General features: G+C 34.7%; 13 protein-coding genes, 2 long non-coding RNA genes and 2 pseudogenes across 20 annotated transcripts; 7 read left to right on the top strand and 10 right to left on the bottom strand.

Moving 5' to 3' along the window:
• Window positions 1-29,055: 29,055 nt before the first annotated feature.
• Window positions 29,056-46,097, bottom strand: LOC120346759 (uncharacterized). Its single transcript, XM_078115389.1, has 19 exons — window positions 46,000-46,097; window positions 45,552-45,766; window positions 44,695-44,933; window positions 43,096-43,233; window positions 42,151-42,255; window positions 41,854-41,986; window positions 40,119-40,545; window positions 38,118-38,232; window positions 37,437-37,556; window positions 36,753-36,911; window positions 35,432-35,660; window positions 34,230-34,330; window positions 33,463-33,632; window positions 32,797-32,957; window positions 32,324-32,398; window positions 31,502-31,804; window positions 30,539-30,633; window positions 30,085-30,188; window positions 29,056-29,526 (listed from the first exon to the last, which is right to left on the bottom strand). The coding sequence occupies exons 2-19, from the start codon at window positions 45,661-45,663 to the stop codon at window positions 29,370-29,372; spliced, it is 2,943 nt and encodes a 980-aa protein (XP_077971515.1). The 5' UTR covers window positions 45,664-45,766; window positions 46,000-46,097; the 3' UTR covers window positions 29,056-29,369.
• A 30,245-nt stretch (window positions 46,098-76,342) lies between these two features.
• On the top strand, window positions 76,343-86,147 carry LOC120346766 (transcription factor AP-2-epsilon-like). 5 transcript variants are annotated; one of them, XM_039416584.2, is made up of 13 exons: window positions 76,343-76,667; window positions 77,316-77,540; window positions 78,913-79,055; window positions 80,089-80,215; window positions 80,816-80,943; window positions 81,214-81,361; window positions 81,759-81,807; window positions 82,082-82,177; window positions 82,747-82,909; window positions 83,368-83,486; window positions 83,805-83,946; window positions 84,387-84,558; window positions 84,940-86,147. In XM_039416584.2, exons 1-13 carry the CDS (start codon window positions 76,506-76,508, stop codon window positions 85,168-85,170), a joined length of 1,905 nt encoding a protein of 634 aa, XP_039272518.2. In that variant the 5' UTR covers window positions 76,343-76,505; the 3' UTR covers window positions 85,171-86,147. The 5 variants fall into 5 exon arrangements, with proteins under 5 accessions (XP_039272518.2, XP_039272515.2, XP_039272516.2 ...); XM_039416581.2 differs by having other exon boundaries at window positions 77,304-77,540; XM_039416582.2 differs by having other exon boundaries at window positions 77,304-77,540; window positions 78,925-79,055; window positions 84,940-86,146.
• Window positions 86,148-125,466: 39,319 nt separating this feature from the next.
• LOC120346760 (uncharacterized) lies at window positions 125,467-142,269 on the top strand. The gene is made up of 18 exons (XM_078115496.1): window positions 125,467-125,574; window positions 126,390-126,581; window positions 127,113-127,215; window positions 128,732-128,871; window positions 129,304-129,461; window positions 130,072-130,240; window positions 130,888-130,914; window positions 131,738-131,932; window positions 133,386-133,568; window positions 134,538-134,732; window positions 136,256-136,429; window positions 136,806-137,000; window positions 137,478-137,660; window positions 138,008-138,235; window positions 138,976-139,105; window positions 139,528-139,673; window positions 140,653-140,813; window positions 141,168-142,269. Exons 1-18 carry the CDS (start codon window positions 125,532-125,534, stop codon window positions 141,327-141,329), a joined length of 2,784 nt encoding a protein of 927 aa, XP_077971622.1. The 5' UTR covers window positions 125,467-125,531; the 3' UTR covers window positions 141,330-142,269.
• Window positions 142,270-171,260: 28,991 nt separating this feature from the next.
• LOC120346761 (uncharacterized) lies at window positions 171,261-187,344 on the bottom strand. The gene is made up of 18 exons (XM_039416577.2): window positions 187,225-187,344; window positions 186,321-186,512; window positions 185,438-185,540; window positions 184,627-184,766; window positions 184,096-184,253; window positions 183,318-183,486; window positions 182,579-182,605; window positions 181,600-181,794; window positions 180,263-180,445; window positions 179,108-179,302; window positions 177,379-177,552; window positions 176,504-176,698; window positions 175,874-176,056; window positions 175,309-175,536; window positions 174,449-174,578; window positions 173,883-174,028; window positions 172,744-172,904; window positions 171,261-172,388 (listed from the first exon to the last, which is right to left on the bottom strand). The coding sequence occupies exons 1-18, from the start codon at window positions 187,265-187,267 to the stop codon at window positions 172,227-172,229; spliced, it is 2,784 nt and encodes a 927-aa protein (XP_039272511.2). The 5' UTR covers window positions 187,268-187,344; the 3' UTR covers window positions 171,261-172,226.
• A 92,440-nt stretch (window positions 187,345-279,784) lies between these two features.
• LOC120346304 (collagen alpha-1(XIV) chain-like) lies at window positions 279,785-287,638 on the top strand. The gene is made up of 9 exons (XM_039416011.2): window positions 279,785-279,895; window positions 280,981-281,172; window positions 281,797-281,899; window positions 282,364-282,503; window positions 283,393-283,550; window positions 283,884-284,052; window positions 284,560-284,589; window positions 285,740-285,934; window positions 286,603-287,638. Exons 1-9 carry the CDS (start codon window positions 279,853-279,855, stop codon window positions 286,803-286,805), a joined length of 1,233 nt encoding a protein of 410 aa, XP_039271945.2. The 5' UTR covers window positions 279,785-279,852; the 3' UTR covers window positions 286,806-287,638.
• A 5,763-nt stretch (window positions 287,639-293,401) lies between these two features.
• Window positions 293,402-307,212, bottom strand: LOC120346709 (uncharacterized). Its single transcript, XR_005570023.2, has 3 exons — window positions 307,028-307,212; window positions 295,813-295,877; window positions 293,402-295,555 (listed from the first exon to the last, which is right to left on the bottom strand). It is a non-coding gene; the product is annotated as an uncharacterized LOC120346709 (long non-coding RNA).
• Window positions 307,213-321,388: 14,176 nt separating this feature from the next.
• On the top strand, window positions 321,389-334,073 carry LOC120346355 (uncharacterized). Its single transcript, XM_039416067.2, has 9 exons — window positions 321,389-321,741; window positions 324,869-324,904; window positions 325,213-325,370; window positions 326,567-326,684; window positions 327,099-327,244; window positions 327,898-328,033; window positions 329,513-329,591; window positions 329,907-330,139; window positions 331,554-334,073. Exons 1-9 carry the CDS (start codon window positions 321,681-321,683, stop codon window positions 332,546-332,548), a joined length of 1,962 nt encoding a protein of 653 aa, XP_039272001.2. The 5' UTR covers window positions 321,389-321,680; the 3' UTR covers window positions 332,549-334,073.
• Window positions 334,074-335,953: 1,880 nt separating this feature from the next.
• LOC120346286 (uncharacterized) lies at window positions 335,954-347,266 on the bottom strand. The gene is made up of 23 exons (XM_078115419.1): window positions 347,113-347,266; window positions 346,548-346,731; window positions 345,801-346,015; window positions 345,020-345,064; window positions 344,483-344,590; window positions 343,932-343,985; window positions 343,502-343,576; window positions 342,827-342,883; window positions 342,253-342,297; window positions 341,936-341,989; window positions 341,770-341,823; window positions 341,187-341,240; window positions 340,688-340,759; window positions 340,457-340,492; window positions 340,290-340,334; window positions 339,908-339,940; window positions 339,378-339,524; window positions 338,697-338,764; window positions 338,134-338,318; window positions 337,765-337,842; window positions 337,232-337,404; window positions 336,531-336,636; window positions 335,954-336,316 (listed from the first exon to the last, which is right to left on the bottom strand). The coding sequence occupies exons 1-23, from the start codon at window positions 347,185-347,187 to the stop codon at window positions 336,234-336,236; spliced, it is 2,046 nt and encodes a 681-aa protein (XP_077971545.1). The 5' UTR covers window positions 347,188-347,266; the 3' UTR covers window positions 335,954-336,233.
• A 1,747-nt stretch (window positions 347,267-349,013) lies between these two features.
• LOC144425781 (collagen alpha-1(XXI) chain-like) lies at window positions 349,014-358,075 on the bottom strand. Its single transcript, XM_078115420.1, has 13 exons — window positions 357,932-358,075; window positions 357,057-357,400; window positions 356,620-356,737; window positions 355,937-356,011; window positions 355,160-355,299; window positions 353,963-354,120; window positions 353,316-353,457; window positions 352,523-352,655; window positions 352,222-352,266; window positions 351,398-351,524; window positions 350,742-350,953; window positions 349,830-350,014; window positions 349,014-349,305 (listed from the first exon to the last, which is right to left on the bottom strand). Exons 1-13 carry the CDS (start codon window positions 357,996-357,998, stop codon window positions 349,192-349,194), a joined length of 1,860 nt encoding a protein of 619 aa, XP_077971546.1. The 5' UTR covers window positions 357,999-358,075; the 3' UTR covers window positions 349,014-349,191.
• A 2,979-nt stretch (window positions 358,076-361,054) lies between these two features.
• On the bottom strand, window positions 361,055-476,014 carry LOC120346166 (grainyhead-like protein 2 homolog). 2 transcript variants are annotated; one of them, XM_039415834.2, is made up of 19 exons: window positions 475,832-476,014; window positions 378,086-378,284; window positions 377,713-377,774; window positions 375,123-375,184; window positions 373,977-374,062; window positions 373,502-373,609; window positions 373,046-373,269; window positions 372,551-372,633; window positions 372,167-372,234; window positions 371,693-371,804; window positions 370,149-370,297; window positions 369,625-369,720; window positions 367,380-367,449; window positions 366,998-367,180; window positions 366,365-366,498; window positions 365,973-366,038; window positions 364,844-364,963; window positions 363,086-363,150; window positions 361,055-362,338 (listed from the first exon to the last, which is right to left on the bottom strand). In XM_039415834.2, the coding sequence occupies exons 1-19, from the start codon at window positions 475,867-475,869 to the stop codon at window positions 362,212-362,214; spliced, it is 2,052 nt and encodes a 683-aa protein (XP_039271768.2). In that variant the 5' UTR covers window positions 475,870-476,014; the 3' UTR covers window positions 361,055-362,211. The 2 variants fall into 2 exon arrangements, with proteins under 2 accessions (XP_039271768.2, XP_039271767.2); XM_039415833.2 differs by lacking the exon at window positions 475,832-476,014 and adding an exon at window positions 383,683-385,040.
• On the bottom strand, window positions 429,125-432,657 carry LOC144425850 (procollagen galactosyltransferase 1 pseudogene; annotated as a pseudogene).
• LOC120346167 (procollagen galactosyltransferase 1 pseudogene) lies at window positions 435,469-438,957 on the top strand (annotated as a pseudogene).
• A 4,822-nt stretch (window positions 476,015-480,836) lies between the features above and the next one.
• On the bottom strand, window positions 480,837-483,551 carry LOC120345274 (phosphomannomutase 2-like). Its single transcript, XM_039414654.2, has one exon. It carries the CDS (start codon window positions 483,438-483,440, stop codon window positions 482,667-482,669), a length of 774 nt encoding a protein of 257 aa, XP_039270588.2. The 5' UTR covers window positions 483,441-483,551; the 3' UTR covers window positions 480,837-482,666.
• On the bottom strand, window positions 480,837-556,846 carry LOC144425610 (uncharacterized). Its single transcript, XR_013477549.1, has 2 exons — window positions 556,752-556,846; window positions 480,837-481,893 (listed from the first exon to the last, which is right to left on the bottom strand). It is a non-coding gene; the product is annotated as an uncharacterized LOC144425610 (long non-coding RNA).
• Window positions 483,994-485,070, top strand: LOC120345273 (peroxisome biogenesis factor 10-like). The gene has a single exon (XM_078114934.1). The coding sequence runs from the start codon at window positions 484,136-484,138 to the stop codon at window positions 485,027-485,029; it is 894 nt and encodes a 297-aa protein (XP_077971060.1). The 5' UTR covers window positions 483,994-484,135; the 3' UTR covers window positions 485,030-485,070.
• Window positions 486,754-501,026, bottom strand: LOC120345272 (zinc finger Y-chromosomal protein-like). Its single transcript, XM_039414652.2, has 16 exons — window positions 500,842-501,026; window positions 499,719-499,846; window positions 498,860-498,920; window positions 498,191-498,340; window positions 497,066-497,150; window positions 496,300-496,344; window positions 496,010-496,077; window positions 495,583-495,742; window positions 494,565-494,665; window positions 493,720-493,878; window positions 492,785-492,894; window positions 492,075-492,158; window positions 490,502-490,613; window positions 489,999-490,157; window positions 489,088-489,204; window positions 486,754-487,765 (listed from the first exon to the last, which is right to left on the bottom strand). The coding sequence occupies exons 1-16, from the start codon at window positions 500,899-500,901 to the stop codon at window positions 487,676-487,678; spliced, it is 1,689 nt and encodes a 562-aa protein (XP_039270586.2). The 5' UTR covers window positions 500,902-501,026; the 3' UTR covers window positions 486,754-487,675.
• On the top strand, window positions 522,424-542,106 carry LOC120346627 (uncharacterized). The gene is made up of 13 exons (XM_078115438.1): window positions 522,424-522,544; window positions 526,887-526,968; window positions 528,582-528,703; window positions 529,515-529,637; window positions 530,216-530,365; window positions 531,336-531,433; window positions 532,830-532,957; window positions 533,250-533,345; window positions 534,240-534,274; window positions 534,736-534,803; window positions 535,885-535,997; window positions 536,364-536,432; window positions 537,608-542,106. Exons 1-13 carry the CDS (start codon window positions 522,528-522,530, stop codon window positions 537,716-537,718), a joined length of 1,212 nt encoding a protein of 403 aa, XP_077971564.1. The 5' UTR covers window positions 522,424-522,527; the 3' UTR covers window positions 537,719-542,106.
• Window positions 556,847-570,662: the final 13,816 nt, after the last annotated feature.

Genomic DNA, 570,662 nt, shown 5'->3' with positions numbered 1-570,662 from the left:
ATTGGTTAATTCAGCAAGTTAATCTTTATCCAACTTTTCCTGTGGCTATGAAATGCAGATTTAGTTTGCTCAATTATATGTTTGCTAAGTATGGCTACGTCTACATCTACTACCGTGGCCCGTGAATCTAAAACGGATCCCAGGAAGGCAAAGATTCCCTTCAATTTTGCCATTAGAGTTTGCGAGCACTCTTTTAACGTTCATCGCGACGTAATAACAGCAAAGTCAGAATATTTCAAAGCAATGCTGGCCATGATACTAAAGAAAATCAGCAAGGATTTGTTGATATGAAAGATGTAAACTCAGATGTTGTGCGTGAATGCATTGAGTTCATGAACACTGGTAATGTGGATGAGGTTTCAGTTGAAATCGAAAATGTTGGAGATGTATTACAAGCAGCTGGAATTATTCAGCTTGACTCAGTTAGGGAGTTGTGTTTAAAAGTAATGATGGAACAAGTGAAGCCTGAAAACTGCATTTCTATTCGCAGTTTGGCCTCAAGATTTGGTATTGCCCTTTTGAAAGAAAAGGCACATCAAATAATTAAAGATACTTTTGAAGTGGAAGATGTTACAGCCTTCGTAAAAATCTCAAAAGATGACTTTGTTAAATGGATTACAAACGGCCACAGACCTAATGAATTAATTTGGGCGGCGATAAGTCATTGGCTGAACCACGACATTGAAAACCGCAACAACGACATACTCGAATTGATTGAATTAATGAATTGGGATCAGGCAAACTCCGGAACTTTGTTAAAAAGTATTTGGAAAAATCTCATATTTCGTTCTTCGAAAGCATCGAAAAAGTTTGTCTTTCGCAAACTGTTTTACGATATTGAGTCTTTCAAAACCATCCTCAACACCGGAAATTATTACATGCTAAAAAATATCGCTGCTGAGTATTCTCACACACCGAAACAAGTTGAAGAAATCATTTCATCGTTTGGGAAACTCTATTTCGACAGATTAGCAGTGAAGAGAGATTTTAACACTCTGTCGATAGAGGAAATGTTGTTATACTTTCGGGATCCAAACATTGGCTGTCTTCCATCTGATGTATTCAAGTGGAGAATTATGATAAAATGGATCAAATATAATCCGGGGAGGGAAAGTTACTTTCCAACCTTGGTGAAACATATCAAGTTTGACCAAATTCCAAATCAGATCATAAAAAACGAGATTCTGATTGATCCGCTGACAAAGCAGTTCAAAAAGTGCAAACGTCAAATTATGGATGTGGTATTTACGAAAGATGATACGGTGGATAACTCTAACAGCATAGCTTGCTACCAGGGAGGCGATATTAATATTACAATCTGTCCCTTATCCTCACAGGAGAAATCTCATTGCGTCCCCCTACCGACATCATGCGACGTTAATGCCGAAATTTTCTCTCTTTCCAATAAATTATGTTTCATATCTAATAAACGATTATTTTATATGAACAAAGCTGGCAAGTGGCTGGAAAGGCAAGCAATGAAAAATGCTTGTGCTGGAAAAATTGCCGTTTCGGGAGATTCTGTATTTGTAATCGGGAAAGATAGAATGTCTTGCTATAACGCCTCAAAAGATGATTGGGAAGAGGATTTACCTGGGTGTGGATTTGAAGTCGGTTGCGCAACTGCATCATGTGAATTTCTATATGCATTTAAAAATTATTACGGAGTACGTGATAAGAGCCCGAAGATATTCCACATTGACTCGAAAAAATGGATAGACGCCAAAACAGGGAAATTGGCATTATCCGCAACTATGTTGAACGACAATGTGTATACAATAACACAAATGGGGAATGTTAAAAAGTTTCAGCCATCAACCGGTAATTGGGAAAATTCCGGACAACTGTCAGATATTTTGATTCTTGTTCCATGCAATGGATCGTTGCTGGCTATTACCGGGCACGATTACCGAGTATTCAGTTATGACGAGAATTTTCGTGAATGGGTCGATACGAAAAGAGCATTGAATTCTGGGCTATCTCAGGCAACCTGTTTTCACCTTTAGATTACATGATTTACATCCATGATTATTGGCTTTTAAACGGCGATTAACTTTGATGGTTATGTTTTAGTTTCCCAATCGAGAATAAATTTATTGAACTGACTATCTGGTATGTTTTCCAGTTCACGAAACAGTTTTCTGCCCGTTACCCTGGGTTTACCGGACTGGGCCCTTCCTACGGAGTCAACAAGCGGAGGTTTTCACTAGGATTCTTTCGCAATGGTCACATTAATTTTAAGTGAATTTACTGTGATTCGTTTAATTATTTGACTGTAATGCATTTATTCTGTTTTTTTTTTTCGAAATGAAATTCGTGGAGTTCATCACGGTTTTGCTCTGTGATATTGATATTTATTAACCACCAATGTTTTATTGCGTGATTTTTCGAGACTTATTCGAATCGTTACTGTGCCGCAAAACTGAGGGTGTCAAACTCGTGCCCTGACTAATTAAGTTTCAGCTACTCTTTTTCAGTGTAGCGGATTTGAGCATGTTTGATCATAGCTTATGTCATGGTATAAACAGCCTTTTGGGTGGGGAGTATATTGTTTGGTAATGCCTGCTGGGGTCGCTGAAAAAACTTCGTTGTAGCAGGGCCGTCGTCTTGTGTCATAGGAATTCTGGGTATTATAAAAATAGATTCACTCTCTATTGAGATATAAAAAGTTGTAAAAACCCAATTGGACGTCAGGAATATCTGGGAATGCTTAAAGAAATAAAGTAAAAAAAAAACAATTGTATCTTTTCACACGGGCGGTTTCGCGAGCGATGGCATAACGCTTATTAGACGAACGCAGCAAATACAATGACGGGTAATGCTGGTGTTAACTCACCGACTCTTTTTAACAGTATTCACAAAATGCAATAACGGGTGAACTTTCTTACCCATTTTATCAGCATTTGAAAATACAATACCGGTCAAATGCCATTCGACAAGTTAGCGAACGAGTTTTTATAACAGTATGCATGAATTACCATCATGTATAATATAAGAGTACTAGGAATGATTAATTGGTTTACCGTCGTTAAGTTGTGAACGGGTATAAATTAGAGGATGTATCGGTATTGACAATATCGGCCAATTTTTCGGCATTGGCTAAATGAAGACCGATATTTCCGATGTGTTTATCTTTTCGATATGATTCAGAATGTTTTAAAAAATAAGTTTGAATACTGACGTTTAAATTTTTTTTATTGAAGGAATCGTGAACTATGAGCCATGCACGTCCCCACCCACGCGAGTAGAAACGAGAATATGATTCTGACCCGTTCTTAGTTATTTCTCAGTCAAACGCACAATTTGGCTATTTTTACTGCCAAATTTTTATATTGACGTTTCAAATATCACATAGTAATTATGAAGAAATATATCAATCGAATATTAGTGGATTTTCTAATATGTAGAATACAAAATATGTCGTTATATTGGAACAAAATCTTGCGCACGTAACTCAATGTATTAATTTGATAGGATGAGTAGGCTGAACATTCATTTATTTTACCACCCTGTTAGCCAGACTTTATGGGCAGGGATGGCCATACCAATCGACTATTTCGAATACATTTTAAAAAATATATTCGATACTGAAATTTTGAATACATTTACTTTTCTAAAATCCAGAGACATAGAACTTAGGCTTTGATAATGTTATCATTGTAAAGCAGTCATAAGGCATGTGTGATATAAATGAAATTGTGATTTTCTTGCATCTAAGAAAAAAGACTTAATGTGCATTACGGTAATTATACCTATAAATTGTGGTGTTAACTGACAAGCACAGAAATAGGAGCAATTAGGCTCCAAGTTTTAAATCGTAGAATAGAATCGTAGTCTTTATTAACAGAACACGCACATGTTGGCACTGTTATAAATTCTGACTGTTTATCGGTAAGCGCGAGTGTCATTTAGTCCATCGACATCGTTGAGCTAAATTTTACGACACAATTATCTCTCTACACAGGTATTAAATGTTGTGATTTCATTAATTTTAATTTTGTTTAACTACACAATTTCCTCATAGATTTATTGCCGTGACCGCCCAGACTATCTCGAAATAACGATAATATTTGTAATAAATTATGAAATAAGAAAATCAGAAACATCTTCAACGTGTTATAGTTGGTGACCGTACATTTGAACCCCACGTACATTTGAACCCATGTGTATATCCTCGGGTTCAATCTATATGCGGGTGCTAAAACCCATGGGTTAGGGTTAGTATGGGTTCAAATATTCGTAAAACAAATTTTTTTTCCATAGGTGCAATAGTATGCAGGTGCAATTGTCGTGGGTTCAGATGTACGTGGTTCAAATGTAATGGAACCGTTATAGGTATTTCTAGCCAGCGCTGATTGAAATCTTTTCATGTCGGCTGTAACTTATTTTCGCGACGCACGTTTACGATAAAACACGAAACAAAATATATGTGAAATGTTTTCAATTGAAACGTGGACGGCGGTGATACGATGTGTGGGCGATATCCAATATACCTAAAAACACGAAAAACGATATTCGAAAGTTGCGTATTTAAATCCCTGCCTATGAACTTTTTAATTGAGCACCGAGATTACTAGCTTAAGTACACAATGCATCTGAATTAATTAATGCATCTGAATCCCAAACATCAATTTCTTATGATGCATTATATCCTTTTTTCAATCTGAAATAACGTGCACTATGAATAATGCTCAAACACTAGTGCTCTAGCCCGTCTGCCCCGCACACTTGTATTTACATAGTATCGGTATCGGAATATCGGCCGTTTTGTAGTATCGGTGTATCAGTATCGGCGTTTTAGAAGATATCGGTGCCAAAAAGGGTATCAGTACATGACTGGTATAAATAAGGCTGTTCAAAACCGATATTTTTTTATTCGATTTCATTGTTGTTCTAGAATAAAATCGCCAAATCGCATAAAATGGCTAATAAAACGCCACAGCACTTTAGAATATTTTTCCGCACAAAATAAATGCGAGAGAAATATTGCAAATCCAGTTATCAGTTTATTCGTCGACCACAACAGTATTCGAATTATTTGCGATTTTGCGATATTTCGTGATGGCACAATCAAACTATAGTAAAAAACATGATTTTCAACAATAATAGGATATGACAGGATTAACATATTTATCCCGGGGGAGAGGAAAGCCGACAAGACGGCTCAATCATATGGCAAACCACGGCCTCTCGTCCGGTTACCAGTCCAGGTCGGGTATTGGATTAGTTAGCCAGTTATTTGTTTTCGGAAGCATGAACTTGATGGTGGAAGAAGCGGTTGGGATTATTAGATGCAGTCAAATCAGAAGTAGCCCCCAAAAATTGCCAAATTACCCCTTTGGGGGTAATTACCCCCAGTTTTGGAACCACTGGCTTAGATTAAACCTATGTTCTCGTTACAAGTTATATTTCTAGAGCAGGGGTTAGCAACGTTTTTGTTGGCGGGCCATATAACCAACTTCAGATATCTGGGCCTCACAAAATAAAGAGAATGCGACTATCGTTAAGTCTTACAGTTAAGAAGGCATGGGGGGAGGAGAAAGATTTAACGCAAAGAACAGAGCAAAAAATGGTACTTTTACCCATGTAAGTGACTTTTTAAAAATAAACTGTCGGTAGGATTTTATGGTTGATGGGGGAATATCGAAGTGTTGACAAGCTCTGAGGGTCGGATTGTGACCCGCGGACCGCCTGTTGCACTCTTCTGATCTAGAGTTTAAATCTTATGCCCAAACGACATGTAATAAATATCGTGGGTTTCGTAACAGGGCTTTGTGTGGAGTTTGCATTTCTGAGAACGTAATTTATATGATTGTAATAAATATATACTTGTGGTAAATATTACTTCGGATGAATATAAAGAATATATATATTTATCGATAAATATTTTCTTCCAAGGTATGAATATCTGCAAAAAATAGCGTCCCCTCTTCCAGCTTATCTAACGTTATGTTTAATCTTTGGAATCCCCTTGAATTTTAAAACCCCACTCTGCGTACACTCATAAAAATGATTTACTCTAGGATTCCCTTCCCCAATTTTATTCTTCCATTTTATGAATATATTTGTAAATTCTAGAATGTTGTAACCTAATATTTAGTTATCTGACATTGTGAATCTTAAATATAATAGCTTGTAGAGGGAGTTGACTTTGATGTCCGTCTGGTCGTATCACTACTCGACAAAAGCCTTTTGTAATCAGATGAGCGAATGAAAACAGATAATGATATTTTAACACCGCGTCTTCTGTGTTTATTTTATACTTTATATATCACAGGACAAAAGCGTTTATTATTGTTGAACATCGCGAGTTCGATTTGCGTCAGTTAAAACAGATTTGTGATGTCGAAGGCTGGAAGCTTTTAGTAAAAAGGTTTGGTCTATTGAAAAGGAAAATCCGAATGTAAGACAGAGACAGAAATAGTTACGTTGAATTCATAGAATATTCAAAAAAATATAATAGACAGGACATTAGCTTGAATTGTGTATTGGGTCTTACAGACATAACATCACACAAATTTTACTTATCGTATACGGAAAGGACACTGGCATCAAGATTCTGTTCAAAGGCATTTGGGGTTGCGATATTGCCAGTGATAATTTTATACAGGAGAATATAGATTGTGCAGATGCCCTTTGGTTAGTTAGTAGCATGGTCACGGTCAGGAGTGAGAATATGAAGACAAACTGTCAGGCAAACTATCGTCGTGTAGGGATTGATCGGCTTTTTGTTGCCCTACTCATATATATGGCACGGTGACCGTACATTTGACCCCACGTACATTTGAACCCATGTGTATATCCGCGGGTTCAATCTATATGCGGGTGCTAAAACCCATGGGTTAGGTTAGTATGGGTTCAAATATCCGCAAAACAAAAAAAATTTCCATAGGTGCAATAGTATGCAGGTGCAATTGTCGTGGGTTCAAATGTACGGGAACCATATGGCACATCACAGAAGTTAGAATATTAGCAAAAAAGTATCAAGTTTTACTGGCAGCGCAGTACTTCTGTTTATATAAGCTGCTCATAAGAAAAAATGATTCTGGCATCTCATCTCGTCCCTCATATAAAAAGATGTTTAGTCTCCGTACCCTACTGTAATCATCCATTTGTATTTATTTAATAGGCTGACTTCACGTAGATTACTGATAACAGCCTCGTTTTCTAGCGTTGGCAAATACTTGGTGGTTTACTTTCCTGCTACTCCAGCGGTCTCCTTGCACTTTGCTGATCTTTTGGTTGATCTCATTCCCACTTTTTTTTTTACTTTTCAGCCATTTCCTTCCTTTATAAGTATGTTTTCGCCTAGGACAAATATAAAAATAAATTGTTATTATGTGCCATGTGTAATTAACTAGCTCTTATATACATATCCTCCAGATCCTCTGCATTTTGTTTATTCGTTTGTTGTTTTGTTTCCTTCAGAATGACCAAAATAAAATTGCTTGATTGATATAAATATATATATATTCGTATAAAGTAGGGGTGTGCAATTCGTGTCCCACAAGGAAAAATCGCGAGGCCCTCATAGAAATTTCAATTTTGACTGTTGTGTGCCCCGCGAAACGAGTTTAAAATTTAGTTTTTTTTAATACATTTGAGTTATTCCAATTCCATTGCTTTGCAAAGCCTATACCTGGGTCCATAAGATCAACAACTAAAATGTTTATGCCTGCATCTACTAAGAAGCATATATGTTAAATAAAATTGCGGCCCGAGGTTTCATTTCATTATTTATATATGGCCCTTTAGTAGTATAGGCACGCCCCTGGTATACAGTACCAAAGCGCGCGTTTATGTAAACCGGAGCTTTCCATGTCGAATATTTACTAAGATTATTCACCATGAAGTACATAACAAAAACAATTGGTATCGTATATCCCAGCCCCCCCTTAAGTTGAAAATATCTTGGCTGTTGACGGGCTAGTATTCTCAAATATATGGGCGGATCTATGTATTGAACTTTTTTAACAGAAAACTCGTAAAAAATATATTCGTAAATATAATAGAAGTAACAGTATGAGTGAAGCGTCAACTTCTCAACAAATAGAGGTAGAATGTGAGGAGAAAAACTGTACTCGCTCGGACCCAAGGAAAGATGGAACCGCCTCCGACTTTACAATAAAAGTTGAAGACCAATCATTCCCCGTTCATCGCGATGTAATCATCACAAACTCCGAATATTTCAAAGCAATGTTGGCTCATGATACCAAAGAAAATCAGCAAGGATTTGTTGATATGAAAGACGTAAACCCAGATGTTGTGCGTGAATGTATTGAGTTCATGTACAGTAGAAATGTGGATGAGGTTTCAGTTGACATCGAAAATGTTGGAGACGTCCTTCAAGCGGCCGGAATCATGCAACTGAATGAAATAACTGAGTTCAGCGTGAATTTCCTAAAGACAAATCTGAGTTCACAAAACTGCATCCGTGTTTATAACATTGTGACTCAATATAGCGTCACTGAGCTCCGAGAAGACGTTCAAATATTCTTTGAAAAAACCTACAAAGAGGAAAACTTGACCAATTTGCTTCAACTCTCGAAATCTGATTTCATTGACTACATTATAAAGCAGCATCCCAATTTGAATGTTATAGTGTGGGAATGCATTATCCACTGGATGAAGTTTGACGTCGACAATCGAGAGGTATCGATTTTTGAACTTTTAAATGCTTTGAATTGGGAAGCTTTTCCAGCTAACCTGCTTCTTCAACGACTTTGGAATGAACCGTTGTTTCAAGAATCCCAGCAATGTGTGGAGTTGATTTGTCAAAGAGTTTTCATGGACATTGAAGGTTTTAAAACGAGTCTAAGTAGTGAGAATTACTTCGTCTATAAAAGGATGGCAGAAAAATTCAGATTCGTTCCAATATTGATTAAAAATATGTTTTCAAGTTATTTAAAAAATAATGTTGTCAAACTTGTTATGAAGCCGGATTTCAAATCGTTATCCGAAGATGAAATCGCTTCACTGATTTCTGACTCGACTGTTGATGATTTAACTGGAGAGAAATGGAAATGGCTGGTAGCAAAGATATGGATTCACAATGATCCCAATCGAAAACATTCATTAATCAAATTGATGAAGTTGATCGATTTTCGTCTCCTACCAAGAGCTTTCGTTGCTGATATAGTTAAAGCAAAGGGTTTTGCAGAGAAATTTCCCGAATGTTATGAAATGGCATTGGACGTGATGCTGACAAAACCGATAAAGCTTTTAAAAAACTATTTCATTGCAGTTTTATATTCAAATGGAAGAATTCGTTCAATAGATGTTTCGACCAAAAAATGGGAGGAAATTCCAAATATTCAAACGGGATCTTCTTTATCTCAAATATTTTCATTCAATGGTAAACTATGCGCCATCACTGGAAATAAGCTTTTACATTTCACAAAAAAGAAACAATGGATCGAAAAAAGCCCGATCACTGGTATTTACGGTAGCTCAGCAAGGATTGTGACAACCGATGACTGTATTTATGTCATCGATAAAGACAAAATGTCGAAATACAATTCATTGACTGACAGTTGGATTGAAAACTTACCAGGAGTCGGTTTTTCTACGTTTGGCACGGCAGCTCTGGATGATTTCATTTATGTTGGGACGGATGGGAAGATAAAAATATTCGATAATGAGAACAATATATGGTTAAATACAGATGAAGCTATCAGTGGTGAGGTAAATGGAACGATCATCTGGGCATGTGTCGCACACGATTATATATATTTTGTTTCCAAATATGGTAATTGTTACAAGTATATTCCACAAACATCGCTACAGTTCTTATGGTGGTGGGGGTGGGTAAACGAACCGACCCATATACTTAATATCGGTGATGCACTCTTCTATGTTAAATCAAACAAAAATATCGAAGTTCTTGTTCAGTACTGTGATAAGTGGGAACAGTTCTGTTCTATTCCAGAATTGAAGACACTTGATTTTCGCAACCAGCCTATTCAAATTAAAGCAATATTAGCATGTAGTTTTTACAATATAGATCATTCCCACGGCGCCAAGAGGCAAAAATTATGTTAAAGATGTGGCATAAGATGACTTTATTATTCATTGGGACAAGTTCAGTAATATCAGAAATAATGAAGTATTGAAAACACTGACAGCTTTGTTATTTGGCAAGTATTACTGTTATAAAATACGAACCACTATTGATCTTTTCATAATTAAACATTTGTAAACTTATTAAAATTTGTTTTTTATAAAATTGTATACTTTATGGTGATTGTTACCTTATTTAACCAACTGAAATAAAAATGATTTCTGCTTTTCCTACAAAAAGCCAATTCCGCCGAATCAGCCGCTAATTGATGAAAATTTAATTTATTCCTTTTACTATCAGTTGTAGATAACATGTTATTTTGTGAATAGATTTCGCCTTTCTTCAATGAATTCACGCAGATATGTGAGTAGTTTAATTGAGCGTATCCCATTTTATTGATGTCGCGCATGTGATTATATATACAGTAGTACTTATCCTGCATATATTGTAGTAGTTTTTGAAAATGATGAACATTGTATCTCATTCTATTATGCTTCGTAGAACTATTGCAAACATAGTTAAAATAAAGATATCAAGAAAACCCTTTATAAATTGATCGAGCGATTGAAGCTGACGTGTCTCCTTCTCGAAAGCAGTGTAAATTGTGTACGACAAACGCTTGTGCAGAAAATGTAGAAAGATAAATTATTAGGTGGATAAAATCTAAGAATGATACAGGACTGTGGAGTCTGGAGAATTTTATAATCGACCCCGAGAAATTTTGACTCCGACTTCGGGTTGTCGAGGCTACGTCAAGGTGACGTAAATAACGACCTAATCGGATTTTTATTTCCGAAAATTGGGAGAAATTCATTCGGTGTTCCGCAAGCAATTTATGACATAAATAGGTCAAAATCAGTGGTCTAATCTAAGTGTATATTGAAGAATTTGTTCGCTGTAAACAATCAAATAGATACGTCAGTAAAGTAATTAGAACCTCTAAGAAAATTTGTAAAATTTGTGCGTTATAAAACACGAACGTATTCGGATAACACAGGCAAGTTGTAATCAACCCAAGTTACATTGTTTAGGTTGTGGGAATCAGATAGCATTGTCAGATTCGTAACAGTGCAGTTAACACACCACTGATCGGCTACGGCTTTCTTTGTCTACTCCCACTTCGTCAATCAATGTGGAGCATGTTTACTTGCGACGTTGCGTTTTACTGCCCCCGATACGCCCTTTGGATTCATTCGCTTGCGATAGTTCGGGCTTTAGGGTTACTCGACAAAAACGTTTGTAATCAGATGTACCTTTCATGCCTGCATCTACTAGAAAGCATAATAAAGGTGCGGCCCTCGGTTTCACTCCATTGTATGTATCTGGCCTTTCTGTAGTAGGGATCGCATGGCCAGTTTACAGTATTTCACAAAAGCGCGCTATTATTCAAACCTGAGTTTCCCGTGTTGAATATTTACTAAGATTATTCACCATGGAGGAAATAACAAAAACAATTAGTATATCTCAATGACCCCCCCCCCCCCTTTTTAAGTTAAAATATATTGTTTGTTGACGGGCTAGTATTCTCAAATATATGGGTGAATCTATTTTTTAACAGAAAACTCGTAAATATATTAGCCGTAACAGTATCAGTGAACCGTCCTATCGACTTTCCTCTTCCCCGGAATAAATTAGTAAATCCTAGTTTGTGTTACCGCCCATGATACGCCCTTTCTGTTCATTCGCTTGCGATAGTTCGGGCTCTATGGTTACTCGACAAAAACGTAAATCAGCTGTAGCGAATGAAAGCAGATAATGATATTTTGTCGACACGGCGACTCGTCTTTTGTTTTTCGCTGATACTTTATATATCACAGAACAAAAGCGTTTATTACTGTTGAATATCGCGAGTCCGATTTGCGTCAGTGGAAACTGTTTTGTGATGTCAAAGGCTGGAAGCTTTCAGTAAGAAGGTTTGGTCTATTGAAAAAAGAAAAACCGAATGTAAGACAGAGACAGAAATAGTTACGTTGAATTCATAGAATATTCAAAAAATTATAATAGATAGGACAATAGCTTGAATTGTGTATCGGGTCTCACAGACATAACATGGCACAAATTTTAATTATCGTATGCGGAAAAGACACTGGCATCAAGATTCTGTTTAATAGCATTTGGAGTTGCGATATTGCCAGTCAGTCGTTTATTTTTCACCAAAATGAAACATACACGTAATGCGAACAAAAATTAGAGAAAAACATAAAAAAAGGCATTTCCTGGTGAAGGGTGATGCGAAAAAACCAATGTTGGTTATCTAGCAGCGACACCTGGTGATAATTCCGTACAGGAGAATATAGATTATACAGATGCTTTTGGGTGTAAAGTTAGTAGCATGGTCACTGGTCAGGAGTGAGAATATGGAGACAAAGACAAATTGCCAGGCAAACTATCGTCGTGTAGGTATTGATCGGCTTTTTGTTGCCCTACGCATATACATGGTACATCACAGAAGTTAGAATAATAGCAAAAAAGGATCCAGTTTTACTGGCAACGCAGTACTTCTGTTCATAGAAGCTTCTCACAAAAAAAAAAAAATGATTCTGGCATCTCATCTCGTCCCTCAAATAAAAATATGTTTAGTCTCCGTACCCTATCGTAATCATCCATTCGTATTTAATTAATAGGCTGACCCTACGTAGATTACTGATAACAGCCTCATTTTCTAGCGTTGGCAAATACTTGGTGGTTTTAACTCCCTGCTACTCCAGCGGTCTTTTTGCACTTGGCTGATCTTTTAGTTGACCTCATTCCCACTTGTTTCTTTACTTTTCAGCCATTTCCTTCCTTTATAAGTATGTTTTCGCCTTGGGCAAATATAAAAATAAATTGTCATTATGTGTCATGTGTGTTTAACTAGCTCTTATATACATATCCTCCAGATCCTCTGCATTTTGTTTGTTACTTATCGATCTTAAGATCGGTAAGTATATTGATAGGTATTTGTTTGTATGTCTGTCTGTCTGTCTGTGTGTCTGTTAGATGCACGCGATATCTCGCGAAAGCGAGATTGAATCTGCTCCAGATTTTGCATGTGCATTCATCTTATCTCGGACCAGAAGCCTATTGATTTTGGGCGAATTATGTCGTATAATTAGCGAGTTATCAATCAATTATTGATATAGTGATCTAGATTTTTGTAAAGCGAGAAAATTTTGAAACCCGTCGAGTGTGTGTGTGCGATGCGCAGTGCGCAAGTTACAAGAGCGGATGAATCGAAACTGCAGTTTCTGTTTTGGGGGATCCCCTAACTATCGATCGATAAGTCTTCGGTTTCCAACCGATATTCTCGTTCGTTTGTTGTTTTGTTTCCTTCAGAGTGACCAAAATAAAATTGATTGATTGATATAAATATATATATAGTCGTATACAGTAGGGGTGTGCAACTCGTGTCCAGGGATGGCCAATACCGAATAGTTCACTATTTCGAATACATTCGAAATTATTATTTTCGAATATGAAATTTCGAATACTTCGAAAATAAAATCCAGTAATAGAATCTAAGTGTATGAAGGAATTTTCATACAATAAACAATGGAATAACTTCTATCTACAACCTGGCTATATTACCAGGCATTTCATGTTTGCAGATTATTGCGATATATATTTTAAATAACATGAGTTGTATTAATTAACAGAATTAAAATAATACGACAAGGCATTTTAAATAGTGGTATCGGTGATGGATTTGAATGCTTGCGCAAGACAAAATCATCCTAGTAAAACGCCCATACTTTTAAATACCAACCATTATCCAAATTATTTGTCAAAAAACGGGATAAAGTATGAGTTCTTTTTCAGACTTGTGACAATTTTTTTGTGAGTACAAAAATACGGATCAAAAAGTAAATATATTCGGGAACTTTACCACACATTTTAAGTCCGCAGATCGCCGTTGTATGTTTGTGTAATAATACTTTTATTATTTTATAAATACGAAAATAGGGTTCAAAAACTATTTATAATCGGGTAGTTTACCACACATTCAATGTCCACAGATCACCGTTGTATTTTGTGAATACGAAAATAGGAATCAAAAATTAATATCAATCGCGAGTTTGCCTCACAATTTATGTCCACAGAATGCCGTGATATTGTGCCCGAATATAATTAATTTTTGATTCTTATTTTCGTACTCGAAAAAATTGTCACAAGTCGGAAAAATAATTTATACTTTATTACACATTCAAGTCCACAAATCGCCGTTGTATTTTTGAGTTATAATAGTTTTAATATTTTGTAAATACGAATCCGAAATTAATTATAATTGGGCAGTTTACCACACATTTCATGCCCACAAATACCCGTGGTATTTGGTATTAATACTTTCATTATCGATACTTTTGACCATCATTATCAAAATTATTTTCCAGAAAGCGGGTGAAAGTATTTTTCTAATAAATCAACTTGTTTCCCAACTTGTGACAATTTATTGGATATCGTAACAATTACGGCTATAAATACCGTATTTCCCGGCTAATAATAAGCCTACATGGCAAATAGGACGATGTATATTTTTAGCACTCAAAAAAGGGGGTTTCCCATATAGGCCTCCAAGAAGACGGGTAGAAAAATTATTCCCTGTTGTTCAGTTATGCTAATATGCGCTAATAATAATGTTTAGAACCAGATCACGTTTGTTTAGTAGAATCATACTCACAGAATTAACTATTTTTAACAATAAAGCGGTAATTTTAAGTTAAAAATCACAATCATTTTGAACAATCTATAATTTTATAGGGTCAGAACAGAACCAGATCATGTTTGTTTGGTAGAAGCATACTCACGTAATTAACTATTCTCAACAACGAAGTGGTAAATTTAAATTATAAAGCGGCAATCATTTTGGACAACCTATCAATCCGAATGTTGAAATAATTTTGGAATGTGATAAGTACCACACGGTACGTCCACGAGTTATTTCACAGCTGTGTTTCATGTCCCTGTCGTTTTCTGCTGAATCGGCAAAACCAAAGGGTCATAAATCACTTACTTTATCTCGGTGGCGGTGGCCGTGTTTTCTCTTTTAAGTAACGATAACCGGCCTACGATTAAATATCATGATTGGCAGACCCATAAGAACCAAGTATAAGGTTTAACACAAATTATGCTTGAGTAGACTAATGCGAAAAATAACAGGCCACATAGAAATAAAATAAACATGCTTTCTCAATAAGGCGCCCCTCCCCCCAAAAAATCAAGCCAAAATTGGGTCTAGAAAAGCGACTTATTAGCCGGGAAATACGGTGATTGTCGATTTTTCGACTAATGGAAATGATTTTGTGAATTAAAAGACGAATGTCGGCAATGTCCACCAACGCAAACGTGCAAATGTGTCGCAACACTATGCGACGTACATTCGCGCTGAATATAAACAATCAAAATGCCGACTCATCGTCATTTAATACGTGAGAAAGCGTAAAAAGTCGTTTGAAGATTCCGGTAAAACGAAACACCGTGTTTACGGCGAAAAGTGACTACTATTCGTAATTATTCGGAAATGAGCCGAAAAGGTATTCGAATACCTTGATATTCGAATAATTTCGAATATTCGATTCGTTTTGGACAACCCTGCTCGTGTCCCACAAGGAAAAATCGCGAGGCCCTCATAGTAATTTCAATTTTGACTGTTGTGTGCCCCGCGAAACGAGTTTTGAATTTAGTTTTTTTTGATACATTTGAGTTATTCCAATTCCACTGCTTTGCAAAGCCTATACCTGGGTCCATAAGATCAACAACCAAAATTTTTATGCCTGCATCTACTACAAAGCCTATATGTTAAACAAAATTGCGGCCCGCGGTTTCATTTCATTATTTATATATGGCCCTTAGGTAGTATAGGCCCGCCCTTGGTATACAGTACCAAAGCGCGCTTTTATGTAAACCGGAGCTTTCCGTGTCGAATATTCACTATCCTCTATGATGGAGTACACAACAAAAACAATTGGTATCTTATATCCCGGCCCCCCTTTTTAAGTTAATATATCTTGTCTGTTGACGTGCTAGTATTCTCAAATATATAGGCGGATCTATGTGTATTGAACTTTTTTAACAGAAAACTCGTAAATATATTAGCAGTAACAATATGTGTGAAGCGTCAAGTTCTAAACAAATAGAGGTAGAATGCGAGGAGGAAAAATGTCCTTGCGCGGATCCAAGAGAAGGCAAAACCGCCACCGACTTTACAATAAAAGTTGAAGACCAATCATTCGACGTTCATCGCGATATAATCATTGCAAAGTCAGAATATTTCAGAGCAATGCTGGCTCACGATACTAAAGAAAATCAGCAAGGATCTGTTGATATTAAAGATGTAGACCCAGATGTTGTGCGTGAATGTATTGAGTTCATGTACACTGGAAATGTGGATGAGGTTTATGTTGACATTGAAAATGTTGGAGACGTACTACAAGCAGCCAGAATCATGCAACTGAATGAAATAACTGAGCACAGCTTGAACTTTTTGAACGAAATTATGAATTCCGAAAACTGCATTAGAATTTATAACATCGTGACTCAATATAGCGTCAATGAGCTACAAGAAGACGTTCAAACACTCTTTGAAAAAACCTACAAAGTGGATAACTTGACTGATTTGCTTCAACTCTCGAAATCTGATTTCACTGACTACATTAAAAAGCAGCATCCTAATGCGAATATTACAGTGTGGGAATGCATTATTCACTGGATAAAGTTTGCAGTCGGCAATCGACAGAAGCACATTTCCGAGTTCTTGAACAAATTAAACTGGGATGGGTTTCCTTCAGATTTACTGCTTCAACGACTCTGGGACGAACCCATGTTCAGACATTCGCAAAAATGCAAAAATATTTTGTGTGAAAAAGTTTTCATGGACGTCGATGGCTTCAATATGAACATTTCTATCGAAAACTATTTCTTATTTAAGGAATTCACAGAGAACCTAACATTTATTCCAAATCCGATTAAACAAACAATACATGAGTTCCGGAATACCAATATTATGAAACTCCTAACACAACCTGAATTCAAGTCGATTCCTCAATCAGAACTTGTTTCATTACTCTCCGATTCAGCAATGGATGATATAACCGGAGAAAAATGGAAATGGTTGGCGATAAAAGCTTGGGTAGAGCACGGAACGGATCGGAAAAATGATTTGCCAAAACTTCTGAGATATATCAGCTTTGAGCAGATACCAAAAAAGTTTGTTAAAATGATCCAAGAAGACAGTTTAGTGAGAGAGTCTTTGCAGTGTCAGAGACTTCTTTTAGACACCTATCTCAAATGCGATTTTCTCAGTGTAATAAAACGCCATTTTATAGCAGTTCTCTACACTGATGGAAGAATTCGAACTATGGATATTTCAACTAAAATTTGGAAAGATATTGCTAATGTTCCGATTCCCACATCCAAAGCATCCATTCCCATATCATCAAAGATATTCTGTTTGAATGGTAAATTATGTCTTCTCAGTGACAATAAATTTTTATTCTTGGACAAAAATAAAAGGTGGATTAAAAAGAGCTCTATGAGCAAAAATCTTGATAGTTCGGCGGCAATTGCAGCTGTAGATGACAGCATATATGTCATCTCAAAGAAAAATACTTCGTGCTATAATGCACTGCAAGATACCTGGAATGACAATCTTAAAGAATTTGAAACAGAGATTAAAGATGATACTGTTGGTCAAGGTAAAAGGCCGTTTCTATCCCGTTTCTTTTCCTCTGCGTTGTACGAAGAAATGGAGAGGATCACAGTTGCAGCGGCGGCTTATGAGAAATCAATCTTCGTCATTATTAGCTCTGTGGATAAACGTAAGTGTTTGGAAGAACAAAAGATGAAAGAATTTAATATCAAAGATAACATTTGGTCACATGAGCTTCCAGTCCCAAAATCATGGTACCCCGGTTCATGCTGGGGCAAGTTAGGACGTGTTACGTCGTGTATCGTCCACGAAGATATCGTTTATTTCTTCGACAACTTTTCTACTGTTAAAGGTTATGATCCGAAAAAGTCAGAATGGAAGGATGTCAAAAGTCTAGAACAAAGTTCTGGAGACAAAAGCTGGCCTTTAAATATAAATGGCAATTTATTCATCGTTCAGTTTACAGGACAAGTCTGGGCCTATTTTAAAATTATCGACAAATGGACAGAATTCTGTGACATACCAAAGCTTGTTTCGGGGATTGCAGAAAGTCACACAACACTTGAAATTGTTTCTGTTTGTGTCTTCACCGAAGAAGAAGTTCAAATCGAGAGCTTGCATCCTTCCAAGAAACCAAGAATATTCTGAACGGTGGAAGTCTGAACTCATACTTTACATAATATTCTGTAATTCTGTATGTTTTGATTCCCGGATTCTCTGACCATTTATTACATTGGATCTTTCGTTCAAAGGTTTACTGTATATAATATTTCAGCAGTTACGGCATCAAAGAAGATTTCAGAAAAAATTAGTTTCGCGGCAAAGTCTTGAAAAGATCTTGTGTATTGCATAAATGAGTTAGGATAGGATAGGATTTACATATTTATCCCGGGGGAGAGGAAAGCCGATAAGACGGCTTATCCATATGGCGAACCACGGCCTCTCATCCGGTTACCATTCCTAGTCGGGTATGGGATTAGTTTTTTACTGTATTGTTTGTTTTTCGGAAGCATGGACTTGGTGGTGGAGGAAGCCGTAACCGACCAGCGGTTACGTGAACCACTCAACGACGGCGAGGAGTCCAGCAATCCTCTCGCACATAACCATCCCTGCATGGGATTCGAACCTGCGAACCCACGCAGAGTAAGTAGAGGTGCGGTGGCGAGCGTATTCCTAACGCTTAGTCCGTTGAGCCACACCGCCAAATTATTATTTCTATGTTAACATTGGAAACATTCCATGTAGTCATTATTTAGTTTTGTACATAATTCCCATTTTGGCAACTTTTATTGTTTCAATTTTAAGTCGGTTTCCAAGTGTTCAAGTCAATTTACTTGGAATATAATACGTATTTTAAACAAAACTAGGCTATGAGTTTATAGCATAAGTGTATTTAGTTTGTAATATAGTTTGCAGTAAATTATTCTTACCGACATTCAACTAAATACTACACATTGAAACAAAACTGGATTCCTATACTACAGAACTATCTTGATACCAGTAGCAATTGCTCCGAGGCAATTTTACGGATATGATATTATTCTATCTTTTTTAAATAAATATATAATTCCGTTCGATAACAATTTCCCGAATAAAATACCATATTTGGCACTGCAGTATTAATATTATTAGTAAGAGCATGCATCTATAATAAATACTGAATATGCTATTGTCTGCTTTTTTGGCTTTTGCGTTCTGACTTATCCCTACTGTGGAGTAGAGTTCTAACGGGGCTCCCGAAGTATGCGAACCAAGATGGCGGACATCGGAATGTAATATGTGTACTAGGTTAAGCCATAAGTTTAGGTATAAATACTACGGGAGGCTCTTGGCTAGTCTTCGAACTGATAATAGGACTAAAATAAGGAAAATTGGAAAAAAATTATCGCCTAACCCTAACCTGTTACCCATGTTACGTTCCGATGTCCGCCATCTTGGTTCGCATACTTCGGGAGCACCGTTCTAACATATCTCAAGGGCGTCACCTGCGGTACGGTAGGAAGAGTACTTTGTTTTCGACTTCGTGTCCATATATTCGAGCATCGTTCTCTTGTTAGCATCTCTTTTCTTCTTCGTATGAAAAAAATAGCATTTCTCAATAAATAATTGAGTGAATCAATTCTAAGAATGAGATACAGAACTGTAAGGTCGGGGAAATTTTGACTCTGACTTCGGGTATAAACCTTTAATTACTATCAGTGGTTCTCAAACTTTTTGGAGTTGCGACCCACTAATTATTACCACAGCTTATGGCGACCCATTTAACATTAATTTTTTTTTTCATGACATAACACAGAACACAGCTATGGCTAATCATCGCGAAACTATCGTGTTTCCTTGAGAATAAGACCTGTACTTAAAATAAGATCTAATTTGATTTTTCAAAAATGATTTAAATTAAACCCTAACCATGAAATAAATTTAAAATGTGTGGGAGAGGAAAGGTTCATTGGCCTGAGGTAAGGTGAAGATCACACCCCTATTCAAGATAGTGTGATGTCACAATCACAATTATGATATTTGTCACTTGATTTTTGTATAGGAAATACAAATAAAAACAATGTATGTCGGTTTTTATATAATGTTTATAAAAAAATCGCGTGATTTTCTACAATGTAATTTTATTTTTGATAAATGAACATAAAAGACCGCTTCCAGAAAAAACCATTGTGGTATTCTTCAAAAGAAAATAAATCTAAATCCTGTCTAAATTTTTGGGAAACACGGTGAGAAATGATTTACAGTGTACAAAACTGCTATGCGTAAAAAAGCCACATGATCATTCTTTGTGTAGCAAATTTTTGTTCCTTCGAGAAGATCGTGAAGGGAAAGCTTTTACAGATTAGAATTTAAATTCAATTTAATTTCTTTTGTTTTTCTGAAGATTTACGTATTCGAGTCGCCACCAATCCTAATAACCATAATATTTGATCAAAGGCTTTTAAAGCGATTCCAGTTGGTCGAGTAGACATTACAAGACAATATACACCTTACTCAGAAAGCTGTTTATGCTATAAACCAGCGATTCCCAAACTTTTTGTTCTTGCGACGCCAAATTATCAGGGAAAAAACTCACGGCGTACTTACTCGAAAAAATGCCGCTTTCAAAGAATACTCAATTTTTTTTATCATCAATGCGCACCTCGTGCATTTTAAAGTTTATGGACATGTAGACCTGAGGGCAAAAGATTAACTCTTCTTTATATACACAGAATTTAAAATAAGAAACAATTAAACATTCATAATAAATACAATATATATAAAAAGGCGCTCTCGAAGTATGTGCATCAAGATGGCGCACAACCTGAAACCCAACCTGGCACAAATACCATCTTCAAGTTGTGCGCCATCTTGGCGTACATACTTCTGCAGGTCCAAAAAAATTATATTTTAGTTATGTTTAACTCGATTTTGTTAATTTTTGCGGAGCACTCAGCAACTCGCCGCGGAGCACCGTTTGGGAACCGCTGTCATTAACTATGAACAAGCATGCCGAAATCTACTGCGCAGAAAGAAATAGCTGAAATTCAGCCCGGTTACGAGTTTGACTACCCTAGTTTAGTCGGCACAGTAATGCCTCGAATAAGCCTCAAAAATGGTTTATAGCCAGAAAAAGTTGTCCCCTTAACTAGAAAATCATATCAAGATAGATTCGATAAATATATAACCATCAAAGTCAATGGCCATTCAAGAGCAATAATCATGGATGTAATCTAAAGGTGAAAACAGGTTGCCTGAGATAGCCGAGAAACGGCAAGTATTTTCCATTGCTTGCTTTTCTAGCCACAAGCGATACAACTATAGGCGAATAATATTCACGCCGGATAAAAACGACAATTAGCTTCACGGCAAAATATATTACGTCGGTTGCCCCCAACAAGTCATTCATCGTCTCCAGAGTATTATCAGTTTGGAGTGATTCCATTTCTTTTAGAATTTAATTACTATCGAAGGGAGGAAATTGGGATCTCGAGTAGTTTACTGCCGCAATAACATCTAGTGGGCTTGACATAACCATATGTTATTCCTGACCAACACCTGTTTACGCCATCCAAAACGAATCGGAAAGTTCCGTCTCAGTGACGTAATAATGTCCGCCAAAATTTAAAGATGGCCGTCCAAAACGCGCAGACGACTTTATTAATATGTTTGTCAAGTGCCAACCTCATAACGGGCTTCATAACTCCAAAAGTTTGAGAACCCCCGGGTGATGTGATGAAAATAGACTTTTAACCGAGATTTTAAAAGCACCATCTAATAGGCTATCGGATAATGTTACTGACATTTTTCTATGTACCGCTGATGTTCAGTGGGTAACCAAGTTCTCTGACTTTAAAATAACCGCGTTAGTTTACAAATTTTTCTTTTAATATAGGACAGGTGACACCTTTGAGATATGTTAGAACTAAAAAGCTAAAAATCAGACAATAGTATATCCAATATTTATTTATTAATAGATACATGCTATTACCAATAATATTAATAGTGCCAAACATGTTATTCAATTCATGAAATGATTACCCAAAAAAAATATATATATTTATTTAAAAAGAACATAATAATATAATATCCATAAAATTGATTACTTGGGAGCAGGGGCTACTGAGATAGTTCAATAGTATAGGAAGCCAGTTTTACTTCAATATATATATTTAGGTGTCGGTAAAGACTTATTCCCGCAGAAAATATTAAAACAAAATTCACTTATAATATTAACACATAATTTTCTCAATATTCATTTTCCGGGTAATTGACTCAATACAATTTTGAATTTAAAAAATTGTTGCTCAAGTGGGAATTCTGTACAAAACAAAATTGCAACTACACGAAATATTTTCTAAGGTATTATGAAAATGAGATTTTTCCGCAAAACTGTTATCTATAGTTTTTCTCTTAAGCCCTCTTAATTAAATACCGTAACTGCTGAAGTATTATATATGATAGCGCAGGGGTGTGCAACCTGCGCCCACAGAAAACATTGTTCGGCCCACGGGGAAGAGCCAATTTTGAATGGTGTGCGATCCGCGAAATGAGTTTTTGATTTAGTTTAATCTGGTTCGTGCAAGTAATTACAATCCTTTTGCGTTGCAAAGCTTTTAAAGTCCAATTCATTATCTATGCCTATAACGTTATATTGCCTTATCTACCTGATGAGAAAAACACATGTCATGAGATATAATCCAAAGAATAATCCAAATTTTTGCACCTGCTACTAAAAAGCCTATGTTAAATGAAGGTGCGGGCCCACGGATTCACCCAGTTATTATACTGTATTAAAGGTCGCACACCCGTGTAGTAGAACATCAACGAAAAAACGAACTCGATAAAGGATCCGAGAATCGAAACATACAGAAGCTGGAAATAATGTTGCAGGTACGTGTTCATCCCTCGTTCAGACTAGTCGTGGTTTCTTGGAAGGATGCGAGCTCTCGTGTTGCTTCAGTGAATGCACAAACAGAAACAATATCAACTGTTGCGTGACTTCCTTCAATCCCCGACACAAACTTTGGTATGTCACAGAATTCAATCCATTCGTCCATAATTTTAAAATAAGCCCAGACTTTTCCCGTATTCTGAACTATGAATAAATTTCCATTAATATTCAAAGGCCAGCATTCGTCTCCAGAGTATTTTTTTAGGCGTTTCACACTTATCTATTTTGCCTTTTCCAGGTCATAAACTTTGACAGTAGAGAGGCCGGCAAAGAAATAAATGCAATTATCGTGCACAATACACGAAGTAATACGTTCTCGTGCGCGCATGAATAAATCTAAGTTCCTGAAATTTGGGACATGAAGCTCGTGTGACCAAACTTCATATTGAATATTAAATGTTTTCATCTTCTGTTCTATGAAATCCTTACAATGATTGAACATGCTCCGAACGACAAAGATTGATTGCTCAATAGCTGCCGCCATGAACATTTTCCTTCTCTGCGCGCAAATCTTTAATATGATGGAAATTGGACTGTTTTTTGTTATCATCGTCAAATTTTGGTAGATTTTCATTCCATGTATCTTGCAGTGAATTATAGCACAAAGTATTTTTCTCTGCAATGACATATATACTGTCATTGACAGCTACAACATCCGCGGAACTATCAAGACATTTGCTCATAACGCTTTTCTGAATCTACATTTTATTTTTGTCCAAGAATAAAAATTTATTGTAACCGAGAAGAAACACTTTGTCATTAAAGCAGAATATTTTAGTTGGCAGTGGAGCGGTTGCGTTGATGACGGAAATCGGAACATTAGCAAAATCTTCCCAAGTTTCTGTTGAAATATCCATAGTCCTAATTCTTCCATCAGTGTAGTGGACTGCTATAAGATGACGTTTCTTTTCACTTGGTTAATCACTTCTCAGTAAAGCGTCAAAAAGATAGGATAAGATTTACATATTTATCCCGGGGGAGAGGAAAGCCGATAAGACGGCTTAACCATATGGCGAACCACGGCCTCTCGTCCGGTTACTATTCCATGTCGGGTATGGGATTAGTTAGTTATTTGTTTTTTTCGGAAGCATGGACTTGGTGGTGGAGGAAGCCGTAACCGACCAGGACCAGCGGTTACGTGAACCACCCTACGGCAGCGAGGAGTCCATCGATCCTCTCGCACATAACCATCCCGCATGGGATTCGAATCTGCGAACCCACGCAGAGTAATTAGAGGTACGGTGGCGAGCGTATTCCTAATGCTTGGCACGATGAGCCACACCGCCGCGCCAGCTGTTGACATTCAAATGAATCTCGCACCAAACTATCTTCTCGAATATTCTTAATAAACTTTTTCGGTTTGTTTTAAGCTGATATACCTCAGAAGTTTTGGCAAAAGATTTATTCGATCCGTTCCGTGTTCTACCCAGGCTTTTATCGCCAACCATTTCCATTTTTCTCCGGCTATGTCATCCATTGCTGAGTCGAAGAGCACGGCAATAAGTTCGGATACAGTAATCGATTTGAAGTCGGGTTTTGTAAGTAGTTCAATAATACTGGTATTACGGAATTCATTTAAAGCTTTTTTGATCGAATTCGGAATAAATTTTAGGATGTCTTTAATTTTCTTCAGTAAAAAATAGTTGTTGAAAAAAATATTTTGAGTGAAAACATGATCGTCCACAAAAACTCTTTCATACAAAATATTTTTGCACTCTCGAGAATCTCTTAAAATAGGTTCGTCCCAGAGTTGTAGGGGCAGTAAAGGTAACACGGAGTACGGTAACAGAGCGTACAAGCAGGACGATCAGAGGTGAGGTGACAATCGTATTCCTCTTAGCACGATGCGCCACACCGCTGGGCCTCGCAAGTGGAAAGAGTAGGATTTTGCATATTTATCCCGGGGAGAGGGAAGCCGATAATACGGCTTTACCACATGGCCCCTCTTTCGGCTGCATTTAATGGGATTAGTTAGTCAGTTATTTTTTCAGATGCATGGACTTGATGGCGGAGAAAGCCGTAACCCGTTCAACGGTTATGTGAACCTACGGAGACGAGGAGTCCAGCAATTCTCTGCACTTAATGTTAACCGTGCATGGTAATTAGAGGTCCGGTTGCGAGCGTATTCCTAATGCTTAGCTCGATGCGCTCGACGATTTTTTATTCCTTCAGAACAGGGATAAATTGATAAACAACAAGTGGACGGGAGTCGTGGACACAAGCAAAAAATCATAGTCTAGACCAGTGATTCCCAAAGTGGGCGATATCGCCTCCCGGTGGGCGAAAACAATAAAGAGGGGGGCGAAAAAGTCGATAGGGGGGCGAAAAGAGCCAAAAGGGGCGATAGGGGGCGATTCGCAAAACCTGTATTTGTTTGGCGCATCGTGCACTTGATTACGGTACTGAACTCTGCGTGATTTCGTAGATTTGAATCGCGTGGGAGATTATCACACGTGAAAGGATTGCTGGACTCGTCTTCGCAGTGAGGTACGTTAGTTTGCGTATCCTAGTAGTTCAAAAAATACGGCCGAAGTAAAATAATCTGGCCCAGCACGCATCATTGAATGAACCTTTGACCCCTAAAAATTCTTTCTATGCTTTATTATTTTAATATTTTCAGTGCTTATTTTATGAGTGGTTTTGCGAGTTGTTGCCTGTAAAATGGGGTATTTGTTTCAAACCATAATTATGATTCATCGCATACAACAATCTGTTTTTTAAAAGTACCGGTAAAGAATTTTAGACAAGTCTACCACGGCTATTTCTATACTAATTTTTGATTACTGTAATTAAACTGAAACTCCCAGGAAGACAAAGTGATCATTGACTTATTTGATTTATATGTAAAATCCGGAAAACAACTAAAAACTAACGAATATATTTCGTAAACGCGAAAATGGGGTAATGTTCAAGACCACGTCTGAAAATCTGTCTGAGCGGATGCGAAAGCGGCCATTGTTACGTTTGTTTTTGCATCTTGCTGATTGGCTAATGTCACGAAGTAAACAAGGAAGTCTATGCCCGGGGAAACATCCAAACGGCGGTTTTGACGATGAATTAATTTTATTTATAATCTACGCTCGAAGAGTAAATTACATTTTTTTAAGTAACAGAATTTATCGTGAGACACGTTTAGACTAAATTTTATTATATCCTAAAAATTCTATTAAACAGATACTCGTTTAACGAGCTTACAATTTATAATTATATATAATAATTAGACAAATGAAAACACGCAGAAAAGCTGATGCTGAATGCAGGGGTTCAATAGCGCAGTAAATATACGAATATATTGTATTGCAATAAGGAAATTAAATTCATATTCTATTCGAGAGATTCATCACTGCTTAATTTTTGTAAGAATGTATCTTCTTTATCAAATTTTCACAAACCATGCAAAAATATTCACTTCGATGTTTGGAAGTACATATTTGTGCGAACAATCATTTTTGTAATGAACATTACAAAGAACAAGCAAAGAACTAGGATTAGTGAGGCTCATATAGAAAATCTTCCAATCTTGGCGTCACATTAAATGTCATTGTAATAATTTTTTAATAAGACGACTGAGTGGAGTTCACGAATTGTCGCAGTTTTTGCACGATGTTCCGTTTTTAACATTCAAAAAATATATGCGATCCGCAAAAGAATAGCAACCCTAAATTTTGTCCCGCGAGCGACTTGAAATTTGCCGACCCCTGAGCCATCCAAGTTCACAAATCCAAAACAAATGGCTGATTAATTCTATGGACTGGTGATCGGACTGGAGGACGTGGTAGGATGAGGAATGGGGGATGGATTTAACCGAAGACCGTTATATATCATGTATTTCGGTGAAGGTCATCAGGCTGTAGGGATAAATGAGATGTACCTAAATCATTAAGATAAGTTTTGAAAAATTAATTTTGTTTTCTTATTTTAATGTGAAACGGGGTGAATTTAGGGAGTTAAATGCTATAAGGCAAGAGTACACGGCGGTTTTTGAGAAGGTAGAACCCTGGATTCTTTCATTTCCGACTTCTGATTTGGTGAAAAGGGGGTTTTCAGCCGTGACACTATTGGTATCAAAACAACTAAATCGCCTTTCCATTAGTAAACGGGGAAATTTTAGATATAATAAAAAACTCGCTGAAGAACACCAAGCTCATCCATCTCAATCAAAAACACTATAAACTATGATTTGTCTCCGTATTTGGTCTGTAATATATTCGTTTCAGACTTTCAATTTTTTTGCAGTGCCGGGGGCGATGAAGTTGTATAAACTACTGTAGGGGGGCGATGGTAAAAAAGTTTGGGAACCACTGGTCTAGACTAAACGTCGAATTACTGCGGATCGACTTGATACCGTTATTATTCCGTACTGAATAAATTAGACTCACCTGTCAAGTGGTTTTGAATTTTGGCATAGCTACGATATCCTTGGAATATAATTTCAGTTACAAGAGATGACCAGCTGCGACTTAACGACGATATCACAGTCGGAATCTTTACTGGCAGTCTGACATGTATCGGTTAATGAGCGTTACCAGATTTCTACATCGAAGGAATTTCGGTCCAAACAAATTTTTGGGATATCGGGCATTTTATAACAGGGCTTCTCAAAGTGTGGGATGTGACCCAAATATGGTTAAAAATAGATTGCGTTGAGGTTATTCAAGGCAGTCAAAACGAATTTTTCAATTGCATTAAAAATTAAAACTGAATTATTGCAGCGCTCGTATTTCAGCCGCTTTCATCTGAAGAAAAGATGAACTATTGCATCATAAGGGATATAACTGCAAAGTTGTTGACGGCGCTTATATGTGATTATGAATCTCTCCGAAACGGAAGCTAGCTCGGGGCCTGCTCGTCTGAGATTTTGTACATCGGCCAGTGGGCAGCAAAATGTTACCGATATCAGTGACGCTTAAAATGGGAAATTTCAATACCGGAAGCACCAGATTTTTGACGGCTAATATAATCTGAGCTCGCGAACCCGGTGACGATGTGCGCAACGGGCTCAGTAAAATAGAGCCGTGCATTACATACCGATAAGACTGCTTCATCATGTGGCGATCAACGCCCTCTCGCTTTGTTACATTACGTGACTAGTCTATTTGTCTTCAGATGCATGGTCTTGAAGCTGGAAAAGCAGTAACCGACCAGAGGTTACGCGAACCAACCTACTTTGATGAGGAGTCAAGAAATCCTCCCGCACATACTCATTCCCCCACCAGATCACAAACTGCTAACCCACAACACAGGGTAATTAGAAGTGCCTTGGCAAACCATTCTTAATGCTTAGCATTATGTCCCATATCGAGCCAGGACCGGTAATTAGACGAACCAAAGCTGTAGTTGGACTTGTGCAAAAATTGATAACCCGACAAGGACGAGTATGAGAACCTTACTCTGCAACAGATTTCATAAAAATACACACACTGTTATAAATGTTTTGTGAATGCTTAATTTATAATCTAAATGAAACCAAGGAATCGGCAGTGTGAAAAGGAAGAAAAGAAATACTAGTTTGCACAGAAACGTCGTTTCACTTTGAACAAGATGAATGAAAAAAAGAAGAAAACAGATGAATCAAACGCCCTCCATGATATGCAATAATTGGGAGCAATCCAAACTGAGCAATACATAGTAGCCCTGCATATCAAGGATTGGCTGTGTAAAGCCATGCTAGGGGTAAGAGCAACTTGCGAAACAGGAGAATTGAACGTAGGACATATTCAATCAAACATTTTAGACCAAAGAAATCAAAACAACGCTAAAATCAAACACCACTTTCATCGAGCAAATCATTTCACCAACTAACCGATTATGAACAAATAAGGAATTTTCTGTAAATTCAGTGTTTTGACATCTTCCAGAATAACCCTTCATCCCAATTCTCAGCAGTGTAGCAATCAAAATGGCAAAAATATTCCTCTAAAAGCCATTTTTTTCATACAATATTCCCACTCCAAATTTGGCAATGGCAATTATGCTTGAGATGACTTGGATAACCGTTACAAGAATTCGTAAGATCCTTAAAACTTATCCTATTTTTCATAGTTGTTTAATTCTACAGATATTCGCATTCAGTAATTGCTCGTCTACAGCTTTGTACCATATTTTTTCATATAAATACTTATTATTTCCCAAATTTGTTCGAGCGTATGACCTTAGCAATAACGAGGTGCTGTCCATGAAAATAGCAATTTGACCTGGCTTGTTTAGAGCCTTGTTTGGAGTGAAGACATCGTACGAAAACAACAATCACTTCACAACATTTGTTTGCTGTATAAAGTGTCGCTTATTTTTTGTCGTTTGGCTGCTGGTTGGTCCTCATTGTCCTCTGATTCTTCGTCGTTGTGTTCTAGATTCGGATATTGTTGACGATTGTTTCTTGGTCTCACTCTAACTGCTGGTCTCATTGATCTAGGTAGAAAAATAAAATAAATTAATTTTGAAAGCTTATACAATCTAAGGCAGTGGTTCTCAAACTTGTAAAATGTGTCAAATCTCGCATTCCACCTCAAAAATAACTGGCTAACAATAAGCTACAAATAACTATGTTGTATTAAAAAAACACGCTGATCTCTAAACAATAAAGGAATGTGAATCTCCAAAATAAAGCGGCCAAGATCGACAAATACAACAACAAATCGACAAAAATCTAACAAATATTTATATTTTTAATTAGCTTCAAAAATTGTCTACACCACCCTTGTTGGGCGCACTCCACCATTTGAGACCCACTGAGATAGAGGGTAAACCAGTGCCTATTTACCAGTCCAGATAAGAGTATACGAATAGTTGGCCATTTAATGCTGGCATCACAGATTACAACTCTTGTCGGTTTTTAATGTCTCCATTTCATCCAGATTCTAATAAATTGGGTAAGCAGTGACGAACCAGAAAGATAGATATCAGTGGACGCTTGTTTCGAACAAAAGGTAAATGTGAGTAAATGCTGTATAAATAGAAAAACAATACCTAAGATATCCGTATCTTTCAAATGGTACAAGAGTAGACAGAACAGTAGGCCATGCAAACATCGATACAAATCTTGATCGAAGAATTCTGTGTTCTGGCATCAACTGGATAAAAAAATTAGGGAAAGGAGAATGAATAGAATAAACCTGAATAAAACAATATGTCTCCATGGCAACTAGTGTATCAAGTCAATTATGGATTTCAATTCTCAAATATGTTTCATTGTTTCCTGTAATATAGTCACCTTTGACCCATGCCTATTGAAGCCTGAAGGTGATTTAAAGTTTTTTTTTGTGTTGCAGTAAAAAATCGAAAATTATTTAGTCAAATTTATCATATTATATCAAATGCTATATTTGCTGACAAGTAGCAAGATTAAGAAAATTAAATTTTTTTTTACTATTAGCTTCAGTTGTTTTAAGTATAGTCGTATGTCAGGCGTTCGAATCATTACCTGAATATTTTTCATTAAATCTTCGGGCTTGTATTTTTTCCCGTCATAAATTGCTCCGTTAGTCAAAGCAAGTGGTCCGTTTGGATCAAGATCCTCTGTAGAATATAAAATTTGCATTTGTATTTAACAGAACTGACACAGGAGGTGATGAGGATTAGATTTTCATATTAAGCATGAAAGTGGTGGATTTAATCATATGGTGACCCATGGTTTCAGATGCACAGACTGAACAATTTGTACAAAGTTTCAACCAGGGTATTTTTGAATATATAATATGATTTCAGAATCGAATCGGATATTTCTTTCGACGATATGTAGTTGTATTGACTGTTTCATTGTGATGGGTACATGTCAGAATAAAATTTTAAAAATTTGATATTAATAAAACAAACGAGAATATCAGTGAGAGACCGAAGATTTATCGATCAAAAGTTAGGGGATCCCCCAAAACAACGCTCTTACTCCATAGTGACACCTCGTGTCCCATCACTAATTAATTATTCACTCGCTAATTATACGACATAATTCATCCAAAATCAATAGGCTTCTGGTACGACATATGTTGAATGCACGTGCAAAATCTGGAGCAGATTTAATCTCGCTTTCGTGAGATTTCATGCCCAGCACAATTTACAACACAAACACATGACATTAAAGACTGAAAGTTTCGAGTACATCTCCAAGATGCAGAATTTTAAAACACAGTTCTGGCTGTGACTTTAATAACAGCGAAAACTCAAACTACACAGCTCCACAAATAACAAAAAAGCAGGGGCTATTCCCATTCAGTCATTCTCAAACTTTTATGATCCACGGTCTTCTCCAAAGATTTTCAACACTCCCGACAGACCCCCTGGCCTCTGACCCAACCCCCCCCCCCCTTTTTTTTTTAACAAGGTTCCTATTAGTTAATTTATTCGCCACATCAAATAATAAAACACCAAACAGAAAAAAAACGTTTACCTTTAGTACCATGGCCATTCTGTTTTCCTTTGCTTTTATCGTTTTTCTCAATGAGCATTAGTTTGGCAGTTTTAACTCGTCTTTCGCGATCATTGACTAATTTACGATATGCGAACAAAGTTGCACGGTTCGGCGCACACAGAGGTAGAAAATGATTTCTCGTGAAGGTTGACGAAGCAGCATTCGGTGCTGGCTTTTCATTGACAGTGGTAGAATTGCTGGTATCTGTTGCGGTGTTGTTATTATTCGCTTCTGCTTCATTCGCTTTAGGTGGCGTTTTGCTATTCAGAGATTTTCTTTTACCTTAAAATGAAGAAAGATTCGTTAATATTGACACATCGCGCTAAGTGGTATGAAGATGCTCTCCACTGCACCTCTGATTACTGTATTTGTGAAGTTATCGAAACGGCCATGTTCTATGTTTGTCATGACTTATGTGTATATACTAAAAAAAATGGACATTATTACTCAAATATATGGCAAATCTTGGCAGAAACTAAACTGAGAATCTTCCTAATTGAAGTACAAATTTACTTTTCATCAAAAATTTATTTTTTCCATAAATCGATATTGTTCTTTCTTATAGCTTGCTACTTGTGTAGACTTATATTAAAAGTTAGTCAAGTCAAGTCTATTTTTTCTAACCAGTAAGAAGTCAAAAATCATGCAAAAAATAAGGAAAAAATATATTTACATTACTGGGGAATGGAAGTCGCGAATAACCAAAACTGTATTCATAAATACCATATGAATTTTGCGAATTATGCGACTAACATCGATTATCACTAGAAAATACTGTGTAATAAAATTGTTTCAACTTACTTCTTCTAATAGGGCTGACTGGCGTTCCCTGGTCTTTGATTGCTTGCAATGTTTTCTCTGCGTTGATATTCATTGCTGAAAAATAAGTATTGTGTTTTGGAAATTTAAAAGTTTTTTTATAATAAGTTATTGGAATATATAAAGCCAAGTCATTCACTGTGGCCCTTGTTAACACTCAAGATTTTTTTCCAAGCATTAAATCCTGTTCCAAAAGTTTATATTTAAAAAGGCTAAATTACATAAATTAATTTGCTATTTCCACTGCGTTAAATATTTCCCCGATTTGCCAGGTGCCTATATTACTGTAAAGCTAAGTGATAATCAGCCTTACAGTAAGACAGCCTTTTCATTGTGAAAATTATTTATTTCGTTGTGTAGCTGGGAAAACGGCCCCTGCCTTATCAGGCTAATTGTCTGAGCTATTTTCTAAAAGACACCAGAATAGAGAATAAATAAAACATTTCCATGCGTACCTTTCACATAATGTATAAACATGACTTTGGCATTGATTTTCTTCAAAGTAGAGAGAACTTTTTGCCGAATGGCGTTAATATTTGTTCCATTTATTTCTGCTTCATATTTGAACGGCTTACAATGTTTGTCGATCGTTTTTAAAACTTTCTGGTTGATGATTCTGGGAAAATGGGATAACATTAGTGATTTCACACTCCAAGATAGTGGTCCCCAAACAGGGGGGAAACTACCCTCAGAGATATAATTTGTCAATTTTAGGGGTTAATCATAGGTTCATTGTTGAAACACGGTTTGATTGGGTTTCTACAGGGCTAAATATCTATTCTTCTGTTTTTGAGCCGGTGGATCCGTATGCATATATTGCAAGGATGCTGTAGCAAGAGTAAACATAACTATCCTAAGTGATGCAAGAGTACTTCTGCACACTAACACAAATGTATTTCTGTAACGTTTCTTCCGACCAAGGTCATACTTCCTCAGACATACATTATTCAAATGAATTATGCATAACTAAAACGTTAACCAAACGTTACAGAAATATATTTGTGTGAGTGTGCAAATACAAAATACACATATAAAAATATTTAAATATAAAGACTTTGAATTGGTATCAAGTCCAATTCAAGCAGCCACACACAAAGCCCAAAAATAGAGAAACTACTTACTTATCCGTCCTGACCCAAACTGATTTGGAAACCACTCGTCGTTTTATTTTAGCGCTGAGTCTGTGGTATAGGTTTACCATATCTTCCGGCTTTTTGACGTTTTCTAATTTTTCTTGTAAATCTGCTTCCAGAGGTTGAAATAAACTAACTTTGTTACCAATATCTATTTTCTGAAAACAAAATATTTTGAAATTTTATTATTATCAGAAGAAAAAACTTCCGCCGCAATTCCACGAAAAAAGAAATTGCTGCCTTTAAATAAAACTCAATTTGGGATCATTATTGTTTCCTTAATGCCTTTTAGGAATGAATATATAAGAAAGAAAAAACGAACCTCCTGGAGTATGCGCACTAAGATGGCGCACAACCTGAACACAGATTCTGTACCAGGTTAGGATTCAGGTTATGCAAAATCTTGGTGCGCATACTTCAGGAGTACCGAAAAAGCAATGTGCCAATAAATCAAGGGCTTTAACCAGAAGGGGCGAAACTTAAAAATTTGCTGAGAAAATATGTAAAAACATTTTTTTTGATTTTTAAACTTTTGTAGCTTTTATTAAAATACTTTGGTGACTACTTCAAACTATGATCAGACTTCAAATACCAAACATTTGGAATGTATTCGAATTAACTAATTGTGAGGAAGCTTGCTGTTAGTGAGTTTATTGATTTGCACCAGTAAACAAATCATTCCTGAGAATTTTTATTCTATTACAGGATATCCCCACTGCCATACAAAATATACCCTACTCTCCGCAAAAATATACCTTCGACTTCGTAGAGACAGTAGGTAGTTGGCTTTCATCAGCAAGCATGAGGCTCATATCTTCATCTATTGGTTCAGTAGGTTCTATTGGCATTTTGGCAGCTAAAACAAAAATTGTAAGATTTGCATGTAGATATATAGAGTGTCCATAAAGTCTTAGTAAAATTTTACAATTGCAAAGGGAATTTATCGATATCATATATTGTTTTGGCCCTCACAGATGTATTATTTGAAGTAAAAATGTAAAAATACTTAAACAATTACTGATTAAAAACAACAAACCTGGTTAGTGGTTAAGATATATAGAGAATTAATATCATTACAAATTTGAAATCGTAAAGGGACTTTACGGACTGGCGGAAAGTAAAGTTGATAACACTGCCACGGATTCCAGGCGAGGTTCGGAACGGGAGAAGATAACTATGATTGGAAGCAGTATATATATATGTATTGCCAGTATTGGTCACCAATGCTATTTGAATGGGCTTCTCTGTAGAAAGCTAATAGGCTGCCATCTAGACAGCAAGTTAAGAATAGGAATAATTATATGATCCCAATTGCAATTTGAGTGGCCTCTCACATATAGAGCCATCGGGCTGCCATACAGACAGAAGTCGGTATACTGATGGATACCTACACTGTAGAGAGTTATTGCCCATCATACAGAGAGAAGAGAGGTAAGTTGATACATAATTTACAACAAAAATCAATATGTTACATTTTCACCATATTGGAAATATACTCCCTGCCCACAGGCTTCCGTCCCTTTACACAACTTGATGTAAAGTAGGCAAACAAAATTAGTTACCTCCATATTGGTACACATACTTATGGAGCACCAGTCGAACGCCAAATGCTAACATCATCTTTGGCATATGGACACCTAGCACTCCAGATAAATAAAATAGTCAAGTATATTGGTACTCCTGCAGTATGTGAACCAAGATGGCGGACACCTGAACGTAGTATATGTACCAGGTTAGGGTTAAGCCATAATTTCAGATACAAATACTACATGAGTCACTTGGCTAGTCCCTGAACTCGCAATAGAATTAAAATAAGGAAAACTGGAATAAAATTATGGCCTAATCCTAACCTGGTACACATACTACATTTCAGTGTACGCCATCTTGGTACACATACTACGGGGGGACTACCAGTACGTTTAATCAACTTGAATAATAATTTTGAATAAATCCATACCTTCAGCTTTACTTTTCCTTATCTGCATTTCAATAGTGTCGACTAATTTCTGGCGGACGGTCGCAAGCCCTTCTGCCACAGTTTTCGGTCCAGCTTTCTTGTATTTCATCGTGGAACCAGATTTTAAACACTTTTTAATGTATTTCCAACGATTGAAAACCTGATTGTCCGTCCTTCGATCAAGAGCATGTGCGACCATAGACCACTGCCCTTCGCCATGTTTTTTAATCTGAAAAATTGAAATGGTATATTTGTCAGGGACCAGGGTTGTGCAGTTGCAGTTTGCACTTTTTTTCATAACGGAACTGGAGAAAATTGACAAAGTTTTGAGCCTTAACTGAAAATAGAAAGAGTTCTGATAGAAGAGCTGAGTTGTCAAACCCCAGATTGGCTGTCAAAATTTTAAATTTTCCAAAGTCAGAAATCAAATTTTATAGTCATAGAAATTTAAAAATTGCAATTTAAACTGTCGAGCAGTGTGGCATGTTTTCTATTAATATTGGATTTTGAATCGGTGTAATTAATTTGGATGGTACGCCAATCCAGAAAGATTCCAGTTTTTATTTTGACATAAGAAGTCGCAACCGCGAGTTACGTTGGACACAATTAAATTAATGAATGAGGACTGTCACAGACGGCACTGAGAATTTCCGATTTTGAACCCCCCCCTCCCGCCTTTGAAAATCCTGGCTGCGTGCCTGGTTGCAGGTATAGAACCTTGTCTGAATTAACTGTTAACTAGTGGTTCCACAACCGTACTCACGGGACAATTATGGCCCATGCAGTGGATTAATATGGCCCGCCGAACATAACTGAAATAGTTTAACAATTTGTTTTTTTTCTTTTGTGTTCTAGATACTGCCGATTGTTATGTATTTATCACAGTTTAAGTGTGTACTTTCGTAACAATTCAGTTTGGTATCTTAATTACTTATCGATCTTAGAATCGGTAAGTATGTTGATAGGTATTTGTCCGTCTGTATGTCTGTTTGTTTGTCTGTTAGATGAACGCGATATCTCAAGAAGGCGAGGTTGAATCTGCTCCAAATTTTGCATGTGCATTCATCATATCTAGGACCAGAAGCCTATTGATTTTGGATGAATTATGTCGTATAATTAGCGAGTTATTAATTAATTAGTAATGGGACACGTGGTGTCACTATAGAGTCATGATTGGAAACCGCAGTTCCGTCCCTTCGTATCGGTCCCTCACGAACCCTCTACTCTTCTGGCCCGCGAATATCCTTCATCTCCAATTTTAAGCCCGCAGTCAAAAAATTTTGGGAACCACTGTTGTGAATAATATGAATAAATCTCTCACCATATCTTGAATAATTTTGTCTTCTTCAGCAGTCCAAGGTCCTCTATTGATATTTTTCAGTACATTATCGTATCTCTCCCTGCATTGGGAATCGTTACGTCCCGGTACAGTGCCAGAGTCACGAATTATGGACCACTTGGTACCAAACTTCGCTATCGCCTGAAAATGAAAAAGATTTATTGCCTGGATAGAAAGAAGTAGAAGGTTAACTACAGATAGTTGGGATAGGATTTACACATTCATGATGGGGGAGAGCAAAACCGATTAGGGATTAAGCATTCAGCGAACCCCTGGCCTCTCGTCCGGATATCATCTAAATCAGATATTGGATTAGTTAGCCAGTTATTTTTTTCGAACGTATGGACTTAATGGTGGAGGAAGTTGAAATCGACCAGCTGTTACGTAAACTACCCATCCAATCAACCGCCCAGCAATCTTCTCGCACATAATCATTCCTCACGGTATTCCAACCTGCGAAACCACACAGAGTAATCAGAGGCGCCGTGGCAAGTGTAATACTAACAATTAGCACGTTGCCACACCGCCGAGCAGCAGAAAGTTTGAGAATTCGTCAGAAGTTTGAAAATTCGTTTTGACTCTTGCGAAAGCATGCCACATTCCGACTTCACCATGCTGGATACAGGAGTTAACTAAAGTTTTTCAGTGAAATTTGAGTAAACTAACCTTCAACAATAAAATATCTTCATCCGGCGTCCATTTTGTTCTAATATAAGCAGGATCCAAAACTTTGGTCCACCGATGGCAAACCTGACTATTGGTTCTTCCACCCAGTTTCAAGGCAAGCTGGAAAAATATGAAAAAAAGATGTTATATAAGCATGTTCAAACAAAGTCCAGAGCCCGTAACTAAAAAATACCTAGCCAACAATAAGCCACAAATAACAGATAGCGAGACGAAAGTATGTTTTATTGAAAAAACACGGTGGATGGGATTGCAATCTCTAAATATCCAAAATAAGACGGGCAGTATAAAAGCTAACAAATAATTCCATTTTTAAATATTTAGCTTCATGCCCCCTCAAAAATTGCCTATGCTCCCCCTCCCCCTTAAGGGGTGCGCCCCACCGTTTATTTGAGAAAATCAATTACGGCATGTGTAACAATTTAATATAACCCGGCAAATTTGAGTGAAATAGCTTAATTTTTTATGTTTTTACTTTTTCTGCGTTCTAAATACTGCCAGTTGTTACGTCATTATCACAGTTCAAACATGTGTATGTATATAACATTTCAAATATTCCTGTAGCTTTATTATTTGTATCGGTATCAGTCCCTTGCAGGCGAACTCCTCTCCCAGCGAATATCATTACACCTATAATTTCGGGAACTACTGCTTCATACTCACAGCACTATAGGGAATTACATTTCCACATCGATACTTTTGAACCAGTTTTGTTAGTTTTTCATCGTCTTCAGGTGTCCATGGCTTCGATTTATGATCAATATTGTTTCTTTGATACCTGGACGATACAAAAACAGAATTATTTTTTTTACAAAAATTACTTTGGTTTCAATAAAAACATAAAAATCTAATTGAACTGTTTGTCTATCGATAAGGAAATATATTTGTGTTAGTGTGCAGCAATAACTAGAGGTAAGATCGGGCCCAAAAATTCCAGCCTGACCTCGGCCCATGGGTATTAAACCCGACCCGAGCACGACTAATTAATTGGATTTGCAGGCCTGACCGATCCGGGCCCGTGGGAATTAAACTCGACCCAAGCACGACTAATTAATTGGATTTGCAGACACTTTTCTCACTCACTCATTTCCGGTCATGGTCGTAAACTTTACCTCGTTTTCACGTTTTTGAACTCTATTCGTTAGTTTTCAGTGGTGTTTCGAAAATTTAAATAAAAATCAAATAATTCGGACTTTCTGAAGTATGCGCACCAAGATGGCAGGTTGTGTACCAGGTTAGGGTTCAGGTTATGCGACATCTTGGTGCGCATACTTCAGGAGCACTGATAATTAAAATATCACTTTGTCTTCCTAGGAGTTTTAATTTAATTGAAGTACCGTAATAAAAAACTAGTGTAGAAATAGCTGTGATAGACTAGGCTAAATCTTTACCGGTACTTTTAAAAACAGATTGTTGTATGCAATGAATTATAATGATAGTTTGAAACAAATACCCCATTTTACTTATAACCACTCTTAAAATAAGCCCCGAAAATTTTGCAAGGGTAAAGTATGTGAAGAATATTTTCAGGGGTCAAAGGTCTATTACAGCTTTTTCTCTGTTTTATTTAAATTATTTCTTTTATAACAAGTATTCCTTAGTTTAGTATCCACACATAGTTTAGTATATATTTTTTATAAACATACGTTTATTTAAAAAAAAAAAGACAGCGATAGAGAAGCCCGACCCGAACGTAATGATTTACATTTCAGGCCCGTCCCGAACATGATGATTGACATTTTAGGCCCGGGTCGGGCTTCAGATCTTAGCTCTATCACTAACTCTTGAATGACGAAGAACAATTATCTTTCCTCGTGCTTTGATACAGTATCCTTGCATTATATGCATACGGATCGGATCGACTTGCACAAAAGCATTGAAGGATAAGTAGCAAATATCAGAAATTTATTTGTGTCATTCGAGGATTTCTAGGCACAGACTTCGGTGCTCCAAAAGTGTACCAATATGGTGGTAACTAATTTTGTTCGCTTACTTTACATCAAGTTGTGTGAAGGGTCTAAAACCTATGGGCAGGGGGTATGTTCACTTGGTTAACATAGACAAAATCCCAAACTCATAATAGAACTAAAATCAGAAAAATCAGAATAATATTATGGCCCAACCCTTACCTGGTAACACACACTACGGGAGTACCTGAACTTCGTTATATGCAAGTCGGTAATTTGAAACAACAAAAAAGAGAATCTCCAACTACCATAAATAGTACATAAAATCACTCAGTATGATAAACTAATTGAGCATGACTAGGCCGGAATCTTTTCGGTTATTTTTGAGGCCGCCAAGGTGGCTAGGCTCGTCGGGATAATTTTATAATTGCCCGTTTTGCTGTTTATTTATTTTCTCAGGCACATTCAGGTTCAACATTCAACAAAACATTTAAGGTCAAAAATGCTTCTACTTTATTGATAATTTACAGCCCAAGCTTAATTTAGATTTATTTCTAGCTTGTATTATCCTAATCATTACTAAATAAAGTAATTCTAGTGTAGTCAGGTACATTAATCGGTAAATGACTATGTGTTTTTGTTTTTATGAATTCATTGTGGGGTTCATAATAGTCAACCTCTTTACAGGTTCCATAACACCGGAAGTTTGAGAACCCCTGCTATAGGTCACTGCGTGAATAAAATATTAAACACAAACCTTTGAATACATTGCAATGCTGTCCTTCCTGTTCCTAGCTCATTAGCGACACCTATCCAATTAGTTTCTTTATATTTTTTAACCAATTTCTTCAATTTTTCGTCTTCTGGCCCTTTCCATGAATCATGGTTGATATGGGGATGTAATTGGTTCTTCCAGTAAAGGGCAACATCGATTGCTCCGCGTTCTCCCCCCACATCAACATTAGCTATTGTATCCCAGTCGTGTTCTTGTGACCGTTCTCCGTATAAAACAAACGGTTTAGTGTCTTTTGCGTCCGATATTTTTTGTTTAACTTCTTTAATTTTTCTTTTCGTATTTTCAAAATCTTCCGACTTGGCGTATTTTTCTTCTAAGTATTCGAGTTGAGATAGTAACGGTTCGGTTATCTTCCGAAGCGCAACTCTTTGTACTCCAGTCTTCAGGCCTGAGAATATAAAAATCTTATTAAAATTTAGCTATAGATTTGGTTTCTGCTGAGCAACACTTTTTGTGCATAATTAAGTACTCCTGAAGTATGTGAACCAAGATGGCGGATACCGGAACGTAGTATGTGTATCAGGTTAGCCATAATTTCAGGTACAAATAGTACAGGAGTCACTTGGCTGGTCCCCGAACTCGTAATAGAACTAAAATTGGAATAAAATTATGGTCTAACCTGGTACACATACTACGTTCCGGTGTCCGCCATCTTGGTTCACATACTTCGGGAGTACCCATAACCATATATTAGTTCAATAAGACAGGTTAATATTTTTTGTGTTAATATTTGGCAAAACACAAGCGCATGATGGTCTCAACTAGACAAACATACAGTCAGCCCCGAACATCCTAACATCGAATACAAAAATTATAAACTGTGACCTTGGTCAACAGTTTTCAAATAAACAACCACTGATACGTAAAGAGCTACTAAATTTTTAATTTCTGGATATGCATAAATACATCCAAAGTAAGCTACCATTTATGGTGGTTGAGTGAAAAGAAAAAATCCACAAGCCAGATAAAACTCAACAAATATAAAAAAAAACAGAGCAAACCAGGCCCCAAATAAAGAACCACTGAAATGCTAAGAGCTACTATATTTATAATATTCATTTTTATTATTCACTATACAAATAACCTACTACTTATGGTGGCTTTGGATAGTATGAGAGAAAGTGCTTAGCGCATGAATAATTAATTGTCAAAATTCTGAATGATTTACAAACATCAGCCAGATGATTTTGAATATCGAAAATGTGGTAATATCCCATTTATTATGCATACCGTAATTATTTTACTTGGGCCTATTCAATTAGTTAGCTATTACTCCAGACCTCTGCAGCCATTAAAAAAGCAGAGGGATAACCAATCACACTGATATTTCATCGATACAGATGAAATTAACTGCCATCACACAGTCATAGTCGAGTTTATTTTTTCTATCCAGTAAAAAATAACATACAAAATTGACCAACAATAAAATAAACACACTGGTGAAGGAAAGCCACAAGGAACCATTGGTCATCGAGCACCCAAGTTTCAATATTCAATTAAATTTCCAAGGTCGGAAATTCTATTTTTACACTCTCACTAAATATATTATATCTATAAAAATCAGTGGTTTTCAACCCTTTTTCAAGATGCCCAAAAAGCAGGAAAGTGTTGTAGATGGAATTGTCTGATTAGGACTGAGATAAGTTAATCTACTCTACAGATTGTAAGCCCCCTCTAAAAAAATCCTAATACTTACGTTTCTCCTCGTCTTTAGTCCATTTTTTTGCTGGCATTGGATTCTCGACAAAATGAGGGCCGACCTCCTCATGAAGTCGGAGAACATCAGTGTGCAAATTCATTGGCACTATTACAGAGTTACTATTTGTGCTCTAGAAATGAAACAGGATTTTAATTAGTGCGAAAAAGTTGAATTAATTGGTATATGTAGCCGACTAACAACTACCGTAAATTAGAAATTAAGTGAAATACTCTTGTCCCAGTATTAATAGAGTTAATTTTTTATTCAAATTCACAGAAAAATGTAAAAACTCACCAAATGTATCTTGAAATATTGCCCGGTCGAAAGTCCAAGGTCAGCCCTAGCTTGAGCTTTTCCAGAATCAAAGTAAGTATCGTTAAGTTTTGTTTCCAGATCAGCCTGCAATCGGAAGACAGAATCGTTTTTTCAAAGATTTCCAGTAGACTACATTACTATTTAAATCGGGAGTGAGCAACAGGCGGTTCGCGGCCACAATATGTTTTAGTGTGTCCCTGGTTAACACTTAGATTTCCCATCAAGAATAAAATCCGACAGTTTATGTTTGAAAAGGCGCTCACAGGCATAAAAATACATAATCTTTCGCCATATTGCCTGTTGCATTCATTACTGTAAGGCTAGGCAATAGCTCGATTTATTCTCTTGCCTTTCCGGCTCCATTTTTCGTGTGGCCCAGCTAGATGTCTGAAGTTGGTTATATGGCCAACCAACAAAAATGTTGCGCACCTTTGGTTTAAATTTGAACTACCTTATATCACATGGCACTCAGAATTTTTGGAATATAATGTGCCACTAAAATGATTTATTATGCAATGCAAAAGTCCTGCTGCACTGCACTCATTGTTGTAAACTACTTGTCTGTGGAAGCCTGATTTTGGGTCAGACAGAACGTCACAAAAATACATTTGTGTTAGTGTAGCAGCACTCATAGTATTGCATAGCAAAGTATTTTATTCCTGCTACATCATCCTTGCATTATACAGTATAATGCAAGGATGATATAAATTATACTCATACGGATCCGCTAGGGCAAAGGTCATGAGGAAGGATCTCTACTGACAGTAATTCTATATAGAAATAATTTTTATCATCACCACGTGAAAATTGAAGATACATTTACAAAAAGGAGCAAAACATTGATATTCACAGATGAACCCACAGGTGAAGACGAAAGTAACTGATAAAGCAAAAAACAGTTATGAGATATATGACATAACAAACCTGTTTGCATTTATTATGATTCAATAATTCATCAATCAAATGCAATTGTTGCAAAATAACTTCTTGATATGCAATGTTCAGCTTCAATAAATTTGTTGGATTTGCTTCTAGATCGGCAGACAGGTCAATGAGTTCTTCCTGAATTTAAAATGAATTATGTTAATTATTATGGTTCGGCCCTTGGTGAATCGTGCTAAGCATTAGAAAAACGCTTGCCGGTCCTATTTCATGAGTGGGTTCACAAGTTCAAATCCCGTGGGTTGTAATTATGTGAGAGAAAGTTCCTGGACTTCTCATCGCTGTAGCGAGGTTTGGGACTTAAACTTTAGGTAACCGCTGATCAGTATGACTTCCTCCACCATCAAATCCATGCATCTGAAACTAATAACTGGCTACCTAATCCCATATAGACTAGTAACTAACCGAGATGCCGTGGTTCGCCTACGATAAAGCTGCATTACTGGAGAAATCCTAGTTCAGAAATCATCAGTTCGTTCAACATGCTAAGCTGGATTGTGTCAGTAACAATCAGAGCTTTAGAGTCTGGCAAATCGATAGTATCTACAACTTCAGTCCGGGAACCATTTAAAAAATGAGACTCAACTTGACAAAAAATACTTATAGTGCTCCAGCTCTGAACTCCAGAGTCTGACTCTAACTTTTGGCCGGCGAAAATTTCGACTTGACTCCAAGACAAATAAAACTTTGCCTTCATCACAAACCAAGGGCATATCCAGAAATTATCAAAGGGGGGGGGGTTCTGAAATTTTCTGATTGGCAAGACAGACCGTAACAGCCAGCTGGTCCAGTCGGAGAAGGTGGGGTTTGAAAGTTATGAGGGTCCAAAAAGTATTTCCTAAGTATGACACTGAAAATGCTTTTTTATCTCTTTACATTTCAAAAGGATGCTACAAAAAATTGCTTATGCATGATACAGAAAATGCTTTTTTATCTCTTTACATTTCGAAAGGATGCTACAAAAAATTGCTTATGCATGATACAGAAAATGCTTTTTTATCTCTTTACATTTCAAAAGGATGCTACAAAAAATTGCTTATGCATGATACAGAAAATGCTTTTTTATCTCTTTACATTTCGAAAGGATGCTACAAAAAATTGCTTATGCATGATACAGAAAATGCTTTATCTCTTTACATTTCAAAAGGATGCTACAAAAAATTGCTTATGCATGATACAGAAAATGCTTTTTTATCTCTTTACATTTCAAAAGGATGCTACAAAAAATTGCTTATGCATGATACAGAAAATGCTTTTTTATCTCTTTACATTTCGAAAGGATGCTACAAAAAATTGCTTATGCATGATACAGAAAATGCTTTTTTATCTCTTTACATTTCAAAAGGATGCTACAAAAAATTGCTTATGCATGATACAGAAAATGCTTTTTTATCTCTTTACATTTCAAAAGGATGCTACAAAAAATTGTTTATGTATGATACAGAAAAATGCTTTTTTTCTCTCTAAATTTCAAAAGAGGAAGAGAGGGTTTACGATTCACAACTACTCCACCTCCCTGTCTTAAACCAAAGATTGAGCAAAATTTAGAATCTGACCCGACGAATTTCTTAACAATTTTACCTGAGGTTCAGTCTGGTCATATTCAATTTCATCATCGTCCTCTGAATCGAGAGCAGCATGGGATGTTTCGTTTATTTCTTCAGAAGCTTTACTTGTTGATGGGACATCTGCATTATTGTTGTTACTTCCTGCATTATTGTTGCTACCTCCTGGATGATTGTTTAACCCTGAGGTCGAAGGTTGATCCGGGTCATCGAATGCGGATAATAAATATGAGGTTTCGTCTTCATAGTCATCGTCTGCATAATAAATTTTATATTCACATACTTATTTCTGAAATCGCAGTTACACCTTACACCTCCATGAGATTTGGATGGGATTTACATATACATCACAGGGGGAGTGAAGCCTATAGGACGGCTTAATCATATGGCAACCCACAGGCCACAGCCTCTCTTCCAGTTACCAGTCCATGTCGGGTATGGGATTAGTTGGCTGGTTATTTGTTTCAGATGCATGTCTGCAGTGTGGCGCATCATGCTAAGCGTGTGAAATATGCTTATCACCGCACATTTGATTACCTGGAATAGGCTCGAATTCCATGGGGATAATTAATGTGTGAGAGGATTGCTGGACTCCTCGCTGCCACAGGGTAGTTTATGTAACTGCTGGTAAGTTACTGCTCTCTTCACACTGAAGTCTATGAATCTGAAACAAATAACTGGCTAACTAATCCTATACCTGACATGGACTGGAAACCGCCCAAGAGGGCGTGGTCCGCCATATGATAAAGCAGTCTTATAGGCTTTCCTCTCCTCCAGGATAAATATATAAATCCCATATGGAAGGAAGTTGTATCAGCGATGTCTTGTCGGAACCTTTTGAATTTAGTTCGAGTGAAACAACCAATAACAAACCTTCTTCCTCTTCTTCTCCCCAATTAAGGTTCAACGGCACCGAGTGCAGCTGGAGTTTCAAGATATCTTGCTCAATGGATGCCTGCTCGGCTTCTAATGTTGATACGTCCATTTCTACTTGAAAATTCGCTCAATTTTTCTTTTCGATTGGCCAGTTTTTCCATTACATGACAGAATGATTAAACTAAATTTTATTCACATAAATTCAAATTTACCTGTACAGAAAGATTTCCAAACATATTAGAAATTGGATTTTTCATACTTATCTATGGTGAAAGATGATGCAATTAGCAAGATAGCAAAGCATATTCATGCTACTTTGCTCTATTAAAAAAAAAATATAATTTATTCATTTTTATTTATTTATCCTTGGTGAAAGTGAAGACAAAAAGAGGGTTCAATTAAGGATATGGTAGACTATTCATATATGTTTAATTTACTCAATTACCTTAATTGTTGGAAAAAGATTTCTTTCTTCTAGGCCAATTTTTCCCATTACAGGGCAAATCAACTCGATCAAGTTTTGTTCACATTCACGCTACTTTTAAAGTATTTTCAAACAATATAGAATCAAGATTTTGAAAATTTGAATTGAACAAAATTTTTTTTATATTCGTAACCAACTGGATGTGTGCATGGATGATACTGATGATAAATATACTGTGATAATGGAAATTATATTGAATGATGCCAAATGACAATAATATATTATGATGGATATAGTTTTTTTTACTTGTTTTAACACCGTTAAAAAAAATTTAGATATTTTTTCTGGACGAGAGGATAGTTCAATGGTCTGATAAACTATATTGCTAACCATTTATAAGGTGAATATACTCAGTCACCATAAAAGCTAGGAAATAAATTACACTATTATTTATATGTATCATAAGATCTGGGTAGTATTGTCTAAACTGGGTAGTTCCACGACAATATGCAGAGGGGGTGCAAACTGTGACTATACAATAAAAGCTTTGGTTTAAGTCAGAAGTGTGCAACAGGTGGCCCACCAAGCCGTTCAGTGCGGCCCTCACATTCAGATTTTTTACCATTGAGCATAAACCTCTAGGCCAGACTGGATTCCATGGCAGATGCACGCCCGAGGGCGCTAGCGCTCCGCAAAAATGCACGCGAGCGAAATCAATTTTGCACGCCGAAAATTTGCAATTGCTCACCAATGTAAATCGGTTTAAATGGTTTTAAAATCAATAATCCAGTAATATAAAGATGCCAAAATATTATAACTCCACAATTGTCGACAAATACCAGCCTGCAAGATTTGGTCTGATCGAAATATTGCGAAGCAAAAAGACCATGACCTTCCCCCAACCTTTGACCCGCGAAAAATTCCTCTCATTGTTACGTACTTTTTTGCATCTTGCTGATTGGCCAATGTCACGAAGTAAACAAGGAAGTCGATGTTCGGGGAAAGGTCCATATCGTGTTGAATGATAGGAAATAGGAATCCCGTGAGAATAGTTATGGACGAAAAGATCGCCTCCGCACCAATGGCCAAGTACGGCTCTGATTCAGCGTATTTTTCATACAATAATTTTACACGAATGTACTGAACAGTACCGGTATCTAAAGTTGCTCAAACACTCCCAAAATTAGTGACGAAGTATAAAAATAATGTTTGGGGTCAAAGGTCAAACGTCCATTTTGCTCTAATTTGACGTATTTTTTATCCATTAACTCTACGTAAAAACACTACCAAAATTAATGACAAAGTATGTCCATTTTGCTCTGGTTAAACGTATTTTTTTATCCAATAATTTTACGCGGATGTACTGAACAGTACCGGTATCCAAAGTCGCACAAACACTCTCAAAATTAGCGACAAACTGTAGAAATAATGTTTGGGGTCAAAGGTCAAACGTCCATTTTTTCTCTGATTCAACGTATTTTTTATCCGATACCGGTAATTTTACGCGGATGTATTGAGAGGTATCTGATGTCAAAGTCAGTTGCACGCGAGTGCAGTTGTTTTGCACGTCGTGAGCTATAATTGCACGCCAGGAATTCTTATTTGCACGCGGGAATTTCTGATTGCACGCCCGATTTCTCGTTCAAAAAGGCCATGAAATCCAGACTGGCCTCTAGGCGCACACATCGGTGGAAATCTCTAAATTATTTTGCTCTTGTCCCTGCATTAATCCAGTACGGCACACTATACAAAACGGGTGACATTGTCCCGTTTTAGAGAAACCCATTTTACAGATGATCGGACACCCCTCCTTTGGGAGACGTCTGGACATTGTTGTCCCTCAATATCGGTAATAATACAGTATAATGAAGTTGCGCAAAATACTACAAAAAAGCGCAATTTAGTAACGTCGTCATTGAATTCCTTGGGAAAAGTTAATCCGATTTACCGAAGGAAAAAATTTTTTACCGTAGCATTCGAGAGCTTTTAGAAAAAAAAGGGCAATTTTGGTCATGTGACAGCTGCGATTAATTTAGATCATTATTGAGACAAGCATGGAGTGATATGAAGCATCTGACGTGGTCCCAGACGCCCCTCGTTTGTGAGACACATAGAGTGTTTGTTTTATTGAGCCAAATGGAGGGAAATTCTTGGAATTTGGATAGTTTTTTGTTTACTGTATAGTATACCCTAAATTTATCGCGTTTTATTCTTACTTAAATAACTTCTCAGTGGTTGTGTGGCTAGTGGGTGCATGTGAGCGTGGGTGAAATAACTTAATAATTTTAGGTGAGTAAACACGTACCACTTCCTCTTGGCAAAACCTTCCATCTTATATTTTGTACGTTATAAACCTTATCTAAGGTTTTGTTTGCCCCCCTGATTTCATAATCAGTTTTTATTTATCTGTCAAATGTATTGTTATGCTGATTATGGAGTCGAAATAAACTTATATCTGCAGATCTGTCTATTGGTTCATAACTCTGCAAGAAAAGCCTCTAGTTGTGGCAGGCCAAATGGAATCTATGTTATGCGCTTTTATTACAACATACAGTAGGTACAATAAACACCGCACTGACAAATAAATGCTTCTGTCATATACGGTACCGGTACCTAGGCTATACCGTAATGTGCTAGTACAGTAGTAGAATATCAGCCACCATAAACGGTAGTTTATTGCTGCTGTAATATTCAATCATACCACAATCTTTAGGTTATTACAAATTTATGGATATATATAACATTAAGTTATTCGCCGAAAGCCCATCAGATTGATTATCGCTCGCCTGGTTTCGGACGGAAATATCGCACTCATGCTCGTCAAACGGATTGCTCTATCTGGCCATCGCTGAGGCATAAGAACGCTAAGAGCTTGGACATTTGTCGAAGGATAAAACGCATGGTTGGCGTCAGAGCGCGAGTGGATTTAGGCGCGAGATTTGTTGAGAGTAAATAATTGTTAATGTTGTGTGGCAATGTCCCTAAAATTATGATCATTTTAATGTATACGTTAAAATGTTCGAGAATCATCCATAAATATAGATTTTTAATCTTTTAATTTTGCGTGATGGTTTTGGTTGAATGACTTCACTGCACTTTGACGACATCTGACGGATATTATTTCTTGAAGCAAATATAGAAACCGCGAATGGCAAATCCGAATGCGTGGTTTTGGCATGTTTTTGATAGTCAAGTCGCAGTTACACTTGAAATTACACAGAGCATAAGCGAAATTGTTTGTAACGCTCATGCCATGTGGCTATGCCATTTGAACGATTTAATGCGACATTTTTGACACATTAAGTTTTTTTGTTCTTCTGGATACTACAGATCGGGTAACATAAAGGCTTTTTCAGTTTCTGATTTCGACTTTTACATTCGAAAGCTTGAAACTCTTTTCATACGTAACGATAATTTGGATATACAACTCCTATACCAATACGAGAATAAAAAATGTTAGTTTACGACTCACGAGTCCGAGGTGTTTCAAAATCCGACTCCTAAGTAGAAATTTTTTTACTACCCATTCCGGATCATAACAAGTTTCGACTCCAGCTCCGAACTCAGCGTAATCAGACTTCAAATAAATAAACACTGGCGTATACAGCCTCATCTAATGAACTGTTAAGGACACTTAGTAAACCTAATGTCTTTTGAAATTATTTTTTAACTACCATTAATATATGTATATATCATTTGAAGCAGAAGTGCAGTGCAACCTTCCTCACAGGAGGGCCAGATACAAATAATTCTGTAAAACCACCTTTATTTAACCTGGGCTCTCGTAATTGCAGTCACAAAAAGTAGTTTACTTTTGTTATTGATCTGATGGCATCGTTATGGGTCCTTGCAGAAATAAATGATGAGTTAAAACAGGGCTTCCCAAACTTTTGAGCTCGCGGCCCCTTTTGATATATTGAAAATTTTTCGTGGTCCTTGTTCACGTTAATAATGCTAAACAAACATGCATTTTTATTATTTTATTGATACAGCTAATTCTCAACTTTTAGTAGGCCTACTCAATAACAAAATCTGGCACATGTTCACTCAGATTAACGTTACTCAATTATTCAGTGTAATGGGTGCGAATGCTTTTTGCTGCATAGCAAGTCTAGCCGTGGCTCAATGTTTTTTTATGCAGGCCTAAATGATAAATTACGATGTCTGGCCACCGACGGCATGGTTCTTATCCGGAATTGTTAACACTCCTATTTATCGAACTTAGCATAAGGCATTGGTTTGTGCGACGCCTAATTTTTAGGGAAAAAACTCGCTGCGCACCTACACGAAAAATATGCTGCCTCAAAATAAAACACAATTTTGTCATCATTAATGTGTACTTTATGCTTTTTGAGGTTTATAAACATGTAGGCCTAATGAATAAAAAGGTTAACTTTTATTTCTTATCCCTGCCTGGGTTTTCTTTAAAATGTTAACAAATCACTCGCGTCGATAATCTCGGTTCAGCAAATGAATAAACTGCAGCCTACGATATTGCAGCATGTAGGGTTTATCTCTTCTCTTACGAATGGCAAAATGAAATTGACTCATCTACACATCATTCAAAAAATTGAGAAAAAATATTACATTCCGAATAAATAAAATATGTGAAATATTCAATCATACATTAGTTAATATGTTACACAAATATCCTAAGTTTTGATGCGCACTCAGCAAATCGGGTCTTACAATCAGAATATTCAGTGTCATGCAAGCGCAATGATTCAACGTGTTTCCCCGGAAATTGATCTTACCTGTAATGGTTTTATAAAAGTTTAATACTGAAATTTCGGTTTTTTGTAGATAAAGATTATTTTCCCTTGGTTCAAAAAGCGTTGCGCACTCTCACCCCAATTGCGATTACCTATTTATGTAATCCAGGCTTTTCTGCCAGGGCCTATTGAATGGGATTTTACTGACTGTCGTTAGGTTTTGTTTGTTCGTTTATATTAAACTCATTGCAAAAAGAGCTTTTATTAAAAGATATGAAACGTACTTTCACCAGCAGCCGCAACTTGAGCATATTTTTGGAGGGCGTCAAAATGCAATGAAGTTCGAGAACCGCTCAGTCCTAGTCGATAGCAAAAAATCTTTTCTACTTTTTAAATGATTAATAATCTTTATGTAGCACTTTTTTAATGAAAACGTGCTATTTATAAGTTAATGTAAATCGGTATTCATATTTGGCATGTTGAAAAATCTCGTTACTCTTTACATCCCGCACAAATAAGCCCTAGTGTTATTTTCGAAAGAAAATTTAAGACATCGTCTTCTTTTCGGGGAAACACGGTATGATGATGTATATTGTATTGTGGCGTACCGGAATTGGTATCACCACTCAGGTTCTTTCTGCCAGCTTCTTGGACACTGGAGTTGCAATAGATGTCAATCACAAAATAACCTTCTTGCGGTTCCAAATACAGCAGAGTAACTAAGTTAACTAACTAGATTAATTATACACCTGTAAGAACTTAATACAACCAAATACTCCAATCAGAAATACAATAAACAAATAAAAACACAGTACAAATACCGTAGGATACATACGTAACACAAGATACGGAATTGGTCTATGACGTCACAGTCATGAACTATTTACTTATAACGGGATACTAAAAACCGGGTAAAACATACCTAGATATACATAAGAATAACTAGTATGACACTAAAGATACAACACAAATCCTATCTTATCGACAAACACGTAATAGACATGGAAATACGCATAGAAATACGGAAATCACACAGGAAATAAACTGCGAAAGTAGACTAGTTACGGAAGTGGTAAATACAAGCTAACTAGTGAACAGAGCTATGTCAAACTGGAGAAATAGTAAACCTGTACTACTAATATCATTTTACAACAAGAATTACATAGATTTACGGCATTAAAACACTATAATAATAACCTAATACACAGAGGAAATGTCTACACTGCCGGCAGTCTGACAAACCAGCAGAAAGAGAATGTTACACAGCTGCTCACTAGTGACTCAAGTGGTAAGAATAAATATGGGCGAACAGAATAAAACAGGGTTATAGACGTGGTCGTCTCATTACTCCCCCCTTTTTCAGATGGGAAATTACAAAGAAATTTTCCATCTTCAAAATTGAAAATCCATAAAAATGTGAAGAAATTGTAAAGAACTGTACACTCAAACGAAATGTCTATCTAATATCAAAACAATGAATTGTTAAAAGCATGATAAAAGCACTACCACAGTCAAATCAAATGTAATCATCCAAATATCTAGGCCTTCGCCTAGTACGTTGGCCATTATCGAAGTTCGCATCCACTGTAACTTCTTCTGATACAGAATCTGGCCTTGAAAAAAAAGGTAACTCTTTAAATATATCATGAGCGACCTGCTCATTGTTTTCCACATCAGGTAAAATGTCAAATCCAGTTAAATCAACATCATTGTCTTCTTCATCTTCATGAAGGTAAGGTCTCAGTTTGTCAACATGTACAATTCGAGAACGTGTTCCCGAATTCTTCTGAATCCTATACAAGTGATTAGGTAAACAGTCCACAATTCGATAAGGTCCAATCCAAGGAATACTCAGCTTGCGATGCTTAGGTGGATAATAATACCACACCAATTCATCTCTCTGGAAAGTAAGTGGTTTAACACCCAGATCAAAATTTCGCTTTTGTCTGGTTGCAGCAGCATTTAGATGTTGCCTAGCATGAAGAAAAGCTTTTTCAGTTGCACAGGAAATCCATTCGACAAACTCAGTGTAACAAGGATGAGTTGATGACTCTGGTTTGCCAAACATAACATCAACAGGCATCTCGATTTCTCGTCCAAGCATTAACTTGTTCGGTGAATATCCTGTACTATCATGTACAGTGGAGCGATATGCCATACAAAGATATGGGAGATGGTCGTCCCAATCATTTCGATTCTCATTTACAAAAGCTTTCAACATCTGCTGTATGGTCCTGTTGAAACGTTCAACTTGTCCATCTGAACGAGGATGATATGGAGTTGTTCGAGTCTTTTGAATCCCGTACAATTGACACATTTCTGAAAATAATTTTGATTCAAAGTCTCTTCCTTGATCTGAGTGGAGAATTCTTGGTACCCCAAATCTCGAAAAGAATTGAGTAACCAATGCATCAGCAGTGGTGTCAGCTCGCTGATTTGGTAAAGCAAAACATTCCACCCATTTAGAGAAATAGTCCGACAAAACCAAAATGTGTTCATTTCCATTTTCAGTTACAGGCAATGGTCCAAGAAAATCAATGGCAATCCTTTCCATAGGAGCTCCAGATATAAGTTGTTTCAAATCTCCCTGTCTTCTTCCGTAAAGCATCTTGGTCGAAGCACAAGACTTGCAAAATTTGCACCATTTGAGAATGTCCCTTTTGAAACCAGGCCAATAAAATCTGCGCCTTATACTCTTGAAAGTTCGATTAGCACCAAGATGACCTGCAGTGCGCAAAGAATGTAGCTTATGGAACAAATCCTGCCTCAAATTTGATGGAGCAATCAATTGGATATGCGATTCCTCCGATTTACAATCAGGAATCCAACGACGATAGAGAAGTCCATTATCTACAAAAATCAAATCCCATTGTGACATCAAACGTTTGGTCACTGTTGATTCAGGCATGTATTCTTGAATATCAGGTTTCTGAGCAGAAAGTTGTTTCCACCTCAAAACAGCAGAAATATCCGGATCTTCACTTTGCCAAGATTTAATTTGCTCATCTGTGTAGGTATCTAGCCAATTACAATCGGAACCGTCTGACGATGATTGACCGGGCTGTTTTGATATTGCACTTACAATAACATTGCTCACAGCCACATCACCATTGGTACCACAATCAGAACAATCTTCTCGTTTGCATTTGCGAACTTGGCGTGACAATCCATCAGCATTGCCATGTTTCACGCCAGGTCTGTGTTCAATCTTAAAGCATAAGCGCCAAGTGTTAATATCCATCTTGCTAACATTCCTTGAGGTTCACGAAAATTGATCAACCATTTCAGAGCAGCATGATCTGTGCGAATTCTGAACGGTCTCCCGAGAAGAAAATGACTGAAGTGACGAACAGCCCACACCACAGCTAATAGTTCCCGGTGTGTAGCACAGTATCTACGTTGAGACTTGGACATAGTCTTACTGGCATAAGAAAGTACACGTTCATTGTCGTCCTGTACTTGAGATAACACCGCACCAATTCCAAAACCACTGGCATCAGTATCCAATACAAACTCGCCGACTGTTCTAGGAAAGCTAAGAATTGGAGCTGATGTCAGACAATGTTTCAACGTCTCAGAAGCCTTTTGACATTCATTACTCCATACAAATGGAATATTCTTCCTGGTCAATCGAATAAGAGGTCCAGCAATTGTTGAATAATCCTGAACAAACTTCCGGTAGTAGTTCGCTGTACCAAGAAAACTACGAATATCACTAACAGTGTTGGGAGTTTTCCATTCTTTGATAGCCGCAACATTTCCAGGGTCGCAACAGACACCTTCAGATGAAATAAGATAACCAAGATAAGAGGTGCTTCGACGGAAAAGTTTACATTTCGAGGGCTTCAATCGCAAACCTGCAAGGCGAAGTCTTATAAAAACTTCCCGAAGATTGGAGAGTGCCATTGAGAAATCACTACCATGAGCCAAAACATCATCAAGAAAATTGAAACACCCGTTCCACAGGAGATCACCAAGGATATTGTCCATCATCCGTTCGAATGTTGCGGGAGCATTCGCTAACCCAAATGGCATCACTACGAAGTGAAAATGTCCACGTCCAGGAATGCTGAATGCTGTCTTTTCACGGTCTGCAGGATCAACCTCCACTTGCCAATATCCGCTTGCGAGATCAAGAGTTGAGAACCATTGTGCTCCGTTTAAGGACTCAATGATATCCTCAATACGCGGCAAGGGATATGCGTCCTGGTATGTGACGTCATTAAGCAATCTAAAATCCACGCAAAATCTGGTAGAACCATCCTTTTTGGGAACTAGGACAATGGGAGAAGAATATGGGGAATCGCTGGGTTTTATGACACCCTGAGCCAGCATATTATCAACAGCTTCTTCGGCTATCTTCCTACGCGCCCACCCCATTCGACGAGGAGCCTGCCGAATCGGCTGTGGTGTGGTTGTGATGATCCTATGCTTCGCTGCGGAAGTACGGCCAAGTTCACCATTTGGCCCTACAAATACATCATGGAATTCGGAAATCAAATTGACCAACTGTTCACGTTGATTCGGATTTAGATCGTCAGCGGAATTGACCATGTCATGTAGATGTTCTGGTAATTCAAAAACTATAACCCTTTCGGATTCGTCAACTTGAATCAGTGCTACAAGTTTAGGGTGTGCAATACCAAGCAAAGATCCAGCCCTGATCTTAAGTTGTCTGCCTTTCTGGTTGACTGCAAGAATTGGAACAGTGGACTTACCAGGATCCACCACAGAAGAAATCAGCTAAACGCCATCAGCAAGGAAAAAAGAATTCAACGGTTCGACAAGAGCTGCAACGTCAGACGCAATGCTTTTCGGCCATGGGCGACTAAGTCGTGCAGGGATAACAACCTTAGAATATGGCGGTATAGTAATATCTTCTCGAACAGTTACACGGCAACACGGTACAGACTTTTCAGTAAAGAGTTTGATTTCATGACCCCCTATCATCATGTGTCCTGATGATAAGTAAAGAACACAGTCATGTTCTCGGAGATAATCCATGCCTAAAATACCATTAGTCATGCCTAAGTTGGCAACAATCACAGTGCGTCGTGATACAAACGAATCAATCGATAAATCAACCTCCAATGTACCCAGTGGTGATAAATCATGCCCTCCCACTGCAACAAGAGATTCTTCGAGCGGTGCCAATTGTGCTTCCTTCCCACCTATAGCCTCAAAGATGGAAATGTCAATAAGAGTAGTCATAGCACCACTATCTACAAGTAAAATTGAACGGTTGATTGTTTACAAGTACCTTCGCATGCCAACTATTGTCATATTGTAAGGAACAAATATTCAGGTCTATATTCTGGTTTGTTGGTCCGTCATCAAGTAATAATTCAGCGGATACTGAGGACCTCAAGTCCGCTGAGTGTCGTTTAAATTTGCGGTCGAAGAAGAAGCAGATGTTGCAGGATCAGCGGGATTCTGAAGATGTGGACAATCCCGTTTAAGATGACCAGTCTGCTTGCAATTAAAACATGCCTTGCAATCCCTGCCCCAATGACCATGTTTATCACATCGAGGACACGGGTTGCGTGGTGTACCATCAAAACCACGATTGTTATTAGTGCGCGGCTTAACATATCCTATGATCTCATCCAGTTTTGCTAGAATGCGCTCGCCAATACTGCCTTCGAAAGATATGTCGTTTTGCTGGTTAGCCACACTACCAGTATTACAATGTTTCACTGCTGCAATGCGCGGTTTAAGCATGTCTTTCCTCTCAGAGTGGTTCGAATCAACAGAGTAATACAGTGTCGCAAGAGACAGAGCCTTTTCAAAAGTATCAGGCTGTTGCATGGTAACATGTTTGATCATGCTTTCATCGGTTAAACCGGCGAGAAACTGCGACTTCAAAATATCATCCTGACCAGCAATATCAAGATTTGGGTAAGCCAGAATAACAAGCTCTTTCAACTTGTTACCATAATCCCGTGGCGCTTCATTTGGCTTAATCCTACGACAGTGAAATGTAGTACGGTATGAACTCTCATTTCCAGCAGGTTTAAAGAAATGATTAAAATGAGTCACAATATCACGATAGCTAGTACGTTTCATTTCGGGTAAATCTTTCAACACATTAAGAGCCTGCCCTGTCATGCAAGTAGCCAATTCTAACCCTGCAGTGTCATCATTCCACTGATTATAACTAGAAACCAATTGAAAATGACATAAATAACTGGGCCACGCCATGACAGTTGACCCATCGAAATACATAGGCCTTTTGGCATTTCTCACCATCATCGTAGCATTGGCTGTGTTATTGAGAACACTATTGCTAACGTTGGCATTTGCGACACTGCTAGAACTCCCTGGAGGAGCTGATTGTGTAGCCACTGAAACCATTTTCGGATTAGCCCTGGGTTGTTTTTTGACAGTATTAGAGCCCTCTTTACCATTAGTACTCAGAAAAGGGACCACAGGTACAAAATTACTCACGTGAGCTTCCTCCGAAAATTTTACTTCCATTGTCTGTGAGAATGCGTTCCGCTTTCCTTCTGTCTGTCCATCTTCAGATCCAAAATCTGAAATTTCATCATCCTTGAGAATAGGTAGTAATTTAGGAACAACCGCTGCTGGTGTTGAAGTGATCAGACTGACATCTGGTTCATGTGACATGGGCTGGGTTTCCTCGGGATCAGCAACTTTTCCTGTTTCTATCTTGCCAGAAATATCTTGCAGCATGCTGAAAATTTGCGAGCCCATTTTTGAATTCTGGAGTTCAACCGATTCCAACTGAGTTCCAATCTGTTCTATACGACTGTCCATCAGCTGCAAACGGCTGTCCATATCCTCTTGCATTTCCTCTGAATCTTTAAGTTTTGCTTTCAATACCTGTATTTGCAGATGCAAAAGTTCATTATCCTTTGCTTCCTTTGGTGCCGGTACAATCTTTCTTCTCTTAACCATTTTTCCAAAAATACAGGCAAACGCAGTAGTAAAAAAAAATATCGGCAATTATATGTCCAATATTATCCAAATATTATCCGTCACAGCCTAGCCTACCTAATCGGCTTAGTCTTAATAGTCCCTGTTTCGAATAATATATCCTGGCGTGTGCTCGCCAAAAATTCGTATATGTGGCGTACCAAAATTGATATCACCACTCAGGTTCTTTCTGCCAGCTTCTTGGACGTTGTAATTGCTATAGATGTCGATCACAAAATAATCTTCTTTCGGTTCCAAATACAGCAGAGTAACTAAGTTAACTAACTAGATTAATTATACACCTGTAAGAACTTAATACAACCAAATACTCCAATAAGAAATACAATAAACAAATAAAAACACAGTACAAATACCGTAGGATACATACGTAACACAAGATACGGAATTGGTCTATGACGTCACAGTCATGAACTATTTACTTATAATGGGATACTAAAAACCGGGTAAAACATACCTAGATATACATAAGAATAACTAGTATGACACTAAAGATACAACACAAATCCTATCTTATCGACAAACAGGTAATATACATGGAAATACGCATAGAAATACGGAAATCACACAGGAAATAAACTGCGAAAGTAGACTAGTTACGGAAGTGGTAAATACAAGCTAACTAGTGAACAGAACTATGCCAAACTGGAGAAATAGTAAACCTGTACTACTAATATCATTTTACAACAAGAATTACATAGATTTACGGCATTAAAACACTATAATAATAACCTAATACACAGTAGAAATATCTACACTACCGGCAGTCTGACAGACCAGCAGAAAGAGAATGTTACACAGCTGCTCACTAGTGACTCAAGTGGTGAGAATAAATATGGGCATACAGAATAAAACAGAGTTATAGACGTGGTCGTCTCAGTATGTATTCACTGGTAATCGTAAAATTTTTGTTTCACACTATTTTTTATCAATTGTATTTCAAATCGAGAGTCTGAAAAAGTACAACATATATGGCAAGGGTCTCCAACACGCGGTCCGTCAGCCATTTTTTGCGGCTGGCGTCATGGTTGAGATTTTTCCACAAAAAAATAATATAGTACGATCTACGATGTCAACTAGTAGTAGGTTTTATCGTGTCATCAAGATTCCGGTCCGACAAACTGTAAAAAGAGAAGCAAAATTCTCCCCTGTTGTCCACGTTCATGTTTCATTATATTGTTATAATGCATTTATAAATGCGATAATTCTATTTCGCATGTTCATTGTGGCGAAATAAATGAGTTTTGGTCAGTCCATTGTGCCCGAAAAAAGGTTTGCAAAGCTAACTGCATAATCACTTTGCACACCTGCGAGTTTTGGCAGTTCTTATATTTGCAAGCATTTTATTTCGACTATGAAAGTTAGCAAATCACCCCTCCGCACAAACAACGGACGAGCATTTGCATGATGTCTTAACACTAGCACACCAACGCAAAATTAGGCCAAACATCGAGACCAAATATCCAGCACAAGTGCATGAATATGTTTCATGTCTCGTTTGCTGTAAGATTCAGGTGTAATTTCAACACAATACATTCAGATACAAATTTTTGTACCTAATTTCTTGGTTCGCGACCCGCGTGGTCAATAAATTTCAAAAAGTGGCCCGCGACATGTTTCGAGTTGGAGACCCCTGATATAGAGTATATACCTTGTGTTAATTAGGTGTTCTCTTTGCGGCCCCTAAAAGTTGTTTCGCGGCCCTCTCCAGGTCCGCGGCCCCTAGTTTGAGAAGCCCTGAGTTAAAACATTATTATGGCATTGTAACGTCATGACAATTGATAATAAATTGGACCCGGATATTATAGGCGCTGCAATGCAGAGGGATTGGATATGCTAACAGCGACCAGATTAAACTAAACTAAAAACTTGTTTTGCGGACCGCGCATCATTCAAATTTTGCGCTTCTCAGTGGGTCGTACCTTTTCCATTATTATTGTGAGTCGCATTTGGCTATTGAGCCGTAGGCTGCCACCCCCGATTTAAAGCATGAAATACCGACTCCCAACACCGCAATTTTGAACATTCACGTCAAGTTTGCAGATGCGTAAGGTGGCGCACGTGTCTCAAAAGCATTTCTCGAGCCGTACGTATTGCCCACCGTGCAGTGCAACCTCATTAAATTTAATCTCCTTGAATCTTAGTAATAGTTAATTTATGCGAGATATCTCTACAAACTTCAAGTTTATTGTAGAAGTTTCAGTCTCATATTGAAAATAATGTTTGCAAGGTTTATTGAATTTGATTGTTTCAAAAATCTCCAATTTGGGAAAAGGGGTTTATGGTGGTTATGTGCAAAAATTTCAAACAATAGCATAGTGGGCCAGAACCTTCTAAAATGTTCATCCATAAAATATTTTTAAATTTTATTGTTATCGTCCAATTTTATTCTTCTAATTATGTTGAAATCTAAACATCAAGAAAAATATCCCTGCAAAAAGAATATTTTTCGCTGGTACAGACACATACGGAAAGATTGATCTTCTTCACGATTTCAATACGCTTATTCATTTGGAATTATATCCACTGTAAATTAACAGTAACATAACTGAAATTTTTTTACTGCATACAGAATCGTCATATGATCCGCGATTGAAACCGGTTACAATGGAACGATCGTTTGTGACATAATATTATAAGTTCCAGGTAACGCCCGAGGCGAACTATCTTCGTCGTCGTATTATGTCGTAATAAAACGAATTGAAATTACTTTGGAAGGAAGTCGTGATTTTAATCTGGTGATCGTGATTAGAATATAACGATCGTCAGGATTAATATATTTTGAAACAATAAAAGCGCGCGAATCCGATATCATCTAATTTTACCGTGCGAATTTGATACATCGGGCAAGTTTCTTTTTGAACGAAGTGCCTTGCCAAACTTTTATTACATTTTATGAACAACTAAACTAGGGGTGTGCAACATACTGCCGCGAGCCAAGTCGTTTAGTGTAGCCCTCGTCAACACTCAGATTTTTCCCCATCAAGCATAAAATCCGAAGTCTTTTGTCAAAGCCTATGTCAACAAACTATGCAAGGGATTTTAAGTAAAAACTAAAAATTTGCCCTGTGAAAATTTTTCAATGGACCTTTCCCCGTGCATCGACTTCCTTGTTTACTTCGTGACATTGGCCAATCAGCAAGATCCATTGGTTGTGTACATGAAAAAAATATTTGTTGTATGTGGCCGAGCTAGATGTCTCAAGTTGGTTACATGGCCCGCCGAAAATGTTGCATAACCCCAAGCTAAACGGATACATGTATGAAAAAACAGGAAGTCATTTGCGTTTCTCATATCTCCTTTATTTGACTACACCAGGGGGCAATGCTTTTCGGGGTTTCATTTGAAAACTTGAACTTAATCTATAATATCCAAGCCGATTCGCCAAATGGCAATCACTGAGAATTTACGTCCTATCTCCAGGACATGTTGGCATTCCGGGTAACGAAGTCGCCGACAAAATAGCAAAGGTATCAGCGGCGAAAGTCGATGTGGACAAAAGATTATCCCAATCACAAAACAAAGTCAAATCACAAATTCGACAATTCTGCGCTAATAAATGGGATCAACATTTTATACACAGTGACCAAGCGTTTCATTACAAGACAATTTTTCCCTCAATTGAAGACAGCATTAAGAATTCCACTTGGTCACCACGAATAATGGACAAAATTTTATTTCGACTTCAGACGGGACATTGCCGTTTAAATGGGCACCTCCATAAAATAGGATGCCATAATAATGGACTTTGCGATTTCTGTAATGATCCAGAGACAGTAGAACATTTTCTAATGAACTGTCGTGCATATAGAAATGAAAGACGCATACTAAAGATGAAATGCCGCGATTATGGCATTGAATTTCAACTCAAAGCTATCTTACGCGACCCTAGCATTTTCCCTGCTCTTGTTGATTTTGTGAAATCTACCAAGAGAGTACTATAGGCATATACAAAATTTTGATTTAAATTGTCTGGCGCAAAAGACTCAAATTGTTCAAAGCGCCATATATTACCATACCACACACACACACACGTCCTATCTTATTCAACTTCCAACTTTACAAAAATTTTACTAACTACCGCACTATCGCTATTTTTCTTGTGTTGGAATCACGAGTTCGAGCCCCGATGATCATAACCTTTGTAAGAGAATTAAGATATTTATCCCCCTACTTAGAAGACTTATAATAAGTCTAACCATACGTCCCTGTTTAAACGGGACAGTTCCGATCTTGACAAGCTGTCTCACCCGGTAGACTTAAAGTCCCGGTCTTGCAGCATGGAAGTCATAAATATTTAGAGTTCGGGTTAGGAATGATTTGACGTTTCCAGCGCAATCTGCATTAATAGCCCTCACCCTAATCCTAACTGAATAATTACTATTTTTTGTGCGGTGTTTTTTGGCGGGTACGAAAGATCCGAGAAGTCGGGCTAGAAGTTGGAACCCAACATATTCGAATTGCGACTCCAAATAAGCTCATACCAATCTTCCAGATGAGCGCTTTGTAATCTTTTGTACACAGTCCCAACCAACTCTCAAAATAAGAAAATCAGTAATTATTCAGTTAGAGTTAGGGCTAAAAATTCAGTTTGCGAAATTCAAATTTTCAAATCGTTCCTAACCCAAACTAGATAATTATTAATCTGTTATTTTAAAACGCAGCGGGTGTGTTTTTCCCAAACCTCACATTTTTGTATTAGAGATGGGGGCTTTGTATACGCTTTTGTTCACAAATTCAATTTTTTTGTATATTTTTAATCAAAACACATAGGCGGACTAACGGTATGTAACGATAAATACACCATGACATTGTACATGACGAGCAGATTTTAAAATCACGCTTCTCAGAAGCTTCAGAGAGATTTTAATTGAATGACATTTTAATGTAATGTACATTTTGCTAGGGGCTTGTTTCGAAATTTGTGCGGTGCTGAATTATGAATCAATAAAGAAAGAAAATTTCCAAATTGTCTTATAAAGCGAATAATACGGTCGTTTAGCTGTGATTATTAACATTGAAAGCACTGGATATAACGTCGAAATGCGTTTCATAAAACTCACATTTTAGGGCGCAAGTAGACAAATTCACCGACATAGCCCCGAGCTATCGACCACAACTAGCTATTAACTTGTTTTCGAGATTTTGGAAGATTTAGACGCGAACTCTTTTGCTCCGTCCGTCGCAATTTTTTTTGAAAACAACGTTCTTTTTTAACAACCAAGTATGATATGTTTCACACAAGCGTCCAAAATATAAATGTATGTAAATTTTCGCAATTGAGCCTCGGCGCGAAAAAATATTTCAAAATTTATTAAGTTCAGTTAGTTTTAATTTATTGCTGAGTTGGGTACTGAAAACTGCATACAGTAAATTTTGGATATACCTACCACATATTTATTTTCCGTTTCTAATATGTGATGTATCACAAGGTTGTTTTGTGAACACCATATCACGTAATGATACATACATACATAAGGTGAATGCAAATGCTTTATAGAGAAATACAATTTAAATAATTCAATAACAAATCTAACTTGTGTTCTAGCCACTTTCCAAGTAATATAATGAATAGCCTATGTGTCATATAAAGATACAATTCTTTTGAAAATGCTTTTTTAACGGCCATGTATGGTATGTTTCACATAAGCATGTAATATATATGAAAATTACTCCATCTGAGCTGGGCGCGAAATTTTTTTGTTATAATTTTTCAACTTCAAATAGATTTAGCTCATTGCTTAGTTAAATCTTTGCTTTTTTTATGGAATCGTGTTCAATTTAAATTCGAGATTTGAGTAATCAGATGTGTATTTTCTTCACAATGACTCTTCGCGCCATTTTTGTGATTGAAAATATTCAAAATGGCTCTTTTTCGAATACCAATATATATATATATATATATTATAGATATTGGGTGTCCATGAATTCCTAATTTATTTTTAACATTGCAAAGGGAATTCATCGATGCCATATATTGTTTTGGCCTTCACAGATGTATCAAATGATGTAAAAATACTTAAACAATCACTGATTAAAAACAACAAACCTGGTTAGGATATATTGAAAACTGACTCCAGAACGAGGTTGAAATTGTAGAAGAACTTTATTGACACTCTGTTGTGTGATATTATGTAAATAAGTATGCACAATATAGTCATATTCGAAATGACAATTCAGTGGTACATTGAGATAATGTAAGGCGGGGTAAAACTGTCTCTTTCCTCCCAATAAAAATAGAAGAATACCAACCTGTGCCTCTGTTTTTGAATACAATTTATTCCATCATATATTGATTTAGAGATAAAATCTTTGGAAGCGGGCGATTACTAAAGACACTAAACCTTACAAACGATTTTTGACGAATATTTAACCAATATAAATTACGAAAATTGTTCATATATATATATTTATTATAAGGAATACAGAGCACTTTACAAAATAGCATTTTGTGCTGAACTTAAAATATATGTCACTCAAATGTCATGAAAAAAAACTTCAAACTATTCTATTGCTATAATATAAAAATTAACTGAATCTCCGAAGGCGATAAAATGTTTCTCACAACAATAAAATATGGAGTGTACTACAGAATGTAGTGGCGATATCGGTGTGATAAACAAATAATATATTAAATTGCTTTTAAAGCTATAAATACCAATTAATTGAAAATAATAATTCGATAACAAATCATAAAGTGGATTACAAAATAATAAAAATAGTAAAAATTAGATCTGTTGTCCAAAGCACTCATTAAAGAAACACCAACTTAACGCCTAAAATAGGAAAATTAATGAGCATTCAGTTAGGGTGAGGGCTAGGAATGCAGATTGCAATGAAAATTAAACTTTTCAAATCATTCATAGATTTCTAAAATTTCACATTTTTGCATTAGTGGCGGGGCTTAAACTGTATAATAACAACTTGGAAATCAAATCAATTGGGACCTCCTGAAGTATGCGCACCAAGATGGCGCACAACCTGAACTCGGGTTGTGTATCAGGTTATGGTTCAGGTTGTGCGACATCTTGGTACGCATACTCCAGGAGTACCATCAATTGAAAACTGCAAGTGGGTAAAAATGTGTAATCTTAAATATAATATATAGTGTTTCAAAAATCTTGCTTCCCAAATTTGTTTACAACAATGATTGCAACAATCTTCCTTGCTGTAAAGTGCTTAGTTGAGGAAGTCTGACTTTGGTCAGTAGAAACATTGTAGAAGAAAATTTGTGGAAGTTAGGCATGAGACCCCTATGTAGATTCTTCTTGCAGTAGCATCGTAGTCAGTGCACAACCACTGACAGAATTCAAAGACAAGCTATTCCAATCAATTATACAGAACAGGGGCCAACCTGCTTTCCACCGCGATCGACTAAAATCTTCAAAATAGCTCGCGATCAACTGATCGGTAATAAGACGATACACAGTAGTGAGTACTGAATATGCAGACAACTGCGGAGCTTCAGAAGTATGTGCATCAAGATGGCGCACATCCTGACAATAGTATGTGTACTAGGTTAGGTTTCAGGTAGTGCCATTTTGGTGCAAATATTTCGGGAGCGCCACTGCTGCACATAAGCATGCAAAAGAATCCACCGTTGCCAATAAGCTTGGCTCTGTGGGCACATTGTTAATGAAATCGCCACAAATATTTGCATTTTTCATCTTTCATTCATTTTGTTTTTCTGATTATGTAAGCGTATCCGAAGTAAATTATGGCCAGTATTTACTAACACAATAGCAAATAAAGAATCAGTGTTTAGAGACAAGTGATTGCAATCAATTATATAAAATATATCAACCGGAAAGTCTTTGAATAACAAATATCAACTTTCATTATAATCGTTTTGCCAGCTTTTTTTAGGTTACGATTTTTAATACAAAACTCCTATGCAAAATGTCGACCGACATAAAACTTGTGACTGTTTAAGCAATAATGCAACTCGTGATTCTGACGATATTGTTTAAAATTAAGGAATATTTTTAGATCAGTTATCAAACGCAATCGCTGCGTTTATGTAACGAGTGTTCTAATACCGCAATGATCTCATTTTCGGTATCGTCGCTCTCTGGATTAAATTTCAGTGGATTTGTCTCAGATTTTTGCAGCAAGCTGTAATTATAACACTCGCAAACAATAAGTAAAATTAGGCAAATTTCTGGGTATTTATTATACAGTTTGAAATGTTTCTCGATTGACGAAATGATGGAATTGAAATTGATCTTTAGATGCAATTTGCAGCTCGGTTTTAAGATTTTTTATCATTCGATTTTACATCATCATTTACTTTTATACTAAGGCGATATACAAGCGACCATTGACACTTGAGTAGCCATCATTTATGGGGGATCAGGATCATTCCAGTTGGGTGATGTGGGGAACATGGTGAATGAAATCTTTACCCTGCCATTATTGGGTCATAGTCAAGTTTATTTTCCCCAGAAAACTAACAATACAATAGCATTCAATATAACGAAAAAAAGTTGAAAATATAAGATTCTGGGGGAAGGCAAAATCTGAAATATCCCAACAAGCTAAATGCAGACTCTGCTAACAAGAAGACATTTATTCATTTAGAACTAGTTTGTATTACAGTATATTTCAGCATCTCTGACAAAAGCATAAAATTAGATGTTGGAGCGATTGGCGAGTACCCAGATATCGTACAACACCCATAAAAAGCATAAAATAGGCACGATGGTCGAGCGGTTACAGCGTTACCCTCATCAACGTCACAACGTTTCAAAGTTCCAAATACCATACCCGTCACCTCGCCTAAGGTGTACTAAATTGGCTCGACAATGTCAAAGAGGAAATATTTTATTGCTTCTAAAAATATTAGCTAATTATATATTGTTAGAACTTAGTAGATTCTTCTACAGTGCCATGTTCAGAGCGATAAGCGTTATCTCATCCCAGAAGTCGTTCCATATTGTTAAAACTTGTTATACCCGTACTAGCCTTGTTTGAAGCGAAAAGCATTACCAAACGACGTATAGAAAGTACTAACAACAACATTGTATTATTTCCACGAGTAAATTACCAAAAGCGATACCATGTTCTCGGAGTTTGACGTAAATAACGTCATCTTATTAGAAGTCTTTGAGTTCACTGTTACTAAGTTTCGAGAGTTTTCGTCACTGTTTCCCGACTTATTTTAAACAACTAATGATGAGAAATATTGTTTATTGTTGCTAAGATTTCGTTACCAATTTCGTCAACGGTTTTCAACTTTTCAGACAAAATGAAACAAAAAAAAAAAACGAAAAATTACGTGTTTTTATCATGATTAGAGCAGTACTATATTAATTATCTTACTGTATATTTGTTTAATAATGTTTGACACTGAACCAGATGAATATACGTAAAGCTTTTCCCTAGATGCTCCAGAAGTGTGTGCACCAATATGAAGATAACTAGTTTTGTTCGGCTACTTTACATCAAGTTGTTCAAAGGGACTAGATCCTATGGGCAGGGGATATATTTATTTGGATAACACAGACAGTCCCCAAACTCGTAATAGAACTAAACTAAGGAAAATCGGAATAAAATTATGGTCTAACCTTAACCTGGTACGCACACTACGGGAGTAGCTTTCCCTTTTTAATCATAAATGTTGCCGTGAAATTATAGGTTTTTGCTAGTTGTTTTTGTGTAGTATGGCTAAAATGCGAAAACTAAATTTCGTAATTGACGACAATTTATTTAGATAGATAAATCAAATTTGTTTCATTTGTTTCAGCGAAACGCGGAAAGAAGTCAAAAGGACGAATGCTAAAATGTAGTCAGCTATTATTGTGATGAAACATGGGTACTCCCGTAATGTATGAACCAGAATAGTGTTAGGCAATCATTTTATTCAGATTTTTCTCTTTTAGTTCTAATACGAGTTCGGGGATTGCCTGTGTTAGCCAATTGAATACACCCCCTGCCCATAGGTTTCAGTCCCTTTACACAACTTGATGTAAAGTAGGCGAACAAAATTAGTTATCTTCATATTGGAACACATACGAGTACTTCGTACTTCTGGAGCGCCAATAGAATTGCCAGGAAGTTGATAAATATGTATTTGACGTGGAGTGCTAAAATATGTATAAAACGTATTGAATGCGTTCACTGATAAACATGGGTTAAATTTTTTAACTAATCGACACAAATTGTTATCTATAATTTCGTTTTTTTTTTTATTATTTTCCGACAATGCAATGTTTCAATGAGAAATAATCACAATATACTTGGAATAGAAATTTTTTTTTATGGAGAGCGGATAATCTGAAGACCTTGCCAACATAATCCAGTTATTAAATGCAGCATTATACTTTATCAAACGCTATGTTGAAATTTTGGCACAATGGCATTTTTCAATTGTTAACGATCCAAAATCACATTTTTTCTCTACGTTGTGGGCGTCGATTCCGATTCCCCAAATGCGTAACGTCAAAAAAATCACCTAAAACGATACTGTTCTATCGCCTTGCGGTAGAATTTTTTAGTCATTATTGTCAATTTTAATTTGAGAATGTTGTAAGTTCTTAGAAAACGTATAAAATTAGAAAATGACTCCAGGCACAAGGAATTATTTTGAGCGCAACTTGTAGATAACTGTTTGTTTCGCCCACTGATTTTGATAATCTATACTATTTTTGCTTAAATAAACTTAGACGGACCCTTCGCGAAAATGTGATATTTAAGAAAACACCCACGCCACGTCTTAAAATAAACAATTTGTAAATATCCAGTTAGAGTTAGGAATGATTTAAAAATTTGAATTTTCAGCGCAATCTGAATTTCTAGTCCTCATCCTGATCATAACTGGATAATTAATAATTTGTTATTATTTTTAGCGTCGTTTTTTTTTATCGGTGGCTTTGTACAAAAGATTCATTTAGACATACAAATCAGGATAGTGTGGAAAGTAACGCAGAATGCTCGAGGTCTAAGATTCTAACACGTAAGTGGATCGTGATATCATATGCCTATTTCATAATTGATTAGTGATGACTCCCAGAATCATACATAACATAATATGGATAATACAATCTTCCAAAATATAGTTTCGATAATAACAATATAGGTTATACATTACATATTGTGTGTGAATTTTGATAAGATTAGAGTATTTATTTTAATAGCATTGTTAAGGTAATTTTGTTTTTAACGGGACAGCGAATTGAAATTACAATATACCAGTCGATATCACTCATTGGCGCATCTAGGACAACTCTGGTGTTTGTGTATATAACTACCTTACCAAGTCTACGTAGCTATCAAAATATTTCTGACTTTTGCGTCGCACGGTATTTCAAATAACATTGTTTTTTTTATACGAATCGGTGATATTTTTTGTGATTCAGGGTAAGGGACAATTTTAAATCAATTTATCAACACCAAACTATGTCGTGGGCGTGATATCACATTAGCTATCATGAATTTTATCAATGATGTCATTATGACTAAATAATGTTATCAGATAATAGAAAATAATACTATGATAATAATACTATATCGGTATGAATATGATATTATACTTTACTGATAAAATGATAAGAACCCGAAAAAAAGATACTATGCTACATAATATTACCAAAATGGACCCACGGAGTTCTCTAGTTGAGAATTCGGTACTTAGTATCAGTGGTGTGATTCGGGGTTTGCGTGATGTCATTATGACTGAATATCGTTATCACATAAATATGTAAATCTTACCCTATCCTATAATAAACATAACAGAGTATCAGTATGAACATATCATACCATACTAATAAAATGATAAAATCCTTAATACCATACCACATAATATTGGTAAAATTGAGCCACGGAGTTCTCTAGTTAAGATTTCATTATTTAGTATCAATGGTGTGATTCTTTCCAATTTTTTTTTTAAGTTTCTCCTATGTGCGTTGAATTCCTTGAATTATTAGATGCACATTATTCTTTAGCACGATACGAACAATTATCTACAAGTTGCCCTCAAAATAATTCCTTGTGCCTGGAGTCATTTTCTAATTTTATACGATTTCTAAGAACTTACAACATTCTCAAATTAAAATTGACAATATTGAATAAAAATTTACCGCAAGGCGATAGAACAGTATCGTTTTAGGTAATTTTTTGACGTTACGCATTTGGAGAATCCTTACTCAATATCAGTGGTAAGATGCATGGAGTTACGCGAATCCGTTCTTAAAATATTGTAGCGATGAACAAACCCGTTTTAGACTCGTGAGATACATACATTTTGAGTCCTATACAAAAGATAACTCGTTTTAAAAGTTCGAATCCCACTACCGCTTAGTATCCACGTGAAACATGATTAACACAGGTTTTGATTTTGCTATTTCCCGTTTGTTTCTTGCCCTATGTCTATTATTATTATTATTATAAGAAATACAAAGCACTTTGCAAAATAGCATTTCGTACTGAACTGTAGAAAATATTTCACTCAAATGTGACTAAAAACACTTCAAACGATTTTATTGTAGTAAAATTGCACACAATAAACCACGTTATTTTACCAATTCGCTACAGTCATGATTTTCGTTTTTTGACCTCACATATTCACCCCTAATCCAAATATTTGGTCATCAAATTGCAGAGGCAATCCAACTCTATCATAATTAGACCAAAGTTTTTCCAACTGTTTGGACCAGTGATGTCCCTACACTCACCTATAGGGGATGAACACCTACCCTAAAATTTCAATCACCCCCTCCATTTCTAGGCGTGACACTATACTTTAATTCCCAACGTAAATAAAATTGAATTTGAATATTCAGAAACTGGTTCATATGTCGATAAAGATGATCAGTCAAATACATAACGCAATTATAAGTTACAAATAGTTTTATCACCAGCAACAAAATACCTACCACTGCTAAATTTGGACCCCCCCTCTTCACCTAAATAAAAGCTAAGGAACATGCTGCTTCTGACCCATTCGATTTTAATTATTGTTCACAGGAATGTCATATTCCGAGTTTAAATCAGATTGCAAGTATTTTGCAATGCTACGTTCATGATTAACGTTCACTGTTAACTCCGCATGCATTTTATGATGCATTTTTTTCAGCATCGTCAATCTGGGTTTAAATTGCAAAAACAGTTCATCAATATGATGTTAGAACATCATTATTACAACCTTTTTTCAACTTTGTGATCCAATACACCTCTCATTATTCTGTATATACCTTGATACACAATTGTCAATCCCCATATTGATGGCTTGTCAACGAGAGATGTGAAAAGAATTTTAATTGAAGTAATAACTTATTAAGAGAGAAGTTCATCATGCACATTCCCGGAAAGCCCATTGGCCAGGCAGCTTTACTTGCAATCCTTGGATAATTCACGATAACCTTACAAGTTCCCCATCTGTTTGCCTCTGGATGGTGTCGATATTTCATCATACGTAACATAGTATATTTGAAATAAAATGCTTGATACTGAGATCCCGTTTTCTCATTTTGTTGTGCCAAATAGTTTCATTACCGTTGAAAGCATATAACATTTCTTCTGTCATACAACGTTAGAAAGTCGAGAATGAATCATAGATGCATTATGACTTGAATATGAAATTCATTAGAGTCGTCCTCGATAATCCTTTTTGCAAAACAATACAGTTTCTCCCGCTTTTATGAAACATTTTAAATAAGTCAATTTCCTTGCCCCGCATAGCTTATTTGAATCATAATTACTCCGAATCTGAACAAATCACTTAGGATTTTGTGATACTTTTCCGTAGTCAGTCCTTCCGTTCCTTATGCATCCCAACAAATCATAGGAACTGCGCACAGTCGTCATTTCAATTGTCATCTTTTATTCAAACCCATTGAAAATCCAGTTTATATAAAATCCCATTTGAATTAACTCGTTTCCCGTCCTATATATCCTCTATCCATTGTTACTCCATTTGATAGTAATTCATTCCTTCAGGTATCCGTTATACGTTGCTTATACTGTTGACAATTCATGAGCATGTTCGGACCAGATTGGATACGATCAACAGTACGAGAACTAGCACCTATGGCATAATATGTTACAATCTAACAATTATATAGAGTTATTTAATAATTCGTGTTTCTGAAGGCCTAAATCTAAATTGACTAAAAAACCAATAAAATTTTAAAAATCACGAAGGAAAACATATGCAATATTCCCGGTCACAAAACATTGCATTTTGTATATTTATCATTGCACATTTTTTTTTTCAGAAACCGATAACAATAAATAAAATCCTCTTGCTCACAACTAAACATAAAATACATTTATAGTAGTGCATTCATATTCAATCACCCACACCTATTAATAAAATGCAGAAATAACATTGCAGTGAGCATTATTATTATTCATATACAACACCCTCGGGTTTCACCCGAGGGGTTCCATGCATAGACAGCAAGTTCTATGAATTAGCCTGTGGCAAAATGCTCAAGGGGAATTATATTCGGAAACACGAAGTGTCACATATTAATACAATGATGATTCTTGAATATATATTTCTATTTATTATTGAATAATTTCTCTCTTCTAAAATGTATGATTGCTGGAGAAATTCACAAGAAATTCAAAATAAAAGAGTAGAACAAAATGATATACAGGGTGTCCATTAGGTCCATTTACAATTTCAATTTTGTTATGAAGTCAGTTTTCAATATATAAATTTTGATATATATATGTGTGGAATAAAAATATAATGTTATCTGCTATCCTCTTTCGGATATTCAATTTGATTTGCTTGATCAAGGTCGCTTCTTCTAAATGATATTCTGACGTCATATTTTTTGTATTGCACTCACTTCCATTTAATTCTCAAATATCATGTTCATTGAGATGCATTATTACACCGTGATATGGTAAACAATTGATAAAGCAAATTAACCAAAAAGTTTTGAAAGATTTCAATGAGAGATTTTATACTCTACACTTTATATTTTCTATGTTCTATTCTCCGATTTAACACCGATCCAACAACTACGGGAGAAACCAGTTCACTAAAATTCAGAAATGAAGATTATTTAGGATTGTTTCGCATCTGAACAAGTTAACTATCTTAAGTGATTCAAGAGTCTTGCTGCGCACTCACACAAATGTATTTATGTAACTTTTCCAAGGTCAGACTTCTTCAGACATACATAGTTCAACAGAAATATATTTTGGTTAGTGTGCAGCTAGACTCTGAATTACTTAGGATAGGTATCTTAACTTATGCTACAGCATCCTTGCAATATATGCATATGGTACACAGACACAAAGGCATAAAAGAAAAATTAGTAGTTAGTCCCACAAAAACTCATTAGCACAAGTGAGCAAGGTAATCTTTAAACATGTTTGACATATAAAGCAAGGAGATTTTTGTTTTTACCTTATATTTATTATTTAACAATTACATGAACATTATTATTTCATATAATTCTGATAGTTTTAATATCATCCATTCAATTAATGCCATGATTCAATGAATAAATGACATCTGAGTGAACAATGCCCAATAATTTTGGAGTGACTTTTGATTTAGATTTGTTTGCCTTTATTATTTAGTTTGATTAAAAAAAAAATTGCAATAAAAGAATTTGCTAAAAAGTGAAGTATGAACAGAAGAAATGTAAAAGGAACCTTTGGCGGTTAGGTAATTCAAACTTCCTGCCACTTTGTGATTCATGTGGTAATTTGCTTAGAGTAAAGTCTATCACCGTAAAAATCAAAAATGTTTCTGCGCCAATATGTTGTGTCAATATGCGGGAATACACCAAAAAATAAAACGCTACTAATAACCAATTTTCTTATAAATAAAACTTATTCCAAACACTAAGATATTCTAATGTACTCAAAATAAATGTTTAACTGCAAAAAACAGTTAGCTTGTTTTAGCCGGTTTCTAGTCAATTTTCTTCTTCTCGAAAACGAGGGAATATTTTAATATATAGAGCAATATCAAACAATGTTTTTTTTTTCAAACATATCGGAACAAACTTTCCACATGCAGGAAACAGCTTTTTCATTCAATTAGAGGTGGCTCATACTCAACAATTTTAGTTAATAAGTCGAAAATGAAGATTATTCTTCTTGCGGATCAAGGTTTCACCATCAATCGATTTAGAACCACTTATTAAAATAATATTACTCATAGACTTGTTGTGATGTTCTTAATCCTATAATTACTGTATTTATTTTTATTTGTGAAGGATTTTCATCAAAAAGTCAAAAACAATTGGTATAATTACTAGGGTTGTACATTTTGTTATGATTTGTTCGGAGTTACTTTCAGGCGTTAGAGTCTGTGTTCAGACAACGCATAGAATAATTATCGGTATCGCGTAAATTTGATAACCATGATAAGAATCTAAATTACTGATTTTGACAGTTGAGCGTCAGTATTCGAGTTTGCGATGTGAATGTAATTAAGATATAACAATAGAAAAGATAAGGATGGCATTAAGCAATACTAACTCCCGTAAACCAAAAAAATACGACGAAGTATCACGATAAGACAGATTTATAAACAGTACATCGTTCTATTATGACATTATAGTTGGTTTTATTATTCAAAGCTCTCTCGAATCTCATTTCCACGTATCGTTTATGACATTATAATAGGACTACGACGAGAACTTTGTGAGGTAATAATGGGTGGTTCCAATAAGAGAGAAATATTTGAAAGAGAGAGAGAGAGAGAATTTTATTAAGAGGATTAAAAAGAAACTAAACAACTCTCAGGTGAAATAAGAGATTTTGTGAAGAAAGGTAAAACTCGGTGGCAATTTAGACGGATGATGTCGTAGCCTGAAGTTATATTGCGCAGAGAGACGCCGTAGGGACTTGGTTTCCAGCCCGGAGCGCCAAAGGAAGAAAATTAGCTGAAAACTACTAAAGTTAAGGTAGATAGTTAGACTTTGCCAAAGGCGTTTCCAAGTTTTATTAAAGATCTTCAGAAGAAACTCCTTGGTTATTAGCGACTATATTTTATTTAAACTAGCCAAAGGCTATTTTATAAAAACAGCCTGTCTGTATTAACATCAGGCCTAAGGGTCATTCCTCATATTACTCAAGTATTTGTCCAGTGTCCAGTAAGCATTTTTAAGAATTCAATCAAATCAAAATAACTCTTTTTATATTATAACAAAATATATATGCATATGTTTATGATGATCCAGAATCTAGAAGTTTATAAACTAATTAAACGATTTCAAGTAGCATTGTTTTTTCCTAATTATCCAAAATCAGATTCTTTTAAAAACAAAATTTTCTTTTAATATAAGATAGACTACGTTCTATCCAAAAGTCCGCTCCGCAACGCTGTGACAGTTAAATTTTGAGATGTTATCTGATGGCAAAAATGAAATTTTTTTTTTAAAATAAATCGAAGTCGTGAAAATAACTCAGGTCTCGATATTCAAATTTGAAGATTTGATTGAATACCGAATGCTGTTTAAATTCAAAATTTCTTCCTAATCCAAGCTAAGGCCATAATTCTATTCAAAAATTCAGTTTCTTCTGCGACGTTGTCGTCAATTAAATGTTTTATTTAGTTTTGGAAAAATTGACATTTATGAAGACAAATTGAAAATGATGCATTGGTTTTCATACCCGTTTAAAATTTGATTCATAAACTATTATGCATAAAATTTTCTTTTAATTTAAACTAAGACCCTAATTTTATCTAAAACTCTTTTCCGTGTCGCAACGCTATAAAATGCTATTTTTATAGCTAAATTTTGTTTTGAAAAGTTATGAAAATAATCCTAGATTTAATACTTAAATATAGGATTATAATTGGATATGGAAAGATGTTAAAATTTTATCAATTTTACCTAAATGTTAAAACAAATGAAATTATTTCTGGATTTTTTACTCAAGTAATCATGTCTAAAACAGATTTGTAAATTCATATAAAGTGTCATCTAACTCAGAACAGTAAACCAAATTTCATTCATAAACTATTTTATTACCGAGTTTTCATTTGCGATTATATGATTCGAAACATAATATTATTTGTTTTCAGCTTAAGATACCGCAATTTCGTTGCTTGGTTAGTTAGTTTCAACCATGCTCAAATAATGAAACGACCAACTTGGCCATTTACCTTTTTTCCACAGCGTATTAAAACGTTAAATAGAAGTTTTACGTTAATTACAGTAAATCCAGTTTCTGACTCCTTGAACCAAAACCAATCCCAAAATATTTCAGCGCGTCACGTGTTTGGAAAAAACCGAAAATTTCGTAAAAAACAGATAAAAAGATAAAAATCTATATTTAAACAATAGTTTTGAGAGAAAAAGTCAAAATTTACAAAAATAATTAAAGTTTTCAAATAAATTTTATTATAATGAACAGCTTTGCATGTCTAATGAATATAATTTTATCTACTTAGAAACTATAAATATAAATTTCTTGCGATTGAACAGTCTGTTTTCAATGGGCTTTATTTAAATATAAAACAAATAAATACTAAATGCATCCAGTAGTCTTCCTTTCTAACTATTACATTATTTTAAGGATTTTTCCAAGTCCTGCGTGTTTAATAATATAATCAGATTAAAAATAAATATTAATGCGTTTGTTTATATAAACCACAAATTAATTTTATTCCATATTAAATTAGAGAGATTTTATTTGCGTACGGAGAAAGTACCTGAAGGTGGAATATCGAAACTCTTTACTGTATATGCTTCACCACAAGATAGAAACTTATAAATACTTTATTATTTCAGATTTAAATTACAAGGCATTACCACAAAATCGAGACTCGAAACGTGTAAAAAACAAGAGTGAATTTATATTATTTTTTCAATTCGAGTTTCGAAAACCGTCAAGATTTTCGGTTTAAAATTTGAGGTTTTGGACGTTGACACTTCCATAAATATGTCGGATTTGGGAGTTTTGGTATCAGTACCTGCCAGCGTTAAAAACGCGCACTCTCCACAGTCACAACTAGTCCAGCAAACGCAACATCAAGTGCAGCAACCTATCACTCAAACTATTGTAACGAGTGCGCAGGATAATCAGCAAGTTGCAAGCATCCAGGTAAATATATAATAAAATATGCTCCAAATGTATATTTTTTAATCTGAAAACTTTAATGAATTTATTCTACAACAAAATCGCATTCACACACTCGAAGAACGCTCTAATTAAAACTGAAAAATATATGCAATACTATCATTGACCTTACCAGCATTTACTTTAAAAACAAGTGTAAATCTAAGTTGCAGGTAGATTACATATGTATTGAAGTTCATGATTCAAATGTCTATTTGATCGATTACAATTTTCTTACAATTTATTCAAAACAAGACTTTTAATTGAATGTGAAGATATATGCAACACCATCTCGTATCCTTCTCGCATTTCTCAAATGTTTAGCTATACAACTTCATATTTAAAAAATGCTTATTTTTTTCTATTTAAAAAAGATAAGTTATATAATAGCATATCATATAAAAATCTAAACAAATGCAACTAATAATGCAAAACCTTTTAATTTAAACACTTCAGTACTGTATTTTCGAATGATATATTTAACTATGTTTGTGCACTGTTTCATTTTTTCAATAATTATTATCGATTTTGTTAATTTTCGTTGTCAAAATACACTCAATGTAACACGGTGTGCCCAATTTTACAATAACAGAAATCGTATGTTTTTCAAATTTACAAAAGTCTTATTTCCAGGTCCAGCAAACAATACCAATCGTGTTAGTCGACGAGCAACATCACCACCAACAAGACAAACAAACAGACGATCACAATACAGCAGGACTTGGTTCCCCACCAACTAAAAGAGCTCGATTGGATCAAGAACATTTGCAACAACAACACATTATTATTGGTCAGCATCACGCAGCTGTATCAGGAATCATGCCTGCAGCATTAGGACTCATCCCGGGACAACTTGATGTGAGTTGAAGTTTTTTTTAATTCAAATTACGAATATGAAACTATGAATCATTGTGTATTCTCGGTAGCACGATACTTTGGCATATTTAAAATTTATAGTTTATTTTTGCAAATTTCCAATTTGAATTAAGTTTTTTTTTGCTACTGGTAATCTATTAAAACCTTTAATTACTCGTGAATTTTTATATAAGTTATAATTTTAAATCTCCCATGCAGGCGGCAATTTTATGATGATATACATTTTATTTACGAACGTTATAAAATCGGACTAACACAACATATAACATAAAATTTGGCAACATATCCTTTTGGTTAAACTTCTAGACGAAATTAGTTACTTACTTTTTCAAATTTTTTTTTACATAGTTAGTAGATTCATAATATGGAAAATATAAATCATATGGCTCAATAGATTCAAATTTATTTTCTACAAAGTCACCACGAGAGTTATAAAAATTTAGAGATAATGTAAACTTCGATGTATTTGCGGCGACCTCTATTCACGATAATTTCGTCGGAGTTACGAGGTTTAGAAACGTGCTCGCGTACCGTGAATTATAATTTATTATTCAAAAACAAAACGATTACGAAAATAAAAAGCGATGACGTAATCATGATGACGTGTGTAACTCATAAACATTTTAACAATCTACAGTTTTTAAAAAAATATTTACTCGATTTTAAGTCGAAAACAAAAATAATTTTACCTTTTTATATTATACAATAATTTTCACAATAACTTTTCACCGACATTAACTATAAACTGGATAAAACTAAGTTCTAAAAATTGAACTAAAATAACGTAAGTACGGCCCTCGAAGCAATCTATGCACTGAATAGTATCATATCTTACACATTCGTATAATGCTGAGAATTTTTGCCCCGGGACCCGTTAGAATTTGAGTTGAACATGCCATTTGCCGGGAGGGATATGTGCTGTATCGTATGAGTTAAAATTTTACCAGAAAAATAATTATGTTGTATTATAAGACCACTTATCAAGCGGTTTGCGTTTTCATTACCGTGTGTATATTTAGTGTCGCGAAGTTTTCATGTTAAATCGTTGTGCCTCTTCCTGTATGGTTTGGTAGACGTTACATTACAAAATATATTTTTTTATGCACGTTATCTGAAACCATAAAAACTCGACCAAAATGATACGTGTTTGTCCGTACCACTGTCTTAACAAAATCAATAAATAGTTTACATCGACGGATATTTACAACTTCATTCTTTATTTTTTAAATGCCGATCATGTCTGTATTACGTTATGATAATTAGGTTTAAAATAGGATATGGTTTGCGTTGCTCAAAAACAAAGTATAAAGCTGAAAATTCATCCCTCAAGAGCTCGAATTTTTATATTATGTAGTATTCTTTACAGCTCGCAACATTGCAAGGCCGTCCGGATTCAGCGAATGCAGAACAGAATGCAAGATTAACGCAATTAGACACGGTGTCTTCTGGAGCAATATCTCTGCAGTCCTACAGCCCGAGTCCAGTTCCAGTTACGAGGTATGTTTACTTCAAATTTTGTTACTTTCCAACACATGTTTTCCATTTTTTATCAACTACAAGATGAATTAAAACGTCATTACATCTATATTATCTGATGTATATTCAGAAAATGCAAATGTGCTTAGAATGTTATTACTTGTTACGTTTAAGTATCTATTTTAATGTCAATGTATCCACGCAGATATTTAAAATAAAGACGCGATAACCGAACCGAAAATTCAATACGTTTTCAATTTGTAATTTAGATATTGGTTATTTTTTAAGCACGAGTAGAACGTGTTAAAGAGACGTGACTTATAAAAGCAGCTTTTGACATATTGGTATCTGCTGGGCCACAACCTTTTCTAAGACAAAACCGAATTTTAACATTCATTTTTTTCATTCCAAATTTGACTTTCTAAAACGTTCTGAACGCATTATCCGTCTTAATTCAGCGTAGCACAATGGTTTATTTGATCATATCTCAGTCTCATTTACATGCCATGAGTCATATAAACAAACGCCAGAAAAGGGCATACCAATGTCAACTCTGTTTGGACGTTAATAACATAGTTACATTTTATGTCTCGACGCGCGGAATTTGTCAAATTTTGAAACGTTTTCCTACGCGGGAATATTTATATGTATACTTTTCGTTATAACTCTTTGCTTTGTAAACTGAATAAGCCGGTTTTATTATAATTCTTCTTTTATTAAAAATTCAAAATTTGGAAAGCTGAATATAAAACATAAAATAATTGTGAGTGCATCATGGTAAAAAAGATTTTGGAGGTAATCATATCTCAATCGCTGAGTATATTACGTAAATTCTATTTGATGATACACAGCAGTGAGTAGTACCATAATATATAAAATATATTCAAGCAAACAGGTTCCACAATTTTTTGAATTTTCTATATTGCGATGTAGAGTTTTATATATACCTTCGTGGTGTCCCAAAAAACTCACTTTTCTTTTCAATATTTTTTGGATCCGATATGCCTTTAACTACTTCATGCCTCATAGCTCATGAATTCTTCCTTTTTCTCAGGTACGCTACACCTTCAACAGTTGACATCCAGCACCCGTACTTTCCACCTCCCCACTACACACAAAACCAACCTAACACTCATTACGAGGTCCATAATCCATACCATGTTGCAGACCCATACGTACAGGTCAGTTGTAGTTATATTAGCTTGTTATACCTTATACAAGTAAGAAATTTTGGTTACGATTTGTCGACATAGAGAAAATCCCATAGAAGTTTGCCAAACCAAACTTGAATTTATTAGTAGGAAAATACAGACAGCAGTTTAGTTTGCAAAATAAACGATTTTCATGAATATTATACCGTATGTATTTTACTGTAATCACGTTTCCACAAGGTACAAAGGTACAAATATGTTAGATTGCACATTCACCTTTTCCAGTTGAAAATTTGTTAGTCAAAAGTCAATTTACAAAATAAACGATTAATGAGAATTTGTGATTATTGAGCAAAACTGCAAATGCATAAAATGCAACTTCAATAATTATGCTTGAAGCTGTTTCTATTGTAATCGCAGATTCTTATCTCCTCATGAGCTGTCACATTTCTCGCTAATGTGATGATGTGATCTGTTCTCTCTACTCGCATTCGAAAACTTCGTAGTTTATGTCGTTTTGTACAAACTAAGCTGAGCTAATTAAAGAAAATTTCGTTAAAAAGATTAACATGCAAAAATGTGTTCAACAAAACATATTTAAAGTGTAACTGTATTGCTATAATTTTTCAGCCAACTTATGTATCTGCATACGGTGCTCAACAACGAGGCCCACCAGAACTGATTGCAGCGAGCCGAGAGGGAGATTACATTCATGCAACTTTGCCACAACAAGGACTGCATGACAGATATGAAGTGTTGTGAGTGTGTTATAATATATCTAGCAAATATAGGAATCGGTTGCCGGTAGTTTTGTTAGTTGATATAATTAAAATCTGAAAATTTAACGATCAATTAAAGTTTCCGTGTGACGGGGATGTCATCAGAATGTAGAAGTATAGCTAAAAGCGAGAAATGCATTTAGTTCGTAATATGTTCTCGTCGACCCACCATTTTCATACTGATGAAATTAGTTGAAACACAAACTATTCAAATTCAATTCATTCAAATATTGACCAATTTTTTTCTAGGCAAGACTACAATGGTTTCGTTCGGCGTGAGATGTTGATAGCCAACGGTGATGAGAATGTGGCGGTTAGTGGACACGATCCTGCAGACATGTTGTCGCCGATCCAGGTACTTCATCAAGGACAAACAATGGAGGACAGCCTTTCTCATGTAAGTGAATATTCTATTATTAAATAAATGTATGTTAAATCAAATTTGCCAATCCTTATATATATTTGTGAAGTTTATTCATAATCCAGTCGAGAGTGATCCCTCAACAACGAAGACGATACGTAGTGGCACAAATATCCCAGTAAATATGAATTGCCTAATCTCACCTAGGTCACGATACAGTAGGGTAGAAAATATCAAAACGAAAATGTTTCGCTTTTGTTTTCTAAAACATATCGCGTCTTTATGTATCAGTATTTGCTTGCACAAGCCGTTGTTTGAAATGAAGGTTTGAAAACAACCCATAAAAATGGGATATATAAAGAAAATAAATTTTTAGGCCATTTATATTCATATATGTTATCGTTTTTATTGAATCATTTTTTTGTTTATTCAGGGACATGCAACATGCATCGCCACCACTGATATTGGAGTCATCAAAAAAGGTAAATATGATTTTTTATGTAACCTCCCCACAGAAGAGTTATAAGCTACCACTAACTGACAAGAGCTATAAGTATAAAATCTTCAAATTAAAATGATCAGGGAAACAACTTAAAAGTGCTTTCCATAGTTGTCAGTTTAAATATATAACAGTAAACGTTGTTTAATATATATGCTGATAGAATACACAGATTCAAATATCACAACATTGACTCTAGTACTAACTCAATAATGATATATCTTTACTTATTAAGTTTCTTTTTTATAATTTTTCAGTAATGGCGCCACTCCCAGCTTCTGCAACCACCGTGAAATCTTTACATGAAGCTGACATGATGCATGGTGAATTATCAGATGAGGAATTCGATGTTGGTAAGTTATCTTTAAATATTTAGATGTGTAGTGATTAAAAAAATAAAACCGAAAAATCTGATGACATTTTTACGGCAATTCAAATGTGCGCTTAACAGTATTCTTTGATAACGTAATGCGGCTTGTGATTGAATGTTCTATAAATTGCTCAATATATCTGTGAGGAAAGGAAGTACGTTGAATTGCTGTTCAATGTCATCGAATTATGATTTTCAAACTGGTGAAACTACTTCGTAAACACGGCCCACACAATTTTAATGCATGTTACCACTATGACGTGCTTCAAAACTCATATCATATCAAAGTTCTGTGTTATGCATGCCCTTATTAAAAATGTATATAGAAATGTACAATTTGTTCAATTGCTATATTTGAGTGTATTTGCATGGAAATAATCTTTCGGTCTTGCATGCAATTGGTCACATCTTGCATGCTAATAAATTTCGATTCTCGAAATTTGAAAAAAAAAACGAAATCACAAAATAACCAAACTTTCGAAAACTAACACAAATACGCTACAAACGACAAGGTGTCGAAAAAAACAAGTTTGCGTTATTTGTGTTTTTCAGTTTCGAGTATGGCTAACCCTGGTGATGTCTTCTGTTCAGTCCCAGGAAGATTGAGTCTGCTGAGCTCAACATCAAAGTACAAAGTCACTGTTGCAGAAATACAGAGGAGATTGTCACCACCTGAATGTCTCAACGCGTCTCTACTTGGAGGAGTTCTCAGAAGGTAAGTTTTAAGTTTTCTTTCTCATTTTTTTTGCGATTATAAGAGTTGCTGAAGAGATGATTGATATTCTTGTGTATTTGAGACATGAATCACAATAAAATGACGCAATATTTTATAGAAAAACTTAGCTGACATGGCATAAAAACGGGGTGTATAATAAGCTTTGAGTAAGTTATGGAAGCCTGACCTCTAACTTCTCTGTAAGTGCACTAATGAGGGAAGGCTTTCGACCTAACCGCTCTTGACAATGGTCATTAAAAATGTCTTTGTTTATTTTTCTGGATATAAAAGAGTACGGATAGGGCCCCTTAACTTTTATGATTTCGTTATTTAAAATACATTTTTCTTATTGTGTGTAAACGTCATTGAGTTGGTAGTAATTTACAAATGAACCTTAACAATGAGGTAACAACTTAGTTATAATACATAGTGTAAAATACATTCATTCCTCTTCACAGAGCTAAATCTAAGGATGGTGGAAAACGTCTTCGTGAGAAGTTGGATAAAATTGGATTGAACTTGCCAGCTGGAAGAAGAAAGGCAGCCAGTGTAACCCTTCTAACATCGCTTGTTGAAGGTAAGTTTTGTACTTTGTGATTCAAGTCCGTTTCACATCAGTCACTTGTACAGTAATACTACTACCAAGCCTTTTGAATGTATTATGGATAAAACAAATCAAATAGCTAGCAGTTACCTAACTTTTTGAGAGCAATCCCTAGAAAATTCCATTCACTGATTATAATCGAATTTGAAAACGTCTTTGAAAACTATAATCTGACGAGATAACACCTGTCCTACTTAATATTCAATAAATTCAGCTTAAGCACAAGACATGATATGACTGTCATTGACTTATGAAATTAAAATCTAAACGTTTGCATTTCTTTGGATTCAGGTGAAGCAGTTCATCTTGCCCGTGATTTTGGATACGTTTGTGAGACAGAGTTCCCAGCAAAACCGCTTGCAGAGTTTGTTTGTAAACAACATAACGACCCTGATGTTCTTCATACCAGAAAGAACATGATCTTGGCTACAAAGTGAGTTTTATATATATGATATAGTTCTATTATATCGATGTCAACAAATATGTATTAAACGGATGCAAGGCGTTGCTCTGCTGGGATTTGGAAATGAGACTATGATTTACCTGCTCTTTTTTAAAATTTAAGCCAAAACATGAAACTTCAGTCAACTGAAGATGTGAAATACAATAAAAAAGTACAAAATACAGCCAACTTGGTTGATAATTGTATTGTTCTTTTGCATTTACTTTCAAAAATACTTTGAAGTAATGTTATTTATTATATACCCAAGATATCTTCAATTTTTATTTTATCCAGTTGTGAAAATTTGCACAATGTGTGGTCATGAAAAGCTTCTAACAACATACGATGATATGATTATATTATGAAAAAGTAATATGTGCAAGTAATTACGAAATTGATAAAACTGAATTAACACATCACCTTCTTTTCAGACAAATCGTTAAAGAAATTCAAGACTTGCTGGCTCAAGACAGATCTCCAATTGGCAACACACATCCCCAACCAATTCTGGAAGCATCAGTTCAAGGACCGCTTACACATTTCAGTTCTATCACTCACGGATTCGGTACACCAGCTATTTGTGCAGCAATGACAGCTTTGCAGGTTGGTAGCTGTTTTTGAAAGCTAGTTTATATATAAAACCATGTAGATGTTTTTAATTTATAACTGTCAATCATACAAGCTTTCTGTTTAAATTTCGTGAGCCCAAATACTATTCTTCTTCTATGTATTTGTGCTAGTGAACATACTTAGCAATACACTGGTTAAATAGTTTAAGTGCCTATGTACCTATGACCACATACCTATGACCGCTTGTATCATTTCGTATTTAACACGAATACTATTTGAATATGACTTTAGTTTATGGCAAGTAATGGGTGCATATCTAAGAAATCCATCACACATCAAAGACCTTTGTGTTCAGTTTACAAAACCAGTTTTACAAATGGTATATTTATACAAATTCTCGTTCATATTTTACAGCATTACTTGACTGAGATGCTTCGTTACCAAGAAAAAGTACCATACTTAAACGGAGGTGTTCCAACCGGTATCCCAGTCTCATTGAGCCAGAAGCACCACCATGCGGTTCTTGCGCAGGCTCAGGCGCATGCGCAACATCAGGCTCAGCAGCAAGACCCAATCAGGCTCAGCATGCAACAAAGCGGGCTTGCACAGCATGCTATCACTATAGAGAAGCAAGATGACAAGTAAACAATGTTGATAAATAACAACATTTATATAATTAAAACAGGAACGTATTCCGCCAACTGATGTAAAAGTCGAGACGTGCAAATAGCGCCCCAACTTGAGCATGGATGACCTCGGTTGCCGTATTTTTGTTTGTAATCTGCTTTAGTGCGATTGTCTTCAACTTCTGTTTAGTACTAATTCGAGTCGGTACTGGTGAATGGTACTATATCAGACAAGACCCAGGTCTCCGAAGTGCGTCCGAACCTGTGCGTCCGAAAATGACATTTCGTCTTTCACGGGTCCCAAACTCCGAAGTAGTTAAACTTCTACAAAGCTGAACGAGATCTGTTCCAGTTGCCACGAATATAAGTCAACGTAGTTTCATAATGATCATGTGTACACATTTTTCATTAATTCACTATTTATATAAAAAATATTTTTATTTCACTAGAAAGCCATTTTTGCCAAGCTTACAAATCGTACTATAAAACCAAGTGCAATTAAAATAGAAATTGCTAATTTTCCATATTCATATTGCTGCCAAATATGCTTTACATTGCCAAATATGTTACTTTAGCAATCATTAACAAAAATTAACTTTTAAATAACGCATCACTACCACATCTAGTCACAAAGCAACTATCATATATATATGTATTTGCCAAAATGCTAGTTTAATTAATGATAATAATGTCGAATTTTCAATCAATTTCATACCTTCTACATTGAGACACAAGAAAGCTATTGTCTATGTAATGTTCAGTAATATGTATACGACTTTAAATAATTTGATGCCCTGAAAATATATTGAATTGTACATGGCAATAGCAATTAAAAATTATTGTATTTACTTTATTTACTTTTTGCTTCTTTATTTTTTAAAACTTATAAATTGCCTATAGTGCCATGTTTTCCTTATTTTTGTGAATATTTTTAATTTTTTTTTTTTGAAAAATATAATGGTTTCAATAAATGCTTGCCAAAGAATACTTCTCGTTTTATTTTCATTTCATAGAAGCATTTTTGAGAATTTTAATGACGCGAGGATTTTTCATTGTTGACGTCTTCATGATGCTGATTTTTTAATATTCTGCTATGTTAAATGCAGATTATTCCCCAGTATGCCTTTTCGTGTCTAAAAACTGACGAAGACACGAACGTGTATTGTCCGGGCGACTAACTGGTGCAACATAAACATGCAAACACACTTTTACTTGTTGTAGTCTTCATGTTGCTGACTTAGAATATTCTGCTATGTACCATGCAGAATTTTCCTGGTAATGCATTTTCTATGCATATGTCCACTTTATATCTAAAAACTGATGAAGACACGAGCGTATAATATCAGGGCGTTGTTGAATTGCCGCTAAATGTTGATCAAGAGCTATGACGTCCTTGTCGAGCATTTTGCGTTGCGGACATTCCTGAAGAGCATTCGAATAGTGAAGCCGGCCGCACTAACTTGTCTCTCGCTGGATCTACTCTAATAGACATTTCAGTTAACTTGTATAATTTTCGCGCTTGCTTTATTTATCAATAATAAATCTAATTGGTGCATCCAACATAAACACAATGCAAGCACATAGGGTTTCAATTCAATACTCTTCTCGTCAAAGCGGACATGATTGGATTGTGTTTATCATTAGGGGTTTGTTTACATCAGCTGTATTTAAAGCAAACCAATAACATGATTGATGTAAACAACTACGAAGCAGTGTGTTAGGTAAATCAGTGTCAGCAAAAGTGATGAATAAATTCTTAACATGTTGTATCGGTGCAATTCGTGCTACATTCGTTAGATTTGAGGCGTTTTAGGGTTTTGTAGATCGGTGAAGTTGCTATAGGTTGTATAATATGCTACAACACCTGTTTATTTATAATCATCGGGTTCAGAATTGGCGAGGATATGCCTTTGTTTGTGAGTAGGCCGTTATTGCTGTCAGTTCGTGCGCAATTTTGGATGTCTAAGAATTTTATTCTATGTCTCACAACTGAAATAGATAGTCTGTCTTACTAAATCGTTATTTATTTAGACCAGTGGTCACGCACAGGATTCCAACAGTCCTGTGGCTCTGCAAGTTTCCATTCAAGTTCGAAAAATATATAAATATATGTACAATGTTTAAATAAATTCAACTATCTAGTAAATTTGCCACTGTTATTAACGTTGCTACACTTCCATGATAATTTTATTGTTCCAGTATTAGGTTTGTTTTATATTTACAGTTCGTGGTAAAGACGATCAAACTGGTGCGCAGTAATTCCTCGAGTCTCCGCATTGTTTCATTGGGGTTTTGCTACTCCAAAAAAATTGAAAACCACTGCTTTAGACTAACCTTGGGTATTAGTTGCGGTTCCATTACATTTGAACCCACGTACATTTGAACCCATGACAATTGCACCTGTAAGCTATTGCACCTATGGAATTTTTTTGTTTTTCGGATAGTTGAACCCATACTAACCCTAACCCATGGGTTTGTACATGGGTTCAAATGTACGGTCACCATTAGTTACACAACAGTAGATGGGTGAAGACATTGCTTCATTGAGCTGTCAGTGGGAATGTTGATATTACTGTCCATGTATGGTGAAATTCTAGTTTTTATCACTACTTACTAAAATAGTGCTGGCGTTACTAAGTTGTTAATTATCATGTATAGTATTATTAATTTCCTTTTACAGCCTGATTTTATCTTGAGCTCGTTTGCTTATGTGAATTTGTAAGATTATTATGACTAAATTTGTTTTATTGTTCTGTTAAGCACGGAATTCAGGATCAGGAATCTGTATTCAATTTAGAAACTTGTTGTAACATCTCGTTGGTCGTTGGACCATAATCGAATTCATAATCTTAAGTCGAATCTAGCCTACGTCTTAACGAAGTCGGAATTTCGTGTTACTGGCATCGTATTTCATAAAGTACAGAATTTTGACAAAATTGGGGTTATTAGAGGTGAAATGAAGTTATCCGGGTAGCTCAGACCTCTGCTTGTTTAGTTACGCTAGCAGTTCATTGAATATATGACCTCGCGTGATCTATCTTGCTTGCTTTCCGTTAGATGGCAATATAGAGTTGCCAAAAAAAAACCGAGGGAGCTATGCTCAAATATATGGACACGTTACGCTGAATTTCACTGTGATACCGGTACGGTACAATAACTTACCAACCGGTTTAACTATTTTTCATGGCTAAAAAAATAAGCGTGTCCATAGTTCATGTTAGTAGATATAAAGTAATATACGCTCAAAAGGCACGAGTTGTTGCAACATTTGAAATAGCGAGTGCTCATTACTTTCACGTCGGCCTATGAAGATTGCTATCAACATTAACGAAATACATTTACATTATGTTTCTTCCAAACATACGCACACTAGGCGTCGGAAATTAGTAGAATTGTAATTTTTATCAGTGGAGGAGAAAATGAATACTATTTTCTTTTCTTAAATGTATTAATAAAGATCAACATTAGTTCAGAATTCTAGAAATAGTATGTTGGCACTCGCAAAATAAGTATTTAAGCAAACTGCAGTTAAATACTATTTTTGGGGATATCATTTTGATAATAAGTGCTTAACTAATGAAAACTTCACATGGACACAATACAATGTATTACAGGCAAGATGTCCGTCACATTAAAAGAGTTGAATCGTAAAGGTTTAGCACACGTTAAAAGTATACGATGGCTACGCAGTGGTTAATTTTGACGAGATGAAGAAGACGCGAAGCTCAATATTAAAATTATCGGTGATATTCTGCATGTAGCAAATCCTGCGGAAAATTTCAAGTCGGAAAGCGGACGAAAATTTGTGGGATCAACGAACACGATATGGGATGATAAAGGCTGTTATTGTTTATCTACATTCAATTTGGTCAAACCATCGCATGTGTCTTCGCGCAAAACTTGCTGAAGTCTATTACTTTACGGCTTGAAGAAAAAAAGCATGTACTATTGGCATGAGCCAATTTGTGTACGGTTCTGGGGTTATATTCCCGTTTTTCGTAGAATTCATTCTATTGTGCCAGCATCTGTGGAATCAAACAGTTCTATGTGTCTAAACTTACCATTTGGCAGACTATTGCGGGAAGGGATAAAACCTATTTGCATATGCCACGAACGTCTTAAAGTTTTAGGTGTTGGATTCGTTGAGGTCTGTCTACACGATTTATGCGATTACGGCAAAAACTGCTCAAGCAGCAGTTATGGTGCTTGTGAGCTTGCTCCTGCGGTCACGCTTACATTGGATGGCACGAGCAACACCTTCACGACTTATATCAGTAGAAAGTTAGGATTGAAAATATTCGACTGAGAATATTTATTAATTGGTCCTCATCTGAATCGGAATTATTTCGCTATGGGTAAATTTGTAAAGTTGGTTCTGACACAGCATTGTGGTTTTAAATTGATTGGATGGTTCGAAGCTCAAGGTGACGATTTACACAATGCCGGAATGCAGTGCCAGGTTCATGCTAGTTTACTTTCTGTAATCAGTGCTGATCTCCCTCGTTATAATATACAAGTTGAGGCAACTTCAGACTAGGTACACACGGGATCGATATGACCATTACTGCATTTTAAATATACGAAGCAAGGCATGCTTCCTATACTATAAATAGAAAATCTACGGAAGGTTGTTTCGATAACAGGTCCGTACTATACGCTATAATTAAAATGAAAAGATTCTGTGGCTTTTTGTGCAATTTGTTATTATGTGTGGTTTTCAATAGTTCATTTTATTTATTAAATGACTATCATTAACTCTCATGAATGTTTTACATTTCTATTTCTAGATTTTACACGAACTACGACTAACTTTGTTTATCTTTATATATATAACTTTTGTATTATTTTCGAAGTGGGAAAAAATTGATGCTAAGTTAAAAAGATGTTATTACCTCAGACTCTCTATATATTCAGTATATGCAAGTGGTGACACACAGGTCCTATAGTGAGATTAATTAACATATTTGTATTACTATGCCATAGGCAAGAAGAAACTTTTGTTCTGTCGTAAATAAAACATTCGACGTTTGTAAAATGATGTTTAAACAAATGTATAATGAAATTGACAGACTGACAATTTTCCAAAAAATATATATTCCTATTGAGGACACTGTAAAAGATGTTCAATAGATAACGAAATTCCAAGGGCTTGTCCCAACTTCAATTTACGTCTGGCTATTAATCTGATTATTTTACAATTAGCTTTATCGGTTAATTCATAAGTTGTATAAAAAAATGGGCAATTTTCGATAAATTATCCGTTTTTCGTAAGTAATGTATTAGAAAAAGAAAATAACCACGTAAATATGGAATAGGTTGAATATTAATGTAATGCATTTTTACATAAAATGTAAAATCAGAAAACCCTTTCTTCGAGTAGGTTGTTTATGGCAAAAAAACATTTCGTCACGGTTGAGTAACACGGACCTTAAAGATGATAAAATCGACTCCCATTATGGGTGATCAGTTTATAGAGTGGTATTCAAACTACTCAATGGACGTCCGCTCTTTACTTTCTAAAACTTTTCCCCACCTTTCCCCTCGCAGGTGGCGTAGCGACCGTCCACTGGATGGTAGTAGTGGTTCATAGTAACCTGTTAGATTGCGTCACTACGTTGCTTTTTAAATGGCGTCACCAGAAGACTATGTGTTTAACACCACTCAAATTTGCAATTGATGTCCCGCACATCTCATGAGATAATTGTAGTGTGTTAAAAGTGTCTAAAATAATTGAGTCAAGGTAAACTAGCAATAGCAAATATCATTAATGACCTGCTCTGAATGTATTCAAGTCATTTAATTTGGTTAGATGTACTTTATATACATAACACGCACTTAGCTTCATGAAATCATTGAAATATTCAAATAATGACTTTATAGGATGCCATTGAAGTAATATAATTCCCGATAAGAACGGATTATTAGCTTGAATAAGATAACAATAGACTAACTACTTGAGACATATTACATGTAGGCTACATCTTGAGATTTTGGAAACCAATTTTTAATTTTGATTACGAATCCATTAATGTTCACCATCTAAGTGAATCACCAAACAAATATCTGAACACTTCTAAATTATCACAAATACAGTATACTTCTGCCAGGTCTGCGTCAGAACATAAAGAAATAACAATAACTGATACCGTCGCCGAAAATATTTGAATTGAATTTGCAGTATATTTGAACCACAAATCTCTCGAGTTGATTGAAGGTGGAACAGGTCTAACTAACAATGGAACAGCATGTTTAAATAATGATTCGTTTTGAATGAATTCAAGTTATCTTATTTTGACAAATAGAAAACGTTACATGCATTGCTCTCGATCGTCCATTGATGGTGGACACTTAGTGTTGTGATTGAATGAAATCATTTTCCAATCATGACCTAATTTTGAAGGTATTCAAGCTATATAATTTTGATGTAAGTATGTTTTAGACATTGTAATTTATAGTCCGCGCCTGACTGACATCTCATTTTAGTTAAATGAGATCCGTGGTCTGATCATGATTTGATATCAAGGTTTATACACAATAACAAGAGAGCTATGCTCAAATATATGGACACATAATTTTGATGACGTCATAGCAATAACAAAAAAAGTAATATCCTTCTGGAGAAAAATTTTATCTTCGACCACTGAAAATTTCAAAGCAATTGGTCCAGTAATCAAAGTGAAAAGCGATTTGTTCAAAACGTGTCAAAGAACAACAAGAACAATAACAAGACCAAGAACAACACAACAACAAAACGATCGTTATGTCCACTACGTGTCCAATAATATTTTGCCTACATTGAGTCACATAGCAAAAGCCAAGCAAAAAGCAAAAGCACATTATTTTTGTGACCTGTTTGTGTTGATGACCTTTGAAGAAAAAAAGAGTTTTAACAACGTTGAACTTTTATGGCAACACCACAATCGAAAATTAATCACAGAAATTCCACGACACAACTTTATTACAATCGTTCAAAATAAGTGGAAACCATATTTCAAATCATGACGATTTCAAGATTTTTATGTCGCATAATCGCATTAAAAATAGGTTACTTACATTGATTGACATAGCACTATACTAACTACTTGAGTTATATTACTGATACGTTATGTTAAGAGGTTAGAAACAATGTAGTATTTTTCTAATGATAACTTAATAATTGGTATCAGCCGTAGCTCACAATTAATTTGAAAATGCAAATTGATGATGGGTGTTTGACTTACTCCACAAAGAGTTTCAGATAGAGAATACTGTAAATAATTCCATACCTATTTGTTGAACGCTATATGACAAAAGTTATAATAAAGGCACTTTTCACAGCTTAAATTCGGACCAGAGTCTGGCGTTTACACAGACTGGTATTCTCCGATTGGTACTCCCGTAGTATGTGTACCAAGTTAGGGTTAGGCCATAATTTTATTCCGATTTTCCTTATTTTAGTTCTATTACGAGTTAGGGGACTGTCTGTGTTAGCTAAGTGAATATACCCCTTCGCCCATAGGTTTCAGTCCCTTTACATAACTTGATGTGAAATAGGAATGCTCTCTGATTTTCTGCCAGATGGCAGTATAGAACAACTGAATGAGTAATATGAATAGAACGTCATCTTAAGAGGCTGGAAACCATGTAGTATTTTGCTAATGATAACTTAATAAGTGGTACCAGACATTGACCGCAATTAGCTTCAAAAAGATTTTTGAAGTCTTAAATTAGCTCACTATTTTTGGAGTTCATGTGATTAACATACTGTTGCTTAGTCGGTATGCAGGTTTAATTAAAAATTGGAAGTTACATAATAATCAAGAATTGTATATGGGATCAAATAATTTTCGTTTTCGGAAACTATACGCTGTGTTCAAACTACTGGAGTATCCATCAATGTTCTTTCTACAATTTTCGTCACTGCAATCAAAGCGAGATTCTATTGTGGGATCAAAATATTGGATTTTAAAAATTCAGTTTTCAGACTTTTATGAACTTTGACACCATCTTCCACATCAGAAATTAGAGAAAAACATCGAGAACCGATTTTCCCCCCTTTTTTTTATTCAAATCGTTGTTTTTTGTGAGAGAATTAACCAAAACCATTGACGCAATACCAAAACACCAAGTACAGCTGCCTGTTAAATACGAGCTGTCCTATTGTTTGTCTCATCCTGTCAAGTTAAGTAATCTGAATTTCCGACTGAAAAGTCTTAATTGCTTTATTGCACTGTATACAATTTTGTGGAATATACTTGCATTTGAGGATTATTCAACAACATATTAGTTTGTATCACTGCCTGAGAGACAGTATCCTGAGAGATATCAAATTTACTTTATTCTTCAGCAGTTTAGTCATATCTTTATAAATCATTATGCGGCCAGGTGGCGCCGAAACTGTAATTCGCGGTGAGTTTGTTTGATATTGGTTTACAATCCGAATACCTGTGGCTTTTAAGTCTGCACGAGATGTGCGGTATAACTCGGTGATTAAAAAGCATACAAAAAAAAAAAACATAGCCTTCCTACTTCTTCGACATTAGCGAGTGGTTAAAGATTATTTCCGAAAGAAAATTGCTATTCATTTGCCATGAAGAAGTTAGAAATGTTGAACGTTTACAGATTGAAAAGAATTCACTGTTTCAAAATTTACTCATTCACCAAAAACTTTTGAAGATGAATCAAATTTTTATTTAGAGAGAGAGTGAAAAAAAAAAGGTTTTAACGCGTTACTCCAACTCAATACTGTCGTTGATTGCTTTAAAATTCTATGAACACCTAACTAAGAATAAATTCATTGACACAAAGCCTCATTCATTGTTATAAAACTTAATTTTCGCGAACCGGAACCAACCGACTTATCATAATTAAACAATTACACCACAATTTCAACTAAATAAATATGGCACATTTTCTTCTCGTATTATTGTTCAATTTATCTCGCCCAAAACATACATTGTCATCAAAGTCATCTTAAATATAAAGAAGAATATAGCCGTTTTAATTCCCTATGTAGTATCCATTAAGCGCATAGGATCCACTTACACAAGAGCTGAGAGCATAGAGAGATAGGGGAAGCAACTAGTATTCTAGCTTATTCGAATCATTCATTAAAACTGCTCAATTGATTGGAATTCCAAGACTTCTTTTTAATAATTGGTATTGATTTCGTTAACACAGAGCCCAATTCATCGATAGAAAACTAAATTTTAGAGAATCGAAACTAGCTGGATTGACCATAATTGAGCAATTATTTAACCACAATTTTAAGTAAATAAAAATTGAAACCCTAAATAATTGTCAATTTTTGGGTTAAGATGAGTTTATTACTGACTATTAGGTAATTAGTTAATCGTTGCGGGGAATTAATTAGTATGTTTATAATGATGGTATAGGCCTACTCGGAAGTTATTAGGAGTTGGTTGCGCGAGACTAACTCCATATCACTCTTCCGTGTTTTCATGGTAGTATATCCGTATATGCATATAATGCAAGGCTGCAGTAACAGGAATAAATAGGACTATACTATACTATGCAATTCAAGAGTCCTGTTGCACACTAACACAAACGTATTTCTGAAACGTTTTGTCTGACTAAAATCAGACTTCCTCAGACAAGCAGTCCACAACAATCAACAATATTCGCAAGTTAAAGTAAAAGTATCCGATCCTTGCAACGCTTTTTGTTTGAATTTATACTTAATCATATTTCAGATAAAAGGGCGTTTGTGCCTAGCCGCCGACCTTAACATTTTGTCACTTAGGTAAACTTCGAGGCTGCGAAAATCATGCCATGTGTTCGGATCCCTTTTTCGAGAAAATACTTTTCATATCCTTAGCCCCAGCTTGAGTTATTGTTAATTTGTTAAATGAACCCTGAAAATCGCAATGTATATTATAAATTAAAACATGTTTGTAAGATATTAAAAAAGCGCAAATCTTTTCAAAAAGACATATTTTTTACCGCATTCCTTATGGCACCACAAGAGACACACGTATGCCTCGCTGCAGTCCTGAATTGACTGTACTTCAAAACGTTGTAAACCGCAACCACAATCAATCTGAATGTTTGCCATAATTAAAGAAATATTAGGCAGTTATATTTAGGTTTTGAACTTTCCCACGCTGGTATGGTAAACTTCCTCTTTATCATTAAGATAGTGGTAAGGAGGACTGGTTAAACATTGAAAACCACATCATCGGAATGTTAATTCAAATTATTCTCATAGTTTGAAGTTATATTAATATATTTAAACTTTCTGAAATTAATTTGTTTCAACTGGAACTGAATATCTCAATATCATGTTAAATTTGTAGATCTCTTATTCGGGAAACAAAGGTACTCCCGTAATATGTGTACCAGGTTAGAGTTAGGACATAATTTTATTTCGATTTTTTCCTATTTTAGTTCAATTACGAGTTCAGGGACTGTCTGTGTTAGCTAAGTGAATATATCCCCTGCCCATAGGTTCTAGTACTTTTACACAACTTGATGTAAAGTAGGCGAACAAAATTAGTTACCTCCATATTGGTACACACATTTCTGGAGCGCCGGAAATTATATTCAAATGTTCTAAATTACCATGCTGTTTTGGGGAACTTCTACTTATTACTATTTTGACAAGAGGACCCTTACCAACTTGAAGAGAGTTGATATATTAAACTTTTTCAACGCCACGAGAATCGGATCTCTCTTCGAGAAAGTAGTTTCATGTCCTCATCCTCAGCTTGGGTTATTGTTAATTTGTTGAATAAACAATGTAAACCACCATGCATTGCAATTGGGCTGTTAATTATAACTAAACATGTACTTTGAAATTTTTTCCCAACGTTTTAAATTCCCACACTGTTAGTATTTTGGCAGAATAACACATACTAACTTGAACAGAGTTGTTTCAATCGGAACTAGAAAGATCTAATTAATTTATGAATTAATATTTCGAAAACTAAGTTATAATTTTCTTATTCATAATCGGTCACATTTGGTTGGAATTATTTAAAATTACGGGTTTCTATAAACGTTGTAAATTAAATTCGGAGAGTAGTTGGTATGTTAATTAAAATTAAAATTAAATACACGTTTGCAAGTTATATAACAATACTTTCCCACGCTGTTTTGATAAACTTTTTCTTATTCTCACTTTTGCTAGGGGTCATAAGAGATCGTCCGTATCATGTTGGCAACAAAACTTCAATTAAAACAATTTTCTTTCAGCATATACTTATACGTTAAAGAGTTTAGAAAGAGTAAAAAGATTAAAAGTGTTGCAACTCTCTGTTCTGGTAAGCTTTTTCCAAATCATTTTGATTCTGGTTAGATTAAATTATGTCACAAGAGGGCAGTCGTGAATCGTTTTCAAATTAAATCTTAAACCTCGACAGAAACAAGTTTGTGGGACAACTTGTGACATAATTAATTGTTGACGACAACGTTTTTGCCATAAAAGCCATTTTCCTTCAGCATATACTAGGAAGTTATAAAGTTTAACTTTCTAACGCTGTTCTAGTAAGCTTTCAGATTAAGTTAGAATAGATTATATCACAAGAGGGCAGACGCGAATCTGAATCTCAAATTAAACTTCGTATGTTCTGTTGGATAATTGGTTGGATTATAAAGTGTATACAATAACGTTTTGGTATTATGAATATTGTGAGATAGACGGCATTTACTGTTAATGTACAAATACGCTCCGAAAGACAAGGATAAGGGTCGGACTGTTCGTGTTTAAAGCAAATTTATACACGGCCATGTTTAGCTAAGACCATGTTTACTGCTGCTACAGCAGCACGCTTCATAAAACAATGCCCGTCTTACATGCGGGAGTTAGAACATTCGCAATCAGAGGTTAAACTTCACAGCAAGTCACGGTCTTATATGTCACGATGGTGATTTATACCACTCCTTGGCGCAATACAAACAATTTGAGTCAATTTATGACAATATTTAATGCTACTGTTTATGATGAAAATAGTAGACGTAGATAATCCCAGATAACTCTTATAAATATAACCAATGGATTATCTACAAGAATAAATATTAAAGGCTTAACAGCAGAAAAATATTTGGGACACGTGGAACTTTTACATGATTGAAAAGAACCTTTCTCAACTTGTTTTTACTTGTTTATAAATTTCGGAAATATTTTTTCTGTTTGCGATGATTTTACACGCTTAACAAGATTATGCGCAAACGGACTTGGTTGAATTAAATTATGTGCATTACTCTATTTTTTTGAAATATTATGATATGAATCGGAATTCAATACATGCAATTGTTCTCGGAAAAAACTAACTAAACCAAAACTAACATAACTTGATGTATTTTGACAAAAACCAAAAACGTAATTAAACATATTGGCACTGGAATTCAATTCGAAAAAAACGTTAATTCTTGTTTGGCATCGCTACCCAATTAATTATACCCTGTGTGTTGAGGCAGACATGGATTTGAACTGAGGCAGACATGGATTTTTAACCCACGATGACAGGTACTCCCGTAGTGTATGTACCAGGTTAGGGTTAGGCCCTAATTTTGTTCCGATTTTCCTTATTTTAGTTCTATAACGAGTTCGGGGACTGTCTGTGTTAGCCAAGTGAATATACCCCCTGCCCATAGGTTTCAGTCCCTTTACACAACTTGATGTGAAGAGGCGAACAAAATTAGTTCCTCCATATTGGTACACACACTTCTGGAGCGCGGATGACAACCTCGTAAGGGCCAGGTTTCACTGGACCAACGGCTCCTTCAGGGGTTCACACAACGGTTCTTGAAAGTCTGCACCCACAGACAGTCATTACTTACTATTTGCAATGATCACATTAATTTAAAGTAGATTAATTCTGATTTGAATAATTTGACCAAAATGCATTTATTCTTTCACTTTTTTTGTTAAATTTTTGTTATTAAAAGTTGCGAATAAAATAACTGATGCAAAAAAAAGTATAATAGTTGATTACTCTACTCGGCAACATGAAAGAAATTTACTTTTATTGTGGGGTCAAATGTGATTGATTTTGAATTTACTTTAGGTGGAATCAATTTTAGCCTTTGTGACCTTATGGTTTATCAAACAATTTGATCTCAACGTTAACTTGATTGAAATTCGGAATTTAATTTCATTGGACGTAGTATTAGATGTAGGATTTCTGAAAAAATGGTTAATCGCCCAACTGTTCAGTACGATAAATAGAGTGATGTAATTGGGGAAAAAATATATTTATGAGCAAGTATCATCACTTTCACCTTTTCTTGTGTGTTTCACCCCACGACACATAATCTATAGCAGGGGTGGCCAACACTTCGATCGCTACGTCTCGAGTAGTCGATCGCGTCTGATGATATGTGAATTTAATCTAATATCTTTGCCGTGAAGCAGTTTCATGCAGCGCTGTTTTGTGTTTTAATATAGAACAAATACAGTACTGCACATGCGCAAAAAATACGATATACACATACAGTATTTGACTCTGGACGGATTTTTTTGTATGCGTGTGTGCAGTTATCTGCATATTCAGTATTACGTTTTGCGTAGGATCGCGATGGTATGGTTATGCTTTTATTCAGCGCAACGGTCAAAATTGTCCACACTTATATTATTTAACTTATTGAAATAAAACTTCTTCAAATTCTTCTTTTTTATGTACAAAACACGTTAAGCCTTTAGATTTATCTCGTGAGAATGTAAATATTTCTGAGTGGCGTCTATCAATACGTTTATATAAATACCATTCCAATTCAAAACGAGAATCGTGAACGCCGGTTATTGTCACCGACTTCCCGTGTTCGTCACGGAAATCTCCTATTTACTATTTTAAAATTAAATTGGTTTGTGTGAAATGTAAATATTAATTTTTTTAAATAGCATTTTATTCTACTTTTTCACATATTTACTTCGTAGACAATCGGACACTTTTACTATTTTTGTAGAACTGGAATATTTCCAGCTTTGCATTGCCTACTCTGTTTTTTTCAACGCAAGATATTTAATTCACTTCGCATACCCAGGTTATGTTATGAAAGCGCTTTCTCATAAATTGGGAATCGCTGTATATGATCGACCAGGCAGGCAAGCCTTGTCTCGACGATATGTAGACGGTTACTTAGTGTTGTGGAGCGCGAGATTCTTTTGCGATAAAATACCCCATTTATTTCCTCCTCAGCAAGTTGGCCAAAATCGAAATTAACTTTCAACACCAGCATGGTAATAGCTGATATACCAAGCCTCGTGTCATCGCCGCGATTGGCTCGAAGATATTATGACGGCCACGAACGCCAATTTTTGGTACTCCCGTAGTGTGTGTATCAGGTTAAGGTTAGGGCAAAATTTCATTCCGATGTTCCTTATTTTAGTTCTATTACGAGTTCGGGCACGGACTGTGTTAGCCAAGTGAATATACCCCCGGCCCATAGGTTTCAGTCTCTTCACACGACTTGATGTAAAGTAGGCGAACAAAATTAGTTACCTTCATAATGTACACATACCTTTGGAGCGCCAATTTTTTTTATATTATGTCTTGTATTCATAAGTTGACATTGGAAATCGTCCGTTAATGCTAACTGTTTATTTACTGAAGACGGGTTATCCCAGACTTAACAACGTGTACGCACAAGTTGTGATGCGACGTGCGTGATACAATTTGTTATTATTTACGTCCATGTGACAAAAAATACTGTTTTATCCGTAATAAACGGTTTAATTTGAAATAATCGGTGTGGGACAGAAATGGAATGACTGGACATCTTTGTTCTTTACCTTTAGACTAAATTATGGACTGGAACTTTTGCACCTGTAAAGGTCATTTACAATGACATTCCAGAGTTTACTGACATTATCCAAATTTATTTTAGGGGCGTTTTGCACGCCTTTTACACAAACACGACCCTACACGAGCAGTTGATAATACGTTCGCAGGTACTATGCATGAAAGTACCGGAATCATAGTCAACTTTGGGTGAATTGAACGGGATATTTTAGTCTGTGATACCAACATGATGAAATACCAGGCGTTAGCCATTTTGGCTATCTCTTGCAATAGAGATGGTGAAATAACCTTATCAACTTAGTCAGAACGATGTTGTCAGTAAATAGTCGCTTGTTTCCTTAGAGCTATCTACTACGGTCTTCATTACTTTCAGTTCGTCATCGCCATATTGATACCAATAAAAAAAAAATAGAAGAATATAATTTTCGATAGATTAGAAAATGAATTTTTGATTTAAAAGTGACATTAGGACTCGACATTAAAATTTTTCCATTTGCGTCTTTTGTTTATTTACTGAAGGCGGTTTAAGCTAGATCTAACAACGTGTAGGCATTAGTTGTAATGCGACATGCGTGATACAGTTTGTTATTAGTTACGTCCATGTGACATAAAAAGCTCTTTTATCTGGAATAAACGGTTTAGTATGAAATATTCAATGTGGGGCAGAATCGGAATGACTGGATATCCTTGTTCTTTGACTTTGAACTAAATTATGGGTTTGAACTTATGCACTTTGTATGTTGTCTGTGGTGACATTCACGAGTTCACTGACTGGCGCATTTTAAATTTTGGCATGGGCGCAATTTTACGTAGATACGTCACTGGTCCATTGGTACCCCACTAGCTTGCTCTTTACGAGTTATGTTTGCTTACACCGCGTGAGCGGTTTTGTGAATGAAAGTTTTATGACATTCTCTGTAACATCCATTTTGACATTAACTAATATAATTTGTAAGTTATGTTGTACAATAATGAAATATATTTGTATAACGTTTTGGCTGACCAAATCTATATAGAAAGGCGTCACAGCTGTTAAAAAATATGTATTCAGGGTAATGCATCATATTATAAACAATATTCTATGCTCTTTTAAGTAGTCATTGTCTTGACAATTGTATCCTACCGGAATCACCACTAGATTTATATTCACAATAAAGATGAAAAACTAAATATGACTATACTACAAACATAAAAGTATGTATTCTGTCTCTATGTCAATAAAATATGCAAAAAAATAGTGTGATTAATCTCAACTAGCTGTTGTCAATCAGACTCTTACCACTAAATTATTTTTACAATGAGGATAAGAAAAAATAAAGATGACTAAAGCAAAAATTAAAATATGTGTTCTATATGTCATAAACACGTTATATAATTTAATTGTATTTATACTTATGCTATAGCAGGAATAAATATGGTTATTTTAAGTGGTTAGGAAGTCTTAACTCATGCTAATACAAATATTCTTATCTACCGTTTTGGCTAACCAGAGTTAGACAGAAAGACGTCACAGCTGTTAAAATGTGTAATAATGTATTCGATGTAATTCCTTGTATTATAAGTAATAATCTGAATAATATTAATAGCTATTGTCTTGTCAATCAAACTATTACTAGTTGATGTATTTTGACAACTAATAATCCGCTTGTCTCGCCATTACCGCTATCTGTGCCTGTCTTGAGTGCTTTTTGTTAATTTTGCAAAATTTCTTCCAAATTTAAATTCTATCGTGATATGTACTTCAAAATTCGGAATTTCAGACGAGTGGTTTTGTCAAAGTTAATATTTTCAACATTAAACATAAACTTTTTCAACCGTTTATTAAATGATACTCCCGTATTTCCTTATTTTATTCTATCACGAGTTCGGGGACTGTCTGTTTCAGCCAAGGTTTCTGCCCATAGGTATCAGTCCCTTTACACAACTTGATGTAAAGTAGGCAAACAAAATTATTTACTTTCATATTGGTACACACACTTCCGGAGCGCCTATTAAATTAATGTTACCAATTGAACGAGTGAAAATCATTAATTTGTACTTATCATCACTAATGTCACAATAAAAGCAGCTGTGATTAGCTTTTGCATACGCTATTGTCATTACAGGCTCTGTTAAAATAAACTTACATTCATTTGCATCTGGTACCAATGTCACGACCATATTGGCATCGTAGGTGAAAACTTTGGGGTTCAAATTTATTGTTCACGATTTTGCGAACGATTAGTTGTGTATTATGTGCGATTCATTGTGTTATAAACAGTGCTGAACTTTTTAACTAGATATTGTTCCGTCAATCGCTAACTTTTTTTGTTTACGGATCAGTGCGACAAGTCTGGAATCCAGCCCATGCTTTCCTACCCATACTATGCCGACGGAAGTTTTATGGATCATTTTCTCTTAAAAAAAAAAAATTACCGTTGTATATACCACGTAATGGGGTAGACTTCCTTTCATCGCATCCGCTATATGTGGGATGGTATAAACAGGTTTGTTGGGTTTTTACGCCTTCAACTGGGCGCTGAATACGAGGGATTCTAGAGGCCGAATTCGGTATTAAATGTCCAGAGGAATAAGCAGAGAAATTTGATTGTATGGGGCCCGCAACTAACTTGCATCACTAGAAGTATTTTGACAATAATAATCCGATATATTTAGAAAACGTATGTAAGTGTGGTTTTGTCAGAATTACATAGATTAAACACTAAAACCAAAGTTATGGTTTATGGATGGTTATATAGACTCATGATTCATTCGAATTGCTTACTGTGCATATTGAGCTGCCATATTTGACAGCAGGTTTGTTTTTAAGGCAGCAACACAAGACATACTGTCAATCAAGTACAATGTTCTTCAATACGTTTAAATATCCTGACTGAAAATCGGTAATAAAAGGGTACTCATAGTGTGCATACAGGTTAGGGTTAGACCAGGGTGGTCCAAACCCAGGCCCGCGGGCCACATGTGGCCCGCCGCATCATTATCTGTGGCCCGCGTCGCCTTTGCTGAAGGGTAATCAAAAAATCGCATTTGATGTTGTTTCGTCTTGAAAATAATCAGAAAATGTTTTCGACATCTTATTACATCACTAATGCCATTGAATTGACTAGTGTCACGACTAGCTGAAACAACTAGCGAAGTTGAATAGTGTGCTTGGGTATTCCAAATTGTTCACTGGCTTTGTATCTTTTTGATTGGGAATATATTCCAACAGGTATATTAAATAAATATTAATGTTATGGCCTGAGAATATAATTCCTTCCGGTGATTTTTTGCAACCAGCATAAACAGTATTACAAAAAGTTCTATTTGCGGGAGCACTCTCTCCGTTGTGAATAGCTTGAAATCTTATATTAAACATAAATATAAAAAAACTTTTGCATGTTTCGGTGATTTTTCTGGTGTATTTTGCATGTTTCAGCTTGGTAAATGAGAAATAATGATAAATTGTTTGCACAATAAAGTGTTTGTTTCGTATTGCCTTGTTTATATATTTCTGACACTATTGTGGCCCGCGAACAATGCAAAAATAATTTTGTGGCCCGCGAAGACGACAATCTTGGACCAACCTGAGTAAGACCATTCCATATTTTAGTTATATTACGAGTTCGGGGACTGTCTGTGTAACCAAGTGAATATTATAGCCCATAGTAAGCAGTTCTTTTACACAACTTGATGTAAAGTAGGCAAACAATATTAGTTGCCTCCATATTGATAAACACACTTCTGGAGCGCCGATAAATGTGCCAAGTGCCCACAGTTACAATTGTACTTAGCACTGATATCACGAGGCACTTTTGTACTTTGCTTTTGTCATTACATGCAAAAATTGTTATATTAGACTTTGATTTTTTCATTAGAACTTGGTACCTATGTCACGACTATATTGGCATCGTAGCTGAAAGTTTCTTAATCAAAATTCAGTTTAGGATTAGTTAGGTAGTATGTGCGATTCATTTTATTGTAAATAGTGCTAAATTTTTAACTAGCTATTGGCTTGTCAATCTTAACTGCACCACTAAAAGTATTTTGACCATAACTAGTAATCCGATTAAAATTTGTTAAGAAACGTCATCCCTGTCTGTATCTCGCTAAAATATTTTGTTTTTCAGAAAATTTGGATCAAAATTGTATCATGGCACGTCATTCAAAAATGAGAAACCTCTAGCCAGAGAGGCTTTAACCGAATTTTATCGACTTAACTATAAGTACAGACCATTCATTCCTGTAGATTGTGTTGTGACATGTTATTCAACGAATAGAAAGTTTGACACGTTGTGACATGGTGGCTTTGTCGAAAATTTGATAGGTTTAAACTATGCCATTAAATTGTGCTTGGCACTATTGTCACGAGAGACGCCATTAATAGAGAAACGTTTTCGTATTAGCGCGCATCTGAAGCGAAAATGATCAATCCAAGTCGTCTACAAATCGAATTACAAGATGTGACAACAAGAGAGCGATGCTCAAATATACGGACACGAAATCCAAAATGCGCCGTAGTACGGGTACCAGCCGTCACGATGTCATAAAAACGTGGAAGACAGCCATCCCGATATCATAAAAACGAGTTCACATAATTGAAAATTATACAGCGCATTTATATGAAATATCAGATCCCCCAGAAAATTTTGGAAAAAAATAAAAGTAATAGCCTTCTTGCGAAAAATACAATCTTTATCTACTAAAAATTTCGAATCAATTGATCTATTAGTGAATGAGGAAAGCGATTTTATTTTATCGAGAAGAAGATAAACAACAACATAATAACAAGACGATCCATATGTTCATTTCGTGTCCAATAAGTCATGTGTATTTGGTACAACTTTCACGAGAAAGACATTCGCTGAAAATTTCGCGTTTCAGTGTTTGTGTGTAGTTGGAAATTCCACTCGCGTCAATGCGGGCTTTGGCGAAATAAAGTTAACCTCAGTGTTTTAGGCATTCATAACGTTATGCTTGTTACAAATATGCGCATCTCGGATAGAGGATGAGTGTACTGCTTATTTAAGAAATACAAAAATTAAAATATTAAGCTTTGACAAAAAAGACAAAGTAGTGCCGTGTTCCGAACTTTACAACTCATTCAACCTTGGGAGCACGAAAACCAATAATCGCTTATCACACTCGGTGTCGCCATAGAGTAGTTACGATTTCATGCAGTACGCACTACTTTTACTTCATAAATATAACTATATCATAACCGTTGCACTAGAATGCTCATACACTAAAACCATGCTAAAGATAAGGTCATTCATTAAACTTCTACCCACTGATTCCCATCATACTCTCTCTATCTCATAGGTTCATGAATCAATTTTTCACAGAATTGGAAAGAGATGGACCAGCGGTTGAGGTGATAGACCTGAACAGGTTTCTTCTGGGATGTGATAAATTGGCCGAGCATATAGGAATTCCGCTTTTTTCAAAAATCGTTTTATATACCAGCTACAGATAATTAAATTACTTATTTATAGTGGTAAGAAATAATTCTCCAAATTGGATCAATGAATTTCATATTTAACAAATTTCGAATATTTCATTAAAAAATTCAGAGCTAAAAATTCTACATATGTATAGAAAATTAATAGTATTTTTATAAACGACGGACCCACTAGTATTCTTTTGCATATCAGTGAATGAAACTTTAGAGAAGAACGCTTGTCATTTCATATTGAATAATTTTGACGAGAAAAAATTCATTAATTATATTAGACGATGTTTTTCATATTTTATCAGATTTTGAAAATTATCAATCTACAAATACGGAAACCACCGGTATTCTGATCCGATGTTTTCGAGTAATTTCTTTTTTGAATCGAATAGCCATCATTTCAATTCGACGATGTTTTTCACATTTACCACATTTTAAATTTGTTTAAAAATCCTTGCATTCCTATATAATATAATTTACTAATAGTGAAACCACTGGTATTCTAATATGATATTTTCAAAACAACAATTCTCCGATAACACATCGATAAGAAAATTCAAAATATTTCAAGCTTGAAAACAATAAACGTTAAACGAATTGAGAGATCAACAGATAAAAGTAAAAATATTCTAAGCATTCTTAAGAAAGACTTTTGGTTTTTGGTGGATTTGATTTCACAGGAATGAATAATCCTATCCAACTAGTCAAATTGATCACATTTTTGTAAAGACGTCATATAGCTACAGTTTTTCACACTTTTCAAATTTTTAAAAAACATTCCATAATACAATTTTGTTACAGATTTTCTGAAAATCGAAATATTTTTCCGCGAGACACAAACATACACCAAAATTCTAGACACAAAGATTTTTTGTGGAACAAGAGAAGTTTTTAATCTCCATGCCCGCCAATGTGCGAAAAATTGGCTTTTCGATAATAGTACTTTTTAACATATCAGACTGGTTGTTTTGAATATTTTTGGAGTAAAAGAGTAAAAACTTTGTTGAACTCACTCTTCAAAGTGCTTTTCAACTTGCTCTCACGGTAAGTGTCCATTGGTCTCGCGACAGTATTTAGTCATTGATAAAGTTCATCACCCGCTTTGGGCTACATCCCCAAACAACCCGACCCCCAGAAGACCCGAAGCGGCCGCGGCAAGCGTTCCTTTGGGCCTAGCACCCGCCGAGGGACGAGGCCTCGATCAGAAGGACACCGGCGGGAACTTGAAAAAAAAAAAACCTTCATATCACAATAATAAAAAAAATACGGTAATGAGATCAGTAGGTTCAGAGAAAAATATTTATGCGATGTCATTGCTCGTCGCTCTAATATGACAGTTCCAAAATATTATTCGAGTGCATTTGATCTACTTAGCGTGTATACAATATATCAGCTGGTCTCGGAAAACGTCAAACTTCTAAATGCTTTGTTTTATAATAATATATTAATCGTATTAAAACTATATAACATGAAATTCTTTATTCATTCTTTCCATAAGAATGATCTGTATGGTTAAGTTGTAATGTGAACTTATTAAACTCATTTGCTGTAAACAAATTTTTGAACAAGCTATAACTGGAGTGGGCAAGGTTTTTGGACCAGAATATAAAAATTTTGCCCACCTAGATTGGCGGAACACGTAAGTGTGACGTAAAAAGTTAAATTGAGCCTCGTGCCAAAACGAATTTTAATCGCAATCTCAACGAATTCATTGAGCTATTTTTCAGCTGAAACATCGAAATTTTTGTTTTAGTTTGGTTGTGGCAGCTTCAGGCGGGCCAGATTGAATTACCCAACGGGCCGGATTTTGCCCATGGGCCGTAGTTTGTCCATGTCCGAGCTATATGTTGTGTTTCTAAGAATAATTAGACAGTTTTGCTAATTTGAAACGAACAGCATAATATATTAAACCTTTGATTGAGTTGGAAATTTTTTAATTTTTTATTCTATTCAAAGGTGTTGTAAATTCTATAACGAATAGATCTGTCTTTTACAACTCATGCCAATAATATACTTGACACAGATACTGCTTTGTTAAAGGAAATTTATAATAAATGTTTGCTTCAATGACCCCCGACACCCTCCACTACCGAGACATTCTGGTATTAACTTGGAATTGTTTTAATCAGCATTTACTGACAATAATATAGCGCGCATATATAAATTTAAACGTATCTGAGGTGTTTAAAAAACTCTCCATCAAGTATTCATTTAGCTTAGAGCCGGGAATTCCACTGATTTGAAATGCTGATTTGAAATGTATGATTCAATGAGACCGGGCATCCCCCACTACCACGACGTTTAGGTACATACTTGGACTTGTTAATTATCATATACTGACATTAATATAGCTCGCACATATGGATTTGAACGTATCTGGGGTCAATAACAACTTCGGTACTCAACCTGAGTTCAGGTTGTGCGCCATCTTGGTGCGCATACTTCAGGACTCTATTAAATATATATTTAGTTTAAAGAGCCGGGAATTCCACTGCTTTGAAATGCTGATTTTAAATGTTTCATCCGATGATCCTCGGCATCCCCCACTACCTCGATATTTTATATTGACTTGAACTTAATTAGTTAATTAGTATCTACTGACATTAATAGCATTGATATAGCGTGCATATATAGATTTTAAAGTGTCTGTGATCACTGAATGATTCCTAATCAAGTATTCATTTAGTTTAATTAAGATAAATAGCCTTGAATTCCACACCTACATCTGCCAGTGATCGATGCAACATTACATAGAAAATTCATATTTTTATATTTGAAGTTTAAGCTCGTAATTTTTTTTAGCATACAAAAAGGAGATTATTAATATTCATGGAATTACTGAAATTTTTGAGGCTGGCGCTTCCGAAACCACACGTAAACATCAGGTGAGGTTGTATATGCTTCGGACAATGATCTTTTCAATGATTTGTTGTTGGTGTCAACATAGAAAAATCTTTCTGCGATTGTTTTGTGCGATTGCGTGACGAGCAATTATTTCGGGAAGTTCATCACGATGACTCATTTATAACAAAGGATTAAACGAAATTTACCAAAGTGACACGACGAGTCACTGTTAGCCAGAATTTGCGCAATGTTTATGATACTGTGATAAATAAATTTAATCTCATTTAATGGGTGTCTCGGTATACTAGTTCTTATTCCTGGTTTATTTATTCATAAATCGTCTTTGCATAATAAAGCTGCAATTGGTTACTTAAAAAGTTCCACATCTTCACTCTAACGTTAAGCCCTTGGCCTAATTCCTAAGTAATATGTATACCCAAAGTTTGTATGGGGCATCCCTCTTCCCAGGACGAAAAAAGGAAACCAATAACACTTCGACAAAAATGAAGAAATTTATTTACCATTTGAACTTCTGTTTGTGTATGAATGTACGCAAACAGTTCAGTCATCGAGTACGATTTTCACAAAAGTTATGTTTTCTCTAGAATATGTTTCAAAGGACATGGGTTCTGAATGTTACCCTATAAATTGACTATTCTGTGTGTAAAATGCAATAAATACGAAATTTTTCGCGGTAACTCTTTCATAACAACCATAATAACCAGAATGAGAACAGGAAAACAATAAATCTCTTAACTACTACAAAATTGATGGAATTTATTTAACACTTGAACTTCTGTATTGTACGCAAACGTTCCAGCAATATAGGTCGTTTTTCACAAAAGTTATGTACTCTCTAGAGTCTGGCATATGTTCCACATGACCCATTCATTGTATATTTTAGTGCACAATACAATGAGTGCAAAATTTATCGCGGTAAGTCATTCATAACAAAGGATTAAAATTTAACAAAGCGACACGGCGATTCATGTATTGACCCACTGTTAGCCAGAATTTGCGCAATGTTTATGACACCGTGATAAATAAATTTAATCTCGTTTAATTGATTTAGGTAGCTCGTTATACAAGCTATTTTTGTCGGGTTATTGCTACATCGTCGTTGAATAATAACACTGTAATAAGTGTAACTTCAAAGCAATGCAACAGTTAATCGATCCACCGGTAACATTGGTTATGACAGCGTGATAAATAAAATTCAACTTATTTAAATAGTTGAAATGGTTTGAAATTTATTGCTGGGGATTGATAGATGACATCAAGTATTTTCTGCTCATTGCTCAAAATATATTTGATATTTCAATCAGTGGTTCTTCTTTTTCCTCTTCCGTTGTCCACTTTCATTGCACAAAAACCCAGAGAATATTAGCTCTCTCATATGTAGAAAAAACTACAAGAAAAACGAACAATTCTTCCCGCCCAAAATAGTCACTTTCATCAATAACTCTAGCAACTTTTGATAGGTTTTGGCCCACTTGAAAATATTTCTGTGGCCCAGCAGTGGGCCATGGCCCACTGGTTGAGGACCAGTGGACTAAAATATAGGCTCGTTTTCTCCCAATACCGCAGAAAAGTTATTGAAGAGATCGTTCAGTTATCATGGATTGGCAGCAATGCATCTAATTGAATGATTAACATTGTCTATAACACGTTGATCTTTTTAAATTTTTTTTTTCAATAACTTGGCAAAAGATTACTTTATATGAGTGGTTCTTAATCTTATACTATCTTTTATCAATGACAAGTTACAAATATATACCTTGCACCGTAAACTTTGTATATGGTGAAAAAAAACCAAACCCACAAATTTTGTAATATCTTCTACCAGTAACAAAAGATTTCAATTAAAATTTACCAAAGTGATACGGCGTGTCACAGATTATCCCCACCGTTAGCTAGAATTTGCGCAATGTTTATGAAACAGCTTATCATTTAATCTTATTTGCTTGGTGGCTCAGTATACAGGTTCTTCTTCTTGGTTTATTTATAAATCGTCTTTGCTCAATAAAGCTGTGATTGGTTACTTAGAGAGGTTCTAAAAACCTTATCGTTTAGGCCTTGGCAAAATTCAAAGTAAATTTTATACCCAACTTCATGTATATACTGTATACTGAGCCATAGGGTAATCTCCTCACCAGAACAAGATAAAGGGAACCAATAAATGTCTTAATTCCTTCTAAATACTACTAAAATCAATAACGTTGACTCATTCATAACAAAGGATTTCAATTAAAATTTACCAAAGTGACACGGCGAGTCACAGATTAACCCCACTGTTACCTAGAATTTGCGCAATGTTTATGATACTGACGAATAAATTTAATCTTATTTAATCGACTTTGGTGGCTCAGTATACAGGTTCTTCTTCCTGGTTTATTTATAAATCGTCTTTGCATAATAAAGCTGCAATTCGTTACTCAGAGAGTTTCTTAAAGTTAACTCGTTTAGCCCCTAGCCATATTTTTAAGTAAATTTATACCTCAAGTTTGTAAAGGATAACTCCCCTCCCCGAACAAGAACAGGAAACAGATAAATCTCTTAAATACTTTGACAAATTTGAAGAAATTTATTTAACACTTGGAAATTTTGTTCGTGTATGAGTGTACTCAAACGTTTCAATATTCCATGACTTTTTCAACAGAAGTTATGTTCCCACCGGAGTCTAGAATACGGGTATTTATTGTCTGTTTTGCGTGCACAATGCAATATACATAGTTTATAACGGTGACTCACTCATAACAAAGGATTTCAATTAAAATTTACTGAAGTGACACGGCGTGTCACAGATAATCCCCACTCTTAGCTAGAATTTGCGCAATGTTTATGAAACAGCTTATCATTTAATCTTCTTTGCTTGGTGGCTCAGTATACAGATTCTTCTTCCTGGTTTATTTATAAATCGTCTTTGCATAACAAAGCTGCAATTCATTACTTAGATAGTTTCTAAAAGATAATTCGTTTAGCCCTTGGCCAAATTCCTAAATAAATTTTGTACCTTAACTTTGTATAGGGTAATTCCCCTCCCAGAACAAGATGCTTTGCACGAAAGTTATGTTCTCACAAGAATATGTTCCAAAGAACATGGGTTCTGAATGGGGGACATGGGAGTTACCTTATATATTGATTATTCTATGTGTGAAAAGCAGTGAATACAGTTCTATCACGGTTAACTCATAACAAAGGATCAAAATTCGTATTAATTATTACCAAAGTGACACGGCGAGTCACAGATTGATCCCACTGTTAGCTAGAATTTGCGCAATGTTTATGTAACGGATATAAATAACTTCAATATCTCATTTAATTGAATCCAAGGTTATGCGAGGTTTTTACTCGATTATTGCTTGATCGTCTTTGAATAATAGAACTGCAATTAGTAACTTAGAGAGGTTCTAAACACTCTACCCTGGAAGAATTTCTAAGTTGAGTTCAGATTCCAAATTTGATAGGCTAACTTCCCAGAACGTTCCTTCCCAAAACAAGAAAAGGAAACCAATAAATTTCTAAAGCCCTTCGAGAAAAATGAAAAAATTTATTTAACATTTGAACTTTTGTTTGTGTATGATTGTACCCAGAAGTTTCAGTATTCTAGTACTATTCGCACAAAAGTTATGTTCTTTCTAGAATACGTTCCAAAATGTCTTTTTCATTGCCTATTTTCATGTACATAACAAAAGTTTGAAACATAAATTTAAAATCATCACAGTGGCACGGCGAGTCACAGATTAACCCCACTGTTAGCTAGAATTTGCGCAATGTTTATGATACCGTGATAAATAAATTTAATTCTATTTAATTGATTTCGGTGGCTCGTTATGCAAGTTATTTTCGTCGAGTTATTGCTACATCGTCCTTGAATAATAACGATACAATTGGTTACTTAGAGAGGGTTCTAAACCTTTACTGCATGTTTAGGCCCTTGACCAAATTCTTAAGTAAAATTCACACCCCAAATTTGTATAGGGTAACCCCCTTCTCAGGACAATAAAAAGAAACCGATCAATCTCTCAACTACTTTGACAAAGGTGAAGAAATTTAATTAACATTTGAACTTCTGTTTGCGTAAGGTTTGTACGCAAACGTTTTAGTAATCTAGTTTTGCTAAAGTTATGTTCCTTTTAGAATACGTTCCAAATGACTCAGGTTCTATTTTGCGCGTACAATGCAATAAATACAAAATTTATTGCGGTAATTCATCTATAACAAAGGATCAAAATTCGAATTTAAATTCATCAGATTGACACGGGGAGTCACGTATTGACCTCACTGTTAGCTAGAATTCGCGTAATGTTTATGATACTGTGATAAATAAATTTAATCTTTTTCGATGGCACTTTATGCGATTTCTTTGCTAGGTTATTGCTGCATCATCTTTGAATAATAACGTTGCAATATTTTAATTGACAGCAATGCCGTTAAGTTGATCGGTCTGCAGTGACATTGTTCATGACACCGTGTTTAACAACAAAATTTTGTACTCCCGTAGTATGTGTACCAGATTAGGGTTAGGGCATAATTTTATTCCGATTTTCCTTATTCTAGTTCTATTACGAATTCAGGGACTGTCTGTGTTAGCTGAGCAAATATCCCCCTGTCCATAGGTTTCAGTCTTTTTACAACAACTTGATGTAAAATAGGCGAAAAAATTAGGGACCTCTATTATTGGTACACATACTTTTGGAGCGCCTAAAATTCAATCTCAATGACTTGATATACAATTTTATTTGCTGGGTTAAGGCTACGTCGTCTTTGAATAATAATGATGCAGTAAGTTACTTTATACGAATGCAATTAATTCGATTTATTTTCGTTAGCAATGTTCATTACATCGTCTCAAACAAAATTTAATTTTATTGGCTTGTTGTACGATTTTTGTTGGCGGGTTAATGCTACGCTACATCATCTTTGAATTTTTAAATAATAACGATGCAATGAACTACTTTACAGCAATGCAGCTAATTTGATTTGGTCGCGTCAGCAAAGTTCATGACACCGTGATAAATAAATTACTTTTATTGATTCAAAAGGTTCGAAAGTTCTTTTTTCTCCTTAAACGACTTTTTCAATTTGATGGAAATTTTATAGATTCACACTGGTTCATATAAACTTTCTAACACCGTTATCCAAAAAGATCTTGAAATATATTAGGTCTCGTCCAACCCAGCAGCTAATCTACCAAATAAATTATTGAAGCGTTACTAGATGAAATCTGGCATATATTTAGTTGGGTGACCCAAAAAATAATTTAAAATATATTTGCCCACTAATTTGGATTAGATGCTGAATTTAATCTAATAAACATTCAACGAGATAGCGATCTGAGACCGCCGACTTATTGCTCTTCCGCTAACAGAAAAAAAGGAAAAAAAATTAATCAATTAAATAATAACTCGCTAGCGCCCCAATGACCTAATTGGTAGAAATGCTTCTGGGTTGGACGATCCAAATCACACATGCAAGTTGGGTTCACAGAATATTTCTTCGAGATACACATTATATTTCATCTTTTTATTAAATCAATGATATGACATTTCAAACGCTTTCGTATTTAAACAAATATTGTCACTGTAATCAATAATTTGATGTTTATTTTGTTAAATTCATGAATTCAAGTTAATTTAATTATTCGATTATTATTAATTTCAATATAAGCTATGAAATAGTAAACCAAAATCAGTATTTAAACTATGTATAAAAATGAATTTTAAATATCTTACATCACAATCAGTCATAAGAGTCTAATTTAGTTGGTGTACGTTCATACCATTCACCAAGTTGCACGAACAAGTCGGTTCAACGGGATATAAATAGAAGAATAAACTGTATGGTTTTGCTATCAGAAATCGGATCTATGATTTCTATTGTGTTATCTATTCATAAAGATCTCAATTTCGCAACCGGATTCAGGTTCCTCCGAATGGAATGCTTAACATGTTACTCATTAAAACAATATATAAATGAATGCCATATAAATAGACTGGTACATTAGGGTCCGTGATCATAACATCGCCCTGTCGCAACGTGGATAATCCGCACGGTGGCTCATTTATTTTCGAAAATAAAACGGGTTCAGAAAAATGTTTAGAAAAAAAATCAAACACTTAAAACGAGAGTAATGGGGCACACTGTCATTTCAACTGATGAAGGTTTGAATGCCTTTGATCAAGTATTTAAAGTGAAAAGCATTTTTCGTATATCTATCATCAAGCAAAAATAATGATAATGGCAACAACACGAAAACAACAATCGAAAGGTCCATTTCGGATTAAATAAAATAGACGAAGTCTGATGGCGTCATCAGTCTATTCTTTAGTGGATAGAAATGTCAACTTTTCCACGGTATTCATAGATCAATGACTAAGTATTCGTATCATTTGCAAGGTACGCACTCATCACGAGTGTCGCCGCTCGATAACCAGTATTAGTTTCTCGCGACTCCTTTCATTCAGAATTTCTTCTTCTTTTTACTTCTTGTATTCATCAAGTGTTTTTTTCATGTATGGTGAGACAATAAACTGCTGATTACTGATTACCACTTATCATGTCGTCAGAGATTTGATTATCTGATAGAATTAATCACTGGTCTCCAAAACAGCTGATAGCTTAAAGCCGATAATAACGAAACTCCTATTTTTTCCACCCATAAGTATTTGTATGATAATTTTCCATTCACAGTACAAGCACTAAAGAAGAATCATTGCGTCATGGTTTCTTTATCACGCTGTCGAAATATGTGATTCTCTTGCAGTTAAATACAATTGCTCCTCAAAAAGAGATTTAGGAACAACCAGAGATTATTTTTTGTACAATTGAAACTCGGGATATCCGACATGAGACATTTTCTGAAGACAAAGTTATTGTGTCTATGTTGTCGGTATCTATTTGACTTAACAAACAACAATTGTATAATTAAACCGTAGGGCCATTTTTTTCTTCCAGGTCCCAAATTGTGTTTTATTTACTTATGCTAATTACTTTTGTAATTGTTTGATGTCATCTGCTGCTGGAAAAAGGGATATCGCTGACTCGATGATTTTGATTGTTGTTTCGCGGCCGTTCGTCCATTGCAATTGAAACATTGTACGTTGTTTTTGTTGAATTAATTTAATTTTTTTGTTGCACGACAAAAATAAATTTCTGAATCTGAATCAGCATGATATCCCAAGACTCGCTTATACATTTATTCATCATATTGTCTATATATTTATTTGTATCGACATGACCTTTTTTGAAAATACAGGTTGTCCATAAAGTCCCTTTACAATTTGAACAACTGAGTTATTATTTCCCACTAAATATTGACTCCCTTGAAAAGAATAAGTTTTCCGTCAATAATAATTGGTAAGACTTTCTGTAATGAAGGCTTGCAATTGGTGTAAAAGTTGAAACCCCGTGAGAACATTCATTGCGCCCTCTAGCATCCCAAGATAGTGACTGTCCGTGTGAAAAAAGTGTTATTCACCGAATAGAACAATTCGACACATAAGATTACAAAGGACGCATCAAAGTTTACATTGCACCGTCAATATCAATTTTGCTCATTTTTTTGATATGATAGATCGGATGTCTGAATCTATTTTGGAAAGGCGCATTGGACAAGGAAACTCGTTCATCTTTGACGCCGCTGCTTCACTTAGCAAAATATCAGCACACAGCACACTCCACCAGACAAAGTTTCATCAATGTCTCACCGATGTTATGGGACTTTTTGGTCCTTGCTATTCCCAGGACAACTTTAAACATGTCTGGAATTGCCTCATGCTGTCATTTTTTGTTTTGTTTTTTAGCAAACTGAATATTGGAAATATGTTGCTTCATTTGATGGGGCTTCATAGAACCATTGGAGATGGTATTAGTGCAAAAAACGCATTGCGTCAGTTGCTCAAAATTTTTCTTTTAAAACGTGAAACGTAGCCGAGATAAATATGATCGTATTTTATTTATACATTAGCCAGTATCTTTATTAAAAGTTTACCACAATGACGGGACGGACCAGACATTTGTTCATCAGAGCGTATGCCTACCCAATATCTCTAAGACATTTGAAAATACACTGTACCCCCTAGCGACTCTTCAACGAAAATCTTCTTACGTAACAATCAGAGCCTTGGTACTTGTTCGAGACATGTCTGTGAGGTTGTTATAGGTCGACCAAAGATCAAAATTAGTTACATGAGCACGATCAGAATAACATGGCCAACACCGTGATAGTTTACCAAAATTTTGATCAATTGAATGGAAATCTTTTACCGCTTCATGGCTTATATTGTGATTTTCATTGTGTAATATATAATAATTGTGTTATTGTGCGTGTATTTTTAAAAGAGCATTCTATTTCCCACCAGGAACCCCCAAATTTCACTGATATATGATATTGATAAATTCTATTTGCAATTTAAAAAAATGTAAGACTTTGTTGTACGACATGCCACCATATAAATCGTAGTTTGTAATTATAAATTACGTCATGAATATTGAGAAGGGCACAGGAAACCATTATTGTATGATTGCACATTTTCGAATATTAGTCATTCGACTCTTGTCACTTTCTTCTAAAAGTTCGGATATACATTATGTTTGTTATGAACTTCATGATTATTTTGATGCCCACGAACAATATCGAGTGTTGCGTAATATTAAAACAGTAATGTGAACTCAAGATTAGGATCATGAAACATGAGCCAGTGGATTAAAAAATGTGTGATCATTGACTGCAAGTGACAATGTCAAAGGTAGGTAAAGACAGTTGTTAAACTGCGCTAAATATTAATCAATTTTATAAAAATTACTTGCCATTTGCTCGCTAAGAACTTAGACATAGTACGATTAATCCGAAATTAGCGTTGATAAAGAAGTAAAGCTTACTTTACCTATATTTATCTGATAATAGTTTATATGAACAAAAGGGCTAACATTTACCAGGGTAACATGAACTCAAGATATTGTACTAAAAAAACGTGCAATTATTGGGTACAAGTGACGAACATAGATTTGGGTTGGTATCATTTAGAGAAAAACCTTTGGTGCAAACAACACTTTTTATCACGAATCTCACGTCACATGATAACGATTTAACTATGACGATGTTTATACGTGTCTACATCTGAAATACAGTATCAAATTTCATCATTCTATTAATGCTTCGAATAGGAACTTCTCGTAAAATAGCTACTCACACTTTAGAAGACAAGCACCAAACTTTTTAATTGAAAATTAGAAAAAAAACAATACAACAAAATGCTATACTTTGTCACGAGAAGTTCAGGTAAAAATGAGATATAGATAGAATGAGTGTAATTCTTAAAGCCATATTTTTAATGTCACGATCACTGCATTTTCTTACCAATACTAATTTGTTCATTAGGATACATACAGTCTAGTCTTATGGATGGACAAGGTTTTTAGACCAGAGACCAAAAATTTTGCTCAACTAGACTGGCGGGCCATGTAAGTATGTGACGTAAATAATTACATTTTATGAAAATTAGTTACAGTGTTACAAAAGAAAAAGTGGAAAACAATAATCCTCTTGTCAAAACTAAATTTGTTGGTAATCTCTAACAAATTCGTTCTTTTTTTTTAGCTAAAATTAGATTTTAGTTTTGTTGTGGAATCATCTGGCGGTCCGAATCGAATTATTCAACGGGCCTGATTTGGCCCGCGGGCCGTAATTTGCCCATGTCAGGTCTAATCTCTGCTTTCGCAACATGCATTTTTGGCGAGGTTCCAAAGACGAATTTTCTGTCATAGTACATTTTGCGAATATAAAAGGAAAAGTCAGTAAAAGTCATAAACCAACGGATAGATCTATATATATCAGTACTATGTAGTTCAGTAGCCTTTTAGTGGCTTCCTCAAAGTTGTGCAACCGTTATTTTATGGCGTAATTCTTTATCCACAAACAAAAAAAATTTTCTAGACTGTACACAAACAAATGAATCGTGGACATAATAATTGATGAAATATTAAATCTATGTTGCATCACTTCCTGGTTATGACTCAGACAATGTATTGCTATACGCCCCCGATTTAATATATTGTTGTTATTGTTACTTTCATACGTTAAACTTAGGGTCAAGACAAGTTTTCATGATGTGTTTCATATACTCACCCTAATTTTTTATTTTATTATTCTCAAACCTGCATGAATCATATGCAATCTCATATATCGACCAAAATACTAATCCGATTTCAGTATTTGAGTATTTTATTGTCGAATACAAAAAAAAAAGTAAAATATTGAAATGCTTTTGTCATTTACGTGTGTTTCAGCAATATTAAAAGCAACAATTGGTTCCAATGCGGCACAAAAAGGGTAAAAGGATGAGTAGTACATACATACACTAAAAGTATAATGTCATGCGAGTTTTTGAATGTCTGTAGCGATAATCTGTTAATCTTTGAGTGACGTTTTGATATTAAATATTGCACCGAAGAATGTCTGGTTTACATTTAAGAACTTTAAATCCGTGATAATTCGATTTACGTGTAAATTTCGCAAATGTAGATAACCTATTTGCAACATTTTTATATTTAATTTATTTAATTTTCTTATTTAATAGGAAAATCCACATCTCAAATTTGGGTATGGGACAACAGCAAAATACAGAATAATTGCTGTTGCAACATTGGTAATGAAGGTAACTAATTTTTTTCGCTTACTCTCCACCAAGTTGTGTGAAAGGACTTAGCCCTATGGGCAATAAAATCGGAATGAAATTATGGCCTAACTCTAACCTGGTACACATACTACGGAGTACCCAAAATTTTTGTTAAATTACAATAATCTATAGCAGGGTTTCTGAACCGCGGTCTGTGGACTTTGACAGGTACGAGAACCGCGGTCCTCAATCGGGAAGTTTGTTTGAAATTTCACAGCCATATGAGGTAAGGACATCTAAGGTGTCCTTCTGCATTAAATGATGCACTGAAAACGCAATGATGCACATTGCTGTAGGTTACTTATCATTTGCTAACGCAATATTACATTGATTTTGTTTTGCGGCCTTCCAGTGTCATATGCACGATTTGAAACGAATCAATGATTTCATCTGCAAAAACGAAAAAAGTTAGGACCACATATCTACACAAAATGTAATGTCATGCGAGTTTTTTGAATGTTTGTGACGATAATCTATTAATCTTCGAGTGAAGTTTTGATATTATATAATGCACCGAAGAATGTCTGGTTTACATCAGGAATTTTAAATTCGTGATAATTCGATTTACGTGCAATTTTGCAAACATGTTGCAGATTATCCTAATTTATTCAAGAGTCCTGCTGCACACTAACACGCTTATATTTTTGTAGCTCTCCGTCCGACCAAAGTCAGACTTCACTAGACAAACATTTATCAAACTGCGACAAGAAGAGTAATTGCATGCACACTCATAAAATAGATTGATTTGATTTTCAGGTGTATTTTAGGTTATTTAAGTTTAACAAAAATTATAAATGTATTAGTTTTTGGATAATATAAGCCTATTTTCCATTGTTTGAACATGTTCACAAGTGGTGTTTCATACCTTTGATGAATCAACGGATGTAAGAAAAATTAAATATTACGAATATATAATTATACAATTGAATCAATTACAATAAGTAATTATTTTTAACCCTTTCTGCCCGTAGACAAAACAAATTCGATAACAGTGTCAATAATGTCCATGTTACTAAGCACTTCTTCCAAAGTCATTTCCAATTTAAGTTTTCTGGCTTTTGTTTTTGTCGAAATTTTCAACTCAAATTTATATCCATAAAAACTATGGTCGTAATTTCTACAGACACAAGAGGGCCGGATGAAACACTCTGGTGAGCCGGATCCGGCCTGCGGGCCGTAAACTGTCCACTCTTGTTGCAAAGTGAGATATGATGACTGACTCTAGGAAAATTCGACGCAGAAAATTTCGCCGTAGGAAATTTCGCCGTGGGAAATCTCGCCGCAGTAAGGTTCGCCGCATAGGGAAAACCACCACATGAAAAATCGCCGAAAATCATTTTGCTGTAAAACAAGTATTTGTGATAAAACAGTCGGGTTCATACAATCTAAATATCACGTTTTATTCTGAATGACTTAAGGATGAAATATATGTCTCTTGTTTGCATTTGTTTTTCTTAACAGTAGTCATCTTGACGTGTACACCGCATAGGCATCATAAATTATTATCATACGATATGTTTTGCCAACCAGCCTACTTGAACCTATAAAACTTATACTCTTGTACTTGCTTGCCACATTTCATCCAATGTTTAAATCCAACGAAAGATAGTTCCGATTAGTTCAAGTCTTGTTGACCATAGCCCGATGCCTAACAAGGTTCTCGGTATTGGCTATCATACTGTCCAAATCTTCTTGTTTGCACTTTATTTTATTTATCTTGACAGTAGTAATCTTGACACTTTTACCGCACATATATAATAAATTAATACGTTTGAAATGTGTCTTGCCAACACGCGTACTTGAACATGTAAAACAAATATGGACCGCAGTACACATTTGCATTGCCGCATTTCATTCGATGAATCAAATGAAAAATAGTTTAAGTCTTGTGGTGGCGTTGAAAAAAATGTGGTATCATGCAATGTATAAGTTCTTTGCAAACGTGCAGTCTTAGTAATACGAATTGACAGTTTATAAAGCATATTCTTTGTGACTTATCCCGTGGTAAACTTATATAATTGACTTATCCCGTGGTAAACTTACATAAATGTGACCAAGTGTAAAATTGTTTTGCCAACAAGCCTACTTGAACCTATGAATTTATATGAATTGCTGTACTCTTGTACTGGTTTGCCACATTTCATCCAATGTTTAAATCCAACGAAAAAACTTGTGGACCGCAGTTCGATGCCTAAAAGTTTCAGATTCGTGGAATTGGCTACAATGCACTCCTAATCCTTTTTGTTTGCACTTGTTTTATTCTTGATAGTAGTAATCCTGACACATCCACCGCACATAGAATACGATCGGAATGTGTTTTGTCAACACGCGTTCTTTGAAACAAAAACCAATATGGATGCAGTACACATTTTCATGCTTGCCACGTTTCATCTCTCAAAAAATGGAAAAGATTTGTGTTACCACGCAATGTATATGTTCTTGATGAACACTAATTCGCTTGTTTGCAATTGTTTATTCAAAAGTAGTAATCTTGACGCGATCGCGGCATTGGCATCAGATATTATCATACGATGTGCTTTGTCAACAGGCCGTCTTGAAACTTATATGAACTGTTGTTTTCTTGTACCTGCTTGCCACATTTCATTTAAATAAAAATGTATTATCGAATGGCCATATGAAAGTGTGACCAGAAATAATAATAAAATGGCCATGTGGCACTAAAAATTTTGAAAACTGAAAGTGATGGTTTTCATAAGACTTCTTTTATCATAAAGTAATAAAAATTCTATTGGTTGAGAAGTCGCGAGGAAGGGTTTTGCAGCACCAATCACAACAAGCATAACTACAATAATTTTGCATAAGGATACATAACTCCATTTCGTGTCCAATGATATATTAAATATGTGAGCTTGTATTCATGTGGTGATTGCACTGTCATGCTTAATATGGCAGCAAAATATTTATCACTGGTTTACTCTGTGAACCGTTTTGAGAGAGAATATAAGAGGAAATTTCCTCTTTCGAAATGAACCAATCGAAATAGATGAAAATGCGCCATTCATTATACAGTTTGGATAACTTCAAACGCAGAGTAAGTCTGGAGAGAGATTCTTTTAGATATTGTTAGATGTTAGGATCTTGCTCCAAACTACCTCTTCATTTGTCACGTTGATTTATTGTACTTCGGGTCATTTATTACTTATCGATTTTAATTGGTAAGTATGGTGATAGGTATTTGTCTGTTTGTCTGTCTGTTAGATGCACGCGATATCTCACGAAAGCGAGATTGAATCTGCTCCAGATTTTGCATGTGCATTCATCATATGTCGTACCAGAAGCCTATTGATTTTGGATGAATTATGTCGTATAATTAGCGAGTTATTAATTAATTAGCGATTGGGACACAAGGTGTCACTATGGAGTAAGAGCGCTGTTTTGGGGGATCCCCTAACTTTCGATCGATAAGTCTTCGGTCTCTGACCGATATTCTCGTTCATTTTTTAATCGCATTTCTGTGTCTTACTGTACACGACCACTTACAAGTCCCATTCGTGCTTCTAGATGGGGGCTGGTAAACAGGTGCATACCAAGAGGAGTGCGTATCGGAACCCCCTTTCGAAATGTAAAAAAAAAAATTCTGTTCATACATAGTAATTTCCCATAGCTTTAGAAACTAAAGACTTTTGAAACTCCATGATTCCCGGACCCGCTGGCTGTTACGATCTGACTTGGCAATTAACGAATTTGGAAAATTTTTGTTTACCCCCTGCTAATGATCTTGAAATATATTGCGCCGATTGCGCAATAAAAAACTCAATGAAGTTATATTTCTCAAATTTGAGTTATAGATATTCAGCAAATTCTCGCTGGTTCAAGTATGAATGAAGCACTTCTTCAAGCCACCCCCAAACTTGATTGATCGCGTTCGTGATGAAAAGAAAAAGACGAAGAGTTTTGGTGATTGCTCTGCCGTAGAGATATAAAAGAGAATAAGAGTGTGTGAGAAAAGTAAAGAGTCCTACTAAGGAATAGGAGAGAAAACAAGAAAAACAGCATACGAGAGAAGAGAACAAGCATGTGAAAAAAAGTTCAACACGCAAATAAATTTTAAACTTCAAGCACGGAGATATTTCCTGCCACCGTTTTTCTCGATTCGATAAAATTGGAATTTAAAATAATCATGACAGTCATTCATGAGTGCACAACACGAAGACATATTTGTAGGTAAAATTGTGTGTTTGTTGTGGTAACGTCAGACTAACTACTCATCGTTATCATTTACTTTTGGCTTATTGGAATCGTGAAAAATGAATGAAAGTAATAGCCTACTAACGAAAAATACAATCTTCCACCATCGAAAATGGTACTCCCGTAGTCTGTGTACCAGGTTAAGGTTGGGTCATAATTTTTTTTCGATTATTCTCATTTTAATTTTATTACGAGTTCGGGGACTGTCTGTGTTAGCCAAGTGAATATACCTCCTGCCCATAAGTTCCAGTCCCTTTACACAACTTGATGTGAAATAGGCGAACAAAATTAGTTACCTCAATATTGATATACACACTTTTATAGCGCCAAGAAAATTTTAAAGCAATTGGTCCAGCAGTTAATGATAAAAGCAATTACCCACAGCAAGAGGAAAAAGAAGAATAAATGAAATAAATACTAACATGGTGATCAACAACAGCAAAGTAGCAAAATGATTCGTATGCCCAGTTCGTGTTCAATTATCAAGTCAAGTCAAGTTTATTTTTTCCAACCAGTAAAGGACAAAAACGTGCAAAAAATATAAGGAAGAAATGATATTTACATTACTGGCGAAGGGAAGTCGCGGGGAACCAAAACTGGTTATCGAGCAGCGACACCAGGTTCTAACATCTAATTCGACAGATTGGGGAGGAGAGTTTCGACTGATAAATACCATATGAATTTTGAGAATTACCCAATTAATATCAATGGTTATAGGTTAATACTAGAAATTACCGTGCATTAAATGTGCCATAATAGCAGCGAATAACTGGGGAATCCCCGTTGGCACTGGAGTAGCTGGAGCGAATGTGTTGTCCTGCAGAATAACTGGGGAATTTTGAAGGTGACCTGGCCATCAGCGTGGTTGTACTGTGAAGTGTTATGCAATGAAGACCGACGAAGAGAATCAGGTAGAATAAATAATTAAATACCACTTATAAATTGACAGAAAACATAAACGTAGTCTACTAAGAACAATACAAATGAATTTATACTGTAATAAGAATACAATAGAAGAACAATATTGCCATCAAAATGTATTTACGAGAATACAATTGACCGGTATAAATTGTTAATTAGTCTTTAGCAGAATGGTCTAGTACAGTGGTTCCCAAAGGGGTCGATTTGCTAAGTGAGCCCGCAAATTAACAGAGTTGTGCTTTAAGTTGCTTTTAGTTGATTAATGATGTTTTTTTAATGAAGTCGCAGTCGGGCACTATAATTTTCAGATTTTATCGTAGCAGATCGCGTTTTGAAAGTACGTTGAGAATTTATATAAATATAAATCAATCTAAATCACTTTTATTCATTTTATCGCTGTAAATGCATGTACCAAAGTTTCTAATGCAGTTCAAATTGCGATACCGACTTTAAATATGCTAATATAAGTCTGTAAAGCGGCACACACCGGAAATTATTCGCGTCAATAGCATGTCAAATCTAGCATCGCTTGCTTGGAGAATATTAAATTCACGTTTCCGATTACAGCGTTGGGCCGCAGTAACCGGAATTTAATTCGGTTTGATTCTTCGTTGTTGCTAGACCACGCTTATCTATGCTTCGGAAAACAAAGCCAATGTTTTGCATTCGGTGGGGAAAATTAAATTCTTAGGGGACATATGACATTCGATACAATTCTTCTGAATTTTCATATGACATTCGGCGCCATTCTTTCGAAATTTTATATAACATTCGCCGTAATTATCTAAAATTTCACAAACTCAGTGGACCAGTGGTTGTCTGTTTGGCTGTCCTAGTTGTGTTCTAATCTGATTGTTTCTTTATGTGTTTGCCTAGACAACACATAACTCGTGTAAGTCACCTGGGTGTGAAGCGATTTGCGTGAATTAGCTTTGTAAAATATAAAAATTTATACTTTAAATGCCATAATAACATGTCCTTGGATATCAGTGGCTGATTGTACATGGCGTTCTTCAAAACAAAGGACGTTGTATGGAAAAATTAAAAACCAATATGCCATACCACATGGTAACTTGTCACCAAGAGTTTGATTAAGTATAGGAACTTGGCCATTGGGCTAACGCACCAACAAGGAGATTATAAGCCACTGTGCTATACTTACATATCATAAGTTATCAGTGGCCCCTAAGGGTCTTCTTTGGAGCAAAAGATTCTCCCAAAATACTAAAAAACATATATGCTATATTGTATGGTAACTTGTCACAAAGACTTCAATTGAACCACCAAAGTGTCAAGAAATCGGAATTATTTTTCAAATGAATTCTAAGAAACAATGAAGCGTAATCGTACACCAAAGCGTTGCTATCCCACGCTATAAAGTTCCTGATGCGCAAATGTTTGTGAATAACACGCTAATAAAGGAAGAATGTAGCGCTTTAAACGCTGATTTAAGTCTATATATACCGAATAGAATGAATATTTTGCAAGGACGTGGAAAATCACGTTTCGTCTTGAATTCTGGAAAATTGAAGTCATCTTTCGACTAAAGTCAACGATGAGAATTCTCCTTTTACTCGGTCTGGCGTTAACTGTTGCAGGTTAGTATCTTTTGTTGCAATTTTATATTTTGTTTGACACTGAGCTTTTCACAATGTTTTTACTATTTGCCTCAAATGAAATGATAATTCCGATTCAATAGATTTAAATAGCTTTATTTCATTTGTTGAGGCGTTAAATATTTGCTTCTAAATTCCGTTATCAGATCATTTTAACTTAGTTTCTGATAAACTTGATTTGATTTGATTTTTATCTTTAACCTTTTTTTCTTACCAATTGTACATCATTTATGTTAAAATTTCGAAAAAAATTATTCTGAAAATATCACGGAGTGCTCTTTAAGCTAGTAAGCTGATGCGAACAGTTTAAAGTATTTCAATAAAAGCAACTTAGCAATTACAAATTTCAGTTCTCCCTCCCTTGACTATTCCCAGCTATGACTTTTTGAGTTCATTTCATACTTTGTATCACTATAGCTTCATTCACAAGTTAGATTATAGTTTGATTTGCAAAATAAGGCACGAAGTGGGCTCATGAATTGTTTTGCTATATTATGTTGTTGTTGTTGTTGGTGTTTTTCTTCCTGTTATGAAAATATCGCTTTTCTCGTTCACTAATGGACCAATTGCTTTAAAATTTTCAGTGGATGAAGATTGCATTTTTCGCTAGTGGACTTTTATTGGAATTTGTTCCTAAATTTTCTATGAAGCTTATGAGATCTAATATTTCATCCAAATTTTTTGCAATATTTTATTATTTTTCATAAGAACACGGATTTTAATCCGGAAGCAATCTGACAACTTCATTTGTTAAGAAAAATAGCCCATTAACATATCTTTTGATTCGATTTATTCAGGGAAGGACTGCTTCGAGCCAATGACTGTTTTACCTCATGGTGAGGTGACTTGCACTTCTTACGATGGCGCTGTCGGGTCCTCGTGTGAATTAAGATGCACCGATCCTAAATACGAGATGGTGCGTCCTATGAATTCGATTGTTACATGCTTGCCAACTGGAGAATGGGACAAGAAATTTTCATGCTGTCAAAGTAAGTTTATTTTTCTACACGAGGTAAAGTGTGTAGCCCTATTCCTGATTATGTTGTTCATATTTTTTGCTTTATTACTATCTCGGTAATAACGCGTCCGACATAGAATGTACCGTATTTTATACACCATTGGGCGCACTTTCTCAAAAATCGATCGGTATGGTCGGATAGTGCGGTTAATTGTCTAGACCAGTGGTTCTCAACTTTTTTTTTCTTGTGGCCCACTTCCGTTGCACAAAAATTCTGTGGCCTATTAACTTTCAAACAAAACATAACAAAACATAATTAATATAAGCATTACCATTTAGTAGCTTAGAACAGCATTATCATTCATTGCTACTACAATCGAAGTATAAATAATTTATCAACAACTCTTGTGATTTTTAATATGTTTGTGGCCCATCTGAAAATGGTTTCGTAGCTCAGCAGCCTTATATCCCGTAGAATACGATAGATAATGCGGAAGGCACTCAGTTCAATACACTATATCCTACTGCGCTATGTGTGAAAATATTTGTTCATAATTCTCAGAGTGCGACAAAGCCGCTGATATTGTGATTGTTGTCGATTCTTCTGGTTCAATCACGAGAAGCGACTACGGGAAAATGAAGAACTTCATAGCAAACGTTATTGGGTGAGTTTGGTGTGATCATTTTTCCTACACGGCGCTTTCTTTCTTTTTAAATGAGGCGTTTCGGCCGTGTTTTGGCAACGAGAGACCGTGGTCTGCAAACAAAATAGAAGTTGCCTCATCAACACGACGTATATTGTACCAAACTTTTGCAATGACAATTCAAAGAACTCCTAAATAAATTGTGAAATTTCAGGTTTGCTTTGGTCTCGGGCCCGCAAATTCAGTTTATTAGTCGGGCTCGGATCGAGTCGGGTTTAATACCCAAAGACCTGGGTCGGGCAGGGTTGAAATTTTTGGGCTCGAACTTATCTCTACTTTGGACTAGCGGCTACTGTCAGATAAAAAGCTAGTATTTATTTAAAGAACCGAAAGCATCCCAGATCTCGAGCCTAGTAAAGTAAACGCCGTAACTGCTCAAATAACGGCGCTCCAGAAGTGTGTGTACCAATATGGAGGTGACTGATTTTGTTCGCCTACTTTACATCAAGTTGTGTAAAGCGACTAAAACCTATGGGCATGAGGTATATTCACTTGGCTAACACAGATAGTCCCCGAACTCGTAGAACTAAAATAAGGAAAAATTGGAATAAAATTATGGCTTAACCCTAACCTGGTACACACCTACGGGAGAACCAAATAATGCCAAACAAAATGTTATGTAAAATTTCAATGTATTTAAAAAGCAAATCTCTATGACGCAGGAAATAATTTCCAAAACACGCGTTTAGTTCTTATCAACGTTTACTATTTTCCCTTGCCGTTTAGGGTATTGTATTTGCGCAAGACTAAATTTTTTCTCAAAAAAATGAAAGTTCGGGTTGTATTGTATTGGGTCCTATTTTTATTTGGCGTTATTTGAGCACTTACAGCGTTCATTTTCTCACCACATTTGTTGTCAGCGTTATTTAAGCAGTTACGGCGTTTACTTCGAGAGGGCCCAAAAAGGCCCAACCCAAATTAGTTTCCTGCATTATGATCGAGAATATCAAATTTTGTTACCGCCCTGTTTAAAATTATTTGGTGCTTGGATTAAAAGTACAAAACCCAAACAGTGATAGCAAAAGAATAAATTCGTTAACGTCGAAGAATCAAAACAAATTCGGACAATTTACTTAACATTAATAACCAAATGACCAATCTATAAAACCTTGGTCCATAGCACCGGTTCTCAATCGGTGGGCCATGGCCCACTTCTGGGCCACAGAAACATTACCAGGTGGTCCAAAAACCTATATAAAATTGCTGGAGCTATTGATAAATTAGTTAAACTTTGATTAAATGGTGATGCTGTTTCTTGCTACTGAATGGTAATTCTCCTTTTAATTATAAAAATTGAAGTGTCTATCTTTGAAAATTTTTTTTTTTTTTATGTTTTTCTTGTAGTTTTCCCCTCGCATGAGAAAAGTAGTGTGCCACAGATATGTTTTTGTGCCACAAAAGTGGGCCACAGAAGAATAAAGGTTGAGAACCACTGGGACTCTAGAGATATGTAATAAAATTAATTTAAAATTTCCAGATCTTTTGAAGACGACAAGGTTCAATTCTCGGCAGTCCGATTTGCAACAAATGTGGACACCAGAAACAAAATACTGTTTGGAGAGTATGGCATATCTGACATGGTGGAAAAGGTCGAGCTACTTCCGGGTCCAGGAGGAAGTAAGTTCATAATCAATACTTGAACAGGGGTGTGCAAGCTTCGGTCCACGGGGCGAATGCTGCCCTGCGTTACCTCTGATTTAATCTTGCTGACAAGGGTCGCGAATTTTATATTTCACATTCATTTTTGAGTAGACTATTTTAAAATTATGCTTTACAATACATTTCTAATAAAAAGTATATTTTTAGCCACATTTCCGCTTAATATCTTCATAAGAGATGCCCATCAAATAATTATAGGGACCAACTCGATTAAATACACCCTGTGCGAAAATCTGACATGGAATTTGAATTCGAAATTTTATACCTACGGTGCCAATCATCAAAGCCTAAATCTTGAACCACAAGGCTACGTGTACTTAAGCCTTGAATTTATGAAGGCGTGAAACGGTTGTTTAACACAAATAACCACCCTATTATTCAACCCCATAGAAACTGCTCTTGGAGCCGCTCTCTCCTACACAAGAACGGCAATGCTGAGACATCACAACAGAGAAAAAGTGCCCGACATGGTCTGGGTAATAACGGATGGTGACGCGACAGATTCAGTCAAGAAGGCGGCAAGATTACTCAGAAGACAAAAAGTGGAGGTATTGAAAGATGTTTATAAATTTTTATGCCATGTTTTCACGCTTTCACTTAAAAAAAGTTTTATGCAAGAGAAATTTCAATGACGATGCCAACATGATCAGACTTTAAAACTGCTAGGCCACCGCGAATAATGTTGATTTTAACGGTCTTGAATTTTTTTAAACGAAATTTCATGAATATGGCAGATTAGATAACAATATTATTAAGCTGTCATGCCTAATACAGTTAGGTAAAAGAGGAAAACCACTATTTTTTCAATAAAAAATTGCCTAAAAGCAAGGTCCCGAGCACTCAATCAATCAGACATACAAAAGCTTGATTTCTGATCTACTTATCGACGACCACTAAAGTTATAAGAGTTCCTCGATCTTTCGAGAACTGTGACGTAAAGCTGCGCTTTGATCAATATCGATCAATTTATTAATAAGATACATCAAGCAGCTCTTGTCAAATGGTCAGAAAAACACCTTTGATGTATAGGGATTTCCACACAACTGAAGTTCATCGAAAAAAAAAAAAATCTTCGGGCATAAACTTTTTTGTTCAGTGTAGGTACATCGACAGTAATTGCAAATAGATAAAACTAATATTTCCCTCTTCATTTTCAAGATTATCGCACTTGGAATCAAACAGCCTGGAGAACCGTTATCCATTAAGCAACTAGAAGAAATAACTGGCAACCCTGATAACGTCATCGAAGTAAAAGGAATGGAATCGCTGAAAGAGGAATTGAGAGGCCGAATCGTTGGAAAAATCTGTAAATTCTCATGTCCTCATTGTGAGTAGATTATGATATCTCCATTTTGGGAAGCAGCGGTTCCCAACCGGGGGACTGTGGACTTTGTCGCAGTAAAATCAAAATAGCTCATGCCAGATTATTTAGAAAGCCAAAGTTGCAACTGTATAACGTTTGATCACTGCTATATGTCATAGCGAGTCAGCACATAAAAGCGTCTCTTCTATATAAGGTGAAAATATTCAAAATTACACTATAACTTGACGCCATATAAAACTAATTCAAAAGACTATGGAACATCCAATAGTGGGCAATGCATAACATAGAGCAGGGGTGTGCAGCCTCTGGCCCGCGGGCCAAATGCGTTGTGCGGCTCGCGGAGAAATGCTAGTTCTGAATGATGTGCGGCCTGCGAAATTAGTTTTTAATTTAATCTGATATTTGCGGGTAATTTCATTCCCTTTGCGTTGGGAAACCTATACCTAAGTCCAATTTATTATCTATGCCTACGAATTTACAATGCCAACAGATATATTGCGGTTTTGCCTAGTTATTTCTATCTGGCTCTCCTGTATTAAAGGATGCACACCCCTGACATAAAGCGTTAGATTTGTTTAATAACCAACGTTACACAAAGATTTCAGAATTATTATAAATTTATTTAAATAATTATTTTTTTTAATTAACAGATCCTCCAACTACGCCACCGCCACCACGTGAGTATAAGATTGTTTATTGAATATTGAAATGCAGGGTCTCCCAATTCTCAGGTCGTTTGAAACATATTTCAGAGAAAACATTGCTTTTGTGAAAAGCGTCATAGTTTGGTTACAATTATACACAATCATTCAGAGTTATATATATTTTTTTACATTATTCGGAAATATTTGAGAAGTTTATGGCAATTCGGAATTAGATAAATTGCGGTCCAAAATAATATAGTAATCAAGCTATCTTCGTGCCCAAACTTCTCAGCATGGAATAATAATGATCAAACGGAAATAAAAACACAGAATTGGGGAGGGGGCAGGGTTTCAAGCAGTATTCAAAGATTATTTAATGAAATTCATGAAGCCCCTAGCATGGGAAACGTGAGGAATTATAGAATAAACTAATGTTGGGAAAGACTTTCTAATCCCTGAGGTTGTATCGAATCAACCACTGAGTTAATGACTTGAGTTGATGATGAGTTGGAGTTATTTAATTTATATGACTTGAGTGGCTTCAAGATTTTGATGAATGGTGAATCGATTTGTATTCTAGTTGAGTCAATTATTCTTTGGGCCCTCCCGACAGGAAGGGAAGTCAGAAAGTCTGAAGTTTCCAATTGCCGAGTTAGTTCGCTAACAACGTGAATTTTCAAAACTGGTCCAAAAAGCGTTTCAAGCTACGAAAAATTGCTGTGTATGACAAAAAAAATTCTCTCTCACATTTCAAGGGGTGGAGGTTTCGACCCCTAAAACCCCCCTGGCTACGCCTCTAAATGGGACAGCCAAGATTTATCAAACTTATATTTATATGAATTATCTATTTTCACAGCCAAATGTGATCCTAACCCACCCTCACCGCCGACTGGAGGTTCTGTAAATTGCGATAGCGATACCGCAGACATTGGAACGAAATGTGACTTCGTTTGCAAACCAGACTCTCAGCTCGAAGGACCCGAGGACGCAGTCTGTGAAGAAGATGGAAAGGGAGGTGCAAGATGGAGCCAAGAAGCCAAGAAATGTGTCAGTAAGTCAAGCTGTTAATTTATTCCCAATTTCATATTGTAAGCGGCAGATGTAGAATTTACTGGCCCGTAATAAAGATACCGAGCCCAAATATACCTTGCTGAACGTTTCACATGTTTTTACCTTTTTTGCAAAATTATTATTTTTTTTTTACGGTTGTTTACAGTTTTTACGTGTTTTTTACAACTATTTGGTAGTTTTTCACTGACAACTTGGTGGGTGGTCAATGACTAAACATAAATATTTCGATCTTACTGAAAAGTAGTGTTGCCTTTAGGTAGGAACATGCTAACTTTGTTTCGTAGCGTGGTCGACAAATAACAAATAGAATTATTTATAATCGGGTTAAAACTCATTGCCCACCCCCCTATTTAAGCTAGACGGACAATGTCGAATCACAACAAAACAGTCCTTCTAACAATAGAAACTTTAAATTGAAGCCAACATCGTAACAGCAATCAGCCAAAAATCATAGCTTTCAAAAAAAAGTTGTGTTGCAAATATTGTCTTAGAACGCCATGCCCTTTTTGTGTATTGTACGGTTGTAGTCATCCTAATATATAGGGTCTAAAAAGTCAAAGGAATTTTATCGATATCATATATTGTTTTGGCTCTCACAGATGTATTTGATGAAAGAAAAATAGTCAAACAATTCCTGAATAAAAAAACACACCTGGTTAAGATATATTGAGAACGGACTTCATAACAAAATTCAAATTGTAACAGAACTTTATCGGCACCTTGTATTCATTGATCAACGTAACATGTTTAAAAGAGAACGCTATGCCTTTTCACGTATTGTACGATTGTATTTATATTTTTAATACGCAATCAGAGTTATTTTTGATTTTATATTTATACATTGAATCATTTTGTCACATGCGCGTATCACGAGTAGGGCTGGGCATTTCGAATCAAATATTCGAAACTAATCTAATAGTAAATTATTTAAATCGGTTTAAAGCAACTTTTCGAATCGCCCGCCGCCTTCTTGTTTTACACCCTTTGCCAATGGTCGAGGTAAATTTCTCTATTTTTTTTTCATTTAAGCCATAGTTTTTCAACACATTTTTGACATATGACTGTTTGTTGTAATGAGGTATTGATGAAAACCTGTTTTTTTTTATTGGCAGTGATGTATTCTATGTTTTCAGTAATTTATGTGTATGGAGGACCTAAAATAATAAGAAAGTTACATACAATTTCATACCTTCCAAGTATTCGAGATTCGAATCGATTCGAAACAATTATTCGATTTGATTCTAAAATCATCAGGTATTCTAAAATGCCCAGCCCTAATCACAAATGAACGCGCGACTGAATCTAATACCAATAGACAAAGGAATTGAACAAAATACTTATAATAATTTTAAATGTATTTTTGTCTTTAAAACAAGTCGACTCACACTAATTCAACCTATTCAATCCTAACACCGTATTATTTCTTCCTATAGAAAAATGCAAAAAGCCTCCTCCGCCAACCTACGGTACCGTAAAATGCAGTAACTTGGACAACAAACTAATCGTCGGTTCATCTTGCACATTCAAATGTAACGAAGGATATCAAGTTGTTGGGAAAAGAGAAACCGAGTGCGAAAAGGACGGAACATGGTCAGAAAAGGCACCAAAATGCGAACGTAAGTGAAGTATTTACCCTATGTGAGACTTTATAGATATTTTACTTTATTAATGTGGGATCTTTTTTTCAAAGTCCCCGCCAACGCTCCAATTAAATAAATTAGTAAATATTCAGTTAGAGTTCGGGTTAAGAATGCAAATTGCGCTGAAAATTCCTATATTTGAATCATTTTTAATCCCAACTCTAACTTCAACGCAAGGCGTTTCCACAAGTTTACAATCATATCCGAAAGTATATATTATTATTATATGTATAATTGTTTAAATATAATCAAATCTCTCTCCGAAACGGGATTGTCATTGCTGACCAGCCGTGACACTCTTCACAAATCGACGCTATAGAGCCCGGTTCTGCGACATTTTGAACAACGACATTATAATCAAATACACGGGTGTAAATAGTCAAATAATAAGTGAATTTCACAAGTGTTACGTAAAAGACCCTCAAGCGTTCTACGTCATATTGTAGTTTCGCATTTTTTTGATTGAAATATTTTATATAGATCAAATATACATAAAAAATTTGCGCAGGGGTTTCTTGATTCTCTGAAATATCTCATCAAGGTTCTGTCCCACCAAAAAGGTTTAAAACAACAGTACTGGGATATTAAAACGGATTGAATAGGTTTCAGCTACATCCCTAACATTGCAGTATCTACTGCGGTATTCAATAAGGCCATAGTTTTTTTCCGATTTCTCTATTTCAATTCTATTACGAATTTGGGAACTGTCTGTGTTAGCCAATTGAATATACGCCCTGCTAATTGGCCTCAGTCTCTCTACACAACTTTATGTTAAGTAGACAAACAAAATTAGCTAACTCCATATTGGTACACATACTTCTGGGGCGCCATTTAATTTGCTGCGCCTATATATAATTAGGTTTTTGATACAGACCTAAAAGGTCTAAAGTAGTATACGAATTAACTAGTGAGTTGTAAATCCTAATCAAACATTTTCTATTTCAGCTCTTTGCAAGCCACACCCACCACCAGGACCAATCAATGGCGAAGTTGAATGCAACAACGAAAAGGCAATAGTCGGAACTCGTTGTGATTTCGCTTGTAAGGTTGGATACTCGCTCCAGGGATCAGAGAAAACAATCTGCAAGAAAATTTCCAATGAAAAAGCTGAATGGAGCCATAAGGCACCAATATGTACCAGTAAGTGAAAAAAGATTACATTTATCAATATCGATTGGGTCCTAAACTACCGACTACTTCTTTTCCTTCTATGCTTTTGTATCAGTGGATTCATATGCGTGTAATACAATGATGCTGTAGCAAGGGTGAAAATGCCTACCCTAAATGATTCAGAGCAGGGGTTTGCAACCTGCGGCCCGGGGGCCAAATGCGGGCCACAAATAAAATGGGTGGCCCGCGGAGAAGTGCGAATTTTGAATTGTGTGCGGCCCGCAAAGCGAGTCTTTAATTTAGTTTAATCTAGTACGTGTATATATTTTTAATTCTTTTGCGTTGCAAAGCCCCTGCCTAAGTGCAATTATTATTTATGTCTATGACGTTACAACTTTTTTGTGCCTACAGCTACAATAAAACCTATGTTCGATGAAGGTACGGCCCGCGGTTCCACCCAGGTATTTGAAATCTGGCCCTCTTGTATTGAAGGTTGCACCCCCTGATTTAAAGTCTTGCTGCATACTAACTTCCATGTATAAATTAGGGAGTCTTACCTTGGCCATACCAAGCTTGAATATTTGTGTTAGTTGTGCAGCAAGACTCTTAAATCACATAGAATAGTTATTATTGTATCTTTTGTACCGAGACCCCGCTAACTAAATAGCCCATCAACAATTAACAATAGCAAATTAGTAATTATTCAGTTAGGATTAGGGTTAGAGATGCAGATTGCGCTGGAAGTTTATTTTTTTCAAATCATTCCTAACCGCTACTTTGACCCTGTTATTTAAAAACATTGCGGGGTGCTTTTCTCAAATCTCACATTTTGCATTAGTGGTGGAGGCTTTGTACAAAAAATCCTTATTATTATATACGGCACATGTCCTTAAACCTACGGTCGAAGCGAGTCACAGCCGAGCGAGTCACAGCAAATTTAAGTCTGACGTGAAGTTAAAATAATTTTAAAAATGCGAGTTACAAGTGGGGCTGGGCATTTAAACATATCTGATGATTTCAGAATGGAACCGAATATTTTTTTGGAATAGAATCGAACTCGAATACTTTTTATTGCAATGGATCCTCCAGAAAATAAATTACGAAAATATAGAATCCGCCATACAACAAACAAGATGGCGGAGATTCGAAATTAATTTCGAAATTCAAATTTACAATTCGATTCAATTCAAAATGCCCAGTCATAGGTACAAATCGAATCGACACTATATTAGTCATAACCGGGGCTACTAAGTCGGATCTGTAGTTTGGTGTATTTTCACTACATCCGACGTTCGAGTTCGGAGTTCGTGTTTTTAAACTCCGGAGGTGAAGGTCGGAATCCAATTCGGTGTTCCTCCTGGATTGAGTCTGAATTTCAGACTTTCAATGACGATAAACTAAATGAAAAAAAATTAAAAAATTTCTTAAACTGGAATCGGTAGCCGAGTTTCTGTTGAAACATTTATTTAAATGTCTCGAGACAGTTCTAACCTTTAATTAGGTCGAGTACAATTTAACTACAAGAAATGCAACCTTAAAATCTTATATAACAGAAAAATGCAAGAAGCCAGATCCTCCAACCTATGGTACCATCAAATGTGACGATAAATTAATCGTGGGATCGAAATGCGAGTTTAAATGTGAGGAAGGATACGAAATGGTTGGAAAACCAAAGACGATTTGCGAAAAGGCTGGAACGTGGAGTGAAAAAGAACCAAAATGCATACGTGAGATATTTTTTATACGTTTTCATAAATCCACCACATATAGACCGCTAACTCACCAAATCGGCATATCAAAGACACACGTCTAATAGAAAACAAAAAGCGAATAATGAATATGAGATGAGTTTCGTGTAAGCTTTATATCGAGACTTAAAACCCAAAATGAAGAAATTCGAAAAAGTTGTTTTGAGAAATTTTTTTTTTTTTTTTCTGTAACAATTTTTTGAAATACTTGGGTTAATATTGCTCCAAATTACGACTCGATACCAGCTTACTCATTTTCATGTACTATTCTGGAATAAATTTATTTTGAAATTTCAACATTCGCCATTTTGTCTTAAATTTCACAATTTTAAATCTCGCAATATTTATACAACAGCAAAATGCACGCCACACCCCCCACCGAAACCAGAAGATGGATTTGTTGATTGCGATAACGTCGTTGCAACCGCCGGAACAATCTGTCAATACAAATGTAAGAGTGGACATAAGCTAATTGGCTCAGAGAATACAGTCTGTGAAGAAACAGCCAGAGGTGTCGTAGAATGGAGCCACAAGGCACCAACGTGCAAAAGTAAGTAAGATTATCGTTGTAACAAATGGTACTTCATGTGTGTACCAATATGGAGGTAACTAATTTCGATCGCCTGCTTTACATCAAGCTGGGTGAAGCGACCGGACAGGAGGTGTATTCACTCGGCTAGCACAGACAGTTCCCAAACTCGTAATAGAACTAAAATAAGGAAAATCGGAATATATTTATGGCTCAACCTTAACCGGTACAGATACTACGGGGGTACCTTGTTTTGGAATGTGAAAAAAAGTCTTTATCATACATAGTATTTTTTCGTAGCTCAAAACGACCACCAAGACCCTTGAAGACTCTCCAGCTGCTACGGTCTGACTTGGCAATTATAAATTTCGAAACTACCTCCCAATGAATCCAATGATTTGTCTTTTGTGTCATTGTTCAAAAATTCTATACTAACATATTGAACAATATTTACAAATAAATATTCATACATATTAATCACTTTTGTTTACTGAACAGAAACTTGCGAAAAACCCGAAACAATAGACCACGGTACAGTCAAATGCGACAAACCGGACAAATCATTAATTGAAGGAGCCGTTTGCGACTTCGAATGCGACGATGGTTTTAATATGAAAGGACAGAAAAATGCGATATGTAAGGCTGATGGAACATGGAGTGCTAAGCCCCCAACCTGTGAAGGTAAGTGAACAATTTTTACCGTAGTTTATGCGCGTGTAAAAATTTGATAATACTAGTGTTAGGAAGTCCCGGGTCATGGACCTAAATCAGTGGCTGCTTGGAGAGAACCTTGTTTAGAACTGAAGATATAAAAAGCGTAAAAATTAGAAGAAAGCTCAGTTCATCTGTCCAGTTTCGAGGGGTGGTTGATATTTGGTGTAGGGACACATGTTAAAATTAGCAAGAAAGAAAATTTGTGTAAGGACACACGTCCAACTTAGCGAGGAGGTGGGTGTTTGAAATTTTAGTGGGGGGGGGGGGGGGGTGGGAGACCACTAAGTTAACACTAAACTGTTCGTTTCCTATAGAACCAAAAGAATGCGAGAAATGGAATGAATTTGAGAACGGAAAGATGACTTGCAAACCAAAGACAAAATTCGTTGAAGGAACCAGATGCGATTTTAAATGCGACGATGACTACGTTATGATTCCAGGATGGAAAAATTACACAATGTGCAACGCTAGTGTAGTCAGTACTGAAGTCGGTTTAAAGACAGAGTTACATTGGACAAACCAATTACCGTGCTGCGGAAAAGGTACCGTTTATCATTAAAAGTTAGATTTAGTAATAAGTAACGAAATTAGCGAAACTTTTCTCCCAACTATAGTTTGAGTTTGAACGGCGTAGTTTTGAACTTCGTTCATGTTTTATAATAAATATTCATTTATCGTGAAATTGAATGAAGGCTGACCTTAAAAAATCTAACAAATCTAAATGAATCCAAAATAAAAAAAATATAAGATCTGAAAATATATTAGTCACTGTCTTTAATTACTGATATAGTACTTTACTGTCGATAATTCTTAGACCAACATGTCGCCGAGAACACATTTTCTGCCACCATATTGTAGCCATCCCCGTTTAAGGCAATATGCTATGGTGAATATTTTGGACATTCTAAAATGGCTACTTCGCTTTTGCTTCGCTCGGAGTGGCGGTGTGAAAACGCCAAATTGAGAACGACGCGGTTACAAAATCCAAGTTTAAATTTGTAGCATTTTATCAACCTAACCTGTTTCTATTCTTTATCAGTCCTTAAATATCGCAAAAAACTTCTATCTCAAAACTTTTTTCTCATATGAAATACAAAGCATTTTGCAAAATAGCGTTCCGTGCTGAACTTCAGAAAATATATCATCCAATGCAATGAAATAAAACTTCAAACTATTCTATTGTAGTCAAATTGCACACACTAACCAACATTATTTTACCAATTCGCTACAGCCATTTGTTGTCGTCATGGCATTATTAAAAAAATAAATTTAATGTTTTCAGTGACGTGTGACAAAGATGCCAAAATGGATCTCGTAATCGTCATGGATTCTTCGGGATCAATTAACCCACTCGGAAAAAACGGTCCCGACTATTATTCGAAAATGAAAGACTTCCTTGTCGATTTGATTGAGTGAGTTTAACTATACTATTTGATAAGAGCTTTTGAGCAATAGTGTACATAGGTGTCCTATTTATTATTATTTTCTATAGCGCAGATGTGGGCAATTTTTTTTTTGGAATGGGCCAGTTACAGATAATAGACTTGGTTACTGGTCCGGAGGCTCACTATGGAATTATGAATAATTAAACAGTTATTTACAAAAAAAAAATCTAGTGAACCAAAGGGCATAAGTATTAATACTCACGAATGCTCATTCGGAAGGATTAGTATGACATACATGTGGATCGCTATGCACATTATATTTAAATGTGGAGAATTACATATTTATTTTAGCCGACGATTCGTTGTTTGCATCGATATTTTTAAAAAAAATTTATATTCATGAAAATGGGCCTGGGGAACACTGCTAAATTGCTATTTTTGTTTTGAAGTGGCTTCAAGGGAGATGGATTCCATTTTGGTGTTGTAAGATTCAACACTGAGGTTGTAAAAGAAGACACAATTTTACTCGATAAATATATTGGAAACAAAGCAGGGATTAAGAAAGCTATCCTAGGTTTCGATGGACCTGGCGGAAGTGAGTATATCAAGCTTTTGCTGTGGAGGGCTTAGTGGCTGTAGACTCGAATATTAGAATCGAATCGAATTCAAAATTATTAGAATCGGTTTAGACAATAATTTTGAATCGCCGCCATCTTGAATTAAAGTGAATTCAACAATCTTTTTGTGAAGCTGACTATTATCTTACCAGCAAGTCATTGATGAGGCATGGTTATTATTATGTGTGGACACTGAGTGTGTGGACAAGTACAATTAGACATCTTCCAAGTATTCGAGATTCGATTCGATTCTGAAAACATTAGTATTAAGAAATGCTCAGCCCTAGTTGTAGTGTTTTCTTTTGCCAGAGTTTTTTTAACCTCTATTCCTGCCTTTACAAGTTTCTACAGTAAAATCCACCTCTATTTTTTTTATATTTTGACTTTTACAAATACTTATAATGGGTATAATTATTGCAAAACCGTCACACGGTGCGCATTTTTTAATTTTGATGACTTGAAATGGGATAAAGATCCCACAACAACTTTTAAATAAATCAAAGTAATAGCCTTTTATCCACAAAAGCAATCTTTAATCACTGAAATATTCAAAGCAATTTACCCAGTAGGTAATGACAAAAGTGATTTTTTCACAATATCAACCACAACAACAAGAAAAACTCTGGCAGCGGAAAATATTCAATGATTATGACCCAAATTTTTGTATTGCTTTTGTATTGTTCTGGCACTCTCCCAATATTAGTTATTTCTCTTTATCGAAAACAGACCCAACATTTGATACCATTATTTATGTGTATGCAATTGCGTTTCTTCCACAGTTGTAAAATGCTTGTCTGAAGAAGTCTGACCACGATCAGATGATACGTTCCGGAAATACATTTGTGTTAGTGTGCAGCTAGAATCTTAATTTAAATAGAACTGCCATCAACAATTAAACATAACAAATCGACTCATTTGTCCACTTCGTTTCAATAATGGTAAAAACTTCTTTTTCAGAAACAGCCACTGCAGCGGCTATTAAATACGTCCGCAAGAAGGTTTTGCCAACCGGAAGAAAAGGTGTTTCAGACGCAATTCTAGTGGTGACTGATGGAGCAGCCACTGACGTTAAGGATCTTCCGGCGGAGATAAAAGCCATTAGAGATGGAGGAGTTGATGTAATTACCATTCTTTTAAGTTTTTTTACAACTGATATGAAAATATCTGAAACCACTGGAAATTGATGTAACAAAAAATAATACAAATATAAGATAGGAAAACTTTGCCCAGAGATAAGTACGTCTGAGTGAGGGTGCTTTTTATTTCAATGGGCACTAATACCTGGGTCACTGATGTGAAGTGAGCGAACAAAATTAGTTATCTCCATATTGGTACACACACTTCTGGAGTGGCAAATTCCATACCGAAAAAAAAGAATTGACGTCATTCATATAGCTTTAGTAGTTCTTAGTAACCCCACCCATAATTTTTTTCAAAGATGTTTTGTGATTGATTTTTTTTTTAATTTTCAGACTTTCGCACTTGCGATTGGCCCGAAAGTTGGTGAAACAGTTGACATAATCGCTGGAACTGAAGACAATAAGATAATAATCAGTGATATGGAGGGTCTTACAAAAGAATTGATAGATAAAGTCCTTAGCAAGTTCTGCTCTAATACATGTGAAGGAAAGTAGACGAAGACTGGTGACGGACTTTGGGTTTCCCACGAAAATCCATCATTATTATTATGCTTATAGACTTGGTATTATTGACAAAAAAACCTAAGCAGGTGAAAATGAGGTTGAAATTTAACTTTGGTGCTTGTTTTTCTATATTCCTATTGGGAGAGAACGCATGAAATACTCCCTCAGGAAAATATAAACAGTATCATGTATCCCTAAAGGCTCATATAAAGATATGCTTTTTATTTCACTTGTAATATGATCTCGTTTTTATATTATGACGTCAATTTATTGTTATGTGACCTCACCTTTATTATGACGTCATTTTTAGTGTTATGTGACCTCACCTTTAATATGATGTCATTTTTATTGATATGTGACCTCACCTTTATTATGACGTCAATTTTACTGTGTCTTCCAATATTTATATCATTGTTCCCACAGTGAAGTCCAGACTACTCAGTCTTTACTATTCCGTGAAAAGAAGAAGGGAAATCGGTTTTTAAAATCTTGCGTTTTTGTCTATGATACCAAGCTGATTATTTTATATTTACAGTGTTTATGCCCAATAGAATATTTAGATTCCATGATTTGGATCTGGTGGATTTTCGTGGCAAATATATAGGGTTTGATTTACTAATTAACATATTTGTTCTGTTTACTTATAGGATCAATTGTCTTTGTTTTTCACGACAACATATACGTTCTTTGCTTATACTTAGCCATATATGTGCCCCTTACATGCAATAATTTTTAGTATGGACATTAGTTGCTTTAGTATAGCTTTGTTGCGATGTTTATTGTTTACATTTTCAACTGTGTGGTTAGTATAATACAAACCCTGTTTAAAACCATATGATATTTTATAAGACAAAGAAACGACATTTATTTCTATTATTATTTGTGTATTCGATATTAAAAATACATAGAATTATTGTTTATACGGAGAATACTGCAATAAAACGTATAAAAAATGTGATTTGTGTATTTGTTCTGGGTCGAGTTGTTATGAAAAAAATTTCGTTTTTTTCGGTTCCCACAAGCTAGATCAGGGGTCGGCAACCTTTTGTCGCTCGCGGGCCAAAATTAAGATTTCAAGTCTTTGGCGGGCCGCACATATTTTCAGAAAGTTGAAAAATCGAACGGATGGTACTTTTTATAATAAAAATCATGTAGTGATACATCTCTCGAATAGAATATAGATTTATTTCCTCATTGCATCTCATGAAATTTCATTTGAATATTTTCAGAGCCATTGAACCCTTTGCACTTAGCATCAACTTTTCTGCGTTTTGTTGCCATTAGCTTAATTATGATTAAATTATATGCTCATTAAACGAGTAATTGTGAAATTGTGCGGGCCGGATTATAGTGCTCCGCGGGTCGGATCCGGTCCGCGGGCCGTAGGTTGCCGACATCTGAGCTAGACCAATTGCTTTAAAATTTTCAATGGGTAAAGATTGTATTTTTCTATAGCAGGCTAAAATTTATTGATTTCAAAAATTTCTGTGAGCTCTAATGTTTTCGCTTTATTTTGTGCGTTGACGTCGTAGAAATTAAAAATTGCGCATTTTGTGGCGGTTCCGTGTTCGCCTTACCTATTTGGTGGTCAGGCGGTGCTAGTAAGCTACTGTGAACGATTTCATACCCGTATCACTTTGTTTTGGCCTTTGTATCCATTTATTTAAGCATCGCTCTCTTGTCCATTGTCGTATTACTAAAATTTAATGTAAAAACATCACATGCATTAATACTATAATGCTGCAAAATGATTAGTTGTGCCACTATAGTGTATAGCGCAGTTTTTCCCAACCCCAGTCCGCGGTCTCAAATGAGTCCGCAGAGCGTTTTAATGAGTCCGCAACGAGTCAGAAATTCACTGCGGGCCGTAAACGTTTTTGCGAAACCTAATTAATTATCAGCCAAGTTAGGATTTGCGTTTGAATTTACAAAAAAAAAAAAAAAGTCAGTTTATTCACATGACATTAATCGCGTCAATAATTACTGGTTACTGAGTAGGGTTGGGCATATATTCGAATATTCAACTATTAGAATAGCATATTTACTAATCGAAAATTTGGTAACATGTGACGCGACAGGTCACTTGCGAGTCGCTTAATCAAACGATTGGATTTCACAACTCACTTGTGGATTTCCAACGAAAACAAGAGTCTGTACACGCTTCGATAGATTCGTAATAGGTGTTCCTCGCGAGTTCGAACAACGAGGAATAAAAAAAATTTCTGGTAGGTGTAAATGATGACAACCCAAATTTTCTAAATTGAAAAGCGGTCCGCGACCGATTAAAAACGCTTTTTAGACATTGCAAATCGCAAAATTTCGGGTGCTACCGTAGTATACGTACCAGGGCATTTTCCTTTAGGATTCTCTGCTTTACTGCCTCCAGATTGGTACGCACAGTAGTAATGTCGAATTCACACAGATTTGTCGAATTCACAAAAATACGAGTCAAAACAAGATATAATCGGGCACTTTACCACGCATGTTTGTGTCCACGGATTGTCATGAAATTTTCTGAGTAGTATTGCTCTTATTTCGTCAACACAACCGCAGATTAAGGGAATCACACATGGGGATGGATTGAATAGTTTATGCAACAGAAAAAATCATTGAAAAGTCGGCTCTTATAACGAGTGACGTATACGCGACGATTACTTCAAAAGTTGTTCACGAAAATTTCAAGGCGATGAATATGTATTCTTGATTTACTAATATATATACTTCAAATATATTTTTAATAAATACTAAATTAAGTTGTACATTCTGGAAATTTATAGCAGATAGTATGATTTTTTCTAACAGAGATAACGAATTCGCAAGATCGCAAAAAATATGTATCAAAGCTGAATATATTCAGGCAATATATTCTTTCATTATTATGTTCGCAGATGGCAGGGAAATATTAAAAAAGTAATGCTTTCATCTTGTCGTAAGTCGACGCAATCGCGAGTTACGATGATGAACACAATTAAATTAAAATACAAATACATTTTAAATTATCGTCGTTGTCATGGAATGAATACTGTGCGACAGAAAAATCCATTATACACCAAAAATGTCGGCTCTTTTAACGATTTTTCCGATTTTTAAATTCGTTGTGTTTGGTCTTTCTGTTGTGTTTGGTTTTATTGCTGCTTTACACAGAGTACGGTTGCAATAAACGCACCTTGAGTTCGCAAAGGTTTTCGCCGGTGAGAAAATAGTCCGCGACCAAAAAAGGTTGGGAAACGCTGGACTATAGCGTAATGCTTTACGCCGTATGTCGCCTACACAAGTACCCTATGTGGACCCTATGTCTTAAGCGTAGGGTTTAGGTCCGATTGCTAAATTAGATGTATAGACATGAGTGATATCCAGTAGGAAAAGAAAATGCAAATCTTCCAATAAAGTACCATATTTTACGGACCATAAGGCTCTTTTTTTTCTAAAAATTCGATTGTGTCGGTTTGTCTACACTCAAAACCAGACCAGTACCGGTTGCGCCTTAATAGCCTGAAGCGCCCTAAAAACCCTATTCTAAACATTTTATTGACGGTGCGCCTTATGGTCGGTAAAATACGGTATAACTTTAGGCAGATCTCACGTTACAAGAATGGTTTTAGTTACAGGGACGCCGGCGGCTTCAGGGTAATACAGTTTTAGTCATGTCTCATAAATATACAACCCGCTCGTTTTCACTTCCTGATTTATCTCAGTGTCCTTATTTTATTCATTTTAAATTGTTAAGTTTGAGTCTAAACTACTAAGCAGTGCTGGCATTTTTGCACCCTTGTTACGTAAAGTGTAATAATTGTTTTTAATTTCGTTGGACGGCTTCTCCTTGAACAATCCTGAATCTGATTGCCGCAAGTGTAATCGGTGTAGCCAAAACATTAGAAATAGAAATGTAGAAAGATGACAGTGCATGATCGCCAAAGGATATTTTTAGGTCAAGATTTAAATAAAGCAAAATCGGCAAATTATCGTTTTGCTAATAACAGTTGTGCTTCGCGAAAAAAGGAACGTTTTACGGAAAATTGCTAACTTTAACGTTATAAACTGAAATAATGATCAATTGATTCAATTACTCACATCAGCACTCGGCTTCATTTATTTTTGTGACTGACCAACTCTTATGATTCCAAAGAAAAAAAATATCACAAACCTATATCAAATTCGATAAATTCCATACTTTGTAATACTCCAAAAGCAACAGAAACAATAAACTTTAAATAGAATATCTGACAGGAATGTATATAAACGCCGTGAAATGTGATTTACAAGCTATAGTAGCAATAGAAACGTGAGTGAAACACAGTGTGCTTCACGGAGTCATTGTCGACCATCTTTAATATCGTGAGTTAAGGTTTATATCAATAAAAAACGTTTACTTAACGAAACTGTTGCAAATTTGATTACGCAAATTTCAGTTTCATGAGACGTAGAATTTCACTTTATTTGAAACTATTCCCGTTTACTAAAAACCGTTGTTGTCTTTAACTGCAAAATCATTCGTAATCACAGCGAGAATGGGGTCATTGGAGAATGTGGTCATTCGCAATCAACGTGATATTGCTGGTTAATATTGGACGAAAACTCGTGTGGTGACATATTTATTCCATACATAATTTAGCCGTCAGGTTTCAGGAATATTGTTTTAGGACACGAAATATACCTTGTTTTGTTATTATTATTGTGCTGGTGTTTTTTTTTTTAGTATTTTTCTTCTTGTTAGAAAAAAAATCGCTTTTCTCTTTAATTACTGGATTAAATGCTTTGTAATTTTCAGTGATTGAAGATTGTATTTTTTTGCTAGAAAGAAATCACTTTTATTTATTTCAAAAATTTTGAAGGGTGTATGAGATTTGATTTTTTTGTGCGCCGTAACGTCATCAGAATTGCACACCTTGTGGCTGTTAGTCGTGAAGACTGCGCTATCGGTAATCTACTGTGATAGATTTCATACCCGTTATATTTCGTTTCGACTTTCGTGTTCATATATTTGAGCATCGCTCTCTTGTTTTATTTTATCACCAAATATATGAAAAACAGTTATAAGTATATCGATAATGCCTGTTATGACTAATCATATTCGTTGGCCACTTTTCACTCGAAATCCTTGCCCGAATGCGGGCTATGGGAGGTCATAATTACGATGCCTTTTATGGAGCTTGACTGTTGGTGAAATCTTCATTCGACACAAAAATTTTTATTCATTTGTATCATTTTTGTTACTTCGTGTAAAATTCTCCTCCATGAAAAAACTTGAAAAACCATGAAAAGCCATTTTCACAAAATTATCATCATTTGATTGAATATTTGAACTTAAAATAAATTGTTTTCGTAGTATTTATATCCTTGTTAATATACTATATTTATAGGACTCCAACACACTATTTTAATGGCGATAAAATTTATAAATAAAAATACATTTCAAAAGTACACATGTACAAAAGTACATTTCCTTCTAAATTCCAAAAGATAACGATGAAACGAAAGGTCATTATTACAAGGTAACAGTAACACGTAAAATTTCAAATTAATTTTTGCGTGGGAGCTCGCTAATTATAAAGCGTTGTTTGTGCGGTTCTTACTCTTGTTTCTATTTTTATGTTCGAAACCGCCAGATTTGTTATTGGCTTTGGAATCTGCTAGCAATTTTACTAAGTGTGGAAAACGTTTGCTTTGGCACTTAAACCATTTACCATCCCACCAGGGACAATTCAGTGTACATCCAGTAGTTCTCAAACGCTGCGGCTTACCCCACAAGGGGAATGTAAAAAATTTTCTGAGGAGGCGTGAAGCAAATAAAAAGAAAAAAATTTGTTAGCTTTGATCTTACCCGTTTTATTTTGGATATTTACATTTATTTTATTATTTAGGTTTCATTCACATATTTTCAACGTGTTTTTGAATAAAACATAACTTCGCCTTACTATTTGTAGTATATTGTATATTTTGGGGTGGGGCGCGAGACTTGACAAATTCTCAAATGGGGGGCGCGGTTTGAAAAGGGTCGAGAACCACCGGATAAGACACCAAAATGTATAACCTACAATACTGGCAGAGGTATAGTATCCCTTCTAAACATAAAGTCATCGTGTAAACCTGAAATGTAACAAGATTTCTTCATAGAACAAGCTCGTTTTGACCGTACTATATTATTACACTGTTTTGATAGTTTTATGGAGATAATTGTATCTACTTGCAACTACAATACAACTTTCATACTTTGAGGTTAACAATTTATCAAGCAAACACACACGATGTCTCGATTCTTGCTCGTAATCTCTATAGGATACAAGCTTAATTAACTATCAGGTCAGCGAAACAGCATTGTATGCAGCATCTAAAAGGTCATCTGTACCAATCAGATAACATTACACCAATCACACCATATTGTCATTCTTAGTTTAATAAAGTTCATCCTCACAGTTACATTTATTTACACTCTGGTGGTTGTTTATGGAGGTAATTATCATTACCAGGTCAGTCAGGTCGTCTTAATCTATCATAATTGCTATCATTTCCTTGTTTTTATAATTGCAAACAAATCAAAAACAATATAACGTTTGCACAGCAATGTTCTGTTAATAAAATATATTCATGTTATATTTTCAATCAATGATATCAAATTGTATAATTACAATTCAAATATCTAAACACTCTCATATTAAAGTTTTGATAACAATAGCATTTTCAATAAATTATGAGCACCTCTTGTGTTTAGTCATGTAAAATTAGAGACAAGCAATAGTTTATTAAATATACCATTTACAAGTGTCTGTATTCTGTTGATAAGAAAAATAATAATTGGCTTGAATGACTTACAATGAACTATTCACCGATACACTCCTGGCTCCATATCACCTTAATCTTCAGTTTGTTGTTTCTGTTTTGTTGAGAAGAAAACTATTGAACAATACAATATCGGGGTTGTCATGCTTAATTTATCAAAGGTGTTATTATGCTATGTTTTATCTTATATAGATTTTATCAAACAACCATAGTAAGTTCCGATAAAGACAGCTTTTCAAAAAAAAAACTATACACAAACAAACTTATTTTTCATGGAACCTTTTATGCACGATAGTCCGTATCTTTTTGATATGATGCCTATTATTTGTCAATAAACCTTATTGACTTTTCATGAACTAACAATATATTTTTATAATATTTGTTTACTAACTTCCTTCTAGATCCATTATAGAAGATTTGTTTTTACGAAGTCATTTAGATCGTTTCAATCTACAGTTTCCTGTTTCGGATAATTGCAGTACAAATCACGATAAAATACAATGTTTAGATTTCCGTTCCTAGTTTAATAAAGTGGAGCCTCTTATAATTTAAATCAATTGCGTTTAATTAAATATTCGCAGTCCAACAAACCATCACAATAAGTTCCGATAAAGATAGGTTTTCCAATCGGGTATGAGTGCCCCTGTCAAGTCAATTGTGTTTAATCATATATCATTAGAGACACACAATAGCTTGTCTATAAAATTTGTCATTAATAAGTGTTTGTATTAGGATGATATACATTGTAATTATTATCTTGAGAGTAGCTGGTAATAACTTAATTGTCTCTTATTCCGCTTTTCTTACTAATAGCCTTATGCAGGAGTATACGTATGAAGATACAATTTTTTTTAGATTTTTTTAGGATGATTGCTATACAAATTACAAAACAATAATTGCTAGTTTAATAAAGGCACCATGCTGTGTTTCGAATCAATTGTATTTATTTGAATAATTACAATTCAAACAACCCAATAGCATCATAAATTTTGATGAAGATAGCTTTTTAAATAAAGTATGAGTTTTCCTATTTATCATATAGAATTTTAGGCAAACAATAGTCCCTTGTTTATGAAACATAGCATTCCTTAGTGTCTATATCCTGTTGATATAAAGAATCATAATCGGTTTGATATGGGCTACGATGACCTAACTATTTTTGCCCCCTCTTGTTTACTGAATCCGTATGAGGATAAGTAAACAGATCTTCTCAATCTGCATTTCGTTGTTTTAATAATCGCAGTACAAGTTACAAGACAATACTGTGTTTGGATCACCTGATCTGAAGGTAGTTCATAAAGGTCGCCCAGAATTGTTTTGAATAAATTGTGTCTAAGTGATTGATAACAATTTAAACAACAATATAATGTTAAAACAGGTTCTTACAAGTTTAGCATTTTCTATGGATTAATAACACCCCTTTCAATCCAATTGTATTTAATCATATAGAATTAGAGACAAACAATAGCTGTTGTTTATCAAACATACCATCCACAATTGTCTGTATCCTGTTTGTATAAAAAAAATTACTTGGCTCGATATTGACCTTCAATGAACTAATCACCTGGACTAAATAATATTGTAATATTTGGTTCATATAACAATAGCCTTTTCAATACCTTTGTAGTGTCCCTATCAAAACACTTATTCCAATCACATCGAATTTAGAGACAAACAATAGTCTCTTGTTTATGAAACACATTATTTAAGTGTCTGTATCCTCATTATTTGGCTTGAGATTGATTTCCATAAAACTAACTACTTGGCTATTGATGTGTATATTTTGTTAATATGAAGAATAAAGATTGGCTTAAAGGTGGTGAATTTTATGGCTCATATGTCAGAAGGATATTTAGATGAGTAACAATAATATAAAACAACAATACCATAATATTTTCATTCCATAAAATTGCAAGCTTCAGTATATTGGTTTAATGAATATTAATACAACAGTACCATTCCAAAATTGAATAATTTAACGTGTTATTTTGTTTTATAATTATCAAAATTTTCCAAATTATTTGATGTCATATATAATTTTCCCTTTCTAAAATCAAAATTAAATAACATTTCATTTTGTTCCGACCACATTCTGTTATAATTACACCATTGTAATAATGTAATTCTTATAATTCTATTATCTCAATACTAATTGCCGTACAAAGGAATTCCCTTTGTGTTTATCAAGCCTAAAGGTCAATTTGTAATAGTCGGATGCAAATGCAACAAAACACATTCAATTATTTCACAAATTGCAACCTTGTGTAATTTTCCGACAAATTGCGTCTGAGTCGCGACTTCAATCGAGAGATAATTTTTGGATGATATCGAAATAAATTTGCTGTATCCTAAAGTCATTTTATCCCGGGCTGAGGGTGTGGTAATAAAATTGATCAAATAAAGCAGGAGGCAATAAGCGTGGAAGCGTAATATCCTGTAATCATTGCACTGTTCTGCTGAACATGGTAGCATGCTGGATATATGTGGTAGCTGAGGTATGAAATACCATTAAGTCACATTACCTTTCACTTTGCCGCTTTCCTTACTGGATTGAGAATTAGAACTGAAGTTGTTTTTTAAGTTTCATGCCAACCGATTGTGAACGGTAATTCCATACTATTGACATACAGATACAAATTCCATACGCTTTGCATCTATCGCATAAGAGCGTATAACTTCTCAATCCGTCGTTTATCCGATACTTCCGAAGGTGACCGTACATTTGAACTCACGTACATTTGAACCCATGTGTATATCCGCGGGTTCAATCTATATGCGGGTGCTAAAACACATGGGTTAGATATCCGTAAAACAACGAAAATTTCTATAGGTGCAATCGTCGTGGGTACAAATGTACGTGGGTTCAAATGTAATGGAACCACTTTCGAAGTATATAAAGCAAGATGACGGACACCGGAACGTAGTCTGTGTACAAGGTTAGGGTTAGGCCCTAATTTCAGATACAAATACTACGGGAGTCACTCGAATAGGCCTCGAACTCCTAATAGAACTGAATAAAGAAAAAATGGAACAAAAATATGGCCTAACCCTAACCTGGTACACATACTACGCTCCAGTGTGCGCCATCCTGGCTCACATGCTTCGGGAGTACCGTTTATCCTCTACTTCTAGATAAGGGGTTGTTTACTGAATATATGATACAGGTTTTGTACATTAGAATTCTTGAAAATGTCGTGTCAACTAAATTCACATTGTTGATTCGAATGGAACTTGTCATAAAGCCGTCATCAAACCTATTTGATCTCACTGAAAAAAAAAAATGGAAGTAAGTTGGCCATTGCTCTGTTGTATAGATATAAAAGAAAATAAGAGAGTAAGAATAAGTGAGAAGGGTCCCACTAAAAATAGGAGAGAATAAAAGGAATAAGGCATAGGAGAGAGGCGAACTTTCTTCACGCGAAGAAAGTTCTACGACTAAAAAAATGAACCGTCGTCTCGAATAGCAAATGGATATGTGTGACAATACAAAATTATATACCGCAGGGATATTTCTATCTATCCTTTCTTTCTAATAATCATTATGGAAATATTCTTATTAACATATATTTATGATGGACCAACACAATGTCACTTTGTGTAACTAAGTTGTGTGTTTGTTATGGTTACGTGAAACTAACTACCTTTCCTTGCCATAACCTCACGAATGGTGTAATAAACTGGATACACGATATCAATATGTGTTACCTATTACAAATAGCGCAAAACAGCTAATATGATCTGTGTGAATCTAATAATGTGAACTATTCACATAGTAAAATTGATAATATAAATCATCATAATACAAAATTGGGCGATTCAGAAGTGTGTGCACCAATATGGAGGTAACTAATTCTGTTCGCCTACATTACATCAGGCTGTGTAAAGGGACTGAAACCTATGGGAGGGGGTATATTCACTTGTCCAACACAAACAGTCTTAGAACTCTTAATAGAACTAAAATAAGGAAAATCGAAATCACATTAGGGCCTAACACTAACGGGGTACAAACACTACGGGATTACACAAAATTGTAGCCGTTAGACCATAGGAAAATCTAACATTCTGTGAGTCGAGGTCATTATCGAGAAATTCTCATTCTAGTACACGGCTTCTTTTGGCAGCTTTTTATGTGTCGATGACTGCTTGTCTATTGCCTTATTTGAAGTGAAAATGTCAAAATGCTCCATATAACAGACTCCGTTATTTTTTTTGGATTGGGGGTGTGGGGGGACTAAGAATGCTTATAACACCCATTTTTCAATCCTAAGAAATTTATAATAAATCAGTCTAAATATATTCTACATTGACGCTAATATATAAACACTAGAAACAAAGCACTTATGCAAATGAAGTTCTTACTAGGTCACAAGCATATAAGCTTACCGCAATGTTTACGACACAATGAATATGCTTTATGTACTGCCAATCTGGATAATACTAAGTATAGGCTATGTTCCTGTACAAAGATATGTCTGGTACGTGCTATCACAAATATTTCCAACGCCACCACAATACTTAAAATTATTCCCCGTATAAAATGCAATGTGAAAATTAAGTATAGTTCATATCGGTTCTATAGGTTTAAGTAGGATTGCCGGCGAAACACTTTCGCGTTGGGTCACAGTATAACGTAAGTTTATCACGCTATAAGGCAGGGGTTCCCAACCTTTTCTATCTTAATTTCCCACTTACGATTTAGGCTGAGTTATTATTTCCCACTACATATTGACTTCCTTATCAAGAATATTTCTTCATCGAATGGAGCCATTCAACGCATAAGATTACAAAGAACACATCAGAGTTTACATTGTACCATCAATTTAATTTTTTTGTTGTTGATATGATGAACTGGATGTTTGAACCTATTTCTGAAAAAGCGCATTGTTATTGGACCAATGACATTAAATGTCATTGATTGGACAAGGAGACCTGTTGGTCTTTGACGCCGCAGAATATCAGCACACTTCGCCAGACATAATTTCATCAATGTCTCACCAATGTGTGGGACTTTTTAGTCCTTGCTTTTTGCAGGACAACTGCATAAGACGCAGTCACCTTTAAACTTATTTGAAATTGCTGTCGAATCTCATCTTGCTTTTATTTTGCGATTTTTTTAGCAAACTGATAAGCAAATGAATATTTGAAATATGTTGCTTTATTTGATGGGGCTCCATAGGACCGTTGGAGATGGTCTTAGGGCGAACAATGCATTGCAGAAGTTGCTCAAAATTTTTCTTTACAAACATGAGACATAGCCGAGATAACTATGATCGTATTTCTTTTTACGTTAGTCATAATTACCTTTCATTAAAAAATGATCAGAATGAAGGAGCTGGCCTGATATTTGTTCATCAGAGCGTATGTGTACCCAATATCTCAGAGACATTTGAAAATAGAGTGCCCCCCCCCTTAGCAGGTTTGCAACGAAAATCAATCGAATATCATGGCCAACACCGTGATATTTTACGAAATTTTCGATAAATTTAATGGAAATCTCTTTCCGCTTTATGGCTTATATATATGGTATATATTGTACGTATATTTTCAGAGGAGCATTCTATTCCCCATCAGCAACTCCCAAATTTCCCACTAGTGGGAAATTTCCCACCGATTGTGAACCACTGCTATAAGGCAAAATGAATATGCTTTATGTACTGTTAATCCGAATTATACTAAGTAGGCTATGCTATTTGACGAAAATATGTATGTTTCGTGATATCATAGATATTTTTAGCCACCACAAGACTTGAAATTATTCCGCGTATAAGCATAAAATGAAATGTTGAAATTAAGTATAGTTCACATCGGTTTTATATGTTCAAGTACACGTTTTGGCAAAACACTTTTACGCAGGATCACAGTAACGTACGTTTACCACATTGTTTAAAGTCACAAAGAATATGCTTTATATACTGTCAGTCTGCATTATTTGGATTGCTCTTTTACGAAAATATGTATGTTTCGTGCTATCACAGTTTTTTTCAACGTCACCACAAGACTTAAAACTATTCCTCATATAAGCATAAAATGAAATGGGAATATCAAGTACCGGTATATTTCATATCGGTTTTATAGGTTTAAGTAGGCTTGCTGGCAAGACAATTTTACGCTGGCTCACAGTTATTTAAGTTCACCACACTGTTTAAGGCACAATGAATATGCTTTATGTACTGCCAATCTGGATAATACTAAGTATATACTATGTTATTTTACAAAGATATGTATGTTAAGTGCTACCACAGCTATTTTCAACGCCTCCACAAGACTTAAAATTATTTAACGTATAAGCATAAAATGAAATGTGAAAATCAAGTATAGTAAGTCATATCGGTTTTATAGGTTCCAGTACGTGTTGGCAAAACAATTTTACGCAAGGTCACTGTAACGTAAGTTTGCCACGTGATAAGTAACGAAGGAATGCTTTATATACTGTCAGTCAGCAATATTTGGTTCGCTCTTCTACGAGAATATGTCTGTTTCGTGATATCACAGATATTTTCAACGCCACCACAAGACTTAATAGGAGATTCGATACAATTATTGGCGCTCCAGAAGTATGTGTACCAATATGGATGGAACTAATTTTGTTTGCCTACTTCACATCAAGTTGTGTTAAAGGACTATGGGCAAAGGGTATATACACTTGGCTAACACAGACAATCCCGAACTCGTAATAGAACTGAAATAAGAAAAATCGGAATAAAACTATGGCCCAACTCTAACCTGGTACACATATTACGGGAGTACCATTTTTAATATTTGAGTAGACATTCGATACAATTATTTTAACGTTTGCCTGCGATTTTGATGATGTTACGGTGATGGTATTTGACATTTGACCCTTATGTCAGTGAATTTGAGGATTTATCTCTTGTTGTCTACCTATTGTTTGGTTATTGTAATCCGTGCCCTCACTCATGCATAAAATATCAAAACCTATACCAGGGTGGGCCAAACCCAGCCCGCGGGCCAAATGTGGCTTACATTTGCTGAAGCACTTTTTCCGCTGTAAGTTGGAAATCTTAAACTAAAAATAGATATAGAAAGATTTTTGTAGGTTTCAGTAAGTTTGGTTGTTATTGCATGTTTTAGCTTGATAAAAGACAAATACCGATCAATGTGTTTGCACAAGCAGCACAATAAAAGTGTTTGTTTTCTATTGCACTACCTTTCTATTGCACGACCTAAATGACTTTGTAAAAACAAATCTTCTGATGAATCTAGAGGGGAATTGGTAAACAAATATTATAAAAATATATTGTTATTTCATTGGAAGTCAATAAGGTCCATTGGCAAATAATAGGCTTCATATCAAAAAGATACGGACAATCGTGCATAGGTTCCTTAAAAAAAAAATTTGTTTGTGTATGGCTTTTTAAAAAAACTGTCTTTATCGGAACCTACTATAGTTCTATTTGGTTGTTTGAATTGTAATTTTTCAATCAGATACAATTGATATAAAACATAACATGACAACACCTGCGATAAATTAGGCATTACAACCCGAATGTAGCAATTATTGTTCAATAGTTTTCTTCGCAACAAAACAGAAACAACAAACTGAAGATTAAGGCGGTATGGATTCAGTAAGGCAGGGCTACTCAACTATTTTTACCAAAGATCCGCATACAAAACTTCAAAAATAGTTGCGTCTGATCTTTCCAGAAATTATATTTCGGCATCCCTAAACACGCTCTTCCTCAGCTGACTAATGATTATTAGCTAATCAAAATTGTTTAAGCGTTTTAGTTCTTTTCATATATATAATTAAATCTATAAATATGATTATATAAAAAGAAGCTTCAAAAGTGGGGATAATGATTCAAAATAAAAAAATTAGGCGCAGTCCGAATCGAATACCCGAAAGGTACGGATTCGGACCGCGGTCCACCAGTTGAGTAGACCTGCAGTAGAGTATCGGTGAATAGTTCATTGTAAGTCATTCAAGCCAATTATTGTTTTTAATATCAACAGGATACAGACACTTGTAAATGGTATATTTGATAAACTATTGCTTGTCCATATATGACAGAACACAAGGGATGATCATAATTTATTGAAAATGCTTTTGTTATCGGAACTTCAATATGATAGTATTTAAGTATTTGGATTGTAATTATACAATTTGATACCATTGTGTGAAAACATAATGAGCGATTTTTTATAAACAGAACATGGTAGTGACAAAGTAGTATTGTTTCGTAAGTTGTCCCGCAATTAATAAAACAACAAAAAAGCCAATTATCAGAGGGATTATGGTGACCTTCATTACTTGGTAATGACAATTATCTTCATAAACAACCATCAGAGTGTAAATAAATGTAACTGTAAGGATGAACTTTATTAAAAAAATAATGACAATACTGTGTGATTGGTGTAATATTATCTGATTGGTACAGATGACCTTTTCAGCTGCTGCATACAATGCTGTCTCACTGGCCCAATAGTAAATTAAGCTTGTATCATACAGAGATTACGAGCAAGAATCGCGACATCTTGTGTGTTTGCTTGAAAAATTGTTAACCTCAAGTTGTGAAAGTTGTATTGTAGTTGTAAGTAGTTTGTTCAATAGTCATCGAAACATCAAATTGGTAAAATTATCAGGAGATTTCATATCTCATCACAAATCCGGTGATTTTTGAATAAAAATAGAAACAAGAGTTAGAACCGCTCAAACAAAGCTTCATAATTTGCGTTCTTCCACGCAATAATTATTGCCCAATTGCACATGTTACTGTTACTCTGTGATACCGACGTTTCGTTTTATGATTATCTTTTGACATTTAGAAGGAAGTGTAAATTATTATTTTTATTTAATAATTTTATTTCCATTAAAATAGTATGTGCAAGTCCTATAAAAATAGTATAACGTAGAAATAAATACAATGATACAATGTTCAAGTTCAAATATTCAAATAAATGATGAAAATTATGTAAAAATAGTATCTTTCGTTTTAATAAATAATATAAATTAGAGTGATGAGTTATTCGGGAGTTAGTACGCTGTTTTTGTTTATATATATAATGGAATGTTTTTCGGTATTTTCCGAACCTAAATCAGACAATATATTTTGGCTTGTAAAATTACCGAATTAAACTAGAAATGTGTTGAAATGTGTTGAAAACTATTTTTGAAGTTTTGTATGCGGATCTTTGGTAAAAATAGTTGAGTAGCCCTGCCTTTCTGAATCCATACCGCCTTAATCTTCAGTTTGTTGTTTCTGTTTTGTTGCGAAGAAAACTATTGAAAAATAATTGCTACATTCGGGTTGTAATGCCTAATTTATCGCAGGTGTTGTCATGTTATGTTTTATATCAATTGTATCTGATTGAAAAATTACAATTCAAACAACCAAATAGAACTATAGTAGGTTCCGATAAAGACAGTTTTTTTAAAAAGCCATACACAAACAAATTTTTTTTTAAGGAACCTATGCACGATTGTCCGTATCTTTTTGATATGAAGCCTATTATTTGCCAATGGACCTTATTGACTTCCAATGAACTAACAATATATTTTTATAATATTTGTTTACCAATTCCCCTCTAGATTCATCAGAAGATTTGTTTTTACAAAGTCATTTAGGTCGTTTTTTTAGGCAAACAATATTCCCTTGTTTATGAAACACAGCATTTGTTTATGTCTATATCGTGTTAATATAAATCATAATTGGTTTGATATGGGCTCACAATGACTCCAAATGATTGCAAATTATTTGATGTCAAATATAATTTTCCTTTCCTATTATCAAAATTAAATAACATTCCATTTTGTTCCAACCACGCTCTGTTATAATTACACCATTGTAGTAATGTAATTCTTATAATTCTATTGTCTCAATACTAATTGCCATTCAAAGGAATTTCCTTTGCGTTTCTCATGCCTAAAAGTCAATTTGTAATTGTCGGAAGCAAAATCTACAAAACACATTCAATTATTTCACAAATTGCAACCTTGTGTAATTTTCAACAAATTGCGTCCGAGTCGTGACTTCAATCAAAAGAGATATTTTGGATGATATTGAAATAAACCTTTACGTCAATATCTTTTGTATAGGGCAGGGTGGTCCAAGGTTGTCGACCCCGGGGGCCAACTATTTTTGTATTGTTCTCGGGCCACAATAGTGCCAATAATATGTAAACAGTGCAATAGAAAACAAACACTTTTATTGTGCTGCTTGTGCAAACACATTGATCGGTATTTGTCTTTTATCAAGCTAAAACATGCAATAACCACCAAACTTACTAAAACCTACAAAAATCTTTCTATATCTATTTTTAGTTTAAGATTTCCAACTTACAGCGGAAAAAGTGCTTCAGCAAATGTAAGCCACATTTGGCCCGCGGGCTGGGTTTGGCCCACCCTGGTATAGGTTTTGATATTTTATGCATGAGTGAGGGCACGGATTACAATAACCAAACAATAGGTAGACAACAAGAGATAAATCCTCAAATTCAATGACATAAGGGTCAAAAGTCAAATACCATCACCGTAACATCATCAAAATCGCAGGCGAACGTTAAAATAATTGTATCGAATGTCTACTCAAATATTAAAAATGGTACTCCCGTAATATGTGTACCAGGTTAGAGTTGGGTCATAGGTTTATTTTAATTTTTCTTATTTCAGTTTTATTACGAGTTCGGGATTGTCTGTGTTAGCCAAGTGTATATACCCTTTGCCCATAGTCCTTTAACACAACTTGATGTGAAGTAGGCAAACAAAATTAGTTCCATCCATATTGGTACACATACTTCTGGAGCGCCAATAATTGTATCGAATCTCCTATTAAGTCTTGTGGTGGCGTTGAAAATATCTGTGATATCACGAAACAGACATATTCTCGTAGAAGAGCGAACCAAATATTGCTGACTGACAGTATATAAAGCATTCCTTCGTTACTTATCACGAGGCAAACTTACGTTACAGTGACCTTGCGTAAAATTGTTTTGCCAACACGTACTGGAACCTATAAAACCGATATGACTTACTATATTTGATTTTCACGTTTCATTTTATGCTTATACGAGGAATAATTTTCGGTCTTGTGGTGGCGTTGAAAATATCTGTGATATCACGAAACAGACATATTTTCGTAAAAGATCAAACCAAATAATGCAAACTGACAGTATATAAAGCATATTCTTCGTGACTTATCATCCCGTGGTAAAGTTACGTTACTGTGATCCTGCGTGAAATTATTTTGCTAGCAATCCTACTTGAACCTATAAAACCGATATAAACTATACTTGATTTTCACATTTCATTTTATGCTTATACGTTGAATAATTTTAAGTCTTGTGGTGGCGTTGAAAATAGCTTTGGTAGCACTTAACATACATATCTTTGTAAAATAACATAGTATATACTTAGTATTATCCAGATTGGCAGTACATAAAGCATATTCATTGTGCCTTAGACAGTGTGGTGAACTTAAATAACTGTGAGCCAGCGTAAAATTTTCTTGCCAGCAAGCCTACTTAAACCTATAAAACCGATATGAAATATATCGGTACTTGATATTCCCATTTCATTTTATGCTTATATGAGGAATAGTTTTAAGTCTTGTGGTGGCGTTGAAAAAAACTGTGATAGCACGAAACATACATATTTTCGTAAAAGAGCAATCCAAATAATGCAGACTGACAGTATATAAAGCATATTCTTTGTGACTTTAAACAATGTGGTAAACGTACGTTACTGTGATCCTGCGTAAAAGTGTTTTGCCAAAACGTGTACTTGAACATATAAAACCGATGTGAACTATACTTAATTTCAACATTTCATTTTATGCTTATACGCGGAATAATTTCAAGTCTTGTGGTGGCTAAAAATATCTATGATATCACGAAACATACATATTTTCGTCAAATAGCATAGCCTACTTAGTATAATTCGGATTAACAGTACATAAAGCATATTCATTTTGCCTCATAGCAGTGGTTCCCAATCGGTGGGAAATTTCCCACTAGTGGGACTCTATTTTCAAATGTCTCTGAGATATTGGGTACACATACGCTCTGATGAACAAATATCAGGTCAGCTCCTTCATTCTGATCATTTTTTAATAAAAGGTAATTATGACTAACGTAAAAAGAAATACGATCATAGTTATCTCGGCTATGTCTCATGTTTGTAAAGAAAAATTTTGAGCAACTTCTGCAATGCATTGTTCGCCCTAAGACCATCTCCAACGGTCCTATGGAGCCCCATCAAATAAAGCAACATATTTCAAATATCCATTTGCTTATCAGTTTGCTAAAAAAATCGCAAAATAAAAGCAAGATGAGATTCGACAGCAATTTCAAATAAGTTTAAAGGTGACTGCGTCTTATGCAGTTATCCTGCGAAAAGCAAGGACTAAAAAGTCCCACACATTGGTGAGACATTGATGAAATTATGTCTGGCGGAGTGTGCTGATATTCTGCGGCGTCGAAGACCAACAGGTCTCCTTGTCCAATCAATGACATTTAATTTCATTGGTCCAATAACAATGCGCTTTTTCAGAAATAGGTTCAAACATCCAGTTCATCATATCAACAAAACAAAAAATTAAATTGATGGTACAATGTAAACTCTGATGTGTTCTTTGTAATCTTATGCGTTGAATGGCTCCATTCGATGAAGAAATATTCTTGATAAGGAAGTCAATATGTAGTGGGAAATAATAACTCAGCCTAAATCGTAAGTGGGAAATTAAGATAGAAAAGGTTGGGAACCCCTGCCTTATAGCGTGATAAACTTACGTTATACTGTGACCCAACGCAAAAGTGTTTCGCCGGCAATCCTACTTAAACCTATAGAACCGATATGAACTATACTTAATTTTCACATTGCATTTTATACGGGGAATAATTTTAAGTATTGTGGTGGCGTTGAAAATATTTGTGATAGCACGTACCAGACATATCTTTGTACAGGAACATAGCCTATACTATAGTATTATCCAGATGGGCAGTACATAAAGCATATTCATTGTGTCGTAAACATTGCGGTAAGCTTATATGCTTGTGACCTACCTAGTAAGAACTTCACTTGCATAAGTGCTTTGTTTCTAGTGTTTATATATTAGCGTCAATGTAAAATATATTTAGGCTGATTTATTATAAATTTCTTAGGATTGAAAAATGGGTGTTATAAGCATTCTTAGTCCCCCCACACCCCCAATCCAAAAAAAATAACGGAGTCTGTTATATGGAGCATTTTGACATTTTCACTTCAAATAAGGCAATAGACAAGCAGTCATCGACACATAAAAAGCTGCCAAAAGAAGCCGTGTACTAGAATGAGAATTTCTCGATAATGACCTCGACTCACAGAATGTTAGATTTTTCTTTGGTATAACGGCTACAATTTTGTGTAATCCCGTAGTGTTTGTACCACGTTAGTGTTAGGCCCTAATGTGATTTCGATTTTCCTTATTTTAGTTCTATTAGGAGTTCTGAGACTGTCTGTGTTTGACAAGTGAATATACCCCCTCCCATAGGTTTCAGTCCCTTTACACAGCCTGATGTAATGTAGGCGAACAAAATTAGTTACCTCCATATTGGTGCACACACTTCTGAATCGCCCAATTTTGTATTATGATGATTTATATTATCAATTTTACTATGTGAATAGTTCGCATTATTAGATTCACGCAGATCATATTAGCTGTTTTGCGCTATTTGTAATAGGTAACACATATTGATATCGTGTATCCAGTTTATTACACCATTCGTGAGGTTATGGCAAGGAAAGGTAGTTAGTTTCACGTAACCATAACAAACACACAACTTAGTTACACAAAGTGACATTGTGTTGGTCTATCATAAATATATGTTAATAAAAATATTTCCATAATGGTTATGAGGAAGAAAGGATAGATAGAAATATCCTTGCGGTATATAATTTTGTATTGTCACACAGATCCATTTGCTATTCGAGACAACGGTTCATTTTTTTAGTCGTAGAACTTTCTTCGCGTGAAGAAAGTTCGCCTCTCTCCTATGCCTTATTCCTTTTATTCTCTCCTATTTTTAGTGGGAATCTTCTCACTTATTCTTACTCTCTTATTTCTTTTATATCTATACAACAGAGCAATGGCCAACTTACTTCCATTTTTTTTCTTCCAGTGAGATCAAATAGGTTTGATGACGGCTTTATGACAAGTTCCATTCGAATCAACAATGTGAATTTAGTTGACACGACATTTTCAAGAATTCTAATGTACAAAACCTGTATCATATATTCAGTAAACAACCCCTTATCTAGAAGTAGAGGATAAACGGTACTCCCGAAGCATGTGAGCCAGGATGGCGCACACTAGAGCGTAGTATGTGTACCAGGTTAGGGTTAGGCCATAATTTTGTTCCATTTTTTCTTTATTCAGTTCTATTACGAGTTCGAGGCCTATTCGAGTGACTCCCGTAGTATTTGTATCTGAAATTAGGGCCTAACCCTAACCTTGTACACAGACTACGTTCCGGTGTCCGCCATCTTGCTTTATATACTTGGAAAGTGGTTCCATTACATTTGAACCCACGTACATTTGTACTCACGACGATTGCACCTATGGAAATTTTTGTTGTTTTACGGATATCTAACTCATGTGTTTTAGCACCCGCATATAGATTGAACCCGCGGATATACACATGGGTTCAAATGTACGTGAGTTTAAATGTACGGTCGCCTTCGGAAGTATCGGATAAACGACGGATTGAGAAGTTATACGCTCTTATGCGATAGATGCAAAGCGTATGGAATTTGTATCTGTATGTCAATAGTATGGAATTACCGTTCACAATCGGTTGGCATGAAACTTAAAAAACAACTTCAGTTCTAATTCTCAATCCAGTAAGGAAAGCGGCAAAGTGAAAGGTAATGTGACTTAATGGTATTTCATACCTCAGCTACCACATATATCCAGCATGCTACCATGTTTAGCAGAACAGTGCAATGATTACAGGATATTACGCTTCCACGCGTATTGCCTCCTGCTTTATTTGATCAATTTTATTACCACACCCTCAGCCCGGGATAAAATGAACTTTAGGATACAGCAAATTTATTTCGATATCATCCAAAAATTATCTCTCGATTGAAGTCACGACTCAGACGCAATTTGTCGGAAAATTACACAAGGTTGCAATTTGTGAAATAATTGAATGTGTTTTGTTGAATTTGCTTCCGATTATTACAAATTGACCTTTAGGCTTGATAAACACAAAGGGAATTCCTTTGTACGGCAATTAGTATTGAGATAATGGAATTATAAGAATTACATTACTACAATGGTGTAATTATAACAGAATGTGGTCGGAACAAAATGAAATGTTATTTAATTTTGATTTTAGAAAGGGAAAATTATATATGACATTAAATAATTTGGAAAATTTTGATAATTATAAAACAAAATAACACGTTAAATTATTCAATTTTGGAATGGTACTGTTGTATTAATATTCATTAACCCAATATACTGAAGCTTGCAATTTTATGGAATGAAAATAATATGGTATTGTGGTTTTATATTATTGTTACTCATCTAAATATCCTTCTGACATATGAGCCATAAAATTCACCACTTTCAAGCCAATCTTTATTTCTCATATTAACAAAATATACACATCAATAGCCAAGTAGTTAGTTTTATGGAAGTCAATCTCAAGCCAAATAATGAGGATACAGACACTTAAATAATGTGTTTCATAAACAAGAGACTATTGTTTGTCTCTAAATTCGATGTGATTGGAATAAGTGTTTTGATAGGGACACTACAAAGGTATTGAAAAAGCTATTGTTATATGAACCTAATATTACAATATTATTTAGTTCAGGTGATTAGTTCATTAAAGGTCAATATCGAGCCAAGTAATTTTTTTTTTATACAAACAGGATACAGACAATTGTGGATGGTATGTTTGATAAACAACAGCTATTGTTTGTCTCTAATTCTATATGATTAAATACAATTGGATTGAAAGGGGTGTTATTAATCCATAGAAAATGCTATACTTGTAAGAACCTGTTGTAACATTATGTAACATTATCAAACCGATTATGATTCTTTATATCATCAGGATATAGACACTAAGGAATGCTATGTTTCATATGGACTATTGTTTGCCTAAAATTCTATATGATAAAAAGAAAAACTCATACTTTATTTGAAAAGCTATCTTCATCAAAATTTATGATGCTATTGGGTTGTTTGAATTGTAATTATTCAAATAAATACAATTGATTCGAAACACAGCATGGTGCCTTTTATTAAACTAGCAATTATTGTTTTGTAATTTGTATAGCAATCATCCTAAAAAAATCTAAAAAAAATTGTATCTTCATACGTATACTCGTACATAAGGAAGGGTATTAGTAAGCAAAGTGGAATAAAAGACAATTAAGTTTTTACCAGCTACTCTCAAGATAATAATTACAATGTATATCATCCTAATACAAACACTTATGAATGACAAATTTTATAGACAAACTATTGTGTGTCTCTAATGATATATGATTAAACACAATTGACTTGACAGGGGCACTCATACCCGATTGGAAAACCTATCTCTATCGGAACTTATTGTGATGGTTTGTTGGACTGCGAATATTTAATTAAACGCAATTGATTTAAATTATAAGAGGCTCCACTTTATTAAACTAGGAACGGAAATCTAAACATTGTATTTTATCGTGATTTGTACTGCAATTATCCAAAACAGGAAACTGTAGATTGAAACGATCTAAATGACTTCGTAAAAACAAATCTTCTATAATGGATCTAGAAGGAAGTTAGTAAACAAATATTATAAAAATATATTGTTAGTTCATGAGAAGTCAATAAGGTTTATTGACAAATAATGGGCATCATATCAAAAAGATACGGACTATCGTGCATGGAAGGTTCCATGAAAAATAAGTTTGTTTGTGTATAGTTTTTTTTTTTGAAAAGCTGTCTTTATCGGAACTTACTATGGTTGTTTGATAAAATCTATATAATATAAAACATAGCATAATAACACCTTTGATAAATTAAGCATGACAACCCCGATATAGTATTGTTCAATAGTTTTCTTCTCAACAAAACAGAAACAACAAACTGAAGATTAAGGCGATATGGATCCAGGAGGGTATCGGTGAATAGTTCATTGTAAGTCATTCAAGCCAATTATTATTTTTATTATCAACAGGATACAGACACTTGTAAATGGTATATTTAATAAACTATTGTTTGTCTCTAATTTTACATGACTAAACACAAGAGGTGCTCATAATTTATTGAAAATGCTATTGTTATCAAAACTTTAATATGAGAGTATTTAGATATTTGAATTGTAATTATACAATTTGATATCATTGATTGAAAATATAACATGAATATATTTTATTAACAGAACATTGCTGTGCAAACGTTATATTGTTTTTGATTTGTTTGCAATTATAAAAACAAGGAAATGATAGCGATTATGATAGATTAAGACGACCTGACTGACTTGGTAATGATAATTACCTCCATAAACAACCACCAGAGTGTAAATAAATGTAACTGTGAGGATGAACTTTATTAAAGTAAGAATGACAATATGGTGTGATTGGTGTAATGTTATCTGATTGGTACAGATGACCTTTTAGATGCTGCATACAATGCTGTTTCGCTGACCTGATAGTTAATTAAGCTTGTATCCTATAGAGATTACGAGCAAGAATCGAGACATCGTGTGTGTTTGCTTGATAAATTGTTAACCTCAAAGTATGAAAGTTGTATTGTAGTTGTAAGTAGATACAATTATCTCCATAAAACTATCAAAACAGTGTAATAATATAGTACGGTCAAAACGAGCTTGTTCTATGAAGAAATATTGTTACATTTCAGGTTTACACGATGACTTTATGTTTAGAAGGGATACTATACCTCTGCCAGTATTGTAGGTTATACATTTTGGTTACTTATCCAGTGGTTCTCGACCCTTTTCAAACCGCGCCCCCCTTTTGAGAATTTGTCAAGTCTCGCGCCCCACCCCAAAATATACAATATACTACAAATAGTAAGGCGAAGTTATGTTTTATTCAAAAACACGTTGAAAATATGTGAATGAAACCTAAATAATAAAATAAATGTAAATATCCAAAATAAAACGGGTAAGATCAAAGCTAACAAATTTTTTTCTTTTTATTTGCTTCACGCCTCCTCAGAAAATTTTTTACATTCCCCTTGTGGGGTAAGCCGCAGCGTTTGAGAACTACTGGATGTACACTGAATTGTCCCTGGTGGGATGGTAAATGGTTTAAGTGCCAAAGCAAACGTTTTCCACACTTAGTAAAATTGCTAGCAGATTCCAAAGCCAATAACAAATCTGGCGGTTTCGAACATAAAAATAGAAACAAGAGTAAGAACCGCACAAACAACGCTTTATAATTAGCGAGCTCCCACGCAAAAATTAATTTGAAATTTTACGTGTTACTGTTACTTTGTAATAATGACCTTTCGTTTCATCGTTATCTTTTGGAATTTAGAAGGAAATGTACTTATTTATAAATTTTATCGCCATTAAAATAGTGTGTTGGAGTCCTACAAATATAGTATATTAACAAGGATATAAATACTACGAAAACAATTTATTTTAAGTTCAAATATTCAATCAAATGATGATAATTTTGTGAAAATAGCTTTGCATGGTTTTTCAAGTTTTTTCATGGAGGAGAATTTTACACGAAGTAACAAAAATGATACAAATGAATAAAATTTTTTGTGTCGAATGAAGATTTCACCAACAATCAAGGTCCATAAAAGGCATCGTAATTATGACCTCCCATAGCCCGCATTCGGGCAAGGATTTCGAGTGAAAAAAAGTGGCCAACGAATATGATTAGTCATAACAGGCATTATCGATATACTTATAACTGTTTTTCATATATTTGGTGATAAAATAAAACAAGAGAGCGATGCTCAAATATATGAACACGAAAGTCGAAACGAAATATGACGGGTATGAAATCTATCACAGTAGATTACAGATAGCGCAGTCTTCACGACTAACAGCCACAAGGTGTGCAATTCTGATGACGTTACGGCGCACAAAAAAATCAAATCTCATACACCCTTCAAAATTTTTGAAATAAATAAAAGTGATTTCCTTCTAGCAAAAAAATACAATCTTCAATCACTGAAAATTACAAAGCATTTAATCCAGTAATTAAAGAGAAAAGCGATTTTTTTTCTAACAAGAAGAAAGATACTAAAAAAAAACACCAGCACAATAATAATACCAAAACAAGGTATATTTCGTGTCCTAAAACAATATTCCTGAAACCTGACGGCTAAATTATGTATGGAATAAATATGTCACCACACGAGTTTTCGTCCAATATTAACCAGCAATATCACGTTGATTGCGAATGACCACATTCTCCAATGACCCCATTCTCGCTGTGATTACGAATGATTTTGCAGTTAAAGACAACAACGGTTTTTAGTAAACGGGAATAGTTTCAAATAAAGTGAAATTCTACGTCTCATGAAACTGAAATTTGCGTAATCAAATTTGCAACAGTTTCGTTAAGTAAACGTTTTTTATTGATATAAACCTTAACTCACGATATTAAAGATTGTGGACAATGACTCCGTGACGCACACTGTGTTTCACTCACGTTTCTTTTGCTACTATAGCTTGTAAATCACATTTCATGACGTTTATATACATTACTGCCAGACATTCTATTTAAAGTTTATCGTTTCTGTTGCTTATGGAGTATTACAAAGTATGGAATTATACTTTTTAATAAATTTGATATAGGTTTGTGATATTATTTTTCTTTGGAATCATAAGAGTTGGTCAGTCACAAAAATAAATGAAGCCGAGTGCTGATGTGAGTAATTGAATCAATTTATCAATATTTCGGTTTATAACGATTTTCCGTAAAACGTTACTTTTTTTACGAGAAGCACAACCGGTATTAGCAAAACGATATTTTGCCGATTTTGCTTTATTTAAATCTTGACGTAAAAATATCTTTTGGCGATCATTCGCTGTTATCTTTCTACCCTTCTACACCGATTACACTTGCGGCAATCAGATTCAGGATTGTTCAAGGCGAAGCCGTCCAACGAAATTAAAAACAATTATTACACTTTACGTAACAAGGGCGCAAAAATGCCAGCACTGCTTAGTAGTTGAGACTCAAACTTAACAATTTAAAATGAATAAAATAAGGACACTAAGATAAATCAGGAAGTGAAAACGAGCGGGTTGTATATTTATGAGACATGACTAAAACTGTATTACCCTGAAGCCGCCGGCGTCCCTGTAACTAAAACCATTCTTGTAACGTGAGATCTGCCTAAAGTTATACCGTATTTTACCGACCATAAGGCGCACCGTCAATAAAATGCTTAGAATAGGGTTTTTATGGCGCTTCAGGCTATTAGGGCGCAACCGGTACTGGTCTGTTTTTGAGTGTAGACCAACCGACACAATCGAATTTTTAGAAATAAAAAGAGCCTTATGGTCCGTAAAATATGGTACTTTATTGGAAGATTTGCATTTCCTTTGCCTTCTGGATATCACTCATGCCTATACATCAAATATAGCAATCCGACCTAAACCCTAAGCCTAATACATAGGGTCCAACTGTACTTGTGTAGGCGACATACGACGTAAAGCATTACGCTATAGTCCAGCGTTTCCCAACCTTTTTTGGTCGCGGACTATTTTCTCACCGGCGAAAACCTTTGCGAACTCAAGGTGCGTTTATTGCAACCGTACTCTGTGTAAAGCAGCAATAAAACCAAACACAACAGAAAGACCAAACACAACGAATTTAAAAATCGGAAAAATCGTTAAAAGAGCCGACATTTTTGGTGTATAATGGATTTTTCTGTCGCACAGTATTCATTCCATGACTACGACGATAATTTAAAATGTATTTCTATTTTAATTTAATTGTGTTCATCATCGTAACTCGCGATTGCGTCGACTTACGACAAGATGAAAGCATTACTTTTTTAATATTCCCCTGTCATCTGCAAACATAATAATGAAAGAATATATTGCCTGAATATATTCAGCTTTGATACATATTTTTTGCGATCTTGCGAATTCGTTATCTCTGTTATAAATTTCCAGAATGTACAACTTAATTTAGTATTTATTAAAAATATATTTGAAGTATATATATATGTAAATCAAGAATACATATTCATCGCCTTGAAATTCTCGCGAACAACTTCTGAAGTAATCGTCGCGTATACGTCACTCGTTAAAAGAGCCGACTTTTCAATGCTTTTTTTGTTGCATAAACTATTCAATCCATCCCCATGTGTGATTCTTTTAATCTGCGGTTGTGTTGACGAAATAAGAGCAATACTACTCAGAAAATATTATGACAATCCGTGGACACAAACATGCGTGGTAAAGTGCCCGATTATATCTTGTTTTGACTCGTATTTTTGTGAATTCGACAAATCTGTGTGAATTCGACATTACTACTGTGCGTACCAATCTGGAGGCAGTAAAGCAGAGAATCCTTAAGGAAAATGCCCTGGTACGTATACTACGGTAGCACCCGAAATTTTGCGATTTGCAATGTCTAAAAAGCGTTTTTAATCGGTCGCGGACCGCTTTTCAATTTAGAAAATTTGGGTTGCCATCATTTACACCTACCAGAAATTTTTTTTATTCCTCGTTGTTCGAACTCGCGACGAACACCTATTACGAATCTATCGAAGCGTGTACAGACTCTTGTTTTCGTTGGAAATCCACAAGTGAGTTGTGAAATCCAATCGTTTGATCAAGCGACTCGCAAGTGACCTGTCGCGTCACATGTTACCAAATTTTCGATTAGTAAATATGCTATTCTAATAGTTGAATATTCGAATATATGCCCAGCCCTACTCAGTAACCAGTAATTAATTATTGACGCGATTAATGTCATGTGAATAAACTGACTTTTCCTGTTTTTTTTGTAAATTCAAACGCAAATCCTAACTTGGCTGATAATTAATTAAGTTTCGCAAAAACGTTTACGGCCCGCAGTGAATTTCTGACTCGTTGCGGACTCATTAAAACGCTCTGTGGACTCATTGAGACCGCGGACTGGGGTTGGGAAACACTGCGCTATACACTAAAGTGGCAAAACTAATCATTTTGCAGCATTATAGTATTAATGCATGTGATGTTTTTACATCAAATTTTAGTAATACGACAATGGACAAGAGAGCGATGCTTAAATAAATGGATACAAAGGCCAAATCAAAGTGATACGGGTATAAAATCTTTCACAGTAGCTTACTAGCACCGCCTGACCACCAAATAGCTAAGGCGAACACGGAACCGGCACAGAATGCGCAATTTTTAATTTCTACGACGTCAACGCACAAAATAAAGCGAAAACATTAGAGCTCACAGAAATTTTTGAAATCAATAAATTTTAGCCTGCTATAGAAAAATACAATCTTTACCCACTGAAAATTTTAAAGCAATTGGTCTAGCTCAGATGTCGGCAACCTACGGCCCGCGGGCCGGATCCGACCCGCGGAGCACTATGATCCGGCCCGCGACGCTTCACCAAATTATAGTAACAAAACAGCCGTTTTGACGAATACATTCTTTAGACTAAATTATATTATAACCTAACAATTATATATTTCACAATTACTCGTTTAATGAGCATATAATTTAATCATAATTAAGCTAATGGCAACAAAACGCAGAAAAGTTGATGCTAAGTGCAAAGGGTTCAATGGCTCTGAAAATATTCAAATGAAATTTCATGAGATGCAATGAGGAAATAAATCTATATTCTATTCGAGAGATGTATCACTGCATGATTTTTATTATAAAAAGTACCATCCATTCGATTTTTCAACTTTCTGAAAATATGTCGGCCCGCCAAAGACTTGAAATCTTAATTTTGGCCCGCGAGCGACAAAAGGTTGCCGACCCCTGATCTAGCTTGTGGGAACCGAACAACAACAACAACATAACCATTTGCCTAAAGTTTTATATATATCACAACCCAGAACACACCATGAACCCTCTCTTCATATGCTTACTTTAACCCTTTGCCTAAAGTAAAATATAGTAATAAATCCCACTTCAAATGATTACCTGACAAATTGCTCAACGTTTCATATGTATCTCGACCCAGAACAAACACACAAATCACATTTTTTATACGTTTTATTGCAGTATTCTCCGTATAAAAAATAATTCTGTGTACTTTTTAATATCGAATACACAAATAATAATAGAAATAAATGTCGTTTCTTTGTCTTATAAAATATCATATGGTTTTAAACAGGGTTTGTATTATACTAACCACACAGTTGAAAATGTAAACAATAAACATCGCAACAAAGCTATACTAAAGCAACTAAAGTCCATACTAAAAATTATTGCATGTAAGGGGCACATATATGGCTAAGTATAAGCAAAGAACGTATATGTTGTCGTGAAGAACAAAGACAATTGATCCTATAAGTAAACAGATCAAATGTGTTAATTAGTAAATCAAACCCTATATATTTGCCACGAAAATCCACCAGATCCAAATCATGGAATCTAAATATTCTATTGGGCATAAACACTGTAAATATAAAATAATCAGCTTGGTATCATAGACAAAAACGCAAGATTTTAAAAACCGTTTTCCCTTCTTCTTTTCACGAAATAGTAAAGACTGAGTAGTCTGGACTTCACTGTGGGAACAATGATATAAATATTGGAAGACACAGTAAAATTGACGTCATAATAAAGGTGAGGTCACATATCAATAAAAATGACATCATATTAAAGGTGAGGTCACATAACACTAAAAATGACGTCATAATAAAGGTGAGGTCACATAACAATAAATTGACGTCATAATATAAAAACGAGATCATATTACAAGTGAAATAAAAAGCATATCTTTATATGAGCCTTTAGGGATACATGATACTGTTTATATTTTCCTGAGGGAGTATTTCATGCGTTCTCTCCCAATAGGAATATAGAAAAACAAGCACCAAAGTTAAATTTCAACCTCATTTTCACCTGCTTAGGTTTTTTTTGTCAATAATACCAAGTCTATAAGCATAATAATAATGATGGATTTTCATGGGAAACCCAAAGTCCGTCACCAGTCTTCGTCTACTTTCCTTCACATGTATTAGAGCAGAACTTGCTAAGGACTTTATCTATCAATTCTTTTGTAAGACCCTCCATATCACTGATTATTATCTTATTGTCTTCAGTTCCAGCGATTATGTCAACTGTTTCACCAACTTTCGGGCCAATCGCAAGTGCGAAAGTCTGAAAATTAAAAAAAAAAATCAATCACAAAACATCTTTGGAAAAAATTATGGGTGGGGTTACTAAGAACTACTAAAGCTATATGAATGACGTCAATGCTTTTTTTTCGGTATGGAATTTGCCACTCCAGAAGTGTGTGTACCAATATGGAGATAACTAATTTTGTTCGCTCACTTCACATCAGTGACCCAGGTATTAGTGCCCATTGAAATAAAAAGCACACTCACTCAGACGTACTTATCTCTGGGCAAAGTTTTCCTATCTTATATTTCTATTATTTTTTGTTACATCAATTTCCAGTGGTTTCAGATATTTTCATATCAGTTGTAAAGAAACTTAAAAGAATGGTAATTACATCAACTCCTCCATCTCTAATGGCTTTTATCTCCGCCGGAAGATCCTTAACGTCAGTGGCTGCTCCATCAGTCACCACTAGAATTGCGTCTGAAACACCTTTTCTTCCGGTTGGCAAAACCCACTTGCGGACGTATTTAATAGCCGCTGCAGTGGCTGTTTCTGAAAAAGAAGTTTTTACCATTATTGAAACGAAGTGGACATATGAGTCGATTTGTTATGTTTAATTGTTGATGGCAGTTCTATTTAAATTAAGATTCTTGCTGCACACTAACACAAATGTATTTCCGGAACGTATCATCTGATCGTGGTCAGACTTCTTCAGACAAGCATTTTACAACTGTGGAAGAAACGCAATTGCATACACATAAATAATGGTATCAAATGTTGGGTCTGTTTTCGATAAAGAGAAATAACTAATATTGGGACAGTGCCAGAACAATACAAAAGCAACACAAAAATTTGGATCATAATCATTGAATATTTTCCGCTGCCAGAGTTTTTCTTGTTGTTGTGGTTGGTATTGTGAGAAAATCACTTTTGTCATTACCTACTGGGTAAATTGCTTTGAATATTTCAATGATTAAAGATTGCTTTTGTGGATAAAAGCCTATTACTTTGATTTATTTAAAAGTTGTTGTGGGATCTTTATCCCATTTCAAGTCATCAAAATTAAAAAATGCGCACCGTGTGACGGTTTTGCAATAATTATACCCATTATAAGTATTTGTAAAAGTCAAAATATAAAAAAATAGAGGTGGATTTTACTGTAGAAACTTGTAAAGGCAGGAATAGAGGTTAAAAAAACTCTGGCAAAAGAAAACACTACAACTAGGGCTGAGCATTTCTTAATACTAATGTTTTCAGAATCGAATCGAATCTCGAATACTTGGAAGATGTCTAATTGTACTTGTCCACACACTCAGTGTCCACACATAATAATAACCATGCCTCATCAATGACTTGCTGGTAAGATAATAGTCAGCTTCACAAAAAGATTGTTGAATTCACTTTAATTCAAGATGGCGGCGATTCAAAATTATTGTCTAAACCGATTCTAATAATTTTGAATTTGATTCGATCCTAATATTCGAGTCTACAGCCACTAAGCCCTCCACAGCAAAAGCTTGATATACTCACTTCCGCCAGGTCCATCGAAACCTAGGATAGCTTTCTTAATCCCTGCTTTGTTTCCAATATATTTATCGAGTAAAATTGTGTCTTCTTTTACAACCTTAGTGTTGAATCTTACAACACCAAAATGGAATCCATCTCCCTTGAATCCACTTCAAAACAAAAATAGCAATTTAGCAGTGTTCCCCAGGCCCATTTTCATGAATATAAATTTTTTTTAAAAATATCGATGCAAACAACGAATCGTCGGCTAAAATAAATATGTAATTCTCCACATTTAAATATAATGTGCATAGCAATCCACATGTATGTCATACTAATCCTTCCGAATGAGCATTCGTGAGTATTATTACTTATGCCCTTTGGTACACTAGATTTGTTTTTGTAAATAACTGTTTAATTATTCATAATTCCATAGTGAGCTTCCGGACCAGTAACCAAGTCTATTATCTGTAACTGGCCCATTCCAAAAAAAAATTGCCCACATCTGCGCTATAGAAAATAATAATAAATAGGACACCTATGTACACTATTGCTCAAAAGCTCGTATCAAATAGTATAGTTAAACTCACTCAATCAAATCGACAAGGAAGTCTTTCATTTTCGAATAATAGTCGGGACCGTTTTTTCCGAGTGGGTTAATTGATCCCGAAGAATCCATGACGATTACGAGATCCATTTTGGCATCTTTGTCACATGTCACTGGAAACATTAAATTTATTTTTTTATTAATGCCATGACGACAACAAATGGCTGTAGCGAATTGGTAAAATAATGTTGGTTAGTGTGTGCAATTTGACTACAATAGAATAGTTTGAAGTTTTATTTCATTGCATTGGATGATATATTTTCTGAAGTTCAGCACGGAACGCTATTTTGCAAAATGCTTTGTATTTCATATGAGAAAAAAGTTTTGAGATAGAAGTTTTTTGCGATATTCAAGGACTGATAAAGAATAGAAACAGGTTAGGTTGATAAAATGCTACAAATTTAAACTTGGATTTTGTAACCGCGTCGTTCTCAATTTGGCGTTTTCACACCGCCATTCGAAAGCGAAGTAGCCATTTTAGAATGTCCAAAATATTCACCATAGCATATTGCCTTAAACGGGGATGGCTACAATATGGTGGCAGAAAATGTGTTCTTGGCGACATGTTGGTCTAAGAATTATCGACAGTAAAGTACTATATCAGTAATTAAAGACAGTGACTAATATATTTTCAGATCTTATATTTTTTTTATTTTGGATTCATTTAGATTTGTTAGATTTTTTAAGGTCAGCCTTCATTCAATTTCACGATAAATGAATATTTATTATAAAACATGAACGAAGTTCAAAACTACGCCGTTCAAACTCAAACTATAGTTGGGAGAAAAGTTTCGCTAATTTCGTTACTTATTACTAAATCTAACTTTTAATGATAAACGGTACCTTTTCCGCAGCACGGTAATTGGTTTGTCCAATGTAACTCTGTCTTTAAACCGACTTCAGTACTGACTACACTAGCGTTGCACATTGTGTAATTTTTCCATCCTGGAATCATAACGTAGCCATCGTCGCATTTAAAATCGCATCTGGTTCCTTCAACGAATTTTGTCTTTGGTTTGCAAGTCATCTTTCCGTTCTCAAATTCATTCCATTTCTCGCATTCACTTGGTTCTACAGGAAATGAACAGTTTAGTGTTAACTTAGTGGTCTCCTACCCCCCCCCCCCCCCCACTAAAATTTCAAACACCCACCTCCTCGCTAAGTTGGACGTGTGTCCTTACACAAATTTTCTCTCTTGCTAATTTTTACATGTGTCCCTACACCAAATATCAACCACCCTCGAAACTGGACAGATGAACTGAGCTTTCTTCTAATTTTTACATCTTTAGTTCTAAACAAGGTTCTCTTCAAGCATCCACTGATTTAAGTCAATGACCCGGGACTTCCTAACACTAGTATTATCAAATTTTTACACGCGCATAAAATACGGTAAAAATTGTTCACTTACCTCCACAAGTTGGGGGCTTAGCACTCCATGTTCCATCAGCCTCGCATATCGCATTTTTCTGTCCTTTCATATTAAAACCATCGTCGCATTCGAAGTCGCAAACGGCTCCTTCAATTAATGATTTGTCCGGTTTGTCGCATTTGACTGTACCGTGGTCTATTGTTTCGGGTTTTTCGCAAGTTCCTGTTCAGTAAACAAAAGTGATTAATATGTATGAATATTTATTTGTAAATATTGTTCAATATGTTAGTATAGAATTTTTGAACAATGACACAAAAGACAATTCATTGGATTCATTGGGAGGTGGTTTCGAAATTTATAATTGCCAAGTCAGACCGTAGCAGCTGGTGAGTCTTCAAGGGTCTTGGTGGTCTAAAAAGAGTTTTGAGCTACGAAAAAATTCTATGTATGATAAAGACTTTTTTTCACATTCCAAAAAGGTACTACCGTAGTGTGTGTACCAGGTTAAGGTTATTGCATATTTTGATTCCAATTTTCCCTTTTTTATTTCTATTACGAGTTCGGAAACTGTCTGTGCTAGCCGAGTGAATACACCTCCTGTCGAAATTAGTTACCTTCATATTGGTACACACATGGAGTGCCATTTGTTACACCGATAATCTTACTTACTTTTGCACGTTGGTGCCTTGTGGCTCCATTCTACGACACCTCTAGCTGTTTCTTCACAGACTGTATTCTCTGAGCCAATTAGCTTATGTCCACTCTTACATTTGTATTGACAGATTGTTCCGGCGGTTGCAACGACGTTATCGCAATCAACAAATCCATCTACTGGTTTCGGTGGGGGGTGTGGCGTGCATTTTGCTGTTGTATAAATATTGCGAGAATTAAAATTGTGAAATTTAAGACAAAATGGTGAATGTTGAAATTTCAAAATTAATTTATTCCAGAATAGTACATGAAAGTAAGTAAGCTGGTATAGAGTTGTAATTTGATGCAATATTAACCAAAATATTTCGAAAAATTGTTACAGAAGTTGAAAAACAAAATTTCTCAAAACAACTCTTTCGAATTTTCTTCATTTTAGGTTTTAAGTCTTGATATGAAGCTTACACGAAACTCATTTCATGTTCATTATTCGCCTTTTGTTTCCTATTAGACGTGTGTCTTGGATATGCCGATTCGGTGATTTAGCGAGTGTTAGAACATTTATTCGAAGTTTCGCTTGATTAAGACGTCTTTATCCGTCGCTACGATAGAGTGAGGACCGCCAAAAAAAAGGGGTGGGATCAACCTCAAGCCAGTAATATAGCGTGGAATTTAACACGTTGTATTCTATCCGAGCTATTATTATATGTTGAGGTATACTGTTATCTATCTCAAACTATTACTATAGAGCGAGTTGTACCGCTTTTATTTCCCATTTCTAATGGATAACACTTGAATTTGTCAAAATTGGAAAGATCCTCATGCTCAAAAAGTAGTATCACTATGTCTACTGTTACAGGGCCTTATATGTAGTTGACGTATAAAAAATATCTCACGTATGCATTTTGGTTCTTTTTCACTCCACGTTCCAGCCTTTTCGCAAATCGTCTTTGGTTTTCCAACCATTTCGTATCCTTCCTCACATTTAAACTCGCATTTCGATCCCACGATTAATTTATCGTCACATTTGATGGTACCATAGGTTGGAGGATCTGGCTTCTTGCATTTTTCTGTTATATAAGATTTTAAGTCAGCGTTTCTTGTAGTTAAATTGTACTCGACCTAATTAAAGGTTAGAACTGTCTCGAGACATTTAAATAAATGTTTCAACAGAAACTCGGCTACCGATTCCAGTTGAAGAGAGAATTTTTATTTTTTTTCAATATTTTTATCGTCATCGAAAGTCTGAAATTCAGACTCAGTCTAGGAGTAACACCAAATTTTGGACTCCAACCTTCACCTCCAGAGTTTAAAAACACGAACTCCGAACTCGAACTTCGGATGTAGTGAAAATACACCAAACTACAGATCCGACTTAGTATCCCAGGTTTTGACTAATATAGTGTCGAGTCGATTTGTACCTAAGACTGGGCATTTTGAATTGAATCGAATTGTAAATTTGAATTTCGAAATTAATTTCGAATCTCCGCCATCTTGTTTGTTGTATGGCGGTTTCTATATTTTCATTAATTTATTTATCTGGAGGATCCATTGCATTAAGAAGCCACATACAATTATATATCTTCCAAGTATTCGAGCTTTGATTATATTTCAAAAAAAATATTCGGTTTTATTCTGAAATCATCAGATGTTCTAAAATTCCAAGCCATACTTGTAACTCGAATTTTTTAAATTATTTGAATTTTACTCTAGACTTAAATCTGCTGTGACTCGCTCGACTGTGACTCGCTTCGACCCTGGGCTTTAAGGCATGTGCCGTATATAATAATAAGGATTTTTTGTACAAAGCCACCACCACCAATTCAAAATGTAAAATTTGAGAAAAGCACCCCCGCCATGTTTTTAAAACAACAGGGTCAAAGTAGGGGTTACGAATGATTTAAAAAAAAAATGAACCTCGAATGTAATCTGCATTTCTAACCCTAACTGAATAATTACTAATTTGCTATTTTTAATTGTTGATGGAATATTTATTTAGCGGGGTCTCGGTACAAAAGATACGATATTAACTATTCTATGAAATTCACGAGTCTTGTTGCACAACTAACACAAATATTCAAGCTTGCTATGGCCAAGTTAAGACTTCCTAATATATACATCAAAGTTAGTATGTAGCAAGACTTTAAATCAGGGGTGTGCAACCTTCAATTCAAGAAGGCCAGATTTTAAATAACTGGGTGGAACCGCTGGCCGTACCTTTATCGAACATAGGTTTTATAATAGCTGTAGGCACAAAAAAGTTTAACGTCGTAGACATAATGAATAATTGCACATAGGTAGGAGCTTTGCAACGCAAAATAATTAAAATTATTTAAATATACTAGATTAAACTAAATTGAAGACTCGCATTGCGGGCCGCACACAATTCAAAATTCGCACTTCTCCGCGGGCCACACATTTTTTCTTTGTGGGCCGCATTTTGCCCCCGGGCCGCAGGTTGCAAACCTCTGCTCTAAATCATTTGGGGTAGTTATTTTCACTCTTGCACAGCATCATAGTATTACACGCATACGAATTCACTGATAAAAAAGCATAGAAGGAAAAGAAGTAGTCGGTAGTTTAGGACCCAATCGATATTGATAAATGTAATCTTTTTTCACTTACTGGTACATGTTGGTGCCTTATGGCTCCATTCAGCTTTTCCACTGGAAATTTTCTTGCAGATTGTTTTCTCTGATCCCTGGAGCGAGTATCCAACCTTACAAGCAAAATCACAACGAGTTCCGATTATTGCTTTTTCGTTGTTGCATTCAACTTCGCCATTGATTGGTCCTGGTGGTGGGTGTGGCTTGCAAAGAGCTGCGTAAAAAAAGTTTGGTTAGGATATAAAACCTCACTATCTGATTCGTATACTATTTTAGACCTTTTAAGTCTGTATTAAAAAGCCAAATATATATAAGCGCAGCAAATTAAATGACGCCCTAGAAGTATGTGTACCAATATGGAGGTAGCTAATTTTGTTTGTCCGCTTAACATAAAGTTGTGTAGAGAGACTGAAGCCCATAAGTAGGGCATATAATCAATTGGCTAACACATATATTCCCGGAATTCGTAAAAGAATTAAAAATAGGGAAAATCGGAATAAATTATGGCCTTATTGAATACCGCAATAAATACTGCAATGTAGCTGAAACTTATCCAATTCGTTTTAATATTCCAGTACTGTTGTTTTAAACCTTTTTGTTGGGATAGATCCTTGATGAGACATTTCAGAGAATCAAGAAACCCCTGCGCAAATTTTATATGTATATTTGATTTATATACAATATGTCATTCAAAAAAATGCGAAATTACAATATGACGCGGAACGCTAGAGTGTCTTTCACGTAACACTTGTGAATTCACTCATTATTTGACTATTTACACCCGTTTATTTGATTATAATGTCGTTGTTCAAAATGTCGCAGAACAGGTATCGATGGCGTCGATTTGTGAAGAGTGTCACGGCAGGTCAGCAATGACAATCCCTTTTCGGAGAGAGATTTGATTAAATTTAAACAACTATACATATAATATTAATATATACTTTCGGATATGATTGTAAATTTGTAGAAACGCCTTGCGTTGAAGTTAGAGTTGGGATTAAGAATGATTCAAATATAGGAATTTTCAGCGAAATTTGCATTCTTAACCCGAACTCTAACTGAATATTTACTAATTTTCTTAATTTGAGCGTTGGCGGGGACTTTGTACAAAAGATCTCACATTAAAAAAATAAAATATCTATAAGGTCTCACATAGGGTAAATACTTCACTTACGTTCGCATTTTGGTGCCTTTTCTGACCATGTTCCGTCTCTTTCGCACTCGGTTTCTCTTTTCCCCACAACTTGATATCCTTCGTTACATTTGAATGTGCAAGATGAACCGACAATTAGTTTGTTGTCCAAGTTACTGCATTTTACGGTACCGTAGGTTGGCGGAGGAGGCTTTTTGCATTTTTCTGTAGGAAGAAATAATACGGTGTTTGGATTGAATACGTTGTATTAGTGTGAGTCGACTTGTTTTGAAGAGAAAAATATATTTAAAATGAATATAAGTATTTTGTTCGATTCCGTTGTCTATTGGTAATAGATTCAGTCGCTCGTTCAGTCGTGAAACGCGCATGCGATAAAATGATTCATTGTATAAATATAAAATCAAAAACAATTCTGACAGCGTATTATAAAGATAATTACAACCTTACAATAGAAGAAAAGGCAAAGCGTTCTATTTTGAACAAGTTACGTTGATCAATATATACAAGTTGTCGATAAAGTCCTGTTACAATTTCAATTTTGTTATAAAGTCAGTTCTCAATAAGTCTTAACCAGGTGTGTTTTTTTAATCAGTAATTGATTGAGTATTTTTCCTTCATTTAATACATCCGTGAGAGCCAAAACAATATATGATATCTACAAAATTTCTTTGCAATTTTCTTTTTTTCTTTATAGACTTTATAGACTCCATATATTAGGATGACTACAACTGTACAATACACAAAAAGGGCATGGCGTTCTAAGACAATATTTGCAAAACAACGTTTTCAACATTGTGATTTCCTATTATTTATGTTTGATTTTAATATTAATTTTTATTGAAAATTTTGAAGCTTTTGCTAAGGAAAAGGTTATTTGAAAGCTCTGATTTTTGGCTGATTGCTGTTACGATGTTGGCGTCAATTTAAAGTTTCTATTGTTAGAAGGACTGTTTTGTTGTGATTCCACATTGTCCGTCTAGGTTAAATAAGGCGGTGGGCAATGAGTTTTAACCCGATTATAAATAGGTCTATTCTTTAATGGTCGACCATGCTACAAAGCAAAATTAGTATGCTTTTGGATCTCCAGAAGTATGTGCACCAAGAAGGCGCACAACCTGAACATAGTATGTTTACCAGGTTAGGGTTCAGGCTGTGCGCCATCTTGGTGCAGATACTTCTGAAGCGTACTTTTTTTTAAAAGACATAGTTATTTACGTTTAGTCAGTTGCCACCTTCCCAGTTGTTCGTAAAATATCACCAAACAGTTGCAAAAACGTGGAAAAATTGTGAAACGTTTAGCAAGGTATATTAGAGCGCGGTATTTTCACTATTGGGAATAAATTACCAGGTTGACTTACTGACACATTTCTTGGCTTCTTGGCTCCATCTTGCACCTCCCTTTCCATCTTCTTCACAGACTGCGTCCTCGGGTCCTTCGAGCTGAGAGTCTGGTTTGCAAACGAAGTCACATTTCGTTCCAATGTCTGCGGTATCGCTATCGCAATTTACAGAACCTCCAGTCGGCGGTGGGGGTGGGTTAGGATCACATTTGGCTGTGAAAATAAATAATTCATATAAATATAAGTTTGATAAATCTTGACTGTCCCATTCAGAGGTGTAGCCAGGAGATTTTGGGGGTCGGAACCCCTACTCTTTCGAACTGTAAAAAAAAGGATTTTTCTTGTCATGCATAGCAATTTTTAAACGCTTTTTAGACCAGTTTTGAAAATTCACGTTTCTAGCGAACTAACTAGGCAAATAGAAACTTCAGACTTTCTGACTTCCCTTCCTGTCGGGAGAGCCCAAAGAATAATTGACTCGACTAGAATGCAACTCGATTCACCATTTATCAAAATCTTGAAGTCACTTAAATAACTCCAACTCATCATCAACACAAGTCAGTGGTTGACTCGATATAACCTCAGGGATTAGAGAGTATCGCCCAACATTAGTTTATTCTATAAATTCTCACGTTTCTCATGATAGGGGCTTCATTAATTTTATTGAATAATCTTTGAGTACTGGTTGAAACCCTGCCCCACCCCAATTCCATGCTTTGTTTCCATTTAATCATTATTATTCAATGCAAAGATTGCTTGATTACAAGATTATTTTGGATCACAATCTATCTAATTCCGAATTGCCATAATCTTCTCAATTATTTCCAAATAATGTAAATAATTATAACTTTGAATGATTGTGTATAATTGTACCCAAAAGTTTCAGTGATCTATGACGCTTTCCACGAAAGCTATGTTGTCTCTGAAATATGTTCCAAACGACCTGGTAATTGGTAGACCCTGCATTTCAATATTCAATTAACAATCTTATACTCACGTGGTGGCGGTGGCGTAGTTGGTGGATCTGTTAATTAAAAAAATAATTAATTAATTAAAAATTCTAATAATTCTGAAATCTTTGTGTAACGTTGGTAAAGCAAATCGAACGCTTTATGTCAGGGGTGTGCATCCTTTAATACAAGAGGGTCAGGTAGAAATAACTTGGTGAAACCGAAATATATCTGTTGGCATTATAAATTCGTATACATACTAGGTATAGGCTTCGCAACGCAAAGCGATTAGAATTACCCGCACATATCAGATTAAATTAAAAACTAATTTCGCTGCACCTCATTCAAAACTAGCATTTCTCCGCGGGCCGCACAATTTTTCCTCGAGGGACGCATTTGGCCCGCGGGCCACAAGTTGCACACCCCTGCTCAATGTGATACAGAAACAACAAAAATAGCAGGTTTTAATTAAAGAGGTTTTGCAATGTAATTTAATATGTACTAACTGAGAATTGCCCACTATTGGATGTTCTATAGTCCTTTGAATTTTAGTTTTATATTGCTATAAGTTATAGTGTAATTTTGAACATTTTCACCTTATATAATAGGGACGCGGTCAAATGCTGACTCGCTATGACCTATAGCAGTGATCAAACGTAATACAGATGCAACTTTGACTTTCTAAATAATCTCACATAAGCTTTTTTGATATTTCTGTGACGAAGTCCACAGTCCCCCGGTTGGGAGCTGCTGCTTCCCAAAATAAAGATATCATAATCTACTCACAATGAGGACATGAGAATTTACAGATTTTCCCAACGATTCGGCCTCTCAATTCCTCTTTGAGCGATTCCATTCCTTTGACTTCGATGACGTTATCAGGGTTGCCAGTTATTTCTTCTAGTTGCTTAATGGATAACGGTTCTCCAGGCTGTTTGATTCCAAGTGCGATAATCTTGAAAATGAAGAGGGAAATATTAATTTATTTATTTGCAATTACTGTCGATGTACCTACTGAACAAATAAGTTTATGCCCAAAGATTTTTTTCGAAGAACTTCAATTGTGTGGAAATCCCTATACATCATGGGTGTTTTTCTGACCATTTGACAAGAGCTGCTCGATGTATCTTATTAATGAATTGATCGGTATTGATCATAGCGCAGCTTTACGCCACAGTTCTCGAAAGTTACAGTAACTCTGCTAACTTTAGTGGTCGTCGATAAGTAGATCAGAAATCAAGCTTTTGTATGTCTGATTGATTGAGTGCTCGGGACCTTGCTTTTAGGCAATTTTTTATTAAAAAAATAGTGGTTTTCCTCTTTCCCTAACTGTATTAGACATGGAAGTTTAAAAATATCGTTATCTAATCTGTCACATTCATGGAATTTTGTTTCAAATTATTCAAGACCCTTAAAAACGACATTGTTCGCGGTGGCCTAGCAGTTTTAAAGTCTGATCTTGTTGGCATCGTCATTGAAGTTTCTCATGCATAAAACTTGTTTTAAGTGGAAAGCGTGAAAACATAGCATAAAAGCATAAAAAGTTATAAACATCTTTCAATACCTCAACTTTTTGTTTTCTGAGTAATCTTGCCGCTTTCTTGACTGAATCTGTCGCGTCTCCATCCGTTATTACCCAGACCATGTCGGGCACTTTGTCTCTGTTGTGGTGTCTCAGCATTGCCGTCCTTGTGTAGGTGAGAGCAGCTCCAAGAGCAGTTTCTGTGAGGTTGAATAATAGGTTGGGTATTTGTTTTCAACAACCGTTTCACGCCTTCACTAAAAGCAAAGCTTAACTACACGTGGCCTTGTGGTTCAACATTTGGGCTTTTCTGATTGGCACCGTAGGTCAAAAATTTCCAATTCAGATTCCATGTCCAGCTTATCGCACAGGGTCTATTTAACCGAGTTGGTCCCTATAATTATTTGATGAGCATCTCTTATGAAGATATTAAGCGGAAATGTGGCTTAAATAAATACTTTTTAATAGAAATGTATTGTAGAGCATAATTCTAAAACAGTCTACTCAAAAATTAATGTGAAATATAAAATTGCAGTTTGCACACCCCTGTTCAAGTAATGGATACGAACTTACTTCCTCCTGGACCCGGAAGTAGCTCAACCTTTTCCACCATATCATTTATGCCATACTCTCCAAACAGTATTTTGTTTCTGGTGTCCACATTTGTTGCAAATCGGACAGCTGAGAATTGAACCTTGTCGTCTTCAAAAGATCTGGAAATTTTAAATTAATTTTGTTACATATTTCTAGAGTGACAGTGGTTCTCAACCTTTATTCTTCTGTGGCCCACTTTTGTGGCACAAAAACATATCTGTGGCACACTACTTTTCTCATGCGAGGGAAAAACTACAAGAAAAACAAAAATTTTTTTTTTTTCAAAGATAGACACTTCAACGTTTATAATTAAAAAGAGAATTACCAGGGCTTCATTATTTTAAAATAAAATTTTGTCTTGCGCACATACAATACCCCAAACGGCAAGGGACATACCTGCTTAGGTAAAAATTGAGTAGACTTTGATATGAACTAAACGCGTGTTTTGAGAATTATTTCTTACCGATAGGTCTGGCCGCTAGTCCAGAGTAGAGGTAAGATCGTGCCCAAAAATTCCAGCCCAACCCGACCCAGGCCCTTGCGTATTAAACCCGACTCGACCCGAGCCCGACTAATAAACTAACTTTGCAGGCCCGAGACCGAAGCAAACCTGAAATTTCACAATTTATTTAGGAGTTCTTTGAATTGTCATTGCAAAAGTTTGGTACAATCTATGTCGTGTTGATGAGGCAACTTCTATTTTTTTCAGACCACGGTCTCTCGTGGCCGAAACGCCTCATTTAAAATAAAAGAAAGCGCCGTGTAGGGAAAATGATCACACCAAACTCACCCAATAACGTTTGCTATGAAGTGCTTCATTTTTCCGTAGTCGGTTCTCGTGATTGAACCAGAAGAATCGACAACAATCACAATATCAGCGGCTTTGTCGCACTCTGAGAATTATGAACAAATATATATATACAGAGGGCAGTCGGATAGGTGCTCCCGAAGTATGCGAACCAAGATGGCGGACATCGGAACGTAGAATGGGTAACAGGTTAGGGTTAGGCTATAATTTTTTTCCAATTTTCCTTATTTTAGTCCTATTATCAGTTCGAAGACTAGCCAAGAGCCTCCCGTAGTATTTATACCTAAAATTATGGCCTAACCCTAACCTAGTACACATATTACATTCCGATGTCCGCCATCTTGGTTCGCATACTTCGGGAGCCCCTTCGGATATAGTGTATTGAACTGAGCGCCTTCCGCATTATCTATCGTATTTTACGGGACATAAGGCTGCTGGGCTACGGAACATTTTCAAATGAGCCACAAACATATCAAAATTAACGAGAGTTGTTGATAAATTAGTTAAACTTCGATTGTAGTAGCAATGAATGATAATGCTGTACTAAGCTACTAAATAGTAATGCTTGTATTAATTATGTTTTGTTATGTTTTCTTTTTTCCCTTGATTATAAAGTTAATAGGCCTCAGAGTTTTTGTGCAACGGAAGTGCGCCACAAGAGAAAAAAGGTTGAGAACCACTGGTCTAGACAATAAAGCACTATCCGACCATACTGATTGATTTTTGAGAAATTGCGCCCAATGGTGTATAAAATACGTTACATTCTATGTCGGACGCGTTATCACCGAGATAGTATTAAAGCAAAAAATATGAACAACATATTCAGGAATAGGGCTACACACCTCAGGTAGAAAATTAAACTTACTTTGACAGCATGGAAATTTCTTGTCCCATTCTCCAGTTGGCAAGCATGTAACAATCGAATTCATAGGACGCACAAGCTCGTATTTATCATCCGTGCATCTTAATTCACACGAGGACCCGACAGCGCCATCGTAAGAAGTGCAAGTCACCTCACCATGAGGCAAAACAGTCATTGGCTCGAAGCATTCCTTCCCTAAAAAATCGAATTTAAAGATATGTTAATGTGCTATTTTCCTCAACAAATGAAGTTGTCAGATTTGTTTCGGATGAAAATCCGTGTTCTAACGAAAAATACAATTGATAGCCAAAAGAGGGATAAACTGAAATTAGTAATTAATTGTCAAGTTCAAACCGTGACAGCTAGCGAGTCCGACCGAAAGTCGGGAAATGTGGGTTTTCAGAAATATTGAGATTCTGAAAGCGTTTCGGGCTACGGAAATTGCTATTTATATGGCTACACATCGAACTCAAATTCATTCAAATTAATAAAGGGTTATTACAAACCGAAAAAACAAAACTCGAAAAGTTGCTTGGAAAAAATTAGAGAAACTTGTTTTTTCATTAAAAGCTGAAAACTTTTATTTAAATACTTCAAACTGTTCGCATCAGCTTCCTCCGTGATATTTTCAAAATAAATTTTTTTTTTTAAATTATAACATAAATGATGTACAATTGCTAAGAAAAAAGGGTGAAAGATTAAAATCAGGTCAAATCAGGTTTATCAGAAACGAAGTTAAAATTATCTGATAACGGAATTTAGAAGCAAATATTTACCCTCTCAACTAATGAAATGAAACTATTGAAAACTGTTGAATCGGGGTTATCGTTTCATTCGGGGCAAATATTGAAAACATTGTGTAAAAGTCAAGGGCAAACAAAATATATAAAGACAGCAAAAAACTAACCTGCAACAGTTAACGCCAGACCGAGTAAAAGAAGAATTCTCATCGTTGACTTTAGTCGAAAGATGACTTCAACTTTTCAGAATCCAAGACAAAACGTGATTTTCCACGTTCTTGCAAAATATTCCTTCTATTCGGTATATATAGACCTAAATCAGCGTTTAAAGCGCTACACTCTTCCTTTATTAGCGTGTTATTCACAAACATTTGCGCATCAGGAACTTAATAGCGTGGGATAGCAACGATTACGCTCTATTAGTTCTTGGAATTCATTTGAAAAATCATTCCGATTCCCGATATAGTATGAGTATAGCTATAGGTTTTTATTACAATACGGATTTCATTTCATAAAGCGCCTTTTGCTTTAAAAATGTCACAATCATCCTCTGGTATATAATAATATGCAAGTATACATAGTATATAAGAATCCATAAATCCATTTATCTTTCTATATTGGTTACTTTCCGTTGTGTAGTATCTGCTTTTATTTTCACGTATTGTTACAATCATAAGTGATTATTTTAGTATTTCAAAGAAAAATCAAGCAAGGAAGAGTTGACCTTTTGCCTTTATTTCTTTGGTCTATAATCTATATATTTAAAAACTTCCGGTGCAATTATTTTAATTTACATGACATTCGATATGATTCTCTTATTTACATGACATTCTATACAATTATTATTCACACGCCATTTGTGTATACAGTGTATATAATTGGAAATCTTCAGCCAATGGAACAGTGCCAGGTTAGGGGCGTAAATACGCAGAAGACGTGAATAGGCTTCGTAATTAAAAGTATCAAAAATAAACTAACAATAATAAATCAAAGTCGAACTTCACGAACGCGATTCCCAACAATTCTCGGCAAGCTAATGCCAGACAATAAACATCCATATAACGCGTTGTTAATTAAAACTTGTAAATATAGCAAATAAAGCAACTCGTTGGAAATTGTTCGCGTCAATACTCCGTCAAATGTGGCAACGCCTGTTTAGAAAAAGAATCTCCGATAACAGCGTTGCTCTGATGCTTTAAAGTAGCGGAAGTATCTTTTTTCGCATTTTAATGTTTAACGACCTCGATTCCCCTTTAACGACCTCGATTCAACCTTTTAAAACGGGTGGGCCCAAAGTAGGTTTGCAGTTAATATTATGAACAAATAATGAGGTAAATCTGAACCAACATTTATCCTTTTTTGTATATCAGGCTTTCATATTTGTACTAGGAGAGGAAAGCCTACGGAACGACTTGGTCATGCGCAGAAACATGATCTTTTATGTGACCGTTTATGTGTCCAGGGGTCTTATGAAAAAAGCGTTAGGCAAAACTGTGATCGCACGGTAAAATCGCATAGTGTAATGAATAAAGTATGGAATGCTGAACGGAATGCCGGAAAGGATATTTTGTACGAAGCCCCCTAAAACTAATGCAAAAATGCCAGATTCAAGAAACCCCGCCCGCCACGGTTTAAAATAAATAATTTGTAATTATCTAGTTAGTATGAGGGCGGTAAATAATTTGAAAATTTTAATTCCCAGCAAAGTCTGGGTTACTAACCTTAATCCTTACCGGATAATTACTAATTATTTTTTTTTTGCGTTGATGGGCTGTTTTTACGGCTGGGTGTACAAAAGATCTCCCGAGTGTTCTTCAAGACAAGATTTTACTATACAGATTACAGTCTTTGCTCATGCAAGGCGTTTTTAAGAGCGAATAAATACGACCTTTAGAAAAAAGTTTAATCAACGCGATTCCTAGAATCTTAGCAAACTGATGCGAAACAATGAACATTCATATAACGCGCTATTATTTGATGATACAACTCGTCGAAAATTGTTCCCGTCAATACTCCTTCAAATGTGGCAACGCTTGTTTAGGAAAAGAATCTCCGATAACATTGTGTTGCTTTAATAATTTAAAGTAGCTGAAATATTTTTTTTCGCATTATATTGTTTAACGACCTCGATTCCCCTTTTTAAAACGGGTGGGCCGAAAGTAGGTTTACAGTTAATAATATGAACAAATAATGAGATAAATCTGAACCAACATTTATCTCTCTCTGTATACCAGGCTTTCATATTTGTACCAGGAGAGGAAAGCCTATGGGAAGACTTGGTCATACGTAGAAACATGATCTTTTATGTGACTCTTTATGTATCCAGTGGTCTTATGAAAAAAGCGTCATGCAAAACTGTGATCGCCCGTTAAAATCGCAGTTTCAAATCTTATGCCATAGTGTAGTGAATAAAGTATGAAATGCTGAACCGAATGCCGAAAGGGATATTATGTACGAAGCCCCCGACAACTCATTCAAAAATGCCAGATTCAAGAAACCCCGCCCGCCACGTTTTGAAATAAATACTTTGTAATTGTCCAGTCAGTATTAGGGGAAAAAATGATTTGAAAATTTGAATTTTCAGCTCAATCTGACTTTACTAACACAAACTGACTAATTTTGTCATTTTGAGCGTTGGGAGTTTTTCACGGCGCGGGCTTTGTACAAAAGATCCGCCGATTGTCTTTCAAGAAAAGATTCGACTATTTAGATATCAGCGAGATACCTCGTTCAGAGCAAAAGACGCATGCCTTTACGACAGGGGTGGCAACCTTTTGCCGCTCGCAAGCTAAAATTAAGGGTTGCAAATCATTGGCGGACAGCACATATTTTTAGAAAGTTGAAAATCAAACAGATGATACTTGATATTGGTGATATTGTATAATAAAAATCAAGCAGTGATACATCTCTCGAATAAAATATAGATTTTTTTCCTCATTGCATTGCATCTGAAAAAATTCATTTTAATATTTTCGGTGCCATTATACCCTTTGCATTTAGCATCAACTTTTTTACGTTTGGTTGCCATTTGTCTAATTATAATTAAATTATTGGCTCATTGAACGAGAAATTGTGAATTTTATACTTGTTGGATTAAAATATAATTTAGTCTTACATTAAATTCTGTTACTTAAAGAATATAATCGACAAAACAGATGTTTTGTTACTATAATTCACTAAAGCATCGCGGGCCGAATCCGGCCCGCGGGCCGTGGGTTGTCGGCCCCTGCTCTACGGCCTATGAATTTTTTTTTTCATTATTGCGATTCCTAAGAATTTCAGCAAAATGATGCCAAACAATAAACATCCATATAGCGCGTTGTTAATCAAAGCTCAGAAGAAATAAGGCAACTCGTCGGAAATTGTTCGCGTCAATACACAATACAATACGGCAACGCTAGTTTAGGAAAAGAATCTCCAATAACATCGTGTTGCTTGAAAGTAGCTGAAGAATTTTTTTGCATTTTATCGTTTAACGACCTCAAATCCCATTTTCAAAAACAGCATACAATTAATATACAGCAGGGTGGGCCCAAAGTAAGTTTACAGTTAATAATAAAGACAGGGTAATTCTGACCAAACTTTTGGCCATATAAACAACTTCAGGCGTCTAGCTCATCACTCACTCAGGCGTCACTCATAAAATAGGAGTGTTGAAAAGGGCCACACTGAATGACTTGGGCGGTCGGATTGTGGCCCGCGAGCCCTTGTTACACACCCCTCAAGTAGGGATTAAAGCGTTGAACTTAACTACGATGGCATCGCACGTTCAAATGCCGAACCAAATGCTGAATGAAATCTTTTGCACAAAACCCCGCCACTAAAGCAAAAATGCTAGATTCAAGAAAACACGCCGCCACGTTTTGATAAAAAGTTTAGTAAATACGCAGTTCGTGTTAGAGCGAGGAAAGATTTGAAAATTTTAAGTTCCATCACAATATGCATTACTGCCCTAACCTTAACTGCGTAATTAGTATTTTTTTTTAATTTATGCGTCAGCAGGTGTTTTTTTATAGCTTTGTAAAAAAGATCTGGCGAATGTCTTCCAAGAAAATATTCGACTCTGTATATATTAGTGGTTGTTTGTACAGGTCTTTGTTCAGAGAGAAAGACGTATGCCTCTACGATTTATAAAAAAAATCTGATCAACGCGATTCCTAAGAATCTTAGCAAACTGATGCCAAACAATAAACATCCCTATAACGCGTTGTTAATTAAACTTTTAACTTTGAAATAAAGCAACTCGTCGGATATTGTTCGAGTGAATACACAATACAAATATGTCAACGCTCATTTAGGAAGAGAATCTCCAATAACATCGTGTTGCTTTAATGTTTTAAAGTCGCTTAAATATCTTTTTCTCTTTATGGAACGACCTCGATTCCCCTTATTAAATATCAGCGTCGGTTATCGCAGACAAATAATAGAGTAACTCTAACCCTACTGTTGGCGCAATCTTCACGTAACCGCCAGTCTGTTTCGGCTTCCTCCACCACCAAGTCCATACATCTGAAACAAATAACTGGCTAAATAATTTCATACCCGACATGGAATGATATTCGGACAAGAGGCCGTGGTTAGCCGTAGGATTAAGATGTCTTATCGCCTTCCCTTCAAGTTTTAGCTGGGACCGATGAATTCAGGTTTCGTTTTCGTGTTTAGCGCATCTGTTCGCCTTATTGTTTATGTCTGTTAAGTTTCTTTTTAGTTGATTTATGCTGTTTTTATTAAGTCGCAGACGGACATTGTGATATTCTGATTTGATCGCATCAGGTCGCGTCAAATCAGGTCGGTCGCATCAGGTCGCGGAGCTACCTAGTGACCTGCTTCACGTTAAATGCTTCCTCTGCCTGAATTAATACAGAACACCCATGTAAATCGTTAATAAAAGACTGTGAAGGCGCATATGCCGAAAATTATTCGCGTCAATAGTTTTTCAAATGTGGCACCGCTTACTTAGGAAATAATATCTATGCGTTACTAATTACAGCATTAGCCGTCGCTTTAATCGGAATTTAAATCGGTTTAATCCTTTTGTAAATCATTGTTGCTCGAACTCAGTTATCCTTGCTTCGGGAAACGAAGCCAATATTTTGCATTTTGTCGAGAAAACATCAGGCGTAATTCTTCTGAAATTCTACATCCATTCGGTACAACTATTCTCAAATTTTCTATGACATTCGTTAAAAGTATCCTAAAATTTCCATTCGATCTAATCATTCTGACATTTTCTGTGGCATTCGGTGCAGTTCTTCTGCACCCTTTAAAATTCTATTTGACATTCGGTACAATCCTTCGTGAAATTTCACATAACATTCGATACAATTCTTTCAATATTCTATATGACATTCGGTGCACTTCTTCTAAATTATATGACTTTTGGTAAAAATTTTCTAAAACTCTATATGACATTCTTTCAAACTTGTATATGACTTTCGGTGTTATGATTTTGAAATCCTTTATTATGACATTCGGTACAATGCTCGAAATTTTATTATTATCACATCATTCTTGACGCCTTTGTAACACAGAATACCAATTCACATACAAGTAAGCAAAATAGTTCAGAAGTGTGATACACCATATATGTATATATATATATATATAATAACAAGGTAGCCCCAAAAAAAACTTGATTGAATTCAAATTAAGACGGAAGAAGTGATGATCCTGTTATGTGATTGTATTTTTCCGTGTGTTGTCTTCCCAATTGTTACTTATCGATTTTAATCGGTAAGTATGTTCATAGGTATTTGTCTGTCTGTATGTCTGTTAGATGCACGCGATATCTCACGAAAGTGAGATTGAATCTGCTCCAGATTTTGCATGTGCATTCATCTTATCTCGGACCAAAAGCCTATTGATTTATGTCGTATAATTAGCGAGTTATTAATTAATTAGTGATGGTACACAAGGTGTCACTATGGAGTAAGAGCTCTGTTTTGGGGATCCCCTAACTTTTGATCGATAAGTCTTCGGCCTCCGACCGATATTCTCGTTTTTATCTTAATTGCTGCTTGGATTGAGCGTTATGATTGCTTCGATTGGTTCCGCGAGACCTAAAAAAGGCACAAAGTTATCATTAGGATAAACAATTCAGATCTTTGACAAAGTAAAAATGAATATTTCATCTCAAACCTACCTCGCGATCGCTTCACGCGGATTGCTTCCTCGGCGCAAGCCATATACACAACAACTTTGTTTAGCGTTAATAAAAGACTGTCAAGCCGCACATACCGGAAATTATTGTGATAGATAGTCCTAGATTGATGGAAATTTTGTGAATACTCATACAAGCTTGAACCACGCAAGCTTTAAAGTGGAAAATGCGAATGATCCATTTTTGTAAAAATAAATTTATAAGTTTCATTTTTTAGGATCATCCTGCGGTAGTTTCAATAACTCTTGTTATTCATAATCTCCCGCTACAGGATAAGCGTCCGTAACTTCTAAGTGAGTACGCGTGACTTTTCCTCAGAAAATTTTTTCCTAAAGTATTCTGATATTAAATTTCAACTTCGTCATGCCTATAAATAGATAAATACTTTGATATTCGTCGTTGTGTTGTTGTTTGTGTACCATTGGAAGGCCACCAAAATTCCAGACAATGCTGAATAGAGGACATTAAAGTTTTATATGACCAAGATGCTATTTTTGTCATTCAAATATTGACTCCTCTAGAAGGCTATTCATTGGACTCCCATCTAGATAATAAGTTGTGGTAGGGGTGGATATATAGTCATATCGTCAAATGAATCGTCACCTCCGCATGACACACTGGGCAATCATATATAAAACAAGAAAGCTATGCTCAAATATATGGGGACATTACGCTAAAATTCACTGTGGTACGGTAAATTATCAGCAGGCTTGACCACGGAACGCTGACAGGTGGCATGGTCGCATGGTGGCAAGGTCGCATGTGGAAAATTCTGATGACGTCATAGCTTAAAATAAAAACGAACCCCATAAAGCTCACAGGAATATTTGAAATTTATAAAAGTAATAGCCTTATAGAAAAAAAATTCATCTTCAACTACTGATAATTTCAACGCAATTGGTCAAGTAATCAAAAAGAAAAGCGACTTTTTAAATGTCGAATTAGGAAAGACATAGATAGGCCTTCTTTGTTAGAGGGCTATTTCTCGCTGTCATGGAGACAGCGGGTCTTCTTTTTGTATTTATCAATTATTAACTTGCATGGCAAACAATTCATGTAATAATAAATGAAGTAGTAAAAGAAGTAAAAATGTCACCGTTTATTTCAATAAAACAGTTTCTCTAATGCATATTACTGGAAATAAAAGATTATTATTAATTTTGTCATTTTATATTATTGGAAGTTATCCAACCAGAAACAATCAAAGTCTGTTGAATACATTGAGTTCGTTGTGTTGGTCTTTAATTTCTCATTCCACGCGGAATTAATCCAAATCCGCCGGAACAGAGTTGTTTTGTGTGGAAGAGATTTGGTTACTAACGGAACAATTATTAGCGTTTAGTGAACAATTTTGCTGTTTTGTACACAAAGGACTAGACGGTGTGTTTACTAATATTAAATTAAAATAAATGTTGTGCTCTTGAAATGGATTAAATTATATATTGAAAGGTAGAATATCGGAAATAGTAAATTTTTAATTTCACCACACTCACCATCACGATTTTATCGAACGGACGATGACCTTTTGATTAGAAGGCTGGGTTTGTGTTTAATTCGTTGATTGGGTTAAAATACTATGCTCCCCATCACCCACATGATGTGAGAAAATATATATGAAATGTCAACGCCATGCCCGATAAAAATATGTTTTGGATTTTTGTAAAAAAAAAAAACGCCATCAATGCAAAATGTGAGATTTGAGAAGAAATGATTTGAAAATTTGAATTTTCAGCGTAATATGCCTTCCTAACCCTGATCCTAATCTGACAATTAGTAATTTTCTTATTTTGGGCGTTGGCGGGGGTCTTTTAAAAATGTTTGGTTATGTAATTTCAACATAATAATATAATCTAACATCATTCTGAAAGGAATTCTTCTTTCATACCAGAGTCTACATTTATACAGTTCTGTTTGTTGTGATGTCGTGTGTACACTCGATAAAAATTGAAAGTTTGTGCTTGTAACTGCTATTTATTTCCCAATGAAACGTTTGATGATTTGATCTTGATAAGTCATATAACGCTTGCATTGTCGAAAAATCATTTTACCACAATTTCATTATAACGTATTAAGGATTTCAAAGTTAACTCACATGTAAAATTCAATTGTGTTGAATAAGCAAGTTTTTTCTTCTAAAGTTTTCAATGGTCAGGAGCCCTAAAGTTTTTTTACGGTTCTTTATGACCCTTGTCCAATTCTTTTGCTCAGAACAATGCCCTATACAAGCAACCGGGTGTGCGACCGACGGCCCGCGGGTCATAACCCGGCCCGCCAAGTCATTTAGTGTGGCCCTTCATCACTCAGATTTTCCTCATCAAGCATGAAATCTTAATCCAGCGGTTTATGTTTGAAAAGACGCTCACATGGATGAAAATACATATTGTTTTTTTCTCTTGTCGCAGTGTCAAATCTTTTTCCGTTTTGCCCGGTGCAGTTATTTCTGTAAGGCCAGCGATAGCCGCATTCCTTTCTCTTGTCTTTTTCGCGGATTTTCTTTGCGTGGCCCAGCTCGATGTATGAAGTTAGGTATATGACCCACCGACAAAAAATATTGCACACCCCTGATATAGAGCTCTAATTATTTGGGTGGAACTGAAACTTTTCAATTCGGCATTTATTACCCAATCTATTACCACCAGGGTGAAGTGGGGGCATGGTATGTGATTGTGTAATCAGTTATGCTATCACAGTTAAATTCAACGCTTTACCCATCCGGGTTAGTGTTATGCAGCCCGTGAAGATGTTGATTATTATACGGAGCCCCTGATGTTCCTGAGTAAACTAAATGTACTTTATTTAATGACTCGGATGTATTTGCTGCTTTGTATTTAAAAATAATATTTGGTATTTCAAAAATTAAACGAATAACTCGCGGACTCCCTCCGTTTCGGTCACGCGCTCGGAGGCTCCGTATGAAGCACTTTGAGAACCTATATGCACTGGGCCATCTCGAATACTTCCCTACAGAATAGAATGTATAAATGTCATACAATCTTTCACTATTATTTCATATTATTTGTGAAAATAAATTTTCTCTATCTATCTAAACCTATCTCTCTTGTTCACTCTTTCCCATGAAGAACAAATGGTTGTGGGAAACGAATGCAACAAAGAGTTGCATTGTATTCATTGCATTTAAAGATAATATCATCAGGTATTATAGCGTTGTGTCAACATAGATTAGATATAATTCAATTTTTATATAAGTATTTTTATTTATTTCATGATGCTACAATTCGCACGATCGTGTTTTCTGTGTGACTTTCGTCTGTTTTGAATATACATAAAGATAAAGTTATATACATAATATAGTACATAAAGTTGTTGTTATCCGCTTGTATTCATATGATTTATGAAGCCATTTTTATCATATAAGAATATCATAACAATATAACGCAATATCAAAAATAAGGGTGTGCAACATTTTTGTCGGTGTACCATATAACCAATTTCAGACTTCTGGCTGGGCCATGCAAAACATTCAGCGGGAAAGGCAAGAGAAGAGAATGCGAATATCGTTTAAATAATAAATCCACCAGGCAAAACGGCGAAAGATTTAGAGCAGCAACAAGAGCAAAAACAAATTATGTATTTTTACCCATCTGAGGGCCTTTTCAAACATAAACTGTTGGATTAGAATTTCATGCTTATGCTTGAAAAAATCTGAATGTTGAAATGGGCCTCACTAAATGACTTGGCGGACCGGCACACCCCTGATCTACCCAGCGGAGCTATCAAACGGAGTTCCGCGAGTTTGCAAATTCGAATAAAAGAGTATTATTATATGTACATTGTTTAAAATATAAACAAATACACGGTTATAATATAATCATATAATAAGTGTGTAGTTTTCTGTAAAAGATCTTCGAATGTTCCGCGTCAATTGTTATTTCACATTTTTAAATTGGCAACAATATAATCAAATATATCAAATTGGAAATGAGTTCATCTGGCCTCTGGCAGGTTCCTTTCGTGCTCAACCAAACTGGAATTGATCTAAATCAATGGTTCCCAACTTTTTGGTTACATCCCCTCTTTTTTATTTTAAATCTTTCCACCTCACTTAGGCATATATAAAAACTCGTTTCTGTTTGTTTTTCGATACGCAACCCATCATTAGTTATAAATACGTGTAACTAGATTTGGTACAGTTTAAATAATTATCATGTGTGTATAAATGTGTATTCTGTTTATAATGAAAAAAGTAAAAAAAAAACGAAGTTGGGGGGGAAACAAACCCTCATTGAAACGCTAGAGACTTATATATGAAACTCATCATGAAATTGATAAAATCTAAATTTGCTTATTATGATTCATAATTCAAAGAAAAACTCGGTCTATTACGTCTGTTATTCGTCGTCAAACTACTGCTGTGTTCTACTGTAGATGCGTCAAATAATTTGTCATGGTAGCTGTTGCAATGTTTTTGTGCCTTTGGTGGTTTGGAAATATGTATCGGTTTGCAAAATGTATGTTGTTGTTCTTGTTTTGTTCACCGTTTAGCGATGATTGCGTCAAACAATTTGTCATGGTAGTTGTTGCGATGTTTTTGTGCTTCTGGTGTTTTGGAACTATGTATCGGTTTGCTAAAGTTGTTGTTTTGTTTACTGGAATCAAAATATCGCTTTCTTCGCGCCTAATGCACTGATTAATTTCAAGATGGAAGAAGTCGTTCGAATTCTATTACTTTTATTTTAATTATGAGGTCACCATATTTGCCTCAAATGGGGCTAGTTTTCTATATTCACGGACACAAATTTATATGGCATTCGGTAAAATTCTCAACATTAATATGCTATGCAGTACTATTCTTCAAAAATTTAACCTAAATTTTACTGCTATTGCGGTTAACATACTATTTATTAAACCTAAATGCCCATATATTAGAGCAGGGGTTCTCAACCCGGGGTTCGCGAATCCCCAGGGGTTCATGAGAAGATTTCCAGGGGTACTTGGATGACAGTCGAGTTTTTGTATGTTGCTGTTTTTAAAATTCTTTTTTAATATCATGGGAAAATGCGTGCCCAATGAAACTAGACTAGGGTTACCATCCCGTCCGGAAAATCCCGGACATGTCCGGAATTTAGGGTTAAATTTTGCGTCCGGGAAGAATTAAAAAAATGCTCAAATGTCCGTAATCCGGAATTTTACTGCATCTGCAATTGTACTGTGCACACTGCTCATACAGAACATTGTTATTTTGTACCGTGCGCATATTTTTTACTACGAGGTCATGAAAATAGTCATGCACAGTCCGGAATTTTGCTTTTTTAAATAAGTGAGTTGGTGACCCTAAAAGACGCCAATTGAAACGTAGATTTTACCTGATCTTGCGTTGTTGTGATTGTGATGCAACAATGTGAAATTCAAAGCTTTGCGTACAAACTGTGAAATCTCTAAAGACAGCGTGCTGCGAGCATTGGATAATTATGCTTATTGAAACTTGGGAGAGATCCAAGGAAGGAATCCATTAGTTAGGCAGACGACAAGGGCAATAATATTAAAAAGACGATTTAATTTAGTTGCATATGGTCAATAAATTGGTGTTGCAACAAATTGCTAGTCAGTATATCAGTATATCACAACTTTGTTTGGTGTCTGATTACAGGGGGTTCGCGTTGATTGTTTTGTGACTCGGGGGGTACTTGACCGTAAAAAGGTTCAGAACCCCTGTATCAGAGTATTGCTTTCTTTTTTTATAATATATTCATGACAATGATTTAGTGCGTTGGATTCGAAGATGTGTGTATTGCGGATCGAAGGTCCAATTTGCGGATGTAATGTGGAAATCGGATCCAAATCTAAAAGAACAAAATAACTTTGCTTGAGGCAAAGACATCAATTAGCTAATAGAAATACGTCATTATGCCTCATTCCCCACTCCTGCCCCAAACTATTTGATAAAATACGTCTTGTTGACATGATATGAATATGGTAAAGTAAAGACGTCACATTATCATTTAAGTTTCTTTTGTACCGATTCCTCGAGCTTATAAATATATTATTTATCATACTAATAAACTCTGTGCGCAGTTTGACCTGGAATTGCAATGAATTAGAAAAAAAGTTATTGTATAGTTAACAAAATATGTTATGTTGTTGAGATTTCAAATGGTAAAATATGGCTAATTTAGAAATACGTCATTTGAATATCTCATTCCCCACTCCTGCTCCAAACTATTTGATAAAATAAGTCTTGTTGACACAATATTCAAGTTCCTTAGTAATGATTCCTGGAGCTTCAAAATAAATTATTATAAATTATTTATATTTATGAACTGTGTGCGCAATTCGACTCAAAACAGCAATGAATAGAAAAAAGAAATATAAAAAGGCTTATTGCTTATCGATCTTAAGATCGGTAATTATGTTGATAGGTATTTGTCTGTCTGTCTGTCTGTTTGTGTGTTTGTTTGTTTGTCTGTTATATGAACGCGATATCTCACGAAGGCGAGGTTGAATCTGCTCCAAATTTTACGTGTGGATCCATCATATCTCGGATCAGGAGCCTATCGATTTTGAATGAATTATGTCGTATAATTAGCGAGTTATTAATTAATTAGTGATGGGACACGAGGTGTCCCTATATAGTCATGAATCGAAACCGCAGTTTCGATCGATAAGTCTTCGATCTCCGACCGATATTCTCGTTGTATAGTCAACACAATATGGTAGACCAAGGACGTACATGTGAATTTCACATCCCTCTAAGAAACGGAAAATATATCATTTATATTTCTCATTTGTCCCAGTTCCCGTAGCTGAAAATAGACTAATTTTGGGTAATCTGTGGATATAGTTCGACTCAAAGACGGGTTCTCTTCGACATCCGGTTCCCAAACCAATAAAAAATGACTTCAGTTAGCACACTAAGATGGAACAAAGACTTACATGATTCACTCATAGTTTCACATCACTCTAATGAAGGCGTCATTTACATCCCTAATTTATACCGTTCTCGTAGTCAACAATAGATCAAATACAAGTAAACTGTTCATACAGTTTGGCTCGTAGCTGTGTAGTCGACTTCTATTTCAAGTCATTAGGATTTATCTGGCACAAATATGGAAGACAATTACTTCAAATGGTAACAAATGGAGGAATTCTTACCCGACTGGGAAACGTTGTTCTAAAGGCGTTAATAAACAAGGTACCAATTCGAAAAAATATCATCGCTAAACACTATATATAATAAATTAAACAGAACAAGTTTTGGTATAAATGAACTACAATAACACGCGTGGCAATATCACACCCTTTAGACGCCCAGTAGAGAAGAAACAATACTATAAATAAACACAAAATATTAACTGTATTTCAATGTATTTCGAACCTCATATCGCCTTGAACTAATTAAAAAGTATGAGAACCAATAAAGAATTTTCCATATTGAAATGTATTTGAAACCTTTGACAATACAGTATGATTTCGTTTTACAATAACATGCCAATCAACCCAAATTGCTCCTCGTTTACATCAGTAATATTTGCGGTTATGACTCAGATCACGGTAAAACTTTCGATCCTGGGGTTCTTGATGGTGAATATAGATATGTTGCGATAATGCATAACGTGTATTTTCTCCTGAAATATATAGGGTGTCCATGAAGTTCAATTTTGTTATAAAGTCAGTTATCAATATATCTTTACCCAGGTTTGTTGTTTCTTAATCAGTGATTGTTTGAGTATTTTTACTTCATTTAATACATATCTAAGAACCAAATTAATACATTGACAGTGGTTCGATAAATTCCCTCTGCAATTTTTAAAATTTTTAGAACTTTATGGACACCTTATATATTAAAGATCAACAAAAATGTAGTCTGATCAAAAACATGATAAATATGGAAAAAGTTAGATGTTTGTTGGAAGTTAACTAAAAATATTACCGTATTATTTTTAGGTAAGAATCTAGATCGGGCGTGGTCAACGTTTTTGGACCAAGGGCCCATTTTGACTGGCGGGCCATGTAAGTGTGTGACGTAAAAAGTCACATTTTATGAACGATATTTAGACTGTTACAAAGCAAAATAGGAAAACAATGATCCTCATGCTAAAACTAAATTTAATTCGCATTTTCAACAACTTCTATGAGCTATTTTTTAGTTTAAATATCAAAATTTGGTGTTAGTTTAGTTGTAGTAGCATCGGGCGGTCCATATTAAATTACCCAATTGGACGGATTTGGCCCACGGGCCGTATTTGCCCATGTTAGGTCATGATAGATACTACAAATTGAAGAACTGGACTCTTTGTAAATAAATGTTTGTCCACCGACATTTTGTATATTCTTTTTGTCAGAGGGAAATACGCTATTTTGATTTTAAATGATTTGCTATCAAAACAAAATGATTTCTTGAACAGGTATTCGCTTCAAACAGAGTTTATATAAAATGTTATCGATAACTTGCGAGCTAAGACAACTCATGAAAGACTGCAATCTTTTTCGATTGAGTTTGCCGGCTCCTCTTATTCATCCTAAAGTCCTAGGAAAATGTGATCTATTTTAATTTCTTGATTGTGATCTATGAAATGCTTAAACCTTTGTCACAGCCACGGCTCTAGACGAGAATCTTCTGTTACTTAGGAAGCTACGTTTAGGTCGTTTTTCAAAGAAAGGTATCTTTCAGATTTGATCGCAAAATCATCTTTTATGCGTCCTAAAGAAGGTCGTATGGGACAGAATTCGAACCCGAACCCAGATCTTTAGCATGCGTCTCCAATTAATACTGGAATTTTTCCATCAGTTGGAGTCATATTACTGATACAAATAGAGTTTGTACCCAAGATATTCAACTTGCGTCACTCATTAATGCTTGGAATTTTCCATCAGTAAATCCAAAAAACAATTCCTATTTATAACTACTTATCAGGCATGTCATCTAAATACAATGAAACTGTAAAATGTCTCTTCTGACGCATTTAGTGAGATAAAATCCAATTTTGAACACTATTTATTAACTTTGATATTCAAATTTAGTTAAGAGCTATTAATTTATATACGGAAATTGACGATTTTTCATCGACTTCGAAGTAAAATTATTCAAATAAAACAGCAAAAAAAATTAATAACGAGATGCAAAATGACTTTACATAATTGTGGGTTGTGATCATTGGTGGAATTAAAAATTTCAAGTCCTGGTTTCCTTTTGTATCGAATTCACTAACAACAGATTCTCTCATCCCACAAAACTTGATACTCTCGTAGTGTGTGTGCCAGGTTAGAGTCAGACCATAATTTTATTCCGATTTTCCTTATTTTAGTTCTATTACGAGTTTGCGACTGTTGTGTTAGCCAGGTGAATATACCCCCGGTCCATAGGTTTCAGTCTATGTACACAACTAAATGTGAAATATGCGGACAAAAATTATTTACCTCTATATTGGTACACGCACCTCTAGAGCGCCCGAAATTTTACCTAACTTGTAGATCTAATAAAACAGGAACGGGTTCGTTAAATATCGCGACATTTCAAGATCCTGTTTGAATACCATTAATCTAAGCATTGGTTGTACAGCGTATTCAAAAATATTTAAGAAATATTTAAACTTTGTTTTAGGTTTTTTATAAGTTTTTAAGTTTTATCATAATTTGATTTTTAATTGCGTATTGTGAAAATATCAGTTTTAACTGTGGAACAATAGTTTTCTCTTCAAATATCGGACGTATTTTTATTCTAATTATAGTATAATTTTTCAATATTACTTGACCCCCCTCTTCCTCCCTCCTACACACACACCAAACCAGTAATGATGCTCGGCTTTCGTGTCTCATATATTTGTGCAATGCTATCATGTTATTGTAACCTATTACTAAGTTTAGTTTGATAAAATCTGATATATTCGCAGAACAAAAGGCGGCAAGTGTCCTGAGATTTTTCAATCGCGGTATTTTTGCTATGCTGATTATTATTATAACCTTCGAGCAAGCTTCAACAAATAGTTTTCTAATAGTATTTTTTAGTTATTTTAAATCACCACTAAATTTAAATCGATATAATCAGATGTCTTTACAGAACAATGGCGGACTCGTGTTCTTGGTTTTTTGAAGACTTTTAATAATACTATATCGTTCCAATAATAACAATAGCTTGATCAGATTAATTCTAGCCAGAAGGTTTTAAATTTCCTTTACATAAATCCAAGCTTATTGCGTGCAATGTCATTGTCGAATCTGCTATTTTTTTATTTGTTGTGATTGAAGAAGAGTTGAAGGTTAATATTTGAATAATTTATATTTGTCTATATCCTTACATTTAACAGTCACTTCAGAAGAATCAAATACATTGCGTGCAATGATATTGGTTAATCTGCATTGTTGTGATTTTTGTGGATGAAAAGATGAAGTATAATATAAATATTTAAAAAAATGCCATTCAGAGCATCAGGTTATTAGATGCATTTTCGAATGTAAAAAGAGTTAAATAAACAATGCTATTTGTTCTACATGCAATTTATTGTTCTAAATACTCTTTAAATGCGGAAAAGATATAAGTTAGCAATACTGCTAGGGCTTTATGATCCAAAAATTTGAATGTTGTTTTAAATTAAATCCGAAAGTCACCATGGGTCTTTGTATAAATATTGATCTTTTGGTGCAGTGAAATTATGGTACTCTCAGTGTGTGTACCAGGCTAGGGTTAGGGCATACTTTTATTCCGAATTTCCCTATTTTAGCTCTATTACAAGTTCGGGAACTGTCTGTGTTAACCAAGCGAATATACCCCCTGTCCATAGGCTTCAGTTCCTTTACACAACTGGATGTAAAGTAGACGAACAAAGTTAGTCATCTCCATATTGGTACACACACTTCTGAAGCCCCGATTAATTTCATTTAAAGAAAAACAACTTGAACGGCTGAATATTTTTTATATTTAGCAATGTTCTTGTATATATGATAAAAACTAAAAGTTTTACAAGAATTATATGTAGTGGATTTTGCACACATTGTTTTTTTATTGCAAGGGATTAAATCAGTGAGAGTTTACATTTAAATTTTATTACATTTAGGCATTGCGTTTATTAATACCACGTTTAAAATTAAAAAAAAATGAACGCGTCAAAACTGTGGATAAAATACTCCTGTAATATCTAATCACACTGCAGCATACGATTCATTATTCTAATAAAAAAAATTTGCAAATACGTCTATCAAAACTTGAAAACAAAAAAGACTACAATAGGTCCCAATCTACCCTTGCAGAGCTTGAAATTGATCAGAATTGAGATTACATTACTAATTAAACGGAAAAATTTCATAAAAAAAGAAAAAGGTTTCTATACGGATCCTAAAACAATGATACAATCCATGAGGAGATATCGCAGGCATATAGATGGTTTATTTTTAAACTAGAAAAACCGGTTACACACCATTCCGATAATGAGTATAGTTGAATGTCATGAATTTTACGGCCAAGTTTAAACTGACTATTTCATTCTACAATATTCAAACGATTTGAGGCGAGATATCGCAGTCGCCCATTTGTTTAAACCAGTGAAACCAGTTATACGCCACTCCGATAACGAATGTAGTTGAATGTTATGAATTTCAGTGCCAAGCTCTGGTTACAACTAAAACGTGTTTCTGACGAATTTACATCAAACGAAACGAGCTAAGTTTCTTGTCAGAAATACAGTACCAGGCACCGCGTATTTTTCTATTTCATAACGCTCATTTAAATACTAGGAGTTCTCGGATATTGTGTATTGATACTGCAGGTCCTTTCTCCTTGCTTACCTCGGATCCGTATGTGGCAGTTGTCACAAAAATGCTTAAACAAGATAGTATTTATAAAGATAAAAAGAGACGATTTCTTTCCGTAAAATAGGAAGTGAATTTAATACTTTAGTTGAATAATTTAGATTTTTACTCGGAGTCATTGCAATACCACAAAAACACACTAGTTGTTATTTACTCCCACCGTTTTTAAATATTTCTCTGCATGCTACCGCTATACGTCAATACGGTGGTATACGTCATTTTTTCAAATCTCATGCCGACCGTTCCTTACTGCCATCCCTCGCGGGATAAATCGATATACAAACTGGCGATGACTCTCAACGACACAAGAGTCTTTTGCAGATGCTGCAAATGCAATAAATGCATGTAAATGCAAATAAATTGAAATGAAACGGAAATGACTTTCACAACAGAATTTGAATAAATAAGTATTATTTCAACCGGGTCAATATTGAGGTCAGTGTCGCCTGACACGAGTTTTTTTCTATAAGCTCTTGGTCATCATTAAAAATTTTCTGTGGTGCCCCTTTTTCCTTGGTGCCCTGAACACGCAATTATTTTGCTTAATGGCTAATCCAGCACTATATGGAGCCGCGATTTTTTTCAACGAACATATCCGATTCGACGTGCCGATTTGGTGAGACTATCTCAGATAAAGCATTGATAAACCAACTTCTCAGATTACATCACCACATTGTTTAAAGAACGATTTGTTGTCGTTCTGAGAATTGAAAAGTGTCTTGTTTAGTGGTTACTTAGGTTTGTGGTTGATTTATCAGGATAATCTTTTAAGTAGCGTTGATCGCTGCAACATCGCTTTCTCTAATGGGGAATACCGTCTTCACAGCGTCAAGAACAGTTCAGAAATAAAGGGTTCTAAGTTACGTAAACTGTAGAAAAAGGCATGTACTTGCTTTCCCACACGCCTGCATAGTTTTAGCAAAAAAGTTTAGGCCTAGTTGCCCACAAACATGGTACATAACGGTTGAGACGACGCAAAAAAGCGACACAAGTACAACACCATATGGGGAAAATGCCAAACTTTTAAAGTCAATATTTGCAAATTCGAGAGGAAATGCAAAGTAGATATACATGGTGCTCTTGAGGTCATAAATTAGGTAGAAGAACTTTGATGTGTTTCGTGCAACTAATGATGGAAATGTACAAAATGTATTATTAAATGAAGTAAAACTTGAATAAACACTGATTAAAATAAAACAACCCTGGTTTAACTGAGAACTAACTTCATAACAAAATTGAAATTGTAACAGGACTTTATAAAAGCCATATATATGCCTACACAAATGTAAGCGAGAGTATAAGTAGAAAATAATCGCAAACAACAACGAAACAACCTGATAAATACCTTTTTTATAAAGCACAAAACTATTAAAATCAGGTAGGAAAACATGATTTATTACACCTTATCTCGCTGAGAGAGACATTAACTGTTCAATATCATCACGTGATGAGGTTTAAAAAACATGACCTCTCATAACCTCAACAAACACATGGAGCGATGTAAGAGAATAAGAGTTTGGAATTTAAGTTATATTTCCGTATTTTATTTTATGAAGATATATTTTTTTTCTACAGTCGTATGTCTCTCATTTATAGTTTCATTTCATATCACAATCTGAAAATCTGGATAAAGCTTTTTTCTACAGTCGAAAGTCTCTCTTTTCCGTTTTTTTCACATGATAATTTGAAAATAAATTTTTCTGCAATGTCCTTTTTTCTGTAGTCGAAAGTCTCTCGTTTGTAGTTCTTTCTACAAACTAACAATTTGAAAAAAAAATTCCATAATAATCTGAGTGACGTCTTTTTTCTGTAATCGAAATTCTCTCATTTGTGTTTCTTTCACACAAAACTTGTTGACAACATTTCAAGTTCTATTGACGCACAAACATTCCGTGTCGAATTAAACTTGCGTAAACTTTCCCGCATTTTAACTCCGATTATTTGTTGTATATATATATTTACAATCATGACTCAATTCCATTCCATTGCAAATTTGCAATGTTTGCTGCAATGATTGTGTCATACATGGAAAACATACTACACTATGCTTATGAAATTAGCAATTGACAGAGTTAGTGTAAAATTCACTCAACATTTCTAGTCAATTACAATAGTAGCCTAGTTTAACAATAACGTACAATTGTTCGATTAATGCCTGTATATTTGAAATTAGAAGGTTTTGTTCCAACGAATAAACGTAGTATAGACATGTAGGGGGCAATTCGAGAAAATATAACATAAAAATCAAAAAAAAAAATCGAGTACTAATCCTTCTAATCCCACAATTCAACTCGAGTATTTATTTAGTGGTATTTACGATTGTGTCCCATATCTGTTGCATTGCAATCGTGCAATTTTTGCTGCAATTTTCGTCTGAGTTAGTAGATTATTCACTCAACACTTTTAGTTAAATACGATAGCTGCTTACTTTGGCGTACAATTGTTTGGCTGGTACGTTTGAAATTACAAGGTTACGAATTATGTCTTTACTAGAATACAAGAATTCAAAATAAAATCCTCAGGGTTGGAGACAGACTTCCATTGCGCAAAATTATGAATGACTGATTCCTGATATTTGAAATTAGAAGGTTTTGTTGCAATGAATCAGGCTAGTATACACATGCAGGTAGGTGGTCGTAAACATGGTAACGCAACAAATGCTCCAAGATTTAAAAAAAGGTGTTTACGCAAGAGCCGCGTTGTACATGGTGAACATTCTCTATTATGCTCATTGTTCATAATAATTTCCTAATTTGTAGTGTAAATTTGCTGAAAAATTGAATCTTCAGGACTAGCCAGGGCTTTGTGACTCGCCAATATACTTAAACCAACCAATCGTACACAGGATTTTCCATATTTCAAGTCATTCACATTTTATCCAAATGCTATTGCAGGACTAACTTGTCCCTTTGACATTTTTCTATGACGTCAACAAGTAGCACCGATAACCAATAAGTAGACCACAGGAAATTTTATTTTGCAGCCCATCGCTGTTGATGTAATGCCCAATGCTATCTAAGTGTAAATCTTTATGTCTAAAGCCACACAAAAGACTTTCCAAATACAAAGCGTAACTAGCTCAACGATTGTGACATGTTTTGAAAACAAATGCGTGTGGTTTCGATACACTTTCGAATAATATTTAGACAATTGGTTGGAGGCCTGAATTCCTATTTTCCCGCTATGTAACAATAGATTACGTTCGTTAACAAGTTTTAAGTCTCTGTTTTGATTTGTTTTTCGAGATTCAATCCGCCTACGAGACACCCCTTTTAGAGGGAAGTAAATTACAGTGTTATTGCAGTGACAAAAAGTACGCTTTTTCTAAACATAAGTCGCATATTATGTAGGAGAATTGGTACTCCCGTAGTGTGTGTACCAAGTTAAAGTTAGGCCATAATTTTATTTCGATTTTCCTTATTTTAGTTTAATTACGCGTTCGGGGACTGTCTGTGTCACATGCTCATCCCTGTGCATATTTTTGCAAAAACGGAAAAGTTTGGGATAAATCTCCGACTGTGTTACAAATATCAAAATGTGAGTTAAGGTACCGGTACTTTCACTCAACCGACGTTCAACTCAACGCCATACTTTCCTTGCAATTAAGTTTACTGTTTGTTTTCCATAGTAACCACTTGCAATAGTTCACGAGGAGCCCTCGTGCGGTTCAATTTACGCAATTACTATTTGTGCTGCGTGTCGGATATTAAATAAATTAAATTTTATTTCTATATAGTGTGATTGATATTCTTTCTCTACGAAATGCATTTAATGCGAAGTGCTTATGACATATAGAATAAAAATATAAACATCCGAGCAGGCGTTTCAGAACAAAATCGAATCAATACGTATCCAGGAGTCTTTTACCTATTTAACCAACTACTGAAAATATGATGGCGGTCAATGTACTGCACCATAGGTTCTCAGAGTGCTCCATACGGATCCACAGGGCTCCAGCAGAGAAACCTAGGGGCTCCGTGAGCTATTCGTTTACTTATTAAAATACGGACTTTGCTAATTTTGTAACTGTCCAAAGAAGCAAACCGGCATTAATAAAATTTGACAACAGTAGCGTCGAAATGTGGCAACGAGGCGGCAATTCAAATAGGACATTATCTATAAGTTCCAATAGATCGTTTTATCATGTATTTATTGTGGGGCTCACTAAATAGTATTCAACGTCTTCACGGGCGCAAAAGTTTGAGAACTCCTATATGTATCCTATATGTATAATGTGATTTCAAATTCCATGTCGCTTTTATTGGACACGTAGTGGACATAGCGATCGTTTTGTTGTTATGTTGTTCTTAGTCTTGTTCTTCTTTGACATGATTTGAAGAAATCGCTTTTCGCTTTGATTTCTGGACCAATTGCTTTGAAATTTTCAGTGGTTAAAGATAGATTTTTTTTCCAGAAGGCTATTACTTTTTTTTTCGCTATGACGTCATCAAAATTATGTGGCTCTACGTATCCATATATTTGAGCATAGTTCTCTTGTTCTCCATGCTTTTGATGTCACTAAATGAACTTGACAATGGCTTATCATCCGTTTAATGTAAGTGTGTCATCTATTCTAAAATAATCAAGAGGTATTTGTTTCAATTTGATTTTTTTTTTTAATTATATATGTCATATTACCTGCCATTATACAGTTGCTTGAATAAACGTCTCTTCAGAGTGCAAGTTTGACATTATGGAAAAGTAGGAAATATTTAAACAATTGCATATTGAGGGCTATAACCAAAAATAGCGAAACTTGAAACAACTGTTTGAGAAAATGACAAAAATGTATATTTTCAATTCTTGAACCTCTTCATGATTTTTACTAATATACTCTGGTGAATTTTGATTTAACTATATTCAGATACAGACTTTCAAAATCAATTTTTTTTTGTTATATTTTCAAATACAAATTTTTTCGAAATTTCAACACTCGCCCTTTTGCCTCGAAACCCTCGATATGCTAAAGGTCAGATGGTATTACGTGGAAGCTTTGAGTGAGTGACCTTTTATTGGCAAAACTGGTCAACACATCTGAAAAACAAGATCTCGAAATGGTTAAATTGAAAAATTGAAATATTTCCAATGTTTTGAAAACGATAAAGCCGGTATTTTCCCACGCATTGACGTATATTATGGGTAATCGGCCAGTAATTTTTGTGCCATTTATGCGTGTAGCGAACATTTTCTAAGTTCCAAAGGTCCATTTTAAATCTGTTTATAACAGTTGAAAAGCAATTTTATTTGACAGTTTTCTTCTCCAGAATTGACATGAGCATTACTCAAAGAAGTTTAATAATTGGACCGAAAATTGTGTTTGATATTTTAAAAGAAAATTATATTTTTGCATTATGGAGAATCTTCATGTTAAAATGTCATGACATTATTATCAAATGAAATGAAAATGTCGTGTTTTCAAGATTTTCGTAAACCTACCTTTATTATCTTTTTAAAAATATGCAGACGAAGGTCATATAAACTCAACTCAACTAACTGAACTGGAGTTTCTTAATAATGCTATGAAACTGTTGATGACAATGATAATAATAGGATAGGATTCACATCATCATATGGCGAACCACGGCCTCTCGTCCGTTTACCAGTCCATGTCGGGTATTGAATTAGTTAATCAGTTATTTGTTTTCAGAAACATGGACTTTAAGCTGATAGTTGGGACGTTGCCGATGTTACGATACTAACCTTGGGAACCGTCATGATCAAATTTCATAGCATTATTATCAAATGTAATTAAATGATCTGCTTTGAAGATTTTAGTAAATTTACTTTCATTACCTTTTTCTAGATTTGCGGAAGAAGGTCATATAAACTCAACTGACCTAACTAAACTGAAATTTCTCTATGTCATAAAACTTTTGATAACGATAAGCTGATGATTGGTACTTTGGCGTTGTTACGTTACAATACATTAAATTTCATGGCAATATTGTCAAATGAAATGATATGTTTTGGAGATTTTAGTGAACATACTTCCATTACATTTTTCGAGAATTGCAGAGGAAAGTCATATAAACTTAACTGAAGTTTCTTTATGCCATAAAACCTTTGATAACGATAAGCTGATAATTGGGACTTTGACGTTGTTACAAGACTCGAGAATCGTCATGGTCATATTATTATGAAATGATCTCTTTTTTAGATTATCGCAAACTTACTTTTATTCCGTTTTTCAGGATTTGCGGAGGAAGATCGTATAAACCCAACTAAACTGGAGCTTCTTTTATGCCATAAACACACACAGCCAAAAGATTAGTTTGGAAAACAAAGATCATCTTCCAAACAGAAAGCTTTCGTACGGTCCGAGCTAAATTTACTATTGATGGTGATCTAATGGTCTTTTAGAAGCTAGTTAAAGGCAAAGGTAATGAAAAAAATATTTAAAATAGGACAATTAGCAAATTGATGTTGTGTTTGGTAATAAACATTTATTTAAAATAGATTTTACATTTATTTGATTCCATTTATCACTGTATAATGCAGAGGTGTGCAAATTTTTTTTTCGTCGGGACATATAACCAACTTAGTACAACCTAAACTGTCGGATTAGGACTTTATGCTCGATGGGGGAAAATGTAAGCAATGACACTGAATGGCTTGGCGGACCGGGTTGTTGCACACCCCTGGTATATTGTATATTGCAAAATACAAACCATAACATAGGAAAACTAACATTTTATTTGTTAACTCAAATTGATTTTACATTGGTTACTGTATAATGTCTACGGTAACATAACTAATTTTATGCATTTGCTTTTATCTCAGATCTAGCGGATTTCAAAAATGTGCCCACCATGTGCATGGGCTTTTCAATCAATGGTTCTGTCATGAAACTCTCTTAAAAGTTTGTAATAACGAGTCTGTTATATGTGAGAATTTATTTCATGTGTCCTTATGACATTTCGATATTATTTTAAATAAATCCGAATAAAACGCAAATTTTACATATTTATTTCACCCGTACAATGAATCCCTATGTGAAATTTTTATTCATGCGTCCTCATTACATTTCGAAATTCTTTTAAATAAAATTCAAATAAAACGCAAATTTTATAAATTTACTTCACTCGTCCATTATCTCTATGTGAAAATTTTATTTATGCGGCTTTACAACATTTCGATATTCTTTAAAATAAATTTCAAATAAAACACAAATTCTGTATATTTTATTCGTCTGTTCAATAAATTCTATGTGAGAATTCTATTCATGTGTCTTTATGACATTTCGATTCAAATAAAACGCAAATTTCATCTTATTTACTTAACTCGTACATTAAATTTAAATAACTATGTTTTTTTTTCTGATAAGATCGTAACCTCCCATTATTGAGCTGCGATTTTGCGTAACCACACATAATTTACTTTGATGTTTACGTGTTGCAAGATTTAATTTCTCATTTTAACACTACAAATTTCACGATTTGTCAAGTAGACTGACATTTAGGGGAATGCAATTGCCTGCATTTCGTGTTTACGCATAATACCATATCATTGTCGTATCTATGCAAAATGGCGCCCATGGCAAAACTTCAAAATGCGCCTCCTCGATTATTATTGAGCTGCGATTTTGCGTAACCACAAATGATTTCTTTAATGTTTACCTGTTACACGATTTAATTTCTCATTCTTACACTTAAAATTTCACGGTTTGTCAAGTAGACTGACATTTGAGAGAACACAATTGTCTGCATTCCGTGTATACGCATAGTATCGTATCAGTGGCGTATCTATGCCATTTTAGAAATGTGCCCCTAATTATTGACTGACAAATTTTAACGACTTACGTTGAATTGGGATACTTGTACGTTATTATTCGAGTGAAAAATTCGAGTTTCAATCAATTTCAAGTTGGAATCATTTTATTGAAATTATTTACGATTGAAATTAGTTTGCGTTTTTTTGCGCCCCTATCCATGGCATGAGCCATGGCTGTCATATCCTAGATACGTCATATTGATGTTTTATTAGTTTTATTAGTTTGAACTTTACATGTTATTTTTACCTGGTGGAAAAAATATAAACTTGACTATGACTTCCAAATTTCCTACCCACAATTTGCTGAATTTCAAACATTGCTTCACCGTTTTAATTTTCTCGAGGAAATTCATCCTCGCGATTACTCAACCAAAAATGAAGATATCGGTACTGCTTTTATGTTTATATGTTTGAGCATTATTTAATTTAACCATGTATCAAGTTTCAACTGGATATCTTCTTAAAAATATTTTGAGATAACATCTGTAATGCATACTATTTACTAGATATATTGAACGTTATTCTGCGTGGATATACGTTAGTGATCGTATCTTTGTGTCCTTTAAACAAAGGTATGGGGGTTACCAAGTTTAATTGTTTGTTGTATTTCAAAACTATTTGCATAACTTTAAGAAAATTATTTTGTGCAAATTATTCAACCTACACACAGTTATCCACCTTTCCCTTCTGCAGAAAAATAATATTGCTTTCAATATATTTATTTTCATATTTTTATTTAAATGAAATTTAGGAAAACGTGGTAAACTCGTTTTTAGTGTAAAAAATACCCAGTGTTTTTTAGTGTAATAGAATAGATTCCTAAGTTTGCTTATTTATCTGCATACATGTGTTATAAGTTATCAGATCGCATTTATGTAGAAAGCACTTCATTAGTACAGTTTATCAGACAAAATTCGCCATGCTAACGTTAATCGAACCCAACAAACAACAATTCATCCATGTTTCAAACCAGAAGCGGGATTCCCAAAGTTAGATGTTTATTTTTGCTTTTATATTTGTGTCTCATGCAAATAAACAGGTCATAACGATGTAAGAAAGAACACAAATAACAAAGATTTAATGTAGTCTTCTCCAAATAAACCCATTCAACAATGAATTTCTTCTTTATTCTAAGATAGAATAAAGGATTCCCTAGTTTGCATGTTTATTTGCGTGTTTATACGCACTGTTTGTGTTTATGTCGATGCGGAAGCTCTCCATTAAAACAGAATAAAGTGTTCCAGCGGATGTTGTGGTGTTAATTAAACCAAACAAACGACTATTCATCCATTTAAAAAAAAAAGGAATTCCAAAGTTTGCTATTTATGTGTTTAGAATTTTAATCCATTCTATCAGATCATATTGATGTAAGAAAGAACACATAATAATAAATATTTCATGATATCTTTTATTGAGCCCAGTGATAATTCTGATCCATTTATTCTTTATTTTAAAAGAATATCCAAGTTTATTTGTGTGTTTATAAAAACGATATCTATATCCATTTAAAGACAATTCATCAATTACAAACATTGAAAGATTTCCAAGGTTAGTTGTTTATTTATGTATTTATTTGCTTTGTACATCCATTGATAAATGAATCAATAAAAAGTAAAACCATCCAATGTATATTGCCATACAATCTCTATTTAATGACATGAACGACAATTCATCGACATTTAATCAAAAAAAGGATTCCTAAGTTTAGATGCATATTTATGTGTTCATAATTTTAGTATTCATGCTGCGAGATCACGTTTGTGAGAGTAATTTTTTTGTGCAATCTTCAATTAAACCCATTTCCTAATGACTATCCATTTATTCTTCAATAAAATATAGGATATCAAAGTTTATTTGTGTGTTCATAAAACGATAATTATTTATCTCAGGTAATGGGAAAGCCGATATGACGGCTCAATCATATGGTGTACCACGGCCCCTCGTTCGCTTACCAGTCTATGTCAGATATGCGATTAATAGTCAGATATTTGTTTCAAATGCATGGACTTGATGGTAGAGGAAGCCGTAACCGACTAGCGGTTACGTGAACCACCCAACGAGGTGGCGAGTAGTCCAGCAATCCCCCCACACATAGGTATCACCCACAGGATTCGAACCTGCAAGTATAAAGATAGTTAGCCGTTGGTTACCGAAAACAATGAAAAGGACTAATAGTCACTTCACGCACATTTACCAAAATGTAAAAATAAGATATTTGGGCACTTTTAGACAGCACTTATACATAGAGGAGCTAGTATGTATAGAGGAGAAGGGCTTGATCATGATAATGGAATTCCCGTAGGATGGGACAGGCATAAATTGCTTTGGGGTTGGGGAAGAAAAAAATGTCCCATGAACAAGCCCTGGTATTATGGGTTAGGCATATTTGACTAAGAGCAGAATGGCTTGAGTAAATCAATGCAATATTTACACATTATCGCTTCAGATTTGAAATTTGTTGGTCCCGCAATTTGAGTCAAATGCCGCAAAGCGACGTTAAAGAAAACACAAATTGTTTAAACAATACACATAGTAAGAACAACAATTCAACAGCAATTAAAATATGCTTTGGAATTTTCGACACTTTCTCCCGTTATAAAAAAATCCGGATGATTTTTAGGCAAGCAAAAGCTGAACGTATGATCACGACGAGGTATATAGATAGCACTTTTGTGCTATATACTTATTTGAGCTTTGCTTGTTATTTTGTAATTTGCTGTTTACTAGACAAAGATTGAACCTTTCTCAATTGACCTTTTTATTAGTGAAAAGTTTTATATTAATTTTACGGAGAGTTTTATTGTACGGATTTAGACTATGAAATTTATTTTCCGTGAAGGTTGAACCTTTCTTAATTGACATTTTCATCAATTAAAAAGTTTCGTTTCTATTTACTGCAAGTCATTTTATAACACCATGAAATTAGATTATAATATTTATCTCCCCAAAGTAAGTCTAATTGACCTCACAATAACTGAAAACAATGAGTAATTCGTTAACAATTCATTCGCTACCCTTCATCTATTACGCTGATCAGTCCATCAATGTCACTGGAACCTTTCTTAATTGACTTTTGAAAAGTTTCGTTTCTATTTGCTACAAGTCATTTTATAACATCACAGAATTAGATTATAATATTTATCTCACGGTATTTAAAAGCAATGAGTAAAGTCGTTAAAAACCTTTAGCCATTTTTCAACTTATGTGTTATTTAATCGGTACTCCCGAAGTAGGTGTACTTGGTTAGGGTTATGCCATAATTTTATTCCGATTTGTACTCTTTTAATTCTATTACGAGTCCGGGGACTGTCTGTGTTAGCCAAGTGAATAGTTACCTGACCATATGTTTTGTCCCTTTACACAACTTGATGTAAAGTAGGCGAACAAAACTAGTTTCCTCCATATTAGTACACATACTTCTGGAGCGTCATTTAATCAGTCAATAAATCTTATTTCCACTTTCCGTTGATAAAGTTCAAACTTTTAAAATGGAAATAAAATTTAAGCATTTTATCCAATCACTTATATCGTGTGGGTAACAGATTTATTCAGTCGTTTCGTTTTTTTTTCATGTGGATGGAGTTTATTGAATTTAATTAATTTGAAAAGTGTGAAGTGTTTAGAATTTGTGAAGCGTACAGATTCATTTTTGTTTTATTCCCATCTATACAGATTTATGTCAGATTTATATATATAGGTTTAATATGGCATGCGGTTTATCGCACAGTTTAATTAAATCGCTCTTGAATGCCCACATTTTAACTTAGCTATTAATGAATTGGAGTTTTATCCTTGTTATTGAAAAAATGACATAAACCGTTTTTTTTGTATTCTTTCTCTCCCTCACTTTCCGTTTCTCTCATTTCTTCCAACATTCCTTACCTAAAAGTAGACTTCAATCCTATTTTCGACACTTCGAATCTGACAAACAAACTAAGTTGTCAATAATTTAACTTTTATCTTATCTTTCATATAACACGATTATCTTTATCTTAATTGATTCCCAATATTATCCTCGAATATTAGAAGCAAAACTTCCGTCTTTGGAATTGAAGAAAAAATGAGAAAATGAGATCCACTCTCCATACCCGTAGATAATATTTATCTGATAACTGTATTCTTCAAAAGTACAATTCACTGATATGTCACTGAATAAACTATGGCTAACACATTATGGCAGCTGGGAGTCCTTCGTTCTTCGCTCTCAACTTGTTTTATAGAACTAAAGAACAATATATAAATATGATTGGTTCACAATGGACAAATTCTTACTTGCAAGATTGTTATGACATAATTATCAGTTGGGGTTAAGCAAGATTAACTACCCTACATGCGTTGGGTCAGACGAAATGTTACAAAAATACTATTTGGAAACAAACTCAACAATTGCTAACCATGTTTTATGTGCATGCCATCGCGTTTTTTATCATAGTTGAAAATTGCTTGTCTGAAGAAGTCTGACGTTGGTCAGACGAAACGTTACAGAAATATATTTGTGTTAATGTGCAGGACTTTTGAATAAAATAATTCGTATAACAGTTCATGTTATAGAATGGGCTATTTCTTTTATTTTCCCATTATCCTATCAATAGCAATTCTGTATCTTTTAATATTTGTAATCCACGGATTAGCAAACACAGTGACTTGAATTCAAGATTCTTCAAATATTTTAAATGAGATAAATAGGTTCATATGAATAATTTGGTGATTGCATATTTTAAGATAATTTTTTTTCATCAAATATTGAAAAATAGTCTTTCCCACTAATGTGTTATTTCCGCTTCAAATTTGATAGTATTTGCGCCTATCTGCTATAATCCATTTAGGAAGTACGCCGTTATCATTTTATCGAATTATCGCTATCTGCTAATCGCCAATCCCATTGCCAAGATTGTGTTCAATGCGGTAAGAATGTGTTATTTTTTATTATATAGAGTGTCCAAGAAGACTTTAAATATTTTAAATTGGGAAAAAAAGAAATTTATCGATACCATGTATTGTTTTGGCCTTCAGAGATGTATTGAATGAAGTAAAATTACTTGAACAGTTACCGATTAAAAACCAACAAACCTGGTTAAAATATCGTGAGAACTGACTTCGTAACAAAATCGTAAAAAGGTTATATGGACATCCTGTATATATATTATTAACCGATTCGCAAACACAATGTCCTAAATTAAGTGTCTATGAAAAAGTTCAACAGCTGGACTGTAAATTGCAGGGCTGAATTGCTTGATACGATCAATTTATTGATCGCATATTTTGAGATAATGAGTTCTTTTTGATATTAAAAATTGACTTTCCCACTAATGTGGTATTTCCGTTTCAAATTCAAAAAAGCTGTCTCCAATGTTGCCTCTATAATTGGATCTTTGTACCAAGCCCTCGCCACTAATGCAAAAATGTGAGATTTGAGAGAAAAACACCTCTGCCAAGTTTTAAAATAACAATTTGTAGTTGTTCATATGGTTCTGGTTAGGAATAATTTGAATATTTGAATTTTCAGCGCAATATGCATTTCTAGTTCTCACCTACCAGGTTAATTACTACGTGGCGGGGGAATTTTTTTGCGGTGTTTTTCTATAAATGATCCTTAAAATTTAATTAACAATTCAGAATGATTGCTTAGTGTGACTGCCATTTTTTAAAAAAAAAGTTATTATCTTATTAGGACAAAACTTTTTCCCAAGATTATGCATAATCATACGACAATTAGTACACATTGAAAGCGCCTAAATTCATATATATTTGTCGTCTAATAATAGGAATCAAATATTTGAGAAATTTTGTTTTCAAATAAATAATCAATAGACTTATATAGTTGAATAGAGTAGCGTGCTTCCAACTGCTTCTTCTTTTTCTACGCCTATGAGATAGTGAGTTTGTATTCACCGAGTTCAAAAATACCGTAGCCCGAATCAAAAAGGCTATTTTATAGGGTTAAATATCTTGCCTTGCCATTTTACAAATGCTATTCGTCTGACTGCGGAAAAATAGATAAAGAATACTAATCATTTATCAATATTAATTAAAATTCCTGATTGTATTTTTATCCATCAACACCACAAAAGCAGCAAATTTTTTCCATTTCCGGGCAAGGAATGTACATATATGAATAATTTTGCTAATTTGTTATTGTTGTGAAAAACTGGTTTTCTTTGCAACTAAAGGGTCAATCAATTCAAATGTTTAGAGTTTAAAGGTGGTTGTCGTCTTCTTAAAGCCATTACTTTCAATTTTCAGATTTCATTCGGCTGATATGTGACCAGATATCCCAAATTATGCTGTTGTATTTAAATGCTTGATCTCTCTCTCTCTCTCTCGCTCGGGAACACTTTTTATTTGACCTTTGCGACCTTATTTGCGTGTTTCTCTCTTGTTTTCTAGTATTTTAATGGTATTCTATGTTCAAATATTTTTTGTCTAATTTCAACACTTCCGATGAAACCACAATTAATGCGATAAAACCTTCAATTCACAAACAATTTAGTCTGTAGATTTTATCCTTGTTATTATACGCCATATATAGTCCGGTTCCGGTTTATACGGTTTCATGTTATTTGAATTCGACACTTTTGAAAAACGCGTTATCTTTTACTAGAGAAAAACATCACTTTCCCTAATTTGAGAATAGTCATTCGAATCTTTCAGAAAGAGTCTTGTTAAACTTCAGTTTTTGAAATGAAACGATTTTTTTTTATCAAACATTACATACGTTTTATACAGTATTCGACGCCATTCACCATCATGTCTGATGAAGTAGGATGAATTGTGGGGAGTCATTGTCCCAGTGGATCAAGTTGACGAGCCCACAGATACCTCAGGTATAATATATGATCTGATGAAGTTTTTTTCTTTCAGAAAAAAAAAACATTTTTTATATTGCATAGCAAAGACTAAACTAGGTATAGGTTAAAAATTAACTTTTAACTTATAGATCAGTCATTTTGAGCTTTTCTTTCAGGGGAATAAAAGGGAGAAACAGTCTGCAATTATATATTACGCACATTTGCTTTGATATAATTTTAGAGATAGCGGTCGTATTTGTAAATTTCATGGTATGTGGGAGAATATGAATTATAATTAAATCATAGCAGAACTTGACATATCATTGACTGCTCGTTACTTGGCTCTGATATTAGGCTATTTCATTATAAGCAGGGCTGCCATAACGTCCTCATTTCTAAGATTTGTCCTTATTCTGAAGGTCTTTGTATTAGAAAATATTTTTGTTCTTATTTATAATAAATGTCCTTATTTATACACATATGTCCTTATTTTTGTGCTTATTTTATGAGTTGAGATTCTTATTACAGACACTTAGACTGGTCAATTCGAATGATTAATTTGCTAGAAATGATATTACACAATCTCATTGATTGCTACGCGCATTCATTGTTTAATAACAGCAAATTAATTGACACAATGACAAAACAATAGCCTACCGGCCAAAATCAGTTCGTGTAACTTGCATCAAAATACAAATTGAAAGTGAGATAGAACAGATTGTTTCTAAGACTAAAGAACTGCTAGAGCAAATTCTTAACGTTTTTTTGACTAATTAAACACAAAGATTCAATCTTAACGAGTACGACATGGTTTGTCAAATATAAATATCCACTGCATATTCGTGGAGGAATTTTGTTTATAAACACGCTTGGACAGTCATAGATCAAAAGAGTTTGATCTAAGTAGCTCGAACTAAGTAGCTTGATCTAAGCTGCTCGTGCAAGGCCATGTCCAAAGTGTTTAATCAAATTAATGCACATATAGTGAGAATAGGGCAAATGATTACTCACAATTTTTTCTGATAAAAACTCACAATCATGAGGCACAACAATACGATCTAAGTCATAGGTGTGCAACTCTTAATACCGAATGGTCATATACAAATACCGGGTGAAACCGCGGGCCGCACCTTTATTTAACAAAGGCTTTCAAGTACTTCCAGGCAAAAACATTTTGGCACCAATATTTAGCCGTATGGGAATTGAACATCCGGTTTGGTTTTATTTTATTTTTGTCTCAGATTTAACTTTGTTTCTCATAATTTATAAGGATTTGTATGTTTTTTCATTGAGGAATTTGAGTGTTGCCATTTTATAATTTTAATGCCACGCTATTTGAAAGTACGACGTTTCAATGCATCAAAACAAGATAGCCTACTTTTATTAAAAAAAATCTTTGGGTTCCGGTTTAATAAAAGACTTGTGACGAGTTATGTTTAAACAAAAATAGGTGCGTTCCATTAATTAGACTTTATGGCATTTGATTCAGGGTTAGGCTGACACGGTTTGCTCTTTAGCAAATATTTTGTATACAGAGGGATGCATTAGTGACAGCAACATGTACTCTTTATGTTTTGGGAATTTAACAAAACGACGAACAGCTTTTGTCTGTTTGTTAAATGGTCAAAGTTACGCAAAAATGGGATTAAAACATTCATTTTGCAGTTTTGTCGTGATAAATTCTTTCAATAGCTTTTATAAAAATATCTGAACGCAAAAAACGTGTTGACGAAATCCTAGAATTAAAGGGTTTGAAGTGAACGCACACGCCTTTGTTTGCTTTAATTATCTTATCATTAAAGCAATATTTTTAAGATATTCTAGTCTAGAATACACACAGAGTAATCAGTGATGTTGTAGCAAGCGAGCGCCAATCGAAAATTTGAACTCTGTAAATTAACGAAAGGCGAATTTAAAATGTCGTTCTGTTTTTTTTTGTTTTTATTTCATTTCACTCCGTTTATTAATGTCTCTTTCAAATGTCGTATCTTTACAGCGATGAAAGAAAGAATTCACGATGTCTATTTATCACAATGACTGTCAGTAATATTAGTTTATAAAATAATATCAAAACAATAAAAACGTGCCGACAAACCCTAAAACCTAATTTTGCAGTCCTACGTTAAATGCACACACCTCTGTTTGTTTAAATTAGCTATATATTAATTTTCTATTTTAAGGATTATCTTCGCCCGATGACAGAGGCGCAGTTCTTACCACTTCATGGCAGCTCCTGCCACGAACGTACCGAGGCGTCTCTTGCCATGGTTTTATCGCGCTATTACCGGCCTATTCACAAACTCATGTACAATATTTTAGTTTATCCTGCAGAACTATATCTATTTAAACCTAAACCTAACCCCAAATACACCAAAACTGCATTCATAAGAAAAGCGTTCCAACTTACCCAACATTTATCACCATCAGGGGCAGCCCTGCTATTACAGCCGACATGCCGTGGATACGGCAGCTAAATTGGTGGTATTCGATTTGCTGCCGTCACCGCGGCATCTCGCTATTGGTTTGTGGCAGCCAAATGGTCAGTCGCCGTGGGTTTGGTCATAGCGGCCATGGTTTAGAAATCCCGCCATGGTTTTGCGGCAGCTCTAGACGCCACAAAATACTTGAAACTACACTTGCGATGACTAGTGAGGGCTCATCAAATTATTAACCGCGTTTTCTCCAGTAAATAACTGGCGGAACCTTGAAATTTTCTACATGTTATTTTGCATTTCAATCTGTTCATTTGTGTCACATTTCCAGTTAAATGCATATTTATTCAAATTAGCAACTTAAAAACTACGATAAGCTTGGACTCGTAGTAAAGAAGATAGCAACAAATAATGAACTAAATTACTGTATATTTGCAAGTCCTACGATAAAAATGTACGAAAGAAGTACGAAGTGTTACTATCGGTCAGTGATTCGCGTTATGATCGTTTGGTCGCACAAAAACAAGCTCACATATCGCATAGGTTAAATATAGGCTAAAACCACCATAAACTTTTCCTTATCCTGTTTCAATATAAACGAAGTCAATTTATTTCAATTTATCATATTTTCTATCACACGATAATAAACGCGTCGTGATAACGACTGGGCGTTTTTGATTACCTGAATATTTCCAAATGGAATCGAATATTTTTTCGAATCGAATCTGCAATATTCAGAAGATATATAAATATATCTGACTCTTTTTAATGTAATGGAGGATCAAATGAGGGATTTGCGGACATTTGGGGAACAAAAAAACAACCAGGATGGGGGTGATCTAAAACTTTCGTCCACACCGATTCGAATTCGAATAATTTACTATTCGATTCGATTCGAAATTCACAGATCTAGTCGAGATAAGTGTACAGCATATTAAGTGAATGTCATAGTCTTACAATGAAAAATGTTTCATATAAAACGTTCATTAAATTCACAGAGGAAAAAATAAAATTGATTTTATGCATATTAGTGTTTTCGTATTGACTTGAACCACTTCAGGTCTCTCATCAATCAAATTGACCGGGACGCAATATATAGCAATAAATATATATATATTTATAGTTTCGGTGTATTTTGGAATTTCAATATTCACCCGTTACTTTTTTTCAGAGATGAATCCTGTTAATATCTCTGAGTTAATGTGTTTGCCCTTGCTTTAATTAAAGAAATTATTTCGAAAATGGTATGTATGACGTTTTGAAAATAGCCGACATCGCCAAGAAAACTGTGTGTATAAAGATTGAATACGTAATTTTCGGTTTCCGTATATAAATGATTGCACTATTTCAGTGATCCGAAAGATGACATATTACAGGATGGTGCAGCAGTTGGATTACCGATTTGGTACTCCTCCAGTTGGCGATATCTTCATACGGCACTCTAAGTACGTAGTAGGTTTCGGATGTTATTATTATTATCAAATGGTTTATAAAAAATTGAATGCGCAGGTTTCGGTGGTTGCACGGTTTCAAAAAACTTTCTTCTTTCAACTTTTATCTTCACAAATCTGACACGGAAGGATGTTATTATACAGCATTTTTACTACGATAGTAGTGTCTCACTCCTGTTGGCGATGTTTCCATACGTCACACCAAGTACAGGCAGGTTTCATAAATAATTATTTCCATTTTATCAGTGCTCGGCAACTTATTTTCTTTAGTACACATGTAAATATATTTATGAAATTGTTAAGATTTTATTTTTGCTGTTGTTAGGACATACCAAGAACAGTTGGTTAAAGGGTAACGAAACTGTTTGTTTCACTGTAATATCTGCATCTTTGAGTGTGTTCTACTTGTGATCTCTTTGAAGGTATTTAGGCTTTTAAGAACAAAAAAAGAATCGACTAATTTCGGTTTTCATTTAATAAATTCGTGGTATAATGGTAATATCGAGTAATGTTTATTTTTACCAACTTTCTTTTTCGAAATGCCTGTCATAATAGAGACTATACCAAATTATGATCACTTCTTTTTTAGTGCTGTACTCTATACCTGTTTGCGATATCTTCATACGCCGCACAAAGTACGTAGCAGGTTTCGAATGTAATTATTTTCGTTTTATCAATGAATTCAGTTAGTCAGCTTATGTGATCAACATAGCTCGGGCCAATGCGCTAACAACTGGAACTCTATTTTTGAAAAATTAAAATATTATTGAAATGACTCAAATACATCAACAACACCGAGTCCGTATTAAACAACGGTTCCCTATACTAAGATATTCAGATGTTCCAGATGTATGTGTACCGATATGGAGGTAACTAATTTTGTTCGCCTACTTTACATAAAGTTGTGTAAAGGGACTGAAACCTATGGGCAGGGGGGTATTTACTTGGCTAACACAGACAGTGCCCGAACTCGTAATAGAACTAAAATACCGAAAATCGAAATAAAATTATGGCCTAACCCTAACCTGGTACACATACTACGGGAGTACCCTTGAATAAATATTTATTTACAGTATTTTTCAAATGATTTTGATTCTGTTTTGATGGAAGTCACTTTGTACATTCTCAGCTATTAAGGTTCACTGTTTCATTGCGCATTCATTTAATCTGCGTAGGAAAATTGCTTCAATAAAAGAGAATAAAAACTTGGATAATGTAACAGAGTTACATAAACCGTTTCATTTACGTATGTTGGAAAGTACCGAAAACCTGAACAGTAGAAATTTTTAAAATAAATTTCGCGTAACACCATCGTTTATGTTTATAATACAGCATTCCTGGCGATTCATGTTTACCGTTTAATCACATATTCTATTCATCGAGTGGAAAGTAACTTGATAGAAGTGAATAAAAAGTACGGAGGATAAATTAACAGTGACGTAATAACGTAACTCGTTTTATTTAAGTTACCTCACCGAATTCTTTAAGTACTTTCCAATCAATCATGACACGAAATTCTTCAATATGAAAAATTCAAAGTTTACAACTTAGAATTAGACTTTAAAGTTTACCGTTATGTTTGAAGTTTTTTTTGGAATGTGGATCTAGCGTTTATTTTATAAAATTCCGAGCAAACCACGGAGATGGTATGAAATCAGAAATGCTATAAATGTTCGTTACCAAATCTATGAAGTATTAAAATATGAAACGAAATGGAAATTTAAAATTGGGACTTTTTGATAATTGTGGAAAAAAAAGGAAAATATGAGGCATTTGAAAAAAAAACTTATAATAGTACAAAAACATGTTCCAATTTTTGATTATTTATAAAACTGAAATTCCAAGAACCTGTAAAATCATGACTCATAAATCAATTACACTTGGAAATAAATAAACAGTATCGTGATAGATAACACCAAGTTTGGTACGTAGATGGAGAGAGCGAATATATATATTGCTAAATTGCTTTGACATCAATACAGTTAACTTAATAGTGTTAGAAAAAAACATTTTGTTTACGCCACGACAAAAACCAAATTCTTTAGCTAGGGGATTTACCATTTTTCTTCATAATTTTTCAAAGCTTTAAATCTTGGTAATTTACATATAGTTATAAAGCTACATTGAATGGACATTTTCTTTAAAATAGTTTGCTTTGAAGAAGTAATTTTGGGTTCGTTTCATATAGCCTTTTTGAATATATTTTTGTGAGTCGTTTTCACACCACCACTTCGAGGCTATTTACAAGCAAGCACTGATATAAAAAGACCGAAGTGTATAAATTTGTAGAAAATAATATTTTCATTAAATTGAAAATATTACACATACACAATGCAGGCTAAGAAAGCGCAATAGATTGTCATTGGATGTGTTTACTTTATCTCCTAAACCAGTGGTTCTTTTTAGGCCTTTTAAGAATTTGTCAAGTCTCGCGCCCTAGAAATAAGCTACCAATAACAGATAGTAAGGAGAAAGTGTATTTTATCCAAAAGCACGTTAAAAATACGTGGATGGAACGTAAATATTTAAAAATCCTTTGTGAGGCGCGCCTCGTCGTTTGAAAACCATTGTCCTACACCACTCAACTAATATCATCTTATAAAATTTGATAGTGTTTGATTATTATTTCACATTTACTTCCCATCATATCCCCCTCACTTTCCCTCTGTAATTACTACATTGAATTTAAAAATAGATGACTAATAACAATACCTTAACGATGAGTAAGTAAAGATCTTCCGACATTCCATTCTAATTGGTAGTGGGCATTTATGGAAAGTAAGTTGAGTCGGTATTACAAAGCAACCGGTAAAATTGAATTATAATTTATGCGTGGGAGCAGTCAATTATAATGGGTTAAACGTGTGCTTTGTTGATCTTTTTCTATAATTTAGAGCTACAAAATATACTTATCAGTATCGTTGATTTTGCCAACTACTGAATAAATCATTTTCGAATTTTTTATTGATTAAAAACAGAAAAATCTATTAGAAATCTCCTGTTTCATGTTTTCAGATTTTGAATGAGCATTGTTTTACTTCGATCATTTCCCTTCAATTGTCAGTAAATATACACGGCAAGAAAATTGTGTCGGTGTACGATCAATACTGAGAAATAATTATTGCGTGGGAGCACGGCAATTACAGCTACACTATTTGTGCACTTTTTTGACTCATTTATCTATCAAAACAAATCACAAAGTAGACGTATGGATGGTTGTTGTAAAAAAGGTTTTTCTAGCCAAATACTTTCATGACGGGAATATCTATTTCAAATATAACATGCAAAGAATCCGGTGAAAATTTTTGCGTGGGAGTTGTCAGTTATAATGTGGTATATTTAAACTTGTTTGATTTAATTTTGTTTTTAATCTCTGTGAGGTACAATGAGAACCCCTCCGCTTTCAATTTTTTATTAGTTGAGAACAGAGAACCTCAGAAAACAATTGATGATATATTATGTCATATTTTGATTATATTGTCGCTATTTTTACTCCCCCAACTTTTCTGATTTTGTGCGCTAGAATCGCAGATTATTATGCTTTTATCGTGTACTTTTTGCCTTTTTTGTTATTAGACATACCGTGCACCGATTAATTGTATTATCATATATAAAAAAATGCTCAGCTTGTCAACTACTACTGCTCGTCAACATCTTCAAAAAACTAGTACAATTTAATCTATTGATTGTACAGGGATAGAAATGCAGATTGCCAAGAAAATTAAAATTTCAAATATTTCCTAACCCGAACCCTGACCCTAACCGGATAATCAACTATATTGTACAATTTGTTATTTTAAAAACGCGTCGGATTGTTTTTCTCAAATCTTAAATTTTGCATTAGTGGCGAGGACTTTGTACATAAGATCCTATAATTATCCATCTTCATATTCTATTTCACATACCATCGTTTTACTCCAGGATTTACAATTCCCTTTAATAGTCTGTAGATAGGGTACTAAATTGAGTCGGTGTTATAAAGTGACTGGCAAAATTGATTAATATTTTCTGCGTGGGAGCACACCGATTATCAAGTACTACATCAATCGCATTTTACCACCGTGTGGGACCACGCAAATTATGATGTCATGTTCGCGGACTTATTATTTTTTACTTAATTTTTTTTCTATCGTTCTAAGGTACAAATTGCATCAAACTTTACATTCATAAGTGATTCAATAGTCTTGCTGCACACTAACACAAATCTATTTCTGTTTTGTTTCGTCTGACCAAGGTCAGACTCCCTCAGGCGTACATAGTTCAACTATCCCTTAGGATAGTTATCTTCATTCTTGCTCTAGCTTCCTTGCATTATATGCATACGGATCAACCGCACTAAATAGCATTTCAATAAACATTTATAAATTGGTTTCATTGCGAAATACAAAAAATACCCTTCGCGTGGGAGTAGACAATTATATAGCGTTTATAACGTTTATAATCTTCTCCCAAGTTTGTTCCTTTCCGTAACTCCAAATCCCATTTTGTTTGTCTGTTTGGTATTGCTATGTTGTTTTGTTTTATGCTAGAGCAAATAATATAAATTTGAGTTTTGACAATGAAGACTTTTTTACATTTCACAATCGTAGGATTTGTGATTAAGTATGAGAAATGTATGCTATTTCGAAAATGAAAAATATTTTTTCCAAACAGGGCGCTGCACAAGTGGTAAAGCAGTTACGTTTTTTTTTTATCTAATTCTGCTCTAATCTAAAGTTTTGATCACAGGTTGACCCAAAAACAAAACAAATGAATTTCCTAATTACTTATACGAAAATGATGAAAACTTATTCAACATTTAACTTCTGTTTTCGTATGTTTGCAGCTGTAACAATTGCATAACATCACACTAATCAAGTATCATTACGACAATAATTGTATAGTGAGTACTTCGTTTGCTTTCCTTAATCCCCCATAATTGCTTTCATTTTATCGTTTTGAGCAATTGCAAATCAAATCAGAATATAATACTATGTTTAAATAGTCATTCTTATTTTATTGAAGTAACATTTTATTACACTTGGTTTCCTTTCCCTCAATTCACGATGATTGGTTTCTCGGGCAATTTTAAAACAAATCCATAGGTTCAAATTGTTGTTCTTAAGTTAATGAAGTTACAATTTAGGACACTTGTGTTGTAGTTTATAAAGATAATTGTATAGCTAAGTCTCTGCGACAGCCTTAATCACCCATAATTGCGTTCATTGCGTTGTTTTTACAACTGTGAAACAAATTGGTAAACAAAAGCACGTTATCACTGCCATGTTTATTTTATCAAGGTCACCCTGTTGTATTTTGAATCAATTGTGTCTAATTGAATAATCACAACTTAAACAACTAAATTATATCATAATAGGTTCCGATAAGAATGGTTCATTTCATTAAATTGAGCATCCCTTGTCAAACACACACAATTAGAAACAAATAATACTTTCCTCTGTTTATGAAACATATTATTCACGAGTGTCTGTATCCTGTTGATATGGAACCTAATAGTTTGGGGAATGTCTGTGTTTCAGATCCTTTTCACAACTTGATTTAAATTAAGTGAACAAAATCAGTTACCTCCATATTGGTACACACACTTCTGGAGCACCTTCCAGAGACCTCGTTGTTTTTAGAATTAGGTTGCCAGAACATTTCTCAAACAGGGGCAGGTTAGTAGACATGTCGGTTTGATTCTGACTTTTATAAGATTTTTAGGGTCTTTTCGAATACCTGATGATTTCGGAATCGAGATATGTAATTGTATGTGACTTCTTATTGTATTGGATCTTATCAACAACTGAATTACCATAAACATGAAATCCACAATTCATACGTGTTCAACAGCAATGAAAAACACGTTTTATCGATGACTCTGAAGAGTCCTATGTCAGAATTGCATATTAGAAATATGGCTCCTTTTGGCGGACAGAAAAAAACAACAAGATGGCCACTATTCGAAATTTTCGTCTGGACCGATTCAAATAATTCACTGTTCGAATCGATTCGAAATACCCAGCGTTAGTCGTTTTATGTATATATGACATCTGCATTTATATAAAGTACAATTATAAATACAACAAACATTTCAAGAAATATTTCATAATACCTATTATTTAGTTCCATAAATATAAATTATTTCCAAAATATTTCAATTTTAAAATTCAAATTACATAAATTCCAATTTGTTCCAACAATACGTTCTGTCATAATTACACCATTTCAGTCTGGTAATTTCTATAATTCTATTGTCTCAATACTATAATTGCCGTACAAAGGAATTCCCTTTGTGTTTATCAAGCCTAAAGGTCAATTTGTAATTGTCGGAAGCAAAATCTACAAAACACATTCAATTATTTCACAAATTGCAATCTTGTGTAATTTTCAACAAATTGCGTCCGAGTCGTGACTTCAATCGAAAGAGATATTTTAGATGGAATCGAAATAAAATTGTATGTTTGTTTCGATCTGCCTGAGTTTATTGTATCCCGGGGTGGGCGTGAATGAACACAATTATCTCACCAGACGACAGGAAGTAGTATATTAACTACGGTTAATATTAAACTCATCATATCGATATTATATAAAACCTTTTTCGAAAACGGCGTTTTAAAACAATTTTTTACCTTCGATCAGGTCATTTGTAATAGTTCATCATATTATGATTTGTTTTATTTTGGACTGAAAATGTTGATATAATATTATCAAACAATATTTTTATATTTTTTATATTGAAACAGTATTGGTTTCAACAACTTTAATTAATGGCGTTTATCTTATCCATTATAAATTTGTTAGACGTGAGTTTACCTCCATAGGGTTAGTGTTCGCTAACCTTGCTTTGAGTAAATCCAACACGGAATACCTCACAACCCATACGACTCGTGTATTCACGTTGTTTAAATTGTTATATTTGCACCCGAACGAACTATTCCACGTTAATCAAAAATATACGATATACGCTTGTATGCGGCGGCTTCACCCGACTCAGGAAACATTAATGTGCTATTAGGCATCATATAACAAAACTACTAATTAGCTAGTATGGCGTCGATGCCAATCTGACTCTTGTCTGGGAAAGAATAATTTCCGACCTATTTTTAATTGTGTTATTGGTATCTGACGATGTATTTGATGGTAGCATTAAAACAGGTTAGTTCCCGGCATGATAGTGGAAGCACTTTTTCAATTGCCCCACGCTAGGATGACGATGTGGTATCAGGTATCCAAAGGCCTAAATGCATTAAATAACTTTATCAAGTACGTTATGTCATTTCATTGAATATGCCCACAAGTGGAATTATTTTTATTTTGTTTCAATTTGTCAACAATTTCTTGTCAATGTAATATTCAGACACATATTAATCAAAACAATATTCTGTGACCCGAGGAACACTTACGTATCACATGACGAAACTAAAGCCAGAATGAGGTCTTACCGATTTCCATCACTGAACATCTATAGCACTTGCATGGAAAAAAAACAACTCTTGGCTTTTGTCTTTTCTGTTAGTTCTGCGATCAACGACAAAATTGACATTGGAACACTTCCCTTGAACATTTCATTCGGTTGAAGTTTCTATCTACAAGTTTCACATAAAAGAGTGGTGATATTGATGCACATCATTGAGCATTTACGAACAATTCCCTGCCCTTGCAATTGCATTTACAATTGATACCTGATGGCTATAAAATTGACGGTTGCATTTAGGCTGTGAAGTACAAACTGGAAGTTGGTGTCTCAGCTCTAAAATATTTTCAACCTGGTGTATGGAGTGGGTAGTCGGTATCCATCGACATAAGTTTCATTTTGTCCTCATTTTTTTCTTACTCTACAACAGGTAATTTGTCCTTTCAAAAGTCTTAAAATAATTCTTTTATGAAATAAGCTTGATCATTTTCTAAAAATAGCTCCAAATTCCATTCCTCATTCTAGGTCACGTAAAAACCTTTTATTATTATAATATTTAAATTGCAGTACTCCCGCATCGAAAATTTAATACCACGAAACTCATTGTTTTAAATTCGAATTTCGATAGGGCCTGAAGCAAGCAGACGGAACGTGCTATTTCTAGTAGAGATAGACATTCGAAATCTCAGGCGGGTGAATTCCCAATTGTAATCGATCACGAGATTTTAGCTCCTGTTGGACTCTTTTTGAAATTCCAGCTATGTTTTTAAAATAGCATTCAAAGCCTCAATTCCAAAGAATCACCTGTATAATAAGTAGCTACTATTTTCAGATGTTATTTAGTACGGTTTGGCATTCCGTTCCCAATTTATTACAATGTGTGTGAGATGGTATACGGTTTGAACCCGGAGGGGAGTCGTTGTTTTATAGTTTTGTCTAATTAATTAATTGTTTAAATATTGAGTTGTTCTGTTGCTATTTTGCTGCCTAAATTCAGCTGCAAGGTGTCGTTGACTAAATGACTCCTCAAGTCATTTGCGACCCCTCGTTAATTGCATCAAGCCGATATCCGTTTTTGTAATTAGTTGCATTTTATTTATTTCATATCGTATATTAGTTTTGAACGACAAATATAAATATCTGAATCGAACGACACATAAGTTAAACACACACACACACACACGTGTTATTGTGTTGATGCCAATCTCTGACCCTCTAAGATCTTTCTCGAAAAAGCAAAATCCCTGACCTTTGTCATTTTTTTTGATAATTTTACAATCGATATCCAGCGACAAAATTGACTGTTGTAATTAGAGCTGCAAGTCATAGTCTAATTTTTTCAACCCGTTGTAAGGAGTGGTGGTCCAAATGCAAATTTCTCGACTGCACAGCCCTGGTTGAATTGGAACATTTTAGTTTGGGGCTCGTCTGTGGGAAGTCTACTTCCAATTACCTATGTCTTGAGGTATTCTTTATTACTAGGCTGACAATTTTACGCAATTTTCTGTAAAAAAAATTCATTTTTTAAGTCTGAGTGACATGAAAGCGCGTAAATAAAAATATTAATTAATTCCAGTAATCCAGCATCGAAACCTTAATACTGCAAAACCTACAGTTTTAAATTTGATATTCATTAGGTCCTGAGGCACTAACGGCTCCTAACCCTCAGCTGACATTTGAAATAACGCTTTCATGGAATACCTCGATTATTTTCTAAAATTGGGTTCGAAATCTATTAAAAATTCTAAGTCACATGAAAACGTGTTATCATTAAATGTCAGTAATCCCACATCGAAAATTTAATACCTCGAAACCCATTGTTCTGAATCGAGTTTCGATAATACTTGCGGCATTCCGACGGAACGTGACATTCTGATGGATATCGATACCCAGATTCTCAGTCGGGTGAATTCCAAATATCGAAGAAATATCGCGACGCTGTTCTCATTTTACGGTACTCCCGTAGTATATGTACCAGGTTTGGGTTGGGTCATAATTTTATACCGATTTCCCCTATTTTAGTTCTATTATGAGTTTGGGGACTGTCTGTGTTAGCCAAGTGAATATACTCTCTGCCCATAGGTTTCAGTCGCTTCATACAACTTGATGTAAAGTAGGCGAACAAAATTAGTTACCTCCATTTTGGTACGTACATACACTCATGAAGCACCCATTTTACAGATACTATAATGGAATGCAAGACATATAGGTTGTCTATAAAGTCTTAAATCTTTTTAAATTGCAAATGGAATTTATCGATAACATTATATTTTTTACCCTCACAGATGTATCAAATGAAGTAAAAATACTTAAACAATTACTGATTAGAAAACAACAAACATGATTATATTGAGAACTGACTCCATACCAAAATTGAAATTGTAAAAGGATTTTATTTATTATTAATCGAATCATTCATTCCAGTTCGACTTCTCATTTTATTACTCGCTAGGCTTGAATGTCACGAATTAAAGTTATTTCAATATATTATGCCGTACCTATGTTAATCCACTTGTTGTTATTATTAATGGTCCTTGATCAATGTCAATCATATTTAAAAAGTAGAAGCCAAAGTCAAGAGGCATTCCAAAGATTCATGTTCAAAATAGCGTTTTACGCCGGTACATTCCGGCGGCAATTCTAATTCTCAGATGATGAATAATTATGGAGGTATTTTGAATATGATATAACTGTCTTTACTGGAACACATAATCTTACCCATAATACAGGGTGTCTATAAAGCCCGTTTACAATTTCAATTTTACTATGAAGTCAGTGCTCAATATATCTTAACCAGGTTTGTTGTTTTTCATCAGTAACTGTTCAGGTATTTTTACCTCATTTATTATATATATGAGGGCCAAAACAATAAATGGTATCGATAACTTCTCTTTGTGATTTTGAGACTTCATGAAATATACCTTCTATACCGGTATATTTGAAAGACATAGAATGACAAATCATAATATATTCTCTAGGTATAATGACAGCTTCGCGTTAGATGTAGATTTGTTACTTATCGATCTTAAGATCGGTAAGTATATTGATAGGTATTTGTCTGTATGTATGTCTGTCTGTCTGTGTGTCTGTTAGATGAACGCGATATCTCGCGAATGCGAGGTTGAATCTGCTCCAAATTTTGCATGTGCATTCATCTTATCTCGGACCAGAAACCTATTGATTTTGGGCGAATTATGTCGTATAATTAGCGAGTTATCAATCAATTATTGATATAGTGATCTAGATTTTTGTAAAGCGAGAGAATTTTGAGACCCGCCGAGTGTGTGTGTGCGATGCGCAGTGCGCAAGTTACAAGAGCGGATGAATCGAAACTGCAGTTTCTGTTTTGGGGGATTCCCTAACTATCGATCGATAAGTCTTCGGTTTCCAACCGATATTCTCGTTTAGTACGTTGTGTTGTATACGATAACTGGATATTGAACTCAAATGATTATATAGCCATTCACGTAGTTCACTGCAAAGCCGGTTGTTGCTGAAAAATAATTTTATCTACACATTTTTGACAATTTGTCCTTTATTTCTAACAATACATTTCGAACAGAATGTTAACAGTTGCGCGGTGTCATATGATGAGAATGTTATATGGTTATGTTGAAAATCTAAAAAAAATTCATCTGTGTTCTATAACATGGTAACTCCATATCAAACACCGTTGATCAAATTTGCAGCTCAGATCAATTAATCTTAAAACTCTCAGCCTATACTCTAGTCTTGTTAGGCATTAAAAGCGTTATGAAAAGTAACCTGAAATACGGATAACGGATTTATAGATTAGATCATATTTTGTTTTACCGAAAACCGAAACAAAATACCAAATAAGCAAAATCAAAACTCTCAGCTGAAAAGGATAAGTCTTTCTGTTGAGAGTTAGAATAGTTAAACAAAATCTGGAACAACGACAATTTTAAATCGATGAACGCCAATCAATCTCCCAACACAGATGCGACTCTGGTTGCAACTGCAAACCGAGGCAAAATTCCGAACATCAAATTTTCATGGTTAAACTCTAAATCCTATTGCGAGGAGTTAAAAATCGCTATGAAACTTATGGAACGACCGCAATTTCAGATTGAAAAACGCAATCAAATTTGAAGGTCAGATCCAAAAGCCAACCGGAAACAGAGGCAAAATTTAAAATTTGAAATGTCGCTTTGTTACGTCTCTCAATTCTGATGCATATTTTTAATTGCTCGCAAAATTCCTGAAAAATCTCAAATCTGATCTGTTGTTAGTATTTGTTATTACTCAAGGGTGATAATAGATTTTGTTTATTTGAGGAGCTGCTGAATCTGCATTTCCAGATACTGAAATGAGTCAGAACCTCAAAATTTATTGTACGCGACCGCTAAATTCTGAAGGTAAATGTGAAAATGATCAAACATTGACAGTTCTGACAAAATGTAAATATCATGGTTTAAATAACTTTTTGGTTTAAATGTAGAATTATGGATTAGAAATTATTTTAGGTTGTTTTAGTTTTTTTAACCAAAAGTTTATTTATCCGAGTCAGTTTAGCGAATATCAGTAGCAATTGAAGAATCTAGTGCACCGGTTCTCAACCACTGGTCCATGGCTCAATGCTGGGCCACGGAAACACTTTTAGGTGGACCACAAACCTATTGATAATTGGTTGAATGGTTGATAAATTTAGTCAAATTTGATGGTATTAGCAACCGTTCCGGACAACCGTTACAATATTTGGTGAAATATGAAACGTGACATTCAATTTGTTTTTTCAGATACTGAAATGAGTCAGAAACTCTTAAACTATTATACGCGACCGCTAGAATCTGAGTTAATATGTGAATTTACATTTTGTCAATCAAATATTGACAGTTCTGACAAGATGTAAATATCATGATTCAAATAACTTTTCGGTTTAAATGTAGAATTTTGGGTTAGAGCACCGGTTCTCAACCAGTGGGCCATTACCTACAACTGGGCCACAGAAGTACAAAAGAAGTACTGCTACTAAATTGTAATTCTAATTTTAAATATGGAAATGAAATCCTATCTTTGCAAAAAAGGTTTGTTGTTCTTCTTGTAGATTTTCTTGCATGAGAACGTTAATACTAGACCACAGATTTTTTTGTGCAACGAAAGTGAAAAAAGGTTTAGAACCACCAATCAAGTGAGTTAGGATAGTATTACTTAACACACTCAATTGTAATATTAGATTTTGTTTATTTGTCGAGTCATCAAATTGGATTCTAAGCTTAGCTAATTCTGTGGGTTAGCTGAAATAACTTAAACACTTAGAGATTGTTCCTGACAACCGTTGGAATATGTGGTGAAATGTGAAACTTTCCGTCAATGATTATTGACAGTTTTGAATAGATATAATTAAAATGATTCAGAGGATTTCCCAGTCCTAATGAGGAATTTTATTTAAAACCTTGATTTTCAAAAAAAGATAACTTGTTCTTTAAAAACAAATTTTAATTTACTTTACTTTTGTAACGAATATTGGTAACCATACAAGACTTCGTTTCAAATGAATATTTTCACGAGTTATATCATTTTGACGCATCTATGCATAACATCTTGACGTTAATTTTGGCATGAAACGTATTCTTAAAGCTCACTTTCCCCATATCAGCGATTGCAATTTACTTACAAGCCCCATGCTTGGAGTTTAGGCGAGAAAACTAAAACGCTAATTTTGGTATGAAACGTATTTTCAAAACTCACTCTGACCATTTCCATTTGTCTGTAGTTTTATATGTATTCTAACTCAAAACATATCATCAAATGCAAATTACTTACAGGCATCATGTTTTTTGGTAGATTCAGATATTTATTTTCTTCATACAGGAATCGATGTACAAATTAATTTTAATGTTAAAGGCTTGAAAATAATAATGAGATAATACAAACAAAAAAACGTACACGCGGTGCATAGCAATTGATGAGGGGTCGCGAAAGTCTAAAAGGGTCATCGAATCAAAACACTTTTCTTATGGCATTAGTTACAATTATTTTCACATTGGCTGGAACTTTACTCACATTGCGATAATCATTTGACATTCGTGTTCTTATATTTGAGGATTACACACACTTATCAATGCAGGTAATTTTATAGCTAATAAATTTTAATCGTTGTCATATTTATTGCTGCTATCTAGTTACTAGTTGTATCTATCCACAAGACTGGTCAAAACGACATTGATCCGGACGATTCTCTCCTCCGACGTACATTACATATACGTCTGTGTATAAGTATAGACTCAGAACTATTCTTATATAATGTGGGTTATGATAAATTGTATAAGAAGTGAGCAATCAATTCTCATTTGGTAATTTAAATTCTCCAATCAGCTTCGGTTATTTGGGCTTGTTCACTAATTAACATGCATGTTTTTGGTTAAATCTGCTTCCGAAATTAAAACGGGCTTTTTGTCGATCGAAATTTCAATTTGGAGAATTCTGTAATTAGTAATTTTTGGTGTTTTTACATATTAAAAAAGGTTAGGTAAAATGCCGAATATATCTTTGAAATTCGTCCGTTTTTCTGGACAGTGGCAAAAACGACTACCATGTTTTCTACGACATTCCGATTTCGCCTCAGAACCAAATTTTCCATCCCCAAGCAATATTGAACCAATACAAATGAAAGTTGGATTTATTTTAAATTAGTGCTTTGCCTTCAAGGTTTTCTCACTGAAAACACCAAATCATGGTGCGTCAGTATATGATGTAATTCCTGAAAATATATTTTCGAGAATAAATTCTTCTATGATTATCAATATTAATAACAGGAGCTTAGAAGAGCTAACTCAGATAAACCTATCTAACCTATTAAGCATGAGATAAAATTTAACGATTCGGCGAATAAGCGGACGTTCCAGAATACCAATATGGAGGGAACTATTTTTGTTTGCCTACTTTACATCAAGTTGTGCAAAAGGAATGAAATTTATGGTCAGGGGGTATTCACTTGGTTAACACAGAACTTGCAATAGAACTAAAATAAGGAAAATCGGAATAAAATTATGGCCTAATCCTAACCTGGTACACACACTACGGGAGTACCAAGAAGCGAAATACATTATAAGCATTAAGTGACGGAAAATATTAACCATATTTGGGATTGAAACGATTACCCAGGACTTTTGCAAGCAACCAAACAGGCCTATCATGTTTACCACTTTGATCCGCTTCCATATTAAACGAAACAGATATAAAATTCCCATCAATAAACAATAGAATTCCCACCCTCAGGCTTTCACAAAGCATTAAAATGTCAAAGCTCTTTTTAATTAGAAATTATACTCAAACAAGAAATATTATCTAAATGAGTATTTTCACGAATTACATCATTCTGACGCATTATTGCCTTATCAGTAAAGCAGATACATCGTGTGTAACCGGTGGTTATTCATGTTAATTGACTTGTTTACGCCGCTTTGTAGTTAGCGAGGTGTCAAGTTGCGGTTGAATATCGTATTTCATGAGATGTTCTCACACCACAGTCATCGTGCGAACTTGACAAAAATCTTATAGTTTGGCTTTGTAACAGTGTTATATAGATTCGTGAAAAACGAAGAGTCGGCGATTTAATATATACTCTTGTTTGAAGTGGCCGTGTGTGTGGGCTTCGGCGAGCAAAGACTTCTTCCATAAGAAGTTTTTGTCTACCTTGCGTTTCTAACTTCTCACCGCACAATTCCTCATCTCATTTTTCAAAGCTTTATCATTCTTGTCAAGTCCCGGTAGTTTTCACTGGATTTCAAATGTAAATTCAGCGCATTTTGAAAGTAAATTCACAGGCGAGCGTCTGTAAATATATTTTACTACGGTTTGCCGGTGATAATCATCAGATAAAAACTTGTAAGAATCACTATTGATATCATGTAGAATACACATGCGATTTACAGAGATTTTACCGAAAATTCTTGAAATATTTATCATGAAATAACATTAAAATTCACGTCTGCATCCCAGTATTAAGCCATATATAGCGTAAGGCAGGGGTCGCCAACCTACGGCCCGCGGGCCGGATCCGGTCCGCGGAGCAATATAATCCGGCCCGCGACGGTTCACTGAATTATAGTAACAAATTATAGCTGTTTTGTCGATTATATTCTTTACGCAAAAGACTGAAGTAGACTGACTGTGTAGACTGAATCATAATATAACGTAACAAGTAACGCAGAAAAGTTGATGCTAAGTGCAAATGGTTAAATGGCGAAAAAAATATTCAAATGGTCAGTCTTCGCGCGCTGCTTAAAATTTAGCTTCTGATTAATGTGATAAAAAGTGATTCATCGGTCATCCATACGATTTTCAACAGTCTAAAAATATGTGCGGCCCGCCAATGACTTGCAACCTTTAATTTTGGCCCGCGAGCGATAAAAGGTTGCCGACCCCTGCCGTAAAGTCTAATACCCATTTAAAAGTATTGATCTGCGACAAAATTCCACTCCAAGTTGTTCTTTTTTTTAAGTTAGATAGCATTAAATACGGCCTACTTATAGACCTATTAATCAGGAGATTTATAGTGCTCAGCACCTTTCACTCACAGCCTTGCGACGATGATTGCTCGATACACCTCCAGATTCTTAGTCCGTTCCAAGCTAAATAGCATTAAATACAGTTTACGTATACGTATGTACCCGAGGTGACAAGTCATAAAAAACCCTCCATCGCTTCCCTGAGTCGATGCTTGTAACAGCCTAGGTTCTTTGTCTATTTCATGCTAGATGGCATCAAGTAAAGCATATAGGACATATACCCGGGGTGCCAGAATAAATAACACCTGTATACATTGTTAAAACTATGTACATATAGACCTCTATTACTCGTAGTCTTGGGAGGATATCCAATGTGCCTTTAGGGTTTTCATTCGTTTGCACTGGCGCCAAACGCCGTGACTATGTCGTTGGATGGATATGATGAAAGAAAATGTTTCGTAATAAATGCATACATACAAATTGACGAATTTCATAAGGGCATATTTATAATAAATACATATTTCAGAATTACATACAAATCAGTAAATAATTATGGCTGTCCACCTACGTCTAAGTTATTTTATTTATTGATGCATGACATCATCGAATGACGAATTGGGGTTATATAAGGTAATGCAATTTACAAAAGTATGATTTACATTAAATTGCCTTCAGTGACAACAACAAACAAATTTGCAGTGAACTTAAACCGATTATGTGGGCAGACATATCGGTGTCAAATGGGAAATGTTATTGAACTCATGAGCGTTCGAAGCAACATATAAACAACGACGTAGCAATTTAAATTTAATGACACAGCGTGAGCATCAAATCGAATAGCAAAATTGAAAGTGAATGGACAGACGAATCAAACTTAGTTCCCCCTCGAATCGTTGAATATTCACACATATCTAACTTTGAATTGTAAGTTATTATGTTATTTGACACGAGATGAGCATGTGAATCGTTTAGCTAAAATTTTGTCGCTCTAGGAGTATGTGTGCCAATATAGAGATAATTAATTTTGTTCGCCTACTTTACATCAAGTTGTGTAGAGAGACTGACACCTATAGGCTGGGGATATATTTACTTGGCTAACACAGACAGTCCCCGAACTCGTAAAAAAACTAAAATAGGGAAAATCGGAATAAAAATATGATATAACCTTATAATCTGGTACACATACTACGGGAGTACAAATTTTTTTGTTGTTTTTAACATTGTTATTGCTGTTTCGGTGATTTGCTGAAAGGCACTTTTGTCTGCAAACAATATAATTTAATTTTCCTGCACATAAATATGAATGAAACCGACAGAAGGCTATTATTCCTATTACTATTCATTCAAATGCGATTCGGGACCTGATATTTTGCCAAAAACTCGCTGTTCTGGTTCAATCAGTTTCAATTCCATTTTGGTCGATTTTTCGTTTGTTCAATAAAACTTGATGCTTTCGTTCTTGGTTCTCGGTGCTCTTGCAATTTTTATTTGAGTATTTTTTTTACTAGTTGTATACTTGTGATATTGTAAAAATAATTATTACCCGGCTTTACAACAGGTAACAAATACGTGACAATGACCTTGTATGTTTACGCATAACGTAAAGGTTAAAATCTTATGACTATTTAAAACCCTTATCACATTAATTATGTTAGAACATGAAGATTATTTATGATCGTTATCTTATCACTTGATCTTAATCACGAAATACTTTTGAAGCACGTATTTTCCTATGACGACCTCAATGACAATTCTCAATTCTGTATTAAATGAAAAAAAGAGAGAAAGACAGATATACAAGGAGATAATCTTCAATGCATAGCAAAACATTCACTCCAACCAAGCTGCTATATTTTGAAGGCCAAGAATAATTCCACTCATGGTGGCGAGGAAGTCATGAGATTCAAACCTGTAATGCCCACACGTTTATTCAAAGCTAACGATGCAATCAGTGAAACATCATCGCGTTTATCTGTCAACAATAAATTTCTCTGTCACAGTGAATCAAAACACATATGGCAAAGTAAAACTAAAGGAAATTTGCAACGTGATTTAACTCATATATTATGTTGCATACAACATAATAAAATATTTTTCGTATGATAACATCAGCATAAATGGCTTACCTACACTGTATGCAAATTATCAAAACGTTCGTGAGTCTCATCAAGAAAACACTCCAATAGTTCATTCAATACCACGTCAACAAGAGCACTTAATTATTTATTTTCAGAAATAAAACAAATACAATAAAAGAAGTCTACACAGAACAAATATTTCAAACAAATAACAAATTTATCACGTCTTAATTCTGACTTTCGTTCTTAATCATTTTAATTTTTCATTTTTTTGAACTGGGAGACGCGGGTAGATTTTACATCGACGGAGAATTTATGCAACGTGGTTTAACTCACATGTTATGCTGCATAGCTCTTTGTGTATGTTTAACGTATTAAAATGTTTTCCTTTTAAGATAAAATCAATAAAAATGACAAAAATACATTGTATGCAAATTAGGGTCACCTTTTCAAACGTTCATAGTTTATTTAATAACACGTCAAAGTGTGCACCTATTTTTCATTTTTCGAAAATCAAACGAATATAATATGAGAAAATTGACTAAGACGAAGACGTTTGAAACAAATAACAAATTTATTATCATAGGTACAGGCCCTGATTCTAACTTGCGTTTTAATGCATTTCAAAAAAAAATCGGACTGGGAGATTTATGCAACGTTATTGAACTGGAGTGTTATATTGCACAGCTCCTTGAAATATGACGTATTAAAATGTTTTTACAGAATATATCATCAGTTTAATACATTATATGCAAATTAAAATTAATCATTGGTTCTTCTAGGAAAATAGTCCAATAGACTTCAATATTGAAATGGGTAAAAATATTTTGATATTTTGAGAAAACGAACGAACTTGATGAAAGAAATTTATCACTTAAACAAAAAAATGTTCAAAATATCGCAAACTAAGAGAAAATTTTTATTTCAGTGTTTAATATCCTAATGTTGGATTTCGATTTGTAAGTTCTAAAATATTCTTTCCGAGAAGAAAGATAAATGGAAAGAGGTTATGTTCGTATTTCCGTGGCTTATTTGTATGAAAATTAGAGGATTACACTATTTTAAAAAGCTCCGACTAAAATATTTTCAAAAACCGCTCACAACCTGCAGTTTTGTCATTTAATTTTAAATACTTCGAAATAATCTATTTCTATAATCCTTACTATTAAATACAAATTTGATTAGGCAAATAGTTGTAATTAAATAGGTTTATAAAATCACACACATATAGGATACATTTATTATTGCAACGACGAAGGAAATTTCTCAAAACTTCATTGACATTAACCAAACCAATAATCTTGTTATTACAAGGCGTTGTAATCAATAAATAAAGTTTATCCTTCTGTTTAATAAACAAATGAACTTAAATCTTATAATACAATTATATCGAAAAATCATGCAATCGTGGATAAAAATATATGGGTTTCCGGGTTCGTGGGATGTTTTCTATGGATTTGTGGTCAGAGCTCGCGATACAGGATTTTCAATCTTAAATGAAAGTATGCGTTGTATGAATAATTTTCACGCTTTCACCCCGTAGAATGCCATAGAATAGAGTTTCTCAAACATTTTTGGGCCGCGGTCCCCTTTCTGTGAATCTTAGTTTTGACGAACCCCCAATGCTAAGCCGTATCAATTTCTGTGCGTAACGAACGAAGAGGAATAATGTTTCATTTACAACACAAACCACATTAATGTGATAAACGAGGTTTCTTTCCACTGCACAATTCATCGATTTTCAGAACAATTTGTGACAAGCAAACTCGTCCGACTCGACGACATGTCTCGACTTGCATTTCGTCGCTGCAAAAGGCAATAAAATTGTAATTGCCGTTCTGACAGCAATGAATATTCGCCCGCAACGCCCAACTGAAAAGATACAATGGCTTTTTGATTGAAATCAATCGTTTAAATCCACCAGACTCTTCTCATATCGTTGCGTACCTGTGCAGTCATCTCGGACCCCAGGGGTCCGCGGACTCCAGTTTGGGAAACCTTGCCATAGAAGAATGGAAACTTTTTCCAAAATTTAAATGCTGTTGAAATAACTGCTGAAATTAATTGAAATATCTCTATAAAACTTTTTAGTCTTCGGAGAATTTATCAATTTGACTTCGACTTGGAGTCTTGACTCCTGGTTCGACTCTGATGTTGAATCAAATCTTCAACCGATGTAGACGAAACAATACGCTAAAATTTCGACTTCAAAGATTCAAAAATAGTTCTAAAAACATTTATTATTGCTACATATAGGAATTTTTTCAAAGACTTTATTGGCATTAACGAAACCAATAATCGTGGTATTACAAGATGTTCTACTCTATAAATAAAGTTGATCCTTGTGTTTAATAAACAAGTTAATGCCTGAAATCAAATCTTATATTTCACATATTTCGCAAACATCATCCAAACATAGTTTGTGATATGTTCTCTGTGGATTTGTGGTCAAGTCTAGCAATGTTTTGGATGAGAGGAATGTTTTGTCTTGATGAAGTGTTTTCATTTTAACGATAGCAGGGCTCTCTTTCATTAATAACAAGAATTCTATTTTTGGAAGGATTGGATCTGGTATCAACTGTGGGTGAGTTGATGCAATTAGGCTTTGAACCTAATATTTTTACATGCGATAACAATACAGGAAAGCGATGCTCAAATATATGGAGATAAAAAAACAAATGGGTACAGGTATGAAAGTTGTCACAGTAGGCTACCGGTGGCGCGTTCTTCACGGCTAACAAGAAAGCGGGAACAACACAAAGTGTGCAATTTTTGATGACATCATCGGACAAAAAATAAAAAATTCCACGGAGCCCACAGCTTTTTTTGAATAAAAAAAATAAGACCCTTTTAGCAAAAAATACAAATTTCAACCACTGAACATTGCAGTAGTTAATGAGAAAAGTAGTATGAGGAAAGGTAGTACAATTCGCGTCCAATAAATAGTCAAAAGTCTTAACTGATTGGGTAAAACTTATTATTTATTTGAGTGGTAAATTCCAAATAAATATTCATTTAGTCTTCGATATGTGGCCGTGTTCAAAGTGAACGTGCGGAATATCTCATCGAAAACAATTAGTAATGTTGATGCTAATATGTATAGACACGAAAATAGCGCACCGATACCAGTACCGGTCTGAGTGGAGGAGAGCACTCCGAGTTCGCTGAAAAAGTCGCCGTACAGGCGTGACGGAGTCGGACAAGCAAAATGGAATCAAAATTATTTCCCTCCAATTGAAATATAACATGAAAAAATAATGGGTAAAATCAAAGTAAACTGAACAACTTTTTTTTTTCAATTACTGGAAATTGATTGGTCCGCCAGATAAATAAAAAACAATTTTTTATATTAGGAACAATAACAAAACTCTTCGAATTCAAGAAAACCAGGTCCCACTTTTCGTGTATGCTGAGTGTATACAACAAACACGCTTTTCTCTTCTCTAATTTGTAAATATAAACAAGCGATAACATCACCGATATTCATAAGCGGATAGTAATATGATAAAATCAGACAATAAAATGGATTAATGTGTTTTGGCACGTAAAGCTGTTTTGCAATGGTTACATGATGCCGTAATGCAGAGCTGTTGAACCAATGCTGGATGTCCATGTCAGATCTGGAATACAAATGAGAAATGGCATGCACGGCACTGAAACTGTCTGTGCTAGTGGGAGTCAAAACATATCAACAATTTCTTCCAAGTCAATGATTTTTATTTGTATGCCTAATATCTTTCGATCAGAATAAAAGCACTTCATACCAGATGAGAGTATGCAAGTGTATATTCGACATTGAACATGTTTGCATTTAGAAAATCGAAATTTTAAAGATGTTTTACCTCTTTATGTCTACAACAATACTTGAACAGTGTTCGACTTTTGCGTTTTCACATGTCGAGCAATATACTCTTCAGCGTATGCACATATACAATATTTGTGCTGCATGCGAGCCCTTGAGTTGATAAGTTGATATATTTTTCCTTTTTTTTATACTTACTCTTCAGAAAAATGTATGTCCGTTGGGCCTTCGCTTCCAACATTTCAACATTCTTCCATTATTGCAAATTTCATCCAATGGTTCGTCATTAACTATCAAAGATTTAAATGCTTTCGTGTATATGTATCTCAAAAATAAAAAGCTGACACTAAGCAAATAAAATTGAAGATTATTCTCCTCTTATTTGACTATTTGTTGAAGTATTTTTGCCTAAAGTGTGACTAAATCACTTATAATTGTATTATAAATCATGTAATACGATTTTAAGCGGAATAATTGCATTAAAATGTGTGTTATTCGTGAAGATCCGGTTAAAGTTTCGTATGTATTAAGCCGACAGTCATGTAGGAGAATTAATTGCATGATTTTATTGATAACGGATTTATCGACTCATGCTATTTTTACCAAAATATCTAAATAGAGATAACCGTTACGTGAGTGACCGAGTTATTGAATCCAAATATCCTATTTGTAAAGAAATGTTATTTTATCCGATGAGATTAGTTTTGATGTCTCAAAATAGTCGCATTTCACTTGTCCCCTTTTGGCAAACTTGCACCAATTTACCACACAAGGGTGGGGAAAAGCGGTAGATCAACACAAAATTGGAAAAATGAGAATATCCAACTACTTGACAATACGATTGTCTTGGGTGTCCGGCAGTGATTTATCTATTCTACACCATCACTACAAAGAACGAAGACCTCCTAAAAATGTCCCCGCTCCCCCCTAATTTATTCAGCTGTGGCACCCCACTTTAATTTTCAACTTAACTGGTATTCAGAAAGTTTCGTATACACCAATGCCGATGGTAAGTCAAATACAAAACACATTTTATAAGTTACAAGTAGTTTTATCGCTTATAGAAAAATATTTACCAATTCCTAATATTGGAAACGCCACCTAAAAAAAGGATGAGAAGTCATCCAGCATTACAAACTTCCTTTTCGCTATTGTCAGCTGTTTTAAATATCTTGTACAACAGAACTAATGGCAGTAAAGTACCTGAATATTACTGATGGATTGTTAAAATAAGCGTCACACCACTCACGAATAGTCAGTCCAGTTGCAGGAGAGCTTGCTCTTCCACAACGTTTTGAGCTAAGATTACCCAAGTGGCAAATTCATTGCGTCCCCGATATGTTTTATGTTTTTCTTTTGAACATTTGTAATTGTACAGATTGAACGAGATTATGTTTCTTACGTTGTCCCAATCTTTGGTCAAACACAATGTGTTTTAATAAAAAATCATAAAAAACGCAATATTGTAGATCAAACTATAGATAGGTTTTGTATATATTAATAATGAAGTGAGATTCTGACTCTCCGCTGATTTGAACTTCGGACAACGTGGTGCAATAATATTTATAGAAACTAATACAATGTTATACTTTCGTATACATCTGTTCCGATTTGATCTGTTATATTCAATATGGGAGAATTCGATCAAATAAATGTCAACAGAAGTGCAATTCAATTACATGGTCAAGAAAGTCGTACAATGTTGTAATTTTGTAATTCGAACTATAAATTAGGTTTTTTGAATAAAGCGTCGTTTCAAATTGGAAACGTCCGTCGCGCTTAGCGGATAAATAAATTGTGTTCCCACGAAGAATAAATATATAGCAAATTGGATTGGATGTGAAACAGCATATCTCATAGGATTTATAGAAAATTTATGAATAAATAAAAGTTATACCCTTCTAGCGAAAAAAACATCTTTAAAACCTAAACATGTCAAAGCAATTGGTCCATTAGTGACTGAGAAAAGTGATTTTTAATTACAACAAGAAAAAATGACAAACAAGATCAACAACAACAACATAATAGCAAAACGGTCCACAACGTGTCCACTAATGAAATTGGATTCTGAATCTCCGCTGATCCGAACTTTGAATAACGCCATGCAACAACCTATATGGAAAACAAAAACAATGTTGTACTTTCGTATACATTGATCTATTCGATTCAATCTGGGAGAATGTGATCAAATAAATGTTAATAGAAGTGCAATTCCCAAATACATGATCACGAAGATCGCACATTATTATTGATATTTCTAAGACTTGGGCACTGTGTTTGCTGAAGAGATTAATACGGGAGTGGCGGAGAAACACGAAATAAAAAAAATCTTCTTCAATTAGAATAAAACAGAAATATTTTTGGTTGAATTAGGTGCTATAGGAATCGAAAAAAATTTCAAAAAATAAAAGTAACAGCCCTTTCCGACGTCTCCCATCTTCAAGTAATGAAACTTTAAAGTTGATTGGTCCCTTAGTTATGGAGAAAGCAATGTTTTCTCAGTAATACCAAACACTTTAATATCAACAATAACCCCATGAATAAAGTCCCAATAGCAGAAGAAAACGTTGGAATGAAAATTAATTAGTTACAATTAATTCTTAACCCTTTTACTAGGTACACCTACTCTCAAGTTCAAGGTTATTTTTTACAACTTTTTTGGCATTCAGACGAAAATCAAAAAATTTATGATTAGATGAGTTGTTTTTAAAGTTATATAGCCGGATAGAACTCTAGTATACGCTTGTAAAAAAACATGAGTGAATCTTTAGGGCCTAATAGTTGATAGAAAAACAACATTTGAATATGACCCATGCAAAATGAATCATAGGACAAAAGAGGAAAAAGAGTTAACAAACGCCTATGAACTAAAGAGTTTGATTGGATTTGATTTGTTTCAGTACTCTGAACAACATGATCTCACGGGGCACACGTAGAAAAACAAATTCTAATATTGTAGCTAAAGCTCGCGATAAAGTTTCGTTTATCTTAATTTGTTTTGTTCAATATGGGAGAATATGATCAAATATTTAACAAGTCACGCAGATATAACAAATATTTTCAGATTCACAAACTGTTGTGACGTGAATTCGGAGAATAGATGATGTTTGTGTTTGAGCAGAATGTGTTATAGAAAACAAAGTTAACACTAGAACCATTAACAGAAAAAGTTTAAAAAAAAAGAAGCTATTACCACTTATACATTAGCCGGGGAACAGTATAACACACAAACACCACCCAATCATTCCCAAAGTTGCATATATATTAATCTGTTTTGTTCAATCAATTCAATTGATAATTTAATCATGAGTGTTTAAAGCCTTTGGGGCCATAAGATATACAACGTTTGAAACCAGTGCTTAAGAAGATTGGAAAAAATTTTATGTGTTGCATGAGCATGATTTTATTGGACATGCATGGAAATGCTAAATCCAGTGTTGTATTCTGAACTTGCCACAATTTTTGTGTATATTAATCTGTTACGTTCAATCTGAGAAAATGTGATCAAGTATTTTTAACTAAGAGATAATTTTACGAGTCATGAAAATACAAAAAATAATTTCAAACAAAAGACACGACTTACTTGCTTCAAAAGAATTTGTCTTCAGACAAAAAATTTTTACCAGGCGATACTCATCTTGTCTCTGAACCTGATATTTCACAAATGAACAAACAATTTGTCACATCTTACGTGTGATGGCGGCTTGGGGGTTCTAACAATAAAATCTTAATTAGTTCAAACTAAACAAGAAAAATGGAAAAGGTATATTCTATTCTAGCAGCAAAAATAATCTAATTAGATGTTTAGACTGGATTAATGAAATCCAAACATTAGAAGATCGAATAAAGCTGAAACATTTTCTGCCTTGTGTTGTTTTAAAATGTTGAACATGACGTAATCTTAGTGAAGTGTTTATTAATTATTCATAAATAAAGAAAGCACGTAAATTATACAAGTTAACTGACACGTCCCTAATTAGAGTATATACAGAGAAAGACAAGTTAGTGCGACCAGCTTCACTATTCGAATGTCCTTCAAAAATGTCCGCAACGCAACGAGCTTGGCAATGACGTCATACAATCCAGTGTATGATATTATGCATAAGGTTTTGTATATATAAATCTGTTTCGTTTAATTTAGGAGAATCTGCTCAAGTATATTTACCTAAAAATAATTTTACGAATCATGCGAATATAACAAATATTCCCAATATAAGGACACAACTTTTTTTTGTTGAAACGTCGACTGCTTGGTATGTACCATCGGACCTCCAGAAGTATGTGCACCAAAATGGCGCACAACCTGAACATAGTATGTGTGCCAGGTTAGGGTTCAGGTTGTGCGCCATGTTGGTGCACATACTTCGGGGGAGCTGTACCATGTCGCCTTGACGTAGTTTTTATTTCCATTTGTTAAATAACATATTTACTTCGACTTTATTCTATTTATCACGTTGTGTTACTTCTGACTTCCCCTGGGTGCAACCGCTCGATTATCAGTTTTGGTTTTCGGTGTCTTCTTTTATAGTAAAAAATGCAATTTTTTTTATTTCTTTCAATTTGTGTATGTATAGTTCATATTTTGGACATGATGAAGAAATAAATTACTGATTACTGAGGAAATGCAAAGGAAATTCAATAACGCATCTACAACGCATTTCAATGGAATGTGTATATAGACACTAAAGGTCCTACCCATGTTGGTTCCAAGCTTGATACTTTACAAGCAGACAATCAAATTTGGGTGCTCCTGAAGTATGCGCACCAAGATATCGCACAACCCGAACCCCATCCTAGTACACAACCTTTATTTCAGGTTGTGCGCCATCTTGGTGCGCATACTTCAGGAGGTCCCAAATTTGTTTCTTAATATTTGGGATGATGAGCTTGTAGTTCTTGCAGCAAACGCAAGACGCTGTTTTGTGTACATTAACTTGTTATATTTCGAATAAATCACATTTCCAAAGTATAGCGAAACTTTCAATGTTAGCTACTCTTTTCCCTTACAGACACAAGCACATTTGATAAATAGAAAAATATATAAAAAAAAAAACATGTTAATGTGAACTCAGATATCACGTAAATCTGTTGAAAACTATCCAATAATCCGTAAATCTCATATTTCATTGGATTTAGCGTAATATAAGCATGGAGTGCTTCCGAAATGCTCTGGACAAGACTACAGGAATAGTCTAGTCGGTTAGAGTTTATTACACTATTATTTGATATTCTCATCACGATGCGATGACGTAATTGAATCCTGCGCGTTGACCAATGGGCGAAAAGTATTATAATCACAACAGTTGGAAACTATTTGGTAATTTCTTAATCTTACATTTTATCGCGTCTAGATGAGATAGATTATGAGGTAATCATTTACAAGACGTTTCAATTGGATTGGAATATCTATAATGACATTTAGCTTTCGATGAAGCCATGTTTCGTGTGCCGTTTTGTTTTGTTGAAAATAAATAAGTTAGGTCATTTCATCACGACTTTCGATTGGGTTGTTGACACAAACAAATGACTTCATAGCAACAATGACTTGGTTGGATATTGTTTGAGATGTGAGGTACTGATTTTATAAATGCTCATTTTTAGGCACTCCAGAAGTATGTGTACCAATATGGAGGTAACTAATTTTGTTCGCCTACTTTACATCAAGTTGTGTAAAGTGACTGAGGCCTATGGGCAGGGGCAGGGCAGGCCTATGGGCATCTGGCTAACACAGACAGTCTCCTAACTCGTAATAGAACTAAAATAAGGTAAATCGGAATAAAATTAAGGCCTAACCCCAACCTGGTACACACCTTATATGAGTACCGTATAAAGGGGAGGGTTCAATTGTGCAATAGTTCAATTGTCTTTTCTTGTCGGAATTGGATCAACTATAAATATATTTAAAAGCCAAATCTGAAATAACAAAATAATATTCAAAGTATAGTATGTTTAATATAAGATATTTGATTATATTATACATTTGATTATAATCTACATATATCAATATTTGAATCGTAATTTGAGGGTCCCTTAATTAACTGTATTGGCGAGCGCGAAACCATTTTTGAAGGCAATTGGCCTACTTACTCACCGTCGCAATGTATAACTATTAATGTGTCAGAAGTGACTCGCAACTCGTCTAACAGCAGCCATCGGGACCTTGCTTCGAGCAAGGTTCTATGTGAATTCCAACATGGACTTCTCTTATCCACTTATTATTTTTATATAATATGTAATTCACAATATGTAATATTATTATGAAAGCGTATTAAGTGCGTACTCTGTCGAACTTGTGTGATTATTTTGAATATCTTCAATCAAAAAATCGTGACGAGAATTTAAGATTGTTTACTCAGATTGGGAAGGATAAATGGGTTCACTTCTACCAGAACAGAACATGCATGGCTACATTTTGTATTTTGTTTAAAATCAAGTCTTATTAATATGCCACTTCCGATTTTGTTGACGGTTTTAAATATTTGCGGCGAGACTTATATTTTTGCAGCTGTTGCTGTGATCCAGGCAATTAGGCTTAATGCGTTGTGAATTAATTGATGAGGAATTCAATAAAGGTTTTCCTATCACTATACTTTTTTACTTTATTTTTCTCGAACAAGGTTCTGTGGAAACTATCTGTCGTCCTTCTGTTGTGAAAAAGGCTGTGGGCTAGCAGTCACCTATTGTACAAAATGGCAATAAAAGCTTGCGGCAATAAATAAGATACCAGAAAAAAAAATCACTTTAATTTTTGAGTTCGTCGCTATAATGGGTAATCATTTTTAAATCTAGACAATTCAGAATACTTCAAGATTTATCACAAAAAATATTTTTTTAGGAACTTTATAAATTTTCCTTTATCACTTATTGCTTGATGGAACCTGGTGAAAATCAAATGTTTATATCGAAAAATCAAGAAACATACCCAAGTTTTATATGAGCACCCAGAATTTTTTTACAGCATTTAAAGATAAAAAAAAGGGTAGTGGGGCACTTCTACTAACAAAGAACTATCCCCTAAAATTAGAAATTTCGTGGGAATAAATAAACTATTTATGTTATTGTGAGCTCACTTGGGTTTCTTGGTTTGGTCAGCGCTTTTATTGGTTTAAAAATTACGCGTGACGCACACCTGTTGAAAATTGAGAATTCTCGCTTTTTTTTAAAGAGAAATCGTACCGTTAATACTTAAAACTCTACAGTACTTATTGCTTGTTATAATAGAAAAAACAACTTCAAACTGTCGTATCTGCCCCCGGTCGACCTACAGTGACATAATTTCGCGACTAGTGGAGATGCATCGCAGTAGAGACGAGTGGGTACCTTCACAATAATTGCTCCACCGATTGTCACGACTTTCAAAACTATATACGTCATAATTATGTAATTATTTTAAAAATATTTTCATGACAGAACAAAAATAGGTTGGACAAATAAACACAGAGTTAGGTGCATCATTTTCCTAAAATATAGCGTATCCATGGAGTCTTAAATTTTTTTTAAATTGCGCAAAGAGAATTTATCGCTGCCTCAATATCTATCACCAAGGTCCGTTAAAAAGCGAATTTCAATACTCATATTCCTGACTACGCTACTCGTAGTATAGGATGTCCATAAAGTCTTAACAATTTTCAAAATTGCAAAGTGAATTTATCGATACAATATATTGTTTTGGCTCTCACAGATGTATTAAATGAAGTAAAAATATTTGAACAATTACTGATTAAAAAACAACAAACCTGGTTAGGATATATTAAGAACTGACGAAATTGTAAAGGGACTTTGTGTACTACTATTTTTGTGCGACGATTTTCGCGTATTGTACTCCTAACAAGGCTTTTTATAAGCAGCTACTGATGATAAGTAAGAAAGAAGTGCTGCGCAGTTCAGCATTTCCTGCCCAAATGTTTACACTTTCGCTTTCTAAAATACAAAAGACAAAATTTTTGGAATCGTCCATCTACCGCGTTCTGAAAATTAGCCGAATGAGATAAAAGACCTGTCAAGACATAAGCAAAGTTATTTACAGAAGTCACTGGTTTAGGTATTTCATATCTTCCTAATGGTATATGACAATAGAGAGCTGTGGAGTCAATACGATCCGGGACACTCGCTCGCTATGCGGATGATTTTCCTCATCTTCGCGAACGGTTCATGTGTTATAGCGAACGAACGAATTCAAAGAGTTAGTGTTCAATGAATCGGCGTATCACGCTACCGGATCACCTTTGTATTGAAAATTACTGCAGTGCTCTTATAATTGTGAGAAGTTGTCCACAAAGTAAAGCGAATGAGAAAACTACGTATATTCATATTAACTGCACTGTATTTTATTACTATGTTGCGATTTAGTTTCTATTACTTGTTAACTAAAAATTATTATTAGTTCATAGCTGTTTTGAACAACATTTACATAAACTACATAATACTGTGCCCAAAGTTTTTTTTATTACAAAATTCCATGAGTGGCAAAGTGTTCACTACAAGTTCTTTCCAATAATCATGGAATTAGTTTATTTTTAATTGGTATGATTGCGAGTACTCAATGCTAACCTAGTAACAATTAGTGTTTGTATTTTTTAAGTGTATATTGCACTTCCGCGAGTTTCATTCCACGAGTAGCAGTGTCTCCACTACGAGTTAATAATTTATTTTTAATTACTATGATTGCAAGTACTTAATGCTAACTTACAACAGTAACAAATAGTATTTCTATTTTTCAAGTGTATATTACACTATAAACCAGGGGTGTGCAACCTTCAATACATGAGGGATAGATTTCAAATAACTAGGTGAAACCGTGGGCCGCAGCACCCCTGCTGTAGACTATAAAAATAAATACGCACAACGTCTTCTTTACACAAATTCCACAAGTGTCACGTGTCCTGTCTTCAAATAAATACCTTCAAAATAATGTTTGTTTACTACAATACCGAAGCAATTATGACCACAACGTTGCCAAACCTTACAGATTCTAGTGTTGATTTTTTTCTAGGGTTTGGTGTTAGTTATGATAAGAAATACAAAACAACAATATCTTTGTTATAGTCACGATCCCTTCACTGTGACTTCGCTTATAATGATTGAGGGAAAATAATTAGTATAGGCGTAGTGGTGTGACACATTGTGATAAATTTCGGTGACAATAAATAAAGTATTTTTCTTGTTGTAGGGAAAAACGAAACACTCCCCTTAATGACGGCAATGGCCAGCCAAAATTATAAAATATAAATATTCTTTTATTATAAATTTTGTTAGATTTACATGATTTGCTTTTTTTACTTTTTATCATTTTAATGCATTCTCAAATTAATAGGATTATATTGTGGAACATATAACAGTGGAATGTAAATTGTTATTTTTTTGTAACATTTAATTCGTGATAGAAATAAAGGTCGTTTTCAAGCAGTTTATCCTATAAGCGACTGTGTAAGTTTAACTGACACAGCCAAACTAAAAAAAACTTTAGTATTATTAAATACGGGATGAGTGAGGGTTCACGTGAAAGTTCCAATGCATGGTGCATCCCTAAACAAATTGGCAATCTTAATACAGTTATTATCACGATATAGCATTTCCAAATTTAAAAACAGGACAGACTGCATCACATATTACATCTTCAAAAAGCAATCATAGACTATTTTCACGTTGTTCGCACTTTTAATGGATCATCATTAAATCACGAAAGAGGCATCTTTTCAAAAGAATCAGAGATACTCTTTACGTCTTTTTAATTATTAACAATAACAATGGAATTTTGCGTGCAAAATAAGTTGGCTTATTCAAACCCGTATCAAATAAAAGAGTTTTACATTTGTAGGAAATAATGGGTCTTCCACCTTTGGATCAAGTTTCAAATTAAACCAGAAATTTCAGTTAATATTCCAATTTTTTTTTTACACCGCACACGATTTGCGATGCGTATTGAGATAAGAAAAGGCGAAGGCCATGTAAGGACACTCCAACATTGATCTTATCTTGATAAAATGAGAATACTCTTCTGATACTTAGAATCAAAGAAGTCTTTGTTTTGTCACCGACAAACAAACAAGTGTTTGCGTACTCTTGACGTATATATTTATGAATAAATACATTCTCTGTTTTGCGCTACAAACGAGGTTTTCTTTAAAGATACAGCGGGATAAAATTTAAAGATAAATTTTCATAAAATTTATAAGAATATTAGAGTTATTGTGTATGTAACATATTTTTTTGAAAATTCGAAAAGCTCATATTCATTGAAGTCGATCTACCAACAATTCGCGATGACAAACTATCATGCTATAAATCAAATGGACAATTAAAATTTTCTACACACACACACACACACACCTGTGGAATGCTAGGGATCGCCAATTGCATATAAATCTGTATACTTTTTATCCTTTTATGATACTCCCGTAGTGTGTGTACCAGGTTAAGGTAAGGCCATAATTTTATTTCGATTTTCCTTATTTTAGTTTGTATTATGAGTTCGAGGACTGTCTATGTTAGCCAAGTGAATATACCCCCTACCCATCGGCTTCAATCCCTTTACACAACTTGATGTAAAGTAGGCGAACAAAATTAGTTACCTCCATATTGGTACAAACACTTCTGGAGCGCCATTTCTATTATTTTTGTAAGTGTAGTATGCTTTATTCACCCCCGACAATTCGCTCATTAGGCGCAACTGTAATATTTGGTAAACCACACTTACACACACAGTCGGGTTTTGTAAGTCACAAATGGCGGCCACCGGAGATTGTTCGCTCGTTAATACTCTTCATGGTATTTTATAAATAGGAATTTTTTGTTTGATAAGGAGATATGGAAACCGCACATTCTTTGCATAGTCATTCGCAAAATCATATCTGCATTCCGTGCATACCAGAAAGTACAGAATGAATAAAAAAACATAATCCATATATTTTTAAGTAATTGTACAAGAAATAGGAAATTTCATGTATAACTTGAACATCTGTTTTTGTATTATTGTACCCAATAATCTGAGACACTTTGCACAAAAGGTATATTATACCTGGAACCATAGGACATGGCCTTTGCGGCAGGTATGAATTTTCCTGTAATCATGTTTATCTTGTTTTTTGAATTAGAGTTACTTGCTTATAACTCTTATTCTGTAATATATGCACCACACATCGTGGCAATCCACGTCAAGAAAACGCCACTCTCATAATCATATTTATAATTTTAAGATTTAAAAAATTCATCCACTCATAAGTAAACCTTTTGTATAAAAAAAAATTTATCTCTGATCAGAGTCACGCAACGCCAAAAGACGAAGGAACTAGAGCTTTAACCAGCTTTGTCGGTGGTTCCCAATCTTTTTCGTTAAATTCCGCCCTTCGCCATTTTGGAACTTTTTATTCCATCCTCGCTATGCGTGATGAATACTTCATTTGTTCAATCTTTTTTAATGGGTCTTCAGCTAGGGTTATGTGCAAGTCCCATTCCGCTTTTGTACAGTTCAAATAGTCCATAAAGTATGCTAGTAATAATGAAAAAAACTGATGAATATTTGTAATACTACACCTCCAATAACAATCCACCGCGGGGAGAAATTTCTCGCCTGTTGGGAAACATGGAGCCATGTTATGTGAACCTCATTAGTTAATAGAAAGCGCTGTACATTACCAGAGTATGAAAACTAATCGATTAATCATTGGAACAATGATTTTTTGATCACATAGTTGCATAATCTAAGTACACATGGGTAAACATGACAGGGGAAAAAATGTCGAGATATCGTGAGAATCTGCTTGAATATGGCAGAGCATTGAATAGCGACAAATATCGAATAATGAGGTACGTTATATCAATTTCAACTCCATGAGCGCTGGTTATGGCACTCGACTAGCTATGTTGACATTGCATGTTCACGGTAAAATTATTTTTGATAGAATTTTTTTTTTCACTAACTACAAGAAAAATTACAAAGTGTAACGTACAACCTAGCAGTTTTGCAAGCTTGTTTGTTATTTTGTTTATTACATTTCTCATACATCATATACATGAACATTTTTGTTAGTAAAAAATATATATTGCCAATATGTTTAATTTTACGACATTGCAGCAAGTAAGAGAAGTCGGAAACTTTGACTTTTTGCATGTTTGCATTTCTTGAATGAGATATCACAGTTTCAGTCTAAGTTTTGTTTATTATTTTATTTGCCAAAATCAATTTTTTGTCATGTAGATTTACAATCGTATTTGTTCGTTTGTTTTCAATCCGGGCATGATAAGGAAAAATTTCCTTAGATATTTCAACGTATTCCATTTTTAAGTACTGTACAAGTAATATTTTAGGCATTTTTCCACGCATTTCAATTAATGCACAATCAAGATTATCTATTTAAATTAAAAGATGAAATGTTTGCAATGAAATTTAAAGAAATGTTGTAACGTAATTCTGCATTGCATTAAAAACTTTTGAAAAACATATCACAAATTTCTTTGGCGTTTACGTCAATTACTAGATTCGTTTTGACAGATTATACATAAATATAATAAAATTCCTAAATTTAAAAATATTCGGCATTGCAAAATTAACTTAAGACGCATATAAATGACATTTTGATTGGGGCTGTGTTTATTATTTTGTTTACTATATTCTTATTTTTTTGTGTTATCTTCTGTTTGTTTTCAATAATGGGCACGAATAATCGAAATTCACCCAGTGATTTACACGTATGCCTAAATTTTGCCTAAAGTATTGCTAAAAATTCAAGGCATTTTCTATTCTATTTTCAGAATTAAAGAGGATAAAAGACATGTCTCATAAATATGAGATGAATAATCTGCAATATAAATCAAATGAATGTTTCAACAATTGTCTGCAGTGATGCTGCAGTGTACGCCAGGAAAAAAATCAGGTAAATTCACGTAAATTACAGGGTAATATATAATTATCACTGAGTAGTCCTAACGTAATGCAGATTTATATATAGATGACACACGTGATTGAAGTTGTGCTTGTTATTTTGCTTACTGCAATCATATATTCGGGTATATATCTACCAACGTATATTTTCTTTTTGTTTTCAATACTGTACCGTACATGAATAAGCCCAATAAAACATGTATATGAATAAGTACAAATTAAATGAAGGTTTCTCACGCATTTCCACAAGTATTGCAAAAAATCTCATGCATTTTTCATTCCATTTTCTTTTTTATTTCGACATTTACGTAAATTTTTCGTTATTATAAAATTATAACAAAGTCGTCCATCAAAATTATTCGATATTGCAAAAGTAACGTAAGAGCTATATAGATGACATTCATGATTGAATTTGTGTTTGTTATTCTGTTTAACGCAGTTTTATATTTTTGACAGTAAATAAATAAATATTCCCAATTCTTTCGAAATTTCACAACGATTTGACAATGGGAAACCAGTGAGGGATATAAGATACAATCTAACATTGGTCGTGGTATGCCGCTCAAAATATCTGAAGAACAAGTCAGGTTTCATTTTACATGTAGAGCAATATCCAGTGCGCCTAGATTAAATTAGAAACTGAGTTCTAAAGTCGGTTAAAAGGGAGTGATTTTGTAAGCCACAGCCTATTGTCTGGTTGCTTGTCCATTTCGGCATGAGTAAAACATATTCACTTATTATTTCATATGCATCAGTTCAAGATTTGCCCAACTGAACAAGACGACCACAAGTCCATAATGTTTCAAGTGGCAATCCCTTATCATATAGTAAAAATTCATTATTGTTATCTTTATTGAAATACTTTTGTGAATAGGGCTTCAAACTTAGAAAATCAAGTCACAAAGTTGCCTTTCCTTTATAATTTTTTCAAGCAAATTTTTTTCCAAATTTTTACTGTTCAGTCCAAAACCATCAAATTCGATTCCAAATGATCATTTATCAAATATCAATAATCATCATAATTCTATGCTTGCTATTTTCACGCTGTTCAGAATGTTTATTTCCAAACTGTCCAAAATAATTGCTTTCAGTTACATTCATGGAGAAGTGATTCTTCATTTACAAAATGCACTCTGCAGTTTGGGGGATTTATCCCAAAAGGAAGAATTCTCTTTTTTTTTTCGTTGAAATACTTTGGTGAATATTGCTTAAAAAATTGATTTGAAAGCACGCTTCTTGAGCTGGCTTTCTGATTCAAGCTTAAATCAAAAATTAATAAAAAATTTTTTTATAAATTTAAAAATCAAAAATATATGTTTTACTTATTTTGTTGAAACAGTTTTTTTTCTAGTTTCGCTCTTTCAGATGCATTCTTTCGAATATTTTTTATGCTTTACCAACCTTACGCCGCTCTGAATGTCCATTACCACACCTTTCATAATAATTGCGATCAATGAGACGCTATTGATTAAATATGCAATGAAATCGTTATAAATAAACGTTATGCGTGATTGTCCAACACAAAAAACACATGTCTACTGGGAATCACGTATGTGCGATTGATTTTGTGTGTGTCATTTATGTGATAAATCAAAGCGGTAGAGAGCAATACAGTAATTTATAGAGCCACGTTGGTAGAATTTTAATTGTACACAATTTTGTAATGATATGTGTAGAAAAAGTCATGGCGCATGTGAAACTCAGAGTTGAACTGTAATTTCGTGTTTGTGTCGCTATAGTTCTGTTTGTATACACGTTGAATAGGAGCTATATATCATTTAGTCAATTAAAATTCAGTCGCTATACTGCTATATACAGTGTCCATGAAGTTTTAAAAATGTTCAAAATTGCAAATGAAATGTGTCGATGTCATATATTGTTTTGGCCCTACGTAGATGTATTAAATGAAGTAAAAATACTTTATTGAAAAACAACAAATCTAATTTAAGTATATTAAAAACTGACTTCATAACCTGATTGAAATTGTATAGAGACTTATTCGACACTCTGTATATCATTTCGTCAAATAAGAATACAGTCATTTTAACAATGAAAATGCACAAAATGAACACAAAATCACAATCGAGTTGCCTTGACTTTACAAGCCCTGCGCGTAGCAAATTCATGCAGTATATTATCAATGTTATAATTCATAGGCTATTGATTAAATTCAAAATTTCACATTTGGGCAGAGGCGTGTTTAGAGGGGGGTCATGGGGAAAGCCGCCCGGGCAGCTCAATGTGTGGGTGAAATTGTTGCATAGTTTGATGATTTAAATAATAATGACACAAACATTTCACTCTGTTTTACTCTTGACCTATAATTTATTCATTCTCATGTGTAACACCATCTATACTGTTTTTTATTCACCAAATTATTTTCAAAGTGTGCATGGTATAAGGACACGTCTGCGTCTGGGGCCTATGTAAGTGCGAGGACCACTGCGGTCACATAGGTTGCAGTGACGACGTTGCGTATTATTTTGCCCAGTGCATTATTTTCATCTCAGTGAAGGAATTTAACTAGATATTTCCAGTTTTATCCGGTTCAAACATCTTTGTTTTCTCTTATTGAATTGTATGTACAGATACAGTGCACAGATGAAACCTCAAAAAGTAATTAAATAGTTTTAGACCAAGAAAGCTATAGCACTTCACGAATATCTAAATCTGATAATGGTTATTATTTGGTATTTTGTTTATATGATTCCTAATCCCGCCATAAACATCGAAATAAGAAAGACATTTTTGAAGCATACATCACGATTTGACAATAGATTACAACTAATGTAATGTTCGTTTGACAAAGATTGGCATGTTTTTTTTTAAATAAAATCTTGCACGCGATAATAACGCAAGAATTACTGGGTATTACTTCATTAGTATTACCATTAGACACCAAGCGTATCATTGAGTCAATCGATTAAGGATTTCCAATATTTGAAAATGGTTTTGTTTTTTAAAATTCGAGTTGTTTTATAACAAGGAGAAACTTCAAACATCAAGAGAAATACTTAATTACTAATGCCCAAATCTACGCTTGTTATAAATACCATTAAATAAATACCATGAATATCAAATTATTTAATAACTTCAACATACAATTGTTCCATTATTTTCGATATTTATGACCCGTCTTTATAGCTAGCTAAATTACTAGTAGTTTTATTGGGGCAAAATCGTTTTTCTTCGTAAGTGGGAATACATCCCAATTCAAGTTTTCAGGATTTGAAATTAAAGAAGTCGTTTAATACTTTTTTTTATTTGAAATTTAACACGAATAATAGTATAAATCTCAACATACAATTGTTGCATTTTTTACACATATTAAAACCGTCATTTATAGTATGAGTACTTGTAGTTTTGTCAGACAAAATCGCTTTTTTGCAACTAATGGGCTGATCGCTAAGATACTAACTACAATCTACAATTCTTTAATCAATTTTTAAATTTAAAGCCGGTATTTATTTGTTAAACTTCTAGCATGAAGATAAAATCTTTACGAACGTGAGTGCAGCTCCGACGGAATTCTTGTTAAACGCTGCACGAATTGACGCGCATGACCTTAGAGATTACGAAACACCGAAATGAAAACAAAACAAATTATTGCTGTGTCATGATTGCAAAGTTACGAATCGAAAACTTTTTTAATCGGTATCGTAATTTGACTGATTGATTCAAAATATTGCGATATAGTTTTTATTTTTAGGTTCAAAACTATTGGCCATTCGAATTTGAAAATTGTTTTCATGCATAATCGCTCTAAGCAAGATCATGCGATCTGGCTATTTCTTAAACAAACTTGAGCCAAAACGGAATCCGGAGGGCTTAACTAGGAGTCGGAAGGTTGCCCAATCTTGAGTTATAAAACAAGTACCAGCAGATGACGCTCCGATATTTTAAGAATTATAAATAGAACAGCCATTCAAAAAAAGAAAACTACAGTTACATATCAGTGGATGGTTAAGAAGCTCCTTATTTGGAATGAAACCCTAAAAAATATTTTAAAAAATGGTATGCATATATCTTTATGGTTTGAGGTTTCCAAAAAGTGTTGAAGAAAGTATCGAATTCTCACAAATACATAAAACAAACCTTATTCACTATTGAATTTGCAATATCCACGACTATAATCGTCAGCATAAAGTACCAAAGTGAAATATGAAACTTTAAGCTGTGAAAAGTAAAATTGGTAAATTGAAATGTTGTCTGGTTTCCATAATATAAATGATATTAATACAATAAACTTGTTCAATATAGGCATTATGATAATAAGAGTATCAAATTTTCGGAAATGGGGATTAATATCGGCCAAGAGGAGATAACACAAGAAAATTCGCGAAAATAAAATCTAGCTAAGTTACGAATATATTTCGAACCAGTAAAATTCATTCGAAAATTACGACAAAAAGGCCTTACACATTTTCAATTTTTACAACGTTTTTCGGCGCTCCAGAAGTGTGTGTACCAATATGGAGATAACTAAATTTGTTCGCCTACTTTACATCAAGTTGTGTAAAGGTACTGAAACCTGTGGGCAGGGGGTAAATTCACTTGGCTAACACAGACAGTCATCGGAATCGTATAATAACTAAAATAAGGTATTTCGGAATAAAATTATGGCCTAAAACTTACCTGGTACTCACACTATACGGGAGTACCCTTTTTTCATCAACGTATTTATCGTAAAAACTTTCAAGAAAAAGGATGTTGATTTGCGTGAGATATAAACCAACCCTGACTGCGATGCAATTCACACAAAGTGCAAATTTAACGAGTACAAGAGTTCGTGAAATTTATTATCTATTGTATTCATGTTTTGAGTGGCGATTGAAAATGCAGATAATCAAGTATACGTAATATAATTACCAGTTATGTAACAAAAAATGTCACGAGAAACTATCTTGACCATATCGCAGGGTAGGGCGTACTCCTGTAGTGTGTGGGCCAGGTTAGGACATAATTTATTCCGATTTCCCTTATTTTAGTTTTATTACGAGTTCGGGCTCGTCTGTGTTATCCAAGTGAGTATACTCCCTACCCATAAGTCTCAGTCCTTTTATATAACTTAATATAAAGTTCTGGAACAAAATCGGATATACCTTAATACTGGTACACATACTCCTGGAGCGTCAATTCTCAGTTCTCCCAAATTTAATAGATCTTAACTTGTCAGTGACCGCTTTCGTAGGGTTTTGTTTGAAGTGAAAAGAGCGAATAAGCATCGTGATGAAAAAAATACCAACTCTTTTGATCAATGTATTTAACATAAAAAAAAATTTGTAAAGGATTTTTGTTCATGTAATACAAAAAATAAAAAAAACTCTGATGCAAACCGCATCGCGTGTGAATTTTAAACGAAGATGAGTTCGTGAACTTTATTATTTACTGTATTACTGCTTTTATGTTTTTATCGCGGCGAATGAGAATACACAGAATTAATATTAGTCATGTGACAAAACTTCCTTGAGCATGTCAAAATCCATCCATGACCCCCCTACCTACAAAATCCCCCCAACCCCCTCAACAACAAAAAGGGTGATAAGGAGCTAGAGACGAATAGAGATATAATTGGGGTTAGGGTTTAATTTTGTCTGGGTGTGACAAAATCTGATATATAGCATGAACACCGAAATAAAGTTCAACTTAGGTTGATGGTGTATAATACAAATTTGTTAACCGTTGCATAACTGTGCAGTTACAACGAGTTTTTCCTAAATATTTTGGTATTTAGATTACATAATGGAAAAATATGTATCGTGTTATGGGTTATTAAGTTAGTATATACAAATGATAAATGCGTCAGGTCGGAGTTTAATCAACGCACGCAAGACCACGAACTCGGTAAGCTTATATAATAACAGCAGCATCCTAGAGGAAATTTGGGCCTCATAGGACTCAGGGGTATATTAAATAATATGAGAGGTAATAGACTTCTTACTACGTGAATTTAAAATAGAAGAAATTAAATGTTTTTTCAACAACGTCAATTTTGCAAAACTACATAAACTTAGTGTCCTACAATTACTTAAACTGGGCAAATTCAAATCTTCAACTCAAATAAAGTTGCAAGTGGCAGAAATATTGTGGGGTCAGTATCGCTGTTACTCAATTAGTTAAGACTTTCGGCAAATTCTGCACACCAGGAAATGCTATCGTCAGCAAAATCTTAAATGACCTGATATGCTCCGACTTGTAATTTGAATACATTAACCAAAAATATGATGATATGTGATACGGACTTGCGTAATATGTCAATCTCATCATATACTATGTGCAATGAAAAAACAGATTTGATATCATGATGAGACAAAGTCAGTATCACACAAAAAGCAATTCTCTTTTTTTATGGCTCTTATTAGGATATTTCGCTGTGAAAAACGCCCTGTACAATCATCCACTGATATCTAACGATATGTAAGGGGCTTTAACGATATTGTAACCAAAACCAACATGATATAAACAAGTAAAATGATACAATTTTTCGTCGTTCTGTTCGATCAATGCATTCAATGATATCTACCGATTGTAAGGCACTGGTAAACAAAAATTAAAAACTGATTTCAGTTTGTTTCATGATTTCAGTCCGGCATGTATACATATTCGCATCCGTGCAAAATAAAGATGGTCGACACTCTGCTGTGTTTGGAATATAAATAAAAAGTTTTGTTTTCCGGCGTCGTCATCACAGCTAAATCCGACCCGTCAACGACTGGAATTCAGTCACAGGAAAAGACACTAACATTTTTTTTTAGTAGTTTCACAATTTATTTATTTAGTAAATGCTTGCTATTATTAATAGTCAGTTATGCACTCGTCCGATAAATACTTTAAGCATGACTCCTATACATGCTTCTGCAAAATAAACGATGCCACACTAGCCAAAAATAATCAGATTTCTTTCTTATTTACGTTTTTGAATACGAGATTTAGAATTGAACAAAACAGTTTCGAAGTGCAATATAAATAGATAACATTTTTTAGTAATATTAGTATCGCATTGTCAGCTTATTGCTATGATAATTAGATTCGAAGTTAGCATATGGATCAGGGTGGTCCAAGCTTGTCGGCACCGAGGCCCGCGAATTTTTTTTGCATTGTTCGCGTTTTGTTATTACTCTCCGAATGCGACGCGGGCCACATGTGGCCCGCGGGCCTGGGTTTGGACCACCCTGAAAAGAATGTTTAGCTTAGTTCTTGTAGTTGTTGAAAAATATTGTTTTTCCATCAACCGATTTTATATTTTCAGCACTCAAAGGTGAAAAACATTCCTAGAAGAATATTCCTTTTAAACCTCTGTTCGCGTAAGTATGACATTCGGGTTTAGTCAAATAGCATTTATTTTTTATCATTACCCCATTGTCCAAGATCTAAATGCAGTGGTTCCCAACCTTTTATGAATCATGGCCCCCTTCCGGATGGTTTCATCACTCATGGCTCATTTGTTTATCATTCCAATGATAATTATAGTGTTACATTGATTGGTAGATTCCAAATCCCACTATGTTTGAACATTCCATGCCAAACAAAGTGAAAACACCCTTGTGAAAAACCCATTTTGACGAATGAACCTAGGAAGAACGTTGATTTTTTTTTTGTAATGGGAAAAATGAATCTACCCTTGTGACCTCCATTCAACTGCCCCGTAGGAAATTGGGAACCACTCACCAACAGGCTTATGGACGGCTTTTACTTGATTTATCGACAGAATTTAGAAAGTAAACAATTTCAAGTTATTGATAATAAATGCCGATCATACAAAAGTTCATATTAAAAGCTATGATTTAATTTATATAAATCGAAATTAGATTTATCGTAAAGAACATCTTTGCTAAAGGCATAAAACTTCTAATTCCAAGGAACGTTGTTTACCGGCAAAACTTGGAAAAAATTTGTTTTTGTCGATGAGCCATGAACTCGCAACGGTATCAGAGCCACATATCATTTACTTCATGTAGATTTGTTACCTCGTCTAACACACGTCACATAAAAAGAGTGACCGGTAATATTCTTTTTTTAAACAATTCAAATGAATTTCTTTGTATTCTCTGCGATAACAAAATGTCGAATTCTCGGAATATAAAAAATTCAAATTTGCAATTTTGTCTATAAATTTTGTAAACAATAAAATACCCCATGAGTATTTGAATATATAATTAATTAAGTATGGCCGGAAAAATAAAATATTTGACTTTAGCGTCATATTATATTAAGAACAGAAACTGTAGGTTTTGGATTTGAACTTTAGAGATAATAATGCCTCATTTGCATCGTTGTCGTTATTTGTTGCAACAGCCGATTTAAAAAATAAAAGATGGAAAACAAATACTTTTTTGAGAAATTGAAAAAAATACCTCAACTTAGGATTTACATATTTATCCCGGGGGAGAGGAAAGTCGATAAGACGGCTTAGCCATATGGAGAACCAAGGCCTTTCGTCCGGTTACCATTCCCTGTCGGGTATGTGATCAGAAGCCGTAATCGATCAGCGGTTACGTGAACGACCCTACGGCGGCAAGGAGTCCAGCAATTCTCTCGCACATAACCATACCTCATGGAATTCGAACCTGCGAACCTACGCAGAGCAATCAGAGATGCGCTGGCGAGCGTATTCCTAACGCTTAGCACGATGAGCTACACCGTCGCGCCATAACTCAATATGATTCTATTTATGAGAGGAACTTAGTCTTAGAGAGATATGTCGCTGAACTTCTAATATAAAAGTATTCTATTTGAGCATTTGATAAATATTGATAAGCTAAGGGATGAGAAACATTTTGTCAGTGGGCCATATACTCAACCTTGACATATAAAAATTTTGTTTCTTTCATGTACAAATTCAAAAATTCTCAAAATGCAAAATTCTATTTATTTAACATTTTATTGGGACATTTGAAATTTCGATTTCTTGCATTGTTTGTTAACATCAGCTTCAACAGAAGTTGTAGCAACCCTGACGAACTACATCAGCGAAAAACAGAAGGCCGCGGGAAAGGCAAAAGGCTAGAATGCGCCTATCGGTTAGCCTTACAGTTATGAAGGCGCCGAGCAAAACAGCAAAAGATTTTACGCAGCAATGGAAATTTTTATTTTTATCATTTGAGAAAATTTTAAACATAAACTGTCGAATTGAGATTTTGCGCTTGATGAGGTGTTAACCTGGGCCACATTGAATGTATTGGCAGGTCGGGTTGTGGTCGCCTGTTACATACCCCTGTTATAGCTCATCACGAAAATAGATAAGACAAGGGCAATTTTCAAAAACATAAAAAATGAAACAGGTGAATATGGATCTAAACTACCGAGATTTAAAGTATTCTATTCATGAATATTATTTGAATATACAAGTGAATGTGATTAAATCCAAATAAAATAGTAAAGAATAAAGTTATTTTAAATTTGTTAATATGGAGTTAAATTTCAAGAATAAAAGTGTGATAGTTTCATCGCTTATTTTATTCATTGCTATAGCTGATTACAAAATAATTGATGTAATGAACCGGGACATTTTTCATAAAAATGAAATGGATTTGTACTTCGAAAATTACACTGCAAAGAAATTTGCCTTTATTGTCATACATATAATTTTGAAAGAAAAAAGGGTATTATATTGAATTAAATTTAGAGGTTGAAAGTATTTATTTGGGCTGTTGCTACAGTAAATGCCAATATTAATTCGGAGTTATTGTCTTATTATTTTTAGAAAAAAAATTTGTAGATTATGGTGTTAAATTTTGGAGATAAAAGCTATTCATATTGTTATTGTTACTGTTATTTATTGTGTTAGCTCATTACAAAAATAAAATCTGAAAAATGAGAATATTCATATCAATTAAATTGAATTAGATAAGCCTATTGTTTAATGTCATATTATTTTTAGAAAAGAAAGCTGGAGATTATGAGTTTGAAGTTTAAAGATTAAAATTGTGGTATTTGAATCGTTCTTCTTATTTATGGTAATCCCGTAGTGTGTGTACCAGGTTAGGGTTAGGCCATAATTTTATTCCGATTTTCTATATTTGAGTTCTATTACGAGTTCGGGGACTGTCTGTGTTAGCCAAGTAAATATACCCCCTGTCCACTGGTTTCATTCCTTTACACAACTTGATGTAAAGTAGGCGAACAAAATTAGTTACCTCCATATTGGTACACACACTTCTGAAGCGCCGTCATATATTGCTATGGATCGAAATAAAAAAGACATTTTTCAGTAAATTGAAAAATCACGCCAATTCAAGTGACGTCAATGTCCTGAAATTTTAAGCAGAGAAAATGCAAATTATGCAAATTATGAAGTTGACCTTCGAAAACGAATTTGTAAAATGCGTTTGACAGTATTGTTATACTATTTTAAGAGAAGCTAGAGATTACAAAGTTAAATTAGAAAAAGAAAGTATTATTTTGCAGTGTTATTGCTATTTTTTGCTATAGCTGATTACAAAAATGAAAGATATAATATACAAAATCATTTTTTTTAACAAAAATGAAATGAATTCAAATTTGGAAATTAGAAATATTCTAATTTGGGTTGTTGCTGTTATTCATTGCTATACCTTTTCTCAAAAAATATAATGATTTATAGATGTGATGAAAGAGAAAATTTCCCAAAAATGAAATTAAAATATTTGAAATGAATTCCACTTTATTTTCATATTATTTTTAGAAGATAAATCGGTACGCAATGACGTTGAACTTCCCAAATAAAAGGTTGTTATTTGCATTTTTGTTGTTGTTCATTACTTTAAACCAGACATGGGCAAAGTACGGCCCGCGGGCCAAATCCGTTTTAGGTAATGTTGTTTTAACAAATAGCTCAAGGGAATTGTTGAGATTGCGGTTAAAGTTAGTTTTGGCACGAGGTTTATTGTTTTCCACAATTGCTTTTGTAATACTGTCAACATCGTTCAGTGGGGAAAATGTTTGGCCTATGATCCGAAAACCGTGCCCACCCCTGCAGTATAAACTCAGTACAAAATCACGACATCGCTCGTAGAAAAAATTCTTCTTTACAAGTTTACAAGCACCTGAATGACTGATGACGATTTTTATTGACATGACGCATATTTTGAAATTCGTAATTCATTGCATTCCAAACGATATGATTAGCTGATACCTCAAATTTAATTTTGATTGATTTCGGTTTCAGTCTTTCAGATTTAAATGATTACCATTTGTGTCAAAATTGTATTTATTTTGAAATGTTATTCACAATTCTAAACTTTTCTCTCGTATGAGTTTTGCGTACCAGTCAGTTAATCGTTTATTTGCCATCTCAAATATAAAATAAATGTAAAGAAATTTTTGCATCAAATTAATATACTAATATTATTATTTGTGCGATTGGAGTGGCCAGAGAGCTCGATAGGTCTTAAAGCCACATAGAAGTCAAGAAGGGCTGTGGAATTGGCGAAACTTTTCCCCTGACTCCGGGGAGTTTGAAAATATGACTCCAACTCCCACTCCCTGCTCAGAAGGATTTGCATTTTCAAAATAAACTTGATACAATAAAACATCCTCGTCAGCGCTAACGCAATCTGCAGTACTTAAAACGTGGCAGGCTCAAAACGTGTTATATTTTTTCCTAAAATCTCACAATGTTTGCATTAGTGGTGGGGGATTCTACAAATAATCGAAGTAAATTTGCTTCGTCGCCAATGTCCAGGAATACGTTCATGAGCCGCGATAAATGAAAAGTAACATAAAACCACAATAAGCAAGCAACAGTCGCGTTACCGTCACAAATTTTGTTCAGGTTATAATAAATGAGATGTTTTGAAAATCACCAACAACCATAACAACGCGAAAACGTCTGGATAAAAAAAATGTGGAAAAAAAGAAGGCAAAATTACACTTACGTTTTATGTATTTTGTATCGTTTAATGTTGAAGACTGAAGACCTCGCCACCTGCCTTTGAAATGACAGTATCATGATCTTCAATCTATATTTGAAATTCTCCTTTAGCGAACGTTTATCAGAATAAGATCAAGTTAAACCACATCAAGTGTGTGTACATGAAAAATATAAATTGCAACGTTCACGGTTTATAATTAACAAATTGTTAAGATGTTAATGTTGGTTATTCTTGGCCAGAATCAGACCACCATAAAATGTGGGTGTCGTGGGTTTGAAATATTTGCTTATACCTGCAAAAATGTATTCGATCATTGCTGAAGAACAATTTCAAGTTAATCTGGATGTCCGATTACTAATTAAAATAAGTTCCAAGTTGCTACAATAAAATCAAAATTTGGCAAATCAACACGTATATACAAATAACACAAACCGACGTTCTCAGCAAAAACAAAACAAAAAAATGAAAGCCTAACTACCTGGGTCATACAATAATAATAAAGCATGTCAAACAATGAGAAATCTCATCACAGAAAGCCACACAAAAATGTTAATGTTTTTAAAACGTTCTTGAGAGGAAAAGTCTTGAAGCGGTGTATTAAAATGACACAAACCATGAAATGGCTAACTGGTTATTCATCTTGAATCTTAAAACTTAAATCGGGGGTGTGAAGGGGGAGAGGTTATATTGAATGGAACCACTATATGACAACGAGGAGTCCAGAAATAGTTTGACATAAACTATCACTCAGAAGGATTCGAACCTGTGATCCTATGCAAGGTAATAAATCAGTACTGAGGGTAGCATTCCAAAAAAGAGCGGCAAATTCTGAAACACAGTCATTAATTTTGGCAGAAAAATGGCTATTTCACATGCATGAAATATGAGACATGATCAGCACAAGTTGACATTTATATCGGGGGTTGAGGTTACATAACTAAAAAAGAAGTGATGAATTCTGAAGAGCAAGGCAGGTGAATGTCTAGTTCAAATGCATGAAATCTGATCCATATTTAGCTTCATATTATGTAATCTACTATATCTGGTGTCAAGATTGAAGTATAATCGTGCCATATTTTAGCTTATCTTAATGATCAAGCCACGACCATGTCATTTTTACTTCGATTTAAAATAATATTAGTACAGGAGGGATAGTCCAGACTGATTTCCTCTAGTCTCGAAATGACGAATATGCTTGCAACATAGAATCTGATTATATAACGGATTACAGTGCTCTTCGCATAGGCTACTGGTACTGCGTTTATTTATTAGAGACTTTCTTGTTCCTATATTTGAGAATTACTCTCTTGTTCGATGTATTATTCTTGCGGTCTTCGCCTGGCGCAAACATGAATGATTTACAGCAAACAGCGTTCAAGTTGTGTTTAAAAGTTAACGATAGAAACAATCAGTCATTAGAGAAACATGATTGACTATCAACAGTTGCTCTGCCGAGATACCTTGTCCGAGGCCCTTACATGATTGTATATATACTTGTCCCAGGACGGATGACGTCAAACAAGAATACATGAAATCTTTGAATTTGATTGGTAATAAAAAATGTTCTCCCATTTCCACAAAAAAAAAACAATTAACATGCATATCTTCTGCCAAGATCAACATTGCTTAATATAATGTTTGTTTTACAACCGATTTATCATTTCTTTGGCATGAACAAACATTGAAAACGATATCACAGCACCAAATAATTATACACCTATTACAGTTTTTAATTAAATCTTGGTTTTATTGTAGAACATTTTACTATTGTTCCACAACTTATCTACTTTGAAGTTTGATGTATTACTACGACTAGAATTTGCCATATTTGTGTCAATTTGTTTAATTACTTTGCATTATCTGAAACAGCTTCAGTTTTTTGGCATTGTCTATCTCGAAGTATTGGCATGAGGAAACAGATAACGAGAATTAAATTTGTGCCTCTTGAATTTGTGTCGAATTCTTCAATTACCTCACATTATTTGAAACTAAACGTTCAATATTTTTCGTAGTATTAATATGATTAAGCTGTAAGCATTAAATTATTTGTTCCCACGTCATTGTATTAAATATTGGCGAAATCATCAAAAATAGTGACTAATGTATATATTATCTTGGCTGATTTCCTGGCGGTTAAGGCGTAGACTTAACGTGTTGGGATCACAGGTTTGGCTTCAAACTCCGATTTGTGTCAAATTATGTAATTATCTGTTTTGTGCAATTTATCTAAACAGATTTAATGGACACGCAATAGAACTATAGATCGTCTTGTTATTTCGTTGTTGTTGATCTTCTTGTTAATATTTCCTTTTCTTTACCTATTGGACCAAATACTCTAAAATTTCCAGTGGTTTCAAGATTTTATTTGTCGCTAGTAAGCTATTACTTATATTCATTTTAAAAATTGCTGTGGCTTCTATGAGATTCGTTTTTTGTGTATGATGTCGTCACCAAAGTTAAAAATAGCGCTTTTTGCTGGGGTTCCGCTTTTGCGTGCGTTAAAATCTGCTGTTCAGCTACGATACGGTTCCGGTAGGCCACTGTGACAGATTGCATGACCGTATCATTTCGTGTCCATATATTTGAGGTATGGGCATTGAATTGTTCGTTCCTACGTCATTGCATTTAAATTGGCAAATTCTTCAAAGATTGTGGCCAATTTGCATATAAGATGCAAGGCTTGAGACATATGGGATTATCTTCTTACACGCGACATGATTCCGAGGAATTGCCCGAATTGCTTTATTACAATGAACTCATATTAAAGCGATAAACTTGGCAATCCACATTAAAATCGTTCCAATTTCTAAACACGCCAAATACATATTTATTATCTTCCAGGCAATTCTGTGAGCGCTCCAGAAGTTTGTGTACCAAAATGGAGGTAACTAATTTTGTTCGCTTACCTTACATTAAGTTGTGTGAAGGTAATGACACCTATGGACAAGGGATTTAGTCACTTGGCTAACACTCGTAATAAAACTAAGTAAGAGAAAATCGGAATAAAATGATGCCCTAACCCTAACATGGTACACAAACTACGGGAGTACCGCTATAAGCATCAAATTGTTCGTTTCAACGTCATTGCGTTTAAATTGGCAACTCCTTTCAAAATTGTATTTATTTTGCATACAAGTAGCAAGATTTAAAATGTATGAGATTATCTTGTATCTCGAGATGTATCTAACAAGCGACATGGCTCAGACGAACAGATTGCTATTATCACACTGAACTCCTATTAGAGCGATAAACTTGGCAATAAATATTACAATCGTTCCAATTTATTAACACGACAAATACATATTTATCAACTTCCTGGCAATTCTATTGGCGCTCCAGAAGTATGTGTACCAATATGGAGGAAACTAATTTTGTTCGCCTATTTTACATCAAGTTGTGTAAATGGACTGAAATATATGAACAGGGCGTTTGTTCACTTGGCTAACACAGACAGTCGCCAAACTTGTAATAGAACTAAAATAAGGAAAATCGAAATAAAATTATGGCCCAAACCTAATCCGGTACACACACTATACGGGAGTACCTAAAAATATCTAACAATTAGGCATTATCATTCGTTTACAATTAGTTGCGCATTGTGTATAACTCAACGCCATCGCACCAATTGAGAAATAGATCTTGTAACGTTATTGCGTTTCAGATCTTACAAAACAAAATTGTAATATCAAATTCCCGCACATCCCCTTTTAGTCATTCTGGATGTTTTTATCTTTTTGCTACGCCAAAGAAAAAGAAGGACCCAATCTTCTAAAATCAAAATGCTAGCAGTTACAAAAAAAAAAAGGAAAAAAATTAAACTATTTTTTTCATATTTTTACTCCTTTGCATAATCAAAATGGCGAAAAAAAATTTTCCCTCGCTATAAATCGTCATCGGTGACATTTTATTGAATCAACTTATCGTATTTGCCCTCATTCATAGAAATATAAAAGTTCAATTTATCGACCTAGTGGAGTCATTAGTAGCATCCTGTGCTTTATCACGAACTTTGTGGGAAGTTACCTGACCTCGCCAATACCGGAAACTAATCAATTAGTCTTGTCATAGCAAGGAGTTATGAAGTGTATAGACCAGACATGAACAAACCACGGCCCGCGAGCCAAATCCGACCCCTTGGGTGGTTCAATGTGGCCCGCCCGATGCTGTGAAAACCAAACTGAAACCAAATTTTGATGTTGAGCTAAAATAGCTCAAGGGATTGTTGCAATTGACATTAAATTTAGTTTTGCCACGAGGCTCATTGTTTTATAATTTTAATTTAAATATTGTTCATAAAATGTAACTTTTTACGTAACACCTACATGACCCGCCAGTTAAGGTAGGCCCAATTTCTGGCTTCTGGTCTAAAAACCGTGCCAACCCCCGGTATTGACGTATATAACTGTATTGTATATGCATGTATGAGAAGGGAAGTGCCAAACATTGGTTCTGCCCGAGACGAGTTCCTGATAATGATGCCCTTTATAACAAACTTCAAAAGTAATTCGGGGAATAAACAAATTATAGATGTTGTTATATATGAAAATGAATAAATTAAAGTGCGATTGAAATGTTTGTAGTATTGTGCTAAATCATGGAATGACCAAACGAGCACATTGGCTCGGAAATGGACAGTTAGACATTGCTGAAACGCCATCACCACAGTCAGTTACACAAGACTATATACGTAATATCGGCTTTTACCTAAATAAAAACGCATCTAAAAACATGTGTAAAACATGTAACAGCTTGGAATCGCTGCCCATCCCTCTACACGCCCCAGTGTATAAACACGCTTGTCTATAGGCTTATCATTTTCATTTCCACGGTAGTCACGTGAGAACCGTCACATTGGATGGAATGGGACAACTAATATTTTATTTTCCATAGCAACCTGATTACGTCACAGCTACCTTCGGTTCTTTGTACTTTTCACCTCCCGTGAGAATTTTATTAGTAATATTTTTTGTGCAAAAACATTGGATGAATTAATAAATACATATATATTTTGATATTTAAAATTAGTAACTATGCATGTTCATAGAATTTCCAGGAAGTTTATAAATATGTATTTGATGTGTTTAATATTGTCTTATTTAAAGTCAGCGATTACCAGTGCATTCAAAGCGACTTGGTAAAATTTGAAGAGTTACAGATATTGACATACCTCGACGAGATTTCAAACATTTTTCATAAAGGCATTTCCTGAAGAACTTTGAAGAAATTTGAACGATTGTAATATTGATTGCAAAGTTCATCGCTTTAATATGAGTTCACTGTAATAATGCAATCAAGTCGTCTGAGCCATGTTGCGTATTGGAAGATAATCTCTTTTATTTTAAATCTTGCATCTTGCATGCAAATTGAATACAATCGACCAATTAAAATGCGATGACGTCGGAACGAACAATTTGATGGATGTCCGATATATTCTGCCGTAACCCTTTTTAACAGATTCGACCAGTTATTACGTTCTAAACGCGGGCAGGTAAGAAGGAATCGTTTAGTAAATGGATTAATGTATTGCAACACGTTAGAACATCTGCTGTAAATATTTATGTATAAACCCATATGCTGGGCATTTGAATGAGCTTCATTTGATTGGAACGATTTTCAGAGTCCGAAAATTATATAAACCACACAATACAAATAAAAAAAAATAAAAAAATAAAACCTGAAATTTTAATAGCATACCTGGGCTTATAAAAAAGGTAATCGTTTAAAAAATGGATTAAGGTTTTGCGACACATATAAGAACTAATTATGTGTAAACCATGACGCCGGATAGCTGAAAAAAATGAGATTGAAATGATTTACCGAGACCGAAAATTATCTGAACTACTTAGTAGAAATAAAACATAAATAAGAATTAATTAAATTTTAATTGCATACGTGGGCAAAAAAATAGGTAATCGTTAGTAAATGGACTAGAACTATACCTTATATGTAAACCAAGACACCGCGTAGTTAAAATAAAATTGATATCTAAAACCATAGGCATGATCGAAGCCTGATTCGTAAATTAGAAAGACATCCAGTAACCGAAAATTACTCTGACGACTAAACAAAATTGAATAAAACCAAATTAAATTGAAATTTCAATAGCAAATATATTTTCTCTGAAGTTCTTTTGTTGTTAATATAACTCACATTCAATTTCGATTACATTTTTCAGTTTCCTAGTTGTTTTCTACGAAGTTGCGTGATATGGTTTAACATTCTAAGAATGTATATATTATAGAATGTATGTTTAAAATTGCGATTTTCGCTTTCGAAATTAGCGTTTGAATGTAGTTATTAAGTTATTTGATTAGAAAGATATATAAAGATATATACTACGAAAAATATAAACGTTGAAAAATAATATTTAGAATTTTTTACGTTTCATATGCATCATACCCCTTCGCATTTCGTGCGGTACAAATATTATCAAAAATTTAAATTTGAATTTTTGTGAAAAATCCAATTAGCAATTATTTTTGACTAATCAAATTTTGAGCTTTTTATCTTCGGCGAGGATTTATCTAAAAGTATATGCTATTTTCAATCCTCACATCGTTTAGATAGAGGATATTATTAACGACGAAATTATTCGTACAATTTGACGTTTTTAGCATTATTTTTGAATTTGTTTTAATGAAGCATCAATGATCGGAAACCAGTTATTTTTTGTTATCTCGGCATATTGTTTTCAAAACCGAGCCCTCAGACCGCCTAGGGGGCCATGGGTGAATCCTTTGCGGGTCACTAAAAAGGGGCATTCACAGTTATAAAGTACATTTACAATGACTATATTACTTCAAAGTAAAATGACTGTGTTTAATTCTTTGACCGCAATGCTTTCATTCCTTTGCTTTTGTGCACTTTTTAATATGAAACTTTGTGTATGAATACCTGATGAAAGCGCCTTAATAAAGGCAAAACTGAATCTTTTGATAGAAGACAAGGGGGGATCATGAAAGCAGTAAGCGTTCAAACAGCAAAGTTCTTAAATATGCCATATATGTTTATACAGGAACTTAATTAATGAAAACTCCAGACTTTAAGAAATTGAATTAATTTGAATTGTGTATGCCTTGTTTAATAAATGTCATGTGATATATACGTCATATCAAAGCATCCTATGCGAATATCCGGCATTACGCAATATATTACTCTGTCTCACGTTTCCTTATATTGTATAAACTTCCGTTTGGAGACGCGTAATGGGATATTCAAATAAAAAAAAATCACGTTTCGAGTTTGATAGTCTTTATATATATACAATTCTGTTTAAATGTTTTACTACAATATATTACCTACCAGGCAACTGTTTATGTTACGTTTAAATCTCATGATATGACGTCATTACATACGTCATCGCGAAACAACTTATTCCAATATCCGTTGCTACAAAATATCCTACCATAATGCACGCTTCCTTAATTTTTATAAAATTCCTTTTTGAGAAGAGCAATAATTGAAAATTGAATATGAATATTTATGAATTAGTTACGCAAATCAACTAGACGCAAGTCTGCACTACTGGGGCAAATAAAACTAGTGAGATATTCCAACATTTAACCTAAATTTGCGAACTTGTTCTTATACGAACAACTTTTACTCCAAACAAGGCCCTGGTGCAAGTGGTAACTGGTCGCTACTAGAAGCTACTGTAGTTTGGAAAGACCTGGAACATAACAATTCCACTTTTTTTAACAACATAACGTAAGTTTGGTGAAAGATATTCAGTAAAATAGAAATCGAACTTGCGTTACTTCTTGTTGCTTTCGTTAGGCTTAAATATTTTAAGAAGAGACTCATCTTATCATATTTTGATTAAAAATTTTGAAAATCTTTTTTCAAAACAGTCATATTTTCCCGATAATTTACTCAAAGCACGTAGACGTAATGAAGACTTATCTATTAGCATACCTACGAGTGACCTGCCAAGAGTTACCTAGAGTAGACCATTGCAGGCATAATTAGTTACTTGGAAGGCCATGGTTCGCCGCATGATCAAGTAGTTGTATCGTCTTTCCTTACTTGATACAAATATGAAAGTTAGTAACGCCTGGTATACAAAAAAGGCTAAAAGTTTGGTCAGAGTTACTCATTTATTCGTCTTTATTATTAACTGTAATCCTACTTTTGGCCCAACCGTTTTTAAAATAGCAATCGAGATCGTTAAACAATAATTGCGAAAAAAAATAACTTCAGAAACTAAATGATTGTAGCAACACGCTGTTATTGGATATTCTTCACCTAACAAGTGTTGCCATATTTGTATTGTGTACTGACGCGAACAATTTCCGACGAGTTATTATTTGAATATTTCATATTTTAAATCAACAACGCGTTATATGGATGTTTATTGTTTAGCATCAGTTTGCCGAGAATTGTTGGGAATTGCGTTTGTGAAGTTCGACTTTGATTTATTTTTGTGAGTTCATTTTTTATACTTTCAATTCCAAGCCTATTCGCGTCTTTCGCCTATTTATGTCCCTAACATGGCACTGTTCAAGTGGCCATAGATTCCTGAATATATATACACAAAGGGCGTGTGACTAATAATAATTGTGCCGAACGCATATAAAATTTTGGAAGAATTATACCGAATGTCATGTAAATTATAAAGAATTATACCGAATGTCATGTAAATTATAAAGAATTATACCGAATGTCATGTAAATTATAAAGAATTATACCGAATTTCATGTAAATTGAAATAATTGCACCGAATGTCACATGGATTAAGAAAATTTTACTGAATGTCATATAAAATATTGGAAGAAAAGTACCGAATGTCATCAGAGTATTTGTAAGAATTTTACCGAATGTCATGCGGAGGAAAACTTAGGAAAACTTTGCCAAATGTTACATGTTACCAAAGAATTTAATTTTCATCTCGAAATGAAATAATGGGAGAACAGACTTAACTTTACACAACTTGGGTTAAGATTCCAGGCCCTTACCTCTGCGTTATTCCTAAAACATGGTATCCCCTCACATGCCGATGGACGCTAGCATAGGCCTTGTAATTTGTCCTGATTGCCGACAAATATTTAGACAAATGTAAAAAAAAAATCATTTAAATCATTATTGTTGGATCAAAGATGAGTAATTCCAAACCAAACCGATCCTTCTGAAAACAGTAGCTAGCTGCTTACTATGTATATCATTATTTATCAGTGGATATATCACGTGGATATTTGCTTTGACAACACATAACACGTATAAAGCATCTGGGTGTGGCGCAATATGCGTGAATTAGCTTTGTATAAAAATTAAAATTTATACCTCATATTCTCTACTTGCATATCGTTATATATCAGAGAATGCTTATACATGGCCTTGTATAGAGCGAAAAGCACGAATGAATAGAGTCGTAAGCCTATATGCTATAAATACATGTCCTTAGATATCAGTGGCTGTCTGTACATGGCGTTGTATGGAATATTTAAAAACCAATATATACCACAAGGTAACTTGTCACGAAGAGTTCGATCAAGTATAGGAACTTGGCCATTGGGGTAACGCTCCAACAAAAAGATTAAAAACCACTGTGCTATACTTACATTCCTTATGATATCATTGGCCGCTTGTACAAGGCCTTCTTCGGAGCAAAAGGCTTCAATACGATTCTTCCAAAATAATTATTAATCTATATGCTATACTGTATGGTAATGGTAACTAGTCAGGAAGACTACGATTTAAATGGCGAAAGTGTCAAGAAATCGGAATTATTTTTCAAATACATTCTAAGAACTAACAGAGCGTAATCGTACACCAAAGCGTCGGTATTCTAGCTATTAAGTTCCTGATGCGCAACTGTTTGTGAATAACACGCTAATACAGGGAGGAGTGCAGCGCTTCAAACGCTGATTTAGGTCTATATTTTGTAAGGATGTGTAAAATCACGCTCTGTGGTGAATTCTGAAAAATCAAAGTCGCTTATCAACGAACGTCAACGATGGGAATTCTTCTATTACTCGGTCTGGCATTGGCGGTTGCAGGTTAGTTGTACTATTGTATCTTTATAGTTTGTTTGAAACTGATTATTTGGAAATGTTTTCACTATTTGCTTCGAACGAAGCGATACTAAACAGCTCTCAATAGTTATATTTCATTAGATGAGAGGTTAAAAATTTGCTTCTAAATTCTATTACCAGATAATTTCAACTTCTTTTCTGATAAACCTGATTCGAAATAGCTTAGCATGAATTTAAATCCCAAAACGTGACCCAGCAGGCATTTATTACATGAGAGGAACTTTTAATCATTTTTTCTCAACAATTGTACTTTATTCACCGACAAAAGAGCGAATGTTGGAAGTTCGGGGAAAGAAATGATCTGAAATTATCACGAAGTAATTTTTAAGCTAGTAAGCTGTAGTTCAAAGTTTTAACTATTTCAATAAAAGTACTCAGGTTTCAATAAAAAAATAAGTTTGTTTAATATTTTAAAAGCCATTTTTTCGAGTTTTGCTTTTTCGGTTTGTATCAACCTTTTAGTAATTTAAATGAATTTGAGTTTGGGGTGTAGCCATATATTTAGCAATTTCCGTAGCTCAAACGCTTTCAGACTCTCAAGATTTCTGAAACCCACGTTTTCCGATTTTCTGGCGAACTGGCTAGCTGTTACGGTTTTTAACTTGGCAATTACAAATTTGAGTCTCCAACCACTCTTTTGAAAATTCGTGGATATGCCTTTTTTGAATCCCATCCTTACTTTGTACCACTATAGCTTTATTCACAAGTTAGATTATAGTTTGATTTGCAAAATAAGGCACGAAGTGGGCTCATGGATTGTTATATTATGTTGTTGTTGTTGTTGGTGTTTTTCTTCCTGTTATGAAAATATCGCTTTACTCATTCACTAATGGACCAATTGCTTCAAAATTTTCAGTGGTTTAAATTTGTATTTTTCGCTAGTGGGCTTTTGTTGAAATTTGTTCCTAAAGTTGAAGCTTATGATATCTGCTAATTCATCCAAAATTTTGCTATGCTTTTATTTTTTATGGCAACACGGATATTAATCCAGAAATCAATCTTCATTTGTTGAGAAAAAGCCCATTAGCTCCTAATTCAAATTTTTTCAGGGGAGGACTGCTTTGAGCCAATGACTGTTTTCCCTCATGGCGAGGTGACTTGCACTTCTTACGATGGCGCTGTTGGGTCCTCGTGTGAGTTCAGATGTACAGATCCTAAATACGAACTTGTGCGTCCTATGAGTACAATGATTACATGCTTGCCAAGTGGAGAATGGGACAAGAAATTTCCATGCTGTCAAAGTAAGTAGTTTATTTGTTTTATTTTAGGTTTCATGGCTAGGTTTTTAGGTTTCAGTAATGTAATAAGGCCCTCCAAACTATACTAACTATCATCCAAGACGCGCTGACGATCATCCGAAATCTCTCGTTTTCTTATCGTAACGATTCCGATATGAGAGAGATCGCTGGAGTTAGTGAGTTCGTTATCGTTGGCGAAGATGCCATTTCGGGCGATCGTAGCTATACTTTGGCAAGCCATTAGACGTGATTGTGACGTAGTCTTTGGATGACGGAGCCAGGTGGGGTTTAAGAATAACACATGCAAAAATGATTGTGCCACGCCAAATGGAAGTACTTACGTCATTTAGTGAACATGCGCCGCCAGGGGTATATTCACTCGGCTGACACAGACAGTCCCAAACTCGTAATAGAACTAAAATAAAAATAAAAATCGGAATAAAATTATGGCCTAACCCTGATCTAGTACACATACTACGAGAGTATCATTGATTATGCGCTTTACAACCAGGTGCGCCTTATGTTCGGTAAAATACGGTAGACAAAGAGAAAATTCTTCAGTTTAATATACTATATCCTAATGCCTCTGTATAACAGGTTTTTTATTTTTATTTTATATATTTGCAGAGTGCAGGAAAGTCGCTGATATTGTGATTGTTGTCGACTCCTCAGGATCAATCTCGAGACCCGACTACGGTAAAATGAAAAACTTCATATCAAACGTTATTGGGTTAGTTCGTTAGGATAATTTTCTCATAAGACGCTTTCTCCGCTTCGAACAAGACCCTTGACTAGCGGCAACTGCTATGAACTTTATTTCCATCGTTTAACATGGATTCACAGTTTTTTCGCATACAATTAGGTGCAAATGAGAGAAGATGATAATTTTTTTTTATAAATTAAACCATTTAATATAGGGAAACTTCCCCATATCCAAAGTTAATGAGTCGATAGTCCAAAATAAAATAAAATCAGGTGCGGACTGAATCGAATGATTCGAGATTCGTAACCACAGTCCGTCAATTATCATCATCTTCTAAGGAGTTCTTTTAATCCTTTATTTCTCAAAAAGTGATCGTGGGCCTTATAAGCCGATACTTCTGATGTATAGATCAGGTAATTCTTTACAATTTATTGCCCAAGCATTTAAGCCTGGTCTGGAGATATGTAATAAAAAAATTTCAAAATTTCCAGATCTTTTGAAGACGACATGGTTCAATTCTCGGCAGTTCGATTTGCAACAAATGTCGACACCAGAAACAAAATACTGTTTGGAGATTATGGCATATCTGACATGGTGGAAAAGGTCGAGCTACTTCCGGGTCCAGGAGGAAGTAAGTTCATAATCAATACTTTAACAGAGGTGTGAAACCTGAGGCCCGCGGGGCCGATGCGGCCCTTGAGAAAAAATTGTACGGCCCGTGGAGAAGTGCAAATTTTAAATAGTATGTGAACAGCGGAACGAGTTTTTAATTCAATTCGGTACGTGCGAGTAAATCCATTGCCCCTGCACTGCGAAGTTTATAACTGAGTCTAATTTATTATCTATGCCTGTGTCTTCACACTGCCCTAACAGCTAACTTGTGCAAACAACGCATGTCATAAGATCAATAACCAACATTTTTGTGCTTGCAACTACTAGAACTACAACATCTAGTTATTTCTATCTGCCCTTCCTGTATTTATAGTTTGCACACCTCTGTTGTAGACCGGTGGTTTTCAATGAAAACTTCTCAATCTTTTAGAATGTAGCGGCGCAATCCTAACCGATTCAACTGGGCAAAATACTAGGCTTGGAATTTGAACCCGTAATTTTTGACCTACGATCAGTGAATGTTACACAAAACAAATGTTTGTTTTAGTGAGCATGAATATTTTAAGGCTGAGCAGAGTTCAGATGGTTTACAAATTTGGTGAAATATTACAATAGTATAATATATTATCAGAATGCAAACAAAATTCACATTTAACAAGCTATCTAGGAGTTAGAAATATGACGAGTCACCCCTTAAAAACGTTATGTCGCAAGATCGCGAATATGGCAAATGGTCTGGCGAAACTGCGCAATGGCACAGTTGCGCACCTTATAGAGGGAACCTTGCCTATAATGTCAATTAGCAAAGCCTAACTCTTGAACCACAAGTTCATCGCGCACTTGAGTCTTAGTGAAACAGAATAACGGTTGTTTAAAACAAATAGCCACTTTATTATTCTACCCCACAGAAACTGCTCTTGGAGCCGCTCTCTCTTACACAAGGACGACAATGCTGAAACACCACAACAGACCTGAAGTACCCGATATGATCTGGGTAATAACAGATGGCGACGCGACAGATTCTGTCAAGAAAGCAGCAAGATTACTCAGAAAACATAAAGTCGAGGTAAAAATAATGTTGTATATAGACGTTGCTCATCACGTATTTTGCCCCGACCATGACATGGCGATTCTCAGTAGTTACTGATGTCTAACAATAAATATAGAGATACCGTATTCATAAACAGTTATCTTTCCTAGTTGCCTACCCAACTCGTTAACGCTGAGTGAGGTAGTGGGAAGCATAGCTTATATTCAACACTAAATCGGATAGCTTGCTGCGTTGATTTGAGGCATTAAGCGTTTCATTTTAATTAGTAAAACAGTTATTGTGTGCTGAAATTTGGTAGGTACAGTGACAGTAATACCAACTGATTGAATATTTCTGATTATCTTCAAGATTATCGCACTTGGAATCAAACAACCTGGAGAACCGTTATCCATTAAGCAACTAGAGGAAATAACTGGCAACCCTAATAACGTCATCGAAGTCAAAGGAATGGAATCACTCAAAGAAGAACTAAGAAGCCGAATCGTTGGAAAAATCTGTAAATTTTCATGCCTTGACTGTAAGTATAGTACAGTAATATCTCTATTTTATAATTTGTGTTCATCTTTCCAGCAGCCAATGATACTTCTTCGAAACAAAACCAGGTGCTCCAGAAGTATCTGCTCCAAGATGTCGCACAATTGCGACTTGATGCGCATACTTCTGGAGGTCCCAAAATCAAAATTGCTCATGTTAGGAATTTCAGAATTAGACATTAATAATTTTCTATCATTATAAACCAGGAGCTATCTTTTGGTCTAGGTGTCAAAGTTCCAACTGTATTATTACATTTGTTCACTGCGATAGCTCATAACAAGTCAGTATTTGATTGCGCCATCCAAATAGACGAGAAATATTTAAAATTATAATAAAAGTTGACGCCATATAAAACCAAGTCAAAATACTATCCTATATCCAACACTGGGCAATGCAATGTTTTTATATTTTCATTATTGCTTAGAACAGTGCATTTGCATTACGCACCGTTAGACGAGGATTCAGAATTAACAGCTTTTTTTATTGACAGATCCACCCACAACGGCACCCCCACCCCCACGTGAGTATAAGATTGCATGTCGAAATGATTGAAATGCAGGGTCGCGGCTTGGAACATATTTTAGAGAAAACATAGCTTTCGGGGAAAGCGTCATAAATTACTGAAACTTTTGGGTAAAATCATACACAATCATTTAGAGTTTTTAGATTTTTTTTACATTATTTGGAAATATTTAAGAAGTTTATGACAATTCGGAATTAGGTAGATTGTGGTCCAAAATAATCTAGTAATCCAGCAATTTTTTTCTCCAAATCTTCATGGAATAATAATCATTAAATGGGAACAAAACATAAAATTGGGCAGGGTTTCAAGCAGCAATCAAAGATTATTCAATAAAGTTATTGAAGTTTCTAGCATAGGGCGTGAAGATTTATAGAATGAACCAACGTTAGGCAAGACTCTCTAATCGCAGAGTCTTTTATCGAGTCAACCACTGAGTTAATTAATGACTTGAGATGATGATGATTTAGAGTTATATAATTTAGATGACTTGTGTGACTTCAAGATTTTGATAAATTGTGACTCGATTCCCACTCAAGTCAAGTCAATGATATCGGATCTCTTCAACAGGGGCTTAGCCAGGAATGTTCTATGGGGGATCTGAAATTTTCAATTTCCAAGTTAGATCGAAACAGCTACCGGGTCCGACCAGAGACCAGAAAACGTGGGTTTTCAAGAGTCTTGAGCAGGGGTGGGCAACATACGACCCGCGGGCCGGACCCGGCCGAGTTTTTTACCGGCCCGCTGACTGTACATCAGTACATTATTACACTTTTAGTGCATTATGTTGAATTCATTATGTGTTTTTTGATCTCTATTTTTTGTAACGTTTAAACTTTACTTTGAACGCGATTCATACTATTCTTTCTAGCATTAGCGAATAAATATGTGATTAAGATATTGAATACTATTCATGTTATAATTCGGCCCACCGAGGACTTCATTTTCCCACATCCGGCCCGTCGACTAGAGAAATTGCCCATCCCTGGTCTTGAGGGTCATGACAGCGATTCATGCTATAAAAAAATTTAAATTTTTTTTCTACATTTTAAAAGGGTGGGGGTTCCGACCCCCAAAACCCCCTGGCTACAGCCCTGCTACGATCAAAATTTATCAAACTTATATTTATATGAATTATTTATTTTCACAGCCAAATGTGATCCTAACCCATCCCGACCGCCGACTGGAGGTTCTGTAAATTGCGATAGCGATACCGCAGACATTGGAACGAAATGCGACTTCGTTTGCAAACCAAACTCTCAGCTCGAAGGACCCAAGAACGCAGTCTGCGAAGAAGATGGAAAGGGAGGTGCAAGATGGAGCCAAGAAGCCAAGAGATGTGTCAGTATGTCAGCTTGCTAATTTATTCCTAACTTCATAGTGTTGTCAACAAATTACGCTATACACAAAAGTCCTTTTTTTCTAGATTTTTTAAATTATTGAATATAATATTTGTACTAATATAATAATTTATACTTAACATATATATATATGAAATACACATATAATAAATGTCACATCGGTTCCTCTATTCTCTGTGACGTTCGAATGAGACACTGCCCCACCAAAAAGGTTGACACCAAGTGTGTTGTAATAATAAACGAATTGAATGAGCTCTAGCTGTAATATTGCTGACATTGCAGTTTTTACCGTGTCCGGAAATTTCGCAGTAGGAAATCCCGTCGCAGGAAATTTCGCTGCGTAGGAAAAATCGCAAGAACATTTTGCTGTAAAACAAGTATTTGTGATAAAAACAGTTAGGTTTATGGGGTTAGGGTTAGAGTATGCTCTTAAATAATAAATCTTTTTTTAAATAAGGCGATTTTTCATGCGGAGATTTTTCCTATGCGACGAATTTTCTTAGAACCGTTATTTGCTTCGTTAATAATTTAATTTACTGCGCCTACATATATTTGTATTAGTGTTTTTGATAAAGACTTCAAGGGTCTGGAGGAGTAGTATACGGAACAAATAGTGAAGATGTAATTCCTAATCGAACCTTTCTCATTTCAGCTCCCTGCAAGCCCCACCATCCACCAAGACCAATCAATGGCGAAGTTGAATGCAACAACGAAAAAGCAATAATCGGAACTCGTTGTGATTTTGCTTGTAAGGTTGGATACTCGCTCCAGGGATCAGAGAAAACAATCTGCAAGAAAACTTTAAACGGAAAAGCTGAATGGAGCCATAAGGCGCCAACATGTACCAGTAAATGATGGTAATTTGTTGAGCGTTGTATTGGACACATATGAATTTTAGATAGATCTTAGATCGTTGTGTTGGCCACATTTTGAAGCACCCGTTTTCAAACTTTAATGCCGGTATTGCTTCAGTAGACATGTACAAAATTAGTTACAAACTAGCGAGTTTCTAGTAAGGGTTGAGTCTCAGGAAATTCTAAGGTTCGACTGAATTGTAAATAAGGCTGTGAAGCTATTGCCGGTATATTTTTTTATTGGATTTGGAGGCGGTTCAGGGTATGTATTTTTAACACCCCGGAGTGTTGATACGTAGTTAAAAATCTGAATTGCCCAGAGTCGGGGGTCGAACTTTCAGTGGCGATAAAAAATTCCAAAAGTGTAAAGAAATTTTTCTAAACCGGCGTTGGCAGCTATTTTTTTCAATTTGGTGTCAGCTCATAGTCGAGACTGAGACGCGTCATTTGTTTTGTTTTCGTTTTGTTTATACCTATATTCATAGAACGTATGAAATACACTGCTAGAGAGACATTAATTAACTGTATAGCCTTATGTATCCTTAGCGACTCTTAAAGAAAGAGATGCTTTTTTACTTTGTCGTCCAGTATTTATATCATTGTTACCATAGTGAAATCAAGACTACCCTTAGTCTTTAGTATTCGGTGAAAAATAGAGGGAAAATGGTTTTTAAAATCTTGCGTTTTTGTCTATGATACCAAGCTGATTATTTTATATTTACAGTGTCTATGCCCAATAGAATATTTAAATTCCATGATTTGGGTCTGGTGGATTTTCGTGGCAAATATATAGGGTTTGATTTACTAATTAACATATTTGTTCTGTTTACTTCTAAGATCTTTACTTATAAGAATTGTCTTTGTTTTTCATGACAACATCTACGTTCTTTGCTTATACTTAGCCATATATGTGTCTCTTACATGCAATAATATTTAGTATGGACATTAGTTGCTTTAGTATAGCTTTGTTGCGATGTTTAATGTTTACATTTTCAATTGTGTGGTTAGTATAATACAAACCCTGTTTAAAACCATATGATATTTTATAAGACAAAGAAACGACATTTATTTCTATCATTATTTGTGTATTCGATATTAAAAATACATAGAATTATTGTTTATACGGAGAATAATACAATGAAACGTATAAAAAGTGTTATTTGTGTGAATGGGATTTATAGTATATTCTGGGTTACGATAGATATAAAACATTGGGCAAATGGTTAAAATAAGAGCATAAAGTGAATTCAGGATATGTTCTGGGTTGGGATAGATATAAAACTTTAGGCAAGTGGATATGATTGGAATGAAATGGGATTCATGGAATGTTCTAGTTTAAGGTAGATATGAAACATGTGTGTGACTTAGTATATATTTCACGTCAAGTTCCTCCTTTAAAGCTATGCAATAATATTTTTCAATATTTACCATCTTTTTCAAGTTGTTCTGGTTATTGTAACGCAAATTGCAAAACGAATAACTTTTGTTACCTTTTAATATTTTACTTCCACATTGAATTAGACAAATTAGACAACAATGAGCTTCGTGCCAAAACTAAATTTAATCTCAATCTCAACAAATTCCTCGAGCTATTTTAGCTCAACATAAAAATCTGATTTAGTTTGGTTTTCACAGCATCGGGCGGGCCACATTGAACTACCCAAGGGGTCGGATTTGGTCTGCGGGCTGTAGTTTGCGAATGTCTTGTCTATACATTCCATAAATTCCTTACTATGACAAGACTAATGGATTAGTTTCCGGTATTGGCGTGGTCAGGTAACTCCCCACACAGTTCGTGATAAAGCACGGGATGCTACTAATGACTCGGTAGGTCGATAAATTGAACTTTTATATTTCTATGAATGAGGACAAATACGATAAGTTGATTCAATAAAATGTCACCGATGACGATTTATAGCGAATAAGAAAATTGTGTTGCCATTTTAATTATGCAAATGGAGGACATATAAAAAAAAATGAAAAAAAAATTTCATTCAATATTGGAAGAATTTTATTACAAATCTTTTTCCTATTAATTTTGGATGTGAACGCTCAAATTTTAAATTAGGAAGATTGAGTACCACTTTCTTTGTGACGTAGCGAAAAGGGACAAATAAAAAAGTAATCGTTTAGTAAGTGGATTTTCTTTTGCGACAAATTGGAACAACTAATTATGTGTAAACCATGGCTCCGGATAGTTAAACAAATTGATACTCAAATACATAGGCATGAGATTGAATTCTGATTTGTATAAAATAAAATAACTTCCAGTAACCGCAAATTATCCAGACGACTAAACAAGAACAAAAACTAAACTAGGATTTTATTAACAAATATATTATTTCTGAAGTTCTTTTCTTGTTAAAATAACTTGCATTCGCTTTCGATTACATTTTTCAGTTTTCTAGTTTTCTTCTACGAAGTTGCGTGATATAGTACAACATTCCAAGAATGTATACTATGCACATTATATAGAATGTATGTTCAAAGTTGTGATTTTCGCTTTCGAAATTGAATTTTAAAATTAGTTATTTGAAAATATTTGATTAAAAAGCGCATACTACAAGAATATATAAACATTGAAAAATAAAACCGAAAAAATATTTTATTGCATCACAAGCACTACGTATTGAATGTATTTCGCTCAGGACAAATATTCATAAAATTTCAATTAAATTAAATAAATTAAATTGAATTTGAATATTTGTCGATTTTTTTGACCAATTTAATTTTAACTTTTTTCTCTTCGGCGGGGGTTATGTGACAGTATTCTAATAAGCAATTTTCGATTCTCAATTGTTTCGGTTAGATAATAAGATATATATACAATTCGACGATTTAGCTTTAATTTTGTTAGGCTTCAATAAAGTATGCTCGATAACCAGATATTTTTGATCTCCCAGCCTACTGTTTTCGAAGCTAGGCCCTTGGATCCTCTATGGGGCCAAGGACAGGTTCTTTGGGGGCCACGAATAATGCCTTCACTAAGTACATTTGCAGTGATGACATTACTTCAAAGTAAATGGAGTGTAAAATTTTGACATTCTTTGACCGTAATGATTTTATTCCTTTGTTTTTGTTCACCTTTGAATATGAAACTTGATGAATACCGATGGAAACGCCTCAAGGGCAAAACTGAATCTTTTGATAGAAGACAAGGGGGAATCATGAAAGCAGTAAGCGTTCAAACAGCAAAGTTCCTAAATATGCCATATGTATTTATACATGAACTTACCCTAAAAAAAACTTAAAAAAAAATTGAATTAATTTGAATTGTTTATGCCATGTAAATGTCATATGATGTCATGTGATATGTACGTCTTATCGTAGTATTCGGCATTACGGTTTATATCACTCCGTCTTGCGTTTCCCTATTTTGTATAACCTTCCGTTTGGAGAAGCGTAAGGGAATATTCAAATCAAAAGTCAAGTTTCGAGTCATTATAATATGCAAATTGGAAACCGAGTATTGGTTGTCATTGCATTTTGCTATTACAGTTGGCTGACTATTATATAACTATTATCATTATGAACAATTTTAAGCTTCTAAAAAACGACTCAGGTTTATTATTGATACGAAGTTTTTTGTTCGTCTTTTGCAACAAATAATTCTATGTGCGAGCTTTCACTAGGTAAAGATCTACATTGAATGGCAAAATATAGCCATACGCAAAATATACACCATGCAGATGTACACGAATATACAACATTATTATGTCACATCATTTTATTTTAAGGCCGTAGGTGAAAAATCATCAACATGTTCACATGTACTTTCTACGGCGATTACGTAGTATATTACTCTATTTTGCATTTCCCTGATTTGTATCAACATCCGTTTTGAGACGCGTAATGGAATATTCAATTCAAAAAAGTCAAGTTTCTAGTTTCATGGTCTTTATAAAAATACTGACATATACCTATTATCATTATGAAGAATTTCAAACTTCAAAAAATGAAATCGTGTTTTTTGATTAATTCCAAATTTTTTCTACGCCTTTGGCCCCAAAACTTCTCAGTATTCAAGCATTATGATGTCACATCATTTTCTTCTAAGGCTGTAGGTGAATCAAAAACTTTCAACATGTTCACATGTACACACTTTACACATGTACTTTCTACGACGATTACGTAGTATATTACTCTATTGTGCGTTTCTTCAATTTGCATAAGCTTCCGTTTCGAAACTCGTAACATAATATTCAAATTAAAAATCGAGTTTTGAGTTTAATTGTCTTTATATATAATTCTGTTTCGAATGTTTTACTGCAATATTTTTCCCACCAGGTAACTGTTTATGTCACGTTTTAATCTCATTATATGACGTCATTAGCTATATACGTCATCGCGCGAAGCAGCATATTCAAATATCCGGTGCAACAAAACATCCTACCATAATATTTCTAAATTTCCCCTTGAACGCTCATTATAATATTCAAATTAAAAATCGACTATCGGTTGTCATTGTATTTTTTAATTACATTTTGGTCGCCATAAAGTTTTATCAATCCTAAGCTTCTAGGAGGGAAATCAGGTTATTGGACACGTTTAGTGGACAAAACGATCGTTTTGTTGTTATGTTGTTCTTGTTGTTGTTGTTCTTGTTGTTCTTTGACACTTTTTGGACACCTAGTGGAAATATTAAAAAAACGCTTTTCTCTTTGATTACTGGACCAATTGCTTTGAAATTTTTAGTGGTTGAAGATGAAATTTTTCTTCAGAAGACTATTACTTTTATTTGTTTCAAATATTTGTACTGTACTGCGAACAAACGTGTCCATATATTTGGGCGTAGCTGTCTTGTTTTTTAATAAAACAATGTTTTTATACGCCACAAACAATACTCTGTGCACGATTTCACTAGGTAAAAAGCTAATATAGTCTGTTCCACATTGTCTTCCCAACTTATCGCACCTGCTAAATATTATCATTTAATAGTTTAGTATAGATTAATTTGCCATACGCAAAGTATACTCCAGTCAGGTGTACGCGATTATACATGCATACAAGAATTATTATGTCATATCATTTTCTTCTAGGTCCGTAGGTGCAAGAAGAAAACGTTTCATTTTACTCCTGTACTCATGACGATTCAAGCAGACAATTTTTTTTTATTGTGTGACAAGGTCGCATAGGAATGATAGGAAATGTCGGAATTCTTCCCATTCGGCCTTTGCTTTCCACGTTATTGCATCCTCACGGGTGTGGTAGCGGGGCTTGGTATATTTTACCCTGCAAATCCGATGAGTTTAATGTTCTCTGAATAAGAAACAACTGTTAAGTACTTGTTAAAATTGTAATTTTCCAAGTCTGGCATTGCTTACCCGATTTTAATACAACTCATCTCGCCCTGAAAAATATTTTGTTGTCATAAGCAAAGTATGCATCAGTCAGAGGTACACGATTGTACATTCAAAAGTATTCTCTTCAAAGCTTAGGCAGGGTACAGAAGATATGTTGCCCTACCCTGTATTGCCAATGAAAAGTTTATTGAATGAAATAAAGTATACTAAAAATTAGCCCGCCACATGCAAAATATGCATCAGTCAGAGACACACGATTATATGTTCAAAAGTGTTCCCTTTCAGGGCTTTAGCTTAGATAAATAGAACTCGAGAGTTTTTTTGCCCTACCCTGTAATATCAATACATCGTTTATTAAATTAAATGATGCTTACAAATATGGATTGTCATATATGCATACCATACCATATGCAAAGTATGCATCAGTCAGGATCACACGATTATATGTTCAAAAGTATTCTCTTCTCGGGCTTTAGCGTAAAAACTTTCAATTTTACACATGTATTCATGACGATTTCAAGCAGATGATTTCTTCCGGTGTGGCAAGGTCGCAGAAGATGATTAATGAAATAAAGCATACATCTTGTTATTTGTCGTCAATATCCGGCGTGTAAACTTAGCCAAAATAACAAATCTTCAATTTCGAATAACATAAATGTGCCGAGTCTAGTCGACATGATGGATGTGCGTCATGGCGTCTGTATAAATGTTGATAATATAGCATTGATATCATTCGTGCGTTATTCGACACCATGGCGTATATATAGTAAAATAAATAGAATTAAATGGAAATGTATGACCTTGCTTAAGTTTCCAAGCTTAAGCTTAGTTTGGGCTAGGCTTATTGAAAAAGAAAATTTGCTTAAAGAAAGGCCACATGCAAGCACTTAGAAGTAAAAATAGGGTGAAAAATATGGGTTACAGGCAGTGGTGGGATTCAAATTTTTTGTCAGCCGGTTCCATCACACAAACGTCATATTTTTTCAGGCGGTTCTGTTACAAAAACTCAGTTTTTTTAAGAATGCCAACCGGTTCGCTGATCCCATAAAATTCCGTGAGACGGTTCTATAGAACCGGTGCGAACCGGTTGAATCCCACTACTGGTTATAGGTAATCATTAAGATGCCAAAAAGCAACGGAAACTATACATATATATAGAGAGAAATATGTAACAAGATTGATAATGTAAAGTGGAAGAGTTGAAACGGAAATCAAATTTTCGTCAGATATAAGTTGAAACGTGTTCAATGTCATTTTGAAATCGAAATGCATTAATAATAATAATTAAAAAATATTTACACATTCTCAAATCAGGTTATATCTTTGTTATATTTACTAATTTAGTGAAAAAGTCAATCAAATCGTTGCTAAAATAATTCCGAACGACATTAAAACGGAAAAATAATATTGACGTAGAAACGATGACTAACTGAAAGTGTAATAGTTTCAATTTCTCACATTTACATAATATTTCTTTTTGATGAATAAACGCAGCATAAGCTTGCAAAATTTAAAACTAATTAAAATCGAACTTTAGCATAATTTGTGATATTCGTTTCTCCCTAAAATCGTGACCCGTGTTAACGCAACGTTTAAACGTAACTAATTAAGTGAAATTAATTTTGCTTCGCCAAACAAATGTCAAACCTAATGTATTGCGACACTTACGCACGTGCAAAGTTCCCTTTAATTTACAGGAAACGAATGATTTTGCTAGAAATTTGCGAAAAAATACCCCTAAAATAAAATAAACGAGAAAAGAGTTTTTATGTACAAAAAGTACCTGTGAATAAAATTGTGTTTTTCTCTAAATTTATCCCGCATGGTAAACGGAAAACCGATATGACAGATTAATAGTTATATATACCATGCTTTTGTTAAAAATTCGCAAAACAATTTCTCCTAAAATGAAATAAACGAGAAATGAGTTTTTATGCACAAAAAGTACCTATGAAGAAATTTTTTTTGTTCTATTGTTTCTGGGAAAATAGAATCTGATAAAAAGAATTGTAAATAAAAAAAATTGTACTGAATGTTATACCTAAACACCTCTTTAGGACCCGGGTAATTTAAAATGAAAAAATTTAAAGCTGTTTAGTTGCTACTTCCATTTTCAATTACTGTAAATGTGAATCTAATTAGGCATTAATTTTCAACAACAACAACAAGCACCTAAATACTTCAACAACAACAATATTTTTACAAAACGACCAAACATATTATTGCCAACAAAGCGTTATGAAAACCATAAAATTAGTTTCAAATGATAGAAAGTATACCGAATGTCATATGAAATGTTAAAATAGTTGTACCCAGTGTCATAGGACGTAGAATCATTTTTAAACAGCTAGAACCTATATACGTCAACAACAACAATTTTGCAACAGACCCATCAAACATTTTGTGTTCAATATTAGCAAATTGGTAAAAGTATCGAAATTGTATACAAATCATACAGCGTTTTTCTCAGAAACAACAAACTCAATTTTGCGAATTCTTCTATTTAAACCATTCTTCTTACTTTGAACTTTACGTTTATTGCAAAGCACATTTCTCCATTGAAACATTAAACATTTTCACGCAAATGCGTTCAATCAATTAGCTATATTTACGCACATGACCTGAGCAATGCCTACCAAATTTGGCTGAAACGTTTTGCGTTTTAATTAAACTATGATAACATGTCAGCTTGATTTGTTAGGTTCCAAATACATGCCAACAGCTTTACCAAAGTGGGAATAAATTGATTTGGCTAGGCCGAACCTAAAAGATATTAAACGCATTGCTCGCACGCAACATTGATTAAATGGCTACCTGCAATGTCTACTAAATTTGGATTTCGGTTTTAACTAGGATGACATGTCAGCTTGAAATCTTGAGTTCAAAATACATGCCAACAGCTTTACCAAGGTTGTAATAAATTGATTTGGCTATGCCAAACTTGAAAGATTTTAAGCGCCTTGCTCATGCAACATCGATTGAACATTGATTAAAGGACAATACCTGCAATGCCTAAATTTGGCAAAAATGTTTCGCGTTTTAAACTATGATAAAACATGTCACCTTGAAAGCTTAGGTTCAGTATCCATGCCAACAATTTCACCATGGTTCACTAATAAATTGATTTGCCTAGGCCAAACTGGAAAGATGGGAAGCGCATTCTTCACGCTTGGCATATGTACAATAACCCAGTTAACAGAAGTGTACACCGATTAAAATCTCGGGTTTCAATTCCATATTCATAACTTCCACTAGAATATGATGAATTGAATATAGGCAATTCCGAATCTGAATGATTCGAATTTTTTCCCAATAATGCAGATCGTTGCCCAGCAGTGGCCATTTGTAAAAAGCACTGTTCAGCTGAATGCACATAAAACGCATTCTCACGGAAACTGCTCATTGTCGCGAGTTTAGTTGTAAGTTTTCTTGCTAAGTCTGTAGAGATCTAGAAAGAAACAAGGGAGCAATGCTCAAATATATGGTAGAATTGTGGAAAAACGAATTTGCTAAGAAGATCGGTGAACAAGCAAAATAAAGACATTTGAAAAAGTTGTCATAAAAATGTTCCTTTCTAGGGCAACGAAAATTCTTTCCGATTCGGATCTTTTCAAAATCGTGTAGCTCTTCTTCTGCTTATGCAAAGCATTATTCATGGAGAAGTGCATATGCAACGTCATATAATGACACTAAATACACAATTACCGGTAATTTCTTCCTTCAATCATTCCAAAGTAATGTAGATCTTTGTCTACAGCAGTGGCCTTGTTCTGAAAGATAGGCGAATAAAAAAGTCAAAATATTGTAATTGAAAGATTAATGCAATTTGATAAAAAATTGATTTTACTTTATATAGACGCGAAGAAGAATTTAGAATGATTAATAGTGCAATTAGTCAGAAAAGAGTCGTGTTTAACAAACGATTCGCGATTTATCATTGATAAGAAAACTTAAGCTGTTCATCTTATACGTCTAATAAAACAAAGGCAATTTCATCAAAATCATGATCGTTTTGTCCATAAAAAGCTTACGTATTGCATTGATTAAATCTGCATATCCAACGTGTTCTTACAGTCCTGTTACAATTTAAAGTTTGGTACGAAGTAAGTTCTCAATATATATTAATCAGGTTTGCTTGCACGTTTTTGCAAGGCTTTGATGTTTGTTCACGGTTTTACAGTATGTTTCATTTTATTCGGTGTTTATTATTGAGTGTTTTACTTCACTTAATACACTTGTAAGGGCCAACTGACTATATACCGTGTCAACAAATTCTCTTTACTGTTATGTTCTGCTACGTTGTGTACTTCTATTATATCTGGCTACTTCTGATAGCACTGACAGATTGATTTAAGATTCAGTATGTTGTATTGCAAAAACTTGTATTTGTTATTTAAAACATTACACACAGATAATACTGAATACAGAAGCACACACGAAGCTAGCTGAACATCGAAAATTAATGGTCAACTCTAGGATGACCTTTGACCCTAACTGATAGTTGCCATACATTACATTTACAATGTTGCAATGATGCGAAGCATAATTTTGAATGATTAATATGCAGATAGTCAGAAAAGAGTCGTTTTAATCAAAGATTTTGAATCTGTCAATAATGAGAAATTCAAGCAATCAATCTCATTTCAATCTTCAGACAAATTTTGATGTTTTCTGACATTTTTCTTGATACACTTTTCAAACTATCCATCGTCATTAATACAATTTTATTTTGATCTCCCCGATATATTTGGTGTTTTACAACTTTTGTTCTTTCTGCCAATACATTGTATTATGTTACGCAAATACAGGTTATTAATTTCTCTTTCATTCATTTCAATATTGTATTAAATATAAACAACACTAAAACAAAGTTACGGAAGATCGGGAAAACAAGAAAATTACTGCTTTGTTGTAATTTTCCTTTCATCGTGAATTCGAAGAGGAACACATTTAAAAATAGTTGGAGAGTTTATTAGTTCAATGATATCAAATGTACGTCAATTTTGTTTAAACGATATACTCAAAAAGCAGTCGGACACCAAAGTAGACAAATCTACTTATTCGCCTATTTAAAGCAGGTGTGTGTGCAACCTTTAAACACAGGAGGGCGAGATAAAAATAACTGGGTGCAACCGCTGGTCGCACATTAACATAAGCTATCTAGTAGTCGCAGGCACAAAAATTTTGGGTATTGATCTTGTGACATGCGATCTTGTGACATAGCTGCTGGGGCGGACCTTCATAAGTATGCGCACCAAGATGGCTCACAACCTGAACATAGTATGTGTGTGTACCGGTTAGGATTCAGGTTGTGCGACATCTTGGTGCGCATACGTCTGGAGCACCGTTGGGGCATTGCAAGGTCATAGGCATATGTTATAATTAGTCTCGGGTATAGGCTTTGCAGCGTAAAGGAATTGAAATTACTCGCACGTACCAAATTTAACTAAATAAAAAACTCACTTCGCGTGCCGCACACCATTCAAAATTGACACTTCTCCGCGGGCCGCACGATTTTTCCTTGAGGGCCGTATTTGGCCCGCGGGCCGCAGGTTGCACAGCCCTGCTCTAAAGCATTAAGCTTTGACTTTTTTAATACTTGAAGCTTGTATTGTTAGAATCAATTAAAACTTTAAAAGACAGTACATATCGAGTAAGGGTAATCAGTGATTAACAAATGATGGGGCGCGCCCACAAGGGGAGACAATTTTTTGAGGGGACGTGAAGCTGATTAAAAATAAAAATAAATCTTATATTTGATCTTGCCCGCCTTATTTTGGATATTTACATTTCAAAACTTTTCATTTATTCCATTTTTTACATTTCATTCACGTATTTTCAACGTGTTTTTCGAATAAAACATATTTTTGCCTTACTATCTGTTATTTGTAGCTTATTGTTAGCTAGTTATTTTTGATGTTGGGCGCGAGACTTGACAAATTCTGAAAAGAAGGCGCGGCTTAAAAAGTTTGAGAACCACTGGTTTATAACCTGCAATGAAATGTAGTAGCATTCAATTTCTCAAACTCTCAACCACTCTGCCATCGCGCTTACAAGAGTCACTAACGTTTTGGTATTGAAATGTTACGCTAATACGAATATCCTTAATAAAGTGCAGAATCATGATAATTAATCAATTACATTGCAAAAATTTTAATTTGTTGCCCAAAAGTGACGTATATCATCTTATTGTAAAATTGGAATCGTTGCAAAATCTGTTTTCTGTTTGTTTGAAAATTTAGACGTTTTGCCAAAATTGTATGTTTCATTAAATTTCAGGCAAAGAGATAATACTCGTCAATATGTGTTTCTTTTAATTATAATTTTTTGCCAAATTTTTGCACAATTTACAACAAGTAATACTTCCACGAAAAAAATCCTTCATACGCTATGAGTCGGGTCATGACCTGTTTTATACATTTGATTAATTTGGCGAGCATGTATGTTATAAATTACTTGTCATCGATTAATAAAGTAATGACGCAAAACCGGAATAAAAGTCAATTAAATATTGCAATACGCGATACAGAAAATTTATCAAATAGGTCAGACAATAACTTAAATGAAAACGACATCGAATAATACAGGATGTTCATAAGTCCAGAAAATTGCCAACCGTAAGTTAATGAATGTTCCAGAAGCTAAAATTTTTGGCATTTGAATGTTTTATTAGTACAAATTAGGCTCGCTATCATAAAAGTTACAATAAATAAACAAGCGTTGCATATGGACCATGGAAATATTGATGACTTTTCATGCAACATTGCCTACACTTTTTATTACGCCCTTGGTGCGGTTATAGGTATGAAAGTTGAGCCAAAATAAAAACAATGTCAAGCCATGCGCCAGGAGCCTATAGCCAATAATTTTTAAAATCTGAAAATTGTACATGCGTCTGAAATTTATAATTGTCACGTAAGACCGTATCAGCTAGCACAGGGCTGGGCAATTATTTTTGCTATCGGGCCACATTGAATATTCAAAATGCAGTGACGGGCCAGACTAAGTAAAGCCAATTGTGCGTTATTAATGCATTTCATTACACATTTAAATAAAACTAAGTACTGTTGTACTCCATTATTTTTATTTAAAGCACAGTTATTAAAACTAGTTTAAATCATAAATATCGCGATTTCGAGACAATACATAGGTTCACAGTTAAAGTATATTTTATATGTAAATAAAAAAGAAAGTTTTCAAATCTAGAAACCTGCTAGCGGGCCGGATGAAACGTTGCCGCGGGCCGCAACTTGCCCAGGCCTGAGCTAGCGGGTACGTAGGTTTTCAAGAGTCTCGAAGTCTAAAAAGCGTTTCAAGCTATGGGTGGAGTGTTCCGTCCATCGACGCCCATCCTGGCAACACCCCCGCCAGACGCTCAAACAACCAATCATGCTCACAGAGGAATTTCGTTGTCAATTAAATATTGCGATATTAAAACAAAATCACCAAATTATGTCAGACAATAAAATGAATTGGCTAGGATAATACAGGGTGCTCATAAAGTCAAATATGTTTTTATTGGCAAAGGAAATTTATTGATACTGTATATGGTTTGTTGGCACCTGCAGGTGTATTGAATAAATAAACTAAAAAACGTTTATATTATGTTGAAAAATAAACGATGATTGATTGATTGATAACCCTAATTGATAGTAACCAACGACAAAGCTATGTCCAAATAGTAACAAAGGAAAAAAGGAAATTGACTATAGATGTAGACTATCAAAACATATCACGTCGTTGATCACGTGAGCACCAGCATCAAACAAGTGGAAAATTCAACATAATACCTGACAAAAAAGACTGATCTCTGAGCAGAATTACGGGCGACCCTTGAAATGATAAAATTCACGGAAACGATATAGATTTATGGCCAAGTGACATGAAGCGCAAATATGCCAATAAACACGCTCCGTGTAGTGTAGGTGTAGCAGTTCAAGCCAGTACAAACAGAAAACAGTCACGAGGTAGCGAACTAAAGTTCTTATTAAAGCTAAATTTAGATATGTCACGCATTACGCAATTTTGACGTCGTACAGAAATCAGGCTTCTTCAGACACTCTTTATCAAGGTATCACAAGATAGCTAAATTGGCTTTTACAGCGGCGACATGAATAATTAACGACCAGTAATTAAATTCAGTATAATCAAGGAAAAGCCACAACGTAGCGATTACGCAAAGCAAAATTCTACTACGCATTACGCAAGTTTTGCTTGAAAATCGCTCAAAAACTTTTGCGTGATTATACCTTGCACCGAAGAAAATTGAAATTTTGGTTGACTTGCGAATACAAATGCCAAGCGAAAGCTTTGCATACAAAATGTTGAGTCTAATTTGAAAATCAAATAAACATCTGCGCGAATGTATTTTTGTAAAACGAAAATCTGAAACCCGTATCAATTAGTATCAGGATAATTACTAATTTGTTATTTAAAAACGTGCAGGGGACGTTTTTCTCAAATCTCAATATCCCAGTTTCGACCAAGTTATTTCACAGTGTGTATTTATTTTGCTGAGCATAAATTGTTTGAACCTAATGGGATTTGAAATATACCAATAAAAATAACACCAAAAAATATGAAGCTTCCGAAGTGTGTGCACCAAGATGGCGCACAACCTGAACATAGTATGTGTACTGGGTCGGGATTCAGGTTGTGCGCCATCTTGGTGCACATACTTCAAGAGCGCCAAAAATATTACTGTAATGACAAACAGGGGGACATGAGAACTAAAAGCCTCCGGAAGGTGGCCGCGAGCCATAAAAGGTTGGAAACCACTAAATAAGCCATCATGTCCGCTTAGTTGAGCTAAACTGAATGTCACGCATTACGCAACCTCTTCTCAACTATTTCACGTGAGCGATAGGTAATCTTTCTATTTTAACTGCGCGGTAATTCAGCCCCGCCCACCGTCTAGACTTGCTAATTATATTAGGTAATTGGAACGAAGTCGTAATTTTACCAAGTTTTTTTTTATAATTTTTAGCAAGAATTTCCCTGAAATTGATAGAAAAAAGAACGCAAATGATTGCCCCCACATTTTTGAGTCTGTATAGATTTTAGAACAATTTTTTCGAAAAATTTGATAGTACTTAAAAATATCAGGACGCGAATAGTGACTCCCTATATGTGGTGGCGTGACCAACTCTAAAATAGGGCTATTGAAAAACAGTCATACGTACGAAAAATTCTACTACTCTTTTCAATCGATTCAAGCGTCTTGCTGCACACTAACACAAAGCTATTTCTGTACCGTTTTGTCTGACCAAGATCACACTTCCTCAGACATACATAGTTCAACTATAACAAGAAATCAGTTCATGCAATTTAAACAATCAGTGTGGAACAATGGGAGTTACGCATGTTAAATAATCGGCGACCTCTTGATTAATTAACAGCGGGAGACTGAAATGAAGGTCGTTGATGAGATCTTTCTGTTTTATGTTTAACAATTAAAGTCCAAATTCAACAATGGTGTTTTGTGTTTCCCAGTACTAGATGCACTATCCACGCCTTTGTTACGAACAAGGCCCTGTACACGATAAAGATATGTGTGATGCTGCAGATCGGAGTCGTTCAGTTAGGCTTTGATAAACCAATGAATTGCAACGCTCTAAACACCAGCAGATTATCGCACACACGAAATCTTTGTAAATGGCACATTTTTCAAGGGCTGTTATCGCCTACTTCCGTTAGATAATTCAATGGCAACGGGGTTTAGAGCAAGCCCCTTCAGACGGGGGCCCCCGAGACCCGCAGTGAGTCGCGAAAGGGCTCGATGGGTGTCGCGGTAAAATTTTTTTCGACACTGGGTTATGTTGAAACAAAATATTGATCAAATTTGGAACCAGTACTGAGACTTTGGTAAAATCTGAACGTACAACCGTTCATATGTTCTTATTCTAAGTCGCGTTCCAATGAAGTGACCGGCGCGTTTATTGAGAAAAGCATTCGCGCAAACCATCAATTCTATATTAAACCTCGATTCTTATGCTGACTTCAACAATTCGACGGATTTTTCTATATTTATTTTAAGCTCTCTGAGAAGAGAGCGTGATGGCTCTGTTTAACGCGTCGGACTTGACAATGTTGTCAGCACAGTTCAAAAAATAGCAGTTTCTTATCAATTTTGATTACAGGTAACTCTAATCAGGCGAAATGTTACTGAATTAATCTTGTGACAGCGTGTACTTTCGAACCAATCCATATAGCCATTGCATTTCTTGTTACAGTAACCTTGCGAACAGTGCATACGGATCAACTAACACAAAGCTAGAAAAAAATAAGGGAGCAGTAGTTAGAAAAAAGCTATTCTAAGCAGAATTGCTATATATAGCCTAATGTCGTTCACCTGACTAGTATGCGGTTAATAACGCCTACTAATGTATATACTAAATTAAAATATCTGAACTTCGAGTCAGTCTGGCTTGTTTAAAATAAGAGCAGTCTCGTTTGTAAATTTATTTCAAAATTTTTTTATTTATTTAGCGTCAAAAAATGCTTTTCTCGAAACCCGATTTTCTTATCATTGGAGAGTATTTGAGAAATGAGTTCTAGGTGTGCCTTCCTAGGCCTGTGCAAAGAGAATTTGTAAGACGTTCAATTTTTATTTTATATAACAATTTGTAACAAATAATTTTCAAAGCCCGCACCAGTCACTGTTCACAACAATAGCAAAAAACATTGACAACAATGGGCATCAACGCAGAAAAAATCGCCGATTTATCAGAGAACACTAAAAGACATAAAACATGCACAAACCACTGTTTACAACCTATTGCGGCAACTGACACATACGGACCCGAATTAGAAAGTAAACAAAGGGGAAGGACTCGCAGTTCAGTACACAATACAACACCCCAATTTTCAAAGCGTTAGACATAACTGTGACCAACAAAACACCGCAGTTTGTCAAACATAAAAAATAGCGCGATCTAAGCTAAAATCAGAGTAGCGTCTGTTCCAAGGCTCTTTAAACGGTGGGCACCGACAGTTCGAAATAAATAACGGTTCTCAAGCTGTGGCTCCAGAATATTTCACTGTAAAAAAATATTTATAAAAAGTACTGCCATTCAAGGTGGATCTTTATAACGAAAAAAATTGGCAAATAAGAAAAGTTTTTATTTCGCTGGGATATTTGAAAACTACGTGTTGACAAAAAACCCTGTTATGTAGTAGCTTTCATAGGTTTTTACCAAAGCTGTTTTATTTAGGACTCGCTTTAATTGACGATTGAGGAAAAATGCCAACCAACAATAACGACTGCGACCTTGGTCGACAGTTTTTAAATAACCACTGATACGTAAAGAGCTACTATTTGAAATATAAAGATTATTCTCATGCTACTTATCGTTGCGAATAAACTACCATTTATGGTGGCAAAATAAAAATGAGCTACTGATGTATAAAAAGATATCAATACTTGTGCACAAAAAATAGAATCGTAAGACATATGAAAACATAGAATTTCATATTTTTGGCCAGGGAAATATTAAACACACAGTCAAGTTTAACTTGTAATGTATGTCTGAGGAAGTCCGGTCCTAAGTAAGATGAAGCGTTCAAAAATATATCTGCGTTTAAAGTATGCAGCAACCGTCTTGCATCAATTGGAATTTTCATGAAATGTGTTGCTAAAAAAAGCACAGCAAGAGCTCAGACCTCGACAATAATACCTCGAGAATAACTATCGATTTCATCGTATTAGATAAATTAAACTGCGACATTGGTCGACAGCGTCAAATAAAAACCACTGATATGTAAAGAGCTACTAATTTTTGATTTGTTTACTTGAACTCAGATATTTACAAAGTATGCTACCATTTGTGGTGGATTTGATAATAAAAATCGGCGAGTCACGTATTTAATACTCATTGGCAATTCAAGCATTCCACGTTATTCAATTGCAATCTACAATTTATGATGTGTAGAAATATAAAATCTACTATTTATCTGCAACAAATTTGCAAATTTTGTGCTCGTTCGATTTCATGTTTATTAAAAACTGCAACCAACTGCTGCATTTGTGCGCGATACATTAGCGTGGGAGCTATCATGCACGGTTCTCTATAAATAAATAAATACGTGCAAATATAGACACTCGCTTCAAGGTAAGAGTTATCTCTAAATTCCCCAAATTAATAGGACAAAGTAATTTTAAAGCAATTATAAATATATTATATAAATGGCGGCTCACGTTAAAATTTAAATTTATAAAAAAAATGTAGCTATTTATATATAAATATGTTTTTAAATATTTATAAATGATTTATTTGAAAGTTTTAAAATGGTAATAGGTAAAATGTTATATTTAGCAATTAGGAATATAATAGGGTTGGCGATTCAATCTCACATTCATTCAAAACTTTATGAAAAATGCAGCTATTTATATAATTGAAAATTGTCCAAATTCTACTTCGCCGACTTTAATTTCTAAAATAAAACCCTCGTGGACGATGTGTTTATTTATTTAGGTATTCATAAAAAGTTACTTCGAAAAGTCGTTTATGGTTGAGGTTCGGGGTCATTTTTGAATAAACTTAGGTAAAAAAACACGTGCAATAACCTTTATTAGAAAATGTAGTTTTCAGAGGCATATCCTAAAAATGTTGTCGTTAAAAGGCATCCAAGTAAGGTAATAATTAAAACATTATATTTAGCAATTAGTAATATGATAGAGTTGGCGACTTCATTCTCACATTCATTCTAAATTTTATGAAAAATGCAGCTATTTATATATTTATAAATTGTCCAAAATCTACCTCGACGACTTCAATTTCTGAAATTTAGAACTCCGTAGACGATGTGTTTATTTATGTAGGTATTCAATAAAAGTTACTTCAAAGAGTCGTCCCATTTATAGCTTAAGTTTGGGGCCTTGTTTTGATTAAAGTTCCACAAAATCCCCGTATGCAAACACATTTATTAGAAAAGGCCGTATTTAAAGTTAATTTTAAATATTATTTATTCTATTTCTATTTTGAGTGTTGAAGGTATTCATGCGTAGACGTCCCAGTGTCCCACGGAGTGAACCTATGGGTCGTTTTGTTCTGGTTAGATTTTTTTTTCTTATCGGACACGAAAAAGTTGGTGGCCCAAGTCCAATCTGAGCTGATTGTCCGTAAAAAAAGGAAGCGTATAAATTAAGAGTTTACCGCTTAATATTCCACTTTTACCTTTCAATTTTTAATCATAATAAAAACATTTCACTCTTACTTGACTTTTAATTTATTCATTTTCATGTATAACAACCTATATAACTTGGTAATACCAGATTTAATTTTATTATCAGAAATTCGCCCCAAACAGCACGTTGTAGGGGGAATCGGATAAAAAAAAAGGCTGATCTTTTACATTCGAGTTTGTTGCATAGATTGAATAATGAATTTATTATTACAAACATTTCTTACTTGACTTTTATAATATATTTATTCTCATGTATAACCACATTTATCAGCTGTTTAATTCCCTAAATTATCTTTGAAGTTAGATATAAGGGGCATCATTATTAGAAATTCGCCCTGGGCAGAAATAGTTTCGAAGTTGGCAAATGAAGCAATATACTGAAAAATGTTGGGAAATTTATTTGGCTTAAATTTACATGAACACAATAAGTTTTGTGGGAGCCATTTATCCAAGACAGATGACTCACAGCCGTTACGTGTCAATCAAGACAGTTCGTTTAATTTGAACGATTACCTCGACCAATAAAAACATACAAACACCTTGATAAGACAAACCACACTGGCCACAAAGGAGTTTCTTCAAAATACAGCGGGACACACCCGGTTGTGGTCAAGTGACGATATGTCTAGCGATGTTACATACAACTATACACCCAGTAATGTGGTAAAACTATCATAAAATGATGGGCAAATGTAGTCAAAAAGTACCTGATCGTTAATAGACGTTTTTAATGGCATAGCTTGTGTCTAGTATAATTAACTGATGGTTTAATTGAATTACCGAAAACCAGACTATCGGAATTACTGGAACGGAATAATCTGAATAGACCCCAGAGTGGAATATATGGTTGAATGGGTGCTCCCGAAGTATGCGAACCAAGATGGCGGACATCGGAACGTAACATGGGTAACAGGTTAGGGTTAGGCGATAATTTCTCTCCAATTTTCCTTATTTTAGTCCTATTATCAGTTCGAAGACTAGCCAAGAGCCTCCCGTAGTATTTAGACCTAAAATTATGGCCTAACCCTAACCTATACACATATTACATTCCGATGTCCGCCATCTTGGTTCGCATACTTCGGGAGCCCCGTTAAATGTATGTAGCCGAAACGAAATAACACGAATAATATATCGCGCCCCTCTAAAATTACTGGCTTCTTACGCATCATTAAATTATTTACAAATTTAAAAAAATAAAAGTTTTCTTGTGTATAGTTAGTTCAATCTTTCAATGTTTGGGAAATCACAGCGAGGTGGTAATGTGAAACGTATAGTAACTCTATGCCAAGGCGCAAGTACCTTGAAGCTCTTACCAATTTTTTAAACTCATCTATACTAAATCAGAACATAATATTGAGCGGGTAAGACTCAAAAACACTGTAGTTTCTTGTTCATAGCTTTGTTCAGAGTAAAAGTACAAGACTCACAGAAAAAGACATGAGGTTAATAAAAATTTGCGTTACGTTTCCATCGGTAATTCGCGACAATGCTAGCGAGTAATATGTCCCAAACTATCTTGTTCAGTGCCTTGTTCAGAGTAGAGTGAAGTAAAAAAAACACGAACTCATAAAAAAGAATAAAATGAATAAAATTGCGCGCAGCAGATTCCTCGATAATTCAAGACGATGTTGGCAAGAAATTTGTCTCGAATAAGCTGAGTTTATAGTCTTGTTCGGGGGAAAAGAAAAAAATCTTTATAACAAGATATAAGATGTGTAGTACGCGTTATACATACCTCGATTAATCAACACAAAACACGTAAAATTGAGCGTGGATTATATAGAATACATCACATTGGACGTAACACAATCCAAAGCAGCAATGCCAGAATCCAGAACAATAATCCATTTACTCTTCCGACTATTTTCTGGTGTGATAATCCAGTTTACCTACTTCCTGGGTAGTATGTACTCCCGATATGTCGCCTGTAAGTGTCTTTGAGAGTTCAGCCAACTCGCGACAATACTTGCATGATAGTAAATAGTCTATTTACGTTCCGCTAATTAGCGTGATAATCAATTTTTTATCGTTTCCTGATTATTTTAGCAGTACAAACATCAATTGCGGTAATGCGGCATAAACAATAAAGTGGACTTGTATATAACACTAAAAATTTGCATCATAGGCAACTTAGAATAACTAACGCAAAATTAACAGAAGTTAAGATGAAATTCTACTTAAAAATTTAAACGACTGACACATTTTAAGAGTATTGAATTACGGTGAAATTCTATTTAAACATTTCACCACTGACTCTTTTTAACAGTTACTTTTTTAAGATTGCCATGACGAAAAATGTTATCCTAATTTTGCGTCACTTTTTTAACACCCTGTATATTGTCATGTCTGTCGCAATATGTCGCCTAATCATGTGCCTAGGTTAAGGTGAGTACAAATTAAGTGTTTATCGCTAAATTAAATTTATAGATGCAATTGAAATCCATTAAGGATGACCTCGCGCTATAGTGATGAAGTAGATTTCGACGATTATATATGATATATAAAGTAGCCCCTGTATATATAAGACAAACACACGTATACAACCTTCAATTACGTTTATCGAAAAAAGCAAAATTATTGTATAAAATTTGAAAATTTAAGGCCGGAATGTCCGTATTCAAATAATTAAACTTTATTTATCAACTTTGATAGCGCGTTAGACATACTAATATAGCACATGAAAGAAGCAAAGTATATTCACGCTGTGGATATATATGATTATGCAAGCAAAATGGTGTAATTTGTGGATGTTTCACAGCGGTGCAGACATGCGTCCAAGATTAGGGGTTTTGAAAATTACCATACCAGCCCGAAAAAGTACCAATTTGAATATGAATTTATGGCCGGTTTTATCAATTTTTATAACTGATATGTTAGCATTTTTTTAAATTTTATTTGTGCCTTGGCGGGTCACGAATAAAACGCGATGGGTCACTTTGTGACCCGCGGGTCAGTGGTTCGCCATCCCTGTCATATATCATAAACGGTGTCCGTACATTTGAACCAACGTACATTTGAACCAATGTGTATATCCGCGGGTTCAATCTACATGCATGGGTTGGGGTTGGTATGAGTTCAAATGTGATGGAACCATCATAAACTATATATCCTACATCAGGGGTCGGCAACCTACGGTAATATAATCCGGCCCGCGACTCTTCACTAAATAGTAGTAACAAAACAGCCGTTATTGACGATCATATTCTCTACGTCTAATCTAACAAGTATAAAATTACTTACTCAATTACTCGTTTAATGAGCCTATGATTTAATTATAATCAGACAAATGACAACAAAACGAATAAAAGTTGAATCTAAGTGCAAAGGGTTCAATTGCGCCGAAAATATTCAAATGGAATTTTTTGAGATGTGCAATGAGGACAATGCGGAAATAATTCTATATTATATTCTAGAGATGTATAACTGCTTCATTTTTTATAATAAAAAGTATCACCCTTTGGTTTTCAACTTTCTAAGAATATGTGCGCCCCGTCAATGACTTGGAACCCTTAATTTTGGCCCGCGAGCGACAAAAAGTTGCCGACCCTGTAATTCATCATAAACTATATCATGCGACAATGTTTAACATGAAATTCCTTCGTGGTTATGTAAAATCCAGAGGTTGAGGTCAAACCGGATTAAACTGGTTCAATCTGCCAAATTCGAGTTGTATCAAGATGACGTAATTGTAACGAATCGCGACAAACCACAATGTATCTCCAGGATTTAATGACGACAAGGTCACAAACGTACGAATTGATTAAAGTGGTATAAAGAATGTTGGTTGTCAGCAAAAATTGAAGACAAACTTGGAATGTAAATACAGCACAGTGCCGGAAGGATATATAGTTGGTTGGGATTCGTGGAAAATTTGTAAGTTACAGAGTTAGGATATATGCAAATCTTTTCATAACACGATATTTAAACACAGAAATGGGTAAAATCATGAAAATTATTTGAAATGAAGAAAAAATATCGGAGGGACTGCACGATTCCAAATAACGACTTGCCAGATACAGGTAGGGATGGCGGAATCGAGTCCGGATTCGATTACAGAATCGTTTCTTCGCGAAATCGGCTAAAATCGATTCCGATGCATTGGAATCGATTCTTGAGGTTAAAACTTGGATTGCAAACAATGTGTAACGTTTTGTGCCAATTCCTTCACATCACTGTCATAGTGGCGACTTGAACGACTGTCATAAGGGCGACCGCATTAAAACAGCGACTGTTATGACAGCGACTTTTTGTACAGGAATGACAAATCAAAGTTAGGGTTAGAGTGCGGGGAATGGAAGGTGTGTGTGTGTGTGTTTGGAGTGAAAAAGTGCGTGTGCGCGTAAGCCTTGGATTCAATAACGGAAGTGATGTCGCTGTTGGGGCAGTCGCTGTTTTGACGGTCGCTCACTTGATTACGTCGCTATTATGACAGTCGCTCACTTAATTACGTCGCTATTTTGAAGTCGCCATTATGGCAGTCGCTATTTGGAACCCGAGCCGTTTTTTCAGAAGGATATGTCAAGGAATCGAAATATTTAGGAATCGGATAAGAATCGAAAACTTGAAAGTAAACATACTTAGCATCCTTAGTTACAAGTGATATATTTACCAGTAGTGCATCTTTTACAAAGCGTGAACGATTCAGCTGGTAGCGAACACAAGCTTCCGAATAAACATCCCTAACACGAAATAACACGCAGTGACTCGGAAGTGCTGTGTTAGGAAGCGTAAACATCCAACTGATGCCGCTACGTTCACAGTACTGAGAAATGTTTCACGGAGTTGGAGTTTACCTGGCATGACGATTTAGGTTCAATCGGGCTAAACACTTGATAATGCGATTACCTTGTGTTGTAATCCAACTGTCTTTGCAGCGTAATACCCTTTTATATTGGATGCCCTTTTATAGTGGATGCCATTTAAGAGGCGTGGACATTATATTCCTAATCCTAATCTGATATGCTTATGACAGCCCTTAATTTTATAAAGGAGGCCATCCAATATGGCAATTGGAATCCTATGTCCATCCCAATTCATAACTTGATGTGTATGTGGCAGCCCTGCAGTTGTATACGGAGGAGGCCATTCAAATGGCTATTGGTGTCATTTATCCAACTCTGAGCCTTCTAAGGATGGGGCAATTCAAATGTCAATTGGTACCGTATATCTATTCCTATGCTCAACCTGATGTGTATTTGGCAGCCCAATAGTTCTCTATGGAGGAGGCCATTCAAATAGTCATTGCATATTTATCACCAGGGTTGAATTATCCATTAAGCAAATTAACACCTGCTTAGGACACCAAGGAAGAGGAGTCACAACAGAAATTTTTATAGCCGAGTTTTCAATGGTATCTCAGTGTTTAATAAATACGAGTTGGTCAGACGATTCAGACTTAAATATAGGCTAGATTGAAATAGATTATTTTCTCTTTCCCAAGTACCATCTCAAACCTGTCTATAAATGTTTGCAGAAATTATTTCCAGAAAATATCATGTAAATTATTCATAGCTTTTGATTAGTAGTGAATACTGAAACTTATTCATATAACATGGAACACTAGTTTCCATATTTTTATTTTATATAAATAAGACACCAAAGTCGTAAGTGCTTAGATCTTTGAACGGCATGATCTGGCCATGCCCGTCCATATTTCTAATCTACTGTGAATGTGGAAGTCCATAACCCTGAGATTGCGAACCCGAGATGTGCTGTAATCTGCTATGTCAATGCAGTTAAATAGGACACTGTATATATTCACAAAATCTATCTAAAGCACAAATCAAAGCATATTTAATTATATCACTCTTACATATTCTTCCTTAAATAAAACTCATTGTAAACATCTCTTCATTCAACCAGTTAGCAAAAACTACAAACTCAAGTATTCACGCCCGAATTATTTTTCAAGTAATATTTTAAAATTTGCTTCAATATCAGAATGTGTTGCTTGGGGTAAGTGGGCACGTGCAACCTTACGTCTTGAATCTTTTTATATTTTGCCTACTTCACTGATTTTTTGCATATTTGTTTCTATTTCCTGATATTTCTCCTTTGTTACTTACTCAATCGGCCAATTGAATTTTGCATGTTAAAGGTTGCGCGACATCTTATCACTCGCTACTTGCGGATATATACGGAAGTGTAAGCTTGGTTTGGACAACTTAAGTGTTTTAAAGATTTTTGCCAAACGAGGATTGATTGTTCTACTCAATTTCAACTCACCCTGAAAGTTGGTAAAGATAGGGAAGTATTTTACGTGAAACATATGTAAATTAACAAACTAAACCAATAACCATCCGGCTATCGGCCCAACAACAAATACAGTATTGATGCTTTCTCCTATCACCAGAATGACAAATGGGACTAATTTGCCAAATCAAAATTGAGTATTTATCATATCAGCTCACCTGATGCAAAAGTTATGATGCATTTTATGGATTATGATGAATTTTAATTAGAATCCAATGGGAAACTTTATGCGCTAATTTGAATTGTGTCTGACACATCAATCTAGTTTTCCGATTAAACAAAATGATCATTTATTTCAGCTCACCTGTTAGGATATAAATGATAAATTTGCTTATGAAGTTTAATTGGAAATTAATGGGGAACTTTGTGTGCTAATTTAAATTTGCGCGACGCATCAGTCTGGTGAATGAGCTAAAATAATATCAATTTATAAACTTCGTCAATTTAGGCTTTATCTCAGAAACGTGTACAATTGTTCCTTCTATCAATTATAATTAAAAATCACGCGGGAACTTCATGAATCAATTTAACATGACATATATATTATCTCAATCAATCCCCAATGTTTTATAGTTGAAATTCATAGAAAACACATTTCATGTTCCCTGGTTAGTTTTTAGAACTTTGAACTTTGAACTTTGGTGGAATAACCTCCGGTGACGCCGAATACTGTTTGAATACAAAGTTTAATTAGAAGAACGAATGACAGCGGTGATGAATATGTCAGACAGTTATGCTATTAGAGTTCATCAATGGTTTTATTAGAATAAAAATGAAAGTAAATTTATGCACTTCATAGCTAGTTTTTAATAACTTGGTGCAATTAACGTCGGAACCCGAATGCTGCTTGTATATACAAAGTTTGGTCATATCGTATTAGATCTTTGATAAGACCGGGAAGATAAATGTGTCGGTCAAATTTTTGAGTTTGGGCATGAAGTTCCCTTGATGTTTTTAATTAGAATTCATAACAAAAGCACACCCATACAAGTTACCGAGTTAGCCTATTTCATATAGAAGGTACATACTTCATACTGTGGTGCGAATATCGCCGCTAACGACTACAAAGCTGCGAAGTTCGAAAAAAAGATCAACATATTTCAACTGATACAGAAGACAGCGAAGATAAATATGTAGACAGATTTAAATTAGTGCCCCGAGTCCCCAGTGTTTTTAATTAGTTTTCATAAAAGACACATTTGCACAAGTTCCCAAATTAATTTGTCGAAGTTTGAATAAAGAACGATCATTTTAGACGGCGATTGATTGAGATGTGTCTGACATTGATACATGAATCTCCCCAGTGATTTTTAATTTATTAAAGGCTCATTTAATCATGTTTTCGAGATAGTATTTATAACTCTCATACTTTGGCGCATACTTGGCAGCGCCCAATACTGTCTAAATACAAAGTTTGAAAAACGAATATTTAATTTTAGCTTATACATAAAACAGCGAAGATAAATGTATCTGGCATGTTCAAATTAATGCACGAAGTTTCCTAATGGTGTCTAGATAGGCTTCAGAAAAAGGCGAATTTAGACATCTTCCTGAACAAGTTTCTAGAACGTTTATACTTTGATGTGATTGACCAATACTATGTTTCTTTTCAACCATCGATAATATAATGCTGTTAAATTTGACGAGTTTAAACATTAATTTAGCTCATTGACAGAGCAACAAAAATAAATTCATAGGAGGGCACGTCAATATACGTTTCAAAGCCAGTTTTTAGAACTAAATGCTCCGGTGCATTTGCTGTTTGAATGCTAGCTAAGTGTGAAAATACGCTCATATCATTTTACCTGATACGGAAGACATTGTTTATAATTAAACCAATCAGATTTAAATCAGGGCACAAAGTTGGATTGTTTTTAACTAGATTTTGAAGAGAGTACATTTACATAGCGACTATGATACATTGGTTCATACGAAAGACAGCGTTAGATTGAAATAAATGTGCAATAGAGATTGGTTCTGATTAAAATTCATTGACAGCAACATTATAAATCTAACCTAACTAATTCTTGGAACTCGTTTACTTAGTTCTGGCTGTCTATTTAAAACTATCTTTTCTTTTTATTTCTTATTTTTTGACATAAATTGAGCCTATGGATCGTTTTCCTATTATGTTGTTGTTGTTTTTGTTGATCATGGGAACACGGTTTTTAATTTGCCAAGCGTAACGGCCGTTACCGATTTGACGCGACACTTCGCGAAACTCGAGATATTATTTATACGGAACAATTAAATCGAATCCGTCCTATGTAACTTCCACAATAAATCCAACGTTAAATGACAATAAAGGGAAATATAAACAAGAATGACATAATCTCATTCTATGAAATAGCAAGTATGTTTGTAAGCTCTAGTTAGATCATAGTCAAACCTTTTCCAGAGAAAACAAGATATAACTCGTAATAAAATCGAATGGGAACTTAGCTAGTAATATGAACGTCGTTACCGCAGTTTCAATTTCTTTCAATCCTTATTGATATAATCAGTAGACGAAGATCACAATACTTCTGTATAGGAGTGGGCGCGATTATCGCAGGTCACACATCTCAGCTGCAAGGGTGTACGACCGTAATAAATTAATTAGGTAATGCCAGGCGGGAAAAATTCCGGGCTTGCGAAAAAGGGTGGATCCTAATTTATCGTTAGATATCAATGGAAGCGTGTAAAGGGCTCTGTTCTGAGCGAAATGCTCGATTAGGTATAAAAATATTACTTCATAAAAATAGTAACATATCAAATATAGGGAGCGTTATGTTATTTTTTTGATATATGAAAAGTTGTATATGTATGCATAGTTATTTCCGAAGCCGGTTATGTTTCACTAATTTTTACAGTTTTACCACAATTAACGAGTGTCTAAAATAAGAAAATTTGTTATGCAAGAGTACATTTTAATTTATAGCTTTAGCTGTCGAAACTGATAAAGTCAACAACCAATTCCTCAAAGAGTTGCATGCTTCTCTTCCAACTGTCGGATGAAACAAACATTATTGAGTTCATATTGGTGCGAAACTACGATACAGCGTCCAGACGTATTTACCGTCAAATTTTATTGATGCAATTATCGATTTTTTGGACAGTTTCAAAATTAACCAAGTCAGTGTTTTAATGATTAGTAAAAGAATAGCCCACGGAGCCCACAAGTTTCTCTCGCGGAGACCTGGGGCTTCGTAGGTAAAACTTTGCAGCGCACAATACCTCGTACTCGATGAAAAATGGATACATTTCTGATTAAGATTGATATGATGAAACAATAGGTCATGCGAGTATATATTCAAACAGAAACTTATTTTGAACCTAATGAAGTCAATATGCGATTCCTCACAGAGATGCAGCCTTAATTTCCAACGCAAAACGTCATCAGTGTCGGAAGTAAAGAGGCAATAATGAGTTTATGTCGGTGCAAATCCACAATAGGAGGTTTTTAAAAAGGTTAGATGAACGCAGATGGCCTACTGCTCAAGACGCTAGACTCCCAGCGCGTGTTAAATTGGTCATAGAGTCTTGGTCACAGCACTATTACGAAATTGTTCTTGCAGTATCCATAACATGTAACAAGTCATTCAGTGATTCAAACTGTAAACATTAAGATAGTGTTTGGCGGCAAAAATTTCCCATCTCACTTTCAAACAATAGGTCATTCATGGGAAAACTTTTCCGGACAGAAACTTATTTTGAACCTAATGAAGTCAATATCCAATCCTTCACAGAGATACAAGCTTCCCTTCCAACGCGAAACGTCACCACTGTTGGAAGAAAATAAAAGTTCATACCGGTGCAAAACTACATTAGAAAGTCATTAGATAGAAATAGAAAGTCGGTCGTAAGTTACATTTCCGGGGTCAAACCCCCTGTCCACAACGTTACTCAGCGCGTGTTAAATTGGGCAGTCTTGTTTGGAGCACTGTTACGGAATCGATCTTGCAGTATCCATGACAAGTAATCTCTAGTGATTCAGAAATTGCCTCAAACTGTAAACATTAATATAGAGTTTGGCGGTAAAGATTTCACTTCTTTCAAACAATAGGTCATGAGAGAACCTTTCCGAACAGAAACTTATTTCGAACCTAATGAAGTCAATATGTGATTCCTCACAAAGATACAAGCTTCCTTTCCAACGCGAAACGCCACAACTGTCGGAAGAAAACAGACAATAGAGAGTTCATGTCGATGCAGATATACAATAGAAAGTGCACGAACTGTTAAAAGGTTTTATTGGATATAAATTGCCTAGGCCCTAACACAACGGTTCCCAAACTTTTTGTCCGGGCGGCGTCAAACTATGTGAGCGAAAATTTCACGGTGCACTTACACGAAAACAAAAACTGCCGCCTCAAAAAAACTCAATTTTGGGATAGTTAATGCCTTTAAAAGTTTGTAAACATGTAGACATAAGGAATGAAGGCAAAAGGTCAACTCTTCTTCCTCATCCCGGACTGATTTTCCTTTGAAATAACATAAAATCACACATGGTTGATCGATTCGGTTCAGCAAATAAATAAACTGCATCCCGCGAAATTGCAGTAAGCAGTCTCTACCTCTATTGTTACGTATGCCGATAGAGGCAGATACTTGGTAACATAAAGTAAGCGACATAGAAAGGTAAAGTGAATTCATATTCACAGCATTCAAAATATGAAACAATAAAATATTCAAAATAAATACTGTAAAATTTCCAATCATATATTAGTTATGTTTACCACAATTCTGTTAATTTTCACGATGCACATAGCAAATCGTTCCCTTTGGGAACCGCTGGCCAAATAGTTAGAGCAAAAGACACAACTATATTATCATCGCGGCAAAGCTACAGTATTAAAAGTTCACAAACCGTTCAAGATCCATATTGAATATAAACTGCCAATTGGTTACGGATCTTATGTACAAAGTCCAGCCACTATTGCAAAAACGCGTGATTTGAAAAAACACCCCCCACGACGTTTTTAAATAATAAAAAATAGAAATTATCCAGTAGGGGTTAGTGTGAGGAATGATTTGAAAATTTGAATTTCCGTCGCATCTGATTTCCTAACCTCAATCCTGACTGAATAATTACTGATTTTCTTATTTTTAGCGTTTTATTTTATTCTTTATTTTTTGAGAGGGGGGGGGGGGGGACTTATATATAATCCATGGTTAAAGCGTTAACCTTAACTATCGGATATCGGATTGAAAGTTCACTCAAGTGTAATAAATTAGGTGAGCATTGTTAATAGGTTATGATCATTACAAAAACAGTAGGTCTCTGCATATCAGTTAATTTTTTTCACAGAGACTTGCTCAGAGTGTATCTGTGACTACCCAAATAACATCTCGTATCATATCGCAATCCAAAACAAATAAACATTTTACGAAAATAATCAATTTGGTGGGATAGACAAATTTTAAAGCTGAAACAATTGCAACGGATGTCATATGAAACCGTGTAAATTACATGATGTCATACAAGCGTGTTCCCTCAAATACTTTGTGAATTTTGTACGTACATCATGACCTACCATTGTGACTCCATTCAGTTGAATCTCGCATTGCAAATATAAAAAAATTTAAAACCGAGAAATCTTCTTTGCTCTTCACACTTCCGGTGCGGCTTTGACGCAATATGCAACTCGATTATCGAAAAATCTGCTCAGGAAGTGGAATAAGTCAAAGTCAGGTTGCAAGACTTTAAAATAGCGGTCTGTAATATTTACTATATTAGAGTTACAGTACATTCATATGCGTGCCTGCATCGCATTTTTTTCATAGCCTCATATTTTGTACTACGTTTTATACACTTATTCAGTCCGTGTAAATAACACTGTAGAAGCTTTTCGATAAAGAGATACTTTATTTTGAAAGTGCCGGAATCTTTCCGGTTCGGTAATATCTGTGTTTTCACATTTGTTCTGCCTCGATAAAATCAGAAAATAACAAATCCTGATTATATTTAAGGTTGACAGTCCAATTCAACACGACTTAAAATAGATACGAAAACATCACATTTCACACAAAACTCAAATAAACTTATATCTCGACTGGTCGTCTGGAATACAATCAGGAGAGTTTCCACTTTTTCCGAGGTGCCAATTAAAATAATCATCAGAATGCAATAATAGGACAACAAGCTAAAAACAAAACAAAATGTAATCACAATTCTGAGTCCGCAATTTTTTGATATTTGTAAGTCAGACGTTTTACTGAATTATTGCTTGCACTAAATACTTTAGGTTCAGGAATAGTCATATGGTACCAATTTCCATTTGGATAGCACCTCAGTAAAGGGCTGCCATATAGAAGGCAGGTTTGCTTGTTCCGTTATTATTGTTCAGATGTCTCAAGCCTAAATGTAAAATATTAAGAAAAATGCCGGGAAATTCAATCATTCAATCAAATTTTTTCAAAAAAACAAATTATTCTAACCAGACTTACAATAAACATTGTCAAAGAAAATAGATCAGGGAATTGTCGATTGTGCAATACCAGGCATGATTACACGTAAAATTCCATTCTAGGCATTTTTAATAATTAACATTAAATGTGGAAAAACTTTTATTGTGATCTTAGTTGCACCAGTTGGAACCCAGTGACGTGCAGATTGTAACGCGTACAACTTTGAGTTGGTCTTAGACAGGAATGATTGAGCGTTTTCCAAGGACAATGAGTTGCTAAGTAATGACTTAATTTCATTTAATGCAATTATTCCGGTCAAGTTGTACGAAATATTTTATGACTCTTTTCTACTCTCTGGGGAACTAATTAGAACAATTATTAAACTGCAATAATAAACAACGGGAACGATGCTCAAATATATGCGCACGAAGGCCAGAGCAAAGTAGTATCAAATATTTTACGCTACCAGTAGTCTGTTCACCTAAGCACAGAATGTATGGACGGAACCACGGCACGCAATTTTTAATTTTTGATGGCGTCATCACACAAAGCTTCGACGTGAAAAATGAATCTCGTAGAGCACACAGATATTTTTTAAGTAAATATAAAATAGTAATGCACCAGTTGAAACCCGGTAACGTGCAGATTGTAACGCGTATAACTGTACAATGGTTTTAGACGGGAAAGATTCAGCTTTTTTCAAGGACAATGAACTGCTTATAGTAATGATTCAATTCCATTCGAAATAATTATGTCGATATATTATTATGAGGTCAAGTTGTACGCAACTTTTTATCACTCAAATCGTTCAATACATCTGTACGCTCATTTTCGCTTCCTGTGGAACTAATTAGAACAATAATCAAACTGCAATAATAGATAACGAGCACAAACAAAACGCTGAAAATTTGATCGAGCCTCTCGGCCTGTATTCCTTGTAATTGGGAATGTTCGCTTGTATGAAATACAATTAATTGGTGGATTAAGCACGGAGCTATATTCATACCTGGCCCAGACAGCTTTACTTGAACATACTTGTCCATGGAAATATATATGAAGCAACCCCCCAAAGTATCTATTTAAAGATCCACTCCACTCCCTTATGCCCCGTCGTGCTCATATGGAAATCCCCTCCCTTCAACATATAAAATAAATAAACCTTGTAATGATTGAATAATAAAACATTATCAATCATGTTACGGCTTTTCATATGGCCTGTCCATTGAATGTCATGATGTTATTTCTCTTAGGGTGAGACTAGAAACGAACGATCAAGCAGGGCGATTCGGTGGATAGGCCACAAATATATCTTACCCGCTTACTTCAATGTACTCAAGCGATGTCAGAGTGGGGATTGCCTTAAAATAGACAAGGTTTCAGATATTTACACTTTAGCTTGATAAAGACGTGGGTGGTACCCTATCTCCTGCGCAACTTTTGCACGTTTGATAAGGTTGTACAGACAACTTGATGGTGTAGAATTTAAATATGAACATTTCGCGTTTAGAGTATACGTTTTCAATGATGTAATAAAGGGCCGTTTATCCTCGAATAAATTCATACTTACTCGAATGTTCACCTGTGATTCTTTTTAACCCCCCTCCCCCTTCTCGCCATATACATCTGCGGCACGGATCAGCAGCTCCTTCAATATCAGTGTCTCGTCCCTCTTATCAGTTAAGCTCTATTATCAACAATGACGGTAACAGGATTTTAGTTTGTGTAAAAGGCTATTTGGCTTAAACTTGGGAGTGAATGAACGCAAATGAGCGAAGGAATGAATATTTAGGTTCAAACTGTTACTGGGCGCTATATGCTTTCAATCACTTCTTTCCGTTTTTTATTGGCCTTGGCTGCCGCGGTTTCTTTCCCATTCCCGGCCTTTTTTGTAGTTTCATTGACGACTGTCACGAATAGCCTTTTTCGGCGAATCCAGAATACAAGTATAAATAAGGTCGTATTATTCTGACCCGCAACACTTCAATTAATCTTGGCGACCGAGTAGCCAAATAGTTTCAAAATAGACACGGTTTCAGATAATTAGACTTTAGGCTGTTAATGACATGAGAGTTACCCCATCTCTTGCGCAATTTCTGCACGTTTAACAAAGTTTTGCCAATAATTTCACAGAGTGGAATTCAAATATCAGCATTTCGCATTTTCGATATACATTTTCCAAATAGTATTTCGCTTATCCTTGTATTTATTCATACTTAGCCGGGTAATGAACTCTTCATGTCTCTTAGAATTCCTATCTCACCGTCCGCGCCATTTATTTGTTATTTAAATGTCAGTGCTGGTAAAGGCATTGACGCACACGGTGACTATAATTGGAAAGGCTGTAGACACGGCCTCGTAAAATTGTTACCGTGAATCCAAGACTATTAGAGATAAAGCTCGGCAAAATATTGCAATACTTTGGCATGGAATTTTTATAGTTATTCTTCATTTATGGCTTTCTTGAACTTTTTTTTTTATACTGTATGTAAATTGTCCAACGTCACAACCACGCCACGCCACGCCCCCTTGCCTTGATTGCGTGATTTAGAATGAGCAACTTGCGACAAGCGTCTGTGGAATGGAGCCTATAGGGTCAGAGTCATAGCTCGCACATTGTTCCATCATAATATTATATAATTTTAGAACCTCTTGGCATTTTTATGTTCGCCCATGACTTCACTCAGGGATGAATCTCATTTACTTTTGAATGAGTGCGTGTGACTTCACAAAATTCCTCTAGAAAAATCTAGCAATTATCTTGCACATTCCTCCAACACAATTCGAACATAAGAACCCAGGCATAGTAAAAATACCACGAGGACAAGCGTTTTTATAACGCTTAGCTCGATGCGAACCACACTGTTCATCAAACGAGGCGATATATGCACATTTGGTTTTCAAACTTTCCAAACCGCTCCCCCTTTTTAGAATTTGTCAATTCCCGCGCCCCGCGTCAAAAATAACTAGCTAACAATAGGCTACAAATAACAGATAGTAAGGCGAGAGTATGTTTTATTCAAAAAATACATGGATGGAACGTAAATGTCCTATAGAAGAAAATGTGAACATCCAAAATAAGGCAGGAAATATAGAATCTAACAATTTTTTTATTATTTCCAATTAGCTGTAACCCCCTCCAAAAAAATTGTGTTTACACCCACCCCTTTGTTAGACGCGCCCCATCGCATGAGAACCACTTTACCACACCAAGAATAAGATAAAAATCTTATGCTCGGTTTATATGGCGCGGTATTAATCCCTCGCGGGCGGTCATACTTATCAAGACCGCATTCACGTGGTTTAATCACGAGTTGCGATGAGTTGCGCAATTACATACAAAACGGTATATATTTAAAGTCAGGTAAATATGATAAAATGCTCACTTGCAGAGAGCGCCTCCATTGGCGAAAAAAATTCGAAAAAATGGTTTTATTTTTCGATAGTTATGGCGGTGTTGCTGTGAAACGTAAAAAATGAAGGAAAAAAAAAGGTTTCAGCGTAGGCGCATGGTTATAAAAAAGAGAGAAAATGCTTCATCATGTATCTGAATTCGAGAGAAATTCAGCCGTAGTATAAAGTCACGCGTTTGGCGCCATTTCAGGCATAAACAGCGAAGTTAGCTTGCGTTACGCATAGAAGTGATACAGAGCGACATAGAAGACATTTTTACGAATTTTTCGTTTGCCGTACTTATTTTCCTCATTGCTAGTATACTGATATACTTATCTTCATTGGAAAAATCAAAAATGGAAAAAATTGGAATACTTATAACTGCGATTGTATTCGCCATGGCAACAATGGTGCACTGTAAGTTTATTCTACGTTAAAATTTATATAAATTTTGAAATATCGAAATTATCAAATTGTATGTGCGATTTTTACTAGTTTTAATTAGGAAAGTTAAACAAAAAATCCCAGCTATTAAATTACATCAATAACTAGTACATTAGTCTCAAAAGTTCTGACAATGAAAACTTTTTGGAGAGCATTATAAAAATGTATTAATCTGAAATTTTATAAAATTTCCGACCCAACTGTGCGCGAGCTTTTGCATTAGTTTTGAAAGTTGACCAAATTTTGCAACTTTTAACTTATCTAAATAACTGGTGCAATATAAAGCTGTAATCTAACTAAAACATAAGACTTGCGCAGCATAAAATATTGAAATTGCCAGCAAATTAATTAATTTCAATTTTCAAATCTTAATTTTTTTTATTGGCTGAATTAAATTTAAAGTAAATTAATAGCTGTATTGCAATACTTTGAAATTTGTAATAGAATTCAGTTCGAAGTTGAAATATACTTAAGCTGGTATTGCATATACTTTACATAAAAATTTGACATAACGCTCTTCGGTATTCAAGGCGTATAAGATATGGCAGTGCTTCTTCCGATTTAATTATATTACAATCTCTTTCTCAGAAGTAAAAACGATTTCTCGCTAATCAAACGTGGTCTGTACAGTAATCAATTTTCAAACCGTGAATAAATTGCGTCAGACATATACGATTATTATAATGGAATTTCAATTTCGCGATGAAGTGGAGAATAACCGATATAAAGTTCGATTTGAATTATATACTGTACACGTTGAAAGTGGGATCTATTTTATATCATTAATGTGTACGGCAGTGTATGTGTACAACGGCAGATCAAAAATAGTGTAATTATTGCGAGTGTAATAGTAATAATACATGCATTTCTTCGTTAAAAATGGAAAAATGAAATAAGCATTGCGGCATAACAAATTTAAAACTCCTTAACAAATCCGCCTTATACCGGCCAAGGACGGTAAAAATGCAGGTGGACGCCGGTCCTTGCTGTACACGTCCAGTCGTGGCGAAACGAAGGCGGCATGCCGGAGACATGAGCCTTTATGTTCGGGAACATGCATTGTAAGCTGCAATGATATTATACCGTTAGTAAGTAACACGAACGATTTAAAAAGAGGATAATTCATGTGTAACCATAAGTAAAGTCGGATTTTTTAAGATGTAACATTGCGAAAATATATTTGTGTTATTATGCAGCGAATCATTTTACGCGCCAGCGTTACATAACAGTATATCTTTATTAATTATTCACTATTGCCTTATGTTTGAAGCCGAATTGTTCGTTAACTCTACTGCAGCCTTCTGCACACCAGTGGTTCCTTACAATTTATTTTTAATTGCACGAGTTTCGCTCATTCTAGCGCAGTAATACCGTAACAATCAATACCTTTTCTTCCACGAAGGTTTACCTAATCACATTTTGCCTAATCATTTCCGAGATAAGGGCAAACAATGCAATGTAATTAGTATTTGTCAAATGCAATATAGATTAAAGGGCGAATAATTGTTTAAATCAATTCACAGCGGATAAATTAATCTGCACGCGACTTCCCAGAACGCGCGATTTGATGGATTTGGATACGAAAACAAATGACGGAAACTATAGGATTGAAAGTTCATGAATAACTGTACAAGTTTTGAAAAATTGAATGCGGTATCGGGACTCATGTTTCATTGTACGATCATTGTTTTTCAAAGATCATATTATTAAAACATGAAATTAAAGCTGATTTGAAATTGATAGTTTTTTTGAATAATACAGCGCTTTTCAGCGTAAAATGGAGCATATTAAAAAGTGCTAGTAGCAACAGAGCTGAAATAATACTTTGAGTTGTTTATTGCGTTATTTGGTACATAGAAATATTAATGGATATATAGACTTAATCGTCATTTGAATGAGTTTCCTTTATACTTGACTCGTACAGAGTTTTAGATACTTATGGTGACTTCTAATACCGCTCGAAAGCGGCTTAAACTCAAATATATCAAAAAACGTGTTATATGTTATAAATACTAATATTTAGTGAATTTTCGCACAATAAAAACTTCCAGTCGTGATCATGTTACTACTACTAATGACACGGCAATTTGCGTTTTCGAATTTCGTTACCATTACTTAACTAAACTTTAATAAACTATAACCTCGAAAGCGAAGAAACGATTACAATGCAATTTTCAATAGTCCTTGAAGAAGATTTCTTTTTTATTGGTATTGCAATTAATTACTATGCAAAGCAATAGATATTATGTCACAGCGCGGCTATATAAACAAAAAATTGTATTTTTGGACTTCATTAAGAAATAGAATAACACGTAGTTCACTAAGAAAAACAATTTTAAAATTTGATTTGGGAAATATTGGCGCTACCACACGCAAGAAAAATTTAATTTTTTCTGAATAAATTATATTCACATTTGAGATTTTAAAAAAGGAAAAAAAAATTAATATCAATCCCACCCCTCATAAATATTTTTTTAAGCATAATAAAAAGTTCATTAAAATAATAGCGTTTTAGGTAGATGTTGAAAAATCGGAATCCAAATATTACCGTCGCATGATGACAAGAACGTTCTGTCTACTTTACGAAATTTTTTGTGGTTTCCCGACCTTTACAGAACTTAACAATGCAGCCGTAGGGCAAACCATTCTTTTCGCATATCAACCAAAATCCCGAAAAATAATTTTACTTTATGAAGCTCAAACATTGGTCAAACTTGACTGAGTTAAAATTTACAAAAATATGACAGAAAATAGCGCGGTAGACTCTATATTAATCTCGAATTATCGTAGATAAATGAAATCGGCAATTTTTAAGTCATGGTGCGATTTTTTGAAACTTTTTTTGTTACGATATAAACCACTAATGTAAAATTTGCTATGCTACCAGTTTATAAGCTGATTAAATTATAAATAATGATGATGCGTTCAAGACCTACTTGAACTTGTTTTTGTTTTTGCTACTAATATCTGGTCTCATACAGTGAACCCTTAATTTAATAGGAAACCATGTTTTTTTTGTCTCGAAAAGTCGGGCACTTTCGATTAAATATTACCATTATAAATTAGTAATACTAAACTGAAATTTGTTTGTTTTTCTTAGGTCGCCCATCTTCAAGTGTGGACTACCAAAAAGACGGTAAGTTGTTAAAATTTATGTCTATTTCGTGTTATTCAAAATGTATGGAACGCTAAAAATTTACTCCGCTATGACTTTTAACACTAGTGTTATTTAGTAGCAAAATAAAAATCTAATTCTAAACCAAAGGAACAGAAATAGAGAAATTTGACACAGCCACACTAAATAATTCCCCGAAAACTGCTTACTTTTTTCTATTTTCACTTTTCTAACTAGAAGAACTGACGCATCTGCCAACTATTATTTTGCTAATATGCTATACTCGATGCTAAAATAAAATATGCTTATAATGATACTTTTTCAAACAGAAATCAAAGGATACAGACAAGAAGCAGTTTTGCTTCGGGAAATCCGACCTTGTTTGTCTCGATTGTATGAAGTAAAGGCTGACATTATTGAATACGAGGAGATTAACAGCTACCCACACTACGTTCCTGAATGCGACAAAGAAGGGAAAATGTGGCGGGTAGGTGTTTTAAATACTGTAGAAAATAGAACAAAAGTTTGCTAATATCTTAGCTCACAAGCTTGCAAGTTTGTTTTTATTATTGATGTGTCCCATTTACACAGTATCGCAAAAATTTTGGTATCCGAATGATATACGTTTTGTTTTGGCTAACTCGATTGAAATATTTCAACTATATAATCACAAAAAAATATCGTATAGTATAGCATAAAAAAATAAACGAAAAACAACTAAAAAAAAATTGATATTAAAAATATAAAAACAATTATAAAAAATTGCATATCTTGTAAACTTGAGTTGACTGTTTCAATTACCCGCGCTTAGTCATAAGCAGCCGAGACTGGGTGGCAAAGAATAGTCTGGTAACTTAAATGAACAGGTTTCAACTTATGGTCGCTACATAATTGTTTAATTTTACCATTGAAAGTAATTTCATGTTTGTCGTTATTGTTTACCGTGTTTCGTATCCGGTAATCTGGTAATTCGTGTATAATTAGGCTCAATTTCACGCGCGACTTTTGCGTAAAAGGTTATCATGAAACATCGTTTAATTAAAAGCTAAGAAACAAATGCTCCCAATGTTGATAAATGATAATATTTGCTAAATTTTGAGTAATATTGATAAATGTTTATATTAAAAAATATCATAAGAGTAATAAATAAGTGTTATATCAATAGATTAGAAATAAGCTTCCGCGACATTGACAAAACTTATATTATGTGGACAGAGACTATCTCATTCCGATTTAATTAAACTTGAAGTTTGCTTTTTATCGGTTGCTCTTATAGCATGGGAAATACTGTTTGCAATTGGGTAATACGAGAATATCGATCGGAGACCGAAGACTTATCGATCTTAGATCGGTAATTAGTTGATAACTCGCTAATTATACGACATAATTAACCCAAAATCTATAGGCTTCTGGTCCGATGTAAGATGCATGCACATGCAAAATTTGAAGCAGATTCAACCACGCGTTCGTGAGATATCGCGTTCATCTAACAGACAAACAGACAAACATACAAACAGACAGACAGACAAACAGACAAACAGACAAATACCTATCAACATACTTACCGATCTTAAGATCAATAAGTAATGATACAGTAATGTAACACTATGAAAAAGAGAGTGTAGTATGACATTACATTAAATAGTTTCTTGTATAACTAACTCAGTATATTTGCATTTCCAGCCTTCCCAGTGTGACCACCGTGACGGAGGAGCCTGCTTTTGTGTTCATGAAAAGAATGGTTTGATCGTACAAGGAACAAAGCGAGAGAGAATGTTGAATAAAGAAGCATTAAAATGCGGTGAGAATTATTTAAAAGCGTTGAGAGTTCAACGTAGCTTCACAAAATAATGAAGAAAGACTAGAAATTTTTCGATTTTCGAATCTTTTCAGGATTTTTTTTGGTACAAATCCAGTACTATTATTTTGAGGAAGGCCCCAAAAAACTTGTTTTTCTACATTGTTCAACTTCATTCTGTCTCCATTTTTCTTTCTTCATTATTATAATTTTTTATACTGTATTTTCATCAACTTTGTGAAAATATAATAACATGTATTAATCGTAAGTTGTATGGTTGAACCTTGAGCTTAGCATCGCGAGAAGCGGGATTACTGTCCAACAAATCAAGCGCGGATTCATGTTTTTAATTCTTTGTGCCAACATGCACTAAAAACCTATTTCTCTACATTTCTAACTTCATACTTATATTTGTAGGTATGAGAATGACGAAAAACGACCATTCAGGAAATCAATGTTTCCATATGCAAGATGAGTTCTCGAGAATGCAAGTCGATTTTGGGTTGAAAGGTCACACCCCACTATTCTATTATCCCGAATGTACAACCAACGGAAAATTTAAGGTAAATTTTTGCATTATGTAAAAAATCAATTTCCTGTAGACAGATGTATAAATAATGATGATTGTATCGTCTATGTTTTTTGAATCAAATTCTTATATAACAAATAACCAAAATGCCGTTGGTGAAATATTAAGTTATATAAATAAATATAAAAATAATGATGCTGTTTATTGTCTGTGCTTTTTTAATTTTGTCCTTTCGAGAAAAAAAATGCCGCCTGTCGTCTATTACATACAATCAATTATTTAACGTTATATGTAATTATAAAAAAACTCAGTTCCGTGAGTCGAATATACGAATGTTTAATTCAATTTTGATGAAAGCGATGCAGCAAGTTATTATCAATTTTAACATTCGATTAAAAATCTCGACTACATATTAAGATGAATTATAAAGTTAAACTTCCATAACCAAACGACCATTATTGGATAGAAAAGCAACGACATTTTTCAAGAAGCGGAATTGTCCCTGTTAGGCATTTTCCAACTAATTTATTACTCCATCTGTGGGGTTGTGGTCATTAGATTTGAATCGTCGCCAACATAGCTAAGTTCAACGATTTGACTAAAAAGCCATTGCGTATATTTCACTTTCTAACAGCAAAATGGATATGAAATCCTTGCGAATCACAAACTTATCAAAAAATTTTTTAGGCAATGCAACGAAATGATCGATCTGTATTCTTTTGCGTTGACACTGACACTGGGAGCGTGATCCCGGAAACGGAAACAAAAGCCAGCAGTACTCCACCTTTAACTGAAGATATCTGCAAAGCTTATGACGAAGTTTGTAAGTATCTTATGTGTTAGTTCTTTGTACACTTTGCATTAGATAAGTCGAGTAAATACTCAACGATAAGTCTACATACAGCAAATGTGTAAGTTTGCTTAGAGCATGGTTGCGAGTCGTTGGCTGAAATAAATTTTCGATTTCGAGAAGTCTGGAGCTACTACGGAATCTTAAAGAGTTTTTGATCTTTCAGTGAAAGAAGGTTTTTGGAAATGAAACTTCAAAAACAGCTCATAAAAAGCGAATTCCATTAAATATTATCTATTGACATTCAAAGGATGATGTAATATGCTTCATTAATAACATTTATCCGGAAAATCTATCAAAAAACATTTTCATATAAAATGATAAGAGGAATTAAAAGTGAACTTGAGCGTAACGCGACCTCATAAATGTCATTTCAAATTCATTTCGGCTTAATACAATAGTAATAAAATTGGAATGTAGACCTGCAGCAATGTGTTGTCGGTATACATAGCCTTTGGCTATTGCCGAATGAAACAAAGTTGGTTTTAAAGTCTACTTTGTCTTCGCACGCGATTCATTGGCCGCGAAACCATTTCAAATAACATTTTTTATATTTGGAAAATAAAATTCTCAAAAAACTTTTCAGAGAAATTGTTACATTTTGAAACATTTTTGGAATTGAAATTGCGAAAATTTACATTTTCTTTAAAAAATTTATAAGATGAACAATAAATAATATGTATATTACAAAACTTTTAGGAAATTGTTTTGAATTTGGAAAACATTCAAAATTTTGTGATATACAACATCTTGTTTATATTTAAAATAAATACATCGACAAAAATTTTTAAATTTTAAAATTCTTGATTATTCATATTGTGTTTTGAACTCAATATTATATTACAGTCACGTTTCTTTAGCACGACTCTCAATATTAATAACGATTGTTAATATATTCGCAGCTAAGTCATTGTGGTTTTGTATCTTTTGGGCGTGTAGGATTGAATTGTTTATTTTCGCGTGGCATTTCTTAAGATCCTAGCTCGATGTATTAACTGGTTATAACTGGTTCTATAAGCTAGTTTACGTAAAGTGACATTTTAAAAAATGTAACTCCAAGCAATAATTTATTTATGCGATTCGTATAAACATACGAGATATGACTCGTTGTAGATTTTTAAAAATGGTAACTAAACTGATTGGATGTAATAGGGTACATAAATGCGACATTATAAAAATAAACGCTGACGTGGATAAGCTAAATGACACTTTCGAAAACGTAATTTTTGAAGATAGACATCGGTGAAGCCGCAAATATCCTGCTATGCTATCCGCGTGTCACATGAGTCACATACACCGTTGCACGATATGTTTACGGTTACAAAACAACCCGGATGGCGATTTTTGATTGCGCCAGTTTGCTGAAATATTATTTAATGAAATCTTCACTGTGAAACAATACAAATATATCTAGATGGCTTTTTAATAAAATTGCCTTTTTTATTCTTTCAGGGCAACAATTCAAAGAATGGAATGCTTCTCAGGATGAGGAAAATGGGTTGGATGCACCCGTCGAGGAATTGTCTTGCTCGTAAGTTGATTTTTCTTTCCATTTATATGTTCTAAATGAATTGAAAATGACAATAATTGTTTGTATTATTTAGTCCATTTGTAAACAATGAATTTAATTTGATGTCGATTTATATAAGTAGGCTTGTTCAACTCTTGAACGGAATAAATGATATTAAAAGCCTGGCACAAAATTGTTCAAATCAGCTTACAAGTTCAATCATATTTAAACCAGGCATCATTTTCGTTTTACTAATTTTGTTTTTCGTTGTTTTACTGACTGAAAAAAAAAATTTGCTGCGACTTCTATTATTAAAGTATATTATCTTTATCACAGGGCTGAAATGACTTTTACTAAATGCGGATGTTCCGTACCTTGCACCGAGAGAGCATCAATTGAACAATTTTACGAGGAATGTGTCTGCAAACCTGCTTGCGTTTGTCCAAAGGGACTTTTTGTCCTTGATGGTCGTTGCGTCGATTTGGAGCAATGTCATGAAGAGAAACCCCAATCTAAAGTACTCCACTCCGAGAAACTTGACGACCTAACATCGGGAGATTTTGGCAGATGTAAGTTTTATAAATTTTGCTTCGTATTTTTAACGTTATTTCTTGTAACATTAAAACGGGCACTTCTGGTGAGACGTAAAATAATATAGTATGCCACCAATGGTACCATTGATATGTTTAAAACGGAGTATCTATAATACAAAACCGCGTTTGTAGTTACCAGTAGTAATAATAACAACTACATTTCGCCAATCGAAACGTTAACTCTAAACGCACTCTATACTTATGTTATCAAGATGCACCTGTTACTCTAAACTTCAAAGACTGTAAACGAATAGCAATTTAAGTTAGAAACCAATTATTCGAAAAAAAATCAGATCTCGTTCGACTAGTATCGACTGTCACGATGGGCTGCTAATGAAACTGAAAATCGACTTATTTTTAAAAATAGAAAACGACATTATTAGTTGTAGGCGAATCGACAAATTTAAAAATAAACAAACATACAAAGTACTATATAAAAATAAAATTGAACTGTATACTTCAAAGTTCTATATTTAACATGATTAAAAAAGATTTTTGTTTAGAAACTCACAATGTCTGCCAATGAACATCATGTTACTTGTAGGATAGAATAGTAAAATACGAAAAGCCGAATTTAAAAATAAACAGGCGTGTAATAATTAGATAAAAATAAAATTGAATGGTATAATTTAGATTCATGTCTTTGGAACAATTCCACAATTAGATGTTATCGCAAAAGTGGTTAGTCGTGACTCCCACTGATGTTGTCACATTTGTTGAGGTTTTTTTTACATTGGTTTGGGCAAACTTGCATTTAATCAAATTTGGATAGTTTTTCCTGATGGTCGACTAATTGTCATAGTTCATCGTTGATGACAGTGCAGTACGCCATTTTGCTTCGTACATTAAACCAAGTTCATAAAACTAAATATAGTATAAGGGATCACGCGAAATTGTAATTACCTGCCATTTTTTGAAGTCATAACACAATAATTCATTAAGATGGTTCTAGTTCCTTATGCAGCACAGAAGCACAAATCAAATTATTGATATCTCAAATACCCAGAAATAATTGCGGAAGTAATTCATAATCAATAGGAATCAGACAATAGTAACATCAGGATAGAGGTGAAGGTGGAAACGCAAAAAGAATATAATTTCCTATTTTATGCTGACGTCACTCCAGCGATGACGTCATTTTTGAAAAATATAAGTCATAAAGTTCTGTTTAAACAATCATGACAATCATGATAGAGATGAATTTTAAAACGCATGAAACATGATCTCCCATTCTATTCGGACGTCACTTTTAGTCATGACGTCATCTGGTAAAAATATTACGTCATATAATCCAGTTTGAATTTCTTCTATATCTAAACAAGTTTTATGATATTTATAAGAAATCATATAAATATTGTTTCTAAATTGTTTTTATTTCTAATTTTTGCAGGGAAAGATTTCATGAGAAGAAACCCCAACGCCGTATTGGAAAAATACAATGCTCTTGCATACCTCGTGCAAGACAGAGCTCTATATGCAGCGGGACGACCTGCACTGGACCACAATCCAGAAAACCCATTTTTCGTCCGACCTCCCCAAGAAGAAGTTGGATTTATCGGAGCTGAGCCAATCAATTCTGTAAACCCTATGCTAAGACAAGTTCTTTCCGAAGGAGGGGACGAAGAGAGAGAGGAAGAAGAAGAATTTGAAGAAACAGAAAATGAGGAAAATACTGAACCACATGAAGAACTCGAAATCTTAGAAAGGGAACCGTACTTTCAACTAGAACCTTTGGGATATACTGAACCAGAAATCGAAGAGGAACACTCAGTTACTGAAGAAGAAGAAATACAGAATAATGAAGAAGGGTTTACAGCACAAGAAGAATCTAATCAAGAGTTCGAAAATGAAGAAATCGAAATTGAAGATTCCAATGCTGAATTTACACCTCTTGAAGAAGAATCATATCCGGTAATAAAGCAGATTGAAGAGCCCGTTGAAGAATATGGAAGAGAAATCGAAGAACAACAAGAATATGAACATCCCGTTGAATCGGAAAATGTTCACGAAAGCGAAGAAGAATTGGAACCTGAAAATGAACATCCTGTAGAATCCGAAAACGTTCACGAACGCGACGAGGAAATTGAACCTGAAAATGAAATCGACAATCGAATTGTAAAAGAAAACATGATTGGTCATCAAACTGAGTTCTCCACTGTTCCCACAGATGAACCAGTAACCGAGGAACCTCGACAAAACGATGCTCCGTGTGATGATGCCATCGACGAGCGAGATATACCTTTAGAATCTGTAAGCAATCTAAGCGAGGAAGAATTAGATTTAGCGGAAATTAACCGAGTATTAGCGGAAAATGGAGTTTCTCCAGCCGTTGAAGCAACATTTGAAAAGCCGACGTCAATAAAGAAAAATTCCGCGGGGAGGTAGAACATTAGCAATGTAAAATGTTTCAGTATGAATGAACTGATAGCTTTACGCTCCATGAGGGAATCGAAAGAGATCGGAGTAGTGTTGCACACCGATGCAACAAATGTTGAATGAACTTGATAACAGAAAGGAACACGATCAAGAAAAACGTGTTCCGTTTGTAATAAGGACAATTTCAACGTCCTTACTAATAAGATGTATGGAAAGTTAAAATGAACGAGTTACAAACCAGCATTGCAGTCTAGTTTATGGGTTGTAACTCGTTTAATTTTAAATGACTTGCTCGCTAAACACTGTGATTTATTATCTGTGATACTGTCTTCTCTTATTATAGATTATATCTCTTTACTTCTATGTACATTTTACTTTTTTCGTTTTGAGGCATTTTGCTTTTAACTGATCTCTAGCTAATCAATTAAGAAACAAAATGTTGAAAGTCCTGCTACATTTGTTGGTTGTTGCGCCAGTTTGATAAATTTCACACATTATTCAAAAAATATTCATCTGATTTATTCAAATTCCTAAACAAAAATGGCATCGACTGAAAACCCCACATTCACCACAAGTATGCAATTTGAGCAATCATTCGGGTACAGTGTACGAGACAAAAACCATTTTAAAACAGTTGAAATTGAATTTAATCGTTGGAGAAATAGTTTTATACAAACAAAGCCTTTATCAGATTCCATCTATTCTATGGACACGTCTGTATTGTGTGTAAAATCAAGCCTCAAGGGCAGAACATGTTGCCATTATGTGTGATAGACAGCCGCACAAAATATTTTGTGGTAAAACGTATACTACCCGTGTCAGTCGCAGCTTGGCTATATAATGTTATGATAACCTTTGAAATCGCCCAAGATTTGAACAACAGAGCAATCATAGGCGGTTCGTTACTTGCAAAATGTCGAATGCTTTCAACTTAATTTCGTTTTGATTGTGGGAAACTTCAAAGATAATTTTTTTTATCTTTTTGAAATGCTATTCGATTTGAAAGACATGAAATCTAATGCATTAAATTCGTATTTGATATGTTTACAAGTCTCAATATTATATTGTCAAATTTCACAGCTTTGCATCTATTAATATCATTTCGACGATGTATTTGACATTACTGAAAATCATCTAAAATTTAAATCAAGGCCAATTTATTTGCTTGCTTCAATAGGTCTGAAATTGTGCTGCGCTTTTGAAAATTGCAGTTTTGAATCTCCAATTTGATAGTTTTGATTTTTGTATAAATCGTGTAAATGAACTTATTTAAAGGGAAGCATGATAAAATAAACTAGATATCCAAACGTCAACAAATTACAAAACTTTAACTTTTTTCGATTATTTCCAATTCAAGATTTGCAAATTGCAAAACTTTTGATTTAAACAAAAAATTGGGACTTTGCAGAAAATCACCCCTACTAGTATTACTGTCCCATCGAACGCTATTCTAAACCATTTTTCAATGTTATTTTCTTTTGCCTCAATTTTGCTTGTTTATTTTGACGAATACAATAAAATTTTAACGAAGAAAATCAAATCTGTACATTAAGTAATTGAAACACAGTTAAAGGCAGAGTAAGAGGTGTATAAGTTCTCCTGTACTGTTATGTATGCATTCCAGATCCCATCATTGCGATTCACAATTGTTAAAGGATTCGTGGGTTTTGCGGTCTACTCTAAATAACGGTATCAGTTCTTACAAAGATCTATCTGATATATATGTTCATGTGGATAGCCAGAGAAAACAAGTCTCAAGAGAAGATTTTAGACGCGACTGGGGAAGCATATGGTGAACAGTGTACACTGTACATGATGCTCCAAAACATTTTTTACCATTTTATTTTCCACCAGTCTTATTTCGGCCTATGAAGTGGGAGAAGTGCCGGTTCTTGGTTCAAAAATTCAAAAATAGAAATAAGGTGGTGGCGTGGTGGGTCAGCCCCACACAAAACTTCACCAGTTTATTATTGGGAGAGAAAAAAAATCGAAATCGCAGATATTCCATCGTAGTAGTAGTATGAGAGGTGAATCGTCAAAATACAAGATCACTAAGCATACGCCATACGTCATAATACCCTCTGAAAGCACAAAGGGGACTGGGACTAATTCTTATCTCCCCCTCCCGCCCTTGAAATTGCACAGGGGGCCCTTATTGTTCCAATATTCCCAGACTAATTCCATGTACTACATTTTGCTGTTATCAAATGTCATATCGGATATAAATATGAATGTATATTTTTGCTACGGCAAGCTGAGTGAGGACACGATTATCTGAGATGATCATAAATAGCACGTAATATGCTAGTACAATTTATCTAATAATAGATCCAGCTACTAAAATTCCACACAAAAAGTTCCATTCCGAAAGTTTATAATTTAAAAGAATGTGCTACCGAGAAAAAATTCACCCCTAACCTCCATTAAAGGGCTTTATGTTGTGTCACATCTCTGGAAATCGCCCTTAGTCGTATGTAGACAACGCCGTATGAAATTTGGATACTCAAATTTGCGTGTAAAATAGCTCAATAACGACACCCTACGGATCATCAACTTATCGAGCAATCTGAGTACTTTTTGTCACGTGACCAAAAACTACTACTTTGTAACACTAGAATGAAAATACCTTGAGGTCCACATATATTAAAAATCTGGTTGGAATATTTTATGTACCAGGTGTAAATAAAGGAACTTCACAAAGTTTTGCACAAACGAAGACTGTTTTTATTGACGGGGAGGCATGGTATAGCATAGAACAGGGGTGTACAACAATGGGTCCACCAAGTCGTTTAGCGCGGGCCTCGTCAGCACTCAAATCCTTACTAATTTTGCCCGATGTCTTTATTGCAGCAAGGCTAAGTAATAGCCGCATTCTCTTTACTTGACTTTTCCGCATAGATGAAAACTATTTTTTTGTGTGGCCGGGCTAGATGTCTGAGGTCGGTTATATAACCCGGCGATAAAAAATGTTGCACACCCTTGGCATAGACAATATTGGGGAATAGATATTTTTTAAATTACTCACTAACCCACCCTCTTTCTGCGGCAATTATCTTATAGCCCCAGGTGAGGATGTGGATTTCGGCATTCCGCGGTATTGGAGAATGAATATAGGTGTCGTATTGTCGTATTTCAGAGTCGAAATTAGGATCTTTTCTGGGGTAATCAGGTAATTTGATATAGATTCCGGTCAAACTTCTTTGCAGAATTGGGGGTTTCAGGCGGTAGATTGGGATGGGTGGGATTCCTCTAATCCAGTGTATTCTATACGATTTATTGCACTATGGTTCGAGTTGTAGTCATGCAGTGGGGTCCAGACTGACCAGCAATTGAATAAACTACGCTAGAATTCATGCTAGGCTATGAAACACTTTTTTAGCTCAAAGACAAGCGTAAAACAAAGAATAATAACAATAAAAGTTCAAATTTATATTTAATCAATAATAATAATAATTATAATCATAAAGTATTAGCAGTAGTAATAGAAATTTACGCGAAAAAAATATTGAAAAAAAAAACAGCTCAATATCATAGTCTAGCGGATAGAAAAAATAGTCTTGGAATAGAATGATTAAACAAGGAGATGATGTTCTTTCTTGAAAGCAACCAATTTGCCTGCTGGCACAGTATGGCATCAAATGCAATATGCAAATTATGTCGTTTTCAGAGTATAAATGTGTTCGTTGTAGTCTCATCAAGGTCTTCTTGTGGATCTTCGAGTTAGGCGGCCTCCGTTTGCAAACGTTCCTATATTCAATCGGTCGGGAGCACCTGGTCCTGAATATAAAACAAGTTTTAAATGAAAGATTCTAGCGAAAAGTTGATTTCCAATAAGACTAGAAATATTTAATACATTATACATTTCATATTTATTTGATACTAATAGATATATTCTTGTATGATTACGTTGTGTATTTTTCGTATGTACACGATTTTAATTGTGCTAGTTTTCATTCAAAAATGAATTTGCATTGTAATTCATTTATCTTACCTTTCAAATGCATGAGTAAGCCAGGAACTAATCTTAGTCTTCCAAGTGTTTCACCTGGTTCTCTGATATTATCTGGTCCTGGCGGTCCTTTGCTATACGGAGAATCCTGGAGAGGAAGGTACGTGTGTTAGGATTATAGCGAGCAATAACTAATGTCATGTCATGTTATTGAACAATTATTTCCGCCCAGTGGAAACAAAACGCTCTCAACCACCCAGTTTACTTTTTATCGACTTATATCAGAAGATAGTTCTGATGAATGCTTATGTATCATCGGCATCGACAATTATCAAATATTCGAAGAAAAAGTATATTCTCAGGCTAGACTACTATTAGAGGGGAATTAAACCCTTGTGGTCGTGCAATAAGTTTTTTTTACAAATTTATTTTTACGAAAAACTTGTGACGTAACTGTGACGTAGGTTTTAATCGTTAAAGATGTCTAAACTAAAGCGCCAAACCACCATGTGCAAATAAAGTTAATTTTTTTGTTCGAGGCAATGCATATACAAGAGCATTAGGGTTTGAAGCAAACATATTACAGCAAAGACCAGACGTCGAATATTATTTTATGAATTTAATAGGTAATAGGTATGGGATTCTGACAGCTGGCCAATCGTTTATCGCTGCAATCAAAAATTTTACTTGTAAAAACCTGTCCGTGAACAACGTGCTTTAGGATAAAAGATACCGGTACTCACCACAATAGGATCAGGTCTAAATTCAGGAGCTCCACTGCAATCGCTTGCGTCACAAATTCCCGGGGCGCCAGCAGCGCCTTGTCGTCCTTGTTTACCTCTTTTACCCATATCCCCACGGGCTCCTGGACTACCTGGCATACCTGCTATTCCTTCACCTGGTTTGCCTGGTGGACCTATAATAATAATAACATATATTATATAAGTGGTTCAACAGTCTTGATTTATATCTTCAACTAGATTTAGTATCGCTGTTTTATTAGGTTCATTCAAACTTCAATCTATAACCTGGTAGTATGATGACACAGTTTAGAGATTATATTATAAGTATATTTATAACACAAAGACATATAGGGGGCAAAATGAAATAGTTAGCGTTTCCACATCATATTATCCATAGAAACTGAGATGTGGACCCCCGTGCAACATAGCAGCTAGCCGTTTGTCTTGACTTAATGATAAGGTAGATTTAAAGTTAATTTTTGGACCTTGTGACTTTTTTTTTATGACGGAGCAGTAAGTACTACTGCGATTACCTTGAGGTCCGGGTGGTCCCATTGGTCCATGCATAGCTAGCCCTCTTGCGCCATTATCTCCCTTGTTTCCCCTTGGACCTGAAGAATGGTAAATACACAAAATGAAATTTACAAGTTGTTAATTATTTATTTGATTCAATAGTCTTGAAGCACACTAACACAAATGTATTTCTGTATTTTTTTCCATTTTGGATCCACTTCCACAAGGGCATAGAGTAAGGAAAGGTAGTTTATCTTGCGTAAACCCAACTTATGATTATGGTTATTCGACAATTTATCTTATTTCTACATCGTTTCAAGTGACAGTTCAAACTCAACATTCTAGTGCAACTTTGACTAGTTTTTAGTTTATATTTATTTGACACTAACCTGGTTTTCCACGCGCGCCTTCAGGTCCTTGTGCCCCCGGTCGACCAGGAGCACCATCCTTGCCTGGGTGTCCAATTAGACCTTGTAGCCCGTTTTGCCCTGGAGGACCTGATGGTCCTGGTTTACCTGGAAACGCTCTCTTTGGCATGCATCGTTGACATTCTTTTTGTAATGTGATCATGTATCTAAATAGGTGGAAGAGATTTAATTTTAATTTTTTATAGTAAATGCATTGATGCAAAGGAAGGACTTATTAAAAAAAAGGGAAGAGAGAGAGTGTTAATATCAAATTATCTGCTCTTTGCCCTAAAACTCTATGCAAATATAAAAAAACTTTAAGAATAACAACTATCTAATTGTCCTATAGGCCTACCACTCAAAACCAAAAGATTTTGAGTTGCGCACGCTTCAAACATACAGTCACAATGCACCGGAATAACAGAGAAACATATAAAGTTTGTTTATGTAGACATTCGAAATGCACCAAAAAACTTTAATGTTCGCATTTTACCGGTTTCACTAAATACTTATAATTAATTCTAGCAAATGAAGAGGAATCTCACCTGGGCAACATTTCCGCAACGACTTTTGTGATTGCCGCAACAATTTCGTCCATATCTCGTGGCCTACCCTGTAACATTTATTACTATGATTAGTTCATGAACTAAGAGTAATAAAATAAAAAAAAGTCGGTGGATTGCCATTGTTCTCGTACACAAAATAAATCATTTAGACATAGCCACGGAAAATATTGTACTAATTGTACGATTGGTAAAAATATAAAAATCAATCTTAGAAAGATAAATAGAATAGAAATAAGAAAACATAAATGTAAAAAATTAAAATAATAACTGTAGTTTGGCCTCTACCAAAGCAGGACATATTTTCCTTTTGAAAAACGTTATCTACTGAAAATATAACTTCATTATGATATAACAAGAGATTGTTAACGTTCGGGGGCCGGAACAGTAGGGATTAGAGATGCACAGATCAATTGAATCGAATACGGTATTTGCAGTACCAGACCAAGTTCAACCCATAGTTCAAGCCCAATGATCGAATTCCAAGATTCAGTTGATCCGGCGATATATTTTTTATTTATCACTCAACATAGCATGTGATAAATCAAATAGTTTTGATCAAGCAATTCGGATCCCTTAAAAATTTGTAACTTCAATGAATCATTGAGCCTTTTCGACCTTGTTGGAAATATAAAACAATTTAAAATAGAATAAACTGCTTACAATTTCTCCGGGGAATCCGTCTTCTCCCTTATCTCCTTTGTCGCCTTTTTCGCCCTGTTTCCCAGTCTCTCCAGTGTTTCCGATTGGCCCAGTATCTCCTTTGACTCCTCTGGGACCTGTGGGACCCCGAAGACCTTCTGGTCCAGGCTAAAAAGTGAGTAAAATTAAATCTGTTACAACTGGACACAGGACCTTGTTTGTTAATAACCCATTTTTTTTTTTCAAATCTGGTAGTAATTTTATTGAATACAAATTATTTTCATTATTGTGAAAAAGCGTAATTTTTTTTTGTATGTTTCGAGGTCCAAATGTATTTTACACTATATTACAACTATCTATTCGGGATAGGACCATAAGTCAGAAATGGCAATATTGAATGTTGTCTAGCCACTATAAATGGTACCTAACCCTATAGAATTTATGATAAACACAGTTTATTTATTCTTAATATAGTATTTTGAACCTTTGATGGCTATAAATTTGCTATCAGTGCTGAAAACTGAAACAATTATTGTGTGAAAACAACAAACCTCTCCTGGCCGTCCAACTTTGCCATTTTCTCCCTGTTAATAGTTGAATAGAGTTATATTTAGGCATAGTTGTTTTTAATATTAGATCTTGAATCGTTAGATGTTCTTAACAACACCATAATCCTACGCATGTACGAGAAAGCTGGGTATAAAATGAATGAAAATTGTACACGTAAGGACATTACGGATCCAAACACCATAAACAGCGATTCAAAAGTGTAATAAAATCGGCTAGTCAAAGACAAACGGTTATAAATACCAAATCCTAATAATATAAAAAAATATAGTCCACACGTATCAGTAACTGAGGCCAGACTTGGTGTGGATTAATTGCACTGAACAACAAAGAGTCTTATTATGTACTAATAGCAACGATACTTACTTGCGGACCTGGTACTCCCGATAGACCAAGTTTTCCAACTTCGCCCTAGATGGAAACAAAATATATTAGCATAAGTGACCGAGTAAAATTAAAAATTTGACTTAAATTGGATGGGAAGATTTCAAAATAGTTCAGTAAGTTGGATTATTAAACTTTCTTGAACGTACCTGTTGACCTCTTTCGCCCTTGTCTCCTTCATGACCCTGCAATGTAAAAAGTACAAAAAGTTGGTTAAATTTGGTTAAATTGGTTAACTTAAAACTCAATTTGTGTAAGTGAAGCATTATACTGTATGATGGAAAGTGCATGTGGTCGTGCAGTGCGCAAATGATCAACACTTGTATTACAGGATATAAATAAACCAGTTTAATTTTATATAAGAAAGACTGCTATTGTACCTTGAAACCAGGAAGACCTGGGAATCCTGGATTTCCTGAATACCCTTGTCTGCCTCTGTGTCCTTTTGGTCCCTGAAAAAAAAAAGGAAGTTCAAGTTTTTATTGTAGCATATATCTTCTCAAACGTTGAGTAATCAGGTCATACTTGGATGCTTCCCAAATGGGTTCAAATTTATTCCCAAGGCTCAGCGTGTTACATTAATGTTTTGCCATCAATATTCCTTTGGCCACTGTAGAACCTCAAAGAACTGCATTATTGATTTTAACACACCGTAATGCAATTTAATTTGAATTTTGTAACTTGATTGAATTGTGCTGAACATATTACAATATTCATACATAAAAAGTAGCGAACGTCTTATCATATAATCGCGATTTTTATTCATTCTATATCTGAATTTTGTTACTCGATTTACTTGATTATAAATGGCCTGAATAAATTGAAGGCCCGACGTATTTATTTTCGTAATTGTAACAGCAAAAAAACGTCTTGACTTACCGCCTTTCCAGCATCTCCCATTGGGCCTTGTGGTCCTGTAGGTCCGGGTTCACCCTGTAAAACAATTAACGCTTAATGAGAAAAATAGATGGTTTGTAATATTTGTGATTGGTATTGAATATATTTAGTAACATTGCGTACACATGTTGTTAAGATAATAAAACTATTGCTATTTGAATGATATATTTCTGAATAATAAATAGCAAATTATTAAAATAAAATTGGATATAAATATTTGATCGGTTCTATTGCAATTACAATTATTTCAGCAAATTTACAGAAACACCATCAGTTGAATTACCCTACAAATGAAATAATCAAGATGTTTGCTTAGCGGCCGAGCTATTCATGAATGAAATTCGAGTTATGTCAAATCATGGCTCGAAATGCGTATTAATAATTTCCAGAGTTCTGTATCTCACATGTTATTGATTCAAAAATTGAATTTGAAAATAATAATTAACCTGGAATCAACTTTACCACCATCTCATGTATGTTATATTAGTAATCGTGTCTCCGGACCAAACATTCAAAGATCAGAATAAAGTCATTTTGAAAGATATACAGTAATAGATATGATTACCTTTACACCGTCTATTCCTGGCACACCTGGCTCTCCTCTTGGTCCAGCTAGTCCCTGTAAGTTATTAAATACATTTAGTCTTAGGTTTTCTCTAAAGTTTATTAGCTGACATTTTAATGACTTGAAATATACTTTCTCTTCAATTATAACTATAAAAGTAACTTACTTTCTTCCCTTCTGGTCCTTGGTAACCTCTCATACCTCTGGGTCCACTGACACCCTATTAGTTAGAATAGAAGATGGGGGTGTTAAAAGTTTTTTATAATAAATCCGGGAAAATTTCGTAAATGACGACATTTTTTTAGTCCATCGTACAGTTCAAATAGTCAGAGCAAATTCAAATTAGTTTTTAAAGTTTTAATATTTCAACTGTCACATTCGGATCGGAAGAAAGAAATAAGGTTGCAGTTTTATTCATAATGTAGCAGTACTATTTATTTTTCATATCACCAGTACAGTAGACGACTTATCAATAACACTTACCTTAGGTCCCCGCTGTCCTGGGTCACCTCTGTGTCCTTTCATACCCTGGAGATTAGTCAGTAAATATTAAATTTCTGACTGATTTACGGAGTCTTGTTGCACACCAACATAAAATTGTTTTTTAGTGTATTTGTTTGCTTTTATGTTGGTGAGCAGCATAACTTTTGAACTACATAGACTGATCATCTTCAATATTGTGATGGCCACCTTGTAAAATATGTATTCAGCAGCACAAAGGCGTATAAGAAGAAATTGGACTGATATTGGATTAGTTGGATGAATAATGAATACATATATTAAATTTGTTGAGGATATTCAAATAGAAAACAATCTTTGGAATATATGAAACGGATTAGCGTACAAAATTTCAATGCAGTGAAAACCAGAAATAAAATTGAGAATGCAACTACTGAAATAAATAATTTAACAGCAATTTGACAGATTTTAATTAGTTAGATTGACGTAAATTTTCACCAACCATAATTATGAGCATTGTTAGTTTATAAAATAATCTAAAATATTTGAAATATTATCGAATAATTTTTATTCAAAACAAGAATGCATATTTTCTTACCATTCTGTAACTTGGTTTTCCGGCGTCTCCTATCAATCCTGGCAATCCTGGAAGTCCCTAAAATAAGACAATAGGTTATGGTCAGTCAATATCTTTATAACAGACATAAACATTGGGAAGTGGTTTGATTAATCCTTCATATAAATAGTGAACACAACCGGGATTTTTTGTGCTGTGCAAAGTCCGCGCCAAAAATACCCCCGACAACGCTCAAAATAAGAAAATTAGTAAACATTCAGTTAGGGTTAGTGATGCTGATGGCGATGAAAATTCAAATTTTTAAATCAACTAGATATTTTTTAATTTTTTATTTTAAAACTTGTCGCCGGTGTTTTTCTTATTTTTTATTTCATTTTTGAATTTGTGGCGGGTTATTTACAAATATCCCTTGACCGAATTAACATATTCCTAGTTGAAAGTTTTCATGTTTTAGCACAATTATTGAACGATGCACACAAGTGTTCAAATATTAGGATTTAAAATTGCCTTTAGTTCAACTTTCCTTAGTCAAGTGTGCCATAACAAGCTACGTTTGCTGTACTCCGGAAGCAGTCAAATTGTAAGAATTACCCTCTACATACTAAACCCATAAAATGTTTAATTGAGCAAAACGATCCGCACGCTCAATTCGCGTCTGTTCAGAATAGAATAGAGAAAATAGTAACTTATACTCACTCTGCTTCCTTTTTCACCTTTGGTTCCTTCCACTCGATCGACTAGATTACCTAGTTCAGCGTTGCATGGTTCACCCTAAAGATATGTAAAAAGTTGTTAATAAAAACTGTATTTTACATCAATTGCCTAACGCATTTGAACTTGTCGAAAATTTGGATCTATTTAAAATTCCCTATTATTTTATTTGTTTATGTGAAAATTTTTCAGCACGTTCAACGATTTACAAATAAAAAGAAAACTTATAATATGAATATCATCATACAGAATTCAGAATGAGAATCAATGAAAAATGATTTTAGTATAGCCATACAATTTTATAAACCATTCAATTTCATGATTGCATTTTGCGCAGAAATAATATTTACTCCGACGGTAAAAATTAGAGTATAAGCTGAATTAAAACAAGTTAAATATTAACCATTCAACTTACTTTAGCACCTTTAAGTCCAATGCTGCCATCTGGTCCTTTGGGTCCATAGTTACCCTGTACATTAGCAATGAAGAATATAAATTTAGATCCACAGCTGAAAATATTGATTTGAATTAAAAAAACAAAAATAAAAAAGTGATGTTTGAAGAGCAATAGCTGAATGGCTGCTTTTCAAGGTGAATGCGTGAAAGCACCCCTTAAAAAAAATAAATACCAAGATGATCACGGCGCGTACCAAATAAATGTTTTCGCACACAGCTGCACAATCGTTGTAATATATCAGAGGATATAGTGAATATTCTTTAAAACATCTTCATCCCGTGCTCAATGTAAAGAATATAATGTATGGTACCTTTCGGTAAGCATAAAAAAGAGATCTTTGTTCTATGAGCCAATATGATTCACATCTTGATCTTAGGGAATAGGGAAGCCTCATGAGCTTACTTATATAGCGAACTTGTACGTTATCCGTCCACAGGTGCGTGCACATGAAGAAAAATAAACTAAATAAATATTCGTTGCATAAAATAAACTTAGTGTAAATACGATACCTTTGGTCCTTTATCTCCCTTCAGTCCCCTTTTCCCTGATACGCCAGGTGGGCCCATTCGTCCCGCAATTCCTACTGGGCCTGGAAATCCTGGTGGTCCAATGTCACCCTAAAAGCAGACAATGATTTGTTTCATCTCCAAAGGGATTTCAACTTAAGCTAAACATGAACATTAACTGTCTAAAATTTTATCCTACGAAAGTAATATCGTGTTGGGGCTTATTCGATGCCCATGTTAATACTGAATCGAATATTGTATGTTTATGACTTTCAACCTTGACAAAATATTTCTAATAAGTTGAGTATTGTATTAACTGCGAATTTACAAAAATAATTCTGGGAATTTTTCATAAAAATTTATCCAGAGCAAGGAACATTCGTTTACATACATGTGATAAGGGTTAGGGTTAGAGTTAATCAATTCAAATCAAATCATTCAAATCATTAATTCAAATCAACCACCACGTGAACGTTTTGTGGAAACCAGTTAACACTTGTTGACGCCAGTTTAAACCCGTTATTCATTGTATTTTCTCACCTTCAAACCGTCATTTCCTGGTTCTCCCTTTGGTCCTCGCTCTCCCTGAAAAGCAAAATATATTTGATAAACGGTCCTCTGTTTAGAGTAGTTTCTTATATAGCTTACACCGTTGTTCTTTTTTTTGATGAGAAAATATTTCACAGGGTTTCCTTATTTCAATTATTCAAAGAGTCAGAAAAGAATTAGCCTGGAGCATGTTTGATGATCTATTATTGTTAGTTTGTGGTTCAAGATACACAGAATTCGCAATCACCATACAACTTTGCCAATTAAATGTTGATCAATTGCAACTACTAGAAGTATCAAGTTAGTATTGTACAAGTATAGTATGGTACCGCATTGACATCGTGGATCGTGACATTGTCACGAAATCTCGTAACAAAACATTGGTTCGTCTATCCATGTGTCAACAATATATAAGATTATTTTTAAAATACTGAAGGCAAATTTAGTCAATCAAAAGTAAAGATGATTGATCTCTGAGCAACGTCACGAATGATCACCGAAGTGTCAGGTAAAAAACTTATATATACTAAAAAGGGCGCTACAGAAGTGTGTGTATCAATATGAAAATAACTATATTTTTCGTCTACTTTACATCAAGTTGTATAAAGGAACTGGAACCTATGGTCAGAGGGTATTCACTTGGCTAACACAGACAGTCCCCAAACTCGTAACAGAACTAAAATAGGGAAAATTGGAATTAATTATGCCCTAACTCTCACCTGGTGCACACACTACGAGGGTACCCTAAAAAGTGCTAAATATTTGCAATTACCTTAGGTCCTGGAATGTATTCAGGAGGCGGGCATTCGCAATAGGTTGTATTATCCGTTAAAGGTCCAGGAGAAGGTCTCTGATAATAGAAATCATTATCAATAACTTGTCCAGGTTCCTCAGGTATTTGTTCTTGCGTTACTTTCATATTGTTGTGGTTTGTTTCATCCGTTTTATTTGATTGCGTGATTTCAAACTTATCATCTCCATTGATGTCTAAATAGTATGAAATAATAAATCTTAAAACTTAACGGAAAATAACAGATTTATCACTCGGTATCACAAGGAAACTATATTACCCTAAATGTGCCCCCGAACGCAATGCTTTATATTTATCTTGTTATCTTTTTATCTCAACATAACTTATATGCTCAATGTGAAGGGATGGATGCATCATCGTTTTTCGACTAGTGTGTCTACTTTTGATCACAAAAAATGACTGAAAAACTATTATTGTATTATTGACCTTTATTGTGTTAGCTATTCCCGATCTCTAGATGATACAATAATCACAATTGTAGTCTAAAGTAGCATAGAGCACAGAATAAAAGAAAAATTTCAAGTATTATTGGAAAAATGAAACTATTATGGAATTTAGAAAAAAATAAGTCCTATACGTCCCTGTCCTGACTTTCTCGTTTTAAACTCTCCTCGCGTAGATGTACTAAGAACAGTTTAGAAATAAGGTCAAAGGTTTCACAAAGTACAAAATTCAATTGATTTCAATTATTTATTGTTAGATACAAACCTCCATCTTTACCATCAGTTTTTCTAAGCGTGAAGGTTGAATGACTTTGACGCTGAAAAGTCTGGTTGTCGCTTTGTTGAAATTCTCCAGCAAGATTTTGTGTGTTGAATCGGCCTCTTATCAGAGTTTCTGATGATGTGTGATGCTTTTGTGAGGTTTCGACTTCAAGCAAAAGGTTTGTTCGCTGAAACAAAACAAAAGGTTTTAAAATATAGAACTAAGTATCATATAGTTGAGATAGTTGAAACAGTTCTTATTGACTGATATTTCCAAGATATGATGATTCAATATACGAGGCATTTTCTCTGAGACAACATGGGCTACGTGGAAAATGAGAAAAACAGATACAAGTATTATATTATTGTAATTTATTCATATAAGTTCATGCAAAAATAAATAATGTAAACGTTTGAATATCTATTAGGCTTCTTCGATATACTATATACCAAAACATAAAATTCCTAGTTCAATTAAAATGCAGTTGTTCCTACATATAAGAGGAAAGAAATTGTTATCTAAAGTCTTGTTCTGAGTGAACGTTTGAAGCTAAAAAACACGAGCTTACCGGAATATCTTTCTGCAATCCATGATGAACCATGCAAGAAAGAACAACAATAGTTAAAAAACAGAAGTCTTTCATTTCAAAGTATTTTAGTAGCTAAACCAGGAAGAACCTGTTCTTATAATTGCTCGAGATATAATGTTCGTCTCATAGAAAGCTCGCTTCTTATATAAGTGATTTTTTTCAACACAAAGGTGCCAAAATCAATAATAGGATCATTTGTATTTTGATATATTGTTGCGTAATATTGGTGATTTATATCACTAGATGTCTAGACGTTCAAAACTGCACAAAATTAAATGAAATTCAACTATGTTACAAAGTCATTTTTACAATTAAGCAACATCCACAAGTAACGTCATAGGTCATCACAGATTTTAGAGAAACATTGGCTAACAACATTTCTTCATTCTCGACCTATACGGATACCCGGATGACTCGGCCTCGTGTACTCCTTATCATTTATATTCTCTCAACAAAATCACTACGAGAGGGAAAATTATTTTTCTTATTCGTGCCCCAAGCTCGAAATCATAATAACACTACTATTCAATTAGCGCCTTTTCTCAGTGAACTTGCTGCTTTGTTCATAGTGAACAACGCGCGGACCAGTATTTGAGTTATAACTCCGAAGTCACGCTTCACATATGCGTGATAATGCAAAAGTAAATAACTTTATAGTTTTATAACTGGCTACGTTTGTAGGAATATTTCACAGTTTATGTCGTAATCTCTTCCTCATAAATCTATCACCAGTCACCATAGTCCGAGAAATTGATAGATTTTGAATTATTTCAAAAGTTCGGCAAAACCTAGGATTAGATGAAATGAATTGTTTTGAGCCGAGCAAATGACACGAACAAACTCTGATCACAGTGATAGTTTCCGCGACAGATTCAAGCATATTTGTGCCCGAATTTTCGGACACGAAACGGACCTATGGATTTTGTTAATATGTTGTTTGTTTGTTCTTCTTGCAAGTATTTTTATTATTATTATTGTTATGAAAAAATCGCTTTCATCATCAATTACTTAATCAATTGCTTTGAAATTTTCAGCGGTTGAAGATTGTATTTCTGGTTAGAAGGCTATTTAATATTTTTATTTACTTCAAAAATTCCTGTGGCGCTCTATAGGATTCGTTTCTTATGTGTATGACGTCATTAAAATTAAAAATTGCCCACCTTGTGATGGTTACGCGTACGCGTTTGTGAAAACCAGGATTATATCAATTGTTCTGCGCTGATCAACATTTTTGAAGCGATAGATTAAAACAACTTTGTGTCTAAATTTTGTGATGGATTTTTAGTGATTTTAAAGCAGTGGCGTAGCATCCACCCCCGCAACCCCCGCGGTCGCGAGAGTGCCCACAGCGCAAAGGGGCCCAAGCGGTTAGAATTTAGAAATTTAAGCCGCATACCAAAAGCTACAGTGCAAACCAAGTAATGCACATCTTTTAACGTTGATGTTAGTTCTACTCAAATCGTTTTGTTACGTAACAATGCCAGGGAGTCGTCGATTTTTGGCGTCTTGTGATTTGATCGCACCGGCAAAATTACGAAGGCTGTCAGAATGATGTCGAAAGCAAAACCTCTCAGTGGCGCACAGAAACGCAGAAAAAGGGCAGAAGAGGAAGAACGTATGAAAAAAATTAAAGTAACCGAGATAAACAGCAAATTTTAGGTTACCATTGCCTTTTTATAGCGACATGTTGTGCTTTTTGACGAAATAAAAAAAGCGTTGTTTTAGCTTATGTCCGAGAGTTTTTAGGGTCATTTCCACGAAATATTTTTGCGGCCCACGAGAGTCTTGCTACGCCACTGTTTTAGAGCAATTGAAAAATATCAAAATGCGTTTTTGAGGGTTCATCATCATTAAGGCTTTGTGAAACTACTGCTAATAGCATTTATTGTAACTTTGAAACTTCTCACTCATTCAAAATCTATCCCACGCGGATAAAATAAAAGTGGCAAAAAACTAATTTTTTTAACATTTGCGTTTATGGGAACTGCAGACAGCAAAACAAAAATTTACATTTTTCATAGTTTTAGGGTTTTCGTTGAATGCCCTTCCCCCGTTGTTCTATATTGCAAGAATGTAACCCAAACGTACCTTTAGTCCGATTCTGTCACACGAAAACCTTTCACTCATGTTGATATCGACATCACAAATTAGATCCAATTGCTGCAGGTTGACCTAAAAAGAGATTCATGGAGTTTTTTTGTTATCAGATGCTTTCGGCAATTATATGCTGTAATTCAATTGGGAATATTTGTATTTAAATTCACGCATTAGCAATTTTTCATGCAAATCAACTTGGGAGCTATTTTCCTTAATATCTCGTGTTGAAGACATAAATTCAACTTTTTTAACCTAACTGACGAGATGAGTCGAGATGAAGAATGTACATTTCGTGTTTTTCCTCTCTGGGATCTTAATTGGCTCAGATCACAATCCATCTTTTGTTCTACGGGAAAAAATTCTAATCACAAATTGTCTGAAAAGAACCTATCCATTATAATAAGGTCTGATAATATCTAATTTTATATATCACCCTTTACGGGGGTAATTGAAAAAAATCAATTTATATTTATGTTGCTATAAAGAAATGAGTGCTTGGTATTTTTATTTTTTTTCAAGTGAAAGTCAACAACTTTGCCTTGAAATTTATACCCAAATCGTATGTGGCATTGTGAATTATTGCAATATCATTTGCTCACTTGTATTTCTGGATCAAAGGTACCCATTTTAGCGATACTGATTTCGCCATCCGCTAGTGGTCGACCGAGAGAAGAATTGAATGTAATAATTTCGACCACTTCACAGTCGATGTACAACATCACCCCATCTGGTGTTACGAGTAAAGTCAGCTTGTGAAACCCTTTTCCAAAAAGCTTCTGGGCATCTAAAAATAGCAGTATTTTTTAAATTCAATAAATTTGATAATTCATTTTCCAAGGGATACCGTATAAAGTTTTTTCTATGACCATGGGCATGTTGTTCAGTATGTGGTGTCGATGTTACCATGTGTTATCATTGCAGGTTGATATCTCAGAAAAGATAAAGTACATTAGCAGCATGAATCGACTAATTATAACAAATTACAAAATGCCACTTTCGGCTTAGCGGGTATATCCAGTCGTTCCTTGATTGATCTAATTTTAAACGCTTTGGGTGTAATTATTTTATTACATGTTATAAACCAGCGGTTTAAACCGTTTTGCTAGAGCGGACCCACTGGAACATTCCATAGGATAGAGTAACCCATGTGCAATAGTTTAATTGACTTTTTTGTGCAGATCGTTCGAATATATATAAAAGCAAACAATATGGCGTAACAAAATAGCATATAAAGTGTAGGAAATGTAGAAACAGTGAAAAACCTAATAGTTATTTGATTTTATTTAAACACAATGCATGAACTGAAATAAACTCTCGAATTCGAACAGGAACTTGGGGAACGCCTGGCTATGCTGGCGAAACCCTAGGGTGTCGTGGAACCCGTGTCAAATACCGCTGATATAGACACTTAGCTGAAATTTGCACTTCTTGCAATATTTCACTTATTCTGAATTGCTAATTTTGGTCACAGTGATACACGAATAAGACAATATCAAGCATAACACTGGTACCTGCAAAAACTACAGACACTGTCTCCATATTATCGTTCATAGTGATGTACTCAACACTTCTGTTTTGTCCCGATATTTTCACCGCTTCCATCACTTCTTCTCTGGTATTAGGAACCTCAAATAATGACCAGTCGTTGTGGGATGCTTGTTCGTTCATTTGCATTGTGGCAATAATGGAGTAGTAACGTGGGATCCCGAGCGGTAGAATTAAACTATAAAAGGATTAGATATATATGAATAGACTCCGGACTATGCCGTTTGAAGGCCCTGAGCACTTGAGACTTTGGTTCCCTATATGTGTCTTTCAAAGGATTAACACAACAAACTACACAAGATATTATAAATCAAAATTAACAATAAAACAAAAATAGCTTGATAATAATGTGTACTTTTCAGTATTCATTACTAATGAAGTACCAAGTTATGCTTAATTCAAATGATTTTTTTGGAAACAGACATTGCCTGTTTACTTTGTGCAACTATTCAAAAATAATATTTAAAATACTATTTCCCCATACTCCAAACGGAGACGGAGTTTAAATCCGATATTTGTATTGGCACATTCGAGACCTCATTCTTAATTCCAAATTCCCAAACATTCATTCGGACGTATCACCCACAAAACTGATCAATTAATCAAAGAAGTTATTCTTTACCTGACTGGGTTAATCCTTAGATCTACTTCATGATCAACGCTATATGCTGTAGCATTCTCATAACTTCCATTCGATTTTGTCACTTTATCGTTCTCATCAATGTTCATCAACCCAAGAAGATCGAATCCTGTAATGAAAAAAATTTAAAATTAATTTTTATTTTTCAATAACACAATGTCAATGGAGAGAATGTAACAACTGAAAGTGATGCAACAGACATGGAGAGAATATGTGGGTCGTTTTGCTAAAATATAGTTTACGATGTTTATATTCCTAAGATAAAATATCCTATCCATTCTAATTAATTGATTTCAAATTGTTAGTGCTGAAGATGGAAGTGTTGCTCAGACATTTATGTTTAGTATGTTGTCAAAATATGTTGGGGTTTTATGGATTATGGGTTTTTCGAAAAACTGGCAATCCTTTGACGGTTTAGCATTTCTGTTCGATTGTTTAGTAAAAGTCTCTTCAATTTGTATAAGTTTGAGAAAGAAATTGCACGTCATTTATTTTTATCTTTATATACTTTCCATGACAGTAATTTATGGATTTCGAAGATATTTATATTTCTAAACAGCTAAACTAGAATATTCAAGTTTTTATTACACAAGTTTGCTCTATGCAAGATTGTCCTCACCCAGATTGAAAGGGACAGTGATAGAATATTTAAAGTGATCACTGACTAAGAATAATATTTGGAATTATATGTGACAGATAATATATGTGACAGATATTTACTTAGTTGTCGAACCAAGGATCTTCTCCTTCGATATGCAAGAATATGGGACATATTTTATTTGTATAAATTGCATGCCATTCCATACCTGTAATTCCACCATCGATAATGTTACCGTTGCTGCAAATTTCTTCTAAAAAGATATAAAAGTTTCACCAAAGTTACACAAATTCATTATGAACTGTGACAATTAACGATCCGATAAAATGATCTTTTAAACAATGACATCTTATATATATTATTTAAGAAAAATTTAAATTATGATATACTTCAGTTTTGAATTTAGTCATGCTAGATGTTTTTAAACTTCGTAATATCTCTACGTGATTCTCCAGTCGGTGAAGTAGTATATTATTGAAAAAACCTAATTATTAGTGAAAATATCTTACCATTGCAAAGTTGCTTGGTCAGATCTAAATTGATTTTTTGTAGTTCGTCAAAGTTTGGAGTGACGTATGCATGTGACTTCACGGGTTCAGAAACTAGATGCTGAATTTCTTGCGTATAGATTCCTTCGCCAATCTAAGTGAATAAATGTTAGTCTGGCATAACAAATATCTTGATTTCTTCCTACAGAGTTTTACTATTTCTCAATGTAGATCCTGTAAACGTAGTGGCATTCGTTTCTGATAGCTACAAAAGTGCTTGAATGCAATTCAAAACAACGTACATATTTGTTCCTAACCCATACGGAATCCATATGACGTTTTTGAATAACTACAAATGTTTGATCTCAATATATTGCTCTTATATTGTTTGCTCAAAGCAATGCCAACAGGACTCACGCTACGAACTGACAGAAGTATCTATTCTGGGGTAAACTGCAGTTTTTGTGCTCATATACTGCTTATTGTGGAACTTTCATCGACTTATTGTGGATCTTTCATCTTTCGCTCCAGAAGTGTATCAATATGAATGTAACTAATTTTGTTCGCCTACTTTACATCAAGTTGTGTAAAGGGACAGAAACCGATTCACTTGGCTAACACAAACAGTCCCCGAACTCGTAATAGAACTAAAATAGTCTCAGCTCAACCGGAAAGCTTAAGAAAAATCGGAATAAATTTAGGACATAACCTTAATCCGTATTTGCCTTGGTACATATACTACAGGAGTACCCTTTCATCAAAAAAACCTTGTACGGTTGAAGAAACAAACTGATGTACATAACAAAAGTCTTACCACTATTAAGTACTTTTCAACGCCATCCTGGGATAAAACATTAGCAATACGTTCCGACATCATGCTTCCATCGTTCGTTATCATAACCATTATATGTTGTGTTCCAGAAAACAATTGTCTGGCTCCGTTTTCCTCTGAGAATCTGAAGTTTGATATTGGTACAAATTTAGTCCTTGCATCAATTATTTCAGCACTTTCCATTTCTATCACCCATAACGTTTGATTGATTGTATATTATATTGCAACTTTTTATTAAATTTCAAAAAAGTTTAAATCAACTCCGATTACGATTATATAAAATTTTTGAATTTGAGCTTGGCTCCCGAATCCGTGAGAACTTAAATCGTACCATGTAAACTTTTGCGTTTAAACACTTTTTGATTAGGTTTATATTTTCGATTCTGAATATCTGATTTAAGAACTTTGAAATATCGAAATCAAAATTTTAAAACTCCAGACCCAACACGAATACCGGAAAAATTTAAAACAAGGATCTAATAGGAATAAAAAATGTAACAATCCCAATTTAGATTTCAATTCCGCAGCTATGCTTCAAAACCAAGTCAAATAGTAGCCGTGGGTAGCGCATTGCGATATATGTCAATAAAATCTCAAACAAAGTACTGCCGTAGTTTTTTTTAACTTACATTTCGATGGCAGCGTCAAAATAGTCTTCGCCTTGTACGTCCTGTGTTTTGTTGTCAGATGCGATCCTCGAGATGGCATCCATGAGCGGTTTTTTGTCAGAATATTTTTTAAAACTGATCATTATGTTTATGAATACATCGAATGTGGCGATTCCGACCTGTAAAATAAATGAGTAAAAATTTATTAAATACAATTTAAATTCATCCATGTTTCTACAGAAAAGAATTGTTATGTAGGCTTTGAGACAAATCAAATATATTTTGGTTGGCTCAGCGTGTTGACCGGTTACATTTTTATCGCTTCGGACATTGAACGTTTATATGTTTGATAATCCTATTCCTGAAAATTGGTTTTTGTGTGGACTTCTTATTCATCCTAATGAATATTAAGTTCTAATAAATTATTACGTTCCAGTTCTTTCTAAATATAGCAGCCATTGACAGAATCAGCCATTAGTGCAGGGGTCGGGAACCTTTTTGGTCAAGAGAGCCCTAAAATATACATATTTTCAATTGCATTACCGTGCGAGCCATGTAGCGTTTCTTCACTTGATCAGGCCTGAAATTTTTACTCAAAAATCAACACATACAATGTCAATATACATTTAACGTGACTTCTGATGCTGCATGTAGTCGCTGCGGGCCTTGAACGGTTGTTCACATGCAGCCCAAGTTGAAATCTACGATACTCATCACCTTTTTTCGTTTATGCATCTCCGTAGTATTTTAAAACTCTATCGCTTTGTGATGTCATAATATATGTTCCAGAATCCCCATGTTTTTTCACAATGCCTGTCTGGTAATTCTCTTAAATAACATAGACATGCGCTGGGCCCGCGTTGTCAAACGTATTGGGAATTTTTTGCCAAATTTGGCCATAAAATAGTTTGAAGTCTAGTAACAATAGTAATCTTAATCTTAGAATAATAGATTTTTCTTGGAGCCATATGCCGTCACCAAAAGAGCCATATATGGCTGGCGAGCCATGGGTTCCCGACCCCAACATTAGTTGATCCTCGCCAATAGCTATGTTCAGTTAGATGTCGAGTTATACTTAAACATGGAACAGACATATTTATTACAAAGTAACAAAGCAGCATACCAGTGTATCAACCAAGTCGTATTTGATTGTTCTCCGTGTGCATAAAAGTTATTACATTTACCCAAAAGGGAATTTCTGCATAATATTTAGCTTACCCTTGTCTCAGCTGAAGAAATTGGGAGATTTGATAAAGATTCTCTGACAAAATTCAGTATTTTTTCAAAATCTATTGATACCATGTCGTAAGATGTATCGATAACAAACATTATATCTGCTGGTTGATTGTAGCAATTACCTGAAAGCAGATAAGAACTTAAATAGATAAAGCAAGATAGAGCAAAAAATTGAATATGGTTAACAGATGGATAGTTAATAGATGGATGGATGAGAATAGATATTGAAATAATCTACTGATGAAATATTTTCTGTAGTGTTTCTGAGTTTGGTCAATGTCACAAAATATTTTTGAGAAAATAAATTACCATCATGGAACCAGACACTGAATAGACCTAAAAAGGGAATATTCAAAATCAGTGTCAGATATTGACTGCGGCGAGCGTCAAAACAGGCTGAAGAAAATGCAGTCACATAATAATTAATAAAGCGGTTGATCGTAAATACATTCAGCTAAGGTTATTGCAAACCATACGTTTTTTGTGACCTGATACGAAAACAACAAACAACTTCAGTAATATTAGAATGTAATGTCATTCCATAAAACATTCTTATATATCTGTGATTGCTTTTGTGGCAGTTTTAAGTTTATCTGCGGGAGTGAAACTAAAACTCAGGCAATAAAATGACATATATATACCTGAATAATTATGGAGTAATTGTTCTTGCGATATTCAACCAATTAAATACACTCAATGACTTCTTTAGATTACCTATATTTGCAAACATTTCATTGCAAATTTCAGAGCTATACTTACTGTTTTGCAGAATTCTTCTGACGTTTCTTTCATTTTCTTGTTGTGAAAATCGATTCAGGGGTGTGTCTCGCATGACTATAAAAAAGAAATGTAAGTGAAATAAAATATCAACTTAGGGCTTCAATATGTTATGTCCAAGATGGGGTTCAAAATTTTCAGAACAGTTTCCATTTTGTTCTCAATTCATTAACAACAGGTTACCTCATTTCAGAAAAACCTTGCAAAACTTCTAGATCTAAAAATGAAGACCGAATCAAACTACTGATTATGGGCCATATGTCCGATTTAGTTCAGAAGCAATCGTAGGGGAAAATGTGAATGAAGAATACAGACTCCAGTTTGGCGTGGTATTCGCTGAAATTGGCATATACCAGGCTTCGTTACTAAATTATCTTTGTGGTCAAAATAGATTGTCGATTTGTATTTAAGTTTCCCGACAATATAAACTATTAACATTAATCAAGTCTGTGCCGGGATTGTTGAGGTCAAGGCCACGAAAATATTGAAATCGACTACAATTTCCGACTCCGGTTACCTAATAACCCCGACGCGGATACCCACCCCATGAATGATTGTATTTTTTCTGAACTTCAAAAGTAAATTTCGCCTCCGATTTGTGGATCGGGAAGGAAGATTTATCTTTTGACTTAAGTTTTATATTAAAATTATCAAACGAATCAAACCTTCGATAATATTTGCTGGGATTTCTAATTCAGTATTGCCCTCTGTTGGTTGTTCATTTGTTACATCTTCATGCTTTCTCTTTAAAGCTTTTTTGTTTTTTGCTTTTTTGATGAATTTCTGAAAGTAATAAAATCAAATTAATTCAAATAAGATTTGTGTTTTTATTGGTAAATTTCAATACTTCGCTTTATGATCAATTTTTAAACTGTTATTCAAGCTTTATTTCTAAAACTCTAAATTTAATTTTCGGTTTGTTATATAGATTGAGTAACAATACAGAATAAATATTTTAATCAACGATAGATATATTAACATAATCAAGGTAGGGTGACGATATGTCAACTATATTGCTATTCTGCAATACTATAAAATTTAAAAAGATTAAACTGAACTCAACTAGATCTGTCTAAAATATAGATATAGATACTGAGCATACTTTTTTATTTGCACCACATTTCTTTGTCGTACAGTCAGAATTCTTTTTTGTAGGTGCGACTCTCGGATCCGAAAGATTTAAAACTTTCCTTTGATTGATTTTCTTAACGCGACTGGGAGAAACTTTTTGAGCCTTTTCTTTTCTTTTTTTCTCTCGAGCTAGCCTTCTAGCAAGTTTATTTTTCTGAAATTTCGTCAGTTTCTTTTTTGCAGCAAATGATTCAGTTTTTACATCGACCTGCGTACTTGTGTTTTGAGCAACCTTTGCTAAAGGTTCTATATTGAAAGTGGCTTGAATAGTCGAGTTTGGCTGAGTTAACTGAGAAACTGTAAGTTGAGCGTTCTCTGAAAAAAAACGTAAAGTATATGTAAACGAAATGGTTACAGTCAATTATCTTTGAAGTCTCGAGACAACCGATAACATCAAATGTGTTATATTCCACTTTATTGTTCATACAAAAATTACCTATGGATGACTTTTTCCTCTTATTACTTTATGTGGCTTTGCATGAAGACAATATGTTGGGAAAACTTCCAAATATATATACAGGTGCCATTGATTATTTTGTAATTTAATTAAATTTAGGGAAAATTATAGCCGTGAAATATGACATGAAAAAAGAAGGCAATTTGAACGTCTTCCAGTGATAATCGTTTTATTATAAATGTATACAATTTCCGTGGCTATATTTAGTGGATATGTCAGTTTATTTTGGTTAAGTCATATTTCAATATCAAAACTTACAATTTTCGTAGCCGCTGTTAAATAATTCAAATTTTGGGTTTAAAACTCATTGGCCACAGCTCATCAAAAGAGTCATAAATTGAGTAGGCAATGTCAAAATGGAAACGCAAATAAACTTGATTAAAACTTACGCTCAATCTCTGCACTTGAAAATGATATGCAAATTACGCCTAATATCAGTAACCGGTAACACGCCATTCTGCAGGCTGATCAGCGTCCGTGGTTCAACTGCTGTCTTGTTTCTCCAAAGTTCCGAGTAGGTTGTGATATTCAGTTAAAAATTATACTTCGAAGTGCTCCGCTTAGGTACTCATTCCGTAAATAGGATTTTTTAAACGAAACTGTAAATAAAATATGAGATTGATATTTATTCAGTAAACGATATTTTATGCGGTAAGAGAGTTTGTGCGGTATAAGACGATCGAATTTCATTATTGAATATGCATGCATAATTTTTATATCAACTTTTTGAAACATTTCGTGTTCATTCAAGTCAATTGTCAAGTTTGTTGTTTATTATAATCAGCATGCAAATTAATTGTACTTCGAGGAGGGGGATGGAAATATTCTCACAGAAAGTCTCCCATTCTCCAACTTCTCAAATCAAAAATACCCCGTTTTTGTAAAACTGTAGTTGGTCATTGCAACGAGGAATTGGCCTCGTAGGACGTTCACTCCTATTCGAACTTCAATGACGTCAGCTAAATTTTATACCAGGCCAACTCTTGGTATTTTAGTGACTTCGCTCGGTAATCATTCTGTTTAATTTCTGAATAAGTTCTCTTGAGCTTGCTTTACTTATCTATGTAAATACATGAAAAATGGAAACATTTCTAACAATGAAGTTACTGGCAATGCTCCTTCTTGCGACAAAGATGTCAGCAGATGTCGATCGAAAAAAAAACTGAGGTCGAAGAAATAACAGCATAAAAAAAACATCGAGCAAAGCATCGAAAAAAGCATCGAAAAAACTGCTCGAAAACTTTGTTGGAAAGCTTTACGATGGAAAGATCGACTGTTGCTAATCTAGTGGTTAGTCACTTATATCTTCATATTTGCTAAATATTTTCAGTAAATCGCGACTGACATGACATTCAAAACATTTTAAGGCGATACTGACAAGCAAATAACTGAAAACTGTTAGTTCTTGAAAAATCACAAATTTCGTTTGCAACCTATTCAGTTCAATGATCTGATCAAAGCTAAGCTATTGGGTTAGTTATTCACATCATTGCTCTCTGCAATCTCTTTTTACAATAAAGTGAAGCATTCGAGTTCATCCGTCCTTTAAACCCTGCTGCATTCCGTAATTATTTACAATAGAAACAAAATTAAAGAATAAATCCCCACTAAGTAAACTTCAACTCCTTGGCGACACTTGTAAGAAAACAACTAATCAAATTAAGCAATTAAGAACAAATATGCGCGCAATTCTCAGTTTGGCGTGAAATTTATTTCTAAATTTAGATAAAGACGTTGTTGAAATTGCGATCAAATCACTGTTTAACGACATTAACAGGAGTAATGCCCCTTCGTAAGCAAAGTTAAACATATTTGAACTCTTTGTGCAACTAGTAAATAGTTAATTTATTAGACAGCTTTACCTCAAGTTCGCGTAGGTGTAATAACCAAGCTTATATCGAGTTGGGTCGACAATTTATATTGCATGTTGGTCTATAATTCGTCTACAGCAGGGTCATCCAATCTTTTTGGCCGAAGGGTCACATGTAGTTTACTAAGAATTGCGCCAGCCACTTAACATGGCATTATGTTCTAGTTTTGCTACACTGACTACAGGTTAATGAAAAAACAAACAATACCCGCACACCAAACTTTCACAATTATTATACCAATAAACTGTTGTTTCCCAACCATTGATGTGGCTCCATCAGTAGTTATTTCCGAAAGTTTCGCCAAAGCCAAGACGCTTGATCTTTTTCATCACAGCTTCCAACAGACCAATGCCTCTAGTCGTACCCTTAATAGGAACAATGGCTGCGAGCTTTGCGGTAATTTCAAAATCATTATCAACTCCGCGCAAGAAGATCGCCAACTAGACAGTAAACTTGATGTCAGTGCTTCCGTCAAGCGCCGAGGAATACGATGAAAATATTCCCGCATTTGCAATTAAAGTTTCCGCTATAGAGTTCTCAGGCTCTTCGACATGACGAATTATTGTCCGTCTTGACAGACTATTGCTGCAAACACCTCTTTTATTTCCGGACGTAAAACATTGGCAACCCGAACAATACATAATGTACAATGCCTAACGAATGCTTAATCTGAGAATGGCTTCGATTGTTTTGCAATAACGTCATATAGAGTAGTAAAAGACCACGTGTGTAAGCGGCTATGGCAACTTTATTTATCGATATCTCCTCCCAGTTGGTTACGATTAAAAATGGCACTACTTGCTCGTTTGAAAGGGCTGGCAGAGCGCATTTTAGGATAATAAACAAATCGTTTGTATCACATCTTTGTATACTACATCACTCGAAAAATAGTTTTACTCCAATTTTTTTTCATTTAATTCTGAAAAATACAGCGCGGGCCACTCGAAATGCCACGGGTTGGACGACCCTGGTCTTTCAACACCTAAAAATAGTCACGAATACAGAACCTTTCTCAAATTCTCTTTTTTGAAATGAAATATCCCAAAAAGTCATTCACTTTTTGATGCAATATTTTTTTTTGAGTTGTTTTAGTTTGAGTTTTGAGTCAGTTCTTCGCCTCATTAGACGACCAAAAAGTATGTATATTTCCAAAGCATTAAAGTTAAAACAGAAACTTTTGTTGTTGATTTTAACTTTGGTCCAACTTCACACCCTTTGAGTTTAGCAACTTTTTGGAATTTACGTGGTGCACTATTTCTTCGTATCTCACTGGTAATCTGACATTTGTTTCATGTTTTATGCCAAGTGATTTAAAACTCTAGATTTCTGAAAAACGAATTTTACAAATGTGATTTGAATATGATTGGTTGAATTTGATTTTTTTCCTAGAGACAGAACCCATATATACAATTAAAAGGGTACATATTTAAATCGAATTTATTGTAATATCTTTCTGCGTCTACTTGATTCCCTGTAGAAAGCCTTGTTCAAAAAATTATTTGATCGGAAAATTGTGTAACATTTAAGAAAAATTTTAAAACCCCAGTATCAGCTTACGATACTTACCTATACGAAGAAATACCAGCAGTACAAATGGCGCACACCTGTCATATCCCTGCAGTTTCCAGAATCAATCTGATGTTGCTTTTGGTATTTTTATTATATTTATTCAACACGTTAATGCTGCACTATATCAAGTAAGGCATACATATTTGACAAATATAACAAGGCACATCGTAATAGCGGAACGATAGATAATAAACAATCTGAAAATGCAAGAGTCGACCAGCAGAAATATATTTCATTTAAGCAATTTCGAAGCCATCTTTCAATCTACAACTGCTCTGTATAAAAATCTCTGCTGATATAGATCACTGTCATCATGCAGTTATGCATAGAAAATACAAACACGGGGACCATCCTACTAAGGCTCAAATGCTAGGGAATAGCTACATCCGATTCCGACTCGAGGACATTAGGAATGAACCGGATTGACGAAATTTTGACCCCAAATACATCTGGATTGTATTTTGGGCCACTGAAAAATTTCACTTTAAACTCACGTAAAAAAAACTTCTGTTCAGAAATGTACTCATTCGCATTCAAGTTATCTTTACCAGTTCAGTCCTAATGTCCGTGCTTGAGAAAAGCGAGTAATATAATAAACATTTGGCAGAAATGTAAAATGAAACTTGGCAAAAATAGGCAAAAAGAAACGCAGCAAGTAAAAATGTTATGGCGTCACTTATTTGATGATGCCATAGAAACAGAGGGAAAAAAGTAAATTACAATACCGTCATGATCTATATAAAGATTGTTGCAAATATTTTTCAATAAAGCTTTATGAGCAAATAGCATAAGCAACACCATTAGACGGAGTACAATTTAAAATTAATAGCTTTGGTCTTGCTAAAAAGCGAAAAACATCAGTATATATTTGTTTTAAAAATAGTGCAAAGTCTATTAAACAGAACATTTCAAAGCATGTTTTCAAAAAATCAAAAAAAGATTGTAAAAAAGGTGATAGCAGTATGTCAAGGATTTTATCAACAACATTGGAGATGCGATATCATTACATGTCATGATGTCATCATGTGACGTCATAAACACTATTTTATTCGTTGACGTCATATTCCTTTCATGCCATTTTTACTATAGTTTCATGTTCCCTGAAGTGCAGTGTGAACTTCATCAAGGTAAGCGGATTGTTTTTGGCATATTTCAAACTGTGATGCATAGCTCTATTGACTGACAGACCGCAAAATCGCGTAAAATATACAAGTCATCTGTTAAGGATGTCATATTTCGGTTAGTGTTACTTTGTAAGTTGTGGTGTTATCCTGATGTTCACTTCGAATATCAATAACAAAGGTATCCTCATTGCTGTAGTGTCTAATTATGTTGTCATCCATTCGCACTAAAATTCTGCAAAAAATGAAATAGATACTTTAGCATTTTTTAATATACAACATGAAGAACAAATAGTTGATACAGATACACACTGAGTAAATAAATTCACGAGTGAGGTAAAATATTTAAGTTATGCGAAATTTTTATATTAGAACACCTACGTAGTATGCTTCCTAATATCCTAATTAATTACTGTTAAATTCCGATATCAAAGTATGCTGTCGCACAATGTATTTGATAATTAAAAAAGACGAATCGCAATTTGAAATATTGAACAAACACAATCAAAAGTGATAAAACAGCAACAGCAGTGCCCCAAACGACATAAAAAAAATAGTTTTATGATGTCTCAAGTGTTGATACCGCCTTATCAATTTTGACTAAGTCCACAGCCGGTAAAAAAATGATATAAATTTTGACAAATTTCTTTCAAAAATATTGCATGTGCTTTTTACCAGTTCTGCAGATAATTGCAATTAAATTTCAAGTTCATCGTATTGTACAGTTGTACAGGACTATTTGCATTATTCTTATCGTACGCAAAATATGGTACTTCCGTAGTGTGTGTACCAAGTTAGAGGTTAGAGTTGAGCCATGATTTTATTCCGATTTTTCTTATTTTAGTTCTGTTACGAGTTCAGGGGATGTCTGTGTTGGCCAAGTGGATATACCCCCTGCCCATAGATTTTGGTACGTTTACACAACTTCATGTTAAGTGAGCAAACAAAATTATAAGTGAAAATACAACGAGATTAAACTTACCCTTTCTTTGATTTCTTGAAAACTTTTGTTATACTTTCAGCAGCGCAGTTATATTTTTCTTGGACCTGATAGAAAGAAATTATCATGATTATTTAGTGATCATTAGTTTAAAAAATATATGAAAATATAAAGTAAAGCACACTTGATTTTGGTATTAGATATCAACTATTTGCTTTAACAGCGCAAGATTTTGATCATTATTGGTTTGATATATATATAATAAGGAACATAACATTGGTTCATCTATGCCTGACATGGACAAACTACGGCTCTCGGGCTAATCCGGCACGTAGGGTGATTCAATCTGGCCCTACAATAGGTTCGTTAGATTATGATCTTAGTCTGCGAGGAATATTTGTGAGACATTTTTCTATTTTCACTTTCCCACATTTAATTCGCGTAGACGGAGATTTTTAAAGCTCAGATGTAATCGCAACATGTCATCTATACAGTATAATGATTTCTTCAGTCTGGATGTTTTTTGTTTAGTACAATAGGCTTGTGGTAAAACAATGTTATTGTTTGTTATCATGTGTCGGTTCTCAGAGATTATTAATCACTCTCAATACTTGTTCTCTGATAATTTTGCGGATATTAAACACAATAGTCGTGATTGAATTATACCAAAAGGAACGAAAACTGCAACTTAAGTAGGATTAAGAATATGGTATCACAGGTCAATCAGTCACAATTCCATGCAACATGTCTTTGACTTTCGACATCGTGGTTTAAATGTACCGTTTGTTTTTACAACGTTGCAATGTATAACAATATTGTAATGTAATAGATGTGTATAATTTCAAAATAAATTCTCAGAGTCATTTGAAGCAAGGTGACCGATGACATATTGAAACTTCTTTTATTGTTGTTTATGTTTTACATCGTAAGTCTTTGAATCACTTTTTCATGTGCCAGTCAAACGTTAGATGTAACTTAATCTGGGTCAGATGACAGAGAGGTTGGACTGAACAATAGCTGAATATTTGCTTATTTGAGATCTCCAACATGTCGCAATGATTGGCCACATATGCTAACATGTTGGGTACCAGATTGTGTGTAGTCCTCTTGACCGGTGACCATCGAAATGCCAAACTTGTTGTACCAGCTACCAGCACACTTCGGACAAAATGTACAATACTGGGAGATCAAATCATTTATTCTTATTCAATGGTAATATATGGGCTGTGGTATTTTTATTCCTTCTACACCATCCGCATCCACTAGCGCGAAGGCATTGAGGAAGGATTGAGAGTTAGTCTCGCGCAAACTCCACTGATAGTTAATATATATATATTCAAATTATTGACAACACAGCATAGATAGTCTATTGTTGTGATAAGTTATTGCATGTAAATTCCACTTTATTGGGGGAATGACCTAGACGTTCTGGTACATTTTGAAAAATTTAATGCTTTTTATATCATAACTACACAAATCATATGGTCAACCCAGTAAATAATATTAGTTGTGACCAGTCTCGTCATTTAATTACAATTTAGAACAGGGGTTCTCGAACTTTTTGAAAGTTGCGCACCCTTTTCAGAATTTGTCAAGTCTCGCGCCCACCTCAAAATTTTATTCAAAAAACACCTTGAAAATACGTGGATATATTTCGCAATTAAGGCGGTCAAAATCGAATCTAACAATTTTTTTTTCTAATTAGCTTCACGCCCTCTACAAATTTTCTTCGCCCCCATGTGGGGGCGCGCCCCGCCGTTTGAGAACCACTGAATTAGAAGGTAATAACAAGATTCTTACCGCTAATTTGAGACCGTTAAGGTCTGGTGATTGGAGCATAAGGCCGTCGTAAACTTCTTCATTGATTTGACGAACGTATAATAAAACTCTTTGTGACGCTTCAGAATCGGAACGTGATATCTGAGAATAAAGAGGAGATTACGTTGATAGTATATTTAATAGTATAAGTGTTATTCTAACTAACCAAAGTATAAGTCAATAAATCTTTTTGGTGTAAATCTGCTAATCCTTTTGACTACTTATTGTTCAAAATCAAAGATTTATATACATTGTCTCAGAGCTTATAAACTCATGAAATAGTAAAATCATATTTGATGGAAATAGGAGATTCAAATAGCAAATAAAGCGAGGATGTTATATTCCAATATTTATATATATACATTTTCAAGCTAAAAAGACTTAGTGTGAAGCCATTAAAAACAAATTGCTCATAGCTGAGTTATGCGCACTCATTCAGAGCAATGAAAGCTGATCTAAGCGCGGACTCGCGTACAGCCCCCAAGGTGTCAGAGTTACTGACATTGCAAAGAAGTATAATTTCGCGACAGTGGATAATGAATGGCACCAGAAGGGAAGAAAACCAGGTCAGTAAAATCAGTTAAACGACAATGAGGTAATGAATTCTTTATAGCTAAAGTTATGCAAGTTCTAGCAAAGTCATAATTCTCAGGACAATGAAACAACTGTTGCCGGCCTGTTGAATATTGTTTCACTTTTATCACAACTAATCTCCATCTGCGACGTACGGGCCGTATCTATAGACTTTCCACAAAAATGCGATGGATTGATATAATACGCCATCACAAATAAACAAACCAAATTGTAACTAGCAGTTCAAAGCTTAATTGCCAAATAACGTGCTATTCAATATTTTCATGTTATAGGTGGATGGGAAGAAAATTGACCACCAGATTCTTTAATCTGTGACTTCAAGTTATTTATCACGTTTAGTCAGGGCTAACATTTATTTCATTACGTTTCATTGATTATATAAAAAAAATAAGGAGAAGCGAGCATAGACGCACTAACCCAAAATGAAAGGAGACTCATGGATTTGCGAACTTATGGGCTAATTATGCTAAGCTGAGAGATGAATGTAGAAATAAAACAACGGAGTACGTATATTTACCTTGCATGGAGGAGCTCTTTCGGTTTCACTGTGCGCTCGTTTCAAACCTCTTTCCATCGAATCGCCCTGTGAATTAAAATTAATGTAGATTAAATCGTTTATCGGTTACAAATTTTATCAATCGTTGGGCGTTACTTACTGTTACATGAGTGACCACCCTGCGCCCACGAAAATTTTCTAATAGCGAAAGGGCAATATAATCCATCTCAATTTATTATTGGTAAATTATTAATAAAAGTGAAGATTATAATATAAGTAATATTAGAAATGAAAAATTGCAATGAAATAACTGCAATAATCATATGAAGTGGAATCATATTGAACTTTATATTTACAAAAGCCGGGATTTCCTATACAAGAAAGAAAGTTTATCCAGCAAAATAGCAACTCACCGTGGTTGTAAAGTAAGTCTGTTCATTCTCCGATGCGGATGTTTGTTGCACAGCATGAGGTGACATTACGGGAGAAGTACAAGGTGAAATTGAGGGGGTGCAAACACTCAAAGGATGTGAAACAACACTGTGACCTGAAAGGAAGAAAAATAATTAGCATTATGCACGATTGTCATCTTCCTAAATAAATTTTCTTGAAGCAAGGCCAAGTCTCCAACTAAATGTGCTAAGAGCTAGTACACAATCGCAACGCAACGCAAGGGTATATAAAGGTTTATTCTAGCGATAGAATGACAATGGATAGCGGATGACAGATTTTTGATTAGAGTCAGCCGTTTTAGTTTGGTAGAACAGAATTCGATAAAGTGGATGTTTTTGAAGTAATCGCTTCTATGAAAATGAAAGTTGATGGCTAATTTATTGAAACTACCAGTACGTTCAGTTCAACTCGCGTTTTTAAAAAACTTATCAAAAATTCTTGTAGTTAATGTAGAATAAATAGTTTGTAATAAGTTATAACAATGGGCAAACTAAACGCTTAGCTACTGCATAAACTGGGGAATGGGGGTAAAGGGTGTGTCAGTCATTCTTTCCAAGTGAAAGCGAGCTTTAAAAAAATTGAACGATTCTAACCTGGAACATCTGGAACAAATAATACAGGACGAGATTCAACATCATCAACTGTTTTAAAAATGACGAAATCGGTTCGTTTTTGTTGAGGTTGTCCACTCGTTGATGACGTGTTCGATGACGTCACAATCTGTTTCAAATCTGACGCTGCTATTGTCATCATACTGTTTGCTGAATTTGATGATCCTGAAAATTTAGATTTATTAAATTTAAACTTGAAATTTGAAAGGGTTTTATTATATTCTTAATCATGAAAAGCTGACAAGATAGAAAAAAAGGCAAACCACCATGTCTGAAAGAAAGGCGTGAAACACCATAACTATTGGAATTAGACTAATTTACTATCATGTATCGTAGCAGAGGCCATCACATCAATAATATTTACCTTGTTTTGAAGCTTTTTGTCCTCTTTTAGTTGCTTTTCTTTCCTCATCTCTTATTTTTCGTTCAGCGCCCTGTAAAATGAATAAAGGTTATATATGAATATATATTTCGACTTAAGTTCGGTCAGCTATCAAAAGCTTTCAAACTGAATGGTTAGAGGACAATTGATTTTTAATATGTTTTACAATTTCTCATTGAATGGTGAATTGAAAAGATACTGTACAAGAAGATACTGCTATGTTAAAAACTTATTTGAGATGGAATCTAACAGATTCAGATATTTTCGTTTTTTATAAGCTCTGTGTTTAATTGTGAATGGTATTGGGAACTACATAATTGTCACTTTAAACATATTAGAAATAATATAGTGAAGTAAATACTAGAGTAAACAATGAAAAATTTGAGAAATTCTTTTCAAATTTCTATTCCGAAACGCTTCATCAGATCAATGCCTTAACTTCAATGTCTTAAATTGACGAACACATAATTAGCATGATGAAGTAATCACTCGATCTGTTAAGAATTCATTTGGTATCATTTTGGTGTAATTAGCTGACTACAATAGGTTGATTATTATGTTGAATCGTTTTGTTTAGTGTTTGCAAAATGATATTGATAATCCACTGCACGCCTCGCGAGAATGTGTTTGGCCAATAAACAATTCTGTAGATAACATTTATGAAAATCGTGTGTACACGTTAGTTTTGGTCAAAGCGGTATGTCAAATACCGTGGCTCGGACTGTACGACACAACTTGAACCTTCATTTATCCGGAAATTTGTATCGGTTAGCGTCATGCAGAATACCACATGTTTAAAACATAATATGCATCTGATTAAAAAGATTCTTTGTTAATATATTTTTTTCTTGAACATTAGTTTTTATATATATTAATGTTTAGTTATATGATTTGCAGCGAAAACTGCATAATGTAAGTGTTTAAATATCCAAAGAAAAACGTTTAGTCTGGCAGAAAAAAAGAGAAATAAAAGTGAGTTAAAGGTTTGCTGTAATATTACTCACAAAAGTGGAATTTTACAATATTTTGTGGCAAAGCTAACACGATGCCTTCTTTAATAAATAAAAAAACATTGAATCAGTTTTATTTTGTTCAGAAAAAATTGGAAAATATCTTTTCATTAAATTCAGAGCCATTCTGCTACTTTACAAATATTCTCTTTGCAAAGCTTGATTAGAACAGCTGACTACTATAATTTAGAATTACTGTGATAATTTTATTTCAGCACAGCCACGTCACTTTTTTACACCCCAAGTGAGGTAGTAACGACCTTCACCCTATTGCAAATTGAAGAAATAATTAAGGGGGACCCAAATAAAAAGAACTCATACATTTCTTACTACTACGAAAATGAAGAAAATGTATTTAACATTTCAACTTCAGTTCGTTTATGATTGTACCCAAAAGTTTCAGTGATCTAGGATGCTTTGCCCAAAATTTATATTCTCTCTAGAATATGTTCCAAATTAACAGGATTCCTTTTTTTAGTAACTTTGTAGAAATATCATCAAAAGTCGCTACCTCATAAGACATTGCTCAGATTTAATGTCATACAACCATAAGATCGTTGAAGAAATTCCACTTCAACGAGATCAGATAAGAACAACATTTGAGACAAAATTGGCTACTATTGACGTGAATAGCATTAATGGATTGTGCTGATATAGAAAATACTACATTAATTGATTATGGTTTTTCGATGCGTTAACGAATGTGTTGTGAATTTAAAACCAATAAAGCTTTTAAGTGCGTATGGTTTATTAGCTTATACCGCCGCTATCATTTTGAAGTGAAATCTGCGTAAATGATGACACGCAAACGATTTATATTATCTTTCCTACCAGTTGTGCACATAATGCTATAAACAAAATGATAGACAACTACTGGCAGAGTCAAAATTAGTAAAACGATAAAATCATAATGGTTATTTTTTGTCGTTCTCAAAATTCAAATAGGTTTTGGATGAAATAATGTGTTCAGAATTATCTGCCTGTTCCCCTACAGGGGCTAGAAGCAATGTTGGAATCGCAGGTCGAATAGGTTGAAAGCAAATACCCACAAAATCAAAGCGTATTCGGTTGGGTAAGCAAAGTAAGTCATGCCAGATTTGCCCACAAAATATTCTAGCTTAATACAAATTATGCTTTTGCTAATCTTTTGTATTGTTGGTAAAAATGTGTGATACAAAGTAGAGGATAATAAGCCAACGTTCATAAGCCGTACATACCTTATCACAGAAAACTTTAATCTGACATTGCCCGCGATGCACTAAAAGATCTTGTCCTTCCAGGTACGTATCGATTTGGATAAGTAGGGGTAAGCCCTGTTAATATAAAACAAGAAATGTTTAGATTATACACTCAACAAACAAGTTTATAATATTCCCAACTACTTTTAAATTTCCCTCCCATACCAAATTGTAGGTTGAAACACCATGAAACACTGAATGAATAAGTACTTGCTCACCGACGCCAAGAAAATAATTTGGTCCGAAATCTAAAGACTGAATACCGACACAATTTTTAAATTATTTTTCTGATAAGTAGGATCTATAATGCTATTTGTAATCTGTAATGCTGTTTAATTTTTTGTTTTATTGGGATTGAAATTAGAAAAGATGCCAAAACCGTTGTTCAGTTTGTTTTATCAATGACGACAAATAATTTTTATTACAATTCTTCATTACAATCACGATGTAGTTTGTCTGTTACATTATCTTCTTTATTTGTAAATTTAAAATTACCAACCCACCTTGATTCCTTTCTGTGCGCTGAAATCTGTGCTTAAGCAATTACAACTGATGAATATTTTAGCAGGCTCATTTATGTTCCACGAAAAACTGATTGCGTTATGAGCGTTTTCTTCGATATCATATATCATATTACTTTCTTTATAATCAGCTGGAATGAAGAAGAAAATTGTTAAAAAGAACTTGCTATCATGGTTTAAAAAACAAAATTTCGATGTTAATTTCCCATAAATGTAATTCTATACGTTTAAAATACTTTGAAGATATACTGTATTGATATCTTTCCTGTATTTTGTAACATGAAACCTGAACAGAAATAGTACGACTGATCACGTGCGTTTGAACTCGCTAGTTTGAGTATAAAAAGCTTCGATATGGAATGTCTGTGGTCAAAGTAGCAGTTAATGAAGCAGTGCTTCAAAAAATCAAAATTAAAGGCTACTATATTAAAATTTCGGATTATTTCCTCTAGGCGGTGAACAATTAAAATGGATGTGGGAGATTCTAAGTTTATTGCCCAATCGCAGATTGTGGTTTATTTTTTTCATTATTTCAACTAACTTTGTAACTAACAAAATCAAAATTGTTCAATTCATTCGGATGCGTTTAAATTTTGATTTTTAATGTATTATTTTAAATGCGTTTAAATTTACATTTTCGACTTCGAAAAAATAAAAAGCTTTTACGTAAAAAATAAAATGGAGATTGCTTATATACGAAAACATTAATGTATTCACGTCGCCATTTCCTCAAATATAATTCAAAAAATGCTTATTCATGCGGTTTGACATTAAAACACAAACCGTGGATGGATTAGCTAATTTTGGATTTTATTGTTTATTACACGATGACGACCGTAGCCGGCTTTACACTACTTTTACAAAGACATTAAGATCGTAATCGCGTGCTTGGGCTGTGACTCATTAGTTGTGGGCAGGTTATGCCGCAGTAAAGTAATAAATTAGTTAGCAGCATAGATATGGTAGGCATATATTTTCTTATTTATCTCGAGAAGAGGAAAGTTGATGAAACGGCGTTCCAGAAGTGTGTGTACCAATATGGAGGTAACTAATTTTGTACCGCTATATTACATCAAGTTGTGTAAAGTGACTGAAACCCATGGGCAGGGGTATATTCACTTGCCTAACACAACAGTCCCCGAACACATTATAGTACTAAATTAAGGAAAATCGGAATAAAATTATGGCCTAAACCTAACCTGGTAAACTAACTACGAGAGTACCGATAAAACAGCTTGATCATAAAGTGGACAACGACTTCTTTTACGAACACTAATTGTTCCACGTGTATGGACTAGAAAACTGACTTACTCAGGTCGAACCTCGAAAATATAATCTCAAAACGACCGGAAAATGGCGCATGGAGCTTTTGAATACCCCAATAATTGCATCAGACAGTTAATTAGATACATGAGAAGTGTACTGCTCATCAATAAAAAAAACCGTGAACGATTTTTGGAATCTCATTCAATCAGTGGGTGTATTTTTCAGTTATAAGTATATAAACAAATACTTCTTTAACACACCAATATCAATTATTCTTTGTTTCACAGTATGTTGTCTTGCATGCCAGTATTTCCAATGTCTAAGTTGCTCTTCTTCAGGCTTTCCGTCACCAAATACAATGTGGACAACAGTCTGGATAATTAACAAGAGAGCTATGCTCAAATATATGGACCGTAGCGCCACATAAGGGAAAATTCGAATGATGTCATAGTACACAAAATAACGAATACCATACAGCTTACCGAAATATTTAAAATAAATAAAAGTAATGGCATTCAAGCAAAAAATTTATGCTTTAAGAACTGAAAATTTCAAAGCAATTGGTTCAGCGATTTTTTTCTGTGACAAAGGACAACAAGAACAACAACAACATAATACTAAAACGATACATAGGTCTACTCACGTGTTCAATGAATACATAACAATAAGTTTTACATTGAGTTTATGGGGCTCTCCACATTATTTCCAAAAAAATTTTAAAAAGAAAATTTTACCTTAACGCGGTTTGTTTTGAATTTCCATTGCTTCTGGTCGTTCCGTAACGTTATACAGTAAAATTGACCTGTAAAAACAATTGCATTGTGAATTTTGAAAAAGTTTTCAAGATAGGGTTCTTCTTTAATCACGTTAGCGTGCATAGATTTTTGTTATTCTGTGAAAATAAAGTATCAAAAGTAACAAACCGGGAGATAATTATTTTTGTGTTTTTTATTTCAGAGAAATTTCTCTTTCTTTAAACTAATAGTCAATCGATTCAACATTTTTGTTCAAGCCTTCGCTTTGAATTTTGTATTTAATAATTAAAACCCTCACTTGCGACAATTCGATCTTTGCGTTCATATATTTGTGATGACAATGTTTTTTTTTTATATTTTTACCTTTGTTGATATACGACATAGTCGGGTCTCCTTCCTTTTGCTTTAGACTTTTAGGTGCTTCCATGACATATTCAAATAGTTCTCTGTAGTTAAATGAAAATTCAGAGATTGAAATTTTAAATCGAACGAATGTAATGCGGGCAGGAATAATAGTATTGATACGAATAGCTTGATTCATAAAAAAAAATTTACAAGCATTATGAAAAAAAAGAGTAAAGTAGAAAGTGGCTGTAGAAATTCCGAAAACTATCAAATTTATATTGATGACATAAATAGCACATTCAATACATATGGCAAAAACTTTCAAGGAAAAAAACATTTGACACAAAAAATTTTTTAGTGCACTCGCTATTTTTAGTTATTGCAGACGGTGGACAATGATAAAGAAGCGATAAATGGACAGAATCTCAACCGTTAGTTAACATATGTTGACCAATCGCTTTTAGAAAGTATGAAAAATGTCAGTCATAGAGTCTAACTCTTATTCAAACATACCCAGAGTATTCTGTCTTTATATCAAATTGGCTTCTGTGCAAAACGTTAGCCGAATCCTGAAGTTTTACAGCATATGGAGATATTGTTGTAAAACTCGATGCGTTAAGGGTTCCAAAGGTGTTGTTTTTATTGTTGTTGTTGTTTTGGTTTAGATTGCTTATTGATGACGCCATTGATGTCAGGTAACCGCGTGATGTCATTTTTCCATCCATGTTTGAATATGTCTGATAAGAAAAAAATGAACAAGCATTGAAATTTTATGATTTATAAATCTTTAGAATAATTTACGCGTTAATCAATCTATAACTATGTATCAAACATACTCATATAAATAACACGCATATAAGACTCTTATTTAGAGTAACAATAACAGTATTTGGTTCGTTATAAGTTTCATAACTTATCGCACTCTAGTTAAGAAAGCGGCATGGATCCCAGACACTTTAATTCACTCACGTTCGATAAATCTTGTGGCGATTCTAACAAAGTTTCCTTCTTTATTTTACTTTGGTCAAGAGTTGTTGGTCGATGAAGTTTCAGAATATCAGCAACTGTTCCAAAAACCTGAAAAACAGCATATTTCAGTAACAAATAATTATCACAAAGTTGGGGTATTCATGAAAATTAACTAGAATATGAAATCGAAGAAAGTTATTAACTGAGAAAAAAGTATACTTCGAAAAATAACATTAGCTTGTATAAGGTGTATATAATTAGACTGCGTTCATTGCAATTGCACAAAATTTTAATTGGAAATATGGTTTAAACTAAGTATTATTAATTGTTTTTAGAAAAGTTCTGAATTAATTTTTTTTAATATAAGGAGCTAAAACATTAAACAAACGCCTGTAGATAAAGTGTTTAAATCATTCGATTGACGTGAAATGTTGACAGAGACATATTATTATCGCTTTACAAGAATTTCAAATACCTGTGTGGTATTTATTGGTTCGTTCTTGACAGGTCGAAGAGCGATAACGTCGACTCCCATAGACGTCTTGAGCGTTGCTGCCGATGCTGATAAGATAGAAAAAATTTGATGGTTACATAGAATTAATATAACAATAGGTGATTTTGTTGGAATTGATGTCGAAAATAGAACACGTCATCAAATTTCCAATGAATCTTACTTCAAATCTGTAATGTAAACACATCGAGTATTATATTCAATAATTTGAAAATGATATTTTTTAATTATGAGCTGGGTGGCGCGAGGCTAACTTCCTATCCTTACTGTATGCCTTTATGATAGTGTACTGGTTCTCAACCAGTGCTGGACCATAGAGACATTTTCAAGTGGGCCACAAGCTTATTAAAAATTACTATAGTTATCGAAAAGTTTAGTTTGTGTCATTATAGTCAAATTTTCATTGTAGTAGCAATGAATAATGCTGTTGCTTTTTGTTTTTTTTATTATTAAAGTGAAAGTATTTATTTTTGTCTTTTGTTTATTTTTTCATATCGTATATTGGCTTTGCATGACGAAAATAAAATCTGAATCTGAATTATTTTTGCAAAAAAATCATGTTTTTCTTGTAGTTTTTCCCTTGCATGAGAAAGTTAGCGGGCCACAGATTTTATATGCAACGAAAGTGGGCCACGAAAAAAAAAAGGTTGAGAACCACTGTGCTAGTGGATCCGTATCCGTATAATGCAGGGTTGCTGTTGTAGCAAGAATAAACATTACCATACTATGAAATTCAAGAGCCCGGCTGCAAACCAACACGAACTTATTACACTTACAATATCGAATTGCATAGCATTGTTTGCCTAAATCGTTTTTCCACACATGGGCCATGTTTAGTTTAACAAAAGATAAATTCGCATCGTACTAATTCAATGTGTTGTGATCATGAACATTTGACAGAGCATTGACTGTTAGAAGCCATTGGTTACTATTTTTAAAATTCGATGTCAAAATTTGACCAACCAAAGACAAAGTTATCTCATTTTGTGATATCAATCCGGGTAAGACAGCTAATTGAAACCCATGTTCGTCCTACAAAAGCAACTTTATGAATGCATCATAATTTCACGAGTTTATTGATATCTGAATATAAATGTTTATTAGTAATACCTGTTTGTGTTGTTCCCAAATTGATAGGAGTTGATGAAACATTTCTTTGTGGAAGTATTGCCCTGTAACATACGTGTAGTTTAGTGAAAATGATTCATAAAATGTAGCAAACACGAGGTAGCGATCACTATAATTTTACACAGTGGTATTCTCAGAATAAATGGTAGCATGGTATTTAAGATAACATAAGGACTTTTGTTTGTCCCCGAGAGAGGAAAATCGATGAGACGACTTGAAATATGATGAACCATTTCCTTTTGTCTGGCATGGAGAAATAGAGAATATAGAGTAATAAAGTGGTAGTAAAATTAGTAGTGTACAATAATAATTGGCGCGTTTATATTCGAAAGTATTTCTCAAATTAAAGTCTTGTTAACTTACTAAAATATTCCATATTGGTTCTATATTACTATATTACCTAAACAAACTACTATAAATACATCGATACCGCGCATTACAACTTAAACCTATTTGATCTCGTCATTCCTGATGAAGTCTGCAAACACAGACTGGTACCGGTTAAGCGTCTGGTGCGCGGTGTGTTTATATAACATAGTTGACCAGTGAAGTATTTTTGTGCACAAATATTTGAAGTATTTAGCCTTGAGGTAAAAGGACAATATTTATTGTACTACTTAAATGAAAGTTAATTGTGTAATTCTGTTTCTGGTTACCACACTGACAACTTATCTGCGGGACTCATTTAGAAAATATATAAGTTTTAAATTATATTGATTGCAGATAATGTGTTGGTACATCCTGTTGTATAAAATTGGAAACAAAATCTGCGCTAATCCAAACAATTGAGCGATTAACAATATGTTAATAGATATTCACATTGTTTAATTTTGGTCGAAGTGTTCAGCATTGCACGAAATTGGGAGTAAATTCTGGTGTTTTTGTGTCGCTGAGCATTTGTGTCATTGCAAATAATTTCAGTTTACAAAGCATACAACGAGACAACAAAAAAATTTGCAACAACGAATGATATACAGCAGCGCATTGCTTTTTGCAAATTTTCCATGCCAAATATAAATGGGTAGTATTAGTAATATTATATTTTGCACATTCTTCATTGCTGGATTTTGAAACGACCGCCCAAGTTAGCACATACTTGTTAAAAATATTATTTATGTACATACACTATTAATCTTCTCAAATCCTAAATAGTTTGGGATTCGTGACTCATGGTACATGTTCCGGTTACGTGCAAATATGAAACTAGTCCTTCTAATCCCAAAGTAGACAAATCGCAGCGAGATTTTTTGGGCAACTAAAATTACTAATAACAATTTCAACACGGTTAAGAAATTAGATAAATGAAGCAAGATGTCTTATGCATTCACACCGACAGAAATCTGTGTTTGATTTTGCTTCCTGAACAAATTCTATGAAAATATCATCATGTAGCTCATAATCTAAATAAGACCTAGAGCTAGACAATCAAAAACTTTGGTGGACAATGTGGATTTTATTTTGAGGATTATCAGTAATCAGTAATCTGTGGTTTATTTTCAAAACATGCTGAAAACTTTTTTTGTGTTGAATATTCAAGTTTTATTTACTTTTGTTATTTGCAATTTTTGGCTAAGCAATGAAAATTACAATTACATAGATTGAATTGTTGCGTAAAAATTATATCTATGTTAAACATCATAGGGAAAATGTTTATTGTTTTTCGATGGATATGAGACAAGATTTATGTAACAAACGTTATGTCAGCAGTATTTGAAAGAACATTAAAAGTTAAAGTTAAGAATGAAATTCGTTATCACATAAATCTGGGCAAAAATCGACATGAAAAGTTGTTAAACAGGGTTTAACTTGATATCAGGAACAGTAGTTGTTTAATTTTGATTCGACACGCCATCAAGTGATTGAACAATTGTGGCTTTTTAGGGATTATCAAGAATCTACAATTTCATGGTATTCACATGTTGACATTTTGATAGGTTTATTTTATTGCACTAGGGCAATTGAATTTCTAAGAAAGGTTTACGAAAGTGTCATACCATATATGGCATAAACGATTACAATATCGTTAGATCAGATCAATGTTGTGAATCATTTCTGCACGGGGAGCTAGTACAACTTGGTATATTACTCATTTGGCATATAAATCCACATTGTTTTACTTTCGTCGGTATCATTCACTGAAACAATGCTATAATTGATCATCCCTATCAATACAATGATTACTTGTGTGAAAACATGAAACTAGTGATAGTTTGAGGTTAAATAATAGGTGAACAATAGGTTAAATTTCATAAGATCTAGGCTCTATAGTAATTTTAATTGTAGTGTTTTAATAATTTTAATACTCTCAATTCCTATATTTTGACGCTATCACACTAACATTGTACAAATTCTGATACAAATATTGTGCAATGGAAACCGAAAATTTGCGTTTTCAATGACTAAGAAAAATACATTCGAATTTGCCACAATCTGGTTTAAATGATGCATAGCTGGATTTTGAAACCTTAATTCTGGATGAAAAACGATGCAAAATATGACTGAATAGAGTTTTGAATCATTATTCAAATTTCAAATTTCCAGTTTATACATTCATACCGAACTTGATATTTACCTTGTTGTAACTTTATCGTTTACATTTGCTGGATAACTCAGAAGCCTTTTCTCTCTTGGAACCTTCAAAAATAAATCAAAGAAAATCTGATAAATGGTGTTGTAACAAAGTGTTATGGTAAAAACTGTAGCACATTCAATATACTTCTTTGCACTCCAATCCACTAATTTATCCTTTCCCAAATTAATCAAACAACTACTCTAAATTGGATCAATCTTACAACAATACAAAATTATATATAAAATCATTCCGCACTTAACCCTGCTAAAACGCTTAAACAGAAACTAGAAGGTAATAATATTTCTTGGAATTTTCATTAAGAACGAAACACCAATAGTCAATTTTTTCTACTACATTGTACACCTTTTCCCACCTTATAATAATCGTAAAGCAATCCTAAAGCTGCAGCTGAATCTTCGTCTCCGTGAATGGACATCATTGCAGTTGTTGCGGCCGTGAGAGGATTTTCTAGGTATGATCTCCAAGCTTCTTCTTCTGCAGTGGTAGGAGTCGAAATTCTTGGTTTCGTTTCCGGATTCGATGTTGTGACGATTTCTTGTTGCTTTTCTTCGCTGAAAGTAAAGTTTACTGAGTAAATACTGGTGCAAAAAACTTGCAAAATTACCATCGCGTAGTGGGCACTCATTTTACATTTTATTTAAATCCAACCATGAGATGGCGCTATATGATCTCAATTTGATGGTCGATTTGGCTATCCTTTTTTGACGTTTTTTTTTCAACATTGACAACGAGCGACGTCGGAACCAATAAAATTGAAGTGCATTGCAATGCGAGATACAGATCTACTATTCAGTAATTATTCGCTATTCTATAGTACCTAGCACATAAACTGTAATGGCGTTGAAATATATTACTTTTACATACTCAACTAATTTTACGTTACGCAATTCAAATGACATACGCGTATGTGACAGTATAGCCCGAATTCGAAACACAAGTCTATATTGTTGACATACGCCAGATATTTGACCAAAAACTTAAAACGATAAGTTACAGAACTTGATGTATGTTTCTACTGGGCAACACGGCTCGTGTAACCTATCTTTATCTTAAATATGTGGCCTTAGTGATTCCTTGGTCCCATACACTGACCTCTTTTACATATATTTTTTTGTGGCAATACAATACATAGATCAAACAATACAAAAATACCCACCCCGATATGAATTAACAGGGAAAGCTTTGTATAGCGCATTATTACATTAATTTTTACATTTGCATATTTTCGATCAATTTCTTTTTGCTTTTAATTTAGGGCGCAAACGGAATTTTGCGCTGTGCAAAACGGCTTGTAAAATACGTGAATTCACATTTTACTTCACTAAACTGTCACGATTTGTCCAAAAATGCAAAAGAGTTGAATTAATTTTCAATACGTTAAGTGTTTTGTTTTTGCAAAGTTTGAAAACAGCTGGAAATTGAGTGCTGTTCAAAATTTTGTCAGTTTCGTAAATGTGTTTTGTACTTGAAGGTAAGATTTTATCGGCGTAACCACCTCACAAGGCGTTTCTAAACCGACATGGTGATTACATAGAGACTAAGGCATGTGCAACCTATCATTAAGCTATTTTCGGTCGTTTCAACTTGGGATAGTAGACGGATAAAGAAGTGCTATGAAGTAAATGATCACTCATAAAGGATGAAAACTTTGGAAAAACAATAATTTAAACGAAATAATTATATATTCCAACTGAGCTAATACTTTGTTGGCTAAAACAAGAGGATTTCTTCTGAAATAATTACGAAATATACATGAGCGACATGAGTGGTCATAAAAGGACTACCGTTTGATTCGTTATGTAACTTTTCTCAAAATACTTACATAATTTACTGCGAGAAATAACCAATTAGCAAAAGAACTACATAGAGATGTATCAATGCAACAAATATAGAAGATGGGTGGCAGTGGACATAAATACGTTAATTTAACATTGTTAGGGAAACGTTTTGATGTAAGGCAATTCCATAAAACGGTTTTAGATAAATAAAATATTGTCATTCACGGACATGTTTGATAAGCTGGAATCATTTATATATGTAGATATACTTTATATCATAAATATGTGGATAATATAAACTAATATTAGAATGTCACTTAAATTTTCCATTTATGTACAAGTGTTTTATATATAAACAATCCATATAAACAATACAAGAAATATCGTCAATGACAAGCAAGGGTGTTCTATTTCTTGTTAAACACTGCGCTGTTTTAAACAGATTAGAATATTTTACAAGACGAGAGTCATCGATAAGAACAAACTTCATGACATAATTTAACCTAGGGTTAGCACAGCCTGGTACATATGGTCTCTGAGTCATGACCCTATAACCACTCAGTTGGTTTATTTATTGGCCAAAATAATGCATAAAATACAAGAGGTAACGTTGTTTGGAATTCATTTTTTGAAGGTCATATACGAATATTAGAGGAAATTGCTAGACCGGATGCTCAAGGCTAGTATTTAAGATTAGCATCTACAGATAGCAAAATGCAAAAAACATTTCTCTGCAATTGTAACCAATTGTGACCATTTTCAGATCCACTAAACTAAACTACCGGTAAATATAGTTCACCCGCCGAATTTATTTCGACTATAGGGTAATTTACATACAATATTGGCTGAAGATTAAACTATCATAGCCCTAATTAGGAGCAACTTTCCAAACGCACTTTGCATATTTCATATTTGAGAAATTCCACTTACGAGGAAAATGGTTTAAATATTTTTTTTAAAAAAAATCAATTTTTGGCTTGAAATAAATTTCTCAAAGTGCTAATATTAGGTATATGCTGCGGAATGGGTACCCCCGTAGTGTGTGTACCGAGTCAGGGTTAGGCCATAATTTCATTCCAATTTTCCTTATTTCAATTCTATTACGAGTTCGGGGACTGTCTGAGTTAGTCAAGTGAATATACGCCTTGCCCATAGGTTTCAATACCTTTACACAACTTGATGTAAAATAGACGGACAAAATTAGTTACCTCCATATTGGTACACACACTTCTGGAGCGTCGCTAAATGTGTACAAAATGTGGACAGATCAATATTCATTTATCAAACCGCCATGCCAAAATAATCGTGTAAACCTTAAATTTCGGGCTATTTCAAGTCTAGTTTAAGTTTTGTGGAAGGAACTGTTTTGAAGTTATTTTGTTTGATGTTTTATTTCGCGACATTTAGTACAGTATATTGATGCATTTTGGAGTAGTTTAAATTCCCAAGCACTGCGTATAAAATGGCACTTTTCGTTTCAGATTACATCAATTATTGAAGATAATATACTCAAATTGAAATGAATGCTCGATGATAACAATTTGCAGCAAATTTAACACCCGACGCATGATTCATATAAGCCAATCTCTCTGAATATAATCTCTTTGTATTGATGCAATGTGTGTTTTACGTGGATTGAATTTCCCGGTTGAACTACATGAGTCATTGGGCATTTAAAGGCATTTAAACTGTAAATATAAACTTTTATCATCGATAAAACTGAATGAGTGACTGTTGTGGTATCAAAGCACGAATAGGAAAATGGAATACGCAAAAATCGTTCGGATAAAGTTTGCAAAATCATATTGAGTAAAATTGCATTTTAAGGCGCCGGTGGGCTCCTGCAATTTTTCAATTTGTCCTCTTTTTACTCTTAGCAAACTTCGCTTTGAGCAAAATGTATAAAAAGTAGTTAGTCTTGCACAACGTCCATCAAATTTAAATTTTTTTTATTTTAATTTTTACAGTCTCTCACACGTTTAATTTTCTAACATGCATTCAAAAAAGTATTGATTTAATTAAGAAGTCATTTGAGTACGATCTTATCATGATGCCAACACACAAACCTGTTTACCTGTTTACGCTAATCTCCATCTCTTGCGTATCAGAAATTTCGGAAATTTTTTTTAATGAAAGACGTCTAAAGGATAAATCACTTCCAGATAAAATTGTTTGCACTAAACATGAACACGCATTTCGCGGTGTTAATTCGGTGAATTCATAATTTATTTGATAAAAAAAATCTAGAATATCGTGACAACAAACATTATTACCGAAAACATGCAGTAAATGACTCGATTCATAAATTTGAAAATTAATATTTATAGTAAGAGTATTTGGAATGTGTAATCCCACATCTTCTTTCGCATTGAGTTGTTGATTGAGCTATTCTCGAGTCCAAATAAACTCCGATCTCAAGTAAATAGGAATTTCACTAAGAAATTGTTCAGTTTTATTGGCAATTTTGGTCCCTGTCTCTCGAATAACTACTAAAGTTTGTGAATACAAAATGAATCAGGTAACTGAGTCCAATACGGTCCCGAAGTTAGAAAATTCAAAAATATGACTCCGGTTTCGACTCCGGTACCAGTAAATATGCAACGTTCGACCCCTGATTCCACAGTTAACGCTCAGGTTGACAAAGGGTTAATTCAAACCTAATCCACAGTTACAAAAGTGAGCAGGTTTACAGAACAAGAAGATCGTGCAGCCAAATGCGTGATAAGATCTATCGCCGCAGACAATTTGTATCAGACTGTTTAGAAATCAAATAAACATGTCAATTTTTAGAGACACATAACTACTGATTGAAAACGAGACATGTTCAGCGCAAAGTTTTTTTTTAGAAAAAAAGAGTTCGGATTAAGAAATAATGCTGTGGTTTACAAATAATGACAATATGGAAAAAAAGGGACACTGTATCAATTGTATTTTTATTTTAATACTCTATGCTATCAAATGCATATTACACTGAATTGTAAATTCCGTGTTTACTTCCGCAGGAATGACTAATCAGCAAGCGCTTGACCGCGATGCAACATCTACGTACTTATTTACCTAGACTAAATTGCAATTAAAATTTCATTAAATTAAATTTGGTTTAAAATTAAGACTTTTGTCATAGATTGATAGTGAAAAAATTTACCTTTCATTTCAAGATTGGAATAGTGTCAATGTAGTAGGGGATACGTTAGTTTATATATTTTACAATAAAGCGAATATAATATGACAAGAATAACACTGATCATAGTAACGTATACCTAACTACGTCTAAACTACTTATTCCTTGTACTGTTATGCTAGGGGATTTGATTCACTGGGTGCATCATAAAATCATAAGATTCAATTTTTTCATTTAATGCTCAAAGATGTGCAATAAAAACATTCCTTTGAATCTGGGAATTCCTATTGTATGAATATTTTTTTAAATTTTATATTATAATTATTTTATTGAATGATGTCGGCAAGATATTAATGTTTACCCAAATAATATAAACTAAGTCCTATCACCGGTTGCCGAGGGCAATGACAGTACGAACATGACAAGTATACAAATACAGAAAATTGATAAAATAATATACTGAAATAATAATAGTCCTTATTAACCAGAACGATGTAACACGCACTGAGGTAATTTCTTAATAGGGCTAATTATGTATATAATTCCGCCGGCCTATAGAAGAAATATTTAGGCCGCGCTGGTTCATTTAGCGAGATCGATATGTTTTTAGTGATTACCACCTATCTTCGACCAAATTTATTTTCATTAAAAACACTAAAATAACGTAAAATTTTAACAAATATTTTCATTTCCTGAAACAACATAACTAATCAATAAAGTAGTGTAACCATTTCTGGCACAGAGTACTATCTATACTTTAAATATTATAATCTAAAATCTAATTTATAACAAACTGTTTATTCGTGAAAACTCAGTCTTGACCCCAAATTTTCTAATTTTACGCAAATTTAGTGCCCCATATACTTGCGTACAACAAGAACATGTTACTTAATTATCAAATCACATCCTCATCCTATTTATTCATATACCATCCACTAAATGACTGCCCCAAATATCACTTTAGGTCCAACACTTATTTAAAAATCATCTACTCACATATTGCAATAAAATGCTCCCTATACCTGTCTAAAAACTAAAAAAAAGTCTTACCTTGATTTGACAAAAACTCTAGACTGTGCGCGTCTTTCTGCATTTTGTGCAAAAGTAATATTTCTTGATGCTGAGGAATAATCATAAGGTTTGTTGGTATTAGCTTCTTGTTGGTATTTCGCATATTGTTGTGAAGCAATATTATAAACTTGTTGAGGCCTTTGGGGGCTTTGCATGTCATTTGGGGAAAAATTACTCCCTGTTCGTGATAGTGTATAGCGATGCTGAGTGTCTTGTACAACATATTTATTTGAATTCGTCCCTAAGATATCTTCTTCAAATCCAAAGTCTTCAACAGACAAGGGGAACTCATCTGTTGTGTTTTTGTTGTTTCCTGAAGTACTGGAAACATAGTGTCCTTGCGATAGGTCCAATCCTCGAGCCTGAACAAAAGGGGCGTTCGGTATTGCTTGTTTGTAGCATATTTGCTCTTGTTGTTGTTGTTGTTGTTGCTGTTGCTGTGCGACTTTTTCAGTAGAAGTTACAAATATTGAAGAATTATTTGAATTATGTAATGTTAAATCACCATATTTGGCATCGAGAACTCCATCGAAAAATATATCGAAATCAGTATTTTCTTGATCTTCCATTTGCAAATCGTTATTCTGCATTGTAGACCAATCCATTTGACCAGATATAACTTGATTATATATTGCAACTGGTTGTATCATTCTAGCTCTCTCGCGTAAACTTTTTTCTAACTTCCCCGCTAACTGGATGGGGGGTAATTCGTAATCTTGCAAGTTTGAATCAGTCTCACTGATTGGTGAATTTTGACTCGATGCGATATAAGTATCGTTAAGAACATCCGCAATACTTGTATTGCATGGAGATATAACAGCGTTGTATTCGTTTGAGTTGAAAACGCAGGTCTCTTCTACAGGTGTTTCGTTTTCGGCACCAGCACTATAGCTATGAACACTCGATCGATCACTACCAGCACAGCTTATGTACCCAGGGTCACTAACAACACTGTTTCTGCCGTTATCTTCAGCACTAACGTCCTCTTGGCGGTGTGCATGGTTATAAATGACTTGTTGTGGGCCTTCTGACGTCAGGGTGGGTTTCTGTGGGGTCCCTTCCGAAACTGTATCTTCGTCGTCTTCGCCAAGCGTTTGTGACATCATAATGTCGTTTGTATTTCCGACTATCATCGTTGATACGAACTACTCGGTGTTCAAAACAAAACTAACTATGAAAACTAAAAACTGAAAATAAGTAGTTCGAAAATCGAATGTCAGAAATCCCCAAAATTTATTGACTACAGTTTCGATTCAATTTTTATTTTGACATCGGATATCTATAATTATCTTACAGATATAAATAGAACATCACATGACAACTGAACAGCAAACACAAATGACTACAACTGATGTACATACGCACATCGGCAATGAGCTACATTCAACTAAGAATTTTCTGGCAAAGTAATAGGTTTATACATGCGGACATACTCGCTGGGACTATTTTTAGGCGAGAGAGTCAAACCTTTTTCATTTCTCCTATACAAAAACGTTCACGCGTGCGTAAGAGACGACGTGACTAACATTTTTTTTTTATTATTTCTACAAAACAGGTAATAAATCGTTTTCCTAAACTCAGCGCGGATTATAAATCACGTGAATTTTTCCCAAAAACGCGTGGTTTAAAAACTAAGGAAAAAAACAAAACCTTGCAAATATCAAGCAAACACATTATTGCAGCATGATTTGAGGTTAAAATAAGTCTATTTTGTACCGAAACGACTATACAATTTTCAGGCATTCGTTCATTAACATCAATATAGTTAGCTTCAAATGACAGTATCATGATTTATATTTTGAATATGAATCGCACCGTAAAAGACTGATTGGAAACATTTCTCTTACTACTAAATAATACTCGGTGATTTGTGTATTGAATATCTGCGTAAGCCGGTAATAAAATGGTTAAATTAAACATTTAAGTATGCTGTGTAGTGGTGGATTGAGCAAGTGAAGTGGAGTCCGAGGCAAAGTTAATGAGTTGCGAAGGCATTACGCAGATGGCTCCAAACACTCAAATCAAATACTATCGTTATCAACCATTTATCACTTATAACAGCTGTTATTTATACTGTCCACAGGATATCTTTCTTAAAAGTGTTTAGCGCAGAAAACACTACTTATCTCACAAACTATTGCATCCGTAAGCTTTCATCTGAACCATGTGAAGTTAATCAAATTATGAACTTGCTTATTAAACTCAATTAAGTTCCTACAGTAGATAAAATCTGCATTCCACAATTAAAATTTATCGAAAATCACAGGTGCGCCTGAGGATTGTTTCGAAATGACTAAAATGTGATTGAAAAAATGCCTAAACAAACTTTTTGTATTCAATTTGCTTATTAGGAAACGTCGTCACTTTATCGAAACTTGAAATCGAATATTTTAAATATTTTAACAGTTTGAAATTGATATTCAATAGCAAATCACATGATCATCATACTCACACATAAATATGTTATTTACGTAAGCTATGTATGACTACATTTCTTACTTTTCGTGTAAATTTTATTTTGATAATTAGCCGGCCATTTTCTAGTTTCATATAGAACTGTTTAACTGTGTTAGTAAAATTTTTGATGAATGGATACTTTAATTGTTTATAGATTTAGTTTCATAGAACGTATAAACAAGCGAATACGATGTAAAGAAAAAATGGTCAGAGCGCATACATTATATAAAGCTTTGGTTAATTATAAAAAAAGCGAAATTTTGTTTTTATTACTTTTTTAAGGTTTATGATCCTGTAATTGGAATTGTTTGTCGCGAAGAAGAATTTTCTTGAGCCCTTCATAGTTTCGAACACCGGATCGAAAATATCAGTTTTGGAATTAAATTTCGATAAAAACTAATACCAAGCAATATTTTGCCCCAAATATAAAACAAAATTCCCGAGGAGTCGTGCTCAAATTTAATGCTCATTGTCTGACGCAAATTTTTGATATACTGACGCATATGATTATATTTGCGCTATATCTGCGCTCGTCGAGACGGGAATATTTTCACGTAGTTAGGATTCTGTACCCGGAGGCAATTTTTCTAAAATAATATAATTGCCTCGATTTCTCGTATTCCGTTCCACGATTACGAAAGATTATCTCGCCAATGCGACACTTAACGCTCATAATCAAATAATTTAGTACAAGTGTTTAGTTCAACTAAGTCCCCAACTCTCATCCTCTAATGACTGTTAATTGATGCCAGAAAACTGATATCATAGTTTATCAGTTTCTCCCGTGAAATTTGAGCAATTAAAGCAAATTTTGCGCTCCATTCAATTAGTTCTTATTACATCAGAACTAAAAATTTCTCCCGAATTAAACATCTGTATAATTGAAACCTAAAATTAAATAACATCCTAAATAACTAAGTATAAAGTATATTACTAGATAACAAATAAGATATTAGGCATGTCGAGAAAATCTAACCAAAGTTCGAAATCAATGCTAGTGAAAAAAGAATTTTTCCTCAGTCAGACAAATAAAATTACAGGATTTTCTCAAAAATTCACTATATTTTCATGATACCATATTCAATTAATTGTCAATAAAACTTATTTAATAACGTTTTTACAAGGTAAACCTATTCAAACATTTGAAATCGAAATGCAAGATGGGATTCTATAATACCAATGACATCTGTTGTATTATTCAAATTTTATAATTGTTATCTCCAATATCAGTTTGATTTCCCCGAGTTTAATTTACTGATTAATTTAATGATACGAACAAGCAATCTCACAGCTCACTGATGAGATGCAATTGATACAATGCCAAACAATTCATTTGCAAAAAAAATTTACAAAATTTTCAACGTTTTCGTTTTGGAAATTATGAAATTAGTTTATATAACGAAGCAAATCTGCAACTACTTGCTATATAATATAATACTGTAATCTTTTATAAAACTGTCCTTACATGGAACGCGTTACATAAAATGAAAAAAGAAACCTCAGTTCTCCTATCAATACTTCTATGAAGACTTATAAACATTTAATCCAGCTCAAGTTAAAGCTGCTAAAACAGTAATGTTTATAATTTGACTAGATCGCATTACTTTTAGAACTTTTGCTTTATTATTGTTTGATTGCAATTTCTTTTTGCTATGAATAAAATCTGATAGCTGTCTTTACAGATAGCTATGATAGCTGTGTTCTCATATAAAGCCCAGTAGAATAATCTATATTTACCCTAGGACCTCCTATTTAATAATAATGATAAGCTTAAACTTTATAACATACTGTTTGGCTCATATCTTCTACTATTTTACACAAATAAACAATTCTAGCTAGATGAAACCATCCATTTCCTAATTTAGGAATGTTCACGCGACAACAATTATTTCTTCGAAGAGAACGATGCAGCAATTGAGTTTGATCTCGAGTGATTATGAATATTTAAACATTTTATGAGTTTCTTTGAACAGTTTCGAACGTTGGGCGTCAACAAAAACAAAGCTTCTGTTTAATAGAGCAATAAAATTTTGTGAGAAGTCACTTATAAATACTTAGGCGGGGCAGGAAACATAAACTGAAAGGTGAGCGATGTTTAAAACTAATTTTCGATACATCTTAAAATCAATAATTTCATTTGATAACAATTAAATATAGCACTTAGATATATTTACACTTGTGGTACTTTCTATATTTAGTCTTGCACGCTTTCTTCATCAGCAAAGATCTAAGTAAGCCTTCAAGATGCCTACATAGTTTCCGTTGTAGTAGCAATACACTATTATTAAATCTGCACGATTCTGCTATTCCAAAAACACAAACAAAAAAATTAAATCAAAAGAAATTCTTTGATCTGAACAGCAATACTCATAAGACAGTGACTGAAATGTTTGGAATGACGAATCTTTGGAGAAGCATCGAAATTTTTGCGGTTGAGTACACGGCTTATTAAATTCATTTCACCTCAGGAGAGTGACCTCAGAGTTGCCTCACCTCAAAGTTGCTTGATATGGTATTTTGAATTCAAGATCCGCCATCTGATTGTCGACATAGTGTTCCAAAAGCTACCTAACTACTCTGCACGTGTTTTGAATCTCACCACATGTTGTGTGGAGCTAGTACAAATATTTCGAAATCGTGTGTGCGATTACTGATATTTCGAAATAACTGTGCAAGAATGCAACAAAACGTTAGCAAACTGTCAGCTTTGTTCATATAAATATTGCGCAAGGTATAAACACGTGCTTTTTGATGAACATTCACAAATCTTGATCGCGTGATAGAGACCATGGCCATGAGTCCAACGCGTGCTCGCCCCAGGTGCACATGTTACAACGTACAACAATATACCGTGCAGGAATCCGCGGTTAAAATCTTGTAAAAATATACTTATCCCATTGTCTAATTAGTAACTCGTACTCTTCAAACACTTGTCTTTGTAAGTTGTTTTGTCGAAACCAATTACCCATTGCATAAGACGATTTCGGTTTGATTCGTCTGTGGAATTGAAACCTGGTAATCATCTATAGTGATGATATGCTTTCTGTTGCAAACCTCGTGAATTATTACTATTTCATTCCAATCAGTTATCAGTCAAAAGCGACAAAAACTTGCTCCAGAATAAAGTTTTTACCGTTCGAAGTTTATACAAACATATTTACTCTGGGGAAGTTTAAAATAAATGTTTTATCCTGCTACTGGTGAAGATTTAAATTTATTATCATTTTCGTATCGATCTGCACTCGGATAATATCGCCTTGGCCAGAGAAAGGTCGAGTAAATTTCATTTACCATTGTTCGGAAAAAATTTAATAAAACTCTATTGCCAGAAATAATCTTTAAATACGTAGGTCTTTGCATGTTAGTGAACATTTCCTATTATTACAGTCTACTTTTGATCATCTGAGCTGGTATTTCTGGCCCGAGACTTTTCAAACTTTTATGCAAATATCTGAATGGTTCTTGAATAGTTTATTCATTTTTTATAACACATTTTCTATGTAAGCGTCGGTTTGTATGACAAGGACGCCCTCGCCAAAAGTTGAAAATCGTTGTTTTGTATATTCCAACATTTCATAGTTTTTTACCCGCAGCTCATCTGTGTTGAAACCGCGATGAGTATGTGTAATTTTGTTTCACCGCTGTTTCCTTTCTTTTCTCCACATCCTTACTTAGTTAGATGTTTCAGACTTTAATCCTTACATATCCCCTAATATTATGACCGTTTAATGACCGCCGTTGAAGTGATTAAATTTGCTACATTCTTTTGATCTACGTGCGCTACCGATAAGTCGCAATTATCGAATTCGTTTCAAAAACAATTGTCATTGAAATGATTATTAGGCCGAAATTTATGAGTACGGATTTTTAGCAAAATGTGAATACTCGACACTTGTAAAATTGATGTACCTTACAAGTATAGAAATTCATCTTTTACATTGCATAACGATAACGTTAATTATTGATTGATAAACGATTCACGTTAGAATGACTAAAATCTTTCTTATTCGGTGTAACCAAAATATTATACCATAAATTTGGGTGTGGCAATGCATTTTTAACTAGAGATCTTTACCTTACCCCTTAAATTGAGCAGGCAAATTCAGGTCGCCTCACAAAATATCCAAAAAATCAAAAAACCGAATGACACATCCACTCATAAAACCTTACCTTCTTTTCATTTATCTCTGTCTATGTCTAATTATACAACACACATACACCAACTATTGCATATGTTAAAATAGGAAACAGTACCACATGCCGTGCGCCAAGTTGCTGCGCACAGTTCACCGTTTTCCGCGCGACGTCAACGTACTTTACGTATTCGAATCATAGGAGAGATTTATAAGTCAGCGGAGTACAAAGATTCTCTTTTTTGGTGTTTGAATACGGTAAATTTCCACTGTTATATAAGTCAAAGCTATATTTATATACACACAATAAACTGCTGTCTAAGCCAAGTTCAATTTAAGATAAATTGGTTTTACGAAATTTTGTGGTTATTACTATATCTTATCTTGCGTGAGAAGTATTATCTACATTTTATTCATTTTAAAACTTTATTCATTCTTTTGCAATATCGCCCAGTTCATTCTGAGAATTGTGAACTGATATTTAACACCGAGTTCAAATTGTGACCAAGACCCTTTTGAGTGACTATAAATTGCACCAACTAATACCACTTTTCTATGCTTACTTCCACAATTTGCCAAACATTTTATATTCAACCTAACTTAAAACATATCATGAATCCCACTCCCTGTGCTTTGTTAAATCACTTGCCCAAAATTTTATATCTACTCTAACTCAGAGCATATCATAAATCCTTAAACATATGATTTATATACATACTATATCCATTTACCTGAAACTTTGTGTCTATCCCAATTTACAACATGACATTAATCCCGCTTATTTCAACTATTTGCCTAATGTGTTATATCTATCTTAACTCAGATTATACCATGAATCCCACTTTTTATGCTAATTTTAATTATTTGCATAAACTGTTGTATCTATCCTAACCTAGAACATATCATGACCCCCAGTTAATATGCTTACTCTAACCAATTTCCCAACGTTTTTCAACTAACCCTAACCCAGAGATCTTCGAATTATCCTTACCTGTCAATGTTATTTATCCACTATAAATTGACAAAACCAATGATAAAAATTAAAATCATACATTCTTGCAAAATACACTATCAATAAAATCTTTCAAAATAGGAACATATATCACGATTATAGGGCATCTCAAGTCTTAAACATATAGAAAATATTTCAAAGGATATATTCATCTCTAATCTCATGAGCTCAACCATCCCCTTTCCCCATAATACAAGCGTATCCCTATCGAAATCAAAGTTTCTATTCCCCTCAGGCAAGTATAATTTTTCTGTTCTCGTTAAATGGAATATCTAATTGCATTGAATTGTTATTATTAATAACCTATAGTTTGTAAACACATGAACAGGTAATAAAACCTTTCTATTCGACAAGGAACGATTAACCCATGTTCCCACTCTTCAAGCAATTAATTAACAAGTAAGTATTGCAGCGTACAAAAAGAGAGAAAATAGGAAGTAACTTCCGATTTAACTTGGTATTATGATATAGTTGGACAATCTTGGCATTGCTTACAATGGGTCTCGATTTCGTTGAACTTTGAGGCTATATAGAGTACAACTGGTGTTAGCAAAATTATGTATTTTGCCGACGTTTCAAATGTTTACACAGAACATCTCAGTACATGATATGTCAAAGATATCAACATATATAAACATGTTATAAAAAAAATGTAAAAAAATCGTTAATATAATAAACAAAATTAATACGATAGTGCCTTTGCCATACAGTTTTTCTGTATGGGCATTCTAAGCTTCGATAACTTGCGTCGTTTTGCTAACACTGGTTGTGCTCTAAATACATGATCAACATTCGAAATTCAATATACCCATGTCCGTCTTCTCGATCATAGTGTGATGCTTATAATTGGCTTTGTCTTTCTTTCTGATCCATTAAAGCAATTTACATATCAGTGTCTTCTGCTTTCTTTCGTTACGGTCATAGTAAATCATTGAATCATTGAAAATTACTAGGCGGAGACTCGCAGTTTTATATTAGAACACATTTATATTAAAAAATCAACTTTTAAATGGTTCTGAAATGACTTTATTCAAAACCTTACCATGTAATGTTATTTTTAATATTTTCACACAGTTGAATCAACTTCTAAAGTCTATATTTTCATTATTTCAAAAGGCATAACGAATTATTATCTATTCATATATTGAACTAATAAGATAACTTTTTTGGGATCAAATATCTTTTTTTTTCCACAGTTGCCTCAAGTCGTATTTTTTTCTACAATTTTCCAATGCCATTTTCAATATGTTGTATAGATTAATTAAATAGCGTTCTGTGGTTTTCCGCACACACTCGCAATTAAACTGATCGCAAATATGCACTTTGTTCAGCTGCATGAAAAGCAAACTTGCTCTATTCTATATTGCATCCGATAAGCCTTATTTGTAGAAGGCCATTTAATGGGACTTTGATCAACCTTGTATCCATCTCTGTGCCTAACTTTATATCATTTTTTAAAATAAAGTTTCCTGAACGACGACAATAAATATGGGAAATATAAGAAAAACGTTAAAATAAACAATATCCTTTACCACCATCTTTCTTTTGATCTATATATCATGATTCACTATTGCATTGCGCTGGTCGTATGACAAACTAACTAAAATCTAACTAAATAACAAACTAAAATCATATACAGGGTGTCCATAATGTCCCTTTATATTTTTTTTAATTTTGGTATCAAGTCAATTCTCATTATATCTTTATATCTTAACCAGGTTTGTTGTTTTTTAATCAGTAATTCTTTAGTATTTTTACTCCATTTAATACATCTGTGAGGGCCAAAACAATATAGGGTATCGATAAATTCCCATTGTAATTTTACAATTTTTAAGACGTTATGGACATCCTGTACTTCTGAACGCGTGACCAGTGTCATGAGGACACTTGAATGAAGATGAGAGATTATAGCATCCTATGGCAATTGCCCTAAACGTTAATCTAAATCGGCGGAATAGTTCAATTAAAATTCACAAATATAATGTTGTACCACAGACATTCGAAACTTTAAAAATCATTTTGTGGTTAAATCGCAAAGTATTTTAAACTTAACTTTCGATGATTTTTTAAATTGTTCACGAATTTTGACGAAGAGACGTCATGATGCATAACATGTCTAGTCACATGACGCAGCATTGAAGATAAATATATAATAAAATCTTGCGACTCATGTGTTAAAAACTGTCTGAGCTTAGAATAGTTTTGGTGATTTTTACTTATTCATAGTTTATCTGGTATGATTCCATCCAAATTTTGAATAAGATGTACGTACAGTCATACAGGACAATTTTAAGAATTAGAAAGGAAAAGATACGAGTTAACGAACCGAATGTACAATGTTTTTGATTCTATCTACCCTTTAGCAACCTTTTAACCATATTTTAGCATAGCCTACTTATATTTCTAACAGTTTCATTTCAGAGGTTCAAAGGCAAAGAGGCTAAATGTGGATGGAAATTTGAAAAAAAAATCAATTGGAACAATTACAAAAAAAAAATGCTATTTGAGCTGACTCTGAAAAAGACTCTGAAAAAGCGGCCATTAGCACATATAAATCTATTATATCAGGGAAGTCAGGTCCTTTCGGTTCATCATCCTCTGGGCATGCCATTACAACCACGAAACACACTCTATGTAAAGCTAAATGTATATTAAAGCTTTATTTACATATTCTTGGAAACATTCAAGTCAAAAGTTTAATCGAATGTTCGTAGATACATATTCTAACTTAATTAAAAAAAAATCGATTGTTTGTGAAAACCAATTATCTTGAGGATCTAGAGATCAAAAGTTCATAAAATAAGAAGAATTAGATGTTTTTTAATTCTTGTAAAAAGCATTGCTTGAAAAAATTAAGTGAAAACCACCAAAAATAAACTTCTGCATTTATTAATTGGTTTCCGTGTAAATAGATATGGTGGATGTATGTTATTTCAAAAAGCATTCACAGCAAAATATATTTTTATTTTTTATATTTAATAATATTTAGACTTTTGCGGATTTCTGAACTTCATGTTCTCAAACCATACGCTATTAAATGTTAGGAGGTTTTAGAAACCGCGGCAGTTTCATAAATACAAAATGAAAGTTTAAAATATACAAGATCCTATCAGTTTATATCATTAACACTCAAGAAAACGTGACAATGCTTCATTCTAAGTACGTGTCGTTTATGTTTTATGAAATGTATGAACATTCTGTTACGCAGCGGTTCCCAACATTTTTTAATGTCGCGGCACACTATTGAGCTATTTAAATATTTGCGGCACGCCTATCACAAAGTAAGAACATTTCCTACTCATGTAGCCATTTAGCTGTAAAATATAAAAGATCAGATGAGAGAAATTCTATTCCTGTTGATATAACATACCCTGTATTTAAAATGGATGGTTACTAGTTACCGATATTGTAACTGTTTTCTTGCAATAATGTACACGAGACCCACCTTCGGAGCACCTCACATTATTGTTAAAGATGCGCGACCGCACGGGTAATACGTGACGCTAATACGCTTTGGTTTTTCTCGACCTTCCCCGTTCCACGTTACGCCTTATTATTATCACATGTATGCTCACTCTTGCACAAACTATTTCATTTTTGTTACAATTAAATATGTTCCTCCCATTGCCAAAAGCATTCAATAGTGTTATTGTCGGCACCTGCGAGAGATATGAAAAAGGCAAACAAACCGTATTTCATTATAACAATTAATTATTATCGCTAAAAACACTAAATAAGTTTAAAGTTGTTATAAATTATTTTCACCGATGGACGAATCTTTTCATATTATGAATTTCGTGCAAGGCCCGAGCATAACTTGATGGCAAAGATCGTAGCATTTACTATGTCGGAACGCCTATTTGACTTTTCAGACCGCAGAAACTATCCAAAAAATAACCGTTTCTGTGTTTGAGATATGAAATAATTGTCAATTCCACCACGCTTTCGTGAAATAGTGCAATTTAATAAATTTAATGAAGGTTTTATTATTAAATTTCATTCCATAGTGTTTATTCTACCACGCGTTTCGCCAGATTACTGGCATGATTACCAATCGCAAGGGTGGGTAAAATAGAATATTTTCATTGAATAAAATAATTAGAATATTTTTAACGAATTGTCGAATATCTGGTATTTTTAATACACATACAACTGGCATCCAGAATGCTAGGCATTCTAATGTTGGTCGGCTATTTCCGCCCGTTCACTCTTTTTTACAAAGACTATTTCATATATTCCTGAGAGTACTATGCGTTCATGTGAGCGATATATGTTAAACAGCTATTAATTAAAGAGTGAATTCGGGATTTTATTCTGATTTTTATCTTCTACGCCGTTTTGATCTTTCTCCCCACCGATGGTAAATTAACTGTCTTAATTTTGAAGCTAACAATATTATCATTTCTGACGTCGGAATACGGATATTTATAAATATGACAGTTGACCTTCTTATGATTTTACTTTCCTATTGTGTCTGTTTTATTTTCGTATTAAATAGTGAATAAAAACCCTGCAAAGTCATTGCGTGAATCCTGAATGTTATTTTGAGATTAAATAATAATTCAATAAATTGGCAATAATGACAATTCTACTGATCAAATAATAATTCCTTGGTCCAATTTAAGAAAAATTTCGCACAATAATTTGTTACCTTGTTTGACATTTTCAATTTTACGAAACAGTGTTGGCGCGCATTATGCAAAACTTAGATTTAAAACAGTACCCAAATACCTGAAATACGACTCCTCAAATTTGTCGTTTCTGTTTGTGAGCAAGGGCCGCGGGGTAACCCTTTGGAAATAAAGGGATTGGAATCACTTGAAATAAATTCAAAAATAGAATCTTTTCGTGGCACATCAAAATATTTTTGCGGCACACTAATGTGCCGTGGCACCCTGGTTGGGAACCACTGTGTTACAGTATTTGTAAAAGGTCAGAGCAATTAAAAAAGTTCTAACAAACTTTTTGAATAAAAATTTGATTTCGAAGCTGTTACCGGCGAGTTTGTCAAATGAAGGTGGATCCCATCGAATGTGAAAAAGTAATCATAGAAACTATAGTGTGCCGAGAGCCAGCTTTACGAAAAAGATAATAGTAGACACAGTTTTTCTTAAGTTAAAACGATTCAAATCAAAATTTGCAGGAAAATTGATGTAATGAAATTTCACAAACTAGAACTCTTCAACTCTAAAAACTCTTCAACGTAGTGATTTTTTTAAAGAGAAAGCCCTTATAGTGTTGTATATATAATGGCGATTCACTGATTTGCTGTTCTGAGAAATGTGTTCTGCTATCAGCCAGGTACAACTGCATTGAGAGCCAAATGCAACTATACACCAAGGAATCATTCAATAATGCTCCAGTTAACGAAAGATAATAGATTCCGTGCAGAGGTTTACATAACCAAAACACTGCGAGAAGATGAAGAATTTGAATTAAAATAGACCTATTTGTTTTCTCATAAACGCACACGCGCTTGTCGGATTATTGATCAAATCGAGATGTCTCTGGATTGCGTTTTAGACATATAACGCGATCTTGCATCATCACCTTCTGAGAAAGCACTTTTGCTTCTTATGTAAATTTAAACTTTATTATACTGATCACTGACAACAAACAATTACAGTAATGTTTCAAAAACAATTTTGAGGAGTTACGGTTACTTTCACTATCTTGCCACTATCTCGTTGTTTTGAAAAATCTGTTACACGATACTAAATCCTAATGTGGGTATAAATTTACATTAAAGTAAGTTTAATCGCTATAGCATTACTGTTTCGGAACGACACCCTGTATACTTTCATGTGGCAACGTAAGTAAACACTGTAAATTAGACACCATTAGTTATTCTACACCACAGCCACTGGATATATTACACCACGACTTTCTTTTCTCTTCACTTTGATGTTCAAAACTGACCTTTTTAAAAAGTGCAAGATATCATGTTCAATGAATCGAAAGGTTATGCAGTGCACGCATTCCAGTGCAGGACTTTGATTACAAAATGAACATTTTTTTTTATATTTATAAAATAAGTTTAAATATGCTGACTGAGAATGAACCTTACTTGATGAGGCACAAAATATTAAATTCAAGTAAAACGTTCATATATTTATTGTTAAACCTATTGTTAAACTTACGACTCGGAACTGCAACGCGCGTAACTTGCTATGATTCGCAACTCACGAGCCTCACGCTAAATGAGCCATTTATGTACAAACATTAAAAAATAACAAAGTAGTTTTATAGGATCCATTCAATTTTGCAATGATTTTACAGGTATAAAGGTAAAAATTACCTTTTAAAGTCAAAGAAACGTCTTGAAAACGTATAGTTACAATTAATACAAATTTACAACAAAACTTTACAGCAGTGGTTCTCAAACGGTGGGGCGCACCCCATCCTGGGGACGTGGACAATTTTTCGAGTGGGCGTAAAGATAATTCAAAATAAAAATATTTGTTGGATTTGATCTCGCCCGATTTTAGATATTTACTTTTCTCTATTGTTTAGAGCAGGGGTTCTCAAACTGGTGTTCGCGAACCCCCAGGGGTTCACGATAGGATTTCCAGGGGTACTTGGATGACAGTCGAGTTTTTGTATGTTGCTGTTTTTTAATATCCTTTATTTTATTGATATATTTCCTTTATTGATATGCGTGCTCATTGAAACTATACGTCAATTGAAACGTAGATTTGACCTGATCTTGCGTTTTGTGATTGTGATGCAACAATGTGAAATTCAAGGCTTTGCGTACAAACTGTGAAATCTCCAAACTGAAGACAGCGTGCTGCGAGCATTAGAGAAGTGATTATGCTTATTGAAACTTGAGAGAGAGTTTAAGAATTCGTTAGTTTGGCAGACGATAAGGGCAATAATATCAACAAGACGATTTAATTTAGTTACATAAGGTCAATAAATTGGTGTTGCAACAAATTGCTAGTCAATATATCAGTATATCACAACTTTCGGTGTCTGATTACCGGGGGTTCGCGTTGATTGTTTCGTGACTCGGGGGGTACTTGATGGGAAAACGTTGAGAATGGTTTAGAGATTGCGATTCTTTGTGTGTGTTCGATGTGTTGTTTGTAGCTTATCGTTAGTTAATTATTTTGTAGGTGGGGCGCGAGACTTGATCAGCCACTGCTTAATAGTATTCAGCAATCAGTAGTTTTTTACTGAAAATATACACATATCAAATATCATATCACACACACAAACCATACCAGAGATACAACACCCGTCCATATCATATCCGTGGTGACTGGTGATATCCCACACTGAACCAAAGCATTTACTTTCAACTTGAGTACATTAAACGGCTATAGCATTACAACTGGAATGGATACCGCGTTTCTCAAACGTAGGTGTGTAATTGAAGACCAAACATAGGTTAATATTAGTTATCAAATACCACCACCGTAGTTCCCATTTTCATGAATTTGAGCTATTTTTGGTACTACCGTAGTGTGTGTACCAGGTTACGGTTAGGTCATAATTTTATTCCCGCTTTCATTATTTTAGTTCTATTACGAGTTTGGGGTCAGGTGAATATACCTCCTATCCATAGAATTCAGTCCCTTTACATAACTTTATGTAAAGTAGGCGAACAAAATTAATTACCTACATATTGATACACACACTTCTTGAGCGCCATTCTTTTTTGGTGAAATTAAAAAAATATATTACTTTAGCGAACAAAACTACAATTTTGAAAGCATTCAAAATCTGAATTAATTTTTGCTCCAGAATTAGATAGGAGATATTCTTTTTATCAAAATAGGCAATGCTGTTTAAAATCTTTATGTTTAAACAGTTAACAACAACGTCATTGAAAATAAGGAACTTTTTTAACAACATAAGGAAAATCAATTGCTATTTTTAAAGCAAACGACAGTATAAAAATGACAAGGTGCTTCGTGCGGGGCAGCAACTGAAGCAATTAGCACAAAATAGAATAGGACGTCTTTGAGAAAAAGTGCATAAAATTATTTCCTCAGTTCATTAGGCTCCATGTTTATCAATGTAAAAATCACGCGATTCACAGGTTCAATAGCTCTTATTGTGCATTTGCATTATTGAATATACACAATGCTAGTATCAATCGGTTGATTATAGTGAGACTAACTACTTATCATTCTTCTATGTTTAGCGCTGATGGATCCGTCTCCTTATAATGCAAGGATGCTTTACCATTGCTTTACTATTTCAAATGATTTGGGAATCTTGCTTCACTCGAACACAGTTTGGTTAGGCATCTCTAAACCTTACAAGGATATTTTTGTGTATTGCGCAGTAAGACTCTTTAATCTCTAAGGTTAATCTCAATGTTGGTGTTTGAAGAGTTAAGATTGACGTCACATAACAGCTGCTTCATTGAAAAAGAAGAACCTTTAACTAAACCACAAAAACAACAACAAAAAGGTAAATTGCTATTTTCAAACACGCTCGGAAACCAGTTTTCCGAACTCATTAGTTACGACCTAATTGTCCAATACTATATTTTCTTTTTAATATTATTTGCAGTTAAAAAATGACATGGTGCTTTGTTCGGGACAACACCCAAAATAGTTATTACAAAAATAATGGGACGATGCTATGATAAAACTTTTATAAAAAATTCCGTTTATAAATTTGATTCGGTCTTCTTTAAATTGCGATAACATTGTCTCTATTCTTTGTTTATTTTAAAATATGTAAAAGTGAGACTAAAATGATTACAATACTCTGCAAAATTTGTTTTTTTTCAAAATTAAATTATCAAAGCTTTTTTCAAAACGACTTTGCTATTCAACAAATTAATTTTTTTTGTAGTTGAATTTTGTTCAAAATGTGAATTTAAAAAAAGGGTTTTAGCTATATAAACTGCTATATATATAAGACAATATCATTTAAAATTGCACCCTTAGCATTCATATACATAAGTCATGTGCAAGAATCAAGATGCTATAATACCTCTATCCAATCACCCGACTAACTTACGGTTTTTCCGATATTTAGTTTTGAAATATGTAATTCAATTTGCTGAAGCTACTCTTAAAATCTTGTTTTCCAAGGAAACATTTGTGTACCGCTTTTATTATTGGGATTGCACTATAAGATGTTTAGTGCATTCTTATTTGCCGATGCAAAATCACCTAGGTACACGTATTCTAATAATATAAATATTATTTTGTGGGACAATCCCAGAGAAACTCTTGAATACTTTCTAGAAAATGCCCATCTGTTTATCACAGTCGCTGCACGTGAAAACATACGAAATAGATGTGATCAACGCGTGATCATTAATGGAGAAGTTTTGGGTTCATTCACGGTCTTCTTGTGTTTATTATTGTTTATCCTAAGCCTACCGGCGTCTCCGTTAAATTTACTTATCTGATATTGCTGCACGTAACTACATGAAAAGAGTTCTCAATTTATCTTAGGACTTTTTTATCTCAATTATATTACAATGAAATTTATATAACCTGTCGTATTTAGTTTATTTTTTTAGTAAACGCGTTTACTTTGTCAGAATAGTACAAAAATAAACCTTTTTGTATTTACGCAATACTTTTTAATAAATTCATCCCATCAGTATCGAATGCCAAATTTGAAAAATTACTACCGACCGAATTATCATTGCAGACATTGTTCCCTTAGTTCTCACTTTAAATAATAAATTGGTTGATTGATAGGTAATATTAAATAACTATATTATACCTATAAATAACTTTATTAAATAAATCCAATAATCTACTTCAGCTCTGCCGTGCATTAACCACAGTAAAACAAATGCTGGTGCATTTACACTTTCAGTGCACAAATCTATTTTAAATTTTTTTTTAGAATTTGTCCGAAGATGGCTCTCACTTTTAATCAGGGATGGAAGCTACCATTTAGCCCAGCTATTAAAAATTCAAAACATGTTGATGCATTATACGCCAAAAAATCGGACCAGAAGGTGACTAGGCTGTTAACAAAAAAGGTGAATATTTTCAGTTATAGAGAATTTGCCTAATTTTCGTCTTGTCTTTGAAGAAATTCCAAATTAGCATCTCCGTGCATCTCCAAACATTTGATAATTTCAAGTATGGTTCATACGCTATATTTAAAATATATGTATTTTGGCCGAATACATTAACTCAAATTCTACGAGAGAGATTTTTTTACACATAAAATTACATTGAGTACAATGTAAATCATTTAAGGACATTAATATTTGCGCATTTGCGAAAAAAGATCGAGAATTTATATATATAACAAAAAAGAAAAAAAGGTAGCATTAAATATTTGGCGCAAACGATTTCTCTTATAATCCATAGATTGCATATCTGTCTTGTCTGTATATTTATGTTTATAGATGACACGTTGTAGATATGTTTTGGGCGTAAACGTACACGACAATCCGTTATAAAGTAAAGTTTTAATAAAAAATACCCGCACATATTTTCATTTGTCTACAAATAACAACTCTAGTTGGAGTATTCTCAATACGACTTTTTTTTATCGAAATTACATCTTAACATTTGTAATTTCCTAAAAATGAAATACAAAACATGTTAATACAAACATGTTCATATTCTGTTTGAAAGTCTTAAATTAACCCTTTTTTTAAATTGACACACTCCACCACAATGTTTGTAATGTTAATCTCGTTGAAAATACGTGCAACTAAGATGACGTATCAGTTTAGAAGGAAACGTTTATGATGTTGATATATTTTATGAAAAATTGGTATTTAATATAAAGAATAAGCTGCTACTTGAAGTATCATTAAAGAAAAATTAAGATTACACAACATTCCTTCTTCGTGGAAACCAAACAATTTGAAATGATAGATAGCTACCTTTGCCCCAATACGTATCTTGGTGTCAATTTTTAAAATCCATTTTAATTAATACGTATTTCATAGAAGAATCCAATCATATGAAGTTATACAGAAAATTATACAGTTTAAAAGATTATTCTGCAAATTATTCTGAATTATAAAGTGCTTCGAGATTACATATTTGTTTTGAATGCTATAGTTTATAGTCAATGAAAAATTTTATTACCTGATTTGCATATATTTTTCTTTGACAGTGGAATTGTAGGCTGTTTACAATACGGTATCAAATTTGGCACACTCATATTAACTCTGTACAAACTGATGACATATGCATTAAAGCACTCAATCAGGCATGCGTTTTAGTTGTTTTTGTTAAACGCGTTGTGTTTCTGAACATTTGTATAGAAAAAATATGCACCTTGTGAAAACCTAACAAGTCAGAACAAAGTCAATGGACAATAACATTCATTTTACTGTCAATGTTGCTTTTTCGTATATTTCCATTGTTGATAACATCTACCCACAATCAATGCGAGGGGCGTTTAGATTTCTTGTCAAAAACAGTAACTATCAATATCTCATTGAAACTGTCAGAAATAATTCATAAAACATGGCATCAATGATAAATATTATTTTTGACGCGTTCATTGTGAACATATTGTGAACATAAATGTAAACATAAATAAACTAAGCAAATACATTGCACACCTGAATAAATACGTTTCGTAAAACATTTTGCAATACAATATATCATCAAACATGCACATTGTGATTTTAAAACCGGGATCGAAATTTGTGAGTAGATGAACAATCGAAGTATCGTTGAGAAAATAAAGAAATAATTTTTTTTACCCCACAAATAATTCAACGATGAAAAACACCTCTAATGAACTGTTAATTCCAATCCAAAAACATTTTCAACAAATTTGTTGAGTATTTGGTTGAAAACTACATGAAATGCCAATCAGTTTACAAAACTGTAAAATATTTGTATTACAGAATTGTTCAACATGTCGGTTATGCGATTCATTCAAGTTCAAGGGCAATTAGTGAAACAATTCCGAAGCATATTTATTGCAAGAAGGGAGAAGTGCTTCACGTTTCAGTTATATTTTCAATACTATAATTTTATGGATTTTTTTAATATTTCAGAAACGTTTAAAGACGTATTACGATCTCCATATTTGTCCTTGACCTTCGAAACTAATTCTGCGATTATCCGACTGATCGGCCATTTCATACTTGATAGGATAACGTTTATTTTCTGTGTGGATGGCGCTTAACTGGATTGGGCAATGCAGCGGGGGAAGTTTCTGAAATGTCATTTTTGCCTCTTTTGTAACGGCAGAAAATACACTTTGCCTGGTAAATTAGAACTAAGTTAATTAGAACCTTCGAACGCACGCAGGGTAAGCGGAGGTGCGGCGGAGAGTGTATTCCTAACGCTTAGCACGATGTGCCACTAAGCCAAGCCTATACAGTCGTTGGTCACAGTTAAAAGAACAATCAATCACTATACAATTGTTGGTCGCAGTTTAAAAAGAAAAACAGGTCCATCAATGTTTCGATTGTTGATAACAGATATATACAAGGTGTCCATGAAGTCCATTTACAATCTCAATTTTGTTATGATGTCAATTTTCAATATATCTTAAGCAGTAGTTTTTTAATCAGTAATTGTTCAAGTATTTTTACTTCATTTAATACGTCTGTGAGAGTCGAAATCATATACATGGTATTGATAAATTTTCTTCGCACTTTTAAAAAACTTTATGATTTATTGGTCACCCTATAGATCGTCGATTGCAGTTTAAAAAATGGCCGATGAGTATTTCAATTGTTGATAACAGATATATAAAACATACCGATGGAAGTCAATATGTCTGAGCAAACCACAAAGTCTTGACCGCATAGGTGGTCGTCTACTAATACTATAATAACAACTCAGAGTTTCTAAAAATATTATTTTTCCACCGCCTTGTAATTAGTGACGCAAAACAGTTTAAGCACATACCGGCGAACGTTTCTGAAAACTTCTACAAAGAGTCCAAAAATAGAAAAATCATTACATTTGATTAAATAAAATTTAATATATCCGCGTGGGCGCCCCGCAGTATCAACTCACTTATTGATCAGGGACGTACGCCTTAATTAGTGTTAACCACAAATTTAATTATATCGGGGATTTTTCTATTGAAAAATATTTTTACTATCTTTTCCTAGTTTTCATCTTTTCTTATAAATTTTAATTGCTTTGGACAGACAAATGTGATTAGGGACTTCTATCCCAAATATTATTTCTTGACAGGGTTGATTGAACTATTTCAAGTCGATTTAGAACTGATTGAAAAAGAAACAGAAAGTGTGTTGCACAGTTCATTCAAACTACAAATTCATTAATCTAGAACCAATGTTGAGCTAAACGTGCAATATTTTTAAATGCGTTTTTAGAAGGTTGAAAGTTTTTCTGGTTAGGATTTTCGGTAAAAATATTTATTTCTAAATAACCTACTTTGCTGGTAAAATTCTTTTAACTGCTTTCTAGTTTTACAAAATAGCGACAAGACACAATGTGCTATTTTTTAAATTCGATTTCATATTGGTCACAGTTTTATTTTTGTAATTCTAAAAATTTTTATTTTAAGTAAACCCATTGCAATATTTTTTCTCATTTTATAAAGAAATATTTCTTTTTCTATCCTACTTTTAACATCAATAACAATTTTTCTATTTCAAATTCCATACATTCTTCGGAACAATCGGCATTTTGTTGTTTTTATACAAAATTTAATTAATTTTCTTTTTTTCACATTGTATTCTTAATACCAAACTGTTTATAAAAAACAACCACGATTTTATTCAGAAGAAATAAGTATTATATCTCAAAACCAACAATAAAACAGAAATATCAATAACAATAAGATAAAACTATAATATTTAAGTTTTCAATGAACTACTTAATTCAATCATTGAAACGCATAATCTCTTTGTTATTCTTTTGATTTACGATTATACTGTAATCGTAATATTAACCTCGACCTCGAAATTGATGTTTTTAGTTACGTTGCGTCCGATATGAAAGTTTATAGGTGAAACGAAGTTTCGAACGTCATTGTAGAACTATAATTATTATTAAATACAGTAATTTATCCGATGTTCTTATTAGGGCGTTAGTAAGTAATGTTTAGCAATTGAATTCTTGGAGGTATTATCGTAGATCCTAGTTATTCCGACGTGACGTGAAATAGCAGATAATACGTAACTAACTCGGGTCTTTCCCCAGGTTTTTGCGTTGGTGTACGATAACTGGAACGTATTCTATTTTGCAACAGGCTGAAACGTAACAAAATATATATCTAAACTATTGTCTTGAGCTCAATAACAAAAATGAAATGAATTGTTTTAGAGTATATAACAGAAAGAAAAACTCAAGTGGTTTTATTTTCAGAAATGCATGAATAACAACGAGTTTCTCATATTTTATTGCTTGTCCTGAATAGAACTCATTATCATACAACTCCGTCATTTGAAGCGAGCCTCTTTGTAAAATACGATCATAGGAATCCTTCATAGATAAAAACAGTTTTGCAGTATTCAAAGTTTGACGAATAATGCGCACGAAGTATTTTTTGTTTGTATGAGAAGAGAAGCATTTGATGAGAACCATTTTAATGCAAGTTGTGCATATTTTCAATGAATTTGTCAAAGTGTATTTTGTTATACCAATTTTTTTTTTTTTTTATCTAAGTAGGTAAAATTGGTTTGCATTAATCGTGCTACATCGTTCCCCTGTTTTTCTTTTTGCCACCGAATGCAAAAATGTAATTTTTTATCTGAATAATGAAAGATAGCAGATAATGTTAACATACACATAAGTTAATGTACGCCATTTGTGTTATCAAGTCAAAATATCAATGTTTAAGGGCTCTCATGTCAAAAAGTCATCTCAAAATTTTTAGTGGGAGGAAGAAGCATATGAAATATTAACATTTCACTCAAGTCACTATGCGCATCATTGTCTTTCATCAAAACTCTATCTATCACTTGAACTTTTATTTTGAGTAAACGAAAATAGTTCGAAAAAAGTTACAGGATGCTCGTGATTGACAATTAACATTAATTAAACAATCCAAAATAACTTAAATTACGTCGAAAACAAGGGAATCACATTACGCCCACGATACCACACGTTTTATCCAGGCAAAAGCACTTAAGCTGTACTTAAAACAAGAAAAATAAATGAAATAATATTAAATGACCGTAGTGAAAATTAACAATGATATTTCATGTTTTAAAATGTATTGAAATACCACATAATTCATAAGATCAAGTTGATTTTTTAATCTACTTCTGGGTCTTTTTTTATATGCGAGCACTGCAAGAAAACAAGGAAAGTAAATCGAATATTATTAAAATACCAATAATCGTAGTGAGAATTAACAATGAAATTTCACGATTTGAAACATGTAAAAATATCTCCGAAATTCGCAGATACTATAAGGCTTTTCAATTCGTTTGCGTCCTTTTAATATGCGATGCACATTCGCGCCTTTCAATAAATGACCTTTACGAGCATTCCCTGACATCTAACGATATGGAAGAAGCTATTATTTTTAGAATAAGTGGAAGTTTTCGCGTTCGGCATTGTCAATCCAATTTATCACGCCCTGGGTGATGTGGTAGGCGGATTTGAACCCGCAGAAATAACGGCAAAACCACTTCACTCGAATAGAGACATGTTCAACACATAGGATGCGGAAGTTTTTTTGTTAATGTCACTACGAGCAGTGTTCCGTTTTCGATATTAATACGGAAAAACAAGTAAAAATAGGCATATACTACCTTATGATAAGTACAAATTGCGTACTAGTTTGATATTTTTTTGATTTAGTTAGATAATTTGTCAATAAATATACCAGTGAAGCATAAATATGTAAAATCGATCATCTATTATCCATGCATCGAACCAAAACTTGCATAACTGGTTCAAATATTTCACATACCGGTCTGACCTGGCAACCTGACAAAATGCTGTGGTTAACCATTTAATAAACCCGTCTCACGGGCTTCCTTTTCGGCGGATAAATAAGTAAATCCTATCCTATGCAAATAACATACAGTTTATAATCTTAAATCGCCCACAAACGAATTAATCAGAGAGTAAACCACATCAAGGTATAGATGTTATCATTGACATTTCACAGCGGATTTGTTTTCATTGAACTGTCGTTATATTTGATTTTCATGTCAAATGAAACCGCATTCATTTCCTCAATTAATTAATTAATCATCACAAGAAGTCGAAATTAATTAATTAAGCTTTGAAACTTCATTTCAAAACTGGTACTGCATAAAATGTTTGATTATTACGTTTTCAACCCGATGTTATTTCCTTTTGATGAATACTTTATGAATTATATTTCTCACAAAAATGTCCTTCAAAAAAGGAAGAAGTACATGACAAATTGAAAATTAATAATGGAATTTGTGATTTGTCTGCAAACTTTAAAATAAAATGTTTATTTTGATTGCAACCTTCCTCTGTATATAAAATTGAAGCCACTATAGCAACGTTGTGTATTTTCAATAGGATTTAATCTTTCTAAAACACTAACTGCTGATTCAACTACTGAGTACTGAATCATATTCAAAACAAGGAATTCAAGTAAATGAAAAACGAAATCTTATTTAAGACTATAGAATAAATAACTATGTGCCTAAAACTTTCAGAAAAAGTGGGTGCGATGTAACCATATAGGCATCGTAACTTCAAATATATATGTAGTAGGCATGGTATAGGGTGAATATGTTGGTTCAACGCAATGCCCACCACGTTACCAATAGTGCAAAATATAAGTAAACAGTGCCAATCCAATAAGTTTCACGTACTTCAACGTCATGTGCAAAGATTAATGCTTTTCTATGAAGCTCATATTTCGGAGAAAACACGAGAATATTTAAAAAAAAACTCAGCGTTCCGAATATACACAGGTGGACAAATAAGGATAACTGTCCAACGGTAACAGCAAGTTCATTGCCTTCGCATAATCAGACAAATTCAAATTTGCAACCTTTGTGCAGCGTACTCAGTAGTTAGTTGACGATATCTATCTTCACATAGAGTGTACCACCATGACAGCCGGAGAAGTTATGTCCTTATATGGGGCGATGCACCTAACCAAGTGATGGTATTTATAAAGAGAAACATAAAGCTTCCAATTTAATTACGATTTGACACTTCAAAATAAAATTAATTTGTGTCAGCATATATATATAGAGTATATTTATTCATTTATTTTCCCGTATCATATGATTTGGCAGCCATTCAAGTACTTGATTAAAACAGATAAAGATCAGTTGAAGTTTAAAATAACATACACTCCTTCGTAAGAATAGCTACTTCAATGATTCATAGAAAACCTATTTATACCCACATATATACGTTGTTCAGAGCACCATTGAAATATTTCTTTACTAGATTCTCTCAGCACAACAACTGAATAATAAACGATAATTTTAAACACAAAAAGTGTATGAACAATTTGACCAATCATTGCACGACAATAATAAATGAAAAGCTATTATCGTGCGCACGTATCACTCCTTCTGTACAAATCAGTAGCAATATTAACACATTAAAGTTGAAAATATAAAAAGATCAATCAATTGTATAATTTATAAATTATAAACAGACACAAAGAACCTCACGAAGTCAGTTCACTAGTAATGTTCGGATTGGACTAAGTCTTTGCTCCCGCATTTTAAGAAATTGAAATCCAAGCAAGGGAATTAATACTCAAAAGTGTGAGGTGGCTACTGACGTGCTACGAGCTAGAAGTTCGTTGATGCCCCACGCTGCTGTCGATACTTCACTAATATCACGACCATTGCTAACAATAGATTTAAAGGCATGGACGTATATCCTTCAATAGAACATGATATTTTCAAGGCGATTGGGATAGTCTTGTCTAAACCCTGCTATGCTGTCTATCGATTTAGGCAAAATTGAACAAATCAAGCAATTCCCACATTTTAGAGGATCTTATTGAACATGAAAAACACGACGGACACCAGATGTTGGTGATCGAATGTTCCACAAACCGCAGGCAGTGTCAGGGTGTTCGAGTCAATAACTCAACTCGAGTTAGATTTATTCACCATTTATCAAAGACTTGAGATAATTCGTGTCAGCTGAATGATATGACATGGACTCGCAACCAAAGATTGTTCACGTGACCGTGAATCGTTCACGCCTTCATCTAGGAAATTCATGAATCTGAAGCGCTTAACTCGTTAACTGGGCTGTTAGCCGTCTGGAAAGACGTGGCTTGTCATGTGATTGAGCCATCTTATTGCCTTTCCTCTTCCCAAGAAGAATGCCGAAATCCTATCATATTTTCACCGATGGAAAAGCCTATTCAAATATAAAGTTTTGAATGGCTTAAAAATCAAATCAACAAACTAGCGTTTATATTTTCGATAGTACATGCTATTATCTCTTATGACTGAGATCCAAAGAACTGTCATTATAAAGAAAAACGCAAGAACAAAATCTAGGCAAAAATTTGGACATGAATTTCATTCTGTTTTGATAAAATAAACCTATAAACGTTTGTGCGAAATTAGAAAATGCTACATTTACTTTTCCTGGACTAAATGGTATGAAAGTCATCCCGACAATGGAAATAAATAAAAATCAATTTCACGCAAGCCTAATTTAGAGCAATAGTTCGTAAAAAGGATTCATAGATGATCTATTTATATACACCTATATCTATATAACTCAGCCTAATCACTATTAGGACATTTTGTGACTAGCTGATTTCCAGCAGCATGAAATTGACGTCAAATTACGCAAAAGTCACACAGAAACTGTTAAATTCATAAACATGACGAAACAGCATTTCTGAATCCTATATCGATGTGAGTTATTCATTTTTCGTAATATTGTCGAATCAAATCACTTTTCTCCTATTACAAAAATAATTGCGTACGATAATGGATATCTTTGATTGAAAATGTCAAATGAATCACACTGACTTAGAATTCTAACATATTCTATTTCATAGTGTGTTTGACATAGAAATGTCATGTACACATCATGTCGTATAGTTTACGCATAAGTGAGGACTATAGGATGCTAACTTGAATAATTGATTAAAAAGTTTTTTGTCGCTGCACTAATGTTTTATGTTACTATACAAGTTTAAGCACTTTTCCTAAGTGTAGAATATAGCCCCTAGTTAGCATCCACACTTACAATTTCCCAGCAATAACCTCAGCTTCACGGATCAACAACATTTTTGATGTATTGTTCCAAAACTTTTACATCCGGCAAATAATAAGCACTTCGCTTCTGTGCGACATTTTAAAAACGTTTGATACTCACTTATGTCTCACTTACTCACAAATATATGCTATTACTTAACGGATGTCACTGAACACAAAGTCTTTAAGTTGGTCAGAAGCTAATACTAACATAAGGATTTTGTGAACACCAAGATCTTCTAAGCCCTTTTCCAAATGCCGTGAGGAAGTTTACGTGGTATAGGAGGAGGATGTAGCTTTTAGGATTCAAAGCAGAATCACGAAAATATTTTTAACATGTTATTTTTTTATATTTGCAAGGACGAGTTCGCATCGTCATGTACAATGCAACACACCTGAGGCCATTGTGTCTATATTGTGTGCTCATGTTATTTGCTTTTCACAATATATTTCATGATAAAAATCACCAACCAAATATTACGGAAATAATATTAAGGGAAATTCTGATATAAAACGTAAGATAAATTGTTAGACAAGTGGGTGGGATTGTGCCTATCGTCTACTATCTCCGATAATAAGGTATTCCAACATACGATAAATACAAAATAGTGCACATTGTGAGATAAAATCGGATGAAAATTACATTGGAATGTTGCATTATTGACCCCGATACAGACAACAAAAATTATTTCAGAAAACAAATGAAATTAATGCAAAATGTCTAATTGTCTAATTTATATATGAAAGCGTACATGTACATCGTTATACAAATACTTGCTAAAAGAAAAGTCGGCGCTACAGAAGTGTATATACCAATATAGAGGTAACTAATTTTGTTTGCCTATTTTACATCAAGTTGTATAGAGGAACTGAAACCTATGGGTAGGTTTTACAGACCTATTCACAGTATAAGTAGTCAGTATAACGCAATAGAAAAATACTCATAAATGATGATGATTGATGTCGATACTTTACTTCACGATCATTATAAACAATAGATTCAAAGCCAGGTACGTAAATCCGTCAGTAGTAAAAGATATTTCTCAGACGCGTGGGATGTTCTTGTCTAAACTCTAGATCTAGAGGTTAGCCGATTATCTGGGATGTATACGGTCTAACGGTTAGTTCATTCAGACAACAACAAAAAATAGAAATTGTTTTATCAGGAAATTCTCAAATATATGGCCACAAGTTGTTCGCACCGGTATTGCTGAGTAAACACCGTTTTTTACCCACTGTTTGCACCTGAATCAACCCTCCTAAATCATGCAAAGAGACGCATTTTTCTCAATATGACTCCGACCAGAATTTTTACAAACCCACGCAATGTTGAAATTAACTTTGCGTCGAAGAATAAGACAGTGTTGCAAATGACGTGTGACTGTAAGAACAAGAAATGCAGCCTGTTTTATTCGATAAAGTGGCTTAAACATCTTCAAGATAATCAGGAGTGATGATATTGTCACAGCACAGGAATATATTTTGGAAGTTGTTAACGACATACGATTGGCGTTCGTGTAAAGTGTTGGGGACACGCATGCATGTAATCGCGCTGCTGATTAACCTATTTGGGGGTTTCCAGGGAATCGCCGCTCTCGTTTGTAGGCTACAGCTTTCACCACAATCAACAACTTTACGCAATAACTGGTCAACTATTCTCATAATCGACATAGAATGGTAACCGGACTGGAGTCTGTGGTTTCCTTTATAACTAAGTATTCCTATTGGCCACGCTCTTACCCGGGATAAAAATAACATTTCCAACACAGGAAGATCGTGTTTCCCATTCAATCTACAATCTATGAAGGCGCATCCCCCATTATATTCGATAGAAGAATCTGTTGTCGGTGGGCTGCTGTACAAAAAAGTTTATAAAACCTATCCGTCTATCTAACACGTTTCTATGAGATGAGATGTAATACGAAAAAATAAAAAAGTAATAGCTTTTCAGGGAGGAACTGTCACTCTTAAACACTGCGAAAAAATAAAAGAATTTGAAGAAATAAATAGTTTTTGACTTATAACAACAATATAAACAACATTTTGCCAAACCAACCGTGGACGAATTTTGTGTCAAACAGGGCGAGAAAAACACGTGAGATACAAGTTGCCAGAAAACAGTCCCACTTTGTGGATTGGATTGTTCAAAATACTTTGGAGTTCTTCAAACAACTCCTCAAAAAACTCTTTGCACAAACAGCTTACAACAGATGTGCGTAGAAAACTTTATTTGCATTGCATCAAGTGATCAGCTATATCTTGACCGCAGTACAAGCCAGAGAGATCTCCTTTAGACGCAGCAGCTTACCAAATGTCGTAATATTTAAAAATATATCATGAGATAATAAGGGTTAAAACCACAATGTTTAATCGATCATTATCAAGTGTTTATATACGTATTTGGCTTTGATAAAATTGAGAAACAGCAAAGAGATTACTAAAGCGTCAACGATTTACGTCTGTTTACATATTTTTGCATTACAAAAGTCTATCCATTACTTTGAGTGTATATAAGAAACGGAGATTGGGGGTTGATATAACAATAGCGGCTATTACTGAGGATTACCGTTTAATACCAAATTTAAATTGAAAACTTGATAAACCGGATGATAGTGATACTGATTTCCATCTGGTTTGCATGATTCTGTATGTTAATGACTGATTATTGAATACTTTCAGAACACTTGAGATTTGAACTACAAAAAGTAGTTGGTATTTATTTGATATTGACTTGACAAAGATCCTCACAATATATTTTACATATTTTGTTATAATATTTCGCCTAATTTTGTAGAAAACATTCTATATACGCACGAAATTTTATCATTTATTAATATTGCGTTGGCAATGTAAAATATATAGGGTGTTTTTAAAGTCTTAAAACAATTTAAAATTGCGGAGGAAATTTATCGATACCAAATATATTGTTTTGGCCTTCACAGATGTATTAAATACGAAGTAAAAGTAAAAATGCTTGAACAATTACTGATTAAAAGCAACAAACCTGGTTAAAATATATTTGGAACTGACTTCATAACAAAATTGAAATTGTAAGGAACTTTATGAACACTCTGCATGTACAGCAGTGGTTGCCAAACTGGGGGTAATAAACCCCAAATGGGTACCACTGCACTTTTTATGGGATAATTCAGATGTTCAATGTTTTAACAACTTCTTTTATAATCTCCGTACTTTTGACTTGTCTGTGGAAAAATGAATATGCCATGCTCGCATCTATATTCAGTGAGCCCACTTTATAGAGACATAATAAGCCCACTTTATAGGGACATAATAGAAAAACTTTGCCGTACAGATTGTAGGCCTAAATGCTGATCTACCGCAAGTATTGCATCTTAAAATTGGATTGAAAGATGCAATAGCTGTTGTATTATCGCCATTTTTGGGTCAAACAAAAAGTGATATCGATATAACTACCGTATTTTTATGAAAGGGGTAATTGAACTTTTGGTAATTCGATTTAGGATTAACGCTATTGAACTGGTTGGGAACCACTGATGTAAGTAAAACATTTATCATATTAGAATACTTAAACTTGACTAAACGTTTAACCTCGTATATGCGTGGTGAATATTCATACAATCGATTATAAAAGTAGATTATGTAATACTACTTGAATTCCGGTGTTCAAAGATGCATGTTACATATATATCCCAATTTCACTATGGAAAATTATATGCGAGAGCAATATTATTATTCATAAGTTATAGTCAAGTTCAGTGGCGGCGCGTCAATAGAGCCAACCGGGGCAATGCCCCGGTTGTTTTTTCGGTATAATAAAAAATATTCGAAAAATACCTTAATATCGGTTGCACAGACTGTCTACACTAGCCATATTCTCCCGACATGGTTCATTTTTCGCTCGCAAAGCCTTCGCCGAACGTCGACGGGGCGACGCCGATTTTGCCCCGGTTGCTCATTGTATATCGTATTCTCTCTTTTATCTTCCACTCGCCGCGTTTGTCTCGTTTGTTTTCTGTTTCTTTTACTAAATCATCGGGGCCGATCGGGGCTAGCCCCGAAATTATGACGACACAATGCCGACGTTTCTTACAACAACGTGTTGACATATTCACGCATTCCTTCTCGTTCGTTGGTTGCTTGAAGAGTTGATAGTTTCCTCGCCTTCGTTTTTGTCGCTTGTTTCGCTATTTGAATCAGTTAGAGACCTTTAGTCCATTTGCTTTCGATTTTCCACATTCCTTTTGAGCTCCTCACTTCTTTCCGGCTTCGCATTTCTTAGCCTTAGACCTCATAATGAATAAGGTTGATGCACTACTTCGCACTCCGTTTTCGCAGCTGCCGCTGGAGCAAAAATTAGAGGTACAACGTCTTGGGCCTTATTAACCAAAAAATTGTTCACTGGAACAATCCCATGACGGAGGAAAGCGTCGGCGTACATTCTGCGCAGAAACTTGGTATAAAAAACACGAATGGTTGTGTTACAGCGAGGACAAAAATGCACTTTTTTGTTTTTATTGCCTATTTTTTGCTACCGCCCGTGACTCACGTTGGTGTGAATTTGGTTTTAGAGATCTTAAACAACTTTCCGAGCGTGCCAGGGATCATCAATCTTCTATGGAGCATATGGACAATGCAGTAAAATACCGAACATTCGGAAATGTTAATATTGCAGCACAGTTGGATGAAGGACGCGCGGTTTCTTTTCGTCGGCACAACCAAAACGTCGAGAAAAACCGCCATGTTCTCGGTCGATTGATAGATGTTTTGAAGTTCATTGGTTGTCACGAGCTGTCCCTCCGTGGGCACGATGAACGGGCTGGCTCTTCTAATAGGGGGGTATTTTTGGATATGGTGGAATACATCGCATCCCTAGATACAGTATTGAGAGATCATCTTGATGCCGCAACTGTTTCGAAAGGGACATCTAAGGATATCCAAAATGATTTGCTCGACTCAATGTATAAAATTTATTTACAACATTTGGCTCTGGAAATTGAGAATTGCCAGTTCCTTTCGATTCAGTCTGACGAGACAACTGACATCACGTGCGTTTCCCAACTGGCTGTGATTTTTCGGTTTGTTAAAGATGGTAAACCTACCGAGAGATTTCACAGCTTTGTACCAATCGTTGATCGCACGGCTTGCGGGATATCGGCTGTACTGAAAGAAGTGTTACAGCCTTTGGGTGGGTCGAAACATGGTGTTCAAGTTTATATAAAAGAAGATTTTCCTCATGCGCATTTTTTACATTGGTATCCCCCCAATTTAACCTCGTTATTAAAAATATGTGTCTTGATACCCCTCTCGTCCGTATATTTTTTGCAAATGTTTCGGGGTTTTCTTCATTTTTTTCCGTTTCGCCGAAGCGCTCTGACCTCCTTCGCCAGATATGTAGCCGCCGTCTCCCAGCTTGTGCACCAACACGTTGGAACTTCCAATCACGCGTGGTGCAGGGCGTGTCCGAAATTAGGTCTGAGCTCATTGAGGGTTTCAATGGCATTCAGAGCTCTCCGGTTTGGGACGAAAGCTCTGTGAGGGAGGCGGCAGGTCTAAAGCGTCTGCTAGAAGATGGTGAGTTTTCATTTTTTCTCGCTTTTTTCTCCACAATATTCTATCACGTGGATGTATTATACGGCGCGTTGCAGTCAAGGCTAATGGATGGAGCGTCTGTGCAGTCGTGTATTTCAGACTTCTGCGATGCTGTATCTCGTATCCGGGAAACAATAAAATAAGACGACACATGGAGTGCTTCTTTACGCCGCGGGCAAACAACGCAGCGTTTGATTTTGTCTGCAAAGGAATGCTGTGACATTCTGGTGAATCAAATAGGCGATCGTCTGCGCACTGAACACCTTGCCGCGTTCTCTTTGATGAACCCCAAAAATTTTTCAAAATTTGCACGTCAATTTCCCATCCATTTTTTGGCTACTGTCTCCAAATTTTACCCCACGATAAACGTGGGTAAATTGGAAAATGAATTGCGATGTATATACACCAATCAAACTTTTTTGAACATCACATCAACTTGCGCGCTCTATGGGTTCCTCATAGATAACACTCTAGTAACTACCTTTGCGGCGTCTGCAAAATTTTGGACATCATTTTGACGACGCCTATTTCTTCCGCCGACGCAGAGCGAACATTCAGCACGCTGAAGCGTATTAAAACGTATCTCAGAAACACAATGAAGCAAGATAGATTAAATTCCTTGGCTGTTTTATCCATTCACAGAGACGTTATTTCTGGGATGCATGACTTTAATCAGCGCGTTATTGAGCATTTTGCTTCCAAGAAACCGCGCCGTGTTGCATATATGTTCAAGCAGTAGAAGTCTAGCAGCATATCTATCTATGAGTGAGCGACGCATGTCCTTATCTTTGCATTACCTTTCCTTTCTTCATAGTAACGTTTTAAACCTTATTTTAGATTTTGTCTGCTTTCCCGAAGTTTCTGTTGATATATCATTGTATTTATCTGGGTAAATATTGCCTTTCCTTTTGAAAGAGGTTTCAAAATAAACTATGTCTATATTTATTAATCCCTTGACTTGGACCGGTTTTAAAGACACTTTCTTATCGTTAAAAATTGTCGCTTTTGCCGATTGGTTGTTACCGATGGAATGGTTTTTATACTCATAAAATGATGGGAGAACTTACAGCGCTCATCCTGTCCCCGTAGATGGGGGTGACTTGGTCCCGCAGTAGCTTGCCCCGGTTTTCAAAATGACCACGCGCCGCCACTGGTCAAGTTTATTTTTTCCATACAGTAAAAAATAACATACCAAATTGACAAAATACAAAATTTACACACATTTTTACTGGAGAAGGGAAGTCGCGTGGAACCAGGGTTGGTTATCGAGCAGCGACACCCAAGGTTCAAGATCTAATCTAATTTTTTAAGGTCGGAAATTAAGTTTTAGAAGACTTTCAATATCGATGAGTTGGCAGCTGAGCCACATATAGCATCCAATTTATTGTTATCAAGTTAGTAATGATAAATTGAAATAGTAAAAATAAACAAAGTACATCATTTCACAAATACGATATGAAGTGTGGCTTCTTTACATCAAGTTGTGTAAAAAGGCTGAAATCTGTAGAAAGGGGATAAATATTCACTTGGCTAACACAGACAGTGGCCGATATCGTAAATGAACTAAAATAAGGAAAATCGGAATAAAATTATATCCTAACCCCAACCTGGTACACACACTATAGGAGTACCATTTTTTCTATCAAGTTACTCATGGAATTATATGACAAAAGCAAATAGAAGAAGTAGCGTTACGATGATAATTGTTAGTATAACAATTGGTTGTTGTTTTTCGACTAATACCAAAAATATTAATATACGTAGATAATAGGCGTGGATCTACACCATATACTCTTGGCAAGGGTGATGATTTGCTAATTTTATCTGATCATCAATAATCATAATATTAAGAATAGAATAGTAGTATTGGGAATTTGGCTTCTAAATTCAGCCTATTGTAATAAATTATGTTACTCATCAAATCGAAGAATCGGAATTAAAAGAAAAAAGAAAAATTTGCGTCATTCGTTAGAAATAAACGTGCAACGTAATCACAGCAAACCAAATTTTATCAAATGTGGTGACAAAAATCGTATTCAAGGAGTATTGTTATTTACAGGATCGAATTTCTATCAACATTTGACTATTAGATTTAGACTCTTAGATTCTTAGACTTCAAAATATTCAAAACAGATTTTTTAAAGTATTGAGAATTTAATTTCTAAATTCACCATATTTTGATAAATTACTATACTCATCGAATGATTTAGATTTAAAATAAAAAAGCAATATTTGCGACAACTATTTCCACATATACAGGATAGAAATAAACTTGCAGCGTAATGATGATATTCTGCATTTTCGAATTGTTCATGTATGTTGACAAACCATACTTGAAGAATATTGTTATTTAGAAGCTAAAATTACTCATTTTAACATTTGGTTATTGGTTTTAGACTCGTATATTCTAAACAAACCAAAAACAATTAATTGAATTTATTAATTCAAAACTAAATGGATTTATATATTTTTCGGAATATTGCGATTCAGCTTGAATATTCTACTAAAACATAGTATACAGTTTTTATGATTGAATTTACTTCATTGATTGTGAAAGCATTGGCAGTGCGATTTCATATATATAATTCCTTATGAATAATGATGTAAAGTCAACTGTAAAATGCAACATGTATTTACATCTATCAAGGCAGGATTGAAATTACTTTATACCGTGGTTATTGTTGTGATTTACGATATATTCCAACATAAGTTTCGACAATTGGCGTTCATCCGCTAACAATCACAATAATAAATCATTAAGTTAATGAGAATTTGGTTTCAAAAATCACCATATTGTGGTAAATTATTTTACTCATCGATTTGAATGATTTATTTTAATAGGAATGATTTATTTTAATTTAAAACAGCGTCATTTTGCGTCAAACGTTTTCACAATATTAGAAATAAACGCAATAGTGGCATTTATTAGGAAGAAAAATTATTATTGAGAAAATCAGTTGTATTTTCGGTTTTGTATTTTCGGTTGGAATAAACTTCCGAAAGAAAAAAAAAACATTCTAATATTTTGAAACACTACTTGCAATAGCAACAAAACCAAATAAGAGATTCCATTCTCATAAATAGATAGCTCTCCTCATGGTAATTTACAACACAATACTTGAAAATCCAAATGCATGACCACCTGTGCTTTGCAAACCGTATTAGTAAAGTTATTCATTTGATGAAGATTGCTATTTTTAGCAAATGCGTATCGAATTGTATGAATTACGGAGCTGGGTGAAATGAAGGATGCTGTGTACATTGGCATGTATTTGAGGTGTAATTACAGTAAATTTTGCTATACTTGAATTCCCTTTATTGATTGTGAAGCATTAGCGGTTCGATTCCATATATATTGTAATATTTAAAATCACATCTTATGAGTTGTGCAATCGCATCCACACTCGCATTGTGAATGTTAATTTCAACCAAACAGTAAGATATGCAATATATATTTGCATCGATCAAGTTAGGACTGCAATTACTTCATACCGTTGTTATTGTTGTGATTTACAATATATTCCAACAGAAGTTTCGACAATTGGCGTTCGTCCGCTGACATCACAATAATAGATTATTCAAGTAATGAGAATTTGGTTTCAAAATTCAGCATATTTTGGGAAATTATTTTACTCATCGAATTGAATGATTTATTTAAATAAGAATGATTTATTTTAATTTAAAACAGCGTCATTTGCGTCAGTCGATTTCACAATGTTGAAAATAAACGTGCAACGCAATAATGGCAAACGAATTAAAAATTACTAATGAGAAAGTCAGTTGTATTTTCGGTTGGAATGACTTCCGAAGGGAAAAAAAGCATTCTAATATTTTGAAGATTACTTTCCATGACAATAAAATCAGATAAAAGATTCTATTCTCATAAGTAAATATATTTATTCTCATTGTGATTTGCGATACAATATTAGAAAATCCAAACGTTTTGCAAACCGTATTGCTGAAGTTATTCATTTGACGAAAGTTGCTATTATTAGCAACTGGGTATCGAGCAAATTAGTGAATCTAAAATCCTATCAGCAATTTAGGCACTTAACTGGATTGAACTTGTATTTGTAAGTCGAGTCTCGGTATTTGATATTTCATTTATCACCTAATGAATATTTTTCACTATTATCATCTATAAGATCATATCTCGATAAATCGTTATTATATAATTTTAAAAGTTTAATTTTAAAACTGTCGTCCGACCAAGACTCTTATAAAGCAGTCTCCCAAATCTTGGACGCATATCACAGCATTAGAGATATTAGTAGGAGAAAACAGCTTACATTTTCGTAAATCAATACCAAACACATATTGTCATAAAACGAAAGATATCAAAATTCACGAGCGATATGGGGAATGGAGAATACTACTATATCCATAGATACATTTATCTAAAACCCTCCAGTTTTTCCACTACATTATCCTCGATGTGGAGTGCGAATCTTTATGAAATCATCTTATGAGATTCCCCAATATTATTACATTCATCACTACAGAAGGATCCCATTTTAATAATGTTCAATAATTACAAACAAGAATAAAGACTTTGATGATAAAAAGGTAAATTTGTCCAAAAATTGTGATGAGTTTATTATCTTTTACAAGGGACTGGGTAGTGTCTGTGGAATCGAAAACGTTTCGGTCGTTTGAGATGAAGAAGTACCCCTACTTTTGGATATGTGTAGGCTTAGAATCTTTACATTTTGTGAAACATTATGTGAACTTGTTTTAAAGTCTTGTGTAAACCAATAAATGCCAAAATATTTGCCTCGAATACCAACTGATATTTAGCTTTTAGTGGGCGACTGTCAGATTGTTATTGCTTACAACTCCTTTATCGATGATATCTCTCTTTGTATTCGTTCTTTGAGCAAACTTAAAAATATACAATGCAAAACACATCATACCATCGATTTAAGTCGATATGAGAATGCAATGCAAATTGTTTTGTCACAAACAATGGAATACATTGATGACCTGAAATTGGGCAGATTAAACTACAAGTTCTGGTGTTGAGAAAGCCTGGGAATTGATTAGCTCAGAATATCTAATGAGGATAAATAAGCTATGGGATATAATTACTTTGACATCTATGTTAAAGATCCAAGTTTGACCACAATCTCACTTATATGCAATGTCGAGCAAATTGTTTCTGGTCTAACTTTTAACAGTGTTATTATTAACTTCGTGTCTTGGACGTTTCTTGGATCAATGGCTAAAATCAAAATTATGAAAAAAATCAGCCACGAGCTAACAGAAACACTTCTACGTGACAAAAAGTTAGTTTTTCAACAAAATCCCGTTTGAGACATTATGTCATTGCATGTTTGAGGCAATGACTTTCGGATAAATATAGATTAACTGTTTATAATCCAAGCGTATTGAAGAGAATAGATAATATTGAAAGTAAAACTAAAATGATGGAGTAGATATTGGTGCTACGAGTTTATACATTTTCGAGAAAAGAGCTACTTAAATTGAACGTCGATTCCTTTCTTCGTTTGTCAGATCAAGTTAAGTTGGAATATTAGTCAGATAATTCTTTTAGATTCATAGACTTGTATTTGGCGCAAAAATTCATATAATAGTGATATCATAAATAATATTTACAACAAATGAAATCTTTTTAAATTTCACTTTCATACCTATTTACTCATATTGTTTGCAACAGAGGAATTAAATATTACATTTTTGTTTCAAAATCAAGATTTACACAAAAGAGAAATGATGTTTCCACTTCAGTAATAAGAAATAAATTCATTATCACGTAATATTGGTTTCAATACAAAACAAAATACTACTTATGAGGTCATAAAACAGATTAAATCGTCATAATTTTACGTAAAACACATGTGTCACACACAATGTATATTTGCCAAGTAAAATTAAAATAAATTGGTACTAGCTCCTGTATTGCGAATTAATTTATGAATATAGTTTAAAATCCCCTTTTATTCAGAATCTAATAAAGTCATGGCTGAACTCACAAGTATATATGTCTTCAACTCTCATACTTCAAACTTATAATGAATATACTTTTTAATCTTTTTTTCATGGCGGGAATTTATGCATCTGCAATAGCAGTCGGCCGAAGTTGGTAATATTTTACGTTATTTTTGCTAAGTTACATAGACTTGTGTGAGAAGGGGGCCGTGACTGGCGGCGTTTTATCTATCATATATAGTTGTAATGTAATTGCAATGTATATAATGTATCTAGTTTCGTTGATTTTGTGAATGATTAATTTTACAGATGAAATTACATTTATATCCATATCATTTACAATATCTAACTAGTGGTTTGTTACAGAAAATTAGAGTTCAATGAAGGTGACCGTCTCGATCTGATTTAGGTTCACCCTGCAACGTCGATAAACTATTCCAGTAATACTACCACTAATCGTGTTACTGAATTAATGTTGTGTTGGCGATTAATTTTACAGATATTACTTAGGTACACACTTATTTACAAAGCTTCAAAATATTCTTGAGTAATCTCGCAAAAACATTATTAGGTCATTCTACTTCAATTGTTGGGGCAGACTTGAAGTAGGCACTTAAGAATTTTGAGAATTAGGCACTTTTCGAGAACTTTGGAATAAGGGAGAAGAATTGGGTGCAAAAATTTTTAAAAATATTATTTATTGATTACTCTCAGTCAACTATTTCCTAAAGTGCTTAAATAGGTGCCGACTTTTAGTCTATTTCCCCCTTATTTAAACCAACATTGCCTATCTTTATCGCCTCTAGTGTACGAAAACTATCAAACCCCTAAAACATTACATCATACTCATGACAAATCATGAAATAACAACGAAGTTCGAATAACTTCCAGTAAATTCAAACAAAGATCTTGATTCTTTCTGTGATAATATCTCATTCACTTGAATTGGAAATTGGCACCAACTGCGTTATCGCACAATGCCATCAATGGTGATTCATGTATTGTTTATTAAGCACCAGTAATTGCATGTCCACGTATATACATACCATATATGAAACTTACTTTATAATTGTTACTGTCTGTGAATGCCCAATAATAAACCTATTTATTATGTTTATAATATCGTTTGGTTGTTTCCTAGAAAAGCCGATATTTAAACCCAGATAACTTAAATATTGTCTCACCACAATGAGTTAGCATTTTGAAAGATCTGGCGCATAGGTGATGGTAATCTATCAAAGCGAATGATAAAATAAATTTTTGTGCATCTTATTTTACCAGCTTTTACTGTAAAGGATCATCTAATGACCCAAATATCAGTGGGTGATGACGCTCGTATGTGAAAATGCGGTACTCCCTTACTATGTGTATCAGGTTAGAGTTAGGCCATAATTTTATTCCGATTTTTCATATTTTAGTTCTATTACGAGTTTGGGGACTGTCTGTGCCAAGTGAATATACCCCATGTCTATAAGTTTCAGTCTCTTTACACAACTCGATGTAAAGTGAGCGAACAAAATTAGTCACCTCCATATTGGTATACACACTTCTGGAGCGCCGGAAATGCACCTGGAGGTAAAATTGGAGATGTTATACCCGACAAAATATCGGTGCAATCTGGTCACAGAAACTCTAGTTACGCAGATGCATTCAGTCCCTAAAGTTAGCGTTTACAAAACAGGTAATTTCAGACAATTCCACTATTGTAGCAACACTTCTCTATTTGTAATGGTTAAATCCCGGTAAAAAGGGTTCTGCTTTAATAAATATAATATTAAGGGGAAATCGAACAGTTGCTTTAACAAAGAATTAATTAATTGTGGGCAAGAACTACATTCACCGACTTTGCCTCCAAAAATTAGAGAAAATATAGTCATATAAAATCTGACTGGGTGTCAGAGTAATATGAAATTCCCATTAAAAACACTGTTAACAAGAATTTTTTTACTCTGTGCAAATAATCGTATATATATATATTGACTTTTCGTTCTGAATCCAAAGTCACCGCAGCTACGCAGTTGGCGAGGAGTACGAAGAACTAGAAACACCGCGAAAACTATTTCATTTTCAAACTGTTTCGTGCTAGACATGAATTAATCGCGAATAAATAATGTATATCAGGGTGGTCCAAGGTTGTCAGCCTCGCGGGTCACACTATAACTTTTGTATTGTTCGCGGGCCACAACAGTGCCAAGAATAGGTAAACAGTGCAATATAAAACAAACACTTTTATTGTCCAAACACATTGGTCATTAATCGTCATTTATCAAGCTAAAGCATGCAAAACCACCAAAAAACTTACTAAAACGTGCAAAAACTTTACTTCAGTGCCGTTTAAGTTTGTCACCGACACAACTTACAGAGATATTAAGCAAGCATTGTGGTATTTTCCCCCTCCATACCCAGTCAAAAATCTGTTTAAATTGGTCAGCATGCTTTTCAAACTCATGTGAGTTGTAAATAACCACCTGGCAGGAACTATATTGGTTGGCCATTACACTAATATTTAGTTATCAGGAATAGCAAGCCTAGGATAATAGATTTCTCATTCAATTTCTAGTTTTCTTGGAAGCCTATTTTGTTACCGGTAGCATAAATTCCCGACCGAAAATAGATAAACCAGTTATGACCAGATATTTGATATTTGATTGATGGGACGATCCTCAGCGAGAAACCTCATGCGCGAACCACCAATTATGTGACGAATACTTTTAAAACTTACCATTATCCATCTGCGTAAAGTTTTACATATTGCGACTTAGTAGGACTTAGCCGAAGATATCCCTTTTACCATTATAATCATGTACGATTCATAATGGTTTGCGGCAATCAAGTGTAAGAACAACGAAAATGACAGCAGTGCTGTTAGATTCATACAAAGTTGATAGTTTGACGTCATGTTTTTATTGGGTGTGCATTTGAATTAAAGTGCTATCGCGAATTTGTCAAAAGATCGCATTTAATTATTGCAAATCACATTTTAACTGATGGCATGCTACGTTTACTTAACGAAAGATACGTGGAATAAACATAACCGTTCCGATGGAAATGCCGCTTTCGATTATACGTATACCCAGTGGTGGGATTCAATTATTTAGTCAGTCTGTTCTATCACAAAAGTCATATTTTTCATCCGGTTCTGTTACAAAAAGTCATTGACAGTAACCAGTAATGCTAACGGGTTCGCTGATCTCATAAAATTCCGTGAGACGGTTCTACAAAACCGGTGCGAACCGGTTGAATCCCACTATTGCGTATACCGTATACATGGGCAGTATCTCAGTTTTATGCCTAACATTGTGGCCATCCCCAATTGCTCTGTGGCCCCCTTGAGGGACCGCTGGTTTACACAATGCAACTGAGATCTCAATCGCCATAAATGATTCATTGCGGGAAGCGGTAATCAAATAAGAGAACAACGACAACATTTAAGCTAACGTAAAGTGATTTGCGGTTGGATTTAGACAAATGTTGATAGTTTGACGTCACGTCTGTTTATTGATTACAACTTTTATCTTATCTAATGCTGCTATCGTGTTTTATTCGGAGTGGATTTTGAGTAGAGCGCTAGCGCGAATTCGTCAATAGATCGAAATAATTATTGCAGATCCCCTTTTAAACCGATGAAACGCTACGTTTAGTTAACGAAAGAAACGTTCCGTGCCGAATAAAATGGCACCTTCGATTATACAAATACTGTATACATAGGCAGACTCTACATCCGATTCAAACAACAGAAAACACGCCAAAATCACGACTGTGCTTCACACAGAGCAACTGAGGTACAAGAAACCGAGAATCTCATTGTTATCAGAATGCATGATTCATTGCGGCAATCAAGTGAAAGAACAACAACTATGTTAGATATTTTAAGCTAACGTAATGAAAGTGTTGCGGTGGATTTAGACAAAAACTGAGGATATCTCTATTATCACTATAAGCATGGGTGATTCATTGTGGGTCGCGGCAGTCAACAACAGTGTTGAATATTGAAACATAACATGATGCTACGGCTAGTGACCGACTAAAACATTCCAGCAAACACGTTGAATACAAGGTTTACACAATGCAACTGGGATAACAAACATCCTATCTCAATCGGCATAAATGATTCATTGCGGGCAAGAGAGAAAACAACAATATTCAAGCTAACGTAATTAAAGTTCTTCGCGGTTAGATTTAGACATAAACTTTTGACGTGGCTTTTGTTTATTGATTACTACTTTTATCTTATCTAATGCTGCTATCGTGTAATATTAGAATGTATTATAAGTAGAGCGCCGCTGGCGCGAATTTGTCAAGAGATCAGATTTATTTATTGCAGATAACTTTTCATGGACCCCCAGAAGTATGTGCACCAAGATGGCGCACAACCTCAACATAGTATGTGTATCAGGTTAGGGTTCAGGTGTGCGCCAACTTGGTGCACATACTTCGGGAACGCTCTTTCCAAACTGATGGAATGCTACGTTTACTTAACGAAAGAAACGTGGATTAAACGTGACCGTTGCCAATAAAATGCCACCTTCGATTATACGGATACTGTATACATGACTGTATACATACTGACCAACTCTACATTCGATCCAAACATTAGAAAAAACGCCAAAATCACGGCTGTGCTTTAAAAAGTGCAAATGAGGTAACTGAACCGGGCATATCACAATCAGCATGCATAATTCACTGCGCTGTCGACAATCGAGTGAAAGGACAACAATTATGTAAAATATTTTAAGCTAACGTAATGAAAGTGTTGCGGTTGGATTAAGACAAACACTAAGAATATCCATATTATCCCTATAAGCATGGGTGATTCATTGTGGATTGAGGCAGTCAACAACAATGTTGAATATTACAAGACAACGCGATGCCGCAGCTAGTGACCGACTAAAACATTCGGGCATACACGTCGACTGCAAGGATTACACAATGCAACTGCATGGGATAACCTACCATCCTTATCGGCATAAATGATTCATTGCGGGCAGCGATAATCAAATAAGAGAAAAACAACAATATTCAGGCTAACGTAGTTAAAGTTCGTGGAGGTTAGATTTAGACATAAACTGTTAGTTTGACCTGGCTTCTGTTTATTGATTACTACTTTTATCATATCTAATGCTGCTATCGTGTTATATTTTGAGTGTATTTGAAGCAGAGCGCTGGCGCGAATTCGTCAAGAGATCAGATTTAGTTATCGCAGATACCTTTTTAAACTGATAGAATGCTACGTTTACTTAACGAATGAAACGTAGAATAAACGTGACCGTTGGGAATAAAATGCCACCGATTCGATTATACGGATACTGTATACATGGACAGACTCTACATCCGATTCAAACAACAGAAAACACGCCAAACACACGGCTGTGCTTTACACACAGGGCAACTGAGGTACAAGAACCCGAAAAACTCACTGTTATCACAATCAGCATGTATGATTCGTTGCGGCTAGCGGCAATCAAGTAAAAGGACAACTTTTACTCCCTCCTCCCTGTTTCCTCCCTTCCGGGGCTTTTAGAACTCATGGCTTCCCTGTTTATCATTCCATTAATATTAATAGTGTTACTTTGATCGGTGGATTCCAATTCATGCTCAACAAAGTGAAAACACCCTGTGAATGAACCTTATCAAGCGAAGAAACTATGAAAAACGGGGGGTTTTCGTGTCGATGGAATAGTAAAATCAGTTTTACGCCTAACATTGTGGCCATCTCCAATTGCTCTGTGCCCCCCTTGAGGAACCACGGACCACCGGTAAAGAACTACTGGTTTACACAATGCAACAGAGATAACAGACATCCTATCTTATCTATCTCAATCGGCATAAGTGATTCATTGCGGGAAGCGGTAAACAATTAAGAGAACAACGACAATATTGAAGCTAACGTAAAGTGATTTGCGGTTGGATTTAGACAAATGTTGATAGTTTGACGTCACGTCTGTTTATTGATTACAACTTTTATCTTATCTAATGCTGCTATCGTGTTTTATTCGGAGTGGATTTTAAGTAGAGCGCTAGCGCGAATTCGTCAATAGATTGAAATCATTATTGCAGATCTTCTTTTAAACCGATGGAACGCTACGTTTACTTAACGGAAGAAACGTTTCGTTCCGAATAAAATGCCACCTTCGATTATACGGATACTGTATACATAGGCAGACTCTACATCGGATTCAAACAACAGAAAACACTGATAGTTTGACGTCATGTTTTTATTCAGTGTTCAGTTGAATTAAAGCGCTATCGCGAATTTGTCAAAAGATCGCATTTAATTATTGCAAATCACATTTTTAACTGATGGCATGCTACGTTTACTTAACGAAAGATACGTAGAATAAACATAACCGCTCCGAATGAAATGCCGCTTTTGATTATACGTACACCCAGTGATGGGAATACAAGGTTTACACAAAGCAACAGATACAAATTTTATCTTATCTATCTCAATCGACATAAATGATTCATTGCAGGGAAAGGTAATCAAATAACAACATTAATAATTAAGTTAACATAATTAAAGTGCATTGTGGTTGGATTTATACAAAAGCTGATAGTTTGACGGCACTTCCTTTTATTGATTACTACTTTTATCTTATCTAATGCTGGTATTGTGAATATTGGAGTGGATTTGAAGTACAGCGCTAGCGCGAATTCGTCAATCGTCAATAGATAGGATTCAATTTATTGAATATCACATTCTTCTTGATTTCATGCACCGCCAATTTATCACAGCTGAGAAATTGTGTGTCGATTTATATACGTTAGAAGCAATGCTGGTAGTAGTCGTGCCGTATAGATATAGTTTATACAGATATGGATACTCTATATGAGGCTCAATACAAACAAACGCGCCAACCAACCCCACGATCAAAGCACATCGGATACCAGGACCCGACTTAACAGAACCGTTTAATTATCGAAAGTAACGTAGGATAAACGTGAACATGACTAATAAAATGCCACCTCGGATTATGCAGATAACTGACAGGCTCTAGATCCGATTTAAACAACAGAAAACACGCCACACTCACGGCTGTACTCTACACGGGGCAACTGAGGTACCAGGAACTGATGATATCCCTGTTATCACTATTAGTATGCATGATTCATTGCGGCCAAGGGCAATCGAGTGAAAGAACAACAACTGTGTTAAATATTTAAAGCTAACGTAATGAAAGTGTGTTGCGGTCGGATTTAGAAAAAAAAAAGATAACTGTATTATTACTATAAGTATGGGTGATTTATTACTTTGTTTAAATATAATCATATAGACGGGTATAACAAAATCATATAGTAAGTGTTTTTCGCCAGTGCTCCGAAAAAGATCTTTAGGTGTTCGTTACACATTTTTTTATTGGCATATTTATTGATACATATAATGAATTGCACATGAGTTTATCGAGCATCTGAAACGTCTCATTAGAGTTCCGCTCTACCTGAATGGTTAAAAACTACTGGCATAGACTTTAAAAGCATTCACTAAACTATAATGATTGCTCCGTACTAGTTGTGCATATACTAAACCAGGCTGGTATTATGATAATAATTCCTCACAGCACAGTACGTAATGTAAATATACAAATAATGACGCCAATATGCGATATCGGGGCTAGGCACATTTAATTGCTGTGACAGTGTCAAATGCACGGGTCTTATTTTTGAATTCTTGAGTTATTTTTTACACTTCAATTTAATCAATGTTCGGATTTGCAGCCACAGTGTGGAAATCGCAATTTTGTGCGTTGATGTCTTGTATTATACAAATAATAAAAAAGATAACTTATTTTGAAGATCATTTTTATTCACTGATGTAGAGTACAAAATGAAAAAAAAACTGTTGTTAGCTGTCCATATGGGTAATACAAAACTACACGACACAAGCTGTTGTTGCACTTTATAAATAATGTTATTGGAGAAACAATGTTAACATTTTACTAAAATACAATGAGACATAAATATAAAAGTATAGAGTATAAATATAAAATTAACTCAAAGTTCCTTTAAATTACTTTCAACAAAACATGTTTGTTTCAAATTTCTCAGCTTGTCATTAATTTGGATCACAAAATTTCTTAAAACAGAACTGATTGAGATGAATATATATTTCACTAAATTTCCGTGATTGTTAAGTCACGGTTCAATTTTATAGTATGGGGCATGGTTTAAGATTTTCGCAGTTTTTCTACTGGATCTGCAATTCGGAAATTGTATGTTCCCAATAGCTTTGATGTCGAGACCAAAGTTTACAAAATTCTGAGCGGCAGCAAGGAAATTGTAAAGTCGGAAGTTGGAATCTTTTGGCTAGCATTTAAATCTGAACTGGGGTTGTGTTTTCGAATTGTATGGAGGGAGATTCAAAATGATTTTGAGCATTCTTGGATCTGCATTTCAGACCTCCACAAACTAGGGGTCAAAATTTGACGTAGGATTTAATTCTTGAAACATCAGAGTTTTAACAACAAAAACTTTGCTGACCCGAAATATCAAGTCAACTGTCCACGAGTCAATTGTCGCAGTTTGGTCAACCGGTATCGAAAACGGACATATTTTGGTACTCCTGAAGTATGTGAACCAAGATGGCGGACACCGGAACGTGGTATGTGTACCAGGTTAGGGTTAGGCCAAATTTCATTCACAAATACTCCGGGAATCATGTTAGTCCCCAAACTCGTAATAGAACTAAAATAGGAAAAATTGGAATAAAATTAGGCCAAACCTGACCTGATACACATACTACGTTCCGGTGTCCGCCATCTTGGTTCACATACTACGAAAGCGCCCTTACTTCCAACCAATAGTTGGAATCAGCTTTTATTATTAAGAGTTCCAAAGTAGGATTCAAATATTATTTTAAATTCGGAGTATGATTATGTTTGTGATTTAGAATTGTTGAATTGTACTTCACATTTCTGAGTAACTAATCCAGGATTTCATAGACGAATTTGGAATTTGCGGTATCGCTAACATGGTTAACATTGTTGTAGTAGTGTGTCTGTTTTACGATGGTCGGTTTGAATGAAAGCGCGTTGAGGTTCTTTATTGGAAAATACTCATTAATATAAGATAAAGGCTGTTTTCCATACATAACAGGAAGAAACACATCCACGGCAATAATTTTACTTAACGGTTCGGCATCTATTAATTTTTTCGCCCCAGCGTAAGATATCATGTATGCTATGGCCCAGAAAGAATATACTGGTTGAACCAAGTTAGGACCACTTTCATTTTCTAACATCACCGGTTCTTCCTCTCCTTTTTTCATTGGAATTCTTTCCAAATAGATCAAATCCCACGAAATTTTCTCATTTTCAACTTTTTTCATAACATTTTTAAATTTCTGTATAAATTTTGGTCTGAATTGAACATCGTCTTCAAAAATAATAGTAGATTCGTATTTATTCTTCAAAATCTTTTTCCAAATGAAATAATGACTCAAAAAACAGCCAATTTCACCCACGGTCATATCATCACCACCATCTGGGCCTTTATATCCTGGAAGTACTTTGATTCCGAGACTATCCATATAACTTTTGTTTAATAATTTTCCATCAACAGCCTCAAATAACGTGTAATTAATTCCATGCATTGCGAAGCTTTTATTTATTCGTAATCTGCGATCGCGATTTCGCTTCAAATTTATTACAAACACATGATCAACCGGAAGACTCGTAATAATCGCCTTATCCGGAACGTGTATAGACTTTCGTATTGTTATTCCAACGCCTATTGGTGGCAATGTCATGACATCCATTCTCATTCTCAAAAAATTATAAATTTCATCTTCCAGATCTTCGTCATTATCTTGTGGTTCTGGTAAATACCCATAAAAGGCGGAATTATCAATATACATATGAACGCCATTGAAATCACACTGGTAACGAAAAACCATATTATCATTAAATTTGTAGTCGTAACAGGGTGGAATTGGTAGAAATCTAACTTTTCCAGAATCTTTATTTTTTAAATTTATCATGAATGTTGAATGTACAAAGGGAACATCAAAAGTCCCGGTTTGTTTACGTGTTATTATTTGCTTGTACAAATTATTCTTTACATGATGTCCCTGTTCGTTCACCTTACCCCAAAAGTTGGAATAATCGGTATTTGAATTCAACATAGGTGCAATGATGGTCTCAGATTTTTCAGTGAGGTAATTCAAAGTGTATGGATTCATTAAAATATTATCAGCATCAATATATAAAATGAAATCGACATCAATCCTTCTGGCTTTGTTCAAAGCAAATTGCCTCAGTTTAAGCAGTCGAATGTATCTATCATTTGTCCAATCTAAATCGCTCCTTTGTCCGTTGTATTCAACCGGTAAATCTGGTTTCTCAAATTCAATCTTTGCATATTTGTCTTTGAAAACTTCTACCCAGGCTTCCAGTTGCTTTGTAGAGTTATCTCGATTATGGTCAGAAACAATCCACAGCCACATCAGTTCTTTATCATATTTCAAATCTTCAAGTCCTCGTAAAAAATATGGCAACGAATGTTCCTTATTTCGTACAAATATAGCAACAAGTAATGTTTTTTCACCTATCTTTGATTTTATGTTTTTAGCACTAAACATTCTATCTCTTGCTTTCTCTTCGTATGTTGTCGTCTCTTCTAACATACATGTCGTCCGTTGAATCTTCGTAAAGCCAATACAAAGAATGAATGTGATACCAAATGTATTTGTTAACATAATGAGGTACAATCTATAAATATCAATTGAGTTGATGACTGACTAAAGTATGCTGGCCTCGCAGATCGCAAATCAGAAATTTGGTTAATTATCATACCTACCGTGTTTCCCCAAAAATAAGACCTAGCCTGAAGTTTAAACATTATTTTAATATAAGTCATACCGTATTTTATCACAACTTTAACACCGTCAATACAAAACTATTTGCAACATGGAATCTAACAACTCATATGAGAGCTAAACGTGTCACAAACACCTGCCAGGCTCCGCCTATATCACCCAATCAAGTATAACCTCAAGTAAAATGATGGTCAATGTTTAGTTCATATACTGTACCATGTAAAGTCTTGTGTGCATAATACGCCAGATACGAGATGTACTGTTGCATCATTCTGTACCTATAACTATTACCTATTCTAAACAATATATAAACAATAAAATTAGACAACTGGTTAATATATCCCGAGGCACTGTTTCGTGTGCTTCGATTACAAGCATTCGTCACTTGGCTGATTTCCCCTTTTCAGCATGAAGACGAAGAAACACTTTTTAAATAGGATAGAAATAAAAAGATATCTGTAAATTAGATTTTAAAACATATTGATAAATAGTTTTTGGATGCGAAATGGTGCTATGGATCGTTTTGTTATGTTGTTAGTGTTGATTTTTTTATCGTTTTCATGAAAAATATTCCCCTTCTCTTCAACTACTGAACTTATTGCTTTGAAATTTCTGGTAGTTAAAGATTATTGTTGTCGCTGGCAGTCAATTATTTCAAATATTACTGTGGGCCCAATGGGATTCTTTTTTCACTATGAATTCTTGTGTGATGACCTCATCAAAATTAAAGTAGCGCACCTAGTGGCGGTTTCGCGTTCGCGATCCCTTAGTTAGTCGAAGTTGAATAGCATCGCATATTAACTGTGGAAATTTGTACGTGTTTTTAATGACCTTTTTGACAGAATAATGAATAACATTCCGATCCCGTACATTAATGCCATCGTGTATGACCATATCAAAGGTGAAGATGTCCCATCTGATTAGCATTAAAGTTGCTACATGCTATATCAATAAAAAAAAAGTAAATTTCCCATTTTATTTGAGTCTACATATTGGAGCAAAAAATAGTTTTGACTTCCGACGTCAAGTAATCCCAATTGCCTAGTAACGATAAATTTAAAAGGGACGATTGTTTGCACACGAAACATCGCCTCGGGGTGTATTCACCGGTTGTCTGATAATTATTCAAACTGTTTAGACACCGTTTTGATATTGTGCCTATTACCTACATGTACAAAATGATAGGTTGTGCAACAGTGCATCTCGTATCTAAGTATATTGTGTATAGGTGGCTTTGTACTGAGAATATGAAGCAAATCATCCCCGTCACTTCAGAGAGATTAATTAAGATATGTAGAGTGTAACAGTTCTTTGTGTAAAACGTTCAGCTGTCATAGAAATTGTTTGATTCGATATTTGATGTTGGAAAGAGTCTTGTTCTGAGCTGAAGTATGATTTAATTAATGTAGTTTATTCTTTGGTCATTAAATAAACAGTATCTGGTGGCATTTTTACCTTTCAATAATAAATGCTGTATAGGAATAGGTTTAGTCGTGTGTGAAGTATTCTTCAGTACAAAATGTACTTATCAAGTGTCTTTTTACAACAATTACAAGATGAGTAAAGTTTTTTTATAAGGTATTTGAATATGCTGGCGTTGAATGTTAAAAATCTCAGGCCAAATCATAATTATCAAGATTTATTAATCTGGGTAGACAAAGCAAGATCTGCTTATTTCAAAATATAGCCATTCAGATATCTGGCCCGTTTTTCAGAGACTGTAAAAATGAATTTGTAAAACGCATCATAAACAAATTGTAGGACTTTTTGTTAGAAGAATTTTAAACTATATAAGAGCAGATAAATATTTTTTCAACGACTCACATCAAAGTGGAATAAATTTCATATACGATTCAAAATTTCATCACTCATAGCTTCTCACATATAAGCTGTTGTATTTTAGAGATTGATAAAATTAAAAACATTGGCAGCATGCAGAGATGTAGTAAGAAGCAAATTAATCCATGGCCTTCATATTTTATAAATGCAGTTTCATATAAAAATTTCGTTTATTTGCGTGTTATACGGTTGATTAAATTAGTAAAACCATTTCATAATATGGCTTTTTAAAAAATGAACCACTACAAAAAGAAATTAAACATATTGTAGTAGTTTTTTAACACACCTGCCCTACTATCACTCTGAAAAAGCAGTGAATCATATTATTTTAATGAACAATCACTTTTAAGCAAAAATGTTTCCAATGAAACCTAACTGTCATGTTACATACTGTCCCATGTTTAAGTATTTTTACATCTTAACTCTGAGCAAATTTCTGTCCACTCATACTTAAGAAGTCACCCGTGCAAAGGCCATGAACCCCGTTGGAATGCCACTGCACAATATCATCACGTTTTGAAGTGATGGTATCCGCTTTTAAAATTTACTCTTCATGTTGAAGCATAATAAACACCTAGCAACACATTAGCTATGGTGGTGGACGCATTTCGAATCGAATGGTAAATTATTCGAATTGGTTCAGAGCAAAATTTCGAATCGCCGCCATCTTTTTTTTTCTTTCCGCCAATGGTCGAGGGGAATTCCACATTTTTTTATTGAAGGCATATTTAGACATATGAATATTTTCTGTAGTGAGTTATTGTTGTTTCATTTGTTGACAAAACCAATTACAATAACAAAGTCTCTTACAATTATTACAATTATCTGATATCACCAGGTATTCGAAAATGCCCAGCCCTAATGCTGGATCATATATTAGTAATCTGCGACATCAATATATTAGGTAAAACGTGCTAATCACTTCAATTTATATTTATAGATCGTATCTCAATATGTTTACAAATACAATTAGCATCATATTCATTCTCTGTATTGGCTTTGTGAAGATTCAACGAACGACATGTATGTTGGAAGATACGACAGCATACGAAGAGAAAGCAAGAGATAGAATGTTAAGAGGTGCTAAGAACATTAAATCAAAAATAGGTGAAAAAACAATACTTGTTGCTATATTTGTACGAAATAAGGAACATTCGTTGCCATATTTCCTACGGGGACTTGAAGATTTGAAATATGATAAAGAACTGATGTGGCTGTGGATTGTTTCTGACCATAATCGAGATAACTCTACAAAGCAACTGGAAGCCTGGGTAGAAGTTTTCAAAGACAAATATGCAAAGATTGAATTTGAGAAACCAGATTTCCCAGTTGAATACAACGGACAAAGGAGTGATTTAGATTGGACAAATGATAGATACATTCGACTGCTTAAGCTGAGACAATTTGCCTTGAGCAAAGCCAGAAAGATTGATGTTGATTTCATTTTATATATTGATGCTGATAATATTTTAATGAATCCATACACTTTAAACTACCTCACTGAGAAATCTGAGACGATCATTGCACCCATGTTGAACTCAAATACCGATTATTCTAATTTTTGGGGTGGTGTAGACGAAGAGGGTCATCATGAAGAGAATGACTTGTACGAGGAAATAAGAACTCGTGAACAAACTGGCACTTTTGATGTTCCATTAGTACATTCGACATTCCTGATAAATTTGAGAAATGAAGATTCGGAAAATGTTAGATTTTTACCAATTCCACCCTGTTACGACTACAATTTTAATGATAACATGATTTTTCGTTACCAGTGTGATTTAAAGGGCGTTCATATGTATATTGACAATTCCGTCTTTTATGGGTATTTACCAGAACCACAACACAATGACGAAGATCTAGAAGATGAAACTTACAATTTTTTGAGAATGAGGATGGACGCTATGACAAAACCTCCAAAAGGCGTTGGAATATCATTAAGAAAGTCTTTTCACGTTCGAGATAAGAATGTTATCGCCGATTTACTAGTTGATCATGTATTTGTTGTTAGTTTAGAACGAATGCGCGATCGCAGATTACGGATGACCAGAAGCTTCGCAATGTATGGAATCAATTACACATTATTTGAGGCTGTTGATGGAGAGAAACTAAACAAAAGTTATTTGGATAGTCTCGGCATCAAAATACTTCCAGGTTACAAAAATCCGGATGACGATAGCGATATAACTGTGGGTGAAATTGGCTGCTTCTTGAGTCATTATTTCATTTGGAAAGAGATTTTGGAAAAGAAATACGAATCTACTATTATTTTTGAAGACGATATTAGATTCAAACCAAAATTTATACAAAAATTTAAACAAGTTATGGAAAAAGTAAGAAAAGAGAAAATCTCATGGGATTTTATTTATTTAGGAAGACAGCCAGTGGAGGAGAAAGGACCGGAGGAACTCGTGATATTAGAAAATGACAGTGGTCCTAACTTGGTGAAAGCAGAAATTTCTTACGGAACCATATCTTACGTGATATCCTACGCTGGGGCAAAAAAATTAATCGATGCCGAACCGTTAAGTAAAATCATTGCAGTGGATGAGTTTCTTCCAGTCATGTATGGTAAACAGCCCTTAGCGTATATCAATGATTATTTTCCAACAAAGAATCTCAATGCTCTTGCATTCGAACCAACCATTGTGAAACAGACACACTATGCTAATGATGATCATTTTATTAGCGAAACCTCATTTTCGAAATTGGTCAGTGATATCCTGGATTAGCTACACAGACCTGTGGAGAAAAATCCAACAATCCTAATTCATAAACCCACTTATACTCCGGATTTATAAAATTATTTGACTCCGACGTTGAAACACAACTCACACAAGTGAAAACTGATTTAAATGATAGATTGACAAGCAATTTGTACTCCGGGTCAATAAAATTCGAATCCGAGGTCAATTTATCATGACAAAACAGTTTTTAATGTTAAAACTCTGATGTTTCGACATTAAAATTCCCTTGAAAAATTCCTAAATCTAAAATCAATATGTCAGAACGTCAAAATTTTGACTCGATCTCCGAACAATTCGTAAATACAACCACAGTTCAGATTCGAATGCCATCAAAAAGCTGCTAAGATCCTCCTTCGCAATCTCTTTGCTGCCACTCAAATTTTTGTATATTTAGGTTTCGACCCTAGAGATTATGAAAACACTATAACAACCCGGAAGTCTAGAGCCGTCAAACAATCAAAAAATTCGAATTAATGCTCCAAAGTTGTTATGAAAACTTTCAAAACAAAATTGAACCGTAAACAAACAACCACGAAAAAGAGTAAAACATATTTATTTATCATGTCATATTCATTTTTAGGAGAGTTTGCGATTTGAATATGCGTCAAATTGAATAATTGAAAACAAGCTTGCTTTGTTGAAAATGATTTAAAGCCACTTGGAGTTTATACTTTTATATTTATTTATTTCTGTATGTCAATTATATTCATATGCTAATATTGTTTGATAATAGCAATTTTTACAAAGTACAATCTGGTCTAATGATGTAGCTTTGTTTTATTACCGTTTCTGTTTATTTTCAAAGTCTACAATGCTGAATGAAAATAAACGCGGAAAAGAATAATTTTCCTAGATTATACCAAAAGATACCAATGCACAAGTACAATGTGAAATGTCCTATGTTACTTCATTGCAAATATATCTCGGCGAAATGGTGTTTGAGATTCACGCTCATAATTTTCCCTGATACAGTGTTCCCCAAACCAGTAAGGTTCTGAGGGAGGATATTTTACTATTTTGCATTTGCTAATGTTTTTGGTTTATTTGGTTTTATCATAAATACATATACAGTATATGCACATATCATGAACTTATAAAAACGCACAGAGGCCAGAGTAAAAACGCGTATCACTCACTTATGATCTATTGAAGAGTGAATAACATAGGAAAATAAAGTTGATGTGCAATGAAAGAGGAATGAAGAGTTATAAAATAGGGATGAATCAATCAACAAAGTTGCAAACCACTACCCTAATATACAATGGCGCATATAAACGGTTTAAAATAGGGGTGCGTAACAAGTAGCCGCGGACCACAAACCGGCCCTCCAAGTCATTTAATGTGGCCCCGGTCCCGGGTCAACACTCCTATCAAGCATAAAATTCTAATCCACAAGTTTACGTTTAAAAAACGCTCATATGAGTAAAAATACATATTTTTTGCCTTTGTCGCTGCGTTAAAAAACTAAACTTTGATGTCTGAAGTTGTTGATACGGACCGCATACAAAACATGTTGCACACCCCTGGTTTTAACATGTTGCATTAGTGACAAGTTTGTATTTGCATTTTTATACCTTCGAAAAAGCTGAAATCATGTATAATTGTTTCACAAAGATATTATTGGATACGAAATGGACCTATGGGTCGTTTGTTGAGTTATTGTTGCCGTTATTGTTGTTGGTACTGACGATTGCCGGTGTTGCAAAATATCTCATACCGCTTTGTTTTGGTCTTCGTGTCTATATACTTGAGCAGTGCTGTCTTGTTAAGGTTGGGCATATAGGTGAAATAAGTCTTGCACTTAGGCAAATTATCATGAAGGAATAATAGCATCAATATATATTCTTGCGTGTCTTTGGGAATAAAATTTTACATTCATGTTTGATCGTATGAATAACAAAAGAGCAATGATCAAATATATGGACACGTTAACCAGGATAGGATAGGATTTACATATTTTTCCCGTGGGAGCGAAAAAGTCGGTAAGACGACTTAATCATATGGCGAAACAAGGCCTCTCGTCCGGTTACCAGTCCAGGTCGGGTATGGGATTAGTTAGCCAGTTATTTGTTTTCAGAAGCATGGACTTGATGGTGGAGGAAACCGTAACCGACCAGCGGTTACGTGAACCACCCTACGGCGGCGAGGAGTCCAGCAATCCTCTTGCACATGATCATCCCCGCATGGGATTCTAAACTGCGATCCTACGAAGGGTAATCAGAGATGCGGTGGCGAGCGTATTCCTAACGCTTAGCACGATGTGTCACACCGCCGAGCCGCAGAGCGAAGCAGTCCTTACCTTTGACGCTACTTGTACCCTCAAAAAAATTCCGAGTTTCGTGTAACAAGGATTTACAAAATCAAACCGGACAACCAGTGTTCCATGGGATAAAATAAAACAGCAAAATTTTGTACAAATATCAGATTTCATACAAAATTTAGAAATAAATGAAAGTAATAGCCTTCTAGCAAAAATATAATCTTTACTTTCTGAAAATTTCAAAACAAATGGTCCAGTAATCAATGAGAAAAGCGATTTTTCCATAACAATGCCAAGAAGAATACAAATAAGAACAAGAACAACAATAATGCAAAACGATCGGTGTGTGCACTAACGTGTCCAAAAAAATTGAAATATATATACAGATACGTGACGGTTTAAGAATCGGGCACTACTGCAATAAATTACTCATAAGTATTGCAATCAATTTTTGACGCAAGAAAATTTGCACTTGAATATTGTTGATTTTATCTTATATTTGAACTCACGAAACGACGTGTGTACCAATATGGAGGTAACTAATTTGTTCGCCTACTTTACATCAAGTTGTGTAAAGGAACTGAAGCCTATGGGCAGGGGGTATATTCACTTGGCTAACAAATACTGCCCCAAAGTCCTAATAGAATTAAAATAAGAAAACGGAATAAATTTATGGCCTAGCCCTAACCTGGTAAACACACTACGGGAGTATACCCACGAAACGTTGAAACAACGAACAACAGTTGCACACAGTGATATCATTGTGTGCAAATATATGCTGACATATTGGCCAGGTTTTATATTAGGATAGAAAAGAGTAATTTTCATATACTTTGACACAAGGTTGAAATGTCAAAGAATGTTAACATGAATTAAAAAAAAACAGCAAAATTTTGGGTGGAATATCAGGCCCCGTAGGCGTCAGAAATAAGTATAAACGCAAAAGTAGTAGCTTTCAAACATTTCTTCCCATTTCTCAAACTAAAAATTTAAAATTTTTCCCAAAATTTATTAATATTGTAATCCACAATATATCACAAATTCCTTTTTATTCACAAGTGTCCCAATTAGATGTTTGCACAAATTTCACAAAAATTCACAACAGCACTTCACAACAGCACTGAACTTAGGTCAATGTCAAGGACAAATATTTGAAAAAAAAACTCGTTTGACCTCAAACTATTAATTTACGTAGATTTAAATTTTATCTCGGATGAAAATATATATATAGCGATGTAACTAATATATAACAACAGTGTAATTTTTTAGGGAATAATATGGAAATTCTCTCAAATATTCAGTTGATAATACAAAATTTTGATTTGAAGTGATAAAATTACCATTACCGACAAAAATATGCAAAAAAAAATCGGCAAAGTTTTGAGTAAAATATCAGGTCCCGTAGGATTCAGAAATACGTAAAAAAAATAGAAGTAATAGCTTTCAAATAAATCTTCCATCTTCTCGTACTGATAATCTGAAATTGATTGAGCAACATTTTTCCTCAAAGTTTATTTGTATGGTATCGACAATACAATACAGGGTGTCCATAAAGTCCCTTTACAATTTCAATTTTGTTATGAAGTCATTTCTCAATTCAGGTTTGTTGTTTTTTAATCAGTGAAAGTATTTTTACTTCATTTAATACATCTGTGTGGCCAAAACAATATATGGTATCAATAAATTCCCTTTGCAATTTAAAAAAAAATTAAGACTTTATGGACACCCTATATATCACAATATCCTTTTCATTTACAAGTACAATCAGTTCTTTGCACAAAAAACTTTCTTGAAAAAGCACTGCATGGAGAAATATTTCTGCAATGTCATGGAGTAATATTAAAAAAAACTCGTTTGACCCCAAACTATTAATTTGCATAAATTTAGATTTTATCTCAGATGAAAATGTCAAATTATATAACGCTGTAATGTATGTTTATGAGCAACACTGTAATTTTTAGAAAATAATATGGAAATTCTTTCAAATATTCAGTGTAATAAAACAAAATTTCGATTTGAAAAGATAAGATCACCATTACTGACAAAAATCTGTTGGATATGTTCTAAATTGCTTGAAATTATTATGACAACGTCTGATTCAAATCTGACAAGACCGACTCAACGCTAGAAGATAGTCTTGATATATTGAGAAAATTTTTTTTCGAGGGTGGCCTGTTGTGCGTAAATGACCGCTGTGTTGACTGTGATATTAAAAACTGCAATTTGCATTTTGCCGGTATTGTCCTCAATAAGGTTGTTGCATTGAAAAAAAAACGCTTTTCTCCACAGCCAAAAGATCAATGGATTTCAAATTTTTTGGACATCGCCAAAAGGGCATTACTCTTCTTGTTTTAAAAATACCACTAGTCTTATGGGATCCGATATTTTTCACAACATATTTTGCTTTTATTTTAATTCGTGACCTATGGGAACATATTATTTTTTCACGCTTGTCTGTGGATCTTTTCAGAAAACTGGGTGCCGATGCGCGATCTTTGTGCCCAAATATTTTGGCATCGTGCTCTGATGAGATCTTTATGGAAGTTGAGAAAGTCCTTACAAAGATGAGAAAAACCTCAGATTGATTACCCAAGTCATAATGAATGCAACAAACTTTCATTGATCGAGAAACGAGATTCGAGAAACCCACTGATTTTTTGTCAACTTTACATCTAATAAGGCATGCAAAAGTATTTGTTTTTACATCCTAGGTACTGAAAATTTAAAATTTATGAGTCAATTTGTTGCTAAGAAAGCGCAGTTTCTTTCAACCAACAAGAACAAAAGCAATTAACAAAATCCATCTATATGTTTACTTCATTTTAAATACAGGATGGTCGTTGGAAAAGCATAAAATTTGAAGGTCGACTGAGATCACGAATTAAATGCGTATAGGTATAGGTTGAATTGGAACGATATCCCGCAAGTTAACCCTTAAAACGCTACACGAGCTTGAAATTCTAGGTTAGGAAACTGCTCTGAAGTGCGCGGATGACATTTTGAGAATCTATAAGTGTAATATACCAAACAAACGTTTGTTTGTAGCTACAAATTGATCCCGTTTCCCCTAACACAAACTGGCCAGTAGAACTGCTCCACACACAATTCTCGAGTTGAGAACAAGCTGTTCAAAACATGATTGGAGGAAAAGAGACAAACCGGTCAACCATTTTTGTACTTGAAGTTTTGAAATTTTAATTTACCATTGACTTTTATATAAATACATCGAAAGCTAAGGCAATAAATTTATCACGCATCAACCAATTCGAAAAGAAATATCGAGTCTTTAGAAAGACTGTCTCCGTTTGGCACTTGGTGGCGCTCACACCCTTTTCTCACGATCAAATTTTGGTGATAGTCACTGTCTTTTTTAAGATCAAATTTTTGGATTCGAGTACATTGCTATTTTAGACCTTATCTTACTAAATCTTATACTGTTTGCTTAATGTAAAACTCAGCTAAGCCACGTGTCCTTTTTCGTTAATTTACTACATATCACATATAAATTTATATTCGGAATAAATTCTTATCAGATTGTTAAATATTATTTGTCTTGTCAAGGATATGGTTGAATTTTTGAAGCTTAAAAGAGATTTGCATCAACATACGTGGCCGCCTTTTGTGATAGATATTTTCAATATTTGGTGTATAACAAGATACAGATAAAAAAGAAAATAGGGGGCTAAAAACCTGAACATTGTGTAAAAATAAATTTTTAGGGAAATGAAGAATAATAGTTTTTATCAATAGTATTTGATTAAATAGCATCGACAATTATGGCTAAATGACGTAATAACTTCCATCATGCATCAAGAAATGCTTAATACATATTTGATTGAATAGCATCGACTATTATGGCTAAATTACGTCATAACTTACATCATGTATAACGAAATGCGGGATATATACTATCTTTTTTTTTCTATTATAAATATATTTCAAAAAAATTTGACAAATTTGACTAAAGCATCAAAACACTTGGGCGTTGACCACAATTTTGAAAATTTATTTTAAAAATACCTAGTTGCTGTATCCGAAACAAATAACTTTTCAACTATTCCCATTCCCCGGCATAAACTAGACGAAGGGCCGTGATTCGCCGTATGATCATGTCGTCTCCATGGCTTTCTTCGTCCCGGGATAAATATAAAAAATCTCATCCTAACTGGCTCATAATCATTTAAGAAAAATATGACATCATGGCTTTCTACGATGAATAATTTCAGAAAAACGCTTTGAATTTATTAACGATATCATAAACTGAATTTATCACAGGAATTCAAAAATTTCATTTTTTGTTAAATATCCAATTACCATGGCAACCGGAAAAAAATCGAATGCTTGGTATTGTGTCCGGAGGCTTACTTAAACCGTTTATTTTTAGAGAATTTATACATTTTGTTAGCCAATAAAATTCGTTAAAAGTTTACACCCACTTTTATAGCATTGCAGCATGTTGCAAGTAGCTCCCGTTAAACCAATATTTGCAAATAAAGCAGGCTTCGCAGTTATTTTGTATAATTTAATGAACTTGTTTCAGTCACTTCTAATGGATGCCAAATTTCAAAAAGACTTAATTAAACATTTTAGTCTATTTTACTTTTTCTTTATCAGTTTTTGATCGTTTTTTTTATGAAAATGACAGGTCATGTAATGTTTTAAATTTTTCATATCTGTTGATTAGTTCCTTTTTAAATATCAATATTCACGAGGAAATATTTGTTCGCATGATTTTTATAGCTCAATTTTATCCTCAGACCTCTATTAATATTTTTTGCATATAATATTTATCTTAACTTTTTCTGCGGACAGCATCCTTGCATTGAGTGCATGAGGATCCACGCAATCAAAAGCATAAAAGAAAGTTAAGTAGTTTGCTCGCAGTTAACATACCAAACGTTTACCATTTGTTTATAATTTACTTAAAAATAGACCTCATATTTACCAAACATTATCATATACTAGATTAAGAATTTTTCAGTTTCGTAATGATTCTTATGATAAAATATTTTCACCGATGTTAGCATGCCAGCACAATAACCGTATTATATCTCCAATTCAAAATGGCGCTCAAATTCTTGTTCGTTCTTACAAGAGCTATTAAATATCAGCATTAGACGATTTACTGGTATTTTTACGCTCATCATGTTCACAACTTATCCAATATCCACGCACATTATGCTGTGCAATATAATAATAAAGTAAAAATAAAAGATATTGTTAGGACAACTGAAGCAAGACTGCTGTAACATTCACGAATTTTAACTATATATTGCCAGTGTGTTATAGTCTGTAATGAAATTGTACATATAAAAAAGTGATAAATGGCATCTTCTTATGTTCAAAATACTAACTAAAACGAGTTTTAAGAAATATAGTTTGCTCAATGTACACGAAGTAGACCCATGGATCGTTTTGTTATTATTATTCTTGTTGGTATTTTTCTTCTTGTTATCACCGTATGGAAAAAATCGCCTTTTTCATAAACTCTCAACTACTTAGAAATTTTCAGTGGATAAAGACTGTTATTTTTGCTAAAAGGCCATTATTTTCATTTTTTTTTTCAAACTTCCTGTGATCTTGAAATTTTGTTTGATGACCTCTTTAAAATTATTACAAATTATTTGTAGCGTTTCTCCAACCTCTCTCGTACAACTTTCTTGCTACGTAAAAATCGGAAGATTTTCGACGGTACCATTACTGTAAAAGGTGAGGGGAACTACTGCTTCTTTTTGGTCCCTATACATATATTTGAGCATCGTTCTCTTGTTCTATATTACAAATTCAATCCAAAAACGATACATTCTCAACAAATGTTGAATGGAATCATTTTTTTTCATGTGCGAGGATGAAATACTAACTAGAAAAGAAATATGAAGAATTTTTTATGGTTTAAAATTTTTCTTTTTCATTTTTGTTTTATTAAATAAAGATAATAATTTATGAGAAAAAATATTTGAGAAAAATTATTTGACATGTTGCCGAGTTAAGCATTGATATTTTTACTTAGATACTCGCTGTTATTGCTTCTCTAATAGTCTTTACCATGATATTAATTTACATATAAGGAAGCCTACACTTCTTAAACCACAACAAACCCTCTGTGCGTCGGTATTAAGTAATTTATTTCGTTGAGAAATATTTATGGTACTCCCGTAGTATGTGTACCCGGTTAGGGTTGGGCCATACTTTTTTTCCGATTTTCCGTATTTTAGTTCTATTACGAGTTTGGGGACTGTCTGTGTTAGCTAAATAAATATACCCCCTGCCCATAGGTTTCAGTTCCTTTTTACAACCTGATGTAAAGAACAAAATTAGTGACTTCCATATTGGTACATACACTTCTGGAGTGCCAAACTAATGCTTTGCTTTGGTTCAGGTATGAAATTTAATTGTTTCAACTTTTACAACATTCCATATCTGATCCCGTTAGGTGTTTTTTTTTATGTCATTGAGACTTTTTTGTATCAGTAGCAACCATACTAAACCGTTTTGTTCATTTTATATGGTGCTTTTGTTTCTTTGAAAGAATATTCATAGAAAATGGCAATACAGATTTTTTTTTATTTTTGAGAAAAGTTTTCTGACATTTTTGGCGAGATAAGCATTGATATTTTTACTTAATTGCTGGTATTGCTTCTCTAATATCTTTTTTCTTGATCCTAATTTACATATAGAAAGCCCGCAATTTATGAACCACAACAAACCCTCTGTGTGTCGGTATTAAGTAATTTATTTCGTTAAATATCTTTATCGTGTACTTAAGCTCGCTTCCATAACTCTGTCGAGTTCATCAAGATATGCATCTGCACAGAACATCAATCATTATAAGTATAACTATATACACGGTGTTCATAAAATATTGTTACAATTGCAATTTGGTCATAAAGATAATAATTTATGAGAAAAAATATTTGAGAAATATTATTTGACATGTTGCCGAGATAAGTATTGATATTTTTACTTAGATACTCGCTGTTATTGCTTCTCTAATAGTCTTTACCATGATCTTAATTTACATATAAGAAAGCCTACACTTCTTAAACCACAACAAACCCTCTGTGCGTCGGTATTAAGTAATTTATTTTGTTAAAAATATTTATGGTACTCCCGTAGTATGTGTACCCGGTTAGGGTTGGGCCATACTTTTTTTCCGATTTTCCGTATTTTAGTTCTATTACGAGTTTGGGGACTGTCTGTGTTAGCTAAATAAATATACCCCCTGCCCATAGGTTTTAGTTCCTTTTTACAACCTGATGTAAAGTAGGCGAACAAAATTAGTTACTTCCATATTGGTACATACACTTCTGGAGTGCCAAACTAATGCTTTGCTTTGGTTCAGGTATGAAGTTTAATTGTTTCAACTTTTACAACATTCCATATCTGATCCCGTTAGGTGTTTTTTTTATGTCATTGAGACTTTTTTGTATCAGTAGCAACCATACTAAACCGTTTTGTTCATTTTATATTGTGCTTTTGTTTCTTTGGAAGAATATTCATAGAAAATGGCAATACAGATTTTTTTTTAATTTTGAGAAAAGTTTTTTGACATTTTTGGCGAGATAAGCATTGATATTTTTACTTAATTGCTGGTATTGCTTCTCTAATATCTTTTTTCTTGATCCTAATTTACATATAGAAAGCCCGCAATTTATGAACCACAACAAACCCTCTGTGTGTCGGTATTAAGTAATTTATTTCGTTAAATATCTTTATCCTGTACTTAGGCTCGCTTCCATAACTCTGTCGAGTTCATGAAGATATGCATCTGCACAGAACATCAATCATTATAAGTATAACTGTATACACGGTGTTCATAAAATATTGTTACAATTGCAATTTGGTCATAAAGATAATAATTTATGAGAAAAAATATTTGAGAAATATTATTTGACATGTTGCCGAGATAAGTATTGATATTTTTACTTAGATACTCGCTGTTATTGCTTCTCTAATAGTCTTTACCATGATCTTAATTTACATATAAGAAAGCCTACACTTCTTAAACCACAACAAACCCTCTGTGCGTCGGTATTAAGTAATTTATTTTGTTAAAAATATTTATGGTACTCCCGTAGTATGTGTACCCGGTTAGGGTTGGGCCATACTTTTTTTCCGATTTTCCGTATTTTAGTTCTATTACGAGTTTGGGGACTGTCTGTGTTAGCTAAATAAATATACCCCCTGCCCATAGGTTTTAGTTCCTTTTTACAACCTGATGTAAAGTAGGCGAACAAAATTAGTTACTTCCATATTGGTACATACACTTCTGGAGTGCCAAACTAATGCTTTGCTTTGGTTCAGGTATGAAGTTTAATTGTTTCAACTTTTACAACATTCCATATCTGATCCCGTTAGGTGTTTTTTTTATGTCATTGAGACTTTTTTGTATCAGTAGCAACCATACTACACCGTTTTGTTCATTTTATATTGTGCTTTTGTTTCTTTGGAAGAATATTCATAGAAAATGGCAATACAGATTTTTTTTTAATTTTGAGAAAAGTTTTTTGACATTTTTGGCGAGATAAGCATTGATATTTTTACTTAATTGCTGGTATTGCTTCTCTAATATCTTTTTTCTTGATCCTAATTTACATATAGAAAGCCCGCAATTTATGAACCACTACAAACCCTCTGTGTGTCGGTATTAAGTAATTTATTTCGTTAAATATCTTTATCCTGTACTTAAGCTCGCTTCCATAACTCTGTCGAGTTCATAAAGATATGCATCTGTACAGAACATCAATCATTAAGAGTATAACTATATACACGGTGTTCATAAAATAATGTTACAATTGTAATTTGGTCATGAATTCAGTTCTCAATATAGCTTGACCAGGATTGTTTTATTATAATCAGTGTTTATTTATGATTTTACCTCATTCATTACAACTTTATACGCCCATCATTAGTTGCACACAGAACATCACAGTCCTTCAACCTGATTCAATTTATGACCTCATGGACAATTTGTATAATGAATTTCATAATGGCAAAAAAGATAGAGATGAAATATCTGCTATGCTATGGCATTTTTCGAATGTATGTTCCCGCAGGTAGGTAATTTGGTTGAATAGACAAAATTGTATTACGCTACACCTGTATACACAATGGCGCTCGTGTATGCTGTTTTAAGGTAGTTTATTGAAAATCCAATAGAAAAATGTTCATTTTCATTGCAGTCATTCTAAATCAAAGTAATTGTTATGCAATTAAACATCCTTTACATAATAACATTACATTATAAAACAAATAATTACATACGTTGAATACATTGGCATATGCTAGTGCATTTCAGCAACCTCAAGCCATCAATATGCTATGTGGCCAACGGCTGTATTTTTACATGTTCTTTATTGCCTGTAAAATTCATCCCAGTGCAAGTCCTATTTATCACTGATTTATTGTGTATTATTTTTCATGCTCCAGAAAACATACCCGACATGAACTGGTATCTGGACGAGAGGCCGTGGTTCGCCATAAAATTACCTATCCCCCGAAATAAATATGGGAATCCCATTCTATCCTATTTTTAATTATATATATGATGGACAATTATGTTAGAAGCGCTTGAGAGTCAGATTCAGAATGTTTTATTGGATCTGTTCCCCAGTGCCGTATAGCAGCCATGGCCCGTGCTATGGGCGTCATTTGAATTGGGGCGCAAAATGAGTAAAAAGCTTGATACGTAAAATGATCCAATAAAACAATTTCAAATTGGAACCAATGTATTATTTCTCAAGTGATAACGTAGAAGTGTCTGAATTCAACAACGGTCGTTAAAAAATGTCAGTCAACGATCACGGGGCGCATTTCCAAACTTTGCCATGGGCGCCATTTTACATAAATATACGCCACTGTTGTTCTTACTCGCAAGTCTCGTTCAACGAACATACCTGTTGAAAATCATTTCTTAAATCAGAATTCAAAAAATTAAAATTCAATTCAAAATAGCATCGATACTCTCGTAGCTGTTTGCTCCTCAGTTATTGCAAGTAACTTCGCTCAGAGATTAAGCGTCTTCATTTCGGAAAGAGTGCTCGTGATCTCGTTTTAAGCATGTGATATAGTATATGGTGACATATTATGAAGTTGTATGTAGACGCAAAGAAATGTTAAGTAGACGCTTACGAAAAATCGGTTTGTCACGGTTATAGCAAGCGGTGAATAAGGTCAGTTAGTGAGATAGTTTAAAATCATGGTAACATTGTGTATGTATAACAATATGAAAATGCTATGATTGCAAATATTTCCACGAAGAACGGTAACCGGTATGACACTGTTAGCGATTTTCCTACACCACCTCTATAGGGAATAAACAGTCCTAATTTTGTGATGTTACACCACACTTTAGTTAACATAAATAAAATTTTATTTAAATAGCCAGAAAATCGATTGCATGCCAGTGCATATAATCAGTCAAATACATATTACCGTTTTATGAGATACCAATAGTTTTTTCACCAATAACAAAATATCTACCACCTTCTACATTTAGTAACACCCCTCCAAAATGAAATACTCGGCAACGTACAGGATACTGATATAGTAAGCATTGAGTGAGTTTGGAAAGTTAGGAAAAACCTAATAAAACTATGTACATTTGGTACACAATGAGAAGACAAACATTATAGTGTAATTGTACATTCGCAAACAACGCGTGATCGGATGTTACCGTCGCAACCACAGTGACGTATCCACGTATTTGGCTTGAGGTTTGAAAATGAGCCCTCTTGGCCGTTGACTGACGATTTTAACGACTGTTGTTGAAATCAGATACTTGTATGGTATGGATTTGAGGAAAACAACGATTTCAAATATTCCAAAATCATATTTTTTCATTGGAAAATTTTACAATTAAGATTTTTTACCCTTTTTGCGTCCCCATCCAAACGGCTCCCATGGTACTAGCCGTGGCTGCCGCACCATAGATACGTCACTGCTTAGTCATAACCAATTTGATTGTTCCCACAAAAAATCGTGGAAGGATACAAGATAATTTGAATACTAAAGTGAAAAAATACAATGTGGTCGCGGAGAGTAAATAGCAAAGAAATGATAGAGATAACGCAAAACAACGATTTCAATTATTCCAAAATCATATTTTTTTCATTGGGAAATTTTACAATTAAAATTTTTTACCCTTTTTGCGTCCCCATCCAAACGGCCCCCATAGTACTAGCCGTGGCTGCCGTACCCTAGATACGTCACTGCTTAGTCATAACCAACTTGATTGTTCCCACAAAAAATCGTGGAAGGATAAAAGACAATTTGAATACTAAAGTGAAAAAATACAATGTGGCCGCGGAGAGTAAATAGCAAAGAAATGATAGAGATAACGCAAACCTATCCAACCCACCACAAGCGAACATTCTTCTCAGAATGTAGACCATGAGCGTGATACCAAACACGCGATAAATAACTATTTCTATTTTAGGATCATGGAAATAATTTGCCAACGAAAACCTATTATGAACCCTTCCGAGTTCGCACTCGAATTATCGAGAAATAAGCGCGTTTATAAAGAGAAAAAGTATCTGTCACGCAAATTTGTGAGTGTTTGAAAATAATCCCTAAATATCTTTACATTATTTGCACGATATATCAATCAGGATTGCTTTGAAACTTTCGATTCATCATTTTTTTAGCTTATTTATACAAGCTAAATGGATAGTCTATCGTCTTGTAAATGACAGCCTCATAATATATCTCTTCGTGTATATATGTGCAATGCAAATGGTGATTAAATAAATATTATTTTTCTGTAATTTAATATAGTTGTTTGAAAATAACGTTATTGCTGAGAAATCATACTTTTCTTTATCTTACAAATATTTCATGAGCTATTTTAAAAAGTCCATGTGGCCTCAAACAAGGGTAAGCCATGATTTAATTTAAAAAAAAATAAAGATGATGAAACGTTTTGACATTATAGTTCACAATAAAATTATTCATATATCGTTTAGTATATATTTTTGAAATTTCAACCAGAGGATAACCAGCGTGCCATAGTTTTTTAGGAGGTGGGACTGATATTAAGTTGCAAAAATTGTAATTTTACATGTGGTGTAAAAATTTAGATATGCATAATCTGTTTTGAATGACCCAAAACAAACTGGTTTATTGATATAATCAAAGTCATATACAGGGTGTTCTTTTACAGTTTCAATTTTGTTATGAACTCAGTTTTCAATTTACCTTAACCAGGTTTGCTGTTTTTAATTAGTAATTGTTCAAGTATTTTTACTTCATTTAATGCATCTGTGAAGGCCAAAACAATATTTGGCATCGATCAATTCTCTTTGCTGCAATTTGAAAAAATTTTATGACATATTTGTCTTATGATTAAAATATATAAAAAGAAATATTATTATTTTTACTTCGTTCTTCAAACTTATTTTAGAAAATATTTGATTGAAAGTTGATTAAATTTGCATATTCAATAGCATCTAACTTAAAAATAATCGAAACCATATACAGATATTGAACAAATTTTATCAGTGTTTTTCAATATTTGTATTATTCATCGCTCTTTAAAAGTGATTAATAATCTATTTCAATCCTCAAATATATAATGCGGTCCAATTAATAACATGAGAAAGAATATGAGTATAATATGAGTGGCAACCTAAAAACCATACAATTTAATAATAATCCAAATCATACAAACGAATAAAATACTGATATTGGTGTTTTTTCCATATTTGTGTTAATCGTCGCTCTGTGTCATTCGAATTTAAAAGATAATTAAAATCTATTTTGATATCCAAATGTACAACGCGGTCTAATTAATAACATAAGTAAGAATATGAGACTATGAGTATAACATGAGTAAAAGGATAATTTCAAAATATAAATATTGTCGCGTGATGAATATAAAATGTTTTTCATGCGGTGTTCTGTGCTACTGCTTCGAGAAAGGCTATACGCAAGCAGTCATATACAATATAATATATACAAATTCAGCAATAGATAATACGAGAATATCGGAGACCGAAGACTTAGCGATCGAAAGTTAGGGGATCCCAAAACATAAACTGCGGTTTCGATTCATCTGCTCTTACTCCACAGCGACACCATTTGTCTCATCACCAATTAAATAATAAGTCGCTAATTATACGACACAATTCGCCCAAAATCAATAGCCTTCTAGTACGAGATATGATGAATGCACATGCAAAATCTGCAGCAGATCCAATCTCGCTTTCGTGAGATATCGCGTGCATCTAACAGACAGACAAACATACAAATACCTATCAACATACTTACGGAATAAAATCGATAAGTAATAAGCTATAACTAGTTTCAACATACTTCAACAAGCTGGCTCGCGAAGTGTTTTGATGATTTAAATTGAAATATATCCTATGGGGTCCTGTAATAAACGATATCTCATTACATATCATTGGCCTCCTGTACATGGTCTCCATGCGCTCCAGAAGTGTGTGTACCAATATGGCGGTAACTAATTTTGTTCGCCTATTTTACCTCAAGTTATATAAAGGGACTGAAACCTATAGACAGAAGGTATATTCATTTGGCTGAAACAAACTGTCCCCGAACTCGTGATAGAACTAAAATAAGAAAAATCGGAAAAAAATTATGTCTTAACCCTAACCGGGTACACATACTACGGGAGTCTCACACTTTTGGTATTGTGAAGCGCGTGAAGAAGTTGACTATTACTTACGAAGCCCCACAATGAATTTATAAAAATTATCTATTGGAACTTTCAGATAATGTGATATTTGAATTATCGCCTTGTTGTCAAATTTCGATGCTACTGTTGTGTCAAATGTCATTAACGCCATTTTTGCTTCTTTACACAGTTACAAAATTAGCCAAGTTAGTATTTTAGTAAGTAAACGAATAAACTGGCGGAGTCCTTAGGTTTTATTTCAGGAAGCCCCGCGGCTCCGTATGGAGAACTTTGAGATGCTATGCTGTAATAAACAGTATCACATCTATGGCTGTCTGTTCACGGTCTTTTTTATATTAAAAGGCGAAGACAGGAGTCTAAAATAAATAAATATTAGGTAAAAATAATTTTGATTTACCAATGACTCAGATTAATACGCAGTATTAGAACCGCTCCCATATGTAATGCGTTTTAGTTGTTTATCAAAAAATAAAATAAAAAATGTTGTGTTTTTCTAACATTAGATGAATAATTGGCTTCGGTGGCGCTACCATTCTCGGGTAGTACGCGATGGTAAACATGATTCACGAGGAATCAGAATTGGCTTTTTAATAATAGATTAGAAGTTACAACTCAAAGTTTTATTTTATGACTCATTTTGTGAGATTTCTTTGTTTTGCGCTTCATTTTTAGAAAATCTGTGGTTACATCACATACCTGAATGACTTTGCATTTTGAATTGCCATGAAGATCTTATTTTGAAATATTTCAGAATTCTATATTCCTGCTATAGAATGAATCTTTACATATTTAGTGTCACTGTAGTATCACTGCGCACATATCATAATTATTTAATTTGTACAGAGTACAAGTATAACTAACTATCCAATGTCCCATTGAAACAAAATATCTCAAAGTTAAAACACAGTTTGTTTAAGTTTGTGACTTTAAATTGAGACTCGAAATAGCATCAGTTCTGACTCATGGGATGTGCAATTCACAAAGATAGAGTGCTTATTCTAATGGCTCCACATTACCAAGTAGCGAAGGGAATATGTAATGGATGCTCCATATACCTTTGTTCAGAGCAGGGGTTCCCAATCTGTTATGTCCTGTGGGGGCTTTCAGCACTAACGACCCCCTGTTTATCATTACAGTACTTATAGTGTTACTTCGATTGGTAGATTTCAAATGGGGTTAAAAATACTAACAAGAAGAACAACAACATATTAACCAAACGATCCATAGGTAAGCTTCGTGTCCAATGAGCCAGTGCATAAAAATTTATTTACGCTAAAAGATGATCACGTGAATGATAATGTTTGAGTAATTTAATGCTCAGGTGTCTTTTATTTAGGAAAAACTATCAGTACAATGATTTTGTACATACGGCATATATTCGCTCAAAGCAAGGTAAATAAAAAGGGGATATCTATATAATAATGTTTTATGTTGCTTGTCAGCATTTTTGTAATCACTCACTAAGTAACACCGTAAACACATCTAGTCTACTGTACCTCAAAAAGCTGTCATATTTCTTGAAAGCGTGGAGAAAGCTTTTTACTTATCGATCTCGATCGGTAAGTATATCGATAGGTATTTGTCTGTTTGTCTGTTTGTTTGTCTGTTAGACACTTTCGTATGTTACGCGATATCTCACGAAAGCGAATTCATCATATCTTGAACAGGAAGCCTATTGTTTTGTATGAATTATGTCGTATAATTAGCGAGTTATTAATTAATTAGTGATGTGACACGTGGTGTCGCTATTGAGTTAGAGCGAAAGGACATGTGGAAGATCGCAAAATCGGCGGTCTCCAATCGCTATCAAGTTTTAACTTCAGTCAATTTAGTACTTGGAATGGGTACAAAGGAATTAATGGAATAACGAGACAATCTATCGTTTCAAAGAAAGGTGCTCTGTTAACTTTTTTTTTACTTTCATGGGATATCGAATGGCGTGAGAACACGTTTCTAGCGATTCAGTCAAAACTTCTAACCTGAGCCACCCACCCCTGACACACCCTTTTTGCTATAAATCAGAAATATCTTCGACGTATTTACCACGATCTCAAACGACGACACGAATCACCACAAAAGATTTAAAAAAAATGTGTTGAATCCACAATTCAGCGCATACATTCCTATACAACGATTTACTCTCTATAGTCTATACCAAGGGTCGGCAACCTTTTGTCACTTGCGGGCCAAAATCAAGGTTGCAATTCATTGGTGGGCCGCACATATTTTTAGAAAGTAGGAAACCTAACGGATGATACTTTTATAATACAAATCAAGCAGTGATAGAATATATTCTCGAATAGAATATAGATTTATTTCCTCATTGCATTGCATCTCAAGAAATTCTATTCGAATATTTGCCAATGAACCATTTTCACTTAGCGTAACTTTTCTGCGTGTTGTTGCCATTTGTCTAATTATAATTAAATTTTAGGCTCATAAAACGAGTAATTGTGAATTTTATACTAGTTAGATTATAATATAATTTAGTCTATACGTGTCTCACAATAAATTCTGTTACGTAAAGAATATAATCGTCAAAACAGCTGTTTTTTTACTATAATTCAGTGAAGCGTGGCGGGACTGATTATATTACTTTGCGGGCCGGATCCGCCCTGCTCTATACCAATGGTTTTGAACCTATGTTCCTTCATGACCCACTTTTGTTGCACAAAAGACTCTTTGGCACATTCACTTTTTTCATGTAAGAGAAAATCGACAGAAAAAGCAAAAAATCATTCTTTTTGTGGAGATAAACACTTTCACTTTAATATTTAAAATGAAAATTACCAAAGCATCATCATTCATTTCCACTACAAGTTTAATTAGTAATCAGTAGTTTATTTTTTCACCACACATGAAATACACTAAATGCATACGGAATGTAAAAGGAAGCAAAAACGGATAATTCGAGGTGAAAAGAGTCGCGAAAACCAAAATTGGTTATCGAGCGGCGACACCTGAGCTAAAGTCTAATAAATGAATCATAAGACAATGAAAAAAGTCAAACAAATTCATTCATCATAAACTCTAACAAGTTTAGAAAGGTTTGTGACCCAAGTGAGAAACCAATGCATTGGACATTATTATATACTGGAGTTTCGTGAGTGCAGTCTTGGGGTTCCGCTAGATTCCATTTAAATCTAAGGATTCAATTAATAAGATATATGAATATTGTTTACATATAATCTTATTCATAGTTGAACTACAAAGCTGGTAGAAATTAAAATATAAATATCTATAATTTCAAGATTTGCGTGACTTTGCAAGTTGCAGTAGTGAAGTAATTTATTGAGAATATCAAATCAAATACATATAATTGGGGGACCTCCAGAAGTATGCGCACCAAGATGGCGCACAACCTGAACATAGTATGTGTGTACCGATTAGGATTCAGGTTGTGTGACATCTTGGTGCGCATACTTCTGGAGCACCATTGGTACCATTATGAAAGGCCACTTCAAGTGCATTTTTTGCCAGCATTCGATTTGATTTTATATATGAATATATTTACAGTTTATACGTTTCAGACATTAAAACTATTGAATGGAAAGTTATAAGAAAATTTATAAGAAAATTAAATAAAATTACTATTTCGGTACTTTTAACCGTTTACACAACAGTAACTTTGTATAAGAACCTAGCAAGCAGTAACTGATACGTAAAGAGCTACGCTTTAAAATATTTTGTAATTTCACAGCCATCTCTTTGTAAAAAATTAAGCGCATTTGGCGGTATTTAGGACGACTAACTATTTATACGTATTTTTACAGTGTATTTGTGTAATTTTACCCATGCGATATAAATTCACTCAAATTGAAAAGACTAGAAAGGCATCCTTCCCGTCAATCTCAAACCTACTCGAAGCAACAACATTTGCTCTAATAAATAAGTTACGAATGATGCAATGATTAGGTTTACGACGAAATGAAAAGAACTTGAAAAATGGAAAAAAACTGTTGTAGCCACTTCGATTTACGAAAGCCAGGGCTCCGAAAACAAAGAGCCGCTGGACTAGAATACTGCTGGTTTGACATTGTCTACCGAATTTTTTTAGACCCTGGTTATATATTACAACTCGAGTTTGCGTAATTGTGATTTTTGTTGATTTTAGGCTATTCGAAATTTTCCAATAAAAGTCGGATATTTTAATCGCCTTTTCAATCACTTTTATTCAATGTTTATTGAATATATATTTTAGTTTATTTTCAAGCAAAAATTTGTTAAAATAAGATAACACTATATTTGTCAAATATATAAGAGGATTAAGCTTTGTGTACATGATCGCGAGTGACCTCGTTTATATGAGCCCAAAAAATCAGCTAGTAAGATTAAAAGAAAGCTTAAACAGTCTAAGCGAAATCTTGCGCTTGTATATATCCAAGTCGATAAGAAACGATTTAAAATTACACGTTTACAAATAAAACTATAAGATACAAGTCTGCTTCAAGCAAAATCCATTGCTCTCGTTATAAAAAAAACTTTAATCTTCTCTCGTTTAGGACGCGAGACAAGTCGTGCAAAAATGTCATGCGCCATAATTGAAACTAATGCAACCATGTTTGAAAGTGATATAGAACGTTTGCAGCCACACAAGTTGGAACATACTAGTCTCAAAAAAACTGATCTAGGCCAGGTTAAACATTACCCAATTCTATTTTTGTGTTAGTAAGCAGCAAGGCACTCGAGACACTTTGAATAGTCATTTTTGCTTCTGGATTTCACACTTTTGTCGCCGTTTGGTGGCGAGGTCGTTCCATGTTTCATTCCAGTTACCGATATCTAGAATGGGAAAAGATTTCTATGCAACGCACGGGATTCTCTGCGAAGTTTTCGCAAAACGATTTTTTATTAATCATTATGGTGTTGTTATGCTAAACTGAGGATCGGAACTCCCAGCGCACTTTGATGCAGCACCTTTGCATTTTTCATGTTATTTTTCATTTGATATGCTCGTCTGAAGAATCCTAATCTCGGTGATAAATGTTACATAAATTTTTAACGAGATGATTAGCCGATTCGAATTTGATGTAATCTGAATTTTAAGAACAGCGTAAACACTTTGTTAGAACTCCAATCGTGGTTTAAAAATGTGACATCTAGATACTATATGGTCAATCTCACATAGCAAACAAATGAAAAAAGCACGATTGCATACAATCTTGCATACACGAGCTACAAGCTTGTGAGCAGTGATTTCCCTACACCAATAAAAAATAAATAAAACACGTTATTGAAGATTATGACGTCAAACACGTTATTGAAGAATATGAACATTGTGGTATACGTGGATATAAATACGTGAAAAGTACGGCGAGATTTTCACGAAACGGGATTTAAATTTGGGAATATTGCGATAATACCTGGAACATAACTTTTTTTTATAATCTGGCTTTAAGCTCGCGCTCATTGACCACAGTGAAATGCACGCAAAAGCGTTGGAATACAAACAATGAAGTGATAAATTGAATTACTTGATAGTAACCTTAAGCTCATCGCGTTTCCACAAATCTCTCCAAAGTATGGAATTATCCATTACGTCAACGCCCAATCTTATTACTAAGTGGGATACGTACCAGACAGTACAGGCCGTGACATTTTATCTGTTTATTTCCACAACATAAGTAGTCTAAACATGACCTCTGGAATTCTCATTCCGCTGAATTTGACATTATAAAAAGATTAGTGTATTGTGAAAAATTAATTCTTGTTGACCCGAGGAAACGTTAGCTGTACTTTTTGATTTAGAGAATATGCGCGGAGCCATGTCATGCGTGCTCACGTAAGTTAAAATAAAGTAAACTAATCTCTGGGTGAAGTTATGAGCGGTTATTAAAATGCCAATAGGTATTTAAACGGTATAAAATTGAGGTGACGCATTACTTGCACATGTACACGTAATCCGAAGTAAAATAGACTTATACGTGTGACGTTCGTATGACATTGCCAAAATCGACTCAAACAAAATATATTTACGGTGCTGCATCATGCGCCTGAAAATCCCTATTGACGCGAAACTTGCAGAAAAACTTATTATTCGTAGATTTGACTTTGACGCAAATTGTGATAAGAAAAAATTTATTAAAATTTTTTATTCATGGTCTTGGTAAAGATTGGTTTGTCGCGACTAATCCATATAGTATGCTTCTTTGCAGGGGGGCTACACTTACTTCGAATAAGCCCAGTAGCAACAGGTTGTGCTTGCTTGCCCACAGTGAACGAATTCTCAAGTTGGAAGCAAATTATATGGGATTTGCCAACGTTCCAAATGGTGAATTATGTCTGCATATGCAATCAAAACGTTAGACCATATAGTTTGATTCGGATCCGGTTATAAATATACTTACTAAGACCTGGTTGCAAAAGATCGTGTTTGCTTGCCCATAGTAAGCAAATTCGTTAATTGGAAGCAAATTATATGAGATTTGCCGACGTCTCAAATGTTCATACAGACAAACTTCTTCTGGCTCTAGTTCATTGTTCTGATGAAGTTGTCTGCATGTTAATTCAAGACGTTGACTAATCCATTGCTTCTGATGCGGCTGTGAATATACTCACTATAGCCTGGTAGCAACAGAACGGGCGCTCCCGTAGTATGTGAATCAAGATGGCGGACACTGGAACGTAGTATGTGTATCAGGTTAGGGCTAGGTCATAATTTCATTCCAGTTCTTATTATTTTAGTTCTATTACGAGTTCGGGGACTAGCCAAGTTACTCCCGTAGTATTTGTACCTGAAATTATGGCCTAACCCTAACCGGGTACACGTACTACGTCCCGGTGTCCGCCATCTTGGTTTACATACTACGGGAGTACAACAGGTCGTGCTTGCTTGCCCACAGCAAACGAATTCTCAAGTTGGAAGCGAATAAGACAAGATTAAACAAAGTCAATGTACAATGTGTAAAAATAAACTACTGACTGCTATTCAAATCTCTATACAGACAAATTTCTACCGATTCTAGTTCATTCCTATTTATCGCTCTGACGAATTTCGCATATGCATATGCATTCAAAATGTTATATTAACCGTGTCGTTTGGATCTTACCGGTTGTGCCAGTCTGGCTATGATTCAAAGTCGAGATATTGAAATGGATGAATTGAGAATGTAATCTGAGCCAATTTTTTTTTTGTTTCCGGAGTTGTTATCTGCGGTTGGAGTCAGCCGTGATTTTGAAACTAGTCATGTGTACTTTATTGCAAGGCAATTCAAACTCGGAGTCTCAAATCCCGGTGTGTCGCGACTGGGCTCGGAGTGGTTTGCGGTAAGAAAAAAAAATTGACGGTAGCTTGTGTTGAAACAAAATGTCGATCAAATTTGAAATATTTGGAACCAGTACGAAGAGCCCTCAATGAAATAGAGCCAAGATCCGATATTTTGTATAAAAATGTGCAAACCCATCGGTCTCATTAAAAATATTGTTCGTTTTTTTTATTATGTTTTCCTAATAATCTCTTAATTATTTGATTTATTTCATTTTTACTTTGATTCTCTGTTGAAATCAAACTCAGAAATATTTTGCAATATATGTGAACACAGAATATGCATCGCATCGATCCCTTGATTGTCACAAGCGAAAAAAATAGATCCCTACCCCTTGAGAAAAGTCTAACCCGGAAGCGTAATACTGGCAGTCTGCGCGTTCGTCATTTTCCTCACTAATGTATTTTTCTACTTTCCCCTCCTCTATGATGAATATGCAAAATAATCCCTTTAATATTATATCAATTTTATGCGATGGTCAGATTCCCTAACAGTTGTCTTACCAATCGCTAGAAACCAGATTCCATGACGCCAATTTAGCGCCACCCAGTGACGTTAATAAAGTTCAGACTGCCAAGCTTTCATGACACTTTTGCACAGAGATGAGAAAATATTTTTATACCCATACCGAAAGAGAAAAAAGTCGTTAAGAACCGGGTTCAAACTCCGTTCTCACAACCTCACCTCATGATGTGATAAATTAGATGGGCAATGCCGAACCGGATAAGACTCCAATATCACCAAAATTAGTTGTTCCCAACACATCGTTTGATATTAGTATCTGCTTTCACAGAACCTTCTTCAAACCGAACAGCGTGAATAAGTATTGAAAACGGTTTAATAACCTATCTAACGACTTGTCTCATCTCTCTTGCTCATACGGATATAAAAATATTCATCAATCGTTCTAGATCAGTGTTTCTCGGACGGTGTGGCGCGCCCCACAAGCGGGCGTAGACAATTTTTTGGAGGGACGTGAATCTAATTGAAAATAGGAATATTTGTTAGATTTGATCTCGCAACCCTTATTATGGATATTTACATTTCTTTATTATTGATATTTACGTTCCATCCACGTATTTTCAACGTGTTTTTTGAATAAAACATACTTTAGCCTTACTATCTGTTATTTGTAGCTTATTTGTTATAGTTATTTTTGAGATGGGACGCGAGACTTGACAAATCCCAAAAAAGGGGCGCTACTTGAAAAGTTTGATAGCCATTGGTCTAGAACTAGATGTTTGAACTTGCTACTAAGTACTTGCGCTAATGTAATTGATTCTGATGACGTACCTAATATTCATGTGTTTTAGTTGTGTTTTCGAGGTTTATTTATTTGAGGTTTATCTAGGAAAGTCATAAATTGCATTTCCCCGTTTCGAGAAGTATTTTATCTTAATATACATCGTCCTCCACGCATGTTCTGACGCAAGCGTTGTCATAGAAATTATCATGTGACCACAAATAACACGCTGATACGTTTTTAGTTACATGTACCCATAGACGATTGGATGTGTATCTCCGTTTGATAAAATCAGAAATCCGACATCGCTTCCGGATATCATGTAGTTGTCGGTATTTAGGTTCTCTGTTTTGAAACTATTTATAAATACGATTATAGTATCGTTTTTATTTTAGCTCATGGTGGGCAAATATTTTATGGTTAAGGGCATAGTACCACGAGAAAACAATGTGGAAAAGAGACCAGGCTTATTTTTTGTGATAGTAACATGTCCCCAGCGCCCAAAAACCAATATATCGTTTGGTTATTATATTTTCGGGAGAGTCGTAGCCAGGGATCTTCAGAGAAAGGGTATGAAATTTTTAATTGCCAAGTTAGTCCGCATCACCTCGCGGGTCTGTGAGTTTACACGAGTCTTGAAAATCTAAAAAGCGTTTCAAACTACGGAAAATTTTTACGTATGGTACAAAAAATGATTGTCTAAAAAGATGGGGTTCCGCCCTTCAACACAAACCGCGCTGTAGTTTTATGTAGCAGGACTATAACAGTTTCTCGACTATCTCGTTGAATGGGCTCCACGTGGCGAGAACGCATTCTACAAAAAAGAGGATCATTTCGAGATTTGTCGTGTGATTTTTCGTAGTATAACAAGCTGATTTTCCTTCTGTACAAATATTGGAAAATACAACAAAAAGCCATTACAACTGGAGTTCAAGTGCTCAGCATGACGACGCCATAATGATAAAAAGAAAAGAAAACTGTTTTGTGAAAACTTGGCAGAGAATCCCGCACGTCGCAAAGAAATCTTATCAACTTCTAGATACCGGTAACTAAAATGAAAATTAAAACGACATTTATGCCACAAATTTAACGTTTTCATGCCGCCACCTAGCGGTAACAAAAGTGTGAAATACAAAGTGATTCGTATGTGAACCAATTATCTCGAAACTGCTTGTGATATTTGATATTTTCAATATTTCTAACAAGCATAAATGCAAGGAAACACGTTAGGTTACTCAATCACATTTTTTTAATCAAAGATCCGTATACAAGACTTCAAAGTACCAGGCTCCAAGTATTTCCAGAAAATATGTTTCAGTGCCCCAACTGTGATGTTAACGAGTTAACAGAAAAACGATTCAAGAAAAACTGAGTAACCACAAAAAAAATCGACTTTCTCATGGCTAATCGAGACACTATTGGCATTGTTCATAATGGATACTCCCGCAGTATGTGTACCGGGTTAGGCTTAGGCCATAATTTTATTCCTATTTTCCTTATTTTAGTTCTATTACGAGTCGGAGACTGTCTGTGTTAGCTAAGTGAATATATCCTCTGTCCATAGGTTTTCGTCCCTTTACACAAGCTGATGTAAAGTTGGTGAACAAAATTAGGGCCCTCTAATGGCATAATCAGGCGCTGGTTGGGCACGGTGGAAAATTTAGCTAGCTAGCGTTGTGGCAGCATCTTGCATCGATACGCAAGTATTTTTTGACAAGTCCACCAAACTGAAACCTTAATCAGTGAGTCGAGTTGCTCTCTCTCATAATTTTTAAGTATCTTTTCCTCACTGGAATTTAATAATGAATCCTTACAATACAAAACTGTTTATTTTATTGTCTTTCAATCTACCATATACACAGCTCAATGTGTACCAGGAATTTTCTTTATTCATTCATGAGATTGGCGCACTGGTTACTATGGGTTATCTTGAACGTAAAAGGTTTGTCGCTCATTGAAACAAAGACGATTCGTTACAGATCTTGCCTCACGCGATGGTATTTATAAGTGTACGTACATAAATTATTTTAAGTTTTAAATTGAACAATAGTCAAAGATATACACAGTTTCAGTTATGGCTGAAGTTTAAATTTTCACGAAGTTGTTTACTAAAATATTTCACATGTTTGCGGCCTCAAAGTGGTTGTACTACATTCCATTCGCACGGTATTTCTTATACAACATCCCACAAGATGAGCCCAGTGGCCTAGGTGACTTCAATGGCATCTCACGTTGAGATATCCGACTCAAGCTCAATTTTCACCACCTTAACAAGAGTTTGATAGGTTGGCAATGCCATACCAGAAAGATTCCTGTTGGAATTCCCTTACTTATCACAATATGCTTTCACACATCCTTGTAGGAATGAAATGCTTTAAAACGCCATATCAAAAAGTAGAGCCTCCGTTTTACCACGGGATCCTTGGCATTGATTTTGCCGTTGCTGAAAGTCGACAGATTATTTTAAAAGACAGACTGAGGTATTTATTATTGGTGCATTAAAACTCAATCTTTAATATCAAACAGTAAAGAAGGGGATGAAGCGAAAAATTGAAACTGCGAAATGACATCATCTTTGTATGCAACCCCATAAATATTGGAGAAACTAAAGTGGTGTTCTATCAGTGGTGCGATTGCCACTAGTGATTACTGTGTTCGACGGAACGCGTTTCAAGCGATGCTTATCCACGCATTTCGCCTCGGACAAAATATGTAACGGACAATATTATTTTTGAAAGGACCGGAATCTTGTCAGTTTGGCATTGGCTACCCCATTTTTTACACCCTGGGTGAGATTTGGGCAATCCTATTTCATATTTATCATGAAGCGCATCCTGAGTAGTTATGTAGCTCTCGCAAGTAAGGAATAACGTGGTCTGTATGCGCAAATCAACAAATATTGTGAAAAAAATCTTTATTCAATTTATACACGAATGTGGGTGATTTCCCTTAATTCAGTTTTTCTCAATCAAGAAGGTATTTTACTCCCATAATATGTGAACCAAGGTGGCGGACACCGGAACGTAGTATGTGTACCAGATTATTGTCAGGCCATAATTTTGGGTACAAAATACTACGGGAGTCACCTGACTAGTTCCTGAACTCGTAATAGAACTAAAATAAAGAAAAATGGAGTAAAATTAGGGTCTAACCCTAACCTGGTATACATACTACGTTTCGGTGTCTGCCATCTTACATTGTTCTTGCGTAATGTTTTACTAATATTGTTTGTTTTATACATATTTGTCTACACATAAAAATTAAACAACAAACGGAAATCGAAGGAGTAAAGGGTTTCAAATAGGCGAGGGAAGAGATGGAGCAAAGGGTTGGGAACAACCGTTCTAGTGTGTTTGACTTATGTGAGTTGGTTCGCATGGTCTGGTCCAACCAATATGCCAACAACCATTATATTCGGGTAATAAACAATTGGATAGCTATTTCCATACCTCCAATACGCAAATGTGTGATATAAAACTCGCCATTATATTTATTATTTATACAGGTGTGGTGCGAGTGCCTTTAGTGGTATTTGTGTCGAGGAATTTCTTCGGTTCATACAGCCTGATATCGGAACGATATATGTTTTATAGCGTCACTTACCGACGGTTAATATGACTATTTCAGTAGATAACTAGCGATAGTGAGTTTGTTTCATAGAGATCATTTTGATTCATTTTTTGTCATGTTTTTTTCATAGTTTATATCCATTAATTTATCAATATTACAGCAACGTAAATTTCCAACAATAATTCAAAAGATGGGCGACAGTAAATTTGAATTCTTGATGCGTGTGCGTCAAAAAAACAATATATTAATTTGTGAGGTATCTTTTTTGCATATTTTCACCACGCAATGGTATTTGTAAGTGTAATCAACATGTCATGTTTACTTCAAGTTTCAAAACCAAATACAGACACAGTTTACATAACAGTTGGAATTACATGTTTTCACAGGAATTCGGCATATTTGTGGTTGCTATAGCTTGAACTACGGCAAATTACGAGACCTCTCTCGTCGTATCCACGTTTTTATCCCAATGCCTAGCAGCCAGTTCAAGCTACGAAAAAACAAATCTTAGCGAGCGTCACTAAAGAGATGATAACATTGAGAAAACCGCTGCGCGTCTTAGGTTTGAATGTATTCCTTTAGTTTACACGATATCTTACATCAGGTTGGTCCAAGGTTGCGAGATTAAAGGGCCGCATAAATTTTTGAGAAGGCCTTGCGGGCCGCAGTTGAAAAAACCAGAAAGTGGTCAAAATACTGAGAGATTAGTCATCACATGGCCCACGCGAAAAATCCTTTACGCATATTTTTCACCACGCAATGGTATTTGTAGGTGTCATCAACATGTCATGTTTACTTCAAGTTTCAAAATCATATACAGACACAGTTGACATTACAATTCGAATTACATGTTTTCACAAAAATTCGGCTCGTGGCTCCTATGGCTTGTACTACGGTAATCTACGTGAGCTCTCTGGCCGTATCCACGTTTTTTTTTTCCATAACCTGGCAGCCAGTTCAAGCGACAAAAAAACAAATTTTAGAGGGCGTTACTGAAAAGCTAATTTCAAAGATGAAAAACGCTGCGCTTTAGAGCAAGGAATTCAAAACCATCTACTTGAATGTATTCCTTTACACGTGTTCTTACATAAAACGACTTTTGGTCTAGTTCACGTGTAGGCAACCTTTAGCATTGAAAGAGCCATTTTGGTATCCTCATTGTCAAACTCAAGCCTACTCGGAGCCGCAACATCTACTTTAATGTCAGTGACTATTAAAACTCTCGAAACACCCATTATGATGCAAAAAGCTACTTCTTACTAAGCAGTAGCCAAATGAATTATGAATTATGCAATAATTCTGTCTACGATGAAATGAAAAGAAATTTAAAATTGAGCAGAAAATATTAGTTTTGACAAATTTGAATCACGTTATTGCGACCTATCTTACCGCTCTCAAATTATACATGCTTTGATGTGTGAGGGAGCCGCAGGTTGGTGATCGCTGGTCTAGTTGGAAGTAAATGAGATTGAGTAACAGTGTGTAACATTTTGGTTGTCATACTGGGCGAGTATTCCTTATCGCATCAGTAAAACCGAATTAGCTGATGCCACATTTCAAGGTTTTGGGAAAATCGTATTTGAAAAATAACTTGGTTCTAACAGGCAATACCTAAAATTAAAACTTGAACAGGTATAGATTTAAAACTCAGAACGAAACATGGCCCCTGGTTCATAATGAAAGAAGATCAAAGAAGTTTACTTCTGAAAAAATGTGACAGAAGCGAATTTGGCTTTACTGTGGCGATATATGGCTTATGAGGTGAGAAAACGATCACATTGAATGATTGATCCACCTCTTGACAACAATCCATATGTTTATGACGTGTTTTCACATCTTCAATATCTGTATGACTCTTGAACTGACATAAGCAAACTATGGCCCACGGGCAAAATCCGGCCGGTAATCCGGCAATTCATACCGGGCCGCCAGATGCTTCCAGGACCAAACTAAACCCAAATTTCAGTATTTTAGCTCAAAATATCTCCAGTTATTCGTTGAGATTGCGATTAAAATTAGTTTTGGCACGAGGCTTATTGTTTTCCTTTTGTACCAACTTTTGCAAATATTGCAAGTGCAAATGCAAATATAAACCCAAATTTCAGTATTTTAGCTCAAAATAGCTCCAGTTATTCGTTGAGATTGCCATTAAAATTAGTTTTGGCACGAGGCTTATTGTTTTCCTTTTGTACCAACTTTTGCAAATATTGCAAGTGCAAATGCAAATATAAACCCAAATTTCAATATTTAGCTCAAAATAGCTCCAGTTATTCGTTGAGATTGCCATTAAACTTAGTTTCGGCACGAGGCTTATTGTTTTCCTTTTGTACCAACTTGTAAATATTGTTCACAAAATGTCATCTATTTTACGTCACACTTACATGGCCCGCCAGTCTACGTGGACAAAATTTTTGTTTCCTGGTCTAAAAACCTTGACCTTCCCTGCTCTAGAAAAGCAGTCGCTTATGAAATTGATTAACAGTGTGCAACATTCTGGTTGTCATAATAGGCAAATATTCCTTAGGTGACTTGGCTAATATTTTAGGGGGAATCCATTTCCTACTCCGAGGATTTTCAAACTGAGCTTTCGTCCCATCTAGTAGTCACGGAGCAGTTTTCCGAAGAGCACGTAGTAAATCATGTTTCAAGTTCGTTACTCACGCGAAGGAATATTTCTGGAATTGAATTCTTCACTAAACACTAAACACAAAACAAATTCTGTGGAACATGGGCTTAAAATCGGCAATCTAATCTAAAACGTGTGCAACATACACAGTTTCAGACCGACTGTAAGCGAGCATCATCTTATAATAGATAGCGCCGCAAGATGGTGCTCCTGTGCAAAAAAGAGCTCCAGACTGCCAGTAGTGAGCAATATGCAGCTTATGATTGCGTCGCCGAGTGGCGCTATATATAGAAATATAATAGCTGAATTTAATCATTTTTACGGTTAAAACGGTAATTGAATAATTCGTATATAGTATATTGCAAGTTAACCTAAATAAGCGAGTATCTTGTCGTTTTATGGCACCCAATGTCGTTTAGGTACATATGGATGTGCTATAAATACAAAGATTGGTTTTGAAGGCATGAAATTCGCGAATGATTTTCGATAATCGCCTTAAATTTAAAATGAACTATATCTACGTGAATTTTAGAACCAAACATCTAATTCAAAGGCTCCAGAAAAGAATCCATAAATACGTTTATGATGCAACTATAGAATAAATAAGAGATCGCGCAAGCAGAAAAATTGCAGTATACGGGATTTCTTTCTTCAGACTCTTTCCATGCAGAGGGATTTGCTTTTGTGAGTCATCCACTCTGATGATTATATTGAAACAAACTTGATTTCAATCTTTAGCTTATACATTATTATATAACGAGTCGCGTATTTATACATTTATTTCACAGATAAAACAACTAGGACACCTGGAAGGTTATCGAGCATCGTTCCAGCGTTATAAGTGAATGTGCCTAGCGCACTGGCATCAGTTGTCATTTTTTTTTATCAGTGGTTCCAAACCTTCTATGGCTCGCGGCCCCCCTCCAGAGGGTTTCAGCACTCATGGCCCCCTGTTTATCATTCCAGTGGTATTTATAGTGTTATTTTGATTGGCAGATTCCAAATACCATTATGTTCAAACAATTCATGCTCAATAAAGTGAAAACACCATGTGAAAGACGCTTATCAAGCGATGACACTGTGAAAAACGGGGTCTTTACTTGTAGAGTAAAAAGTAAAATCAGTTTTGCGCCTGGTATTATGGTCCCCTCCAACTGCCCTGTGTCCACTCCCCACTCGGGGCCATGGGCCCCCGGTTGAGAATCGCTGCTTTAGATTGTCTTTAACAAGACCCAAATCTATTTTACTTTTATCTTGATGTTTATAATTCTTACATAATTGTAATCAAAAATGACTGTTGTTGGCATAATACCGAAATACGAAAACCGAATCGAAAACATTTGTGATTCACCGACAATGTTTGAAACATTGCTAACGCGTTATTGGAAACGAAATAGACCTTTGGATCGTTTTGTTATTATGTTGTTATTAGTGTTCTGCTTTTTCCTCATTTTGTTCATGTTTTTTTGAAAAGATCTCCTTTCTCGTTATCTACTGGACCAATTTTTTCAATTTTCCAGTAGCAATAAGCAAGTGAGTAAGATTGGTTTTTATATAAACAACTAAAAGTTCACAATGCTAAAGTCCAAATGATATTCACAAATACAAAAAAACAAACCAACGAGAAAAAAAATCCGACGCCTGGAAGAAGTCTAGCGGATCAGAGAAAACGATGTCCAATTGGTTAGTTTGAAGTAAACAACAGGATATTACACGCGCGTGTTTATGTGCGCTGGTGTGTGTGCTTTTAATGCATATGTGAGTATCTGTACATTTTCAAATCATAGCAGCTCCCTAGAAACAGTGTCTGTTCATAACGACTCTTGTCCCAAGGTTTCAATAAATGTCATCGAACGTTTACCGCACTGACATATTTCATCAGCAAGCCAAACTGGGTATTAAATTTCTATTTCTATATAAATAGCAAAATAAAAGTCCACGACTATGTGTTCACAAATAGAAAAACTCCAAACGAAGTTTATAATTATAGAATAACAAACCACGAGAGAAAATCCGACGCCGCGAGGAATTAGTTGAATCTCCGTTCAAAACTCAAACAAAGTCGTTAATGAATAAAATAAATCTATTGCTTCCACGTTTGTTTACACACGAAGTAAACCTATTGGCTCGTTAAACAAAACTGTTGTCGTTGTTGGTTAGGGTTGTTGTTGTTGTGGAAAATCGCTTTTCTCTGCAAATAACGAGCCAATCAAGATGGAGCTTGGTCGCTTGAAGGCTTTTATTTTGTTTTCAAATTTTAGTTAGTCTTCAAATTTCACCGTAAATTGGGATGGTTCCAATAATTCAAGAACACACCTTGAATTCATTTTACATTCATCAAATACAATATTTCTTACAATTCTTCTAATATTTGGTTGGAATTTTGCTGACAATGAGATGGCCATATTGGCAATATAACCTATATTGCTGAAGTGCAATTCCTAGTCAGCATATATTGAAAACACAAAATCATTGCTTATTTAAGCTATAAACGTCGCAGAACAATTAGTTTTTAAGCGTCAAATCTATATCATAAGCTTGATCATTACGTAAAACGCCAAGAAAATTCAATACAACAAAGACCAATTTTGACAAAATTTGAAACAACTTAGGGGAGTCACAACCGTCAGGAAAACAGATGGAAAGTACAAGTTTGATCTGCAAATGGATTACAAACTGAAAGTTCACGAGCGTGATAAAAAAAATAGGCAAAGTAAGATAATAATAAATATGCCACAATAAACCACGAGATTACGCTAATAATCAGACGTCGTTAGCAAGCATTACCGACTGTTTCTGCGCAAAAAATTTCAAAATCAAATGGGCTAAGTATACACAATACAGACAGAATACGATAAACGGTACTGCCGTAGTGTGTGTACCAGCTTGGGGTTAGTCCATAATTTGATTCCGATTTTCCTTATTAGTTCTATTAAGAGTTCGGGGACTGTCTGTGTTAGCCTAGTGAATATACCCTCTGTCCATAGGTTTCAGTCCCTTTACACAACTTGATGTAAACCGGGCGAACAAAATTAGTTACCTCCATATTGGTACACACACTTCTGAAGCGCTCGGTAAACTACGTTTTTACAGAAAGCAACGAGATGGAAAAGTTAGCAAAAGCAATCGGAATGGACCTTTCCCGAGCATCAACTTCCTTGTTTACTTCGTGACATTGGCCAATCAGCAACATGTAAAAAGTGACGTAACAATGCCTCCTTTTCGCATCCGCTCAGACACTTTTCTCACTCAGACAGATTTAAAAGCGTGGTCGTAAACATTACCTCGTTTTCGCGTTTTTGAGCCCTATTCGTTAGTTTTCAGTTGTGTTTTGGAAACTTGAATATAAATCAGATAATTCAAGGATCACTCTGTCTTCCTAGGAGTTTTATTTTAATGGCAGTAATAAAAAATTAGTGTAGAAATAACTGAGATAGACTAGGCTAAAATTTTTTACCGGTACTTTTAAAAAACAGATTTTTGTATGTGATGAATCATAATGATGGTTTGAAACACATACCCCATTTTACAGGCGCCAACTCGCAAAAGCACTCTTAAAATAGCCCCAAAATTTTTGCAATAGTAAAGTATAGGAAGAATTTTTCGGGGGTCGGGGAAAGGTCCATAAAGATTTATTGGTGCTCCCGAAGTATGCGAACCAAGATGGCGGGCATCGGAACGTAACATGGGTAACAGGGTTAGGCGATAATTTTTTTCCAATTTTCCTTATTTTAGTCCTATTATCAGTTCGAAGACTAGCCAAGAGCCTCCCGTAGTATTTATACCTAAAATTATGGCCTAACCCTAACCCAGTACACATATTACATTCCGATGTCCGCCATCTTGGTTCGCATACTTCGGGAGCCCCGATTTATTTATACCAAGCTCACTCAAACTGCGTGCATTGCCCCCTAGCATGCCACTGATCGGTTTTCCAGGGGAAACGATAAAGGCTCCAATTATATATCATTATTTAACGTAAATAAACTGTACATTGTTTAATATATTTACCGCAATGCGTTTATTTATTTTTTGTTGGATTTCAATTACTAAAAGGGGCGCATGAAAGAAGAAACAGAAATACGTTAAATGGCCTATTCAAAACATTAATAAAACTATCATTTTTATTGAAAAATAAATAAAATTAATAGCCTTCTGGCGAAAAATACAATGTTTACAAGCGATTGGTCCAGTAGGTGTAAGTAAAAAAAAGCAGTAGTTAATGAGAAAAGCGTCGTCTTCAATGAGTCATTTGTTTGTCTGTTTCATTTATATCCAAAGCAAAAACCTAACATTAAATATAAAATAACTGTGGTAATAGCAATTTTCTACACTGGTTTGATAAAATTTGTGAGTAATAACACCACTCGAAGCAAAGACATCACTCTTGAATAGCTATAAACGAAAAGCGCGCTCCAGAAGTATATATATCAATATGGAGGTAACTAATTTTGTTCGCCTACTCTATATCAAGTTGTGTAAAACGACTGAAACTTATGGGCATGGGGTATATCCACTTGCCTAATTCAGACAGACGTCAACTCGTAATAGAACTAAAATAAGGAAATGCGGAATAAGATTATGGCCTAACCTCAACCTGGAACATATACTACGGTAGTACACAAACAGTTAATTTTTCCGAGAATTTGAGATTTTATACGAATCTGGTAATTTCTGTTTTTCCATAGTAAAAACCTAATATATATATAACCTTTCTAACAGTACAACATTTTTAAAAATGGCGGTGGTTTTGATTATCCCATTTTTGAATGCATTATCGTAGTAAGCAATTATCGTGTGGACCGCCTGCCAGGATTTGAACGAACCGACCCATGGTGTTAAATCAGAGATAGGGAGTATATTGGGGTCAACACCCCCCTAAAATTTTAAACACACCCTTATACCTAACTTTAAGTACAATTATATTTGGATATTCAGAAAATGCACATTTATCATTGTAGATACATAACACGTTTTATAAGTCAACAGTTTTATCGCTGAAAGCCAAATATTTACGACCCTCAAATTTCGAAAAAAAGGAAAAGTTACGGAACATACTGGGTCAAATGCCGTCACCACTTGTAGGTCATGGCACCCACAAGAATGCAAACAGATTTGGTTTTAAATCGCTCGGAAAACACGATACATAAGTCTAAAAGTGCGATAAAGCATTGGAACTTTTGTACAAAGACCCCGCCTACAAAACACCCTCGCAAACGTTCAAAATACGAAGATTATTAATTATTCAGTTAGGGTTAGGAATGCCGATTGCGCTTGAAATTTAAATTTTCAAATTATTCCTCGCCCTAACCCTAACCCGAACTGTGAAATTATATACGGGGGCTTTGTACACAAACTCCGAAGCATTCAGATAAATGAAATAAAACGTTACGATTGGTTGAAATAAGACACGCCTACAGCAGTCGTAATGTAAACTGTTTCAGGAATAAAGCATTCTGCGGTTATTCAATTTTTGTGCGCACTTCACGATTCTAACTAGTGTGTGAATGTGTGAATGAATTCTAATTTAGTGTGTGTGTGTATGTGCGTATTTGTGTGTACAACATGAAAATAAATTACGATTTCAACGATTCAACATTATAGCGACAGACAATAAGAAACAATATTTTACCTAAATGTTCTGTTCTTACGACAGAATTCAAGAAATATGAGTGTCACACTATAGCATAGCATAGGGTGGTATTTAAACCGATAAGACGGCTTAATCATATGGTGGACCATGGCCTCTAGTCCGGTGAGTCCATCTCGGGTATGGGATTAGTTAGACAGCTATTTGTATCAGATGGATGAACGATTCGATGTTGAAGGAGGTCAAAAACAACTTTGAAACGAAGCCAAATAAAAATAACATAAAAATATCTGATATTAATGTAAGGATGCGGAATTACGGCTACCCAATGAATATATCCAAATGCAGTGGTCTTTTTGTGCGCGGAACGAATACGAACCGTCTATGTTACATGGGCGGGCAAGGTTTTTGAACCAAAAATTTTGCCCACCCAGACTGGCGGGTCGTGTAAGTGTGACGTAAAAAGTTACATTTTATGTTATTGTTACATAACAATATTTACATTGTTACAAAAGCAAAAAACATCATGCTTCGTGCCAACACTAAATTTAATTGCAATCTCTACAAATTTCTTGAGCTATTTTTTTTTTTTGGCTAAAACATCAAAAATTTAGTTTTAGTTTGCTTGTGGCAGCATCGGGCGGGTCAGATCAAATAGCCCATGTCGGGAATATCATTATGTTTATCATTTCAATTTAAAGTTTACACTCGTCTTCAAAGTTCGAAGGGATAATGTTTTTTGCTCTTGTCGCTGAGTTAAATCTTTCGCCGTTTTGCCCGGTGTCTTTATTATTGCAAGGCTAAGCGATAGCCGCATTCTCTTCTCTTGCCTTTCCCGCATGGGAAAACTCAATTTATTGTGTGACCCGGCTAGATGTCTGAAGTTGGTTAAATGGCCCACCGACAAAAAATGTTGCACAACCTTGATCTAAATTAAATTGTTGCGCATTCAAACATATTTCACTATAAGTTTTTTTTTCTTTCCTTCGTATACTCCTCCATTTGACATTTGTATTTTCCATATTTTGTATTTTTCATATAATACAAATTTCTTTATTTATTTTCCATCAGGCATTTTGTCGTGTGGATCTTATTTTTTCATAACGATCACAAAAACTACATGCAATCTACAGTACCGGGCATCACAGAACAGCGTTCAACGTCATATCAATGAAAATCGTAACCGCCCATGCCACACCCCCTAATCGTTCTTTGAATTCTAAGGATTACCCCAGGCAAAGTATCATTCGTCGAAAATTCGTAATCATGATTGGCGTAACTCTATCCGTTCTGTTCTGGATCAAATAAATTTGTTTGTTTTATTTTGTTATTGCAGAAAACTTTGAATAATTGGTAAGTTAAAAGGTAGTCTTGAGAGCAGTGAATAGACGTTTTTTCTGTCCGCAATCCGCTAATATAAAAATCCTATTATAATAAACACATCTCATAAACCTCAATTCATTTCTAAGAACTATCATCGGAAAGCTTTCACAAAGGTTCGCATTGTTTATCCAATCACAGAATAAAATTTAAAAAAAAAATTTTTTATGTTATTGTGTGAAGGTCGGCATAAAATTAAAATACATGTAAGGTTGCACAGCATTGCTTTTGAAGACTAAATAGCCTATTTCCCTATTTCTGTTAATATAGCAAACAAAACCGAAAGAGTGCTATTTTGTGTTATAATACTTGAATGACACGTTGTTTTTCTGGATACTGGAGGCATGGCCGGCCCTAGGCCACTGCAGCCCATGAGGTCGCACTAATCGCAGGCGTAAAGTATCAAATTTTACCATTATACATTATGAGCATGTATAGGCATACGTGTGTTTATTTTATCATACGCACGGCTCGTAAAGTAAAATTACTTCAATCGTGATTTTTGCATTAAGTTGAGGGATAATAAAATTTAAAAACCTAATTATTAGTTTTAATCCCCATCTCTACTCAGATAGGGCCTCGCGCAATCCGTTTTTCATAAGGTCGGTATATGTATATTTGCAACTGCAGTCACAACTCGCGAATATTCGTGCTTCAGGCAAACTTTCAGCCTGCGTCTTCGAAATCCGTCACGAATAGGACCCGCAATATTTAAAGGCCGTGAACGGAAGAAGTTGGTTCCGTTGATAAGAAAACATAATATGAACTCATAAAATGTCGCCGCGCAATTCGTTTCGCATAGAGCCATGTAATATTTAAGGCCAATTTTAGTAATGAGACAATGAAATAAAGACTCACGGCCCCACGCTAATCTTAGACCAGCCCAGACTGGACGAGGTTAGTTTCGTTAATATGACAACATAATAGGGACTCACATTTTCGAAAATCCTTCTTGTCCGGTAAACAATGACATGGTAGAGTAACTTCTCTTCTTTTATTTCTTCTATTCTCTCACTCTTCTCTCCTTCTTCCGTAACGAGAATCTTTTCGTCGTCGTACAAGATCTTGAAAAACCAGTTACAGCAAGGACCTAAAAGCTTGACAATCCGGTCCAGCAAACTCGCAAAAATGACGGTTTTAAGCGAACAAGCTCTATTTGCCTCGTACGATTAAACTTTGTACACCCCCAGGCTAAATTTAACGAGAAATTCCAATCCGCAGTCTCTCGGATTGTTAAATTAGCTTTAACTGGTCATAATAATCGCCGGATAAACAATGACCGACGCTTCCGAGTTCGTCTGGTCTTCTCGAGCCGCAGTCAATATTGTAAGCATGTAACAGTAGTTCTGACTGTCCTTAAAATGGACGAAAACCTGTCGGATTTGGAGATGATTCTGATGTTAAATCATGTAATCTTTCATTGTGAAATTAGAGCATGGTGAGACATCACATGACGCCCGGCGAAATTGTCATGAGTTAAATGGAAATACGACGAATTCAGATTGTTTTTGAGGTTAAATATATCGTGTAATATTTCACTGTCAAAATAAAACGTGATAGATGTGTGAGAAGGTATTAATCAACAAAGGCGGGTCGTCAAATGACGTGTCGTAAGTATGTAACTGTCCGTACTGTCTCAATAACGGGAAAACATGTCGAATTTGGACCTGATTCTGTTGGAAAAACGGCGATTTCGAATCGTTTTCGAAGGGAACTGCAAAGTGTGATCTCTCATTGCTAATTTGAAGAAGGAAAAAGGTATTTGTGCAAAGGTCAACACATCATATGACTTCAGCGTGCTTGCGGTAATACCGTAGGCATGTAACTATCGCACTGTATTTAAAGAGTAAAAATTTATCGAATTTGGACATAAATCTGTTGGAAATATAACAAGGTTTTTAATGTTCAGTGTATCGAGTAATCTTTCATTGTTAAATCGAAATAAATTCGAAGTGTAAAAAGATAGTAACTCACAGAGAACGTCACATGACGCTAACGCGCTAGTGTTAATGTCGTAATCACGTAACAGCGGTACTTAATATAAAGAAGGCGAAAACCAGTTATGGTATAATCTTTCATACCAAGTGTATGGTATAATCTTTCACACCACACCGAATCACGATTGAGGTGTCGATGTAAACCGTGTTCTTTCCACATTAACACGGCATCACGTGACATACGCGTGCTCTGGTTTATAAATTATGATCAGAACTTGTGGAAGTGGTGTGCAGTCATGGCCTCTGCACCACCTAATATATATATTCTTTTTTGATACTGACAGTCAGTGCATAAGAATATACTAACACAACGGCAGAGGGGGGCTACTCGAATCAGCCACGAAGGAACATGACATGTGGAATTATGTACCTAAAGGGGATGAAAAAATATTTTTGGTCGGTTAATGCTCAACTCTAATGAATATATGTATAATATATTTCTTGGCTTAGGAAGAACTGCATTTGCTATCCCTAAGGCAGTGGTTCTTAAACGGTCGAGCGCGCCCACAAGAGGACGTAGACTTTGTTTTGAGGGGGAACGTGAAGCTAATTAAAAATAAACTTATTTGTTAGATTTGATATTAACCGCCTTATTTTGGTATGTACATTTCGAACGTGTTTTTTGAATAAAACATACTTTCGCCTTACTATCTGTTATTTGAAGCTTATTGTTAGTTAGTTATTTTTGAAGTGAGATTTGATAAGGGGGCGCTGCTTAAAAGTTTGAGAAACACTGCTCTAATGGATATCACTTATGTCAATACATAAAATGTAGCGATTTATTGGTGTGATGACCCTAACATTGGCGCAGTAGACCTCAGACTGCACCTGGGTATTTGCGACACAAAATTGGATATTTCGCGCTACAGTAGCATCATGATTTCTCACCCTGCCAAAACTTTGATCGCCGATAAAAAAAAAATTGTGTGATCGAATGACGAGGGAATTAGCTTTAGCACTATTTTTCGATGAAGAATAAGTAATTACGCCAGATTGTTGATGATCATTGTGTTTACTTTGTATTTACTGATTACTGTGCTTAATTAAGTTCTGTATTTGAGTTGATCTGTTTATGTGCCTAAGCATGATTCAACGCTGTTTTGCCGGATCTGAGTATTGTGATAACATCCAAATTTCTAATATTAGACTCCAACCAACCATTACACGTGCGAGAAAAAATATATTTTTTGCTCTAATTTTCGGTCGTTGGTCCGGAGGTCGGCTGCTTTTTAGTTATGTCTGCTGCTTTTGTGTTTTAACTTTGAAGTTGCCGTATCAATAAATACCCAATCCAAGATCTTGAGTCTTCTGACCTAACAACCACAGCAGCAAAAACCTATCTGTGACACGAGTTATAAATTGAAAAGTTATGGGAGTTGATATGAATTTAAAATTTGGTTGGATTTGGCCACGCCCTATATCAAAAAATCAACGAAGCGTAGAAACGCGCATGAAGATGATTTTGAAAGATTCGCCTTGTGGAGATAATTATAGAGCATGTCGTGTGCTTCGATGTTAACCTGTATAACGTATGGTATCGGTATGTTTTACTTTTGTAAATGCGACGGGTTCCACCGGCAAAGATAATACAAAATTGATAGGGTCTTATGTACAAAGCCCCCGCTGAAAAAAATAGTAATTATCCCGTTAGGAAGAAGGTTAGGAATGCAGATTTCATTGAAAATTCAAAATTTTGAAATCCGAACTGTAAACCCCAACCGAATTATTACTGATTTGGTATTTGAAACGTGGCGAGGGTGTTCTTCTCAAATCTCACATTTTTGCATTAGGGTCGGAGGCTTTGTACAAAAGATCCAATTAATAATTATTCAGATTTCCTTGAATTTGAAAGACAATGTCTTTCTTTCTATTATCACCCTTTTTGAACAACACTCAAGATTCTACTATTATTGGATGACTCCAATCACCTCTGCGGTCGTGACTTCGTTTCGGGATCATGACATCTTCTTTCTCGCATGACTGCTGCTGGGCATGTTTTCTTTGCCCCGTGTTTTATCGGATCAATCGGTGTCTTTCTGTTGGTTAATAAACGTCTTTACTTGAGTAATCAGGCTATTGTGTGGATTTGCAACGCATGGAATCTTCTGAAGGCTTGCTTACTTGGCGAGCATGCTTATAAGTAAAGCCGTATCGCTGCAATGGATTAGGTTGATGCTTTTTGCAACCATTAATCGAAAAGACAGCTTGATCAAGTGACGGGCAAGGAGTTTCGCGAGATTTCAATTCAGGTCCGATTAGGGTAAAGATGATCTATGTGCGTGAGCCTCGGTTATAGTGGTAAGGGTAACCATCCGGCAATTCTGGGAGTCGCCCACGACAGCGGGGAATCCAGCGGTCATCCCCTGCGTAACAGCGCTATGCAGGGTAACCATATGTCCCATAACCATTGCCCATCTCTAACGCTAATATTAATCCTGGTAATTAGGTGGGTAACTTTGACGGATTTGCAAAATTGAATATCTACCTACGTGTGACAGGCGGCAAACTTAGATACCTGTGCAGTGTTTTAAAAAACGCAGGTTGATGTGTGATCAATTTTAGGTCGTTCAAATTCGTTAATGCGAAAATATGTTGGGTGACTTTCCGGGTAGGCCTTTAAATTAAATTGGGCAATGTAAATAAACCTCGCATTTGCATTTTAATCATCTTACTTGGAGATGAGTGGCCGCTTCCGATCAGCTTGTCAGTTGGCCCTGGGGACAACTGCATATAGTTTTTACGATGCACATGGAGGAGGAGATAAAACAAATACCATCAGTAAATGATTGAAAAATATATATACATGGTGTTCATATTGTCCCTTTTCAACTTTGTTATAAAGTTAATCAAGTTTGTTGTTTTATACTTACTTCATACAATACATCCGAGGGCCAAACCAATATATGACATCAATAAACTCCCTTTGCAATTTTAAAATTTTTCAAGCCTTCATGGGTAGGATAGGATTTACATATTTATCCCGGGGGAGTGGAAAGCCGATAGGACGGCTTATCCATATGGCGAACCACGGCCTCTCGTCCGGTTACCATTTCAAGTCGGGTATGGGATTAGTTTTTACTGTATTGTTTGTTTTCGGAAGCATGGACTTGGTGGTGGAGGAAGCCGTAACCGACCAGCGGTTACGTGAACCACCCAACGACGGCGAGGAGTCCAGCAATCCTCTCGCACATAACCATCCCTGCATGGGATTCGAACCCGCGAACCCACGCAGAGTAATTAGAGGTGCGGTGGCGAGCGTATTCCTAACGCTTAGCCCGTTGAGCCACACCGCCGCGGAAGGAAGATTCTATTGAAAGGAAGATTTTATTGAAAACATATTGCCAAGCTGATTATAGTTGGGGTCAAATGCCAAGTTGCCCAACCAAAGTTGCCAGAATTGGGTGCATGAAGAGGTGGGCGAGACCAAAGATGCATGAACTTGATAGCGAACGCAGTCGTGAGCAGAGGCGAGCCATGAATTTTCAAAGGGGGGGGGGGGAGGGGGGTCCAAAATTTCCAATTGCTCAATTAGACCGCAACAGCTAGTGGATTCGGCCGAATTCCCGAAAACGTAGGTTTTCAAGAGTATTGAGAGTCTAAAGTGCGTCCTAAGTTACGAAGAGAATTGCTACGTATGGTACAGAAGAATGTTTTCATTTATATATCAAAGAAATGAGGGTCGTTTGTGCAGTAAATGCGAAAAAAGCCTCACCCTTACTGTAACACACAGAAGCAAAGACATTTGCGATATTAGACAAACCTTAAATCCTATATAAACCAACACACAGCAGCTTTTGGCATCTCAATGGTTGCCCGTAACTTTGCTTATAGATGAGTCACATTTTCTCTCTACCTCAAATAAAAAAAAAATATATGAAATACTCGCGTGCACTTCATGGATGTCAGGTGGATAACTATTTCCCGGCTTTAGAAGACCACAAAATTGTTCACTATTTCATATAAAAGCTTTATTCCAGTAGAAAATTCACTGCATCAAGAAACTACTTTTAAAATTGCAATATTAAACAATGTTAAAATATTACAAACAAAGTAAGCAACGAAGTACGACTCAAGAATAATCTCTTCCAAGTGCACAAAAGAAAGCTGCATGTCACCATCCATTTATTTCAATGTTCAAGCGTGGATTACGTTACTACTGTAACATTTCAGAACTGGGGCACAATTAGGGATGACATTCAATAGGATATTGCTTAGATCTATATGGCAATACTGATAGTTATTGAGATCTTAATTAAACTCCGGAAGAGCCTCAATTGTACAGTGACCCATTGCTTCCATTAGTTTAGGTTTGAAATGTGGCTGGGTACCGCAAATTTCACATCCCAAGGCATGATCTTTTCAAAATAGCACCATTCAGCTAGGAATTACCCATACAAGTTGGTAAACATAAATATAATACTAATGTCAATGATGGGCAATTCAGGAAAATTGAACATGGAGGATTAGAATACCAAAGACATCTTATGATCATATCCGGATTAAAAAGCCAATGAATTAAAACTTCCCAGAATAATTCCATCCAAATAAACCAGGCCATCTTTTCAGTACACTGTGAATGTTCGCAAATTCTACAAATTTTATATTATTTAATAAAGTTGCTACATATAAAGTGGAGATATAAAAGCTACCAGCATTTCTCAAACTATTTTTGTTCCGGTACATCTATGACCAATTCAGTCGCAATTTTGATTCTTGTCCCGCAGTATTGCGAAAAAGCTTGCTGAACATAGTTTGAGAAACGCTGAATTAGTGCATAACAATCAAGCGTATACTTGATAAATTTAGATGTTGTCTGCGTAGCCACGAAGCAGAACATTCGAAATGGGCAACAATCAACAAACATTAGCTATATGATTATTCAATAAGCAATTCAAAGTTTATCAAGTGAAAAAAGTTGGTATGAATACAAAAAAGTCACTCGTTCGAAAATAAAATTGTTCTCAGTTACAATCTATTGAAAATAAAATCAATAAAAAAATCTGACTATTACCAATAAAAACAATGCTATGGGATCAGTAATTAATTACTCAAGAAAAGACCCAAGGTGAAAACTGCCTCAGCTTGAATAGCATGTGTGTCTCTTCTATTCGAGTCGAAAATATTATCCTTGATTAGTTGAGACATGATGCAACAGTTGAGGTTATTTTATCTTAAATAAATTACAGACATGTTTTATCTCTTTGTTATTTCGCTGCTTGATAACCAGCTTTGGTTACAGCTTCCCTCCCCAGTACATTGTGTGTTAAATTTTGCAAGCTATTTTTATACTGGATGAAGAAACTAAACTTGACGAGTGACCATTTTCAGCAAACGATAACACACGCAATAAAAAATACAACTAAAGAACAGACTTCATTTAAAGTTAAACCATAAGTAGAAAAAATAAGGTGTGAGTTATAATGTTATACTGCAATGAAGCGGAAGCGGTAACACCCAAGTGCAGAAGTACAGTCCATCAAAAGTGGAGCAATTCTGACGAAAGTTATGGTCTGTATTCTTCCAATTCCAAGAACCAATGGTTCCTTGATATTTGAATTGAAATTATTACAGACATACTAAAACAGAATTGTAGCCAAATATGACAATATCTTTCAGCTCTTATTTTTCATAGTTCTACCAGGTTGAGGTACAAATATATTACTTACCTAATTAATTAAACAGCTGATAATCAAGGTGTTCAAAAACTCTTGGTACAATTTTGTTATGAACCAAATTTTCAATATATCTCATACAGGTATATATTTTCTAGATATCACTGTGACATTGTTTTGAGCAAGCTCTCAACCTGCTCTCTTGTGTTTTCTGGTGAAGTGACTGTTTTCCCAATTGTTTTCGGGTCTTCAAAAATTTCGTGATCATTCCCACCTGGCATTGTTTTGTCACCAAAGAAATAAATTTTCTTAAAATTTTCATGTTCAATATGTTTTAGACAATAACGCTTATCCCAACCATCTGGAAAAACATCAAAACTAATCTGTCCACCAATGGAAAATGTCATTCCCTTGCCTTTAAACTCTTTACGTAGAGTTTCAACAAAGTCTTTGCGGATATTGTGCTTCTTGTCATACTCAAAGAAATCTACTCGTTCTTGCTGTGAGCAGCTACGTCCAACAGGGCATACATTGAGCATACCCTTCCTGAATTCAATAAAAGTCCCTCGTTTTAGTGGCAACTCTAAATTTGCCATGTATTTGAGACAGAAGTTGATAAACTTTTGAATAAGCTCTTCACCTAGATGAGATTGTATATTCGCTTCATGAATAAGTTTCCCATCTTTGTAGGCAACAAGTCCATTCTCTGAGAACAGATAGTCATAGCTATTTGCAACTTCATCAGCAGAAGATCCAAGTTGTTCGGTGATTTTTGAAAGATCGGAACCGCCAACAATTCCAACAACGACTTTTTTGCGAATCTGGCGCATGAACTCTTTCATTTCATTGGAAATTTTTTGCCTAGGCGCTGTGAGAGTTCCATCAACATCAAAAAGGAATATAACGTCTGTATTTCTGCATGTCATATCGCCCATTATACTTTATCTAGCACCCAAATTCTGAAATTACAGCCAAAAACTTGCGATCGCTGGCAAAATAGAATAGGTTATTCCTGTCGACGTGTTTGGCATAACGTGTGATCGAATTTGATTGGTTGCCTGGGGGTACACGCCCACGAAGCTCAATCGACCGAAGAATTTTGATTTTCAGTAAAACACATTTCTGTAAAATATTCTTTTGAAAAATATAATTCTAGAATATGTTACAATTTTAAATTAATGAAGTAAATACAAAAACGAGTAAATAAAAATACAAAACAACGTATCATTTATTTTCGGTCTGCAATTGTTCTATTTAGTCAAACCGTGGTTGTGGTTATTTTGTGAAGTCCGATGCATTGTTTTCATTCCTGTCTGGGTGAAGATATAATTTCAGGATAGGATTTTCATGATATTTACATTAAATAACAATTTTTCATGTTATAAGTAAATAAATTAAACAGGCAAATTGAAAAAATATAAAATTGAGCATCGTTCGGTCTGCAATTGTGATGTTTAGTTAAACCGGAGGTATGATGATCTTGCAAAGTCGACTGCTCTGACTTTATATCTCTTCGTTTGTTTTGCTTGCAATTCATAAATTACAGAATTATGCTAAGCTGTATGTAAGATTTGTTCTGGCATTGCGCGGTAGCAATTTTTCCCACCATTTTCGCCTATAAGAATCAGAAATGTCTCTCACGCCTTCAGAATCGTTGGCTCAAATCTCCTCTGCACAAAAAGACGAGTTTTACCTCAATTATCTTAGAGGTCTGTTCAACGATGGCACGAAAAAGATTTTCGGGCCACAAACAACAATAAGATGGAACAAAGAAATCCAATTACTGTCGGATATGGCTTATTTTGGACTCACAACTTTGGGAGACTTGCAGACATTAGGAGAGGAATACACTCAAATTATTCAAGTTGGTCCCACAATGAACCGGCTGCCAAGTCGTTTTAGTAGACTTATAATGATTGCTCTTCATACTTTATTACCATATTTAATTGACAAATTTCTATGCCATCTTGAAAACAAACTTGCAAAAAGCGAACATTTACATAATCATACAAATTTGCAAGATATGGTACAAAAAGTGCGATTAATTTTCAATGTTTTAAACCGTTTACATTTATCTGCCTTCTATTTGCAAGGGATATATCACACCATGTCAAAACGATTTGCTGGCATTCAATATGTAAAATATAACCTCCCTGGAATGTCACAGCAGCCTGAAAGCTCGGCTTTTAAGCTACTAGGTTATATGTCCTTAGTACAATCATTGATCGCACTAGCTATGCATGTTATTTCTATTCGCAATGATTTAAAGCCAGTAATAAGCAATAGCGAAGCTGAAAAATTTGGCATCAGTCATTCAAGTAAAGCTTCCATAATTGAAGAAGACAAACCCGATATGAAATGTAGTTTATGTTTAGAAAAGAGAAATCGTACAACTGTGACCCCTTGTGGGCATTTATTTTGTTGGAAATGTATTCATTCCTGGATAAATACGAAACCAGAATGTCCGATTTGTAGAGAAAGCTTGAAGCCAAATAAACTTGTTTGCTTAATGAATTTTGAATGAGTATTTAGCGCCAGATACAATAATTCACTATTCTGAATCTGTCCCCAAAATAGATTGCGTTTTAATATCACAGACATATATTGCAATGCTCACCAGCTTAAATCCTTATTGGAAAGTATCTCATGTGTTTTTAAGTTATATTCTATAGGCTATCACTTGTGTTTGTGTCATTTGTGGCTCGAAAATTTTGTGTCCTGATTGTCCAATGCACCCAGGTGCAACATTTTTGAGACACCCTATTTTTTGTGCCAAGATGAAGTTATCTCTCTGTATTAATAAATTATCTGTCTATTGAACATAAAATATATTCTAAAACCTTCGAGAATGCTCAATCATCATAAATTGCCAATTCTGATTTTTCAAGTGTTGATCAGCATAGCCAATACCAATTTTGTTGTTCAAATTATTCAAAATCATCACGAAGTTTGGTGATTTACTGTGTAAATATAACCAGTGTATTCTAATGGGTGGTTCTGAGCTTCCCACACCTTTAAAAGGTATCTGAGAATCACATTTTTGTAATATGATAACTTGTAGGTTTCTGAAACACCCACTTCAATGACTGCTCTCACTAAAAATCTGACTCTAAATAATTGTATAATTCATAGACTTACATTTAATTGTTTGCCATATACCAATCCAAAAAAGGGCATGATCCTGACTTAGGTCTGAGCTGTGAGAGCTATGTTTGTTCTAACAATGCTTTAAAAATAATCTTACTTCTGTCCACCTTTCTACCTACTTTTTGGAATTTCATGCTCTAATCATATTGTGAACGAATTGGAATCAAACCTTCTATGCAGTGCAGTAATAATTTTTTCCAATATCATATTCTATTAATTGTTTTGCGATTCAATGAATAAATAATGTATGCAGATATATACCCGAATTACGCCATTTACTTTGAAATATCGGTCTCATTTTTCACAGGGCAGGGCATCAGTTGCGAATTCCAAACAATGGGACATTTTCAAACATTCACTATTAAACACCCAAGTACTTTTGAGTAATGATAATACCCAAAATATGATACATTTTCAAATCTGATTCTTTCTAAAATCATGAATTTGCAACATTGAATATTGGCAAATTACGAATGAATGTATGTTCGGTTCTTGGACACTACATAAAGAAATGTCCTAGAAAAGCTCTGGTATGGTAGGCTAAAAGTAGCTGCAACCAAAACACTCAAAAATAATTGTCAAATTTTTCGCAATAGTAAAGAAGTTTTCTAGGGTCTGGGTCAGAACCATACCATGCCAGTGTTTTACACACACACCATGACAATGGCTGTGATGACCTTGTAGCTGCAACCAAAACACTCAAAAATAATTGTCAAATTTTTCGCAATAGTAAAGAAGTTTTCTAGGGTCTGGGTCAGAACTATACCATGCCAGTGTTTACACACACACCATGACAATGGCTGTGATGACCTTGTTGCATCTAACAGTCTGTTGTGGGCTCCCATGTTCAATCACTTCAACTAGAGTGAACATTCTTCTTGCAGAGCGTTACTTGCTCCCAAGGTGAAACTGCTCTATGATAAAATATCCTGTCAGTTTGAAAACCACGTTCAATCATAAAAAATAGGATAGCCTTTTGGATTAACACCTCCTCTTGCAGCTAAGGTGTGAAACTGCTCCATAATAAGATATCCAGTCAGTTTAAAAACCACATTGAATCCCAAGACTCCCCCATGATTGCAGAATAACAAATTTCAAACAGGAAAATTGCTAAAAAAAAATCACACCTTTTAATGAAAAGCCTTTATAAAAACAGAAAAAACAATAATCAATCAATAAACTCGTCAGCTGTTTTGAAATTCAAAAATGTGCAGCGGTTCATCAGGCCATGTCAACGATTCCAGTGTGCCGATTAACACTGCATGTCTAGTACAGTACTTGTCGGTCAAAAAAATATCTTTCGGGCTAGAACAAATATAAATATTCGGCACGTGGATGAATTAGGCATGTGAAATTGGATTCTCTCGCCCAAAAGGCTTCCCAACCAACTTACATAAATGGCCTTGTATGAAATGATTTTATAAACAACTCGTAACTAAGGATATTATTCTAAGTCAGGGGTGGGCAAATTTTGGCACTGGTCAGATCCGGCCTACCGCACGTTTGTGTTTTAGGCCAGTATGGTCTTGTGCATACATCCAGTCTTCAGTAATGATAATTTATCCACGCTTTTGTTGCTTTTTACAAAACAAATAAACATACACCGAAGTTTTTCATCCAGCCCACTTGTGCCTAATTTTTAATTATAGTTTGTGTGGATATAAGTTTTGAAGTCTGGGGATAATTGCATATAGTTCAAATATGGTACGAAACTTTGCTTGGAAAAAAATGAGTTGAATATCGCTGAAAATAACGAATCGTCAGCCGATTTCCCACATGTCATCTGCACCTGCGTATACTGTGCCACTTGGTACACTAGATGTTTACGGTTTAATCATATGACGAACCATGACCTCTCATCTGGTTACTAGTCCATGTCGGGTATGGAATTAGTTAGCCAGTTATTTGTTTTCGGATGCATGGACTTGATGATGATAATTTACCGTGGTAAAAATGATTATCATTTTTTCAATTTGAAAACACCAGCCCAAAACATACAAGCTTGTATGAACCAATTTTCCTTTCAAGTAGTGTCCATCTCACCGTTACTTCTAGAATAAACCATATCTTGTATTATTTCTTCAATATTGCTGCCTTCTGAGCTGCTAACAGCCTGCGAATGAAAAAAAAGGCAGATTCTCAAATTAAAAATGAAAATTTCGATGATTAGTTAAAAGAGATAACACCATGAAAAAAGTATAAAACAGAAGATACTTGGTAATTTAGAGCTGAGATCTGAAGCCCGAGCCAGACTTTTTGGGTCGAGTCGGGCCTGAAATGCCAATCCTTACGTTCGGGTCGGGCTTCTCTATCGCTGACTTATTTTTTAATAAATATATATTTTTATAAAAATATATACTTAAGTTATGTGTGGATACTAAACAAAGGAATATTTGTTATAAAAGAAATAATTTGAATAAAACAGAGAAGAAGCTGTAATGGACCTTTCCCCGACCTTTGACGCCCGAAAATATTTTTCCTATACCTTACCATACCCGGCTCGGGTCGGACTTGCAAATCTAGTTGATTATGCGGGGTCTGGTGGGGTTTGATACCCACGGGCCCAAGTCAGGTCGGGCTGGAATTTTTGGGCGCGATCTTACCTCTACTTGGTATCCAAAAATTCCACCCAATTGATAACCAAATTAATCATAAGAGATTCCTTGTCATGTCAGTGTTTTTTACTCGATACATTGAACCCTATAGGGCAGTGATATTGAACCTTTTATCGCTCGTGACCCCCATCCGGATGCTTTCAGCACTCATGGCCCCCTGTTTATCATTCCAGTGGTATTTATAGAGTTATTTGATCAGTAGATTCCAAACCCCATTATGTTCACACACTTTATGTTCAACAAAGTGAAAAAACCATGTTAAATGACTTTTTTTGAGAAATTGAAACTAGGAAGGACAAGAAGTTTCTTGTGAAGTTCAAATAAAATCAGTTTTGCACCTTGCATACGTGGCCCCCTTGCAACTGCTCCGTGCCCCCTTTGGGCGGGCAACAGGCCCTTGGTTGGGAACCGCTGCTATAAGGCATAATTATGTCAGAGGATTTCAGCATCACTGGTTAGATGTGGTATCTTTGAACAATCAAAGACCATGTACCTGGTATTTATCCCCATACTAGTAACTGGACCAGTGGTACTCAAGCAATGGAGCGTGCCCCACAAGTCTAGGCAATATTTTAAGGGGACGTGATTTTTGATTTTTTTTTAAGGGGAAGCTGACTAAAAATGTAAATATTTATTAGATTCGATCATTTACATTTCTTTATTTATTTTTCCTAATTCAGTCTTTCTTTATTCTTGAGGTGGGGGGCAAGACCTGAGAAATTCTAAAATGAGGGCGTGGCTTATAAAGTTCAAGAACTATTGAACTAGAAAAAAAGGCCATGGTCCACCATTATGAGTGAGCTAAAAATCAAAATCTTACTTCATGAGATCTCATATGCCTCCTTAAATCATGTCGCACGGCGAATGTTTTGTGACAAACTCGACATATTAAGGAACGATCACCTGTGTGTTTGCTTTCGTGCCGTTTAAGATTAATCTGGAAAAGAGTAATACATTATTTGACAGGGTTTTTAGTCATCCCTGGTGCAACGTTCAAGTCACTTTTATTAAAGACTTGAAGCAGGGGTGTGCAACCTTTAATACAGGAGGGTCAGATAGAAATAACTGAGTGAAATCATGGGCTGCACCTCAACATAGGCTGAAATTTTGGATATTGATCTTGTGACACGCAGCATGCGAATCTGGCCACGGGCCGTAGGTTGCCGACCCCTGTTCTAGGTATAGCAGGTGTACCAGGTTATGGTTAGGCCATGATTTCAGGTACAAATACTATGGGAGTCACTTGGCTAGTCCCCAAACTCATATAAGAACTGAAATAATAAGTATTGGTATGAAATTATGGCCTAACCCCAACCTGGTACACATAGTATGTTCCAGACTTGCGGTGGCCGCCATCTTGGTTCACATACTTCGGGAGTACCCCCTGGGTAAGGTAACAGACATGAGGTTTGCATATCTAATCTACAAAAGGCCTCGGTTTATCACATAATGAAAGTGTTTTATCAGCTTTCCTAAATAAATACAACTCTCCTATTACTAAATTTGGGTTGCGCGAGACTAACTTCCTATCTTTTCTCTATGCCTTTATGCTAGTGGATCCGTATGCTGCAAGGATATGCTGTAGCTGGAATAAACATGACTATTCTATCCAATTAAAGAGTCCAGCTGCACACTAACACAAATGTATTTCTGTAACGTTTCGTCCGACCAGAGTCGGACTTCCTCAGACAAGCAGTTTACAACCAAAAGTTTTCTCCTATCACTGCTCACCTTGCTAGCTACAGCCAATCCACAAAACGAGCATACATGTCTCTTCTCGCTCGAGTGGGTCCTCATATGATCATGTAAATGGGAGGATTGAGCAAATTTGCGACCACATTTCGAGCATTTGTGAGTAGCTTTCTTGAGGTGGTGAGAATTAATATGAAGCTGAAGTAAAGTGAAAATTAAAGTGTGATTCGAAAATAATAACTGAAGTTTGGAGGTATTTTGAAAGCAGTGTGCTGATATGAAAATTACATCCAATGTATGTTCTGGGGTTAGGACAGAAATAAAACTTAGAGCAAAAAAATAAATAAAGGGAGTCTAATATATATAAATGTATATTGTATCAAAACTGTAACTTATCATTATTGAATGTCAATGAGGTTGGATATATTATATGACGTCTGCGCTACGTGAGCCCTGTTAATAGCAAAAGTTAGAAACACCTCATGAAAAAAAAATTGCATCATTTGCAGATTACAACTACAGAACGAACCAGGCATAGTCACCTTTAATCCAAGTTTTGAACTGTATGTTTTATCACATTCTCCGCATTGAAAAGGTTTAGCAGCCGTGTGTGTCCTGAAGTGATTGTTCAAATCCCGATCATTTGAAAACACACTGAAATGCACAAGACAAATCATAACAAAAATAGTCGAAAGTAGAACTGGCCAACCTAGATAAAATTCGTATGACCATTCTTATGCAATAAAATGTAAATGTAGACAATATAGGACTTAATGTTTATCATTAGAAAAGTCATGATCTATACCAGGGATGTGCAACTTTTAATACCAGAGAGCCAAATACAAATACCTGGTTGAAATCACCGCACCCTTATTTAACACAGGCTTCCTAGTAGTTGCACGCACAAATATTTTGGGTATTGATCTTGTGACACGCGTAGTTCGCTTCGCACAAGCTAGCTGTTGGGGTAAAGTTCTAGGTCAGGGGTCGGCAACCTACGGCCCGCATCCGGCCCGCGGAACACTATAATCCGGCCCGCGACGCTTCACTGAATTATAGTAACAAAACATCCGTTTTGAGGAATATATTCTTTAGACTAAATTATATTATAACCTAACAATGATATATTTCACAATTACTCGTTTAATGAGCATATACTTTAATTATAATTGGGCAAATGGCAACATAGTTAATGCTAAGTGCAAAGGGTTCAATGGCGCTGAAAATATTCAAATGGAATTTCATGAGATGCAATGAGGAAATAAATCTATATTATATCCGAGAGATGTATCACTGCTTGATTTTTATTATAAAAAGTACCATCCGTTCGGTTTTTCAACTTTCTAAAAATATGTGCGACCCGCCAATGACGTGCAATCTTAATTTTGGCCTGCGAGCGACAAAAGACCCCCGTTCTAGGTAATAAATTGGCCTCAGATATAAGCTTTGCAATCCAAGAAATTGGAATTACTCGCACATAGAAAATTGCACTGAAACTCGTTTAATTAAACTAATACCAGATTAAACTCGTTTCGCGGGCCGAATGCTATTTAAAATTTGCGCTATTCCGCAGGTCCCTAAATTTTCCTTTGTGGGCCGCATTCAGCCTGAGGGCCCCAGGTTGCACACCCCTGCTCTATTCTGTACTCTAGGTGTTACTGAAAATCTGTTTGCACGAACATATAGCAGTGATGTCTCTCGAAACACCACAAATGTTGGATCTCTCGTGCTCAGGTGACTGTGGGCAGATTTATTATTCAGTAGTGCTTATTTATGACTTTACAGTTGACCGAGCGATATTGGTATATACCTTATTAAATAGGGTGTCCATAAAGTCTTTAATTTTTTTTTCAAATTGCAAAGAGAATTTATCAACACCATATATTATTTTGGCCCTCACAGATGTATTAAATGAAGTGAAAAAACTTAAACAATTACTGATTACATAAAGTAAAAACCTGGTTAAGATATATTGAGAACTGACTTCATAACCAAATTGAAATTGTAAAGGGACTTTATGGACACCCTTTGTTGAGGAAGTCAAAAATGAAAGCTACAGAACTGCGATGGTGAGCTAGTGTTTATGTTTATTAGACATCAAATGTATTTACAGACCTCCCACATGTCTGGCACTTGTATGGAACTCCATCCAACATATGACTGAATTTGATGCAGTGGTTGTAAAGTTTGACTTTCAATCTGAAAAATTTAACACACTTTAAAAAAAAAATTACTGGCTCATCATTTCAAAAACATATATTTGTGTTAGTTTGCAGCAAGGCTCTTGAATCACATAGAATGACCATCTTTATTTTTAATATCTTGATACAGCATCTTTGCATTATACGCATACCATACGGATCCACTTGTGCAAAAGCATAGTGCAGCGGTTCTCAACCTGGGGAGGGGGGGGCATGGCCCACCGGAGGAGCCGCAGAGCAGTTGGTGGGGAGACACAATGCTAGGCGCAATACTGATTTTACTTTCACAAGAAAACTTCGTTCTCCCTAGTTTCATTGCTTGACAAGGTTATTTCACAGCGTGTTTTCACTTTATTGAGCATGAATTGTTTGAACATAATGGGATTAAGAATCTAGCAATTAAAACTGTCTCCAAAAAACAGAACCTACTAATTTCTAATCACTTCTGTGAAAGTGAAACAGATTTATTTAAATCGTCAACTTGTGTATAATTGTGCCCAGAAGTTTCAGTAACCCAGGACGTTTTGCACAAAAATTGTGTTTTCTCTTAAATATGTTTCAAATGGCCTGGGTCCTATTTATGTGGTCACCCTTCAACTATGTTTCTACGAAAACAACAAGTACCGGAATTCTTCTCCGCAGACATTACAGGAATGCTTTAAATTCCCAGCTTCTGTGTGAGTTAGGATATGTTTCTTCAACGGCAAACGATGGAGAAATTTCTTTCCACAAAACTAAATAGAACAATCATTTATTACATTATGTGGCCAGTCTACTGATCATTACAGAACAATTTAAGTAGTCGATTTTGCATCAATAAGATGTAGATTGTTCACTACCTATGTATGGTATGGCAATCCACCAAAGCCATACCGACAAGTGATGGATCACTATCAATATAGAGTAAGATAACAATCTTCGTTTTTCAGCATTACCTCCCCATTTTTCTAAACCATAAACCAGTGGTTCTCAAATGGTGGGGCGCGCCCACAAAAGGGACAATTTCTTGCGAGGGCATTAAGGTAAATAAAAATATTAGTTACTGTAGATTTGACCTTGCCGCCTTATTTTGGATATTTACGTTCCATCCACGTATTTTCAGTGGTTTTTGAATAAAACATACTTTCACCCTTATCATCTGTTATTCATAGCTTATTGTTAGCTAGTTGGAGCTGGAGCATGAGACTGGACAAATTCAAAATAAGGGGCGCGACTAAAAAGAGTGAGAATCACTGCCCTAAATCGTTTTAACTTTCAGTTAGATATTAAAACCTTGTGTTTCGCTACTTGATAACCAGATTCGGTAATACGCGGCTTCCCTTACGCAGTAAAACTGTGTGCTTACTTTTTTCTCATAATATATGTGCAACTGATTTTCACTGGCTGGGAAAAATATATATCAAGCAACTCGGCGGAAAGTCTACACCAGTACATCATTGTCAGCGCCTCAGCGGGATTCAAAATCTTTACCTCCAGAGTTGTTGAATGCCTAGCATATCTCAGTGCTTATCATGGGTGAAAAAAAAGTACAGAAAATATAGTACAGTACAGAATCTTACCTGGCATGTCAGGCTATCATCAGCAGTGTGCACTTTCCGATGATTAGTGAAACACTGTTTACTTGTGTAAACCTTCTTGCATTCTACGCATTCATATGAAATTCTCTTACTACGGGGCTCACAGGTGTGGAAAGCGCAGTATTCTATGGAATTGAAAACCTGAAATAAAATAAAGTTTAATAGTGGATCATGAAATCGTTTAAACTTAGTGGCGACTATGGGTAACTGCAGAGTTTTGAGATGGATAAATTATCATTCTGCTATTTGAAACATTTGACAGTTTATGTGATGATGTTATTGTCTGGTTATGAGTCAAGGATCTGTATATGACAAAAAACAGGTAATTGCAACAGATTTGTGAACTTGGATAGACAGGAAAGGCTTTTTTTTTAATTTCAAAAGGGGGGGTTTCCGACCCTGGGGGTCCTCTCCCCCCCCCCCCCCCCTGGATACACTCGTGATGTAGTAAATGGATTTAAAAAATTCAAGCTGGTAACTGGGTCTAGGTTGCAATTATTTGATTGGGTGATCACACCAATGAGGTGTTTTCACACTTTTACATCTCTAAGGCTCCCCTCTAAATCAGTGATAATGACGGAATGACTTCTATAAAAAATCTGAAGTTTGAAACATCTGGAGTCAGAAGTCTAAGAAGATGAAGTTGTAATCAAAAACTACATGAACTAACAAGTAGGCAAGCAATCCTCTTGTGCATACTTACTCCATAGAATTTGAACTTTCAAACCATCCTTGGGTAATCAGTGGGACAATGCCGACATAGTTTTTGACACAAATGTTCTAACCATTCTTCCATCCAAAAAGACTTATAAAGTCTACAAACTTACCCTGTTACATTTTTGACAATGATGAGATTTCTCGTGTTCTCGTAACATTGATAAATTTTCACATTTCATTGCACAATATGAACAGGTATCAGAAATTTCATCTGCAAAATATAAATTTTGTGGGACTTCAGTAAGAATAAAGCTAGTTGGATATTGAGTTTAAGATATTTTTGTGTGGAGTGCGTAATTCCACAGGGCGAAAGCTCAAGCACACTGAGATCCCCTGGTCTAAAGCCTTGCTTGAAGGGCAAGTTGAAAAGAATCTATAAAAACTTCAAATAAAGTCATGAACTGCTTTAATTCTTGTGTAAATTGGAATCTACAAAATCAAAAATCTATGCAATAATTATTTATAGTCTAAGTATCTTTTGGTACTTTTATGGCTGGTCGTAACTTTGCTCATGGATTAATCTCCTTCATTTCTGAGTTCATACGACCTCGCAATTCTTTGGCGCAAAAGCTCAGGAAATGTAAGAACCCCCTGGTCTAACTAAAGCTTTCTTTGAAGGGAAACATGGTATCCATAAAAACTTTAAATACAGTCACGAACTGTTTTAATTTTCGTGGAATCTACAAACGCACAAAACTACGCAAAAATTCTTCGCCCTTTACTGGCCGCCGGTAACTTCTCTCAGAGATTAATCCCCTTTATTTTTAAGTGATTATGCAATACCTAATACCAATGTTCCCTCTAATTTTTTGTAGTATGTGTGCGCAGAAATTTTGGTGTGTGCGCACTTTTTTGGAAATGACTAATATTTGTGCAAAAACCAATGAAGAAATTTTGGCGTTCTAACCGGGTAATGGGTGGGCCAACAACAAATTTTCTCAACCTGCCAACCGAGAACATTGTTACATTACATCGAAATACGTCTATGCGCAGTAAATCTATGCGTGTGCGCAGCCTCTGAAAGTTGTGTGCGCGAGCACACGCGCACACCTTAGAGGGAACACTGCCTAATACCTTATTATGCTTTGATCATAACTCCAAAAAGAATAAAATTCGTGGAACGTCTACCTGGATTTACAGTGTTTAAGATATCCTTGCAAATATGGTCGGCTTCATTTTCTTTTGTGGAAAACGACACACCACAGTCTTTGCATGGAGGTATTTCGTCTAATTGGCCGTGACGAAATAAAGCGTAATGCTCTGATAGACTGCTGGAGTTGTTAAATACCTGGTAACAAGAGAAATATGTTTTTATTAATTATTTTATAGTTCCTAATGCTGATTATCAAGTCAAAATAAACTTACCTATATAATATGATGAGCTGATGGGGGGGGGGGGGGGGGGGAGGCATGAGTGCCAAAAACCTCCAGAAGTGGGCTAAGAGCCATAAGAGGTTGGGAACCACTGCTGTATCAGTCAATAACAGCGTTGTTCCGAGCGTAATAAGAATTTAAATTACTGTTTTATCTTTACAGAAAACCAATTGTAACATACCTTGTTGCAGTCCAAGCATTTAAATTTCTTTGGTGACATATTTACTTCTTTTAAATGACAGTTGGTGTCTGAATAAAAAATATTCACAAATCAAAATGCACAGAATATTTAAAACTCTTCTTCATGTTAGGGGGGGGGGTGCCAAATAGAAAAAATTGCAAACATTTACAAGAGAGCTGTTTGGCTTTTTCAAATGAAAGTCTCAAAAATGTTTAAAAAATTTGTTCGAATGATTTTCAGAAAAAATTTAACCGCAATTACATAAAACGTAATTAAAAAAAATTACATACCATTGGATTCCACTACGACTGTTACTGGCTCTTCAATCTCTGCATCTGGAACAAAAAATTCAGTTTTAAAATAAATGCTAATATGCAGTAGACAACGTGAATGTGAGGTCAATTGTAAGTAGGAACATGCGTAAGCAAAGTTGGAAGACTTATCACTGAATAAGGTCATAAGCAATCATTGAAATGAAGAAGTTACTTCAATTCGTGCTAATGATTTGGGTGTCTGCGATACTTTCACTACTTATACTTCTTCCATGCTTTTGTGCCTGGGGATTCGTTTGCATGTAATGCAAGAATGCTATAGCAAGAGAAAAGATAACTAACTTCAATATTCTATAGTAAATCCTTCAGACACACACATTTGAAGAATATTTTGAAAGGTGTATTCTGAATAGTAAGTTATATTAATTATGACCATCCATCTCCAAGACTTGAGACATGTTAGAAAATACTTTGGTAGAAAATTCTCCAGACATCCTTAGACATGATCATTGGTGCAATGTCATGTATATTACAGAGAAAAAATGTTCCAGAAGTGTGTGTACCAATATGGAGGTAACTAATTTTGTTCACCTATTTTACATAGATAAGTTGTGTGAAGGGACTGAAACCCATGGGCAGGGGGTATATTCACCTGGCTAACACAAAAGTCCCTGAACTCGTAATAGAAATAAAATCGGAAAGAAATTATGACCTAACCCCGGTACACACACTACGAGAGAACCGAAAAAAATTACTCTAATGCAACTTCTGGCAACACTCTTACCATCAATTTCATCTTGCTTTTCGTTATAAACTCTACAAATATCAATAAGACTTTGAATTTCATATTCTTTTGAAAACTTTTCAACCTAGAACAAGGAAACATTATTTTTTCTTTTGGGTTTTCCATACAGTCACCCAATCATGTTCAGATTCAACTTCATTTTAGTTTGGATAGTACAGTTTAAAAAAGTAAGAAGCAAATAGTGGTGCTCCTGAAGTATGCGAACCAAGATGGTGGACATCGAAACGTAGCATGGGTAACAGGTTAGGGTTAGGCCATAATTTTATTCCAATTTCCCTTATTTTAGTCCTACTATGAGTTCAAAGACTAGTCAAGTGCCTCTCGTAGTATTTGTACCTAAAATTATGGCCTAATCCGAACCTAGTACACATATTACATTCCGATGTCCGCCATCTTGGTTTGCATACTTCGGGAGCACCACTATTTGCTTCTTACTTTCTAAAAGGCAACCCTAACCTAGTACACATATTACATTCCGATGTCCGCCATCTTGGTTCGCATACTTCAGGAGCCCCCAAATAGTCTTATTTCTAATTACTTTACATAGAAAAAGAGTCATCCAGACCAGATGTTTTAGCGCAGTGGTTCTCAAACGATGAGCACTCCACAAGGGGACGTAGACAATTTTTTGAGGGGGTTTGAAGCTAATTAAAAATAAAAATATTTGATAGATTTGATCTTGATTTGGATATTTGCATTTCTTTTTTTTAAATAAAACATACTTTCGCCTTACTACTGTTTATTGTTAGCAAGTTATTTCTAGGGTGATGAGGTGCAAGACTCGACAAATTCTAAAAAGGGGGCGCGGCTTAAAAAGTTTGACAACCATTGTTTTACAGCACTTATGATTTCTCAATTATTTTACACTTGCCAATTTAGAATGCAGTCTCATACCATGTTTCATAACCGACAATTTATTGGCAAGAAAATCTACAAAATTAAAAGCAAGGCTATAGAGTCAAAAAATTTTTATCTAACTCAGAGCTATCACAAAACCAGACTCTAAAACTAGGTTTTAGCAGAAATTGTGATCCTGATTTTCAGTTGAAAATATCTATCACCACAATGCCTAAGAAATAACACTCAGATATATTATACCCTTACCTGTTCGAATTTATCTTGAGGAATCTCAATCTGCCCAGTATAAAGAAACTTCAGAATTCTTTCAAACATTTCAGGTTTGATTCCAGAATATGGAAGCTTTACTATATCATCTGGTATGCCCCGTGCAAAAGGTATGGGACATGAGGCTTGCTAAAATGTCCAAAAGGGATGCAAAATTTAAATACATTCAAAAATATGATATATTTGATAAGTAAATTCTTGATTTAGAATATTTTTATTCGAAAATTCCTCATTTTAAACATTTATTATTAGATGCTTGAGCCAAAATTGAGACTTCTGGTATCAGTTATAACAACGCTTGGTCGTTAGGATTAGGGCATAATTTTGTTCCGATTTTCCTTATTTTAGTTCTATTACGAGTTTAGGGACTGTCTGTGTTAGCCAAGTGAATATACCCCCTGCCCATAGGCGTCAGTCCCTTTATACAACTTGATGTAAAGTAAGCGAACAAAATAAGTTACCTCCATATTGGTACACATACTTCTGGGGCACCTGCCTAATCATCTAATATGCTTTTAAAAATCATTCCATACAGAATTCGAATCTGCGAACCACACAGGATAAATAGATCAAGTGTTTTCCTAAATTTTTAGGACTATACGCAAAATTCACCATCTATATTGTCGTATGATAGCATCACATACTTACATTAGAAACTTTTCCCTCTTCTGTCTTGTGATCGCCATTTAGTATGTCGTTCCCACTAACTCTGAAATTTAAAATGTTTCACAGCCAATTGGGGATATTAACATACATTGATAGGGAATTAAAACAAATATATATTTTTTCAACTGAAGAATGGTGAGCTACTATTGAATTACCAAAATAAGGAAGACTCCTAAAATATTTTTCCCAACAGAAATTTCCGCAATATTCAGATACTTAAAATTATAATACTTTGAACTTATAAAAATATTATTAAAGTACAGTTTACAAAAAAAAATTGGAACGTGCTTCTGACTCCTCGCTAACCTAAACCAAGCGTTAATACTACGAAGATCTGTAGTAACAGATTATATGGAGAGATTCATTATTTCGTCAACCAAAATATACAGTCATCAATAAAATAGCAACAGCAATAAAATTGTTTTAGTATGGACAGGAGGGAGCGATACGACCCTACGGTCATCGAGGACAGCTTCCAGCCAGGAATGGCCATAGCCGAATACCAAACTATTCTGAAAAATCATTTTCGAATCTGAAACTCCGAATACATTCGAAAATCCCCAATATATTTTATTCACTTTCCTAAAATCCATGGACATAGTAATTATTAGGCTTAATAATATTATCATTGTAAGCAATTAATACAAATGGAATGTGTGATAATATTGAAATTAGTAGTTTTCTTGCTTCTAAGAAAAGAGACACGATAAACATACAGTATTCACACCTATGAATTGTGGTGTATCTCGGCAAGCACAGGAAAAGAGGGGGTCAGAATAATGTGGTGGAAATTGATGCAATGTCACCAATAATGAGACAGAATAAATGCAGATCTTCTCACCTATTTTCCCCACAAACAGTAAACTTCTTCAAAAGTGTGTAAGAAGCAATCTTTAAAACACAGGAATGAACGTTCAAATAAAATCCTTCAAATCCTAACACAGTGTCTGTAGTCGTTCCCTCTTTTGCCTGAAATGGAAAGATAAATCACTTAAAATATTGATAGGATTTTATAGTTATCTTTGGAGATAAGTTGATCTTAATAAGGTAATATTTTTGTTTTGAAGTACTCATTTACATATTACATACATTACAGTATTCGGGTCTAACGAAGTACACCTCGCAAGTGCTTAAATACCGTCAAACAAAAATATGATAAAAATACAGCCTAGCTTTTTTTTAATAAAAGTCTGTCTCTAACAGAATGCTAAAATTTATTTGGCATGAGATATACATGCTTAGTTGAAAATTGAGTAGATTTTATTTAACTAAGCAACACGCCTGTCAGGAATTTTATACCACGTCAGACAGACTATTTTAAAAAAAAACATATAAATCAGTTTCGGCAATTATCGCATCGCGTTTTTGTTTAGCATTATTCTAAGGAGTTTACTTCACAGCGTTCACTCCACTAGACTGGAATATTTCGGTATTACAGTATTATGGATTTTTATATTTATCCTGGTGGAGGAGAAACATCGACAATTTGGCCCAATCATACAGCAAACTACACAAAAATAATGGTGATGAGAATGTGATAAAAACCAAATTATTCCTAAGCTGGATTGATTCATTCGTCTTCTGGTGTTAGCTATTCTAGCAATAAAAAAAGACGGGTCTAGCAAAGTAAACTCCATACAGTACATCAACTTCCTAATATAAAATTTCAAAAATAGGTACTACTAAACCGACATCTGGGCATAAAATGAAATATATTTCTTCAGTTTGAAAATCAGATATTTTTTTTCATCGTGCAAAAATGAATGTGAAACAATAAAAACACATAAAAATAGGAAAAAACGGAAGACATTGAATCTAGCTATTGATGAGGGGTCGCGAAGGACTCGGTGAGTCATCCAGTCAGCGACACCTTATTGCCAAATTTAAGCAGCAAATACAGGAAAGAAACAATTTCTCAAGTTGACTTGAGATCGACTTAAGACTGTAAGATACAAAATCAATACCTGCTTCCAGAGATCCTTCATAAATTTGCTGCAATACTCGTTGTCAGTAACTGAAACCATTTTTTATGATTATTAAGCCACAGACTTGAAAGGTGTGGGAAAGCTAAATTGGATACATCGTTCAGAATTATTTAATACCAGCCGCAAAGCAAGCAAAAGTTACCGCGATCAAAAACTGTCAATCAAAATAGCCGAACATACTAAACAAACCAAGCGCACTGGGGCGATAAATAAAGCAGTCGTAGTCTCTTTTATGTGTGCATTTGCATTTTTTCTTGATTTTTCCAATTTTCAGTGCATGCATTGGTATGTTTTGTGAACATTTTCCCAAGAAAATATGCTTATACAAATATAGATATACTTAAAATATTTTTCGAAAAATTACGGTCGTCAGATGGCGCACATGAGCAGTAAATAAACAGTATGTTCTTCGCGTGAGCGAATCCACATTTCACCATGGAGCCCAAGACGCTATTATCGAGAGAAAGCGAGACGAAGCAGTATGCTTAGAGTCATATCTATTATTAAAACAATTTTTTGGTGTTTTCAACGGTTTGAGATTGCTTTGAACTATATAATATAAACATTTAACTTAGTTGAGTTTGCCTGGCATTTTATTCATAATAGTTATCTTCCTATCTTACTTGGGCATAGTGTAATGATATAGTGTAATATTGCCCTGGGAGACACTCAGGTTGTTAGCCGGAGATATTTGTTTAAAAGCAAAAAGGCAGTGTTTTGAGATCAAATAAGACTGTATATTTATTATCAAAGTCAGGTTGTCAACAAATATTTGATTATGGCATTTTGGGTAACTTTTACATTTATGTATTGTAGTGTTCCCCTTCATAATATTGCATATTTTTGCTGCCTGTTTCATCATACTCAAATATTTTGTAAAAGTTATAAAAAAAAGGTTGAAGTTATAAATCAAAGCTTGTGATCTCTACTAATTGATTGAATAAATATAATTTGTTGGCTGACGTTAAGTAGGATTAGCATTCTAAGTGGAATGAGAGAAAAACTCCTATAAGATAGCCTTATCCTATGACAAACAGCTGGTGTGGCGCATTGTGCTAAGCATCAGGAATACTCTCACCATGCACTTCTAATTACCATGCGTGGGTCGACAGGTTCGAATCACGTGGGGAATAGTTATGTGCTAGAGCAGTTGTTCCCAATCTTTTATGGCTTGTGGCCCCCTTCCTGACGGCTTTTTGCACTCGTGGCCCCCCTGTTCACCATCCAAAAAACTAGACGTGTTGAATTGTATTATAGTTTTACGGCCTTTTATGGAATGCAAAAACAAACCACAGACAAAAAGGTTCAAGGTTTTTAGTATACAATCAATCAGAATCTCGGCGCAGCGGTGTGGCCTAACGGGCTAAGCGTTAGGAATACACTCACCACCGCACCTCTAATTACTCTGCGTGGGTTCGCAGGTTCGAATCCCATGCAGGGATGGTTATGTGCGAGAGGATTGCTGGACTTCTCGCCGTCGTTGGGTGGTTCACGTAACCGCTGGTCGGTTACGGCTTCCTCCACCACCAAAGTCCATGCTTTCGAAAACAAACAATACAGTAAAAACTAATCCCATACCCGACTTGGAATGGTAACCGGACGAGAGGCCGTGGTTCGTCATATGGATAAGCCGTCTTATCGGCTTTCCTCTCCCCCGGGATAAATATGTAAATCCTATCCTATCCTATCTTGCGCTTGAGACTGTCTGACGAGGTTTCTTATATTAGGCAACATCAGTGATATGGCCTAACGAATGTCACTGTCAAAATCAAAACGGTTTCTAGATTTTGTTTCCTCCAATAGAAACCAGATCTTGGCCAATGTTGCTTTCTTGTCAAATCGAACTCACTTGGCAGCCAAGAAACCAATGTCAACTTCTTCCACCTGGGGATGATTTTTGTCACAGTGGTTTTGGAGTTTAGATGGACGTAATGATTCATTGCTCATTACGTGGCCTCCGATTGAGACCACTGTGCTAGAGGATTGCTGTACTCCTCGCCACCCCATGAGGGTTCACGTAACTGCTGGTCCTCCACGATCAAGTCCATGAAACAAATAACTGGCTAACTAATCCCATACCTGGCATGGACTGGTAACTGGACGAGAGGTTGTGTAAATATGATAATCCCATCCTATTATTAGTCCAAGTTTAAAGGTTGTTTGAATATGGTCAACCAGTTCTCATTACATATGAAGGTACAATACAATATCCTGTTAATGTTCCACCTCTAATTTTGTGATTCTGTTTATCTTGGGTAAGGTTATGTCACCCCACCTTTATTTATCTCATTTCTAAATAGCAGGATAGACCCACACCTGACATAATAAAAACAGAAGCATATGAAGCAGAATATAAACAGAGATTTCTTGGTGGATCAAAAATGATTTGTATATAATATACTTGATTCTTATATTAGTGTTTTTGTCCAGGAGATTTTTGTTAAATTTTTCTCATTGTCCTGAAGGTTTCTATGGAAGTATACTCTTATCTGTACATTGTGTATTCTTTGTACTTTCATAATTCACAATATGTCTTGGCTCTTCCAATTATATAAATTATTGAGAAACACTTTTCTTATGAGGTGTTCACACCTCTCTTAACAAAGCTGTAGGCAAGTTTTTAAATGTCAATTTGGTAGAATTTCTTTTTAAACTTAATGTTCTGTGTCTTAAAATTATTATCATAGCATAATCTGTGATATCTAAATAATGTCAGATAAGTATAGTATCATTATTTCATTTTTTTCACCAACATGTAAATATACTTTGTACAAATAATATAAAAAAACAACTTAAAATTACATTTTAGGGTTATCAAGCTGTGACACTGTGGTTACAGTAATTAGAAAAAGAAAAAAGTCAAACATTGTAACATTGAAAAAAGTTTTCAGCAAAAAAACAACCAATAGAATAATTATATAACGTTATCACCAAATGAGTTTATCGTACCGTGTTCAACTCTTTTTGCACAAAAATACTGGGAGTATTTTTGATTCTAGAGAGAAAAGACCATGAGCGAGTGGGTGAACCGAATTAAACGGAGATTTTTATTTGCTTAAGGCGTGTGAAGATGTGCCGGTAACTTGATAACGTAATCCTTTTCAGTACGGTTGACAAATAAAATAAAACAAATATTTGACATAAAACATATATTCAATAAAGCATGAAGATCTGTCAACAGATAAGGTAAACTTGGATCGTTGTTTAGAGTAAGCTAGAAATTACCTAATTTTGTTTTTTAAATAATTAGATTATCGCCCCGCCTTTTAATCCTGACATGGGCAAACTACATCTCCTGAGCCAAATTCAGTCCGCTGGGTAATTAAATCTGGCCTGCCTGATGCTATCATAACCAAACTAAAAGAAAATTTTTATCTAAAAAATAGTTCAAGGTATTTGTTGAGATTGCGATAAAATCCAGTTTAGCATGAGCAAATTTCATTCAAACAGCTATTAAAAGGTGTCCGCTATCCGAATTTTCATTTCATGGTTAACCTATCCATCCTTAGCAAAACCATGAATATATTATATATGTACAGTTTTTATGTCGCTCCAGAAGTATGTGTACCGATATGGAGGTAACTAATTTTGTTCGCCTACTTTACATCAAGTTGTGTAAAGGGACTGAAACCTATGGGCAGGGGGTATATTCACTTGGCTAACACAGACAGTCTCCAAACTTGTAATAGAACTAAAATAAGAAATATTGGAATAAAATTATGGCCTAACCCTAACCTGGTACACACACTACAGAAGTCCGCTTTTATTTTTATTGTGCTCTTTTGCCTAAATGGCTAATAAAAGGAAATTCAATTGATTGATTGATTAGCGATATCCTATCCTCAATAGGTATATCCTTAATTCCACGTCTAGATGTAACTCTTGACCAAATATTTAGAAAACATAAATTTTATCATAAAATCCTTGAACCCAAATATTTGCCCACCGGTATTAAATCTGCAAAAAGCTTATTATAGGAAATGAAAAACAAATAAAAGCCTCACGACAATTCCCAAGACAATATGGATAATCTATTCTTAGCTCAGCTGTTCTAGCTTTTTATTTTAAATAAATGACTGTTTATTTTGCTAAGTTAGTAGAGTTAAAACCGAATCGAAGATTTAAATACAATTAAAAATATATAAAATGATTTTATAGCAACAAAAAAGCATAAATTCAATTTCAAATAATACAAGTTTTATCAAACTTTCGAGCATTATCGGCTTTTTTGTTGTTTAGTATAAACATCAGACCTCATTTTATCAAGAATTCTTGTGACATTTTTTTATAAGAAGATATGCTGAAAGCAATGTCATATGTATTCACGCAGAAGTAAAAAAGCGATCTCATAGCAAAGTGAACACTGAATTGCCAAAAGAGCTACTTAAATTATAAAGATTTATGGTGGTTTAGTGCCAAGAGGCCCATTAGCTTAAGAAACATGCCACGAAAGAAAGGCAATTTGGTGCATGACCTTATCAAAATCATTTAAAGGCGCAGAGGTGTGAGAAGAATTTAGTTTGAATGTCAAATTGTTTAAATCCTTGTTAAAAGCAAATTTGGCAAAGTTTCCTCATAACTAATTGCACATTTTCTTACAATAAATGAAATTTCCCTATAGCTTTTGTTAATTTATCCTGCTGTTTGGCAAATTACTGCAGTTATGTTGCCAACTCATGCATCAACTTCTTCCAGTAATACTTCCTGTCATACATTTCCCATGAGAATTATTAGTTTATTACTAATACTTTAAATATGATGGGAATTTTCATCATAAATGTGATCTCCTGTACATTATTGCAACTGGCCCAGAGCCTTGTTCTGGAATTATTACATTGAAACTCGAGCAATCGCGGAAGTTTCTGAAATACTTAATTTGGGGCTCCCGAAGTATGCGAACCAAGATGGCGGACATCGGAATGTAATATGTGTACTAGGTTAGGGTTAGCCAATATTTTTAGGTATAAATACTACGGGAGGCTCTTGGCTAGTCTGATAATAGGACTAAAATAAGAAAAATTGGAAAAAAATTATCGCCTAACCCTAACCTGTTACCCATGTTACGTTCCGATGTCCGCCATCTTGGTTCGCATACTTCGGGAGCACCCTTTTTTCTACATATCAAAATAAAGGGGGGAGGGGCGTTTCTGAGTATGACCAACAACTCCTCCTGGCTACGACCCTGGTAACATTAAGACCATTTATATGTAACCTTATGTATAAAATTGGTCAAAGCTATGTTTAGAGCAAGCCATAAACTTGGAAAACATTTCCCATGAAAAGTGCATGCTATTTTGTGAAATTAGCTATTTTCAATGTGAAATAATGATTGCTGTCATTTGGATGGATTATAAATCAAAAGAGATATAAAAATTGTTTTATATTATTTAAATTACCTAACTCGTCCTATGATAAACATAAGCAATAATAAAGAGCAGGAGATTAGTAAGGATGATATGACAGTACACATAAGACAGTGATGAATCAGTTGTTAGAATTTGTTCTGATTATATCTTTAATATTAAAACTATTTGAAGCTAATCGAAACTATTCTAGAGCTGTGTTTAAAGCAAACCATAACCTTGGAAATATATTTCCCATCCGGTGACCGTACATTTGAACCCATGTACATTTGAACCCATGCGTATATCCACAGGTTCAATCTATATGCGGGTGCTAAAACCCATGGGTTAGGGTTAGTATGGGTTTAACTATCCGTGAAACAAAAAAAATTCCATAGGTGCAATAGTATACAGGTGCAATTGTCATGGGTTCAAATGTATGTGGGTTCAAATGTAATGGAACCTTCCCATCCAAATGTACATGGTATTGAAAACTGTACTGTATTTTGCAAAATTAGCTATTTTTAATGATAGAATAATGATTGCTGCCATATAGATAGAATATGAATTAAAATAGATCATTTTTATAATCTTTAAATTACCTATTTTAGCCTATAGGGTAAACAGAGGCAATGAAAAACAGCAGAAAATTAATAGTAATATTTTGACAGTTCACATTTTTAATAATGATTACTGTCTTATATAGATTATGAATTAAATTAGATTATTTTTATAGTATTTAAATTCCCTAACTTAGCCTAGGGTAAACAGAAGCAATGAAAAAGAGCAGAAAATTAATAGTAATATTTTGACAGTTCACATTTTTAATAATGAAATAATGATTACTGTCATATATAGATTATGAATCAAAATAGATAATTTTTTATAATATTCAGATTACTAGCCAAAGATACAGAATTAAAATCAGAGGAAATGGTAGAAATTGGTGGAGATGACATGACAGTGCATATAAGACAGTGATAAATTAGTTGTTAGAACTTGTTGGCAAAACAGTGTTATAAAACTTGTGGCAACATAAAGTCACCACAAAGCCACACAATCGTCTCATTAAGACTGTTTACAGGCAACATTGTGACAAAAGAAAGTGTAATTGAAACCACGCACTCATTGTGACAAGACAATGTTTCTCCGCCCGTTAGTTGTTTACCGTTTGTTGAAGAGTCTTTGTTCGTCAGTTTACAATTAATGACTTCTCAAGTGGTTTTCAAACCCACCAGTGTCGCGATTAAGAAATCTCTAAGGAATTGAAGCATGGTCACTATGAACTGGTACTAGTTGATGTTTTAAAAATTTTGCTCAAAACAAGTCTCTTAGCTAGAAGCCACTATATGTGTACGGTGTCCATTTATCGATACCATATATTTAATTGCACTCACAGATGTATTTAATGAAGTAAAGATACTTGAACGATTACTGACTAAAAAACAACAAACCTGGTCAAGATATATTAAGAACTGACTTCATAACAAAATTGAAATTGTAACAGGACTTTATGGACACAGTGGTTTCCAACTATTTGTGGCTTGTGGTCCCCTTCTGGGCTTTTCGCACTCATAGCCCTGTTTATCATTCCAGTGGTATTTATAGTGTTATTTGATCGGTAGATTCCAAATCATATTAGGTTCAAATAATTCATGCACAACAAAGTGAAAACACTCTGTGAAATAAACTTATCAAGCAATGAAACTAGGAAAAACTGGAAGTTCTCTTGTAAAGAGAAAAGTAAAATCAATAAGATTAGGAAAACTACAGTAACTATAATGTTCTTAAGAGTCATGATCAGATTCCAAGTATTTTACTGAATTTACATTAACCCCATGTCGTAATTTACCATCAAATCCGGTTTACTCCCAAAACAACACTTGAAGTCAGCTGGTATTCATAAAAAAGCTCTTCCTCCATCACGAGCCAACATAAACTTATTTATTTACTTACTACAATAATCAAAAGAGTTCTGAAGTGCTTTCAAGGGCATTTAACATCATGTGGTTTTCAATATTTACACAAAGTCTAACTCAATGTTGTTTAAGCAAACATATAATTGTTCATTCTTATTCCTTTGTTTGTTTTGCATTGTTACTTTCGATTGCAATGATTTTATTGGCTTCAACAATAAGTATTGAATTCCTCTTTTAAACTGAGGAAATAGCAACTCAGCAAAGACCAGGGAAGAGAAAGATTTAATTTCTACAAAACAATGTTAAGAAAAAAAGGCAAAATTACATATTTTTATTGAAATAGAAAAAAGTGCAGTCAATAATTTAACCTACTGATCTATGTACATTTTTAAACAGTGGGGCGTTCCCCACAAGGGGGTCGTAGACACTTTTTTAGGGGAGTAAAGCTAATTAAAAATAAAAATATTTGTTGGATTTGATCTTGCCCGCCTTATTTGTTTTTAAAACTTTTGTTTATTTTAGTATTTACGTTCCATCTACTTATTTCCAACGTTTTTTTTTAAATAAAACATACTTTTGCCGTACTATCTGTTATTTGTAGCTCATGTTCAGCTAGTTATTTTCAAGGTGAAACGCAAAAATGTGAAGTCTGATTACTGTTTAAATGGAGCTATGCCATTTTTGAGAGTTGATAAATCGTCAGATCAAATCATATTCTGTAATCATATTTCAATTTCCCTATTGTTTAGGTTGCCACAGATTATTGCCAAACCTAATCAATCAATATTTACTCAGACAATATTTATATGTTTGTATTAAATTTGCGATTTGTTTATCTAAATGATTTCAAAGATCTAAATGCTTAGGTCTTACCAATAATAGAACAAGAATATCGGTCAGAGACCGAAGACTTATCGATCGAAAGTTAGGGAATCCCCCAAAACAGCGATCTTACTCCATAGTGACACCTTGTGTCCCATCACTAATTAATTAATAACTCACTAATTATTTGACATAATTCATCCAAAATCAATAGGCTTCTGGTCCGACATATAATGGATGCACATGCGAAATCTGGAGCCGATTCAATCTTGCTTTCGTGCGATATCGCATAACATAACATAATATCGCGTGCATCTAACAGACAAACAAACGAACAGACAGACAAATACCTATCAACATACTTACTGATTAAAATCGATAAGTAACAAGCACAAATATATGGGATAGAATTTTTTTATTTAATTTGGTGACAAAAAAGCCGATAAGACAGTTTAGTCCTATGGTCAAATTCTAAATCTTCAACTTGCGATGCTTACATACTCTAGTCCAGGGTACCCATTTGGGGGATTTGTTGGTTGAATCACCTTTGCTCAAACAGGGCTAGAAGCAAGTGTATGTATATAACAGTGTCTCCCACCATTTGAAGTGTAAACAAAAAAAACTTTCCTGCATCACACATAGCATAACACATCATTCATAACTCGAAACAATTTTTGAACCCCCTTGAAAATCTTTTCCCGCTATTTGGTACAGTCTAACTTGGCACTTAGAAATTTCATAACGCAAAAGTTTCAGAATTTTCAACAGTAAAATGTTTCAATAAAATAATTTCAACTTGGGAAATTAAAACTTGGTATTTTTACTTGTATAACAACGTACAAGTATCTCAATTCAACAACAGCAGTTGTTTGTCAGCATTCAACAACAATTGTAGTTAAAGATCAAGCTCAAGCGTGGCATTTTATGCCATCGGCGCCATTTTATGAACCGTGAGTTTTCCACTGCATTCACAGGCACTCCACAAGAGTGTGTACCAATATGGAGGTAACTAATTTTGTTTGCCTACTTTACATCGAGTTGTGTCAAGCTTTTTCAGAAATAATTCTTTTTTAATTCTGGACAGGGTCTGGTTGACAAACAGCCAAAAGGTCATTGATTTCAGTTTTTTGAATTCTTCTTTGTTAATATATTTCTTAAATCCTTTAATGGCGCCTACTAAATACATACTTCTCATACTTAGCTAAGAAAATCCAATTACTGTGGCAGGGTAAATACCAAATAGAAGATAATTTATTAATTCTATCCTGATAAAAGGTTTGTCTCGATTATACAGGTATTTTAATGCAATGTAGGAATATTTTAAATTCATCGGAGCATCTTGTAAGTTTAATAAAGCTTTTTTCAAGAGCTTTCAGTTTGTGAAGTTTTACGTGGAATTGTCAGTGGTGCTATGGCGTTATTTATTGGAGCTTATAGATAATGTGATATTTGGATAAACACTTCCGTTGTCATATTTTGTTAATGCCGTTATTGCTTCTTTGGATAGTCATGAGTTAACATTAGCCAAGTCAGTATTTTAATAAGTAAATGAAAAGCTCAGGGAGGCCCTAGATTTCTGTCACAGAGCCCTGGGGCCGGTATGGAGCACTTTAAGAACCTATGGTCTATTGATATTTCTGTCAGTAGAACCTCTATGTAGATCTTAGCATACCAGTTGTTGCTTGTAACTCTAGTATCATTACTTTTTATACTTCCAGTTTAATTAATGATTGCAACCTTGCTTTGACAATCTTTCATAAAAAGTCTCCTCCTATGTCTCAATATATATTCTGCATTTTTTCAACATTTATGTTAATACATGTAGACATGGTTAAATATGTAAACTCTATCTAATACAGTGGTCCCCAAAGTTGATTGACCGCAGGCCAAAATTAGAAGCTGAAGGTTGTTTTACAGGCCAGTAAAGGGAAGCGCACTCAAGGGGCCTATACCTCTACGAATAATCAAGATACAGAACTGAATTGTTACGAATACACATATTTTTAAACTGTGAAAGTGATGTAACAATTGGCGTTAGCTAGAACAGGGCTACTCAACTATTTTTATCGAAGGTCCGCAAACAAAACTTCAAAATTATTTTGGTCCGGTCTTTCCAGAACTGATATTTCGGCATCCTTAAACAAGCACTTCCTCGACCGACTAATGATTAGTAGCAAATTAAAATTGTTTATTATGGTGTTATATTTCTTTTCGTATATATTCAAAACTATGAAAGTCATTTTATGATAGGAAATTCAAAAAGTGGGGCTAATGACCCAAAATAAATAATTAGGTGCGGTCCAAATCCAATACTCGAAAGGTCCGGATTCGGATTGCGGTCCGCCAGTTAAGTAGCCCTGATCTAGAACACATCAGGAGGTGTTAAACTATATCACTAAAGTTCGGCGGGCCATATTAAATTGTTACGCGGCCCATAAATTGCCTGTGGGCCGTGGTTTGGGAAACACTAATTTATTTGAAGTAAAAATCATAGCTTAGTAATGCATATTTCTCTTGTATTATATTGCTTACAATTTTTGTATCACCAATCTGACTTTGTAAATTTTGGTTTGAATAGTTTAATGTCGAACAACCTGTATATTTCACAGTTTAAAGATTGTACAACAAAACAAAATAGAGTCATATGGGATTGGTTGTCTAGAGATTTATTTATAATAATAAACAAAAACAACACATAAGAAATGACCATCCTTGCACCCAAATTCCTGTTAGGTTTCCGAAACAATCACAATTCTGGTGCTTTGTTATTTTAAGGATTAAGCATGAAGCGGATATAATAGGCTTAGATTTGGTTGTGTTGACTGACAAACAAAAGTGGTTACATTTGAAGAATAGGAGACAATTTTAAATGGAATTTGTAGCAGTTTTTAGTGAACTCAGGGTATATTATAGTACCGTACATGATATTTAGATTTCAAAAATGTATATTTTTATATTCCATGTATTTGTTGTTTGAGTGCAACAAAATTTAATCCAAATGCTGCAATGGTTACACAATTACGTATTTTTATATGGCATTCTGTAGCAGTGTTTTTAAGACCTCAAGAAGTATAAAGTATACAATCAATTTGAAATGATTATATTCGATATTTCACATATAATCAGTGATTTCACCTACACCACCCTATAGGGGGTAAACAGCCTCCTTAAAATTTCTGATTTTCAGGTGTGACACCATTTTTAAGATAAATGCAATTGTATTTGAATATTCAGAAATTGTCTTATATGCCGGTGAAGATGATCAGTCTAATACATAACACATTAACAATATCATGTGATTAACAATATCAACTAGCAGTGGTTCTCAACCTTTTATGACTCGTGGCCCCCTTTCGGAGACTTTTAGCACTCATGGCCCCCACTTTAATATTCCAGAGGTATTAATAGGGTTATTTTCATTGATAGATTCCAAATCCCATTATGTTAAAACAATTTGCACAAAAGAGAGCGAAAACACCCTGCGAAATAACCTTGTTGAGCAGCAAACTAGGAAAAACTGTGAGATTTCTTTTAAAGTGAAAAGTAAATTTAGATTTCAGCCCATCCTTGTGGCCCCCCTCCAACTCCTCTGTGGCCCCCTTAGGGGGCCGAGGGCCCATGGTTGAGAACCGCTGCCCTAAAGTAAGAAACCCCCCCCTTCTCTAAAATAAAAAGCGAGAACCATGCTGCATATTAATTATATATATTCGGAATAGCAGATTACTCGGTTCTGGCCACCCCTGTTAATTATATTATGTTCAGTGCAATTTTTTCAGGGTATCAAGAAATTGATCTTTAATGTGAAATTTGTAGAGTGAGAGCTGAGAACATAAAATTATTATTAATGCATGTCAAATAAATAATCCTCCGGAAACAATGTAACATGTCAAAGCAAATTAGATATTATCACAATACTAGTTGAAGACCAGTTATGGATATCTCATCCTTTTTTTCCATTCATATTCTGTCACAAGTGGAAATTTGCCCATGTGGTATTTTTATGTCTCATGTTTTAAAGCTCATTTTTGACAACTATTTCAAATTTTCATCCTGTATGTTTGTATTCTATTTTGCTATTGCAAAATTCAAAATAAATTTAATTGTATACTTTACTGAGAACATGATATTACTGTTGTCAATATCTCAAAGTAGTTTGATTTCTTTCAAATAAATCACTGAGAAATGAACATATCAAATCAGATATGTCAAGCTGTTTAACCACAAACGGCACCTTGGTAAATAGAACCGACCATAGATCCTAATAAACCATAAACTAATGAAAGAATATTTCATTGTGTATGTATTTCATTTATATTCTATGGCACAAGGTGACATTGTTCATGTAGTACTTTTATGTCTCATGTTTTGAAGCTCATGTGAATATTTGGCAACTCTCTCTAATTTTCATCATGTGTGTTTGTCTTTTATTTTGCCATTGCGAAATTCAAAATAAATTTACTTGCATACTTTACGGAGAACAGGATAAACTATTAAAAGAATATTTCATTGTGTATTTGATTCATATTCTATGTCACAAGGTGAAATTGCCCATTCAGCGCTTTCAAGTCTTATTTAAACTTTTGGCAATCTTCATAAATTTTCTTGCTGTGTCTTTGTCTTTTTTATGTTGCCATTGCGAAATTCAAAATAAATTTAGTTGAGAACATAATATTACTGTTGACAACATCTCAAAAAAGTTTGATTTCTTTCAAATAAATCGCTGAGAAATAATCTAACACGTCAAAAGCAATCAGATAATTCGGTCTGTTTATTATTATTGAACCACAAACAGCAATGCTGCTTCACCACCTCTTAAAGTATAACAAACCATGTTGTTTGCTAATTGATTTATTATCAGATCATTTTGTTGATACGAAATTTATATTAATTTCAGAGGGATGTATCCTTGTATTAATTAAAGCATTGGTTACCCAACCGCGGCCTGTGAGTCACTTATGGCTCTTGTATGGTGACAAAGCTTAACACTTGATGTTTTTTCTTCCTAATGTTTTGTGTTCTAGATATTGTTGTTTGTTGCCAATTGTTGTTTCATTATTACAGTTTGGGCATGAAGATATTTGTAACAATTCTGGCCCATGAATATCCTTTACCTACTAATTTTGGCCTGCGGTCAATCAACTTTGTGAACAATTTTATTATAGCAATGCTTCTAACTTGTTTTTTCCGATAGTTATGACATTGCTCTCAAGCCTAGAGCATTATCAGAGAGGATATCAGTTTTCATATTTTTTATATTTGAAAATTTCGCAATTCTCCGATTTGTAATTTGTTTTTGATAAATGAAAATGAAAGACATCCTCTCAAAATAACGCCCTTGTGTTATTTTTTTAAAAAAAAATTGGAACGAGACCCTGTCTTATTTTCGGAGAAATATGGTAGTTTATGTTCCATGTTTACCCCTCATCTAAACTTTTAGCAACTTTACTAAATTTTCATTCTGTATGTTTGTCTTTTATTATTGCGCGGTTGCGAAATTCAAAACAAATTTACTTATCTTATCTAATTGATTATTCACGCTATATTGACGCAAATGATTTGGGCTTTAGGCAATGAGGAAGCGTTCTTCTCAAACGTAAGCGAAGTCCGTTCGTAGGAAAATATGACTCCTTACATAATATTGTTGGATAGGATAAGATCTACATATTTATCTTGCGAGAGGAAACCCGTTAAGACGACTTACCCAAATGGCAAACCACGGCCTGTCCAGTTACCAGTCCATATCGGGTATGGGATTAGTTAACCAGTTTTTTGTTTTCGGAAGCATGAGATGTCAGTGGATTTCTGTACAGGGCCTTTTATGGAGCGTAACGTTCGCATATAACCGTTGCTCAATAAATATAATAATAATAAATAGAAAAATTTGTAGAAATCATTGTGAATCAGTAAAAAAACTGACAATCTTTAGTACTGTAATATAAACCTAATTTATGTTCCAGACCGACGCTTATACTGACGCACGCATAATTTCTCTGCGTCAAGATCCCAACTGATATAAAAGCTTTTAAAATCAAGATATACGAATTTTTCAAAGTTATGTTAAACATTAGAATAAGATAGCGCATTCTTTATTGCATCCTCTAGCTAAACTAGAATTTGCCCATTTTGTAAAAATTATGGATTTTTCGAAAATGTCCATTGGCGTGGTTTCTTCAGTGATAAAGTTAGGATATGACTATTTATATTTATCTTAAGAACAGGGAAGCTGTTAGAAATTTAATTGAAAAGGGGAATAGCCATTTTTTTTCAAACTGACGTTTAATCGTTGTTTTATGCTTCAGACTGACGCAAATAGCGTGGCGTCAAAGTCTTATCTGGAATGTAATCTTTCAAAAACAGGGATAAGCACTTTCTAAGTTTATATTAAGAATAAAATAAAAAGAGAAGAGTGATTCTTTTTTTCAACTGAGATATTAATACATATTGAAAAATATAAATTTCATCGCACTTTTCTATATAAACTACAAGGTAGCTATCCGATTAAAGGTCATTCACGTTAGTAATCTCAAGTGCAGTTATTGAGGACTGTGCCCATTTCCCAAATCAAGCTTTTTGTAGAAATTTAAAAGTAAAGAGAATAAAACATTTCTTATTTATTTTAGGAAGAGGAAAGTTGTGTTAAACAAAATGTGCAAGGACTTTTTGTGTGTTTATTTTGAGAAACTACTTGAAATACCGTAATATACAATTTCTAATACCGGTATATGACTTTTTAATATTTTTTCCAATATAAAGAAAAATGACCTAATCATAAAATGTCGAACCACCTAATCTGCATATTACATCACTCTGGTTCTAACGTGAGCAAACTACAGCCCGTTGGGTACTTTAATCTGGACAGTCTGATGCTGCCACAACTAAACTGAAACCAAATTTTGATGATGCTGAAAATAGCTCAAAGAATTTGTTGAGATTGCAATTAAATTTAGTTTTGGCACAAGGATTATTGTTTTCCACTTTTGCTTTCGCAACACCGTAAATATTATTCATGAAATGTTATTTTTTATGTCACACTTCCATGGCCTGCCAGTCTAGGTTCAAAAACCTTGCAATCCCTGGTCTAGATTGACTCTGGCAATACCAATTTAATCAACCAAAAGACATCATATATCACAAAGAAAAGTTGGTAATTTCTCATTGAAACGTCTTTTTAATAATTGACAGGCATTTTAAATGAACACATATCTTATTTCTGTAATCTATATCGATAATTAAATCTCTTTTCATTAGTTAAAACAAAAAATTCTTTCCTGTTTCAAAGAGTTGCGATGAACCGCGATACGGGCTAGTACTCTGAATACAATTTTCTCGAATGTGTATGATAAAGTTACGCAGAAAAAGAGATTGAAATGTCACACTGGCGTTTGTTGTTTTGTTCAAATTTCAAAAGCACAAACAATCCGCGATATTTTTCTCATTCAACAATTTTATAGAGTAAAATTAACCCTTTTTCTTATAAGTCTTCTTATTAATGAGTTATTTAATAGAAATTGAATGTTTTTAAAAAATGAAAAGTGTCGAGGGGGTTAAAAATAATTTCGCAAGTTTTTCTAAGACAGTCTCGTTGTTGGGCAATTCCTATTATGTAGAATGATGTTTACAGCGTAATACATGTGTTTCTATGTTTTGATACTTTTCAAAATTCAGAGAGATAGAAAATTATTTACTAAGCTGAATTTTATAAGGGAAGGAAAAAGGCTTTAGACAAGTAGTTTTCGATAGGTGGAGTTGCTTCGTTTTTTTGCTTTCTTTGCTTAGCAATCAGTAGAGAACATCGATGTTTTTATTTATCTGTCTTCTACCAGTTCCATAACTATAAATGATAATTATTTAAGAAGACAGAGTTCTAAATTATTCATAATATAAAGAATTCAATAGATAAAATTGAATATATTTTTTAATAATCAATATTAAGGACGCCTTGGTCTGAGCACTCAATAAACTGATTTTATCTTAAAGATTATGAATATTGCATAGTTTCATGATGTTTTGTAAGTTTAATTTGTGTTGAAATTATTGTGTTTACATCAGGGATGGCTGAAACAAAATATTTTGCTATTTCGAATACATTCTAAAAAGGTATTTTTAGATAATAATTTAATCATATTTTCAGAAAATAAACCAAAAATATGAAAAATAGAAATAAATTTAGAGAAAGTTCATGAAGAAAATTACATTTTAACCTTTCCAAGAGGCTTTTCGTTGAAAACAAGAATTGAGTGTGTAAACATAATAGTAGCTAATAGGCCCATATAATATATCATAATGATGATTGATAGTGAGTTACCATTGGGTTATAAGCTTTCAGCAAATATTCCCTGTCAGATGGATAGATAGAGGGGTAGACATTTATAAACAATAAATAGATAATTTATTTTGAACTACGCCCTAGTAAAGAAAAATCACCCAGGGTAGAAATTTAGCAAAAGTTGGAAAGATATCAAACAAGATATGGCCACAATATTTTAATTTTTTTTTTTTGCGAAGTTTACTCACAAAAGAAAAACTATATTTATATATATATATATAACAAGTAATTATTTAAAATACTGAATTATTTGGATAATCTCATCGTTTTGAAAAAGAGAATCAAAATGAGTTAAATAACATAGTAAACAAAAATATTGTCATTTTTGTGATTTTGTCCACCTTTCCACAGTGTTAGTTGATGCATATTTTTTGGGCGCTCCAGAAGTATGTGTACCTATATGGAGGTTACTAATTTTGTTTGCCTATTTTACATCAAGTTGTGTAAAGAGACTGAAACGTATGGGCAGGGGGTATATTCACTTGGCTAACACAGACAGTCCCCGAACTCGTAATAGAGCTAAATAAGGAAAATCAGAATATAGTTATGGCCTAACCCTAACCTGGTACACATACTACGGGAGTACCATTTTATGAAATATTTTGACTCTTTACTCTGAACAAGGCTCCACACAACTGTTCACTGCTATATAAGCTAAGATTTGCCATTATGTTGGCTGGCAAAACTAATTTATAGTGTTTTGAATTCAGGAATTCTACTTGTAACAGCAACATTGTTCGTAGTAATTTAGAGCAGGGCTACTCAACTGGCGGACTGCGGTCCGAATACGGAACTTCCGAGTATTTAATTCGGACCGTACCTAATTTTGGATCATTAGCCCCACTTTACAAGTTTCATTTTATAAAATGCCTTTTATTGTTTTGAATATATAGGAAAAGAACTATAACACTATAATAAACAATCTTGATTAGCTGATAATCATTAGCCGGTCAAGGAAGTGCGCGTTTAAGGATGCTGAAATATAATTTCTGGAAACACCGGACCAAAATATTTTTGAAGTTTTGTAACCTCAGTAAAAATAGTTTAGTAGCCCTGATTTAGAGTGTGGGATCTGCTTAAGGCTACCATCAAGCCATATTAAATGTACTTATATTGAGTAGGCGATGGAAAAGAATCCGATCCTTCCAAAAATATCAGCGTTTTATCAAGGAATTCTGCGGGGCCTTGTTTGTAGTTAGAGGATGGGATTTACATATTTATCCCAGGGGAAAAGAAAGCCCGTAAGACGTTTTAATTACCAAAAACCTCTCGTCCTGTTACCAGTCCAGGTCGGGTAGATAGGATAGGATTTACATATTTATCCCGGGGGAGAATAAAACATATAAGACAGCTCAATCGTATGGCAAACCATGACCTATTGTCCTGTTACCAGTTGGGTATGGAATTAGTTAGCCATTTAATTGTTTCAGATGCAAGTACTTGAAAGTGTGAAAACGCCTCAAATCAAAATTTGAATTGCAGAATACAAAACCACCCAGATATTACTCTTTGTAGTGTCAGCGAATCCCCCAAATTTTCAGTGTTTATGTTTACTTCAGCTTGCCAATGAACTTTTCAAGAAACCCCAATATTTTTGATTTGCGTATTACCAGTGAACCCTTTTTCAATAACGTGATCAAAATACAAAACATCCATGTCACCTTAGGCTCGGATCCAGATTTTTAATATTAACAAAATTTTAGCGGAACTGTATAAAAATGCAGCAGAATATTATTTATTCAACCCGGAATAGATTCTGTCCAATTCTGTTTTTATTGTGGTCCAAGTATACAACACAACTGAATAAAAATGCAGCAGAATATTGTTTATTCAACCACGATTAGATTCTGTCCGATTTCTGTTTTGTTGTGGTCAAGTATAAATAGAGAGAAATGTTCAAAAAAGCAATTTTGTTCTCATTCTGAAGGTTAGGATTTCTCATATTAGCAAATTGTTAGCAAAACTGGATAATAATACGACAGAATATTGTTTGTTCTTTGCGCTCATCTGAGCATGACGTTAATAACCTAAACTGACTTCTCTATTCACTAATCTCCTGACTCTTACGATTTGATTCGTTTTTGCCAAGTTGTATTCTCAATTTTGTTGAAAAATAGTTAGTTCATTTTAGTTGTCGTTATCTGCTGCTGAACTCAGCAAACATGGTGCCGCTGACACGATGACTCTGGTAGTCTTTCGTGGCCCCGCATCAAGTGCTGAAATATTGTATATCTCTTTATTTCAATTGATATTATTTATACCGTTTTTTTTATTACTTGTGTCGGTACAATATTTTATGCACGACGGAAACAAAATATCTGAATCTCTGAATTACTTGTGACTAGATTCTGTCCAATTCTTTTTTATTGTGGTCCAAGTATGTGATAGTGAAAAATGTTTTCATTGTTTCAATACGATCTCGTTCAAACATATTTGTTACAATGAACACACATGTATCAGAAATAGGAGGTAGCAGTTTAATACACATTACATTCTCCATTACTGCTGGGTGTGTCGTTTTTTTAAAATGTAAGTGCTTGAACATGGATAAAGGGGTTAGAAGGGCGTTACTTCCAATTTTTATTTGAAAGTCACAATGTTTCACCCCAAATTTTGCTTTTTCAATTTAATCCTTGGGAACACTGCTTTTGCATTTTCCACATATTTTAGCAATAGTCTCTACTATTAGTTACAACCCATGTTTCACCAGTTCATACATTAATAGCTTTTTAATTTTATGAATCTTTTAGCAATTCAACTAACCCCCATTCTCATAACACTCCCCGCTATTTAAACCACTCCTATGATCGGCCATTTAAGCTTTCCGTTGAACTGAGAATATTTTAGTTTTTTTACGAGTTCAGGGACTGTCTGTGTTAGCCCTGACCATAGATTTCAGTCCCTTTACACAACTTGATGTAAAGTAGGGAAACAAAATTAGTTACCTCCATATTGGTATACACACGTCTGGAGCGACTAAAATCCACATGATTTTAACCCTCAGAATACCCCAAATAAGTCACAGTTTCTGATAATAAATGAAGGAAAACCAAACAGAAACAAACAATATTTAGGAGAAAAGAAGTTCACTAAATGTTAAGTTTAATATTTGACCCGACTATAATGCACGATACTGTGTAAAGAATGAATGTAAAAATAATTTTGGGGATGAGACGGCCTATTGATTGATAAGTTAGACTTAGCCTTGCTGCCATTGCAAATTAAAATACTTTGGCCGAAGCCTCAGGTATGTGGGTGTATTGAATGGAGAAAGCAGTCCCATTTGGTCAAGTCCAGTCAATTACTGACTTATTTGCAAAACTGGTAGATGCTCCAACTGCTAGTGGTTGCCAGTAGTTTTTTTTTTTTTTCAATTCATTTTTTATATAAAAAAGCTTTACTGCATATCACATTTTCATGTGTATAAACTAGGCCAAGAAAATTTAATCAAGCACACTGTGTATACTGGTAATGCATTATATTACTGACATATTTATAGCACTGTTAAATGCTGATGCAATTTTAAAAGTGTGAGTGGTTGTTTGTTACTCTTTTAAGTTTTCTCAAAATTAAATAAATGGACAAATTTGAAAAAAAAAATTAGGCTTTGCAAATTGTATGCATGTTTATATGCCAAAATTAAGCTCACATAATCAATACAATTAAATTAAGTTCAGCAATACTCTTGCGCATGACTATCTTCTAATTGGAACCTGTGAACCCACTAATTGTAATCAGACGCGCAGCGGTGAGTATATTCCTAACGCTTGGCACAATGCGCCAAACTGTCGATCTAAATAAATGCACATGCAGCTTCAAAAGTGAGGGAGAGTGGGTTGCATGTAGTTTTCTCAAAATTAAATGAATAGACAAATTTGAAAAAACATGCCTCACAAATCGTACACATTTTCATGTGCATGAATTTGGCTTACATGACCAATAACATTGAATCAAGCACGCTGTGTGTGCTGGTAATGCAATCTATTACTGACATATTTATAGCATTGGTGATGCATATGCCATAAATGCGTCAGAAGTTCATGTAGTGTAGTTTTAATTCAATCAATACTGAAATTTTAGCATTTTTATATAAAAACAAGCCTTACTGCATGCACACATTTCATGTGCATAAATTAGGCTTACATAACCAACAAAATTGAAGCCAGTCACGATTGTGTGCAAGTAATATAATATGTTATTATGGAATAAGAATAAATAATTAATATTGGCATCTATGAATAAATAAGCAATAGGATTATCCTCTTAAATTAGGTGAAATATAATAACATGGGATATTGCATTGATTATTGTGTTGTATATTTACTTAATCTGGTGCGCTAGTTAAGCCTTTTAGCAAAGGGTGTGAACAGTGACTGTTGCACTAATGTGTTGTTAGCGTGATAAAAATTTGCTGATAGGATAGGATTTATATATTTATCCATGGGGAGTGAAAAGATGATAATATGGCTTAGTACCATGGCGAACCACGGCCTCTCGTCCGGTTACCAGTCCATGTTGGGTATGAGATTAGTTTGTCAGTTATTTCTTTTCAGATGAACTTGATGATGGAGGATGTCGTAACAGATCAACGGTTAACTGAACCACCCTAACCTACGAACCCATGCAGGGTAATCAGAGGTGCAGTGGCGAGAGTATTCCTAAAGCTTAGCATGATTTCTATCATATCAGATACTCTAAAATCAAAAGGAAAGTGTCAAGTGTGAGAATTTTTTTTTCTGGTATATTTCTCTCACATAGTGTGGAATGAAAAGTAGATAAGCTGTGTGTGAGTGGAACGATTTTATCCCCTTCAAATGCAGAATAGTTTCTTATGTATTGCTGGCTTCTTGTGCCCAGTATATTCTTAAGCCATGGCAGAGAACAAACACGGTATGACAAAATACTTTTGGTACTGAGCGATCTTTATTAATAATGGATCATCAACTTCTCATTGAAATTTAGAATAGGTGTCTGTGCAAGTTTGTTTTTAAATATTGCTCTATAAAGATGAAATAGTCGTGTACAGGATGTTACCGAGGAATTGTTGTTGCAGCAAAATGTTATATTTCTGAATAACAAAACTTTTAGATAAATTACATATCTGACTTTAAATTTAAAATAAATAATGACAATAATATTTTTTTCTTCAAACAGATCAATATTAGGGACATAATGGTTATCTCTGATTACAGCATCAATCAATATATGTAATTGCTTTTAAATTTGTTCTTGACATTTCTGAATCAATAAAGAAAAATGCCTGGAAAAGGAGGGTGAGTACTGTTAGATAGTTTTTTATTGTGTGCTTGTTTATGCTTCTTGCTCTCAACAAGGCACTGGACAAGGGGTACTCCTGTAGTGTGTGCATCAGGTCATGGTTAAGCCATAATTTTATTCAGATTTTCCTTATTTTAATTATATTACGAGTTCGGGGGCTGTCTGTGTTACCCCCTGCCCATAGTCTTGAGTCTCTTTTAGACAACTTGATATTAAGTAGGCAAACAAAAGTAGTTACCTCCCATATTGGTACACACACTTCTGGAGCGTCAGGCAAGATGCCAAGGGTATGCAAGGAAATACTATTTTTAAAAAGATGGGAATCTTTTTGGCATTGCTGACCTAATTTACTTACATTTTGGGTGAAATGACGGTCATGGAATTCAAACCTGAGATGTGTCCTAATTCTGTCATTCATACATAGATGAATTTTTCTTGGGAGTATCTTGGGTGATTTTTGTATTTTTAACCTTGTGTTTCGCAGTTCCATTTGAAGTAAATCTCTGGATAAGCAGACACTAAGGTGCAGGTGTAGTGTGCTGCTAGATTCAGGATAATATCTTTGGGGGCTCCCGAAGTATGCGAACCAAGATGGCGGACATCGGAATGTAATATGTGTACTAGGTTAGGGTTAGGCCATAATTTTAGGTATAAATACTACGGGAGGCTCTTGGTTAGTCTTCGAACTGATAATAGGACTAAAATAAGAAAAAATTGGAAAAAAATTATCGCCTAACCCTAACCTGTTACCCATGTTACGTTCCCATGTCCGCCATCTTGGCTCGCATACTTCGGGAGCACCTATTTTTGAATATTGAATATATTCCAAATTGTATATTGCTTAACAGAAAGGTTCACAGAAACCATTGTAAAAAAATGGAATTGATTTTAAATGTTCAATGGAGCAACTGCCAAGCATTGTAAATTTATAGAAATCAGTTCAGATAAACATTGTTGTGTTCAATTTCCAATTTTTCCAAAGTTGAATGCAGTTATTTTTTGGCCAATAACTAACAATTCAATTAGGTATTATATCATTTATCAAATACCTTACAAGAAGCTAGTGTAGTAAACATAATATTTATTTTCTAGAATACATTTAGAGAATGTATTCATAGTATTAAATTATTTCATTTTGTCCATCACATAACATTGTTTCGTTTTGTTTTATTTTTCCCATTGTCACAAGTATTTTTTGTCCAATAACACATTTTTACGGTAAAACAATTCATTTTTAGTCAGTTTATCAAAAAACCTGACATCAAGCATTTTGTGTAGGTAACATAATATGTATTTATTACAACACATTTCCAGAATGTATTCATAACAATAAATTATTCCAGATTGTCCATCACAATATGTTGTTTCGCTTCGTTGTTTTTTTCACACTGCCACAAGTTAAACGAAGTCTATTTTTTTATCCAATAACAATATTCATTTTTATTTAGTTTCCCAAAAAACCTGAACCCATGACAATTGCACCTGTATGCTATTACACCTATGGAATTTTTTTTGTTTTTCGGATAGTTGAACCCATACTAACCCTAACCCATGGGTTTTAGCACCCGCATATAGATTGAACCCGTGAATATACGCATGGGTTCAAATGTGCGTGGGTTCAAATGCACGGTCACCATTTTAAGTATCTATTTTCTAAAATACATTTCCAGAATGTTTTCAGAAAATTAAGTTGTTCTATTTTGTCCATTTCAATCGTTGAACCTAACAGAAGCATGTAGTGTTATAAACTTAATCCATTCTGATTGGCAGCTAAATGTAGCAATCAAAGGATTAGTTTATGGACTATTCGTGCTCCTTACTCTGATAAGAGCATTTCAACCATTAGCTTTTAAGGTACCGTAATTATATTATGCGCTACAAAAATGCACTTTAGACATTTAAAGATATTTACAGGCTTTTGCAACCAACATAATACATGTTTCTTACAATATCGTTTGCCCCAATAAGGGTTTTACTTGTTCCACTCAAGTGAGTGGTAATTCCCATGCATACAATGTTAGTTTTTCAATCAATCGTTTTTCTAAGTTAATAAATTTTCCAAGATTCAATTTTATTATTGGCTATAGAATGCCCTTATATTTTTCTTTCACAAGTAACATAATATTTATTTAATCATACAATATTTCTATTGCTTTTTCTATCAGATAGGACATTTATTTCCATTCATATTGATATTCAACAATCGTATCAAAATTTTCAAACTTTTTCCAAGAACTTCGCCTTGTTGTTGATATGCATTTTTTGAAAATTCGGTTAACACAGAATTTTTGGTAAATTTACTCAATTTCCCATAGTATGAATATATATATACGGTATATATATATATAAATTTTATAATTTTATATTTTTCACGTCTCGCACATTTGTGCAGCATAATGTTATACCTTTAAGGAAATAGCCACTTATCGGATAACCCAGATATAATAAAATAATTACTGTTATAGTATAGATAATTTACTAAATTGTCAACAGTATTTCATAAGTAGGTATTCTTGCTTCATCAGTAAGCTATTACAATTACTGATAATTTGCAGATAATTTACTAAAAAATTTTAACAGTATTTCATAAGTAGTTATTGCCTAGTTCACAACACACTTGACTTTCCGCTAATTACTTGGACTTATTAAGCATGACTATTTGATAATCGAATAATTGAAATTCCATAATTGAAGATATTATCATAAATTTATCAAATTAATTGCATTGGCTATCCCTGCCAGTGCTTTACAAATGTATTTATTAAAAGACTTTTTGAACCTATTCATGTATGGCAAGCGCATCTCATCAACTATGTTATAAAATTACCTAATAATACAGCCTTTTCTCACTTGAGTCAACTTCTTAACCAAATTTTTTTTAAAGTGTATATAATAGCTAAACAGTATCATATAACTAATTATTGTGCAGTTTACAACGCACTTGACTTAATTACTTGGACTTAAGCATGACTTACTATTCGAAAATTTAAAAATTCCCTGGTTGAAAAAAAAGTATTTCAGAGTTTAGCTGGGATACCAAATTGTTTAATTAATTTTGGAAATATTCATCTATGTCAAATGCATATTATTAAATATGCGATATCATCTGATCCTTTGGTATTCGATCTCAACGGTTGTGTATTAACCTAACCCTGACCAAACGATGTTAGGGTTAGAAACTAAATACCACGAGAATGTGTTTATGAGATTAAGCGCATACCAAAGTGGCACCACAATTTACAATTTAGTATGGTCACTTTGATTTGCCATTGCAATCATATTAAGCAGGTCAGATTGCATACCAAAGTGACACCTCATCAACTTATAAGGCAGCCATTTCTTAGCTGAGCTAATGTAATAACTGTTGAATTGTAGAAAATGTACCTAACCATTGAATAGTAAATATATAAGTAGGTATTGTACATTCAACACACTTGAGGTGAACATAAACATGACTTACTATTCGAATATTTAAAATTTTATAGGGGGAAAATGTATTTATAAAGACTTTTTGAAAATATTCATCTATATATGCAAATTCCAATAAATATGTATCATCATTAACGTAGGGTTAGCTTGGTTGGGTCAACCTAGTTACCAATGAATCATAGAAAATGTACCATCAATCAAACAGTAGTAGTTATCAGTACTAGTTATAGTATATATACTAATACTAGTTATCAGTTAGCAGTAAGTAGTTATTCACAACACACTTGAAATGACATGAGTAATCGAAACTTTAATAAATACCTTTAGTATTAGGTCACTTGGGTTTGTGTTATGTTAACCAAAGTTAATTGCAGATACAGACGGGGATTTGAGAAAATACTTTCTTATTAATTCATTGATTTTATCATGATTTCTGTTTTATATGGTTCTGACACCTCTCATATGACTATTATAACCACATAACACACATATGTACATTTTTTGGACCTAAGTGTCATGCAACCTGTATTTTTAATGCCGGTAACATGAAGTGTAAAAATTACATTCAAAGTTAGAAATTTTAAGCATTCAAAATCCGACAAGCAAAACGACAAGCAGTTTCGACATACCAGATCATAAAATCAATTAATTACTGTTGAACATTTCTAAATACAGAATACATGGCGATCCAAAATAAAATAGAACCAAGTTTATTTGAAAGATATTCCTGAGAAAACATAACTTTTGTGCAAAGCATCTTTTGTTAACTGAAACTACAATCAATTTACGAATTAATTTGGAAAATCAATTCATACCTAATTTAAGTCGATTTTTGCATTTCAATCCCACACCTTGGAGTTTACCCTCAATTTTACGAACACCTTTATTATGAATCATATTTATTCCTAGATCTGATGAAACAGAAACCAAACAAGAACTAACAAAACCTACAGATGGATCAACAAAGCTAAATGGAACCTCACTGGTACAGGTAAAGTCAAATAAAAATTTTCAGAGCGAAGGTATTGAAGGAGTATGAGGTGGGGGCGATAAGTCTATTTACACATATTTGCCTCTGGCTCGACGGTGTGGTGCATTATGCTAAGCGTTAGTAATACGCTCACCTCTGATTATGTGTGAGCGGATTGCTGGACTTCTCCTAGCCGTAGGGTAGTTCACATAACCGCTGGTCGATTATGGCTTCCACCATTAAGTCCATGCATCTGAGGACAAATAACTGGCTAACTAATCCCATTCCATAGAGCCGTAATTCTCCATATGAATAAGCTGTCTTATCGATTTTCCTCTCCCCTAGGATAAATATGTAAATCCTTTCCTACTTCTCACATAGTTTGAACAAATAGAATCACCTTTGAAATCTTTGAAATCACAATCAAGCTAAAAGATATACTGGTAATAAAATTCCTATTTTTTGAATATTTAGAAGTTATACAATATGAAATGAATTTGAATTTTCAAACAATAATAGTCTAGATCAGCTCAAACTTTTTTCATTCGATGCGCAAAAATTCTGTGTCCCATTAACTTTTTCACCAGGATAAACAATAATTTATTTTCTGCAAAAATAGACACTTTCCGTTTAATAATAGTTAACTAAATTAATTAAATTTAGCAACAAGTATAGCAATTTTTGGGGCTCCCGAAGTATGCGAACCAAGATGGCGGACATTGGAATGTAATATGTGTACTAGGTTAGGGTTAGGCCATAATTTTAGGTATAAATACTCTGGGAGGCTCTTGGCTAGTCTTCAAACTGATAATAGGACTAAAATAAGGAAAATTGGAAGAAAATTATCCCCTAACCCTAACCTGTTACCCATGTTACGTTCCGATGTCCGCCATCTTGGTTCGCATACTTCGGGAGCACCCAATTTTTAATAGGTCTATGGCCTACCTGAAAATGTTCCTGTGGCCCAGTAGTGGGCTGTGGCCCATTGGTTGAGAATCGGTGGTCTAGATCAGGGTGATCCAAAGTTGTCGGCCTCGTGGGCCACATAATTATTTTTTCATCGTTCTTGGGCCACAATAGTGTAATAGGTAAACAGTGCAATACAAAACAAACACTTTTATTGTGCAAACACATAGTTATCAGACATAGCCATCCCAGGCTAATAGAATCCACATTCGATTTTTAGTTTTCTATGATGCTTTATTGTTAGCATATATTTCCGACCAAAAAGATTGAAAGCCAGATAATAATTTAGACTGCCAAGCACATCATCCAACTTTGCTATTTGCCTCGGCTAGCCATAACACTAGTCAATTTAGTGACATTAGTGATGTAACAATATGTCAAAGGATTTTTCTGATTAATTTTATCACGAAACAACACGAAATGCGATTTATTGATTAGTCTCCGAATGTGACGCGGGCCACAGATAATAAAGCGGCAGGTTTGGTCTAGATTATTTCTAAATTGCGATATAACGTTAAACAAGTTCTTAATGCTCAGCAAAATGCGCCAACCACAGGAAAAGTCCTTGAACTATTTTTAAATTCTTAGCTGAACCCCAAAAAGTAATTGCCCATCCTTTTCTTGTTTGACTTTCTGAAATCTGATCTGACAAATTGTTTATTTTTTAGGGTCAAGCATCATCGCTGACGTCAAAAGGTAGAGGACCAACAGGGATTGTTACCGTGGTTTCGTTACGCATGAATGGAATTGAGGAAGTATGGAGAAAATGTACACAAGATGTTGTTGCTAGGTAATGAATTGTGTGAGAAATTTTGGAAAATATTCCTAAAATAGAACTTTTGCAAATGTCATTATGTAATGTTTTGTCAGACCAAAATTCTAGTACCAGAATATCCCATTCAATTTTTATATCCTTCACTTCTTTAAAAAAGGGCACGACCAAAGCACTAACATAGTTTTGTAATCTGTAGCAACATCAATGGGAGACACAATTTCTGATTCAATCTGACCAATTATAGCAGCACGCCCGCACCTTATATAGCAACGGTGGGCAAACCGCGGCTCGCCGGAGTTTTGGTGCGGCTTTTTTCGCTGGGAATAATAATATATTATCCCAATTTAACTTTTAACTAAGAGAAACTGTAGCGTAACAGTTTTTTTAATTCATTAAGCGGTTGAAGAATATATACTTTGCAATATTATTTTCATATGTTTGTTTAAAGTTCTTTTCAGTTCACAGTATTCTAATATTATTAATTTCAAAATTATGCGGCTCTCGCATATTTCTGACTTGCTGCACTTGCTGCTCTTATACCAAAAAATTTTGCCCAACCCTGATATATAGAATAGGATAATTGAAGTCTTGCTCGGAACGAAGGTGTGGAAAACACTCAAAACATACAAAAAAACGTACTTCTGTCTATTCCAATTAATTTATAGTCATTCTAAATTATTCAAGAGTGACACTACCCAAGTAACAGTTCATCTAACCAAGTAGGCTAAGTCTTCCTCAGACCCTTTGGGGTCATTTGATTATGCCATTAATTGGCTTTCCATTCCTCTAATTTAAATGTAAAAATCAAATCAAATCTTTATTTCAGTCTTCTATCAACATACACTGAAGTACTTGCCAGATGTGTCCGAGATTTTCACGGATTTCATGTGTCGTCTCATGAAGATCAAGCATTGATGGTTTTCCAACAACCATGGGATGCTTTGAACTGGTAAGTTAACCCGATCAAGCCGGTGTCTCAAAAATGTCATGTCCCACTTGTTGCATATCTTTAACAATTCATACAATGCCTATGAAGTGAGATTCATAGAATTGGGAAAAATGTGAGACAATGTATTTTTGGGACATAACAGTTCATGCATCTTGTATAAGGGTAGTCATCTGTTCTATTTTTAAACTGCACTGCTAACCAAACAAGAAGATGGTATTCCTCTTTTGATAAAGAAAACTTATCAGGTGTTTTATCTTCTCTTGAAAACCATTTTATGCCATCGAAACAATAGTTTATTTCAATAACTGATAAGGGAACAGTGCATTTGTAACAATGTGTTTTTGTGCTAATTTAGTTTGCAAGAATTTAGAGGTTATTTTAATTTGCCGAAACCAATATTTGAATAGAATTGTAAGAGTGAGTTTTCATATTTCTGAGTGAGAACAATCTTCTATGTGAATAGACCTTTGAAAGAATAAATTTTCGTAAGGAAAGACTTTTCACGACTTTGGAGTTCTTGTTCGCAAAGTATATTTTGAACTCATCCTTTGAAATTATTAAACCTTATTTTTTTTTAGCTGCCTGACAATTCAAACAGCGTTCGTTGCCACCAAATGGTCAGAATCAGTGATGGCCTGTCCGGCTTGTACCAGGGTGGAAGAACCAAGAGGGCTTGCTGGTAGAACATTGGTCTTTAGTGGGCCAAGGATACAAGTTGGTGTAACAAGGTAGATTGATGATTTAGCTGTTAATTTCAAATTAGGTCTTTTGAAAATGGGTTAGAAAATAGGCAATGGTTCCCAAACCCTTTTTCAAGTGACCCAAATAAAAATGAATTATGTGAAATCTCGCGACCCAAGGATATTTTTGCATACTGAAATTAAATGGCTACCTCAACACATTCATTTTCACATAATATTTATTTCAACAGAAAATAATTGCTAGTTAGTAAGTTGCGCATGTTTGCAATCAGCGAGTTTTTGAAATCGTGGCGTGGGTTCACTTAAGTAAAATATACGCTGCCAAGTTTTATGCTGTGATATTTCCCAAGTTTAAAATTGCGATTGAGCAATACTACAATACCAAATATAAAATAAACCAAAGAAATTACAGAACTAAAAATAATATTGTTGGAAAAACGGGTGACACGTAGGTTGAGAAACAGGGACGGCCAAAAATAAATAATCTACTATTCTAAAAACATTCAAAGGTACTCCTGAAGTATGTGCACCAAGATGTCGCATAACCTGAACCCTAACCTGGTACACAATCTGAGTTCAGGTTGTGCGCAACCTTGGTGCGCATACTTCAGGAGGTCGCATTCAAACATAATATTTTTGAATACCGAACATTGAGTGATTGTAAATTTTGCCATGAAACAATCCTGACTAATTAACATAAATTTCATCAGCTAATGTGGAACTGTTTATATAAGCATTTCTTCGATTGATTTTCTGTTACGTGCCCTAGTAGTCCAGATAGTGAACTTCCATTACTGCTAGTGGGAACTTGTTAATTTCCTTTTTTTGCCAAAATTCACTGCAATGAACTGACATTAGTTTTCTAGCATCTATGGCACAATAAGTGCCAAGGCTGGGAGTTCTTTTTTTGTCCGAGTATCTGTCCAGTTTATAGCGATGATTAGGAAAGAGCATTCATACTGTTTTCATGTCAAAATATTTTTCATTCTGTTTTCAGAGGTAAAGTTGATGCAGATTATGATTTTGCTGCAGCCAGAACAAAATACTCTGGAAATGAACTTGATATTGCTGTAGGAATTGCTAAACTTGCTAAAGGTATTTTTGTTTTCTTTAAATTCTGTAGGTGGCTAAGGATAGTAGGGCGTTAGCATTTGATATTTTGCTGGTAATAGGATAGTAGTACGGTATGTGTACCAGGTTGGGGTTAGGCCATGATTTTATTCCGATTTTCCCCAATTTTAGTTATATTATGAGTGTGGGGACTGTCTGTGTTAGCCAAGTGAATATACCCCCTGCCCATAGGTTACAGTCCCTTTACACAACTTGATGTAAAGTAGGCGAACAAAATTAGTTATCTCCATATTGGTATACATACTTCTAGTAGAGCGTCGGTAATAGATTTGAATCGTTGTTTTCAATCAACTTTCCAATCAAGAATAAGGATAAAAAATTTCTAAGATGTGAATGAGGAATTGTATTTAAGACTTAAAAACTTGGTAGGTGTGACAAAAAGACTTTCATTTTTATTCATTTTTTGCATTTTCTCTTTCTCTGAGTTTTACTTGATATTTCCTTTCAAATTAACACAGGATATTTGGTACAATTTTCATAGGACAACATTTCATAGGACATTCAGTAGATTCTTTAGTTGGAATTATGCTGAGAATGTGGTGGCCATATTGGTCATTTAACCTCATGTCCATAATATATATTTTAATTTTACTCTCTTATCTAAGGTTTAATACAGCAGTCAAGTCTTTTGTATTATAAATAACTAATCAATTCTTGTGCATCATTTATACTAATACTCATTCAGTATTTATCAGACTCATTTATTTATTTGCATAATCTATGTTGTAATTGTCTTTTTTAAAGGACTAAATCTTTCTACTGACACATTTTAAAAGAGGCACCACTAAAACAAAATAATCTTCCATTTTGAGTATATTTAAAAAAAGGTACTACCGAAGTATGTTAACCAAGATGGCGGACACCCGAACGTAGTATGTGTACCAGGTTAGGGCTAAGCCATAATTTCAGGTACAAATACTATGGGAGTCACCTGGCAAGTCCCCAAACTCGTAATAGAACTAAAATAAGGAAAATTGAAATGAAATTATGGCCTAACCCTAACCTGGTACACGTACTACGTTCCGGTGTCCGCCATCATATTTCGGAAGTACCCAATAAAATATATTTAAATATGAACTATATTGAAGCCAGTGTGCTAAATCATCTACAGCAAAAATATACCTTATAATATTATATTTCTGCCAACGCTTATATTTACAAAGATGATTATCATTATTCTCTTTCCAACATAAGAATCTTACTATTAGGCACTGGCCTTGAAGCATTTTGCTTCCTACACACCAGTGATTGTTTACCTAGAACTGTATATGAAGAGAGTGTGCAAAACAGCCTATAAATCCATCAATGTCATTTCTTTTTTACATATAACCATTAAATTAATACTTGCATCCTTTCACAGGCGGGCAAATCCTAGTCAACACAGCTGCATGGTCTGAGGTCCAGAGATCTCAGTTATCACCCTGCATTAATAATGACACTGGGAGACATAGGATTGAAAAAAGTGAAAAGAAACAAAGACTTTATGAGGTAATTTCAAATGATAAAAAAGTTTTTTAAAGTCAAAATCAGTGACTGCCTGCTTGCAAAGAGCCTTGTTGGGAGTGAAGGCATGGAAACGTCATATAAAATTATCTTCGTGTTTAGCTAAGCTTAATTGATTTTTTTTAGTTTTATTTACAAACTGAATAGTACCAGGTCAGATTCGATTAATTTCAACCATAATCAAATATTTGATTTATTTTGAACACACCTGGTCAGAACTACAAGGAAAAGTAATGTATAAGAGTTAATGCCATCTAACTTGTTCTTTTATTCCAAGGTTCTCCCGTCAGCCTTAGCAGAACGATCTAAATGGTTTGGAACAACATGCAGCAACTGTGGAGATAAAATAAGACCTGATCAGGGATATATTAAGGTAAACCCATCTAAAAAAAACTGTTCAAGTTGTTACTATGGATGTTTCTCCGAGCAAGAATTTTTTTGTTTTCTTCCATAACAATGACGAATCAGCAAAAAGTCAACGATGATGTAACAATTGTAATATTTGCAGCTGCTCAGACATTTCGTTCGTTTTTAGTTCTGTTACAAAAATCAGTTGTGAATCAAGTATTTTAAGTGTCAATATGTATTCTGATAAGCTTAAGTTTAGTTGCAATAAAGAAAAGTTCGTCTTGGAAAAGCTGCGATAGACTAAAATTAACTATCAGTACATGTAAGCGGTACGTGGTTGTATATTTTAATTTAAGCATGCAAATCAGTTTGTAATTGCCAACTCCCCAAAACACTCGCAAAATAAGCATCTAAAATGTTGCTGTAGTAAAGTATAGGAAGAATTCTTCTGTGGCCAAGAGTTAGAGAAATTAATATCCATAGTGTTATGCCTACCACACAGTTTGTTGCCCACATAATCTACCTGGGAGTAGATCACAAAATATCGTAACAACTTCTGCGAAATGATTTCTGTGAGAAAAATCTTTTCCTTAAGGTATAATATGAAGAAACAGCAAGCTGCTTTTTAAGAGCGAATAATTCTTTGACTGGGTTTTGCTTTTTATAAATTTTCATAGTTCTATCAATAATTTTTTTCCACCTGGTTTGATGATTTTGTGGTCAACAAAATTCAGCATGTTTATGTTACAGTTGTCTACCACTAACAGATTCTTTCCTTACTCACCTGGTTGTAGCCCACTTGTATAATATCAAATCCCATTCTCATTCAACTTGCAAACTGTTTGACTCACAATCACAACTCTTTACATCACTATTAAAATTGAAACATTACTAAATAGATTGATTTCTGTATTCTCAGGCTCTTGGGAGACACTGGCATCTGAAGCATTTCAGGTAATTTTCGTTTATATCACTGCATATCACTGTTTCTATAGCTTTTAGCAATCCAGTTGTTGACCATAACTTTGCACAGAAATCTTCTCCTTTGTTTCCGAGTGAGTGCTCATGACATTGCTTTGAGAAAATCATTTTTTTGAAAAAAAGGTTAACTTTCATAATTATTCCCATAGGATATTAATCGCTGACAGGATAGTCAGCACTGAAATGACAAACGTGTTTATAATGCCTAATGCTAAATACTTCAGACGTATTTGCTATACTTTTCCATATTGTTTCAATTCCGTATTCATATTTAAAAGAGTATCAGACCTTCAAGTTTCTGAACTCTTCTAATATTTAATTTTACCTTGGTTATTGTCAATTTAACAACTTACCTAAATCCTATTTTACTTGGAATATTATTACACTCAGGCATTCAAGTTTCTGAATTCTTATGATTAGATTTTTTACTTCAGATGCTGTCACTGTAACAATCCATTGATGGACTCGTATATTGTTAAAGACGGAATGCCATATTGTCTTGGTAAGTTTAAACCGTATACAGACGTTTCGTCTACTTTACAGACCAGGCGTTTCGACCCAGGTGAAATATTTCATCATTGCGATCAAGCATGGCACATTGTTGATAAACTTATCCTCGCAATGGATTCTATCGGGGCCGAAATGTCTAGTTTGAAACATGTGTGGACTGAAATGTCTGTAAGACAGTTCTTGACAGGATAAATACATATTCCCCTACAAAGCAATTCTAATGCCGATGTCTCAAAATTGTCATCTTTCGCTTGTTCTATGTTTTCAGTTCAGAATAAATATATAACTGTGAACAAATAGTCACAAGAATTTGTTGAGGGATGTATTCAAGTTACGTTCTTCATATGAGGCATATCCACACTTTCACTCTAAACTGGGTATAGGAAGCAGCCATTGACATTCAAAGACTTACTACAGGGGTTCCCAATCTTTCATGGCTCGTGGTCCCTATCCAGACATTTTTAGCACTCGTGGCGCCCCTTGTTTATCATTTCAGGGGTATTTATAGTGTTATTTTGATTGGTAGCTTTCAAATCCTATTATGTTCAAACAATCCATGCTCAACAAAAAGAAAGAAAAACAGTGAAGTTACCTTATCATGCAATGTAACTAGGAAGAATGAGGAGTTTTTTTTGTAAAGTGAAAAGTAAAATCAGTTTTGTGCCCAACATTGTGGCCCTCTCCAACTGCTCTGTGGCCCCCTTAGGGAGCCGGGGGCGCCTGGTGGGAAACCTCCGAGTTAGTAATTACTATTTTGAAAGGTTCGAAATCTTTCTGACTTGGCATTTCATATACAATTTATTGTACCGTGAAACTAATCGACAATTGATGATTTGAAAAATAATTAAAACATCTTTGGAATAGGTCCTGAATTATTTCAGGTATATTCTGATCCATTTTCCATAAAGAACAATAGTGAGTCGACTCAAGTAACTTATTCTTAAAGAATTTTTTCATGTCAAGTGAAGGGTCTTAGAACCAAGAATTATATCATATTTTCGAGTCAACAGCGGGAAAAAGCAAATAATGTCAGCTTCTGAATTCGAAGTATATAAAAATTCTAAACTTTTCAGACGATTTTTTCACCCTACATGCACGTACTTGCCATGGTTGTGACACCATCATAACAGGATCCTACATTGAAGCAATGTCCAACTTCTGGCATCCTAACTGCTTCGTGTGTCAGGTGAGTTAACTTGTTTATTTCTTTTTTGCACACATGAATATTTATGAGTATAAAGGCGAAAATGTATAGAAGAATAAAAATGACCGGCTAAGATAGAAGGAGATGATTTAAATATTTATCTTGGGGGAAAGGAAAGCCGTAATACGGCTTAATCATATGGCGCACCACAGCCTCTTGTCTGGTTACTAGTCCATGTCGAGTATGGGATTAGTTAGTTATTTGTTTTCAGATGCGTAGACTTGATGGTGGAGGAAGCCGTAACCGACCAGCGATTATGTGAACCACGCTACGACAGTCACCCTTGTCTTCCCTTCATCATATTTTTATAAAAATTGAATCATTTTATTTGATAAATTTTTTTCACAGAAATGTCGTAGAGCACCTGAAGGAAATGAAAATATCTATGAACTGAATGCTCTTCCGTTTTGTTTAAAGGTAGGTTGGTACTCGCTTATCTTCACACCTTGGCTTCATTTCTCAAACTTTTTTTGCCCTGTTTTCTCCCCCCTCATTGTCATTTTTTGCTTCGCTGAACACTAAGTAATTAGAAAGTAAAATTGATGGGTGGTTTCCAGAGTATTTTATCTATTGGAAATTTAAAAAGTTGGTACTCCTGAAGTATGTGCACCAAGATGTTGAATAACCTGAACCCAACCTGGTACACAACCTGAGTTTTCTGTAATCTTGACAACCGAAAAATAAAGCCGAAAAAATCAGGTGAAAATCAACGATATTGAATGGTTAGCACAATACCATGCTTTCTAAACTGGCACGAAGCCTGTTTGTCGCCAGTTGGCCGACAAATTCACAACCCAGAGTCTTGAATTACAACCGAGATCGCCATGGCGACCAATTTAGTTGTAATTTCAATCCCTGCACCATAAAATGCTCCAGAAAAGGGTACTCCCGAAGTATGTGGCGGATAACAGAACGTAGTATGTGTACTAGGTTAGGGTTAGGCCATAATTTTATTCCAATTTTCCTTATCTTAGTTCTATTATGAGTTCGGGGACTAGCCAAGTGACTCCCGTAATATTTGTACCTGAAATTATGGCTTAACCCTAACCTGGTACACATACCACATTCTCATGTCTGCCATCTTGGTTCATATACTTCGGGAGTACCCAAAGAAGTTCACGGAACAGCAGTGTCCCGCGAAACACAGTTTGTTAAACGCTGTTTTGGACAAGCAACAACTAATATGTAGGGGGTGACTGTATTTTGGCAGCATCAGCATCAGTGGTTCACAACCTCTTTCATCTTTTCGGGGCCCACTTTCGTTGTGCAAAAAGTCTTTCATATGCATGGAAAAAACTACAAGAAAAACAAAATTCTTTTCGCAATGATATGCACTCCATTTAAATAATTAAAAGGATAATTATCATTTAGTAGCAAAAACACAGTTACCACGCCCTTCGCCCGGTTTTAAGACCATGTCGCATATTGGAGTGTTAGCTAGTTGTTTCAGATACAAGACCTGGATGATGGAGAAAGCGGTAACTGATCAGCAGTTACTTACTTGAACCACCCTACGACAACGAGGAGTCCAGCAATACAAGTGAAAAATCACAATGAAATAAATATTTAATCTGTTTTTTCCTTTCTTCCAGTGTTATCATGAAGTCTCGAGCTCAGTGAATTCAGCTCGAATCAAAGCCCAGCAGAAACAGCCAATGAGACCGGAAGAAGTCACAAAGCATAGAGCAATTATCAAATCGTGAAAGTATAGATAAACGTTTAAACTTCGTCAAAAAACATTTTAAAATTTTCCTATAATATGCACAAATTACACATTATACTGAGATTGGTCAAAGTATGATAAGTTTCCAAACCAGTGCTGTCGAGAGTCAAAGATGAAGCTCTTTTTTTTTTCAATTGCTTGTTCGTCGTTTGTTGTGGAGTCCCTGTTTTCACAGACCTGGTTTTAAGACTTAAGAGTAAATAAAGTTATGCATAAAATCGGGGTACCAGAAGCTAAATTTTGACAAACCACTTTGCAGTTGGTGGAGAAATAGAAATTGTTTTTAAATAACCCGCAATTCACAGTGGGTTTAAATTACTCCCCACACAGCCCATCTTCAAACTATACCAAAGAACATTGTTATGCCTAAATCTGGCAGTAGATTCCATTAGCGATGACAATTAGAGGTCAAAATTGTTTGTAACCGTTAACCACAACTGGGTAACACTTTTGGAGTTACGGTGAAATGCGGTATTGGAGTTACGGTGAAATGCTACTTAAGCATGTAAAAACTGACACATTTGATAGCATTTACTGTTAAAAAGCATCAGTCAACAATTGTTTACCTAGCATTTCATCATAACTTCAATACTGCTATAAAGCATCAGTTGTTGAAGTAGAATTTCGTGCATTCATTCGTTATTTTGCAGGTCACCAAAAAAACCTTGTGAGTTTTTCGCAGGTCATTGGTTTGCCACCCCTGCTATAGTCAGTCCATAGTCTCCTTCCACAGACTGAATTGTGAACCAAAAGTTCATCATTTACCATATGATTAAGCCACCTCATCAGCTTTTTTCTCCCCCCAGAGGTAAATGAAACAAAATTTGATCTTGAAAATATACAAAACCAGTGTATATGCTTTCCTGTCTTCATTATTTCCATGAAATTCTTTTAAAAATATTTTATTTATATATATTGACTTTGAATTTTGGTGCTTTATAACCATTCTAAACCAAAGCATATAACTATATATAACCCAAATTCTTTACAATTTGTTCAAATATATTTTTTTTGTTTATCATTGTGTCTATTTCTTTACTTTTTATCACTTTTATTACCAATTTTATGAATCAAATTTGTTTTGCAAAAGATAGAAACATGTATCATGTATTTTTGAACAATAGAAAATGCTCAAATATGTAGAGAAAATGGTTGTTTCGTTTTCTATTTCAGCACTTGCTTAACGAAATCAATTGTAAAGAAATCCACTTGGTGTGAAGATTTTTCAAATTGGCAAAATTTTGGGTAAAACCTACAGCCTTTTTGGGCCCAGAAAAATTTTAAAGAAAGTTTAAAATCATGTAACCCTTACTCATCTTTCTGCTGTTATATTGATTATGTCTAATACTAATTGATTTCTAATAAATTCCACAAAGAGTGCATTTTTTTAAATTGGCTAAATTTGGATTCTAACAGTTGCACTCAAGAAATCTATGGTATATATTGAAAATATAAGAAATGGAACTGCTTATCAATTCTGAGATTGGCTTTCAATAATTTTATAATAGTTCCACTTTTATATCGGATAGTAAAGCAATTTTGTCCCACAATAAGGTACTTCCGAAAAACAGTGGATAATTCCATTTCATGTCCAGTGTTCATGAATCAATAAGCTATATAACATTACATAACTAGGTAACATCTGAGCTATTATTTTTCTGGGGCTTCTTCTCATGGCTGCCTGGGTCCTGTTGGTATAGCCTAAATTTTTTTATTTTTGTAAAAAAAATGCCCCACACCACATAGTTATTTTCTGGCGGTTTTGAGTTTGATCTATGTATGTTTAAGTGACGGTGGTCTGCCATTAACAAAGTGTCTGTACATTTTTGTATTTTTTTTATTCTCACTAAATATATCTTCACATCAAGCAACTAGTAATCTTCCAAAGAATGTCATTTTTTCTCTGAGAATCATTATTAGAAAAAAATTGAAAAGGGTAGAAATATTTGCACTTTTATGGCGCCATATTGAACTATGCATTTGGAAATCAGGGTAATAAATAGTGTTGAAAATTATTTGTAAGTTCAACTTTTATCATGTTAACATTGCTTCTATATATCTAAACGCATTCATTTTCATTTTGGTATGGGGTGTTTCAAATCACTCAAAGACAAATTTTCACATTGCACTCGACTGACAGTGTGCACATCTTGTGTAGCTATCCTAAAAATCGAACTTGCTATATGGCAGTCCAATATACCAGTGGAAATTCCAGGCAGGTATTGTTATTTGTGATGTTTCAAATCTTCTTGATTTTTCATCCCTAAACTGTTTTGTGTAATTGTTCACCAAGATAGAAAACTAAGGTTCCCTTTGCTTCTGAGTGAGCGCATATGACCTGGTTCTAACTAATTTGGCATTTCAGTTTAAATAGGTCCGGTTGAATCCTCATCACCCCACCTCTATCGATTTTTCATGAATATAGCTTCCTACATATAAGTGACTGTCACTGATTTTTTAGGCCATCGTTACAAAATAACCTTTAAAACTATAAAAAGTCATTTAATTAAGGGAAACCTTCACATATCGAAAGTGGGCCAATGATCCAAAATAAAGAATCAGATGTGGTCCGAATCGAATATTCGGAAGGTCCGCATTCGGACCGCGGTCCGCCAGTTGAGTAGCCATTAACAAGCCATTCCGGAAGATCATATCACAGGGATCTATTGCTACATTTTAGTTCTTCAACTTACCAGTTTTATTGAGTTTTTCTCGTTTCTGTTTCAATAGCTTTTGCAATTTCAGTGTTCACTTAAAACTTTTTGAGAGAAGAGTCTTCTTTCCTTCTGAGTGAGTGCACATGGCCGTGCTTTGAGCAAATATATTTCTTGACAGGGCATATTTGGCTTTTCTCATTCTTGGCTATGAGCTGTCTGGTCCTAACTTTTGGATCTGGTCCTAACTTTTGGACTTTTAACAGAGCTGTCGTTCTGATTAATATACGAATTAAACAAGCCCTTAAAATCCTAATTATTGTTATTGACTTTTTTGCTCTTGCTTTTATTTCAAATAAAAATTGATTATTTTATTATTTTTGCAGAAATTTCTTGCACAATCCTTGTAAATATTTATGAATGAGATTTTACTTTTCTTGTTATTTTCTTGATGGAGATGTTTTTGTTTTGTTCCAAAACGTACTTTTTTTTAAGTTTTCTCTAATTTGCATAAATCTGCAATTTCATCACTCTACCCCAGCTGTCTATTATTTGGCAACGCGTATTCGGCCTAAATATGTCGTCTGAATGCAGCAGTTTTACTTGTTTTCTGGAATGGCATGTTCGTCGTTAAAACGTGACAGTGAACACAAAATGGTCTCAAAAATTATGTATGAAATAGGTTAGATAATCGTACCCCAAATATAGTTCACTTCAGCTTCTTGTCGTGAGATCTACGCCGAGCTAGTACACAAACTTTTTGGGCCGCGGGTCCTTGTTTGTGAATCTTATTTTTGACGAATCCCCATCCTATGTTGTATCAATTTCTGTGCTTAACCAACAAGGAATGATAATGTTTTCTTTAATGAAATAAAACTGAAGGAAGTCTGAATTAATACATATTAACGTTAAATACTGGTAGGCTAACGGCAATTCGATGAAATTATGATCTATTTGTACATATTTCAGACTCTTTTCGTATCATTGCGGACCCTCTGTATAGTCATCTAGTGGTTCACGAACCCCTTTTTGACAAACCCTCAAGTTAGTAAAATAGCGTGAGGTCTAAACGCTGCTTTTATGCGACATATGGCATCAGATTCCACGCTATAACAGCACAGTCTCGTCAGCAATGCCAGCTTCTTGGACAATGTATGCCAGTGGTGTGCAACCTGCGGACCGCGTTAAATGCGGTCTCAAAGAAAAATGTGCGGCCGGCGAAACGAGGTTTTATGTTAGTTTAATCTGGTAAATGTGAGTAATATCAATCAATTTGCATATATCCCAGTCCAAATCATGATCTATGACGTTACAATGCCCTAACAGCTAAATTGTGGAAGCGAACAACCCATGTCATAAGATCGATACCCAAAATATTTGTTCCTGCAACTACCAGAAAGTCTATGTTAAATAAAGTTGTTGCCCGCGTTTACACCCAGTTATTTGTATTTGGCCTTCCTATATTGAAGGTTGCACACTCCTGATGTATGCTATTAAAGATGAATTATTTCCAACTTTTTCAACATTATGAACTTGAAAAACGTTGACAAATAATCATGTAATTTGTACTATACATGGCCACGGCTTGCATTCCGATTTGTGTGAATTAGAGAATTCCGTTTTTAACACTAAACCCTCTGTGTTTTGTATATTTTCTTGATTTCAAACTAATTTTAATATTTCATGCCATAAATATACAGTTTGCAACTATTATTATTTGTTTTATCGAGATTTAAATGAAAAAATACCAGATGAGGGGTATCAGGTTCTCATGTCCTTTTTGCATTTACTTGAAGTGTACGGGATAAGGCACAAACAAAGAAGTTTTATTCAAGACTATAAGTTACACCCAGACGTGCACTTGTAATTAGATGGAATGGGAGTACAAGAAACACAATTTTTATTCAAAATTGGGCGATGGGTCGAAAGCAAAATATATAACCAACGAGTACTATTCGCATTTTTGGGCCGTTAGTTGTAAACACTATAAAGCAATGGTTTCTAGCCTTTTATTACTCGTGGCCTCTTTCCAAAATGTTTTAGCACTCATAGACCGCCTGTTTATCATTCCAGTGGTTTTTATAGTGTGATTTTGATTGGTAAATCCCAAATCTTATTATGTTCAAACAATTCATTCTCAACAAAGTGAAAATATCCTGTGAAATAACCTTATCAATCAACGAAACTTGGAAGAAATGTATAGGTTTTCTCGCAAAGATAAAAGAAAATCGGTTTTACCTCTAGCATTGTGGCACCCCTTAAATTGCCCTGTGGTCCCATTGGGGGTCACGAGTCTCCGGTTGGAAACTACTGCTATACAGCAATGAATTTATTTGTAGCATGCTCTTTTGTTTGGAAAAAAACAACCCAGTGATAAAAAAAAGTAGACGTAAACTGCTGTTCGAATATGACAACTGTTTCTACTCACAAAACAATTAATCACTATCTTCGACATTGCCCTGTGACAAGTACTGCACGGTTCACCAGAGACAAAGTGTTATCCATCACACTTGTGAGTTTTAATCCAATTGAAGCGAAGTCACTCGGATATTGACCGAAAGTAGGCCGTTTTATAAATTGAGCGGCACGCGAAAGTCAGCTTATGTCGTGACTGCATGGTAGACTGTGGTGCGAAAAAATAAATTATAAGGCTTTTTTTCGGAATTTGTCTCACGTTGAAATTCCAGCGATGCTCTGGTGTTGAGTGTCGACCAGACCAGACTAGAGGTTCTTTTTCGAATGTCATTTGCGTAGTAAATCGTCGGTCTGTGAGTTCAACATGTCCATAATCATAAAGGAGGATCAGAGCCGTATTTTAAAACTTCCCGGAGCCGCAGTAGAATATTTAATTCTTCAGAATAAAAATTAAAGACTTTCATTTTCGATAATCGAAGTTTAATTTTCGACAGAAACAAAAAAAAAACATTAAGTTATCTGAGTTTATCAGCAAAAAAATCGACCGGCCAGAAAAATTGCTTATAAATCGCAACCGAGCAAAATCTAAATATGCGATTCCTACGGCCTTTGTCTCAGTTAATTCTCACTATACCGCACCACCGTCTAGCCATGCAACGCAATTTTACTTCCAATGATGTCCATAGGGAATCAACGACTCATCCAATCAGATATAATTATATCGTCGTATCCGGCGTGATCAATGCAAAATAGCTTACTCACGGTAATTCGGTAGTTTGCATTCATATAGTTGAACAGTGTCTATATCTCTGATGCGTAATAACAAAAAAGCACCACGCGTAAACACCAACACAAGTTATTGCGATATTTTCAGTGTTTCCCTTGTTTTGTTATTATTTTCTGTTCGATTTCATGGGCTGTTGTTCCAATTGGTACCTCTGGACAAGGAAAAAGCGGGGAATTATCGTCCATGAGTAGTTGTAAGTTATCGCTGTAAATAATGGCTTGTCAACAGTTAGAATTTCTGGTATGAGTGCATGATTGCCACGCTAAAGTTAGTACTAATTAATCAATAGTTCTACTCTCGCCTTTTTTTGTTACTACGCGTTAGAGATATAGGCCCGGTTCAACCAAATGAATGGACACGTGATAACTACCGAATTACCGTGAGTTAATGTTATGTTAGCATTTCAACGACAGGTATATAGTGACCACGCATTGAAAGCAATTCGATTTTTCTATTTGGTAAATAAAAGCGCGATATTGCCGTAAATTATAGTTTCTCAAACATTTAATCTATTGACGACCGGACGTAATTTTCCTGGCGACAGTTTTATATTTTCTTAATCCCAATTATGTCCAATTTCTGACGAATTTTCATTTATAATGCTTCTTTAACCATGGTAACTACGCCGGCATAGTTTAAACGGCCTAACTAAATTAACGCCAGCTGGAACTAAAAGCGAGACGAAATTACGACAATTTTGTAAGCGTATCACTTAATCGGAAAATCGTAATGGACTACAATAATAATCCATTTTCAGGCAGAAATCAAGTTATGAAGAGATCCAACACAAAAGCGGGGTAAGTGTAAATGAGATGATCCTATTGGACAGGAATCTTCAAACTGGGTGTACCGACTTCCGGGTGAGTCGAGAATAGGCTCAATGGGGGTCGCGGTAAAATAGTTTTTCGACACTAACTTATGTTAAAACAAAATATTGATCACATTTGAGAGATTTGGAAATAGTACTGAGACCCATAATCACCGATTTACAGCCAAGATACGATATTTTGTGCGAAAATATGCAAGCACATCGTTCCTATTAAAAGTATTGTATGTTTAATTATTTTTCTTAATATTTTCGGTATTATTAAATTTTACTTTATTTTAGTTCCCAGGAGGGCGCTCCGGAAGTAGTCGTACCGAGATGACGCACAACCTGAACAACCCTAACCTGGTACACATACTATATTCAGGTTGGGCGCCATCTTGGGGGGGGGGGGGGTGAAATTTCATATCCAACTCGGTAAATGTATTAATATCATGATAAACCAAGGCTTCTATCGACATGTTTCCATGTCTATGTCTTCTCCCTTTTCGGGATAAAATACAAATCTTACCCTTTATCGTATGTCAGCGATGCCATTTCTATCGGATGTGCCAGTTTAATTGTCGAATATGATAAATCTTTTTTTAATTCATTAAGTTTATCAATAGTTTGGGTAAAAATACATATATCAATTGCATTGTCTTGCAATCAGCCTTCGTACTATCTAATCCTGCAACACGAGCGTGCAAGCTTATTCCCACGACGCAAAAACTCGTTTCTCCTTTCACGATCACCATGACAACGACCTAAAATATTACGAGATTTTAAGACAATAGCCCGAAGAGTTTACAACTAAAATAATATTTGGGCTGGAAAATTGAATTAATGTTGTTTTGTGGCTTTGTTTGAATAAATAAACGGGTTTTGAGAAAATAGACTGTTACAAAAATAGTATAATTAACAGTTATTTTGGGGTTACTGAAACATTTAGAACGGGATATCGATTTTTAAACTATGCGTCGTGAGATAATTCTAGTGTACCGGAAAATTTAATCCATTACCCGAAAATTTTTCTCCAAAAAAATGTTGAATTTAAGAGTGAGAAAGACTAAATTGCCACTGGTTGTATCGGTCATTCAACCGCGCAATGATTGTTATGATTGCACTGAACAAGCTCTTATTAGCATGGAGTAATTGTTCATATATATATTATTATGAAGCTGCAGATTTGAAAAATTTGGGAATTTAGATTTAGTTGAGATTGATTTCATGACGTAGGAATACCCACATAAAATACGACGTTTTCAAAAGCATTTGCTGATAATTCGCAGACAATAATTGGCGTACGCGCTTATCATCTTTCGAATTACGGAAATATCTGCGATTCGTGGCTCGTGGGTGTATAAACTGCGTGGGTTTGATAGAGATAATTTATCCAATCTTGAGGCGACGAACATCCCCTCCGTGACATCGGAAAAAAGTTCAAACGATATATTAGACCAGTGGTTCCCAAACTAGGGTCCGCGGACCTTTTGGGGTCCGTGAAGCACTTTCTAAGGGTCCGCGAAACAAAACTGTAATAGCTTGATAATACAAAAATTAAGTGCTCAAATTTGCAAATACACGTTTGTCGCCTTTTGCTGCTTTGCATTCACCACTGGAGACACTGATTCATCACTTTTTGTCTCAATCACGCTGTCCTATTGTGATGTCACAGAGCTGTGTGTCTGTGATATCACAGAGAGAATTCAATTCCTGTCACCACAACGTCCACAAGTTTACTAGCTGTAGCTGACGTTGGCCTTTTGCATGTTTACCAAATATCGAAACAGACTGAATGTCATACATGTTATTAGAGTTGAGCCTTATATTCTTTTGTTCGCTTCACTATACGATGCATTGATTTTTGTTGTTATCTTTCAATGTTTTGTTTTAGTGCACAGGACCGGGAATCGTTAAAAAAATTGCAAGGGGTCCGCCATAGAATTTTATTCAAAAAGTTTGGGAACCACTGTATTAGACTTAGTCACATTTAGTGAAGTATAGCGAGCTGTACGTTAGGCTACATACAGGTCAGATTGTGGAACTTAACTACGTTATATTGGATGTTACTAATCTCGGATGTTTCGTACAAAGCCTCACCACTAATGCAAAAATGTGAGATTTAAGAAAAACATCCCCGCCGCGTTTCAAAAACAAACTAGTAATTATCCAGATAGGGTTCGGGTTAGGAATGATTTAGAAGTTTGAATGCCCTGCGCAATCTGCATTCTTAACCCTAACTGGATAATTAGTAATCTTCTCAATTTGAGAGTTGGCCGGGGCTTCGTACGAAAGATTCAAAATCTGGAGTTTAACTGTTATACCCAACCAGTGGGGTATCTACGTAAAATATCGCTCTGGGTAAAGTTCAAAAATGCGCCCCTTTTATCGTTGACTGACAATTTTTAACGAATGTTGTTAAATTGAGATACTTGTACGTTATTATTTAAGTAAAAGTACGAGTTTCAATTATTTCCAGTTTGAAATTATTTAATTAAAAAAAAAAACGATTAAAACTTTTTGCCATGTTTGCGCCCCTTTCCAAATGGGTCCATGGCACGAGCCATCGATGCCATACCCTAGATACGCCACAGTAACTAACGTCTCACCCAGGAAAAACTATTTATTGGAATAAAATCAAAAATGAGTGCCATAAATCTAACCAATGCCTTTTAAATAAGGTAATGCTCCCTGGCTACGCCACAGCTGCAACTAGTTTTGTTGAATAAAGGTTCGGCCCGCGGTTTCACCAAGTTATTTGTAACTCACCCTACTGTATTGAAGACTGCATCCCCTCACTTGAAGGAACACGCAAAGGGTTTCAGTCTCACCACAACGGCCCAAATACGTAAGCGCAGAGGCTTCGTAAATAATTTTGAAGTCGTCGGCTTTGCTCGATCATTTCTAGCGGATTTTAATCCAATTTGAAGTTACGTTTAACCGATTCGTCTAATTAACTCGACGATGGCGAATGACCGATTAGACATTTACCGCGTTGTGTTACAACTATGCACATATTTGTAGGATACCGTTACGCCTCGTGCAAGGCGGGATATTTGTAGCATTTTGAAGTTGTGTGCGGGGCTTTGGAGCAATGTTAGCAAGTATCGCTGAGGGATACGATAGACCAATTTTTAAACCAATTTCAAGCGACAGGAACGACTCATTGTAGCAAGGGAGGGGTTGGGGGGTGGGGGGGGATTGAGGGTCGGAGGGGTAGCTCGGCTAAGATCCGTACCCCCCCCCCCCCCCCCCCCTCTCTTTTTTAAAATGTGAAAAAATATTCTCTGTTATACATAGCAATTTTTCGTAACTAGTATTCTTTTTCGGACCCGCTAGGGGCTTTGGAGCAATGTTAGGACGAATGACGAATTTCGGACGAATGAAACAGTTTTCAACCAGTGGGCCATGCCTCATAAACATTTTTAGGTTGGCCGCTAACATAGTTGTAGATAACGGTAGTTTCATTTGTGTCGCTATAGTTAAATTTTGATTGCAGTAGCAAAAAATGTTGCTGCTGTTGTTTGCTGCAGACTGGTAATTTTCATCCATATTATTAGAATGAACGTGTTCATATTGCGGGAAGAAATATAAGTTATTCTTGTAGTTTCACTTTGGCATGAAAACGGTAAAAGGCATGGAATTTTTGTGCGACAAAAATGTGCAACGACAGAAAAAAGGTTGAGAACCACTGTCTTACAGAAACACTGGCTGGGGTGTGCCACCTTTAATACATGAGGGCCAGATACAAATAACTGGGTGAAACCGCGGGTCGCACCTTATTTTAACAGAGGTTTTCCAGTAGTTGAATGCACAAAAATTTGAGGTATTTAATCTCATGAAATGGGTTATTCGCTTCGCACTAGCTATAGCGCATTGCAAGCAACGTCATAGACATAGATAATAAATTGGACTTGAGTTTAGGTTTTGCAACGCGAAGTGAATTGAATTACTCGTACATACCAGATTACTAAATTAAAAACTCGTTTTTCTGGCCGCGCACCATTCGAAATTGGCACTTCTCACGGGCCAGAGGAATTTTCCTTGAGGGCCGCAGGTTGTACACCCCGGTCTTAAGGAATAAGATGGGATTTTATAGTCAATCAGAGAGAAAGGAACGTCGCCAAGACAGCTCAAACTCATTGCTTGGCAAGGTCTCTCTTTTTTCCGTCTGTCGGTTTGATAGTATATTTTTATTTTATGCTTATCCACGAGAAAAGGTGAGCCGATAACCACAAAGCCGAACTGATACTTCCAGAAAAATTGAAGCTCTTTTCTTATCGTTAGGTGACAGTGTTTTATTGTCATGGGCGTGTCTAGAGAGGCGTGTCCGGGCAGCACGTTATATGGCTGAGTATGTTGTTCATTTTGTGGATTCAAATAATAATAATACAAACATTTCACTCTTACCTCAATTTATTTAGTCTCATGCATAACAACATTTTATAATTTGTTCATCCCCCAAATTAGTTTTGGAGTTAGGTATAAGGGGCATCATTATCAGAAACTCGCCCCGGACAGCAGAAAAGTTTGACACGCCCTTGTTGCTGGAATAAGGCGTTTTTCATAGCGGAAGAAGGTTTAAAAAACGTCGCAACATAAACCAAAACTCAAAAGTTGGGGATAAATTGGATTAAATGTGACGACTTTTGGTTTCCGTCAATATAGCGACAGATAACATACCGGTAAAACTTTCAACATGTTTCGTAAACAGATTTATATTTGACTATGAATCACTCAACAGATTTATGTTTTCTCGAAGCAATGACTCAACTGTTATCGTAATGTGCTGATATTAAGAAGAAATATATTTGTCGTCAAATCGCGGATCCTTCAATTTGTAGGTTTAAATCACGTGCGCAATAATTGTGTACGAAAAAAAGAGTTTCCGGGTTCCTAAACGTCACAGGATTTATTACGTATTCATTATTGTATGTATATTACGACTTCCTACACTAGCTAAGTCTATGTAACTGCGACGCTTTAATGCTCGACTATTCATATATCTGGTCCTGGTTTTGCCCTGTTAATGCCCCTCGAATACTTTTCTGATCGGATTTTGTTGACTCTTTTTTATCTTAAGTTAGGCGGGGCGATAATCTATACGCTGACATAACTTAACCTGGTGCCATTCTGGCATCTCATCGCCATAAAACTACTCACTTCAGTTAATCAATCAATCAATTTCATTTTGGTCACCCTGAGACATAAAGCTAAACAACAAACGGACAAAAAAATGCAGAGTACCTGGAGGACGAACATAACTTGAGGACAAAGTTTTAAAACGTACGCGCCTGTCCATCAAAAACAGTCAAAGAACACAAATAAACATACAGGATACAAAATCGGGCAATAACTTTTAAATGCAAAACAATGAAAATCTCAGCAAACTGTGATCGCAATCGCGTACCAAAGTGGCGCCAATTGTGGTATTTTTCGAATCGTTGAGTAAGAGTCCGTTGGATACTCATTTTATTGCACAAATTAAAGTGGTGTCCGTGGGGTTTTAACCCAAGTTTTTTATCCTGCGACATCAATACTTGTTAAATACCAATTTTAACCAAGTTGTCATCAAAAGATCACGCATGACTGCCTATTGCTCAAAACAATCAAACTTCTGTCATCGTTTGTTGACGAAACAAACGTCATTGTTTACGCCATAATGTCTCATGGTTCAGACAAACGGAAATTTACTCCACAAATGTCGCACGTTTCATTCGCCGCCTTAACTATGGCCGAACATCGACAGTGGATAATTACAATCATTTATTGGTAAATCGAGCTTGGTGGTGCATTGAAACTCCGGTACATAATTATATCTTTTTTGCCCAAAATATAATTTTCTCTAAAACGATTTGAAATAGGTTTTCGGCCGCAAAATTAGTTATGATAGGCCATAAGGTTGAGCAAAGGTTGCAAATAAAGACGTAGGCTTCACGTAACTTTTGGGCTTTTAGGAACCAGGCTTTGAAGAGTTGAGATATAGCTTTAATAGTTTTTTTTTTAAACGCGGCATTTTGCATGGGAATTTGCTACTGCACAAGCTGGTAAAAATGATAAAACATTTCTTAGGGTTTGTGGGCGAAAGAACTTTACATTAAACGGCAGTGTTTTAGCGAAATGTATTGCTAGAATAGTCCTATGTTGGATGATGAAGTTACAAGTGTATAGCTTTGCGAGAACAGACTTTCTACAAATGTAGGCTCGTGAGTAACTTTTTTCGCGAGAACGTGTTTTTGTGAAAATGAACGTTGGTGAGAACGGACTTATACGGGAATGTATTTTTGCGCGAATGCAAATTTGTCGGTTTGCCAGAAAGCAATACAAGCAAATGTTGTTTCACGGAAGCTTCGGTCTAAGTTAGAAGGTATTAAATAATTTTTTTGTGGTTTTTCTGAAATTCATTTGTTTTTTTCATTTTTTTTGAATTATTTAACGATATTGAAATACATTGCTAAAGGAGCCCCTCTGTAAGAGAATGACGTTGCAAGTAGTTTTGTGAGAATACCCGTTTGTGCGAATTGTAGGCTTGTGAGCAACTTATGTCACAAAAGCTGAGTTTTTGATTTTATCTGTAAGTCTGTTACTGCATATGCCGGCAAACTTTTCACCCTAGAATAGCGGCAACAATTACCGCTTTTCCATAGTAAGACGAGCTTCATGTTAAAGGTTTTAGATATAAAAGGAGGATGGGAGCCATTTTATGAAAAATTTTATTGATGGAAAACTTATTGTAGGCAAAACTTTTTCAAAATTCATGTTTTGCGGAAACCGACTTTGGTGTGAATAGACGCTTTTTCATGCAATGCGCGCGAATGTTTTGCAAAAATGGATATTTGCGGGAATATTACCTTGCGTAGGTGTAAATTTACGAATCGAACATTCCAAAGAATGCATTTTCGAAGCGTATTTTTGCGTATGCAAGTTACTTATATAGCATTATTCTACCTGTAAGTTTGTCACAGTATAAAGTAGTGAACTTTTTACCTTAGAATAGCGGTGACAAGTAATGCTTTCCAGAGTAAAACCCTCTTTATGTTAAAAGAGGCGTACTGTTTTAGATATATAAGGTGGATGGAAGTAAATTTATCAGATTATATTGACAGAAATAATTTTGTTGGCAAGACTTTGTGAATATTATGTTTTGCGGAAACCGACTTTTAGATGAATAGACTTTTATTATATATATTGTACGCAAATGTTTTGCAAATTTTAACTGTTGCGGAAATCATTTTTTCACAGGTGTCATTTTGCGAAAATTTTACGTATTAGCGCGTAGATTTATTTGCTGTGAGTATGGAACGTATAGTTCAGAAACATAAAATTTGTAAAAAAAAAAAAGTCAAAGCGTGCCGATTACAAATTGCTTTGCCGTAGCAAGGTCGCGGACTTTTAATTCGTCTCATTAAGGAACCGATTGGTCAGATTTAGGCGCGAAATACTTCCCCCATGCCAGATTTAGATTCACATTGCAATATATTTTTACAACGCGCTTTAGATTTGTTAGTAATTAAATATTTAAGGCTGCTAATAATGAATGAAAACTTGGCAACGTATCTTGCTTGTTTTGATTTGACTTTATTGATAATCGCATGTGTGAGGGCCGTGATTCCAAAATGTCAATTATCAATGGCCCGTGCAAAATTGATCCTAAAATGGAGTAAATTAAAATATGCTTAGTTGGTCACGATTTTAATGACTCAGATTTTCTTAACTATTTAGCAATATGTTTGAGCTCATAGTTTCTATTTTTAGATAATGGAACATTTGTTTCGATATGCTTCCCCACCGGTTTGAGATCTGGGACGTAGTCTGGAATTTTCAAGGGATTGGGGGGTTGATCTGAAATTTGTAATTGGCAAGTTAGACCGTATCAGCTAGTCTGGGTTTTCAAGAGGGTCTAAAAACGTTTCCAGCTACGAAAATTTGTAATGTATGATACAGAAAAATGCCTTTTTGTTTTACATTTTAAAAGGGGTTCCGACCCTAATTACAAGAGATAGTGGAGGAATTGTATTTATTTCTTTAAATGCTTTTCTACGCTTCTATAAGAGAATATATTTTTCATACTTCATTAATGGAAATATTTTTTGATAGTTTATTAAGATATTGTTATAGCCACAGGGACAAAAAAGCACACTGGATTAGTACAGTTTTAAATCATGCGGAAAATTTTTAATTGCCCATGCCCGACCTTTTCAACGTGCTTTTGCATCAGAACGTGCTTTTGCATCAGAACGTGCTTTGCAGACGAATTGAGTTCGAAAAAATTTTGAAATAGTTTTACATTACATTGCCCTGGGCATAGGCGTAGAAAACAGACATGAACTATTTTTGCTTGATATTGATACGGGTATAGTATGTGTATTAATAGATCGTCTATTTTTCGTAAGTTTCCACTGTTGTCTACGGCAGTGTTTCCCAAACTATGGGTCGCGACGTTGCTTGAAAATTATTTTGAGTCGCTTGTTTTTCAGTAAAAACCTAAAAGTTACTGCATTTAGTTTCTATTGAATTTTATTAATTACTTTATATTTGTGTTAAATGTTGTTACTAGTAATTGTATGTTAGGGAAGTATCACAGCGTAAAAACTTGGCATCGGCTATTATTAGTCAGTTAGGTAATTTTGTGGCTATATATTAAATAGTTTTAAGGCATAAATAATAACGAATAATCATTACACCTCGGCTTGGTTATACATCTGAATTTTTTTGGTAATGGGATGTTAATAGAGCTAACAAGCCGACTTTTTTGAGGAGATGTTTTTAACGTCGTTTCTGCACACCTAATATAAATGTATTTCAGGCTTTATATAAGTTAAAATAGGTTTGTATAAGGGACTATTATTGTTGGCACCATCTCGCCCATGGAATAATTAATTGCGTAAGCGTTGCCGAATCGGAAAGAACAGGAATTTATCTGTACACAGTCTTCGTAGAGGTATCGAGTATTGAACAAATGACTGTTAGACTTTAACAGACAAATGGGAAGCGTATTTTTTAGTATATTTCACGTCGCTCCAGAAGTGTTTGTACCAATATGGAGGTAACTAATTTTGTCCACCTACTTTACATCAAGTTGTGTAAAGGTACTGAAACCTATGGGCAGGTGGTATATTCACTTGGCTAACATAGACAATCCCCGAACTGGGATAATCTGGTACACATACTACGGAGGTACCTATTTCTCTATTACGCACTGCGGTTGATACATCTGACTTTTATTTTTGCCACAGGCTTTTAAAAACATTAGCAAGGTCAAGTCTACAGAATTCATAAAAGCACTTTTTTATTTAACCGTATACTATTACCGGTATCCGTTTTCTCCATTTCACTCAACACGGCTCAGAACGGATTGAGGTGAGTCGGCTATTATTACCGAATTACCGGTATCAAACGGTTATCCGAATCTATCAACACGGCTTATAAAAGATTGTGGTAAGGTAATGGCTATTATTTCGCTTATATGGTTTCGCCGTCTGGCTGGAACGTATAATATTTCATGTTAATTGATATTGTGTTATGTTCAGTACACTTTTCAGTGCACTCCTTACACTTGAAAAAAAAAATCATGCCAAGTGGTGGTTTACCTTGCTCAGGAATTGTTGTACATTGTTGTAAACAGTTTCTCTTATAGGAAGTCTGATTTTGGTCACAGACGATACGTCACAGAGTTACATTTGTGTTAGTATTCTGAAGGACTCAATTTCATAGTATGGTAGTTTTAGCATAGCATTTATCTGTAAATGTGAAATTACGGATATTCGAATTAAGAAGTTATTGAAACCACACTCCGCCACCCAAGTTGACAATTCTTGAGGAGATTTAACAGCAAAACACATCGTGCGTTAGTTGTAAATCCATAATCCTACGATTTTCAAACTTGCAACGAATCAATTTTGTAGATTTCTCGCAGAATAAACTTTTTGCCTGAGGTTAACTAAAAAAACAAGTAAAATCTCTTGAAAATATTATGATTTAGTCACATGGCATTCAGAACTTTTTTCAATCAATGCCTCGGATTCAGTACTTCGTAATGAAGTTTCAAAATAGACATTCTTGCACGTTAAATTAAGCTGCATCGAAAATCGATAATCTTCACCGGTGTTAGACGAGACATGGGCCAAATCCGGCCCATTGGGTAATTCGATCTGGCCCACCTGATGCTGCCACAACCAAACTGAAACCAAATTTTGATGTTTTAGCTAAAAACAGCCCAAGAAATTTGTTGCGATTGCAATTAAATTTAGTTTTGGCACGAGGCTTATTGTTTTCCACTTTTGCTTTTGTAACACTGTAAATATTGTTCATAAAATGTAATTTTTTATGTCACACTTACATGGCCCGCCAGTCACGGTAGACAAAATTTTTGGCACGTAGTTCAAAGACCTTGCTCACCCTGCGTTAGACAATATAGGAGTCGATAAATGGCTGCTAGATTTTGAAAATTTCGAACACTGACATCATCACATACGTCACTGACGTCATCACATACGATATCATAGAATTTTAATACTTCTCAAAATAATAAAGTAAACTTTCAAAAGTTTCGATGAAGTACCTCAATAATTTGAAATGTCTCATTACGTCATCTCCTATGACGTCATCAAATTTTAAGGTTTCTTTAAAAACATCCTGAAGCCGCGTCAATCAACGAAGCTTACTCATTATAAGTTAGTGTTTAAACTTTGAACAAATCATCGAGTGCCATCATTATGCGGTCATGTCTAAGATCATTATTTCGTTTGAAACTGTTTTAAAATATTTTCATGGAAAGTTGCGTGAACGAGGTCACACGCGTGCGCTTAGAAGTGAAGACGGAATTAGCGTTAGACAAGCTTTTAAAATTTGGGTCGTGCTTTTCCGTGTTTATTTCGGATAAATATTGAGGGATTTATATAAGATAGAAAAGAAGATAACATCGTAAACAGGACAGTCGTGCAAAAAAAGTTATGCACAATCCAAACTTCGGCATTGAATCTTCTTTGTATATCAACTAAAACCATTTATTAGTTAGCATATGGCCTATTTATCATAACCACTGCGTATGCTTTCTCCAATTATTTGTCTCAAGTCCTTTCAATCTATTTTTCTAGAGCAGAGTTACAACATTTTCGTCGTTGGGCCATTTAACCAACTTCAGATCAGGGAGGCAAGAGAAGAAAATGGGGTTATCGCTTAGCATTCTAGTAATAAATGTACCGGGCAAAAACGGCGAAAGATTTAACGCAGCGATAAGAGCAAAAAAATCATGTATTTTCATCCATGTTAGCGCCTTTTCAAACATCAACCTGTTGGATTATGATTTTATGCTTGATGGGGAAAGTTTAGTCTTGATTTGGGCCACATTAAATGACTTGGCGGCCGGGTTATGGCCCGCGGGCCTCTGTTAGACACCCCTGATCTAGAGCCATGGCTGATCAGAAGTTGTGATACCTCATGAAACACCACCGATATGTACTAGTAACCGGCCGCTCTACACCCTATAATTAGTCTGTCTTATCAACTTTCCTCTACCCGGGATAAATAGGAAATCCTATCATAGTCGTTGCAAATGGAGAGTTACTTCATCCTGAAAATCAAATCTTGACTTAACCCGCTAACCTTTAAAGATTACGTGTCTTTATTTAATGAACAAGACTATTATTTACCCATGTGGCAGTCAAGGAAATATCTGCCAACGGGTAATTACTGCGTGTTTGTTTATTTGGACAGCTTTGTGATCGAGATAATACACGTCTTATTTGTTGGATAGTTAATAATTGAAAAATAACACCATTCCCCAAGCTTCCATCCCCCTCCATTCCCCCTACTTCAGAACCCCGGGTTAGAATTCTTGTTCGAAATCTCGACAACTACCGAGAAAACTTAACATATGTCTGCATTTTCCTTAACTCGAGTTTCATAGATTATGATACAATATTGAAAATATCTACATGCTGATGACGTCATCAAATATGACATCATAGAATTATGAATCCTAGTTGTCGAAAATGGAGAGTTATAGAGAAACGTCGTCTAACGGACGCATTTTACTTAATTCTAAAAATTGAAACTTGACTTAACTCTACAACCTTGAAAGATAATATGGGTCTACCTAATGAATAGGACTATTATTTACTGTGTGGCAGTCAAGGAAAAATGTGGCAACTGGTAATTACTCCGTGTTTGTTTATTTAGACGGCTTACGTTAAATTCTCATCAAGTACTTTGTATTGCTATCCAGATAATACACGTCTTATTTGTTGGATATATAGTAATTTGAGAATACCCCCCTCATTCTCCAGAATTTAGAACCCTGGGCTCAGATTCTTGTTCGAAGCGTGTGAAAACGCTTCATTAGAAATACCGGTGCTCCCGAAGTATGCGAACCAAGATGGCGGACATCGAAATGTAACATGGGTAACAGGTTAGGGTTAGGCCATAATTTTTTTCCAATTTTCCTTATTTTAGTCCTATTATCAGTTCGGAGACTAGCCAAGAGCCTCCCGTAGTATTTATACCTAAAATCATGGCCTAACCCTAACCTAATACACATAGCCAGCTGTAAGCATACGATGAGAAATCTCAATTATAAAAACAGTTTACATTTCTCTGCATTTTCCTCAACCCAAGATCCATAGATTATATCAGTATTTCCCAACCTATTGGTCGCGACACAAAGCTTGGTCGCCTGAAGATCTTATCAAGTCGGTATTCAGGTCATTTCCTATGTCAATTTTATCGTTTATTCCAACCTATTGGTCGCGACACAAAGCTTGGTCGCCTGAAGATCTTATCAAGTCGGTATCAAGTTCATTTCCTATGTAAATTTTATCGTTTATTTTGTATTGAAGTGTTCCTCAGTAATAATCGTACATGTTGAAAACATAAAAGCGTGAAAACTTGGCTACTACACGTCGTTTAGTATTCGATCATATCCTTGGGTAGCGGGATTTTACAAAATCTATTTCTTAAAAAAGGTGGGTCGCTGACGTCATCAAGTGTGGCGTCATAGAATAATATGTCACATTTTTTTTGTTTAAATAAATTCTAATTTCTAAATTATTCAGAAAACTGAACAAACCGTATCCACGATGATTAGCCATCTGACCTTCAAGATGTGTCTTTACCTAATGAATATGACTATTAATTTTCCCGTCCGGGTGTCAAGAAAAAATTTGGCAACGGTAATTACTGCGTGTCTGTTTATTTAGGCAGCTTACGTTGAATCAGGTAACTTTTAATCAGGTACTTCGTTTGGGATCCAGATAATACACGTCTTATTTGTTGGATATTTAATAATTGAAAAATAACATTCCTCCCCAAACCCCCATTCCCCCTAATTTAGAACCCCGGGTTAAGATTCTTGTTCGAAATCTCGACAATTACCGAGAAAACTTAACGTATGTCCGCATTTTTCTCAACTCGATTTTCATAGATTATGGTACAATATTGAAAATATCTACATGCTGATGACGTCATCAAATATGACATCATATAATTATGAATTCTACTTGTCGCAAATGGAGAGTTAAGAAGAAACGTCGCCAAATTGACGCATTTTACTTAATCCTAAAATTTGAAACTTGACTTAACCCTACAACCTTATGTGGGTTTACCTAATAAATAGGACTATTATTTACCAGTGCGGCAGTCAAGGAAAAATCTGGCAAAGGGTTATTACTGAATGTTTGTTTACTTTATCCCCTTGTTTTAAATCCAATAATATTTCGAGGATTGCGAAAGTTTTTTGTAGTATTAGCTTCCTTCCTTCTATTTGGCATTATAGGGATTTGAAAATAAGCTATAGCATTATAAGTTTGTACTATGAAACTAGTAGAATTCTTCTTGATTATTTATCATTGTGAAACCAAGAAACCAAATTATAAAAGATTAACCTTTAGAGATTGAACGTGGTGATATAGTGACAGCCAGTGGTTCCCAGAATTAACAAACCAGGGGCCAAAATGAGAAGCGGAAGGATATTTGCGGGCCAGAGGAAGGGTGCGATACCGGTATAATTGAATTGTTACAAACATACACGTGCTTAAACTTTGATAATGACGTAACAATTGACAGGTATTCAGAACGCAAAAAGAAAAACACATAAGTGTTAAAGTTCAACATTTAAACTATTTCACTCAAATTCGGCGGGCCATAAAAAATCGTTACGAGGGCCATAATTGGCCCGCGGGCCGCGGTTTGGGAACCACTGGATTAGACAATATAGACTATATCGGTGTCATGGAGCCCGAGAGGTTGACTATTATTTACGGATCCCCGCAATAAATTTATAAAAATTGATAGTTCAAGCTGTTCCCTGAAAAAATAAGAAAATAGAAAATGTTTAGAAGGAACGAATTTATGTGTCAATGGAATTCTGTAAAATCCCCGGTTTCTTGTTTCAATAAGGTTCTCAAGTTCAATTTTGGGTTAATTAAGTGTTTTACTAAAATGTTTTTCGTCATTTTAAACACGTGTTGGTTCACCACCGGACAGGTGCAAATAAAGACCGCTACACCTGTCCATTACGGGGGCCCGATTTAATGCATAAGGTTTAAATGGAAGTAATATGTGATGGGTTAGGATAGGTATAATACTTAAGGCAAATGGTTATAGTAAGCATATGAAGTGAGATTCATGATATTTTCTGGGTTAGAATAGATATAATACTTTATCAGAGTGTTCTTATCTAAAATTCATACAATTAGGGCATGTGGGTTACAAGTGGGAAAAGAATCTTATCGATACACCATGGAACACGACAGGTGAGATACTGGACATTGGGTTTGAACATTATCTTTATTATGCTTTGTGTATACAATTGGATCCATCTCAATAACTAGGCCACAAAAAGCAACGGTATTTCGTTTATAGTTTCTGACCTCAAGAATAATTTTGTTTGTCGTCAATTTTAGTTAAGATGCTGCGGTGTTCTATGGTATTGTGTATTATTCACTGTTTGATCAAGATATATCTTGTTCTGTTTTGCCAATTTTCATAGTTTCAATACCACTTTGCACTGCATCGGTCGCTCGTATTTCGCCCACGAATGAATCTCCGTTATTTAGCTTGAGTGCGTGTAATGCACCACCATATTTTATATCATCAGTTCTCAAACTTTTTAATCCGCGGCCCCATTAAGAATTTGTCAAGTTTCGTGCCCCCACCCAAAAAATAACTAGCTAACAATAAGCTACAAATATTAAAAAGTGAGGCGAAAATATGTATTATTTAAAAAACACGGTAAAAAAAAATGAATGTAATCGCAATCACTAAACAATAGCGAAATGTAAATATTCAGATTAAGGCGGGCAAGACCAAATCCCCCCCCCCTCCCCCCTAAAAAATATCTACGCCCCCCTTTGTGTGGCGCGCACCACCGTTTGGGAACCACTGTTCTATACGGTTTGGATAGCAATTAGCATTTCAGTGACTAAACAACATTTCTCCCTAAGGTGGAATTTTGGGTGCTCCCGAAGTATGCGAACCAAGATGGCGGACATCGGAACGTAACATGGGTAACAGGTGAGGGTTAGGCGATAATTTTTTTCAAATTTTCCTTATTTTAGTCCTATTATCAGTTCGAAGACTAGCCAAGAGCCTCCCGTAGTATTTATACCTAAAATTATGGCCTAACCCTAACCTATTACACATATTATATTCCGATGTCCGCCATCTTGGTTCGCATAATTCGGGAGCCCCAATTTGTCATACTTAGTAAGTTATTTTGCTTTATATTTGTTGCCGTATTGCCAATGTTCTTCAGTTCTTTATTATAAACTGTACAAAACTGGGAATTCGACTAGCGCACAAAACTAGCGAAAGATATATTGAAGAGTGAATATGTAAAACATTTTTGAGCAAAGTGAGGGAATAACAATATCTCTTGGCATTTCAGTGACCGCCCGCGACTTCGCTCAAGCTTGTTTGATCAAGTTATTACTTTAGATCGGTGAGTATGTTGATAGGTATTTGTCTGTTTGTCTGTTAGATGCACGCGATATCTCACGAAGGCGTGGTTGAATCTGCTCCAAATTTTGCATGTGCATTCATCATATCTCGGACCAGAAGCCTATTGATTATGTCGTATGATGAATTATGTCGTATGATTAGCGAGTTATTAATTAATTAGTGATGGGACACGCGGTGTCACTATAGAGTCATGAATCGAAACCACAGTTTTGATCGATAAGTCTTCGGTCCCCGACCGATATTCTCGTATTTTGTTTTGTCTAATGCAGCGTTTCTCAAGTGGGAGAAACGGTATTCGCCCAGTAAAGAACATTTGTTGCCTTATGAGAGAAAATATTACTTTTATTTGGTGTAGTTTTACTAATAATGTTTATTAGTTTAGTATTATTATAAATTATTATAAAGTATTCGATTTGTGCATAACATTAGGTAAGAATGTGGGGGAGGGGGGCAAGGTCAAAAATTTCGCCCACTTAGACCGGCGGGCCATGTAAGTAGGCACCATGTAAAAGTAAGCCTCTTGCCAAAACTAAATATATCGCAATCTCAACAAACTCCTTGAGCTATATTTTAGCTAAAATATCAGAATTTGGTTTTAGTTTGGTTATGGCAGCATCAGGCCGATCAAATTGAATCACCCAACGAGCCAGATTTGGCCCGCGAGCCGTAGTTTGCCTATGTTAGAAAGGAAGAATTCGTCAAAAATTGAAGACATATTTTAAATGTAGTGATGGCGTAATAACACAGGAATTATACTCACTTCAGTCAATTACATAATAAACAAATAAGGAAAACGGATTTGTATGCCTAGTTAGGAAGGAGTAAGGAGATTCGAAACAGGCAAAGGAAGGAATATAGCGAAACTAGTTAAGGACCCTTTAAAAACTAGACAAATAAAAAATAAAAAATTTTGTGCAAAGTAAGAGAGAAATATAGTTCCGAAATATAAGCAAGGGAGAAGGAATATAGCAAAAAAGGTTGGGAAACACGGATAAAATGAGCGCTCACAAATACTCGTAATTTTGTGCAGAGATTACGAAGGAGATTTAGAAAAACGTGCTGAATATCTGCTCCTCGTTTATTTTTAACAATTTTTATAAATTTTTGAAAAGTATGTCAGTGCGGGAAGGTAATGAATATTTTTTATGAAATGGAACGAATTCCGTGACGCAATGGGAATTATCTTGAAACCCGACGGCAACGGTTTAAGACCACTCAACTGTAATCTAACGAAGCTCAAAAATATACTACTATTCTGTGGGAATACTCAGGGTGTCCATAAAGTCCCTTTACAATTTCAATTTTGTTATGAAGTTAGTTCTCAATATATCTTAACCAGGTTTGTTGTTTTTAATAATTGTTTTAGTAATTTTAATTCATTTAATACATCTGTGAGGGCGATATATTATATTTTTCTGGTTTAGTAAACGTGTTAAAAATCGATTTTTCAATCTTACATGTCAAAAATCGCCCACAAACACATAAAACAACAGGTGTTATTCACAAAGCATGAACTCTTTAAATAAAATTTACAGTCAAGGCGATCCATCTCAATCCGCATTGCATTAGTATTAAGAGCACTGCTTCCCACAAGCTTTAAAATCAAAGGCCCTAATATTGTAAGACCTCACGGAAGGATTGCCTCTGGGGTCTGTTAATTAAAGGATGGGACTGACTCGGGTCAAAAATTGTTTTGAGATCATAAAGTTGTAACCTCATGCGTAATTGTGATATATAATTTTTTATTTGATCATAGTAGCTCTTCGCACTGCATTGGTCCCCCATATCTTCGCTCAAGAATGAGTCTCTGTTATTTCGAGTGAGGGACCTCCTGAAGTATGCGCACCAAGATGGCGCACAACCTGAACTCAGGTTGTGTACCAGATTAGGGTTCAGGTTGTGCGACGTCTTGGTGCGCATACTTCAGGAGCACCCGAGTGAGTCTATGTAAGATGTCGTTGTAGGTTTGAAATTTCGATTTTAAGCTGCATCCCCACTGCCCCACCCAAGGCCCGGAAACTGGAATCCGAACCAGAAAGACTCTAACCCACCTGCGATGTTTTAGCTCGCCCAATAATGCTGATGTCATTTTAGTGAAAAAGGGGCGGAGTTAAAACCGCATGTCTGCATTGACAATCAATCGATCGAAAAAATGAAGCAGAAAAATTCTGGCTCCTCTGAATACAGTGAGTAATGCTGCCATGGGGGCAAGTTATCCTGGTGTGCAGGCGTAGCGGTTGAAAAAGTCAAAACCCGTGAAAAAACATCCAAAACTTTGCAAAGACAGTGAAAAACCGTCAAAACCCACTAAGAATGATGAAAAACCTTGCAAAAACAGAGAAAAACAGTCGAATCCGATAGTTGCCACAAGCTGGTCACGCCCTCCTCCACCATCAAGTCCATGTATCTTAAACAAATAACTATCAAACTAATCCCATACCCGACATGGACCAATCGGCGCTAGAGCTTTTCGCCCCTCCCCCTTCTAAATAAGTAATAGGAGTCCGCAATATTCAGTATAAAGTGTAAAGTTTTATTTTGTGTAATTTGACGAGCCAACGGACTGGAAAACATCTGGCGTTAATTTGTTATGGACATAGCATGGCTGAGTAATAATGCCCACTTTCCATTTATGTGTTTATAACGATTGATAATTACCACAAATGGTAGTATACTACAACCACGATTAAAAAAAATTGAAGTTTGTCGTTCGACGCACAAAATCATGGTCGAAGATGGAAAGGTACAGAGAAGGTCACGTGGCTGATGCGCGGGAATAACTAACTGGACATTGTGACGTAACATGCACCGATAAGAGATAGGGCTCAGGTATAAAATGTGCGTTGCAACACAAAGTGATGAGAATTACTTGCACATACCAGATTAAACTGATTTAATGATTCGTTTCGTGGGCGCACACCATTCAAAATTGGCGCTTTTCCGCGGGCCGCACACATTTGCCCACGGGCAGCAGGTTGTACACCCCTGGCCTAGCGGTTAAAGCGTTATACTCAAATGTGTTCGCATTGCAATAATCACTCCTTATATATCGTCAGATATCAGTGGCCTTTCAAACAGGACCTTGTTCTGGGCGATACGCGAGTAAGCGTCATATAGGACAATATGCACGGTCTCACATTGAAATTCTTGTACAAAGTTCTCTTTCTGTATCTGTTAAAGTGAAATAAAAGGAATAATGCCTTTACCGCGAAATTTTTTGTGTGGCCTTGCTAAATGCCTGAAGTTGGTTATATGCAGTACATGGCGTATCTAGGGTATGACAGCTATGGCTCGTGTTATGGGCGCCGTTTGGATTGGGGAGCAAAGCGAAGAAAAAGTTTTAATCGCAAAAAAGTTTCAAAAATTTTCAATTTCAACATGATTTCAAGTTGGAAATAATTGAAACTCGTATTTTTTCTTAAATACCAACGTAGAAGTATTTAAATTTAACAACAATCGTTAAAAATTGTCAGTCAACGATCAAGGGAGCACATGTTTAAACATTGCATTGGGCGCCATTTTATGTAGATACGCCACTGGTTATATGGCCCACCGAAAAAAAACGTTCCATACCCCTGACTTAGGCCTTTATTTCCGTAGATATGCTTTCAAAATGAACGACAGTTATTGCTTCATTAAACTTGTCTCTTTGTTTACTTTGAGGGTAAGATTGACTTTAAGTTATCTTGACTCCCCGCAAGGATTAGGTTAATTGTGGACATATGAACTGATGCGTGAATTGTAAACAACTCATAATACGTTTTTTAGCCCCAAACTATGCCGAGTTTCCAGTTTTAGTCGCTTTTACGAAGTTGAGTTATTGTAATTTGATCCGATGTTTTAAGGCATGTTTGTTTCGATATACCGATAGATTACCGGTCGGCTCTCATTCAATTTACCGTGGTTTAATATTTTCGTGATTCTCTTCGATTATGGCGGTCGTCGCTCCAAACGAGGCTTTTGTCAGGCAATAATCAAAAAAGTGATAATGATGTGATAAGCGAAAAACAGCAGAATGGCATCGATAATGATCGCAAATTGACAAATTTGTTAAATTCTAATACTTTATATCAGGCCCTCCCAAACCTTTTTAGTGTCGCGGGCCATTTTCACGTGATGAAATTCATTGCAGGACGCCAATGTCCATCAGGACGCAAGACTTGATACAGAAAATCGACATTCAGATGTAGATGGCCGGAACAATCACGCAAAAATCAGGAAACATACTTACTATATACAGCCCATATAAAATACGAAAAATTAAGGGCGACGGTAATAAACAGCCAGGCGGGCCGCGGATTGGACAGCCCTGCGTTATATACTCCACCGTATATATACTATATTTATCCTGATATTCCAATATTTTCCGGAACAACAGGGTGCAATACATCGATGATGCAAGTGGCGTAGGCCCATTTTCATTTTTTTCATTGTTAACCAGTTTATTTCCCTTCAACACAAATTTATCAAGCATCAGTAACAGTAAATACCAAGTTAATCTCACTTAATTTTATTAGTAACATTATTGCATCACTATCTTTAAGTTTTCAACAATTCGTCAAAGGAATTCAAAAATATGTCATCGCCGTCCATGGACGGTGGGCCACGTTTTTTTTCGGTTTAGGACTAAAATTTTATTGTTTGTCATCCGTCAACATTTGTCGGTGATAATAGGATTTTCTCCGGTCTAAAATGACGTTTCTTCCCGCAAAAATTTGGTTTTGTTAATGGTGATAAATTTAGACATGAAAATTGAGATTTTCCATATTTGGATGATCGCGTGTCGAATTTTTAGCAGTTTGCGGCACGGTTTAAAATTCCCATAGAAATTATTTTCGGTTGGTATATGAGAAAAACATTTTAGGACGAATATTATGAACAAGCTATGAGCAAGGCTCACAACAAGCAGTTATTTAAATCAGTTTGACTTGTGCAACTCAGTGTTTGTTTCCCATTCGTGAAAATTTCAATTCCCAAAGTTGTTTTCAAGAGAATTGGCCAGATTTATTTTTTCCGTTCCGCAAAAAAATAACATGCAGTTTGAAAGAATAATATTGAATACAAATTTCACTGGAAAAGGAAAGTAACGAAGAACCAAGTCTGGTTATCAAGCAGCGACACCCTAGGTTCGAAAATCTAATTTTACATTTGTAAATTATACCATTCTGATTAATTTTATCGGAGTAATGTTATTATTGATGAGCGAGGCTTTGGTAGTTGAACAACCCAAATCGCGTACTTCATGAAGAACTTTAGTCATGTAGCATTCGCCACTTCAGAACTGTTTTCACTGATCGTAACGTGCAAAATCAGTAAAAAACCACCAAAAATCTTGCAAAAACGTGCATAAACCGTCAAGAACCACCAAAAATCTCGCAAAAACTACCAAAATCCCTGCAAAAACAATAACAAAAACACCAAAAAACGTGAAAAACCGCGACAACTGCTTCCAATCTGGCGACGATCGGCATTTACTAACGCGCAATCCCACAATAGAAGTCTTGACAACTATCCGATTATAAGACCACACTTCAATTTATGGCGAGTGCATTCGATTCGAAATACCAAACGAAATAATTATGTAATGCTCCTTTAGTAATTATTACAGCTTTAATCACATATACGTTTGGTTATTCATTGACCGCATTTTGGGATAGACGGTATCGCAAAAGAAATTACATTCAACTGGCAGGAGTTATATTTAGTTAAAGGTTCATAATTTATATTGATGATCTTCATATTCCCGCGATTTAGTCTATATTTAATATGTCCCTAGAACGAGGGATACAATAGAATTGTATTTTTAACATAGCAGGATTCGTTACATTTGGTATAGCCTGACTTTCTTTAAAAAGTCAATGATGTCGGCAACGATGACGTCATAAATTATGATGTAACCATGCTGATAGAACCCATAAAAATAAAAATCGGGAATCGCAATTCTCGTCGACGAATGGTCACAACTTATGATGTGCCTACTATGGAATTCAAGATCTTTTTTCATTGATAATATGACGCCATGACACTATTCCAACAAATTCGGGTTCAGTGTAGTTTCGTATCTTAAGTACTTCTAGTGGGCGTAGCATAACAATTTTTGCACTTCGGGTGATCATAGGTATACTTTGGCAGGATCTATGACGTGTTTGTGACGTCTTAGTGACTTAATTTTGAATGGCGTAGTCAGGTGGGGGTTAGGATTGAAATATGCAAAAATCGTTATGCTACGCCCTCTAGAAGTACTTGAGGTACGAGACTACACAAGACCCACAAATACTCCGCCAGCGTAATAAATCATAAAATTAAATTGTATTAAGTCATCTGTCATCGCTTCGAACTTGACTTCAATATTAAAACCTCATCCCGGAGGTCTCTTGACAATAGGTCGCACTGGCTCGGCGTCACATTGACTTCTGTGGGATTAACATCCCGTATGGCATTTGGAATATACAATGATATCAAAAAGATTCAGGAATTTAAAGTGAATAATAGTTAACTTAGCTCTGAACTAGATCTGAATAATAATCTTAGTAAGCTTCGGACTATCGTCGATTTTTAGGTGCTCTCGAAGTATGTTAACCAAGATGGCGGACACCGGAACGTAGTATGTGTACCAGGATAGGCCATAATATTAGGTACAAATACTACGGGGCTCACTTGGCTAGTTCCCGAACTCGTAATAGAACTAAAATAAGGGATATTGGAATAAAATTATGGCCTAACTCTAACCTGGTACACATACTACGTCCCGGTGTCCGCCATCTTGGTTTACATACTTTGGAAGCACCGGATTCTTTTCAACTTAGGACTTAAATCCAAAACCTTTTATATCCTAATTATTTATTGGAACCTTTGGGGTCGATGCGTTATATCTAGCTTGGGTTCATTACGACTCAATTAAGCCCATAAGATGGCGTGTTCACTTTTTTCGTTATCTTCGTTTGTTATTCTTTTACTAGTGAAAAAAAATGAAATTGAATATTACGGTAGCAAATTTGTTCAGAGCAAGATCTCAAAAAGTAACTGTGCTTGATAACCAGCTTCAGTACGCTGCGGATGCCGAATGAAATTGTGTGTGTTAAGTTTTTCTCGTGATTTTGTATGTTTGACGGAAGATAAAAAAAAAACTTGGCTATGACTATGGCAAGTTTGATCAAGTCAAAGTTCCAAAAATGTATACAGAATACTGATAGAAAAGTTTCAACGAGGTTCAAGACTCCGATACCAGTCGATATAGAGCACGAAAATTGAAAAAAATGTCAATGTCAAAATAAAAGAATGTCAGGAGAGCAGATATGTTATGGAGGAGTCCCCAGTGCCGTATCTGCATGAAATGGCGCCCATGGTGAAGTTCAAAAATGCGCCCTCTTGATCGTAGATTGACAATTTTTAACGACTGTTGTTGAGTTGAGATACGTGTACGTTATTATTTAGGTAAGAATACGAGTTTCAATTATTTCCAATTTGAAGAAACATGGCGAGCCAGGGCTGCCACACCCTAGATACGCCTTCGGAAGTCCCTTATCTTCACTCTGAACAAGGCTCTTTACAAGCAGTAACAGACACGTGAAGAACAATTTTGAAGTTGAATATCTATTTTACTGTTTATAGAACTATTTTAGTAAGCAACCCATCATGAAGTTTCACTTGAGTTTCCAAAATATCCTATTTTCGGACCTCCAGAAGTATGCGCACCAAAATGGCGCACAACCTGAACATAGTATGTGTGTACCGTTTAGGATTCAGGTTGCGAGACATCTTGGTGCGCATAATTCTGAAGCACCCCTTTTTCTGTATCATACACAACTTTTTGTAACTGAAAACGCTTTATAGACTCTCAAGCCTGTGGACGACCCGCTAGGTCTCACGGCCTAACTTGGCGGCTCGACGGTGTGGCGCATCGTGCTAAGCGTTAGGAATACGCTCGCCACCGCATCTCTGATTCCCCCTCGTGGGTTCGCAGGTTTGAATCCCATGCGGGGATGATCATGTGCGAGAGGATTGCTGGACTCCTTGCCGCCGTAGGGTGGTTCACGTAACCGCTGGTCGGTTACGGCTTCCTTCACCATCAAGTCTATGCTCCCGAAAACAAATAATTGGCTAACTAATCCCATATCCGACATGGACTGGTAACCGGACGAGAGGCCGTGGTTCGCCATATGATTAAGCCGTCTTATCAGCTTTCCTCTCCCCCGGGATAAATATGTAAATCCTTCCTTCCTTCCTTCCTTGGCAATCACCACCCCCTCTCCACTTTTCAAGCCAGGAACCAACTCGCTAACTGGTTAACGTATCCAATAAATTTTATATCTTGACATAGTCACTGTACATTTAAGGTTATTTTGGTTCAATTTTTAATAGCATCATTTGTGGTCTCCGACTAAGATCGCGTTAATGCAATTTATTCAATTTGCGCGGCTGCTGATGCAGGGTATTGTAGATACATTTGTTTCGTATTAAAATTAATCACATATATCTTTTGACATATTGTTACATCAATAATGTCACTGAATTGACTAGTGTCATGGCTAGCTGAGGCAACTAGCGAAGTTGGATGATGTTCTTGGCAGTCTAAATTATTATCTGGCTTTCTATCTTTTTGGTCGGGAAAATATGCTAACAATATAGGCATCATAGAAAACTAAAAATCGAATGCAGATTCTATGAGCCGTGGATGGCTATGTCTGATAACAATGTGTTTGCACAATAAAGGGTTTGTTTTGTATTGTACTGTTTACCTATTCTTGGCACTATTGTGGCCCGCGAACAATGCAAAAATAATTTTGTGGTCCGCGAAGCCGACAACCTTGGACCACCCTGGTTTAGATAAACTTTGTAGATGCGAGTATCAATGCAACTGTTGTGGGTGATATAAACAGCCTCTCTTTAGTCTAGATTTACTTGTTCTATCACTTTTTTAGTGAATTTTCAGTAAATGAAATGATAATAAAAGTGTCTCCCGAGAGGTGCTAATCAGTCGCGTGACATTGATCTAACCAAATACACATTCTCCTATTTAGTTAGCAAAGATCAAATTATCGTTATACGTCATCTGATGACGTCATCAGATAACAGCAGCTGTGATAACGTATTGCTTCATTCCATAACCTTAATATAGATTTCACATGCTATCAAGTTATAATTTGAGCAGTTAGGAAAACAGTCGAAATTTCTGGCATATTCTGAGACCCCTTTTCTTTATTTTTTCAAGCTTATATCGTAACAAGCACTTCCCGTGGGGGTATTAGCATTTGATAAATCCCAAAGCTAGTCTATAATATAGTTATAGAACACGAAATTTATGGTTTAACTTAACTGTAATAGAATACGGTGAAAATGTCGTTGTGCTTATAGTTGTTGTTAGAATAAAAATAGCTTTCATGCTTAGTCGCCAATAACCGATCCCATTGCTTTCAGATTTTTAGTACATTATAAGAAAAATTTTCCCCAAGAGGTTTCTATGTTCTGGCATCATTCGCGTGACATCTTCGAACAAAATATACATTCTCCCATCTCCCAAAAGATTAATTGCTTTTAACGCTTACGTCATCTGATAATGCCATCAATTGGGAGTAGCTAGTATGGATAATGTATTGCATATACCTTCTTTTGGCGTTGACCTCATCTGATGTCATCATCATTTGTCAACAGCTGGTGTAAGTATTGTTTTTACCTTGAGCTTATTATAGGTATAACATGCTAATATATATCATAACACGAGTAATTAGTGTTGAAATTTCCAGAATAATAGAAGGTCGTTTTTTATATTATGCAAATTTCCTTAAGACTCTGGCGTTTCTTATGTTACCACGGCGGATAGAAAGGGCCCAGTAATTCTGACTGTTTGACAATTCCCGTTTCTTCACTAATAACATATCGAATTACAAAAACACCATTATTCATTAGTATATTACACTTTCGAGTTGTTTTTCCCATTTCCACTTTCACGAAATCGGTAAACAGGAACTTCAATCTGACCTAGAAAGTAGGGGATTATGAATGGGGAACTTGTTCACGGTTATATGCTGTTACAATTAACGTAAATTTGTCTTACATTTGCATTTCATTTTTCTTAATACATTTATAACCAAATAATTTAAAATGATTCATCGTTTTGTACCATAAAACAGGGAATTATGAATGGAAAAATTTATTTACGGTTATATGCTAATAAAAGTAACGTAAATTTGTCTCGCATTTGCTACTGTTTTCAATTATAATCCCGTTGAAAATATTTCATGTTCAATAATACATATCCCAAATAATTTAGAATGATTTTTCGTCTTGCACCTTTTTAGAGTAT

Source organism: Styela clava, chromosome 8 (assembly GCF_964204865.1).
Source record: "Styela clava chromosome 8, kaStyClav1.hap1.2, whole genome shotgun sequence".
NCBI lineage: Eukaryota > Metazoa > Chordata > Ascidiacea > Stolidobranchia > Styelidae > Styela > Styela clava.
The sequence above is the reverse complement of the archived record's forward strand: the minus strand, read 5'-3'. Positions and strand labels throughout refer to the sequence as shown.

Bases quoted from the DNA above. Each gene is read 5' to 3' on its own strand.
- LOC120346759 (XM_078115389.1), bottom strand. From the start codon at position 45,663: ATGGACGTATCAACATTAGAAGCCGAGCAGGCATCCATTGAGCAAGAT. The intron at 37,557-38,117 runs GTGAGTATGAAG...ATATTTTTCCAG, and splicing joins ATGTAATTCCCTATAGTGCT to CTTGCCTTGAAACTGGGTGG. The intron at 33,633-34,229 runs GTATATTTTTGC...TTTTGTTTTCAG, and splicing joins CTGTCTCTACGAAGTCGAAG to AAAATAGATATTGGTAACAA.
- LOC120346766 (XM_039416581.2), top strand. From the start codon at position 76,506: ATGTCGGATTTGGGAGTTTTGGTATCAGTACCTGCCAGCGTTAAAAAC. The intron at 79,056-80,088 runs GTATGTTTACTT...CCTTTTTCTCAG, and splicing joins AGTCCAGTTCCAGTTACGAG to GTACGCTACACCTTCAACAG. The intron at 82,178-82,746 runs GTAAGTTATCTT...TGTGTTTTTCAG, and splicing joins AGATGAGGAATTCGATGTTG to TTTCGAGTATGGCTAACCCT.
- LOC120346760 (XM_078115496.1), top strand. From the start codon at position 125,532: ATGAGAATTCTCCTTTTACTCGGTCTGGCGTTAACTGTTGCAG. The intron at 131,933-133,385 runs GTAAGTCAAGCT...TTCTTCCTATAG, and splicing joins AGAAGCCAAGAAATGTGTCA to AAAAATGCAAAAAGCCTCCT. The intron at 137,001-137,477 runs GTAAGTAAGATT...TTTACTGAACAG, and splicing joins CAAGGCACCAACGTGCAAAA to AAACTTGCGAAAAACCCGAA.
- LOC120346761 (XM_039416577.2), bottom strand. From the start codon at position 187,267: ATGAGAATTCTTCTTTTACTCGGTCTGGCGTTAACTGTTGCAG. The intron at 185,541-186,320 runs GTAAGTTTAATT...CATAATTCTCAG, and splicing joins GAAATTTCCATGCTGTCAAA to AGTGCGACAAAGCCGCTGAT. The intron at 174,579-175,308 runs GTACCGTTTATC...TAATGTTTCCAG, and splicing joins ATTACCGTGCTGCGGAAAAG to TGACATGTGACAAAGATGCC.
- LOC120346304 (XM_039416011.2), top strand. From the start codon at position 279,853: ATGGGAATTCTTCTATTACTCGGTCTGGCATTGGCGGTTGCAG. The intron at 281,900-282,363 runs GTTAGTTCGTTA...CAAAATTTCCAG, and splicing joins TTCATATCAAACGTTATTGG to ATCTTTTGAAGACGACATGG. The intron at 284,053-284,559 runs GTAAGTATAGTA...TTTTATTGACAG, and splicing joins TAAATTTTCATGCCTTGACT to ATCCACCCACAACGGCACCC.
- LOC120346355 (XM_039416067.2), top strand. From the start codon at position 321,681: ATGGAAAAAATTGGAATACTTATAACTGCGATTGTATTCGCCATGGCA. The intron at 321,742-324,868 runs GTAAGTTTATTC...TGTTTTTCTTAG, and splicing joins CATGGCAACAATGGTGCACT to GTCGCCCATCTTCAAGTGTG. The intron at 329,592-329,906 runs GTAAGTTGATTT...TCTTTATCACAG, and splicing joins GTCGAGGAATTGTCTTGCTC to GGCTGAAATGACTTTTACTA.
- LOC120346286 (XM_078115419.1), bottom strand. From the start codon at position 347,187: ATGAAAGACTTCTGTTTTTTAACTATTGTTGTTCTTTCTTGCATGGTT. The intron at 340,493-340,687 runs GTACAATAGCAG...TTTACATTGCAG, and splicing joins CAGGTCTTCCTGGTTTCAAG to GGTCATGAAGGAGACAAGGG. The intron at 338,319-338,696 runs GTGAGATTCCTC...CCACCTATTTAG, and splicing joins GTTGCGGAAATGTTGCCCAG to ATACATGATCACATTACAAA.
- LOC144425781 (XM_078115420.1), bottom strand. From the start codon at position 357,998: ATGGCGTGTTACCGGTTACTGATATTAGGCGTAATTTGCATATCATTT. The intron at 357,401-357,931 runs GTAAGTTTTAAT...GTTTTTTTTCAG, and splicing joins TTCAAGTGCAGAGATTGAGC to AGAACGCTCAACTTACAGTT. The intron at 352,656-353,315 runs GTAAGACTTTTG...TTATTCACTTAG, and splicing joins TTGAAAAGTACTTAATAGTG to ATTGGCGAAGGAATCTATAC.
- LOC120346166 (XM_039415833.2), bottom strand. From the start codon at position 384,836: ATGATAGTCGGAAATACAAACGACATTATGATGTCACAAACGCTTGGC. The intron at 373,270-373,501 runs GTGAGTGAATTA...TTTTCTTATCAG, and splicing joins CGCCACAAGATTTATCGAAC to ACATATTCAAACATGGATGG. The intron at 371,805-372,166 runs GTAAAATTTTCT...TTAATTATCCAG, and splicing joins TCAAAACAAACCGCGTTAAG to ACTGTTGTCCACATTGTATT.
- LOC120345274 (XM_039414654.2), bottom strand. From the start codon at position 483,440: ATGGGCGATATGACATGCAGAAATACAGACGTTATATTCCTTTTTGAT.
- LOC120345273 (XM_078114934.1), top strand. From the start codon at position 484,136: ATGTCTCTCACGCCTTCAGAATCGTTGGCTCAAATCTCCTCTGCACAA.
- LOC120345272 (XM_039414652.2), bottom strand. From the start codon at position 500,901: ATGGTTTCAGTTACTGACAACGAGTATTGCAGCAAATTTATGAAGGAT. The intron at 494,666-495,582 runs GTAGACGTTCCA...TATATTTTGCAG, and splicing joins CTTAAACACTGTAAATCCAG to ATGAAATTTCTGATACCTGT. The intron at 490,614-492,074 runs GTCTGTAAATAC...TGTGCATTTCAG, and splicing joins AAGTGCCAGACATGTGGGAG to TGTGTTTTCAAATGATCGGG.
- LOC120346627 (XM_078115438.1), top strand. The intron at 530,366-531,335 runs GTAGATTGATGA...TTCTGTTTTCAG, and splicing joins ATACAAGTTGGTGTAACAAG to AGGTAAAGTTGATGCAGATT. The intron at 534,804-535,884 runs GTAAGTTTAAAC...TAAACTTTTCAG, and splicing joins CGGAATGCCATATTGTCTTG to ACGATTTTTTCACCCTACAT.